At 39.4% G+C, this 576,716-nt stretch overlaps 10 protein-coding genes across 16 annotated transcripts; 7 read left to right on the forward strand and 3 right to left on the reverse strand.

The window, feature by feature from the left end:
• The first annotated feature begins 1,269 nt into the window (after positions 1-1,269).
• Positions 1,270-54,291, forward strand: TEC (tec protein tyrosine kinase). 2 transcript variants are annotated; one of them, XM_065633301.1, is made up of 18 exons: positions 1,270-1,354; positions 20,928-21,110; positions 37,629-37,730; positions 38,704-38,785; positions 40,382-40,510; positions 41,789-41,829; positions 42,236-42,417; positions 43,375-43,440; positions 45,186-45,240; positions 45,403-45,482; positions 46,042-46,175; positions 47,364-47,438; positions 48,226-48,397; positions 48,563-48,779; positions 49,320-49,384; positions 50,428-50,546; positions 50,885-51,042; positions 53,128-54,291. In XM_065633301.1, exons 2-18 carry the CDS (start codon positions 20,973-20,975, stop codon positions 53,203-53,205), a joined length of 1,893 nt encoding a protein of 630 aa, XP_065489373.1. In that variant the 5' UTR covers positions 1,270-1,354; positions 20,928-20,972; the 3' UTR covers positions 53,206-54,291. The 2 variants fall into 2 exon arrangements, with proteins under 2 accessions (XP_065489373.1, XP_065489374.1); XM_065633302.1 differs by lacking the exon at positions 1,270-1,354 and adding an exon at positions 1,520-1,599.
• An 8,003-nt stretch (positions 54,292-62,294) lies between these two features.
• LOC135988038 (tyrosine-protein kinase TXK-like) lies at positions 62,295-76,321 on the forward strand. The gene is made up of 14 exons (XM_065633572.1): positions 62,295-62,368; positions 62,573-62,675; positions 63,450-63,655; positions 64,715-64,780; positions 65,490-65,544; positions 66,354-66,433; positions 67,756-67,883; positions 69,269-69,343; positions 70,053-70,224; positions 70,925-71,141; positions 72,102-72,166; positions 74,211-74,329; positions 74,783-74,940; positions 76,253-76,321. The coding sequence occupies exons 1-14, from the start codon at positions 62,295-62,297 to the stop codon at positions 76,319-76,321; spliced, it is 1,587 nt and encodes a 528-aa protein (XP_065489644.1).
• Positions 76,322-82,686: 6,365 nt separating this feature from the next.
• Positions 82,687-87,299, reverse strand: NIPAL1 (NIPA like domain containing 1). Its single transcript, XM_065634322.1, is given in 6 exon segments — positions 82,687-83,291; positions 83,436-83,596; positions 85,379-85,469; positions 85,923-85,979; positions 87,073-87,280; positions 87,282-87,299. Coding segments are annotated over 6 exon segments (1,140 nt in total).
• Positions 87,300-102,082: 14,783 nt separating this feature from the next.
• CNGA1 (cyclic nucleotide gated channel subunit alpha 1) lies at positions 102,083-106,875 on the forward strand. Its single transcript, XM_065634511.1, is given in 7 exon segments — positions 102,083-102,189; positions 102,600-102,675; positions 103,052-103,077; positions 103,183-103,284; positions 104,190-104,297; positions 104,446-104,552; positions 105,458-106,875. Coding segments are annotated over 7 exon segments (1,944 nt in total).
• A 7,220-nt stretch (positions 106,876-114,095) lies between these two features.
• NFXL1 (nuclear transcription factor, X-box binding like 1) lies at positions 114,096-162,462 on the forward strand. The gene is made up of 22 exons (XM_065633532.1): positions 114,096-114,415; positions 115,650-115,820; positions 116,177-116,286; positions 118,438-118,571; positions 120,242-120,420; positions 120,588-120,749; positions 120,855-120,955; positions 122,189-122,303; positions 122,631-122,755; positions 123,739-123,861; positions 125,306-125,396; positions 128,404-128,524; positions 129,166-129,322; positions 129,808-129,899; positions 133,363-133,384; positions 139,704-139,844; positions 142,212-142,378; positions 143,156-143,225; positions 150,875-150,979; positions 152,196-152,282; positions 155,694-155,747; positions 160,665-162,462. Exons 1-22 carry the CDS (start codon positions 114,256-114,258, stop codon positions 160,836-160,838), a joined length of 2,661 nt encoding a protein of 886 aa, XP_065489604.1. The 5' UTR covers positions 114,096-114,255; the 3' UTR covers positions 160,839-162,462.
• Positions 162,463-167,774: 5,312 nt separating this feature from the next.
• Positions 167,775-309,273, forward strand: CORIN (corin, serine peptidase). The gene is made up of 22 exons (XM_065633521.1): positions 167,775-167,897; positions 186,746-186,890; positions 196,200-196,643; positions 220,148-220,358; positions 238,404-238,585; positions 248,617-248,730; positions 254,000-254,107; positions 255,440-255,550; positions 256,475-256,591; positions 260,385-260,483; positions 266,524-266,755; positions 272,142-272,287; positions 274,851-274,958; positions 278,768-278,881; positions 281,369-281,479; positions 283,140-283,269; positions 296,190-296,312; positions 298,425-298,474; positions 301,110-301,284; positions 304,237-304,508; positions 306,163-306,296; positions 306,750-309,273. The coding sequence occupies exons 1-22, from the start codon at positions 167,823-167,825 to the stop codon at positions 306,930-306,932; spliced, it is 3,384 nt and encodes a 1,127-aa protein (XP_065489593.1). The 5' UTR covers positions 167,775-167,822; the 3' UTR covers positions 306,933-309,273.
• Positions 309,274-312,517: 3,244 nt separating this feature from the next.
• Positions 312,518-349,311, reverse strand: ATP10D (ATPase phospholipid transporting 10D (putative)). 2 transcript variants are annotated; one of them, XM_065633520.1, is made up of 22 exons: positions 349,030-349,311; positions 348,050-348,244; positions 345,534-345,609; positions 340,953-341,038; positions 339,774-339,880; positions 338,909-339,040; positions 337,829-337,956; positions 337,430-337,682; positions 333,670-333,905; positions 332,851-333,039; positions 330,138-330,753; positions 328,605-328,711; positions 327,572-327,698; positions 324,627-324,811; positions 322,753-323,059; positions 322,044-322,120; positions 321,395-321,520; positions 320,715-320,915; positions 317,906-317,986; positions 317,559-317,663; positions 316,054-316,232; positions 312,518-314,169 (listed from the first exon to the last, which is right to left on the reverse strand). In XM_065633520.1, the coding sequence occupies exons 1-22, from the start codon at positions 349,296-349,298 to the stop codon at positions 313,875-313,877; spliced, it is 4,077 nt and encodes a 1,358-aa protein (XP_065489592.1). In that variant the 5' UTR covers positions 349,299-349,311; the 3' UTR covers positions 312,518-313,874. The 2 variants fall into 2 exon arrangements, with proteins under 2 accessions (XP_065489592.1, XP_065489591.1); XM_065633519.1 differs by having other exon boundaries at positions 345,405-345,609.
• A 22,565-nt stretch (positions 349,312-371,876) lies between these two features.
• Positions 371,877-377,844, forward strand: COMMD8 (COMM domain containing 8). Of its 3 annotated transcripts, none has more exons than XM_065634475.1 (5): positions 371,877-371,959; positions 372,918-373,073; positions 373,710-373,862; positions 375,580-375,735; positions 377,380-377,844. In XM_065634475.1, the coding sequence occupies exons 1-5, from the start codon at positions 371,915-371,917 to the stop codon at positions 377,398-377,400; spliced, it is 531 nt and encodes a 176-aa protein (XP_065490547.1). In that variant the 5' UTR covers positions 371,877-371,914; the 3' UTR covers positions 377,401-377,844. The 3 variants fall into 3 exon arrangements, with proteins under 3 accessions (XP_065490547.1, XP_065490546.1, XP_065490545.1); XM_065634473.1 differs by having other exon boundaries at positions 371,894-371,995; XM_065634474.1 differs by lacking the exon at positions 377,380-377,844 and having other exon boundaries at positions 375,580-375,768.
• A 10,662-nt stretch (positions 377,845-388,506) lies between these two features.
• GABRB1 (gamma-aminobutyric acid type A receptor subunit beta1) lies at positions 388,507-501,959 on the reverse strand. 2 transcript variants are annotated; one of them, XM_065633715.1, is made up of 9 exons: positions 501,877-501,959; positions 501,707-501,798; positions 501,554-501,621; positions 438,618-438,838; positions 413,677-413,759; positions 396,383-396,520; positions 396,108-396,260; positions 394,567-394,817; positions 388,507-388,854 (listed from the first exon to the last, which is right to left on the reverse strand). In XM_065633715.1, the coding sequence occupies exons 1-9, from the start codon at positions 501,957-501,959 to the stop codon at positions 388,507-388,509; spliced, it is 1,437 nt and encodes a 478-aa protein (XP_065489787.1). The 2 variants fall into 2 exon arrangements, with proteins under 2 accessions (XP_065489787.1, XP_065489788.1); XM_065633716.1 differs by having other exon boundaries at positions 394,573-394,817; positions 501,877-501,905.
• A 16,829-nt stretch (positions 501,960-518,788) lies between these two features.
• GABRA4 (gamma-aminobutyric acid type A receptor subunit alpha4) lies at positions 518,789-555,181 on the forward strand. Of its 2 annotated transcripts, none has more exons than XM_065633300.1 (9): positions 518,789-518,817; positions 518,970-519,088; positions 528,312-528,379; positions 530,731-530,951; positions 531,055-531,137; positions 532,918-533,061; positions 534,452-534,604; positions 537,759-538,018; positions 554,648-555,181. In XM_065633300.1, the coding sequence occupies exons 1-9, from the start codon at positions 518,789-518,791 to the stop codon at positions 555,179-555,181; spliced, it is 1,611 nt and encodes a 536-aa protein (XP_065489372.1). The 2 variants fall into 2 exon arrangements, with proteins under 2 accessions (XP_065489372.1, XP_065489371.1); XM_065633299.1 differs by having other exon boundaries at positions 518,797-518,879.
• The last annotated feature ends 21,535 nt before the right edge of the window (positions 555,182-576,716 follow it).

The raw sequence follows: 576,716 nt of genomic DNA on the forward strand, positions 1-576,716 counted from the left end.
TTTTATCATCCTTTCCTCCTGCTGCAGCAGCAGCAGACAGGGTGGGGAAAGCTGTAGCTGCTGTTCCTTGAAAAACAGAGCAAAAGTTGCCTGCTTTGCAAAACTGACCACATCAGTGGCAGTGGGTAAGGAGGTCTGCATGGACACCTGAGTGTGTGCTACTACAAACATGTGGGGACAGAGTGGAAGGAGAGTGGTGAGAGTGGGCTGGTGGGACTGGTCACCATGAAGTGGTCACACAGACCCTGCCCATGTGTTTATATCAGAGATGCATCACGCACTAGGGTTGCAGCCCTGTAACTCCCTAGGCTCAGTAGTAGTGTGACAGGCATGGGAGACGTGGACGCAGCACCAAAAGTGTAATTTGGAGGAAATCTCCCAAATGAAAACAAAGACTCTCTAAGTCATTTCCTCTGAGCTGAACAGAAAGACATCTGTGTTGATCCAGCTATTGCGCAGGAGTCACAACAAAACAATTCGCTTGCAAGCAGCACAGATCCTGGTTGCTTTCCTCTAGACTGACACTTAGAAACATGAGAGATGTATTTCAACTGAACTTGACAAGCTCTTTTTCTCTCAATGACATTTTGCAGACTGACGGTGTCTATAAATAAAGTTGGGCTAAGAGAAGGAGGTAAAGAAGCTCTGTCTAAGCTTTGGGGTGGCTGAAAGTGACTGTCACTCGTGGTTAAGTACAAAGGAAGGCGTTGTAACCCTGGGAGCCACCTGGGCATGGGCAGATCTTTGATGGCCATTACACAGGAGCAGCCTGAGGGTGCACAGCCTGCTCAGGGCAGAGGAGAGCTGTGCCTACTGCTTCCCTACAGCCGAGCCCATGCCCTGTGAGTGCTCACTGCTCACTGCAGCCTGGAACAAGAAACACCTGAGCCAAAGCACCCACTGGTCACACACATTTTAAAGCCAGCTGGTGCAAAGCACACGGATACACCTAGATTTTGGGAGAGGGTTTGCATGGTGCTCCAAACTGTACAACTTGCCGTTTTCTTTTATTTTCACTGACGCGTTTTCGGGTAGATCCTGCCGTGTCTGATGTGCACCACCTTCTTACTTCAGCTTCTCGCCGCCCCGCACCTGCCCGGGGCGCAGAGGGCGCCCAGGACAGCGCTGCTGCCCCGGCGGGGCGGGGGCTCCAGCGCAGGGGTCGCCCCCGCCGCTTCCTCCGTGGCCGCCCCGCGGGGTTCCGCGCTCGGCGGGGCGGCGGGAGGAGGAGGCGCCGCCGCCGCCTCCCCGGGCCGGAGTGGGGCAGTGCGGTGCCTCCCTCTCGTCCTCCTTCCGCCTCCCTCCGCGCCCCCGGCGCCAGGGCTCCTTCCGCGGCGGCGGCCGGGACACGCAGGTAGGGCAGAGCCATCAGTCCCCGTAAAGAGACCGGGGGGGACAGTTTATTTCACCAGGCTGCCGGCCGGGGCTGCCCCGAGCGCAGGGAGCCGAGTCGGCGCCCCGCAGCAGCACCGGTCCGCGGGACGCAGCGGCTCCCGGTGTGGCGGGGCAGCCTGGCCGGGCGGGGCGGTGGGTCATGGAGCGCACCCCGGAGCGGCCGCTGTTGGCAACTTAAAGCGTGTGGACACTGCAAGAGTAGAGGTATTCCTTTCTCGACGTCTAAGCGCCACACGGGTCTGTAAGAGAGAGCTATGATGAAAAGCTGAGTTTTAAACCTTTGCTTAAAATTGCTATAATTTGTGTAACATAAAGGGTTGTGGCCCGGGTTGCCAAATCCATTTTAAATCTAATAGTTGCTGAGTATTTCCTTGTTTATGTGACTTTATTTTCTGAGTCTTTCCTTATATTCACGTTACTTTACTAAGACAGTTCCACCTCCTCTCAAGGCACAACTAGCCTTGTGCGTGAGTTCGTTCATTTTAATTTCTGCTGCTTTCCATCCCACAGCGTGGTTATCCTTTGGTGGTGGTGAATGCTCTTGTGTAGTCTTGTTCTGGGATACAGTGTACCTGCAGCTCATGCAGCAGGTGACTACATTTGCATGGTGCTTTACTACAGGCTTCTTTCTGCATCTCTGTAGGTTGGAACTGATAATTATTTGAACTGTAAACTGAGCTTTTAGTGTAAACATGGCCATGAGCTCTCTGCTTGGAATGACAGTGTACCTTACTGTGACAAATGCTAATCTGAAATACTTAATATTGTTTTGAGTCAAATAGGTGAGACTGTAGCTTTTATAGATGGAAAACTGACTGTAGCAGAAATACAGATAAAAAGGTGTCTTGCCAGTACTTGTTTCTGGAGCATTTGTTTTCATTTTAGAGTAGATGTTGCTGATGCTTTATCTGACTGTCTCACCTTTGGTATGATGTGGCTGCAGGGTGAAGCCTTGCTGTTTTAATTTCTCAGAACTCTCCAGTGACTTGAAGATGGGTTGTTACTTATGGCTGCCATATAAATGTTTAGGATATTTTAGGCCATCAGAAAGCAGCACCAGTACAAATAGGCTCCCAGTTACACCTGAGGGAGTACCCGGAGTGGTTTTGCACATGCTCCTCTTTCCTTTCAGCACACCAGCTGCGCTGCTGGGATCACACCACCTGTGCAGAAGGGGCCCTTTAGGCAGCCTAGTCTTGTTTCACAGGCACTGCTCTTATATGTGGGGAGGTAGCTCCTGAGCAGGGTGCTGCTCATAGCCTTTGGATGGTTATGGTTTGTAAGGGGATGACAGCAGGAAAAAGTTCATCTGCTATCAGACTCTCCTCTGATAGTCTTCATGTTTATATAAATTTTATTCTACATGTTTTAGCTATTGAGAAATTACAACTTATGACAAAATAATCACATTTATCTCTGCATTTAGTCCTCAATGAAACAGTGCTTTACATGTTTTGCTAAATGAATCTTATGAGTGTTTTGAACCAAATGATTTCTCTGTGAGCTTTCCTGCTGAAACCACTAAGAGCAGGGCAATGTGGTTGTATTTGGTACCTGCTTACTCCCTCCTTTTTCTTTTTTAATGAGATGATCTCACAAGTGTGAAAATCAAAAACAAAGATTTGGAGTTCATATAGTTAAAATATAGTGCCAGTTAGACCTCTGTTACGAAGTAACTCTAGTTCTCAGCTGCCAGACCTGATTTTATTAGCTCTTCAAAATTTGTAGGAGTACTACCTTTTTTTAAATGTTATTGTAGAATTTTAAAAACCTTTAAAATATTTTTAAAACATTGATTTTTGAGGCAGCTAGAATTATTACATTTTAATTATTAACTGTGGGCCCAGTACTGTGGTTTTGGCACTGCGGTGTATCCAGTAACCTGGCTGACTGCCTACAGTGGCTAAAAAGGGAGAAAAATAAAGTAGACCTGATGAAACGATATCAGCTCCATATTGTTTCATCTTGCCCTGAAACAACATTGTATTCAGAAATGCCTGATAGTGTGGTATCCTGTAATTAAAGTTAAAGTATCTGGGAAGTGGTTACTTTCACAGAATTGCTAGGAAGTACCAAGAAAAGTCTTCCCTTCTGCCAAATGTAGGTGCAGCCTGTTGTAGATGTAATTCCCTCTGTGTTGTGTTAGCTTATAAACTGGATATACAAGATAAGGTGCAGAATGGGGTAACTTTCATACAAATATTTATATCTCAAATATGCAAAACATTTTTTAGTTTTGTAGACAATGGAAGTCTGTACTTCCTGCTGTCAATGCAAAGATCATGGAAAAAGTGTCTTTAGCCCCTGTTAACCATTGACCTCCAAGATGTTTTTCTACTTTAGCTTGTTTTGACTTTTTTCAGTAACCTATTACCTTTTTACTGCTGAACTTGGAAGTGTGCTTTAAAAAAAGGCAAGTTTTTGTATGCTAAAGAATCAGCTGTAGTAGTCTATAATGGCTCTTCTGCAGAAATGGGATAAGAAAACAACAGTATAAAAAAGATACGGAAGCAGTAGTAGGGCAGAGTGGCATAAAGATTGGCATGAAGGAGGCCTGGGGTGGCGGGTTTTTTATTTCAAAGAACATATGTGCTTCTGAAGGACATTTACCACGTATTTTTGGATTTGTGCTACAGATATTTTTATTATGTAGATGCATCTATTTGTACAGAATTATCAATACTTTGGCTAAAAAGTGACAGTGATGGTCAGTCAGTTGTTGCACTGTGGAAGTTGGAGTGATGATGTTCATTAAATGACTTGCAGATACCCATAGCTTCCTCTGTTATACAAAATGCAAGGGAAGGACTCTCCTTACACTGATTGCAGCCTGACAGATCTCCTTTCAACTGCAGAGAGATTGGCCGCAAACCAGTGAAATTGCACCCAAGTTTTAACAAATGGTCAATCAGGTCTCAAGAAATGGGGTTTTTTGTTGACAGAGAGTGTTACATCTAAAGGTAAATCCCCAGTCTGCTCTGCTGGTCCTCAGGCAGAGGAGCGTTCTGCTCTCCTGCTTCTGCTCTGGTTTTCTAAGCGTGTTTTCTAAAGGAAAAAGCATTAGGAAAGAAAGTGGCACGTAGGCGAGGGAAGTCACAGTTTGGGTGAACATATGCCCTTTGTCTGGCGCAGCAGAAGAGGAACTGGGGAGCAGAGGCTTGTGATTGACCACTACCCCGTGGCCACTACAGCTCCGGCAGTTCTCAGTCATCCCCAGCCCTGGCTCAGCTGCGCAGGCCATGATTCAGAGTCAGGGAAAATGCCATGTGGGATAAATATTTGAGAAACAGACTTATTTTACATGTGGGAAGATGAGTCTTGTAGGAGGTGCTTTGCAGGCAGGCGAATGCGTTTTTACAATTTCCTAGATGCAGAGGTGGGATGGAATAAGAAGAGGTTGGTTCGTTGCATGCACCGTGAAGTGGCTGCTGTGTTCAAATGGGATCATGAAATCTCTGAGGGATTAACAGAAGCCTCCTGGGTATAGGTCTGTCCATCATGGGCAGGGTTTACTGTTCTTAGCAAGAATGACATTGCCTAAGAGAAGTCTTTGGTTTCAACAACACCTAAGCTTCTAGGAGGAAATGCACATTGCTGAAAAGATGTATCTTGTTTGGATGACTCTGTCCCGTGTTCTGGGTGGTTCAGTAAAGCCCGTGAGCAGCTCAGTGTGATCCAGCCTCAGTACTGCAGGCAGGAAAGATGATTTTGAGGAACCTGCCACAGAGGGATAAGTTGCTCTGGGAGAGCCTGAGCCTGTACGATGGCTGACATGTGAGAGCTGTTCCCCACCCGCTGCGGGACCCAGCTCTTGGTGATGGGAAGGAGAAGTGTTTGGCCGTGTTTGCAGTCACAGCCCCTCTTCTGATGCAAAGCAGTGACCTGCCAACTGGGCTGCCTAATTTCAGTTCTTACAGTGAAAATCCCATGCAACATTAAACAAATGCAGGAAAAAGGGCGGGGGGGAAAGCAACGTGCTGGGGTATGTGGGACCTGGGTGAATGCTTTCTTGGCAGCCCCACTTTTCCTCATTCATGTTTTGCTTAGCAGCAGATGTATGAATGAGTACCACTTTGCCATCTTCATGTATGCACAAGTAGGTCACAGCTGAGTTTCCTGTTGGGGGGTTTTTACTCAGCCCTGTGCCTGTTATGTGCCACGATCTGATTAAAGCGTATGAATGTTTTAGATCTAGGCCTTGTTTCCACTTGAATGTGTGGCAGAAAAAACTGGCTTTGGGTGGTACAGGAAGCGAGGTTCTTCCTTCTGAGCTGGTGTCTGGGCAGGACACTGGCACCCTGCCCTGCCAGAGAGCACACTGTTCGCTGTCATGTTATGCTGAGACCAATTCCTGACCAGTTATGTTCATTAAACAAAATAAGACTACTTTTTTTTTTTTTTCCCCTGCCCATCTCCAGGATAGCCACGTAACTCGCTATCAGACCCAGATGATGACTGTCCTTCAGTTTTAGCTGAATGTAGTATCCATTGTAACTCTGCACCAAGCAGCCCTGCGCAAAATTCTTTTTGTCGGGTTCTCTGTACTAGCCTGTGGGGTAGGCGAGATAACCACAATACATCAAATTCTTAGTGTGTTCAGGGCTGCTGCTTGTCCTGTGAATTATAGGATATCCTACAGCACAGGCTCAAGCTCTGTATTCTGTCAGAAAGAATAATTGTGTGTGTGTTTTCCCTGTCTCCCCTCTCCAATTATTAGCATATTTTCCCAGCTGAAATCATGAGCTGCAGCCATTCCCAGTGGCATGGTGTGAGGAAGAGAGAGGGCGCCTGTCCCACCTTGGGTTGTGTGACCCAGTTTGAGGGATGTGCTCTTAACATGTAAAGTGACTTGAGCTGAATGGACCACTTTTTCTGGCCCATGGGAGATCCTCTAAATTGGTAATCTTAAATATACTTTGGGATCTTTTGGAAGTAAAATTGCTACCTAAAATGTATCCAGCAAAGAAGCTTGAAAGAACTTTTTTTTTTTTTTTTTTTTTTTTTTTTTTTTTTTTTTTAACAAGAAGAAATCTAGCACTCAAGAGTGGCGGGTTCAAAACTGCCAGTGCAGTTTTGGTTCAGATTGCTTATGCATAATGCATTATGAGATATGTTTCATTATGTACCCACACATGGTTTTCTCTTCCAATTAAAGCCCTGTTTCATTCAAACGATGGCTGGTTGGGCTGTTGCGTTTTGCTTTGTCATGGTAGGACTTGAGGACTGAGTTGTCCCCAGCGCTGAAGGCTGGTGCCAGGCTTGCAGCTTAGGTGACCTGTCATTCATACTTAGTGGCGCTTGAGTGGAGTGGGTTCCGTTGTTGTGAGGAGGCATATTTAAAACTCTGGTGTGTCAGGTGAACTGTGAGGGTCTGTTTATGGGAGGGGATTTGGGGAGAACAACATGGTGAAAGGTGTGAGAGCAGAGGGCGGCTGGTGGGCTGTGGCTCTGCGTCAGGAGCTGCAGGCAGCTCTTCCACCATCGCAGTGTTTTTTCTCTTCCCACCAAGACACTCTCTCAAAACATGAGGGGGATTAGAGCTGCCTGATGTAAAAATGAAGTCATGGGCAAGAAGCAAATTTTCCTCAGTTTTGTTTAGTTACTTTTCTGGATCTCTTGAACTGAAACTAACTCTGAAAGTCAGGGTGAATAAGGCACTCCCCATGAAAGCCTGAAACCTACCCATGATGGACTATCCTATCTTTGCAGTGTCTTAACTTTACCCTTTGTAATTCTTACCTTAATGGGATGGGATTGTGGCAGCCCAACTTCTGGTGATGCCCTTTCTGTAGTATCCTTATGCCTTACTATAAATAACCAAGTGGATTAAGTGGAGTAAAACAGTATTAAGCATTGATGACTGTATCTCAAAGAGAGTTTAAGTTGAATACAGTTCCTTAAGATGCTAAATGTCTTGTGACACCTGACAAGTGCTGTCATACTCTGTTTAGCTTGCAACAGTTGAAACACCCGGACATCTGAGAACTGACATAAAGGGGAGCAGAGACAAGAAGCTGCTTTGCTAGAGATGCTCACTACCTTGCAGTGAGAAGAAAGAGAAAATACAAGACCACAGCAATGCCTCAGTTGTGTTTATTTTCAGATTCAGTGAGATTTCCCCCCCTTCCCCACCCCCCCCAAATTAATACTTATATTTTGACACAAGTAATTCTAAAGTCCTTTGGTGTTCCTTGATGCTTATGCTGCACTGCATATGAAGAAGAAACTTTTCAAGGTCACAGCCTGGATTTTCAGTCCTGTGTATGTGGAGACTTTATTAGTAAGCGGCTGAAATGCAAGTAGTAGTTTAACAATTTACCGGAACACTAGAAATTGTTTTAAGAGTAGAACTCTGTGGGATCCACCTCAGTAACTTCAGGCAAATAGGCCTCACTCTTCCAAGCATCTCTCCAGAATGTACCCAGCAGTGTGGATTCTACTTAGAGGTCATTGTCTGTTTGCGTGGTGGTTTTCTGTGTGTGCATAGGTTTTGTGTTGTGGGTTTTTTTAATTCTTATTTTTAATTTTATTTTTTAAATTTTATTTTTTAATAATCCCTATCATAACTTGCTAGTGGTACAGAGCAAAGCAGAAGCTGAAAAGTTTTAGTAGCTGATTAAAGAAAATGAAAGCTGCTGTGAAGTACAGTACTTCTAGTAGTATGTCAGGTAGACATGCACAAAGCATGGCAACATGAAATTTTGGTCTGGTAGCATTACTTCTACAATTTTGAGTGCAATTGAGTGGTAATACTTGCACCAAGAGAGCTGTGTTGTCCTACCCCAGTGAAGTGAGGGTGTGGTGTGATAGTGAGGGAATTTTGAGTTTATGTCAAATTTACCTTGTAACCCATCCAACATAACAGAGTAAGAGTCTGGAATCAGAAGATAAGGATGCTGACCTTGCCAATGCCACTGTTTTGGTATGCATAGCCCTGAATTGCCAGATGTGGGAACAGCAGAGGTTTTGGCTGAAATGTAAGCGGTCATTCCTTTTGGGTTCACTCTCTTGTGCTTGTTTCATAGCGGAAGGGATGTATCCTGGTGAAAATGGTGCAGGGGAAACTTGACAAACAGGAACTTGCAGTATTTCCTATCCCCCACTTGTTGCCTTGGGTTTTTCCTCGTGTATGGAAGGCAGTTTTGACCTATAACTTTGGAGGTATCAGCACTGTCTGTATGAGGGCAGTTGGGGCTAGTCAGCCACTCAGTAGATGCAGAAAAGCAACAATTATCAGGTAGCCTTGTAATACTACCTCAGAATAAAGACTTTGAGGGGAAATACACCCATTAGCCAACGTAGACGCCAGCATGTGAGTTCTGGCCAGTAGTTCATCATCCGAGTCAACTTCACAGCTTTGTCTTCAGCTGAAATTTCCCTGTTTATTCTTGAAGTATTTCCTTCTGTGTAGCTTCTGCGTAGTCTAGCGGGTGCTTGTTTCTGTCTGTATTTAAACCAGTTATTAATAGAAGTGTATATTTTTCTTACTAATGGCCCTGTTAATTAATGTGTTTAAACATAGTGTATTTTCTGGAATATTTGGTTTACATTAAACAATCATTACAATGAGGAAAAAAAAAAGCATGTTATATAATTCGTATTTATTCCTACCATCTTACCACATAGCATATGGGTAAGATAATAGCAATATATTCTAAAAGATCTGGGCTAAGTCTTTTTCATGCCTGATTTTGTTAAAAGCATAATGCAGGCGTTCAGATGTTGGAATTGGTCCTGGTGGAGGGTACAGGGCATGCAGGAGCTGTGCTTAATATCTTGCTCACAAGTCCAACTCTTGCCTCAACTGAACTAGTCAGTGAAACTTCATTATTGAACTTCAATCTTACAGCTTGTTACTGAGGTATTCTTCATAGGCTGTCTGAAAAGCAACTAAAAGATTAACTTAAAAGAGGATATGATTTTATTAAGCTTATTCTCTTTTTAGAGAGAGAACAGTTGGTTTTGTGCCTACAATGGGGGTGTTAACAGCCATTCATATGAAATAGACAGAAACTCTGTTGGCATCTACTCTATGTGAATGACATAGAAAGGTGGATGCTTGATAAAAGATACAAACAAGATCGTGATTTTTAGCAATATGGAGGGTAGACTGTGGTCTTCAACAACCCAGGAAAAAGTAACAGGACTTCAGGACTTCCTCGCAGCTCTTCCCAGCCATATGCTTAATTTATGATCATGCAGTCCTTAGCTGGAAGGTAGCCAGTTTATTATAAGTGGGTCTGGACTAGTTTTCCCACAAGCCATCCCTTTGCCCTGAGGCTCAAGGATGCATGTATAGCTGTCGTTCTATTGATACTAAAGCACTCAGCTGGCTTTTATGTTGCAGCTGCTACAAGTTTTTATCCATTTTGGGAAGTAATATAGCTTCCATATAGCTGCAAAGGGGGAAAAAAAAAAAGAATATATTGAGGATATCACTGAAGAAGTGATAAAAGAATTTATACCTGAATTCTGATGAGACAGTTCCATCTGACTAAAGAAAATCTGATGACTGAAATAATCTTAGAAAACAAAAAATAAGGAGCTACATCCTGCATTTTCAGAAATGGTAATTCCCCCCAAAAGTAAGAAGTTTATTTACATTTCCTGCGAATAAAGTGTAAGTGCAAAAAGCAGGTGACCGGTTGCTAGGTAAACAGCTTGCTTCTTTAGCAATATGCAGCAAATATATACTTGATGTTTGCAGGCTGTCGTAAAATGCTGTTTTGATTCAATTCAGTTTTAAGGAACTTCTCCAAATAAACTCATCTCACTAATTGTACTGCTGGCTGGCACATTGTGAGGGTGAACTGCCTTTCTGAGTACTGGCGAATCATTGTTCCTGGTCTAGCAGAGTTCTGATGGGTGGCATAGTCTGGGCTTTTGTAACTAGAAGCTGGCTTTTGAAGGTGGATTTCAAAACCTGTGTATCCATACCACTGGATTTCCTGCAGGCATTTGAGGACATTATAGGTGCTTCATGACCCTCTATGCTTCTACACATTCAAGGCATATCACGTCATTTAAGTGTAGCTTGGGACAGAGAGTGGTTGAGGTGAAGTCATAATTGATGCTTCCACTTCTACATACCTCTTGTGAGATATGAAAAAATATTTTTAATTCATAAAGCCTTTATCAAATGACAGCCAAATAGAGTGCAGTGAGAGAAGCTAGCAGCAAGGCAGCTAGGACTGCAGGCGTGTGCAGCAGAATCTGCACCCGAAGGAATAATTCTGGAGAAGCAATGTTCAGTGCTGCAAGTGCAGGGTCCTGCTTTTCTGCTGTCGGGAGCAAAGCCAGGATTTCTGTGACTTCAGCTGTGCCATGTAGATGTACCAGAGGCACTTTGCTGTGGCAGAGAACAGACAGCTTCCTTAGGAGTATTTTAGGTTTGCCTATTGCTGGCAAAGCATGTGCAAGCCAGAAAAGCTTTTCTTCAGCTACTAATTAAGCTTTCTTGGTAGATTTTAAGGTGATCACAGGTAATGATCTAGAAGGCAGGGTGTTGCTTTTATGTGTTGAAATACTGAATGGGCTTTGGACCAGAGGGGAGGTGGTGCTGGATAGTTAATAGGTGGCTTATTTCTGCCACTCTTAACTTTAAGAGGTAAGTCAGCCCAATGGTGCAAAACAGAACTGTGATCACATTCAAGTTAGTGCAAAGTTCATTGTGTTGGTTTCAGTTACTTGGCATGTACACTGGCAGAGCAGAGAGAGTTAACTTTAGGAGTTGGAGAACAAGTAGTTCTCTAACTTTAGTAGTTGTAGAACAAGGAGTTGTTCAGGGGAAAAAGTTCATCTTAGAGTGTTTGGAAAGAGAAGTAACTGAGGAAGTATTACTCATTCCCTGTGTGTAAAGCAAGTAATAATCTGTATGTATTGCAGTATTTTAGTTGGACCATGTGAAGAGGATGTCTTGAATACTGAAATAAATTAAGCTTATTTTGTGGTATAATACATCATGTGGTTACCTGAGATTGTATAGCATTTGGAAAAACAAACTCCGGCTATGAAGAAACAGAATGAAAATGACTACTAATTAAAAAACCGATAGCCTCAGGCACTGTTGACTTTTTTTTTTCTTCTCCATAGATTTGCTTTGCTTTTCTTACATTTGCAGTTTTGTGTACAATAGTAATTGACCTACCACTTAATGGTGAGCTTTAGGATTCCCAGAGTTAGGTTCCATGTCTGAGTTAACAGAACATTTATTTTTCCAGCCCCCTAGATCTCCAGCTTCCTGGAGAAGTAGGAAAAGCTTCTGCACAAGCATCACCCATTTCCTTTGCCAATCTCATCTTCGCCTGTTTCTTTAGTAAGTGGGTGTTACTGTTTCTCTTCTGACCTTACTGGCAGGGTTTTCAGAAGAAGGCTGAGGCAGCAGTTGTGCTTTGCCAAATGTCCACCTGGTGTCACAGGACCAGCAGGGGACTGGTGGAGTATCCTTGGTCTGTGTGAAATTGAAGTAGACTCTGAGCTGAGCTTCTGCTCCTGCAGATCAGTGTCCTGCTGATTTGGAGGCAGTTTTTCCATTTTTCTCTCTAACCTTGCTTTGAAAATAATTGCCAGAACAAAGAGGACTGTCTCCTTTTGAGGGGACATGTAAGAAGGGCCAGTGTGCCACATCCTACTGCCCAGTTCAGGCCCTGACCTTCCATTTCTGTTTTTGCTTTACCTTTTACCTCTTCTCTGTCAGCTGAGGACCAGTTACATTTGTGCAAGTAAACCAAATTAACATTCTTCACTGGGCCTTTATGCTGCAGGAGTGAAAAAGCAAATCTCTCTATGGTCTATGTCATCTGGCCAGCTGTGGTCAAACTCCTCGCAGCATCCTGAAGTCCTGGTGTTGGCCCCACAGCTGGTAAGAAGAGCTGCTGTATCTCAGCAGAAAATTAGGTTTCACATTTTATTGCACTTTATAAGTGGTATTTAGAAGTAAACCTGAGCAGCTAAGTTCGAACCTGGGAAAATCTGCTATGTCCCTTCTACAGGTTCATATCAAACATCGGTACAAAAAAATATTAGTCAGGCTTAGATTTGGTTCTTATCTCACTCAAAAACCAGAAATCCACTCTCAAAAATAAATCTTTGAAAATAATTTTTTTTTACTGCTGCCTTTAATTTTAGTGTTCCTTTGCCTGAATCAGATGTGTGCTAATTAAAATGTAGCTATTTTTTTCACATGTTGTTTTGCTGGCTGTTGCAGGAGGTTTTGTCAGAAGGCTCAGCTGGGGATAAGTTTATTTTCTTGTAAAAGTTTGGTCTACCTGTGTGCTAAGACCACCAAATATGCAAAGCTCTTGCCTGGAAGCTGTGTGAATGCAGTAAACCCTGCTGACAGACAGGCCATTTTAATTTGTCAGACTGCATATAGTTTCTGGTGAGCCCAAAACCGCAGGCTCTCAGAAGAGTTCAGTTCTACCTGCAGGAGACTTCAGATTGGGTTTCTTCTGTGGGAAGCACTGTTCGGTTGTGGTAAGTCACCTTGAAAGCTTTTCATAGTCTACAGCAAAAATAAGGTGGAAACTTCGGATGCTGGAGTGGAATTGAACAATAGAAGCTAATGCTAATAGCATTATTATGGAAATATATGTAGCAGTTAATGGTTGCTATTGGGTTGAGCAGAAGGTGATGCAAAGTCATGTGTTATATGTGGTTACAGAAATATCTAATTTTCTCAAGTCTAAAAAAAGCTAGACTGGCAGAGTATTTGAGATTCTTTTACTGTTAAAGGTTTCCTGGGTATGGCTTTGCATATGTCTTTAATTTCCATGAATATGATGAATTGCAACTACTCTGTGTATGTCTATACATACTGTGTATGCATATAAAGACCTCTTCCCCCCAACAACATAAACCATCAGCTTTTCATGTCATATTATTATTACTCTGTGTGAGAAAATGGGGGTGGATGAAGACAGGGTTAAACTTTAATCTGTATAGATGATGGTGAAGAACAAGAAAGACTTTTCACAAGCATTGAAAGAGCAGCAAAAACACGGGTTTGGAGATGTTACAACAGTACTGACACTTTGCAGGGAATAGATACAGTAGGAGAACATATTCACATTCAGAAAAATTTGCAACTCTTGGGTGATGACTTTTGCTTATCTTTAGTATAAAAATTAAGACAACTTTCCAGTCTTTGAAATCGCAAGATGACCTCCTACCTTTTGACTAACAAAACAATTGTGGGAAGTTGAGGGTAGGAAGTAAGCTGTGAAAAGTTTTGGATTTTGCTACTTTAACTGAAGTACCTTGCTGTTGATGCCCGACTTTCCCAACTTCCCAACAAGTTTCAGCTTTATTTTATTCCAGCAAAGAACATTACCAGTGCTAAACAGGTTTTTTGATCTGAGTAAACTGAAGGCAAAATAGTCAGTGCAAGTCTACAGGTATTCCAGAGCTTTTATGTGGGGAAAAATAAGAAAAGCTACAGATACTCAGCTCTAGATGAATGAAGAAAAATACAAGTTGCTGAGGACAGTGAAAGGACTGATCAGTCCATACTTTGTGTGGTATCCCATAGTGTTGCTAACTCAGCAGTAAATAATTTAAATTAAAAAAAATGCCCACGTCAACATATCTTCTACGTCATGTAATTTTTGTTTCATAAAGCACAGGTTCCTTTCCAAAATAATTTATTCGTGAGGGAATTGAAGAAGGTGTACTATGAAGCTGTGGAAAGATAACTTAGTAATTGGAGTGTATTGCTTACAGGAGGTCATGACAAAGAGCAATCGCTGCATTTACAAGCGATTTGGAGACATGTACATGTCATTCTCTTAAAACTAAACTCATCATTGTAAGGGGAAAGAAACCCTCTTGCTGGTCATACCATTTTTCCCTGAGCTGTTCTGTCCACTTTTGCTCTACTTCTCTTTTGTGATGGTTAACGAGTTGATGATTCAGTTTGGTGTGATGAACCACCTTGATGCCAGCTGATGCAGTCTAAGAGAGATCGTCACTTTTTCAGCATTCTTTTCTTCACTTACTCTGGATACCAAGTTATAATGCTGAAAGGAAACAAATGCTTGTATTTTGTAAAATACAGTAGCCTGTTTCTAAGGAATTTTGGAAAACCTGTCCTGGTTGCAATGAAATGCTCCTCCTGTGTGGTTTTCAGTTGAACAAAGGATATTTTACAACATCACACGGTTATCTTGGTGAATCTCCTATCACTGTGTTACTCCCTAGACTGTTTACTTTTTAACTTAAATTTAGTGGAGATAAATATGAATTTTATTTTCACAGGATCTGATTATATACAAAATAAGCCAATTATTCTTTGGCTGACTTTCAGAGACTAGGGTTTTGCAAATATTTGGGTATAATTTTTAAATTGATTCAAAAGTAGTCCCCCAAAATTGCATTTCCTTCAGTTAAAAAAAAAAAAAAAAAAAAAAAGACAAGCTTGCATATGATGGAATTGGTTTCTGAGAGTCTGCTTAAAAAAAAAAGGCTAAATCCAAGGTGGGTTTGTTTTGGGTTTTTTGTGTGGTGGTGGTGGTGGTTTTTTTGGTTGGTTGTTTGTGGTGGTTTTTTTACTTCTCCTTTTTCTGGCATATGATAACTTTCAGATATTATTACTGTATTTTTTTTCCCCCCTCAATTCCAATTTAAAAATTGTGACAGATTATGCTGAAGTATATTTTTCTGTATTTCTGTGAAATTTACCATTTGAACAGGGATTAATAACAGTTGTCTTTTTATTTTTCGGAGTTTGAAACTGCAACCTTAGATGTGGGGCAAAAAGACTGCTACCATTTAAAGCACAAGAGCAGATTTTGCAATCCTTGTTTACACTGAGTAATAATTATTCAAATAAATCTATGCTGGATACCCATGTAAGTAACTATTCACGTGTAACTGTTTGTAGTTTCATGATAAAGCAACAGCAGCTTCAGCAGAAAACCCAGGGTGAGGAGTTCTCCTTTTCTTCTTCCTTCTGCACTGTTTTTTTTTTTCTGCTCTACCCAGAGCTGCAGCATGCTGCCTAGTCATTTACCCCACTGCAGCTGTTTGTAGGGAGTCATTATGAACTTGATCAGAAAATTGACTTAGTTAATTAAAAAAAAAATATTCTGGAAGAGTTACAAGTTTGAGTCAGAGTTACACGGCACCAATGGCATACTTTAAATTGACATTTTTTTTTAAAATAAATCCATAAATCCATGGGTCCAGATGGGATGCACCCGCAGAGGCTGATGGAGCTGGCTGAAGTCATTGCTAGACCACTGTCCATCATCTTTGCCAAGTCTTGGGAAATGGGAGAGGTGCCTGAGGACTGGAGGAAAGCAGATGTCACTCCAGTCTTCAAGAAGGGCAAGAAGGAGGACTCGGGTAACTATAAACCGGTCAGCCTCACCTCCATCCCTGGGAAAGTGATGGAACAACTTATCCTTGGTGCCATCTTAAGGCATATCAAGGATAAGAGGGTCATTAGGGGCAGTCAGTGTGGCTTCACCAAGGGGAAGTTGTGCTTGACCAACCTCATAGCCTTTTATGAAGACATAACAAGGTGGATAGATGATGGCAGAGCAGTGGATGTGGTCTACCTTGACTTCAGTAAAGCATTTGACGCAGTCTCCCACAGCATCCTTGCTACTTAACTGAGGAAGTGTGGTCTGGATGATCGGATAGTGAGGTGGACTGTTAAATGGCTGAAGGAAAGAAGCCAGAGAGTTGTGGTCAATGAGGCAGAGTCTAGTTGGATGCCTGTATCTAGTGGAGTGCCTCAAGGGTCAGTACTGGGACCAGTATTATTCAGTATATTCATTAATGACTCGGATGAGGGAATTGAGTGTACTATCAGCAAGTTTGCTGATGACACCAAGCTGGGAGGAGCGGCTGACACGCCTGAGGGCTGTGCTGCCATCCAGCGAGACCTGGACAGGCTGGAGAGTTGGGCGGGGAAAAATTTAATGAAATATAACAAGGGCAAGTGTAGAGTCTTGCATCTGGGCAGGAACAACCCCAGGCTCCAGTATAGGTTGGGGAATGACCTGTTGGAGAGTAGTGTAGGGGAAAGGGACCTGGGGGTCCTGGTGGACAGCAGGATGAGCATGAGCCAGCACTGTGCCCTTGTGGCCAAGAAGGCCAATGGCATCCTGGGGTGTATTAGAAGGGGGGTGGTTAGTAGGTCGAGAGAGGTTCTCCTTCCCTTCTACTCTGCCCTGGTGAGACTGCATCTGGATTATTGTGCCCAGTTCTGGGCCCCTCAGTTCAAGAAGGACAGGGAACTGCTGGAGAGAGTCCAGCGCAGGGCCACAAAGATGATGGAGTGGAGCATCTGCCTTATGAGGAAAGGCTGAGGGATCTGGGTCTCTTTAGCTTGGAGAAGAGGAGACTGAGGGGTGACCTCATTAATGTTTATAAATATGTAAAGGGTGAGTGTCATGAGGATGGAGCCAGGCTCTTCTTGGTGACAACCAATGATAAGACAAGGGGTAATGGGTTCAAACTGGAACACAAGAGGTTCCACTTAAATTTGAGAAGAGGCTTCTTCTCAGTGAGGGTAACAGAACACTGGAACAGGCTGCCCAGGGAGGTTGTGGAGTCTCCTTCTCTGGAGACATTCAAAACCCGCCTGGACGCCTTCCTGTGTAACCTCATCTAGGTGTTCCTGCTCTGGCAGGGGGATTGGACCAGATGATCTTTTGAGGTCCCTTCCAGTCCCTAACATTCTGTGATTCTGTGAATTAGTGAATATTACATTCACTGCAGTACATTTTAATTAATGTACTGCACTAGGTGATATGGTTTCAATGTTAAATATGCATACCTGGAATTGCTACCAGTTTGGTTTGATGGGCCCAAAATCTAAAAAAGAGCAGTTGTGCAGGATGCATGAAACTCGAGTGAGAAAGGTAAGGATGCTGATTTCTTAGAGGGATTCTCTATCTTGGATGGCAGTCCACCAGCTCAGTATTAAGACTTTGCATGGGAGAACCCAAACTCCGCAGTAAATGTTACCATCACTAAGGAGGGGATAAAACTCAGAAAATGGAGTTTCAGCTTGATTTTAATTTTGTTTTCAGCCACAGACAAATGTTTTCTGTTGGTGTTTGTTTTATGGCTGTATTTATGATAAATGTGTTTTTCAGAATGTGTTGGTTCTTCTGGACTTCTCCATGACTTTGGCTGCCCAGGGAAGTGGTTGAGTCACCATCTCTGGAAGTGTTTAAAAGATGTGTAGACATGTGTAGGGACATGGTTTAGTGACAATGTTAGGTTAATGGTTGGACTTGATGATCTTAAGGGTCTCTTCCAACCAAAATGATTCTATGAAAGGTGACAATTACTTGATGCATTTGGATCAAAGAAGCCCTGGTCAGATTAAGATGAACTATTTTTTTTCTGCTCAATATAACTACCACTGGGTCTTTCATCTATTTCAATATCTAACAGTTTGAATATTACATGTGTTTATGGTGACTAATTCTTTCAATAAACAAATGAAATCCAGGAGCTGGGAGTGGGATTCAGGAAATACAAGAGTAGTGTTGCAGCTGCTGGCATTACCTCATCACTTTGTGCCGCAGTTTTCCCCAGTGAAAACTAGGAAAGGTGGCAGGTGTAAGAAGCTCTGTCTGCAAGTAAAACTTATTGCTGTGTTGGTCAAGATGTATAAAGTAACAGATTTTTCTTAATAGTTGTTTTCCTTTGTTTTGAGGAAAACGTGGTGACTTGATGGCTGCACAGGTAAATATTTGTATAATGTGAAAATGGATGTGCAAATTGATGCAGACTTTTTGATAGTTAAGAATATTACATCTCCCTGCCCCTCTCCAAAACGCTGACCATCTGTAACGCTTTCTGATTTCAGTTATAATTCTGAGTACTCATTGTCTCTGCAAATTGGATCATGTTTGTTATCATGCAACTAAGGTTGTCAGTGAACAGGGCAAGCCCTTGGCAGGAGAGACTGATGGGTGTTTAGATGGGTGGCAGCACAAAACTCCCACGGCTTTTTTGAAGAACATAACAACGTGTCATGCAAACAGCTTCATGTCCTGAGGGGTGGTCTGGGAACAACTGAATATTTGGGAGTGAAAGCGCAGAAAAGTTCTAAAACTGAACTGAAGAAAAAGAAGTGATACATAGGTTTGCTATGAGGTAAGGGTGGCTGTTGCAGGTGCTTCTCAACAAAGGATTGCAATTTTGGAAAGGAACTTTCAGAATAACAGGTGAGGGTTCCATTGTCCCGAGTCTTATTTATGGAAACAGAAATGTGCCTAGAGCCATTGGCTTGGAAAAAAACCCAGACAAAATGGGTTTCTGTGGCCAAATGCAGATCCAAAGGCTGATCTGTCCTGGGAAACTGGTTCTTATCTGCAGAGATCTGCATGGCAGCAAAAATTCAGTGTAACAACCAGGTGCTGACATTGACAAATTACACTATTGATGTTTTAATTTTTAATGCTGATTTTTGTCAAAAGGGTTATTGTTTAGTTTCTTGTATAATGTCAATGTGACCAAAGACAGCCAACAGGGAAATGAAAAATTTTAGCATTATCAATATGAAGGTTTGAATCCTTCTTGTGCTCTGTGGTGCAGCACTATGGGAATCTCCAAGATATTGATTTCTAAGACAACAATTATGTTTTTCTTAAGTGCCATGAGAAAATGTGTACTATACAGAACAGAAGGACTGTTCCGAGTGGGAGAGCCTGTGTTGGGAACTCATAGTTTCACATGGTTTAAGCTGATCTGAAGTTTAATACTGACTTTCAATTCTTTTAACAAGGTTTGGGTTTTTTTTCAGTTCATGGTGGTATCCTTTCTTCTACAATTACCTTTAAGATTGCCAACTTATTTTTTAGAAGAGCAATAAAACAGAATTTGGCAGCTTGAGTAATTAAATAATGCACTTGACAATTATTAATTCAAAAAGATCCATCTTCTTCCCAAGAATGCAACGTGACAGACAAACAACAAAATGTAGGAGTGTAGATGCATCAGAGGAAGAGGGGAAAACAAAAAGAGATTATTCATAACAATCGCTGTTTCCAATCCCATTGTAGTCTTTTACTTATGCATCCTAACCTGGTCTTATATTGTCGTTCTGTGTAAGCCTCAGACTAATATTTTAGCATATGCAGAGAAATACCTTGACAATAATAGGATATTTTAAACCAGTGAACAAGTCCATCTAGCTGTGTGAAGTGGCAGGAGTGTGAGATGTAAGAGCTTAGTTGGCCAAAACAGAGTGAAACACAAGGGTAAAGGGTGTCATTTCAGGTACTGTCACAACAAATAATTACATGTTTGGCCACAAAGCAGAAGGAGAGGCACTAAAGTGAATTATTTACATTTAATTTTATTTAGACTTTCATAAGGTGATGTTGTGAGGAGGACTCTGGCTTTTTGAGCTTCTCTGCACAATGCTGTGAAATGCACTGTATTGTCCGTGCTGAAGTTATGTCGCCTGCAGAGAAAAATGTATGTACATCCAGTGCAGTGGGCAGGTCTGGCAGAAAGCTAGCAAAGGGAAAGGTAATGAGGGGAAAAAAGTTTTCTGGAACATTTTCTCTACAACCTCTCCCACACCTTTAATTCCTGCCTCCATTCCAGCTCATGTGTTAAGTCTGTGCTGCATGATGAAACTCCTGGTTGGATCCCTTCCCTAGCCCGCTTCCCAGCCCGGCGGGAGGAACACTTGCACCCACACAAGGCAGAGCAGCACGGTGGGGCGGCAGCCAGCAGATGAGGGAGGAGATCAGCTCTGCTTTGAGTTGGCATCATTGCAAAGAACAGAGACATTGCCTGGCAGTGTTGCTGGCAGGACGCTGCAGCCAGATTTGCAAAGTAACTGCGGGTACATTTTGTTTTTATGCACTCTTAAGCGTGTTCTACAGGTATCAGTCATGACGTAAAACTTTAAAGCGGCTTGATAGTAATGAGTAACCAGAACTGTCAGAAGTAAATTACCTAAATTGTTGATGGTCAGCATGGAGCCTTTCTAAATAGAAGATCAAGGGCCTGTACTTAGCACTTCCTGAAAAAAAAAAACCTGTTAATTCTTTCTTCTCAAATTGACATCTTCTAAATGACCGCTTTTGTTTAAAATTTTTCATTAATATAATTGGGGTGAATTTTCAAAATGACTTACTGATCCATGTTCAATTTTGTGAACTGAACTTTTTGCAAATGGCATTTATATGTATAGACCTTAGCAATTAAAACTTTGATACGCGTTGGGACCTTGAAGAGTAGTTGTACGCTGCTGTTTGCCTGGAGCTCGTTTTGGATTTCTCACCATATTTTCTGTGGTGTAGGCTGCAGTGTCCCAGTCAGGTACAGCTTTTGGCCTCCTGGGAATGTGCCAGTGCAGCCCTCAGCTGAGCAAAGCCTGAACTTTCTTGTCTAATAATTAACTTCTGTAAACTTCCAGGTGCTTTGGGTGAGCTCCAGCTTTCTGTATATTCAGGTAGTTTCATTTGTAAGTAGAAGCTATTTTTACTACAGAGATCTTCAGCTCTGTGATCCTCCAAAGATATCATAATGATTTATTTGTCTTGTCTTCACAGGAACTGATATTCAATGGCTAGAAATAGAGCTGACAAGTGGCTGAAATGAATACGACTACTATCCTACAAGAGATTTTGATTAAAAGATCACAGCAGAAGAAGAGGACTTCTCCTTTAAACTACAAAGAGAGGCTTTTTGTACTTACGAAGTCTATGCTAACATATTACGAAGGTCGAGCAGAGGTAGGAGATACAGATTTATACTATCGAGTGCCTTTGTTCCTTTTTGCTTTTGTATACTATTGGGCTTTTTTCCTACTGTATATCATACTGTCAGAGGCGGATGGGGGCAATGGCCATAGGGGGCAATGGAGATAAGCTGCCATTTCTCTTTTCTGTTGTTTATATTGCAGATTGACAAAGGTGTAGATAAGTTATCTGCTAGTCAGTGTGAACTAGTTCTTAATCAGAGCAGTAGTACATAGCCAGGATCCCAGAAATAAAAAAGCTTTTATAGCTGGTTATTAAAGCTGATTTCTTTCTCTCTCCAGAGAAATGAAAGATCACTGCCATCACGAAGTGGGGAAGAGGTAGAAAAACTTACAATTGTAGTTGCTTGTGGCTATGTTTACTGTGAAGGCCACTACTTTCAGTCTAGGAATTAACTGAATTCAAACAGGAGAAATAGCATTTGATAAGAGCACTGCATTGCAGACCCAGCTCACTAGAGATGAGATCCATTAGAGTGGATCATGTAACCCAGTGGCTGAAATGAAGCTGGATGCAGTTGATCTTTGGCAGCACGAGCAACTCATCCCTGTTACCACTCTGTGTAAATTCGGTTACACCAGAAGTCAATAGTGTAAACTAGGCAAATCCTCAAACCAGTGTTTTTTCAAATGAGCTCCAGGCTCAGTTTCATCAACATCACCTACCCCTGGACTGCCCAGTCATATCTTTAGTGCTGGGGGTGAGATTTTTCCACATAACTGAGGCTACTTTCCAAATGTCACATTGTCACAATGCTGCAAGGGATTAAAATGGCTGCAGTAGCTAGTGGAGCATGCTCTACACTCTGGGAAGCCATTCAACAACTAAAACTTAATGGAGACAACTCTGCAACCTTGTGTCTGCTGTCTTACCCCAATGAAAGAAGAGGATACAGGAGAGCTGAGGTTTGCTAAGCATGTTTGTCTGCCAGAGTTTGTGCTTGCAGCAGAGTTATCTTGCTTACCATGCTCTAGTACCACAGTAGTCTGTTGTAGCTGCTGTTTTCTGAATATAGCTTGGACACAGTCAAGGATTAAGAACAAGATCACAGAGTGGCTGAGATGGAAAGAACCTCTGGAGACCATCTGGTCCAAGCCCCATGCTCAAGCAGGGCCAACTACAGATGGTTTCCCAGGACCGTGACCAGTGTTTGAATGTCTCCATGGATCAAGATTTAACAACCGCACTGGGCAACCTGTGCCAGAGCAGAGTCACCCTCTCAGTAAAAAAAAAAAAAATAAATTATTTTCTGATGTTCAGACAGAGCCTCCTGTGTTTCAGTTTGTGCCCATTGGCTCTGGTCCTGTCGCTGGGCACCCCTGGAAAGAGCCTGGCTCTGTCCTCTTTGCACCCTTCCTTCAGGCATTTATCCACATTGATGAAATCCCCCTGAGCCTTCTCTTCTCCAGGCTGAACAGTCCCAGCTCTCTCAGCCTCTCCTCACAGGAGAGATGCTCCAGTCCCTTCATCATCTTTGTGGCCCTCTGCTCCAGTATGTCCAGGTTTCTCTTGTGCTGAGGAGCCCAGAACTGGACACAGGACTCCAGGTGTGGCCTCACTAGTGCTGAGTAGAGGGGAAGGATCCCCTCCCCTTTGACATGCTGTCAATAATTTGTCTAATGCAGACCAGGAGACCATTTTTGGTCTTTGTGGTAAGGGCATTTTGCTGACTCATGTTCAACTTGGTGTCCACCAGGACCCCCAGTCTCTTTTCTGCCAAGCAGCTTCCCAGCTGGGCGGCCCCCAGTGTCTACTGGTGCCTGGGGTTGTTCCTTCCCAGGTGCAGGTCTCTGCACTTCTCCTTGGGGAAGTTCATGAGGTTCCTGCCAGCCCGTTTCTCCAGCCTGTGGAGGTCCCTCTGGATGGCAGCATGACCGCCTGGTGTGTTAGCCACTACTGCCAGTTTTGGACTGAACCCAGTATTGATACCTGGGTTACACAGTCACTGGTCTCCAACTAGACTTTGTGCCACTGACCACCACTCTCTGGGTCTGACTGTTCAGTCAGTTTTCAGTCCATCTGGGAATATGAATTTGTGTATTTTTACTGGGTATGGAGTTAAAATAAGTACTTATTTTAGAATGCCTTTTTTTTTTTTTTTTTCCCCTAGGGAATAAATAGGTGGGGGCTGAGAAGCCTTCTGAAACACGTATCACATGCTTATCCTGTGTCAGCTTACATTCAGGTCAAATAGAAATGTAACTAACAGGTTTTGCAGGTTTAGTTGTCACTCTTTCAGCAGTTACCACTTTTAGCTTTCCCCTTCCAGCTTTGCTTTTCCTCTGCAGGTTAATGCCCTCTGGCTACAATACCCTTCCAGGAGAGGCTGACTGGTGGATCTGTCTGAGAGGGGGTTTAATCTATCTGTTTTATTTGCCGTGAGAGAGAGCAAGGCTGCCCATAGTGCCCTCAACTGTGAAGGCAGTGACTTAAAATGTTACAACATACGATAAGGACAATTGGGATGAAAAACATACAATATGCCCATACTAACCCAGCAGTTTGCTGCTGAAACAGGCAGGTCCATCTCATCCCTCTCCTAGCCTCACAGGCCTCCCCCATGTGCTTGAATTGGTCCTGATGCTCTTGGAATCCATACTGGTATGAAAAAACTTGCTGATCAGTGGAAAGATATTTGATCCAGTTTTATTTTTGTTGGATTATTGTTCTGCTGGGTTACCAAGATGCATTAGCTCAATGCAGGATCTAACAAGCACCAGAGGCAATGCCTGGTAGTGGAGGAGGACAGGATGTTCCAACTGTTGACATCAGCAGGTTGTTAGACTGGCTCTGCCATAACACATAGCTTTCTAACCTCAAACCCTTTTCATTTTTTATGATTTTAAACATCAATCAGCATTTTATTTTATTAACAACATCATAGAATAGTTTGGGTTGGAAGGGACCTTCAAAGGTCATCTAGTCCAACCGCTGGCAATGAGCAGGGACATCTTCAACTAGATCAGGTTGCTCAGAGCCCAGTCTGAAAATATTGTCTGAAAATAATTAGCCCTGATCTTAGAGGTGCATGCTGAATATTTTTGTCAGCAATTCTTGGTCTCTATTTCAGGAAAAAAAAATACTGTGTGACTAAGATCTCTGTGACACAGTTGTAGTTATTCCTTTGTGTCACTGGGCAACTGAAATGGAAAAGTTTGTGGGTTTTACCAGGTGTGTTGTGGTGTGTGGGGTTTTTTTTTGTGTTTTTTTTTTTAAGCCAATGATGGTGGCTGTAAATTTGTATTTACAGTAAGACAATTGTACATTCTGGCCAAAAAATGTATATAAAAAGAAAAAAAGAGATTACTAGAGATTAAAATAATTCTGTCTCCTCTGAATAGTTGGAGGTTTATTGCGGAAATAAATGTGACTACTGTGTATGCTGGTTCAATTTAAAGATACGACAGATGAAAGCATCTGTATGGACTAACCTCGTTTCAGGCTTGGCAATATTCCAAGTCCAGATTGGTAAGATAAGCATGGAAATCCCAAGCCAAGAGGATCTCACACCCTCATTTTAATCACATAACTGCAGTGGTAGCAATCTGCTAAGGATGGCTGAGTTCTGCTCCTGTAGGCAAGTATGTGATTCCCAGTGTGGTCGTTGGCCAAACTGAAGTCTTTTCTTGCCCTTTTTTTCTTTTTTCTTCCATTTTTGAACCTCTACAGTGATTCAGTAGAGAGAGTTCAAGAAGAACCCGGAGTTTGTGGTCATGTGAATACTCATACCACTTCTTTTTAAAGACAAAGATTGAATTAAATCTCGTTAACCAGATTAGTCAATACCTAGTGTGGGCAAGTTGAGATTGTAAATAAGATGACAAAATTAGATACTTGGTGTGTCTGGTGACAGAAGTGGAATGCTTATGACAGCAGAAAGCAGTCAACCATAGCAAATATTCTTGTAAATGCTGCCGAGACATTTAATTGACTCTGTGCAGCCAGTGGTGGGGGATCACTTGCTCTTTGACCAGAAACTGCACATTATGGAAACACTCTTCTCTATTTTTTTTTCTGTCCCATGTCTTGACAAAGTACCATATACCTGCTTGGAGCAATAAACAATTATCTCATAAGCATGATTGCTGCATCAGGGTAAAATCTTGTTTAAACTTGCTCATAAGCTATTTAAATATTTTTTATACCTGCTGTCAAGCAGCTCAGGCATCTTGATATGGTACAAAGTGCCTACAGTGAAGCTGGAGTTGCACGGCTGATGTGAGAAGGAGAAATGTAGCTTCTGCACTTAGAAATACTGCTGGACTGTACATGGAGGAGATGTGAGAGCTATCAATGAAGTATAGCCACAGAATCAGTAAAGAGGCTGAATTTCAAGACTGGTTTCAAAGCACAGAAACCTGGGTCCTGGTTTAGGTCACCTGCACAAAGCTCTACAATTATGAGTAATGTCACAGAAAACTTATTTTGTGCAGGAAGTCAATAGGACCATGGCTTTTATGGCTTAACTACTTCTGGGCATCATGCTGTTTGTCTAAAAAATGGGAGATGTATCACCTTAAGGTTGGTTAAAAAGATGGTCATTAAGAAGTTTGAAAATAAACATCAGGAACTGACTTGCCTTAAGCATCATGGAGATTAATTTTTTTATGTTGTCAGAAAAGAGGAATATTCTGTTTAAGCTGGAGATGGCTTCTGGTTTGGGCTTTTTTTTTTTTTGATAAATTCTGTGAAATAGTAAGTGTGAATGTTGGGGAAATGCAATATTGGCCAAACAATAACTCAGCCTTTTACATGCTTGTAATTGATGTTATGTTTCATGAAGCTTTTAATGGTTTATCAGCTGTTATTGTTGGAAAGTGTGTTTTCTGCCTTTTTTCCTCAATGTTGCAGAAGTGGTTAATGAGATTTGAATGTGATGGATTCCATTGGTAATTAAAATAAAAATTAATCCTAGTAAGAAATAAATCAGCCTCCAAGCACAGAGTACTGATCATGAATGTATGAAAAAAGGGAAGAAGTAAAATATCTTCCTATTTTAAGTATGGAGATGTACTATAAAACTGAATATGCTACAGTCAGACTTAAGTACGTATAATGTTCTCAAATATGCACTGTAGACTTAGCAATCCAGGTTTAAACAGATTTATGTAGACAGTAGTAACTGGCAGTTTGGAAGCGGGAGGTTATAGGCATTTTTGTATAAACCGGCCCTTGCTCTTTAGGACTCCTGCACTGTACTTACTGGTGTGAGCTGGAGTCTTTAACTGTAGTGTAACTTTTCCAGGTAATGTGGCTGTATAGCAAAGGTAGGTAGTGTCATTGTGAGGAAACACTGGTGTGAAATATTTTATTAAGAAATCTCTTTCCAATTTTGTGTGGCATGACAGCTCAGCATACTACTTCAGGTATGCTTCTGTTCATTTTCCTGAACTATTTTCTTCTAAGAATTAAAAAAATACTAATCTGTAGGAATGTTGTAAGCAAAGTTAGGTGAATTTGAAATAAACCTGCTTGTCTTAAAATCAAATATTTAATGCAGTAACAAAAATCTAATTTGGAATTTTTTGTATGTTTTAACCAGCAAAAATTTAGCTAAAGTTTTTAGTATGACTTCTTCCAAATTGCAAATTTCACCTTGAAGGGAGTGCAGGTTTGAAATCCAAGGAGTCATTTGTGGAAATAACTTCACATATGCATGGCCCTAGGTACACTTGGCCATTTTTCTGTCAAAAGCAGCTTCATATCTTGCATATTCAACTTAAAAGTCTCTGGAGTTTATTTTCAAAGGAGTGGTGCATTCATACTTTTCAGCTGGCTGTTTGGAAAATCCAACCTTAGTGTTTATGTAGCTGTCACTTAAATTGGAAATACTTCAGTAAATATCAGCTGAACAGTTGTACTGGAAAGGAATATTCACTTTACAGCTCTACCAGTATGCCTGGTGGCTGGTGTCCCATTGTGCAAGTGCCCCACACACTCCTTTGCAAAGGTTGGCCACACAGAAGGGACAAGCCACACAGAAATAGCATTCAAGCTACTGCATCCACCAGAGTGGTCCACTAGGTACTCTTGGTTTATCTTCTTTCTCCTGTGTGGCAATAAATTTCACTGTTGTGAATTCTTTCTCAATGAATGGTCTGAGGATGTCTCCAAACTGGTAGAAGACATTAGGGCAGTCCGACAGCTCTGCTGCATTACAGAATAGCCATGGTAGGAGGTAACCTGTGTTTCACAGAAGTTTTAGTTAACTCGTGCTGACAGAGCAGCTCACTTGAAGTAAAAGTGCCACCAGACTAGAGGTTTTTGTTTTAGATGGCATTTTAGCTAAGGAAAATTCTTTGAGATGAAGGCAAGATAACAAAAGTAGGTGTTAAGTACTTCTCGTCACCAGAGTACATGAAAGGAGCTGGTCTGTGCAATTGAGGTGTCCTGCTAGTTTGCTGGTTTGAAAAATTTCACATTGATGTTTCTCACGAACATGGTACTTCCACAGAACTGACACACATCCGGTCATAAGTTTATAAATTCTTATCGATATGCAGACTGTTAGTATCCTCGTATCTATTGGAGTTGTCAAATGTTCCCTTTCATTGTGGTATATTTTTCTTTCGCTCTCAGCTTGCTTAGCAATGACACTCTTTAGCGTGAAAGTGTGCTGATGAGTGTGGTTTGGCTGCTGTCCTCCCACACGTGGTGCAGCATGCTCACATAAACCTTTCCAGCCCACGGCAGCTTGCGCTGACCTTAAGTATGAAGCCAAGTAGGAGCTTAGGAATGTGAAATTGCTTTAAGCTTTAGCATCTTTACTGTTTGCTCACGTTTGCTGTATGGATTACAGTTTACAGCAATAAATGGTTTATATTGGGTTTTACATTTTCAAAATGGGCTAAATCCTGGTCCCTGTGGCTACCCTGTGTGTGTTTGGGTGAATGGGGGTACGGGGCATTAGCAAGAGGACAAAATGGTGGAAAGTCTGTGCTGCAATACTCATTAGCTCTGGAGGGCATGCACAGAGGATATTGGGGTAGGCAACAGCACTTACTGATTTATTAGTATGCAGAAACCATTTGCTTCTACAGAGAAGGCAAATAATAGCCCCAGAGGGAAAACATTTAAGAGTCTTATTTAGAGGGATGCTTCTGTGGAGTCACAGAGAAGGTGACTTTCTGAGGAGCTGATCTTGGGAGCTGTGGAATGTTCTTGTCTTTGCTGGTAGTAGTGGTATTTGCCATCAGGATCAGACTTGTGTGAAAACTGTCTTGCATGAACAGAAGAACAGTTACAACTTACAAACCCCAACCAGGATATAAATGAAAAAAGCAGAATAAAAACTTGAACATTCTTGGAGGTGGCTAATTTTTTTAAAGTTTGTTCCTAAGGAAAAAAGGTTCTTCCGCAAGAGTTGTATTTGGTTCTTGTAATTTGAATAGAGAGGAGACAGAAGCTACTGAAATTACCGTAATGATATTTTTAAGGAAGGAAAATTGACTTTCAAAGCTCTGGCGCCCACTCTAAAGCTGCAAGTTTCAGGCTAAAATTGCGTAGCTTCATTGCAACACTAATCTTGTGCAAATACTTCCTTTGGAGCATAACACATTCTAGAGTTCCAAAACCCCATGCTAGTCACATTTTAACAGAAGGTTAGTGTGTATAGATTCTACTGTTGTTTATTTCTATAGTGCTTATCCTTTATTTTTAACTTAATTACACTGATTTATATGGTTTCCCTAGTCATTGCAAAGGTGATTTAATTCTTTATATAAATAAAAGCACAATTCAGTATTAAAATGTGTCTGATCACTCCACCGATTACTCCCGTTTTTAAATATAAGATAAATAGCTTCTTAAATGAGTAGATTGGCAGAGCCTTTTTTGTTCCAAGTTGAAGATAGTAATGATAGAGCTTTCTTAAAATACTTGCAAGAATCGTGTGGAAGTTCTTAACTGTACTTGCTGGTGACATATGTTCACAATTGTCTCTTAGAGAGGTTGTGGCTTTAGACCAGTTCAGCTTGTACTCTCTAGCAATTTTTAATGGAATTAAACAGAGTTTCTTCCCAGCATTGTCAGACAAAGAATGAATCAAAATTTTTGAAGTGCAGTCAGGATAGATAGTTTAAAACATGCATGCATTATTTTATAAATATGTATATGTGTGTGTATATATGTATAAATTAAAAATGTAATTATTAACTCGTAACAGTGATTTTTCAGGATAAGTTATATTGCTGAGAAAGTACAATGGTATGTTTACACGTTATATCACCCTTAATGATGACTGTCACATTCATCTGGATAGAGAACATTGTGTTTATACCTCTTATGACTAACTAAAGATCCACGATGGACTAGAGGGCTTTTTCAAACTTTTTCACAAGATCTGTGTTTAAATGCTAACTCAGAATATGAGTAGCCACCCTTTTTAATTCATTGCACTTGATTACATAGAAATCAAGACAGAGAATTAGCAATTCACTTGGTAATTGTGACTGACTAATGGATACTCTCCAGTTTATAGTTTGACAAGCAAACTTGTAGACATATTTTTTTGATATTAGCTGTACCTGCATTGTGATTCCTATATATGGATGTCTTGGCTCAGAGTAATGGGATTGTGAGATATCAGTCTCTGGTGAGAAAGAGGAATAGGGAGCTGAGTCTTGCTTCAAGTAAATACACAGGTGTAAAAATCATATAAGACATGTTATATTTATATTGATTTAATTATTTTTATGGCTGCCAGTCCCCTCTAACAGCACTGAACACTTATAGTAAAAACCCAGTCCTTCTGAGAAGCTGCTTATCAAAGCATAAGATGTGCCAACAAGTATGTAGACATAGTCCAAAGCATTGATGAGGCATTATGGTAACCAGGAAAAGTTCTACCACAGGTTAGTTACCCGCACCTCTGTTGTATGGTAGCCTGGGGAAGAGGAAGGTTGAGCTGGGACGGTAGCTACCCACTGCTCAGAGCAAATACAGTAAGGAGGCAGCTTTCCTTTAGGAAATGAGGTGGATTGGACAGTAGGAACTAGTTGTTCAGAATACAGCTTCACATAAAGTTTGTCTGCATTTTGAACTATCGAGGTGAATGAATGAGAAGACTGTGTTCTGGAGCAAAGGCCTCAGAAACCTCATGGGAGGAGCAAAAAGGAGTCAGGAGGAAAGAAGCTGAGAGAATCTGAGAAGAAAAAAATCTTACAGAGAAGGTCTGGCATATGTGGTCTTACTGGAAAGCAGTAGATGTTGTCACTGGGAACCAGGAAGCTGTTTCCTGGTTGGTTTGTTCCCATTCTCCTCCTTCCCCAAGGTTCAGGAAATTTTTTTTTTTTAATAATTTTTTTTTTGCTCATAGGCAGAACTATTGTACTGATGATGATCTGGACACTCAAGAGAAGACAGGCACAGCTGGGGAAATTTCAAGCAGGTGCAAGTGAAAGCTGTTCAAACTGGAGAAATAACTCCAAGCTATTCACGTGAACGAAGGCAGCTGAACCGATGCACGGGAATGCTCGCTTGAAAAGAGCAAGTCATAAAGAAACTTTAGTTGTAAAAGAAGTTGGTTATGTTCCAGTAATGATTCCCTGTTCTCTATAACATCTACCAAAAGAAAAGTTTGATATAAAATGAGGATCTGCAGCGATTATCTTTCTAGAAGAATTTTGATGCTTATGAGATGGGAAAAATTAGAAAAAGTTGAAGTTGAAAAGTGTAGGTTGTAGTTGTTAAGACACTGATAAGGCATGGATGAGAGTATTTACCTTATGACTAGACAGGAGTGGATGAGTCTTAAAAGTGTTAAGAAGGAAGACATGGAAGATAAATGAGATTCTGGAAGGCTAGAGAAAGGCCTAGTTTTAAGAGTGCAGAGGAGAAGCTGAGGAACTGTGAGCTATGAAGATAATTTCCAGAAAAGTTCTAGAAAAAATAGGCTTGTTGAAAGTCCCCGGAAGATACAAAAATTGGATATCAGCCAACAAAGATTTGGCAAGAATAATAATAATAAAAATAATCTCAGACTTATCTATGTTCTTTCTGCCATGAGGCAACAAATCTTGTGGGTAGCTTAGAAGCAGCAGATACTGTGTTTTCATTCCAGTACGGGTTTTGACACTGCTCTATGAGACATTTTCAGATGTCAGCATTAGAAATGACCTGTATAAACCTCTTGTAGATCTGATTGCAGAACACATGGAAAACTGCTACAGTGATTAGTAGGCATTGGTGGCTTGTTGCCAGATTGAAAAACTGTCATGAATGTGGTATCCTGTCTTGCATTTCAGTATTTTCAGTAGTGATATTGTTGCTGAAGTAGAAGCTTGTTGAGTTCTCTGGTGACATAAAACTTGAAGAAGCTGCAAGTGTTTTGGAAAACAAGTCTAGAAATCGAAATGGTATATTGGGATTAGATATGCAGTGTAGTGTTTTGGTTATTTGTTTGTTGTGGGTTTTTTGTTTGTTTTGTGTTTTTTGTTAGGGTTTTTTTTTTTTTTTTTTTTTTTTTGTACAGTGTGATTCAGTGTGGACAAATGCAAAAGGCAAAAGTTTAGTCAGGGATGCTGAAATGTTCAAGTACGGAATGGGAATAAGTAGCTGTCAGCGTCAGGCTGTCCCCAACTGGACCTGAGTGACAGGATAGCGAATCATGAGCTGGATATGCGTCAGTGGTACCCTGTTGCTGTGGAAAAAGGCAAATGTTATATTAGGATGAATAAATGGGACTGGGAATCCTTACAGTTTGATAAGGCTTCAGCTGCAGTGCTGCATCTGGTTTGGGGCAATAAGTTTCTAGGAAGATGTGGACCTGCCAGTGAGATTGAGGAACAGTGGGAAAGATGAGGTTCCCAAAAGCCTGGACTATGATGAAGGGTTGGTGGAGCAGCAAGTGTTAAAAGTGGATGGATAGGAATCTTCAAAGACAAAAACCCCTCAGCTCTGTAGTTGTGGATTCCGTCATGTGGACCTTGAAAGACTAGGTAAAGCAGCTGTTGCCTTGGATAGGTGACCTCTCAGGTGCTGTCCTGGGGCTTTGGTTGCTTGGCTGTGGACTTGGGCTCTCCTTCCTTCTTGGCTCAAGCTGTGTGAGTCTAGCATTCAGACAGCATGAAGGCTGTGTTAGAGGAGTAGCTGATGAAGCATGTCAGTCACCCTATGGACAGAGCAATGGCCCTGAGAGGGGAGAAGACAGGACAGAAATGCTAAACGGGACTGGCCAGACTCGGAGCTCCATGAGAACTTAACAGAAAATGGGGAAGATCTGTCTGAAAAAAACTGAAGCTATGTGCTAGTTGTTTTGAAAGTTGAAAGGTTGTAGGTGACTTAAGGCCTAATAGAGATGGAGACACAGCAGATTTATTTTTGTGTACTTTACTCTCACTTGTATTGCTACCTTACGTGATTGAGCAACATATCACAACTGTAGTTGTGTGCATTGGACTGCCTCTCAATTGCAGGAGAAGTGTAAATTACAGATAATGCATTGTCGTAATGGTTAGGAAGTTGCATCAGTGCTGCTATGGAGAGTTTATTTTTGTGCTTTTCTGTATCTCCAGTGCTGGTGGTTGGCATCTGCTGAGCAGCCAGACAATGGTAAAAGTTTCTCAATTTTCTGTTTTGCAGGACAGGGTGTAAGACTTTCTCACTTGTTTGTATTTTTTTCCTCTTGAAATTCTTCCCCAGAGTCAGATCTTGGATCAGGTCAGACTAACCACCTCTTGCTTTTTATGTTGATTCTAGCCATTTTGGAAAGATGAATAGAAATACTTAATACTTGCTTTTCTTAGAATAATAATTTAAAAAATGTATTGAAAGGAGGCAGGGCATTCTTCAACATATCTGACACACTGGAAAATAAGGGGATAGAAAATCTGGCTATCTAACACCTAGCTACAGTAATTATATTTCCATAATCAGTAGTTGCTAGCGTGAAAATGCCTCTCAAGAGGAAACTGCAGCGCTTTCCAGTGCAATGCTATGAAAACAAACAAAAAACAAACCACCCCCAAAAAACGACAAAAAAGAAGCCCCCAAACACCCTTACATTTGTGTTCGGAGCATATTCTACCACAGAAGTTCTCTACGGGGCATGTTGGTTTAGCCAGGCTTTTCTGAAGTTTTGTAAAGTTGCAGAGCAGCTCCATAAAAGGAGGTGTCTTCTATGCTTGTGAGAACACAAGTTCCATGGGTCACATGCTGATGACCTCAGGATTTCCTACATGAGATTAAGCATGGGAGAAAGAAAAATAGCGTGAACAACAAAGAGCGAAAGAGAGAGGGCAAGAGACAGCATGAGCAAGACAAAATCTAGCTATTTCTTGACAGCTGGGCTGACTTCTGTGTGTTTTTGTTGAGGTTTTTTTCCCAAATGGAATGTCCCTTGCATTTTTTTACCCCCCTCCCCCCCCACTTTTCTGATGGTAAGCAGCACAAAAGATTCATCAGGAAAGAGGAACTACACTGAAGAAACATTTTATCTGATAATGGGAATATAGGCTTCTTAAGCTGTAAAGCTACAATATTCAGCAGAGGAGTAATTCCAGGTGTACAGAGGATGAGCTGTTTGATTGTGTACTTATCTAACACTTAAATATTTTCTGTCTTGCTGTATTCTAATATTTTTAAGATAATTGTGTAATCATATAGTTCCATAACTGACAATGTAGATCTGATGTTATAACTACTTGGCATTACTGTCTTATGTTAAATAATAGGAATAGCTTATTCTTTTTGCATTGAATTGCATGGAAACATCACTGGACTGGCCATCCTCATTGTGAGCCAAGGGCTCTGAAACTGTAAATCAAGTCTTTGAAGCATAGGCAAGTATGAAGTACATATGGCATTTTTGCATTTTGAGAAACTTTGTAAAGTAGTTTCTGTAGTGTCACTTCCGTTTTGTTATTTTCAGCAAGCACCTTTAGTGTGACTTTGAAGCACATATTTTTATTTATTTGTTATCCTTATTAGGAAATATGAATAATATTTTTATACCTTTATTACTGTTCTAACCATGTTTCCTTCTAGAGGTGTATGTCTATCTTCAGAAAAAAGATGGACCAGCTTTGATCACTGGCCTGTGATTTATTTTTTTTTCCTCCAAGTCCTCTGTTAATGCTTGTGTCCAGTTGAGACAGCTAGCATGAATGTGCTTGTGAAATGCTATATTTCTTCAGTGAATCTAACCTTTTTATACGACGTTATCCATCATCCACCTCCAAAAACAACTGTGAAAAATGTCCCTCTGCCTCCTGTGGTTTGAGACTGCATAATTAGCTATTGTACTAATTTTGTCTCTTTGTAGAGGGGTCACTTGTTGGAAACAGTGATTGTGGGTGAACTTCTCATGGCTGGCGTGTGCCTGTACCTCCAGTTCCCAAGTACTCTAGGGCTTGAGCTCTTCCTTAATTCTGCATTTCATGTCTGACATACACCTGGGTCTAGAGCAAGCCATTTGGCTTGCAGAATAAATGGAACACAGAGATGGTGTGCAAGAAGTCCCATTATAAAGGGAAATCTTTTCAATAGGGAGGGGAGAGAGACCATAGTGGTCTTGTTAGCATTTTTCTTGAGTCGTTCATTCCTGCTCCTGTGCCCCTGGGTTTAATGGTGAGCAATGCTGAGCTAAAACACAGATGCACACCTGAAAATATGAAACGTGCTGGACATTAATAACTGTTGCTTCTGATGCAATCGGAAATTTGTCTGGAGCAGTACATTTATATTTAATTTCACATGTGTAAGGTTTTTTCATCTGTAAATTATGCAAAATGGAAGAATCTTCTCTGACATTAGGCTTAGTTTTCTGGATTGAGTAGTAAGGGGGGGTCAACTTTGAGTTGGCTTAATTTAGCATCTCATCATGAAGCAAACTGAGCCACCTTAAATCATGAAGTGTACTAAGGGGGATGACTCAGGGAACACAATGACTAGAGTGATGTGCTGTGTACCAGGAGGTTTGCTTTCTTTTTCCCCCCCAAATGTTAATCGATTATCTTGTTGTGTTCCTGTCCTTTGTCGTCCTGGCAGATGTATGCTCCTTCTGAGTGAGCGCTCACTGAATCCCAGAATTGGCATGAAAATCTCCAAGTCTTGGAGGAGAGGCAGGTTGAGAGAAAGTAATAAAGCCTATTCCTCCAAGAAATTCCTGTCATTCTGGATTAAAAACCAACCAACCAAACAAACCCCCCCACAAACAACAAAACCAAAAAACAATGCATGTCACCTCTCTCTTTGTCCCACCACCCCAGTTAACCAGCAGATGGGATCCAAGCAATATACAAATACCCCACTGGACACAGAAAGCTGGGTAGATATGTTACAGAAGTGGCAAATGTTTAATTCTTTTTATGTTGTTGTGCAAAATAAAAGATCTGGAGAGGCGTCTTCAACACACTTAAGTGGAGCATTGAATTCTGTGCTTCATGAAAAGCTGCATCTTGTTTGGATTCTCCGGCCCTGCCTTGGCTGCTTAGCCTTGGCTAATCTGGCAGCCCTGAAGCTGCCAGGTCTGCTATGCTGTGACAAGAAAGAACAATACTGGCTGCTGTACCAAGTATTGTAGACTTCAGTAACTCAGTTTTTGGCATTCTCTTGAATGTATGTTTTACTTTAAGCAGTCAATATTCTAGTAAGGGGATACCATAAAATAAAAGGCAGATTATTTTTTTCTTTGATAAAGAATCCAAGGTTGCATACTTGGTAAAAATTATTTTTCAGCATAACATGATATAACTTTGTAGTGCAGCTTGTGGTAATGTTTATGATTTGACTTTTTAAATGGTTCAATAAAATACCTAACTTTTTTTATTCTCCCCATCCCCATTTTAAAAAAACCCCTTATTGGGTCATCTTTTTGGGGAGTGTTGTTTTTTCTGGTGTTGAATAACAGTTACAGCTTTATCTGAACTTAGTTCCTGTCACTCTTCCTGATACTGACCGTGACGTACATGAATTCTTCGTGCGTGTTTTTTCTGCCTGTTTTCTTCATTACAACATACAGAAGAGACAGTGTTAAATGTATTTTAAATGCTGATGAAATGTCCATGTTTTCCATGGATAGCAACTATTGTGTTTCTAGGGTGGTGGAATTGTGACAGCTGCATTTGTAGTTGCTCTTTGCTTCTGTTTGTAAGACTGTGTTTTCAGTTGCTTATGATTGTGCCAGACTTCTGCTATTTGGGCTGAAATTTCTGTCCTCAGGAGAGAAAAGGGCAGCCAAGTAAGGATTAGAGTATCTCAAATAATTCAGCAGTTACCAATTATTTCTACATTGTGTGAACAGCATCCATCTTTCATAAGCTGTACTCTGGCGTGGATGAGTTGGATGTACTTGGCAAGTCAACATTTCTGATATGGATTAATTCAGGACCAGCCATGAACTGCTGCCACTTTAGTTTTGTTCTGGATTCCAGTAGAAACTTTGTCTCCTGTTAAGAGATTATTTTCTCCCAAAAGTGAGGGGTGGCCCTGTACAGTCTCCATAGATTCATCATCATTTTGCTCTCAGAAGTGTAGTGTTCAGTTGTATCCCTTTGCCACGTAGAACACTTTGTAAATTTATGTGCTGGGCTTTCATTTTTAGCTGCTTCTGCTTCAGGTAAAGGAAAATGTTTTTGATCAATTCCTTCAGAAACAGCCACCTTAAAAAGGTCTGCATGTGTGTGGACTTCACTGTAATTATCTGTTGTGTTCCATGTAGACTAAAGCCCAGTACACACTACCTGTGTTATCAGCTGTTCTTCCAAGGACCTTCCTCTCTGGAGCCATGTTTCCATGCATTGTTACTTTGGGTAACACCTGCTGAGCAGCCCAGGCACTCCTTGCCAACTTTAAAATCCTCGTAATTATCAATTTAGGCAAACCATTCTGCTCACATGTCTGTACTCTTGACCTTGCTGCTTCCAGGCTTCTGCTAGCCTTGGTCAAAGAAGTTCCTTCAACACAGACCCCAGCTTGGCCCAGGGGTGGGTTTCACCCCAATCTTCTGCCTCCTACCTCAGCATGAACTTATGTTGCCTGAGCCAGCATCCCAGTTTCTCTGGAAGTTGGTGAAACGTGACAGTAGCCCCAAAATGGTGGGAGCACTGCAGCAGCAGGGTGAGGGAGCAGATGATAGGGTGCATTGGCACCTACTTTCCTCACTGGTTTTAATCATAATTTAAAATTGGCAAAGGGGAAGTCTTCCTTCATCTGTACTCACGTGTTGTGTGTGTGTGGTTGTGTGTGGTGGTGTGTGTGTGTTTGTTTTGTTTGTGGGGGGGTTTTTTGTTTGTTTTTTAAAGAAGAGTAGATTAAACCTATGATACCAACCGACTGGAAAGAAGTGGTACTTTTAACAAAGCAATTACACTGTACTCTTTGTGCTTTCACCAGTGTAGATCTTTATATCCTCTCTCTCATTTTCCAAATTACGTCTGCAGTTATAGCAACATTGATGTCAGAGTGCAAAAGAAAGCAAGAAGTCTCTGCTGGGGGGGGAAAAAAAAAGATAAATTAGTTATTTTACATAATTTTTTTTCTTTTCTTTTATAGAAAAAGTATAGAAAAGGATCTGTGGATATTTCAAGGATTAAATGTGTAGAAGTTGTAAAAAACGATGGTATTATTCCCTGTCAAAATAAATATCCATTTCAGGTATGTTCCTTTAGTATAAAATATATAAATTACAGTGCTTCTTTTTCAACAATGCCGAGTCATTTAGATGTAACTGGCTTGAAATTACCGTCACTCCTAAATGCTGAACCCATCCTCTGGCACTCCTGGCCTGTGTGGGAGGTGGGTCAAGACCAGTGATTAAAAACCATCCCCAGCAAGCTCTGCTCCCTCTGTAGTCCCCTCTTGTGGGAGCTGTGCCTCATACACTTGGGCTTTTTATTTTCCCCACCTCTGTGCTTGGGTTTTGCCTGGAAAGTGCCTTGTGCTGGTCTTCCTCCAAAATGGATTAGCTGGCAATCCATTTTCCATATCTTCTTTCTTTCACATTAAATTTAATTACTATTAGGTTCTATAAGAATAAGAAAATTAAGATAAAACTGGTTGCATTTTCTTCCATTGTGAACTTAATGGAAATAAACACAGAAAACAAAGTGCTTAGAGAGAAAAAAGAAATGTTTAGATATAGGGGGTTGGATGCTGTTCTTGCTTATGATAGAGGGAATCGTTGGAGTGAAGGGGGGCAGTACTTGCTTTCCACCAGTACAAGCAGTGAAGAAAAAGAAGGCAGGGGTCTCCCCAGTGCAGTACAGAATGACGAGGAATTATGAAATGGCCAGGAACAAAGGATGTCTGATTATGAAATATCTTTAGCAATTAAATTTAACTGGTTTTAGAAAACTCGTGGTGAAGAATTAACAAAACAAAGCGTGAAGCAAACATTTTTCAGGAATACTCTCAAGATAATGTACCATTACAAAATCCTTCCTTATTCTAGTGAAAGCATCATATATGAATAGTAAACTCTATTAACCTTTTCCCAGTTTCTGTATTTTGTGCCTGAGTACACTGATTTTGTCAAATGTAAGTAATTTGTTTTGTTCTGACTCCTGAGGAATAAATAAATGAATATTACCAGGTGAATGTATTTTGATTATTTCTTCCCCCTCTCCAGGTTGTATATGATGCTAATACACTTTATATTTTTGCACCAAGTGCACAAAGCCGGGATCAGTGGGTGAGGAATCTGAAAGAAGGTAATGGAAATTGCTCGCTCTTAACATCTGACATATGTAGATGCCTTTACTTGAGTTGGCTGGCTGGCTGGAGTTAACTGCTGCTGTGTTTTGGATTGGTGGCCAAAACAGTGTTGAAAACACACCTGTGTTTTAGTTGCTGCTGAGCAGTGTTTGCACAGCTTAGAGACTTGGCCTTTTGCTCCCTCTGCCCCCACAGCAAGTGGGCTGGGGGTGCAGGAGAAGCTGGGTGGTGACACAGCCAGGGCAGCAGACCTGGACTGACCAGAGGGGTATTCCAGGCTGTATACTGTCATGTTTGACAATAAAAACTGGGGTAGAGGAAGGCGGAGGTTGGGGTTTTTTGGCTTCAGTATTGGCTGTTGCTCTGAGACTCGCTGGGCATTGGTCTGCTTTGTGGGAGATGGTGAGCAATTGCCTTTAAGTCACTTTTTTTCTTCGTTTGGTTATTAAACTATGTTTATCTCAAGCTGTGAGTGTTTTCTTCTTGCTCTTTCTATTCTTTCCCACATCCTACTGGGTGGGGAGAGTGGGTGAGTGGCTGTGTGGTGCTTAGCTGCTGGCTGGTATTAACCCATAAGAAGCTAGAAAAATAAAATGGTAAAGCTCCTATTGTGTGTATCCACTGATTCTTATTTTTTATTGGGCCAGCTCATTGCATACACACTGTGTCATAACAAGTACTGGGAGTATCCAACTCCCAGACAGATTTAACTTTCCATTTGTGAAGTCCAGCTGCAATCAGAATTCTATGCTTTTGCACAATATGTAAATCATCAAAAAGCTTATCCAAGCTTGTTAATGGCATCACTTAAAAGTTTTGTTTGAATGTAGCTAGACAACATTGTGGGCCTTAAACTAATGTAAAATGACAGGAGGCGTCTCCACTGAGTCACAATCTGATTAATGCTGTCATAGTGAGTATAAAGATCTTTTTTTCAAGAGCTTCTTAATGTGAGCATTTGATGTGGCAGAAAGTATTAATTGCAGGTGCTCTGTAAAGTAATAAGAAATAATTCCTGGGCTGGAGACTACAGGGCAGTGAATAACCTCTGAAACCCAGCAAGCTCATAGGATACGGGGGAAAGGAGCCTTTCAAAACTAACACAGGCACTATGTCATAGAATAGCAATAATCGTCAGCTATCTTCCCCTCCAAAGCACTATTTGTAGTGGAAATTATGAATGACTTGCAGCAGTAACAACAAGAAAAGGAGCAGGCGGAGCCCCCAGGGTCTTCACAGCTGCCTGACTGCTTTGCGGGGTGCAGGCTGGCAGCTGGGTCTCCTTTGCACCAAACACCCACCTCTGCTGGGGTGGCTGGTTTAGACAGGGAGTATAGTACTCTCTTCTGGAATAAAGCCATGTATTATCCTAAAAATGTCCTCTACTATCATTGTATTGCCTCCACGTAAACTTGCAAGAAGGTCCTTTACAAGAAGCAAGTGTAGATTATGCTTCACATCAAAGATATTGTAATATTTATTAAAAATAGCCCTGTTGCAGGTTTGTGGTGGTTTTGTTTGTTTGTGGTTTTTGTGTGTGGTTTGTGTTTTGTTTTTTTTTCTCTTTCAATATATGCTCTTTCTTCTTGTAGAAATAAAGAACAACAGCAATATAATGGTAAAATATCATCCTAAGTTCTGGACAGAAGGAATTTATCAGTGCTGCAGACAAACAGAAAAATTAGCACCTGGATGTGAAAAATACAATCTTTTTGAAAAGAGTAAGTACATGTGTTATCATATGAAGTTATTGTTGGTTTTCTGCCATTTTTTTTAGATGATCAGGTCATCAAAACTGAATGCTGAGATATTAGGGAAATTTATAGGGCAGAGCGAATCATTGATACTGTACCTGAAATAAATACAAATGTTTGGGGTTTTTTTTCCAAGCATTTTGTAAAAAATGTAAAAGCCTCCCAAAGAATGTTTAGAAAAAGCTGAAAGGAATCATTGAGGCTTCTGAATTTATTTTTCACTTGGTTTGTTTTTCCCATCTGAACCTTATTTGACCAAGTGTTTACCTCAGACTGAGGGTAAAACCTGATGGCAAAAAAGATTGAGCTCAAAATCTTTTCCAGCTCTTCAGTTTCAATAAATAGCTTCTACACATCCATGTAAAAGAATAACCATGTTGCATTCAGTGTTATTACAACAGTGTAAAAACGATACAAGAAGACTGAATGTATTTCCGGACATGGGACTGAATTTTCTTAGAGGTTTGTAAATGTCTATACTCTGAACCTGGATGAGCCATGACGTCCATAGGTACATGCATCCTCCAGCATCCAAATCCCAGGCTCTCAGTGAAATTGGCAGTGCCTGCATGGTTTCCTACATCAGGGCCTTAAATGGGAATTGTGGGGACCTGTGAATTTAGTTGCATTAAAAGACTTGAAGAATAAATACTGGCTCATGGTCAGCCTTACTTGGCAGGAAGATGTAAAACCTGACATACAGCTCAATATTTTTTTAAGTGGAAAAAAGCAGCATAGGAGAAAAAGTATTCTTGGACCTGAGAGAAGTAATTAAAAAATGCATACAACACTTATGCTATATTTCACAAAGCAAGGGTCAGAGGGAGTATAAATTTTTTAGAAGAGTGGATAGTAATAGAAACAGATCTTTAAATTGTGGCAACAGGAACACTGCTTCCTTTCGTATACCTTTTTAATATCTATTCCTTTTTTATTTCTCATATATTTCTGCATTTGATGGCTGGTTCAGGGATCTCTGTCACACACTCTAGTGTGGCACAGATATTGCTAAATCCTGTGGTGAATGCAACTTGCCAGCTGATGTAAGATGTTTTTGCCAAGAAATGTTTAATCAACGTTTTCCTAATGCTTAATTGGAGTTGTCTTTTGCTTTCCGATTTACTAAGCTATCCCGAAAGCTAATTAAAATGTTAACATCTTATCTGAATTTTAAACCTTTTATTCAGTTTTTAAATTTATAGGTAAATGGATAAACACGAATCTTTTCCTGTGCTCTTTTTCTAGGTGTGAGGAGATTGCCCTCTCCAATGCCAGAAAAAAGTGCGGTAGGTAGCGTCTTTAAAACATTGAATAGATAGTTGCTCTTTTTCGAGATGGTGTTTAGGTTTCTTGTGATTCTTTCCAGATCTTACAGCAAAGGTCTATGCATCAGTGGGCTTCATGCTCTATTTCAGGGTGGAAAGTTCGAAGTTTAGCTGCACCTATTAGCTGTACTTGTGCTGCTGGTGGGAGAGAGGGTTGGAAAGCAAACACCAGCTGGGGTTGCCCTTTACCCCATGGGTTGCTGCCTCCTGGAGCCACCACAAGCTCCCGCCTGGGGCAACCCAGAGCCAGCCCAGCTTTTGCCTCGGGGATGTTTGGGCTGGTTTGCACTGGTGTGATGATGGTAAGGGTGGGTGGGGTGGAAAAATGGAGCAGAGTGGGATGATAATGATGTTGGGTTGTTTTCAGAGAAGGCCTCCGCCACCTGTTCCTCCAGTTGAAGAAAATGGCAATGAAGAGGAGGAGATAGTTGTAGCAATGTATGACTTCGAGCCTACAGAACATCATGATTTAAGATTAGAGAAAGGTGAAGAATATACGGTGATTGAGAAGAATGACATTCACTGGTGGAAAGCGAGAGACAAATATGGGTAAACATGAGTTCCTTATTTTTCATTACAAAATTAGTAAGGCCGTTTCCATGTTGTAGTAGTTTATATTGACTGTGTGTCAACAACGAACTCTATTAGACCCCACTTTAGGTCCTTATCTTTATCTGTGTCTTTTGGATCTTTTCTTTAATCCCACATGGAAACCAGTTTTTAAAAGTCTGGTTCTCAATAGATTGTGGGGCCAGACTGCAAAGATGGTTGCAGAATTGGAAGCTTTTACAATTATATTTCCTGTCAGACTTCATGGTTTCCCAATTAAAGCATCAGCCAGCCTACAAAACCTCACTAGACTGGTACAGTACTCCTGCTTCCCTGGGGAACGGCTCATTAGGGAGCAATATGGTTAACAGGCTCTGACTTCTAGACTTGAATAATCGTCATCTTAATAGCTGGATCATTAGGGATGATCTCTGAATGAGTTAAGAGAGAGTTCCATTGAGATGCCTTAATGACTACAATTTTATATTCCCTGGATTAAAATTTTTCTATGCAGTTTTAAAGGTGGAGGTTTCCATACTTCAATATTTATCAGATCCCTGTTGCAATATTTTAGGGGTAACTGCGAGTTATGGGGCCGTGGCAGGCTCCAAACATATTTCCAGTGACTGGTTGAGACTTCTGAGAACAGAAGTGATGGGAGCAGCAGAGGATTACTCTTCTTCACTCCTTCTGCTGGTTTTCTTGGACACTTCTGCTGCCTGTGTCCCATCTCTAGGTGCAGTGAAAGTTACTGTGGAAATGTTGATGTGGAAAACAAGCCTCTGTGTAATCAGCAGTAGAGTGGGTGGCTCAGTAATAAATAAATGACAGTGAGGGACGTCTGGTAGTTAACAGGATGAAACACTGCCTTCTGGGCATGCAATTTTACATGTTTTCACTCAGATTATATCTTTTATATACATACATACATATATACATATTATTTTTTTTTTTTAGAAAACAAGGATATATTCCAAGCAACTATGTAACAGGAAAGAAGTCCAACAACCTTGATCAATATGAGTAAGTTAATATTTAAAGTAAAATCTAGAAGTGCATAAAATGAAACCTATGCTTTAAAAATGATGATGTATTTTTAAAGTTTTGCAAGCAATTATTTGCATACAATAGCAATTACCTCAGAGATGCAATTTAAATATTTGAAATAGTCATATTTTTGTTCTGATTCTCTTCACTGATTTTACTGTGATTCATAATGTAGAATCAAGGCAATAAGATGGCCAACAGGCATGTAATTTTTAGGCTATTACTATTAAAGCAAAAAACCCCTCCCAGTTCTCTGATAGATAAAGAGGAACTTTAAAGGAAATTTACCCATTATAAATGCACTGAATGTTTTTTTTAAATGTTAAAGTGACATGTTTATCTGAAGTGTGTGGCAGTAAGATAGAGTAAAAAGCAGTAGAAATCATTCAAAGTAAACATAACAGATCAGCGATTTTGGAAGGCAGCTTTAATTTCACAAACATATATCACTCAGTGTATTTTAAGTCTTGGTGTGTGCATGTAACTTATCAGCTATAGCTCTTTTTTAAAAAAAAGCTTTTTCTAGTTGATGTTTAATTATGGAGAACTTATTTAACAACATCGGAATAAACTTGAACACTGTAGTCTCCAAGCCTGTTCTTCTTGACACTCAAATTTCAGTACAGTATAAACTGTTGTGCCTGAGGACTTAAGACATGTTTCGTGACTTTTAGATAAAATGGAGCTGTAAGGCAATAATAATGAAAACTAGTTTACAAACTACATTAGTAGCTCTAGAACTCTACTCTCAGCCATGTATAGCTCCTACTACTGTGTTTTGGCAGAAGGTAGAATTTATTTTGGGATTTTATCCTCAGCTTTACTAGAGGGAATTATCTGTTCTTTGCTGCTTTCTGCTCTTCAAGGCTTTTGGTAAGAGCCCTGACCTGCACTGGGCTGGGCTGCGGGGCTGGCAGAAAGGGAAGGAAGGAACTGGGCTGCCTTATCTGGTCCAGCCACTTTGTGCCTTGCCACCTTGGGGCTGTAATTCTGAGTCACCGCGCAGTCCAGGGATGATTACTCCAGGTTATCTACCAACGGCAAGAAACCACCATCTCCGGAACAGCAGAACCTGATTAGAGTCTGTTCTGCCACTTCCCTGCTCAGTTACAGCCATGGCAGCATAGCTCAAAACAATTGCACCACACCATTTGTGAGCTGCGTATTTTTCCTTTTTTATATTATTTGTTGCAGCTGGATCAAATGTCAGTGCTTCTGTGGCTGCTTTAACCTGCCTGTGCAGCACCGAGCTCAGGGGAGTGCAGCCATGACATTTAATTTACTTTTGACCTCCTCTTTGGTAGGTGGGTCCTCCCTGGAAAATCAGAACCGTGAAGTTATTGAATGAAAGAGCAGCCAACTCTGCAGGTGGCTCTATTGGTGTGTAGGCAGCTGCTTCCCCGGGGCTGCCAGCCTGCCCTCGGGCTGATGTTCAGAGCAACTACTGCCATCAGCCTGAGAAGTGTTTTTCCTGAAAAATTAGTTCCATTACCTGAACTTTGTTGGCTTCTGTGAGGTCTTACTGGATTTGTTTCAGGACATTTTTATGGGATAACTGCACAATGTAATAGAGACTGATTTTTGTACATTAACTAAAGTTCAGTTGTTGACCTTTGTTATAATAAAATTATTGAATCTGTAGCTTTGCAATACTTTGCTTTAAGCATCTTACGGAGATCTTGCACTTTGGAGAAGTTTTGGTTACTGGTGTTGTGTTGCAGGTGGTTCAGCAGAAACCTCAACAGAAGCAAGGCAGAGCAGCTCCTCAGAAATGAGGTGAGTACAGCAGCCTTGCAGTACTAGCCATGAAATTTGTGTAAAGTAGCTGCTTTTATTAAAGCAAATGCTTATTTTGGCATGTGCAAATCACAGAACGAGTAGAAGAGACATGCAGCTTAAAACCACTTGTACAAAACTGTCAATGTTCTTACATTTTAGGATAAAGAAGGTGGTTTTGTGGTGAGAGACTCAAGTCAGCCTGGCCTGTATACAGTTTCCCTTTATACAAAATTTGGAGGGTGAGTTTCTGTGGCAGCTCTGCACACCTTGTCTCGTCTGAATGCATTTGTATCCATCTCAAATCCATGGGCTGGAGGAAAGCCCAGGAGAGAGCTCACCAAAGAAATGACGGGTGCTGTGATAGAAAAGATGTGTGACTAAAGTGAACTTCTCAGCTCCATGGTTAGGTCACGTTTGCTTTAATCCAGAGTAGACCTGAACTACCACTTGAAGAAGGCCTTGATTTCCCACCCCACTTGGTCTCTTTCCTCCTGCCAGCCCAAATGTTTGCATTGGTGTGTGGTGAGCTGGACTGGGGAGCTCGCCAGGCTGAAAATTAACCTTTTATGGGTTAATCTTCAGGTTGGCCTGGGCACTGAGAATAAGGCGAGTCACCAGCGCTTGGGAGCTTTGGTGTTCAAGCTGTTCCTGAAGCATGTGACATGGGGCTCCTGTGCTGGCCCTTTTGGTTTCCTTTTTCTAGTCGATGTGCTACTCTTAAAAAAATCGCAACAAATGACATTGTGTTATTACTATTATAGTTGCTATTATTATTAATTTTACTATTTATTTTTCCAGAGAAGGTTCATCAGGAATAAGACACTACCATATAAAAGAAACAGTGACATCCCCGAAGCAGTACTACCTCGCAGAAAAACATCTATTTAACTCCATTCCAGAAATAATTGAGTATCATAAACATAATGCAGCAGGTAGATCAACTGGATTTTTTTCTGTCACTTAGGGTTGATTTGAAAAGGTGTGAGGCGTTTTAGAGTTTTAATGAAAGTGTTTAGATTTTTATAGAACCTTCTTTTCCAGGGAAGCATGAGACACTGCATTTTCACCTTTTTTCAATATAGGCACTCTTTTGAAAGGTTTTTTGTAAACATTTATATATGTTCTTGTCCCAAGAGTAACAGAAGAACAGCTGTATCAAGTCAGGAAAAATCATTCATTTAGCTCCATGTCATGTCTCCATGAGCTGCCTGTAACTTACACCAGACGGATAGGGATGGTACTTCCCCAGCGTACTCTCCAGGCACTAGCTTTTTAGCTGTGGGTTGCCACTGCTTAAAATGATCAAATTTTTCCCATATAGCAAACAGATGAGGAGACCAGTAATGTGGTGTTTAGGAAATATGAGTCTTTGTAAAGGCTAGACACTTCAGACCTATAGCTGATGGCTGATGCTGTTGTCTGCCCACTGTATGATGGGATAGGGAGAGTTTAGGAATTAGATTCAAGGCACAGATATTAATATAGTGTATTTTTTCAACTCTAATTTGTGCATAAATTTCCACCATGACTGATATTTCCCAGATGTTTGTATCTAATTCAGATGACCTGGCATTTCCTGATGATATTCTGGAAAATATGCTCCAAAACATAGCCCTGCTTTTCATTTATTATAACTGATTTTACTACCTGTGTTTTAATTGCTTCATTGCTTTTACCTTATGGCGTATTGAATTCTCACAAGATTTTTAGGAGAATATTCAGCTAGCATGCAGCATTTATTTTGTGTATGTAAAATCCCAGTGTAAAACTGCTGGGATTTATGTGTGAAACAGAAACGATCAAAAGTAACTTATCTTTCTGATCTGAAAGGGGTCCTCAGCCTTTGTTGGTGCCAGCATAACTGTAAAGCACAGATATGTATGCGTATATCTATATCCATCTCACACCAGTAAAGAAGCAGCAGCAAGTCAGATGCAGTGAGCGGCCTTATGTAGCCACTTAGAGTAGTCACAACAATGGAATAGCAGAAAATATGGTCAAAGCTGTATATAACAATAAGCTTATTGTTAATCAGTGTTTGCAGTGAATAAGTATCTGATTTGCTGCCTGGCACTGTTTCAGAAGTAAGCTGTCTCTCTTGAATTATCTTCGAACCTCAGGTCTTGTTACCCGGCTTCGTTATCCAGTGACCCCAAAGAAGACAACAGCACCAACAACAGCAGGATTCAGTTATGGTAATTGCATGTTATATTAATCTGCATGTAGCTTTTCTAATGATTTTATACATGTGAGTTGCCACAATATTTTCTAAAGATTTTGAAAAGACCTAATTTTGTATTGTGCGATTGCCTACACTAACTTATGCGGGTCCAAGTTGTACCTTGGAGACCCTTGCTCAGAGGATTGGCATGCAAAGACATGATGGCTGGTGGTAGGTGTGTGGTGCCAAGGGCAGCAGTGAGGAGAGGCAGAATGTGTTGCCAGTGCTCCGGGGCAATTCAGCATCTTCCTCCATGCTTTTGTGGACATCTTGAACTCTGTCTGATTAAAGAGCTGTGCCTTTGGCTCCTTCATAAGCCTCCAGAATTCTGACTCAACCTTGGGTCCTTTGATCTTTGTGGAAGGGTCACTATATATATATTTTTTTTTTAAGTTTGCAATAGTCTGTTTAAGCATGGCTCGTCAGGTGACATGAACAGCTGCTTACACATTGGCACAACTTTTTATGATGGCAGATTGTTGAAATCAAGTCTGATAATCCCACTATGTAATTGTTGGCTTCAGGAAAATTTAAGTTTTGCCTTCTGTGTTGGTCAGGAGCTGCTTAAAGGTTGTGTCTAGCTAAAAGTTTTTGTGAGCTATAGAAATGCCCCATTTTCCAGTTAATTCTAAAATGTTTCCTCCCTAAGTTCCCTGATTTGCTAGTAATCCAGCATTTCCCTTTCCTCTTCCATATCACCTACTAGTTCAGTATGTTCCCTCGTACAGCAGTCATGGGCTCTCATTTGTTCTGTTCTATAGAGAAATGGGAAATTAATCCCTCAGAACTGACGTTCATGAGAGAACTGGGGAGCGGTCTCTTCGGCGTAGTGCGCCTTGGGAAATGGAGGGCACAGTATAAAGTGGCCATCAAGGCAATTCGGGAAGGCGCGATGTATGAAGAGGATTTCATCGAAGAAGCTAAAGTAATGATGTGAGTTTTGTGCTTGGTGCTTTTATTGCCAGATCTAGGCCTCTGATGCCATTTACTGATTATAAATAAAACACTTGGGGCAGGTGGTATTTTTGCAGTTTTGTGGGGGTGGAGAGCTAGCACTGGGCGGAGGAAGTAATAATGACACGATCTCAATCTTTTCAGGAAGCTAACGCATCCTAAATTAGTTCAGCTGTACGGTGTGTGCACACAACAGAGACCTATTTACATCGTGACAGAATTCATGGAGCATGGCTGCCTTCTCAATTACCTGAGACAAAAACGGGGAGTTTTGAGTAAAGACGTCCTGCTCACTATGTGCCAAGACGTGTGTGAGGGAATGGAGTATCTGGAGAGAAACAGCTTTATCCACAGAGACCTGGTAACATCCCATTAGGCAATACACTCCTCTCTGAAGTTTTTATTTTTAAACTTACCTATTCCTTTTTGAAACAGCCTGTTTGTACATAACTGCTTTCGTTCTTGCAGAAAATTCTAAATAGTTGAAGTTTACTCTTCAGGATCTAATCAAATCTCTAAAATTAGCCTGTAGAGAAAATGATGAGTTTTCTCTCTCCCAACAAAATGGCATAAAATTTCTCTGATTCTTTTATAAATAGTTAATAGCTATTTGTACTCATATAATAGTGTGTCTCTGCTCTGTATTGGTGCCATTTTAATCATTCATGAATCCCTCGAGATGATAATTTTTTCTGGTGATCTTTTTACGAAATAGTTTAGTTGTCGAAACAATACTATCAGGAGCAAATGCACATGTACTTTTTATAAAGAGAATACACTACTGAACTTGGTAAACTGGTGAACTTGCTAAGCGATGAGGACAAAGTCCTCGTTAGACCATTGTAATTTGTCTGCAAGAGAGTGCAAGGTTTTAATCCAAATCTAACCATTCCCTTTGCAGGCTGCCAGGAACTGCTTGGTGAGTGACTCAGGAGTGGTCAAAGTCTCAGATTTTGGAATGACAAGGTATGGCTGAGTGTGCAAACACATTTGTGGGGATTTGGGAAAATTCACCTAACCATTGTACTTAGGTAACACATGCCCAGCAAAATTAACAGGCAGAAAAAATGATCTTTAATAACCTCTCTAGGGAACATCCTTTGGTTCATTTTTTTTTCCAGTGCCTTTAAACCTTGTTCATTCTGTGCTCATGTGTCAATTTCCTTACTCATTTTAATTCTGCAAAATCAAACCTAGGCAGTTTATTCTCTCATAGTGTGCCTGGTGCTTACCATGAGAGGCCTGACTTTGAACTGACTCCATGATCTTACTGGCCTTCTGTTAGCAACTTGCTGTAACATCTATGAAAATCTTATGAATTTTAATCTTGTAGTGATGCAGGAGTCACATTAGAGCTTGTGTCTTGGACAGCTCACACTGCAGAGATAGTTGTTAATCTGTATTTTTGTAAATAAATTACAGAGGCTGTTAAGTGAGTTTGGGATCCTCTTGGGGTAGATGGTTCAGAGTTGCGCCTCGCTAGCTGAAGTGCTGGGAGATGCTGAGACCTGGAGAGGGGTTAATTTTCTGCCTTTGTTAACACCCATGGGTGCTACACCAGCTGGGTGAGGCAGGGGATGGGGAGCAAGCGCCTACAAGGGAGATGTTAAAGCGCCATGGTTTGATCATGCTGCTCTTGGCTTTTGCCACATCTCTGTGCTTGTGTGTCCCATGACATCTGAATTCTGACTGGCCTGTGAGAAACAGCAAGAAATTTATGCTTTTGCATTATTTTCTCTTGTAATAGACATTGTAATAGCCTTGTAGGTGGCCAAGACCTGTGTTGTATAGCTAATAATTGCAAGAGAAGACTCTGAGGTCATAATAAAAAGAAACTGTGTCCTGACTGAAAACTTAGCACTACTCCAGAGAAGCATTTTTATCATGCAGTGTTAACAGTTATGGCCATTAGGTGGCAATATGAGCTTCTAATATTCAAATCCAAATCTAAATTATAATTTGCAGTCTTGAAAGCTTACTGAAGGGTATAATGTTTTTCTTTTTTTTAGGTATGTCCTTGATGATCAATACACAAGCTCCTCAGGGGCTAAATTTCCTGTGAAATGGTGCCCCCCAGAAGTTTTTAATTATAGCCGATTCAGCAGCAAGTCAGATGTCTGGTCATTTGGTAAGACATTCATCACTGAAATAAAGCACTGTTCTTACATTTTATCAATAGCAGTTAAGCACTAGTTTATTGGAAGGATTCAGATGTGAGGGAAGAAGCTCTGAGAAATGATTTGCCATGGTTCTATGCTTGCATGAAGTTCCACAGAGATCTTTAGATTTGTTGCTTATTAAAACCCATGCTACTAGAAGATGTTTTCAGCGATGATGTGTGGACGCTTTCTAGAATATGAATCTCAGACTATTTATCTATCAGAAATCCTGAGCCCAGAGCTCAAAATACACATATTTTTAAGAAGTTAATTGTGTGTTTTCTTAATATTTACTTTTTTTTTTTAGGTGTCTTAATGTGGGAAGTATTTACAGAAGGAAAAATGCCCTTTGAAAAAAATTCAAACTATGAAGTGGTAACGATGGTTAGCCAAGGGCATCGTTTGTATCGGCCCAAACTAGCCTGCAAGCAGGTGTATGAAATGATGATGATGTGCTGGCAGGAGGTATATACTTTTTAATTTTTTTTGTCTTTGAATTGAAAGAAAAGGTTAATCTAACAACAGCAATTAATCCCTATTGCAGCATTATGATTGTATCCAGTTCTGTCAACTATTCATGTGTTTACTGCTAAGACAAAGATCTCCCTCTGGTTTGCAACTGAACTAGAGCTGTGATAAGAAAAATGAGCAAGGAAATTTCTATGAAATAAATGGACTGTCAGATTAAGAATGCAAAGGCATTTAGTAACAAAATGGAATAATTGCTAGATCTGTGCTGGTCTTGATTATAGCTGCATACAAATACTGCTAGCAAAAAGATTAAGTCAGAACGGTCTGGAGATGGAGAATCTGATTTTATATTGCCTCAGTTTATAAATCATTACAGAAACATGCCAGAATGACAGAAAATATTTTTAAAGGAATAATTCATTACCTGATCATAAATTATACAAGAAATATAGATTAAATTTGCTGTTGAATCCAAATCCAAGGTTTGTAAAGAAAGATAAAAATACACTGTACTGTTAATCCTTCTAGCCCAGAAAGATACTGACTGTACAATTTTCACAGAGGTCAAAGGGGCAGCAAACCCAAATTTAATACTTTACCAACTACATCAGTATAAAACAGTTCTTGTATTATTAAAGCAGAAAGTCTCTAAGAGGATAGATGCAGTTAATGAGGCGCCTCTAATTTTGAGAGAGCAATTGAGGAAACCAAAAATAGAAAGAGCTACATGATTTATTTCTAGTTAGTCTTTGCCACAGGGGGTGCTGGGCAAAAACTGCTCGTTTCCAGTAATAAAGATGACATACTGTCTGCTGCTTGTCTTGTAGGAGAAGGTGCTGGAACAGAGAGCAATTAGTCATCAAACCAACTGGTGGAGGTCTAAAACTTGCAAACCAGTTGGTTTATGCAGCAAAAAATACATTAAAAACAACAGTGCCTTGGAGGGCTCTGGAATGACAAATACATCTGTAGTTCAAAAAAGCTGTTCATGGGAAACAGGAAAGAAAAGATCATTAAATTTTATTCATATTTGGTAACCTGCTTGAAATGGTCATTAAAATGGAATAATAAATTACCTGGAAGATAATAAGTTATTTGTAAATGCTCTTTGGATATTAATATGTATTTATGATTTATATGAACATCAATGAATTGATTAAAAATTTGTTGATTTCATAAGGGGTTATTAACAATAAAATCCAAGCAGTCATCACATGGGAGAGAATGGATCTTTGTTTGCAAACAGGACACAAGTAATGGCAAGATATTGTCAATCTCTGTCATAAAATATTATTAGGTACTTCAGTCCTCATTTAATGAATCTATTAGTGATTTGTAGGGGGAATTGAATACCGAGGCTTCAAAATTCAGCAGGTGATACAAATCTGATAAATGGGCTGATAAATTGAGGAAAAGTGCAAGTTACCCAGACATCCAGAAGATGCAAAATTAACTGTGTGAACAAGGTCTGCCAAGAGGCTACCTCAGTGTATTGCCATAATTAAAAAAAAAAACAAACCCAACAACCAAAACAATACAAACACCCCCCCCAAAAAAAACCCCACAACCAAAACAAACCAAAAATCAATAGGATGTTATGATGCATAAGGAACTGTATGGAAAATAAATTAAGGATGCCATTGCATAAGTCTGTGGTGCAGTCTCGTTTTGGAGTCCAAAAAATAATGTTGAAGTAGAAGTCGTTTCAGGGAATGACACTCAGTTCTTAGGAGCATGAACAACTCGTGTAAAGAAAGATGGAGAAATTCATTGGGGAAGGTGGGGATGGGGCATAAAAATGAAAAAATGTAGAACTATGTAAAATAATGAATTATATGAAGACTATAGTCTGGCAACACCTAGTCATGTATTTTCAAAGAGTAAGAAAAAAAAAGTGACAGTGATACTTACTGAGATTAAGCAACGCATCCAAAGTCTACACAAGGAAATATTTTTGCATGTCACATCTAATGAAACAGTAAATTCATTGCCACTGAATGTTATCAAGACCACTAATATATCAAAATCAACACAACTTTGCTGCTTTCTGATCATAGCTGTACATGCTTTTATTTTTAGAAGCCAGAGGGACGCCCGACTTTTGAAGACTTGCTTCACATGATCATTGACATTGCAGAGGGTGAAGATGCTTTCTGAAAAAAGACAACAAGTGCAGGAAAGATGCTACTTTCCAGACATGTGGCTTCACCATTTCTTTCTAAAGGCTGCTGGATGCTGCTAAAAATCATGGGGAACCTGTAACATCTGATCCACTCCAGCACAAGGAGAGTCTTACATGATGTTGGGGAATGAGCACAGTATCTTCAACAATACTTGCCATCTCTATATGTTTGCTGAAAAGTCAGCATTGCATAGCTGGCACGTTGAGCTGTTTATGGAGGAAGAGACAGAATGTGGCCAAAGCTGAGGAGCCTAATTTGTATTTACTGGGTTGGGCTCATGTACATACAGTCCATGTTTCTGAGTTTCTCTTTACCCAGCCATTAGTATTAGTAGTGATTTGCATGCTTAAAAATTGAAAGTATCTATAAATAGCTATTTACTGACATAGAAATGTTTCCAGATATTCTCCAGGAACGTGATGGGTGTTTCATGACACATCAGGAACACAAAATATGTCTCTTTCATTTGCACATGGTAGGTTGTTAACAGCACAGTCTTCAGTTTAGTGTAACACTCAAAAATCCTTGCTTCAGAACTGGGCTGTGATGTTCCCCAAGCCGTTCTAGGGTGTTTGGTCAACCAGAGGCCTCCCAGGGTTAGTCTTGATGTTACTTGTGAAAATAAGTCCAAGATTCAGCATAACTGGCTGTCAGTGTACCATAGTACCTTGCTTTGAATTAATTATAAAATAATTTATATGCTGTATGTATTGTAAATATATATATTCCATGCTCTTATTTATATAAAGTGTTTTTCTCTTGAGATTTTCAAGCACAAGTTTGTCCTACCTTCACTTACATACACAACTCGATACATAGGGTTGTAAATGAAAGTAAGTGTGCTCTCAGATGTGTTTAAGGAGGGCTCCTCTTTCTGTCTCTTATCTGTATGCACAGTGATCTCACCTTTGTGTCCTTACCAGAAAATGTCATACTACAAGTGTGTGTAAATAAAATGGATGTTAACTATTGTTTGGAACCAACTAATGCCTTGCCAATAACTTACCGTCAATGCATCATAAGCTAAACTCATTGTTCATGTGAACGTTGTGTTATCAGAGTCCGTGTGTGTATATATATATACACCTGTGTATGCACGCTGTCCTAAATACATACAGTAGTATTCTCTTTAGAACTTGTGTGCCTTTTCCCTTCTGCTAGAGGCTCATGTCTCCACAGCTTTGCTGAAGCCTGTTTCGGTTAAACTGACATTGTGTCAGTGGATGTGAGGAGTATTTGCACTTCAGTTTTGCTGTAGCTACCTCTTGGGTAACTCTGTTTTATATATATATGTGTGTGTATATATATGTTATTTTTTTAAAAAAAAAATATTTTTGGTTACTTATGTAGATTGCACAAAAACTTTTAAAATTTTTTTGCAAGTGTGCAGAGAGGAATATGGTGAAGTTTATTTCCAGTAAATTATTAAACATAACTATAGTTAGCTTAACACATTCCATCATTGCTGCGTTTGAATATTTCTGTAATCAATTCTGGACATTCTTTATCTAAACATTTATGTTCAAAAGGAGGAAGCCTCTTGTTTCTTGGTAGAAATGTTTTCCTTTTCTCATGCTACTCCATTGAAAAGTTACAAGCTGTCAGAAAGTGTTTAAATTGCTATTTCCTTTTTCTTAATGACAAAATCTCAGAAGGTTATTGCAACTATGCAAACAAACCTGTCTAAGTGTTGAGTCCAAACCACTACCCAATCACTACCAACTGCATCTATTGTTAAAAGGGAAAATCCAGGAATACCTAGAAAAAGGAACATGGACGTTCTAAGGTAAGCAAGCCAAGCTCATATTTTCTTCCCTAACTGCTCCTTTGCACCCCAGTTTCTCAGTGGAGACCCTGCAAAGTATGGCATTAGCAACACTTTCAACACTGTCATGAGGAATTCTACAGTTGTAAGTAATGTTTCCCTTAAGGCACAAATTAAGCATAGGAAAATCAGGAGATTAATATTTTCGAATTAACCTTAAACCTGTCTCTATACAATAATTATATATTTTTTATTAATTTATATGGTAAAAACACATGCTAACTGCTGACTTTTGGCAGCAGTTTCCTCACAGAGATGAGTGCTTTGGATCTGCCCCCTTTGCCTGCCTCTTCCCAGTACTTGAGGATGGTTTCTGCATAACTTGCCATTGGGTTTGATACTTACTTTGTATGCCTGGATCTCTGAGGCACCTAGTTCTTAGATGAAAGCGTTTTTTATAGTTGAATGAAACCTTGGGTGGTTAATTTTGGAAAAGATCAGAGCACATCTGGAGGGAGCTGTCTTGCTGACTCTCCTGATGCAGCTTGAAATACCACACCATAGTTATTTCTGGATGCACTTGCTCATCCTTAACCAACTTCAGTCCTTCCCCTTTTTGTTATAACTATTCTTTTTTTTTTTCCAAATATTGGGGTCAAAAACCCATCTGAACAGAACCAAATGCTGTAATTTACATCCACTGTATTTTTTTCCCTTTTTTAAAAATAAATACTTAGCCCTACTGGTTACAGTTTAATATTTTTTTTTCCTGTAAAATGTATGTTAGAAAGCAAACACTTTTTTAATCTTTAAAAAACAACAAAAAAGTAGATCTGAGACTAGTGTCTAGTCTGTTTGGAGTTATTTTTTAAAAAACACAAAAGGTAAGTAGGTGGGGTCAAGCAGTATTTGTGGTTTACCATGTTTTGCGTCAGAGCGAAGAGCTCAGCTAGGGCTGTTTTACTGGCACAACTGATGAACAGAGGTTTGCATTTTCATTTGAATACAAGAGGACAGACATGATTCTTTCTACCTGTAAGTAAACTGGGCCTCATATTTTCATCTTGCAGTTTTGTTTTGTGCAGCTGCAGTGTACTTGGCAAATGAGCTATTTATTGCCATAAAAATACCAACCAGTTTTCTTTTGTGCTGCTCAGATGATCTTTGTTCAGACTTGCTTGTCTTGACTTTCAAAATTGATGCTCAAATATTAATCCATTTTATGTTAGATTCAGCAAAGCAAATACTTTTACATACAGATAGGGAGAGATTCCTGCATGCTGTCCTTAAAAGTATGTACAGCATAGACGTGAATAAAAAAATGGGTAGAACTAGAACTATCTTTCCTCCAGAGCAGAATTAAATCTTGGGAAAAACAGCCTCAGCTTGCACATGTGAAAAGCTGAAAGCTTGTCTCTTAAAGTATTTTTAGAAGCAAACTATCATGTGGCTTCCTACTAGATTATTGATTTTCTAGTACTGTTGAAAACTGACAGATATACCAGATCACAAGGCGTACTGTGTATTACAGTAAAGATTTGGGCTTGATGGGTGAAGCTGAGTTTGTAGTGTTAACCTGCTGCCCCTGCTGCAAGAGCAAGAACTTTGTGCAAGTCGTAGACTTGGACTACAGCACTTTAGTAGTGCCTTAAGAAACAGTGAATCAGAAAAACTCAAACCAAGAAACCCACAAAATAATAAAATTATAAAATGCAAATTATAAAAATTAACCTCTAATTGGTTGCTTGTATCTTTGGTACTACCCCAAGGCTGCAAATTAGAGGGGGTTACAACCAAAGGTAGGAGGAAGATTGCACATACAAAGGGATGTGAATTGGCCATCTGTACAGACAGTGTCATCAACCCAAAGCATAGTGCTGGGTGTTGTAGGACTTTCTCAGGACAGCTACTGGCAGTGACGGACAGTCTCAAAGGACTGGTGTATTTTCCCACTCCCTTCTCTGTTTTCATGGGACTATCTTTCAGCTTCTCAAGCAAACAGCTGTTCCTGACAGCTGTCCATCTTTTTCTTCTTCCTTTAGCATCCCACCTGTTCCGTTGTGCACAGATAAACTTGTTTTCAGGCCTCTTAAATTGATTCTCAAAATGTCAGCTGCCAATTTTTAGGCTATTTGTGATGCTCACTTCAACACCAGTTTCCTAGTATTTCCACTTCAATCCACATGCTTCTCTTGCCATGATCTTTTATTGTTTCAACACTCTGTATGCTCAAAAGTCTAATTTTGGGCATCAGAATTCGATAGGCTATCACAACTCTGTGCTAGTGTTGGGATTCCTATCTATAAACCTGTCATCAGGGATATAGTATGACACTGTTTTAAGTAAAATTGTCTTCCTCCTAATGTAGTCATTTCCAGAAAGAAAAACACATGAGCATTGAAATGGGCTACATTTTTTTCTGTGTTACATTATTTGTAGAATTGGCTGAACTTTGTCTGAGGTTGCAAGCTTTCATCAGAATTGGAGAAACTGAGGAAGAAAGATTCAGCAAATTCTAGGTTCAACAGCTCAAATGCTCTCTGGTTAGATTTTAAGCTACTGACTTTAATTGCTCCATGATGACTTACCCTGAGGATCAAAGCTAAGTGTGTTTTGGTAGCTTATGTTTTCATAGAACTCAGGGAAATGTGGGCTGAGAGTTCTAGCAGAACTGCAGATCCTGGAGAAACCTTCCTTCCTGTGGATTTAAAAGAAGCAAAATTTGACCATGATTTCTGGAAGTTCTGGGAAAATTTTTTATTATGTAGGAAACAGAGAAGTGGGGCTTAAATATAGTGATAGGTCCATAAGTACTTCATTTTAATAGACTTCAAAAATAATTTGCTGTTAAAAATTATGGGATAATTCTGTTAGCCTGTATTTCTTGATGTCCTGTCCAAGCAGTCTGTCATTCATAATATGGTCTTACTGGTGTCTCTGTTATCTTCAAAATAGGGAAGCCAAAATATTATTTCCTCACTGAAGCACAACTCTCATTGATACCATCACTGATTCATTTTTAATTTATGAACTTTTCAATATGGTTACGTAAGTTATGGACCAGAGGGTTCAAGGCCTGCTAATACATATGTGACACTAACATTTTTTGACAAATCCAGAGTGTTTTGCTTAAGAAGATGTCCTTGGTCCAAAATGGAAGGAAATCAGAACCGTTCCATTTATTTCAGTGATTCGAGTGAGGGTGTATCAGAAAGGAAAATCAAGAAGAAATATTTAAAAGAATGAGTGAATTTTAAGAATCTATTTTCAAGTTCTTATTTGCATTTTAAAAGAGAGCCATCTTTTTACATTAAAATGTAATGTTTTGAAAATTATTATTTCTTAGTTTGTGTGATAGCTGTTGAACAGAAGAAAAGAGAAGGGAAGGAAGAGCTGGAGTCCGGGCAGGGTGTGTGCAGCTGTGAGAAGCTTCAGGCAGGAAACGCTGCCTTCCTGTACCACTGCTGCACCTGGGGGTGCAAACGTCTGCCCCGGCCGCTAGCAGAAGGTCAAGATGCAAGACAGTTTCATCAAATTGTTCGTTCTGTGTATCAAAGCTTCTACCATTTGCAGTGTTGGCCGAGTCTTTCCAAAACAGCACCGCAGAGCAGCTTTGGGCCTTTCTGTAGTGAGTTATGAACTGAAATACCATTATTTTAATCAAAAAGAGAAAAAGTGTTGTGCAAGAAGCTTACCTGTTGACTAGGGAGGCTGTAAAATGCATAGATCAATACATAGGTCTTTGCCTCAGATGCTGAAATTCCAATCCATCAGGTCAAAACTTCCTGACTTAATTAAATTTAACTAAAGCAGGACTTTAGCTCCTCAGGACTGAAGGCCTTGATAATGCTTCCCAACAGACCTGACAAATTTCTAAACAGAAATTAACAGCTCGCACTGCTATAATTTATCCTTTTATTAATTTTTACCAAGTTAATTCCACAAGAGCTCTAGGAGTAATGCATGGACAAAAGAATTTTGGAAGTGATGAGGTTGCCAAGAACATATTTGTAAAGGCAGGTTTGTTTTCAAAGAGGTGGAAGTGCTGCTCTTTAGGATGATAAATATCTGCTGGATTAATAGGCTGTGATTTGACACTTAAAATACTCCAATAAGGAGAATGACTAGGAGCAAACTTTGCAGAACTGTGCAAAGTTTGTGCGGCTCCTCAGGACCCAGCAATTCAATTCAATATGGGCTTATCTGGCCCATGGTCTTAGTTTAATCTGAGCCTTCACTTTTCACCTGAAGAATTTGGTCGTATTTTGTGATCTTTAATTGGTTAGACATTCCAGTCTTAGAAAAATCACTCACCAAATGGAGAATGTGTCCCAGGAAGCATTGTAGTTAAAGCTTTAACCTAAACCTTTTATGTGGTTCCATGGACAGGACAAGAGATTAAATACTTCATATCATATATGCTTGGGCTGTTTTTAAAAAACATCACATACATTCATTTATTGCTAATTGCTTTTAGTGCAGTAAAGGGAGAGTCAAACATGAAAAGCATCCATTAACAGAGCAAGTCTGAAAATCACTGAAGGCAAAAAGGATTCCTGAACTTATGGTATAAATTTGTTCAAATCACTGGGCTCATAAAGAAAAGCAAGACAGAAATTACACATCTATAACATAGGTCTGAAGCCCTTGCTTTTGTGCTAACAGCCAAATCTTTAAAATATTATTAGTTCATTCTTTCATCACATTGAAACTCTGCAGTGCTGCTTCTAAATATTTCTTGTAAATGTTCTGTAGGAGAGCAAGTTGTCTAATTAGGAATAATAAATTTAATTAGACTAAATGGTTTAATCAGAAGTAGACAAGCTTTCAAAGGTCTTATTCCTTTTTTTTGCATATCACTAAATACTTCATAAGGACTGATTAAACTCTGTGGCACTGCCCGAAGTAAACGAAACCCAATATTTTTTTCATCCATGGTGTTCATCGTTTATGAAACACAGAAGCTATTATAAAAAGACACGGGAACCTAACACAATCTAGGTAAGGGAACAAACACAGTTCCTTTCCAAGACATTTGGGAAGATGTAGTAAGTAGCGTGTAATTTTAAACCACCATTTTTCTAATGAAATTGCTATAACTTCTACAAAATACAGTACCTGCAAGACCATGCTGTCATCCAATATGCTTCCAAGGCACTAATTAAAACTGCTTTAGAGACACTCACCCCTTAATACTGTGACACTACTTTACTCTTTAATTAATATTGGGGGGGGGGTGGGGAACAAAAAGCAATGGTAATAAACCAGAAATAATTCCCAGCTGACTTTTTTAAAGTAATTTTAAATTCCAAGCTTGTGTTTACCTGGAACATGAACAATTTCAACGCTCCAGTAAAACAATGCTAGAGACCATGTTCAGACAAACTTCGGCTACTATAATTTTAAACAGCTGAGGGACAGTTTAATGTACACTGGAAAATTATGCAGCAAATAAATTGCATTGACCATATCTTTTCAGCCTTGTTTCTTTAAAGAAAATTGTCTGTGTCAGCTGTCTTGAGTGTTTGTAATCGCTGTATTTTGCATAGCTGTCAGTGGAAACTTTTATCAAACAGTTGATAGTGTCTTCTGATTAGTGTAGGCTCGCCAGCTTCCCACGCAATAGGTTCTTTACAGGATGCAACAGTCTAAGGGAAATTGCCCCATGACTTTCAAGATAAATACTCTAACCAAAACACATATGAGACACGTCTCTTCCTCCTTCAGCTAAGAACCAGTTTTGGTCTTATCTTTCTGACATCTAACATTCTCCCTTCTTTTATTAGCACAAGATTTGCTAAGTTAGGTATGTCCATAGAGAAAATAATTACATTTCAATTGCATAGTAAGGTTGCTTCATGTTTTGAGTGCTAGGGTATGTACCTGCAACACACTTGGCTAAAACGTTGGTAACGGACATTGGCAAAAGTCTTACAGAACACAAGAAGGGACGTCTTATTTATTCCAGGCTGGATTAAGTCATTAGGGTCAACAAACCAAAAACGCCATGAGAGAAAAACAAACTGGTGGGAGAAAGACATACCTTATGAAAGATAAAACAACAAAATACCGAGACCAGGGATACTCAAATAACTTTCAATACTCAAACAACTTTCAAATAACTTTCTGAGGCCCCCTTTTGTACTATGACCTCTGTGACAGAGAAAACTCAAGACTCATTGGAGTAGGATGCAAAGTTGATTTTCTGTCAGTGCAGCTGAACATGACAGGAGCTTTGTCTCTGCATGTCTGGCTCTCATGCTTCCTAAGAAAGCACAGAGACTGAGCCTGGCCTGCTGCTGCTGCCGCTGCCCTCCCATGGGTGACGTGTGATGGTGAGATGGTTCGGGGAGCCCACCCAGCAGACAGCGATTCCTTGCTGGTTTAGTGTGATGTCTCACTCTGTTGGAGATGAGGTGAGCAGCAGTGCAAACGGAAAGGGGATGGGACCATAGGTGTCACAGTTTGGCTTGAACTGCTGTGGGAACACAAGTAGGTCTCAACCTGAGCAGAAGTGGACCAGAGCGGATGTCAACTGTTTATTTACCTTGTTCAAATCTTAATGCCTTCTGACCTATTTAATACCATATCCTCTCTGCTGCTCATACAAGATATACTAGATAGATTTCTCTGTAAACGTATGACACATGTGATGATGCATCCAATGTATTTTTCTCAGGGTTATCCATCACTTGGCACATAAGTGTAAAGCACTTCTTTGGTAGCATTTAAACCTGGGCTAATGCATCTGTTCTATTAATGGCTGCAACAGAAAAAGGAAAATCACTATTAACTCAAAGAATTGAATGTATCATGTCTCCTTTAATAAAACCTCACAATAAGAAAAAGCTTGTAATTCCAGTGTGCTTTTGTATTTGGCTCGAATGATGTAAATATTATGTTATTGCTGAAGGAGACAGTCCCCCATCTCCTGTCCCTGACGATACTCTCATCCCCTACATTGCACTGGTTAGAGCTTGCATGGGGTGGTGTAATCAGTCAGATTGGTACTGATCTGACTGACAAGGTCTTTTTTTTTTCCTTTGTGATTTAGCGAGCTGATTTAACTCATTACATGGCCTCATAATCGCTAAGACGTAAGGGAGACAGTGGGAGAAAGTAGATGGGGTGACAGGAAAGGTCTTCTGTCTTTGGTGAATGCAAATTCAGCCTCAATGATTTGCTAGCTATCTCACAGCTAGACAAAGCTAATAATGGGGCTAAGCACATATGGTAGTCCTTAATTCTGAAAGTTTTGTAAACAAACAAACAAACAGGAACACTGCAAATATGGAAAAATGTTCTTGTTCACAGATCACACCATCCAGTCTGTTTTCTGCTGCTGCTGTTGCTGCTGCACAGTGCAAAAAAGGTATGTGAAATGCTTAAGCTTTTCAGCAATGAGGGTGATCAAAATATCCCTCTGTTTTCAGTAGAACAGCTAATTGTACAGAAGTTTAAAGACACTCAGCCCTGCATATCCCTAATGAAGGAAGGTATATATATCCATGAATGGTTTTATGTGAATGTTTACAGATATGTATTCAAACAAATAATTCCTGTTTTTCAAAATCAGAGCAATGAGAACAAAAATGAACCTGGACCCTGATACTGGCCTGGTGACCCAGTACTCAGCCTCACAACCAGACACTTTCTATGCACCTTCTTGGAAGTGCAGGGTAAGTAACATTTTGGCAGATGAAAAGAAAGAATTGAGGTGGTGTGCTATATGGTGGCTCAGTACCAGAACAAGCAGAGGAGTAACTAACTCTTGAGCATGTAAGGTTCTTCGTTGCCTAAAAACTACAAAGGTATCTGAAGATTCATATGGATGTAAATGCAGGACCATAGTGAGGTTTCCCAAGCTCTCTGTCATGGACAAGGTAGTTCCTTCTCCCTGTTTTGGGTTCAGGTGATGGAGGTGGGAAGAGTGGGCAGATGCAAGCTCGCCTTGCTCAGCTGGCATGTGAAACCTCAGTTTTACTAGATTCAAGTTGAATTAATCCAAGTTTTCAAAGCATTACCTGAACCTAACCTGATGCAGAAGAAAATGATTATGTTCTGCCAATTTTCTAAGAAAGTCTGCAGTGCCCTCCGTGTTAATTCTACAGATAAATGGCCAAACATTCCAGACATTGTAACTCCTCTGGTTTCAATCCTGCTCTACTTTTACACCAGCTGAGAAGTTATCCCAGTATTAATACCATGTAGAAATCACCCCAGTTAGTTAGATAGCTTGTACTTTCCACTGTCATTTTGGGTCCAACACCAAACCACTCAACTCAACTCTAAGTCTCACTGTTTTACAAGTGATGAGGTGATAGTGCTTTACAAGGGGAAGTAATGACCATGATAAGTTCCTTTTAGTTACTGAGATGGCATAATACAAGGGCAATTAAGCAAGAAATAGTAGGGAGAAAAGACTAATTAAGAAAGATTTTTTTTTTCAATAGCGTAAGAAGAAATTGCAGTTAAAGAACAAGCCGTTACCTCCTCTACCTGCTGAGGCCTTGGAAGACTACACAAAAAAACCCAGAGTTATTGCACTGTATGACTTTTTTGCTAGAGGGCCCTCGGATTTACCGCTCAAGAAGTCAGAAGAATACATTATCCTCGAACAGTATGATCCCCATTGGTGGAAGGCAAGAGACCAACATGGGTGAGTGGGCATCTATTTCAGCCTCCCTACACAGAAAGAAAAACACCTAAAACAACCCCTGCAGAAGCAGGCAGATAGAATGGGACACACGCAACAATTTAGAGACAGGTTTGAAAGTGTTCAGCTATGTACGAGGCACATGAATTGACACAGGCAAGCTTTTTGGCAGTGTTTGGCTCTCCAGGAATGGGTGGGAGATCTAGAATCTATTAGGAATTCAGAGTTAAGTCTTAGGCTCAGAAATCCCTGAGCAACACAAGGATGTTTGAGGATCATGTGAATGACTGGCTCTGAACCATGTGCAAATCCAGCTTTCCATACCTCAAGTGCTTTACAATGCAGTGTATATGTGTAAACACTTCATAAAGACCATAGAGATTATTGAGACATGTGTCTGAAACAAAATCCCTGATCAAAAATTTCAGGATGTTTTAGAGAGCTAGATAACTTCAGTTAGGATTCTTTCCACATTTATATTTGTTTCACGTTGTTCCCCTTTCTCCTTTGCATTTTCATCACTGTATCCTGTACTCTGATGCTGGGAATGGTTATATGTTATATAATAACTGTCTCCTTTTCATTCAAATTTCTCCTTTAAATACTTTAAAATTATTTTCTCAATTCATATTTGCAGTGAGAGCACACTGATGATTATTTTGTATATACATGCAAGCACACACTTTATACTTCATATAAAACTTTATATAGGCTAGAAATGGAGAGGGTGGCTTCCGATTCAGAAGAAATATCAATTTGTTATACCTTTTCTTTTGATTTTACTCGAAAATTTTCATTAACATGCTGCTCTCAGCACTCTATAAATACTTATCCCAGCTGACCTCTTCATTTCAGTAGCCATCCACAGTTGTGGGGCAGAAAAATTGTGCCTGGGATGAAAGAACTTTGACTCCTATTGAATTCCCACATTGGGATTCAGTATCCAGTGACATAGTCTGTAGTCTAAGGAACTTCTGTAATTCAACAAAAGGAAGATGTGTATCTTAATCCTATTAATATTTTATATAACACTGTAACATTATCCCCAATGTGTTGTTTCAGGAATGAAGGTCTAATTCCCAGCAACTATGTTACTGAGAACAAGAAGAGCAATTTAGAAACATATGAGTAAGTACCCTTGAAAATGGTAATCATGCTTTCTTTTCTAAAAATGGATTGCAGCAATACCTTTTAGTACTTGATCCTTCCATCCTTATTAGACAAGAACAAGTGCTTATCAAAAGCTCTATTTTTTCATCACAAAACATTACTCTTACAATTAATTAACCATTTTGATTTAGAACTATTTGCTCAGAGAGTATAACATGAAGTTACAAAGAGTGAGCTCTTCAACAACATTCATTTGCATAAATCATAATGTCAGAATCCAGATGTTTCCTATTTCTGTAGGCCCACTACATAATGCTTCTATATTCTGATCTCTTCCTGTTGTGAACATGTAATTAATTGGGTAGAAGATAATTCCAATTACCTCAACCTAATTTACTGGAGAGAAGAGCAAAATTCTGCAAAATTCTAGAGAAGAGAGGCCATATGCAGAGAGCAGGACTGTAAATTTCATCACGGTTTGGTGTAACTCTTTCCTGAGTTTTCTTTTGTTTGAGCTCATGTTTAATAACCATGAATAGGCAAAGAGTTGTCACATTTACAGTGGTCTAATAAAGTCATTCCAAATTAAGAGATCTACAACAATAGTTCTACTCAGGCTTTTGGACTTGGAATAGTGCAACTATTAAGATGGATTACTTTTGTGAAACAGAGCAAATACTAATTCTTACTGACTGAAATTAAAGGATAGGTTGTCTCCTTGTTGCAGGTGGTACTGCAAAAACATAAACAGAAGCCAGGCAGAACTTCTCTTACGCCAGAAGGTAACTCAGCTTATACAAAAAGCTAATGATATGCAGAAAGATCTATCAGCAGAGGCATTAAGAGCATTACCACAGTGAAATCCAAATCTGTTTGGTATGCAGTAAGGGCGAGAGTGTACTTTAAACAAAAAGGCTTTCTAGGGTACACATACAGTGCAGACTATCCAGACGTGGCAGAGTTTTAAGTTGTAGCCCCAGCAAATTCTGTGTAGATTTTCCATACTAGATAAATTGAATTACATGCCATTTACTGTGCTTATCTTTCGAATGAACCACTGAAGTCTGAAATCCATATAGTTAAACAAGTGAGGTTAGCAGAGCTTAACAAAATCCTCGTGTCTTCCTTATGAACAGAGCAAACAATCTATAATTTGTTCTAACTTCTGTCAGTTACCTAAGTGCCCAACTCAGCTAAACTCATCAAGTCTTTGCTCAAGGACTAACAAAAGGCTTGGGCAAGATGGACAAGAGAAGAACATCCTAGATAGAATTGATTTACAGTATTTTTTCTAGTGATTTGTACAAGCTGAATTTTTAATAAGTCAAAGAATTTTCACTACTTCTCACTGAAGAGTATAATTCACCTTAAATTTTTAACTCCAACAAACTGTTTGGCACTTAGTATTTTCTCTTGGTTAATTTTTCTTTGCTACGTACCTGACTATCAATTACTGTTCTCTGCTGCTTTATCCCTCTCCTAAGTAGTCATAGGTATTCCACAGAATCTGGTAATCAGCTGGAAATCCCATCTCAAGGGAGGTTTATTAAAGCTCAAAGCAGAAAATAACTCTATTTGAATTTCTTTTCAGTCTAAAGAAGGTGCATTTGTTGTCAGAGATTCAAGCCAACAGGGACTTCTTACACTATCCATGTATTCGCGGGCTAAGGGGTGAGTTGCTCTGAATTGTTAGGGTTTGAATCAAGAGGTGATGGAAGAGTTTCCCTGAAGTAGAATAGGTTGGAAAGGCAGTGCACAGGAGCAGGGAACCACTGGGGTGCTGTTCATGCAGGGTTAATTACCCTGGGTGCAGAAATGTCACCCGTAGGCAGTGACTCTGGGAGTCAGGGTGCAAATGTCCTGCCAAGACAAGACTAACTGCACTCAAATCATCTGTTGTGAAAGCTGTGCATTCCACCCATGTAATGCAGAGGTTAAGGCTGTACATTTGCATCTTCTTGCCTCTGTTTTACATGAAGTGCCAGGGCTGCCACAGCCTTTGGCCACTGCACCGAACCGCTTCCCTTCTCTGCAGAGTCTGCACAATGGAAATTCATCCCAGGCTCTGCTGTCCCCAAACTTCTCCTGTTTTTCTCCTAAAATCACCTCACCTCCTCACTGCACAGTTTTAGTTCTTCTGCCAGAGGACTGCGATGGGACTCACTTTTCCCCCACATCAGCAGCAATCACCTACAGCGGTGACTGATCCCATCTCAAGCTGCCTTATACCCCTGTCCTTCAGCCCTCCTACATCCTCCTGCATCAGTGATGTCTGCTTTACTTCTCTCCTTCTAAGAGGAGCAAGGAAAAGGCATTGCTGCTGCACCCTCTTCATCTCTCCCTCTCCAATGGAAAGCTGGAGTGAGCCCTCCCTGCTTCCCGCTGTGCTGGGCACAGGCTCATGTTTGCAGTAGGGTACCAACCTTCAGCAATCACCTCCAGCCTGAAAAGTAAACTTAGTTTCTTCATTTTGTCTCACAGAAAGCAGGGGTAGATGGGCAGCAAAATATGCAGAAAGCAAGAAAGAGATAATGTGGAAAAATACAGAAAAGTAAATGCATCAAATAAAAGCTCCAGTCAAGAGCCTTTGGAGAAGCAGAACAGAAAATTAAATCTCACAGTATACATATCTTTTTAACATATTGGGTTTGAAGAGCATTTTAATTTTAAAAGCTTAGATTCAAAGAAATGCTGAATTGGGAGGAACAGCTGTTAAGTGCTACAGCTGTGTCTTTTGGATGCAATGATATGAGGCTACGCACTTGTACAATGAAAACCATTATGCAGTCTCTCTGAAAGCTAGGAGAGACATCCATTCCAGGAGGCTTTTTTTTTTTGATTCCCTGAAATATTATCCCAGCTACACACAGACATTTTAAGTAGTTATATCACAAGTTTTCAGATTTTTCTGTACATTCTTTCCAAGTAAACTTTAATGAGATATCTAGCATAAGTTATTTTTACTGAAAATTATAATCCTTTGTTGATTTCAGAAGTCATAGTGGAGACATACGACATTATCAAATTAAGAAAAACCACTTGGGACAATATTATGTAGCAGAAAAATATCTCTTTTCATCTGTTCCTGAACTCATCGAGTATCATCAACACAATGCTGCAGGTAATGCATATAAGGTGATGTGGCTTTCTAACTAATGATTTGAAGCTCCTCAGGACTTTGAGAGATTGGAAATCACTCTTCCTCTAATACTTTCTGTGTGAAAAAAGAAACAAGTTTTTCTATTGCTAACAAATTCGAACATGCCATGATCCTTTCTGCCAAAGTTGTAGCTGCAGTCTGTGTGCATATACCATAGGGGAAGCAAAATTATCAAACTCATCTGTATGAATTAAATGAATTTTACAAAGCTAGAAGCCTAACATATTTACCTGCTCTATATTCTGTTGGTTCATCTTTGACTGAATGTGACTTGTATGAAATCTGATCATAATTCTTGCCTTGTCCACAGTGACGTGCATGCATGCAATTTAATAAAAGCAGGAGCTATGCTATGCATCAGAAGGCAGCATTTTACTGATTTTGACAAAAAACCCCACCCCACAAACAATTAAAAGCAGAATTATGGAGCACAAGAACTCTCTGACACTGCTTTGAAGCCTATCAGAGTTAGACGCATCTTGTTGGCTGATAGCAGCCTTTTATTTAGCATTAGAAAGAAACAAAAAATGAAAAACAAAAGACCTTCATCTCAGTTTTGCCTGGCATTTTAATACAGTATAAAATGTTTTTACCCTTCATACTAGTGAGGAAGGAAGATACGGGAATGTACAGAGCCTTTCACCTGAGAGACAGTTGTAGGAGATCCATCAAGCAGAAAAGGACCTGAAAGTAACAGTGGGAAGAATGAATGAATGCAGGGAGTCCTAGGTGAGCACAGTGAGCTAGCTTGAAAAAAGCAAAGTGTTTAGCTCCTTTGCATTTGTAGAAAATGAACATAAAGTCAGGTTGCAAGGAGATACACTTTCCAGGTGAAAAAGCAGGAAAATAGCAAGGGAGGAACTCCCTGGTTCCATTGGCTCATGAATTCAAAGAGAATGGATGACAGACACAAAAATATTTTTTCCAATGGCAAAAAATCCTGAGAAGTCATGCTGGAAGAGACCACTTAGGTAGGTGATGTAGTATTGTAGGTTAATGGTTGGACTCTATGATCTTAAAGGTCTTTTCCAACCAAAACAATTATATGATTCTATGATTCTATGTAGAATTATTTAAGATTGCTAACATTGTAGAGACAAGCAAGACTGTCACTTTTGGTTGCATGAAAGTAAAGATACTTCTGTAGTCAGGGCACTGTTGAACAGTCTTCCTCCATTTCTTCTCACTGTAGTGTTTTATCCACACAAGCTGTAAGAAAAAGTAACTTCAAGAAATAAGAAATGTAAATCCAATTTGAAATAGTTTTCTTTCAGAAGACGTTTGATGTAGCATACTTTAAAATGGAGAAATTTGTCAACAGAATATTGTTGGTTTGTCTCCCATAGGTCTTATCACTCGTCTCCGACATCCAGTTGGATCAGCTGATTGTTCTTCACCAGCAAGAGCAGGATTTAGTTACGGTAAATTTTTTATCTTGTTTTGGTGGAGGTTTAGGTATCTGTTTAGGCAACTATTTAGATCACATTCACCCAGCTAATAATTAAGTTGTACGTGTGAAATTTCCCAGTAATAAGAAACACATAAACAGTCACATATTCTCCAGAAACACACTCAGTTCCTCACAAGGTGTCAGAACCAAATAAGACACCTGACTGGAGTCGTTCTGTTCAGTGACTGTTGTGCTTTTCTTACAACCACCAGTGCATTTCAGAGCTATCTGGACTTTTCTCAGTTGGCTTAAGACTCAAATATGCATTTAAAAGCTTTTCAAAGGACATTCAATTTATTTAAATGCTTAGGAAATTTATTATTATTTATGGGGAAGATTTTCTTTGTCAGTTCTGCAAGTTTCAGAAATAATAATGAAATCTTATATAGTATTATAGAAAACAAGCAATAAATGCCAGTTTTGTGTATATAGATCAGGAAGTACCTTCCAGCTGATAATAGGAACCTCCAAAACCTCACATTCTACAAGCTGTAGAATAACATTCACATATAAACATATATCAGCATGTGGAAATTTTCAAATATTTAAAACTCATGCTATGGCTTATGAACAGGTGTGATGTTTCGCTGCATGTGTTAGCTGCAAATAAGCCACGTCTCCTGGAGTACGGCTCAGGAAAGCTGACCTAATTATTGTAACGTCTTGGGTTGCTTTTGTAGAGGAGTGGGAATTAAACCCATCTGAACTGACATTCATGAAAGAACTTGGGCGTGGGCAGTTTGGAGTCGTTCAGCTGGGTAAATGGAAAGCAACCATAAAGGTTGCCATAAAATCAATTAATGAAGGTGCAATGTCTGAAGATGATTTCATCGAGGAGGCCAAAGTGATGATGTAAGTATGACAGCTATTGTATCTGACAGTTGACATTGAGATGACCAAGAAATAAACATAACCTAATTCAATTTAAAACAAAGACACAAACCAGTTTAATGAGAATGGTGGATATGCAGGACAGAAAAGCTGATATAAAGGTCTGAATCAGGCTGATGCAAACGCTCGCCGCACACATCACCAGACTCTTTCTTTACAGCATGCACTGCTTCATGCTGTGGAGCTCAATGGGGAGTAAATGTGCTCTTAAATAAATGTGGTCCTACAACTACTTTTTCACCCATAATTCAGTGCCCTTAGGACAACTGGCAGAGCTCATACCTCACTAAAGCTTTTGAGAAACTGTATTACCATTTTTGCTAATTTTGCAAAGTATCCAGACTGGGTCTTGGCACAGCCCAGAAGAGAAGAATCCTTGCAGGGTCATGTCCCCTGCCTGAAAGCCAGGCATAACTAGACATTTCCATTTCACATCATCCAAATCAAGCTTTATAACTGCTGCATTTATATAACTGAAGAACAATTACGAATTCAAAGAGTGAACCTTTTGGAAGAAATTGTAGGCAGAAATGTGTCAGACAGTGGAACAACCCTGAGGCCAGTAGAAATGAATAATTTTATCAAGTACTGAAAGTAGTTTTCAGAACTAGCTACCTGCCAAGGAGAAATGCTAGCCTGTCTAAAATGTGATTACAAACAGGAAGCTCTCCCACCCAAAGCTGGTCCAGCTTTACGGAGTGTGCACACACCACAAGCCTCTCTACGTCGTGACTGAATTCATGGAGAACGGCTGCCTGCTCAACTACCTTCGGCAAAGGCGAGGGAAACTCAGCAGAGATGTGCTGCTGAGCATGTGTCTCGATGTGTGTGGAGGGATGGAATACTTGGAAAGAAATAGCTTTATTCACCGTGATTTAGTAAGTACAATGGATTTTCTGAGGTTCTTGGTAAATACTGCCAGCACAGAACATGCCACTGCATTCTGTAGGGCACTGATGTGTCCTGCAAGACTTCAGCCCTGCCGGATCTAATAAGACAACAGTGTCTTCCTGGCTGTAAACCAAAACTCTTTAGCTGTCCTTTTGTCCATGGAAAGTTGGAAAAACTACTTAGTAATTGAGAGAAGTCAGAGAAAATTGGGATATTAGCATGGAGCGGGCTGGTGTTAGGACATCCCAGCACAAAAGTATCATGCAGTGATCACAACAAACCCAAAATTGCAGCACTACAAAAGGCGAGCAACAATGAGGATATTACTTTTTTTAACAAAATAGCAGAATCTTTTTCTATCTACATTTTTTCTGCTCCCTGACACTGGGATATATGAATGGCTTTTCTTCCCTACGTCTCATAGACAGAGAACCACAGGAGAGGAGCTTGTTTCTTTATTCTCTGCTTTTTTTTTCAATGCTCACATCTGGATACAGAGAGGATATCTTCCTGCTCTCCTCTCTAGCTGCCTGAAGAAATGTAAAATCTTGACAGTTTCCAAGGATTTCCTGAGTTCTGTAATGAAAAAGTAACAAAACATTTTAAAAACTTAACATTGACTGTCCTAATGCTAGTGTTCAGGAAAACATCTACTTGAATAACTAGACTCAGCAGCCTAATATTTCTTTCACCATGCAGGAATATGTAAAAATATTGTAAATCACACTACAAGCATTTAATTTGATATATGTTACATATGTGCAACTACTCAGTAGTGGAATATGTTCACTGACTCAGAGCCAGAAATCCACTTATATTTTTGAGCAAGACACTCATCTCCTCTTAGAATACAAATGGTATGAGCTGAAACAAAAATAATCAGCTGCTGTATTTTTCTTAAAATGTTTTAGCACAGATTTCAGATATGTTTTTCTCATTTTTCCCAGGCTGCAAGAAACTGTTTAGTCAACGCGGAGCACGTCGTTAAAGTATCTGACTTTGGCATGGCAAGGTACGAGGACATTGACGCAGGTTTAGTGAGTACCTGTACTCAGTCGTCTGCAGCATGAGCTTGAGTTAGCCTGATTGCTTGCTTCATTGATTTGGGGAATCCCTCTGTGGTCAGTTTTTGAATTCTGATGAAAATTATAACGCCGTTTAACTGTTGTACCATGAACTGGATGTCGTGTCCTCCTCTTGTTATTGGTGAGTGTAAGACAGGCAAACCAAGTGCCAGGTAGACTTCAGAAGTGTTTATGGACAGAGAAAGGCCCCTGGTGCACAGGGCTGCCAGAAGCTTGAAGAAACAAGTTCACCAACTTTTCTGAGAAGCAGGGAGGGCAGAAGGTCCCTAGACACAGATGCGGGCAGCGGTGCTGACCTTTCAAGGCGGCAGCGGCTGAGCAGGTCGGGCAGGAAGCGTGACGTGCGCTGCTCTAGCAGGGAAGTGGTTTTTCTGCTTAACGAGAAGACCAGCCAAACATGGAGAAGGAGACCAAAATGCATCCTGACAGGCCCGGGCCAGAGAAACGTAGCTCTGCCCTCATAGACTCCCCCCCGAGGATGTGCTATATTTTACAGCTGAGCTGACCGAATGACCCGCTGCTACCCAAACGGTTTGTCTCACTCCTTCCTTCTTTCCCCTTGCAAGCCCAGCAGAAAGCTCTACACTTCTGTGTTTTACTGGCCACTTTTTCTGCTGGATTAGCAGACCGAATCGGCTCGCTTTGGAGGCAGATGAGCTTGAAAGGCAGTGCATGGCTTTGAGCAGGAGGTGGTGGTGACATTCACCCTGCGGCTGCAAGTCAGTAAATCAGCACAGCCACGCTGCTTACCTTTCCCCCAGGTTTTGCCTCCTATTTCTAACCTAAGGATTATAACATCCCAGCAGTTCATAACTAAACCCTTATTTTTCAAAAGGCTGGCCCATATCATGGCAGTGCCCACTGGTCGCACTGCTCCCCAAAAGGGCAAGGTCAGTATCAGGGGTCTGGCCTCATCCAAATGCACCAGAAAACACAGTAAGAGATCAAAGGGCTGTCAGGGTCCGGTCTGAGAATAATGGACCCAAATGGCTCACTGCTGCCAAAAAGTGGAGACCAGTGGTGCGGCTCTAGGACAGGCACTCACCACAATCTTATTCAGAGCTCACACGACTGCCACTCCTGGTTATTTTGTACTGTTATTTCCCGTGTTCCTTATCCAGAAACCTCTTGTTTTTCTGTGCCTGCACCAAAATAAGGGAGACAAAGACATGATTTCTCTGAATGTGAAAGGTACTTTAAAAGGTGCCTTTGTGTTATACCTTCCATGAGGATAAATGTTACGTAGTTGACAATTGTAGCCTGTAGTTCCTGCTCAGGAACATTAATACTGGGAAAATGTGCACAGAGCTTGTATGTAGGTAGAAATCAGCCTAACAGCCTTTCAAAATGTTGCTCTATAGCTGCCTGCACTGGGCACACAATTTCATCTTAACTGGGAGGTCAGCTTCTCTAAGTTAGGGCAAAGATAATTACTTTTCCAGTGCGCCTGCAAGAGCTGTTGCCTTCTATGTGATGAACGTTTCTTTCTGTGTTGCTTGTGTAACAACATGCCAGAAATTACATCTGTGAGATTTGGCAGTGGATTCCACCCATCAGTTAAAAAGTGTAGCTCTCTGCCAGTAGTGTTTGAGTGCGAGTGTTTGAAAAGGTGGACTCTTTTAAAAAGAAACTAGAATTATTTATTGCTGCTGGTTTTTCTGCCCATGGTGTAGGGATCTTTCCTATCAATATATACCCACAAGATGACAATAGCAACCATCATGTCAGTCTTACAGGGCATATTAAAATGGTTTATTCTAACATACTTCTCATGAACAATTCAAGTCATCCATTTTAACAGAAATCTCTTTAAGTGCATAACTTCAAGAATGGGTATCTGTGTACATACTAAAGTAGTGATACCATTTCTTTGTTTCTAAATTGACACTGTATATTTATGGAATTAAAAACCACCTGTGGAAATGTTGCCAGAACTGCTTGCCATTTAACTGTCATTCTGTTATTCTTTAGGTATGTCATTGATGATGAATATATCAGCTCTTCAGGTGCCAAGTTCCCAGTCAAATGGTCATCTCCTGAAGTCTTTCATTTCAAAAAATATAGCAGCAAATCAGATGTCTGGTCATTTGGTGAGTTGATTAGGTTAATGTGCAACATATAGTGCTTCCCTAAAACTACTGATGTGATTTAATAGTGTAACTTTTTACTGATACTACCTATCTTAAGCTTGTGTCCTTCCCATTTTTCAAATCTTGGCTGTATTGGATGAGTGTGTTTTTTAATAGAAAGGCTCTATACCTAAATATTAGATTTTGAGTGCTATGTGCATTCTTGGTATATGTCCATTAGCCAAGTATATATTCATCTTGGTTTGATGGACCGCCATCTTAGCTGACTTAAAAGAGAGCAGAATTCTATCAGTTGAAAATTATTTTGGTAGCCTGTCTTCATTCAGTTTATGCTGCCCATATTTTCGTGCAATACACAAAAAATCAAGAGTGGTTTTTGTGCTTGTAATGTTGTTAAATAGCTTATGGGTTTGGGGGTTTTGTTTCATCCTAAATATTTTGGTTCACTTCTAGGTGTACTGATGTGGGAAGTTTTCACAGAAGGTAAAATGCCTTTTGAAAGTAAATCAAATTCTGAAGTTGTCCATGAGATTTCTCAGGGTAACCGGCTTTATCGACCACATTTGGCATCACATACTGTGTACCAAGTCATGTACAGCTGCTGGCACGAGGTTTGTTTTCCTTTTTTTTTTTCCTATGATATTACTTTATTGTTAATTTGTAATGTAGCAATCTTAAAAAACTGAGGCATTAAATCCTTATTTCACATCTGTGACATCCTCTGTATCTCTCACTATGCTTTTCACAAACCACACTTAGGTTTACAAGCCTGTTTCTTTTGACTGATGCATCTAATAAGCACAAAGCAAACCATTGGTACAATAGGTCTAGACCACCCCTGGTTTTGAATACACCACTATAGTCTCGCTTCTCTACTGCATCAAATGTAATACCTTTTTCACACCTACATATCATGTGTAGCTTTCTCTAGCTCTGCTCTGAAAGACCCTGACACATTCCTATACCAAGTGGGTATGCCTGCTAAATGTGGATTTTAAACCACATTATTCAGGTGTACATCAGTACCTCTGTACATTACTACAGCTCCCAGGCTGTGCCTCTTTCACCCTCTCCGCAATGATTTAGTAATTGATGTTCTTTCTCCATTTCTCCAGCACTTATTTCTTTCTATATTGGTATCAAAACATTTATTTCATCAATTTCTCTGAGTAATCCCTTAAGGTCCCTCCTTCTCTAGTATCTACAGGAAACAAATCTTTAGTTTTAGACAAAAAGTACTTTCAGAAGAGCTTTGTGTGCAATGCATTCATGTAAACAGGCAGGCATACACTGAGAGTAGCAGGGGAACCTTGTTGCTACCATTGCCTTCTTTATCCTACATCTCCCTTCTTGCCCATCTTTTAACTCTATATGAAATTTTTAGGCACTGAGTAAAAAAAAGCTTAAGAGACTGAAATCTAAACTGCATCTAGTTTGCTTGTTTACTTCAATCATCCATTGGGATGCCAGCCAGTAGAGAGAGGATAGGAAATAATATATTTCTTCTCCTGTCTGCCATCACCCAGGAGTTTGTTCTGTACTGAGCTGCAATACATTAAGTGATACAACAGTGAAGATCTTTTTTCAACTGCTCAGGAAAAATTCCTGAGTGTCCTGGTTTCTTGAGAGGTAGTACTTTCCAGCAACCCATTGCAGGGGAGAAATCCTATAGGAATTCTGGTCCAGAATTGAAATAAAGAAATTCTATGAACGCATGGAAAAGTGGCTGTGCTCACATTGCTGATGTCATGAGGAACATTTTTTTTCCCCTCGTATGATAAACTTGATATTTTCTTCTGTATAAATAAAATGAAATGTAGTTTTTCAATGGTAGCTCATATGTTCTCAGAACCATCTTCTGAAGCCTGGTACTATCACTGATCAATCTGCTAATATAAATTTATCTACTGCTTTTATTCTCAGAAACCTGAAGGACGTCCTACTTTTGCAGAGTTAATAGAGACCCTCACAGATATAACAGAGATGGGATAACTGGAGATTTTACATTAATGTATTTACTGAAAAATTAGCATTAAGCATGTCAATAATGTAGCTGATATGGAAAACTTCAGCCTCTTACAGCAGTCTCCACTTAAACTGCAGTACCAGGATCCTACATATTGGAGCAGCTTGTTCAGACTTTGTCTAATTTTCACTCATTCGAGCAAGATACCACAGGAGACTAGTTCAGGACTCTCAAGGCTTTGTTTTCATGATTAGGAAGAAAAATCTGTCTGGAAAGAAGTAACCAAGCTTACTCTCCTTGTAGGCCTTTTTATTTATTCTTTTTTTCTTTTTTTTTTTTTTTTTTGGTCAGAGCTACACTAATTTATGTAACAGTATTATTAAATTATTTGGTACTCAATATGACTTATGCACTGGGTAATACTGATTGGCAGCAGCAAAAATGATGGAAGAACCTCTGATAAAGCTCTAGCTGGGTTATGTCTAAAGTCAAGCCCTTTTGCTGCAAAGCATCCAGTGCTGAAGAAATGGAGCAGTGGATTATTTTACCCAAACCTCTAACCCTGAATTTCCCAGTGTTGTCTCCCAATTCTCGCCTGCTGCTGCCTACTCAAACACCTGCACTTCCCTTAGTCCTCGCCTTGCAAGTGTCCAGAATGGTTGATTGACAAGTTAAAGCTGGAACCTGAAAGGAAAACGAAGTGCTTTGAATTAGTCTGGCTTAGAAAGATCCTGAGATACCTGATGTGGACAATGTCTGTAACCCTACTTGTTATGGTATTATTCGCTTTTAATTTTAAATCCTAATTTTTGTTGATACAAATATATTATAGAAAAGGTAGATGAAGTTAATAATTATTTAACATAGAATAGGGTCAGACCATTAGAAATAAATAGTTTTTTAAAAACGTGATTGAATTGTGTATTATTTATAGGTAAATACATCGTAATATTTAGTTTTATAGCATTTTGTAGACAAAATACTTAAAACCCACTAGCTGAAGAATTACTGAGTTCTGCACAATTTTTACTTTTCAAATTTAAAAAATAACTGCATCAATAAAATCTCAATATCTCAATCATCCCACGTTTTTAATTTCCAGAAGACGATGGCATCTTTGGGTCACATCCATTCCTGGCATTTTGATAGTCCCTTGGGAAAGGAAGTTCTTAATCCTATTGTTTGAACATTTAGGAGAACCTCCAAACAACTCTTAAGGCATTTCTGCTTCAAGTGAAGCATGATATCCCTATCATTTCATACAATCTGCTAGAAGAATTGCCACCAACTGATGTAACTGTTTATAATTTATGACCATTCAATTCCTTATCAGACCTATGAGTAGATACAGATCTGTACAACACAGTACTACACATTGAGCTCACCACTATTTATGCCCAGGCCACAGAAGTACAAGGCTTTTCAGTACATGATGTGCTATAAATGTGAAATTCAAACTGTCTCTGCAATGTAAAAGTACATGGGGACTTTGAATAATGTATGAGACATGTTTTTCAACAGCTCCTGTAAAACTGGTTTTGCCACATTTATTACTGCGAGTTAATATGTAATACACTACAGTACCATGCAATAAAAAGCAGCTCCATTAGGTTTATGTACTCAAAGCACCCTGCTCGTACCTGGTTCACTGAGTTGTCCCATGGTGAATATGCATCTGTCCTTGAAACATGTTGGTCTAATACATGGAGCCAATAATGCTTGCCTACCTGGCCTCAGCTTCCCAGTATAATCTTTCTATGGGCAGCTTTGGGAAAATTATGAGTAAGCTGTTATTAGCACCCCGACACAGATAAATTTAACAGCTTCTATCACCAGGCTGACAATAAATAAACAAAAAAGCACTAGAACATACTTCAAAGTCCGTCAAATTGGTGCTTAATCAGCAGTAAGAAAGATCTACAGGACAAAGGTCAGGTATCTACAGTGTATTTACTTACCAAAACCACTACACCCATAAAAAAAGACTAAGTAGGCCACCTTAGTGCTTATGGTGTCTCCGAGCTTAGCTCAAGCTCTAACCGTATTCAAACAGGCAAACATGAAAGTACTTATATTGGTGAACAGTGAATGCCACCCATGTCCCTGACAATAAAGAGGCACATGTGGGCAAATGGATGTCTGTTAACTGTTGTGTTGTTTTGGGTTTTTTTTAAAACCTCTGTGTGATAAAAGCAAGATCCAAAAGAGCAGTAAAGGTTAGAAGGAGACGCTATAACACCTCCACACAGGGAATGTCTGGACAAAGACTGTATGAGTGCTCAGCATTCATAAAAATTCTGCTGATGTTTCCTAAACACCAGAAAACTTGCAGCAAGCCAGTGTCATGGATGGGAGGAAAAAAGGCAAAATTCCCAGCTTCTGTGTGCCAGCTGCTTAGGATATATCTTTTTTTAATGAAAGACCCGCATTGTTGACAAACTGGAATGTATTTTCAGGAAGTGAAATGACTTCCCTCATCAAAAGTACTCTTGACAAAAAAAAAGCAGATAAATTACTTGTGCATACAGGTCTGGTGACATTTCTCTCCAGTGCCATTTGGTTTTCAGACCAACCTCCTCCACCCCCGCGCGAAGTTTCACAAACAGGGAGCCCTGCAGATCCACTGACCCCCATCACCACCACCAGCCTTCCCTCACGCACCCAGCCTGGCTCCCTCTCAGCCTCCCTGTCCTGTTCTGAACCTCAGCACCACTTAAAAACCTGCCACAAAGGAGTCAGCTACGGGAAACCCGCTCTGCTAAAAGAGTATTTTCTAACACACCAGTTTTGTTCTGCTGGCATCCAAACAGCACGAGAACGGTGTTTGCTAGAAACGTATAATTCCCCACATAGCTCCAGGATGCAACCGTGACGAGTAAGGAGGTTGAAGTTTTGAATCAGTGCTCTTTGGGACAAAAATTTTTTATAGCATGACTATTTTAGGCACAGCCGGGAAGACAGATAAAGGAAGATGGTTTCTATAGAAACTCATAACCTATGTACTTCCTTCCAAACTCCCTACAGGTTATTTAACCTATCCAGCTCTTCTTGACCTACCTGCATTTGGTCAGTGCAGCCGTGCAATAAATTTAATTGCCCATTAATTTGTCCTGAGGTATGGTAGTAATGAATAGCTACCAACATTTGTTTTGTATCAGCATTTAAAAGCCATAATTTGGTTAGCGATGTACTGCCTCTGAGGTTTTCTTTGTTCTAGCTCTTAACCATTCCCCCTACTTTCCAAACCACTTCAAATTACTTCAGATAATACCCTTCATTTCAGTGCCTGGAAAACCTGACAAATCACTGAAATACTCTTCATTGAGACCAGCCATGAGGAAGAGATGCCTAACACATCAGCTTTGGATTTTCTTCTCCAGTTTAGAAGGAAAGGCCTTTTCACTTGACTGTTCTTTTTGTTCCTCAAAATCCACGTCTTTTGACTCCTAATCATCAGCATTAAATGTCCCTTGCTGATGCTTTCTACAGAACACCAGGGTAAAAAAACCACATTTGGACAAATTGGGTAACTCTGTAAGAGAAGCTAAAACCTCTTGATCTCCTCATGTTCTTCCCTCCAGTTCCATCATAACATTACAGACTTTTTTAGCTCCAGGTGAATACACAGTAGTTTCACACAATGGCTTTTCTAAGGGAGTAGAAAATTTTCTTTCCTATCAGAAAAACGAGTAAAAGCCAAAGCTACTAAAAGAAGGTCGTGATCAGGTAAGATGCACATGAACTGCAAGAACATCAACCAGAGCTTCATCTAGTATCCACTTATGTGTGCATAGGACCAGCTGCTGAAACAAAGATTATTCACTTTGGATCGATCAGATAGTGTTTAAATGCTTACCAGAAATAAGAATTGCACTCCTCTTTATCCTTTATTTAAAAAAACACAGTTCATTTAGTACATAATGATTAATAATTTATCAGAAATATTATCATAATTTCACTAAAAATAAAAATTATTCCAAATTAATAATTAAATATAAACATTTTCAAAAATAATCTCTCTTATAGCAAATGTTTTTTATATCAAAAGATAACCAATAATTTCCTTCTTAACATGACAGACTTCCTGTACACCACAAAAATAAGCATTAACTTTGGTTCTCTGACATTGTAAGAAAATAATATTTTTTCCTAGTAAATGTTATTTATGTACAAAAGCAGATATGCACATTCAGTAGAAAATACAGATTTTTTTACTTGGCGCAAGTTAATCAACTGCCAGGAGTCGATATAAAAAGAGCACAGACTTGGTATAAAAAAGTCCAGACCCTTCTCAAAGAAAGTATAACCACATATGTTTTAAAAATGCCAAACATCCATTCAAGAATTGGACTGGTTGCTTTTTTGTACAAACAACCCTTTTGGTCACACCACAGTGGTGGCTGTATAAGCAAATAGAGGGGCCATCAGTTATGCAAAAGGATTTTTTTTCTCTTTTTAGGGTCAACCAATATTTTCTTCAGTTATTCTTTACATTGTATGAGTAATTCACAGTCAAAAGCAATGTAAGTTTTTGTTAAAAGGCAAACTGTAAAGAAAGTTCCATCTTTACTCTTTCTCTCTCTCTCTCTCTCTCTCTCTCCAGGGCCACAGGTCCTGCCAGGTTCCTGCTCCAGCGCAAGCTTCCTACAGGGTCACAGCCTCCTTTGGTCACATCTACCTGCTCCAGTGTGGGGTGCAGGTGGATCTCTGCTCCACCATGGACCTCCATGGACTGCAAGGGGACGGCCAGCCTCACCATGGCCTGCACCACAGGCTGCTGGGCCATCTCTGCTCCGGCGCCTGGAGCATCTCCTGCCCTCCTTCTTCATTGACCTCTGCAGAGTCGTTCATCTCACATATTCTCACAGTTCGTTTTGTTTTGTTGGGGTTTTTTTGTTTGGTTTGGTTTGGTTGGTTTTGCTTTTCTTTTTTTTTTTTTTTCCCCTCTTCTTAACTATGATATCCCAGAGGTGCTACCACTGTTGCTGATGGGCTCAGCCTTGGCCAGTGGTGGGTCCACTTTGGAGCTGACTGGCATTGGCTCTGTTGGACATGGGAGAAGCTTCTAGCAGCTTCTCACAGAAAACACCCCCGTGGCCCCTCCGCTACCAAAACCTTGCCACACAAACCTAATACAATCAGTGACCACAACTGAGGAGCACACTGTGGTACAGATATTAACCTTCAACGCCTACGGTAGATTAGTAGCTAAAATATCTAATAGAAGTGAATAGTCATTTTTAGAAAAGATGAAAAGGCCAAACTACAACAAAAGATGTTTTGATGTTTCTCAGCCCTTGCATACAGCCCTTCCTTTACCTAGTATTTCTAGAAATAGCTCACGGATTGGAAAATGGATTTTGCTTTTATAAGTGAATATAAAATAACCAGACTGTTTTGCTCTTAAGAAACAATTAGATATTTCTGGAAAACGGTAACAAAATTTGAAACGCTTAAATGGGTTTTGATGAATAAATGGCAATATTAGAAAGAAGTATAGAAATAACTAAAGCCCCTTCTTAAGTCTCAAATTAGTATAAAACAGAGTAGAAATTCTTAAACGCACATTCTGGTTTTCTTCTACCTTTGAATAATTTATTTTTTTAAGCCAAGAGCAACTGTGTTCAGGCCTCTAATGAACCTGCTATTTCTTAAAATGTAACTTTGTCATAGTTTTTAAATAAAAAGATACATGCACATCTAGTGATTTGCAATGCATTCAGGACTCCTAAGGTAGGAGAGCTAAGACTTTATTGTTAAAAAATGGATTTTGAAGAAGAATGGTTACCAAGAACTGCATTTCATAAATTTTTGGTGACTTCTATTCAAGGTTCATTGGTAGGTCATCAAAAATGAAAAAACTTGCATAAAATTTTATATTAAAAGCTAAGGGGGTTAAACAATATTTTCTTCGTATTGTATCTCCAATTAATATCCTTCAGGTAGACTATCTACAAGTTTGTTTGGCAATAAACTACAAAAATATAAAGAAAGCCTGAAATATTAAGGCCATCAGTAAGATAACAGCAGAGTGCTTGTGACTTCAGCAGGGATTATCTTTTATCATGATGGCAAAATTGCACTTTGTAAATATATCTTTAAAAGACCATTCTTTTCTGCTAAAATTCTCCAACAGGAGATGCTGCATAAAAAAGGACAAGGTTGTTCATTGCCTGACATACAATCACCATCAGGTTTCTGTGTCATGTCAATTATTGAACATTTTCATTCATCACTACCAACAGCTGGCACACAGAGGAGTAGCCCACACTTCAGTGGCCTTACAGACAGTTTTCCAGAGGACTGCAGGAAAGAAGAGCATTCTGGTAGACACGGGTGGGTTGAGTCTGCAATTCACGATACTTCCAATGATGAACACTGCTTGAGAGTTTCATTGACTGAATAAAACATTGTCCTCCTCATATGCCAAAGCTGGGTCTTCCATGCTCTCCAGTAAAGTGTGACAGGTTTCGTATTCACGGTGTGGTAATGATGGTTCTTTGGTAACAGTGGACATCAACTGACTCCAGGTGATAACAGTATTTTTGAAAGCGTGCAATAGAAAAATGCCTATGATGATACTGCAAAATCCACTCAGGGTTCCAATGATATCACCCAGGTCCATACTACTCCACTCCTTGAACAGGATGATGGAACATGTCACAACCGTCGTGGTGAAACACACGTAATAAATAGGTGTCACTAGAGATGTATTGAACACATCCAATGCTTTGTTGAGATAGTTGATCTGAGTGCTGACTGAGAGCACTAAGGTGCCCACCAAAATGTAAACCAATGGATGTCGATAAACTGGCTTCCGCTGCAGCATTTGTTTAATGGCAATGCCCAGGCCTTTCACAGATGAGACAGAGAAGGCACCAATGAGGGAGCAAATTAAAATGTAGATCAGTATATTTGTTTGACCTCTACTTGGAGCCACAATAAAAATCAGCACGAGGACAGCAACTGTTAGGAGAACAGCAAATGTAACAAACGCTGTAAGAAAGGGGAAAGGCAAAAAGAGTAATGTGCATGAGATAAAATACCAGATTACATCCAAGTATATGCTAAAAGTGATTCATTGGCCCAAATACTTCCTCTATGAACTGTAGCACAAGTTCATTGCAATTGCATACAGACCTGGATCTTGCAGCTTGCTTTCCATCTCATCCAGTGAGGTGACCTCCTCCTCCTCAGGGGCGTGAATAACCATGACCGTTGACCCCAAAATGCTCAGTACGCAGCCCAGCTTTCCATGAATATTCAGCTTCTCATTTAAAAAATGGGATGACAATATAGCACTGTTTGCAAAATATAAATATTAATAAAAGGTTCAGCTTCACCAGCCATGTGAGACATTTCAAATCTGTCTGTGTAACATGATACTAATTAAAAATCTCTTTTGAATTTAGATCTATGGGAAACCAGCCTGAAACAATCAAATTTTAAGGAGTTTTACAAGAAGGGTGGTCAGGACCAGGAAGGTCAGGTCAGGTGTTTGGGGGGTTAGCAACCCTGATCCCTCCCGTTCAGCCTGTAAAGAGTCCAAATTGCTCAAGGAGCTTCATTACTAGTTGCCTGGTCAGGGGTATGCACTCTCACACACCCATAGATCGACCACACAAGCTGTTATTTTCTAGCAGAAGTGGTTTAAAGTGCTCTCTTTTCCATTACAACCAGTGCACACAAGTTTTGGAAACTGCTCCTCATCCCTCCCTGGGCTCTCCCACCCAGGCACAGTTTCTGCATGGCTTGCCAGGACCCCCCAAAGACACGGAGAAGGCACATCCCCCCGTCAAAGAGGACTGACCCCAAGACCTCTAAGGGGTTCAAGACTTAACTAAAGGATAACAACATAGCCCAAATGAGGCCACTTTACAGTGTGCACGATCAGCCAGCTAGAGCACAACCTTAGGCACAGACACAGGCTTAACAGGGTGTAGATATGCTCACAAATATTTTTTCAACCACCCTATCAAATTACAGTTATTTTTTTTTGCACAAAGGTGATGAGCTTGCTGACATGAAGTTCTTAGGACCTTTCTGTTTCAGAAGAAAGACTGCCACCCACATCAAAGGAGTGGTTGTTAAAACTCAGACTGTTTTGAGAAGCAGCAGCCAGGCAGGCAGTTTGCATCTACCTACATGTTGATCACAAGCACATCTGGAGGGGACACAGTTACACTAGTTTTGCTATGACAGAATGGCTGCATTTTACTTTTAGCAGTTAAATTACTGCAAGCATCTTACAAAAAAAGAAGTGGCCCAGGTTGGTTTTAAACACAGTGTTTCATATAGTATACTCAGGTCTTAAATATAGGAGTTTTCCATTTAAAACACAACAATCCCATTTTGCTAATAAATTATTTCCCAGAAAGCTTGTTGTAAGCATTATCTATGTATTTTCTGCTTCTGTGATAGCCATATTAATATATGTGCTTCAGGACTTGGAAATTTTTTTTTCTTTATATGTAGGAAATAATGAATGTTTGAAAGGCATTCACATTTCAAAAATTTCAAAAGAACAACAGATTTTAAATGTGGATATTTAAAAAGGTAAAATTTTCTTTGCCTTCTTTCCAGAAGGACTTGGGAGAGACCAAACAAACCCAAAATGCTTAGTAAGTGTGCCTTAATATGGAATTATGCTCCTATAAAAAAGAAATTGCTTTGAAAATACTTTAATGGAGGAATATTATATTTTCTTCTAAAGTTCTGTCACAACTGAAGGAAAGGACTTTTTAAGAAAGCTTCAATTCTCTAGAAAGAGATAAATTACAGCCTTCTACCACTGTGCACCAGCAGTATACCTGGTATATGCTGATAAATACTTTATAATATAGGTGGAAGGCTGTTGGGAAAGCATATACTAGCCTTTGTAACGAGACTTCTCATTCCCTCTTCCCAGATAATTCGGTTTTAAATAAGCAAGGGATCTTTTCACCAAGGACCAAAAAGCATTTTTTCTCCATACATTGCTTTTCAGTTTTCTTACTAAAATTCTCTGCTTTCAGCCAAATACAGTATTTTCCCATCACAGCAAATGGCTCATTTGTCAAGGTTTGCTTCCAGTTTGTACTGACCTGATGAGAACACTCAGTGCACCCAAGGGAGTAACTAAGGTTGCAGGTGCAAAGGCATAGGCAGCAAAGTTTGCAGCTTCTCCTAATCCCACTGCAGAAGAAAGAACACTTGAGTTAGGTTGATGGGTGGGGAATCAAAGGCATGCTATTATAAATATTTTGTATGATAGCTGTGACAGCAAATATAAACCAAAATCTACTTTCTACACCATATATGCACATTTTATTTTCAAAATTATATAACTTCTTCTGGGCATAATAAAGGCTGGAGAAAGTTAAATACTTTCCCCGTAAGTACTCCTAGGAGCTGGACAGATTCAATCCCATTGCATTTGACTGGATATTAAAGTTTGTTATACTGCAAAGAGCTTCAAAGAGCAAACACAATATTTGAGAGATGGGATATCAGAACGACTTTTGTCATAAAGGTGACAAAGACCTTTCTTTTAAATGAGAGGAGTGAAAAATTAGGGAATAAATCTACTTAAAACAATCTGCTTTATGTAGCATTTACATATAGGTTGAGAGGAAACAGGTGACTTACTTGATAGCAATCCCGCCCACCAAAGCCATTCCTTCAAATAAGAATATCCACCCTGTCCTGAAAGGAAAAAAAAAATAATCTCACCTTAGAAGAAAGAGATCACCTTATTATAACAGACAAACTACAGCTTCATATTTGCATCTAGTTATATAAAGTACTGAAAGAGCATGTTGTCTGGTTGTGATATGAAGAATATTTCAATTGATTTTGACTGACATTTTTCATTAATTGCTCTACTGCTTTTTGACGTGAACTTCTGAAAAATGATATTTGACTAAATAAACATTGAGGGAAAGTTCCAAGCAAAAGTAAAATATCTATGAAGATTGTTGGTGAGCTTAAAAAATGCTTCAAAGTGCTTTTGCAGGTTAGATCCAATATATTCATACTAAGCTACATTTTGACTATCCGTATACTTTCAATTGAAAGAAATTAGAATGAAAAATGTCACTGCATGCTTTATTTTTTTACATAAAACTTAAGTACACAGAACATTCAGTAACACCTTTTTTTTTTTTTTCCAAATAACCAAATTATCTGGAAGAGTATATTGCAAGAAACACAACAAACAAAACAAAAACTGCTAATGCTATATATTTAAATCCATGCAAAGGGAATTACGAGATTAGTCTGATGGGTTTTTAAAATGCTTTCAACATTTTTCTAGCTCTTCATCTGTTGCCTTTGATGAAAGAATAGTTGTACTAACTGGAAACGCCTGTAATGAATATTCTTTCTACAGATAATTGCACTTACTTTTTTTAAAAAGACCTAAACCTAGTTAGTGTCTTAAGACTTTCCATCTCAAATGGGGGGAGGGGAGGGGCAGAGACAGAAAGGTGTTTTGAAGGGTAAGACAAAGGGAGAACTGCTGTCAGGGAGGAAATATCACCACCTCAGGAGATTTACTACCAACCGCTGCCACCACAGCCCTAAGAATTCTGAAATCTCAGTTCCTGTAATCACACACAGAAATAATACTGTATTTCCATCCCTAGTCAAGACAGAACTTCTGATCGCGGTTGAAGTATGACACTTTTCAACTATGACAGTTTTAAACGTATGATCTGTGACTTGAGCCTTGACTTTGCCAAATTATAACAAAGGCGTCTGTGTCTCCAGCCCAAGCAACATGGTTAACAACACTTACCAGCTCGGGAGGCTCCTTTGTCTGCCAGCTTCAAAAGTCCTTTCTTCTTCAGTATGAAACTAGAACCAATAAAGATACTGGAAACTATTGCCAAAGCCAAGCCAACGTAGAGCCGGTATTTACTTCCAGCAGGTGTGGAAATGCTCCAGTTTGTTTCATTGAGAGTCCCATCCACAGAGGCAAGGAGAGAAGAGCGGGATTCAGACACATTGATGATCCGGCACCATGCTTGGCAGGAGTCATGGCAAGCAAAAGAGAGCACAGCACCTGGGAGGAGAAAAAGGAGAACGAGCGACTCATGAACCAGGCACAGCTCTGAAGGAGGCCCATCCTTGCTCTGCATGCTGCTTTCCACATCTTCTCAGAGCACTTGTCATTTCTGACCGTGCAAATAACTCACAAAATCCACATAATATACACAATGCTGTCCCAGGTCACTACCCACCCCTTTAAATCCCATGTGCGTACCTTATTTTATACATATTTTTGTACTACATTGGCTCAGTAAAACAATTAGGGCAATACCAAGGAATGTAACAATAAAATATTATCTAAAATGTAAAATTTGACTTGAAATCCTAAAAGCTAACCTGAAACCTCAAGAAGAAAGGGTTCATTTGTGTTGTGCATAGATCACATCCCCAAAACACAAACATATAAACCAAATCCATGATTTCAGACTTTGCCTGCTAGAGTAAGCCAGTTGTAATTCCAGGCTTCTAGTTTTACCTTTGTAGCTAAGATTTGGAAACAACTATTAAAATAGAGAAGGAAAAAAAATCTATATGGGGGCAAACCCTTGCTGCATATGGGTACTAATACATTTTATTAAAATTGTTCAGTGAGACAGATCTTATTTAACCAATCATAAATTTTTCAGGTGGAGGCCTCATTACAACTCACAGCAATTTTCACTTAATCTTAATAACCCCCAGATGGAGGAAGACCACAGCCTGCAAGGGACAGTCCCTTGGCTATTCCTGCAATGCAGCTGTAGAGATGGGTGATCCTGAGCTCCATTCTCTCTGGCAGCCGAGCCTTATCAGCAACACTGCGATGACAGCGGGTGGGAATGACATCATTTCTACCCGCCTAGATGTGTTTTTTAAAGGAAGAAAAGGTATCGCATTTCCAAGAAGAAAAGGAGTCGTTATTTGGCATGGGGCAGCAGAGGACAAGCAGCAATGCTGCCACAGGGCTCACAGTAGTCTAGGCAGATGTTTCACCATTTCTCACGGTAGACTGCAGCATGTGAGCAGCGTGGATCAGAGAGTCTAGGCTGGAATAGAATTTAAGGACAGCCTTTTTGGAAAGAAAGGTTTTATTGCAAAGAAAGGTTAAAATATGAAACAGCAGATGCAGAAATACAAAAGGTCAGTCTATTGTGACTCATATAAAGCATTGGATGCAACAAATAATTTTGTTTTCCATGTTTCCCCTGTAATTAAAATGACACATGAAGGATTCATCCTGCTGAGTGGCACCATCAGTAATACACTTTTTTTTTTCCAGTTGAAAAAAACACTTGGAGACTTGGTAAAAAAGGATATGCCTTTGTGTCTTGTCATACATAAGCTCTGGCAATATTAATGTTCTGTCAAAAGTGCTTGACTGCACAATTAACAGCCAGCCTTGGATAAATCACCTAATGTTTACGAAGCAATAGTTAAAACATCGAAACTGTTAAAAACAGTATGAAATTTGACAGCATATCTTCATTTTCAGCTGCCAATGCTGGTACTAATACTGGGAGATACTGCCCTTCACAAGTAAGGAACTGAGAATGAACACTTGCTCCCAGTTGTCCTGTGCCGTACTGTACAACAAACATACTACAGTTCTCATTTGATTTTCGGGCTGTGCAGTCACATTTCCTTGTTTGCCAAGACAGTTTCTATATAACAGGAGTTAGTTTGTATTGCTAAGCCAGGCTTCATAAAAATGATCGCACAAGACAGGTATGTCCACATTCTGCAGCCAAAGATTAAAATCTTAAAGAATTTACAACTACATGAAACTACTTTTGCGTAGTGCATAGGGCAGGTAGTATTCTGCCATCTTATCGTTACTAGAAGTTGCAACTGGATAATGTGAAATGAATGGGATTTGCATCTGTATCTTGAAGTACTTTTAAATCCTAAAGTACTAGCATAGTCTTAGAAGAAAATTTTGCATATACTTCAGTTTTGACATAATTATTAAATATTAAATTACAAAAGAAAATGACAGAGAAGTCCTTTAAGCATAAATGTTTCTCTTTGCTAACACACATCAGGGCAAGGCAAAAAAAGCAGAGAGGTTGCCAGTGAATGAAATCCCTTAGCTATCAATGCCTTATAATGATACTAAACCAGATGGGTGACAGTTGTACCACCACCACTCGGCTGTTACAGGCTTTATGTGAGAAGCATCAACAGCTCTTGCCTTTAATTAAAAGAAAACATCAAGACAAAAACTCTGGATAAGTGTGGTCTTTTAGCTACCTGCAATGGTAAAGGCAGCTTTCTATCAGTGTGTTGGGTTTCTAAAGAGCATTAAAATAACACTCTTCTCCCCCTTTTTGTGAATGGTGTACTTTCATTTAGCTGGAGATGAATGGCAGGCTTATTCCCTTCCATATGACACTACTACTACTTTCTTTTTTACTGATTCTTAAGTTTTCCATTCCCCAGCAGACTTTACAACATCAAATAATGAAAATTTAATCATGTCATCTGTAGTAAGTCAGTGACTGCCACAGCATGTTTCTGTCCTTCCTGAAATATGCTTGCTCATATTTACAAAGAGACGTTGGTTTTTTTGCCTGTTCCATCTGCCAGCTGAGAAGAGCCATTTTGAACAGTTGTGATCTCTGTTCATCGTGCTGAGAAGCTTTTTCTAGTTTTAAAAAACATGTCATTTGTTCCGCTTGCATGCAAAGTGGTATGTCACTCCACTGATTAAAGAACCACCTGAGAGCTGGGAAGAGGAGGTGATCCAGGAATTACTATTACTTTATTGCCCACTGCGAACAGTCTAAAGATTACGTGGAAGCACTAAGGAAGGTGACAAATCTCTGAGGTTGCCTGGCTTGCTCAGCACCCAGTTTCTGCAGCTAAGCTAGTTTCACCACCCACTTCCAAACGTCAACAAACATGAACCTGTCAGCAGAACTCCTCCTTGAAGAAATAAACTCTCGGAGCTGTGACTCAAGGCTGATAGCAACAAGAAACCAGTCTGAGTTCAGGCAGCCACTGTTGTACCTTCTAAAATGTTTTTACGATTCATCTAAATCCAAAAATGTTTTCTCAAAAACCTAAACATTATCTGAGTCAGGTAGATCAGACATCCTGTTACAAACAGTCCTTGTAGAACTTCTGACTTGTAGTCCTGCAAAAGTCTAGGGCTCTGGTTCATTTGTGGCAGCCAGCTTAGTTTCACTGAAGATACCGGTCCTAAGTCATCTGGAAAACTATTTGCTTAGATTAGACATATCATTTAACCATTTTTATTGCGCTCACACCTGGCAGGTATATGAAATGCCTTTCTCAGTCACCTGGGAAATACCAAGCCCACTTTTGCCAAGGCCTGGCTGCTGGGGCTGAAAGTTGCTGTGCTGAGAAGCAGCAAGGGGTGGTTCCCCGGCACACCCTCAATTACAAAAATGCACAAAAGATGCTGAAAAGAGGGTTTATACGCGAGCCAGCCAAGGGAGAAGAAGTGCAGGAGCCTCCCCGGGGCTGGCAGCGCCACACTCCTCGAAAAACGACTGCGTGACGTCACGGCAGCGCAGTCTTACGTATGCAGGAGTCACGACAGCCGCTCCCGCGGTGCGGGCGGAGGGGCAGCGCGGGGTCTACGGGAGCGGCGCGCACACACCGCGCCCTCACCTCCGCCCGTTGCCGCGCACCCTACGCGCGCCGCCGCGTCGCCTGTACCGCGCACCCCCCGCGCAGCGCCGCGCCCCCAGCGCGCCCCTCTCCCCAGCACCGCGCGCGGTGCTGCGCCCCCCTCCGCGCAGCCCCGCGCCTCCCGGCTCCCGCTCCGCGCAGGCACTGACCCGTGCGGCAGGCCGGCCGGGCGGGCAGCGCCTCTCGGTGCCCCATGGCTGCGGGCCGCCCCCTCCGCGGGCTCCGCAGCGTCGCGGGCGGCGGCGGCGGCTCCGCCCGCCCGGGCGCGGCCCGGCCCGGCACGCCTGGGCGCGCTCGCCCGCCCCGCTGTCCCCGGGCTGGCAGCCGGAGGTGGCGGTGGCATCTCCGCCGTGCTTGTGGGCGCGTCTGGGAGGGGAACGGGTACGGAGTACTCCAGCAGTGACCCCGAATGGTTTTTATTTCGTATAAATAGTTACATAGTCCCAGTTCTCACCTGGGGGCTTCTATGGCCCCACCTGAACCCTGAATCCAAAGGAAAGAGCTCTCTCCTGGGGGACCTGGGCAGTATTGGGGTCTACTGGAAATTTCTATAGAAATTCCCCTTCACACCTGAGGGAAGAGGTGAACAGTTTAATGTGCAAGCATCTAAGTGCGTGATGTGCTGCCTGCGCTGGCCCTGATCACTGGCTCTGCGGGCAGGCGGGAGGATCCCCCGGCCAGACTATCTCAGCTTCGAAGAAGGGCAGCGTCTGGTGGTACTTACCCTCAGATGACTCCCTGTGGTTGAGCAGTCTCCAGGGTGTCATAAGAAACAATTATCTGTACTACCCAATCAACAGTTTCAAGGTACAAGTCTAAGCCCTTGGTTTTACCATGGGTAAGCAACATACATTTACAAAATGTGTGGCTTAATAAGCCATTACGTGCTAACCTAGAGTTTCCCAGCAAACATCCTGGAATGGTCCAAGAACCTTTAGCATGCACAGTGCTCTCCAAACTGGAGCCAAACTGAGCTATGAATTTTAACACGTCTCCACAGACCACCATGGGGACATGCTGGCGTAAGTCTAGCAGAGTCATAGAATCATAGAATCATTTCAGTTGGAAGAGACCCTCAGGATCATCGAGTCCAACCATAACCTAACTCTAGCACTAAACCATGTCCCTAAGAACCTCGTCTAAATGCCTTTTAAACACCTCCAGGGATGGTGACTCCACCACTTCCCTGGGCAGCCTGTTCCAAACCTGACAACCCTTTCCATGAATTATTTTTTCCTAATATCCAATCTAAACCTCCCCAGGTGCAACTTGAGGCCATTTCCTCTTGTCCTATCACTTGTTACTTGGGGGAAGAGACCAACCCCCTCCATGCTACAACCTCCTTTCAGGTAGTTGTAGACAGCAATAAGGTCTCCCCTCAGCCTCCTTTTCTCCAGGCTAAACAGCCCCAGTTCCCTCAGCCACTAAGGCTTGTACTCCAGGCCCCTCACCAGCTTCGTTGCCTCCTCTGCACTCTCTCTAGTACCTCAATGTCCTTCTCATGATGAGGGGCCCAAAACTGAACACAGCATTCAAGGTGGGGCCTCACCAGTGCTCAGTACAGGGGCACAATCATTTCTGTAGTCCTGCTGGCCACACTATTCCTGATACAAGCCGACTGTGCTAACACTATGAAACTCTGACGAAAAAAATATGAAGTCGCAAAAAACTTACAGTTAACAATCCAAGTTGATGGACAGACATAAAGAATGTGCAATCTATAATATAATTACAGAAGGGAGTGGGTGTACTTCATGTATGTATACTTCACTGATGATTTATTAGTACTTTGCACACCCAACTCATTTCAAAGAACTTTGAGACAATGCCAGGAAGAAAGAAACAACATAAAAATGGTTTATCAACATTGATATATTTTTCTTTGTTTTGGATGACATGTAAACGTCAAATGGGAAAGAAAATAAAGTCTTGATATGCAACCTGATCGTCTGACATACAGAGGAAAAAGATGCTAGTCCCCATTCAAAACGGTGCCTATGATTGGTTCAGAGCAATGCCTGGGTCATCAGCTAATGCAAATCAGTGCACCTCCATTTATTTCAGTGGAGCTGTGCCAGCTATGGCTAAGCACAGACCAGCCTTTTCATATATGAAGTAACAATATGCATGTACTAACAGTCAAAGCAATTTTGTGGCAGTTCTTTTTTCTCTGAAAGAGAAATAAGGATGTTATGAAACCCTATTATACCTTTCTGGGTTATTGTACTAATTTTTTTCATTAAATGTATGGAAAATGTAAGAGAGAAGTTATGTTAAAATTCTGTCACTTATGCAATGAATGAAAGATTTGCTGAAACTGACTGTTAAGCAAGCACTGACTTTAATTGTTGGTTTTCAATAAAAATGGAAGCACTGAATATCTACCCAACTTTATACTTCTACATTTATAAATGAAATAGTTACTAGAAACCACGTTTTTGTGCCTTAATAAAACACATCTTGCCTCTTTGTTAACCATGAATGACTTAATTAAACAAAGTTTGTCTGACTTCTTGGCTTTGTCATAAATTCTTTAATTTTATTGAGGATTTTTTTCCTCAGACACATATACATAGAGTTCTTTATATGTCCTGTTAGGAAGTATTTAATTAATTTATCGTCAGTAATGAAGATGATGACATTGGGTTCCACCAAAGTGAGAAAAACTGTTCATTGTGCAGCTAGTCCAGGTGTTGATGTGAAGCAAGATCTGTCTTTTTTGTGTGTGTGTTATTTAGGAAAGCTGCCTGTGGCATTTTGAAGTCATGTCATCATTGCTCAGCTTCCCTGTTCTGCATTACTCTTCTGTGTCTGCAGTCGCTGCTACCCAGCAAGGTCCAAACTTGGGCTCCATTCAATACAGCAGCTACAGACAGGTTTATTGCCTGTCCTGGCATGCAGCCACACAGAAATTACTGAACTAGGTTTGAGAGTGGAGCTCTGGCCATGGGAAATCCACCTGCCCCCAAATGCTGTTGATTCAGTGCAGACCTGTAGGAGCAACATGTAAAGGAATTGACTTCAACTGAGGCAAAAAATGATGCCTCTAGATTGCAGTTTAATATTATTAGATTGTTGTACTTGCTGTGAAGAGCTTAATCCTATAGATGTTGCCTTAAAAATGCCCAGATAGTGCCACTTTAATTCCTACTTTAATGCAATGAATGAAAGAGAAGCAAGGCTAGATATTCCAAACCTATGTTAACTACAGAGCATTTTCTACCACGATTATTAGTGACAATATAATATAGTGATTTTCTTTTAAGTGGAATTAATCTCAGTTGAATTACCTTTGTATTTGTGAACATTTTGGCTTCATTATTCTGTGCAACCAACTCAGATTTTCTATGTTATTTTAACTTGAAATAAAATTCTGCTAATCAGAAATCCTAAGTGACTGTTCAGAGCTACTGGCCCTCCTGCAGAGTCACCACACTTATTCTTTATCCCAAGTTCTATTTCCTTCCAGAGTATTCTGGTGGCCCTGCCCCTCTGTTCCTTGCAGGTTCCAGGCTGGGAGAAGTAGGGGCATCTCGGACTACCTCAACCTGTGTAGCCCAAGGATAGCCTCATTGCAGGTTCAGCTCAGGGCACACAAATTGCTGCTGGGCGTGGCCAGCCACAGCACTTGTCATGCCCATGGGTATTTCAGAAGTGCTAGTCCCTGCTCAGAGTAGTTGTGCAAAAACCAGGGTCTTGACATCAAACATACTAGTAAAAGGCTTTGATGTACTCTTCTATCATTCAACTGATGTCACCTACCTGGACTTGTGCAAAGCATTTGAGACTGTCCCACACAACATCCTTGTCTCTAAATTGGAGAGGCACGGATTCGACAGATGGACCACTTGGTGGAAAAGGAATTGGCTGGATGGCCACACTCAAAGACTTGCGGTTAATGGCCCAATGTCCAAGTGGAGACCAGTGACAAGTGGTGTTCCTCAGTACCAGTATCAGGACCAGCACTGTTTAACATCTTTATTGGCAGCATGGACAGTGGGACTAAGTGCACCCTCAGCAAGTTATCTGGTGACACCAAGTTGTGTGATGCAGTCGACACGCTGCAGGGAAGGGATGCCACCCAGAAGGACCTAGACAACCTTGACAGGCCAAATGCAAAGTCCTGCACATGGGTCAGGGCAACCCCAAGCACAAATACAGACTGGGTGGAGAACAAATTGAGAGCAGCCCTGAGGAGAAGGACTTGGGAGTGTTGGTTGATGAAAAGCTCAACATGACCTGGCAATGTGCGCTTGCAGCCCAGAAAGCAAACTGTATCCTGGGCTGCATCAAAAGAAGCGTGACCAGCAGGTCGAGGGAGGGCTTTTTCCCCCTCTACTCTGCTCTCATGAGAGCCCACCTGGAGTACTGTGTTCAGCTCTGGGGCCTCCAACATAAAAGGGACATGAACCTGTTAGAGTAAGTACAGAGGAGGGCCACAAAGATTATCAGAGGGCTGGAGCACCTCTCCTATAAAGAGAGGCTGAAAGAGCTGGGGTTGTTCAGCCTGGAGAAGAGAGGGCTCCAAGGAAACCTTATAGCAGCCTTCCAGTTCCTAAAGGGGGCCTACAAGAAAGCTAGAGGGGGACTTTTTACAAGGGCATGTAGTGACAGGGGTAATGGCTTTAAACTGAAAGAGGGTAGATTTAGTTTAGATATAAGGAATAAAATCTTCACTGTTAGGGTGGTGAGGCACTGGAATGGGCTGCCCGGAGAAGCTGTGGATGCCCCACCCCTGGAAGTGCTCAAGGCCAGGCTGAATGAAGCTTTGAGCAACCTGGTCAAGTGGAAGGTGAGTCTGCCCATGGCAGAGTGGGGGGAGGTGGGTTGGAACTAGAAGATCTGTAAAGTCCTTTCCAACCCAAACCATTCTATGATTCTATGGTCATGCTGTGTGGTGCCGTACTTTGTGCCTATTAGCGCTCATGTCCATAGAAGGCTTGCAGTCTATCCAGTGTTTTCTGATTCCAGCCTCATCTGCATACGGGAATCTAACACACCAACACACATCTTAAATTGCTTCTACTTCTTCCCTCTTCGTCAAGCAACCATTTAACTCTAAAGTAAAAATACAGTACCACCTACTGGTGGAGATACTGTTTGCGCTGATGGTTTTCCAGTCACTGAGTCTCATTGAGGCTGATGGTGCTTCACGACCCTGAATTCTCTGTAACACCAGTCTACACGAAAGAGTATTAAGTAAGCTAGAAGCCCTGGAGCTTTTTCAGCTACAGCACTTCTGACATGAGATTCATTGCTGAAATTGCATCAGCACTGGAAAAGACAGAAGTGTATTTGCAGAAAATAAACCTGCCAAAACTGTGGACCCAATCCAAACACCTATGTGTGTACACAGCTACGACACAGTAAGCTGAAAGGCAATGCCGGGCTATTAAAACCTCCTTATTTATAAATAAATATACATGTATAATGTGCCTAGTGTTTTGGTTATGGGTGTCTGAAACTAGAGGTAGCTTTAATAGGATTGAGAAGAATTACAGATGATGACAAAGCAAGATGCAAAAATAGATTAAAGCTGTCCTACTAAAACAATAATCCACTAGTGCGGTTATTCTCCCATCAGTCAAGGTTACTTCACTGAAATATGGAATGAAAGCAAAAATATCCATGAAAAAATATTGATGCTAAACTAATGTAATTGTCAGTAAAGTCAATGGCAACTAAGTAATTGGCTTTTAAAGGAGGGCAGAATTGAGGCCACTGTGTTGAGCTCACCCAGAACTTGTCCTGCAAACCTCTTTGTAGATAAATGAGGTCCTGGCCACTAACAGAGAAGGAACTGGTCTGTCACAGTAGGATTCATCTTCCTCTGTTTGACAACTTCTTTGAAAAACTCCATGGTAAAATAAATCGAAAAAAATAAGTTAGAGTTGCTTTACAGGACTGCTTATTTTAAAAGAAAACTGACTGTTCTCCACCAGAGTAGAAAGGTGTATTGTTTTCTTTGGAGTTCATACTGGCTTGAGAGATACAACATAGGTTTGCCTGGCCAGCCTGGTCATCTAAATCTTTTGGACAAAGGTAGGCACCAAATGCAGGAATTCACAATTAGTTTGATGTTCTTGTGACACACAACAAGGCGTGTGTCCCAGACACTCAGTGCCACCACGTATTCACAAAAGCACAGCTCAACATTGAAATTGAGATCTCTCAGAGTGCAGACCCATGAGAATGACAGAGGCAAAACTCATCCTGATTCAATACTAGCTGGATGCCGTGACCTTCCAAGATGCCTTCTATATCTGTGATTTTAGGATAGGAGTTGTATTTCAGCCCTTTGAAGACAACGGTGAAACATATGCCAGAACTTTGAAGATTATTCACCTCTTCATCCATTTGTTATGTTGGATACTTCACCGTAGGTTTTTATATCTGGCTTCCACTGGGCATAATATTATGTGTTTCCTTGTTGCCCATTACTGATTTATTAGAAACATATTTTATTCTTTAAATTTCAAATGCACATTCTCTTTCCTACAAAATCGACTGTCTTTAGGGTTGGAAAGTTGTAGCAGCAGAAATGACTAATTTGTTTCTCTGGTCAGGAGATTGACCTGTGATTCTTAGTGTCATTTTTGGTCTGTGATTAAATCTACACGTCAATCCAATTATGAATGACCACTTAGTCACCTGGGCTGCAAGGTTTAAGTTAGTTCATATGAATGCTAACTGCATTGCTTCCTCCTGCTCTTGGTTACAGAAACAAATGTGTCTTAATCCCGAGGTCCCAGGGCCTGGACTGCTTTCCTGGGTTCTGCTTGTTGTGAAGCGAAGTCAAAAAGAAATTCAATAACTTCAGCTATGTCTCAGTTGTGATGAAGATACAATTCCAGATTTGAACATTCACTCCTTTTGCTGCTCAAAAGCTTTTCTTTACTGGCTTTCATGCTCAGCAATGCCCTTTTATTTTTTCTTCTAAATGGGCCGTGTAAAACATAACAAAAAATCCACCACTCAAACTCCTGAGAACATGATTCTCCTCATTCTCATGCTATCCAGCAGTTAAATGAGAAAGCTGAGGTGTGCAAATACCTCAGCATCTTCTCTTTCAAAGTGCACCAGCATCTTCTCGGGGGCTTTCTTGATTGTGTGGCCACTAGAGATGAACCCTTCCACATTTCTAATAGAAGAGGACTGCAGCTACTTTACAAACTATTTTGCAAAGTCATAATCCATACCAAACTTGAAGATTAGTTCAGTGTCTTAAAACTTCATCATCATGGCATTTTCCACTAAACATATATTCACAATTCATGGGCTTTTTAAAGCATCAGAATAGGAATGTAAAAGTTATGTTAGATGAGTTAAGAACCTTCAGTAGTTTAAAACAGTATTTCCTATTATTCAGCAATATTATAAACACATTAAAATAAACAGGAAATTTCCATTTATGTGTTTTACCTGTTCTAGTAAAGACTTGTTACTACAGTAAAAAGGTATCTGAAATATTAAGAAGATGGTCCAGCAGACGATATTGCATATATAGTCATTTACAACAAGATGTTTTTAGTTTCAATACAGAGTACGCTCCAATATTTGTCACTTCTTGTGCGTGTTGATAGGGCTAGTAAGCTTCTCCTCAGATGGGGGATAATAGTGACTGCCACTGTCACTTTCATCTCTCTCTAAATCTCAAAATCCATCGCTAGGTCAAGGAAATCCTCCTCTAACATCCATGTCCTTCCTTGGGAATAATTCAGAGAACTGCACATGGCACTGGCTGTTTGAGAAATCAATCAATAGGAGATTTATTTATGAAATGTTGATTATATTTAGCTTTTCATGGTGGCTCTGCTTACTTAATAAGGAAACGTGGCTGATTTAAAGGACTGAAACCTCTATTGGAAGCAGCAGATTACATTCCCAAGGTAAGCATGCACACTAATGAAACTGCTTATTGCAGAACCGCTAAGGATTCTGCATGTTATAAAAGAGAGATTTTGCAGTAACGTACTGCAGATCTTAACATTAATGAAGATTTTTTGCTGTTTTTTGTAAAGAAAAAAAGTAGACCTTTATATGATGCCAAATTCTGTTCCAGGATATCCTTACTCAAAGCATTTTCTCTCTGAAAATAATGACTGGATAAGTGAATATGGTGGGTCAGTAAGCAAGTGAGAAATGGGTAAATTAAAAGAGAAGAGGTGAAAGCTGATCTTCCATTCACTGCAATCCTGTAAAAGGATAATACTGCCTTCATTTTCTTGCAGCCCTAAAGATTTTGGTGTGTAGTAATCCATATAATTAGTTTTTAGGTCATAATGTTTGAAAACTCGGTTGCTTATCATAGTAGTCACATCTAAAAATCCAAGGTCGTGAAAGCAAACTATTTGTGATGACACAGTAAAAACAATATTGTAAAAATCTAAAATACGTCTAAAGCAAGCATTTATCTTTATTACCTTTCAAACTCATTACCTAAATATGATGTGAAAATGAGCATTGGATTATTAAAATAAAAGCAATGTAACAATTTGCGACAATGTATCAGTTTAAGAAAAATATGTGTGACTAGAGAATATGAAACACGGTACTGACGCAATTTAGTAAAAACTATCAGAAATATTGTTTGAAAAACCTCTGTCAATCCATAAAAAAATGCAATAAGGTGAGTTCTGGACCCACTGAGTTTAACGGGACATATTCTACTGTGTTGGGATTTTGTCATACAAATGCTTTACTGAGGTAACCATGGTCCCCAAACCAGAAGCAATTGCAATGTCTGTTCAGCTTGCACTGGGCACATGCTGCATCAGCATTTCTGTGTTGTAGACTCAAGAATTTCAAAACTCCCCACAATTAGCTCTGAGGCTAATTGAATTTGACTGTATTCTTGTGCTACGTGTCCAGACCGATGAACAGGAGGGGCAACTGGTACAGCAGTCATCAGAGCCTGACATTCAGATTTAGTATTTTGAGACTACAGGGAAGTAAAAACTTCAAATTTTTATGCCCACTTAATGCTTCCAGTAAGATGAAACCTCCAGCCCTGCTCCAAAAGGCAGTTCCTCTTTCCCAGCAAGTCCTATGCACGGCTGCCACGGCTCCTTCGGCAGAACACAAAGCACCCCACGCTGCTTCCACTTACAATAGATGCTAACAGAGCCAGAGAAATCTGGTTATTTGCAAAAATGCACACAAAATCCTCTTTACCTTAAGAACAGGGAAATGTAGAGTATACAGATTTTTCCCCAGCCTCCAAGCTATGTCCTCTGGATGGGTGTGGATTTCCGTACATGTCCTATTTTACCACACTTCTCATTGTGCTTAACTTCTAGTGCATCTGCAGATCAGTATGTCTGGATAGCACAAAGTCAAAGATTTTTTTTTTTCTCTTAAAACTAAAGAAGACTCAAAGAGCAAAGATAAACAAGAAAAAAGAGTGTCATTGTACAAATCCTGGTACTGGGAGTCCTAATGTGACCTGACTGGTTTAGAGCCTTCTCTGTTGGAGGAATGATTTCCCTTGAAATGAACACATTTGTATTTGTCTAGTGCCGAGTGACTAGAAGTGGTTGAACACAGCTTTATTTTGCACCAGTATTTGTCAGCTCTGTGGACTCCACTGTGGCTCTGTGGAGGATATAGGTTAAATCAGGATGGAATTTTGTGTGCCAGCATTAGCAGAGCTTTCAGAGCATCTGTAAGCAGACATAAAGCTGCTTAATTCAACCTGGTGTACTTTCAATCTCCACACTTTCAAACACAATTTATCCTTGGAGTAAGTCAGTGGAAATCCTGTTGCAGCTTTTAGTCTCCTGGTGAATCTAACCTAATGTTTACTATGTCTTAGAAACTTAGAATCTTTCAATGTGACTCCTTAGACCAGATCCTTGCTTTTAAGTATTTAAAGACTGACCAGCAATTCTGGACTACATTTAGGACTATTTGTGGAAGAACACGTCTTAATCTTCAATAGTTATCTTTGTGTTTTATAGTCTTTTGTATATTGCTGTATTATTTTTTGCACAGGTGTCATTCACCGCTGGAAACATGGGGTTCCTCTCCTATTTCCTGTATAGGAATATTTTTAGTTCTATTGACTAATAAACGAAGTCAGGTAAATCTGGCAGCAATGCAGCAGCTTCTCTTTCGCAGTGTGCTTGACTACAGAATGGAAGTACTTTCTTTAAGACTGATTCATTCTGTGGCACTTGACTTCATCTATTAGTGGTACAGCTGCTCATTTGTCAGTTTGTGGCTTACAGACATCTTTATACTCTCACTTCATATGTGCAGGGATATCGTTACTGCAGCGGATAACATCTGTTTTATAATCCTATCTAAAAGGCCCTGTCAAGAGCAGATCACACTTGCAGACACAATTCATGCCCAAAGAGTTGGCAGTCTCATTGATTATGAGATGTAACTCATAAAATTCTAAGAATAGTGGCAAAAAGAGAGAGCAGAAGTTATGTACACTACAACTTATCATTTTTTAAAATATTGATAGGAACAAACCAGACATGAACAGCCACTGACATTTCGATTTAGGTATTTATGTCTGACTTGCTATATAAGTAAGGAGAGTCTACTATAACATTCTTCATATTCCTGGTTACAGAACCTACTCTTTGCTCTCAACAGAGTATAACTCTCGGATGTCAGACATATCGAAATTTCTTTGGACATCCAACCATTGGATGCTTCCTAGCCTGGTTTTCAAGATGTCACCTGTGCATGAATCTATTTATCCATCCCAATACAATAAATTATGAGGCTTTGGTTCAAAACCAAATGAAACAGCAGTAGACATTTCAAACAGAATTGTCTAAGTATTTTCAAAGTGTGTGATTAGGCTCAGGAGAAAGATCTAAATTAATGCTTCCTCTAAGACAACGATGTGTAGACCATTCTTTTTAGAAGCAGTTGCCTGGTCAGTCAGCACACCAAAGCACCCACAGTGCCCTTTCTTTTCTACTGGGAATGTCATGGGAGAGAGGAAATTGGAAATACAATTGTTGGTTTTGAGGGAAGCAAGGATATAAAGGATTCATCTTTCAGAAAGAAAAATGCCTGTTACTTCTGCTAGTTGTGAAATGACTTGATTTTTTTTTAAATCAGTCTTCCTCAGTTACCAAGGTAAGACAAACTTGACCATGAAGGTAGGAGTGATTGAGACCCATCACTCCCATACAATTATTCCCAGTGTGGTAGTGCAAGACACCAGTGAGGACCCTGGACCAAGGGACAAAGGGGAAAACAGGTGTGTCAAATTTGCCATTTTGTGTCCTTTTTTTTGTTTGCTTGGTTGAGTTTTTTTGTTCATGTGGTTGGGGGCGGTTTTGTTCGTTTGTTTGTTTGATCTGGGGTTTTGTTTGTTTGGTGTTTGGTTTTTGTTTGTTTGTGGTTTTGTGTTTTTTTCTTTCATAATTTGCATGGCATTAACTGAGCATAGATACTTGCCATCATCTAATTTTCTTCACCCTCTGTTAATAAATTAAGTTTTTTGTGATATATTGCTTATTGTAAAATTTAGGAGATTAAAATCTGTGTTTTTTCAATTTCCTTAAATAACTTAGCCCATGACTAAAATGGTGAAAAACAGTCCATGATAATTTACTTTTTTTTTTTGTTATTATTTAAGCAGATATCATACAAATGTGGTTTTTTGCTGTTCCCCAGGCAATGGTATCTACCCGGTCCATTTGCATGCTATAATATTAACAACAATAGTAATAAAGATGAGTAAGTATCTTTGCGATTTCATAAAATGGGAGTACTGCAATATTGGTTGTTTAAGTAGCAATGAAAAAGAATTATATATATCTAATTATTTATAAACCGTTGTGTCATTCAAGTAACCTCAAAAGAGACTGTATATTTGAACTTCATGCACATCAATTATGATGATCATTCTCAATACCAAAGTTATTTGCATTATATATATAAATTTAAAATAAAAGTAGTTCTATGTGAATACAATAAGCAAACCAATTTTTGAAGGCCAAACAGCTAAGTATAATGTTATCCTTACAGAATTAAAATTATTCTAATAAATAAATGTGGAAGCAATGGCTATATGCATCCCAGAAGCCTATCATATTTTTCTTTTCTTTAGACAGGAGAAGAAAAAGAAAAAAGAAAAGAAGAGGTAAGACAAACAGTAATAATACTGCTATTTCTAAGACATTTAATTTGCTTCCAAATATGTTTTAACGTAGTCCGTAACATCTGAAAACGTAAATCTATTTCTTAGCAAGACAGAAAAAAAAAAGGATGGAGAAACACAAAAGAACAAGGAAAAAAAGGAGAAAACCAAAAATAAAGATAAGTCCAAGAAGAAAGACAACAAAGAAGAGTGAGTATTTTCATTTACATCCTGCTATGTTAGTGTAATAGAATTGCTGTTGATGTAAAACTGAATCCATTAATGGACATCCTGTAAACGAGAGGCTTATACTCTAGTGAATGACTGTACAGACTGCTGTTGTTCTCCCTAGAGTAGAGTTGTTCTGATTTAATTTCATATGTGAATAGCAGACATATGCATGCATGGAATTGATCAGAAAAAATTAATGAAGAAAAAATCTCCTTTGCATTTTGATTATCCCATATTTTTTGGAGAAGACCCTGCAGCAAAAGCTGTGCCAGTGTAAAGCAATCTCTTCTGCACCTACAAGCAAGTTAACTCTTCTATGACCTAAAAGTTCTCGCTTTAACTCTTGATTGGTAAATTAATAATTTTCTGGCCAAGGAAAAGAAACTTAAAATAGTGCAGTAGGAACTTGTATTGTATGATTTCACATGCTTTGGTTTCTTTATGTAAATGATGCCAATGTTTCCTCTTTCTCAGAGCTAGACTGTTCCCAGTGAGAAAGGCACAAGTTGTCTCACTTATTTAAACATTAGGAGTCATATAATGATTTTATTTTTTGAAAGATGATCAAATCAATTATCAGACAAGACTGTTAATTGGGTAGGAAAAAAATAAATGTAAAAAGATTGAAATTACGTGTGCCACTATAAACTGAAGTGGAACTACCAAGCTGATTTTTCCCAGCAAAATTTAGATTTGAAAGTTTGCATCCCAAGTCATGCCTAATAAGCAGCTTCATGTTCTCCATCCATTCAAGCAAGGAAGCTTAACTTTGATAAAGACCATTTATTATACAGTAACGATTTTTTGAATACATTTCTCTGAAATTGTTATTTGTATTTTAAGTCTCTCATTAAATCTCCTTTTTTTCCCTTCCTATCACTTAGGAAGAAGAAAGATGTTTTCATTATCGATCCAGCAGGAAACATGTATTATAACTGGTTGTTTTGCATCACAATGCCTGTCATGTACAACTGGACCATGATTATTGCTAGGTGATGTATGTCTTTAATGACTATATAAAACTTCTGGCAAATCACAGTAACTCTAAATAGATTTTAAAAATATTTTAGTCATCACTGATTTCATGCAAATATTTGATTTTAATTTCATAGTAATTTACTTTTGTCTTTTCCTATTCAGAGCCTGTTTTGATGAGCTTCAGTATGACTACTTAGTGATATGGTTTATTATTGATTACATTTCTGATGCAGTCTATGTTGCTGACATGTTTGTACGGACAAGAACAGGTAAGTATACTCAATGGCTAGTTATTGCTCTTTGTGTATTCATGTCAGGTGGTTTAAAATATTCAGAATACTACTACTCTTATTTTCTGGGTACCCTTGATGAGGTGCAATAGTGAAAAAGACATCGAGATCAATCTCTGAAAGACTGTAGTCTGTGACGTGTAAAAACAGGAGAAACTCTGATATTTTACTAAAAGAATACATAAAGCCTGAGGTAAACTAGGCATGAGGTAATCTAGAAACAGGCTGTTCTGCCTGTGGCTGACTCAACCAGACAAAATAAACATGCGATGCAGCCACGTGAGGATCAGGGTTCTGAAAAAGTAGCACCTCAATCTGGACTTTGTATTTAAGGAGATTCAAGTATTTGCTTGATTTTCAAGACCATTGAGCAAGAAAGACATCCAATTAACTTCAACTGCAACTGTTTCTTTTAAAATCTTATCCTACATCCAGAGCTATTGAGTAGAAACACTCAATACAGAACTGAAATTCCCATGTTCAAAGTCTTTTCCCTCTTTAAACACCTTTTTTTGTGTTGGTTTGGTTTAGTTGTTGGTTTGTTGTTTTTGTTTGTTTGCTTGGTCGGTTTGGTTTGTGTTTGTTTATGTTGGGGCGGGGGGGGGGCGGGGGGGTCCCCAGACGTTCGCAATAGTGGAAAAGTGGAGGGAAAGAATCAGAGCTCAAAATGTTTATTTTTCAAAGCTGTGTAGTTTAGTTCAGGCTGAACCATATAGTACTAAGTTGAATATTTTGAAATAAAAAATTGCTTATTAGAAAGTAAGAGAAATTGTGTACCATCTGGAACTTGCACAAAAAATATTTTTCAAAGTAGATTTGCATTGACATTAAACACAACACAGTTGAAGTCGTAACATTTTTTATTATTTACCATTTGATTTTAGGTTACCTAGAGCAAGGTCTTCTGGTGAAAGAGGAAGAAAAGCTTCGAGAGAAATATAAGGCATCCTTTCAATTCAAATTAGATTTTCTGTCAATCATACCAACTGATCTCTTATACTTTAAGTTAGGACTGAATTACCCAGAATTAAGAATAAACAGACTACTCAGAGTAGCTCGGATGTTTGAATTCTTCCAGCGAACAGAAACAAGGACGAACTACCCAAATATCTTCAGGATCTCTAACCTTGTCATGTACATTGTGATTATTATTCACTGGAACGCCTGCGTGTACTACTCAATCTCGAAAGCCATTGGATTTGGGGCTGACACATGGGTCTACCCCAACACTTCTGATCCTGAATTTGCCCGTCTGACTAGAAAGTATGTCTACAGTCTCTACTGGTCAACACTGACCTTGACTACTATTGGTGAAACACCCCCTCCTGTAAGAGATTCTGAGTATTTCTTCGTGGTCGTTGACTTCTTGGTCGGAGTATTGATTTTTGCTACCATCGTTGGTAACGTGGGCTCTATGATCTCCAACATGAATGCTGCCAGGGCAGAGTTTCAGGCAAGGATTGATGCTATCAAGCAGTATATGCACTTTCGAAATGTGAGTAAAGACATGGAGAAAAGAGTTATAAAGTGGTTTGACTACTTGTGGACAAACAAAAAGGCTGTGGATGAAAGGGAAGTCTTGAAGTATCTGCCAGATAAACTAAGAGCAGAGATTGCTATCAATGTTCACCTAGAAACACTAAAAAAAGTTCGGATTTTCGCAGATTGTGAAGCTGGTCTGTTGGTTGAATTGGTTTTGAAACTCCAGCCACAAGTATACAGTCCTGGAGATTATATTTGCAGAAAAGGAGATATTGGACGAGAGATGTACATTATCAAAGAAGGCAAGCTGGCAGTAGTGGCTGATGATGGAGTTACTCAATTTGTGGTCCTAAGTGATGGTAGCTATTTTGGAGAAATCAGCATTCTTAATATCAAAGGGAGCAAAGCTGGCAATCGAAGAACAGCCAATATTAGAAGTATCGGATACTCTGACTTGTTTTGTCTGTCTAAAGATGATCTCATGGAGGCTTTAACAGAGTATCCAGATGCAAAGGCTATGCTGGAAGAAAAAGGCAAGCAAATCCTAATGAAAGATGGGTTGCTGGACATCGAAGTTGCAAATTTAGGAAGTGATCCTAAAGATCTGGAAGAGAAGGTCACCTATATGGAAAGAGCAATGGACAGATTACAAACAAAGTTTGCCAGGTTGTTGGCTGAGTATGAAGGTGCACAACAGAAACTGAAAAAAAGACTTACACAAGTCGAGAAAATATTGAAGCCAGTTATAGAGCAAGAATTTGCAGACTTGGAAGAAGCAGATCCATCCACAGATAAACCTGGAGTGTCAAAAGCAGAATAAAACACTAGAGGTTTGTCACAGAGAGAGTGATGCACTTCACTCACAAGAGAGCAGTAGCAATATACTTTCTTGATACAAAGCAGTGACTTAACAAAGTTCAGTGGTAAACACAACAGTGGTTTAACAAGATTCAATGACAAGGTATACTTGATTACTCACTGCATAGAGGACAAGGTCAGACAAAACTGTTAGGCAGACCCTCCTGTTGAGTCATGAAATTCAGAGAGGACCCCCTTGCATTCTAAACTCCTTCTCAGAGCAGGATATTGACCAGCACTGTGGTTAGGTGGGTGCATTGCCATAAATTAGCCCTTGGCTATTGTGTTGTTATCTGTCTCCTCTAAATCCGCTTTGAGCCAGATGCAGCCATCACAAACAGATGCTTCCATCACAACCAGATGTATCCATCATGACTGCCACTGGAGGTTATCACCTGAGCAGGGTTATGGGCAAAGGTCAGGCTGGGGCAGAGAGGGAGCACACCATCACGTTCCACCCTATGACTGTAGTCAATTCACCTTACCTCACAGAGCGGTGGTATGATCACCTCTTGCCTCTGTACCATAAATAGTATATTGATAGTTTGTGTGCTTATAGATCCATGGTAAGTAGGTAGTGAAGTACTATTTGTTTTGTGTTAATTTGTATGTCTTCGTTGGTTGAAGTTGGGTTATTTGTTTTATTTTGTACCAAACCTTTATATACAGGATGATTACAGGCAGTAGACACATTAATGTTAGAGCTAGTAAAATCACAACTGTGTGAAGGATGAAATTAAAAACTCTCATTGCTGTTGGTGACCATTCCAGAAGAGTTTCCCAACAATGATGTTCTACATCCTTCTTCACTCTTTCCAAGACATGGTGCATCAATTCTGTATCATGATGAACGGTGATTAGAGTTTTGTGTCCATTGTTTCGGACACGTTCTAGCCATTGACACAAGTCTTCATGTTGCAGTAGCTTCTTCACCAATGTAAGCTTCACTCCGATAGGGGTAGGTAATAAATCTTGACTCAATGTCTAATTAGATTGTAACAATTGATATACAGGAGCTGAATATATAATTTTAGTAAAGATACAAACACAAATATTTGAGTGATTGCTTGTATCTACAGTAATGTTAGCTACAAATATAAAATCACAAAGGATTCCCATATGAACACATACTTTTCCAATATATATACAAGTACAGTTTCAGGGATTTCAACAGGATGTATTTCAAAATGGTAAACATTTTGTTCAGTGTCAAGACAAGTGTCTTGGGCTTTGATGGTATTACTCACACAAATAAATCCTTGTTGTTCCTGTACAATGCATGCGTTAACATCACCAGTTTGCCATTCGTTTCCATTTCGCTGGGCCCATACTCTATGTTCTAATGGACAGAGAGTATAGCTCCATTGTGATTTAATGCTAACACAATGATTGGGTATATGGTATACAATGAAGCACTCTGTATTGTTAAGACAAAAGCTGTGGCCTTATTGTTGATGGGGTCATAAGTGAAATTAACTAAATACCGCCAGGATTGGAATTCCTTTGCAAATTTAATTGCAGTATCTGAAATTACATTTCAAATTTCAGTGGGTAAGGTGTCCTCTTTACCCTCTTCTCTGCTGCTACCATAGAGTGCATCCAAAGTCGAGCTTGGATACAACTGAGAGCTGGGGAAATATTACTTTGGGCTGCACCAAGCGCATAACACAAGCTTGAGCCCACTCTAGGGTTCTTGGACCACAGGTTAGGAAAAGCAGCATTGTTAGGGTTTGGAATAGTAACACCCACACAGCATTTCTGTTCGCCTTCCTGCAAGGCGCTGTAAGAGAAAACAGAGACTTGTTTTGTCAGAGGGAGTCTGAACAGGTTACCCCGTTAAAAAGAAGGAGAAAAATCCATTGTGCACTAACTCTATGTTTTGCACCACTGCTATCAGTAGCTTCCCAGGCAAGTGGGCCATGAGGTTGAGTTAAAGTCATGGGCACGTGTTGTGGTTTGATTGCGGGGTGACAATAAAACCGTGGCAAATGTATCGTTAACCTCCTCTCCCCTCTTTTCCCCTTCAGCCCCTCCCTCTCCCCCCTTCCCACTAAGGACAGGTGATTGGGAGGAAAAGAAGGACAGAGAGAAGAGAGTTGGAAAAAATTAAAAGTGTTTTACTAATGCTACTAATAGAAATAGAGAAAATAATACAAAATATACAAACCCAATCTTTAAAGTCCCGGCAACTGCTCTGGCAGATGTAGGGCCGGCACCCGAAGTCCTGGACTGGATTCTGCAGCCAACCGGAGCTGGATTCAGTCTGTCACTACACCTCAGTTCGCAGGGACAACTCGCAAGGTCCTCTCCCAATGTCGGCCATAAGGAAAAAGGGACGAGATCCTTGTGATCCCCCACTTTTATATGAAGTATGATGTGAATGGGATGGAATACTTTAGTTGGTCAATTTTTCAGTTCACCTCCTGCCTGCACATCTCGCAGGATGCATCATTATCAATGACCTTGCATTCCATTGCTATGTCTACCAAAATATGTACCTAACCTTCAGGAAAACTGCAGTTAGTAAGATGACTTTAGCTGACAGGGAAATTCACTGAAAGAGAAACTTGTTTTTAACAAAACCAGGACAGCACGGTACCGGTGGATGGTAGATCGGCCATCACAGGCAGTCTTGGCTGTAACGCTGTCGGATATTCTCGTTTCCCATTAGGTGGAGCTCTAAGTTCAGTTTTTGCAAAGAATGCCCGGTTTACAAGGCTTCCAGTAGGCCCATATCGATTATTAAACTGATGGAATACTTTGGAAAGTCTCATATCCCATTGAATCTCATGTGGTTAGGGATTACTTTTCAATAAGCCATTAGCTCTTTCTACCATCCCATTTGATTGAGGGTAGTATGGGGTGTGGAATACCCGTTTAATTCCCTCTTGTTTCGCCCGATCTTGCATTTCCCCTTACACAAAAAATGTGAACCATTATCATTTTGGATAACATCAGGAATAGCCAGATTTAAGAAACAAAACTATAGCCCTCACACTTTATTTCATCCATCAGCTTTCTGACACTTAGCTGCCATAAAGAAGCTGGAGATTACTTCCACTCCTGTGAGGACATGTCGATATCCCACAGAGGATTTGAATGGTCTGACATAATCAATTTGACATGTAGACCATAAAGTTTTTCCTTCGTTGATAGGTAGAGTTTGTGCTTTGGCAGTATGATCTATTTGTAATTTCAATCTACACTAGAGGCAATCTGTCAGAAGAGTTTCACAAGTTTTTCTGTTTACGGCCCAGTTTTTACTCTGTGCAGCAAAGTGCTTCTTTACCTGTGTGGCCTGGGTTTTGATCTAACTATTCTCCCAGTCGATACCACTCAGGACTTAAGGTGATTTTCCTAATTTTAGTTAGCTCATCTACGTTTCGATTCCACTTTGTGGCTTGTTGATTATCCTTAGCATGAGCTTTTACCCATCCCATCTTGAAAGGTGTTTTCCTGGCTATATCTAGTAATAGCTGCCAATCTTTGTTTCTCCGAACTGGGGATCTATTCACTTCCCAATTCAAGGTTTCCCATTGATATAGGCACTGTGTGGCACTGGCCCACACAGCATAAGGCTCTACATACATGACTTTTGCTCCATTCTGTGCTGCCAAAACAACGGCTCTTATTTCTCCTACTTGTGCGTTTTCTTCACCTTCTTCTACTACTTGTTTGCCTGTTGTTATATCTAATTCAACAGCCTTATATTGCCATTTACCATCGACCCTTTTTGCTGAAGTATCTGTAAAACACTTGTTTTCTGTTGGAGTACCCTCAATGAGGCACAGTGCATCCAGAATGGGTGAAGGTTTAAAAGGTTTTTGTAACACTAAAGCATCTGTGTTCATGGGCATCTGCAATTTAGAAACCTTACTGTGTCCAGTTAATTGCATATTTCCTGCAACTCCTGGTAGGTAGGCATACCATTTTCTGATAGTGGGTTTTTGTGCAACACCTTCTCGGGGGCAGTCCCCTTTAGAATTGCTTCTAGTAAATTTAATAGTCCTCTAGTTTGCACAGGTTATCCCTGATGTATTTTCTCAACTTGTTTAACTGCTCGTACTAAAGATAAAAGTCTCTTTTCTGTTCAGGATATCGTTGTACTGTTTCTTTAAACATGGTTGAGCCGAACAATTAAAGTCTTTTTGGCCCATCAGAGACAGTTTAGAACCTGTTACAGTAAGTAGCATGGTTGGTGAAACTCCACTGGGCTATAATAGGGTCTCCCGGGTGTACTGGTCCCAGTGACTGATATGTTTTTAATTCTTTGGTTACAGTTTTTACTGCCTTTTTATGTTCTGACTTCCACTCCCAGGGTTTGCCTTTCTGTAAGAGTGAGTATAATAGATAGGAGATGGTAGGAAATTCAGGTACATGCTTCCTCCAACATCCTAGAATTTCCATTAGTTGTTGTAACTCCTTCCTTGCAGCCCTTCAGTTTTTCTTAAGGTATCTGGAGGAATCACTGCACTGCCTGCTACACACCAAGTACCTAAACATTTTCCTTCTTTACTTGGTCCCTGACATTTTCTGCGTGGAATCTCAATTTCTGCTTTATTTAGTGTTTGCCATGCTGCTGCTGCCGCTTCCCCCACCTTCTCAGGGAAAGTTCCTCCAATCAGAATATCATCTAGATATTGGTAAAGTTTCACACCTTGTGGGAATGAGACTGTCTGTAAAAGTTCAGCAAGTGCAGCATGAGCAATTGTGGGTCAGTGTTTATACCCGTGGGAGTCTGTTAAAGGTATATTGTATTCCCTCGCAAGTGGAAGTAAATTTCTCTTTATCCTCCTCCTTCAAGGGAATCATAATGAATGTATCTTTTGCCTCTAGTCCTGCCACACGTGGGTGTGCAACTGCTTGCAAAGTAGCTGTTAAGTTTTCATGTTTGATATAGCAGCTGTTAGCAGGACTGTATTAGCATTCTGGTGCTGATAATCAGCTCTGCAATGCCACCTCCCCTCTGGTTTCTGAACTGGCCAGACAGGTGAGTTATATGGGGAGTCGCCTCTCCAAATCAGCTGTAACTTCAGAAATCCTACTGGTGCCATAGCAGAAATCCCATATTGTGGTACATTAGTAATATTTGAATCAGGTTGGTCCATTTAAAACATCAAAACATAAAATAATTTCATTATGTTAATTGCAAAGCCAGTAGTCATCATGCGCTTCTTGCCCAGGAGTCATAAATTGACCTTGGCAGTTTGACACACAACACTCGGTCTCTTCACACCAATCATCTTAACTCTGCTGTGTAGATCACACACTCAGCCTCTCGGCATCTTGTTGTGTTAGTATTGAAATTTGTGCCTCCATATCTATTATAAACTTCACCAAGCATCCTTGAGGATCAACTGGAATTAAAATATATGGGCCATCGTCACTTATCCACTGATAAGCCTCCGCTTTCCAGACAGGCAGGCCCAGTTGCCTCCCAGATGTTGCTTCATGCCCTGTAATTCCTCCCTCAGGCAGAGGAAGTGGTTGTCTCCTGTTCTGGGGACTGCCACTGAAGGAGTTGAAGGTCCTTCGTTTCTTTTCGCTCTTATCTCAAGATTACAATAGTAGGCTGACCTTGAATCATGGCTCTGGGAATGCCTAGGGCTAATGCATTCCTCCATAATTCATTTCTCCATCCCAGAGTCTTTGTGCGTTTTAGAATTTGTTTCCATTTGATATAGTTTCTGTTGCCTGTTTCATAGGTCTTACTTTGTGATCTCCTCCTAGAGCCTCAGGTTTTGCTTTTCAGCTGGTGCATCATCCCAGCCCATTTCACAGCTGCAGTTAACAACGCTGTGTATTAATTCTGCCCATGTAGGGAGTTGCTTGTTGGCATTTTGACGGTTATCCCCTAGCATCTTGCAAATAACTCCTTTCCCTTTTCCATCTTTCATGCCCATAATTACTTTTAGGTGTTCTTCAACGGCTTCCCAATTATTCCAATTGTCAAGAGCCCATTCTTTTAAGGAGTTTGGACTCTATGCCTACATAAATAATAGGTGATGCTACTTGCCATCCTGCCAACTACCAGATGCATCCATCACGATGGCCACAGGCAGTAAACACTTGAGCAGGCTCACGGGGAAAAGGTCAGGTCAGGGTGGGGGGAACACACCCAGTCACAAGGTTGGCAATAATCAAATCCTTCATGGGCTGAATACATTAATTTCTAACCTTTGCAGGACCTGACTATTATTATAATTCTGAAAAAATATTTGTTGAGGTAACGTCACTGATTTCCTACAAGCAGCACACATTTGGCAGGTTTCCGAAAAGAAGAATCAAGAACGAGGGTGGAAGATCACACCACACACACACTTTTCAGTAAGCACACAGGTTCCTCGGTATGTACTTCTGTGCAGTAAAACCTTCTGGGTATAGTTCAGTGAAGTTTCTAAACACGCTTTATGGCTGAATTTAACTCTCGCACTCTGAGGAGGAGCTGTGAAGGAAATGTGTGCAAGAGTCACGTGCCGCAGAAACAGCTGCTGAAGATTTACTCTGGAGAAAAGGAGGCTGAGGCCAGACCTCACCCCTCTCGACAGCTACCTGAAAGGAGCTTGCAGCAAGGTGGGTGTTGGTCTCTTCTGCCAAATAACAAGTGATACGATGAACGCAAATGGCCTCAAATTGCGCCAGGGGAGGTTCAGATTGGATATTAGGAAAAAAATTCTTCACAGAAAGGGTTGTTAGGCATTGGAACAGGCTGTCCAGGGAAGTGGTGGAGTCACCATCCCTGGAGGGGTTTAAAAGGCGTTTAGATGAGGTTCTTAGGGTCTTGGTTTAAAGGTGGAGTTGGCAGTGTCAGGTTTACAGTTGGACTTGACCTTAAAGGTCTTTTCCAACCTAAACGATTCTGTGAAAAGCAGCTGAAGCCATTGCTTCAGGTAAGAAGAAATCCAAGCATTAAGTAATAAAGAGATGCCAGCCTGGACAGCAGCAAACGTTTTTCTGATTAACGAGCGCGGGACGGGCCCCCACTGCCACGGCCGATACCTAAAATCAGCAATTAGTGCCACTGTCCCCCCGCCCGCTGGCGGCTGCAGCCACCGCCCTGCCGAGGCTGCGCAGCCGCGCGGCGCCCCGGTGCACGCTGGGTGTTGGAGTCCGCAGCCGCCACTTCCGCCTTGCCTGCGCGGAGAGCGCTGGGAGTTGTAGTCGCGCTGCCGCGGGAGCCCCGCGGCGCCCTGGCCGCCTCTGCCGCCGCTTCCGGACGAGGGGCCGGGCCGGGCCGGGCCGGGCGGGCCGGGGCGGGACAGCTGCCGCGGGGCGGCTCCAGCCGGGGTGTGGGGCAGGGTCGGCCTCTCTCCGCAGTCCATCGCTCACTGGCGGGGCAGAGATGGAGGCGCCCTGGCGCCAGGGCGGCCGGGGCCGGGGCCGCGCCAGGCCTGCTCCCGGGCTCGCCGACCGCGCTGGGGCGGCTGGCCGACCCCCGGCCCCGAGGGCCCGCGGCGGTGCCGGCGTTGCGGCCGCGGAGACCAGCGGCAAGGGGGCCAGCGGTGAGTGTCGCGTCCTGCCCCCTACTCCGGCCCGGGGCTGCGGGGTGCCGTGCTGGGGAGCCGGCTGTGGCCCGGAGCCCAGCCGGGCCTTGGGGACCCCCTACAGGCGTCCAGGTCGGGGCTCTCCCGGGGGCCGCTCGTGTGCGCTCGGCGCTGGCCAGCCCGCGTACCGCCTCCTGGGACCTTCAGGGGGAACGGGGGGCTCGGGGGCCGGCCCTCCCGGAGGGCACAGGCAGCGCCCCTCGAGCAGGGGAGGAACGTGTGGAGTACAGGGCGCAGCAGCTGTTTTTCGGTAGGGTTGGAAGTGCTGCGGAGAGCGCTGCCCGGCGCTGTGGTCTGTGTGCCACACGGCCCCGCTGCGGAAGGGCCGCGGGTAACCCCACCTTCGCAGGTAGAGAAGTGCCAAACGCCGACCCCGTTCGTGCCAGCGTAGTTTCCTAAGGAAAGCCCTGAAACTACACTTCACGAACCCCAGTAAATATATTTGGTGTAATAGCCTAATGCGGAGAACTAGGAAGTTATTAAGACCTGTGACCTGCTGAAGACTTTTATATCTCTGTGGTATGTTATCTTAAAGGCACTTTGGTTTATTATGAACTCTGTTAAGTTATATATTTTTTTCTCCATGTGATAGTCTTCTTTTATTTCATACGCAATAACTTTTAAAAAACCTTATATTAAAATACCCTGTCCCTTTTAATGTTGCTAGCTGTGAAATTGCATGAACCCACTCTTGCAATAAAGACTTATTGAATGGAGAGAGATCAATAAAAGTCATATGAAAACAAACAAACAAGCCCCACCAAATGCTGGTAGAGGTACCTGTATGATACCAGCAAATTATAACAATTGCTTTTGTCACTCTTTGCCTGATTTTTTTTTTTCTTCCTCATGCTGTAAAAGTTGTGTCTGTGTGGGAAGTGTGTGTGTGGGTTTTGAAGTATCCTTTTCATAAAGCAGCATTTTAGATGCATGTATTCTAGCATGTTTGGTTGGGTTTGTCTGCAGTAATTAACAGATAATAATTCTTTCTGTGGATTTTATTGATAATACTTAGTAAAGAAGAAAATACAATTTCTCTCTTGTGTGATATTGAAAATGTAGCAACGTACTGCCCTTAAAAATATAAAACCGCCAAGCTCTTTAAAGAAAAGGACAGTTGAAAGTATGTAAAACTGAATGTGGTTATGATTAACTTACGCTATTAATAATCATTAATTTGTTCTCTTAATAGAATTATCTTCACTGAAGAAATTTGATGAAATTAAGAAGGCTAATCAGGCTGCAGCAAAAAAGCTAGTTGAAGACCAATTTAGCTCCTCATCTGAAGATGATGATGAAGATGCTGAAGAAAAACAAGGAAAGATTTTGGTCAAAACATTTAATGTTTACACCAGTCAAACTGGTAATTTTTTTCATTTATTTACTTTTATTTTGGTATGAAAGCATAAACAATGCTGTATTACTGGCTGTTTATTAGAATTCTTCCATAATTGGAGGGAAGGCACTTTATTCTGATGTCTTGTATTAAAAATATTTGTTCCCAGCAATGCACATCGGCAATACTTCTTGCTTCTTGTGCAGAATCAGTGGTACAGTTTGGAAACTGTCTGAAATACTTCTAATAATGTGGTTTTGTCATAATATATGACTGGCATCTGTTCAGAGAAAAAAACATATATACTTTTGCAGTAGTCTTAACATGTACAGAATAGCAGATCAAACGTTACTGATTGTTTTAAAAATCTTTATACTTTAAAGATGGAGATGCAGGTGAACTGGAACGTACAAGACAGTACATGAATGAAGCTTTTCAGTCAGGGGCTATGACATGTCTGATCTGCATTGCTTCAGTTAAAAGGAACCAAGCTGTAAGTATTTTACAGTAGTCTTTGAGAATAAAGCATATATAACTGCCTGAATAACTTGTGTTTAATTATATTACTAACGTAATTATTGGGATTGATAGCTTTAAAATAATAGAGTTCTTAATGCAACATTTGACATCTTTGGTTTTTTCAAGCACTTGAAGAAATAAGTGCTTATACTTATGTAGCTTGTAATCAGAATATGTATTTTTTTGACGTAAGTTTATTATTGTAATGTAAAATAGTTATTTTTAAATTTCAAATGGTAGCAGATGAAAATAAAGAAGTGCAGGAAGGCCAGTGCTTGCAATGACTTATTCAATAAGCTATGTCATGGCAAACACAAAAGCAAGAAATACTAGGAAATTAGGAAATATTCTTGTTGGACTTATAGCAAGGGAGCCAAGATAAAATTTGCTACTCCAAAGGCTGATCAGGTGAAAGAGAAGGGTGACATGTCTGGGTAGATTGTCTTACTTCATATAGGTACTTTTTTTGTGGGAGAGATTTCAGGACAAACCTTTTTCATTTTCATTGTTGTTTCAACTTCCCTTTGTTGTTGACAGGCCCAACACTGTTTCTGTTACAGTTACTTAAATCAAAAACGTTTTTGCAGCTGAATGTTTAACATTAAAAGAAAAAGGTACAGAAAATCTTTAACTTCTTATGCTGGATGTACACGGACTACAAGTATCCAATGAAACTGTAGTCATTAATTCTTCTGGAAAGAAATGCAATATATTTTGTATTAATTCTTAACATATTTATTCCATGTTTTTTCAGACCTTAACATATATGTTTAGCTTAATTTTAAAGTTCTGTGTCTCTTGATAGAGTTAATCTCAGCAGAAGTGAGATGATTTGGCAACTTGGAAGTTGTCTTTTATAACTCAATGTTTTGTTAGTTGTGTTGAATCTGTAAGTTTCAGCCAAGTGTGTTTGTTTACCTAATATCTCCTGTTTAGCTTTAGTTTTGGGAAGTTAGTTATTATACTTTTAGAAACTTGGGTCATTGGCTTTGTCCTCTATAAGTTAATGGGGAAAATCTCCTTGTTTTCACAGTATAATTTTATAACAATGTCCTAAGTTATTAGAAAAATAAAGAAGTGAAAACTTGTATTTTCTGCTGCATTTCTCTTATCAAATCATTACAGTAATTCTAAGCTGACAATTTAAGACACGAATATGTGGAAAGTTCCAGAGTCATAAAACTGCATTTCTATTATTTAAATTGCTTTTCAGCAGCAGGCTGATATTCTAAGCAAAAAATTGATTTCACTCCAGAACTGACAAAGAGGCATACACTGGGAACAAGAACATAGAGGTTTAGTGATGGAGACAGGTTATTGGCAAAATTAACTTAATCTTCCACACATTTGCTTTTAATTCTGTTCCATTTTATACCTCTCTTGCTCTTTGAAGAAAAGACACTATGTTGAAAGCTACACTTTTAATAAAAATATTTTTCTTGCTAGCATTGTATGTAAATCCTGAAGTTTGAAAGGGAGAGAAGTCCTTTTTAGTACTTTTACTGCCAAGATGTCTAGAGACCTAGAGTATGGGACAGGCAGAGAGGTGGTGGGAGAGCTGGGCTTGGTTAGTCCAGCAGAGAGCAGGCTAAGGGATGATACGATTGCAGTCCCTGTCTGCTTGGAACTGTGAAGGTGGCTAAAGCCAAAGTCATCTTTGTGGTGACAGGTGGCAGTGGCACAAATCGGGAGGTGCAGATTGGGTACTGGGAACTTGGAGCAGGTTGTCCAGGACAGTTGTAAAGTCCCCGTCCTTCAGGATTTTCCAACTTTGTTAAGCAAAGCCGTGACTGAGCTAATTGGCAGTAGTCCTGCTTTGGGCACAAGGTTGTGCTATGTGACCTCCAACAGTGTGTTTATATCAACATTTCTATGATTATGTGAGTATTTTGCACTCTGTAAGCCTTGGGAAGAAGTTCCCGCAGCAGCAGCAAAAAACATCATAGGTATGAATCCGTAACAATAAAACTGCCTTTATTAATCTAACAATAGATACAATCTGTCTTTGGAAACCCATTTTGAAATGGAAAAATAGCATGCTTGTCTTTAGATATTATGGATGTTCATAAATGGAAACAGAAGGAAACCCGATATAAAGCACTTGGCACTTATATCTGCTCTTTAGGTCTGGAGCTGTTGTGGATGCTTCTGTATATTTCACTTGGTGTGTATCCAAAAGTGGGCCAAGGACAGCCTTTTCCTTGTCTCTTCTCCTTTGACAGATGATGATTTTGGGAAGAAAGATTATCCCTGGCCATGGTGAGCTCTTCATGGTACATTTACAAAATATACTTTTATTGCGAAACATATGCAAATTGGAGTTACTTTAGAAAGGAATGGTACTTGCAAATGACATGGACACACACACAAAAGTTTAGAAGATGGACTTTTCAATTGTTTTTCTGAATTATTTTAAAGTTTTCATTAACATGATTCAGGAATATTTCACAGTGATATTAAAAACCTGCTGCATCAAATTTCTTTCAACCTCTGAGAAGGTAACTTATCTATCAGGTATCTCAGCGTCTAATGTTTATTTCTGAATGGCTTTATATATTTGTCACTTTCAAAATTGGCACCATGAAATAAATGTAAATAAAACAGTTCTAAAATAGCAAGATTTATGGGTTTCTTTTTTTTTTTTTTCTTTTTGGTTTCTGTGTAACTCAAGTGTTAAAGCCAGTATTGCAGTTTTACAGGAGATTGTAAAAAGAAGGTGGTAATATTGTAGCTGTATGAATAATAAAGCTGTCTGAAAGTTCAGTCAGATTTTCCCTGTGCCTGTTTGCTCTGGGCTTTGTTTGCCCACCTACTTTTATGTGGAAACTTGTAGTAATATCTTTGAGACACACTCCTCTGTCAAATTTGGTTGAAAGTGCCTGATGGATTCAAAGGCTCTATTAACTGGGACCTAAGAGAGCAGGTTTGCTTAGGAAACAAGGTATAAAATTGTTGGCTCACAGCATCTCAAGTTGATAATTCCTTTTCTACTATCAACTAGTTTTGTGTTTGGGTATAATGTTTATAACAAAAAAATTTCGAGGTGAATAGTATTATATTTAATATTTAAGCACATGATAAAATAGTGCAGTCACTATGGAGAAATCGTTTATGGCCTGTAATGTATTATATAGGGGCAAATTGACATTTTGTTTGATTAAAAATGAGTATGTAGGTCTTTCAAAGCCTCCATTGCTCTCTGAGGAGGAGTTCCTTGTCCGTTGTCTTTTCCTTGTGTAGCCACAAATGGGAGCTGCTTTGTTTCTTCTTCCTTGTGTTGCCTCCCTCGTCCATGGCTGGCACCCAGACCTTCAGGGCCTGTGGCACTAACAAGTTTGAGACATTTGGTGCCTGTCTACCTTTAGGAATAATGTATTTTTAAATACCCGACATCATCAAGGAAAATAAATAAAGGTGTGCATCTTATGATATTTAAAATGCTGCACTGGTACAATCCAAAATCTTCTAGATAAAATTTTCACTATTATGCATAGTTTTAATAGCATCGCTAAATTTTGTTTTACATAGTTTATAAATTACTACTGGTAATAACCTGGTTTTTAATATCTTTTTTTTTATTGGTTCTGTTTAAATAGGTTAACCCTTTGCCGCATATATTTCTTTGGTATTACGTAAAAATTGTTCTGTATGCTTGCTACACTGAATTTTTTGTGTATATTCTTAGAAAATATTTCAGTGATAGGACAATTGTTTAGACATTCTAATGAATATATTGTAAAATCTGACATATAGCAACACCTTTATTGTATGTTATAAATTTAATTATGTTGTTGTTGGTTGCAGTTGTTGTCGAAATGTTAATTGGTAGCCTGGTAACAATCTTAGGAAACTGAAATAATAAAAACTGTTAAAAAAAAAATAAAATAAAAGATTGCTTGTTTTTTCACTGCCTTTTTCTTTTGTTGTAGTCCAAAGTGCAGATTTGAATACAAACGGTCTGAAACTCCCAGTAGGTATTACTGTTACTGTGGAAAAGTGGAAAATCCAACACTGGACCCGTGGCTGATACCTCACTCCTGTGGTCAGATCTGTGAGAGGGAATTCAAACCTCCTTGTGGTCATAAATGTTTGCTGCTTTGTCATCCAGGTAAATCTGTTGCATCTCTTGGTTATGTGACCTGTATTTTTGTAGCTGTTACAGAGTTTCACTTAAAATCTGCTAACTATATGTAAAGTTTTCAGAATAAACCAAGTGTAGCTAAGGCTGCATCTGCCGAATGGCCATTAGTGAGGTGTTCTTTTTCCTGTACTTAGGACCTTGTCCACCTTGCCCAAAGATGGTCACAACAACCTGTCACTGTAAGAAAGCCCAACCTGTGCCCCGAAGGTGCAGTGCCAAGGAGTGGTCGTGTTGCCTGCCATGTGGACGAATGTTGCTGTGTGGACAGCACACTTGTGAGAATTCCTGTCATGCAGGTAGACCCACCTTCTTAAACCTCATAGGAGTAGTTATTTTAATTGTTAAGATACATCACTCTTTTGCATTTCCTACTCTCAATGTCACTTCACAATTACACACAGGAGATTGTCAGCCTTGTCCTCGAGTCAGTAAACAACAGTGCATCTGTGGAAGACAGACAGCAGAAAGATTTTGTGCAAGTCCTCAGTGGCAGTGTGATCAGGTATGCTGACCTTTTTAGCTTGTTTCTCATCTTTATAAAACTTGATTACTCAGTGTATTAAGGGTTGGAAAAACTCATTCAGTAAGGAAATAATTTTATTTTTTAGGTTTTGAAAAAGCAGTCAAAAACATGAGCAGCAGTGTTTGAGAATGGATCTACTTCCTGGCTCTGTTAATTTCTGCCAGTAGTTAAAATGTCACTGTTCTGGAGTTATGCAAGGGTTAAGCTGGCAGTTAATTTGACCTTGTGTATTCTGTTTTCTTGCACTTGAGGTTGAAATTTCAGCTGCTACCTTCAAAAATTAAGCATGAAACCACAGCTTAGTAGCTAAGAGTTTCATGAGATTTACTAACAGAATGAAAGCTGTGTGATTCATTCTTTGAAGTATATTTGCAGGTCATTCTTTGGACCAAGGCTATGGCTTTACAGTCTGTAAAAAAAAAAAAAAAAACAAAAAAACAATAATTTATAAAATTAAGTGGCAGGGGGCAAGTTGTACCAGGAGGTACTTGGTTATTATGATCCTGGTAAGAAAGGTGCTCAGCCTCTGTATAGTAACAATTAAAATGCAATTTATTTCAGCTAACACTATAGAGAAGGGGAGTATAATCTAAAGAATAGTATGGGCTGTTAGATGCTGGGAGCTCCAAGCTATGCAGCATTGAATGGATTTCTGATCCACATGCAGCATGCAGTGTAGACCCCCCCATCTGTAAAAAGGGTTACCCCATTTTGGTCATTGAAGCTATTGTAGGATTTTGTTTCAAGAAAGCAACTCTGTTCATCATTTCTACTGTCAGACAGGAAGGATGTTCAGATGAGAACTTCTTGCTGCACTTTTAGATAAAGGCAAGGACATGCAGGTGGCATAATCACTGGTACCAAGTGGGAGCTGCCTCTAATCTCTTCTGCTACAGTAAGTTTATCCTGTGGCCGTGGGATATGTGCAGCACAACACAGGCCTGAAGGCCAAGCTCTACATGCAGCACAGCGCAGGCTGGGACTACTCAGGTTCACTGTTAGGTAGACCACGAACTCCTCAGTGTACGGTGGTCTTCCAGTCAGAATCACTGTAGGCGTGACCAGTTTTATTTGGTGAACTTGGCAAACATAAGATTTGTTAACAAAATTCAGAAAAAGTTAAATTCGCCTTGAGTTTTTCCCCTTGAGTTGCTCTGTCTTGGTATGAAGTTCCGTTACATTGCATTCTCTTGGTTTCTCTGAGTTTTCCAGGTGTGTGGGAAACGTTTGCGCTGTGGTAATCACACATGTGAACAAGTTTGTCATGCTGGTCCCTGTGGAGACTGTCCTCGTTCTGGGAAAAGGTCCTGTCCATGTGGAAAATCAAGTAAGCTCCTTTTATTTTTTTTTTTAAGATAAATTTTTAAAAAGTTATCCAGTCTTTGACAGTCAGGAGTTTCAGTTAATTCTGCAGGGCAGGATCCATGAGAAGTTCTTACAGTGAACTGTGACAGCTTAATGTTTTTGCTTAATTCTTTCAAAGCTTTATTTAGTACCAGGGGTTTAATTGGCAATGTGAATAATAGAGTAATTCTAGAGAAGCTTTTTTAAAAAAATGAGAAAATTGGCATTTGAACTTGTATTACCCAGTGCATTTTTTTCAAAATATTTTGGCTTTTTTTCTACATGTTTGCTTGTACTTGTCTTCATATAGAGTTTACACTGCCTTGTACAGAAGATGTGCCCACCTGTGGCGATAGTTGTGACAAAGTTCTGGAATGTGGCATCCATAAATGTTCACAGCGCTGTCATCGAGGTCCTTGTGAAATATGCAGACAGGTTAGTCTTACTGTAGCAAGTTCACATTGTGTTAAGGTTTTTAAACACTGCGTGCCTGGAACAGTGCAAGTCTCCTAAGGAAAATGCCGTCATATCTATCACAAAATCTATGACTTCCTGTTCATTAAAAGCAACACATTTTTTCCCTGTTCCTCCCCCATCCCATCCCAACACAATTCTGAATTAATAGCTGAGCATTATGTATCTGAATTAAGGCATGGATGAGGGTTTTATAACAATATGGATTGGTTTGGGGTTTTTTACTTTTTTTAATTAATTGTGCCCTAAAAGGCAATTTTTCTGCAGCTCTTCTAGCTTCCTTGGTGCTTTGTCTTATTACACTATTTCTTCATTAGTGAAGTGGAAGATGCTGTAACACAACATTATTTCCTTGTTAGTAAGAAAATAAGATTTTATTCTGCTCTATCTATAGAGCTTATGTGGTCTGACCTATAGAGCTGTTGCTCTGCTTGCTCTCAGTTGTGTCTTCCTGAACCAGCTTTGGCTACAAAGTCTGTGGTGAAAGTAATTAGCACACGATAGCTGGGATGAAGGTCAGATAAACCTGCTCACCTATTTCTTAATTATCTCTTACATGATGGATGAATCTAGTTTACTAGGCAGGAGAGGTACTTTTTTGATGAATTTGTTTTGCATTTACGCTTGACATGTTACACTACGCGCTTGAGTGGTTCCCTTGAAGTGGCTTCTTTTTTGGTGAGACCAAGGGTACAGTGAAGTGCCATTCAGAGCACAGTGTCTGCAATACCAGCACAAGGTCCCCAAGTATTAATAGTTATTGCACAGATAGGTGATCTGCTCCAAGCATGTGATATACTTCCTGTTGTGAATAGAGCCTTGTAATGTGCTGTCCCACGAACTTTTCTTTACAGCTAATAGTAGAACATTTTATTTTCCAGTCTCTTTTTTTTTTTTTTTTTGTATTAAAAATACCCTGCTTTTTTCTGTATGTTGCTGCTCAGGAAGTTGAAAAACAGTGTCGCTGTGGAAAGCACACTAAACGCCTGCCATGTCATAAGCCATATCTGTGCGAAACAAAGTGTACTAAAATTCGTGATTGCCAGAAGCACCAATGTAGAAGAAAGGTAAGTGTCCAGAGATGATCTTTCTTAAATGTATTGTTTAGATAACATTCGTATTTAGATATAATATTTTATACATGTCACATCAATCTGTTGTTCCACCTCATGTTATTGTATAGAAAGCGGAGTTTTCTTCAACATCGTTCAAATTAGTTTGCAGTGTACCAGAATTCTCTGAACAGCATGTCATAAAAAAAAAACTCAGTGGCCTTAAAAACTGACAACTTTCTAGTTCCAGAAGGCAGTTTTACTTTCAGATACTTGAGTAGTTACTGATATTTTATGCATTCTGACATAGTTAAATCCATGTATTTCCTTATGTTGTAGGAAGAGCTGGGAATCTCTCTTAACTCTGTAAGGGACACACTCTTATTTTTGACAATGCAGCATTCCAGCCCACCTTCTAATACACATTCCTGCGAGCTGTAGTGGTCTGACAATTGGGAAACTGAGTTTTGTTTCCCTTCTCATTTCAAGTCAAAGGAATGATTGATAGCTCAGACCTGTCTTTTCAGTTTATTGATGCAAGAAGAGCTGACAGTTGCCTGCTATGTGTGAATTATGACATCACAAAAGTTGGACTTCTTACTGCAAACAGGCATGAAAAATAGAGTTTTACTCTTAAATAATTTTGAGTATAATTATTATTATTATTACAGTGAATTTACTTTATGTGAAAAGATGGCAAAACAAGTAAATACAATCTTGGCATCCTTAATTTATGCTGAAAAATCCAGATTTCTCTTCCTAATTGTCATCCTTCCTGATAGAGTTTGGAAGGAGGGTACCTTTTAAGTTAAAAATGGAGGTCTCTCCTGACCTGACATACACCAATGTGATGGTGATGTGTTGTGTTCCAGTTCTTCCACATTACTACTTTATCTAAGAACAGAAAGTAAATAACTGATCCTAAAGTTATCTGACCTTTACTAAAAAGGTGAGGTGTTTGTTGGTTGGTTTGTTGTGGGGTTTTTTTGTTGTTTGTTGGTGTTTGGTTTCGTTTGTTGTGGTTGTTTTTTAAAGTGTTTAAAAAAAAAAGTGGTTAGCAACATTTTTGTGCCAGGGACAATGTGGCATAAAAGCGGAAGAAATTGCAGAGTAATGGGGCAAACTGTTGGATATCCTGTGTATAATTTTCTGAAATTATTTTGGATTAAAATATTGTAAGAATTTGAACTTTTAAAAGTATTGTTATGCTTTTTGGAAGCCCTCTGCCTTTTTAGTGTGTTAAAATGATGCTTTCAAATGTGTTTTCTTGTTATTTTATAACTTAATTTTTTAAAAACAACTTTACAGATGGCCTTCTTTTTATACCTGGCATGAATTTGAGGATATTGGAATAAATTGCACAAAAATTTAAGTAGTACTGAAAAAATGAGATAGTAGAAGAGGGCAAACTTGTACCAGAAAAGTTTTCAGTTACATAAAGTATATTTTTTTTTAATAGTGCTGTCCTGGAAACTGTCCACCTTGCGATCAAGTCTGTGGGCGGACTCTGGGCTGCAGAAATCACAAATGTCCTTCAGGCTGCCACAGAGGTAAGAACAGGTGAAGGATCCCCATAGTGATGGAATATTGTTTGTTTTTGCCCAACTTCGTGGTTGCATGACTCTGTGTGGTGCTTAATGAATTCTCTCCGTTGTTGCATGTGGGCTTTTTGTGAGGGCAGTGTGTTTGAAAGGATTTTAGTGGTAGTTAGAGCTTAAGGATTTACATAATGACAACCTGAGTTTTTACCTAGTAATTTTGCTTAGTATTGTTCCTCTGAAAATGCTCTGTCCTCTTTCCAGCTCCTTAATTCAAAATCCATAGCCTGACTTTTTTTCTCCAAATAATTCTGTTCACTGACTATAGCAAAGTCCAGCTATGTATAGAAATGACTGTGCTGGTTGAGTCTGGATGGTTTTTAAAAATCCTAGAACACAATGTGTGATATAAATGTGCTTAAAATAAAAACTTTAAAAAAAATATGGAATTTGAATGTGTATTGGTACCTCACTGGTAAAAGACAAAATAAGAACTTATTACTAACTACATGAAGGATAACAAAAAAGTTTACTTCTGCATCCAGTGACCTTGGTTAAAAAGATGCTGAAAATGGCCAAAATTACCTGGCAGCTTTTATCCTGGCCGATTGCTTTGACATTCGCTTGGTAGGGGATTAAATTGGAATGACTGAAAAAGCAGCCGCCCCCTCAGCAATTTTCCCCACAGAAGCTGCTGCCCTGCTGAAATGGCAGCTGAGTACCCTATGTGATTTCCCATAGTATTCTGGGCTATAAATTGCAACAACTTAGGAAATAATTTACAACTTGTTCAGCCAATCTTACTTTTGAGGCAGTGATTTTTAAGTGGACAGGACAGGTAAATGTGGTAGTTGTCCCAGTTAACCTATTAGATCTGTCACCACAAACGAGTGGTTTGTTTTTTCTGTTAACTGTGACCCTTTTCTTCTTCCCCGTCCTTTCTTCTACCACCCCTGTACCTCTCCAAAATCCTAGAAATACGTAATTTTTTTTGTACTGTCAGAAGAAAACTGGTAACATAATTTTTCTCCATTATTTTGGTTGAGAACTAAATCATAGAATAAAATTCTAGTTGGAAAACTAAGGTATTAGTGCTGTATTATAGGATAAACTTTTACATTGAATAGCTTGCAGCCTGGCTTAAAGTGGCAGCGACTTCTAATAGCTAACAGCAATGGAAAAATGATAAAGCAGTGCCTATAAGAAAACAAAAGTGAACTTTGAGAATGTAAATATGTATACAAATATATACACTTCAAAGTGTATGTAATTTATCAAAACAGTGCAATTATTAATATTTAAGTGCTAACTCTTGCCAGAATTTAGGCATCTAATGAAGCTAATAACTAAGATATCAGATGATAAATTCAGAAAAGAAAATAATTTGTGCTTTAACAAATTGCAGTCTAATACAATTTGTAATATCTTGTCAGAATGTTTGAAAATATTCCTAGTGAAGGCAATGATTTTTATTTCAAAATATTTATATTCATATGTTTCTCCTTATACACCAATATTTTAATAGCTGCTGAAAGTTATAGTTAATTATTTTATCTTTGGTATGTAATACCAGGTCAGGTTGGTTTTGCAGTGAGCTGCCAGATCTCAGTGACCACTGATTTTAAAGGAAATAGTATGCCTTCTAGAAAATAACTTGCTAGATCAGATCCTTTAGAAGGTACCTGATGTCAGGATTATTAGTGATTGCTGATAGTAAGCTCTTGGCCTTTAGCCAGAGTCCCTGAAAACAGGTAACTTAATCAATTCTGTTTGTGGTTTGATTTTTACATTTTTTTTTTCCTTAGGTATTTTAGCATGCTTGCCGAAATTTAGAATGTGTTGCAAAGAAACAGAAGTGTTTTATTTCTTACTGTAGTACATTATAACACTTGATTTGAGAACGCTGTGCTCTCACCTTAACTTCAGGCTTATACAAGATCTCTCCCATCTTATTGAGAATGTAGGCAGTTGTCTTTGTTAATAGAATATTTTTAAAAGTTGTACACATATTAGCCATTTTGGGCAGCATAGATTTAGACCTTCAGTTTATTTTGTAGCAGTAGCTAATGTGTGCTGATAATATAATTTAATATAAATAATGTAATATAATATAATATAATTTAATATAAAGACTGTGTACTTCCATCCTTTTTTCTTCAGCAGCCTTTTGTCATTGAGAGATCCACTTCTCGAAGTATTGCTTCTCAGATCCTGCTAACAAGTCAGAATCTTAAAAAGTTGTGCTGCCAATAATGCTATCAAAGCTTTGCTTTCTCTAAAGTTTCAGAATGCAACATGATTAGTAAGCCAAAATCCCACATTTAAATTTGCCTTTTTTTTTTTTGTAAGATGCATATTCTTATTGTTAATAAGCCAATAATAAAACTTAGCAGTTGGCACTTGATGAATAAATAGTGTGGGAGAGCCCGAAATTAAAACATAAGGTATTTTCCAGATCTCTTCTTTTTTTTTTAATGTGTCAGGTTAGTAGCACGAGTAACTTTATAAATGAGGAGGATCTTTTCAAGAAAGCATTAATTATACATAAAGGACGAACACTTCTTTAATACCATACAGAATCTGCCAAAGTTTATCGTACCAGGTTTTCAGTGTCTCTTTTCTAACTTTTGAATAGAAACGAAAGATGATACATCTTCATACGCATGTAAGACTGAAATACAAATAGCAACTATTTAATTGTCGTGTGATCCAAATGACTGGGCTTTAATTATGCTGACTTCTTTTTAAAATGTGAGGGGGAAATTGTTTCTAACTTGATACCAGTTAACAACTGTAGAATAATCAAGATTATTTTTACTGTTCTTTAAGACTGGTGAAATTCTCTTTCCCAAGAGGCATTTTAAACTAAGCAGAAATAAAAAAACAACAGCCAGCTATTATTTAGATCGAGCAGAAGAGGACAATTATACCTTGTGCATATTCAGAGTTATGTTAGTTACCAGTTTTTATAATCGGTAGCTTATTCGGATTATCATATTGTTAACATATTTGTTTTTAGGTAGTTGCAATCCATGTCCAGAGATCGTAGATGTGAAATGTAATTGTGGGAAAACTGTTATTAAAGTCCCCTGTGGCAGAGAGCGCACCATCAAACCCCCGAGATGCAAACAGCTCTGCAGGTCAGTATAGAAAGCACCTGCGCTTCTAGTTCTTCAGTGGAGTTTGAGGTGTCCTTAAAGAAAGTAGTCAAACATCACTTCAAAAGGCAAAAAATACTCCTTTAATATGATTGTGGATATTACTTCTCAGTTTTCTATATTCTTGACTATGCAGATGGAGATTAGCAATAATCCTTCCTATCAGATGACCCTTTGATGCTGTAGTTTCACGAGCAGCTTGCTGCTGTCAGGGGGGGAAGTTCTGTCCTGCTGAGCACTTCTAGTTCTGTAGTCCCACTCCCTTCTTCAAGTCATCTCTGGTACATTTTGAAGTAACTCCATGAGGCAGTTTACCTAGAAAACTTGACTAGCAAAAGGAAGAAGGAGAATACTTTCTGCTGGGGTGTAGCAAGATTACTCAGTGCAGAGTAGAATTAGGATTGAAATAGCTGTTTGAATATGCAAAACCAACTTTGATTTGATTTAATTTAATTTAGAACTCCAGTATAATTTTACTGTAGTATTCACGACTGCTGAAGGTGAGAGGCAAACTCAGTTTAAAAAAAAATAACTTGTTCATCTCAATTATTTGTATTTTGAGCATAACTGTTCAGTGACTGTAACTTGCTGTCATATTGATTCATTCTTGGATTTTACTTCAGTCGACCGCCTACCTGTCACCACCCTACCCAGGAGAAACACTATTGCCACTTTGGTCGGTGTCCTCCATGTCATCAGTCCTGCCAGAAAACATTATCGTGTGGTCATTTGTGCCCTGTTTCCTGCCATGATGAAGCGCTTGTGAAGCAAACTGGCTCAGTAAGTAAATAGTGAAAAATGGTGTGTTGTGTTCTGAAGAATTATCAATAGTTGTTTGACCTTAATCTTATGCCAGAGGCTTCTGCAGTTCAGAGTAAATAAATTAATAAGAGCAAAAAAAGAAACAACCTTGATAGTTACTAAACCATCAAAATTTGCACAAGTTAGAAGTGAGAAATTGTTTGGCATCTTTAAATGTGACACATGCATGCACTGCATGATGGTAATTTCACTTGGTTAGTAACTGAAATATTTTTATATTTTTACCTCTATTAAATGATTAGAATTGTTTTGGTGGTTTTTTTGTTTGCCTTCATGCTCTTTTTTTTGATGAGGAGGTGTTGAGATTTTCATTAGTAAAACATTAATTACTAGAAAGTGCGTTTGTTATAACTGGGATCTCTTTAGATGATATGTTTGTTTATGGTCAAGCAGATAGCTCTGTCTATGTTTTCTATTCAGCTAGTGTTGCTTTTTGCTCTCAGCATCAGTCTGCAGGTCCTTGGGAACAGCCATCTGAGCCAACTTTTATTCAAACTGCATTGCCATGTCCTCCCTGCGAGGTTCCTATACCAGTGTAAGTATTAAAAAAGAAAACAAATAAAAGAAAGGTTTGGCATGGAAAGAGATTTTTTCTTTTTATACTTTCGTAGAGATTGACATGAAATTAAACGTATTTTCCTCTTCAGATGCAATGAGCCTATGTGAACACCATTCTCATAAAACTGGGAGCATTGGTGATTGTCTAATAGACATTTCTGCACTGTTTGCTCACTGCATGAAAGGACTTGACAGTAAAGTTTGGTTGCTTCTAATACATGTTGTTAGCAATGCTGCCTTAAAAGAAAAATATGAGAATTGCAAAGACAGACATTGTAATTTGATAGTCTTCAGTAACATACAGCTTTTTCTGTATAGTTTCTACCTTGCTTGGTTTATGGGATTGTAATTTTCTGTGTAATTAATTGCTTTTTTTTTCTCAGTTGTTCAGTTATTGTATGCTGCTGAATGGCAGGTGGATGCCCTTCATCCCATCTGCTTGTCTCCTTTCTATTTTTGACTTGTCCAGGACGTTCTGCTCCTTGAGTAGAGCTCAATCAGCTCTTTCTGTGATGATACTGAGGGTATAAGGGAAGATCTGGTGATGACTTCTTTCATCATTTGTTTTCAATTTGATAGAACTTCTGTTTGCATTGGTGAATAAGGACTCAATTCAACATTTATCTGAAAAATATTGGGGGTTTTGGTCTGTTTTTGTGTTGTAGTCTCTTACTGTTTAAAACCCTGCATACTTCACAGTCATTAGTGCTTATTTGTTTTTTAAACATCCCCCCTTAACGAGGGAAGATTATGTCCTCATTTTATGAAGTGAGAAGACAACAGAGGAAGTTGCTAAAAAATATCCATTTAACTGCCTGTGTAGATATGTTCAGAACTTAATTTGTCAAGGATTGTACTATGATAGGTTGTACTTCTGTTCAAAACTATGACCGCTGAGTACTTTTGATACTTGGATACAAGTTCAAAGCCAAGGCTACCAGAGGTGAAAAAATGTGTAGTTGTGAACAGCCTGGTTTCAGTGTTTGGGTAGATGACTGTAGAAACTGACTCGTGTAGGTTGTGTGACATCATATCTTAGGTAGGGCACATCTTCTAGTTCCTCTAAATTCCAACCACAAAATCACCTCTTTTAGTCTGAAGGCTCCTCCTCAGAGGAGGTATGTCTGCTAAGTGAGAAGAAAACCGTACTGTAAAAGTTGTACTTAATTTTCTAACTAGAGAAAGCATCATTACATTTCATAGTGCTTGTGGTAAATTAAGGTTCTATTAGCATTAGAACACATTAATTCTGGAATATCCTAATTCTCTTGGTTGATCTTTGCAACTGTAAAGTTATTTTTTTCTTTTTAAATCAAAGTGGTACGAGAGAAATTTCCTGAATTAACAAAATAATAGTAAACAAAACCATAGATATAAAGCAACGTGTTGCTACAAAGCAAAATATCTGATATGTTCTTAGATCATTGGCAGGGCTTTTAGAATCATTGCTGGAAGGGTGGCATTTGAACAAATACGATAATGGAGAGTATCTTAAATAATCCTGCTCTGTATGGATGGATGTTAGTGGGGATTCCATCCTTCACCACTGAGGTTTTGCAATACTTTTTGTTGTGTTTTCTAATATTTTGGTATCTTTGAACATGAGCAGTCAGATTTTGAATTTAACGTGTTCAGTGTCTGTTTCTGTAAACAGTTAAAAGGGAGTTTCTGGAAAATTATTTGCTCTATTAATTTGTCAGAACCACTGAGGCTGGAAGGTACCTTGGGATGGAGTCATCTAGTCCACCCTCCTGCTCAAAGCAGATCAACACTGAATTCCAACCGACTTGCTCCAGCTTTGTCCAGATAGACCTTGAAAACCTCTGTGTACATTGATTCTGCAGCCTCTCTGGACAGCCCCATTCTGTCCGTGATTATACTTATACTGATATTTTTTTAAATTTCTTTTTCTTCACTGTGTATCTAGTCAGAACCTTCTTTTTTTGAGAATATGATTGTTGTCTCTCGCCTCCCTGCTATGAACCTCAGTAAGGAGCCTGGCTCAATCTTCTCTGTACCTTCCCCTTTATGCTGAAAGGCTATTATATCCCCAGCCAGTCAGTCCCCAGCCTGCAGTGTTTAGTCAGTCCCAGGTGAAAGACTTTGGTTGTCTCTGCATTTCATGAATTTCCTCTCTACCTATTCCTCCAATCTGTCTAGATCCTTCTGATTGCCATCCCTGCCCTCAAATGTACTGACTGCTTTGTCCTTTAGTGTTGTCTGCAAAATTGGTGCTTTTAATCTCTTCCAAATTACTGTGGAAAAAACAAACAAACTGACCACCCATAAGATAGGTCCCAGGCTGAAGAATTCCACCTGTAACTGGTGTCCACGTAGGATACAAACAATGAGCTGCTACCCTTTGATTCTGCCAGTTTTTTATGCATCTAGTAGTTCATCTGGCACCTCTACATCTCAATGTGGATGCAAGGTTGCTGGGGGAAATCTCTCATCCATGGATTTAGTGGTTATGAGGCAGAAGTCAATCAGGCTGGGTAAGCAGTTTCCCCTTGCAGTGGGACAGAAGCATGCTGCAATGGAATGCAGGGGTCCTAGAAACCAAATTAACTGGTTATAGGAAGATTATCTTGGATATAAGATAAATGAACTGTGTAGGGTGAAGAAAAAGCTCCTGTGCAACATCTGCTTCTCATTATATTCGGTGAAAGACTAATTGCTCTTGCTAATATCCCGCTGTCTTAGACACCACCTGTAGCGATTGGTAGTTGCTTTGTGTTAGAGATGTTACCAGTGATACTTTTTTTTTTTTAAAATACCGTTCTAGAAATTTTTAGGAACTGATTTACAGTTAATAATTACCCTCCCTTATAAGATTTCAGTGGAGAAATCAAAATAATACTTGGGAAGGAGATGACAGATATGAAATCAGAGACAAAAATAGAAACATACTTTTCAAAATAAATTCTGAAAAGATTAATTTAATTTTTAGGAGATGAGTGTTTGAGTGAGTCACCATTACATTTAATACCCTCACAATTCTGACCAGTGGGCAGTTTTTCTTTCCTAGGAATGGTAGACTGTTCTAAAAGGGGTAGAATTATAAACGTAAGAGTAGACTAGATAGTTCTCTGAAATATCTGAAAAATATGAAATTATGTATTAGTAGAGCCAAAGGAAAAGCTATTTAGAAGCAATTCAGATGACTTTCTAAATAAATTTTCTGAAATAAAAGTGATTAATATACAACTGTAATTAGTTGCACATGAAACACTGATTTTTGGGATTGTCAGCATAAAATGCAGCAATCCAAACAACTACTGAAAAAGATAAGGCATTGATCTGCATAGATTATTTTCTCTTAGTTTTCACTTTTAAAAATAGATTGCATTATTTTTGTGTGAAAAGCACTGTCACTGTTTTAAGTCCCTTATTAAAGAAATATATGTTCTCTAAATCTGCGATTTTTCTCTCTTTAACAGGGAGTGTCTTGGGCAGCATGAGGTGAGTCACAGAAACTGCCTTTTAAAGTGGAATATGAAATATATCTCACTTTGTCAGTCTGGAAAAAAAAAAACATTAAAGAGAAATATTGTATGGCTTTTTTAGATTTTAAAACCAACGAAGTGCCTTCTCACAAAGGCTTACGTATCAGAAGGTATTTTAGTTCCTTTTTGGAGAATACATAACTTCTTAGAAGTCTTGGACAAAAATTTACATGATGAAGCTATTTGTATATTCTTGCAGTTGTTTAAATAGTGTTTCTTTTTGGAGGGGTGGGTCTTTTCATTATGTACTTCTGAGGGTTTTTTTTTTCCTCATTCTATAGTTATTATTCTTTCCCTGTCACATACTTCACTCAGTTCTTCTAGAAACTGCTGTATTTATTTTAAAAGGATAAGGAACATAGTGTTGTACAGGAAAATTCTCATGTGATTTGAATTCAAGCATTCATGAATGAAATCAAACAATATAGTGGAAACTTCTTTAGTGTTACTTATTAGCTTTTCTTTTTGGTTCTTTTTTGTGTTCTCCGGTTTTGAATGAAGTCATTGTCCAATTTTGGCTAACATGAGAAGAATATCTAATTGACGCTTGAAGCTAAATAACTACCATTGTTATTCACAGTCATTTCTAAAAGTCATGAAATTTAAGATCAACCCTTTTTTTTTTTTCCCTTTTAAAGATGGTTGCTAAACTAATCTTTTAAAAAAATGTTGCTAATATAGCTTTGTCTGGGAATATATCTACTAGTAAGTTGGGCATAAATTCACTATTGAATTGCAGTTAACAGTACTGTAATGAACCTAGTATCATTTTAAGCTAGTAAAAAATTCTAGAAAACAGTAAACACATAAAAATATTTAAAGACACTCCTCCTCCCCTTTTTCCATTTGCCTTCTTTAGTAATCTTTTGGTATGTGTTCTAATGTTGGTTTGATATGTGGTGGCAACATCTCCAAATGTTGTTAACAAAGTTTATGTATCAGCAGTCTGTTCATGTAGCACATTTATTAGTCCAACCAAGCTGTGAATACAGCTTCCATAGAGCTACTTTGCAGCTTATTGGTTGCATGTATGTGCAAAAATGTATGGTGAAAATGGATGAAAAGAACAACTGTGCCTTATTGTTTTATTGAAACAGCTGGATTTTGGTTTTGCTCTTCACAGTAAAACTTGCAGGTATATCAACCAATGATTTATCGAGTCAATGACATGTTTTGTGATAGGACATATGGAATCTCACCTTAACTTTCATGAATTTATGTATAAGCAAAATACAAGCTTTGGTCAATTGACCCAATATATAACTTGCTCTAGACCATGTTTCTGGCTTTGATACTGTTCAAATGTACATGATTATGAAATTTATGTCCCTCTCCCTAACAGAAGACAGTATGGCTCTTATTAGAGAAAATGGCTCCAATTACTACATATTTATAACTAATTTCAGAATAGTAATAAATCCTTAATCTGTTGCATACTAGTCTTGGCAGAATCAATCAGTGGCTTTGGGTCTGGTCTTTTGTTTTTTGTTTTTTTAAATGGGTCAGTATAGAAAATAAGGAAAAATGCTGAGGAGTCTATACCTAACTTTAATAATTTGGATTTATTGATGCTATATGATATGCTAGATTAAACATTCCTTCTCTCAGCCAGCACAGTGCAGTGCTTCTCTCCTGCTGAAGTTCAGCAGTTTCTGGAATGCAGTGTCCTAATCTTTAAGATTTTGATAGCAGTCAAGGACAAGAATAACTTTTTAATGTGTGTGTGTGTGAGGGCGTGTTTACAGTGTATTTTAGGTCCATTGTACGTATTTATGTTGTTCTGAGGTCTCTAAACATAAAACAAACAAAAACATTTAAGGTCTGTTCAGTGTTTTACAGCCCCATTGGCTTTCAACAAGTAACCTCACCTCAAACTAATTTACTTTTGTTAACAAGAGAAAACACTTTTATATATTTATGAACACTTCCCTCCTGTAGTAGTTTCCAGTCCCTGAAGGGATTTTTACTGGGAAATGTGAACTTTTCACAAGTGATTGAAAGTAGCAATTTTCTCGAGCGAAGTTCTGCTGTGAAGAGAGACTTATTGCTGTACTACATTACTGCTTGTGCTGGGCTGTCGTTATACCTTCTATAATGGAAGAGATCTAAAAGAAACAAACTAGGAATTAAACGAGTTATAAAGTCACCTTGTGTTTTACTGAGATACCTGCAGATGATGAGTAGAAGAGAGAATGAAAGCAAACAGTTTAGGAGTTGTGTAGTAAGCAAGTCTGTTATCTTTACATTTTTACTTGAATAGTAATTTTAATTTGTGTAGGTGTTGGGGTCAGTTGTATTAGAGTTGGGGTTTTTTTTGTTGTTTATTTTTATAAAATTTCACTTTGGTATTTAGTTTAAAAAGTATTTTTAAGAGTTTGGTTTGAGCTCTTACATGTCTTTGGGTACTTGGAACAACCAATTTAGCACTTGAAACAACAGGCTTAAAATTACCTTTCAGGTGATATGATTATATAAAATGTGTGTTTAGAGAAGTATGATTCTATGTGATTTTTAACCTAAAATAAGACTTCTTTTAGCTATAGTGTGCAGCCTTCCTTTAAATAATTTTACTGTGTAAATTTTAGGTGTCTTTACATATATTTAGGAAAATAACTCTTTAATAACTCTCCTTTGATTTGTAGGTGCTTAAAAGTAGCTCTCAATTCTGTTTCAGGTTGTAGGTCAGAGAGATCACCTGTCATCAACAGTTGCTGCTGCCTCAAAACAAAAACTTGATGTTTTATTTTTTCTTCGAACTGCTATAAGCATTGGGATTTCATAGCAGTAGCATAAATGTGCTCTTTTAAAATCAAATTATGAGAGCTAGTGTTTATATTCAAAAGCTGGTTTTATGGGAGAACATTAGTTAAAGCACATAAAAGGTAGCTGAGGGCAAACAAGGAAATCTTAACTGGAAATGGTATTAATTTATCTGCTGTGGTTAATTCTCTCATAGTTGCTTCATTTCATCAAATGTTCTAGAGGAACGGAAACACTCTGTTTTTGTTTCCGTGATGTTTTGAATATACCGTAATACCAGTCTTGCTGTTCTCACACAGATAGAAATCTCTTCTTGGGTTGTTTTTGGTGTTTGTTTTGGGTAGGAATTTAATGCTATGTTTTATAATTCTAAGGTGGTTGGGTTTTTTTTTTAGCTGTGGTTCACTTATAAGAGGAAGAGCATTATTCTACCTCTAGGTAAAATTTAACGTAAAACTTGATGCAATTCACCTTTATGGCTAAATACCTTATGAATGTTTCAAAAATTTCCCCGCCCTATTGTACTTGATTTTTGTTTTCATATTCCAATTGATGTATCTGTTAGTTGCTTTTACGCATTTGGGAGATGTGCTGGAAAACTTCTGAAAGTTGTTTTGTCCTCTTTTCCTTGCCTTCCTTTCCTTAATCTGTGGAAGGACCCATGGTCTGAAAATGGTGCCTCCTTAGCTTCTTTCTTTTTCCAATCAGTTTTCATAAAATACTTCTGGTCCTCATCTGCATTCTCTATTCTTCAGCTCATCAGCCTACTGGAGTTTGTGGCTTTTTTGATAATTCGTCCTTGTAGCAAGACTAGCGACCTCCATTTAGCCATTTCAGAAATGCATTCCAACTACAGGAAGTAAAACTTATCTCTCCTTTGGATTTATTACTAATATCCGCAACAGATTGACTTGTCAAGAAATGGAAACAAAATTTGAAAATATAATGTATGTTTGAATTAATTGAAATTCTTTTGGTTTTGGCTACAACGTCAATTGATTCCAGCAGACTCTCCATCTTTTATTGGGCTCAAGACTTGGGAAAGTCGACAAGTGGGGCTGGAGCTGCGCTGGGTGAAGCCGCAGGGCTGGGCTGTTCTCTGCAGTCGGCTCTCCGAAAGCTGCTACTGGTGTCTCCTGGCTTGTGCACTTCCCTGCCCCGGCTCCATTCAGCGTCGCATCTCTGCTGCTGTACGTGGGGGATGCTGCCAGAAGGGATGCTCCGCTTCTGCCTGTGTGCTTCTGCTAGTTCTCTTTAACTGGAGGTAGTGGTTGTGTCCGTATCTGATGGAAGGCTGACTCTTGGTAAAAGGAGTCTCATCAGCATGTTGAACTGTGCAGCCATAGGGCTCATTTGCTATTAGTGCCCTGATCTGCTGTAGCTGCCTGAACCGCAGCAGAACCAGTAGTCATAAAAAACTGGAAATGGGGGAGCAAGGAAAGGTAGTGAAGTGGGCAGTGTCAGATCTTAATGTTTAGTATGCCTTTTCATTCATTCTTTTACCTTCCAGCATCCCTTGACTACTTATGTTGCTACTGAAAGGAAGTTGTGACTCCAAGGAAGGAGGAGGAGGAGGGAGATGGAAGAGGATGAGAAGGGACAGGATATTAGGAGTGATAAAAGCTTTGGTAATTGAGGTGTGTTAGCCGGGTATAGTGCTGTTCACTTCAAGCCTTCCTTTTATTAGGCCTGTTGCTGGCATTTGCTCATTTGGTCAACAGAAACATAAACCATCAGAGACCGAGTTGTAGGGTGTTTGCGGCAGGAGTACAAACCAAGGATTTAGGCTACTTGCTGTGGTTGTATTAGTGCTTTAGCCAGCGTAATGAGCTTCAGCTATGACATAGGGATGGGAGAGTAGCTGGACAGGACAGTGTCAAGGTTTTCTCCTGTGTATTCCATGCTTGATGTTCAGCCTGCCATGCAGGCTCCTCCTGTTCTCAGAGCCTCTGTGGGTCAGGATGAGAAGAGGAGGAAGGACTTAAGGAGTCTTGGGAAGGAATTGTATTTTGCAATGACTTGATGTGGAGTATAGCCTCTTTTTTGATGAAGCCTGGAAAACATTTCTATAGGCAAGTGGATTGAAATCCTACTTTGTACATCTTTTCTTGAGGATGGAGGGAAGTCAACGTGGACAGCACTGAAGGGAAAATGTCCCTCGCTCAGCCCTATGGGGGACCATCCTCTCTTCCCTCGTTTCTGTTCCAGTGTTTACCTGATTGTATGGCATATCCACTTGCAAACCTAGCAAAAAGAAAAGGAATCTTTTCCCGTTAATTCCTTTTCTTCCATTTTGACTAGTTGAATTGTCTTGCTCTAAAGACAGACGTGTGGTAGGACTTGTTCCAAGTAAGTGGTAGGAGTGTGCAATCGGGATTGTAGAGTCGGAAAGGAGAAAGGTAAAGGATACAGTGCAAAGCTGCTAGGCAACTTAAGCTGCAACACAAAATCACACCCTTAGTCTAGTCAAAGTGAGTTATGTCACATTAGTCTATTGTGTAATAACATCACAAATAATTTCTCTTTTTCTCCACTAAATGATCATGATAATAAGAAAAAAAATCAGGTTTTTTGACAGCATCATCAGAGAAACTGGGGTTTTTTTCATGTGAATATTATATAATGGTTGGGAAATGGGAACAGTGGGTTTCCTCTAGTACTTGTGATGTCGAGGGACTTGTACTATTCAACTTTAGGAAAATAATCTAGTGAACCAAGTTAGGAGTTTACACTCCATTTCAGTACTAATGAAGAATAAAGGCTTCTAAATAGATGCTCTGAATAGTACTGCAAAGCCCTGTTAACTGGAGTGTTAACTTCGAATTAGAAAGTGCAAATATATCATACGACATTAAACTCCTAGTCCTGTCATAGAGCCATTTCTTCACCTTCCCAGTCCCTTGAGTTGTATTTTATGTAGTCAATATTTGGTTTTAGAATTTCTGGCTTCCAGGTGGTTGTCTGTAGAATTTTAAAATGTTTTGGGTTTATGATGACCATAACACAATTAGTCCTGTGAAAGCAAACTGTAACTGTCTTCTACAATAACTATAAAGCAGTTTAGGAACCTTTAATGCAAGGCACAAGTACAATGTGGAAAGGAGGAATAAATTACACTAAAAAATTTGAGAATGTTATAGTCTATTAAAAAAAAAAGTTGCAAAAGTTAGCTTGCTTAATTAATAAAGTGGGCTTTTTTACCTGGTATAATCAGTGTAAAACAAATGTGTATGGTTCTGTTGGGATGGGAACCTGAAGTCTGTTTAAAAAAAAAAAAAGTCAAATAGATGTTGCACTGATTTTCGTCTTTTAACAAAGATACTCAAGAACCAAAATTTCTCTGTAATGATGATGTGCCTCTGTGTGTGTGTGTATGTGTATATATATATATATACACACATATATATATATAGTGTGTGTGTATGTATGTATCACAGACAGCACACATGAAATGTGTGTATACATACACTATTTGCATATACATATACTTACATTTATTTATTTTTAAATTTTAGGTTAGTCCATTACCATGTCACTCTGCAAATCCCTACTCATGTAAGAGATTTTGTGGGCGGCTTCTTGATTGTCAGAATCACACCTGTATGAAAGAATGTCATTTTGTTACTAAACTGAACAGTAGTGCAGATGAAAAGAAGGTAGGTTGATTTCCTTTTTGCTTTTGTTTTTGTGTATTTTGTACGTTGTCTTCAGTTTTGACTGGAAAATAAAGAATTTCAAGCTGGAAGGCACAGGATCTATTCCAGATTCCAGGGAGAGACTTGCCATGTGTTCTGTTCCTGTTGATGCTGTGACATTTATCTAATCTATACTTCTCTACACTAGAAGACTGAGACAATATATAATATTTTGAAAATGCTACACTTTTTTGTTTTATGTTAATGTACATTACTTTGTTTTCATCAAACACTTATTTAACACTCTTGACAAGTCTCTTCTAAAGTCAGTTTTTGTAACTGTCAAGATCAAGTGAACTGATAATCCCTATATACAAATGCACTTGCAATCTACTGGGGAAAGTGTTTACTGAGGAGAGCTGTAAATGGCTTGAGGAGGCTAACAGATCTTTAGGAAAGAGCACTGGAAATGTTGCAGAATAGGTGAATACTTCTTAAAGCACTGGGGCGATATATTCGTGTTTATCAATGTTTACTCAAAACTGTCATTTATGTGATTGAGAAGCTGTAAGTGTTAATTGCTGGAAATAATATGAAACAAAAATAAAAGTACAAAGCTGAAAACTGTTCTAGTTTTGAGAAGTCAAAGGCACATAGTTTGTGATTTGAGGGAACCATTATTTGGAGGAAAACAGCTTTTAAAGTTTTCAAAGCATTAATGTCAAAAAACATGGTCTCTCTGGGCATTTAGAAAATTGAGGAAGCGTTCAGTTGGGAACAAAACATAAATGTTATATTTTAACTTACTGTTATATGTTAAATAGGATTATTTCCCTATAGATTCCAATCCTAGAAGTGGTGGTGTCATCTAGTAACTGTATATATTGCGGTTAGTGTATTACTCTATTAATGATTATGGAACCTTTGTCTGAGGAGTATGAGCTGTTAGTGCAACTTGTGGAAGAGTAACCTGCAGCAATAGAGTGACATCAGTAAATACTGAGAGTGTTTAAGCATCTTTGGTTATTACTGTAAGAGGGCTTCTGCTTACTCCTTCTGTTATATGTACATGTGATACATGGGTAAATCTCATTCTCAGTTTTCTTTGAATTTTTATAAACTCAAGTTGGTTTCGACCTTTAGAGCTTTTGTTCTATTTTGATAGACTAAATTGTACATGTACTCAGAAAGGGCAGATTAGACTTCTTGTTTGTATGTCTGAGTAATGGTTTTTGTCTGGAATTTAGGTTTGTTCTGCAAGTTGTGTTAGAAAACATTGCAGAAAGGCCACCTGCTTGCTTTTACCTACTGTTAGTTTTTATATTACATTTTTTTTCTGAATGCTTTCAATTGTTATTGTCTTACATGTGAATTTTTGGGGCTTAGGTTTTGTAAATGATCATTGCACACTGTTTCCTTTTTAAACTTAAGCAAAAATTGTTCAACTGTAGAAGCAGCAAAAAAGGGAACAGGAAGAAAATGGGGGGAAAATATTAAAAACTTCCGTTCTTATGCCCTTATTTTGAACAGCATGAAGTGAAATGTTGGCGGAAGCATTGCATAGCTTCATTCTTGGATTGGCTTTGACTAACTTCTGTGAAACTGAGTGTTTGACTGTGATGGTGGGCCTTAAACACTGTCCTGTGTAGGCTTAGTTGATAAATCTTGTCAGTCTATGTGTATTTGATATCAGACTAGGGTTGTGGATGAGTTATTGAGATAAGAATATGAATAGAAATGGAGCTTAATTTACTGTGCTGATGTTTGTTGTGTTGTGCTGAGGTTGATCACATCACCTGGAATGAGGATGATGCCATGGCTCTTGTAGACTTTGTGTAATGTATGGAGCGGAAGCAATGCCTTAGCAGCTCCCAGCATATACCTAAGCTAATATGTTTGGGAAGATTATATAAACTACCATACACATACAGAAATGGAATGACTTATTTTGCATCTTAAAATCAAGCAAACAAACCTCCCCACCCATGTATTACAAAGCAGGATGTCATGACTAAAGTATCACAATAACATGGTGGGTGGGAAAAGTTAATTCTGAATATGAAATTACTTTTTTTCCTAACAGTTTTCCAGAGAGAGTTAACAGGCTTAATGGCAATTTTCCAAAGCGCCAATATTAAGAGGTCCTTTTAAGCCGAGGAAGCACAATAGAACTCCGTCTCTTTGACTGGCAAACACTGGTATTTCTGCTTTTCTTTTAAAAGCATATTTTAATAATTTTTTTTTTTTTTTGCTTTAACGGTGTCTTGCTGAGTAGCTGGATTTCCTTAGAAAAAACACCCCAACTCTCTTCTGTATAGAAGCTTGTTAATGGCATCTAGCAAACAAATGTTTGGCATTTCCTTTAGGACTTTGTTTTTATTTTGTTAGGCAGGTGCAGAATGTTCACAGTGTGAAGAGGAGTGTACCAAGCCCCGGCCGTCTGGCTGTCCTCACCGATGTGTTTTGCCCTGTCATCCCGGGAATTGTCCATCATGTCTCCAGATGCTTAAAATAAAGTGTCACTGCAAACTATCAATACTGTATATTGAATGCTTGTAAGTGTCAGAACTGAACCCAACTTTTCATTTGAATGCTACTAACTGGAAACCATTTGAAATGTCTGGGAATGGGAGCTACGCCTATGGCGAGTTATAAAATTTCTCTTGAAGGTTGTAATTTGTATTATAATTTTTCTTCTGTCTAAAATTTACCAGTGTTTTATTTGGTATTACTACTAAAATTATAAATGCATGGAGTCTGATGAGCAGAAGTGGTTTTTATAATGTAGTAAATGTTTTGAATTATGCAAGTACAGTGATCTGCATAATGTTTGCTCTATTGTGGTTCTTTTACAATATGTAAAAGAAGAATTCTATAACAAGAATTAGAATTTATGTAGTTAGTATGTAGTTAGTGTAAAACATCTTTATAACTAATGTCCTTCAAACTCTAGCTCTTTTAATTGGAAAACTTCTTAGTAATCATTTATACTCCTTTTTAGTCATTTGTGTGTGTACAGAGTGTAGGCTATGCTTTACTAAATATAAAATGAGGCTCGTACATTTAAGCATTATCCTCTGTGTATTGCTCTGAAAACGTTCATCCCATGCGCGTGTGCTCTTCTTTGTGCAATATCTTTAAAGTACCTCAGATCTTCTAAATTCCTGTGCCTTTGTCTGTAAAATAATCTAGTTTACGTTAGTCCCACAGGATGTGGCTAAATGAGCCCACTTTTCTTTACAGTGAAATATACTTAAAATATACCCCTAATTGTGTTGACTACTGTTGTTTTTAATTTGGAATTCATCACAAACACAGCTTTTATTTTACAGAAAATTAACAAGTGCTGATTTAAAAGAAAAGGAGCTTCTTATTTCCTGCAAAAATCAGTGTCCAAAAGAGGTAAGACATATTAACAAGGAAATACTTGATTTGATGGACGTGTGGAATTTTGTGGATTTTACTTTTTTTGTAAGGTTTGTGGTACAGTTTCATAGGCCAAGCAAACTAGAGAAGCTCAGTCTTAATGAAGAGGCTAACTGATAGATGTGGAGGTGGTTAGTGAGCTCTATACTCAGAGGACAGTTATTAAAGTGTTCTTGTCAAATTGGAAGGTTATATTGAAGGGTAATAGATTTGTCTCCAAGGCATTACTGGCTTGAATGTTTAAGGAGGCAGGTAAGGTTGAATGTGGAAGAGTATGTCCTCTAACGTGCTTAAAAACTGGTCTTAAATTTATATCTTCAAAATAACAGGATGCAGTTTGATGAGGAAGAATGCTGAGAATTGTGCTTGTGAATGTTTTTATCTGAGTGCAGGTTTAGTAATCCCTGTCTGCAACTTAACCCATGAAATGGGTTGATAATGCCCTGCTGTGTTAGTGAAATATATGTTAGGTAGTGTGAAACAGAAGACAAGCCAGTTAATCTTTCTACTGTATCTGGGTATATCTAAAGGGTTGCTGTAAAGAAGAGAAGAATAATATTCTTATTGCATGATGCGTAGACTATGAACCAGTGTGTATAGGCATCAGTAAAGAAGATCCACGTTAAATACTACCTTTGAGTAGTAAAGCTTGTGGAGCAGGGGAATAACTGGTTGGAGAAGCTACCAGGTTTTCAGAAATAATGGCTTAGACATGTATCAGGATTTGTCCAGTTGTAGATAATACTGCTTTAAGACATGAGGGATGGGCCAAATTACTTTTTCCTTGTCCCTCCCAATGTTATGTGCTGCTTGTGTGCTTTCAGTAATCCATGCATTACTTGTTATTGCATGTTTGCTCTTTAGTTGTCATTAGCTGTGGTGAGAGCGACAGCCCTTTATTTGCTCCATTCCCCACTGTAGGGTTAGAAAATTTATGAAGTGGAAAGCCAGGAATAGTCAGGAATATTTGGGAAGTGTTTCCACTGCTAAACTCGCCAGAATTTCTAAGAAATTCTCCTTCCCTGCAATAAAAATGCTTGTGCCGAGGAAGATATTTTATCCAGTAATCACTTATTTTGTTGTTCTGGTTTGGCCTTTTACCGTGTAGCTGTGTCTCTTTGTCTCATGCAATATTTGGCTGACACTCATTAAAGATTTAATTCAACCCATTCTCCTCTGATTCAACTCAGTCCCCTTATGCTGATCTGCCTATGATGTCCTCTAGTCTGAGACTTCTGCCCTATGTCATCTCTTGTATTTCTGAATTCTGCCTCAACCTTATAAATGTAGGTTCAAAATTGTCTTTTGTTTCATTATTTTCCAGTGTCAAGAATCATCAAATTTGAATCCTTGCCTTTATTAGAAAACTTTTTTTTTTGGTTTTGAGTAAATGCAGAAGTTCACAGAATTCCTGCTTGTTTCCCAACAGCATCTGTTCCTGTGTTTTTCAGACAAGATTGGGTTCACCCCAACAGGAAGGCCATGCTCTGAGCTGTGTGCCTACTTGCATCTTCTGCTTTTTGCCCTTGTAGATGCCTTTCCGATGCCTTTTTTTTTTTTCTGTAAATGAATGTGCCTGTCACAATTTTCTCATCTGGATGTCTGAAAGCTCTCTTCCTGGCGTGGGAACACTTTTGGATATTATTTCATTGTCCATTTACCTCTTAATTCTGTCCTTTCATTTCTCTCCCTGTTACTTTGGTTTTATTTGCTCCAAGGCTTCCTTCTCTTTATTTTCAAGAGTGCTTATAATCTCTTAATATGAACTATGTGTTCCTGTACCTAAGCTTTTCTTCAAAGATTTTTTTTTTTTTCCATATCTCATCTTTGACTTTGATTAATGTAACTATTGTGATTTTTCTGGACATATTCCCAAGACTCAGTCTGGGATCTAAAATCCATCTGGTAGTGCTCTTGAATTCTAGCTTGTGGTTCAGAACCGCCCTGTTCCACAGATGATGTCTTTTTTACTTAATTTAGAGGTATGTGAAAGAAAGGTTAGGACAAGAGAGTCCACTTTATAAATATAAAGCTTTTATTTAACTCTAAAATTCTCATTCCTATAGATGGTTTGAAAAATAAGGTTTTATGTAGCTTCTGCCATCCAGAGAATCCTTTTAGTAAATGTGGGTGATGTAAAAATGCATGCTCTTCCCTTCCTATGATAATAGCTCTTGGCTTTCACAAAACAAAAAAGTATTAGGTAGTTCATATCTTTGTGTTGCAGTTCATCCTGCTTTCCTCAGATCCTATTTCAACAGCTTTATACGTATGGTATGGGGTGTTTTACCATTTTTTTGCCTAAAAAATTTGTTCCTTTTTCTCCGAGTCTTGAACAGTGCTAGGGATATTTTGTCTGTTTTATAAGTATGCAGCATTTGTCTGCAGCTTTGGGAAAATCAGCTAGCTGTATCATAATACAAATTGTACTGGTACTTCTCCTTTGAAGAAATCATTGATAAACACAATTTGAAGGAGCAGCCTTAACAGACATCAACCTGCTACTGCCACCACTGTCACCATCCCTCCCCAGCAAATATAGATCAAGCCCATTGGGGGGACCTCATGACAAGAACTTACAAACACCTTGGCCTTGGAAAGATAAGATGGATAAGACTACCGAATTTAGAACATTTAAAGTTTATAAGACAAATATGTCTGCGCAGAACTAAATTGGAAATGTTTTGTGTGAAGGTCCTGACAGTCTCAAGTAAATTTCAAATTAGTGTTTTATGAAAATTTTCTTATTCAATGTCAGAAGCTGACCTCGGATCATTGGCAGAGCTAAGCTGCTGTTTGCTAAAAATCAGTGTGCACTGTCACTCCACCAAGCTTAGCGGAGTGCAGCTTACGTTCAATAGAATGCAGTATTTTACTGAACTGTAAGGTTTGAGTTGTTTTTCTTTTTAGTTAATGGAAATTGTGGTAGACAGTTTACTACCGTATTTGAATTACAAGTAGCATGATACATTTGGAGATTATGAAAATCAATTGTGTTGTCTGGTGCCTTGAAAAAACACAACAGGAAACTGAAAGTTTTGAAAGGTCTCATGCTTTTTGTTTTGGCTATGGCAGTATGAAACTATAAAAATGACTTCTGGTATTATACAGTACAGCTCGTATTTCCTTTCTGTTTTAGGGAGCAGCAAACTCTTTGATATAGCCACAGCTGTTAGATGAGATGCTTTAATTAAAAAGCTCTTTCTTTTGTTTGGTAGCAATAACAAAATATCCTGTTAAAGGAAATTTAACTTTTTTTTTTTTTTTTAACCAGGGGTGATTAAATTCTTATGATCATGTTTGCAGATGTTTTAGGGCAATTCTTACACAGAAGTTTTAACAGTCTATCAGTTTTCATTGTTTAAGTATTCATATCAGTATCTTTGGGTATGTGTTTAATACTTTATTCAGTCTAATCAGTATTTTCTGACAAAATAACCATACTTTGTACTTCTAGTGTGTATTCTGCTACTGTCTTGATGTGAAATATGGGACCACATTGTGATAAATTTATTTTAACATGATAGTGCAGTAGGGACAATGTCCCTATGTATGCAAATTTTTTTTTTAATAAGTGAAATAAATTTTACTGCTGGAATGCTTAATAAATTCTGTAAAGACAGGTTAAAAATATATGTGGGTTGCAGAAATTTAATTTCAAAGGCCAAACATGCAGCTTTGGTCCATAGTGAGAGGATTTTCCTCAATGTCTGGCTTAAGCAGTGGAGGTTTTCATAAGATCTCTGGCACAGGGCCACCCTTTGAACTGAAGTGTCTGCTCCTTTGCTTGGAAGTGATAAACTGATCTTTTGTACTTAGCTTTTGGGATTTGTTTCTTTATTAGTGGGTTATTTTCTTTATTATCAGGTGTGTATTAACAGGTGGTGTTTATTAACTTCTAGTGCAGATCAGTTAAGCCTCCATAAATGTTGATGGTTTTTATAATTGTCAGACAAAGCGAAGACCTAAATGCATTGCCTATGGGGAAAATACTTGTAGGATTTTTCTGGTTTGTTTTCAGGGCTGTGGATTAAATCCTTTTCTTTTAAAGGCCTTGCCATGTCAAACATACAGCCTGTTCATTTTGGTCTTTAGTCCACAAGTTATTGACAAGAGATCTTTTACGGTGAAAAAGATCTAAAGGGGCACGTGCTTTCTGTTTTAGCACCAAGTAGCTCAGAACAGATGCTTACAAACAAGAAAAAAAAAAAATCCCTTCCCACTACATTATTTATCCAGCAGAAGCAGCAGTAAGGTTGCTTTTGTTTTCTGAAATTGTAGGGCGCTGTTTTGCTACTCATTTCACTACTCCACTTGATTTTTTATTTTATTTATTTTTTAATGTCGGTTTTGCATTGGAGGGAGTAAAAAGGAGTTACACTGTCAGCTTCGTGCTTGTCCTGCATCTCTGTGGATGTGAACTGTGTAACTCTGTGCAAAGACCCAAATGCATAAATTTGGATTTCAGTATTGGATTAAATGTATTTCTGTGCTATGCATGTTTTGCTCTAATGGCAAGTGAGGTAAGAATTTTATTGCAGTAGCACCTGGAAGTTGAGGAGAGAGACACTGCCTTGAATTTGCAGCTTTGACATGTCAGTTATAAGGCTGTTTATTTGGGCTTTAACACTAATAATGGAAAAGTGCCTAATTATTATGGAAGAGTAAGCTGGAAGTAATAGTTCTAGCCATGGATTGTTCTGGTCAGCATGGGATGACTTGCAGGTGAGACTAGATCATGTTATTGTGTATGATGCTTTTGTGTAGGGAGAAGGACTCCGCTGCACAGAGATCATACAGGAGCAAATTGATTTTGCGGAGGTTGTGGTCACTGGTGAGCAGCCTCAGCCATTAGACTCTGTGTTCTGGCTGGTAGCCTGACCTTAGCAGCATACAAAGCTTAAAGACAAGTTTCTCCTCTCATCTTTTCAAAATGAGGCAAAATGCAAAAACGAACTTAAGTTCCTTCTTTGATAAGATGACCAATTTATATTTTTTTCCCCTGCAGATATAGGAAATAGATTAGATCTGCTACATAAGGCTTCAGCAGAGCAATTGAGTCAGTGCCACTTAGAGAATAGCTAGTTCAGATCCAGAAGAGGGTTAATACAAGGATGAAGGTGGGCTAAAGGAAACAACTGCTTGTATTTTACTGGTTTTTTTAAACCCTCCCTTCCCTCCCCCCCCAAAAAAAAATTAAAAAGAACAACAAAACTAAATGAAAAGTTGAACCAAGAGATATTAACAGTAAGTAAATTTTCCCAAGGACTGGATTTATGCCTGACCTTGCATTGTTTTCAGTAATGACCTTGGCACCCAAAAATATTGGAATTTTCTGATGAAAATTTATGGAGTGTTGTCAGTACGTGACAACTGAGGAAATGCATCTGCAGAACACATGTATTTGGGGCGTGTTATTAGATACAGAAAAAAAAAAGTAAGACCATGCATGTCAAGGCTAATAATAAGCTCCCAGGAAACAGCAGAAATTCTTATTGTCACAGCATGGAGAGAAATGCAAATGAGAGCTGAAGATGTATTGAGGAAGGTATTCTATGAAGAATAAGGTGCAATTAAGGCGTTGTACAGGGTCCTTCCTGCTGAGATGTCATTTGGAATATTACATGCAGTTCTGGCTACCGTATTCAAGAAACACTGATTTAAACTGGTTGAAATTCTATGAAGGAAATACTATGGGAATAAAGAGCTGTTTATGAAAGGACAGCAGAGAAATATTTCAATATCAGGATAAGAACTGAGGAGTTTAGACTAGTGTAGAATAAATGTGGGAAATTTAGAAAAGCTCTTGCATCTTAGAGGGAGTTCCTGGAACAGCCTCCTTAGCAAAACACTAAAAGTGGGGGCAGAATGGGGGACTGTTTGCATGGCAAGGCTTTACCCAGTCTTAGAGGCATCGTAGGAGGTGCCTTCCTTTAGGAGGACTGGGCTTTAGGACTGAACATGATGACTTAGAGGTTCCTTTTAGTCCTGTGTGAAATGTGCCTAGACTTTGACTAAGAAAAATGAGCCTAAACCGCAAAGCATCTATCAGCGTAATAATAGTTCGTGACTGGCGTGGACGTGCAAATATGTGTGTCTGTTCCATATTTTTTGTTGGAAAGTTTTGCATTCTGTTTAGGTGTGTGTTTCATGATACTAGCTGAGAAACTGAGCCAGTTCCAATGAACTTCTGAGAATCAACAAGAAGCGTTTACACCCGGGTTTTGTAGTTATCTCATTTAGTATTCTCATTCTTGTAGGTGAAGTGATATAGTATGTATACATTTTTCAGTTTTTAATAAATATGAAAAAGTGTATTAAAATTGTATGCCTCACAGTATTTTCCAAATTGTGTTAATCCCTTGATGACGCTGAAGAGGTGAAATTTCACTCTTTAATGAAGAACAATATTGAATGCCATTTGAAATAGTTGGTGGATTTAAAGCTGCCTCTATAAATTAATTGGATGTCTTATGTGATATTCCACTTTCAGTTATTAACAGTATTGGATTATGTAATTGAAAATGAAACATCACTTTTGTGAAGATTTCTTATAGGTATGTGTATGATCAAGGTATATTTTCAGTCAAGTTCTTAACAGAAAGTGAAAAAAATTGTTTGCTTTCTTGTTCTTTAATATAATGCTGGGAGCACTGCTACATTGCTAACAGCATATTTAAATTAGTATTTCAGTTCTTAATAATCGAATCAAAATATTTTCATTATGAATGTTAAAAATTGCACTGGCAATAAAAAAAGTATCTCATAGATGTCAGAAATTGGATAATCTGTTGAATGCAGGAATTTTGGGTTTTGTGAAGTTATTTTGGACAGGATAAGAATATCGGTGACCTTTATTTGCTTTTGCATAGTTCAGAAGATTCCTGCATGGAAAATTTTCTTTTGCGTTTTTGGTTTGTTGGGTTTTTTTTCTGTTTCTCCCCCTTTCTCTTTTTGACTCTGTACACGTTGCTACAATACACTTAATTTCAGTTTTCAGTTTCTTTTTACCTCATCTATTCGTATTCCCCCAAAATACAGATAGCTAGGGTAATAGTTGTATGAATTACTGCAGACGTGACTGTTTGTGAAACATTTGAAAGCAGAAATTGTTTTTTAATCAATCTGTGTGCTGGCAAACAGGCAGCACACGACCGCTGGGCCAATTCCTCAAATTTACATACTGAGCATGATGTCATGTCCTATGGAATATTCTTTGGGCCAGTTTGGGTCAGCTCTCCTGGCCGAAAAGTCCTTGACTTGGTATAAACATTGCTTAGCAACAACCCAAACGTCAGCATGTTATCAACATTCTTCTCCTACTAAATCCAAAACTCAGCACTATACCAGCTATGAGGAAGAAAATGAACTCTATCCCAGCTGAAATCAGGACACCGTGCCAATAAAAGATAATTCATTCTACAGAAACGGAAACAGAGTAAATAACAAGAAAGCATTTGGAAAAAAAAAAAAAAATCAACTCTTTCACAGAGGAAAAACTGATAAGCTGAATGAGTTTTCTGTTAAGCTGCTATGTCTGAGATAAAACCAGTTCATAGATTCTCTGTAGTTTTACAATCAGTCATTGGTGTGGGGGGTTTATTTGTGTTTTCTGTTCTTTATAGTTGCCCTGTGGTCACCGGTGTAAAGAGATTTGCCATTCAGGTAGCTGTCCCCTGAATTGCAGCCAGAAGGTCAAACTCCGATGTGTCTGTAAGAGACTGAAAAAGGTAAATGTCTAAGTTACAATTTGGAAAACAATGTATTTTCTTTGCATGTTCCTAGGCTTATATGGATGGATTGTCTCTGGTGCAGGTAGGTCCAGTTATTCTACTAGAGATATACCAGTTTGCATCAGCTGAAGATCTGGGCTGCAATATCAAAAGGTTCACTGTTCTAAAATCTGTTAGCTACCTGACTTACAATAGCTTTGTCTTCAAGCACACTTGAGTTTTTGTAGCTCATTTAGGAGAATAGTCAGATGACCTGGAGTAATTTGAGGGGAAAAAAAAATACATTTTGCTGATGATATTTGGAAAGTTTATAATTACATAAGTTAGAACAAGCACAGATTTTTGTGAATCCCTAACTAATGTAATCAGTTACAGTTCTCTGCAAACCTAAAAGCAGGTACAGGCATCAGCTTCCGAAGCTTCTAACAAAGATAAGGGACAAAGTAATGTAACAAGTTTATTATGCCTATATAGCATTGTAAGAGGCAGAACAGAAATTAATGTGAAATCCCAGTAAATAATAATGACTTAACAACAACAAAAAAATTGTTATCTGGCCTAATTAAAAGGTGCTTAAATTATTTTTCTGGACCCACTTAACTTCTGAGCCTTCCAATCAGGTTGCAGTTCCCCAGAGTTTTCAGCTTCTCCAAGAAATATCTTACAGGTGGGATGTTCAGCAGGAAAAAGGATGACATGTGCAGAACAAGTGATTCAAATTGAACGGTCTCTGCTTACAGATAGCCACTTTTTTCTTTTTCTTTTTTTTTTTTTTTCAATATTAGGGAGAGGGGAGGAAGTATGAATGAGAATTTTTTTTTTTTCCATGACCAGACCTTGGCCTGTAATTTCAGCCAGTTAAGAGAATGTATATGAAGTTGCTGAGACTCTGAATGCTAGCTCTTTCTGCCAGAGTTCAGAAAGTTATCTTACTTTGTCTTAGGTAAACGAGTAAGGGGAATAGAGGAGAAATTAAACTGGACTATTTGATTTCTTCTTGCTTTCAGCTTACCTTATCAGAAAGAAGAAAAAGATAAAAGGACAATTTCATACAGGATTACAGGTTCAAATAATGTTTAGTCATTAGCTTTATTTTCTGTGTAACCAGTGTTTTACTAAATCAGAATGTTTTATGATTTTCACAAAGAAATGGACATTATAACTAAAATTTTATATATGGAAATTATTCTAAAAGACTCATTATACTTAACAGGAAGTACAGTGCAGCAAGATAGAAGACGGCCAAGTTTCACTGGAATGCGATGCATTATGCAAGGAAATGAAACGGAAAGCATCTGAGGTAATGTATCCATTGTAGCTATAATTTTTTCTCAGTGCTTCGAGAAAAGGAAAAAATGAACGTAGAATTATTTTTCAAGGCAATACAAGCAAAAAATACAACATAAGTAGATATGGCATTTATTAGCAGCTCCTTTTTCAGACATGCATCTGACTTAGTGGGGAGAATTACAGTGTTTGTGGACAGTGTTAATTAACACAGTGAAATACTATGTTAAAACATTGGTTTTTTCCTTGTTGTTGTTCTTGTTGTTTTTATTTGCTAGAACGTGTTTTTTCCTCTTTTGAGAAAAGTGATGATCAGTGATGGTGAAATTGTCATTGCTGTTGATCAGTGCTGTAGGATTAGGGCCAGGGCACTTCACAGGGCATTGTTAGATCTGCTCATTCCTATGAAAGTTTTGCAGCCATTGAATGCTCAACTTGTCCACCATGAAGCATGTAATCCTGTCACACCTTATTAGTTACCCTCTACCAGAAGGTTGCAGAGTTTTCAGCAATTGCAGTATACTTTTTTAGCCTGCTGCAAATGTGACTTCTCCCTAGTTCTGCTGTTCATGAAGTAAAGAAAACGCTGTCACCCAGAGAGACAGAATATCAACCTTGCTCTTATAAGCCTTTTATAAAACATAAAAAAAAAAATTGGTGCATAACTTGCTCAGTATTTATCAGGTAATTGTTAGATGTAATAAATGCGTAGCCCAAAAACTCAATGAGGAAAGCTGACTTTTGTCAGTTTCTGCTCAGACTTTCAGGATTGACTGGCAAGTTCTGGCAAGTACCACATAGACCAAATCCTGCAAATTTGCAAGCAGGTCAAATGCTAAGCCTCGTGGGATATACCTTTGGAAAATCCCAACCATAGCAAACAGTTCCAGTTAGAGTGTGGAGATAAGTTCATAGGACATGAAGTGCATGAGGTGAATTCACAAGCGACTCCATGAGCTGGGATGCAGCAGCATGTCCCAGTGTGGTGCAGTGAGCGCAGTCTCAGCTGCTGTTTGACTTCAGGAGACACTAGTTCCTATTTCTCACTCCCGACATTGTAATCCGTGGGGAGAAATGGTCTAACACAATGAGCCGATGGCTGCAAGTTTCTGCTATAAGCAATGCCACAGACATACTGTGTGGCGTAACCTGGCTGCGTGTACCATCCTCACAGAAGAACATGGATTTAATTATTTGGAGCTTTTTATATCAAGTTCTAAAGTTCTATTTAAATTCTTGCCAGGCACTTCTTTGTGGCCTGCGTTGACTTGTAAATGTCACACTAGAATATTCCATTATTACATGCACTTGACAAAAGCAGTTTATTATGTCAGTTGCTGTTTAATGTGTCAAGACTGGAAAAAGTCTGTTAAAAACTGCAGACGTTTACAAAGATAACTTCGTTTGCACAGTTGCAAAACAACCGTCACTTTCCAAAACCAAAGTTAATGAAACTCTTCATGAAACTCTTCATGCATAGCACCTAGTGAGTATGCATTTTGAGGAATTTAATTTGTCTTTTACTGCACATTTTATTAAAGCAATAGTTCTAGAAATGTTTTTCCATACTGTGATTATAATGGTTATGCCTCCCTCTACCTACGTATATTATACCTATGTATCTTATACAAATATGACTACACCAGTGTAAAAAGAAGCTCTCCGGTTGCTATTTTCCACATTTGTGGCTTACTTTTTCTTTTGGAGCTGAAGTTCTGCCTTTAGATGGCAGTGGAATGCCAGGAGGATAAGTGGATGGTTTTTTCCACACCAGACTTTCTGATGACAGGTGTGCATGGCCACATAGGTCTTTTATATGCTCTTCTAAAGAGAGACTCTGCCATTGTGTCTTGATTAATGAAATTCTCAATAATGCTTTTATTTGTTATATGGTTTGGCAATTAAAAAAATTGTCTGAAAAATCTGCAAATAGAACTGTTCTGTTGACCCTGTCCTCAGTGCATACTGAGCTGCAGTGTGCTAAAGCATGGACTAGTGTGTTTTCTCCTTAGTCATCAAGAGCTTTTGAATTGCAAATTGTTTAGAACAAATTCTACCTCTGCAAACCATATTTAGTAAATTATTGTCACTGTTAGAATGCAAATCATCCAGTTATTATGATCAAGACTGTTTTTCATTTCAAGTTATTAGTCAGATTTTTACATCTAACTTTTCTAAGGCAGTGATTCAGTGGCCACAGTGCTAAAGGTCCAAGAAATGTATACAAGAAGGCAGACACATATTCTTCCCCAGTTTACTCTTCCTGTTACTACTATTACTGTAGTGACATATGACTATGGGAATTTCAAAGACTGAGCTGGTGTCTTTCTGTTTAATGGTCTTTGGATTTATCTGCTGGTAGCACGCCTAATTGTTTTTTGGTCGACATAAACTTTTGGCATCTACAAACGTCCTGTAGCACTGAATTTCTAGATTTAGCCAAATACTCTGTGGGAGTAGAATACTTCCTTCTGTTATGAACCTGGTAATTTCATTTTATGCCTTTGCTTTTGTATTATGAAAAATAATTATCGATGTTTTATTCTTATTTGGCATCTTACACGCTCTTTGGGATTTTGTGCCCTGTTAGTCATCTGATGAATCTTAGTTGTGCATCTCTTTAGATGGAAGCAACTCCATGCTGTTGTCTTCTGTATATGTTCAGGATTTACATTCTTTTGTTACTGCGGGACCAAAACTGAATGCAGGAACTGAGATTCAAATGTATCATGTGTTTACATATTGACATTTTTTCTATACCGTTCTTAATAATTCCTAGAATTTGATTTGCTTTCTTGAACACTGCAAAACATTTATATAGAAATAACAACTGTAAGTCCCATGACTTCTTTTCATAGGGCTTTCTGATGGTGGAGCATTTTTAATTACATTTAGATTGCATTACACCAAGAGGTTGAAAGCCGTTTCATTATGCATTATCCAAAATATGTCATATTTGGTACAAATATAGAGGTTTCCTTTTACTCTAGTAGTCAGTGAATATTTAAAATACTTGGAATGAGATATGTCTGTGTAAATTAAATACTTACTTAGGAATTATCTGTATGTGTAAAGTGTACTGGATTGAGGATAAAGTTGCTGAGAACTTAGAATAACTGTCTAGGAATTTTCCCGGTTTTTAGTGAACAAACTGTTCTTTTGTATTTGTCAGTTGAGCTTGTCAAGTTGAAGTCAGAAGTTCAATTTATAACTTTGTTGTAACCATTATATGTTCCATGTTTTCCAAATGTGTGATGTGATGCAGCTTTTTCTGAGAATATTTTGTAATATAAGTTAAGAGCTCACTGATGAAGGTTTTGCTCATTTTTGCTTAGTACTATTCTATAGGAGTAATTACGACTCTAAGAAAATAGGTTTAGCTGCTGTTTACAACAGTTGCTTATCACTTTGTATATCTGAACAGATAAAAGAGGCAGAAGCCAAAGCTGCTATTGAGGAAGAGAAACGAAGACAACAGGTATCAACCTTTCTTCTTCCTCACTTACTTCCTCCCCACTTTGTTCTTGTTAGTAAATCATTTAATTTGCATGCAACTAAAGATGTGTAGTTTGTAATGTGATATGCACAGTCATTCCTGGCAGCTGTTATCTTACTCTGTGTGCTGTGAATGATTTATAATGGTTAAGAGTCCGCATTTTCCCAAACAATTTTCATAATTTTATGCAAAATGTTAATTAGTCGGTTTAGTCTTGCATTACTGTAACCGCGTATAGTATGGTTTATTTTTAAAATACTAAGTACTCTCAATTGTAATTGAACACTTTATAATGCATAAACCACACAGAATTGCTGAATAGCCTCCATAGAGATTTAAATATTGCGTGAAGCTTCCTTCCTCCCTCCCATCATGAAAGAATGAGGAAGCCTAAATGAGTCTTTGTTCTTCAAGGTCTCTAGAGGCAGGGAAAACGTGTATTTACTGTAATTGCTGTTGTTGGTGAGCATATGTTGTCAGTATTGTAATCCAAGAAGCTTCTGTGCCAGCTGCCTGGAGACATTAATACTTACGGTATCTCAGGCACTGATCATAATAAGGTTGGTTGGTGGCGATGGCTGGGTCAGGTTTGTCATCTGGAGGCCGCAGCCTTAACGTGCTCCTCCCTGGCAGTTCATGCATGTGTGCCTTTGCCTGAGCATGTGACGCCAGGCCATATTCGAAGCCCAGCATGTGCTTTCTGACTTTTCTATTACTCAGTTATCACAACAACTATGTATTAGGTTGTACCAGCATGTTACACTCTGTTTCTGTCGCAGAGCACTGGCTCGCTCCCTGCTGGAAAAGGGGCACGGGAGGCTTACTCACAAACCTGATCTTGTGCTCTTCTCCCAATCTCATTAGGATAGACGGTTTCTCTGTGGGTCACAACTTCTGTTATTTGTACTTCGATTAATTGCCTAGAGACTTTGTCAAAGCATTAAGTCTACCAAGCAATGCTCTAGCAAGGCCTGCCTTTGTTTTTCAAAGGAGAGCGTGTCTATTCCTCGTGCAGGAAAAGCGTGCAGTTCCGTGGCTGTTGTCCAGGGGACCAGGCGCTGTTTTGTGATCATCTTGTAATGTTTATTATTACATTCATGCCTCAACTGCCTACAACATTTGTCACTTGTTCCCTCATACAACTCCTAGATAGTTCATCTGATTCTTCTTGTTTTCTGAGTTGACCTTGGAAGTGTTAGTTGTGGGACATAGGTCAGGAAAGGTATCTTGCGTACAGATGTCTGAAGCATTTTGTTAGAGGTCATCTGTAGCTGGTGGGTCTGCAAGCTAAGTACCGAAGTGTACTAATGGACACATACACTTGTGAAGAACATGCTTACAATTCTAGAGCTAGAAATTCAAAGTTGCTGGTGTTTGTATTTGCACCAATTATGTTGTCACGCATTCCAGAAGGAATCCCAGTTACTAATGATTTCTGCCTCAATATCACGTAAGTCCCTCTAGTAAAGTCTCGGTAATGAGGATCCTCTGAAACTGTAGCAGATTCCCTCCACCAGCGTAGTGTGCAACTTTATTTTTGTTTCGATGCTTCAGTGGCAATTGTTTCTGCAGTCAGGCCGCTGTTGCTTCCTGCTTGTGCATCCACTGAGTCTCACAGTTACAGTCCAGCAGTACCCTTGTGCAATATATGGCAGCTGCTTTTGCGTACGTGCTTTGTGATGGATGCAGCTTCAGGGATTGAAGACATCACCTATACATAATCAAGGCTATTAAAAGGTTAATTAAGAGTGGCCAGTTATATAGCACAATAGCAACCACTAGGACAACAACAGTAAAAGAATAGGACAAAACCTGTTTTAAAAATTAGGACAACAGTAACTAATAAATAGGCTCTAGAATTGCACACAAGTACTAACCTCAGCTACTGCAGCCTTTTATCTAAAATTTATTCCCTTCCAATTTAATCTCATAATCTGCCATCTGGTTATACAAATTGGAGGACATCACTGTTATAGGGTGTCGAGTCACATTAAGAGTATATAATTATTGAGTATACTCCCTTCTGACCAACGGTTGAATCTTCTACCACCTTCCTAATCTCTCATTAGCACATTTTTTTATATAGACAGTTCATCTGTTACAGCTTCCTGAGACCTGTTTTGATTAATACTTCATTAAATCCTTTATATACAGACAAGTTAGTGCTCTGGTAAGTCTGCACATTTGTATTTTGGTATTTGCTATATTTGGTAGCAGCTTCTGCTATTATCATTTACAGATGGAATCACTTGTTTCTTAGTAGAAGGGAGACAGCTTGGTTAGGCTTCTCGTCGTGGCCCAGCAGCCAAACTTTCCTTCTGCTTCTAATTCAGAGGCACCATGTGAGGCCAAGGTTTTCAGAATTGCTAGAGGTGGAAAAAGAAACAGTGCTTTGATTATTTAACAGTTCAGATCAAGCTCTTTCTCTGTCCCACTCTAGTGTAAAAGACTTGGGTAAATTTTTGAGGTAAGTGGTAATAGTCAAGAGTTTCGATACTGAAAGTCGAGGTCTCAAACCTGAATTCTAATTTAAAGGATTGTATGAAAGATTTTGTTTCCTTTTTTCTTAGAAAGAAAAATGTTTTAACAGCTTCTTAGAAGTTATGAAAGTCAAGTGCCCTCCTCCCTATAAAATGCAAGACCTACAACTTCACAATATATGCTTTGTGTCTGTATAGTCACTGTTATTTGCATGCATGTGGCCATGTTTTCCAATGGGGCTGCTAATCCTTCCAGTCCGGGAAGAATATAGAGAATAACACATGAAGGAGTGAAAGCTGGTACCTGAACAATACCAAATTAGACAGTATCTCACATCAAATTGTTTTGAGGATACAGTTTAAATAAATGCATTTCATTTTACTTTTAATATGTCTTTACACAAAGAAGTTGGGTTCTCATCCTAAATAAAGCTTCAAAAATTAAGGTAGTTTGAAGACTGGGCACAACCATTACTTTATTGTTCAGAGATCATTGAGGTGACACGTTGGGAATTATAATAGTTATATAAAATCTGTAGGTAGCTTTTCAAAGACAGTGATAGCTTCTTTCTCGTATTTTGTGCCCACGAACATTTTTTCATTCTGTGTTTTGTTTTTTTGTAGTATTTATTTTTAGCTCAGTTTTTATAAAGATCACTAGGAAAGCAATTCAGGGCTCAAACAATTATATAACAGGTACTATATTTTAATTCAGATTACTGCAATTCATGAAGCACTCTTCACTTACAGATCACAAATTATATATAGAAGCCTCCAATTTTATTTAGTGTCTGTGTAAAATGAAATACTGCCATATTATCTATAAAACCTTAAGAACTCTGCACCTGCATTTGGATTTTTGGATTTTGAAAAACTCTTTCATTACTTTGCTTTTCTAAAGGAGGATTGGCTAGTTGAAAGTAATCTTGTTTCAAATAGCAAGCTGTGGAACTTTGTCTGAACTTCTATCCTATATTGTTAGAGAAATGCCGACAATTTCTGCCCTTACTAGGTAGAAAGGAATAGACATCAAAATGGGTCCCTTTCTCCTGCTAACAGTGCTATCTGGCACAAGAAGGGAAGTAAGATTCGCTTTGTGAAACTCTTGGCAAATATTTTCTGTCAGTAGAGGAAGACCAGACATCAGGCAATCTTGAGTTCCAAAGAAAAATTATGTTTACTGGACTACTTTGCTGCTCATTTCCCAAAACAGACTTATTCTTGTTTCTCTAATGCACCTACCTTATTGTCTTAGTCCCCCTCTTCCTGGCAGCACTGCAGCCATAGTGATGTAGATTTATCTCCTCTCGTGGCCAGGCTTTGTATCTATTCACTGGCCACGTTTCCTCTGCTTCAGCTCAATTTCGCACCTTTTGCCCAGCCAGTCCTGACTTGCTGCACTCTGCTGCTCCCATCTCTCTGCTCTCTTTCAGGTCTTCTAGTGTTTCTGCTCCCTGGCTCTTCATCCTGTGCTTTCTCTAGTAGCTGACAAGTCTACCCAAAAATCCAGATAGTTGTCAGACCTTTTCTGGTTTTAGTCTGTCTCAGCTCTCCTTTAAAGCATCGTTTCTGATTTTCCTAATGGCTCCTCATTGGATTTACATCCCAGTCTTACGCTCTTTGTTCCAGGCTGCCTAATTCCAGTTTTATTGAAGCTTTGTAGTCTATAATTAGTTTTGTCTGTGTTCTCCTGATAACCTTTTAAAAGGATATGGAGGGGTGTGAGGAAACTGCTGTTCTGGGTGGAAGCTTGGCATTCTTCTTATCTTCCAAGTTGCTTTGTTTAATTTTGGGATCTAAGGGCGTGTGCTTTCTTTTGAAGAATGGTATGTACCTGCTGCAGTTTTATGTAAGTTGTAATTTAACAAATGGAATCTTCTTGTGCATGTCTAAGATTATAGCTATTAATCTAAAATTTAACTGAGCAGGCAAAATATACAGAATTGGGGGAAATATTATATTTTATGTATTTATATTTTTATTAATTCATTTTTAGCAGAGAGCACATCCTCATTTTGGGAGAAGGTCTTTGAAGATTTCAACCTGTGTTCTTACATACATTATTGTAATAGCTTAAATACTTGCAAGGGCTTTTCTTTAATAGTGAAAGTAATGTATCTTTGACATATTTCATGGAAGTAACAATCTCATTTTGGTTTAACATATTCAGCCAGATTTAAACTAATGTAAAACTTCATTTGGTTGCATTTTTGGTGATGTTTTTTGTAGGAAACTAAACAATGGTTTAATACTTGGAAGCAAAATGCTTTGTAACGATGTGATATAGTAAAAGATATTATAGCTTCTGTTGGCTGCCAGCTGTTTTATAAAATGGTCTTTGGAATTTTATTTAAAATCTGCATATTTATTTGGATTTAATTCTGACAAATGTTAACGACTTCTGGTTTTCTTCATCTAGGCTGAACTGGAAGCTTTTGAAAACAGATTAAAAGGACGAAGAAAGAATAAGAGAAGGAAGGATGAAGTAGAAGTTGAACAATCATCATGGCAAAAATACAAGAACCTCATTATGCTGCCAGTGTTCGGAGTTGCTGTTGTGATGGTTGCATGGCTCATGGTCTATAATGACTGAAACAGCTCATTTTTTAATATACCTCAGTCAGGCTTTAGGTAGCTATTATTCCTCGAATGTTAGTCTGTGTGTAACAGAACTTAATATGCATAGATTATGTACCTATACCATTTGCCAAGAAAACTGCAGAGGAGGGAAGAAACGTCACCTCTGTGTTATTATAGTAACAGCACAAAACTGAATTCAGACACTGACAGTAACAGTAGGTTTTAGTCTACACTGAAGTGCTGATGTAATTTATCTGACTGAGATCTGTTAACATCTCTTCTATTAATATATTGTGCTAATTTCCCTTGTCTCTCTTTCCTAATATTAAAAAGTTAGCATAAAAAGATTTATTCAATATTTGTTTCCTGTAAAATCAATTTAGTGGTTTATTGAAGATTAGTATTTTTATGCTAGTCTTTATGTTGTATCACACAGTAACTTCTGTCTTCATGTCAGTTTTAACTATAACAACTAACGGGGAGCTTCAGATCACTTAGGCTTGAATATTCTGGGGCCTCAGGTCAGAACTTTGTTCAAAGAAAGGAAATGTGAACTGTCTTTCAAGTCAACTGTATCACAAACAATAAAATGGGCCCCCGTACAGACTTTGGAGTTTGGTTTTTTTTGGTTGTTTCTTGCCCCTCCACCTTGTTTCCTCAAAATCAAACCAATTGAAAACTTCATTTAGTGGACAGCTGCATATGCTGGACGAAGATGTGAAGTAGTTTCAGGGTACAGGGATATGTCCCCCATCAGCAACAGCAGAAAAGCAATTTGAAATTGAACTTAAAGCATCACTTGACTATTTGTGTAGATAAATATCATGTTTGAATATTTACATAGGTGTGCAAAAACATAATTGAACACTGTAACAATACAATTATATGTTGTTCCGAAGCCATGTGGACAGTGCTTGCTAATGCATAAACTACCTAGCTAATCTTTTATATGTTTAAACATTTTCTTACTGACAGTTTAGAATACCTTGCCTTGGGATATCAGTATTGGTTGGTAGAACTGAAAGGTTTACACAGTTTCAAGATTATCAGAGAAGCTACATTGTCTTAGCTGAGGGACTGCAAGTTAAATTCGGGGATGGGGAAAATCAGAAAACTGAATTCTTAAACCTCTGCTGGAAATTTTATGCTGATACTTGAGCATTGTGGCTAACTGAAAAGTGCTTATGAGATCCTGCAAAAGATGAGGTACGAAGCCAAAGGGTATTAGGCCACCCTTGTGTTGGTGTCCTGGTTTTGACTGGCATAGAGTTAATTTTCTTCCAAGTAGCTGGTATAATGCTGTGTTCTGGATTTAGGATGAGAATAACATGGATAACACACTGATGTTTTAGTTGTTGCTGAGCAGTGCTTACACTTAGTCAAGGACTTTTCAGCTTCCCATGCTCTGCCAGTGAGGAGGTTCACAAGAAGCTGGAGGGGACACAGCCAGGACAGCTGACGCAAGCTGGCCAACGGGATATTCCATACCATACGCCATCGTGCTCAGTGTATAAACATGGGGGAGTTGGCTGGGGGGCCGTGATCACCGCACAGGGACAGGCTGGACATCGGTCAGCAGGTGGTGAGCAATTGGATTGTGCATCACTTGTTTTGTATATTATTTTATCATTATTATTTTTTCCTCCTTTGCTGTTCTATTAAACTGTCGTTACCTCAACCCAGGAGTTTTACTTTTTTTTCCATTCTCCTTCCCATCCCACTGCGGGGGGCAGGGGGGGAGGAGGGGGCAGGACTGAGTGAGTGGCTGCATGGTGCTTAGTTGCCATCTGGGGTTAAACCACAAAAACAGTCTAGCATATAATTTCATCACAAATCCTGCAAAAGCAGTGGGACCATTTGTGTGAATTAGCAGAGAAGACTGCAGTTTGTTTGGAAGCTCCGTTGGTTGATTTTTTTGGCCTGCTTATAAGGGGACCCAGTATTAATTTGAGCTGATATCCAATTGTAATTATGGTTCAGCAGCAGAAAAAATAGAAAAGCTGCAAAAGGTAGTAGCTTTTAGATCATGTAGGTTGACAAAATGGGGAGAAAATCGCTTTATTTTCCATTTTTTTATCTAAGTTTGGCGAAAGAGAAGAGAGGTAAGGAAACTCAGCAATATTTAGCATTGATTGCTGCTCTTTGAGAGTATTTTAATTTTTGTTGGGTTTTTTGGTTTTTTTAAAATTGATTTTTAGAAATGCCTGATACTGTCATGATATGTCAGGCCACTAGTGTGTAAAGTTGTAGAATTGATTGAAATTACACTAGGCAATCATAGTTGCATCTCTGTTGAATTATTTTCTAGTATAAGGAATAAACTTTCCCATATTGTTACTTTAACTCTTTTCTATAATACTAATGCCTGGAATGTAATTTCATATACATGTGTTGTTTCTTTAATCAAATGAGGTGATGCTATTGTGTCTGGTTATGTCAGGAACTCTCTTGTCACTGAGAGAAAAAGAAAAGAGATTTTTGTTCAGCTGAAGTAAAATATGATGTGTTGTCCAAAAATACAAAAAGATACCTTTGTGGCTGAAATATGCAGATCAATATGAATGAGACCACTGTGGAAACAGCTTTTATCTTATGTGACTATAACTCACTTTTCTATTTACTGCTAGCTTTTTCTTTAAAACAACTACAATGTAAAGTTTATCTTTGCCTCTATGGCAAAGATAAGAAAATTCTCTTTAGAGAGCTATAAAAATGAACTGCACTTGAGTTACATGTTTGGAGTAGTTCTTACTGTTCTTTTTTGCATATTTTGCAGTATTTGTGTGAAATATTGGAGAGGAAAATGCTTCTTATTGATCATCTTTATTATAAAAAGAAAGCACACCAATCTTTAAAATTTTATTCCATTCATGCAAATGTATGGTATGAATAGGCATATTCCATTACTTAAAGGATTTGTATCTCTCCTGAACCTCGCATATGTGAGACATACCTATTTTTGAAATTTTATGCAAAATAGATCTGTATATATTATCCAACCATCTGAGTCATTTGCACTCTGTTGGTCTGCCTGCTGAAACAGATATTTGTTTTTTGGCATAAAAAAGTGTGGGGGTTCAAGCAATCTGCAGTTTAATAAATCACTGGTTTCTATTTTTTTTTGCCTTTTTTTTGTTGTTGTTGGAGCTGCATGTTGCAAGCATGACAATCTTTGAAGTGAAAGGTACAGATAAAAGCACTTGTTATACAAGAAATGTGAAAAATTATTACTCTAGAAAAGAAATACTGAACTGAAGGTAGGGGTTTTTTTCAGCAATTTAAATGTAATGTACTGTTACATAGTGTAATGAGCAAATATTTTGAATGTTAACAGTTTACAAATAAATGCATATGATAAGTATACTTGAAAACAAATGTTATAGTCTAATCTGCCATTGAAGGGAAATTATATAGAGAGAAGCCTGATGAGGAAACTTTAGATGCAGAACATTTAGTTATGTTTAAAATGAAAACACTTGGGGGGGCTTTCTTGGTTCCAAATGCATTCTGGTGAGAATTCATCTTTCCACTGAACCAAGGTACTTACAAGTTGTCAATATATTTTGGATTAGAAACTCCTTGGAAAAGTTTCTTCCCTGTAACAATAACAGAGACGTGTGTGTGCTTTTCACGTAAAAACCAAGTCAGACAACAAATACATCAAAACCGACTGGAAAAGTTGTTTGTTCTCAAGGACTAGTGTTGTAAAGCAGCAAACTTCTCCTGGGTAATGACGATGGACGTACTGCAGTGGAAGTTTTCGCTTTGCTTTTTGTTCCCTCCTCGGGCAGTGACAGTTCTTGCTGCTCAGATTAATGCTGGAATTATGTAATCACATTCCTTCATGTTACGGCTCTGACTAAATTGCGAAAATGGGTTGGGGAAATAGATTAAGGTGAAACAAATGGGAATGGATTTAGCAGATTTTTTTTTTTTTTGGCCTCATATGGGGAAATATAGCTGATTTATTAGACATTTGTCCTGACAGTAACTACTAGAGAATGAAATGTAACTACGCGGATAGCACCAAAATTTGTTCATTAAAGTTTCCGTGCTTGAGTGTGGCTTTAAAGCACTGAACTCTGAGATGATAATCTCAGTAGTTCTGGCTCCAAAGTGTATCTGCCGTATGCCAGCATTTCTGAGAGCGATGGGCCTGCAAGTTGTGGGGTTAGAGCAGAGAGATGTTTGGTCTTCCTGGCACCAGGCAGTGGAAGCTTGATGTGTGTGGTAGCTGCTCTCTGGTGCGTGCTGTCAGGTGGAGTGTTCTTGCGTGGACAGTCCGTGGGTGACCTTGTCCTCAGTTTCTTTTAGTTAGAGAGCCCTCTTCTGCTTCGATTTCATTCTATTAGCAGTTGTTATCTATGAGTATTTAAGTTGCTCCCTTTTCTTGCTTCATGAATGTAAATTTGTCTGCCCTTATAATTCAATTAAATCAATCACTCCAAAGAATTATAAAATGAAGATACTGTAGTGGTCTGTATTTACTAGGAAGGTAAAAATTAGAGAAAAATCAAATTAAGTCAAAGTAGTTATAAGATAATGAGGCATACTTGCTTCTTTCCACTAATGGTTACATGTTAATGAATTATTTGAACCCTGTATTACAAAGTTTATATGCTATACTATCAGAAAACAAGTTTCTGGTATGGATAGTGTATCAATATGAGCTCTGTGATATATTGAACTCTGTCATAAGGTAGGCTAAATGGCAGCTGTCTAGAAACAAGCCATACTCTGAGGGAACTGCGGCTTAATTGAACCAAGTATTATTGAATCTATATGTTTCTCTTGCAGCAATTTCCATAAAATTGCCAACAAAAGCAGAACTCAGTTTAGGCTCTGTGTGCTGAACGCTATAGCTGAGTCTTGGCATTGTGAAATTGCGGTTTGAATGGCTCTCTTACTTGAGGAAATTAGTATGAGATGAAGAGTCAAGATTGGGCTGGGGTTTGGAATTCCCAGTACTACTGCTGAAGAGAAGACATCCTCCCTCCAAGGCCAAGCTGGCTTTGCACTCTGAGCCATGCATTGTACCTCTTAAATTTCAGTTTTCATTTGTTCTTATTGTAACTTTTGACACAGCTGAAATATGACATACTGAAATATGGTATTATTCCTCTTTTTATCAGCATTATGGCATGAAATATTTGTTGGTATACATTAAGCAATTTGAAGATTTTTGCATAAATGCTCTTGCTCCTGTCTCTTTCCATGCTTTTCCTATTTTTTGTGCAATTGTTTTAAAAACCAAACCACCACTTTTCTCCAGAGGGAGCTTTGCTTGGTGACAATTACCATGGGCAAGACTTAAGTACAATGGCATTCCAGGAGCACAGAGTGCACAGTGTCTGCCCTGTAAAGTTTGGACACAAACAAAAAGTAATGGGGCCTAAATTCGAAGGTATGAAAATGAAAATATCTGGAGAAGAAGCTGAAAAAAAGCTAAGAAGATCCTTGCTGACAGCCAACAGTGGTTGTTCAGGGCATATTTTTGGGGTGTTGAATGGTAGCGTTTTAGGAGCATTAAAACATGCACAGTAAAAACTGGAAGCCTTTGTGTTTTACAAATGCCATTTCAGAACCCAGTCATGGTGCCAGTGCCAGCTCTTTCTGGCTCCTGGAAGGGTCCTGAACTGCTTCTGTTCTGGTAGTGCCCATGCCTTTTGTCCTGATGACTTCATCATTCTTGAAGAGCACCTGTGAGCTCCATTATGTACATTAACCTGGGATTCAGCCGGAGCCGACATCATTGGATGCAGATACAGGGAAGAGGGGACATACGGATCAAAATAAAAGCTGACGTCTCATGTGAGTGGGGCATTTGCCCTATCATTTGCAGCTTGAGGTGGCACTCGTCTCTTGGCATGACAGCTTTGCTTCAAGAGGTTGAATAGACACGACATCCCTCCAGCTCTCAGGTATCTGAGGTGGGTCACAGCAGGGCCCAGCAGGGGTACAGGTGTTGTGTCCCCGGCGGCCGCTGTCCTCCCACAGGAGGGACGGGACACGACAGGCTTGCGGGCCCCTGGAGGGACTAGGACCAGAGCCTCAGTGCGGGGAAGGAGCGGGAGAACCCTGTCGCCGGCTGCGGGAGAGCTTCCTCATGCCGGAGCCCCTTCCCTTCTGCTTCTGCTGAGCCGGCGGCAGCGCCCGGCGCCACTTTGAGCTCTGTTTTCTGGAGATGAGGAGGACCGGTCGGGGAAAGGCAAGCCCCTGTGCTACGGAGGAAAGCGCTGCAGTCTCGGTAGGCGCAAAACTTCCTGCGGTGAAACGAAAGTCTTTGCATGACCATAACGTAAAAATAAAGAGAATCCAGGAGGCAGGAGCGTCCTCCCGGGCCCGGGACCCCGGCCCGTGCCCGCTATCCCCCGCTCTGAACTTCGCGCTCCAACTCGGCGGGCCGGTGGGTCCGTGCCCCGCGGTGGCTTCGGACGGCTTCAGCCGCAAGGGCGCATCTGGGCGGCCCGCGGGCTCGCCGGCAGCCCCAGAGCGCTGCGGGGACAGCCCCAGCACCTCGCCCGCCGCAGAGCCCCAGCGAGCCAAGGTAAGGGGTGCGAGGGGCGAGCTCCGCAGGTTTCTGCCCCGCACATCGTCCCTGGCTCAGGCTTGTCTTGCCACCTGAAGCCCTTAGCGGCGTGACAAGGCGTCCTTTATCGGGTGGGGGACGGGCAGCAAAGGCTGTGCCCATCCCGTCCGCCCTCCCTGGGGGACGGCTTTAGGGTGAAATTAGCAAGTGGGCTGTCTCTTAGCTTGTCCCCAAGAGGTAGAGCCTTGTGTGCAAAAGGGGTGGGGATGTGGCGGCTTTCTAGCGGAGGTTTATTATTATTGGGTGGAGGAGGGGGAGGGGGAGCCTGCCGAGCAGACAAAATGCGGAGCCCTCCCGCCCCTCAAGTGTGTATGTGCGGTAGCTGGGTGGCCGCAGCTTGTCAGAGACCGAGGTAGAGAAGGGTGGGGGAGACGGCCAAAGTCGAGAGGGTTCAGTGGCAGCCAGAGCATGCTGTCCGTGCAACAGTTCCCTGCCCCGCCTGAGGAGGAGGAGCGCTACCGGCAGGTCCTCGCCGCCAACCGGGTAAGCCGAGCCCGAGTGCGCTCCCCTCCGCGCTCGGGGGCCATGGGGCCGGGGTCTTGCGAGGGCAGCTGGCTCCGCAGCTCGGCGACCCTCGGGGGTGCGGGCGGGAGGCAGCGCTCTCAGGGGGGCACCCCCGACCACCGCCGGATGCAGGGGGTGGCGGACGGGTGAAGGGGAGCGCGGCCGCCTGTCCGGCGGGGAATCTCTGTGCGCCGCGCGCAGCCTGCAGGGCCGAGCGGCAGGTTGCTCGGGCAAGCGGAGAAGGAGGCGAGCCCTGATCGGAGCCCTGCGATCTGCCGTAGCGAGAGCGGACCCGTGGCTCGCAGGCAGGTATGGTGCCGTGTCCCCGGGACGTGCGCCTGGTGGGGGCCGGGGACAAGCGACTGCCCATGCCCAACCTGCCGCGGCGGTGCGTCCCAGAGCGCTCCCGTGTCGAAATTCCCGCTTGTGCGGCTGTGCGGGAGAAGCGCCGCGAACGGCCGAGTTCAAGGGCGCAGGATGTAGGTAAGTCGCAATTAACAAGCGGTCGTTACTAGCGTTTCACGAAGAGCTTCGTGTCGCGCTCTCCCCAGTTCTCTCATGAAGTCATCAGGGCAGATCAACGGGGCTGATGTGCCTGTTAATTGCTCTGACGTTGGAAGGAGTGGAGAGGAGTTGTGCCGAGCCCGACGGCAACAGGTCCGGCCAGGAGTTGCAGGAGCAAAGTTTGGGCTTGATCTCCGGCAGAACGGCCGTGGCAACTCCACCCGCGGCCGGGCTCCCAGGGAGTCGACCCGCCGTGACCTCGCCCCCGGCGCGGCTGCTGCCTCCTGGCAACAGCAAGGGCTGGCGCATCCCGTCGGATGCACCGTGGGGTCGGGCGGAGGGACTCCCTCCTCTCCCTTTTCTCCCCTCCCACGGCTGTCCGGTGAGATGGTACCGCTGGCCGCCACCATCCCCAGGAGGTAGTCATCCTGTGGAGGGTCACAGGGAGGGGCAGTTATCCTTGCAGGGAGAGGCAGCAGACCTGGGTGGTTGCAAGCGTCCGAAGGCGCTAGCGCGGGTGTTCCCGGTCTCCTAGCACACCCCCTAAGAGGAGAGATGCGGAGACGGAGGAGCACTCTTTGCCTGCCTTTACGGGAGAGGCTGCACGGGGCGGGGGGCTTGTAGGAGGCGGCTGACGCACTAGTGGGAACCTGCAGGGTCGGCCCCCCAGCCTGCCCTTCCCGTCTCTAGCTAGGGAGCAGGTGCCTCCCCGGTGCCCCCAGTGCGCTGTGAGAGAGGGGAGTTACGGCAGGGGAACAATGGGGCGGGGGACGGCGCTCCCTGGGGCCGTGCTGGTGCGGAGCCCCGCGCCGAGCGGGCGGGAGCGCTCACTTGGAGGGCTGGCTCCGCTCTCCGCCCGCCGGCCCGGCCAGGTGCGAGCGGAGTGCCGAGCTTGATGCTGCGCACTCGAGAAGAGGGCGGCAGAGCCTTCCGCGCTACCGCACCGATCCGTACGCGAGCGAAATGGCACAGCAGCGGGTTTTACAAGTTTGTAAACACGGCAGTGTACTCGGTAATATCGTTGCTCCACTTGATTTAAAATGCAGAATCCTTGGATGCGTTTTATGGCAGACGATTAATTAATTAACCTTTATTTTAAATTATTAGCATCTGGCTGAGATGGTGAAACTCTTAAGTGAAATCAAATATCTAGAGCTTTTAATGCATTCACGGAGTCTCTTGGGAAGGTTTAGCTTTCAGCAGTAAAAATACGGGAATGGACTTTTCCATATGGCCACGTACACCCTTCCTGTGTTCCTAAAATATGGACTAGTCAGCAGGACTAAATCGTAATTCTTTAGTTTTGTTTTTGTTATTGATGCCTTAGTTGGAGATCTCTTATAAGCTTCTCAGGTACTGTGACACAGACCACGCTGAGTTAATGCATCACTGAGGTAATCTAAACAACTATAAAGGAATAATACAGGGAATTACAGAACCACTCTGCTTATGTGTCTCTGTAGAACTGATGACGTCTTGGACATCAAGGTTCTGTAGGAAGCGGAGGGCTCCTCCAGGGGAATCCCAAGCAATGTCCAAACCTTGTTCAGAAAGGAAATGCTTGTGCCTCTTTTTTTATCCCTGTTCCATCAGCAATTTATGGGGTACCCCAACAGCCCATTTTTTCTGCTTGTGGGGAATCCCAGCCCATCAACCGCACATACAGTCATCACTCAGCACATGTTTTAAATGAAACCTCATTTTCCTGAGAGGGCTCTCAGGGTGGTGAACCCCACAGCACAGATCATTTGCCCAGGTTAGAGGAATCTGCCTTTGCTCTGGTAGTATGGAGTGGGACTGTCAGGACAAAACATTGTTTTTTCCTCAGTCTTTTGGAGCTGTGACTTAAATACTGAAGAAAAAATTCACTTCCTCTCCAGAAATCTTTGCTGGCACTTGACTGTACACCTGTGGTAAATAACTTGAGTGTGCAATGAATTGAAAGTATAAGATGCTTTGAGAAGATTGGAGGTGTTCTATAAAATGTGCAATGCACATGGGGCACTTTAATATACCTGTATTATTGTTTAGCTGTTAATTATATATTAGATGATGTCTGCAGATACAAATGAAAGCCAGGACTGTTAACAGTGCCAGTAATTATTTTAAAATGCAGGCTTACTTGAATGTAGGAGCTGCTGCTTGTTTTTTGGTGGTTTGGTGTTTTGTTTTTTTTTTTTTTTTTGCTAAGCTGATATACATGTTTAGGTCTTAGCACTCTGCTCCCTCAAGGAACATTACTGTCCTGACATTATACTAAGTCTGTGTACTGCCAGACACATAATTCATTGTCATTATTTGCATGACCAAGCAAGGAGTGTGTGCAGAGGTTGAGGTGGATAAGTACCCAGACAGAAATTTCATTTGCCGGGTGAGGAATTTTCCTTCCAAGAGAAGGCAGAACAGGCAAGGGAATGTCAGAATGGTTACACCTGGTGAAGAAACCCAGCAGCTGCTGCTCTCACCGCTACTTAGCTGCTCTATACCAACAAATGCTGAACTCTAAATAGGCCCATTTGACACAAGCAGGAGGACAGTGCTTCCATCTGTCTGACCTCTGTGAGTCTTTGCCATGCTGAGACCCAGCAGATTCAGTCCATCCCAATACAGCAGGCACAATATAAGCACTTACAGGTTCTTCCTTAAGAGATGTGGCTTTGACCCTATATGGATCAGGAAACCGTGGATACGAGGTTATCTGCTTTCAGGGTGAGCAGCATGTGCTATGAGGCAATCACCCACAATGGCACTATGTCCCGGTGCGGTCAGGTTTTAAAAGATGGCAGCTACTGCTACATTGTGTGGGAAGAATCGAATCCTGTCAGCGTGTCAAGTATCCTCAGCAAGTGCTTACAAGGCCAGATGAATGCCTTGTTTCTGAATGCCAGCCAGGATTTGGCAGGGGAGGGTGTCAGGCCACTTGCCGTGGGGCAGTTCTAGGCTTGGACATTTAGCCTAGGCCATTCCAGAGGTAGTGGCCAGACACCTCCTCATTTCTGAATGCCTTCAGGATGAAGCAACTCAGGAGCAGGGCTTGAGGTGGGCAGTCTGATTACAGTTGAAAATAATGATGTTTCTATTCTGTCCCAGTTTCTTTCCCTACCAAAAAGAAACGGACCTTATAAGTGGCAGGTTGGGTAAGCACAGTTCTCCAGCACCAGGGGAGAAAGGTGAATGATTTCCCCTTGTAAAGTGATGGATTGTCACAGCAGGACAAGGAAAGCTTAAATCCTCCTTGAAAAGGCCTTCACACACACAACTGAAGACAGTGGCCAGACGGGCTTCAGCTTGACTGCCCTCATTGCATCTATATTTTTAATTCCCTGTGAGCCTCCACAGTCAATTATAGTCATGTCAAGGTGTGCAGTTTCATCTGGAACTGTCCTGAGCCTCAGTCTGGGTGCTGCTGGGGCATGAATCCCCCTCCACTTGTTGGGCTCTGTAACTGGGGGAGATAATATGTGTATGAGGTGGGTCCTCATTTCCTGAGAGGCTGCATGAGGAAAAATGGACGAAAAAGAAGGAAGACCACCTGGGCCTTGTCTAGGTAGCTTGCTACCTTGGCTTGCCTCGCAGCCTCTGTGTCCTCCGGCCGGCCCGGATTGCCCCGTGTCCCCAGGCCGTGGGCGGCAGCGGGGCGGGCCGGTAGCGCGGGTCAGGCCGGGCGGGGCGGTGTGCCGCGGGGCTTGGGGTTTCGCTGCTACAGCCGCCTTGCCCGGCGGGGCTGAGGGGCAGTGCGGGAGGGGGCTTGTTCGTGGGTGCTTTCCCCATCCACAGCCCCGCGGCAGAAGAATATGATGCCGAGCGCATCCCTTTCCTCTGCACCCCTGCCCCTCTATAAATAACTCCTGCTGGGCTGGCCTGTCAGATTCCCCCGGCAGAGCGGATCCCCTGACCTGGGCCGCCTGCAGTGGAAAGTCTGAATGCAAAAAATACCGTAGTAAAAATAGCCCAGCCGGGTAGCCCCCGCGGCAGCTCCTACCGCTGGGGCCCAGTGGCTCTGGGTGCCGCGCCGGTAACGGCTCCCCGCGTGCCGGTAACGGCTCCCCGCGCGCCCGTAACGGCTCCCCGCGCGCCGGTAACGGCTCCCCGCGCGCCCGTAACGGCTCCCCGCGTGCCGGTAACGGCTCCCCGCGCGCCCGTAACGGCTCCCCGCGCGCCCGTAACGGCTCCCCGCGCGCCGGTAACGGCTCCCCGCGCGCCCGTAACGGCTCCCCGCGCGCCGGTAACGGCTCCCCGCGCGCCCGTAACGGCTCCCCGCGCGCCCGTAACGGCTCCCCGCGCGCCCGGCCGCGCCGCCTCAGCGCTGCGCGGCGCTGGGAGCCTCCCCCTGCCTCCAAACCGGTGTGTGCTTTCATACCCTAACGGTGAATTATTCTCGCCTCTTTTTTTTTTAGCTGTCGGATGGAAGCATAATTCATTTCTGCTATTCTGTTGTAAAACACGTAGTTCCCTTCCAAGTAGCGTTTTTAATTCTGGCTTGTCTTTCTAATCAGCAAACGTGAAAGACATAGGGATAATGGTTTAATATCCTAGATGTAAAAATAATAATGAGACAACAATCAAGCAGGAGCCTGCCATTTCAAAAAGAGATGAGAATCTTGCTACCTCTGAAGTTCGAATTATGTTTCATCCCGTGCCTGCCTCGTGCAGAAGACTGCTCTCCTGAATGGACAGATTCTCCTCAGCTGGGGTTTCAAGCCATTACAATTTAAAACAATGCTTATAATTACTTATTTATGCACATGTTGTTATTTCTGGTTGTTCTACCTGTGAAATCTGAATATCTGGCGGTTAAAGGCAGAGGTAGATACCAGAAAGGGCTGTCTCATGGCTGCTATGCCTTCTCCTTCTGGTGCCTCCACGTTGCAGCTCCTGGCCCGCAGCGCCCACCGGAGCTCGGCTGCTCTGGATGTGGTGCTGGGGTGGCCTCGGCTTGCAGCCCAGCACCCGCATGGCGACTTGCTCATCCCCTCTCTGTCCTGAGGCATAGGGGAGAAAACAGGAAGAACAAGAGTGAGAAGGCTTGTGGGTCAAGATAAGGGCTGGGTGATCGCTTACCAATTACCGTTGTGGGCAAAACATACTTGACTTAAGTAAATGAGTTTATTACTGAATAATATAAATATTATCTTTATATTGGTGACATTCCCTTCAGCAAGACAATAAGCGGTGCAGGGGAGGAGTGTGGTTCTTCTCTGCTGCACCTTCCTTCTCGCTCTTCCTCTGCTCTGGTATGGATCCTCCACAGGCTGCAGTCCCTTTGGTAATATCTGCTCTGCCATGGAGCACCTACTTCTCCTCTGACCTTGGTGTTTGCACTGCTGTTTATCACTCTTTTTCCACTTCTCCTCTGCCCATGTGGTGTTTTTTGATCTTTCTTAAATATGTTTTCACAGAGGTACCACCAATTTGGCTGATGGGCTCAGCTGTGCCCCATGGTATGGAGCCAGCTGGAACTGGCCATGGCCATCATGGGACAGACCCTGATCTCTTCTCATGGAGACCACCCCTGCAATCCACCCACTGCCAGCAGCTTGGCACCTACACCCAGTACAGATGTCCATGTAATCAGAGACTGTCAAGAAGTGGTGGCCACCTCATCATAGCATCAGCTTGGGAAAGTATATTTGCTCATAACTGACCAAAGTGGCAGTGTTACCTCTGTGGTTGTCTGCTCCTCTGTCTCTCTTCTCTGATCCTCGGATCATGAAAGGATGAAATGAATCCAGATGTCCTTCAGTTCCTTTTTACCATCTGTGTCATTAGAGTGGAACCCCTGCAGCATCTGCTTCTTTGGGTGCCACACCGTTTATAGTTCTGTATTTTTGCTAGTGTTGTTGCCATCATAAGGTGGTTTTTAGTGCATTGCCCTGTAAAAAAGTGAAAAGAGGCTGAAAATCTGATGCTGCCAGAGCTGCTTTGCAACAATGAAGTTTATGCATTGATGATTCAAGCCCTTTGGCTCACATGTTTCCCACAACAGTATGCATTCTGTGGGATGCCCACCTTTGCATACATGCTAAATCAATAGATATACATAATCATTTATTTATTTATTTATTTATTTTCCAGAGAGGAAACAGAAGTTGAGGCAGTTTTAAAAGCTTCTCATAGAATAATCTATGAGGTACAGCTCCTATAAACCTGTGGGAAAGAAGAGTGTCAGGTTGCATCACTGCAGGTGCTCCTGTAAGCTACTGCTCTTCCTGAATCCCAAGGCTCACTTTTGTTGCAAAAGAAGCATTTTCTATATTGAACATTTAAGTCATCTTCACCCAGTCCTCAGGGGAAAGGAAGTGAAGGTAGACATGAGTTTCCTTCTTTGGGCCTGCATCTATTCCAATTCACGTGTTGTAGTTCAGAGAGAGTTCAAGTTCAATGCTCAGTGGATGATGCTCATGCTTTGGGACTGGCTGGTCAGTGATTGTCAAAGTCTATCTTTGCCCTCTTCTCTTCCTCAAACCTGTTAACACTTTGTTCTGCCATATACAGAACCTTGTGTTATAAAAACTAATGTGCTATTAGAATCTAAGAGCTAATAGAATTTTCCATGTCTGATCGGTTTAATAGCAGAGAGATTTAACTTAGCAGTGATTTAACATTAGTAGTAATTGCCCAGAGCAATTGCCATTGCTCGTCACCTCAAAGAGCTGCTAGTTTCAAAATAGCCTATACTGTCACTCCAATAGTACTGAAAGTTTCAGACTCGGGAAGCATTTCCTAGGAAAAGAGATTCTAATTTTTTCCCCTTGCTGCCTCTGAATGAAGCAGTAAGAAATCACTTATGTGCTCTTTGTATTGTTCATCTCATTAGATTTCAGAGAGCAGCCAGGGCCTTCTCTTGGAAATAAAACCACTGGTAGCACTGAGGAGCTTTCTATCCCAGGTCTCTCAGACCTGCAGCTCTGCATTCATGTAACAATACAGTGTATATCTGTAATATACAGTTATGTCTGCTCTGGACTTCCATGGGCCAGTGGTGCAACACAGAGGTTTCTTCCATTGCTCCTGCTTTCGATGTCAAATCTTTTGCTGGGTGGATTATTTTGCCTATATTAAAGTTGCCCCACAACTAGTAGCACCTGGAGATCATAGAAGCAGAACATGCTACAGTTTTCATGCTTTCCCCAACCTCCTGCATTTTCACATCTTCAGGAAGAAACTCAGACAGCTGAGCCAACCTTGCCTTAACAGCCTGTGCGTTTTTGCCATCACACGGTGTTGAGGGACAGACATTGCTGAGAGACAGCTTATTGTTTGAAAGATGCTAGTTCTGTGCATGAACAAATATTATTCGAACGGATAATACATCTGAAATAATATAATAATATCAGGAACTGTAGAGTAAGTAGCTGAAGTAGTTAACTTTTTTTTTTCCTCTGTTGCTATTTGATTTGTAGCAACATGTAACAGAAGAATTAAGTAGTAAATGCCTTTTTTAAGCTTCCGTTTGTCCCTTTAAAGGTGTAAGTTTAAAGAATTTGTAGTGCATGTAAGCAAGGCTGGAAGGGAAGCCTGCAGTAACAATTGAATGTGTTTAGAAGTTATTAACAGCTCTCCTTTTCCCTTATAAAGTCAGAGTATATGCAATAGTGTTGATAGTGGTCTGGAAGGGCTAAGAACCCAGATGGTTTCCATTTGCTTTTTCTTCGTCATAGGTAGGATTATTATGTGAATATTGAAGATTTCTAAAGAAAATGTGCATGGGAGAAAAGCTGGCATCCATTCTAGGGATTACAATTAAATTGAATAGTATTAGCCATAGTAGGGTTTTTCTTCTTTGACAAAATAATTCACCAGATTATTATTGTTTCAGTGACTTAGATGGATGATTTTATCCTGCAATTCCTTGTGTGATCCATAAACCTTTGATACTGTATCCAAGTCATAGTCAAACATGTAAACCAATGTAAGTGCCTTGTTAACCCACTTAATCTTGAGCTTTCTGTATCAGATTATTGTTTCATAACTTTGACAGTAATGAATAGGTTTAATCTCTAGTCTGAATAGGTTTAACCTCTTCAGTTATTTCTGTGAAGATGTCCTGGTAGTTTCAAAAAATATCCTTCTCTTTCATTATTTTCTCCCACTGAAGCAATATGTTCAAAGATGACATGTTTCTGGACAAAGTGTTATTCTATTGAAAAATAATGAGTCTTCTCTAAATGTCATATGTAGTAGGTTATCAGCTGTGAGACATTGTGTAAGTCCATTTTCATCTTTGGGAAGAGGACAAATAAATACCTGGCTATGATGAACAGATGAAGCTTTATTTTGACACTAAACCATGTCCTTTACTTTGATTTATATTGCTGCTGCTCTTATCCTTTGTCTAAGGGTTAGTATCTTTTTATTCACAGTTCAAAAAATGTCAGTTGTGTAAAGTTAACATTACACATTCAAATCAAACATTTTAATTTCTTCTGGGTGGATGTTTATAGTGTAAGAAAAATGTATATATTTTAGAGAAAAAATAATAAGAAATGCATGAAACATAAGGATACAAATGCCTCTAAGAAGATTCCTACCATTTGTTTAGCTTGCATTCCAGTTTAGCATCCAGTTAATGTCATTGAAAGCTTCTGATTTTAAGTAGGTTAAGTAATTGCATAATCAGCAATGTGCATGGCACATATATGGTGTGCTAGTCACTTTCAAGTTCAGAAGGCTAATCCCAATGATCGGGCATTAAAAGGAAAAACGAAAAGGTATGTCCGGTTATGAAATCTAGTTGCCTTGTGTGGGATGGGGCTTCTGGTGAGATTTCTGCATAGGCAGTGATCGATACACTGAATAGGTGCAACAGAGCAGGTAGGATTTCTTTTTGTCCCTTCTAGTTTTCCAGGCTTGAAAACTGCTTTTAAGAGGAGCTTTTCCTCCAGCTATATCCCTCCACCCCCTCAAAATGTTTTTTTTCAAAATCTTTTTGTTGTCAAAAATTAGGCCAGTAAGATTTATTTATTTCCAGTTTTGCTTTCTGGTGCTAGTGGCTTTTGTGTGGGCATCTGCTCACTGAATTCTCAGCAAGGCAGGAACTTGATGCAAATACTGTGTTACTCCCCTGCCTATTGAATTGTGATTCTCAGCAATGTATAGCCAGAGACCTGCCACTGCTGATTTACTTGCTTAGCAAACCTCAATGCACTGAACATCTGGGTAGCCAGGAAAGCATTAGAGTGGTCTCTGGGTGTGTTTGGAAAACAACATGGTGCTGTCGAAACTTTCATGAGTAATTTTTGCAAGCCCCAGGAATTTAAAGAAAACAAATAACACCCAAAGCATAAATTATGCATTAATTAAAGATTAATTTCCCCAAAACACTTCCCTGCTGCCTGCTGAGGTAGGCTGAATGGATGTTCATATTCTGGTATTGGGAAATATCAGATATAATGCTAACCATAGTCTTGTTCTTAAAGAGAATGTCTTCCATAGACTTCAATGTTTGAAAAGTCTTTGCTATGTTCCATATGTTTACTAAATCTTGCTCAGCTCATGAGACATGGCAACATCACACATCTTTGCCACCAGCTGTTAGTAATAAAGAAAAGAGTGCTTAGAATTGTAGTAAATTTGCCATCAGCTGAACTATTTCTTAATCTGAATGTTCTTGAAAATTCAAAGAAGTTCCATTGTAAATATGGGAAGCATCCATTGTAGTTGCAAGTTTACATCAGTGAAATGATAAATAATTGTAAACATGTACAATATATAAGTAAGTTTGGAAACAATTAACACTTATGCCAAAGTGGAATAATTATGCAGCAGGACTTTCTTTGAAAAAGGAAGAGATTCAAACACATTGCTATTGAAGAGGTGATACTACTGTTCTCTAGTAGTGTTAAACATCCTTTTTTCCCCTCTCTTCTAATTCCAGTTTTGAAGAGTGATCAGTGCTGTCCCTATATGATGGCTAAATGGTGTGTTAATTCTCATTTTAAATGAGATGGAGAGCAGTTGTTGCTATCATACCAGATACAGGGAATCCAAGAAAATCCTTTCTTTTCCACTTCTGCCCCTTTTTGTGAGATGTTAGGCATAGATCACTTGTAATGGAGAACAAAGGTCAATAGTTTGCATGCAAATAACTTTCTGATTTCTAAACAAACTATTCTCAGGAGGACCAATCATTACATTGTTTATTTAGATTTATTTCAGTATCAGGTGCTTTTCAAAGTGCCTTTATAATCCACTACATTGCCAAGATAAAACACTGGAGCCTTTCCCAAAAGAACTAGATGAAATGAGAATAAACTCCTCAGAGCTCCATATCTCCTGGCTGTAGTGCTTATGTCTGAGTGCTTTATTTCCACCTCCCTCAAAGCCTACAGAAAGGGAAGAATGGATCATGAAAGAGAAGTTGCACCAGGAGTTTCTCTCTTAAATTGAGCATACATTGCAAGATAGTAACTTGGACACTGGTAACACCACTGGCAGCACAACAGTTGTCTATCATCCCGGATAAGAACAAATTTGGATCTCATTGTGTTGATGGCTCTGATAGCTCGTCGTGCCTCAGCTAGAAAGTTCTAAGTGAGAGTGGGCTACGTCCGAGGGGTCTGCAGTCGTGCTGTTGGGGCAGCACTGTAGGCATACTCCAAAGGAGATCGAGCTTGGCAGGCAGCAGTGCAGGGTCTCAAACACACACATAGCTGGAACGCTGTAGTTGTGTTTGAATTGTGTCTCAGCAGACTTATCGCTGGCTCTGTCTCTGACTGAAGCTGGTGCAGCATCAGAACTGTGTTGTCACAGAGCTGGGTGAGACATACTTGAATGTCATCTTGTCTCTTCTGGGCTTCTTATGTGTGTCTCCACAATTTCTCAGTTCCAAAGTTGTCTCAGTGGCTCATAAAAGTGCTGAAATTGTTTGTAAGGAGTTAAGAATCCCAAATTTGTGTAACAGAAATGAGGGAAAGAATACCACATCAACATTAATTGGTCTGAATTGGTGAATTCTGGTGATGTCTGGTTTGCATTTTTACTACATGGTGTCTCATGCTGGATTAGTAACAGCTTGAAAGGCCACCCAAACAGAAGAAGTGGCTAATGGGTCTCTGGTAGTCTGAAATGCAAAAAATCACCTTACTTCACACAATGTGTCTTCTGTACACAGAAGAAACATCACTGACACAATTACACTCTTTTTTAACTGAATATGTAATTCAGGAAGGTTACATGTGTTTCAGGTTTCTGCTTCAGCTGAAAGAATCTGGCTGGACATAGAATCTAGCACCAACCAAATATTTATTTTGGAAAGATGTGCCCAGCTTTATGTGACATCTCCCTTACTGGGCTACTGTGTATTTCAGATGGGTATGATGACTCAATATGTTTATGTTTCAGTAGTCAAAATAGGGGTAAACCAGAATATTTTATTTTGTGGATGGGCAAGGAGGTCTGGTCATCAACATGAACTTTGAATGAATTATGTCAGCAATTTGTAATATGTCTGAGGATATGGAATTTGCTTGGAAAAATTACAGGATTACAGTGAACTTGAACTATCAGGAAAACTAGGGCATTTCATCATGCAAATAACAATTCATGTGATGATAATGTGCTTCTCATGTTTGCTGCCTTGCTGTATGAAAAATGTTGGTTTTTGTTGTTGTTTCCTGCCCCCCCCCCCAAATTGCATTACTTCCTTTTCAGAATAACTATTGCACTTTTGTTCTTAAATTCATGTACACTGGAATTTGAGTATTACTTATATTTGCAGATACAAATACAGCTTAGTGTCCAATTTCTTTTGCTGCCTTAACATTCATTCTTCATTTTGTTTGGCTCTCTGATTCCTGTAACACTGAAAATGAAAGATTATGCAAAACCTTGTTTCCAGTGACTTTTTGCCTGTTCCTGTTTTTAGCCTGTGACTTTGCCTGTACCTTTGGAGGATTTCTCTTGGATTTCTATTGTTACAGTGACTATTAAGGCATTGTCTTATATGTTTTGGATGATAAGGTAGTCAAATAGAAGTGCATTGCTGACTCCCAAATTTTCATGTGAACAGGACAGAACTGATAAAAATTTATGACATTTGCAGCTTCTGTTACTCACTCCTAGGCATTTGAATATTGTGAGTTGGTCAAAAGAGGCTGTAATAATGACTGCGTTTAAATTTATTTTTATATGTGGTTGTGTGTTTAAATGTTGACAGTTCACATATTCAGTTTTTGCCCTCTAGCCATGAGAACTGGGAACTGTCTTCCTTTTCAGGGGTAGGAAAGCGGTAAAGGCAGGTATGGTCATGTGAATCCATTACCTAGAGCTTTCAGACCACCATCAAAAGAGCTGATAAAATCACAGGAGCTGACAGCAGAGCACTGCTTCATTAGAAGAACAATATCAAGGATATGGAAAGAACTACAGATAATTTTCATAATCCAACGAATTTGCCATGCATGAACTATTGCAGATTCCTCAGTGGCATTATGAGGACTTCTTTCTACAAGGCCGCCTGTTTACTGCCCCCTAAGGACATCCTTTCTGCATTTCATGGTAGTATTTTCTTCTTTCCGCTTCTTTCCAGCATAAACACTACATCGTACTTTGGTATATGGCTCGCTCAAGATATTTTGATGCTTCTGATCCAACAGGTGTCTCTTACATTTCTTTGTAGAGACCCATAATGCACAGAAAATACTGACAGTAGGCTGTTAACCCTAATGATATTTCTTTATTGGGATAACATCTGTTAAGTTTGTGGTGATAATAGAAGGATGTAGTTTTGCCAAGTGCTTATCACAGAACGTTAGGGATTGGAAGGGACCTCAAAAGATCATCTAGTCCAATCCCCCTCCCAGAGCAGGAACACCTAGATGAGGTTACGCAGGAAGGCGTCCAGGCAGGTTTTGAATATCTCCAGAGAAAGAGACTCCACAACCCCCCTGCACAGCCTGTTCCAGTGTTCTGTTACCCTCACAGTGAAGAGGTTTCTTCTCATATTTAAGTGGAACCTCCTGTGTTCCAATTTGTACCCATTGCCCCTTGTCCTATCATTGGTTGTCACCGAGAAGAGCCTGGCTCCATCCTCGTGACACTCACCTTCTACATACTTATAAACATTAATGAGGTCACCCCTCAGTCTCCTCCAAGCTAAAAAGACCCAGCTCCCTCAGCCTTTCCTCATTAGGGAGATGCTCCACTCCCTTAATCATCTTCGTGGCCCTGCGCTGGACTCTCTCCAGCAGTTCCCTGTCCTTCTTGAACTGAGGGGCCCAGAACTGGACACAATATTCCAGATGAGGTCTCACCAGGGCAGAGTAGAGGGGAAGGAGAACCTCTTTCGACCTACTAACCACCCTGCTTCTAATACACCCCAGGATGCCATTGGCCTTCTTGGCCACAAGGGCACAGTGCTGGCTCATATATACCATGCCATGATTTGGGCTGTTTTATAGACTAGATACTTTTTGTGTCTAAAAGAAAATCTACATACTACCACAGACTTTTCACCCATAAATCTCAGTGTAATCTGTAATTTCTGTGCTTTAATGTGACAGGCATGTTATCAAAATGACACCCATGAAGTAAAATTCTCCTCACGTCTTTCAGAAGATAAGCTGTGAATTTCAGTCCAGTGAATTTTTAGTCTGTCATCAAATGGGACTGTATTTTTTTCCATCTTTTTTTTTTTCTGCCTCTGTTGTTTCAGAAAATCAACTGTGAGAAGTCTGATCCAGCAGTCCGATCCAGCAGTCCTAGATAAGCCTAGCATTTTTTAAAAATCTGCACTGAAATTAGCTCAGAATTACTTCATCGTGCATTTCCTTTATTGCAGTCATTACTGAAAGAATGGCACTCAGGTAAACAGTGGTTAATGGCTTTTCATTAGGGCCAGAATTTTTTAGCTATCAGAAGAAATTCTCTGATGTGTTAAAGCATCCTGTATTCTGACTATATTCTTGTTTAATACCAAATCTGATTGTATTAAAAGCAAATGACTTGTTGCCTTTCAAAACCAAACACTGACATTTCCTAACTACAGTGCACACAGTATTTAATTCAAAAAAGTATTTCTTAACCAAATTTTCTAACAACAGTGGTAGGAAGGGAACATGAACCAGTGTTCTTCAAGTATTGAGAGTACGTTTTGGTCCAGTGCTGTGTTAAATCTATTTTATGTCAAAATCTCCAGCATTTAGGGTTGGTTTCTTTCAGTCTACCCTCAAGGATTCTGCTTCTAAGTCTTCTTGTCCTTCCCCTGGAAAGGGAAATAAATGTGTAGCTATAAGGTACTTCAGCCTTACAAACTTACAGAATGATTCAGAGAAAATATTGACTACAGAGAGAGCTGAGGGAGACTGGTTTCTTGTCTTTGCCATTAACCTGGAAGCTTGAAGTGAGCCAAGTGAATAGGAATGTAGCACTCCTACAGGCCCATTTTCTCTGAAGATTCCATTATTTATGCTTTAGTCCATTATTTATGCCCCTATTCAATTATTTATGAGAATTGAGAGGACAGAGCATGTCTGAAGTTTATGCAGATACCATTGCCATACTGGAGCACTTAAAACTGGGACATAGATTCTTTGTGTATTGCAATATTTTGTGTCAAGAGGAAAATAATCAGCATTAGGAAATATATAAAAAGTAGCTATTATGCATTTATGTTTATTTGTAGGACCCTTCATTAAATTATCATTGATGATATAGGAACCATCAGCACTATCTCTAGTTTTATTTCATATTCACCACAGAAGCTGATGGAAAAACACTTATGTAGATGTTCAAGTGATAGAAAACTGCCAAAATTGGAAAAATGAAAAAATTAAGTTTATGCTTACTGAGTCACCAATGATAATTTTAAATAGGTGTAATGTTTTCATCAGGTATTTTCCTGTAGAAGGGAAAAATACAACATACTGTTTAGTTGCCTATAAATATTTACTTTGCTCTTATACAAAACTAGCAATTCATTGTGTTTAGAGAAGCATGACTTTCACAATCCAACATTCTTGAGGAGTCACTGAAAACAAATTTGGATACAACAGTCCCTTTAAAAACTGTGGTAGTAAAAGTTGTCAGTGCAAATATTGTGGCTATTTATTGTGGCTTTCAGGAGCTGACAAGAGAGAAGATGTTTGAGGTTCTCCTTTAGTATGAACATTTGCCTGAAGTAGTTACTATCCACAATGCCAGTAGACTTTAGAAAAAAAAATTATCCTGAAACAGAGGATCATAAGAAGCTCACTGTTTTCATTAGCACACATTTAATGTTTCTCCTAGATTAACTCTGAGGCATGTATACAACAGTGGTAGTAACTCTTGTGTTTGGGATGATTAAGATCTCATGTACCTCCAAAATATTAAATATCACCCCCTCCTCACACAAAGACTCAAAAATATTGACTGTGAATACCATTTCTGTGTGTTTTCTCAATTCTCTGGGAACACAACTTCATTGTTTATTGACAACATAAGTTTTTTACTCCTAAGGAAAACTCTTTGTGAGTCATTGGTCAGCATTTATCTTGTATTACCCTGGGTAGAGCTGGGCACTTTTGCCTGGGATTTGCAAGAAGTGTATGTTGATTGGGAACCATTCTTTTAGGAAAACGAGCTGGATCTTACATTCGTTTGTCTTGAAGAAATGAACAGTCAGCTCCCAAGTGCCTTAATCACTGGGCTGTGTAGTAATGGTCCTGCTCCCTGTTAGCTGGCCCAGCAGAACTGTGTTCCTTTTTACAGACTATCATGACTTCAAGGAACAGTGTGGTCTGATTCAGGAGAAGTCAAAGTTCAGGTGGTTGTGATACTGTGCTGATTTGTAGATCTAATTTTAAACTGCTTCAGGCTGAAGAGAGACTTGAACTCAACAGTCCCATTCCTTGTGGGAGCACTGTAACCACTGCACTGTTAGAAAGGGTGGTTTTATGCCATTTTTGTATATATTTTTTTCTTTGTCTGCGCTTTCAAAAGTAGTTATGGCCGTCTTGTTTTGGGAGATCTGTATTCATAACAGAGCTGTGCTATTCCTCTCTTACCTGATCTCAGATCCCCCAAGTGGGCCTAATAGAGGCTTTGCAAACTGAGGTTATGGAATTCAGGGAAGCCTGCCCTGAATTTCATTTGAAAATAATGAAATTATTCGAAATAATGAAGGGAAGCCTGCCCTGAATTTCATTCGAAAATAATGAAATTATTCGAAATAATGAAGGGAAGCCTGCCCTGAATTCCATAACCTCAGTTTGCAAAGCCTCTATTAGGCCCACTTGGGGGATCTGAGATCAGGTAAGAGAGGAATAGCACAGCTCTGTTATGAATACAGATCTCTCAGGCAGACTTTGAAGACCTTAATCTGAAAATGCAGGCAGGTGTGGACTTCAGAAAGTTACATAGTCAAACAGAGGTTGTCTGTCACTTAGACTTAGGTTCCTAAAAGCCACAAAAATCCTTATCTTTATGTGCCTAGATATTTGAGGTATTACTTGCTGGTAAGGGCGGTACTTTAGCTGAGATCTCCTGAAATCTTGACCTGAAGCATTTGCAACATCTGAATAAGCTGTTAATTAAGAAAAACACTTTTGACAACCAACTGACTCTCTCCAACATTCTTTGTATTTCTCTTGTTTTGGGAAATGGTGATGATCAGATCACAGACCTTGTCAACTCGCCTAGGCTATACCTTTTCAATAGACAGAGCTACCACTCTTATTATTCTCACCCTGAGCTGGCTGTTTCAGGTGCTAGCACCTCCCACCCTACTGGTACCTAAATCATTCCTTCGTGACAGTACCGTACGCCTTTTCAGTGTTACCTGGTCTTTACTTTGAACAGTGGAGGCATCAAAATAAGTCATGTGGGACACTGCACTGGATGGGTCTCAAGGCGGTCATATAATGTGACACTTGGCAGTATCAGAAAAGGTACATACAACTGCACAAATGCAGTTTTCTTACATTCTGTTGTCTGTACAGTGTCTGCAGTGTCTAGTAATGAAGAGTATCAGAAATAGATTATAATTCTAATATTACCAGCAAGGAAAGTTTCCTTACAAGTAATCTTTGTGCCATTCTGGAACAAGAGACACTGCAGAATGCTGGAAAATTATGCTCTAAATCCCACTGATGCCTACAGTTTTCTCAGTCAAAGCAGTAAAACAGGCAGTGGGGCTGGAGGGGTATAAATCTAGTCTCTGTGCAGCAATTCCTTAATAAATAGTTCAACTTCCATTTGTGCCGGTCAGTCTGGTAACCTATTCTTCACAGAAAGGCACTTACAGCAGAGTCAGCCAAAGAGATAACCCACAGAGACTGACATTTACAAGACTAATAATATACATGTTGTAGAGCTCAGTCTCTCAAGGTTCTTTGGGGAGAGGCTGTCAGGGTAATGGATGCATTTACGCTCTTGTATCCTGTCACAACCAAATTCAATGTGATTGATCTTCCTGAAAAAGTGGATAAACATCCTCTGGGAAGACATTGTCTGGAATTAATAATCCTATCATCCAATTTCACCTTATAGGGAAAATTGTTATTAATTTTGGTCAGTTTTGAATAAAGATGTAGTCACTTCATAACAACAGTTTCAATCCTGCTATTAAATATTCATTTGGAATTTTGTTTTTATTTCTTTTTAAAAAGTATGACATTTTTCCAGTATATGAGATCATAGTCTTAATGGAGTTATGTTTAAAAAGATATACATTGAATACATGTTTAGGCTTTTGCAAAGGTTTGAATTTTTGTACTTTGTGCAGCTCAATTGAATTCAGAGAATCGTTTTTCTCTATTCTTCTATTTTCCATTTATAGAAAAGATAATATTAGTTGCAAACTCTACAGAATACTGTGATAAGTTATAATTTTGTAAAGTACTTAAAATTGAGATAGCATTATTGTGCATAATAAGTGAACAGTCCTTATCACTTCTATTGTAACTTAAAACAAAGATTATAATAGTTGCTTGATTCCTTAATAAAAGAATCTTAAGAACATGGAGCTCTTGAATAATTAGTAATGGATTATTTTAAAGTAGAAAATAAGCTGTATTTAGCCTTATTGCTTAAATTTATTACGTATTTTAATTTTTTCGAATGAAATGCCTATTTAACTTCTAGTTCATCAGAAACGTTTAGACATTTCAATGAAGCTGTAAGTCTGTGGATATTGGGTGAAATAAACTAAATTACATGGATTACACTAAGCTGTCCACCAAAAAGAAAGTTTACATGAAACTTTTCATTAAGAACCTAAAAGCCATTTATAGCATGTATTTAAAGCATATGGTTGTTCTGTGTAATGAGGAGGACCACCGCTGAAAATATAGGAGTTACTAATTGACAGGAGAATTATAAAAGTGTGCTTTTTTGTTTTTCAGGTCTTAGGAACAGATGAGGATAATATGGGGGATGGTTGCTCTCAGAAACTGGCTTCTGCCAAGTTCCTTCGACTTCTACTCCTAATACTGATTCCGTGCATCTGTGCCCTTATCCTTTTATTGGTGATCCTGCTTACCTTTGTAGGTGAGTGCTAATGGAGTAAATTGACACATTTTTAATTAAGAAAACTAAAACTGAGACTGCATTCTCAAATGTTAATGTAATTGTGGACGTAAAACATACATCTTAGCACATCTATCTAACAAACTAGTCTACCTAGTGACGTAATGATGTTTGGTGGGGAGAAACAAATACGCTATTTAGATTTATATATTGAAAATGTATCTAAGGTACTGAAGAGGAAGCCTTTTCTGAAATTCTCAAAGTAGCTTTTTTTGAGGAGCACACTACTTTAAGCATGTGGTATGTAGATGGTTTTCAGCAGTCATTTTACAAGTACAAAAAGATATTTATGTTAGAACTTAAGATCGCTGTCAGTGGAATGGAAGATTTATCCCTCTATGTCACACACTGATGTGCAAATCTGATTTTTATTGTCAGGTGAAAGTTGATTTATAAATAGCTACAAATCTTTCTGAACAGCCTACAAAACATTACTGTTCAACTAAAGAAAAATATGTTCATTTCTTCTAAATATGAAGTATATATTAATGCAGAACCCCAAGTATGTTTTGTGGAAACTTGTTCCAGATATATTTGATTTCATAATGGCTTAGTCTGTTAACTAACTCTGTCTGTTACAGAATTAAAAGGTAATAATTTATTACAAATAATTTTTTAAAAAACCTTCCCTTTGTTACCTTTAGGAAAGCTGACATAACATTAAATTGCTTCAACTACAACATGAGAAAGACAGTAATGCTAGGTTAAAGCACCTGTCCTGCTTTCAATGCTGAGTGTTTCTAGGGTTTTTACCTTTTTTTTTTTTAAATGAGAATATTTTTTAGTTGAGCTTCCCTAAGTACTTCAGAAGCACATCTGTAACAAGTGGGGTAATATGTGAGGTATATAGATATAAATCTATTATCCTATTTAAAACCCCCAACTTCAATACACATCATTCAATCAAACAGCAAGCACAGGAGGAAACTGATCATGTCTCAATAGCACCTTCAGCACTGTCAAAATCAAGACAATTTAAATCTGTTTTCTCAATTCAGTCTGTAAAGGATTTGCAACAAGAAGTTGTAGGCCTGTTATTTTCATTTAGCTTAAGTTAGGGAAGTAAAAAGACTCAAAGCTATTGAATGTTATGATTGACAAGTAGGTCTTGGGATGTATCTTTAAACTAAGAACAGTCTGAAGTGGATTAAGGTCAAGTAAGTCTGGCAATTAGGAAATATGATGCCATTCAATTTACTTTCCTTATGTTTAGCATTCCATTTGTATCCTTCATACCCTCTGCCCTAGATTTTCATTCTTTGGTGAGAAAGCAGATCAAAAAGCAGGTGTACTTATGTTGGCTCTAGTCAATCTCCTCCTCTGAGGCATGTATCGACATAACACTCATTAAAATGTATGAAGTCCTCTGGGGAAATGGGACCTGTTCCGATCCTACTTACGTAGCAAAAATCATGACTGTCTCTTTTTAAGTCAATGTAATTACTGTAGGGTGAAGAATAAGGCTTGGTGTTATTACTCAAATCTAAAACTGGCAAAATTCCCTTTAGCATCTTTTGAATTAGCATGATTATAATTTAGTATTCTTCTATTTCTGCTAGCAGCTTTTATTTTATGTGCATTGATAGCCTAGAAACAAATATATCAGATGACTGGAATTAAGTGAACAAATTCTGTGGGCATCTTTAAAGTGTGTGTAATATAACATAGTCTGTTCTATTTATTGAGAATACTCCATATCCAGAATAATAGTTCATGTTCATTTCAGATCAACAATAACTGAATTCTGTTACAGTCTAATATTGGTATGGTAACTTACAATGTAAGAAATAAGTTGTTAGACCTGACTGGCTAACACAAATTATTTTATATATAGGAAATACTGTTCTTATTTTTTCGTGAAATGGAAGAGTTAAATCCTGTGGTTGTTATTCTTGTATCTTTCACTGGTGCTTAAAATATAAATAGAGAGCTCCAGTATATGTCTACAACCTTATGAACTTTTTTGATTTGACTTTGGTAACGAACTCATCAGAAAATTAGGCCTTTTATATTTTGCAAAAAATTATTTTGTTTCCTGTGGTAAATTTGTAGGTATTCTTTTCCTTCTGTAATATTTTTAATTAAATAAGGCATATACACATGAAAAAGTGTGCATGCACCTTAGAACTTTCCTATTCGCTTTCCTTAAATCTGTTTTCTTGCCTGCACATCATTGCAAACTCTGATGTTGAAGAATCAGAAAAGTTGGCATGGGAGGAAGGAGACAGGTAGAGCAGTACAGTTACACTGCATTAATAGAGAATATCTGACTCGAGGTGTGTCATTCTTTTCCTTGCAGATAGGAAGTGTTCTAAACCACTTGAAACATTGTTTTTAAAAAGTTCTTCATGACTGGTGAGCATTATACCAAATTCGATTTTTTTTCTATTGTACAATAGTTGCTTATCATTGCAGTTATTTATCTGGGAAAACAAAATGCTTTATGCTTACAGTTCTATAAAGGAAAATAAATTATATTTATAGTGATAAATGCATTCCATGGTAGATGTCCCATTTTTCCCATTCCTTATATCAGTATCCCCAACTCACACTCGTGTGGTCTTCTACCACGTCCTCTTAACAGCCATCCAGACCTAATGCTTTGTCTGTTGCTTTCTGTAGAATTCAGAACAAGTCTTGTGACACACATCAAGAATGGTTTCATGTATGTCAGACTTCTACAGTCCAGATGGAATTTTTGGGCATATGATCACACTGCAGGACCACATCAAATAAGCCTGCCTTTCAGGCCAGCAGCATACCCTTTTGTCTGTGCACAATGGCAGGCATTCAAGCATTTTGCAAAATAATATTTTAAAAATCTGTTAGTCCGTCAACAGTGGTGGGAATGAGGATTATAATTAAAGTCTCTAAGATGCACTGTTGACTATGGGTATGCAAATAACAGAGGTTTTGGTTCTCCCACCATCCTTACATTATCAGCATGCCGTGTTTATATTTTGGCTCTGACACATATTTTGAAATTAATTTTGTTTCTCAGTGGAAATTAGTACAAGTGTTATGTGTGATATGCTGTATTCGGGATTTTCATCCTACTCTCCTTAAAAACAAAGCTCACTCTAATAGCTGCATTTGTATTATCCTTGTATAAGTATGAACCAGGCTGGGCAGTTCTCAGATCATTCTGTTGTTTGAGAAATTTGTAGCAATGTTCTGTCCACCTGAGAGATGCTGTCAATGTTCTTGCATGTCACTGGTTGAACAGTGATCACTACTATTATACAGTCTGTGAGACCTGTGTTCTCCTTTCCCTTCCCCTCTTGAGAACACAGAAGGAGCTGTGTATCCTTCACAGAATAAACATCAGGAAAACTACATTATAGTAAAAATGCTAGGCTTAGCTTTGTGGCTGTTGGATCCTCCACATTCATAAAGTGACATGCATATGTCAAGACTCCTCTATCAGTTTGGGAACCCAACTGTACTGGCCCATAAGGAACTTTTTGTCACACAGAGGAAATCAAAGTTGCAGGGAGTTATGCTCTAGAGTAAAAGGATCTTGACCTCTGAATCATGTGGAGGTGCTGGTAGTTCTTCAAGTGATGTTGAGCCTTGCAGCATATGACATATCCTCAAAATCTAACGTAACTAGCACCATGGAGATCCATAAGTTACAATTGTGAAATCAATGTGAAATATAAACAATTCCATTGTCAATCAATGGCAATATTTGCTGTAAGACAGGCGTCTAAAATTAAGAGTTTAACACTAACATATAAACAAACCATTTGGTCCTGGGAGTTTTTCTGATGGAAGATGCTAATCATCAACTAAATGATCTGCCAGTTCTTTAATTTGATCTTGCCAACACAGGTATATTATAGAGAAACTCCAAAAGAGTGTATCCCAGAGCAGCCTGTATTTCACCCCTCTATAAAAACTAGTTTAGTCCAGCAAGCCTTCTTTACTGATACACCTACAATGTTGGGGAAAAAAAAAAAGATGCTCTGGATACAGCTTGAGGTCAGAACGTCTGCTGTGGCATATCACTGAGGTCAGTGAGGAATTGTTCTTGTGATCTAGAGAATAATAATGAAAGTCTGGCAGTTCACCTAGCACAGATGGACAAAAGGTCACAGTGACTGAAGTGTGGATTCTGGTGTGGCATAACTGGTTCCCAAGGAGCCCATGGAGCTTTATTCATTAGCCAGTGCAAAGTGAGTGTTTAACACAGGCACAGAGTTCAGGATTGGTTTCTGAATTGCAATAGAGCCATTATGTGTATATTACATTTCATTTCTTAGGTTAAGAAAAGCTTTATAAATAAAAATTTCTAGTTACATGACACATCGTTCTCAAGAGACAGGAAAAAAAAGAAGACACCAGATAAGGTTTTTCATTAGACCACAGGGTTATGGCTCTAACTGGGAACTTTCAGGCAACAACAGCCATCAATATGAAAGGTAGATACTGTCCTCCCCTCCATCCCTTTAGTAGGATCCTGATATTTTTGCTGATGCTTCATTGCCTGAAAGCCAGAAGTTGATGAAAGGAAAAATCTCTCCTTTCTGCACAGGACCTTAGGAGCATGGCTTTGTTCTGTAGCTTCTTTAAAAGATGTCTTCCACAAAGTCTACTCTGAGTTCCAGTTTTTCTGGGAACTGATCCATTATTTGAATAAGTCACCTTTTAAGATGCCAAAAAAAATATACAACTGATCTCCTTTTTGGCCCCTTAGGCAGCTGGTAAGCAGGTTAAGGTAATGTCTTTTTGTGATAGGAGGAGCAGGATGAAGTCTTTTGCTGCGGCTCAACTGATGGGCAATGGTTTGGTGTGCTATGGGACCTCCAGTGATGTGCCCATTTCTTCAGAGTGCAGAGTCATAGGGACAGACCTTGCAGAAGAAATCTCAGTGGGTACGTGCTGGCTAGTTATAATAGTGAACCAGTGTTTTATTCCCTGTGTAACTGCCTCATCCATTACATGTTTGGTAGGCTGCTTTGCTCTGTTGCATTAGCTTTTTAAACTTGTTTTTTTTGAGATTTCCTGCTGTGAACAGCTAGAAATCAGCCACAGTATTCACTGCCAAAATCTCAATTCATTAGCCTGAACAGTGTGACTATTTCTTAGCTTTCATAACTGTCCATTTCAGATCTTTAAATAAAACATTAATTCTTTGATAGTGAACAGCAACTGGAAAATGATCAGTAAAACTGTTGGCAAAGCATCACTTATAGTTGAGTAAGCTTGGTGCCAGTTCTTTGTTTTTGTACCAAACACAATGAAGGCCAGTGCGCCTTATATTTCTGTCATCTGGACATGTCCAGCTGCAGCTGGAGGCACAAATCCAAAATGTTTACTGCTATTTCTCAACTAATGAATTATCTGGCTTATGATTTACTGTCTACAGTGCTGTATGAACTCACATCTGAAGAACAGCTGGATGTAGTGTACATGTGTATGTGAATAAAATGCATACTCTCTGTGTTGCATAGCTCGTAGCAGACATTGATAGAGAGTAATTTAGGTCTTATTAGTGAAGAGATTAAAAAAGAATTGACTGTTTTAAAGCATCACACTGTTTTATTAGATATCTTAAAAATTAAGTAGTTCCTTCAGGGCTCTTGGTACTATACAAAATCTCCAGTAAGCTTAATTTAAGATTGAAGATATACACTAGTATTTTTAGGGGGGAAAAGGATGAAAATTAAAGCAAATGAGAGCCTAACCCAGAGAGTGAACTCTGTAGCCTAGAATTAAGTGCTTGAATCCCCTACCATGCATTGGGAAGATGAGAGGATAGGAGGAAAACCCAAGGGAAGAACAAGGTGACTCAGGAAGGTGATCCAAACCTCTCACATATTAAGTAGAAACAGAGTTGTCATCCAGAGCTAGTCAGTCAGGAATGCCAAACAGAGGTCTATGTCTACCTGTCTCAAGGGCATATGCACCAGAGCCCAGGTTCATGTTAAATTGTGGGCAGGGAAAAACTGTTAAAAAGAATTTTAATACTACTCATTGTCAGCTGAGATGATACAATTGGGGAGGCCTTTTGTGTAGAAGAGGTTCATTGTGTGGTACACCTGTCAATGACAGGAGAGTTGTTATCACTAGGAAACAGTGAAAATAGAATAAAAAATGCTATTGTTGGAAAGATGGGTTGCAGAAGGAAACGAGCATTTGGGAATCTCAGTGACAGTAGTAAATGACCTTATGGGTTGAGTTAGACATAGCTATTATTTGTAGTTCCAGAAAAAGAATGAAGTAAGGCTAATAGAGGAGAGGATAGAATCCAGTAGGTAACTTCAGTATTTTCTTTAGCAGTATTTATTGGTCCACTGTATTAAACAAAAAGATTTTTTTAAACTTCTTTCAAGAGTTTACCTGTCTTGTAATGTATTGCCTGCTATTCTGCTGGGTGTTATATAAATAGCTAATAATTTTTACTTTAATTTTAAAGCATTATTCATAGCTCTTTGGGACCAACTTTTTCCAGGTTTTTTCTATTTTTGTGTTGAGTGGTGAAGGGGGGAGCCTAGGGGAGGAGGAGAGACAATGTGAAAATAATCCCCTCAGCTATTCTTGAGTTATGGAAAAAAATTATGCACTTTTCCAAAGGAGAAAAAAAAAGAAGCTCATTTTAACTTTTTGAAAACTACAAAAAACCCCTACTGAAGTTTGAAACAAAGTAGGCTTCTGAATCATATAGATTCAAAGCTTTATTTGGAATCAAAGCATCTAATTAAAGCTACACATGAGTGAGTACAATTTCTGAACATAATCAGTCACAATTCCTTAGATTTTAGCAAAGCACATTACTACTGGTCTCTATTTGTGAAACTGGAGCATGTTCATTTTTCCTGTTTGGCCTAACCAGAGGACTCAAGCAAAAAAAAAAAAAAAATTGCTGCTGAAATAATTTGCAGGTGGGAGGTATTTAGTTGCTTCTGTAAAATACACACATAAAATTCCTCCAAATCCCAATGAATCATGAACATTTGCTGGTAGAAGAACAGAAACTTTAACATGTATAGATATAAAGTTCCCCTGGGTTCTTCTAGTAGAAGTTAGACACAAAGATTTATTCACAGTTAGTGACAATGGAGCCAAAACAACTCAGGCTGGATAAACTAGGATATAGTAAATCTCAAATACTAACTATTGCATTAAACCCCATTATATTTCAGGAATCTTACAAATTTTTTGTGGTGGTTCCAGTTGCTATAGAAAAAAGTTACTCAATAAAAAAGAAAATGCCCCTTCTTAGCTATTCTGGTCCTCTTCTTCTTACTTATGAAGTTTCTAGCCCAAAATCACTTCACACTGTAACTGGAAGTTGGGTTCTTCTGGTATTGTTAGTTGCTTGTAGCTGTGATTAATAAAGGTTTCCTCCTGCTCAGTCCTTGAATTTCAGACCGGTCAGCTGATTTCATCTAGCTGCAGAGTGCATGAAGGGGTGAGAAAAGGGATTCAGTAACAGTAGGGGGAGGGGGCTCAGGGTACCCAAGTGGGTACAGGCTGCGTATGGTGCTAGAGCAGTGGATTTGGCTAGGGAGAGAGTCTGGAGTGGTGACAGGTGAATGATGCCTGCCTGAGAGGCGATAATGCAGCTAGCCATTTTGGTAAACACAATAACCAAACTGAAAACAAAGTTCAGGAGAGATGGTGGTGGGTGTTGTGTGGACTCAAGAGTCATCTGTACTGAGCAGCTAATGAAGGATCAAATCAATATGAAAGCCTAGGAAAAAGCAACTTACATATCAGAGTGGAAAAAGAATCTGTGTGATTTGCCTTGAGTTCAGAGGATTTGTAGAGAACAACAGGAGGTGAATTCTTGATAATGCACTTCAGATGTGACCATCTTCTTGGCCTGAGAGCCTGTAGGTAGCAGTAAGGGTGAAAGAGAAGAAAAGGAGCTGAAAGGGTAAGCAGAAAACCTCTCATATTTCCACATGGAGCCCAGCTGGAGGAAGCTATGTTTTAGGCCTTTTTTTTTTTTGATTTTGGCTAAGGAAAGACTGTTATATCTGTGTCCCATTGTTGAAAGGACAAATATCCTTCACTCCTTGGTTTTTACTTTATTGTCTTGAAACAATGTGAAAGGTGTTCTTCAATATCACTGTTAGGCAACAAGAAAAGCTATTAAAATTATCAGTTGTTGCCAGGGTATTTAAAAACAGTTGGGAGATTTTATGTTTCAAGGGATTCCTTTTCACTATTTGCAACGAAGTCTAGCACAACTGTGTTTATTAATAGTTCAACTCTTTTACATGATTAGGTAGTGGCAAAAGTTGCTTTTGCTGTGTACCAAAAATTTCTTATATTGTGATACAGAGTGATGCTTCTCTTCTAGCATGAAACATGACTCTAATATATTGGGTTAAAAAAATTGAGTTAGTATTTGTAGTGTTTATTAAGGATAACTAAGTTATATGTCCTATATATGTTTGAGATACCTTCTATATTATTTAGATTAATTAAATATTTCAGTAATAGTCACAGATTAAAACCAGATTCTCTTACTATTTAGTTTGAATACCCCGATGCTTATAGGATGCCTCTCCTTAGTGCTATGCAGCCGGTTTGATTTGGGAACTATAATTCCGTGCAACTGTTCAACACATACAACTAAGCAAAGTCCGTGTTTGTCTACGATACCATAAATGAAAAAAATACAGCAAGTGTCTAAAATTTTGAATATTTAAAATCCAGTATCAGAAGAGGGACAAAGAACTCATGGACTTATATTTAGCAGTGGTAAAGTACATAATCCTATATAGAGAAAACAATACCTCTTTCCATTTTAAATATTAGTGAATACAAAATATATTATAAGTTTATTGGTTCCCTTGAAGCTTCAGAATTAGCTTTCCAAAGATGGTGGTACTATGAAAACAAGAGACAATACAATTAAAGATAAAAAAAAATAGTATTGCCAATCTTGTTAACACTATGATAGAATGAATGCGTGTTGGAGCTCCCTGGAATTACACTCTATAAACATGTAAGAGTTCAGTGATGTACTACAAGTAAGATTAAAACATTTCTATTTAATGGAAGCATTTGTTTATCTATTTATATGTTTCTCTGTTTATCCTACAGTAGTCATAGCTTTTGTTTCAATGTGCTACAGTTATTTTGTTGCTACGTGAAATTGTTAACTTTAGTTCTCTTCGATTTTAACTTTGAAATAAATATTACTTTTTAAAATCTGTGCCATTATATTTGTTATGAACCTTCCAAACCAAATTGGTAACACTTGTCCTTCCAGGTGATGGTAATTTTGGTGCTTTTTTTCTTTTCTTCCAGGGGTGTTAGAAAAAACATGCTTTTATTCAAATGGAAGTGAGGTCCTCACAGTTAATGGTGATATTGAAACATCTGATGTTCTTTTGCCAAACATGGTTGAAAACAGTTCCAAGGCTGATCCCACAATGGATCTCAGCACACAGCCCTCTTCCTGGACCACCACGCCTTCATCCCACATTGACCAGATGAACAAGAACTCAAGTATATTCAGAGACACTTTCCAGGAAGAATCATTTGCTCTCACAACTCAAGCCAGTCCTCATCCTACATATGATGCTGCTTTGGCAGAGGGCTCTGAGGATGGCACACAGATATTTTCCACTGCAGAGGAGGCGACTTTGTGGTCTACAGGTGCATCCTTTAGCAACACAGACAGGATGGCCACTCTGCCAGTATTAAGTCCTACCCATCCATCTGTGTCACAAAAAATGGATAAGAGAAAAAGTAAGTTTACATTTTATTTGGCTCCATAATTCTGACAGAACATACTGTTGGCATGCTTCCCAATGTGTTCCCATGAGTTCTGAGGAATGTGTCCCTTTTGATAATTTAGTTTGTTGTTCACATTCCATGTTGCAAGCAACTGGTTTCTTATCAGAACATTTGATCAACCCCATTGAGGAAGATGCAGTAAATTCTTCTAGATATCAATACTTAGAATACATTCTTCAAATGGTGATAATCATGCATGCTTACCAGGGCTGAAAATGAGTTATTGCAAACCGTATTGAGTTTGTAGATTGAATTTTCTGTTTCTTTAAAATTATATATGTGGCAAGTACCACCCTGAACTTGGGAAGTAATTATTACAGTTACAACTTTTTCTGTGTTGAGAAATTATTCTCTAATCTGAAGTGGCTTCTCTGTGTAGCAATAAAGTTCCAGTGACGTTTTTGAGGACTATAATCAAAATGTCTAGAGAAAATAATAACAAATAATTGTGATTCAGGATCAGGTTTAGGTGCCTTTGTTTTGTTTTGTTTGACTAAGAAAGTAGGTGCATTTCATTAGTGCCACGGTAATTTTATTGATTCATCATGTCAGTGGTAGTGAAAGGTTCCCTGATATTGTTTTGCTAACTACTGAAGCACTAGGGTACCTTATTAAAATGAATTTGTTTCTCTTGAACTGCATATAATTTCTTTGCTCTTGATCCCACCACAGCACAAAGCAAAACTTAGAATAAGTTAGAGAGAGATCTGAAATAGATGAGATAGTTAGTGACCTAAAACTGGCACACTCTATTAAATGTATTTTTTAAATTTCTGTAAAATGAAAATGAAGATACTGTACCTGATGGTGGGGATAATTTCTGAGAGGCCACTAAATTATATGTTATTTTGAGGAGCAGGTCTGTGTGTCATTCCTCTGTTGGATTCTGTGCTCAGTGAAGTCGTAAGACCTGATATTAGTTATCTGAAATTTTTTGCTTTGCTGGTTTTTTTTGTTTGTCTTCAGGAGTTTTTATCCACCCTTGCATCATCAAATAGGCAGATAAAAGTTGGGAAATAGCTCTGTTATGTTTTTTTTTCTTGTTCTTTCTGGAGTGAAGTAAAAGTAGGGAAAAACTTGGAGTAAGATTTTATTTTTTTAAAAACCTGGTACACAGAAGAGATTCCTTTTCAGGGCATTTCAGTGATAACTTATTTTCTCACTCATGAATTAGGTTTCAAAAATAGTAACATACAGTGAATCAGTGATTTTGTCAATATTTTCTTCTGTCCCCTGGACTTCACAGGCCATTTGAATGGTGCACGATTTCTGTAGGTTCTGTTTACTAAATGACTTTTCTTAAACAGATTTATCTCTTATTTTCTCTTCTTGCACTCCAAACTCAGGAAAAAAAAATGGATACAAATGCACATTTGTATCTTATTAGTGATTCATTCATTTACCTCCTTTGGTAACTTGGTTAATTGTCACCATGCCAAGGAACAGCATAGAAGCATCCCTGGAAGTGCTCAGGGCCAGGTTGGATGGGGCTTTGAGCAACCTGGTCTAGTGGAAGGTGTCCCTGCCCATGGTGAGGGGGTTGTAACTAAGTGATCCTTAAGGTCTCTTCCAACCCAAACCATTCTATAATTCTGTAGTGTGCTACAATACAGATACCTCCAACTCAGGATTTTCGGTGATTACCTTAGCAAAGGACAAAGTTAGTGGCTTGATGATCAATGCTGAGCAAAACTGTAGGGCAATAAGCCATCTGTTTCTCTTAACTAGGTCTTCCTTGATGTATTGTAGAGTCTAACTGTTCCTGTTCTAGAAGATGGTGTCTTTGCATTGCAGTCTTAGTAACTGGGTAGATACGGTATAGATATATGGTATAAGATTCTGTGTTCGTATTTGTATTCAGCTGCTTAATCATCATATTTGAGATACGTGGAAGTCCAGAAAATAAAGACAAAACATTGTAAAACTTTTTTCCCTTTTCTTATTATGTTGGAATGAACTCTGGAATAAACTCTTTTGAGATGGATATAATATGCGTACGCGTGTATGGGAGGTTATATCTTCTCCTCCTAGGATGCTGATGCAGGGACAGTGCTACAGTGTCTCAGGACAACCTTAGGTCTGGATTTCTAAACTTTCACATATTTAGGGTTTGGTAGCCATTTGTAGCCTATGAAGATATTTTTAAGTTGTGCTGTGTTCTGGTAAGTGTAGTTCATTCCAACAGCAGTATGATTGCATGTAAATTCAGTAGGCATGACTACATTGCATGCTGCTGTGAGGTGGTGTCTTCTGTGTAAAAGACAAAAGATTTTCAAAGACAAATGTGGAATACCACAGATTTCTTTAAAAAACAAAAACAACAACAAAAACCATCTCAGACTGAGAAGTTAGTTTTTCTTCCTCCTGTCAGATACATTAGGAGCTGGTATGTTACTAATCAATAACCACTCAGTCTTCGATTCTACTTTCAGGTGTTTTGCTTATCTGTATTCATGTGGCCATTGCCTTAATTCTTTGTGTAGATACATTAAATATATATATTTATATATACCCAAGACAAGGGCTGGGAGATGAGATATAAATAAGTTTTGGAATAGGAAGACTGGAATAGCCTTTTGGAGTAAAAAAAATTTTGGGGGACAAGTACAGCTTAATGACCAATGAGAACAGTGGTGGTAGATCAAATTAACTCTCTTACTTAGCATCTGGATCCAATTGTGATCGTTAGCACATGCCTAAAGAAGAATAAACTAGGTCTAGCATACAGAGACACTTCAACACTATATGGTAGCAGATTCTAGTGATTTGCAGTGAGTCCTGATGAATGTTCTCCCATGAATTTCTGTAACCACTTTTGAACCTATGTAAAACAGAGGTTTGAGCTTTTTAGGCATATTTTATAAGAAAATAAATCTCCAAATGAACTGTGAGGCTGATGTTCCATCATCATAAATGCACACTAGCAAATAATCCATCAGTACAAGTTTCATCTGGTTGAAATGGGGGCAGGGGAATGCATTTCTGTTGATTTAGTAAGCATGCACAACTTGGAATTTGTACTGGTTTTATGCAAGATGTTAAAAGACAAATGATATGTCATACGACATAGAAATTGCTAGTGCAAAACCAACCAGACAAAATTCTCAGAACATGTTTGAACTGGCATTCATGTGGCTGTAATGTTTTTGTTCTGGCGTTAGTACCCCTAGCACTGGATTTGCTTTACTTGTGAACCATAGCTTTAATAAAAGACATTAGAACACATTAATAAGATAAAGGATAAACATTATGACCATATGGTATTCACTCAAGACTTTAAAATAACACAAGTAAGACGTTGCTGAGTTACTAACTGGAGAGGAATGAAATTTAGCACATATGACATCAATTATCTGAGAAGACCTTGAAGAAAGAAGTTGTTTGGCAGAAATTCTAGTAAAGAATAGATTGGTGGGTAAATGGAAATGCATGATAAGGAAGAGATGAAGAAGTTTATTTCCATTTTACAAGGGGAAGCAATGCCTCACAACTCTATTAAAAAGTTATTTGAAGGAGTCAGTGAAAATGCTGATTAATACAACATACTTGGCTTTTAAAAATGCCGTTAACAAGAGTCTTCACTGAGAAGTCTAAAAGAGACTCTTCTCATAGATTGATTACTCATTAAAGACAGAAGGAAAAATAAGAATGAACGGTTAGGCTCCACAGTGAATAAGATTACTGATGGAGTCTTACAGGGTTTTGTGGTCTGGGAAAGTAGTGAATAGTCAAGTAAGAACATTTCTGCTAATACAGAATTATCTGTCTAAAATGAATAGCTGGGAATCACATAAAGGTCTCATACTGGAGAGAGTGACTGATAAAATGTTTAGATGACTTTGTGCCAATAGGTGCAAAAGAATGCTAGAGAGTGGGGAACAACTCTAACTCTGTGTAATACAATGCTGGACCCTCAGATAGCTTCACCACAAATAAACCCAAAAGACCTGACAGTTTGCTGCAGACAGCATTCTGGCTCCATGACTGTAAGAAGGCAAAGAGAGTGTTAGCTGTCGTCATGAATCTGCAAAGAACGATATAGAAAATCTCATTATATCAAATTGTAAAAGGCAAATAGCAGAAAGCCACACCAGCAGAGACATGGAATGGCTTAGATGTGTGGAGGGACTAAATAGGAGGAAGACACTGTTTGCCTCCTGCAAAACAGCTGGCTGAAGAATAAGTGGTTGTGGTAGATATCCATACAATTTTGAATGTCTTGAAGAAATAGAACAGGAAACAGTTACTCACTGTTTTTCATTATATCAGTAGGTGCCTTTTTTTTTTTTTTTTGCTTATTGACAGTAAGTTAAAAAAGATACATATTCACAGAATATGTAGCTATGTGATGGAACTCATTGCCACAGGATGATGAGAAAACCAGAAAGTATGAAAATGTTTGGAGAACTTCATGAGGGGTTGGTCTGTTGGGGGCTTTCAAACACAATAGTCCAGTTGTAACCTCTGACTTGTGAAGGTTCAAAATTTTAGGCTGCCAGAAGTTGTTGTTATACTCCTGGGTGGTTGTTCCTTATATTTGCCCTAAATTCTTAAAATTTTTCTTGAACATATAGTGCTGGCCCCTACCAAAGGCCAGCTTCTGAGTTAAATGTATCCTATGTTACCCCTCTGTTGGAAAGCAAGTAAAGGAATATGTTTTTCCTGTTGAGAGATTTGAGTTTGTGTGAGTTATGTTCAAATGTTTTCTGAAGGCATGGGCCATGGTCCTAAGTCACTAGGGTGATTCATTGGAGAGTTTTCTGATAGCAAAAACATCAGGAAGGGAGTCTTAGGTGAACCAATAGGTGCAGTACTGTATATTAATGGAATTTCAAAGTATATGCAGTAATATTCTGTTCATCTGTTAGTCAATGCTTAACAGAAAAAGAACCATATACAAAATAGTAATTATCTTAAAGAATAAAGGATGTTTTTCCAAGATAAATATCAGTACAATTTTATTGGTACCTTTTTATCTTTAAAAAAAAGTAGGCTGCAGCTAGGCAGTAAAGTGGGAGACCAAGCAGGAGAGATCTCAAGTGTATGAGACTGAGTGGAATGTTTTCATTTCAAATGGAGCAGAATCCCTGGTTTGTAATACTGCTGATTTGTGGAGACAGGAAGGAGAGCGAGTGAGGGTTGACATTCTTCCTAGAAAAACATCCTTTAAACTAATGGAATATGCACTGGGACACGAGATATTAAGTATCTGATTTTGTTTCTTCCACTCACTGATATCGATGCATATGTATATTTAATATCCCTTTTTTTCTGTGCTAAGTCTCTCATACTTCTATCAGTCAGTCTAGTAACACCTCTGCTATTGCACAGAAGAGGTTTCAGCGGAGAACTGTGACAGTGTTCAGATCCTAACATGAAAAGTAACACGACCAAGCTCGATATTCTGCCGTACCTTTCTGTGCTTGGCATCACCCCTCACCCCAGCAGGCTCCATCGCCATGAGGAGCTGAGAGAGCACGGCCCGTTCCCCAGCACGGCCCCAGAAGCCCCGGCAGGTCTTGATGCCCGAAACGGTTCCAGCCGCCTGTGGCTGTTGCCGCTGAGCCACATCGGCTTCAGCCCCGCTTGTCCAGCCGCGCCGCCGCCGCCACCAGAGGGAGCTGCTGCCGCTGCCGGCGACCCTGCGCTCCGCAGCGGGCCGGGAGCGGGGCCGAGGGCGCTCCCGGGGAGGGAACGCGGGCACAGGGTCCGTCTGGTTTGAAAGGACGGGAAGCGGCAGCTGCCGAGAAGGAGAGGGGCGTAGCCCCGTGTGTGTTAGTGGGAGGTGGCACTGGTGGCAGAAGAGGTGGTCTGCAGAGGTTGTCACCTGAGGAGCAGCCTGGCTGCGCAGCTCTGGGCTGTGCTGGGGACTCAGGGAAGAACCCTGGGCCTCTGCACCTTTCATTAGGAGAAGAACTGAGTAAAGAGCAAGGTGGATAGGGATAAGGGATATGATGTTTGTTTGTTTGTTTGTTTTTCAGCTCTGGGTTATTCTAAATGTACTTTACAGAGTGCTAGGAAAAGGCATGCATCCCAAATGAACATGAATTTTGTTCCTGTTCACCTCTTCCTTGCACTTGCACAAGTGGGCAAGAAGGTGAAAAAAAACCCTGAGCCCTAAATGGCTGCTTGAAGGAATGAAGTGGAAAAGTGCTTTTGCAAAAGTGAGTCACTGTATCAGAGGACTTCCTAAATGCTTCAAAAAGAAATGTATGTTTGCTTGTTTGCTTCTTTTACTCTTTTCCTAAATAACAAATGTTCTTATTATGCAGAGGACCCTGGGGTCTTTTCACTTTTCATGCACATCTCTGAAACTGAGCAATTTGATTTATTTGCAATCCCCTGTTCAGCCTAGAGATTATCCTAATCCTCTCTATTGTCATTTAACTATGTTTAATTTAGACATGAAATAAATCTGTTTGTCTCTACCCAGCATCTCATACTTTGTATTTCATGTTATGCCACTACTAGGATCTACAGAGAACTACTCTGGCACAGCTTTCTGTTTGGTAGAAAAGTGCAATATGAGAACCACTATGGGGATAGATGGATGGGATATGTCACATGTGGCACAGAAACGAGAAATTCCCTGCCTCTTTCTCCCTGTCTTGTGCTGCTCATACTAAAGACATTTTTTTTTTTACTGAAGCAAAGGTATCCAGTAACTGCATCCAATGTCAGACCATAGGCTTGCATCTCCCTAATCCTCAATATCTGAAACGGTGATCTAATAAATCACTTTGTCTTCTAGCTCAATTTATGTTTAATTGCTCATACAAGTTGGAATAGACCCAATCGTATAAGTAGTAATAGCAGCAGTAGACCCATGGTAGATCTTTTAGGGGTATTCTTGTCCTCAAAAAAAGCCCACCAAAATGTTGTTAAAACATTATGTTCTCCTGAAGGGAAGATGGGTTTTGTTTTTCAGATTGGCATAGAAGAACATAAACAGTGGTTTCCTAAATTCCAGGCCAGGAGTTTAGCCACTCAACTGTGGGGTTTTTTCATGCAAATGCAAGCATGACTAGACTAATATGGTAACTATTAGTTTTGTTGGTACTTGAGTTCATGCCTGAGAGTGTTTTCTCTTCCAGCAGTACCTTCCTTTTCTTTCTCTCACCTACACCTAAATTTTCTCTCAAAATTAAACAAAGTAAAAAAAGCTGCGGAAAATTTTGGAAATGTGGTCCTTATTAAAAAAATGCATTTTTTTTTACTAGTCAAAGTAATTATTAAAGCCATTCAGGTTTTCTTGTCTAGCAGAAATTTAAAATTAAAATTGCAGTTGACATGGCAAAATTAGTGACTTACAAGAGAAATGCATGGTGAATTTTCACTAAATGCGACAGCAAGAACGTGGTTTTCATCAGTTTGCCAATTCCACCATTGCTATTTCATATGAGTGCATGGGTGTAACTCGTCAAGGAAACCTTTACGTTTCTGACATCTAAGATGTATTAGCTGGAATCCAAAAGATTCTTGGAAGTCATTATTCTCTATAGAGAATATAGACACATTTTTCATTACAATTTATGTTTTTAAGAAAGAAAAATCTTCCTAGTTTTTATCACCTGGTGCATTACTGTTCTCAGGCAATTGTAAGTTTGCCAAAAACTTCAAATACTTGTGTGAGAATTGTAATGAGGTTGCAAACATTTTCATACATTTACCTCTAGCTAAGCTTGTGATTTCTCTTCCCTTTCATAAATTCATGGCTCCTTACAGCAACTGTTCTGTTTGTAGATTGTCATCTGTCTAAATGCAGACTGATGAAACAATATTCTGTATAAGATATCTGAGAGACCTCATTTATCTGTTATGATTAATACTGTAATGAGTACTATGAATAAATATCGCACCCCCCCACTTCCATTTCCCTGTATCTTTACTCTTTGGTTTTTCAGCAGCATGGTTTACTTTAGAGTGGGAGATTCCCTCCTTGGAAATAACTACAAAGTCAGCTTTGTTCTAGCCTTTAAATGATGTGTGTGTGCTTCTAGAGTTATGGATGTGTGCATCTTTAAAACTTTAAAGAACAGAAGTCTTTTCAGCTCTGTGCCTTTTATGCATCCATTTTGGGGTTTTTTTACACTTTGTTGCTTGTAGTTTAAGCAGATATTTATGGTCAAAATTGAACCATGAAGCTAAGCAAGAAGTCATATTCCCAGCCTGACATGAAGCTTTCAAGGATGGGAACACTGAAACAAAGCCTATCTTAAGATAACTGGCTGAGAATCGCAGCCACTGACTTCCTTTTCAGACCCATCAACTTATCTGAAACTGTTTAAAAATTATTTATGTAGTTATTTCAACAAAAAGATGATGTTAGTACATGTTTTGTTCTATATTATGATTGATCACTTTATTTCCAAAGGTACACCTTACATCTGGTAGCAGCATGTGATTTTATGTTTGATTAAAGTTGATCTGCTTTATGCTCCTGCATGGTCTGTTATGGATTGCAATAGATAGAGTGCATCCAGGTGTGGGTATAGAGCCATTGTTAATATAAAATGGTAAGATCTGAACTTCGTCTAAAAACTGGAAGGTCAAAGTACTGATGCAACACAAAGTGATTTACAGTCACTGTCATCTTTCACAATCGTGAAATTCAAGAACAACATAGTGAGTACCATGATTTGAAATAATTATGGGGATGGGGATTTGAGAAAGTGATAAAAGCCCAACACAGTTAAAGATTAATTTAACTACTAATCCATACACAAAATCTGTGTTTCTCACCCTTATGATGACTAATAATTTAAAAAAATCCTAATGATACTCTCCAATGAAATAAAATAGTGGAAGTTCAGACTAGAAATTAGGAAAAGCTTTTTTACTGGACGGGTAATACAGCAGTAGAACCTGTTTCCCAGAGAGGCTGTGGGATCCCTATCCTTGGGTGTTTCCAAGACACAGCCCAAGTCTTGGGTGACAATGTGCTGGTGGCAATCTCATTTGGAGCAGCAAGTTGGCTAGAGACCTCCAGAGGACTCTTTCAAACAGTATTTCTATGATTCTAGAGTATAAAATATTTGTACATAGGGAATAGAACATGAGCATTTTGCATGGCTGAAAAAAGTTTAACATTCCAGCTTGTTTAACTATGTTTGAGATTATTTTGTCCTAATTTTCATGGGACAGCTTGTCATTTCTCTCTATGTAACTAACAGAGGAAATTAAACAATGAGCTGTAAAAGGCAGCATTGAAGGAAGCTATCTGTATTTATTAGTGGAATTCTGTGAAAGGAATAAATGGACTTTCCATTCTGGGAAAAGCAATTAAGTATGAGAACTTAGAAATCTCAGTTTGCACAAGCAACTAGCAACAAGCATCACGTTCATAAGATTTAGATGCAAGCTGAACTGACATGCAGCTATAGCAAACCTCGTCATAGTTAAGCTCTTAAACACCTGTATATTGATCTAATCCTTTTACACATTAAAAAAGGGTGGGGTTGACCTCTAATTGCTGAGGCTGTAAAAGTTTGTCAACATTCTTCTTTGCTCTCAATGATCAAATAGTGTAACTGGAACTCTGAGGAATAACTCCATTAATGTAGATAGCTAGGCTTGTCTGTGAACAGAAGTATTCAGACTCTAATGGTAGAAACAGAATTAGGCCACCACTAAATAATTTAAAAATATAATGCTCAAAAGAAAATTCCATTGATATAGACATAATAGTCAGTAGCAGCCCTTCAGAATAAAGAAAGGGCCCAGGAAGCTGTATATTATGTTTTGCAACATATACTTTGCCAAATGTGCTATCTAATTCAGAAGATCTAGGCTGTAATATTTCTGGCTAACACAAATGATCTTTTATAGACAATGACTATCTATGCCATAATGAAACAAGCACATAAATACCTTTGACAAACATAGTTGTGGGAATTTTCCATAGGGAAAGCAATAATTTGTTAGATTGATCAGTTCTTAGTTAGCCAGAGCTTTAAAGATCAACACCTGGATCTTAAGCTCCACTTGAAAATTGCTGAGCAGGACGCTGGAGTTTGCAAAGGGGGTTTCATGTACTTGTAGTGTTCTGCTTAGCATATGTCGTGCTGTGTTCTGGTCAGATGTCACAAGGAGGGGTTTGCTGTGTTAATTTTGTCTGAAAGTGAGGTGAGCATAAGTTATCATTGTGACTCAGAAAAAAAGAGTTCTAATTTCTTACTGAACAGATCAGAAGAGTAATTTAGCTATTCTAGAATGGCAGTTGACCAAAGACAACTGGGACAGCTCAGGCACAGCCTGTTTCTGTACTGACATATTTGTAGCCTGCTGGATATCTCAATGATTGTAAGTCTTTTACAAAGCACAGCATGTTTTTTTTTTGTTTTGAACATAACAGTATTGGTGCATAATTAAATGTTGTCAATCAAACTGGCATTCATTTTCAGTTATTGAAAACACATTTGCTAAAAAAAATGAAAGTAATATAAAAACCCCTCCCACCAACTAAAACCATCTGGATGCCTGCCTGGGGCTTGAGGAAGCTACCATTTTTTTATCTTCTCCTTTGTTTGTTTTTTTGGTTTGTTTTTTTTTTTTTTTTTTTTTTTTGACAAAGCCTGTCAAGACAACTAAAGTCATGCACATGTTTCAAAACGATAGCAAAATCCTGTCCAACCTAATATGCCATGGAAACTGGTCTCTAATGATAGATCTAATTCTAAAATTAATTTCATTTTGTGCCTTTTGTATATTTAATGGTAGGTTCTTAGAAATATGTCTCCAATTTCACTAAAGAATCCGGTAATTAGGAAATGCCTAATCAAAATACCAGATCTGGAATATAGTCCAGCTCACACCTCATGGGGTCTTGGTATTCAGCCTCAGCTTTGGCTAAGTAGCTTACCTTCTCTCAGCTGCGCCTGCCTAAGGGATTAAAGAAACAAGTATGTGCCTCAGCCAAAAAGGGCAGCATCTGGAAGGACCTTGGTGAAAGAAGTAGGGCTCCAAAAAAAGGAGGTTTCTTGATGAAGAGTCCAGCATTCTGTAATATGCTTTGGTCAGGAGAATAACTGGGTTAGAATTTATGACTGCATTAAACTCGGAGCTGAGCAAGAAGTGTCTGGTGCAGACTGGCTGTGGTTTTCCACTGTACAGCAGCTGGTACAGATTACCTTAAAAAATTATGATAACATTTCAACTCTGATCTAAAATATGAGTTTTATTTCCCTCATGGCTAATCCCCTCTCTGTGACCTGGGAGATAATGAATTGTTTTTCTACTGCAGGTGGTCTGTAGCCTTATCATCTCTTCCTTTGGTACCTGTGGAACACGAGGGGTAGTTGAGAATCACTCATTCCTTTCAAATTGTATAATTAATTAGCTGAACCAAGTTAAATGCAGAGCAATTCTTTTCAAATACTCTTGGAGTCTCACTTCTATTTCAGATCTGCAGATGGGGTTTGCTGTTCAAAAGCTTGTTTCCCTTTTCCCCACATAAGCTATTATCGGTTGTCTTGGCTTCATTTAGATGTTAGCAGTGCTGAGAAGGTGTCCCCATTCCCCTTGCTCAGAGCCATACTGTGCTGTTTGCTTCTTTTCATGCATTGGTGTTTGCTGTCTCCTCGATGAGCTGACTGCTCTGACACTGGCTAAGTTAGTACCAAATGCATTGACTACACAGGAGCTGTTAATAAAACTTCTAAAGCCTGAAACTTAAGAAGCAAATGGTTTCGTACCTGAGATTCTTAAAAAAATAAGCTTATTGACTACAATTTTTTTTTTCTCATGGAATCACTCTTAAAATTACTCCTATCCAGATATCCTAAAATACTTACTTAATACAGTTGTCAAAGCGAATTGTGCCTACATTCCTAACAGAAGTTTTGAGCTAATCAAAGGCAGAAGACAGGTACTAGGTACATGATGTTCCTTTTTAGGCATCAATTTGAGTGGAAGTTTGAAATATTGTTTTGATTTGTGCAAATGTACCTCAATAGATACAAAAGGAATACATGCAATTGGAGAGAATCCTAGTAGGAACCAGAGATGAGTAAACGACATTCAAATATTCTTCATTAGTTGTGTTACTTTAATTTCTTTCACGCCACTTTGCTTGCCATAAAGAATTTGGAACCTGCTTCATTTACAGATGTCTCTTTAACAAACTTTTTATTTTTCTGGTATTATGGTGGCAATGTGTCTTGGCTTACATTAAATCATAAGGAGCAACAGAAATCAAGAGAGTGACACATTTGAAAAGGGAAGGCAACTATTTAGAACAACATTTGAACACATGCTAAATTCATCCCTATTGAGAAAGCCCTTCAGCACATGCTTAAAAGATGCTCTCAGCAGAGAAACTGTCTAGCCTCAAGAATGAATTCCAAATATGCAAAAGTCAGTGCTTTCCAAAATGTAGTTGGCATCTACTTCCCCTGTTGATTTGAACGGGGTCTGTTGGTGCTTAGTAGTTCTGAAAAAATTGTCTATTTATTCTGTGGCTACCTTTTTATCCCCACATGCAGGGTTATGAAGAATTTTAAGCAGTTTCTTATCAGCTCTAGAGCACAGCACTAAACTTATGAATTCCATTAATTATCCATGGTCTGCCAGAGAGGCTCTGCAGCTTTTCCCAAACATGTGACCTCTGATTTGAGGTATCCAACCAGTGTTTATTAGAGTAGTGAACCTCTAATTAGATGAAGCTTTAATTTAAAACTTCGTGTATAGTGAATGCTCAATGCCTTTCAGAACTGGATGTCTCATTTTGGATATCCAGTTAAAGAGCTTAAATCTTGATATGGTAGCCTCAAATACTCAATTTGGTGCTTTGAAATAAACAGGAAAATAAAGTTAAAAATACTCTTTTTATTTGTAATGTTTTCATCAACATACATAATTTTGAACTGCTCATAAAGCAAATGTCATCCTTTCATTTGGATAGATTTAATTTTGGAAGGATGATGAGGTACCCTGATTACAACAACTGTTTACTATGTTATTTAGATAAAAGTGCATCTACAGTATTTGTATTCTAAGTGTTTCAGCATTCCATGAGGGAAAAAGTGGTACTGAGGGGTGACATAAAAGTGTAATGGTTCTTTAAGCCTAAGATAACAATGCAAAAAAACCCCCAGTTAATATATATTTTAAAATAGACACAAATGATTTGTATCTGAATAGCTTACACCATCATAATTATTTTTAAATTCTTGTGTAAACAATTTAAAAAAATCTTATCTAACCCATAAGTATTTAAGTGCAAAACAGTTGGATGAAATCCAAGTAGAAAAAAATAATGAAGAAACACAAGCAAAGTGGGATGTGTTGAAAGATAAGTTGCACTCTTTAAGTTGCTCTCATTATTGAGAGGTAAAATGCACTCATTATAGGTAATGATTTTTATGTCTTGGATAGTGGAGAAAGTATATAAATAGGGATATACAAACTCTATCTGAAAATAAGAGCTGTCTTGACAATACAAGATTGCAGAAATTATAGTATGAAGCTGACATTGTAATACAGAAAGTGAAAGGAAGGTAAAGATGGTAAATGAAAGGAAATGTAATTACATGAGAGGTTAAGTCATATAAAGAGTACTTTTCACTGCATACAGCATAAGGGAGATTCTGGAGAGAAGACAACAGAGGTCTCCAACAGTTGGCAAGAGTCATTCAGACACTGAAGAGCTTGACATTGTTGAAGAAATGAAATTAATTATTTGTCTCACTATTTACAATGGCAAATTTAGGACAGATGTCTGAAAGACAAAGGATTTCAGGAGTCTTGAAGGGGAAATATTAAAAAGGAAATTAAGAAAATTTTGTTCCTTAACTGGCTGATTTAAAAACAAAGCCAAGTGAAGTGGATCCAACCTGAAAGTATGAATAAAATTGTGACCTAGTTTGACTGGTATATTTTGAGTACTATGGCCAAAATGTCTGTGAAGTTTCTTCGTTGTTTTCAAACTGTGATTCAGAATATGTCCTGATACAAACAGCTGCAGAATAGCAAACAGAGTACTTTTTGGAATAATTGGAAATTTTATACTGAAGGAAGCAGTACAAATGATGCAGAGATGTTGATCAGACTTGAAAAGAATTGAAGACTTAAGATTTTTTAAATCTGTTTCCTTCCACAGCTTGATTTTGGTTTTCTGTCCATGTTTTGTCTTCTTCTAATTTATACTCTTATAATTAACGTAGCCTGACAGAAAGATGCATCAGGGTTTTATCCTGTAGTAGGAACTATCCAAATGACCTCATTCCATTAGTACATCTTTGATGTGTCCCTGTCTTTTCCTTGCCTCTGTTCAGCTCTCCATACAGAAAGATTACCTATGATTTCCCTTTCTCTCGGGCTTCCTCTCCTAACTTCACTGAATTTTTTCCACATGACTCTGAGTCCAGTGTCTCTGTTGAAGGTCTGCTCAGTTGGCATAGGGTTTATCTTCGGCAACATCATGCAGTGAGAAGCACATAAAGATTATCCAAATCTGACATGGCTAAGTGGGATCTGGGATAGCTAAAGAAAAGATAAGATAGCACATCAATGCTTGAGGCAAAACTAAATTGCCTTTGTAGAATTGTTTTAGTGTTTTCAATTATTCTTTCCTGTTACTTGAATTTGAAAAGAAAGAATATTTTTATTAGACTATGGTGGGTTGCCCTTGGTGGCTGCCAGATATCCATCTAGCTATTCTCTCTCTCCCTCCTCTCAACAGGACAGTGGAGGGAGAACACAAAAAGAAAAATCTCTTGGTTTGAGTGGAAAACAGGGAGATCACTTACCATTTGCCATCAGGTGCAAAACAGACTTACGGAAAATTAATTTAATGTATTGCCAATTAAAAATAGAGTTGGACGGTGTGAAAAAAATAGAAAAACCTAAACCACCTTCTTCCCACCCCACCCTTCTTCCCAGGTTCAGCTTTGCTCCTTCATTCCCATCCCTCCTCATTGCTGTGAGTGGCACAGGGGCATGGGGATGTGGTTGTGGTCAGTTCATAACAGTTCCTCTCTGCTGCTTCTTCCTCCTCATGCTTTCATTTGCGTCAGTGTTGGGTCCCTGCGTGGGCTGCAGTCCTTCCAGAACAGCTCCTATGTCAGTCCTTTCTGTGGGCTGCAGTCCCTCAGGATGAGCCTGCTCCAGCATGGATCGTCTGCAAGCTGGAGTTCTCCTGCTCTGGCCAGGAGTCCTCCCCAGGCTGCAGGGTGGATGCCTGCTTCACTGGGGTGTTTTCCATGGGCTGCAGGGGAACCTCTGCTCTGGAGCATCTCCTTCCCTGCTCTTCTCTTACCTCAGTGTTCACAGGTTTATTTCTCACACTTCTTTTTACATCACCCCCCTGTGCAGCAGTTTGCCCTTTTTTAAACATAGTTTCCCTGAGGTGCTGCCGTCATGGCTGAGGGCCTCAGCTTTGCCCTGCAGTGGGTCTTTTCACATCATCTGGATCCAGCTGTGCCCAGCATGGGGAAGCTCCGACCACTTCTCACAGAGTCCACCCTGCAGTCCCCCCATTGCCACCTACACCCCGTACTCAGAAAGCTGGGAAAAACAGGCAAGTTTTGTTGGGCATAATCCTCCCACTAAATCATGTAAGAGGAAGCAAAACCCAGGGAAATAAAATATGTCTAAATTTTATTGTAATTGTGAAAAATTAATGATATACATGAGAGAAAAAAACAGTAGTTAATACAGTGAAAGCTTTTAGCCGAAAGATGGTGTGATATGTTTTAGCCATTGGTGGAACCGTCAAGACCAGAGGACACTCGTAAACCATTATAAGCTATTGTCTGAATTTTCCTTTGTCAGAAATGCTAATAATGCTTTATTCTGTCTATATCAGGTGTTGTAATTAAAAATAGCTTTTCCTTTAGACCTTACTTTTCTTGTTGTGCTAAAGCATATGCGAATGACACCACTACTGCTTTGATTTTATTAATCTTTTATCACATAATTAGTTTCATAAATTTCTAAGATCTGTTATCCTGCATTTTACTGTATTTTTCCAAGGACTTAAAAGAGCACCCAACTAGCACTCTTACTAATTGTAGAAATTTTGGCGGTTTTCCTCCAGAATGTGTGTATCTTTTTCTTTTTCTTTTTTTTTTTTTTTTTTTAAATTCAGTAGTATAATGTGTACTGTTCTGTAAGGATTGGCTAGTGTTTTCTGTTACAGTATAGCATGACCTAGAAGAGAACAAACTTGCCACTTTTCTAGGAGTGTGGAAAAAATGGAAGGAAGGGCCTGAGAATGTGTTTAGAAGGGAACAGCCACCTGGCGTAAACACGCGACAGCCAAGCTGTCCCTCATGTCAGGAAACAGAGGCTTCTGTGAGTTGTGAAAATCATGTTTTCAAGCCAGCATTCACGTGAAAAAATTCCAGAGTCTGTGCTTTTGTTGTGAAATAGTTGGTTTTAAGTCCTGATAGTTGAACTAAGGAGAAAACAGTTTGTAGATTTCCCTGCTGGGTGGATGGCGAAGGATGGATCCTAGTTCCTGGCATCTGTTGAAGCGTGTCAGAAGAAAATCACTTATTTGGATGCCTGAGTTAGAGAAAACATCTGAAATGCAGTATCAGATGTTAAGTCCTAAGTGGACTGAACATGAGAAATTCATAGCTGGAGAGAGGCCAAGAAAATCTATCTCCTGTTTTAATTGAAATGAAAAATGTATCAAGATGTCATAGTAAATTAAAAGAAGTATTAACATTTTTGGAGACAGTAATGAGTTTTGGAAATAAATTTTGATGAAAAGACCAGATGCTAGGTGGAATGCCATGCTCCTTTGATCTGGAGCAAAAGTCCATGGCAATCCAGATATTCAATAACAACAGGAGGAGGTAGAAAGAGCATTCTATAGCTTCATATGTCTCACATATGAGATTGTGAAATCAAGCAGAGTCACAAGATCCTTCTGAGGTCAGGAGAATGTGGCAACTTGGGATTGGAAAAAAAACTTGATTTGCTGAAGGTCATTCCCATATCAAGAAGTCTGCAAATTGCTGCTGTAGGTAAGTTAGACAAGTTTCTGAGTTAGAATGGATGAGTTTAGCTAATGGACTTCGTAGAAAATTTCAAGACATTTTAAGATTTAAGGTAAGATTTCATTCCACGTTGGGGGAGCTTTTCCTATGAATGTGCCAGGTGAATGTTGCCAATTTTGAGTTTACTGAGGCTTTACCAGTGAATTTATGGACTGTAACTGTGCAACTTACTACTGAGAGGGTACTAAACTAAGTTCTGTAACAAAGTGGGTGGTGATCGCTGCTGCAAATTGAACACTGCTTCTTTTTCCATAAACTTCTTAAAGATGTTCTGTAAAAGTTGCTCTGATTAAAAGATTATTTTCTAATTGAAATATCAGCAGACTTGACCTGGGATATGAAAATCAGGCTGCATACTTTCTTCTTCAAGCACTCTCATATACCATGTTATGCTTTTTTTTTATACCTGAGACCGATGCTTGTTTTGCAGATCTGCTATGAAAATCCTAGTAAAAATATACCCAGCTAGGATCTATGCCAGTTCACATTAGCATTATCTGATGGCATTTAACTGCATTACATTTAACGTGGCCAATGCTGGGAGGAAAGATCCTAGATCAGGTTCTATACCACAAGTTGGAAAAGGGATGCATGCAGAATGCAGACTTGCACCAAATTTATTCATCCATTTTTAGAGTAAAGATGTTTTTTAATTTTTCATCAGAAAGGAATTGACTCTGATGCTGCAATTAAAATATTCCTAACACTTACAAAGTGCTTTATGGTGCTGGGCAGTGAGGACACATTGTGCTAAAGCACTGCTTCAGCTCCTGTGAGCAGGCTCTGATCTTACCTGCTGGTTCCTTCCACTGTACTCCCCCTTCTCTTGTCCTAGAACAAAGGTTTTTGCTGCCAGAAAGCTATTCAACCCAACGATCTGATCCAAGTGAAAGAGCTATTTTTTTTCCCCTCTTTCTCTCCTACACCCTGTGCCCACCAAAAAATTTAAAAGTGCGGCAGGAGAGGAGAGGAAAGGCTGTTTGTTTTTTCAGGCAGGCTAGTGCCCAGAGCTAGTTCATTGTGTGGCTTCAAAAACATCCAGAAGCAACAAACACTGTTGGGTGAGGAATCTTGACCGTATCATTACAGGGATGGTTGAGTGTTTTAAATCTAAAAAAGATTAATCAAGCTTAAGCTGCAGTTTCAGCTGCATTTCTTTGAGGCTGCCATAAACATTGCCTTTCAGGAAAGAACGTAGGTGGTTATTTTCAGTTCTCTAGTCCAGTTCACTTTGTGCAGATGCAGCCCATAGGCAGTGCAATCTGGAAACAATCTGAAGAGCAGAGAAGGAAAGGGAAAAATATGTTGTTTAAATTAGTTTCAGCAGCACTGAATATGAAACTGTAGACTTGCATTGCAATTGTTGGAGTAGAAGGAGCCCTTTTTTACTGGTTCAGTCCATCTGGAAATAGCCAGTGATAAACAGAAAACTCTTAGTTTAGATGAATGTCAGAAATGACCCATATAATTAGGAGCCATGCTGTTCTGATCAACAGCTTGTTCACATGTTGTTGTTCCCATTCGCTGCTCTTTTTTCCCCCGCTGTAAGTATTGCCCAAACTAGTTTATGTGCGTTCTATTCCCTGTGATTAATGAATCTTTACTGCAGAAAAGAAGTAAATAGGGTGAGGCTTTTCTTTGTGTATTTGGCATTTATCTAGTTTGTTTCCTGCTTCTTTGTAACATGTTTAGTGCTAGTATGCTATACCATTAGTCAGAACAGCATTTTGGCACTGGAGGACCACATAGGTTATGAAACACATCCTGTAAATATGAAACAGAATTTAGGAATTTAGTAGAATAGTTATACATTTTGAGGTTTACTGCATTATTATTTTTTTTAATATCTGTGGCAGTTTGTTAGTGTAATTATTCAGTTCTTCTGTTTCTTTGGAAAAAGCACATTCTTCTTACTAGAATTTTTTTTCTTATCTCTTTTAATCTTCCTGTTTAGATACCTACTCATTAAATAAGCAGTCCCTTGCATTTGTATCTTAAATAGTTTTTTTCCTACTTTTCATGTCCTTTAATATAAATTATTCCTTGCTCTGTAGAATGCTGTGTCTATATCACTATTTGCCCAAGTACAGAGCAATTTGGCACTGAGCAGACTTAAGTGTCTGAAAGGTATGTTCTGTTTATCACAAGCTATTGGGCTTGATGTAAGAATTAATGGAGGGACTTGTTTTGTGCAAATGATCAGAATAGAGAATCTCTGCTTTTTCTTCTCATTTGCGGGGAAAAATTTAATGAAATATAACAAGGGAAAATGTAGAGTCTTGCATCTGGGCAGGAACAACCCCAGGTTCCAGTACAGGTTGGGGAATGACCTATTAGAGAGCAGTGTAGGGGAAAGGGACCTGGGGGTCCTGGTGGACAGCAGGATGACCATGAGCCAGCACTGTGCCCTTGTGGCCAAGAAGGCCAATGGCATCCTGGGGTGTATTAGAAGGGGGGTGGTTAGTAGGTCGAGAGAGGTTCTCCTTCCCCTCTACTCTGCCCTGGTGAGACCTCATCTGGAATATTGTGTCCAGTTCTGGGCCCCTCAGTTCAAGAAGGACAGGGAACTTCCAGAAGAGAGTCCAGCGCAGGGCCACAAAGATGATTAAGGGAGTGGAGCATCTCCCTTACGAAGAAAGGCTGAGGGATCTGGGTCTCTTTAGCTTGGAGAAGAGGAGACTGAGGGGTGACCTCATCAATGTTTATAAATATATAAAGGGTGGGTGTCACGAGGATGGAGCCAGGCTCTTCTCGGTGACAACCAACAGTAAGACAAGGGGTAATGGGTTCAAGCTGGAACACAAGAGGTTCCACTTAAATTTGAGAGGAAACTTCTCAGTGAGGGTGACGGAACACTGGAACAGGCTGCCAAGGGAGGTTGTGGAGTCTCCTTCTCTGGAGACATTCAAAACCCGCCTGGACACCTTCCTGTGTAACCTCACCTAGGTGTTCCTGCTCTGGGAGGGGGATTGGACTAGATGATCTTTCGAGGTCCCTTCCAATCCCTAACATTCTGTGATTCTGTGATTCTGTGATTTCAGTTTAGGTGAAACAACCTTGCTCTGAAATAGTGTGTTACTCAAAGTATGACCAGCTTAGGCAGTTGTGTGGAACTTGTCCCCTGCAAAGCAATAGATAAATGTCTGCCTGCTGCTGGGGTAGAGGTCTGTGGGCAAGCTTGGAAAGGGCTGATACACCTGTGCTCTGCAGCTCCCTGGGAGTGAGCCAGTGGGGTGCTGTTCTGAGCTCAGGAGTCCTGTGCAGAACTAAATGTGTACAAACACAAGGTAACTTTCCTTAATTTACCAGTGAAGTTTTTTGAGACTGTAGCATTTGTTACTACTGCAGTGAGAATCTGGGATGTATATAGCACCATGATACAACAATTGCTATTAGCCTGAAATTATGCTTTTTGACTCAGAGATGTGGAGGGTATGGGACACTAACCTGTTACACTGTAATTTACTTGTTGAGTGAATGATTGAAGAAAAAGTAGAAAAGGTGGATTGAGGACCTGTGTTAAAAAGATGAAGCTCTAACCCAGGTACCTGACTTCCAGGAGGGTGTTCTGGCATATGGATCTACCTGGGATTAATACTGAACTGATGTGGTTTTATAGGAGTGCAAGATTCATGAAACTGAAGATGGATCATGATTCTGTTGCAAGAAGAGGTCTTGGGTCCTTCCATCTCTCTTTGTTTTAAAAATTCTTGTATAATTGATATAAAATTCCATCTTCTTGGCCATGAATGTTGAATTCAGTGCTGTGTTGTCCAGCCACTAAGTACCTCTAAAAGATCAGATAGCTTCAAGAAACTATAGCTCTTCTCTGTCAGGATTGTGTGAATTTTGAAAGGTCTAAAGCAGCCCATGCATATGCTCTCAGCCAAAATGTCACTGCTTCTTGGCACGTGCCATGGCAGGGACTATTTTGCAATCGTGCCTCAGGAGATACATGATGGTTTTGTGAATCATTTTGTTGAAATTCCACTTGTGTAAGCCTTATGTTCTCCTCCTCCCCCCAGTTTAGGATAATTTAGTGTGAGATTTAGTGTGAGATTTTTCTGGGTGAGGGAGACCCAGAATTTTGCATGGGTTTGTTACCCTATTATCACAACTGTTACTGAAAATGTAGTCCTAGCATCAGCAAAAGAATGTAGGCAAGAGATAGCTGTGAGGAGGTTAGCAGTGTAAAGAGTTCCTGCTATAAAAGCTTCAATATTTTAAATCTTTAAATCAGAGCTTTTGTGTTTCCCTGTTAAGCTTTCCCAAGCAATAACAAATAAACAACAATGAGTTTGTTCGAGCACAAAATACAATGCAAAAAATGGAGGGAGATTTTACATTTTTATAGCAGGTCAAGATACTGTGCAAAAGTCCAAAAGTGAGTAGTCATTAAAGGGGTGGCATCTTTTACAAGAAAACTTCATGGTTCTGAAGTGAATTTCCTTCCCTTCCCTCCACCTGTTTTCCCTTTCCCCTGGAAAGCTATTTTAGTATCACCAGATTTTGGTCTCACAGCCTAACAGGTAAATTTGATGACCATCCTGGTGGAATTTTTCAAAAATACCTGTAAAACTTCAGAGCAGAAGTTGCACTGAAAATCATTGGCATGTGTAACTAACTCATATAGTCACTTTTGAAAACTGCACTTTGCAGTTTTTAAAGTGTTCTCAATTTGGAGACTCACTACTTTTTTGCTGACCTCCCAGCATTTACTTTTAATTCCTAATGGAGAATATGTCCCTGAATTGTATGGAAAAATGTGATTTCTGGATGAACAAATCCATTAGTCACTGTACTGTGGGAGTGAGAAGAGATTGTAGCAGAAAATGGGATACACTGGTGCTAAGATTTCTTGTTGGCAGTACTGGTGTGTGTGTGGGGGGGAATCTTAACATGGGGACTTGTGGACATAGTTTTAGCTTGATTAGAATGAGGGAAGAGACTTGCTGTTATTTCAGTGGGGCAAGATTCAGTTCCTTAGTTTCTGTTGAGATTTCTGAACAGGGAGAAGACAAAGAGTATACTCATCAGGCACTGAAAAAATAGGGATTGTTTTTTACTAAGTCTAGATAAAATTTGAAACCCACCTTTTTTGTCCATCCCTTCAAAGACACTGCAATTTGAAAAAGCTCTAATGACATTTTTCTTCATTATGCTTTGCTTTCCCTGCTCCTATGAGAGGTTGTATGAGTCCATAGATATGAGAATTTGCCACTAGTGCATTTAGACAATGAAGACTGTCTAGACTGAAAGGTGATGAAGAGACAGACTTGCTGAACCCTTAGAGCTGCATCCTGTGGGCTTTACATCCCCAGCTTTTATCTAGTCAGGAGGTTGGGTGTGAATGACCCACAGAATTCTTGGAAGAAGCCAGTCCCAAAATGTCTGATGATGGAAAGGATCTGCCCCATTTTTTGCTACCTATGTCCAGTTTGCTCAGATAATGAGAACAGGAGTGCTATGGCTTGAATGTGCTCAGGTTTTTTCCCTGTTCAGAAGGCTAGAGTTGGGATGGTAATGACTTGTTTTGTTTACAGCATGATTAGTGGCCGAGTCTGGTCTTGACAACTGGCTGAGGTCCCTGTTTATTGTACAATGTGGATATGCTCTCTGTGTGAAAAAAAAAATGCTGCCAGAGCCTGACTAGATGGCTTAGAAGTGCCTCCATCAAAATAGGGAGCTGTCATAAATTTTAGATTTTAATACTTTGTCCTTGATGCAAGTTCTGAATTTGGTGTATAGCTTGTGAAACTCACTTGTAAGAACTTCATGTAGTAAGTTAACAGTATCTGAGAGAGTGTACTGCATGTGGCAGGGCATAAGCAGAGAAAAGTTGCTCTGGTAGGTTGAGAGTGGGACAACAGTTTAGGACAGATAGGTGTTCAACCTGAAAAATCAGATAATTCTATGTTGGTAGGATTAGAGAAGAAAGACTGTGCAGGTAAAACCATCACATTGGAAAAAATGGGTAAGCAAGTTGATGATTTTGTCAGGAAAGCCAGCTGCAAAGCAGAATAGTAGCAAAACCAGAAACTTTATAGAAACACCAAAACCAGAGCTGCGTCAGAACCCATTAGTTTTAATTTTTTTATATGACTTCCATTCTTAGTTTCAGCCAAATCTGGCTGTATCCAAACAGTTCTTATGGTACATTCATCTAACCTGTGTCAGAAAGACTTTTGTTTCGTATTATTTCTAGTCCAGTTTCATAGAGAGTCAGAGGATTGTGGAAGTGTTTGGGTTTAGAAACTAAGCTACCAAGCTTCTCCAGATTCCTTTTTTCTTAGATACTTATTTTTTGACAGTATTATGATGTACTGTCATCTGTGAGGTACAGGTATTTCTTATATATTATATGTACTGACTAGTCAATGCAATATATGCTTTGAATCAACTATTAAATGGTGATAGTTTTGTTCTAAATGTACTGTTTTGATTTCACAGGTGCCTGCATAAATATCACCAACAGCCAGTGCCAAATGCTGCCATATAACTACACCACTGTAACTTCAGTTCTTTCCATTGTCAAAAGTATTGAAATGGAAAAGTTCCTGAAGTTCTTCAGTTATCTCAATCGTCTCAGCTGCTATCAACACATCATGCTGTTTGGCTGTAGTCTTGCTCTTCCTGAATGCATCAGTGACGGTGATGACAGGTATTTGGGAATAAAAATCAGTGGCTAGAGCCAATTGTGGTAAAATACTTGCTGTCTAATCAGACAGGCAAAGATCCAAACTAAGCCTATGACATTCTCATTGCAAAAGTCCTGTCTGTCAAAGCTATTCACAACATTTCTGCCATGATAAGCCTACTGCAATGGAGTTCTCTTAGAAAAATTATTGCCACTGTATGGAATAAAACTGTGGTACTAGGGCAGTCAGTTGTTTTTTTTTTTAAAAAAGTCCTTCCAGAATTCTTGTACCTCATTTCTCCAATCTGGATGTGCTGAAATGGAATGCTTTGTAATGACATAAATGCATTGGATATTTATAGTATTGGCATAAAGTGTGGTGGCTGCTAGTTAAATTAAACTTCAATTTTTTTTTTAGTAATTTCCTCCAGAAAAGTTAATATTTTAAATATGTTTTATGGTATTAGATTAGCAGGATGTAAACTGTTTTGCAAGCTTAAGAAGCATGTCTTGATTTCTGCATTTACATAATTACACAGCATTAGTGTCATGCACATGTACTTTTTTCATTGAGTTTGATTTGAAAAAGAATCAGTGAGTTTAACAGTGCTAAAATCAAAATATGGCACAAAAAGGATTTTTTTTTTAATACGTACATAATTTCTGATGTTTTTGGAGGAGGAAGAGAGAGTGTAGATTTCTTTCTCCTTGTTTTCATTTCTCCTTATTTCCAATTTCTCCACTGCAAAATTCAGTGGAAGAGAATATGGCAGTTGAATAAGTGATTCAATTAACAAGAAGCAAGAAGCCCAAAACTGTGCAGTTTAGAAGTGACAGAATGCTTATGAAAAAATTTATATGAGATGAGATAAGCTGGTCTAAAATATAGTTGCCATTAAAAGTTACAGTCCCACTCCAGGCCATATATGCCTGCCATTTCCATTGCAGCAGAGTGATTCCTGGATTGGCCAGTTAAGCTCACTAAACTGTCAGAAAATTAATCCAGAAAAAAAGTGTACAGATGATTATATGGATAGGATTAGAGTGGAGGTAAGTTAGCATGGGTAATGGTGGAACAAGACTGAATATTAAACTGGCTGAGCTGTTTAATCCAAATACACGTGTGTGTGTATCTTTGTTAGACTACCAAAAACTATTTTAGGTTAACCCTGTTTAATTCAGTGCATGATTAATTATAGCCCCCCCCACTCCAATTCTGTATTAGAATTGTTCCAGTTAAAGAATCTGGTAACGTACAATCTTAAGCTACCTATGGTCTCTAGATATCGTAGAACAAAATAAGAAAAGTGGGTTCAGGTAATCAATTGATACATTTAAACATTCAACAACAGAAGAGGCCATTTCTCTGTTGCTATGCTGATTCTGGCTTGTTTGGAATTTGACTTTCTCAAACCTTTTGAGAGTGAGTGGTGTGTGTCAAAAGTGCAAAGCTCATTAATCAATCAAATAAATAGGAGTCTTGAAAGGATAAGATTTTTACCTTTCCTTTTCCATTTCTTTCCTGAAAACATCTTTCTTGCAGGGCTTACATTATTACAGCTGCCTAGCTAGTTTAGAAAGAATAGAAGTTAACCTCGTTTGGAACATGCAAGTTTTTGCTCTGGTTTTGAGTGGCAACCAAAACACTTTGAGATTCAAGAGTCAGGGTTTTTTCTTTGTGTGTGTTTTTGGTGGTTTTGTGGTGGGTGGTTTTGCTGGTGGTGTTTGTTTGTTTGTTTGTTTTTTAATCCACAACAGCAACCGTCTTCCATTAGTTTTAATGTCAAAGCTGGAACTGGATTTCTATGTCCTGGAGGTAACAATGCCTCCTTCTATTCTTATTTTAAAATCTTTTCTGTGGAGACTGCTCTTGCCCCTGCAGGCTGATTGGGAAGAAAGTCCATGGTGCGACTGTAAATGATGCAGGTTAATGTTACAATCTGACTTCACTTGAAGTAGTCATGTCTCCAGAGTGTGTCATGGGTGACACTGAAAATGTAGGCTGAGTGGAAACCTCAGGAAGAACCATAAGGCTGGATTGACAAAGTGCTGGTTTGTTAAATCTAGTTTGCTAAACCTGACTTGTCCTAGTTTAACTTCTGCTTGCTTCTTTAAAGAGAATACTTTCTTCTGTAGGCAACGGAGTGATTTTTGTGATTACTGTTTTTCTTGTAGCACCCACTTATTGCAGGCAAAGGAATGTATTTCAAAGCCATGAATAATGATTTTAAGAAGCATCGTATCTGCCCAGAGTAGTTATTCAACACTTTCCCTTCCCCACTCTCTCCCCAATAACTCCTCTGAGTGACACCTGGAGAAAGTTCTTTGTTGGTATGAAAAATTCTTGGTATAATAAAGGGAAGTTACTTTGTATGTATTGAATCCGGATATGAAAAAAGAAGAGACAGGCCTGTTCCTGTTCTAGCTCTCTTGAATAGGGGAATCTGGGAACTAGAAACATACTTAAGGAGAAGCAGAAGAGCCATTGTGGAAAGACTCTGATGATAATGAATGGGGGTATCTCCATATGCTGCAGCCCTTTTTTTGGACTATGTTTGGTTGTAGTGGTGGTGTTTTTTGTTGTTGTTTTTGTTTGGTTTTGTTTTTAATATGCAGTATCACAAATAATACACTAGAATGGAGAGCAGTTGTTACTGACATTGTCACTAGTTCCTCCAGTCAATTACAACTGTTTCATTCTAATTGCCAGTGCATCTCTGATCATAGTTTTTCATTTATTGATACTTCTTTGTTTTAGAGTGCAATTGGCTCAAATTTATGTAAAGCATAATTTGGCAAATAAAGAGAAGAAATTAAACTCATGTGATACTCAGATGTCTATTCTTAGGTATTGTTGAGACAGTCTGTGTTGGCAGCTGCAGCCACGGGAGCAATAATCATAACAATGTGTTACAAGAAGCAACAAAAAGGAGAGTTACAAACACTAATCTTTGGCACCCAGTGTGCTGTCATTACATGGCTTTGCTCTGATATTTAAACTTGTATCTGTTTCGCATTTATTTTTCATGTGTTTATAAACCTTTTATTCATTAACACTTGAAGGAGATTAAGGTTCTAGGCAGAGAGGATCTTCAGGTGTCTGTATAACACACAGTGTGGTTAAGTACTGAGATTTCTGAATATTATTAAAATGCTGTTGTTCTTGAAAATTTTTCTGTATCTTACTGCAATGAAAATAATGTGTGGTTGTAAAAATATACTAATTTTAAAAGCTGTATTTAAATCCAGCAACTGGATATACAATCAGCTAGCCCTGCTCTTATAAGAAAATATGTAACAGTGCCTTTAAAATACTACTTTCCAGTAAAGTTAAAGTTTGAAAGTACACTAAAACCTGTGTGAGAATGGAACATGGAAAGTTGAAGTGCAGTAAGACTTTTTGCTTGCTTATTACTCGCTCGTAGTTTGGATAGTAAGAGACTTTATTTTTAAAGGTGTTATGAAACTTCTTCCTCCTTGGGTGAATGGATGAGATCTTTTCAATATGACTTCAGAATCAGATGTAAAAAAAAAGTGTCTTAACACAGTCCAGTAGCAGAAAAGTAACACCAATGATGCAAGAACGTGTTAAACTAGTCTAAACTAATGCTTAACTAGTGCTTAACTATCTAATGACTTCTAAAACATTTAAGGTAACAACTTTGCCATTTTGAGTAGTATTAGTCTGCAAACTATTACCACCAAATGCAACACTAGTACTTTTATTTGTTGTAAGAAAGATCTGTCCTTAGAGCTGTTGGTCATGATTAATGGTTTAAGATAGTGATTTTTTCTTTACCATTGAGAGATACTAAGAGTAGCCCAAAGATCAGTTGCTGCAATGTAGTGGATGCTTATTTATAGAAACTCACCTGCATTGGATTCTGCAAGTCCTACAGACTTCAGCTATTGTATTCAAGAAGACCAAAAAAAAAATTTGGAAAAAAGTTAGTGTGCAGTGTTTTCAGATTTTTGAAAGAAAAAAGGGTGTATTTTAAAGCTAAAATGAATGTAAAATTTAAAGATTCAAAATTGACAGAGAAGTTCATAGTGGGTCAGCCTATAACTGCATAGTGCAAACAAACTAATTGGAAGATGCTTTCTAATATTTCTTGCACTTTGTGAATACTCATGTTTCGTCAAAAGACTCAGTAAAATAGGCAAGCTATATGAGATCCTGAAGGCCTATGTACATGGCTTATTTTGGACTATTTATGATGGAAATAAATTTGAAGGTTGTGGATTCTCATACCTCTTTGCTGTCATGCTGTGTTCTGATGCAGAAACTAATAGTTTGAGTACTGCCACTAATCCTCTGTGTAGTAGTGTTTTCCAGAAAGCTGAGGAACTGCCTTGCATTGATAGATCCCCAGAGTCTTAAATCTTTGGAGTTCAAACTTTAACTAAAGTTCTGCCTAGAAAATAGTATTAGGACAATGCAAATTAAAAAGGGTAGAATGCTCTCAAGGTAAAACTCTAATGCACCTTGCATTTCTGTATCGGCTTACTCACTATGCTTTTTTTCATGTTGGACACCTTTGAAAATAAAGTTGTGAAGTAGTTTGTCTTCAGTTAAGGCTCAGAGAGGCTTTTTATGCTGAATGATATACAAACATGCATTGAAGAGCAGCCTCCTGCCACTGAAAGAGGCCCAGTTGAACAAAACAAGTAAAGGATAGGAAGAGAAAGTAATACTGCCACATTAATAGCTGGGGAAGCTGACACTGAGCAGGAAAAATGCAGAAAAACAGAAAACACAACCTGTAACACTTGTATCCTGTGTCTTCAGGTACAACATTATTTTTTCCTCTTGATTAAAACCCGCAAATTAATTTCACTCATTATAATTTATCCACTTTAGTTCTGATCTAATACCTACTGAATGTAAGAGGAAAAAACTCTCTGCAGTAATTTGACTTTTTGCCCTTTCCCCACCCCCCCTCTTCTCTCTTTTCTCTCAGGCTCATTCTAAAAGAGAAAATCAGGTAATGAAGGGAAAATGCTTTCTCTGATTTTCAGGCTCTTTCGTACAAAGGAGTTTGTCATGTCAGTGTCTATATGTAACAATTATTTTTGTTGTGCTGTGATACCCATGCTACACACAACAGTATCCACATAAAGACTTGTAGAAAGCCAGAGCTCAGAATAGGGCTACCTGGTATGTTGGGGGTGGGGAAATTAACTAGTGAAAATTATGTTAATAGGAAAAAGGCTGTAAGAAGCTGTGAATACTTTGTATGCAGTCAAATATACTTTGAAGAACTGCTCTGTTATGACTCTTAGTGGCAAATCCACTTTTTTTTTCTTGTTTGTTATCTTCATCTGTTTTCTGTAATTTATAAAAAGGAATGAAAAGTCTCATTTTTGTTATGGGCATAAACTGGGATGAAACATTAGGTCCAAAAAACAAATCCAGAAATATGTGTGGTATCTTTTTTTATAAGCTGACAACAGTTTAAAACACATTTGTGGTCAGGTACAAGGAAGGAAAGGAAGAAAATTTCTTTCAAGTCCTCTTAGAATATGGAAAAGAATCAAACTTCACAGAGTAAGGGATTGCTGCCTGTTATGTTTCATGTAACACTTGAAAGAGATCAGTGATGTGGCTACTTCCCTCTTCTTGCTTTTGTGAACTGCACTCTAAGCTTATCTATGTTCTTTGGTTCTCCTCGTTACAGTGAAATTAACTTTTACTTGTTTCTCTTTCCTCACAGTGCACATTGACACTTTTTAAAATAACAAGACATTACATAAAAACTATTAAGTTAATTGAGGCTTTTGGATTGTTTAGGAGAAAAAGTTGCCTGAGTCACATAGATCTTGTTTACATAGCTAATGAGAAATTTTATATTAAGACTTGGAACAGGAAGCATATATTTAAGTCAATATTTATTATGTAAAGTTCATCATGGGTTTAATTGTTGATGAATGATGTATGAATATGTATGAGTTTGAATAGGCAATCCTCCACTGGCATGTTTCAGTCTTGTTTTAATCTACCTAATTTTGGTAACAAAAGCAGATAAATATACCAAGACAAAATAGCAGCTGCTAGGAACTCTGGATAAGCAGTCTGGTAGGTGGGCTGCGATGTGGCTGCCGCGCTATTTTTTTTATGATGCACCTGTGTGGAGGTGTGAAATTATAGTCGCACTGACAACTTTGCTGTTCTGCAGCTTTTAAGAAATGTTTACATTTCACACACTTTTGAAGTTACAGTTTCAAAGTAATTTTTGAAGTAACTGTATTGAGAAACCCTCCTGGAAGAATGTTTAGAATTCCCTACCGTAATCCTGTCTGCAAAGGTTTCATTAGAATTGGTGGTACTCGATTTAAAAAGTTGAACTACAGCATTGGTGACAATCAGTTATCAGTCCTTTGAGGAAGAAGTTGGGAGGATTTTCTCATACCCTTCTCTGCCTTGTATTTTTATGTTCTTCTCATGACTCTATCCAGGGTATTTCTTGCCATGACCCAAGCACAGGGAGAGGAGGCTGCTGTCAGATGCTTATAAACTGGCTACGGGTTGTTTCTGGAGTTTACAGTCTGGATTTTCACATCCTGTAGGAGTTGCTTCATCCTTTTAATGTGTTTTCTTTTTGTTGGTGCCTCATTAGACGAAGCGAGTTAACATGACTCAAAGAGGCTATTCCAGTTGGAGTTCTGGCAGTGGTTCTCTATCAAGAAGATCCATCTATTCTATTCATCAGGCTTGAAATAGAAGATTATAAACTTCAACTTTTTAATCATGAATAAAGCAGAGGTGATGTTCAGTGGATGAAGTGCTTTATACCTAGAATGTTTGAAATCATGTGTTTTGTTTTAAATCTTGCCATGTCTTGGTTTTGAGTCCTTGGGAATCTAACAGACTGGTTATATACAATAAAACACACTGGTTTAAAATCTGGCTTTGAATACATAACTGTGTCATAATCCAGCCTTCATTTTTTAAATCTAGTTGTGGTTCATGTAAGCATAATTGTCACTTGAACCACATGACCTTGGAGATCCAGCTAGTGAAAAACGTGTGTAGTCAAATCCTGTCAAAAGTGAATAAAAAAAATAGAGAAGAAGAGAATGTGATAAAGCACACAAATAGTGTGCTCTATCTGCCACTGTTATTTATTTTTGTGTCTTTCATTGTTGATTTAAAGTGTTCTACAAAGGAAATTGCTAAACTGTTAGTTTAGCAAAAAACCTGAGGAACACAAGGGTATATGTTACTTGAGAAAGCCCAGACCAGCAGAATAAATGAATACCTTTTTCTTTCACTGTGCCCTTTGTGCCAGTCAATATTGTCTTCTGAAAGCTATGATTTCACCAATAGTTATAATAATAGAAATTGCACGGTCTAGTTCTTTCAGAAGTAAAACATTAAGGATAGACTTGCTAATGGCAGATATTCAACATGCTATGAGAAACATTTAGTACATTAGTGGTAGGGAAAGTATAGGTGATAATATGGCGTTGGCCAAAATACCTATGTTTAAAGTTGATTAACCTGTTTTCTTAGAGGACCATTTCTCCAGATGTGTATAATTTTGAGGGGAAAAAAAAGGCACCATTAAACATTTTTTATGCCTGATATCTGCCCTGGGCAAAACCAGAAAAAAAATAGGGTTGCAGATAAAAAACATTCATGTAATAACCAAGAGTTCCTAGAGTCTCCAAGTATTCAAGCAATGGAACTTGAAATTTGGCAGGGAGGTTACTCTAATAAGTGGTAAGCTCTTTATCATGGCTGTTGAAATCTAGATACGGAAAGTAGAAGAGAAAATATGTTTACTTTAGAAGAACTTCTGTTTATAAAGTTTTATAGTTTTATGCTACAGAAGTTAATCCCCGAATTTTGGCTTACATGTCTCAAAAAAACCCATAGTCTCTCTGAAAGCTTCTATATCAATGTCATGGATCAGCTAGTGTGGATGGGCATAAGGAAGATTCTCCATGTCACTGACCCTCCCAATAGCTGGGGGTGGCACTGGTGATAGGTACAGGCCCTTAAAGAAAAGGCCATGAAATTAAGTCTTTGATGCCAAACTCTTTTACAGAAATGTGCTAGTAGATGGCAGATGCAGTGTACAGGAAGGACAAACCAAGGACAAAATATAGGGAAAGCAGAACAGAGAACTGAGGGTGGAGGAATGTTTTTCCCCCATTGAGACAACTGTCCTTTCCCTGCCCACAAATAGAAGCTGTTTACAACTGCTGGTATGTATAGTTTGTAAAATTCAATGCACAGAAAGGATTGCTTAAGAAATTAATTTCAAATTAAAAGCTAGAAAAGTAATAGAGAGATATAGGCAATGGTGTCCTGCATTGGCCAGAACGATGTCTGTGTTCTAGTGGGTGTGAAGCCAGCTTTTGCCATAGCAGGCACCATCAAACTCGCACACTGTTTTAAACCCTCTCTGCTCAGCTAATGTGCTGATCTTGAAAACTTTTCCAAATCACAAAAGATTCTTGTTTCAAAGTGTGCGTGTTGGGGGAATTATGGATAGACCAGAGTTAAAAGGTTATCAAGCACAGAAACATTTTTGAGAACAATCTGGGCATAGGAATGTCCGTTTTGAACCATATTATACTTCACAGTGCTGCTCACGGGAATTAAGAGAAGGGAAGGAGGAAGAAAAGAAAATCAGGAGGACTGGTTATTTTATGAATGCATATTTTACTGATTGATTGCTTCCAGCCCTGTTGACCTAATGATTTGCATTGTGTATTATCTGTTATAAGCTGTGGTTTCTGGTTTCTAAGTTGATATGTTAACTAGGGATCACAGGTCATCCTCCTACACATGCAATATATTATTAGTTATAAATAAATACTGATCATTGAAGTAATTGAAATCATTGTTTACAACAAATCATGTAATGAACATGGCTTTCTGTTAGTGTTTGTTTGGCAATTTAATATATCTGCTAGAAAAACACACTTTGTTTTTACAAAATGAGATTTATTTCATTTAATAAATTGTAATAATTTTATTACAGGAGCTCTCAGTAAATTTTTTCATTTTCACAGACATTGCAGGAGTGTTAACGCTGATAGTTTCCTGTCAGACCTGTGCATCTGGACTCAAAACCAGAAAGGTATAGATGAGGGAACACTTTATCTTACTATAGCAAAACTCCTCTAGTAGATATGAGTACACTGTTTTGTGCAGAAGTTAATAAACAAAAGGTATTTGGATTGAACAGTGGTTAAAGGATTCTCCAAGAATTCATATGCTTTTCAGCTCATTTTTAGCCTCTTTTCATGCCTAGCTTATTAACAAATAACTTTTAAACCATCTGCAGTTAAAAAGTAATGAGAGTTCAGTTACTGAGACATACTAACCTTTGTTAAGTTTGTCTCTTCTGTGAGAGACATTTCTATAGAGTAAAGTAAATCAACAGTGTGTTCAGCATTTCCATGATAAATGTCGGGTGAGAATTTTCAGAAATTTGACTTCATTAAGGAGAAATTTTGGCAGATGGTAGAAGATTGTAAAAATAGCTTATGATTGTAGCAATATTCTTAATAATATGTGTTTAAACTGATTCCTGGCTGAACCATAGCTCTGATTAATTGATTTACTACATCTCTCCCATTTTCGCTGTCATGTTTGAAACAAGGGATGGAATCAGTAAGAGAAATCTGGCAGGGCTGGCTGCTTTAGTCAGGACAGATCCTCTCAGCTGATTATGGTCATAATACAAAATACATTAAATCATTTTGATAGCTTTTTTTTGGTACTAATTTCAAGGCTATATGGCAAAATTTATGTAAGCACTTTGCTAAGTATGGTAGAACAGAGAAAGTGCTTCTGCTGTGCTGGGTATACCTAAGGTGTTTTATGATTGTTACAGTTACTGCCAGCTCAGCTGTGACATGGTGCTATTTTGTCCAGAAAGTGACTGAAGGGGTACAGCGGAACTTTGAATTCAGGTTTGTTGCTTATTGCAGATAGAAGTGACTCCTTATTTTAGTCAAATTAATTTATCTGGGTTTTGTCTACAAAATAAATGATTGCACTAACCAAAAATTCTAACCTGCATTGTAGGGACTGTATCCATCCATTGTAGAGACTGTGTCCATCCTAATGGATATCAGCTGAGTTTGACCACATTGCGTGAAGAACCTTAGTAGGCCTGAAAGAGATGTTAAATTCAACAGCAGTTGATGTAGAAGATGTGAAATTCAACAGCAGCTGCTGCCTCCTTTATTCATTTCTGGATGGATGAGTCTTTTTAATCTAATGGTATCTTTAGATTTGTTCCTAGTTCCACTTTCACTGGAATCAGGAGTTTCTATTTCTTTCCTCTGTCTGAACAGCCTTCAGAGTTCTGTGTGACCTCTTTGTTAATTATGGTACTCTTGGATATCAGTGATCTGTTCTAAGACTTTTTCAAGTGTAAATCTTTAGCTGTCTCTTTTCCATTGCCACCAGATATGGAAAATATTAAGGAATAATTAATTTGACCTGGAATTTTTAGAGGAAAAAATATAAGGCATCTGTATGGACCCACAGAACAGAATCCAGTCCAGTTATTTGGTTCTGAGATTTCTGTGTTCTCATAGCCTATAAACAGATTACACGCTTTTCCATGCTGCAGGCAATCCATTCAGTATCCATATTTTTCATTCTCATTGTACAAACCAGCATTTTTTCAATCCCTTGAAAAGGGCACTCCTCTTGCGGCTCATCTGTAACTGCCAACCTCATGACAGCAGATCAAATACTCATGAGTGTATGAACTAGCTTTCTGCACGAGCTCTAAATCCTTATACTCCATCTCTGCAGGGCAGATGAGTGGGCATCTCCCAGCAGTTCAGCCAGTGGACTGTAGCCCTTAATGTTGTATAAACAGGTGGAGCCATTCTTCAGTCTCCCACTTCGGGGGGAAAGCCTTTTGCCAGGATCACTTCTGAAGCCTTTTTTCTCTTTTAAGATGTTATGTGTTTCTCAGACTGTGGGTCCTACGTAGTCCTTTTGACAGGTTAAACATGCATCTTTGTATTTATACGTAGGAACCTGTTTCAAGAAAACAGCATATTCATTTGAGCTAAAAACAAGGTGGAAAATCAGAAATACATGTGCAGCTAGTTTGGCATTCAGTACTACAGAGTGTTGCATGGAGCTGAGGCTCCTTCCCTAAATGCTGCTAAATAGATTCAATTTAATTTTGTCAAGTGGAATAACCACAAAAATCTAAAATTATTTTGTGAGAACTAACAATGGCTGATATGGTAGCTTGTCACTTCAACTTGTTTGATTTCAGGACTGTAGAAATACGAAGGATAATCTCAGTTTTCTTCTCCCCATAATTTTTGTGTGTTTGCTGGGTTTTTCAGTTTGTCTCCATTTGTGTCCGCCTCTCCGCACCTCAGCAGTCTCTCACAATTTTATTACCCATTGCTTTATTCTGCCTCAGACCTTAGATTTATAATATCATCATTCCTAGCCTGTGTGCCTATGAATGATACAGTGGATTACCCTGCAGTGCTCTATAGCAAGGCTGTAGCATGACTAATATTTCATCTGATAGCCATGCCAGTTTAAACTTTTCCTTAAACAGATTTGGCTGAAAAAATAATCCGGCAAAATAACCTAAAGTTGTTTATAACTTGGCTCAATACCTGAATATGACTTACCGTGTGGCCACAGAAAGAGTTATACTGGAATAACTGAAGGGAGGGATGGAGTTGGGGTAAGAACAGTAATGAGGACCAGCAGTAGCTGAAAATTTTCGGCGTCTGCCTTCAGCCAGGTTGTCTACTGAACTGCAAATGTGACCTTTAGCCACAACAGGTGCAGTCAACAGTTGTGTTTTCTAAGAGTGATCTACATGCTGTATTTTCAGTTCTGGCACACCAACTTCATTTATAACCTTTTGCAGGTCATTTACCCTCTATCATTTTAATCTGTAAAATTGCAATAATGAATTTCTCAACAGGGCATGGCTGTTGCAGTGCTCTTAGCAGTGCAGGTACTAATGTGAGGGCACAAAGAAATGCCACAGAAAATAGATATATTATAGAATTTACCAGGTGGCATGGAGAGTCCTTGCAGGATGATTAGTTGGTTTTTATTTAATGCTTTTTTCAGCTTTAAAAATTTCTACCTCTCACTCTCCTGACAGCTTATTCCTGATTTGCCTGTATCCCTTTGAAAGGGGCCAATTCAGTTGTCAGATGAGAAAAAAGAATACTTTGTTGTTGTTGTTGTTGTTGTTGTTTTGGTCACATTTCAGCTGAATCAGTAACTTCACCTAGCTTGCTATATGGCCCACAAACAGCTGTTACTGCAAAACTGAAAGCAGCATAGAAACACATATAGACATTTGGGAACAAGAGCTGCATATGCTGCTGCTCCTTCCAGAAAAGACATATCAAGAACCATGCCCTCAGTGGCTGTTGAGTCTAAGAGCCAGACCCCTGAGCTACCTTGAACAATTGTTTCTTTAAAAATCTATTGAATTCTGCGGCAAGAAGAAAATAGTTGCCTTCCTTCTCCTTGCTGCTTCTTGTAGCATACTTCTTGGATAATTTCTAGTACTCAAACCCACCACTTAAGTGGCTTACAGAGTCTTCTCATGAGCCCTGTGCATGGCAATATGATTGCAAAGAACAGAAGTCAATATTACAGAAGGACTCATTTCTGAAAAGAATTAATCTAAAAATATAAAATGTCTTTGAGTGATAAGGACTAGATCGAGGTAGGATCATAATCAGGCAATTTGAATCCTAATATAAGTAGACTCTAGGTGATTGGCATGACAAGGAAGTCAGATTGTCTGCTCTCAGGCAGTGCGTAGCCTCTTTGGAAGCTTTAAAATCAGGTAACGTAATAGTTTTGGAGCATGTACTGTATTGTATATATCTGCTTCAATGAATATTTGATGTAAAACTCTTTTGATAAATAACTCCTCTGAAGGTATCTTAGGCAAATTAAAAATCCCTGTGTATTCTCTTTAACCTTAATATACTTTTTTAATAGCTGTAAAGAACATTTTAATTTCTTTTGGTGCTATATGATTCTTAATGTTGATATTTCTATACAACTGAAATAACTGAATATAACTGAAATAACTTTGAAGTGTGGGGAAACCAACCACAAAGTTAAAAATGTCACATATCTGTTCTTTTATCAAAGTCCATCTTCACCATGAGTTTTTTTTTTCTATGAATATCTTGAAGAGCAGAATTGCACCCTCATTTGTTATAACCTGCTTCTGTGCTGGCCACTGGCTCCAAATAAATTATGGCAAGATTGCCATAGATATGACAGTTTATTATTAAATTATTGGTCTCTAAGTAGCTGTAAATAAGACTAATCAAGATGGAGATTTTCAATCATCTTTCCATCCTTCAGTAGATTAAGCAATATGTCAATAGTAAACTTGATCTTTATCCAGAAATATTTAATTTACGGAGCACACATGACTAAACATTGAAACTGTGCCAAATATTGCAGTAATTGCTGGATAATCCTATGCTTTCTGGTTTGTCAGAGCTTCTCTAGAGACTGCAAATTCTGCTTGGCTTCTTTAATCGCTATGCAGTTGTGTATTAGAAGCTTAGTAACTTCTAAATTATTATTGTGCTATGTGTATGTCTAAACATTTATACTGCACTGTAATATTCAAATGGTAGACTGCATAAGCTAAACAAACCAGGTGAACTTTTTATATTTGTGATTTTTTCATATAGATGTAAATAATATGATGTGCAGATTAATCTGAAAAAACTTACTTCATCTCCTAGCATTTGTAGAAACTTTTAAACTATTATGTGTAAATGTAACTGTGCATAGTTATATTTTAATATAGCCTTTTAATATTATTTGTAGAACTGCCATTGAAATGAATGATCAGTATGTTGAAAAACTTTTGTAAACATTGAACTTTGCTGTAGTTACATCTGAAGAAATTAGCAAACTCATACTACGATTACCTGATGGCTGTATGTCAAGCCTATAGCTGCAGTGTGGTGCTTTGGAAGTTAATGATTTTGGTGTGGATCAAGGAGAACAGAGATAATATCAAATACTTCGTACTTGTATAAAACTTCATCTGAGAGTCTTGTTGTTGTCGGTTTTGCTTGCTTGTTTGGTTGTTTGTTTGTTTTTCTTCTCAAATAGCAGTCACGTTGGTACAAGTCATAAGAGCAGTATACATTTGCTTGGCCTTGGTAAACTCAAGTAGATCTCAGTCACAGACTTGTTAAATTCAAGTAATGTCCCTGCTATCACTTCTTTGGAAAAAAAAAAAAATCAGCAGAACATACTGCCTTCAAATTACTATTTGTGGTGATCAGATATGCTTCATTGGACAATGGGGAACCATTACAGTTAATGAGGTAGAATCACTGCTTACATTTCTTTTCACTGTGGTGTAATTTTGTAGTGTATTGTGTGTTTTCTTAAAAAATAAACAAAAAGTTAACTCTAAGCATATCAGTCTGAAAAAAATAAACATCTAGCATCCACAAATAGATCATATCAATACTCAAATTTAGTTATGTAACATCTTCTTTCTTACACATATTTTGGAACTCGAGCAACTCCACAATAAGTAGTGGAATTTCTTTTGGCATTTTTTGTACTAAGGAGCCTCTGTTAAACCAGGGAATCTGCTCATATGAATACTTCTGCCCACGTGTGATTATGCCAATATAACTTTTTAGAAATAGTAGATTAGTTAAAAATTAAGAGGTAAAAAATTTCCACAACTCTAAATGAAAGTGACTGGAGGCAGTCACTTGCCTTGCCAAATCCCCTTTATTTAGGGAGTTTCTCAGGCTCTGGTCAGGAGGCAGTGATGTCTACTGCAGAGCTCTTGCTAAGCCCTTTCTTTCCATATCAAATAGGTTCTGTAGATAACAACAGAAGGGTGTTTTAGAACATCTTTATCTGAAGAGCCATTACAGGTCAGATAGTAAACTTTTAATTTGCTGGTACAACATGCAGAACTAATAAAGTGGCAGCTTTTCCTGTCATCAGGAGGGACCATTTATTCTTAGTTTTGTGCACAGACAGATGATATGTGCTTTATGGTGCTGAAACTTTCTGCCTTTCAACACATCACAGTCTGATGGTGAAAAGTACTGGTTTAGGAAGTATCTGCTTCTTTCCAGGGAACAAGTAAGCTGCCAGCTAGGAAGCTACAAGAGCCAATTTCAGAGGTGAAGGTCTTTGGCTTGTTTCTGAGATAACTTCAATACTGCAGCATGGAAAATGCATTGTGTAAAAGTCTTTGACATTATCTGGAGAACGTATCTCTAAAGATACCTGTTTTGAAACAGTGGTTCCAACTAGAGTATGCAATGAACTCAGTAGCAACACTGGCAGCACATTCCTCTCATTAGGTACTAGGCAGAGAAAAGCAGCTGTACTGACTTCAGAATACTTATGTGAGTGAATATTTTGCTTTACACCAATTTCCTCATGTTACCACTAGTAGTCAGGCAGCTCTGACAGCTTTTTATTCCTTGCTTGCGGGGTTTGTTGCCATATCACACAGTTGCTAATAGTACTATGTTTTCCTCTATTACTGTAAAATGAAACGCTAAGTAAGGGAACTGTTGGGTACTGTGGACTTTTTAAGTTTGGGCCACTTACTTGTGCCCAAACATGGAGTTCTAGCCATGTTTTTGAGGTGGGCAGGTACAACCAAGAGTAAGACACAAACAGGAAGATTACATGATCTATGTGGTGTACTAGGGAAAAGATCTTTTCTATGGCATTGTGAATGGTTATGAATGAAGCAAAATTGTGTTTGCTAAAGCTCCAAAGGTTCTGCAGTAATTTAGATATAAACTGCAAAAAGTTGTGTTGAAAATTTAATCAATGTAGGTGTATGGGAAAAAACATGTTAGATGTGCTATGTGGGATCTAAATGTGGCCTTGATATGAAGACACAGAATGAAGTGCAGGTTGACAATTATCCCCCAGATGCAAACCTGAGTGACAGATTGACGTATTTCTTGAAATAGCCCTTTGTTGCCTCTCAAACACTAAGTGGACTGTATATCCTTACAGCAAAGAACATGGTAACGATTCAGAGTCATGCATTTATATTTTTGCAATAAACTAGCTATTTCAAATATAACAACTTTCATTAATGACTAGACTTGCTATAATCTACTTTAAGTAAAATGGTATTCAGAAGTGTCTGTGCATATGTGTCTGTGTTTTTATAAGTATTTATTTCTGAAAATTCAAACAAAATATCAGAGTACTGAGTTGTTCTTGGCTAGGCAATTTATTTTCTTTTGGGTAACTACTTTTGTAATGGTTCTTCAAGTTGTTTCCAAATTCCAGTAATATCAAGAACTTGCAGTTTGCCCAATGCTAAAAAGATTTCAGTATATTCAGTTCAATTTCCTTATTTTATGTTAGTTTGTGATATTTCTTTCAGTTTTGTTCTCATTTTCGATGTGAATTTCCCTCAACAGACCAAATTTAAATAGCTCAAATGGTAAATAATTTCATTTTACTGAAACTGTTCATTGTTATCGTGATATTCCTTGTCTCTTCAGTGGAGCAGGAGTACATCGATTATGTATTTAGGGCTTTATGTAGTTATATTTTGAAAACATGCAAGGATGGAGACCACACAACCTCTCTGGATAACCTGTTTCACTCCCTGACTAATTTCATGCTGAAAAAGTTCTTTATATCCTGTCTGAACTTCTCTTGTTTCAGCTTATGTCAGTTGTCTCTCATCCTCCCACTATACCCCACTCTGAATAGCTAGATTCCATAACCTCCTGATGAGTCCTGAAGGGTGTAGTTGTTGATGTTACCCTCAAACTTTTCTACTATATAGACTCTCTCAGGTAACAGAGTGCTCCCACAGATGGTGCCAATCCTTGCCGGGAAAGGCATCGGACAGTTCTTCTTTATAGCTAAGACTAATGTTGGCTGTGCTAGAGCTTTTCTTCTGCTCCACCAAAATGGTTTTCAGATAAAACGGTAGTGGAAGCTGTCCGTAAAGCAGAGGACTGTATGTATGGACATTCAGTTATTCCTTCCTGTGTGCGTTACAGTGCAGTAGTCTATCCTGAATTATAACTGCCGCGTATCAACTAACTTGGCTGAGGCTTCTTTGAAATTTGTCATTTCAAAACTTGACTAACGTAGCTAACATTGTTACCTGTAATCTTGTAACTTTACTTTTTTTTATCCTTTTCCAGATCTACAGTAAACATGTTAATAGATTTTCTAGATTTTTTTGCTTGACTTTGTTGACTGTAATTATGTAGACCTGAAGACAGTTCATAGCTATCTATTTTAATGGGTTTTCCTATGTACAGGTAAAGAAGAATAAAGAAAAAATACATATGCAGATATATATCCTAGAATAAGAAATAGACAAGTATGCTGAATTTAAATTTATCATTCTTCTAAAATTGCTAATTTATAGTGCTTTTCTTAAAAACATACATTGCAAATCATGCTGATATTTATTGCATTTGATCTGACACTCAGTATGTTTTGGCTGCTCAGGGGTAATAGCAGAACTCATAAATGCTAAAACGGGGCAATACAGTGCTCCACATTGTGGGTTCCTACAGTCTGTGTCTCGTGATAATTGATGCTCTCCATGAGCAGATTCAGCACAATTAAGTTGTCAGAAAGTTTACCTAGCCAAAAACATTAAAAGATTTTTTTCTGAGGTAATGATTTTTTTATAAGCTCATTAAAGTGTTTGCCAAAGTCATAGAGGGGTAGGTCTGCAAAGCTGTAGGGAAGAAGGAGAGGATAAGATGCAAGCCTTCTCCTGCATGATGTCACTGCACCATTCGACTGGTTAAACTGTTGATGAAATCTTAGCTTCAACTTGCACAGAGTTGAACTTAGAAACTGTTCTGAACTTGATTTTGGCTTAAGTTTAGTCTGAAAGCCAGAGCTGATGTCACTTTCAATGAATAAGGAGGATTTGGCACCTTTTTGGTGTACATCTGTGGAACGTAAAATTCTTCAAAAGTCTTAATTATTACTTTTTTCTCTTTTTAAAAATGTTTTGGAATCTTCTAGGATAATAATCGCTTGTATTTTTGTTCTCTGTCTCTTTTCTCCAGTCGAGGCCTTTTGCCCTGCAGGACATTTTGTGAGGCAGCAAAAGAAGGCTGTGAACCAGTCCTGGGTATGGTAAATGCTTCTTGGCCAGAATTCCTGAAGTGCTCTCAATTCCAAAACAAAACTGAAAATGATACCACTACAAGGTTATGCTTCTCACCATACCAAGAAAAAGGAAAGCTGTGTATGTTTCCTTTCTTAGCTTTTACTCTATGTTCATGAGTTCCTATTCAATAATGTATTTTTTATTGTGTAGGAAAAGCTCTGGGATTAAATTATTATTTCTGATTCTGTTATTATGTTTCTTCACATTACTGTGATAAAGTCTGGTTGTCAGTTGGTTATAGTTTTGCTGTGCTGTAAAGGTTTAGGCTGAATTTTTTTCAGACTTTTATTGATTTGAGACTTTTTTATTTTACATCAAGAATTCTGAGCTGTTTCAAGGAAAGAAGGTAGGAGAAAAGTAATATTCCCTTTAAAAACATGCTGCTTTTTCTTTGCTAAGGTCTAGTATATACAGGATTGTTATTTGAAGCAGGAGCCTGATACACAGGCTAAATTTCAAGTGTATCTCCTTTATCCTTGCTGTAAAAATGAGCCCAGAACTGATTTGAGAGGTAAACTTTTCAAAAATCATGGTTTGTATACATCTACTCATAGAATCATAGAATCAATTAGGTTGGAAAAGACCCTTAAGATCATTGTGTCCAACCATTAACCTGACACTGCCAAGTCCACCAATAAACCATGTCCCTAAACGCCATGTTTACATGTTTTTTAAACACCTCCAGGGATGGTGACTCAACCACTTCCCAGGGCAGCCTGTTCCACTGCTTAATAATGCTTTCAGTGAAGAAATTTTTCCTAATATCCAATCTAAACCTCCCCTGGTGCAACTTGAGGCCATTTTTTCTTGTCCTATCACTTGTTACTTGGGAGAAGAGACCAACACCCACCTCCCTACAGCCTCCTTTCAGGTAGGTGTAGACATTGATAAGGTCTCCCATCAGCCTCCTTTTCTCCAGCCTAAACAGCCCCAGTTCCCTCAGCCGCTAAGACTTGTGCTCCAGGCCCATCATCACCTTTGTTGCCTTTCTCTGAACCCTCCCCAGCACCTCTGTGTCTTTCTTGTAGTGAGGGGCCCAAAACTGAACACAGTATTCGAGGTGGGGCCTCACCAGCGCTGAGTACAGGGGAACGATCACTTCTGTAGTTCTGCTGGCCACACTATTTTTGATACAAGCCAGGGTACTCTTGGCCTTTTTGTCCACCTGGGCACATTGCTGGCTCATGTTCAGCTAGCTGTCGACCAACACCCCCAGGTCCTTTTCTGCCAGGCAACTTTCCAGCCACTCTCTAAATACAAGCCATTTCCATCTCCTCAGAGTTGCTGCTCTGTTCTCTAGATCCAAATCTAGGTGAGATCAGATCTGAGAGCAGCGAGCCTCTTTTTTTCTCATTGACCCCATTGCTTGAGTTCTCTTGCTGGCATCTGAGACTTTACTGTTGATATGCAACATCCCATAAGCTGAACTGACAGAGGCTTGTACGGTCCATCTGTGGGTTCTAACTTTGTTAATGACTTCTGGGCAACAATAAACAAGAAGAAATTACATGATGAAAATTGTTTTTCAATTTTGTTTAAAAAACCGAAGAAGTTATATACTCAAGTACCTTAAAAGGTCAGCAAGGTTATAGACTGTATCTTTGAATGTTAGTCAGTGGTACAATTAAGATTGTACATCTGGGGTTATGTCCTTGCACTTTCTGAGTATCCATAATGATATAGACTTATATTATTGGATCAAATCTTTTTAGCTGTTGGATTTTCTCCATCTGTTAGGGCATGTTTTGAGGGGTCATGAAGTAAAGGCGGCTGTTGTTCATACTTACCTTCACGTGTAGGAACAACTGTAATACCTGAGGTGAGGAAATATAAAGAGAGGGATTGTGTCTTGTTGAATGCTTTCCAGGAAAACTGAACAATACTCACAAGTCTTTTGTAGGGTTCCTATGGGATTTTGGGCAAGTCGCTGTAGTGAAAGCCACCGGGAGCTGTGTTTTCACTGTATCGTATAAATATATGCTAAATATGCTGAAAAATTAGGTCTAATAGATCTCCCTAAATGGGAACCATAAGCAAGTAATTATAAAAATGCAGATGTTTTTCTGTGCCTCAACTTCCTATTGTAAAAAGGGAATTAAAATGTCCTTTTAGCTCAAAGCGATATTGTAACCATATTTGTGTTGATGCCTTTGGTATCATAGGGATGAACATTGTAACAATTAGGAGTACATTAATTTTGTTTTCATGGCAAGTTCAAATAACAAATAAGGTAAGAGGCTGCAGCATAGATACATAAGTATGGTAAGGGTTGGTACATTGAACAATGACAGTAACTAGAAAGGAGCTATGAGTCACTAGCATATCATTAATTGAGCACACGCATACCGGATACAGAATGAGGTGTAATTCTGAAAAAGCAACAGGATGTTAGAGACCTGGGTTTCATGCATTTGTGGTATACAGACTGAATACGAGGTATAATGTAAGTATGCCAATTAAATTTTGACAAATTATAGCTGGTCAAAGTGTTCAAAAGCCCCACCAAATCTAGATAGCTGAACTGCTAGATGAACCCAGAAGAGATTACTGACTTTGAAACTTTCAAGTTTCAGAATATCTTCTGGCTAAAATAATATATTTAATACTGCTAGAAAAGAAGTTAGAATAGTGCTTGGTTGATCATTCTTCTGTAATCTGTATGGCAGGATTTGTATCTATCTGAGAGTGAACTGCATAAATTACAGAGAAGTACACAGTGGAAGCTTTCTATTTCTTACTAGGGGAAAATATCCAGAGCCAGTTGTGAGATTCACTGTCCCTACCTGGCAGCTTGTGGAGTCCCAGGCTGCTTATTGGCAATTCTTACATCCTACTGTATAAAACAACAGGCATTTCTAATATTTTTTTTCATGAACTATTGTGCATGATGCATGGATATGAATAGTTTTCATGTAGAATCATAGACTAGAGAGGATATTTTGACTTTTTTTTGTTTAAAAGAATGGTTCTAATGTGATTCCTCTATGACTGAAAAAGGTGGGAGTGTTCACTAGGCTGTCTCTCTTACAGAAATCCATTATGCTTTAGTTGAGTATTTCTTTCTGACATTTGTATATTTGAAATAATTTACTTATTTGAACACAGTAGAACCAAACAGCAGGGGTTGGTTCATTGTTCAAATGCCTTTTTACCTGGTGTTCAGCCCAAAGTGCTCTTTATGCTTTTTTCAGGGCTCAGTTCTTGCAAATTCCTAGAGATTCTGAGAGCATGTCCTTGGCATATGGCTGCTTATGTCTCAACTTTGTGGTTTCTTTTGGGGACTAATGCCTCCCCATTATGTGCAGTGAAACCCTCCCTGCCCCCGTATGCCTTGCATATAATTTTTTTCATGCGATGATGTAATTCTCATTTGGAGCTTCAGTTATTTCTTGTATTTATCAAAAATAAGGTCTTGCTGGTATACCTGCTTGTTTTAGCACAGTATCACCCAGTCCAAAGCAAAATTTTCTCTTGATTACTTTGTCTGATTGTGACTAAATACTCTATATCCTCCACATTTTCTGAATTGAAAATTATCACTCCTCCAAAAAATCTTTGAACCTCACTTGCCTTTCCAAGCTCTGTTGGAGGTTGCATATTTGACCGATCTAGTTAGAATCCAGAGCATTTATCCTGGGGACAATTACCAGCTTTCCTGGAAAATGTTTATTAGCTAGAATTGGGATTATGTAGTGGATAAATACTTGTTCATGTGTCACTGCTGATATTTATCTCTTTGTCTAGATTCTTCGTCCACAGGCATTGCAAATTGAGTGCACGTTACCACAGTGGAGAAACTATTATGACATGCATTCCTGATGTGACTGCAGATGTACTGAATGTACTGGAAAATCTCAGCCATGTGCCATTACAGTAAAACCATCCAAGTGTACAGAATGAGTCACACAGAAAAAGGTGCAGTTCTGCAGACAGAGCTGTATCAGTCAGGTTGATATCCTTTCCCACAAGTGACAAGTGAATACCCAGTAGGTGAGAAAATCAGCTACTCTGAAAATAGTTTTAGGGATCCAACTGTTGAGATTTAAGATAGATGGTTGAACTGGTTTCACAGTTCTAATGAGTTGTGAGCATGTGAGGGAATGAGGAGGAAGCACCATCAGTCAGTCATTCTCCATTAACCCAATAGTGCGTTCTGGGGCAGGCAGGGGGGAGTGAGATCTCAGAAACATTCCTGGTGGCTGCTGTACATATCCCTACTCACGAAAGTATTCCAGATCTGCTTTTCTTTCTTTAAGCTCTCACCGTGTTTTTCTGTTATTTTACTTGACCAGCCAACATAGCTGATGCTGTTAAAGCTGTGGAGAAAAAAAACACAGTAGCTTGAATGAGAAGTAAAGCGACACAATGAGCTGACATATTAATGTGGAGCAATCACAAGAGCCCTGAAATTTTTTCTGTTTAGAAAAGTTATGGTAATTGATGAGCAGGAAAACCATTGCTGATAGCCCTGATAATGTCCCTTCTTGGCAAAGCCATATAAAATTAATTTTTGCACATGTTCATAGATGGCCTGCAATGTTCAAGGACATGACAGGGCTAAATGCATGAATAATTAGAGTGAGCTGCTTTCAGCCGTTTGAAGATGCCACCACAGGAGCTCTTGGCCTGTTATAAGCTGGATGAGAAGCATTTAATTGGAGCACCACGTTAAGAACATTAGCAATAGTCATTAATGGTTAATGTGTAACATTTTGAGATACTGTAAAACCAAATAGTTGATAGATGTATTAATGCCACAACTATAGATTTCAGCAGTACTTCTCTCTTATGACAATAGCATTGCCTTTACTCAAGTTTAACTTTGAGTTTTGCAGTAATTCAGACGAACAGTTCAAATTTTCTCCTAGAGGCTGTCATCATACATCATCTTGTCCTGCAGAAGCTGCAAGTGCAAATACAAAACATACTCAAGAGAACTAATATAATGTGTACAAGGAAACTGCTAATTTTCTTAACCAAATATGCTTAAATACTGCAGATCTTGTTTTGTTTTGTTCCAAGAATGAAACACCAATACATTTTTTTTTCCATGGTGCCCAGTTTATCTTCCAAGATTTTTCACACTGGTATTAGACAATTGTCTTTGAGGAATACCTTTGAGCAGAGATTGAAAGGCAGTATCTGGTTACAACCAGGTATTTACTTTTCTGTTGGCAATGTGAAGCTAATTATACTCGTCCAATGCAGAATTTATTTGAGAAAAAACTTTTAATTCAGGAAGACTTTATCTTTTTCTTGAGCTCTTGCATTTACTTAATGCAGTGAAGAGAGAAATGGTTTATGTATGTGTAACATTGATACTGACCAGCTGCAAAAACAGCAATAGTGGAATAATTTTTTGAGGAAGATAAAATGTTTTTTAGGATTGTGGTGGTGTTTCATGTGAGGAAACATTGACAGTTGAAAAAACTATTTCCACCAAGCACTTATTCTTTACTTCTGTTGTCTATGTATTATATTTTATTATGTCCTTTGATTTTTTTTTTTTCTTTCTTCCCATTCTGCCTCCCCAACAGTTTGTTTCTGCCTGCCTTCATGTTCCTTCCCTGTTTCTTTTCCAGCTTGGAGTTTGCTATATGACCACTTCACTGAGTGGAAGAGAAAGGCCTTTGTGTTTTTTCTCCCACAGTGTTTTGCATCGTAAGGAAATGGAGAAATGGACCATTTCTTGGGTGGGAAGAAGTTGCCAACTTTCCTAATTCTGTGATTGTGATTCTCGTATCAAAACTTTCTAGAATTGGCAGCTACAAGACGCATACACTCTACTGCCATAGGTACATAGGGTAGAGGGAGCAGGTGATGAAAATTTGCAGGCAAGAGATGCAGGGATTCCTCTGTGTCTCATTGCGCTATTGTGACTGTATTGAGTCAGACGGAAAGTCCATCTATCTTGCAATGCTGACTCCAAAAGCTGCAAAAATCAGATGCCCAGAGAGAACAGGGCAAGACTATGTGGCAATGCTTTTCCAAAATACTCCTGCTTTTTCCATCTGTTTGAGATTCAAGGACTTTTTTTTAACATGCAGGAAATTGCATAAAGGTACAAGTTAGAAGAATGTAAGATTTCCAAGTTAGTTAAAGTTGCCTTTCCAGTGTGATGAATTACAATCTTTTGATTATGTCATCATATTCTAGTTTTACCTGACATCATTGTCTGTGGGATAAACACCAGCCTACAGGGAACTAGTGCCCAGACTGAGGAAGACTCTTGATTCTAGGGTCCCCTGTAAGATTTACTGATTGTAGAAACTGGAAGGTGTAGCGCATAAGGCAGGGAACTGAAGAAACAAAGAGATTGGCTCATAATAAGGAAAATGTGATATTGCAGAGACCATGTGTAATGGTCTGGACTCAAAATTTTCTTAACTGTTCTTTACACACTTCCAATTAACTGGACTCTTCATTTGTATAGCTGGGTTTTATTTGCAGTTGGAACGTGTTCTTGCAGCTGCAAGTAAAGGTAATAGGAGCTATTCTTTGAACATGTAAAACAACATGAGTCTTTACTCTCCAGAAAAAAAACCAAACCACACAGCAAAATAAAAACCAAACAAACAAAACCAAAAAAACCAGACGAACACACATACTGACATATCTTAGACTGGACAATTGAAGTTATTATTATTTCTTATAACTTTCACTTTAATATCTCAGTGCCTCTTTTTTTTTCCCCTTGTGAGATGAGAATGTGAATGCTACCTAATCTTACGTTGCTGCTATTTTGCAGTTTGTAATAACCTTTTAAAAATGGTGAAGTAGAGGTGAGGCTGTAACTGTTCAGTTAGAATTTAGGAAGCATGTCCAACCACACAGTGGGTAATGAGGGAAGCTCCTGAGGAGCACATTATGAGGGTGTGCAAAAGGATGGTGCTGGTGGTTTTGCCCTGCCTTGCTTCTGATTAAGAAGCACAAATATTAAAAGGCACAAACTAGTTGAAAAATTTTGTTTTAAAGTCTCCTAGGTATTTTGGGCATCTTTGTGTAAAGTTAGAAACCTTCAAAATATATTGCATAAGTAGCTTTCACTGCAATAACCACAGCCCTGTTACACAACTGGAAAATGTTTTTGTTGCAATATGAAGATCATGTGCTGCCCAAGTGGAGAATGCACCTGGGAGTAGAATAGAAAAAATTTTGAAATTATTCACATAAATTTTTATTACAAACATATTTTTTTGTACAAGGATGTGTGTGTCAATTGACTAAGTCTAAGATTGCCCTGTTTCTTGGGTATGATAAAATAATATTTCATGCTTAGAAAAGCATGTAAATATGTTGAAAAAAAAATCCCCTGCTGCTGAAAGTTAAGAGTGAAAATGAAGGTGCTGAGAATGTGTGTGTATCCATTTCCATTGTGCAACAGAAAGGACAGCTATGCTAGGGCAACAAATAAAATTAGAAATCTGGATAATTAATTGCACTCACAGTCAGTGCAAGCTGGAACTATTTCTCATTTCTGAAAAATACACTCTGGTTGATGAGGCATGTCCGGTGCTCAGTGGTACATCACAGCATCCACTATGCACCTGGTGGTTTGGCAAATTGTGAAGAATATCAGATTGCTGTACAGAAAGGCTGATCGTGGGCAGAAATCATTGTGGTTTTTTTGTAGGCACGTTGAAGGCTCCTTCTGTAGTCCCAAGGGCAGATTTAACAGGTGTAATAGTCATTTCATGTTTTCCTGTTGAGGTCTTTTAAAATGGGTCATTCACTGATGGCATTTTTAAATGGCTTTGTTCTATCTCAAAAATTGTATTGTTTCCATTGAGATTTATCTTTCAGGTTTTCCTCTTGATCTTCTTGCATTCAGTGATGTTCCTCTGAGAGCTATCCTGATGTTTCCCCAAATTAGAAATATATTACAATCCCTGTGGGAAATATCAGTTCATCAGTGTGAAAATAAGTTCATAAGACTCCTGAAGCATTAACTTTGTAGTACCGAGGCTAAGAAAACAGAGAAGTTTCTTTAATAGGAATAGACCTAAGGCACAGATTGCCTGAGTTGTCCAAGGTGATGTGAAAAGTTAGCAGAAGGGATGGGAGGAGAATACGTAAAGGATTCCTTATTTTGTAAGAATGTTTTGCCTTTGCTAGTGTTTTTTTGTGTTGGTTTGGTTTTGGTTTTTTTGCTTGTTTGTTTTTTAATGGTTTTGCTTCGTAGTGCTTTTATAAATCAGCTGATCTTTAACAAATAGTTTCACTTATGGATTTTTTTGCAAGTAGCTGATTTTTTTGCTATTAAAAATAAAGTCGCCTTATGGTATTTAATAAGACAAGGCATTTTTTTGCCTGCTCCTCAACCACAAAATAATAGGAGATGTTTTATACATCAGAAAATAGAAAAGAAATAATTTTAGGAAACAGAATGATGGAAACTATGTGAGGGAATATTAGCTGTATTTGCAGGTGGGATTTTTCTTAAAATGAAGCAGTGGTATTTCCATCAGATTTAAGAGCAGTTATCATGACATAGATAATACTTTCCAGCTGTGAAAATCATAATGTACTGACAACAGAAGGTGATTTTGCACCCTACTGAAAATCAAAATCAGTCTCTCTAGATGTGTGTGCTGGTTTTGGCTGGGGTAGAGTTAATTTTCTTCATAGTAGCTGGTATGGGGCTGTGTTTTGGATTTGTGCTGGAAACAATGTTGATAACACACAGATGTTTTAGTTACAGCTGAGCAGTGCTTACATAGTCAAGGCCTTTTCTGCTTCTCATGCCGCCCCACCAGTGATTAGGCTGGGAGTGCACAAGAAGCTGGGACAGCTGACACCAACCATCCAAAGGGCTATTCCATACCATATATCATCATGTTCAGCAATAAACTGGGGGGAAAGTTGGCTGGGGGGGGCTGCTGCTTGGGGACTGGCTGGGCATCGATTGTTTGGTTTTGAGATGTAGATTATAAATATACTTTCCAGACTTTGTTAAGCATCAGATTCAGAGACTAAAGGCAGAAGAAATAGAATTCTCCTATAGGAATAGGAAAAATGCAAATTTAGGCATTTTAAAATGAGAAGTATGGAGCTAGGTTGTGATCAGGTGCAAAATTACTTTAGTGGAGGAAGAGATTCTGTAGCTGCTGCTGGTGAAACTGATGTTTTTTTCGTACCAATTAGAGGCCTTTATTGTTCTTGGCAAACTTGGATACAAAGTTTGAATTACAATGGAATTTCTATGAGTAGTATTTTGAACTTTCATGAGATTTTATTGTTTGAACTTGCTGTTCTCACACATGGATGCATTTAATAGCTTTACCCTGGAAAAGTGACTGGATTTTTTTCCCTCCATCTCTGAAAGCTATTTGTCATTTCAGATATGTATGCTTAAAGTGAAGTTATTGGAGGTTTTTTTGCTGATTTTTTTTTTTTTTTTTACTGGATGTGAAGCTATTTTGTGTAGATTTGTTGAGTAGCCTGACTGTTAACTGGGCCTTTTGAAATTAAAAAAAAAAAAAAAGAAAAAACAAACCAACCACCAACACAACAACAACCAACCAACAACAACAACAACAAACCTGAGCAAACAACCCCCCAGGCTAAGAACAGCTACCACGTTCTGTACTGAATATTTGCTTTTCTACTTGACATCTTTACTTTGCTTCTCCATGTAATTTTCACTTGAAGGACTTGAATAAGAAGGTGTTATGAGTTCCCTCCTTCTGAGCATATGTTGCAAGGTATCTCCAATGAGATGCCTAAAGCCCTAGGGGTTTTTCTGTCTCTTAGGTATCTCAGTTCCCCATATATCAAATAGCAATGATGACTGTATTCTAGTGCTCAGGGAGTTATAAGTGGGGGGTATGGGGGGAAATAAAAAAGCTTGTTTAATCACATCCTAAGGTCAACAGTTACTTTTTATGGCTGCTCTTTAGAGGTAATGGTAGATTGAAACTTACTGATTAACTCAGCCTAGATACCCATCTTTGAAATAACAAAAGTCAGATGAAATTGTCGTTTTGCACTTACTTGAATTTGATTAATTTGGGGCTCATTGACTAAGTGCATCAATTAAGAGTCGTTGTTCTAGCTGTGTTTCATTTCTGCTTTTCTTCTTTCATTCTTTCTTCGCTTCTCTTTTCCAGCACTGTGTGGAGGAGAGGAGAGTTTCTTGTGTGCCAGTGGGATCTGCATTCCAGGGAAACTGCAGTGTAATGGCTACAACGACTGTGATGATTGGAGTGATGAGGTCCATTGCAGTAAGTTTCTTAAACCTGGCAGTGTTCTGTTGAAGCACTGAATCCATTCAGGGAAACCTAAAAACTGAAGCAGGCTATTGGTACAGAATAGGACCTTTGCATAGTATTTGCATATATTGACATTTGGACTCTCAGTTGCTATTGAATGTGTTTACCTTTGCTCACTCTGGCCATCGCATGTGGTTTTGAGCTATTCGATTTTATGCCTGGAAGCAGATTCTAAGATTTCTGCAAGGAGCCATGTGGAAATTAGAAGTATTTTGGGGCTTTTTTTTTTTTTTTTTTTTTTTTTAAATGGATCAATAACATGCATCAAAAGAGCAGTACTGATAATAAACTGAAGACTGTTAATTGTATTTCTTTCCTTGTCCTTGGCATTGATTTTACAGCAGGTGCAGAACCATCTGTTTAGAAAGTTCTCTTGGCCTCAACTTTGACTGTGGTTTGTTTAAATAAATCCTAGTACATGGTGCAGTAGAAAAGAAGAATATGAATATACATGTTTAATATCTTAATTTCTATTTATTTCTCTGTGGTAGTGTGTATCTTTAGTGCTCCTATGTGTTTTTCTGTGTTGGCAAAAACATTCTTGGACTACTAAAACCTTTAGAAAAGCTGAGTAAATGTACAGTAGGAAAATAATGAAAAGGGGGGAAAAAAAACGGAAAATGTGCAGCAATGACTAAATAGAGACTTATAGTAGGATGTGATGCCACAAAACTGCGCTGCGCATTCAGACTTTGGAAAATGTCGGATCTGAGCTTGAGTTCCAGACTGTGCAGTTTAGACTCACCTCAAAAGATTTGTTCTTATTAGTTGTTTAAGAGACTGGACATTCCAAGACTCACAAAGCTGCTGTTAAGGAAGTTGCTGATAGATTTTATCTGGGATACTCCGAGGAATAAATGATGTCTGCAATTTCCTCCTGGTCTCAATCTGAATGAGGTTAGAGCTTGCTTTTCGTTCAATAGCCTACAATTTATTTAATGGAGGTTGATATAATTTCTGTTACATAAAAGTATTGTATGTTTTTATCTTTTACTTTTTCCTGTCAGTGTTAACTTCCATTTGTAATGTAAGCTAAAAAATTTTGAAATGCCTACGAGAAATGGGAAAAGAAGAAATTAGTAATATAAGAATAAAAATATTCTATGTCTCAAAAACCAAGCATTATGAATTTCATGAGTTAAGATTACCTTGAAAAGAAAGCCTTTCTGTTAAATGATACAGGGTTTATAGCCAGAGGATGTCTTTTGTTAGGATACTTGGTAAGAACTGGGGTGAAGGGGTGAAGGTCAAATAAGACCTTGAATTGCACAGCAGAAGTAGCAAAACTGAAGGAGGACTTATCTGCCTGAAAGCTTGTCTAATAAAAATGCTGTGTTTCCTGCAGACTTTCCCCCTCTCAAATTCACCTCACATAATCATAGAATAGTTTGGTTTGGAAGGGACCTTCAAAGGTCATCTAGTCCAACCCCGCTGCACTGAGCAGGGACATCTTCAACTAGATCAGGTTTCTCAGAGCCCCGTCCAGCCTGGCCTTGAATGTGTCCAGGGATGGGGCTTCTACCACCTCTCTGGGCAACCTGGGCTAGTGTTTCACCATTTCATTGTAAAAAAAATTCCTTATATCTAGTCTGAATCTCTCCTCTTTTAGTTTAAAACCATTACCCCTTTTCCTATTGCAACAGGCCCTTCTAAAAAGTCTGTTCCCATCTTTCTTGTAAGTCCCCTTTAAGTATTGAAAGGGCACCATAAGGTCTCCCTGCAGCCTTCTCTTCTCCAGGCTGAACAACCTCAACTCTGTCATGAGTCTCTCATGAGACTCTTCACAATCTCCATGAGCTGGTCAGAGCTGTGAGTTACATTGCAGTTACTTCCCAAATGAGATTGAAAGACTTTTAAACTCAAAAGGCCAAGCTATATTAGACTGTAAAAGAAAAAAAAATCACCATCTGCAGTCCCAAAATATAGGACCTCTTATATTTGATTTAGATTGGAGAGATGTCTTTCTGGTTTTCCATTATGAAGTTACATACATTAGTGAGGGGTCTGTCCCTGTGCAAGGGACTTTATCTGAGCTAGTTGTCTAAACTGGCTGTATGGAGAATCAGCTGACAGAAACAGACACTTCAGATGCATGACTAGTCTGATTTTAAGCAGGTAATTTAAATGGGGAATGTACGTTAGAAACTAAATGATGCAGATGTCTAAAGTTACATGAGTGAATCTTACAGCTGCACCTCCTTAGTTTTAATGTTGAAAATTATATCCATTATGAAACATAGAAGTCTCTGGTTCTAATCTTTTTCATATTAATTGTTCTTCCTAGAATCTCCTTTCAGGACTCTGCATCAAAAAATGGATCACATGATGCAATGATTTTTCTATTCCTGACTCTTGACATGCATTTTTTTTCTCTTCTTCCCTTTGATGGGCCATAATAAGTATGCAGGCAGTAGTTAGGCTTTAGCAGAATCCATCCTTCTTTTTGAAAGTATGGTTTAATTTACTTAGCAGTGCCAGTTTTTTACATAGTTGCAACTGAAAACTGATATTTAAAATTTCATTGTTGCGTATACCATTTACCCTGTGACTTTGTGCAGTGGAAGGTACCAGCTGAGGAATCCGAATTCAGCTCAGCCAGCTATCACATAGGAATACAAATAGGAAAGAAGCTGTAACACTGATATACACATGCGTAAATTATGAGTGCCCAAACCTGGAACTGTTGGAAAGATCCTGATGAGGAAGTTTTATATGTAATGTACTAAATGCAGCAGGCTCTCTTACATTCTTCTGGTTGCTCTTATGCACACCGTTCTCTAACATGTACACTCGCTTCCTCTCCCTCCTTGTGTGACTTTCCCAGTCATACTTCTCTTTCATAAAGGGTGAACAACATGAAGACCATTTTAGTAATAAAATAACAAATGAAAATGTTTACACACATGTGCCCCTGCATGTGACACTCTAGAACAAAGCATCTTGTTGAATTCAGGTCTTATTTACTCCTAGAAGTAGTAGAATTTGTACATTTAATCTGCACATATGTCTTTAAACATACATCTTTGAAATGCAGGGCTCCTAAAATCACCTCTGAGTGTTGGGCTGAGGTGATTCATGGTCAGGAGGACACATGGTGCAATGGTGAAGTGGTGAAAACAGGGCCTATGTGAACAGAGGTCAAAGGGTTGCTGAATGCAAAAGAGTGACCAGGCTTTATGTGTGTTTAGTGGAGTGTAGAACAGGAATTTCTATTTAATTTTATTAAAGCTACGCTTGCCCTATCATTAACAAAATTTAAGTTGAACCTTTTACAAATGGCAGATACAAAGTGCCCATCTTATTCTGATGGAGGTAACTAGCTACACTATATTATTGCCAATATCTTGAAGAAAATTTTGTTAAGACTGTTAGATTTTCATGAAGTAAATCATATTTCCTTGCAAGGAAGTTTGTATTCTTTTTGTTTACCCTGTGTTGACCTGAGAGCTACTACCCTAAAGGACACTGCTGCAGCTACAGAGCTATGAATATAAACAGGAATGGAGAAATGGATGGAAATGAAACAGTAAACTTATCCAGAGGAAACAACATAGAAAAAGACAGCTTTGTTTCATTTGCATGAGGAGCAATGGAAGCACAGAAACTGTCAGAGTTACAGACTGATCAATAAGGATAAAGGTTGCCAGGGTACTTCACACTGTTGCATCCGCAAAACAAGTAATGCTTAGAATTTTACTCTCAACTAGCTGTTGTTCTCCTTATATGAAACTAGAACTTATATATTTTCATTTAGTTTAGGGTTTTTGAAGTTTACTCTTTCATTACTTTTGTTCTTTTAAAGCTAAATTAAATATTGGCTATGATGCTCATGGCTCAGCCATATTAGTTTACTTTATATTCTGAAGCATTGTCCTTCTCATTGTGCTATAAATTCTGTTTGGACTTTATAAGATGATGTGAAACTTGTAGAAAACATGAATACTTCTGTGGGGGAAGGAGAAGAAGTGATTCATGTTCAATTTCTAGAGTTGAGGTTGGTAAAGCCTTGAGAAAGTTAGAGCACTCACCTAGGAGGTGGAACACTTGACTGACATTGATCTGGAGGAATAGAAACCTCACTGTACCTTCTGGGAGAGTGCTGCACCTTTCAGCAAGTACTGTACTTCAAAGGACACCCTTCTTTCAAAGTGGGACCGCGGTGCAGTCATGAACACAGGAGTCACACACCAAGAAGAAAGAAGCAAGCGGGAGCATGATTCTGTTCTCAGTGGCTGAGCATCTCAGCTGGGGGGAGAGACTTGTCTTCCAGTCCTTGCTCTTGGAGCTCTTTATGTTATCCAGGAAAGAGCTCGTTTAAAATACTCACCTATCCCAGTAAGAAAGGGCACAAAGAACTTCCTTGATTCCAGTGGCATAGCTTCAACAGGAAGGAGGGATTGTCCACCCAGCTTTTTTTTCTATACTGGCATTCTCCCTGAAAAGCCAGATATGAAGGAGAAGCCCAGAGGAAGGCAGTGAAACTGGGTCACCCGCTTTGCAACTGTGTGTTTGTAATCAAAATTTATTACTAATGGGACCAGATACCACCAACCCTGTTTTCTCTTCTTCCTGCTTTCCTGACTGCAACGCAGATTCCATGTTTTTATTGAACCTGATTTTATTCAAGCATTTTGGATATTCTCAGAGAATATTTATGGCGGCTTTACTGAAGGCCTCAGAGGTGGAAACAAAAGCTAAGCCCACTTAGGGCTGACAGTGCTAAGAAATCCTCAATGAGATGGCATCAGGCCAAATTCTGAACTCAAAACTGTGTAAAGCGTAAAGCTGATTTGAAAACATTGTAAGATCAAAGGCAGGCTCAAAAAGCAGGGTCTTGAGATCTTGGTTTTGCTGTTAGAAGCTTCAGTTCCACCTAATAGCCACATCAGGTACTCAAGACCCACAACCTTTCTCAAGAACTATGTGTATAAAATAGTTAAACATTTTGGTCCATATGTGTAACCAGAGCAGTTTCTTCTCATGGTATTGATCGAAAAAGCAATTAGTAGGAACAGAATAAAAATGTCTAAAAATTGCCTTTGATTTTTCTTGTTATTCCATATTAGATTCTAATGAACTGGTACATATTGAGTATTAATGCAGACCTGTAAATTGTAGAGTATTTTTAGCTAATCTTGTTTTAGTCAATAGATTCCAGTGTTCACAGTCTATATGAATGTTCCAGTGTCATGTTAACATTTTACAAAAATTTGTATTGTAGACTGCAGTGATGATGTATTTCGTTGCAACACGGGAAAATGCCTAAATTATACCTTTGTTTGTGATGGATATGATGACTGTGGAGACCTTAGCGATGAACAGAACTGTGGTAAATGGAAGTTTTATGCTTTTCTAAAGTCTTTAAGATAGCAGTATTGCCTAAGCCAGCAATCTTCTTCCATAAACTACTAAAAGAGCAATATACCCTGTAATTCTTTTTGGGCAAAGAAACAACAGCTCACAAATTTTATATACAACTTGAAAAGGTTTAAAGGAGATGTCTGGGTTAATCCAAATTTTGAAGACAGCAGTATTTTGAAGAAATGTTCTGATTTACAATTTGTTTTAAACTAATTTAAGATGTTGTTGTTGCTTTCTTGCTAAATTGGCTGAATTTAACTGGGATTAAAGCAAATTGTAAGAGGCTACACACTGGTAAAGCCAATTGTTTTATAGCTGAGCTGTTTTTACATAAAGCTTCATAGTGAACTTGAATCTTTTGTTTATCAAATTCTATTTCTTTCAAATTCTGTTTTCAATCACTTTTGTATGTTCTGCCTCCTTATATTTGTCTTTCTACCTACACTTAACTTTCACAGGAAAAAAAAAAAAAAGAAATTTTGCTGTAAAAGAAAACAATTTTCACATGTAAATATTGGAAAACTTCAAAAGCCTTATTTTTTTTTTAACTTTTGTTCCTGGTACTACACCTGAGAGAAATTAAGTACTCTAAAATAATTCTTTAAAAGTTAAAATATTATTTCTCACTTTTAAAATTTTGCTTTTCTAAGGAAAAGCACAGATAATTTCAAAACTAAAAATCAGGGCACAATTTTTTCCTATCTTGAGATAGTTTTTTTCCTATATAAAATTTAAGATCTAACTTTTTATACAGGCTATAAATGGGTTTCATAGCAGATTGGGCACACTGGACTATTTCTACACTCCCTATTTATTTTGTTGTAAAGTCACCCTGCTCAACAGAATGCTTTTCTTTATTTGTGGAAGCATTCGGGTAGAAAGAGTAAGATGAAAACTGGAGGAGATTCTTTGTAGATAGTTCTTATGGAAAATACTGAGTGTATGCAAAAAACATAGTTTCTGTTTAAGTGCCAAATATGGCAACTGAAAATGTTGGCTAACTGAAAATCATTCAATGAGATGGGAAGCTGGAAGATCTTTTAGTCTGTATAATGAATCTTACAAACTTGTTTATTTGTAAATGGAAAAAGCTGTGCACCTGAGAGAAGGAATGAGTGCATCACTATCTACATAGGCAATAGAATTCAGAAAATATGTAACTACCATCTGCCAAAATATTTACAGGTACAGAATCAGTATGAATGATTAACTTACAGGCAGAGAACAATTGATCAATAATATAATTTATACAAATAATAATTTATCATCCTTTTTTTGTCCTCACTTGCATTTTATTTAGACTGTAATCCAGCAACACATCATCAGTGTGGAGATGGGAGATGTATAACAGCTGATTGGGTATGTGATGGTGACCACGACTGCATAGACAAATCAGATGAAATAAATTGCTGTAAGTTTCTTTAATCTCTAAAGTAGTTTTTTCTTTATTTAAAAATAAAAGCAAAATATAAGATAAGTAGTTTACTTACTTATTGCTTGTAAGGCAGAACTATAAGCTTATTTGATTTCAGAATTTTGCACTTGATGAATATTCTGGTAGACAGCCGCAGCAAGTTAATCATTTGTTACCGTTGTTGAGAAGTCCCAGCATTGCCTTGTGTTTCAGCTTCTTACTAATTACAGAATTAGTTTTTTGTTAATTGTAGTGTTACCATTAAAAAGGGATGAATGGATGTATATAACCTCTTAAACTGAAGGCATTCTGAGTTTGTGACAGCTTTCTGATGTGTCTGTATGTGACCTATAACACCTTGTCAGAGTTTGGACTTCCATCTGCTCCAATGATGATGATGTGTATCTGCAAAACAGCTATACTAGAATATTGCTGAGGTTGCAAAACCAAGTCTTGAGGAACTAGCACATGTTTTAATGGGATTAAGTTTCTCCTAAAACATGTGCTTATGCTGCTTTGATTCTTGCTGCCATTCCGTGCTTGACCTTGCAACAACTATCCTACAATTTTCCTTGAAATCTAAGAACCTGAGCTGAATAAAGGAATGTAAGTAAGTAGGCAAAGAAAAGGTCATGATTTTTATATGAGTAAAAATGATGGCTTTTTTTCTTGGAAAAGCCGAACCTTCATCTCTGCCTGTTGCTGATACCTGACATATATAGTTCCAGTCCCTGTAGTTAAAGATCAGCAGAGCTGTAGGCTATTGCAAACACAGCCTACACAATAAAAATGTCTAGTGACCTTCAGTGCTAAACAGTGTTATCATCTCCTCCTAAAACAACTTCAAGATGATGTTCAAAAGTAATTAAGACCTTCATTACCCGAAGTTGATCAGAATATCGTATTTCTTTTTCTCTCTAGCATGTCATAGTCAGGGTCTAGTAGAGTGCAGAAATGGGCAGTGTATTCCTAGTGCATTCCAATGTGATGGAGATAATGACTGCAAAGATGGAAGTGATGAAGAAAACTGCAGTGAAAGTAAGAATGTGCTTCATTTTACTCTTGTTACTGAACCTACCGTTGACGGCTTCATTCTAAAGTGCCTTTAGCTAAAACTGTCTCACAAATCTACTTTCTTTGCTTTTCAAATAACACTTGCTGAGGCTGGTTGGTGTCTGCTTTCACATAGAAAGTTGTAAGCAGAGTTTTATTAGTCCTTAAAAACATAAAAAATTAAACGGAGGTGATATTTAGCATAGAATTTGGTTATCTGACATGATCAGCTATTACTTGAAATACATTAATTCATATTCACATTGTCAGCAGCAATTACAAGCTACTATCACAGGAACTGGTGTTGTTTGAAGAGGAATTTTCGCATGAAAATATTTTTTTCATCAGAACTTGGGAATCAGAGAAAGGGTGTTTTCATATGTAAGCTATTGATTTAGTGTGACTAAGGGAAAGTATATGAGAATGTAAGTTTTCAGAGCTATTTAATAGCTGTCTCATGGTGGGTTGTACGAAAGACAAGGAAACCAGGCAGTTTCTTGAGCCCCGGAATATATTTTCCCAAAGACTCATGTCCTGTAGTACATGTTGACACTCAGAAAGAGATATTGTCATGTTATGATGGTTTCAACATTTGAAAGTATTTTTCACATGTAATTCTCTTGTTTCTAGCAAGATATAGGTTCAGATTGCAGCCTTTCCTTCAATATGAGAATTATTATTGTCTTTCCCTTGTGAATCTTATTTTTAGGGAATTAAAGGAATTCACTTTATTTGGAAAGCTCTAGTGCTGTCAGATGCAGTGGTAACAGGACAACCTATTCAAAAGTTATTAGAGTAGAACAGACCTGTAATTATAAGATAAATATACAGTGTGATTATATAAGCCTCATTTCTTTATGAAAATGGTCTAGAAGAACTCCTTTCCTGACTGTGTCTAATCAATCCCGTCTGTTCATAATAAGTTCTTGGGATCTTCCTACTCTAATTTAGGTATCTCAATACCAAAAAATAATTGTGAAGTTGAAACACAGAAAGTACCATTATTCTTCTTCACAATTAATGTTGCCATTGCAAAAGGTCTTGCGTGAAATTTCTTCCAGTTCTAACTGTGGCAATCTAAAAACCAAGGACCAAGTTTTGTCCTTAGTTGTGACTGTGCAATCTCACAAAATTCTCAGTTTTTATTCTTCATCTTTCCTGACGTTCAATTGCGATCTTATTCTATTGATTCCATGATCTTATGTTTCTGTTGCTGATAATGAAACTATAATTTCTAATATAAAAGACATGAGGGAGGAGAATGGGATAAACTGAAAAGTACAAAACTATTTAGAGCATTATATAAGCAGCTATTTCAACTTTTAAAATTTCACCCAGCTTAATCCTCTTAAATTTGTTTATCACCAGTAAAAGTGAATTTCACTGAAAACGTTGATGCATGATCTGGGCTAGAAGTCAGTTATATGTTTTGTTTGCGTTGCTTTTTGCCTCTGCGGATGTTGAAGAAATGGTTAAAAATATTTTTTTTGTAAGATGAACAGACACTGATCGAAGGATACTAAATGCAGAGGAGTAGGATGGAGTGATAATTATGTAGTCAATGATCTCACTATGTGCTAAAAGATTTTTGTGCTTAGCTTTAAACTGCAAAGCTTTTAAATATGAAAGTTTTCCATGTTCTTATTATTCATTCTTTAATGCACCTAAAGCTCTGTCTAATATTTTGCAGTATTGTGTAGAGCAAAATTCTTCCTTTATGTAACCATATCTTGTCCGTCCTAAATTTGCATGAGAATATGTAGGCAGAATTTGGACTTCATTTGGATTATTCCTTTTAGTTCCTTGCAAAGTCCATGTAAAAGCAACGCAGAATTCTTGTTTGTAACTTCCTTTTGTATTTCTGATGTATGTCATTGATTTCAGTAACTACAGAAAATGTAATAGGACATACACTTAATACAAAGACTTCTCTGCTCTGCAGTCAAAAATTTGTATATGCCTAGCAGAGGCAGTGAAGTTAGGGCTGAAGTGATCTGGAATATTTGTTTTGTTACAAACACAGTAAATATTTGAAATCAGCATAGAAATTTGAGGTCAAGATGTGGTGACTTGCCACTTGCCTGTAGAAGGATACAGGGACCTTGTGCAATACAGGGTGTTTCAAAAAGATGGACCCAATTTCAAAACAGTATATTTCATAATGGCAACATGTTACAATTACACAAAAATTTGTACTCTACAGAGTAGGGGCCTCTAGTGGTAATCATTTGAAACTCTGTGCCCCACCCTGTCAAGTGGTAAGAGTTTCGTTCATGGATGGTTCATGGTTGCAGAGATATAGTGATTTCAAATTGGGTCCATCTTTTTGAAACACCCTGTATCCTGCTTTGAAACTGAGTCCATCTTTTCGAAACACCCTGTGGTACAAGTATATAAACATAGAGATTACAAATGGCCATGTATCCACCTATATCCAAATGAGAAAAATGGTCTCCTTTGCTACATACCTTAAGGAAACTTAAGGTATGGCATCTGTTAACATTACTGCTGTCATTAATTTTGTGACAATAGAAATCTAATATAGATGTACACACAGCTGGTTCTGTGATCCCTTCAAAAGACAGGATAGAGTGTGTTTATAGAAACTCAGCATTGACTGTGCTAGGATCAAAAGAATTTGTACTGTAGCATGGGCATTTTTAAAGAATTGAGAAACTCTTCCACTGTGGCATAAGAAGGAGTTGGAACAAACTTTACAAATGAATTTTATTGTAAAGATTTGTGATAGCATTAGAAGTCAAAAGGTTTTCCCTACTTTCCAAGTTCCAGTTTGCAATCAGATGCATCTGTAAAATACGACAGTCAATTGCTACAGTAAAAGAAAGTACCTCAATTGCTTCAATATGTAACATGTATGAAGGGAAGTAAATCCACATAATTATGAATAGATATAACTACCTCATCAGTTCTTTGGGACAAGGTTGTTGTCAAGGTCATTGAAACAAGGTGTTTCTTCAGCATATTTTGTATGCCAAGTATAAGGATGCCATGACTGAATGATTAATGTTGCAATAAACCCTTTTAAACAGGACAAGATTATAAAATCCAAACTGTTCAGTCTCTGTGTACAGAACAGTAAATTAAATGAGAGAATTTGCAAAAGTCATATGGAAGAGAGAATTTAATGGTTTAAAAGGAGCTATCACCACTATGAGACAGAGAGAAGTCCAGGGATTTGTCAGAGAAACTAATTACCCAGATAATGTGCTTAGAAACTTTTTGAGGAAGTGCTGGTTTTAGTTACTCTGCATTCCATTTTTAGGACCATAGCCTTTTTGGCTTTTTTGTTGTTGGTGGTGTTTGTTTTTTTTTTTAAACAGGCCGAACGGCAATAAAGCTTCAGCTCTAATGAGAAGCAGGTCAACTGAATGACACTGAAGAATAATTCTCAGAGGGCATTCTCTTTCAGCTAGGACCTATTGTTCCCTTTGAAATCTGATTTATGTGACTTTTCATACTCTCCCAGAAAATCATGGTTAAATGGCTTTCAGAGATGAATACCTCTCATTCAGAAACTGGGAATTTATATTCTTATATTAAGCATAGGAGTAAAGAAAAGCAACATCTGGACAGTGCTGCACACTTTTCTTCCTTACAACATCTCCTTATTGCACTTGAAATGCTGTAGGGTACTTATTCAGCTATGTAAAGGAAATACCTAATTTTAGTACAAACCGTGTATTTTCTTATTGCTGCACTCCAGTGATTTTTATCAGTCTGGTAAATAATTAGAATAGTAATTTTCTATTTTCCTCAGGTCAAACCCTCTGTCAGGGTGGAGACCAGAGATGTGATTCCTGTCCTGATCCCTGTGGGACTTCTCTCTGTGAGATGAGAAACAGCCAGACAAACTGCAGTAAGTAGATCACATGCTTCATACTGTCACTATTTTAGGGTCTTTTAGAGTATAATGAGCATGCAGGGTAGGACACAGTAAGTAATTTACTTTAATTTACTATCTAATGCACCTGTGTAATGATTGAGTATAGAAAATGGCAAAGTTGAAACATAAGTTTCATCCTGACTTTTGATCATTTATGTAATAAGAGATACTCATAACATTCGACACTGAGATATTTTCCCTTCTGTGAATTTTTGATATGTTCTTAATGGGTGTTTACACTTCCACTTTTTCTTAACATTTAATTACATTCAGTGTTTACATAAAGTAAAAAACATAGTGTAAGTGTAGTGTCGTGTAGTTTATTTTCAAAATACAAGAAAACATGGTACTGTGTTTCATAGTTTGGAGAACTTTTATGACGGGATAATTTTGATATTGAAAGGCAAATTTAGTTATTCTTCTGACCAATATACATTGTAGAGGATCAGGGTCTTTAACACTGTGTATCTTCATTTCTGTGTCCTATACTATACTATTCCATGCAAGCCTCCTGTACACACTGTACACTTGCTTTTGAGTAGCTCTTGTTCACTAGTGCAGTGCTGCACTCAGAACAGATGCTCAAAAGAAGTACATTTGGTGAGGTTTTAAAACTGGGGCACAACTGGATCAAAATTATTCAGTATTAGTTAAAACTTGGTGATGTATTAATACAGTCACATCAGTTCAGGTCACCTCGACACATAGACAGGCTTGCCTTCACTTACGTATGAATGTGTAGACATATTCTATAACTGCTTTGTGCTGAGCAGTTCTCTCTGCAAGATATGATTTGGTACAATATGGTAGTTTGTTTGGATAGTGTTATTCCATTTAGGTTGGATATGGGAAGATCAACTAGTCCAAACTCTCTAGTCTCTCCAAAGTTGTGACTGTCACTCACAAGTTATTTGTTTGAGACAAGGACCATTCCTGCTGTGGCCTTTTAGATGTTGCTAAAGTATAGCTATCAGATACTTGGGCATATAGGCTTTATATGTGCTTCTATCAATGCTTCTCCTAACTTTTGAAAAGGGACAATCATAAGTACCATGTTTAGCATTGAAAGGAAGTTACTTCACATTTTTGGTCAACTAGTCCAAACTCCTGATCAAAGCAGTGCCAATTAAGTCATGTGGCCCATGACCTTGTGTGGCTGAGTTTTGACTGTCTCCAGGGACAGACATTCCACAGTCTTTCTGGGAGACTTGTTCCGGTGTTAGGCCACTCTCATGGTAAAAACCTTTTTTGCATATATGTAACTGGAATTCTCTGTGTTACGACTTGTGCTTCTGCCTCTCATCCTGTCCCTGTGCGCTTTTAAGAGTCTGGCTGTGTCTGCTTTACTGCTTTATACCTTCACATTAGCTAATTGTTAACAGCAATAAGATCTGCCCTTAGCCTTCCCTTTTGACAGCTGAACAAACCCTATTTTCCAAGCTTTTGCCTGTAGATCATGTGATCTGGTCCCCTAACATGCTTGGTGGCCTTCTACTGACCCCATTCCAGTATGGTGATTTCTCTCATGAATTGGAGAGCCAAAAACCAGGACACAATACTCCAGATACGCACCAGTGCAGAGACAGCCATCAGATTGATCAGGCATGATTTTCCCCTGACAAATCCGTGCTGGCTGCTCCCAGTCACCTTTTTTTGCCCTTCCCAAAGATGAATGTCATGTTTGCCTTTTTCCAGTCATCAGGTGCCAGGGTTGCCGTAACCTCTTGAAGATGATATAAAGCAACCTTCCAATGACATTCCTCAATGGAAACTGAGGCAGAAAAGGCATTGAGTACCTTGGTCTTTTCCATGTCACACATCACTAGTTCCCCTGCCCCAGTGAGCAGCAGATCCACTTTTTTCTTATCTTTCCTTTTGCTGCCAAGTGAAGGATGTTTAGTCCCAGATCTTTCTGCCTGGAGGAGAAGCAGCAGCTTTAGCAGCCTGTGCCTCTAAGAACAGGTGTTGCTTCTCATTTTCTCCATTTGAAGATTCAGCTTATTTATTTGACCATTACTGACTTTGCCACAAAACTGTGGTTTACCTAGGAACAGAGTCTTCCATATTTCTATCTGCTGTTTCAAAGCTTCTTTACTTATAATGCCTCGAAAACTTATCAGACGTTACACTAAACCCTGTTTCCTATGGCAATTCGTATGGCAATCACAAGCACAAATACAGGCTGGGCAGCTAATGGATTGAGAGCAGCCCCGAGGAGAAGTACTTGGGGCTGTTGATTGAAGAGAAGCTCAACATGACCTGGCAACGTGCCCTTGTAGCCCAGAAAGCCAGCTGTATCCTGGGCTGCATCAGAAAAAGTATGACCAGCAGGTCAAGGGAGGTTATTCTCTCCATCTATTCTGTTCTTGTGAGACCCCACATAGAGTATTGCATCCAGCTGTGGGGCCCCCAGCATAAGGACATGGACCTGATGGAGCAAGTCCAGAGGAGGGCCACGAGGATGATCAGAGGGCTGGAGCTTCTCTCCTATAAAGACAGACTGAGAGAGTTGGGGTTATTCAGCCTGGAGAAGAGAGGGCTCCAAGCAAACCTTATAGCAGCCTTCCAGTACCTAAAGGGCATCTACAAGAAAGCTGGAGAGGGACTTTTTACAAGGGCGTGTAGTGACAGGACAAGGGATAATGGCTTTAAACTGAAAGAGGGTAGATTTAGATTAGATATAAGGAAGAAACTCTTCACCATGAGGGTGGTGAGGCACTGGAACAGGCTGCCCAGAGAAGCTGTGGATGCCCCATCACCAGAAGTGCTCAAGGGCAGGTTGGACGGAGCTTTGAGCAACCTGGTCTAGTGGAAGATGTCCCTGCCCATGGCAGGAGAGATGGAACTAGATGATCTTTAAGGTCCCTTCTAACCCAAACCATTCTATGACTCTATGATTCTGTGTTTAAAACTAAAGCAACTTTACATTTACTCAGGTCAAAAAAGACAGTATTTTGTAATTTTATTCATTTTTAGATACTTAAACTGCTTAGTAAAGAACACATAAAATGTATCTGATATATTGTGGCAGGATCAACACTGGACTTAAAACTGATGGCTCTGTAGTCACCAGCTGTGCATAAGACAGGTCCTCTATCTGGCTGGCAAACAAGGCACCAGCAGCAGCCTTACCCAACAAGTAGGAAAATACGTAAATTCCCACAGTAGCCTCTGGTTCTTATGTACTCAGGGAGCAATTGTCTTTTAAGCAAATTACCTTTCTTAAACAGTGACTACAGTCCTGTTAAAAGCAACAGTCTTCCAAGCAGTGTGACTGCAATTCAGTCATCTCACAATGAGAAAGAGCTGAAAGCGTGCTTTCTTTTGACTCATCTTCCTTGTGGATAAATCAGTATGAGACAGCAGTTTGTCCCAAGGTCCAAAATCTTTTCCTGATCAAAGCACATTCTTGTATCCCATTTTATATATGGACAGCAATTTTGGAAAGTGTTTGAGTGGCTAGGACTATGTTACAAGACAGTGAAAACCACTTTTTGACATGTGATATTTGAGTTCTAAAACAATGTTCATATTCTATGTCATGAGAAACCCAAGAGCTTTTTAGTGAAGGTTTTGCCTCATCATAGTATGGGCAACAGTCTGTAATTCTCTACAATACATAATCTGAATTAGACTTCTGGATCATTTCTCTTTCTCCCTGTCTGGTCCAGTGAATATTTAACTGTTTATACACAATGGAACAGCAAGAGAATTTGGGAGAGATTTTTCTTGCACAACATCTGGAAGTACTATTTTCTTTGTTCATGTTATTTTCACTGTTCATATTTTGACCAGGTTTATTTAATCTTTGGTAAAAGATGAGAATTTGCAGGGAAAATTTGTTTTGACAAAGCAGTGTTTTCTGGCCCAAATAACTCTTTGGTTGGAAAATTCCAAAGCATAGGCCACATTTCACAATATTGAATATGATGGATGTTCTCCATGTGCCATAATGTTTGATCAGTTTAGGCTCTGCATTACAATGCGGTTAAAACATATTTAGGATAATAGAACAAATATCTGCTCATCAAGCTATTTCAGTGCTCAGTGACAGGACCAGGGGCAATTGGCACAAACCAAAACACAGGAGGTTCCCTCTGAACGTAAGGAATCACTTATTTTACTGCAAGGGTGACTGAACACAAGTTGTCTAGAGAGGTTGTGAAGTCTCCATCCTTGGAGACAGTCAAAAGCCATCCAAGCATGGTTCTGCACAACTGGCTCTAGGTGGCCCTGCTTGACCAGGGCGGGGTCAATCAGATGAGCTCCAGAGGTCCCTTCCAACTTCAGCCATTCTGTGATTCTGTGAAATGTCCCATTCACTTCCATTACTATGTTTAGAACTAGTTTCTGTATAGTATGTAGAGCATATTAATAGTAAATACATGAAGATATGAAACCCAGGCATAATCTGTTCAGTGTTCCCACTCATTAGGTTGTACTTACATATACTATAAATAAGGGAGTAGCAAGATCTCTTGAACTGTAGGACTGATCTCAGAAGGAAGGATTAACATTTGAGTTACTTAAATTCAGTCGGATGTTCCCCTGGAGTGTATGTTCTGTTTGTTACTCTGCTTGTGGATTGTAGGGGATTAGGCATGAGAGTCAAAGTTATTATTTTCAAACGTACAATGACACTTTTCTGCAGGTTTCTAAACACAGTGTGAAAATTGCATAATCATATTGAAAACATGTGAAGAGCTATCCTACAGGGGCATTTCAGGGGACTAGATTTTCTTCTAGAATTCCCCTAAACCCCTATAAATATGAGTCATAACAAAAGAGAGAATGATGTATGTGCATTTCTACCCTTTAATAATGTCGTTATGTTATACAAACCCTTAGAACATTGCTTGTACTTTTGTGTTAATTTACTTGGGTTTCATCATTAAATACTGATGAACATGTAATATTCTGTACAAATGAAGAAAAGATGCTAACTGGGGAAAAATCAAAAGACAAAAGCAAACTTATCTGGGCATCTGGGGCTGAAGTGTGAGCAGACAAGGGAGAGTTCATCATGAAGAAAAGGAAATGGCAATAATGTGAGGAGGATTGCTGAAGTCTTTGTACGTAAATAGCCCAAAGCTGGGACTAAGTGGTTTGAGACAACAGAAATAGTTCAGTATTGGCAGTATGCAAGGATTTAGCAGAGAGGAAATGCTGTATATAACATGAGCTTTGTGATCCTTGGATTAGAGGTAAATTCTGAAAGAGGTTATAACAGGGAATGCCAGTCCAAGAAAGGCTGGCCAGTTCTGCTCATCAGCTGAATAACTGACTGTGAGATCTTTCAACTTCCTCTCAAAGATCCAGCTATAGGGTCACACAGTTGCCACCCTGTGCAGGCAACTGGCACTAGCACCTGACTGGCAGAGGATGTTAATCATGTTAAGATACATTTTCTTCCAAAATAAACAAATATATGTAGTCTTTTGATAACAAACTTTTGAATAGCACACTTTTTCATGGAAAATTTTCTCATATTGCAAAAGTAAATAAAAATAAATAGTTTCACATTGGTCTCAATGCTAGATAAAAAACAGAATTTCAATCTGAATCAAAGTGAAATTCTGCTGTTTTCTGTTGTGGTGGAAAATTGAAAGATAAATAGTTCTGGCTACCAATTAGGGAAGAAATGCAAAGGCTGCTCAATTTTAATCCAAAATACTCCTAAATCCCCTAAAAGCTGGATTTTTTTGTATGTAGCTATAGTCTGTGGAATCATAAGGACTTGTAGCGAAGATGTTACTCAGGAAGTTAATGCATATTGGTAAGGGAATATAAGTCTCTGAATAGGTTATTAGGTGGGCAGAGGTCAAACCCACCTTTCTTTAATGGTATGAATAGTCTTATATGGGGTCTTGAGCTCTGAAACTTACAGTTTCTCAAGCCTGAGAAGAAATCCCCTAACTACTGAATTTGTTAAGTAATTTTGTAATTATTTCTTCTCTGTTTCATTTAGTCTCACACCATTTGTGTTTCTTTTTTTGTTTTCTTTCTGTGAAAGGTCAGTGCGAGCCAATTACTCTGGAACTCTGTATGAACTTGCCTTACAACTATACTTATTACCCAAACTACCTGGGCCACAGGACACAGAAGGAAGCCTCTGTCAGCTGGGAGTCTTCTCTTTTCCCAGCCTTGGTTCAGACCAACTGCTACAAATACCTCATGTTTTTTGCCTGTACAATCTTAGTACCAAAATGTGACCCCCATACAAATCAGCGGATCCCACCTTGCAGGTACTATATTGTACTTCATTTAATTATTGACTGACAATGTCTGTCATGTTAGTCTTTCCCAGTATTCTGTTTCCATTGAAAATGCCAGAAATTTTGCTTTGGAATTCCATAGCAAAAGGTAGAGAACAATATTCTGTAAGATCATTAAATGCAGTTCATTACATGTGTATGATTAGTATCTGAAGTATTCCAAACAAGGAGAGGGATAGCAGTTCAGTCATTTTCAAAATGTATATATTGAATGGAATAGAAAGACTATTTTAGTCGGAACAGACCTACAGTGATCGTCTAGTCTGACTGCCACTCCTCTCCCCATTTATACTTGTGTCCAGCGTTACTCTGTCCTAGGTGCAGGATCCAGCACTTGAACTTGTTAAATTTCATCCCATTAATTGTAGCCTAATGCTCCAGTCTACCTCTGTAAGGTCTCTTGACCCTCAAGAGAGTCAACAGCACTTCCATCTTGGTATCATCAGCAAACTTGCTAATGGAGTATTCAACTCCTGCATCCAGACCATTGATAAATATATTGAACAGAATTGGCCCTAGAATTGAACCCTGAAATACACCACTCATGACTAGTTGCCAGCCAGATTTATTCACAACAACCATTCACAACAACCTTTCACAACCCTTTGAGCTCTGCCCTTCAGCCAGTTCTTCACATGGTGCACCATAAGCCAGTTCATCCCATGGTTGGACAGCTTGTCCAGAAGGATGCTGTGAGCTTTGTATGAAGCATTTTCCATTTCTCTGGATTTGATTAGAATTGCACTATGAAGGGTATTCAAACATAGACTCAATTAACTAAATTTGGAACATTAGTATTTGTAATAATTCCTTGCATTAGTATATCACTTTATCTGAGCAGACTATTCAAATACTGTTAACAAAAACTGGGATTTTAATGCATGCTTGCCTTTCTAAATTAGAGGAGTGCCACATCACTCTGAATTGTAGACTAACTCAGGCTTTCTGCTTGTCAGATTAACTTTTCTACCATCCTCGTCAATTAACATCGCTGTACTTTTCAGGGTTATTCCTGTGTCTGTTCAAAAGAGACTATGTTCTGCAAATCCTGTGGCTTTGGTAGCAGCAGTTCTTGCAGGTTAGCAGAGCTAATTAAACTGAGCAGCAGGCAGAGCTCTTTGAGCTACTGGGTGCTAGAGCCTTCTCATACTCTATTTCTGTCTTTTATTGGGCCTACCCTGACAGTATTGATCAATTAACATCTACTGTATTGGAAAAGTGCATTGAAAATTGCAACACATGTCCTAGGATTTCCTACCATTTTACATTGTTGAAAAATAGATAACATTTCTTTGTCCAGTGATGTGCTTCTTAGTGCAAGTTAATTAATAAAATTGGGATAACTTATTCTAATGTAGAGGGACAAATGTAAAATTGAGGCTGTTTGCTTTAGCAACTACATACATAGCTAACAGATTTAATGATGTATCACAATACAGTTGAATAGTTTTCAAATTTAAGGTATTAAACACATGAAGAGGAGCTCGTAGAAGCACTAGAATAATTTAGTTTGAAGGGGACCTCTGGAAGTCATTTGGTCTAACTTCCTGCTCAGTGCAGGATAACATCACCTTTAGATCAAATTGAATATACAACATTAAATTTTATATCCTAGGCTTCAGAGCTCTACTTTTATAACTGTTTTCAGGTTTCACTCTTATGTTAGGTCACAAATATAGAGAGATTTTATCAGGAAGAGATACCTTGGAGGGTCCCACTGTGATCTGTAATATTTGCTTTACCATAAGATTTTAGGAAGAATTTCAGACACAGATATAATGTAAAAATACTTTAGAAATGAAAACACGTATAACCTTATACCAGTAAACTCTTCAGTTAATTGAGAAATGTAGGGCAGAAAAAACCCCCCCTACATTTGATATATCAGTAGAAGTATAAATGTACTTAACTGCAGTTTGAAACTCCTAGAAGTCAGAGTGTGATATTCTGAGCATAGAAACTATATTCTGAGAATTTGCTGCTGCCTTTGCAAAATAACTGCACTCTTGTTGAAAGATATCAATGGTTAGTTGAGTGTAACAGGGCACATGTATTGCTTTACCTGACTTTTCCTGTAAATATGAAATGGAGTTCAGCTGATGCAATTTTTCAGTGTTAAACTTTTCAAGTCAAAGGGCACTTTCCAACCGTGAGTTGCAAATTCATGTTATAATTCTCTATCTGTTATAATATATACTTATCAGAGATGTATTACATTTTTTTTAATACTGGCACACTCATCTCTTCATTCTAAGTGATATAACTAAATTATTTTAATTCTACTCTCTCCGTATAAAACATCTGTCCCTGCTTTGCAAGGCTTTTCATTGCCTTTCTGTTATTAGTTTGTCTGTCATGCTTTACTTAACTATAATGGTCTTAATGAAGTTTTGTTTAAGGAACACAGGTGAAGGAGTTTTTATTTTAAGAACTAAACTTGCTTTTATTGAGGCCATTCATTGATTTATCAAGTGTATTTTCAAATTTGAACAGTATTCTTCATCTCTGATAAAGCATTTGTAATATTAGTCCAGGTCTGGTGAAATAATCTCTGAAGCTAAATGTATGCTGGGTTCCCACTGCAGACGAATGGAGTTTCATAGATGAAAAACAAAAGGACTAAGCTCAGAAATCTCTGTTTCCTAATAATTACAAACTACCTTTCCTATAAATTGACTCTGCAAAGTGCTGATCAACTTCTGGAGATTCTGGGTTCACAACTTTCCAGGAAGTCTATCAGTGTCCCTTATTTTGGGACCGGTAAATGCCTTCCTAGTCACGTTAGCATATAATGACATAGAGATTACACTATCTGTGCATTTAAGTAGTCACCAGCTGACTTTGGTGTTGTTGCAAAACTCTGATGGATGTGAGTGAAGAATAATCCTGGTCAAATCTGATGCCCCTTATGTGTTGGCATTAATTTAGGCATCTCATTACTGTATTTAAATTGAGAGAGTAAAGAGATACTTCATGTTTTAGTTATCTGCTAAATAGGCTTAATGTTCTTAAAAAACTGCTAAATTTGATTTCCTTGCAGTAAATTACAGATTTCTATGCTACTTTTTTTTTTTTTTTATTTTTTAGCCTTGTATTTCTTTCTCCTACCAAGAAGGGGGAGATTTCTCTGCTTTGTGATGTGAACTCTTGTTAACCTGATTGATTCATAGATAGTACCACAGATGAGATTTGATGGAGAAGTAAATAAAGAAGTCTGTTATCAAGGTATTCTGACACCCCAGCTGTGACACCCAGTATGGGGATGTGGGAAGGATTTAAAAAAAAAAAAATACCAATGGTTCTTCCATTTTTCGTAATAGTATTGCAGTAGGCTTCCATATGTGCTTTGATGAGCACTAGTTTGAATTTTAATTCTTTCCCTACAGACTGACAACTAAATGGCTTGCAATAGCTTTTGGAAAGGGTCAGCTTTGGCCAAAGATTTGAGTCAGCAGAGAATACAGGACAGAAATGGGTTAGATGGTCTCAGCCAACAAAATCAAATTTTAAAAATGTATTAATCATGTTATTGTTAGTTTTGAGATTTTGTCACTGATAAATAAAAATTCTGGCATTTGGAAAGCTGAGGTTAGAAAGTGGTGTGAGTCAACGTTTTTGATATTGAGAAGGCTCGGAAAGGAAAATGTCTGTAACTGTAGCATGGTTAACTGATGTCAATCCATTCATCCATTCCTTCCAGCTGCTCAACTCAATGGTGAATCCTTTGGTGCAGCAGAAACATTGATTCTTCTTCATGCAATCCCCCAAAGCAAAATTAAATTTGAGAAGATTAATAATGTATTGTTTTCTCAGAAGAACATAAAATAATTGATCCTAAATGGATCTCTTTGCTTGGTTTTGATCACTGCATTTCTTGAAGATTATTGCAGGAAAAAAAATGGTCCATTGGTCAGAAGACAAAGGAAAAGGAGTGGAATAAAATGCCTTCCATGAAAGGAGTGTCTATTCCTAGAAGAAAGATCTGGAAAAATTAATCAAATTAAATAAAACGCAAGCTAAAAGTGACATGAAGAAAACTGAAAAAAACTAGAAATGTGTGGGATCCTCCTGTTGAATATTTTTCACCCTATAAGAACAAAGGAGAATATTCTTTGAAATGGTAGGAGAAAGTCCAAATGATCATAGGTTTAGAAAACATGATCTAAAAGGTGGAATTAAATGAGTTGCTGAGTCAAGAAACAGAATTGAGGGACCATCAAAGCCAGATAAAAGATAAAGATAAAAGTGAGCTGATGTGAGAAAATAAATAGATTGTTCACCATGTTCACTGAAGTTCAACCTAGGAAGTGATAGATTTAGAGTATATCAGGAGAGCTGTCAGTCAAATATAAGGAAAATAATAGATATCTGTGTATGAGAATGACTGATAAGGAAGTATACGAAATCTTGCCAATTGAAGAGTTTTTAAGAACAGCGTGGACAAATAGCTGTTAAGGATGATACATGTTTCTGTTTAGAGGGAGAGATTAAGAGGATGTTGAGGTTCCTAATCCCATACTGCCTACTTAATATTAAAAAAAAAAAAAAAGGCAGTTGGAACAAACAGGGATCCAAAATACTAGGGAGGCAAGACAAGGCTATTGGTATGAACAGCACATCAACTATGATTCCAGGCAAAACTAGCTGCTAAATGTTTAGAATCATGCTTAAAATAATAGGAGATTTTTCTATTATGCACTTTCTCTTTGTACTTTTGAAGCATTTTACTTTGGATATTTTGAGAGACAAGATGTTAATCTAGATGGACCAAAATAATTTTTTGTGTTGAGTCCTGTCTTTCTATGGTAAAAAACCAAACCAAACCTAAACATCGGGAGGACTCTATTGGTGCCTTTTTTTCCACGTGTGATACAAGCTTTGATTTCCCCCAAACTTTTAATTTTATTTAACTCCCTGGGGAGTCCTTTGCTCTTTTGTTTGCTGGTTTAAATATTTTGTCCTCCTGAAACCACATGGTTTCTGAGGTAGCCTGATCAGAAGAAGTAGCATTTCATTGGTACAAAATTGTATTTAGCTTTTGGTCCTGAAGGAGGGCAATTGGTGCTTCTTCAGAAAGGTTCTCTGCTATCCCTTACAGAGGAGAGAATATTTCTAAGTAGTTATATTTGGCTATTATGTTATAACTCAGGTAATAGTCTGCATACAGTAACTTAAAATGTTTCAACGGTAACAACATATATTTTGATATATATTTTTTCATGTAAAGAAATCTGATTAACAGATTTTTCCTTGATTTTTGACTCTAACTTTGGCTAGAATTTTTAACTTCCAATAACTGGGAATTTCTAAGGCTTTCACTACATTTACTCTGTGCCATTCTACTTTGTCTCCTCAGGACATTATGTGTGCAGTCTAAGGAACGCTGTGAGTCTGTGCTTGGGATTGTGGGTCTGCAGTGGCCAGAAGATACTGACTGCTCTCAGTTTCCAGATGAGAACTCAGACAACCAAACTTGTCTAACACCAGATGAAGATGTAGAAGGTAACTCCTATAAATACATAGAACAGGAAATTAAAGATTTAATTAGGTTCCCAAAGTCACTGATTTTTTTTTCCACACCTCCTCTTTAAATTATATTAAAACTGTGGAAATGATTCCAAACTGAGTTTCAGGGAATTTGGATACCAACAATTTTCAGATAAGAGGAAGTATCAATTACCCCAAATCTGTGAAAGTCAGTGTTCGAGATTTGTTGCTAACACCATACCTACTGCTTGATTGTGTTTCTACTTCACTTTTTTACCTATTTAGGTGATATAATAGTGCTTTTTCAACCAAGAGGCAGTCTTAAAAAAGCTGAGCCACATGACAGCTCTGAGAAAAATATTATAATGTTAGTGTCTTTACCAGCTATTGTTTGCCTTTGGTTTTTGTTTGGGGAAAGTTTTGTAGAGAGTTGTGCCAAGCCACCTTCAGTAGCAACTGACAAACTTCAGTTCTTGCGTACAACCATAATTCATCATTGTGGGTGTGAACGCAAAACAAGAGAATAAAATTGCCTTGAATGCTTCTAGATATTTTTTGTATGTATGCAGAGAGAAGTTGTGCAGCTTTTCTTTCTGCAGGGGTCATCAGATGTGAGATCTGTGGGGATTTTGACATGCCTTTTCTTTTTCTTGCCAAAACGCCAGTAAAGTAGCTGGGAAAATACTGAGATGGTGTTTGCTACAGTGCCTGCAATATGCTGGTCATGTTCTGTTCTCACTCTTCTCCTACTCACCTACATGGTGATAATGGACTTTCCACAACCTTGATCTTGCTCAGAGAAAGCAATAGGCAATAGCTAGTTAGTCTGTAGTTCTTTTAGTGAAGATGTATTGCTGAGAATATAGTGAAGGAATCATGAAGAACCAGTAAGGCATATATAGCCGTTATCACTATTTCTTCAAGTATAGCCCATGTGCACATATATCACTGTGAGGATTTTATAAAGTTGTGTAATACCATAGTAATGAAATCCTCTGTCATGGGACACTTGAGAGACAAGGAGATAATTTCCCTCTATGGCAATGAGCTGATGGAATCCATTATTACACAGCAGTGTGTAAGAAAGGAAAAGGAAGATTTTGGCACAACAACGTGTGTTAAAGAAAAAAAAAAAAAACAACCAAAAAGGTGATTTAACTTCTGCAGGTATTAAATGTCTTTTAACTTTTTAACCTATGTTATTAGATCATTAGGCTTTGGAATGTAATATAGAATGGTTATATTTTAAATATACTACTGCACACAGGACTAGTGTGTTCCATTTTTAGAGATAAATTCTTTCTGTTCACTTATAAAAACTATAATTTAAAAAAAATTTCTCACTTTAGTTAGAGGGACTCTGCCTAGTAAGCTGATTTACTGCTTATTGATAATTTTAGCATGGAGATAGATATTCCTGGAAAACCAATGAAAAAGGAGGGGAGTTTAGTATTCTTTTAGAAACAGTGTAAGTAATTGAGTTCTCATCAGAGTTGTTTTGAGTTCACCTACTGTTAGAATTTTATGTTGATTAAATGCCAGATTCCTACCAACTGCCAATGTTGGTTAGAGCGTCTTCCATGGGAAGTTTAAAATCTTACATAAATATTTCTGGAAAAAAAACACCACAAAACACATCTAACAAGAGAAATTAAGCTTCTGAGATTATTCAAAATGTGTATGATTACAAAATATAGGTGATTTTCCAACTTAAGATATAATTGACATAGTTATTACAGTGTGCTGAATTGCTTAACTTCCAGTCAATACTGAATCCAAGAATACTGCTGACTAAGACAGCATCCATTTTAAACTTAGTTATTTTCATAATGAGTTATTCTTAAATATTGGCAGTATAGTTCATATACCTTTTATCACTAGAATGTTATTTTCTAAAGCTCCTGAGCTCATTAATGGTAGTTTTGGTATAGCTGTTTATTGAATCCTAAAATTTACCCAACGAACTGCATAGTACTAAATATCTGAGAGATTTTGGAGGAAGGAAAAAGGCAACATGTGATGGAGGTTGTACATCAAAGTCAGTGACATGTACAGTGTGAAAAAAATGGTGGGTTTTCCAAAAGCACGTAAATAAAGCATTCTCAAAATGGTACTCTGTAAGATGAGGCAGAAGCAATATAAGGGTTAATTAATGGACATCGATAGGTGGTTTTGTTAGTTCAACTAGCCACACAATTGCCTTTTTTTTTTTTTCATTCTGAGGATTTCTTATATTCATTTCAATACATACGATGATCTGTTTCTACTTCACACACCACTACAATAGTGAGAAAAGTAGCTAGAAAATTCTAGACGTATGCCAGTTATTTGGCAATGCTTTGAAATCTGACAGAGCATAGCACGTGAGGGAGAGCTCTGGAAAATATTGTTCCACCTCATTCACAGTGCCAGTGTGAAGAGTCTTGTCTGCCACATAGTTCAGTTTAGTATCACACAAGCTTTCTGTTCTTGTCATTTACTCTTCTGAAACAGTCACAGTGATAAAGAAGTGCCAATGTGATGATTAAGCTTGCCAGCTTATGGAGTGTTATTTCTGCCTGTTTCTTGTCACCAACAGAATGCTCACCCAGTCACTTCAAGTGCCGTTCTGGGAGGTGTGTCCTGGCATCCAGAAGATGTGATGGTCAAGCTGATTGTGAGGATGATAGTGATGAGGACAGCTGCGGTAAATAAATTTGATGAGTTGAGTCTTTGGAATGGAGAGTAGTTGAAGCATTAGAAAATGAGTTGTGTTTTTCCTTCAGTTATTTGAGCCACAGCATGACAGTTCAGAGGATAAGCCCTTTTTCTGTAAGAAAAATATGTCTGAAAGTGATGGCTTTTTTTTTTTAAAGACTAGTGGCAGTAAAAATACTTTAGCAAGCATCTTTCTTGATTAATGCCAACACAATTTATAATACTAGATCATGTGTATTCTTTTAACTGTATTCCAATATGTTTGAGTATTCCTTTAGTAATCAGGATAAAAAATGCTGCAGATTTAATTATTTTGATATTGTTAAAGGTTCTACTGAGATAAAGCATGACTTCGTGGCAGTTTAAATCTTGAATTCATAAATATAGTTTTAAATATATACATGGTTATGTTCTTGTTATAAAGTATTGACAAAATATCTGTGTTACTGAAGTGAATTCTGTACTGCAAGGGACAAGAATTACATGTTTATTCAGACTGGTCAACCTCAAGCCATAGGTACAAAGATAAAGTGGTAACCACATTTATTTTCCAGTATATATCTGAGTTTACTAATAGTAGAGATGCTCTTGACTTTTAACTTTAAGGGATGCACTGAGCTCGAGAATAACCAACAAATCTCTGGGTCACTATTTATCCTCATATGTGCTGGCAGGAGAATTTTGAGAAGGAGAAAGGAGTTTATACTGTTTCTTTATGTGACTAAGGTGTAGTGCCCATGGAGTTCTGAATGCTGGCCTGGCATCCCTAGGGGCAAAGAGAATAATTATAAATCACTAAGGATTTAGAGAAGAGGTGTGAATATGAGTAAAGGATTGGAAAGCATTCCAGGAGAATAGGGCTAAGGTGCACAACCTGGTTTTTTTTAACAGAGAGGAGTTAAAGATGAAAGCACAGTTGAAGTGAGTAATAAAACGGTGGCAATGAAAGACTTTCTACTCAGCTGCACAAATATAAAATGAGATCCAACACCTGAAAGCTGAAGCGAGGCTAGAGAATTCAAGCTTGACAGCTCTATAAAATACTTCTTTTTTAAGAGCAGGTTATTTTAATGATTGGAATAAGCACGGAGTTATTTATCACTAAGGCACAATGTATTCTCAGTCTCTGGAAGTTTTCAAATCACATTTGTATTATCTCTCCTCTTTCTGCCCCTTCCACTCTCCCTGCAAAAGGAAGCAAAAAGAAAAAAAATATATATAAACTCACTGAAACAGGATTTAATGCTAAATCATTTTCTTGTTTATAAAGGGACAGAAGAACTGGTGATCACAGTGACTCTTTCAGAGTTTGTAATCTCTTTATCTTTGAATTGATTGTCTCAGTTGTCCTTCCTGCCAAATATTCTTTGTTGCCACCTGTTCTTAACTCCTTACAACACTAATTGCTAGGCATCTTCTAGGATAATTTTATTCTCCTAGATATTAACATATGAAATATTGCTCTAATATGCAGCATTCATTTCTTGAGTGGATCTCTCTCTGTCTCTATAGTCTAGACAGAATGTCACTAGCAATCAGCAGAATCCTTATCAGTTTCTATAAATATGGAAGACTATATCTGCTAGGAAATTACCACTGTCAGAGTGACATTACATTGACCAGGGGTAATGCTGTTACTGAAGAACAGAAAGTCCTTGTAGAGCTCCAAAAGTTACTGTCTCTGACTCATTCATATTCCATGTGTGCAAGACAAAATCAAAACTTGGTGATTTTTCCATGTGTAAATGGTTAGCTCGCATTTTTTTAGGTTTATCATTTGAAATTGATTTTATACCGTTAAATAACAGCCTTTAAATTAAAAACCTTGTATTCGAAGCATCCTAAATGACAGGCCTGGACCAACTTCACAGTGGAGGAAGGAGTCTGGAAAAGACTAGCTATTTACTGCAATCTGAGTTCTGACTGTAGTATTTTAGTTGACAGAAAAATGTGGTGGTCTTAATGTTAATTGCTTAATAGTAATTGCATGAGGAGTATACTTGTGAGTACCAAATGGTAACTTGATTAATATTTTGAAGAAGAATGAAGGTAAGATCATATGTGAAACCCTATCTCTTGCCAAAACATATGTTTGAGATGGGGGTAATGTAAATATGGACAAGTTTTCCTGCCTTCATTTTCATGTCTATTTCATTGTCATTAAATTAAAAATGTATGCCACAAAAATATTTAGAGAAGAAATATAAATACACCAAATGGCAGCTGGCTTCTACCAACAAAACAGTATATTTCAACACTGAATTCAGTAATTAGTGAATTTTTCCTAGGGAATTGTCTCTATATTTATCTATGCTGTACTCAAAGATAAATTTTGGAGAGTAATGATCTACTTCACAGTGTAACACTATAATGTTACACAAGGGGAAGATGTGACATAATGGGAAAAGCAAATGTATTTAATTAATTGTAAACACTCTGCCAGAAATTGCAACATTCATAAATTCGATTTTTTTTAAGCTTTTAAATTTTATTTTCATATCAAGTTCCTAACATGACTGACATTCTTTGTTCTTTATTAGAGTAAAGGTTTTGTCTGGTTTCAATTAACTTTTCATTAATAGTTATCACAAATATTGTCAAGAAGGTGACCTGGAAAATGGTGGTACCCAAGAAAGTTCTTTGACCATGTGGAATGTTTCACAGGTTCAAGGCTATTTATTTCTCTGTGCTCTAACATTTTTTACATGGCTTTTTGAATCTAAACAAAATCAACCATTCCACACATCCAGTTACAATTAAAACGTGAGTAGATTTTTCCAGTAATCATATGAGGTAGTAGTGATTCTCTGGTTCATGTTTGTAAAATACCCACTTCTGAAATAACCCTTCTTGGAAGCAACATGTCTGCTTAGTAACTTACTGCAGATGTGCTGCTGTAGTTGTAGGTCCAGGCAAAAAGAGGTACTGCTTCAAATGCAGTTTGTGAGGTTATACCTGAACTATTTGGGTGTGAGGACATCAGGGCTGTCATCTGAATTTGAGCTTGGATTAAAATGAAAACTGGTATTATCATCTATAGAACAGGCCAAACAAGGTAATCAAACCATCTGTTTAGTGAGGAGAACACACTGGTTTTATGGCTTCCTATAAAACCGGAATGTCAGATGTATAGGACATTAGTGTGTCAAAGTATTTAAATTGTTGTCACAGTGAAGTGCTTTATTGGTTGATGGAAAAAAATAGTTAAATAAAACAAGAGAAAACACTTTTCTAAAATGTTCCTTGAGCCATTCTTAATTTCCTCTAGCTGACTACCAGGGATTCAACTGTCAAAGCATTTGACACAGTTTTATAAGTATTCCTCTTGAAATCAGAGAGGTTGGTTAGCAGGACTTTGAAGAGGCTATAATAAAGTGTGTTCCCTGCATAAAAATGAACCTTCTTAAAGATTTGTACAGCCATTGGGTCTTTGTAATCTTTTAAAATAGATTTGGTCTCAGATTATGGACCCAGGGAAACTGTGGTCCGTACTTAACAGCATCTCTTTAACCTTTGGTTGTGATCTGCATTATATTCTGTATCAGCACTGCCAGAAAAAAAATTACATATTTCTCGTTATTATTTGAAAAGCACTGAAGTATTATGAAGTGTTATATATTTTATTCCCATTATCAAGTATGTACTTATTTCTGTTTCTTCATTAGTAACTATTCTTGGTACCTTTAACAATTTATATCTTGAGTGAAAATATTTTGGGTGTTTCAGGATTATTAAGGAAAAAAAAAGAAAGTTGATATTGCATGCAAATGTTTCAAATCTCTGCTTCTCTGCCACCAGGCTGTAGAGAAAGGGGTCTTTGGGAGTGTCCTTTGAAGAAGCTGTGCATCAAACACACTATGATCTGTGATGGTTTCCCAGACTGCCCTGACATGATGGATGAAAAGAACTGCTGTAAGAACTTATACAGTTTGTTTGTCCCATAAAGTGCTGGTCACATTTGGGGGATCTTGGGGTGCAAAATAAAGGAAAGCAAAGAGGTTTTCTACAGACAGAAAGGCTTACTCATTCTTTCACCTTCCATTTCACTTTTGCTATGGCACTGATTTCTCTCTTTCCTCATCTTGTATCCTCTGTTGTTCACATCCTTGGGTCCTTGCTGTCTCCTTGGTCACTCCAGTCATCTCCCTCCTCTTTCTTGTGTCTTTGAGCATCTCTGTTCCTTGTAGCTTCTTGACTCCTTTTCCCAGCTTTTGTCAATTTCATTCCGTATAGGTATAGCTTCTCACTGCTCCTTTTTCTTGATTTCCACTTGTTTTTCTCCTAATCTCATCTTCAGTAAACTCATATGTCTGCTTGCTTTGTTTGCTTCATCTTCTGCTTCCATTTCTGAGATTCTGTCTCCCCACTTGGCTCCACAGGCTTCTTCTACAATCCAAACCATGATAAGTATCAGAGATACAAATTTCGTATGGCATACTGACGGTGTGGGCACACTGATGGTGTGGGCACACTGTCCATGTGCACAGTGTAAGTAAGCTGGGCAAAGTGCTGACCCTGTGTAACAGGCCCCCTGGTCATCTGCAGGAGCTGCCCTGTGTTCTGTTTCCACTGCACAACTGACTGGTGGGATGGGAAGGGGTGGAAGACCTGTGAACAGCAGCTGCTTTGCAGCCTCCCACCCTGCATGCGAAGCTGGGAGTGGGTGCTGTGAGATGTTAGCTTCACTTTCATGAATATATTAGTAGTACTCTGAATTCTCTTCTTTTGAGAACCTGTTGTGTGGGCATGTCCCCAAGACAAGGAATTAGAAAGACATACAGGGTGACACTCAGCCTGAATGAGAAAGAAGAGTAGTGTGGTAAACTTGGTTGGAAGGTGAAATTTTAGTTCTCTTGGCAATTCCAGTATTTCAACATTTTTTGCTGGGACTGTAGGATATAATTTTACAATTTTAAAAAAGTTGCTCCTGAGTCTCTGGAGTTCTGTTGGCAGGAACAGGATAGTAGGAACATTTTATGTGCTATGTGGAGCGTATGAATATATTTGCCAAAATGATGGGCAACCTGCATATATCACTAGATCTAACTGTTTCTTTATGGGAAGAGGCAGCTCACAGAATGTTTCTTAACCTGCTTTTCATTGTGAAGGTAATACAATTTGACTTCCAAGCAGTCTGTGTACTATAATCTAAAAATCAGGAAGGTGATATTAAAGTGATTTGCTCGTGATTGCACATTAAGATCATGGCAGAGAAAAGATTTTCTGAGGGCTTACTTTGAGCTTGTCTATAATTTTCAGACTATATTTCTTCTCTGCTTTTGTGTTGGCGGTTAAATATTCCAAAATGGCAGCAAAATTTCCCTAGCTGAGAGCTTCCAGCTTTTGAAATATGCTTTCTCTGGAAGGCAGAGTTAGAGAGCTCTTTCTAGTTTTGCATGGTTTTTTTTTCCAGAGCCAGAAAGATCACTTATGTCAGAGTAGGCAGCACTGCCTGCTCTATCTGTATGGTTTTCATGGTGGAGTACATTTTTTGCACTGGTGTTGCAAATAATTACTTTGTTTGTATGACAGTGTAGATGCTATACAACACCCAGCCATAGGTACAGATGAAGGCAGCTTAACAGCCAGCCGTAGGTACAAATGAAGGCAGCTTACTCCCATGCATTCTATCCCTCTTTGCCCTCCCCCGGCTCTCACAATTTGCTAACGATGGGGTTTATAGAAGGTAGAAGAGAAGCGTGTTAGCGAGGAGAGAACTGTGGTGGTATGCACCTGCCTTTTGGGAGGGAGTTTGTTACAATTGGGTCAAAGCTAAAAATCACTTGCAAATGAAGCTCTTGTGGTTCCTGCACTGGATAGAGATTCAGAAAATCACTATCTAATACTGCCAACTGGCAACCAATTGTGAACTGAAGCATGTCTAGCTGTACATCAGTTCCCCATGTTTAAAGCAGAGACAAAAATAATTCCATGATTTTAAATAGCAAAGGCAGATCCAAAAGTGAATATAGAATTGCTGTGGATGAAAGGAAACACATATGCATCACAGTAAAATATTCTTTTAAAGAACATGAAGAAATAAACAGATTTGGAGCAGTCTCCTATAAAGCATGGAAGACAATATTTTCACTGAAAGGTTGTGAGAGGCTTAGACAGGTTTCATATGATGAGACCACAAATGATATTAAGTAATCACAGATCTTGGCATTTCTAGACACCCTTCCCAGTGAGTTGTGATGCCCTCTGCAACTGTGTAGCAGCAACCACCTTCTGCCTCAGTGATACCCATCCTGAATTTTGTTGCAAATCTGTCTCACTTCCTTGCGCCATAAATCTGATTTGTGCATACTTTCACCCTCCTTCGCGTTTTTTCAGTCTCAATGGGAACTTCACACTCATCATTGCTTTTTCAGAGTGAAACATGTTTTGTCTTTGCAGCATTTTGTGAAGAGAGTGAGGTTGAATGTGCCAACCATGAATGTGTGCCATGTGAGCTCTGGTGCGATGGGCAAGCAGACTGTGGTGACAGCTCAGATGAATGGGACTGTGGTAAGTTTCTGCCATCGTGCCTTCTGTCTGGAAGTGATATTTGAGTGATGGGAGTAATCACTGGTGACTTGATTGAGAATACAATTGCAGTGGTGGAGAGACGCTTTATTACCCAAGGAAGACTGGGTTGAGATTGGGAAAGCAGGCAAGAAAGTGGGCAAAAGAGAAAGGAAAGGCTCAGTGTGAAGTGTCCCAGGGCGAAGATGTAAGAAAAGTGACATGGCAGGGAACTACTAAAATGTGTTAATGGTGAGTCAAATCTGGAAAGTGTTGTGGATAGAAGCGAGAGTAGGAAGAACTTCAGGTGTAGAATTCGTTTGGGCAGAACTTTTAATGCCTGATTCTGAACTTGTGAAAATAAGTGTGAAATTCCCACTGACTGCACTGATGCAGGTTCAGAGCTTATGGGAAGAAGAGAGTCCTACTAGGTCTCCTTTGCACTGGCTAAAGACCTACAGAATGATGTAACCTGCTATTGCTACCTAGATTTGGATTAAGCCTCATGCTTTTGTATATTGTTAAAGTAGAACTCTCCAAGTATTATTCTTTAAATAAAAATGAAGGTGAATTTCAAAAAACTTGCACTGAAAAGAAGCAGATTGGAAAGTGGTAGCATGTCCTCTGAGATTTCACTGAGTTAACGTGCATTTCTGTACATGACAGTAGTTTATAAGTTTTGAGATGCTTCATATGTAGTTTTGAATACAGAAAAAAGTGTACTGTGGCTTATAGAAGAAGCAAATATTTTGTATTCATATTGAAGTCAATTGTATAAATATTTTAAAACAGTTAACATTATACGAACATTAATAAACAACAGCATTTAATAAAACCTATGCAACAGAGAAGAACTGTTGCAGAAATGCATATTTGGAAAGGAGTAATCTAGGATTATTATATACCTTTCTCATGAGGAGAGAAGCAAAAGCACCTTCAGCATATAGGAAAAATGCATAATGACTGGCTATGTTAAGATTAGTACTATCAAAGCAAATGTCAGAGGAACAGTTTAACTAAAACCAGTTTGTATTTGGGGAAGAAACGTATACAACCCAACATCTTTTAAAGGATCCCGGGAAAGGAAGGATGTAAATTTCCATTTTGGGCCATTTTGAGAAGCTTTTTGTGTGTGATAACAGCAGAACACATGCTGTTATACATGGATTAAGAGAGAAGCAGTGGTCATGATCTTGTAAACAATTTTTTCTCTCTCTCTAATTACACCCACATATTGTTATGACATGAACAGTGCATATTGCTGAGAGTCAAATGATGGTATCACTCTTCTGTTAAGCAGCATTAATCCCACAAATTACTTTAGTGATTTCAATCAGACTATTTGTGGGGTAAAACATCATTTAACAAGATTAAGGCTATCAGAAACCCATGTGAACCCTTGCTGGTGAGTCAAGAGTATTCTAGTTTATTCTAATCCTCAAGATGCCTTTGTTGTTTAGTGTCTCATGCTGTTCAATGTTAGCAGGGTTCTGACAGCCATGATTGCTTTGGTTTTAAATTACATAGCTATTGAGCATATAAAATCAGCAAAAGTGCCAGTGTCTTGGAAACTCTTTTGAATGTAGTTGTATGTTTTCAGTATGCTATTTAGAAAACTAACCATGTGAAGTAGTAGTGAAGTTGTTGTTCTTTATCTTTGCAGTTACTCTGTCTAAACCCAAGAATTCCTTGATGTTCCTGACCGTTCACAGGTCAGCGGCTGACAACCATGTCTGTGCTGATGATTGGCAAGAAAGTTTAAGCCAACTGGCCTGCAATCAGATGGGTTTAGGGTAAGGTCAGTAGTTTGTAGCATTGATAAACTTCTTAGGACAACTGGAGTGCTGGATTTAGATGTGAATGATCATTGATCACTGCAATGTTAGACCTAGTGTGGAAAGGGTTCATAGATAAAAAAGGTAATGAAATGTTGTGATCTCTGTCAGGAACAAAAGCTCACTAAAATCTAGGCACTTTCACCACTTTATAAACATTACATGATTGTTATTAAGAGAGTATGCCGAAAAGATAGTGATGTCTTGCCAAGCATCAGTATTTAACTTGCAGTTATTGCTGAGGCTCAGGATTGTTTGGCAATGTGATACTCTGAGTCTTCCTAAGGAATTAAAGCAGACTTGTCTTGGAAACACAGGAAAATGTCTCTGCATTCATTTGCATTGTGCAATAAGTATTGTGAACTGGGCAACCATATATTTAACTTGGGTATTTCTGAACAACTAGCCTCTATGCATCTTTCCTACACACACGCTAAAGGAATAGCTGCTTTATGGAATAGTTGATGCAAAATGTAACTGCTCTTATATCCAAAGCTGTCTTCTGCTATGAAAGGACAAGCCTGATAGTATAGAAGGATATCTTTTGTCAGTGTCTGATCCCCAAACAGGATTAAGAAGTGTCTTTTCTGTTTATCTTTTACCACTACATATACAGTATGTATATGTGTCTTGTTCTTAGTTCTTTTCTCAAAAAACCCAAGAGGATAAAGACCCTAGGCTACAGTGTCTGCAATTACCCTACTCTGTATTGCCTTGTACTGCATGGATGCTTGACATCAGTTCTAACAGATGCCCTGAATCCAAGACCACCTGTACTGAATGGAGTCCCTGCCATTCTTACACAACAATTCTGTACTCCTCTAGCTAGTTTAGTATATCTAAATAATACTGATATTATCTTCATGGTTTAACTTTGTATAACACTCTAATAAGATTAAACTTCCTTGATACCTTCAAAAAATAGTTACTGCTTTTACAATTACACTGAGAACAAACTGGTGGTCTTACCATTAATAATGTTTTTCTTCTTAATATTTCAGTCTCATAGTCCTAACATAAAATTTGCTTAACTTTCCTATGATGTTTGCTGCTAGGAAAATGAAAAAGGTAATAAATTATCACAAGACCTCTGATTCTTTCCTTTTTTCAAATGAAATTAGCATGAGTAGAAACTTACACCTTCCTGCTTCTTCACTGAGGCTTCCTAACAGATGTTATCAATCCTATCACTTTCAAGAAACTTATGAGACACAATAATTCTTAAATCTCATAAATCCACTTTCTAGCAGGGGAAGATATTCTACAAATTTATTTTTCTACAAATTCTTTTTTTGTAGTGACAGGTGATTGTGTGAAGAGCAGTGGGAAATTCCAGTCCAAATCTGAAGTCTACAACTTCAGTCTGATTTAATACTAATTTCTAATTCTTCCTGGCAGTACTTCAGAAAACCAAAGTAGTGTTTGTCTTTCTGTTTCTTAATGCTTGATTTTTGTCAGTCACCTGAAACTTGATTTTCTTAGCTATTCTCCAAGTTTTTGTGAAGTAGCACTTGCCAAAACCACAGTAAATTAGCTTTGAAGATCTATACAAAAACAGATTATAATGCATTCACTAGAACTAATTTCAGAAAGGAGTACTATGAGTTGATATAATTACTTAATTCTTCTCTTAACATTGCATAGGGGTTCAGTGAAAATATCACAGAGGGTAACATTTTCTGTATGGTGAAGTGGAAAACTGAATGATAAATTGGAGTTTTCATGCCACTGTGAAATCTGATCTAAAGCCATAAACTTCATCTGTTAGCCATTATGTCCTGCATACACAATTTATTTGACTTACAATGACAAGAAAGTCTGAATGTGAGGTTGATAACATTAGTGTATTTAATAAACTATCTTCAGTCACCAGTAAGGGTACAGGTAAATTAGACTGTATATTGCATAGAGCTCAAATAATGATGAAAAAACCCCTTTTTATTCTTTAAAACAAACAAACCAACAAAAACCCAACCCAACTTTTTTTAAGCAGTGCTTTTCTTCAGCTATTCCCAATGGGAAATACTTCATTTTACTCCTTCAGAAAATTAAAATTGTGAATATAGACATTCTGTCCACATTATAACACACTGGAGAAACCCCCAGTTTTGTGGCTATGCAGATTTCTTTAATAATGACTTATCATGATACTTGATTTTGATTTAATAGTTCTCGTTTATTCTTAGAGAAAAATGGTGCACATGAGATATCAAAGTTGAGAGTTTGTAATACCTTAGACCAAGAATTACGATGAATGGTAGCATTTTTATTTTCTGTAAAGCTCTGCAAACTATTTTTCCTCACTGTGTCTGGTGCTTTTCCAAATGACAATTCCCAATTGCTATATGATATGGTAGTGTTTAAAATATAAAAGCAATGTCTTTCTAACAGCTTGTAGATATTTTTAATTCTTTGGTCTAAATTATTCTGAAAAAAATGAAGATAATTCACTGACAGTGGTTGAAGTTAGGTTAATTTGGCTGATAGAGGTGTCCTGGGTCATTGAGGGGATGCAACGAGAGGAGGTGGTCTGAGTCAGGTGACCACAAATTGACCAATGGGAGTATTCCATCCCATTCACGACTTCCTGGATTTAAAAGGTGGACCCGAGGGACTCTCTCTCTCTCTTCTGCTGGGTCTCCTGCTGCTTTGCTTTGTCTCTGCATTTTTCTGCCGTCCCTGCAAGCTGAGGCCTCGTGGCTGTCCCTGCAAGCTGGGGCCTCGTGACAAACTGAATCTAGTTCTGGTTGGCTGAAGGATCCTGCCAAAGCAGCTGCTGGGAATTGCAAGACTAGTTCTATAATATTTGTTCTGCTTTATTTTTCTCTATGTTTATTTAGTAGCGTTAGTAAAACGTTTCCGAATTTTCCAGCTTTCTTCTCTCTGTTCTTTTCCTTTCCTCTCAAAATCGCCTGTCCTTAGTGAAAAAGGGGGAGGAGGGGGGGGTGCGGAAAACGGGAGGGGGGAAGAGGGTTAAGGAAAATACATCTGCCGTGGTTTTTGATTGTCTCCCCACGATCAAACCACGACAAGGGGTAACACATTTTACAGAATATCAGTCTGTCTATTTGGGAGGTATAAGCATTGTTTCTGAAGCAACATTAAAGGTAATTCTGTTCTGCCTGTTGCACAAAATGCAAGTGATTTTGCTGGCAATTCTAATTCCACAGATGATCCGTTTCTCTAGTTTTTCACAGCACAACCCAGGCAACATGTTGTGTGATGCATGATGCAACAGCACAGAAGACTGTGCAAGTTCCAAGCATTGTCTGAAAGGCTTTGCACTGATGATGGCTATTGCTTGTTATGCAATGTGTGTTCTTAGCAGTTTTTGTGTTTCCCTGTTCATCTCGGGACAAATAGTTTTGTTCAGGGGCCTTTGGCTGTGTCCCCGATTTAGATAGAGTAAAGCATGTCTCTGGCAATTAGGTTTCCTGCTAACACAGGTAGAGAACGGAGCAGGAATCACCATCCTCGTCTCAGGTCAAGGATTAACTACATCCTGGTATGTGCTGCAGAGGCCATGCTGCTGATGGATGGGCACACTGTGCGGGTTGAGAACTTTATGTTAGAGGACTGTAGATTCATCTTGAGGTTTAGTTGTAGAAAACAATTTTCATATCCTCTGAAGTCCACTTTTTTTTAGTTTTGTTTTGGTTTTGTTGGAATGTTGATCATAAACCCACAGTTTGCTCAGATCTGAAATTTGACAAAACCAGAAGCTAGTGGAGTTGTTCTGTTACTCTATGGCAATGTAGTGGGAGAGTTTGTCTTTCCTGCACTGGAATGAGATAACAAATGTAATAATGATAAACTTCAGCAGCTTGTACCCAGCAGAGCACAGGGGAATTTTAGCCAGTCTGCTTGTTCAGATCTAGCAGTATCAGCATAAAATCACAGCTCTTTACCAAGTTACTTGTTTATAAAAATCTGCAGTAAGCTCTGCTACCTCCTGCTGCTGCTGCTCCCTTTCTTGGTGGCCGTGCCAAAACAGGGAGCTCCTTTTCCTTCTTTCCTCTGCCATGGCATCTACTGTGTGTGCAGTTGTGGAAGTGAAAGGCCAATCTCTTATTGCTGCCTGGCTTTTTGTCTCTCCTAATACTTTCTCACTCTCTCTTTCTGGTACAAAATTCATTAGTAATATTTGACAACTGAGCAGTCAAGCTCCAATAATCTTTTGTTCTCACATAAATTATGATATTTTCTTATTATTTTCTAACTAATTCTGCAACAGAAATAATGGAAGTTTAATTTAATGTCTTATTTGCTTCAAAGCACCACAGAAACAAAAAAAATTTGAATACTTCTGTCCTACCCATATTAGAAATTTGAATTTCTGAATTTAACCTAATTTATTTTCTCCAAGAATAAAGATGACATCAAGTAAATCAAATACCATGCCAAATATTAAATATTTGAACTCAATAATTCCATCTGGATTTCTAGACCCCCCCCACCAGAATGTAAAATATGCTTGACCTACCTTGAATATATTGACATTGTCCGTGGCCGCAGCGTGTTCTATTAAATCTTTAGAGGATTTTGCAAAATAGTGAATTCTTCAGATAACATTTATTTTAAGAACAGCAGCAAATAACTCTATCAAATAAAATTTACTGAAAATAACATTACAAGCTGTGGTAGATGTGGAAGACTGTTTTAGTAATTTTGAGCAACTGCAAAACAATGGTAAAATATGTAAACTTTAATCAGTGTCTTAGAGTTGTATTAGATTAAATCTGATAGATTATATCTCATCTTTCATGTACATATGTAGTTTAAAATATAATTATTTGGATAAGGCTTGTTTTAAAGACATTTCAACCTAATAATTCCTTGCAAATTGTGACAATTAGAGAATCACAGAATGGTTGGGGCTGGAAGAGACCTCTGGAGATCATCTAGTTCGACCCACCTGCTAAAGCAGGTTCATCTAGAGCAGATCACACAGGAATGTGTCCAGGTGGGTCTTGAATGTCTCCAGAGAAGGAGACTCCACAGCCTCTCTGGGCAGCCTGTTCCAGTGCTCTGGCACCCTCAAAGTAAAGAAGTTTCTCCTGATGTTTAGACGGAACCTCCTATGCTTCAGTTCGTGCCCGTTAACTGCTTCAAAGAATCATTAAGTGTATGGCCACTTAACTCATAGAACACTTTTTAGCTCCGTGATTGGATAGATTACTTTCTTTAAGTAAAGAGATAATTGTTATTAGTGATTTCATATCTCCAACAACCTTGGAGCTGTCTGAATGTGCTCCTGGGCAACTGATTGTAACTGGTTGTAACTTGACCAAGAGGACTTGGACCAGATGACCTCCAGAGGTCCCTTCCAACCTCAACCATTCTGTGATCCTGTGATTGACTAAGAGAAACAGAAAGACACATGAATACTGGCAACCAAATAAATGTTCTTATTCTAATGATTGATCACAAATCCTTTTTCAAACTATTTTACGTCACAGCCTGTACAAATGGCAATATAAAACCCCCCTTTTTTTTTTCCTGGGGGCTTCCAAAAAAAATTGACTCAGTTTAACACTAAACAGATATTAAATCTGTCAGTCCTGAAAATTCATTCTGGAATCTGCAAGTTGAAATGGCCTGCTTTTTTTTTTGGCTAATGTGTTTTTACCAGTAGAACTATGGAAATATTTCTTAGTGAACAATAATTCTGTAAAGGATGAAGTTGAACAAAAGTAACAGTGAATTTTGTTCAAATTCAGTGATTAGTTTCAGCAGGGGGGAAAAAGGTCGACAAGTCAAGTTATTTTTTTTTCAACTTTTTGAAATGAAACTCTTAAAGTTTATTTCAAAACAGTATTTTTCTCTGAAATGGGTCCTTCATATTTTTAAAATTAAAAGCTAATTAACCCTAAATGAAGGACTTTTACATTTAATTTGATGTTGGATTAAGACTTCCAGCTAAGAAAATCTGTATCTTATTTTAAGTTTTAAATTCAGATGGCCCAAAATGGTCTTTTTAAAGTTTAGCTATAAAAGCATACTTTAAGAATCCTATAACTTACAGAGACTTAAATGACAGAGAAAAAAGCAAGCATATAAAGTTTTTTAGCATAATTACATGTTAACTGATTCTCAATAGGGTTGAGTAGTCTGTCAGTTAGAACTTCAGACTGTAGGCATTTTGAAACCTAGAAATATCACAGTGATTACCTGCTATCCACCAAAAATTTTAAGAACCGTTTAATAATACGTTTTAGTTTTCTGTCAATGCTGTGAATCTTTTTAATTTCCATTTTCTGTCTCCATATGTTTTCACATTAAAATTGCAGATTTCTCTGATTTCAGTGCTGTTGAAATCAAGGTTTTGATCTTTTACTGTATATTCTATGGCTTTATAGAATTCTGCTCAAGACCAAGAAACATCTTAACAAGTAAGTAAGTACAGACAGGAAACAGACACTGTTTCAGCTTTGACATAAGCCTGATTTGTTTTATATTAGTCCCCCTACACATGTTATTCGTTACCTTCTGGCATAACACAAGGCTTCCTTTTTCAAGGCTGTTGTCACGAGGCTTGAAACAATAGATGCTGAACAGAGGGATGTTACTGTTACTTTGAAGGGAGAGGAATCCAGTTTATGGATTATACTTTATTCTAAACTTGCAATTTAATACATTTGAGACAGTTTTCCTCAATGGAATAGGGAGAATGCTGTACTAAAACTATTGCTGTATAGGAGTATCCCAAACTATGTTACTTTTAATGATGAATATTAACTTCCTAATTTAAAATTACCCCCTGCCTTCTATTTTGCCTTTTATTTATTTAATACTGGTTCAGTATGCAAGTCATAATGTTGTAGCTCACTCTAAACTATACCACAGACTTGGACTGTTGTGCACAGTGATCAGCAGGTAGCAGGCTAGAATGCTTTCAAAACTATTTCTTTAATATTTCTATTGTACAACTTACATAATGCAATTACCCTAAACATTACTTTCCCCATTGCAAGAACATTTACAAGGTAGAAGACAGACTGAGTTATATTTTCCTTTTTTAATTCTAAAAATCCCTCTCTTAAACACACATTAAGGGAATTCATAGCTTGAAATTAAATGTATTAAAGGAATATTCTTATTTTTAAACTGAAATTTGAAAACATAAAATCTAAGTTAGAATTTCCTACTTGGGTAGACACATGTGCTATTACAGATTAAAATGACTCACCTTTCTGATTTTATGAGTGACTGATTTTGTAGAATCATTGAATAACTTTTTTTCTTAAGTTACCTTAAAGGAAACTTCTTGAAGAAATTAGATATATTAGAATTACAAGTGCCTTTTCGTGTTCATTAGATCTAGCAGACATCTTTCTGTAAAGCAGCAAGACTAACTTGGCTGAGGCACCAGCTGAACAGTGAGCTGAAGCTGAAGTGGAATTTGAGAGAGACTGGAGAGGTAGTTCAAACTTACAAGAACTACTGTAGAACAACCTAAGTATCTGGAGAAAGAAACAGAAAAGCCAGGGATATTAAACAAAAAAAGCAAAGCAAGCAAGCAAACAACCCCAAACGAAACCACAAAGAAATGTCAGCAAAACTTATTATGTTTTCAAGATGGCAAAGACTTAAGAATTAGGGCTAGAGTAAGAAAATAATAAGTTATACACTGCTCTTCCAAGTAGCTACTTTTGCTGAGATTCATCCAGGAGCATTTAAGATTTATGGCTATGGCAGATCTCCATTATGGGTGCCAATAATGGTATCCAGTACTTATGAGAAGATGGGGAGAATGGGTACATAAGGCTGAAAAATGTTAGATATGCCGTCTTTCATTTAAAAGGGAAAAAGACAAAGATGCAGAGATTTACAAACTAGTTGCCTAGCTTCCATTATCAACAAATAAATACAGAAGTAATTGTCTGTCTTAATGATAGGATATGCTTATCAATAACAAATCCTGTCAGATTGCCTTAATTTATTCCCTGAAAAGGCAGAGACAGTGTGGGTAGGGAAGAAACAGTAGATGTGATATATTTTTAACTTTCACACTATATGAAATAACTTTTGAAATAAGTAAGGAGATATGGACAGAGTTGTAATGATACAAGACTGCTGGTGATTCATTGTTGAACCATAAAGATGTATCAGTGGGAGGCTAAACACATCCCAGTGGGTCTGTGCTGGTATCTAGTGGTGTCATGAGTCATTCAGATGATGGAGTGGAGAGCATGCTTAACAATTTCTCATTCAGCATCAAGCTGGGAGGGTCTGGAAGAATTTTGGAGGAAAGAATTTTCTGACAGACTGAGAAATGGCCTGAATTAACCAGGAGTGTTTATATGTAATCTGTCTGGTGTATTCAGCTTGTGTTAGATTTTGACTAAATAGAATTGAGAATAAGTCAGGAGGAATGACCAGAGACCTAGAGAGCATGGTCTGTGCAGAAAGGTTGAAAACTCTGGGTGGTTGATCAGGGGCAGGGTGGTATAGGAGCCTTCAAATGTGTAAAAGGCTGCTGCAAAGAGGCAAGGAATAAACTGCTCTTTATTTCCAGCAGAAGTAAGACAGAAGTAATGAACTTAAATGACAGGTAGGAAGATTTAGAACAAACATTAGAAAAAAAATTATCTACTGGAAATCCTGGAACATGTTGCCTAGAAATGCTGTGGATTCTCCATCATTACAAACAGGGCAAACAAAAATCTGTCAGAGAGAATTTAAATAAAGTTGATCTTATTTTAGATTAGAGGAGTGGATCAGATGGCCTCATCAGATTCCTTTTGACTGCTAGGTAACTGTTTGGATTAACTGTTTAGTGAAAGACTTGTGGAAGGATTTCTTTTCATAGGTCCTAACCCCATTTTATTCTTCAACAGTGCAGAGGACCTAATGAAAATCAAAGTGAAAGACGTATTTGTCTTTTACCATTAAGCTTGGTATTTCTATCACTTTAAATGTAGAGGGGAAAAAAATCATAAAACACTGGTGTTTGTTGTGCATCTGTTGTACATTTACTCCACAATGGCACTTTTGATATGGTCTTGGAGAAGTCTGTAGACTAAGACTACAGACTCCCTAAAGTGTATTCATTGAGTGTTATATTTGAGTGGTTTGAGCTCAGAAGCTTTAGCATAGTTCTTTGGGATATAAAGATTTACTGTAGATATTTAATATGAGACACATGAGACTGTTAAATTTTTGTGGTCTATTCATCAACAGATTCTTAGAACCCCAGGAGTTTTACAGTAAGACTTCAGTACTCAAATGGTTCCATCCAAATAGCACCGTGAGATGTTATAAAGTCATGTGGATTCAGGTAGGATTTGTAAGTTAGTTTGAAAGCCTGATGGAAGATCTGGTCCAAAGATCACCACTCAAACGGCGTGCATTATTGTTACCATGGTATGGATGTCTTATGTTTGCAAATATCACTAACAAATTTACTTAAGTGATGTAGATATTTCAGTGACTGTACTGTAATGTTAAAGGATACTCTTATGTGTGAAAAATCTGTTCTAGGAACTGGTAGTCTTTTTAAGATTAAGCTCTTAAGTACAGGTACTGATTGCTACAGTGTATTTGTACTGCGCAGCAATGGTAAAATCCCTATTGTAACAGATATCTGGAGAACATCTAGCCCATCTCCCACTTGAAGCAGGACTATCGCCAAAATGAGAACCACTGCTCTGCTTAGCCAAGTTTTTAAAATCTTGATGAATTGAGATTCCAGAGTCTCTCTGTTCCAGGGCTGCTCCACCTTCCTAGTAAAAAAGTATTTCCTTTCATCTGCTGTCAGTCCCCAAAACTGCAACTCTAGGACATTTCCCCTTGTTTTACCATGCAGTAATACTGAGAAAAGTTCAGTTCCATTACCTTTTAGCTCCTCTTCAAATAGTTGCAGGTTGCTATTGAATTGTTCCTTAGCTTCCTGTTCACGAGAGTAAACAAGTCCAGTTCCCTCAACCTCTCCTTGTGTGTTGGTGCCATAGGCCCCTGGAAAATTTGAAAGCCATGTGCAAGACCCTCTCCAGTTTCTGAATATCCTCTCAAATTGAGGGGCCTCAAAGCTGCACGTTGTGTTCCAGGTATATATGGTTTCAGTCAACAAGTACAATTTTGCTTATTGTTGCAATACAGGTAATAATTACAAGCATTAGTCTAAAATCAACACTGAGTTTCTGAACAAAGCTGTTGTGTTATATGCACCAAATATGAAAACAAACCAAAACACAAACAGAAAAAAAACCCCACAAACCAAAACAAACCAACCAAAAATACCCCAACAACAACAACAAAATCCAAACCAAACAAACCACAAACACCAAAGAAGAAAACTTAAAAGGAATAAAAAAGTATTCTGAAAGTGTTTCATAAAAAAGGTTCTTTATTTGGCTTGCCTGAAATCTTGAAAAGATATTACATATGGCCCCATTTAATCTATGTCAGCTTCAGCTGGCCACTAAAATAAAAAATTTGCATGAGAGCTAATTTCAAATTCAAAGAGGTAGATTGATGTCTTAAAGTAATTAGCAGCTATAGCCTTGTTGTTGGAGTCTGTAAGAAACTCAGTTAAGCAAAACATTCTTGTGAAGAAATTACACACCATGAGTTGACACAGCTCTGTCCTTTGAAAAATCCTTCTTCCTTTTTCTTTAGAGTGTGTCTACAGAAGAAATTGTGTCCTACAGCTCCAAGAAGGGCCAAGTAGAACGTGCTGCTGGTTGTGTTTGTGGAGCGCAGGATGGGTCTGGCTAAAATGAGTCCCCATTGCTCTACCCCTCTCCTTTCCTCTGAGTGCTTTACAGTCCCTGCTGTAATGCGCACTCCTGGCACATCAGCCCGTCCCTGGACACTGGAAGTCTCAGACCCAAAAGCTCACACCAGCCCGAGTCCTTACCCCTCCTCTAACATTTTTAGCCCGTGGTCTCTCATTCTCTGGCAATTCCCAGTATGCTCTGCTCTCTACACAAATGCTAACCATTGTCTCCAGCTTTCTTCAGCTAGAAACGAGGCTCTTAAGTTTCCTTTATTCTGGCTATTTCTAATTAAAATAGATGAAAATACATGAGTAGTGGCCCTTGCCTGTCTGAAATAAAACCTCGTATAAACATCATCAAGGGGGAGAACACTCTACAAATGTTTATAGAAGGCATTCTAAATACATAAATTAGGGCATCCTGGTTTTGAGTGTGTTATATCAAGCTGTGACCACCAAGGAAAAAAGGCATAGACTTAATTTCACTAAGCGTAATACCTTGTATTAATAATTATAAAATTTCATAAATGCTTAAGTCTCTTGTAGGTTATTGCCCTGGTTTAGAAGTACATATCTGCCTAATGATTGTTATAGCATCACAAGCAGTAATTCAGAACTGCAGGTTTCAGCAAAATAATCCGGTATTTGGGATAACATAGATTTGGAACCATCAGGTGGCTTGATATTTGCACCTTTCTGCACATTTTTGAGTTACGTATTTTATAGATCAGACAGTGTTTACAGCTACATAAAATATCACTGTACACAGTTATGAAGTGGTGAACATAATTGTTCACAAAAGTTCATAAAGCAGAACGTCATCTTAAGAAAAAAAAAGTTTGTATATGTTTGGTGGGAAAAAGAGTGGGAAACAAGCAAATAATGGAAATAAAGAGAAGAGAGTTTTATGTACTTGCTAAAAGCAGGCTTTGAGGAAGAAAGCTCTGTATTTCAGTGAACAGTGTTCTCTAAATGAGGAAAAAATACAGCCTTTAAGAATGCTTGTTATTATCTGCCTGTACATTCTGGGTAGTAGATCATGGAATGATATTTGCTTAATATGCCCAGAGAAGGTTCTGAAAAATAAGTCATCTAACAGGCAGAATTCGGGGCTGTGACCTCAGAGCCTAGTTAATTCTGCCAGACCTGTTGAAAACATTTCCATATGGTTGCACTGACAACTTCACCATAAACCAGAATTCTTTGATCTTTGTTAACTTATGCAATCAAGTGGATAAAGAATGCTGCACTTTTGTAAATATTTGAAAAGACATATAGTTAATACTGAAAATTGGACTTAAACTAATAACCTGGCTAATATTACTAGGTACTGCCATGAGAGCCTGGGTTCAGAGGCAAGTTTTAGGACACATCACATTTTTCCTAAACTTTTCTCATTCTCATTGGCCTTTGACCAATGTCAGGAGAACAGTCCTTGAAAGTCCTTCTCATTGACAGGGATTGATGGCTAATCATGGATGGTTCTGTGCTGGAAAGCTGCATGGCTTGTAAAGCCATTTAAAAAATAAACTGTTTTTTCCATTTAGCAATTTCTTCAGTGGCTTAAGTCTATCAGGCAATAACTAAACTAAAGAAGTGGGTATATGAAAATATCTCCTGGTGGACTATTCTTTCTTACTTTCCTATTCCTGTTAATTTGCTGCAGGAGAGGTTTGACATCATCACCTGTGACTTGTTCTGTTTTGCAACGCAGACAGCTTGGACTTAGAGATACTGTCAAGTATGATTAGCAAGAACCAGGCTCATCTTTACTGTTAGATTTTAATGGTTTTCCAAAGATAGGAATGTAAGAAATATTTTTACATTTATATCTTCTACATATGAAGATCTATTTTTTGTATCTTTGGAGGGAAGGAACTGTAGAAACACTATGTCAATGTATGCACTACGGTAAATGCCACCAGAAGGCTCTTGCTGTTCCCAATTTCAATTCTGGTTCTTGTCAGAAAACACGAGTGATTGTAATAAATTAGCTGGTCATGCTTCCTGGGGTCATTTCATTCCCCTAACTATGATTCTGCCACACGTGGTTTTGACAAAACATTCGGCTGTGTATCTTTGGAGTGAACAGGAGGCATTAGGGCCTCTTCACTGTCATAATTGTAACATAGAAACAAATGTCTTTCATTTGTTTCAGAGGACCATCCAAAACAGAAGTTGTAATAGACAGTGAGGAAATGCAGCATCAAAAATGGCTGAATTTGCACTCAGACTGGAAGAATAAAAATGCCTCCACTTTACATGCGCTTCTAGTGAGTGGGTAAGTAACAGGTAAATGGGATTTATTTCACTGCTGTGGGTAGTCACTTATCAATGGAGGATGACAAACTCCCTTTGGTAAGCTCTTTTTCTTCCAAGATATCTGTGTATAAATCCCTATTGATGTAAATTCTTTTTTTATTTCTTCATCTAGAAGAAGAGTCATTACAGGATGATGGCTGATACTAAAAAATTTTTTCTTTTTAACTCTTTTTTACTGTCTCTTTCTACTAGCCTAAAAGTATCTAAATGCTTTTCTCTAGAGTAATACAAGAATAAACACCTTGGGTTGTGACCAGATGCAAAGACAGGTCCACAATCATATTCTCTTCAGTCACGGAAGTGCAAAGCAGAAATTTCAAAGTACTTTGCCACATTTCAAAGTGGTCCGCTAGGAAATGTGTGTGAAGGGATGGATTTGGAGCCTCTGAGCTATAAGACCTAGTAGCAAAAAACCTAGTTTCACCCAAAGTGCAAGTTAAAGGAGAGAAAATATCAGTAATGAGCGTTATTGATAAAGCTATTACAGAGATGAAACTAATATGTAGGAACAGATGTTCCAGTCTCCCCGAATCCAGAAGATGGGCAACAAGAAGTGAGAAACTTAAGGCCTTGCATGAAGAGTGAGGCTGGTTTTGTTTTGGCTCCATCAGGCATCCTGTGTAGATGGCGCTCACTGCCTGTGCATGTGCTGCAGATCAAGTGCACTCCACACTGACCTCTCAGTCACCCCACTGGAGGACCTGCAGGCCTGCCGCACTTCTCATGTGCCTGGCTTGCTTTCTAGTGTAAACCAAATTGCACGGGGGGACAATCTGCATTTAGTCTCTTCCCAACTTGCCAAGGCAAGCCCAGGAGCTGGGAACTGCTCCCGAGCCCTGCAGTCTAGGCGTATTCATCTGGTCAACTTCACCACGTAAAACATCTGTGCTGTGGAGTATATTGTATCTTTAAAGGAGCTGTGAGGCTCCTGGACTACTGGGAACTTGGGCAAGAGCTAACAAATACACCACGAGTCACGTAAATTTTTGATAAGAGGGAATGGCACAGCGCAGACTACGCACACATAAAAGCTCAAAGTTTTTTCCTTTAAAGCTGGCTGTTTGATAAATCAAATGAGTGTGGCTGATCTGTTATGTTGTGTATTTATTTTTTATGGACCACAAATGTGCCTCTAAATTGTGCACAGAATTTGCTTTCCTGAAACTGGTCATCTGTCTCTAGAAACAGAACTTTATGGTCTGTGTTTTCAGGAACAGAACGTAGACTGATTTGCATAGTACCTGACTGGGGCAAATGCAATGTAAGGGACAGACGTCTGGTCAAATCACAGATCCAGTGCTTGCTGGCACTCTGTTGTTGTACCCACATCAGTATCTAGGTCTTAAAATCACACGTAGCCTCTTTTTAGGTGGTTGCAATTTTAAAGATACTGCCTGTGTACTGACATTACAGCCTTCAAAGACTTACCTGGGGAAGAGTTAGTCTGTGTATCCAGTCTAATATAGCTCTGCATCTGCCTCAGAAAAGCTCATATATGGTAGGAATGGAAAAGTGGTGAAAGTAAAAAGGCAGCCAGCTAGCTGAGCAATGATGCTCTCTGTTTTGACAAGTATCTCTCTTTCTTTGACAAAGAATCACTTCTCTCTCATCTGAAAATTTTCAACAGAAATGATAATTTTTTGTTGTTTTAATACTTTCTTTTGCAAGCTTCCTGGATATTTTCAAAATACCCAAACTTTTAGGGTGTGAAAGATCATCTGTTATCAAGGGTATTTCAAAGAAGACTCTATCCTTCAGCTGTAAGGAAGAGGAGAATGGCGACCTCTGTGCTTTCAGGTGCCATAAATTAAGACTTCAGAGTTGGATCAGTGCCCAGAGCGCGAGGTAGTTTGCAAAATATGTAGCACCCGCTCATGAAATAAATTGTAAAGCTGAACTAATATCCAGGCAGATGCTGCATGATGTGGCATAAGAAGCAACTTGTGTTTCTTTTTACAGTTTGGGGGAATTTTTAACAGCTGGTTCACAACAATGAGTACAATACCTGTGCTGATTTGCAAATTACATCAATTAATTGAGATTTCCACCCTGTTCTTGTTTCAATATTTAGACAGATGTGTCGAAGCAGAAGCAAAGTGGCTCTCTTTTGCACTAAAGAAGGTAAGAAAGAAGTGTATATAAAACAAAAATGTTTTTCAAGATGTGTTAAATTACTTTAACAATTGGAGATGTTTGGGGCAGATTCTTTCTGAAATTTGGCTAGACTTCTGTGACATCCGGTTTTGCGTTGTGGGTTCCCCCCTCCCTTTTTTTTTTCATCAGGTTTTCTTATTTTTTGCCCACGAGGCTGTTTATTGCAGTAGCTCAGTCCTGCTCCCACAAAATGAATTTTGACAGCAGTCAGATTCCAAAAATTCTTTTGGTAAAACTTCCTGCTGAAAATGTCCTTTACCACCAGAGTGGTTAGCAGGCTGTCTGCCTGGGAGTTGAAGCTGTGATCTGTTTAGTTGTGAAGCTCAAGCGGACAGTGTGGACTGGATGATCGGGTAGTGAGGTGGACTGCAAACTGGCTGAAGGAGAGAAGCCAGAGAGTTGTGATCAATGGGGCGGAGTCTGGTTGGAGGCCTGTATCTAGTGGAGTGCCTCAAGGGTCAGTTCTGGGACCAATACTGTTCAATATATTCATCAATGACTTGGATGAGGGAATTGAGTGTACTATCAGCAAGTTTGCTGATGACACCAAGCTGGGAGGAGTGGCTGACACGCCAGAAGGCTGTGCTGCCATCCAGCGAGATCTGGACAGGCTAGAGAGTTGGGCGGGGAAAAATTTAATGAAATATAACAAGGGGAAATGGAGAGTCTTGCATCTGGGCAGGAACAACCCCAGGTTCCAGTACAGGTTGGGGAATGACCTATTAGAGAGCAGTGTAGGAGAAAGAGACCTGGGGGTCCTGGTGGACAGCAGGATGACCATGAGCCAGCACTGTGCCCTTGTGGCCAAGAAGGCCAATGGCATCCTGGGGTGTATTAGAAGGGGGGTGGTTAGTAGGTCCAGAGAGGTTCTCCTTCCCCTCTACTCTGCCCTGGTGAGACCTCATCTGGAATATTGTGTCCAGTTCTGGGCCCCTCAGTTCAAGAAGGACAGGGAACTGCTGGAGAGAGTCCAGCGCAGGGCCACAAAGATGATTAAGGGAGTGGAGCATCTCCCTTATGAGGAAAGGCTGAGGGAGCTGGGTCTCTTCAGCTTGGAGAAGAGGAGACTGAGGGGTGACCTCATTAATGTTTATAAATATATAAAGGGTGGGTGTCACGAGGATGGAGCCAGGCTCTTCTCGGTGACAACCAACAGTAAGACAAGGGGTAATGGGTTCAAGCTGGAACACAAGAGGTTCCACTTAAATGTGAGAAGAAACTTCTTCTCAGTGAGGGTGACAGAACACTGGAACAGGCTGCCCAGGGGGGTTGTGGATTCTCCTTCTCTGGAGACATTCAAAACCCGCCTGGACGCCTTCCTGTGTAACCTCACCTAAGTTTTCCTGCTCTGGCAGGGGGATTGGACTAGATGATCTTTTGAGGTCCCTTCCAATCCCTAACATTCTGTGATTCTGTGATTCTGTGAAAAGAACCTGAAGTAGAAAGCTACAGACCAAGTCTGTAGGCGGAGCAGATCGTGCAAGTTTAAGTGGTTTGAAAAATGCAGAATTTCTTCATCTTCAAGGAAATGCTGTTCTACAGACAAAGAGAGCTTTGCTGAAGAACACTTAAATTATTAATTAGCTTGACACAGGGAAAATTAATCACAAAGCACAACCTAAAACTGTGAAACAAACATTAAAAAAAATCAAAAAATCAAAACATTTCCTACTCTTATCAGAAAGAAGAGCTCATAGGAGCCTCTCAAAGGTGTTTGCTTCTAACATACATTCCATGAAGTACACTTAAAACCCCTTGCCTTCTGAAGTGAACTCAGTAAAAATTACAAGTTATAAGTAACCATTGTTCTAGTTTATTTCTTTACCATTAAATTCCCACAGATATATGCAATGGCAGCATATCCTCCCTTGAGAGGCTAATTGCAGAAACTGGTGATGTTCTTTTGTTCTCTAAATCAGACTGAGTATAAACAGAATAAATAATAAGTCTGCCATCTTACAAATGCAGGATATAAAGTGAAACAGAAGTGAAGAGCTAACTGTTTCAGGAAAGTAACTGTCTGGCAGATGGGAATCTGGTATAATTTCCAGTGGCTAATAAAGTGGCTTATAAAGTAGAAAGGGCAGAGTACTGGAATGTCTTCAAATATTCTCCTTTAGTAATTTCCACAGGCAAAGCAAGCTTAGTGCCATGTAGCTGAGTAAACAGTGTGACGTTCACCCCACGCCTGGCTTAAGAAAAGCCTTATTATTGCTGAGCAGATTTTCCAGAAGCAGTTCTTATGGATATAGCCCAAGCACGTTGTTAGCTGACAGAAAGCCAGGGACGTAAACCCAGAAAACCTTCCCAGGGGCAGCCTGGTAGCTCCTTAGAGAAGGGAAGAACTTAGCTTGGTTTATATTTCAAGCTGAGCCAGTCAAAGTTAATATCAGGACATCAAATCCTTTGATATATAGAAGGATGAAAATGGCTCAATGTGTTTGATATTATCCTGTGGTTGTTGATGACTTCATTTACTGTAGTGTTCAATGTAATTTATGACTCTGATAATATCGTTCTTGCCCAGTTTTCTTGCCAAAGGTCTCGTACACGCTGCCTCTGTGGTAACAATTAACTCCCTTCTGCATCCGCTCCTCACCAGACTGCGGCCGTCGCCCAGCTGCTCGCATGAACAAGAGGATCCTCGGTGGCAGGACCAGTCGCCCAGGCCGATGGCCGTGGCAGTGCTCCCTGCAGAGTGAGCCAAGTGGACACATTTGTGGCTGTGTTTTGATCGCAAAGAGATGGGTCTTGACAGTAGCACACTGCTTTGAAGGGTGAGAGGCTTCAGACAGTTTTACTGTTCATATAAACTTGCACGTGTGAATTAGCAAGTCCTCACTCCTCTGCCAAACACACTGGGGGTAGGTGATGGTCTCTGCAGAATGGCAGATCACAGAGGTCTGGTTTTAAGAGACTAAAAAAGACAGTAAATGGTATAAAAAAGCATCAGCTTAGGTTTTCACATGCTTTGTTATTCATTCCTGTCATCTCTACTGATGAAAGCTTAATGAAGATGCCCCAGCTTTCAGTGGGAAACAGGAAAAGGAAGAAGACCGAAACACTAATCCTGCAGCTCTCATTGTCAGCTTTTTGGTGCTAACCAACATTTCTTCTTAGGGAACCACAGATTTTGGAGGGAAGTTTATTACCTCTTCTCAGTTGTCTCGTACTGAAGATTTTTTTATTGGGTTTCTAAAGATAATTGAAATGTGTGTTTTCTGCTATATTAATAGTTAGCATATACTTTTCTGCTACGCAGTTGTCATTAGTGCTTAATCCTGCTTTAAATTGGTACTTGCACATTGGAAATTATTTTAGACTACACTGAACACCTTTCTGTTCAAGTCAGCAGAAATTCTGTGGTAAGCAACTGTCACTTGCCTGATATTTCTTCATATATTTTTTTCCTGGGTCTTGATGGAACTTGTGGTGGGGCAAAGTGTGGATTTTGTGTCCAAGCCAGAAGATGTCAGTCAGGTGATAGTGCAAGGGTATTGATGGAAAAGCTAGAGGAAATTACATTGGTGAGACCTCAGTTCTTACATCATATCAAGCCCTAAGGATGTTCAAGAACATTCAGAGAGAAGAAAAGTCATAAACAGAAACTTAAAAGAGTAACGTAGATAACCTTCCTTCTAAACTAACAGAGTGCTAAACCTGAATAATATGAACAAGAGTATTGTATAACTCAGATTTTGGGTCCTGCACTAGGAATTTCTCTTCTTTCCCCATCTATTTTTAAATAAAGCTAAGCAGTATCTGGAATATTTCTTTACCTTTGGAAGAAATTCTTCTGGTGATCTAAAAGAAAGGGTGGGATTTAGAGGTAGATCCTTCAGCAATATTGGACTGCTACTGAATTTCATGGGTAAGAGAGTTCTCTCCTTAGATAAGATAAACAAGAATAGACAAAGATAAACAAAGAAGCTGTCAAATTTGTAATGTAAAAATTCTCCCATTTTTGTGAAATGCAGAAAGACTGCCACTACATTTTGGAGCTGGTAATTTACCCCTTGTTTAGGGCTACACAATATCTATGTGAGCTCAGAGTATTAAGTGCAAACAGCCTCTTTCACATTCGTGTTCTAAATGTCTTAATGTACTAAGATATTTTGGTTTAATAATTCATTGAGGAGTTACGCTAATTTTTTTTTTCTTCTGCTTCTCCAAATAGATTTGGGGGTGTGTTCCCAGTGGCCTGAAATCTTTACATTTTTCATTTGTATAGCTTGATAGAGCAACAGCAAGATCATTCTTGATGCCATGAAGCTTTCTTGATATAAAGTATTTAAAAATTTACAAACCAGATTTTTAAAGTGTTCTATTGCTTTAGACAAAATGCTCCATTTCATGAAGTATTTTATGAAGTTCATGTGAAGTTTGGGATGTAAAACATGAAGACCACATAAAAATAATGCAGCAGAAAGTATTAATGCAAATAGGCATGAATACTTGTAGAGGGCATAAATAAGAAGAGCTATGTTAAACATTGTGTCCTTTGCTAGTTTTTTTAGTACAGTTCCCAGAGTTTTGTCAAGATTATTTTGAAATTCATTGCACCAAAGCATCCAAGACATTGAAGTTTTTTGTTGACTGTAGGACAATACATTCTGGCTGTGACTGCTCATTGCTCTGAGCAATGCTTTTTTACAAAGTTCATAAACACAATCGCGTATGAATATTCTTAGCATGTAGTCTTGTAACTTTATGGGAAAACTCACCAACTGATCATGGTGGTAATATTTACAGTCTTAAATATAAGAATTTTCATACAACTCTGAAGATAAAACCACCCTTTATTTAGGAACCAACTCTTTACAAATTATAGGAATTGAAATCCTGTTGAGTATTGTGAAAAAGCTGAAATTTTGCATGTTTGTTTTACATTGCTTTGACTAAGATTCGATCTCATCAAAGGTGCTTAGTTGCATGGAACTCTCTTTTATCACTTGTGAATAATGCTGACTATTTTGTGGGTTTTTAGGACCACAGACTTAATTAGGAAGCTGTGACTTATTCTGTGACCAGTTATGGTCAAGACATGACACCCTCAAAGCCCTTCAGGAATTCTATATTTTTCTCATATGTCTCAACAGACACTAGTTCAGTCTTCCTACTTGGATCATATGTATCAATTTTGTGATCTTGTATATTTACTGAAAGAGTCTTAAACAATTGTAAAAGTCAAAGCAACTTTTGATGTTAGGCATAGGAAGTATACTTGGGCATAGACTGAATGCCCAATAAATAAGGGACTTTTCCCACGGCTGTCATAAAATATTTCATTTTCATAGCAGACTTGCTTCTTTGAAACTCTTCTAGGATTTCAGCCAGACTTGCTGCTGTCAGCACCATACTTCTGAACAATATTGCCACCCCAGAGAAATTTGTACGCGCCCACCAGTGAGTACAGGAGCCTTGGGCAGGATCCAAGGGATGATTTTGAGAGCCTTTGGCATGTAATACAGCAATTAATAGGTGGTTACATACCTTCTGAAGGTGTGAGCTTTAATTCATTTGGTAACAGGCAGGAGGGAAATGGAAAAGCATTGTCTTTTGTTGCTCAAATCTTAGCTCTGAGTAATGATGCCCAGGTATTTGCAGCATCTGTATGTGCAATGCTTTGCAAAGTGCTATGTGCAAAATGTCAGGGAGAAAAAATTCTCTGGTATTTTAGCGTAAAAGAATGGAAGTGACTGAAATTTCTGATTTTTTTTTTTCCAAAGGAGAGAAAATGCAGCTGTTTGGAAAGTAGTGTTTGGGATCAGCAATCTTGATCATCCGTCAGGTTTCATGCAGACCCGACTAGTGAAGACCATTATCCTCCACCCACGCTACAACAGAGCAGTCGTAGACTATGATATCAGCATTGTGGAACTAGATGAGGATATCAACGAGACAAGCTACGTAAGACCTGTCTGCTTGCCCAGCAAGGACCAGCTGGTTCGGCCAGACACCTACTGCTACATCACTGGCTGGGGACACATGGGCAACAAAAGTAAGATGAGTATTTCTGGGACTCTCGGAAAAATGTTAACCTTCTACTGAGTTAATCAAATATGTGAGCCCATTACAAAGCGTTATCCGTGTATACTATTACTGGACCTTATTAAATCCTAGGGAACTGTAACTACTGAGGAAGGGATCTAGCTGTGACTAGAGCCTAGCTTTTTCAAATCGGCAGCCTGAATTTATGCTCCTTAATCCTTATTTAGACAAGTAGCTTGATTTTCAAAAATGTTGAGGATCTAGAAACTCCTGTCAAGGAAGTCACCTGAAAATAGTTACAATTTTACTGGTTTAGGTTGTATTCAGAACTGTATTGAGAAGGTATCAGATCATCAGTGCAGGGTGGGCAACATCCTTAGTTCAGTGAAAGCGGAGGGCACCAAACAGACAGGTGTACAGGCTGAATGAACATTTTCTTGAATCAATGCCGTGGACCTGTGACACAATGTATTTCATCCAGGCATGACCATGTGTTGTTTTTGTCTCTGAACAGAACCTTAGTGTGTTTTCTTGTTCTATGGCCACTGCAATCCTTGGGTCCCATGACAAGAACAGTTGTGTTCTGTAAATCTTTGTTTAGACAGAACTATTCTGCATGCACCGTATACAAATTCTCTTGACCCCAGCCCTGTTAAGGCTGTAGCCACTGTTTTTCTCCCTTTACTATTACGGTAATTACTGGGGAGGCTGTTGTTCTGTATGCTGGAGAAGGAAATTTCCTTTCAGTACTGTTTCAGGTGGGGCTTCACCTCTAGTGGCCACGTCAGACATGTGGCAAAAATTAAATTGCACATGTGAGGAACTGGCTGTTTACTAGCAGCTCTACCCATCTAAAAATATCTTTTATGTAACAGCAGGAAAACAAAACCCCACAGAATGCTTTTGCACCACTGCTAAATGGAAAAGGGTTTTATGTTTTGAAGCATTAAAACCCATCATGGCTACACAGCACTTCATGCCTTAGCTTGAACAACTTGCCTTAGAATTTGAGCTCAGTCAGCTGCTTAGACTAGGAAGAAGTCCTTTATTGTCTCCTGAATGTGCCAAAATAATTTCAATAACCTTTGAATTCTGTTTCCCTGGTACACTCTCTAAGTCCAGTTTACCCAAATGTAACTCAAAATGGCTGTGATTATGCCAAGTTTTACCATGACAGACACCAAGAAACAGGGAGACCCTGCCACGGAACAATGAATCAAACCTCTCCTCCACCTCCTTCCCTTTACTGTTTGCCAGCCAATGCTGCCCCCATCTTGCAAGTCCCATACCATGTCACGTACCGGTGCGCTCCCTGTGCAGCCCGTCAGTGCGAATCCACGATAAACAGCGTGTCACACTAGTCCCCAAGTGTTGGGTCCTTCTCCAGAATGCAGCACCTATGGTCTTGGCTCAGGACCAGGGCAGTCACCAATCCTGTGATGCAGCACTGAAAAAACCCACCTGTTTCCACCTTGGCTTTGTGCTAAAGGGGCTCTTCTTGCATTTGATATATATAAATATCTATCTACCTATCTATCTGAAGTAATATTTGTAACCTATCCTACTGGAAATATTTGTTACAGCTCAAAGAGCCATCATAGCTAAGTATTTGTGTATGTGTATAGTTTAATGCCTAATTCTGGTTTTGTTTTGGTTTTTTTCAGTGCCTTTCAAGCTTCAAGAAGGAGAGGTTCGCATCATTTCCTTAGAGCAATGCCAGTCATACTTCGACATGAAACCCATCACCAGCAGGATGCTGTGTGCTGGCTACGAGTCTGGCACTGTGGACTCCTGCATGGTGGGTGTCTAAGGAGGAGCACACAGCCAGATTTGCTTTTAGAAATCAAAGTGCTATGATGTTTATTAGGTATAGCATACTACATCTACCAGAGGAATGACAAGTTATTTACCTATTTTACCCCAACTGTTATTATTATTCGTGTAATCAACTTCAGTTTATAATAATGAAATACTGCCTGAAGACTCCAAGGTTACTCTGTATTTGTTAACTATTAGACTGATTTTTAAATTTATACGAGTCTTTTGCAGGTTATTTTTTTGTACAAATATAACAGGGAATAAATACTGGTAATGCTCTGTGCTGCTACATACTTAAGCAGAGCAGCCAGTTTTTAGAGCTGAGTTACTTAATTAAAGGAAAACCACTGTAGGAACCAAGATATAGCTTTAATCATAGGGCTGCTGGCCATGTGCAGCCCCTCTAGACTGTTTTTTTTCTTTTTTGTTGCAGGGTGACAGTGGAGGACCGCTTGTGTGTGAGCAACCTGCAGGGCGCTGGACTTTGTTTGGTTTAACATCTTGGGGCTCTGTCTGCTTTTCCAAGGTTTTGGGACCTGGAGTCTACAGTAATGTGTCACATTTTATTGAGTGGATTGAAAGACAAATATACATCCACACCTTTCTGCTAAACTAACTCCAGATGGTACGAATTGTGCTGACAGACAAAAGAAAAAAGGAATCAGCACTTCAACACTGAAGATTTTGCAGTTCAGAAACTCTATGAAAAGGCATTTCAAGCTCTACATGTTCTTGCTGTGGAGCTGTGGAATATGCAGCCTCTGCTGGTGAATATACTTTGGGGTAGAATTAATTAATAATCCTTTGGACTTTTATTTTAACTGTGTTATGGTGCTATTCCAAACACAGCAAAAGGCTTAAAAGAATCGGCCACTTTCTGCCTTTTCAAACTAAGCAGTAGCACAGACTAGAAAAACCTTGTTAGATAAACCTATTTTAATACTATTTGATTAGTAGCACATGCTTTTTCCCTCATTTGTTGTGATGAGGAATGAAGTCGGTGCATTTGGATGGCACTGGCAGGATGTCTGTTCACAAGGGCAACACCAGGCATGGCCACACCACGTGCTGGAGGGTGTGCAAGAGATCGACCGGTTTGTACGTCCATGTGGCACATCCAAGTACACGTGCAGGCCTCTAAAGGTGCGCAGCTGTGTGCTCCTGCTGTCCCTATGCTAACACAGCCTGACCCTCAGGGCAGCTTGCTCGTGTGCCCATAGCCGTGTGCCATCCACAGCTTCTGCTCCCAGAGCCAGCCCGGGAGCTCTGTGGGTGACAGGGACATGTGTGCCAACAGACCCATAACTACCATTTGAGGCACCTAAGACCAAGGCTTAGCTGTTTAGACTCTTTGGACAGTTTCTGCTACTTAATTTACTGAACCTTCCAATATATTAATGTGTCTGGAAGACACCCCCATCTTGACACCACCACACTGATCAGCAAACCTATGCCCCACTGGCTTTTTTCCCCATTTTTATATGAAGTGTGCACTGAACATCTCCAGCCCTCTAAAAACATGACGGGTTGGCAATGCCACTGCAATGGTTTCCCCTCCTAGAGTCAGTGACTTCGAACATCTGGTAAGATATGGAAAACGCACGTTTGAAGCGCAAAAGATGCAATATGAGTGGTATCCCAAATACTAGGAAATGGTGTTTTTGCCTAGGTCTCTTCTAGTATCTTGCACTGAAAGTTTCATTTTGGTTAGCAAGATTAAACAATTGGGAGAGAGAAAAAGGCAGAAAGAAATCTGAATGACAGAAGAATTGGATTCCAGCTTCTGTTCAATTGAATATTATTATAGAAATCCATTAAGCAAAGTACAAAAGCTTCACCAGCAAAGGCTCAAGTGCTTGGTAGCCAGATGGCAGAGAGCTCAGTGCAGCAGGTGAGAGGCTGAGCCTCCACGCCAAGAGCCAGAGTAGGAGTCGTCGGGAAGCTGAGGACAACAGGATGAATTTCACCGTGGAGCAAAGCGTTTAAAACTCATGCGTTCTCAGCACTGTGCCTGAGCTGCTCTGAATGCCGCCTCAGGCACAGAATTACTCTCTCTGCTACCTCTGGCGTGCCCCCATGACAGCATGGCAGGACCTTGTCGACACCATGACTGCTGGTGGTGGTAACATGCATTAGAAGAGCTACCTAATGGACATTTCAGGTACTAGTAATCATGTTACAGATAACCTATTGCTTTAGTGAAGGTTTACCTCTTATTTCCATATCTTCTCCTTTAACATGCCTAACGTTAGACAAACTAGACAGCACTCTAGACAGCATTATTAAATAAATATTCAATATTTATGTTATGGATTCTGAAACTCTATTTAAGTTACTATTGTATCACTTTCATACTCAGAAAGAAAACCCTTCTGGGGTTTGCTAGGTTGTCTGGGGGTTTTTTTTGTATTAAGGATTTTGTTTTTACTACAACATATAAATGCCATTTTCCCCCAGCTACAAATGAGAGAAAGCAGCTGCGCCCATGTTTTTCCAGTGTAAGCAGATTACAGATGAAGCAGCTTATTGACACCCTTGCCTCAAGAATATGGAGAGTGCAGCTCCCAATCCCCCTCTTGAGCTCCTCTCTGGGGCCAGCACCTCTGCTGCTGTAGGGCAGCACAGTTCCAAGTCCCAAAATCGGGTATGGAGAATCCCCCGAGCCAGTGACCCTGAGTCTGGTGACTGTGTCTGACACAACATTCCATGTAAAGAGGAAATTTGTAATTTTATAAATGTATTTTTATACTGCTTTTTTATGTGCGCACATGAAATAGGCAAACACACTCCACTATATCAAGCCTTTCCCTGTGTGCTGACGTAATGGCTGTGATCACAATTACGCAGTTTCTCTCATGTGTAACCTCACAGTAAGGTAACAATTGTTGGTTTTACTTCTACCACAGCTGTAGCTCCAAATGGAAGCAATGTCACATAGTCAAGCAGATGTGTTTCTTTCTAGCTGTACTAATAAAAATTTACATTTTCCAAGTAACTTCTCTGTTGAAAATGTGTTTTAATCCGTAGAGACAGAGACTCAAAAATATGGAAGTAGGAAGTTAATTATAACTTTAGCAATAATGCCTAAAAATAGCCTTAGAAAGGTATTTGCACACCCTTATCTAGCCTGTTGAAGCAGCCCTGACAGCCCTCTAGCACTGCAACACTTGTGGAGGTCCTGGCACTACCACCGCCACACAACTTTTACTTTATTCTGCATGTATGCTTCCAATACAGAATATCACCAAGAATACCACTGCCAACGACTACTCTGTATTGAAAAAATGTGAAAAACTAAAGCTGAAATCAAATCTGCCTGAACACATTTTATTCTATGGCCTTCCTCAGGAATACACTTAGTTTGAAATAGCCATCTCCTTTTAACTGGTACGCAGCGTTTCAAGAACATGTACACATGCTGAAATCAAAATAATAAGCATGCAAGAAACCTAAAATAGTTAAAATTTGCCTTTTTATTGCAGTCCACAGTAAGGTATCCAGGACCACAAGGGAAAGGGTAACATAACCAGAATAAAGCAGGAACAATTAATACAAAAAAACCATACTGAAATTCAGCTATGAGAATGTTCTGAACAGTCACCTTCAGAACTCATCCATCGGGCTCTGCAGAGAGCGAGGGCTGCTCTGAGCAGCGGGAGCACAGGGGGCTCCACCTCAGCGGGTCCTCGGCCTCGTGCCACAGCCAGCGGGGCTGAGGGAGGAACCACGGCTTGGGTCAAACATTCCACTCCAATTGCACCCCAGGTACAGAGCAAAGCTCGCTGTGCTGTGAAAACACTCGCCCAATAAAGGCTGTGGCTGACTGCCACCTGCAAATGTTTAGCACAGGTGCAGCTGCTGTGAAAAAACATAATAAAAAAGAGAACGTATTTTTTCTGTAAATCAAATATTGCACATCAAAAAGTGAGTTAAAGCTGCTCTAGGTGTCGCTACAAAGTTTGAGGGAGATGAAGGTGATTTTGTTTGATTTAAACTAACAATCAAAAGCGTCAGTGTTGTGCTTTCCTTCAAGACATCTGGAAGGCACCTGTGATATCTTAAAAAGCTTGTTTTCAAAGGGGAAAAGTCAGGTCATGCTGTGCCGAAGCATATTCCTAATAAAGGAAACATTCAACTGTTGAGAAGCAAAGGGAGAGCTATTTGCTTGCACCCTTCATTTGGTACCACCTTAGCTATGGCCAATTAACATTTTAAAGTTTTTATTAAAAACTCACTACCCTCATCTCCCCTTCACTAAAAACCAGCAAGTGATCACAGCAGATAGCCCTTAGATATGTTTGCTGTTTGCTCCCCCTCCCCTAAAAGACCAGGTTTTACACAACAGATAATTTTATCACTTACTTGTTGAAGTAATCTAAAAGGCCACAACCTATTGTGAATAATTTTAGGCACCATGTGCCATCAGTGAAACAACACAACAAGAAAAAAAAAACACCAAACAACTCTGTGTGTGTGCTATTTTGTACCACTTGAAGCAGTACAAAAGTACTTACAATCAGTGGTATCAGCAGAGAGGAACTTCTACAATGACCTCATATCTCAAGGCAACCCACAGGGCCTGGCGCTTTTGAGACGCAGATGAAATCATCCTTCATCCAATTTAGGAATCCATCCTGACAGCCTCACCACACTAAGCAGTGAGTAGTGGTGTGACCAGGCTTGCAAAAAGCCACGCAACAGCAACTGAAGTGTCCCACAGGCACCACGCAGCAGCTGCCCCGGTCTAACAGGTGAGTGCCACTCGTGTTTCTTCATGTAGTTGTTTTGATCCCACAGTTCAATTCACAGAGGATTCTAGAAGATCTTAACTCCGAATGCTTACAGCTCTTGTATGATACATGCGTCAGCTCCTGAGACTAAATGATCAGCCACCTGCCAAATCCATTGGGAGGTTCTGCTCCTGTGGCAGAGGCAACAAGAGGGCAGGTCAGACACCAGTGTTGTCCCCCCAACTCCTCTTCACAGTGACAGGAAGGGGAGAGAGCTGTGCCCAGCACTCCCTCAGGTTCACTGCCGCAAGTCCCAGAGCTCCCCCATGAGAGCAATACCTGCCTCAGCCACAGAACCAAATAATCAGTTCTCGGTGGCCACAAGTGAAGAGAAGCAACAGATTTAAAGTGCAAAAGAAACATTCAGGTGAGACAATAGAAACAAAACCAGTAATTGACTTTGAGGGCAGGAAGGCAGTGGCCTGGCCTGCTCCTCTGGAGCTTTTTACAACAGGAGAACATCTGCTAGGAACAGTAAGGGCAGAGCCGAGCCTGCCTGGGGCTGTGGAGCAGAGCAGACAACTTCACTGAGTCCCAGCAAGTCTGTTCCTGTAGGATTCTGCCCTTGTACCAGCTGATCTCCCTGCACAACCTCCTGGCCATTCTGCATCTTCTTGGACACCTCGCAGTTCCCATGGCTTGTAGAGAAAGCTGAGATGTTCCACTCAGGACACCTGAAGTCCACTCCTGCCAAGGTGCCCCCCACAGCAAGAGGGATGCTACAGACAAACATCCGAAAATCCTAACTGCAAAACCACATGCTCGACATGATCTCTCAGAATTTTAATGTCTGCCATCACTTCAAAGGTCCCCATTAACCCTATGTTAGAACTTACTAAAAATATTTTGTCATGTGTTGAACCAAATAATAATAATAAAAAAAAATTTGCAGAAATGGCTGTCATCACTGGCTCCTTCCACTGTTTTTCTTCTACAGGCTAAACAAAAAGGATATTTTTCTCCTCACCAACACTAGGGATGGAGTCAGACCTAATTACATTCTACCTTTCGAAAACAGAACCATTTTAAACTTTCAGTAACATGTAGTGTTACTGAACGTTCGCCTTCGAATGAACTTAGCATGTCCCCAATATCTGCCCTGCAGAGCAGCAGCTGTCTCAGACCTCACAGCATTTGTTTAAATTCTTTCAGAGATCTTAAAAGATGTGGAATATGTAATGCTGATCACTGACATGGAAAGCTCATGGTTCAATTAAAAAGCAGAGCCTTTGCCCCAAACATGGTGCCTAAAAATAAACACACAAATCTTGGCAATTTGAAAGCAGAACGTTTTAGAAAGAAAAAGAACCAAAAAATGGGCTCAATGCTAAGAATTCATTAACAGCTGCAGTTTGAAGAAACTGTTTATTTCAACAGGTGCTAGTGGATACAAACGATTTCCTAAGTTCCTCCATAAATTGGCCATGTAACTTTTTGGGGAGGGAGGCAAAAAGGAAGCAATGTTTTAGACAGTCTGGAATCCAGAAGTGGCCACATGCACCTCAGTCAGCTTTTGCCCAGCATGCAGAGCAGTGGCAAAGGCAGGACACCTCCAGCACAGACTAGTGACAGAGCTCAAATCTGGGACATGCAATGGGCTACAGCTTCTTTCAAGCAGCCTTTATAGATACCTAAGCTGTTTGTTATAAAAGTCTGGAGGAATGTAAAAACACCTGAGAGTGAAGAAGAGTAATGTCACCAGCTAAAAGCTGCTATTTGTAGGAGAAGACGTGAGGACAAACCGGAGCCACCCACTGCCACTGGCAGACAATTCTGCGGTGCAGGCGTGAGGCAGAGTTTACAGAAAAGCCAGGCAGCCAACATCTGAGTTGCATGAGGAGGAAAAACAAGTCCAGTCAGTGGCAAGATACATGAACTAGAACATGGAGACAAAGAGAAAGGATGTAGCAGGAGGATGAACTATGAAGAACAAAAGGCTGCACTAGAATTTGCTCTTTTTGTGGAAGAGGAAGATGAGGGAGACACGTGACACATATGTCTCATCTGGGCCACTCTTCTAATGGTTAAAACTGTGTTTGGCCAGCACTGAGATGGCCCATGCAACAGCCTGGTGAACAAACTGGACCTCAATGGTTAAAACAATCACTGTACGCACACACTGGAGGAGTTTTGCAAGAAGCCAACCAGTAACACTAGATCCCAGCCCTTCTGCTTACTTCATACTTCAGCAAGTGGCGAATCCCAGGGAACACCAGGATTTTAGGACAGCAGTGCAACGGAGCAGGTGGGCTTACCTGAATGGATCCTGAAAATCTGTATTCATGCAATGCCCCATCCGTAACACCGTGAGGCATTATGCAATGTTGCATACAAGAAATAAGCAGTATGCAAAGTCAACTGTGTGAAAGAATATAACAAAACAACCCAGCCATTTAGATCTTGAACATCTTAATAAATTACCGAAAAGCTTTATAAACAAAATAGCTTTTAAGGAAATGTGTGCATCATCTACCTTGGCTGAAGAAAACAAAACCACAACATAGTATAAATCAGCAGTTATTACTCTTGGGTTTTAAACAGTTACCATTCCATCTTCGCGAAACACATTAAAGCATCTTCTTCACACAAACCAGAATTCAAACCTGCTTCATGTACTAGAGAAACAGCACTGCTGCCCTCTTCAGAGACACACACAGAGACTTCGGCACATGAGGTATTATTGGTAAATGTGTCTGAATTAGTTTCCTTTGATGAATTCAGAAAAATGGTCTTTTCAGAGTTCAGGCTGTTTATATTCCAGACTTATCCTAAATATCTGGTGAGATGGAGGTGTCCTCTACTAACCCATCTCTAGAACAGGCCTGAAAAGGTGTTTTCGATGTTGGTAAAACACTGGCAATGCTTTCTTCCTCTGACACAGCACCTGTGGCTGAGCTGGAAGCCCCAGAAGTAGCCTGGGACTCCACTCCAGAGTTTACAGCGCAGTCATCGTTCCATCTCTTAATTGCTTCCCTCTGCTCCCAGGGGGTCAGTCTCTCAAGGTGCTTGGCTCTCAACACTGGAGATGGAAACAATGTTCCTTGGAGAACTCTCAGCAAATATCTACAAAATAAACACATTTTCAAGTAAGCTGTTTATAAGCAGACTCAAAACTGTTTCCAGCAACAGTAAAGGAAAACAAACAGCATTCAAGTAACTCTGAGGCTGCAGCAGCCTCTGAAACAGTTTTTGCAGGTGCCGTTTGGCGAACATAAACTATCAGGCAAGCAACTGCACCAGAACTTGCTTTAAAACTGGTATTTTCAAAGACAGATACTGATCTCAGGTGCTGCGATTTTCCTGCCCTGAACACAGTTCCCTAGACAAGCTACTGCAGCCATGTGCACTTCTAACTTCAACGAAGGGCCGGGATCCCAACTACACTGAAAGCAGAGCTTTCTGTGTATGGGGTCAGGCACCAGAAAAAAGGCATCCAAATCAGTGCTCAGTTTTGACTTCAGGCAAGAAGCTGCAGAGCACCCTTTAGGTTCACAGTACCTGCTGAGTGGTGGCTTTTCAGCACCTTACAAAGGATTATGTCACAACAAGCAAGGGAAAAAACCTATGTGTGACAGCAGTGGCTCCACAATAGGCACTTCAAATCACAGAAGTAGAAAAGCTTGAATTAGCCAGAACAGCTACAAATCTTCTGAGGTATTGGTGCAGGGAGAATGCAAATGACAAAGGATTTCACTAGTAAGTCTAATACTTCGCATTTAATTCACAATGAAAAACACTGTGTCTTCAAAGCTGAGCACCTGTACACTGGAAACAGTCACCAAGCTGAAAGCTTTCTCCTCCCGAGGCTCTCTATAGCCCTGCCAAAAGGTCCTACAAGAGCATTCATCTATTTATTTTTCATGTAAGGGGGATTTACTGCACGTGAAAGAAAAGGCTCTACTGTCAACTCCTGAAGCCAAGCTGAAGAGCAGGGATGGGGAGGGAAGAGCACATGTTTCTGGCACCTCATGGTTTGTCCTTCTGCTGAAATGAACCATGAACCAAAGCCGTCAGTCATGATCTCAGGTGGCTGCAGCAAAACCCTGGCTGACATGCTCAAGACACAGACAGGGACATCTTCAAAGGGGACTCAGGGACGTGGTGGCTATTGTGGGCACCTACGGCCACAGCTCTGCCAGCTTTCCTGCCAGCAGCACTGACAACTTGCGCAGCACCTGATCTAGAAAGTGTGCTCAGATATAAATGCCTAACAATATAAAATGATGTCAGGTGAGGAGGAAAGGGCAGTTATTCTCCCCAACACTTCTTTCAGTATCTGCCTGTGCAATTCAGTTTCAAGTCCCTTTCTTTCTGAAATTATATGAGAGGTAAAGAAAGAGAATTAATAAACGAGCACCGGAGGCACTTTGCTAATAGGCTGCAGACTTGAGTTCATGTTCAGCCAGTGAAGGGCTGAGAGTTTGAGGAAGTCTTCTTCACTGGTTTTCACACTTCATGTTTCCCTCTGTTGGCTGCTCAGGTGCCTCCCTACTCAGGGTTTGGGTTTGGGAGCTCCCCCAGCACTCCTGCCCTTCCAGGCTGACGCCTTCCCGAACCTGGACTTCTGACTTATCCAGTGAGGCAAAACACAGACATCGGACATGATAAAAACACAACTCAGGACCCTTTGTGAAGCTAGTCAGTGTGTTTCAACCCCACAAAGAAGCCTGTGCATGCATTCTTCATTCTAAATATTCATGTATATATTCATGACATAAATTTCAAACAGAAAATGGTTTCACAAATACAGACTAAGCACAGTACTTCTACATATAGTACATGTTCAACTTTGATCACTTATTTAACTGATTTGTATATAAATTATAAACTCTGTAGTTACAGAGATTACAGGTTTTTTTCCCTCCAAAGACAGTATTTAATATAATATAAATCACAAAAGAAATTTTCTTAATGACAACAATCTGCAATGATGAAACAGAAACGCACCTGGGTAGCAGAGCAACACAAGTAGTCAGGAGGCAAACTAAGTAAAACACTGGGTCCATCATGTGCTTTTCCATGATCCAATATGGATTTGATGGTGAGTTGTGGGTTGCCCCAAAAGCCAGAGTGAAGATAAAGTAAAGCAGGATGCTGCCAACTAGAACTACTGTATGTATCCAAGTCTATAATTCAGGAAAGGAAAGAAATCAGATTTAAGCTGTAAACAGAAAGACCTGCAACACCTGTATGTGTGTACACATGCATCAACATGCACACGCTCTTCCTCCAAGGACAGCTGTTCAATGTAATGGATAGACGTGTTCAGAGAATACTCCTAATTTTATACAAAACATTCCAGGAAGAATGGAGCTTTCTTCCTACAGTTCACAGGCAACACAGCCATATAATTTTTTTACCCTACTAAATGCAGAGCTTTTGATTCCTTTGTGAAAGACTTTTTTTTTTGCCATTTGCCTTAGATGACCACTTCATCCTCTGGCAGCAGAGGAAGCCTTCTCAAGCAAATGGAAGCAAGAGCTTCACATGATACCACCCTTATGTATCTTGCTTGAGACATTAAAGAACTGTAATTTTATACCTAAACAGCTATAATCGTTACTATGGAAACAACACTGCCACTGGTCTGACAGCTTGCTGACCTTCAACAACGCCAGATAAAATCCACTGAAGTACTGCTTTCCTGTTCAGAGTGGGGATGCACTCATGCTACCCATATATTCTCAAAGAAGACATTTTTATCTCTGCTGCTGCCACAATCCCAAAAGAACAATGAAAAGACTGAACCACAACTTGAAATTTCACCCATTATGAAACAATTCTAAAAAGCATTTTTCAAAAAAAAGTCAGAGAAAAAATAAACCCCATTAAACTGTGCCTTTCTACTGTAAATATTATTATATTTTCTTTTAAATTATGCAAAATAGCCAAGTATTACCCTTGTAAGGGCTGTAAACTTATCCAGCCTAATGCATATGCTTTAGCTTGTGCAGACTTAACTAAAGTGGAATAGCATTTCTATAGAATATTGGTTCTCTAGTTCTGGCACCAAAATGTATCTCCAACTTGTTTATCCTGAGCACAGAGCAGATCAGCAGTTCCAAGAATTCAAAATCAACAGTTCACATTGTTGTCTTTGACATGCAGGCTTTAGGAACTAAGGCTCCACAGATCACCCGTCAGTTTTATTATTTGCAAAACTAAACGGCCATCCCCAAAACCACTATCCCCTAAAGAGGCAAGATCCTTTCACTATTTACAAATAATTCTGAGGCCATTTTGTTAATTTTAGTCATACGAGTAATTCTATTGGCTCCAATGGCAGATGCATTAAGAGAGCTCACATAACTACATAAACAAAGTCTTTAGTTTTTGTCCCTTTTACACTTATTCTGTTTTGCATATCAAGCTATTTCTTCCATCTAATTTTAATGAAAGCTGTATGCACATACTCTGCTAGGAATATACTCTTTTGGAAACAAAGTACTCACCACAGACTTGCACTCAATGAGAAGGTGGAACAGTATTATGAAAAGCGCTGCTGTGTTTATAGGGTTTCCAAAAGAAAAAATGTCTATGTCTGAGCCGTAGTAGGTCTGTAAAGGAAGACAGAGGTCAGTAAAATATATTATTTACCTATAGTCCTAATACACAAAGTGGTATGAATAGTCTCAATACTATACATATTTGCAGGCACACAGTTCAGCTCAGTTCCAGTGAAGATTTTGTTAGTACACATTTATATACGAGGAAGTAAAATTAAACGCTTCATTTTATTCTCTAATTTGCCCGGGGTTTTTGTATAAATGTATAAAGGTACTTCATATCCAGCACTTACAAAGTAAGGCACAAAAAAGCAAACGAGACTTTGGTAAAACGCATCCAGTAAGGTTATCCAGAATGTTGAAGGCAAGTAAGCCTGTAAGAAAAAAAAAATAAACGGCATTGAAACAAATTGAACAAATTGCTGCATCCTTAATTAGCATTAATTTGGATCTGAGGAAAGATTATCTGCAGAAGTAATTCCAGTCAGCTTCCCAATGAATAGCCATCTTTTGCATTATGATAATAAGAATAAAGAGCTCGCTCCACACATGTAGGTAACTGCTAGTATTTAAACCAGCAGCCAGATCTGGGAACTCCGACCTTACAGCTGTTTCTGCCAAAACAGACATACCAGAGCCATCCCTAACTGAGTACTAAGGAAGGGAGAAGGCTAGGGAGCAGTGAATTATCCCAGCAGCTTACCATCACTGAATGCCAAGTCCCAGTTCCTTCTGTCTCCACTCCTTCTTTTTGGTACTTGTGCTTCTGCCACTTAAATTTGTGCTGGTTGACTCCTCTGTGTGGACCAGGCTCCTCTGTGAGCTAACTCACCTCACTGAATGTGGGAAATCAATTCACTTTTCTGCTTGAATAACCCCCGGAAGGATCTGATGGGAAAACCGAGCTGGCACAAGGAAAGCAGCTCAACTATGTGGGTGGAAACAGGGAATGGGAAGAAAATAAAGGAGGAGAAGGAACAAGCCTTCCTCACTCAAGTGGCAGCAAACTGCTGTGGCAGCTCAATCGCTTATGAAATCACAGCTGCACGTGCTCTGGCTCTGATATATCCTGTTCCTTCAGACACTAAGTGGAGACACCCAGATGGGCAGTCCAGTCACCCACAACTTCCTCTACAATTAGTGGGTTTTGCCAAAAAGCCATTCAACCCTTTCAAGAACTGAGCTGCTCTCTGGAGGTGGTGTGGGAAATCTTCTTATTTGCCTGTCAGGGAAATGCTTTAAATTACTGAAGATGAATCCAAATTACTGTCCATTTTTATGGCTTGTACAGAGCTGTGCACTTGTCATGGTGCCATATTGTGATACTACCTCTTTTAAAGCATTTATCTTTCTTCTATACTGCACCTAATTCAAAGAAATCATTTCGCTGTGCTTCCATGTAAGAAAGGAAATGTTATCCTACTTAACAACTCCAAGCACAGAGCAAGGACACAAGAGAAAAACTCTGATAAAAGAAAGAAAGAAAGAAATGAACAAAAACAAAAAATCAAAAAACCCAAACCAACCAAATAAAACCCCAACCCCCAAACTATTGTGTAATGCAGTAATTCTGATTTGTTGCCTCTAAATGTTCATCTCAGCTCAGATCACCAAACACATCCTGAAGATCAAAACAAAGGGCCAAATCCTGAGGCCCTGTAACATTTACTTAGTCAAAACTCTCTATAATTGACAAAGCATCAACCTACTCCAGCCTGTCCAGAGGCTCCGATCAGTACCAAAAGAGCACTTAGTTTTGCAAAAATATTGTAAACTAAGCAATATAAAATATTTAGAGGGTATGTAAAAAGAAATGTAGAAGTCCATAAACAAAAACAATCAAATTGCCCCATCACTGTATATCTTTTCCTTTCTAAACTAGACTTAGACTTCTGCCAGGTTATACAGATGAGACTGCACAGCCAGTACGCAACATGTTGTAGCTCTTTTTTTTCTTTAAAATAATATTTGTTAGAATAGAACAGAACAAGATATTTCAGTTGGAAGGGACCTACAATGATCATCTAGTCCAACTGTCTGACCAGTTTAGGGCTGATCAGAAGTTAAAGTCTGTTATTAAGGGCTTTGTCCAAATGCCTCTTAAACAATGACAGGCTTGGGGCATCGACCACCTCTCTAGGAAACTTGTTCCAGTGCTTGACCACCCTCTCTGTAAATAAATACTTTGTAATGTCCAGTCTATTATTGAAAGGTTATGATCATAAAGAAAATGGTGAGTTTCAGGTGAATCACATGCTCATTGTTTCCTCTCTCTCTAGGCTGCTAGTATCTATTCTGTCTTGGGCTCAGAATATTACTGCCTTCAATTGCTATAATAAAAATATTAATTAAGCGTGAAATTAAAAAAAAAAAAAAGATAAAATTAAGCTAGAATTCATGCTAAGCAAAGCAGACACCAGCAAAAAGCTTACTGATTTGTACAATTTTGATTTAGAAACTACTCTGCACTCCCTGTGATTTTCTGTGCTAAATGTGTGGACAGAATTTACTTAGAGAGCAGATAAAATGTGTAGTGTTTTCAGATGGGAGAAAAGTGCTACCAGCAAATTTAAGAACGTACACATAAAGGAAAAAGAACAGTGAATGACAGAACTTTATTGAGGATTATTTGAAAGGAATCTGCTCTGGTTCATATCCATTCCTCACTACTTGGGCAGTTAAGACCCTTATATGACAGAAAAAAACAGTATCTAGTGCCCTTATCTTTAAAAGCAAGCCCAGATGCTCAAAAGAAACCCATTTTGAGGAAGCATGTTGACATCTAAGGCAGTGAATGAAGTGAACATGCTGGTAATGATGTTTATCTAGTACACTGCTTCACCTGAAGTCCTTAATTTCTCTCATCATCCAAATATCTGATAAGATTTGGTGTATGGCTGAAAAGAGCCTACAAAAAAATTATGAAAAAACAGCTTTTATTTGTGCACATACATTTGTGCACAGGCCTAGGTGTTTTTCCAATAAAGTAAGTGGTTTTAAACTTCATGTTTGCCTGACGTGAACCATGAAGGAAAGACAGACAGAAATGGCTCAAATGCTGACCATTTCAATTTGCTTCAGGCCAAGCATTCTTTAACCTACCACAGATTTCTGGCTCATCATGTACAGCTGTGGGAGCTGCATGAGTATCTCCGCAGACACGTCTTTGTCCAAGACACCATAAATGATGGGTGGCACCGATGTAAAAAGGAGATTGAAAAGAATCAAGATCCAATAGTCAGTCATTGACGTGCCTGAAAACCCACAGAAGAACTGGTACCAGAACAGGAGGTTCACATAGGCCTGAAAAGTCAAACATGACAGCATAAAATGTTACATGTAGCCAAGTGTTTTGAAAGCCAGGAGGAAAACACGCAGAGCTTTGGTCTGGTTACAGTAATCTGTAGAAAACTGAGTATAAATGGTGTGGAGTTCAGGCCGATCCCACACTTTAAAATCATATTTGACTAGCACACAGCTTTACGTTTCAAGATTGGACATGACTTTTTTAAATTAGTCATGCTGCCACCCATTAGTAATGATCATTACCCACTGTTTAACCAAATCAGACAATGGCTTTGAGTGGGAAATTCAGTTCAAGAAATAAGAGTCTCTGGTTTCTGCAGACATAAATGGGAAACTGAATTGTCTGACATATGATTTTTGTGGTTTTTTGAACCCATTCAGAATAGAAACTAAAAAAGAATATAAAGTCCCACTAAACCCTTCAGTCCCCTCAAATAAGCAAACTGTGATTTCCCTGGGGTGGGACAGCTACATACCACATTCTTGTAGAAGAAGTAAAGCACCATGTTGGTAAGTCTGGTATAGCACCAGTGGCCATGGACGAGCAGCAGCTTCCTGAGGTGTCTAAACTGAGAGACTGCAAAGTCACTTGCCATCACAGCCTGCAACGTGCGTGAAGGAAAGGATATGTCATATCCAAACTGTTAAAGATAAGCTTCAGATATTGCCAGGTGATCAACTTACCTACTGTTGGAAATTGTTATGATTTTTTTTATACATGGTGCTTACAGTCTCAGCCTCACTCAGATCCAAGCCCCTCCATACAGCATTTTACACTAACACACACAGCTCAGCCCAACATAACGTAGGCAGGAATGTGGCTGTCTTTATTATTACCACACAACTGCACAGAAATCACTGGTGCTTAGGCTGCTTGTTTCTTGGCAGGACATGAGCAACAGGAAGTTGTGACAGGCAGCAAGCTCTGTTGTTTGGAGTTTGAACCCCTGCAGCATTCAGCTTCTGATTACTCCTGAGAGGGTGCTGAGGCCTGGATGTGAGCTCAGGCTGCAAACTCTTGCTCATGTACGCTAATGGACTGTGGAGCCACTGGGCCTCCAGGGTAAACTCCAAACCAATTTAAAAAGGAATCTGATGTCACTTGCGGCTGTCTGTACACACTACCTGCATGCCTTCTTGGCCCGATATTCCCACACCAATATCAGCCACCTGGATCATACTGACATCATTGGCACCATCACCTACAGAGAGAAGAAAAGAGGAAAAATCAAAACTAACCCCTCTTATTTGGAATGCAACCTGGAGGCAGGTTTGCTGGCTATCACATCACCATGGAGGTGACAGGAAAGGACAAATATACAAGAACACCAGAGAGTTCAGTGAAAAACGCTTTTATGGCCAACAGTGCAGCCTATGGAAAAGCCTAGAGAAAGCAGTATTAGTAAGCAGAAGGCCTGACTGAACTGAGCTATATCCTCCAAATGGATATTAGCTGTTCCTTTTGTCAGAATTTAGTTGGTATGCTGGAACAGAAAATAGAGCTGTTTTAAATCACCCAGTCATCTCCCCTCTCCCTCCCTATTTTGGGGGGTTGTGATGGAGAACGACAAGGAAAATCCCCTTACTTGCTCCTTTGGACATGTTCCATAACACTGTGCACAACTGCTGCTGTTCTTGTTGTTTTAGATTACCATGAACAAATTTATGGACTAAATTTGCTAGTTCAGAAGACTAACATCATCTTATGCGAGAGGCAACTACGAGTCAAAGGATTATCTTCCTTGTAAAGTAAATTTTCTGACAGACATTAACAAAAATATAGAAGAAACTGGCTTCTGCTTCTTTTCAGAGAAAAGATAACTGCAGGACTCACCGACAGCCAATGTCATTGCCTTTAGCTTATTTCGCACCAGTCTGACCAAGACACTCTTCTGCAGCGGTGTGGCTCGGCAGCAGACTACAGCCCGACATTTTTCTGTGAGTTCCAAGAAAATATTCTGTAGGCTGTCGTGAAGGACATGCTCCAAAGTTCTTCCATCAATAACCAGGCCGGCACTGAACCCTGGAGTTTGGGTGGGGGGACTTGCAGAGACACTCCCAAGTTTATGACTGGGTCTTTTTTTGGCAGAAGTATTCTGGATGCCTTCTAAAATTTTGTTCATCACCAAGGCACAGGCATCCTAATTAACCGCAAGAGAAAGGTAATTTATTAAGTCCTGTTTGTGTTCTGGTTCCCTTTTAAATTTATAGAATACATATGGAAAAAAAGGCCAAAGGGTGCCCTTGTGTAGCATTTCACTTGAATCCAGAAAGGCTCAGCCGTGAGGCTGAATAAACCCTTTAAAATCACAAAGGGCCTGTGATTTAACTTTGCTGGAGTAGATTGGCTTGGGTATTGTACTATGCGAAGCGAAAAACTGAAGCAAATCAGAAAATGTTCATAAACCAGCAGAAAAAACAACCATTAAGGATTCCGTAATCTAAATATAGCTTTCATAAAAGACTTTTGCTCTCTACGTTTCTTTTGTCTGGCATGCAAAGCCAAAAGTGCATTTCAAATCAGATTATAGGTGAGCTGCAATGAGAAGAACTGGCCTTGTGGAATTTTTTACGTTGTCAGAATATATAAGATGCACAAAAGATTCTTGATATCAATATATGTAATGTGTGTGCTGAACAGAAGAAAATACATATTCTTAAATCTTTCTCATTATTTTACTTTGAAATGCAATACTATTGAATCCTGTCTCTTTTTTTATTTCAAAGCCCAGTTAGAGGGAGGAAGAGCACTGCTGCAAAAGGGGCTCAGTTCTCACTGTTAAGTAAGACACTTGTTCCTCAGTAGGAAAAACGGAAGAAAAAAAGTGTTAGCAAAAATCGAATCCCAAAATTTCCTCAAACACAACTGGACTAAAAACTCTTTTCTTTTTCACTTTATTTTCCCCACAGCTACCACCTGCCACACAGTCTTTTATGGCAGATACAAATTGAATTTCTAAAGTAACATATAAGTGGAGAAAAAAAGAAAAACAAAAGGCCTTAGAAAAATCCTCCACTCCTTTAAAGAAGTCTCAGATTTCATGTCTCTGCTCTGAGGAGAGACATTTCATACATTGACTTCACCAGTTACAGTTTGTAATTTTTATATTAAGAAACCAAAAATTGATAAAAATCAAGATTTGAAAACAGCTGCTTACAAGTATCCACAACAGGACATAACGACCAAGTAAAATTGAACTTGCCACCCATAACACAGCATTTTTAATCACTCTTTATCACATGACTCAGTTATTGGGTGGTGGGAAGAAGGTGGCTTCTGCTCTGATAAAACTGTTGGCAGATTTGTTTCCTTGAATAGTGTGCAATGTACTTTTATGAGACAACTCTTTGTATGTTTATGCAAGACAAGCAGGGCTGAGGGAATATATTACACAAAGCAGCACAAAACTTAATTCAATAGAATTTGCATGACAATAATTGTTACATTGCTAATATGCTATAACTGCCATTTGAAATCTCTAGTAACACGTGAAGAGTATCAAATCTCTAACCTACCACAAAGAGAAGCAGTATATTCAATTAATGAACCATCATTTAGATTGTATATAAAGATGTTACATAAAGTATTTCATATTTTACCTGCAGAGAACATCTTATTTTTCTGTATTACCCTGTGATACAGTCTGACTGAATTTTTCAGCAGAGAAAAAGAAAATAAATTGAAGAAAAGTGTAATTTTCCACTTACCCTACTCTGTGATCTGAGAGTGAAGATTCTGTCATCTGGTTCCAGCAGTTTACAAGCATAGGCAATGTTGACAGCTGTCTCTCTCTTGTCACCTGTCAGCATCCATATTTTTATTCCCGCTTTCCGTAACGCCTGTATTGTGTCTGGAACACCCTCCTGCAGGCGATCTTCTATGCCGGTGGCACCTTAATTTAGACAAGCAGAAGGATTAGTGCTGCTGTATTTCCAAAACCAAAACGCTGGAAGAGTGACAGGATATGATCATCCTCCATGTATATTCACAACTCAAACCAGACACCCTACTGGGACATGCTTGGGAATTCCTCCCTTCCACATCTTTCTATCCCAGACTGTTGATACATTCCCCTGTTACAGACTCAGGGGTCTCCAACTCTTCACAAGACCCTTTTAAACCAACTTTTCTCATTCTCACGGTTGTTTCATCCTATAGTGGCTGTAGGACACAGACTCCCAGGCTTCTCATGACAATTATACTCCATTATTCTCACTCCCTCCTACCTCAAACTACCCCAAACCTTCTTTCATGTATTGCCTTGATCCTTGCTATCTCAAGGCCCACTTCTCTTCCTTATTCTCAACTCTGCTCCAGGCTGAATTCCCTGTAGCTCTTGTCTCAAGCCCTCACATTTTCCACATCAAAATCTCCTTTTCTTATATTTTTGCACACTGCTGCAAAGACCATCACCAGGTTTCTCAACTGCTCATCACTGCAGTACCTCCTGTCCCAGATCCTTTGAATTCATAGCATTAAACTCTGTGTTTTGTGCTTCCTCCTGCCCACACTGCCAGCCAGCCCTTAATGGTTATAGAAAGACTTTCAACAAAAAATAGAGACTTTAACAGAGACATCCTCTTTTCTGGTGTGCACAGCAGGCAGACCCGTGTCCCTAAAACCAGCTTACAAAATCTTCTGTTCTGGTAACAGTGAGGTAACACAACATCAGCATAAAGCAGAACCATCTCTGAGAAGTCACAGTGCCAGAGATTTATCATGGTACAGGAGATTTTCATGGCTTTCTCACAATAGAAATGCTACTAAATTATAACCAGGAGATATGCTTTGGTTTGTGGTATTCTCAGGGTAAGGCAGTTTCTCAAAAAGAAACTTCAGCCAGCTGCAGCTAGGCTCGTTCTGACAAACAAACAACACGAAAATTCAAAGCAAAGTTTTAACTCCTAGCATGTTTCTAGTGCAGGACTCCACCCAGCAACTTTTGTATAAAGCACTAACTCTCATATGGGGATGGATAAGAGCCAAAAGGTCAGGCAAAACTCTGACGCTACAGCAATTTCTTCAGTAAATAGCTGCCAACAGGATATAGAGTTCATGGCCCCTGCTCACCAGGACGATGAAAACCTCCAGGTCCTTGCACTGCACTCTGCTTGCATTTTGATGCAAGTCAGCAAAAGAGGCAGGAAGGAAGATGCTGGGATGTATTTGATGCAAGCTTCTTTGAGAGACAATGCCAGGCACCCAGGGAAGAGAGAAAAGTGTTTTTTCAACTTGGGCACTCTAGACACTTAACATTCCCCTTCTAAGGTACTTGATCACTTTGTAATCTGACAGAAGCCAGTTTCAATATGTGTACTGCTGAGATCCAGATCTGTGCTTAGTGCTGCACGTTAGAACTATTTTTTCCAGAAACAGATTTCCATTCAAACAAAGGCCTGAGCCACATAAATTTCATACCTGCCTACACAGTGGACTACAAACTACTGCTGTCCTCCATGATCCTGGTAATACCGAGATGACTGGAATTTTTGCTTGCTGTTCTTTGAGGACAAAGTCTTCATTTTTCAGTCCTAAGAGGACAGTCAGAGTTATAGCTGCAGCTACACCAGTTAATGTTTATTAAGAAAGCAAAGGAAGGCTCAAAAGAGCATCATGAGAAGTGCTGTAAGTAGTCCTACTCTGCAGATCACAATGCTCCAGGCAGGAGTAACTAGCCAGCAGAGGTACCAAAAACAAGCATCTGGGCAGTATGAAGCCATTTACCCTTCTTATTCTCACTCCCATTTAATGTTAGGGCAGACCCATATTGCTTACTGTCCCACAAGACACCTGAGGCAAAAAAAAAATGCCTTGGCCTGCAGGACAGCAGGTCTCCACAGCAGCTAGACTTCCCTCTGCTGACTCCGGTGCAAGAGAGTACTAGTATAGCACATCACCCCTTAAAATCACAGCAGCAGTGCTCTGGCTTCTCTCCACAAGCTGAAGCCAGTAATCCCAGAATTCCTTTCAGTATCAAGGTTTATGGCATTTGCCCTGAGCAGATGTGGCACAAAAAGAGGGAAGCAACACCCTCCCACACAATAGGATCTGTCTCTCTTCAGCTTCTAGCATGAGCTGCCTTTACCACCACAGTCAGATCTTTGCACTTGGTTTTCCAAATGTTGTTTGCTGGGCAGTTCTCTAGAGCTGTTATCCCAGACTGCCTGCAATTTAACTTTTACACCTCTACACCGAATATTTTTCATTGTGTTTTGGCCCCTCGGTTTCTGCACAGCTGAATGACCATCAGAGGAATGGTTCCTGCAGAAGCATGCCTGACTTCTTATCTCTGTGTTATTACAGGAGGACATGGCACGAGCATACCTGCTGTGCCACAAATGCAACAGTGATGGAAAACATGCCCAGAAGTGAATGCCCTGTGAATATTTGTCCAGGCAGGCCTGTGATTTGTTATTATCATTTCACATGTTTATTATGATCACAGTAAAAAAACTCTAGTGAGCATAAAAAAGTAACCAAATAAAGAGTTGAAAAAAAAAAAACCCACAAATCAGTAAAATTTTACAAACAACAGAAGACCACTAGTTGCCTTCAGCGTGTTGTACAACTAGTACAAACTTAGAAGCAAGATTTATGAAAATTCAAGAGTGGTAATAAATACTAGTTCTGTAGAAAGCAATTTTCCACCTACCAAGCAAAGTTAGTTCGGTCTCAAGCCTGATGGCAGATTCAAGCAGCAGCTCCTCTCTATTGTCAATACTGGTTTCCGCCAAAAAATGATGATTTAACCACTCTGCATATTCTGAATCACTCATCACCTACAGAGGGAGAGAAAACACACGGTATGTATCTATATTGACTTTTCAGAGGCGCCTGAAGTGTCCTCACATTTACTTCTGCTGTCCACATACTGAACTGAGAAGTGCAGCCCCTGGCAGTGCATTACTTAGGTGTCCCAACATGCCCACTGATTCAGCACAATGTTCATAGTGTCAAATTATTTTTCCAGGCTTCACAAGCCAGGTTACTCACTGGCACCCTGTAGGTTCCTGGGGCTGCCTGACAGATTTCCATTTAGATGGCAGGTAGGCAGGCCAGTGAGCACAGCAGACTCTCCCTACTGGTCTTTAATTGCAGCACTGACACAGCCACAGAATCACTGCCCAGTGGTGTACAGCTTGACGACTGTACAGCTACACAGCCTGCACCTTCACTTTGCATGGGGCTTTGTAAAGAGGTTTCTTGCCTGTTTCAATCCCTACGGAATTTTACTTTTAAGCAAGCTTTGAATTTAAAATGGGATCTCAAAACATGACTTAAGTTTTGCATCCAGAGCTTATAACACTGTAAATTGTTCATGAAACCCAATAAAACATGTCTGACTTCATTTTTTCCATGTCTGGAATTCCAACCAGGATAAGCTTCACACAAGGAGACCTGCTCAGGACTCTTGAAGAAATATCAGGCTATTTGACAGACCCTGTTATAGAATTAGGCTGTTAAGCTGCTTGGTATCCTAAACTGACAACAACTATGGCAATCTAACAGAACTCAGGAATTGATTTGGGACATCTTGCAAATTCCTCCTGAAAGAACATAAGCATAAACAAAATGTAGAAACAGAAGCATCTGTTTAGAAGCAGTGACGTCTGCTCCATTGGCGATATCACTCGGGTTGGTCATAGACTGTAAACATTCTTGAAAGTATCTATTAAAAGGAATACCTTCTTAGCAACACACAGAGTGCGCAGTCCTCTTCTGGCGTAGTCATCCAAATGCTTCTGAGTTCTCTCTTTGATCTTTTTTTGTTCCATTTCTGAATTTTTAGTATCTATTATCACAGAAAAAGCAAAGAAAGGAAATTAAATATGCATTCTTAGGCTAGTTTAGTAGAAAATTTTTAAAGTCTAAGCATGTTTTTTAAATAACAAAATGTTAACAGGTTTTATTTTAACTATGAAATGTATCTTCATGCTTGCACTATGTACTGTGGCTGTATCTATATAGTGCCAGTGTGCCAGTCCGCACAAAGTCAGGGGGATCCCATCTGGTACTGACACATCTTCGGATGCCACTAGTTTATCAAAACGTTTTCCTAAAATAAAACAATTTTCTAAAATGAACTGGGGCACAGACACCCAAGCAGCTTTACTGTCACTGGTCTAGTGGGAGAGAGCTAAAAGGGCAGTCACTTTTTAAAAAAAAAGCTTTTTAAAAAATTTAAGGGGTTAAGGGGGGCACTGTTTGGACAGGCATTCAACTCACCTAACTTTGGACATGTAGAAGTCAAGCTCCAAGTTTAGCTTGAGAATAAAAGTAAGGAGAGGTATCTCCAGACATGAAATTACCCCCCTAGCACAACAAAAAATTTTGGAGGTGCTGTTTGTGCCTCATGGCCTTTTGTCCAGACTTCAAATGGCTAACATTGGATGAGTTAAAATCCACCCTTGGAACTGGAAATATTCCTCTTCTTCACTGAGATCGAAGATACAAACCAAACTCCCTTTTGCAGAAAGCAAGCCTTTCAAAACAATCCCTTTCTATTACTTCCCAAACAATTAAAAAACTCCCTTGGAACATCTTGTGAACTTAAATATATTTAGGTATTTATTTCTAACATCCACAGATAATACTTCCTCTTTACTGCCACCAGTTAAAAATCAATGACTGTTCGCTACAGTGTGTGAATAAATCAGTTAGTGCTTAAACAACACAGTGCATCCCTCCTGTGACAGATTCAAAAAATGTTTCCCCCTGAACAACAGGGCCCAGCAGGAGGCACCACACAACTTCACATATATTATTATTACATCTAGAAACACAGAAATAGTCAGTAGTCAAAGGAAAAAAACTCAACAAGCACAGACAGGTGACATCTGCTACCAGTACCTCTCTCCAACAGCTCAGGAACACTAGCAGAGGTAAAGGTATGTCATCCTAAGAAACACCGCACTGTGCAGCAGATGCCAACTATTCAAGCAGATGACCTTACTTTTGTAACTGGAAATACTTCAGTTGGCTCCAGAGGGTCTGCTTAGACACTACTAAATCCTTTGAATAACAGCTCCTCTCAGTTTCCACACCAGCAAACAGCACAGCCATATCCAGGTGACAGGCAATACTACCTTTCTGGGTTCCCTATAAAGAACTATTCACAGATAGTTCTGCTTGGTTGCTGGTCTCATGAATCAGGCCGTCTCTTCAACTGCACTGAAGAACAGCAAAGGTGAGCAAAGAATTAGAAGTTCTACAGATACCTTCAGACACTGTTCTCAACAAATCCATCATGACTGAGTCTGCACCTTTTGTGTAAACCACCACTTTGCTGGAGACTGGATGCCGAACCACCACTGACATCCTTTTCCGCACTGAATCAAAAGGCAGGATATGCAAAAGCTGAAACGTTAAAGATCCCAGACCCGCAAAGTCCACAGTTACTCGATCTGGAGTCCTAGACTGTAAAATACATTTATAAGCCCTTGCAGCATGAACCAAGGCAGCTTCATCTGGACTCTCAGCTTCATAACACAGTTTAGGTAAGGGAGACAATTCAATGGATGACACAGCACTGTTGTGTTCACAGTCAGCAGCTACATTCACCATTTCTAGTTCTTGAGGCACTTGGGAATTTTCAGGGCTGTCAGTATTGTGAGGCTCAGCAGCCCTTTGGGCAGCTCCATCCAAAGCAGGTGAAGACAGTTTCGTTCTGAAAATAGACAGTTTGCTCACAAAACTATTGGGGCTTTCAGACGATGACTCTTTTACACTTTGCAGAGGGGAAGAACTTAGTCTCCGGACTGACAACCTCTGGAACATCTGCCTGATTTCCTCAAGAGATTTAATAGGCATCCTACCCAGTGGAGAGAGTCTCATCTGAAACAGAACAATTAGAGAAAGCGTTTATGTTAAATTCTTCGTATTTTATCACACTAAAGAGGGACGCTTACAAACTATGTATGTTTCTTAATGAACACAGTATTTTAAAATTTACCATGAGTTTGACCACTTGTATTAAAGATGGCCAGCTCAATTAAGCATATAACCATGAATACACCAAGCAGCTTCTGTAACAGCTTCATTATTCAAACCAAAAGAATCGTAAAAATACTTCAGATCTAAAAACTGTATGCATTCCAAGTTTGATTCATGACTCCATGTATGCTTCTCTTTAGAACCATTTCAGTAATGAAGCAGTTAGTATGACATGATAACTTTTAAAAGTTGTGGCAATTGGAACTAAATGCTTTAAATCTTGTTCTGAATTAGCAAGATACCTGTGAAGAGTAAATCAACTCCATATCCCTCACAGTAACTAGCCACAAGCATTGTTAAAAGTACAGTACCTTATCAACACTCTTAAAATGTCTGAATCTAAAACAAAAGACAGTTCCCCTCTCAGCAATGTTAGAAAATTACTGTTATTCAGAACAGTTAGGCAGCTAATAGCTTATGAACAAGGAACAAAGCATGCAAGGCCGACATTAATCTCTCATTATGGCGATGAGTTAAGAATGAATTATCACCAGGAAGCAGGTTCTCCTTTGACACTGAAAAGCACAAAGTAAGGACAGTCTCTGACTTCAGTTCTACTGCAATTGTGCACAAGTTGTAATGTGTCTCTGTTCAGCATCATGGAAATAGAGACTAGGAACATCCTTTCATTGTATCTCCCTAAGGCAGCACTGAAACGTTCCATTGCCTTGAGCTCTTTCATGTCATTCCCTAATCCTGAACTTGGAAACCTCACGTCACGTTGTCCCTCCCAACCTACCTACTAGCGACCTGGGGATCTTCTCGCCTGCTAGCAAGTCATCCAGAAATATTATTCTCTAAAAAACTGAGAATCTTGCCTGAATATTTTTCTTCATCATCTTTAAGGAATGGCTGATTAGGAACTATGAACACACCTGCCCCATCCACACATGGACGTGTAGGCTGCCTGCTACACATTCTGGGAACACCTGGAAGCATGCTACAATACCAGGCTTATTTATGCATAGGAGGTACTTGATACTCCACAGGATACCTTTTGGGAATGTCTTCAGCCATGGTTGTCGGTTCACTGCCTAAATGGACATCAAAATCTAGTCCTGCACATGTCATAAACATTTTTTTCAAAAGACAAAGTCAACAAATGGAAATCACCAAGGGATGGGGGGGGAAGGAAATAAAAGCTGATCTTTGGAATTATCCTGTAACACAGTCAAAATTGGTAAAAGATGGGGTTATGAAAATCCCACCCGAAAAAAAAAAAAAATTAAAAATATAGTAGTATCTGAAAAAAAATGATAGTTTGTGTGCTCTGAAAACAACAAGCGGTCTCAGGAAGACCTAAACACACTCCAGACCATTAAACCAGGACAGTTTAGCACAGGCATTGTACATTCCATGTGAGACCACTTTATGTCATACTGCAATGCATTTTTTCTTCAAATTATTACACATATGAAATTTGATCTTCCATGCTTTCGCTGGAATTCTGTTCAAATAGTCAGGGAACAGGTAAGAGCATTCTTAGTTCCATATTCTGGGAGTCTTCTGAGATTATTCTTATCTTTCAGACAACAATAACCTAAAGGTAAAGGTCACCCGAGTGTTAGGGTACTCTTAAGGGAAATCATGAACATATCAGGAAAAAGATAGTTAGAACATAGAAAAAAAAAATAATAAGTGCAGTTTCATCTCAAAATTTGTCTTTTAAAAGTTATGAACAGTCTATACAAGGAAGCAAAAATATTGAAGCCAAGTTTCTCTGCATCGGAAAAACATTACCAGCATTATACTACACATTAACTCATTGCATCCTGTGGGTTTACAGTAATTTCCTTCTTTCTAAAAGGACAAACCAATACAGGAAAAAAGGATCATTTTCTAAATGCCAGTTAATTGTTTTCTCCTTTTGTAATCAAACCAAAGGGAGCTCATTTATTTATGAATATGGCCAAATAGCCAAAAATAAGTCCTTCTTACCTTCTGACGTGGCTGATTGGGGACCGAAACTACAACAGTATTACAGATTGCCAGTGCAAGAAAGAAGTCAGTGATGTACATTGTCTCCAAAGATAATTTGCTGCTGGCTTCTTCTGATTGTTGACAGGAATAAGAAGAAATTTGTCTGAACTTCTCCAGCAGTTGTGCGTCTGGCACAACATCCGTTTCCTATTGATGAAATAAACAAAACTGTCCATTAGGAGGTTAGATCAGTTACAGATGAATGAAGTGTAGAAGCTCATACAACTTCCCTCCTGTTAAACTAGGAAATAAAGGAACACTCTGGTGTCTTCACTGCCTTGTGCTAGCCCATTGGAAATGGCAAACTTCATGCCCAGATAGGTAAACAGTAGAGCCTTAGTTCAGACACTTCAACAGAGATTAAACATGATGAACGCTACTTAGACACTTTCACATGCAGAAGCGGAGCTTTTACTGCTCGTAACCTCCAATACATATTGGTCATCTAGATATTTTGTACTAAAACCAAAAGAAAATGCTAGAAAACTCTTAAAACAAAAGAACAAACTGTTATTAAGATGAAGCTGGTCATTTTAGCTGGAGTGATCATGGACTCAGAGCAGCAAGAAACAAAGCACGCACCTACGTGACCCAACAAACATCTGCAATGTCAGCTGTAAATAGGATGCAGACAAGCAACCATGGGAGGCTCTGGTTTTGATGGAAGAGAGAAAGGATTTCTTAAATTATAAGCACTGTGATCAAATGGGGGTAAAACGATATTCCTTTACAAGTTACTTCAGAAATTTAGCATCAAAACCAACAGCTTTTACTTACAATGGGGCTGCTGAAAGCAACATGTCCTAAGTGCGGCACATCACCTGTTCCATCTTCCCTTCCTAACACAGGGGAACTACCAGGCAACCGATCCAAAGACTTTCTGTTCAAAGGTTCATTCACAGCTCTGCAGTTGTGCCCCCGCCATTTTGACATATGGATCGAAGCGCTGCACTGATGATCAGCTGAATCCTCATCCTCTGAATCCATCTCTTGATAGGATTCCAACCTCTTTGCTATGGAAAGAGAAACAAAATTATTGTTCCATGAGCAAAACCAAACTTGTCTAAAACACTGTCTGGAGGTTCAGGAAACAAATTTTTAAAGTAAGGAATTCAGTATTTGGTTAAGAATAATCTACCATTTACAAAAAATAAATCGCATGACAAGATGTCACACTGACTTCCTGTTTGGGACACTGCACTTCAAGCGCAACGCTCCACTGGAGTGAATCCAGAAGAAGGAGCAAGAATGATCAGGGTTCTAGAGAACAAGAGCTGCGTGGAAACAGTAAAATAAGCTGGAGCTTCACAGCCTCTAGAAGGGCATGTTAATGGCAGTTAAATATTAATAATAGTCTTCAAGTACATGAAGGGCAACTGCATAGAGAAAGGAAATAGCCTGTTTTCTATGCACACTGTGGGTAATAGAAGACACAATGGTGATACACTGTGCCAAGACAGACTCAGGCTAGGTGTCAGCAAAACTTTGTCAGAGGAGACGTGCCATAACAGAACAGAATGCCTGAGAAAACAGTGAATTGGTCATCACTGGAGGTCCTGAAGAAACAAAAGAAAATATTCATAAACAATGATAGCAACAACTCAGTCTTAGGCCAGAGAAATGGGACAAGATCACCTCTTGGTGAGGCTCTTCTAGCCTAATTATTTTATGATGGATCAGGATTGTATGCCAGTGGTTTGACAAGTACAACTTCTAACAGGAACTCATGGAAACTGTGTTTTCTATCACTTCTGTATGGGACACCCCCTTACACACATGTACACATTTTCTGAGTATTTAATTGAAAAGCAGGTTCAATAAGCAAACTTTGTACTGACATGTCTAACACCTTCGCACCAAAAGTACAAATGCAGTTCTGTGCCCCACAAATCTAACTTGGAAGATCAGTGGTGTAAAGAACCTCTGTAGCAAATGGAAACATGCCTATATCATGTGCTTGTTAAGAACAGACCCAAGTGTTTGCACTGGAGTTCTGGGACAGTGTTTTACCACATGCAAGAGGTTGCAGTCTCAATCCAGACAGCACTAGATCACTGTACACTATTCAGTTTTTACCTGTCACTGTGAAAATAGCATGCAATGACCATACACTAGCAGTTCAATGCCTGCAGCCATTGACAGCATGAAAAACCTGTTCTGAGAGCTGTGCATTACCTATTTATTTCATTTAACTGTGAATACAAACAACAGCATCCTAGGAAAAAAAAACAGTATTCATATACAGACATCTCCTGCCACACTACTAATTCTCTATTTCTTTTTTCTTATTTACAGTGGCAGCTAATGTAAAGAAAATAAGTGAAAAGTAGGATACTATTCTGTTTTATGCAAACAGCAAACCTATCCACAGTTCAGAGTCCCCAGTTCTGGTGCTCAAGTGAGATGGAAATAGGTTTTTCATGTCACTTTTGAGTCCTTTTCCTCCTAGCCAAAGCACGGAAGCTTAGCTATGTTCAGGAAATGAGCTACTGGATTTGTTAGACGGCTAAGTTCGCCTTATTTCCTGTTGTTTTCTCTTTCTGGAATATAAATGAAAGTCTCCTGACACTCATCCTGCCATTCTGATGAGTCCAAGAAAAGCAGAGAGACCAGAGTTTACACCTTCCTCGGCAGGCCATCTCCCTGATGTCAACATGAATTTAATAAAACAATTCTTAAAAAAAAAAAAAAAAGATAAGTGGGAATGTAACAAACCGTGGCTCTCCACAATTACCAATTATAATGTCCCACATGTGGAATTGACACCTTTTAGCAGAAAGCAGCAACAGTGACTTAGTGGGTGTTTGTAGAGGCAGGTCTGGACAACACATGCCCATTCCAGTATGAATCCCGGCTGCTGAGAAACCTGCATGCTCTGTCTCGATTAACATACACAGCACCTCTTGTAACACCAGACTGCTCTGCTGCCACCATCCAAAGGGCACACACTACTTTAGACAGAACACTGCATGGGGGTACCTGTATAGAGGACTACACTGAATCAAAGTAATAGCTGTTGCGTGCTTCCCTCATGTGCACCTCTTTACCCTGGGCAATACAGACATAAATACAGAAATATGTACATACATATGTACAAACATACGTATGGACTAAGTGGCCTGAATAGAAACGACTATATTGTCTTGCACTACAACTCTTACTATAGGTAGCAGGAACCTTGCAAATAGCAGCTCTCTGCAACTGAAAAAATGTAAAATGGGACTAAAACACAAGACCTCCAACATTTTTCAAACTGATTTTCAGGGCTCACATAATTTCTAGATTTGTTAGGAAGAAGCACATGCTCACCCACCCTTGAGGTAAAAGACAGAGCACAGCACGAAATAATTATAAACATAATTAACACACTTCTGTTTTTGAAAGATAACTCTAAACTACTAGCAGAAGTAAGCAGTAGACATATAATACTTTCCCTGGCACAATGAGAAGAGGATCAGCCACAGCTACACCATTTGCACTACACTTTGGTTTATCACTTCTGAAATATTTTTCCTTCCTTTAGAAAATGCTCTGAAAATATATTCTACTTTTTATTTAAGTTACTCCTTCACCAAGTTTAAAACTTAAAAATATTTCTTCACACTTTGCTGTTGTCATCCTTCCCAGTATAATTACGCAAAGCCAAAAAAGCACCTGGACACTCACACTGTAAAATTTTCAAAATATGTGCAGAAATTACTGGACAAATGGTTTGTAACCATCTGCTCCTGTGACACAACAAAAGAAGGGCTGAACTGATCCACTGCTGTGGCCAGCAGGGTGTGCCTTTTGCACACAGTTGTAAGCAGCAGTTCTATCCGGCAGCAAAACCACAGAAGGGGGGTTTAATATACAGCTGTGCTTCACATGTCCACCTGTCAGCACCTCACCTTTGATATCAATGGAATACCTGCATTGCTCACCAGCAAAACAGCAAATGTCTGCAGCTCATAGTACTTACATACATACGTATTTGGATTACTGTATCCTCAAGGGCAACAGTATGTCAAGTTGGAGCCTTTAGATATACTACACAAAGGTGGTGCACTGTTGTGGCAGTCAACAGGATGTTTGAACCCTAAAATGACAAGTAAGCATGACATTCTGGTTGAAAAAAAACCCAAGATAGTAAAGACTAGATGGGCAATTTTCCAGTGTTCTGGGTTCTGAATATTGCAAGGAGAGAAGCAAAACACAGTAGATGTGACGTCTTCCAGAGTGAGTAAAGAATACTTTGTGGTATCAAATATGTTGGAACTTCACTAGCTGCAAAGCAGCACTTTACATGCAGCCTTCAAGTCTCTTAACTATATATGTCCCATATATATGTCTCTTAACTATATATAATACTATATATGAAGGGATCCAAACAATGGGGGAATATGCATGGCTATTAGCAAGATTAGTGTGAATTTATGCCTTCCATGAGTGTGTATTGCCATACAAACTTCATGAAGTCCACTGGACCCCATAAAAACTTTCAGCTTCCCTGAGAAAAGAAAAATGACCCATTGTGAACACAGGTTTAGTGTCTTACCATTTTCTTCATGGCAATACTCGCGTCCTGCAATGCTGCATCTCCGAAAAACCATCTTATTTTCAGTGAGGGTTCCAGTCTTGTCAGAGAAAATATACTGAATCTGGCCAAGGTCTTCAGCAATATTCAGTGCTCGACACTGAATTGTTGAGTCTGTTTTCTCATGGTAAAAATCAATGTCATTCTGTATTAAATAAATTTGTCCCAATTTGACAATTTCAATTGAAACATAGAGAGAAATTGGGATCAAGACCTACCAAAATAAAACAAGAAGATCAAATAAAACCAAACTCTTTGGCCAGTTACAAACATAAAGTAGCTCCACTGAAACCAAAGAGTTACTTCAAGGATATAAATGAGAGCAGAATATGACCCACATTCAAAGCAGACTGAAGTTACCTGTAATAAAATGATCATTGTCCAGAACATATTGAATCCTGCTAACGTTGGAGGAATCCATTTCCCGTCTGGCTCAGGGATGTTAAAAAAAGGTATTTCCGAATACCTACTCAACCAAATTCCATGGCCTTAAAAACAAGAACAGGATAAAGTTAGTCAGTTGTATGTAAAATTTATCACAGTTCAGGGTCATGGTGTTCAGCCTCATCTAGGTGTTCCTGCTCCAGCAGGGGGATTGGACTAGATGATCTTTTGAGGTCCCTTCCAATCCCTAACATTCTGTCATTCTGTGATTCTGTTTGCTGTTACACTTTGCAGCTCTTTCTGAACTTTTAAACTACCATTTTATCTCCTGAGTTTTTCCTCTACAGGAACTCCATTAAAATTAATTAAGTATCAATGCATACATGAACAAATACCTTACATATATTTCCATCAACAGCACATCTATACAGACTATCTCAGAACTAACGGAGTACTAATTACACTTGATACACACTTTTTTTTTTTCCCTAGAAAAACCTCTGGCAATTAATTGTATTATCCTTGCTTGTCCACTTTCTAGTTAACTTGTGAACACTATGTCATCCTTATTAAGTGTAGTCTGAAGAAGTTTTTTTAAACATGTTTTAAACACCTCTTTGGTTTGTCATAAAAGTCAGTCTGCTTAGATTTACTCAAGCTCACTATTTAATCCATCCCTAAAATATCAAGTCCTTTACAACTCCAGTTGCATTAGACTTCTCCCCACAATGCTGTACATGCATCTCATGTTACCCGAAAAATCCTAAGAGAAAGTAGGAGTTTTGCAGAGCAATTAGTGACAGAAAAGAGAAATGAATTGAAGAAACAGGTTCTAGACCTAAGAACTCGTACCAGAAACATACTTCTTGACCATACTCCAGATTAAACATGACAACATGAACTAAAACCTGGCAGCATCCTCAACTGCTACGGAATTACACATGGATAAAGGCAGCTTCTGAGATGGGTGGTTAAAATGAATCGGCCCCAGAATAAAACACTAAGTGTTGTAGGACGAGAGAGGAAAATAGCAGGAGTCTGCTGATTCTCACTTACCTATTGCACCGGTTAAACACATCAAAATTAGAAGCAGAACACACCAAAGAATATCGGTGTTCACTTTTCTTTCCAATTTACTGCGCTTGTAATGAGGGCCACTGTTATTCAGCATAGCTTTGGTTTCGTGACCTGTAACCACAAGTTGAAGTTCTCTAAGAGCGGGTATCAGAACCACAAGTGCTTTATATTTCTAAAGCTCTGGGAAATGGGACATTTCTGTTAACTAATATTTGAACACCAGTTATAAATATGAGCAAACTAACTGCTCCTACAACATAAAAATTATGTCCTAAAAAAAAGCGAACAAGCTAAACCAAAATCTGTCATGGATACATTAACTTTTATACTGTCAATAATGTTCCTCCCTATAGAAACATACTCATTCTTGACATTTTCTATATTATTTCTAATATTTTCTACAAAATCCTATGCCTGCATTACAACTGTCTGGCTGGATAGATCATATTGATTAGTTTAAAAACCTCTGCTGTTTGATACAGAACACTGAAGAAGAGCACTAGCTTCAGTTTTGGACCAGAAAAAAACCCTAAGCATGCCACACATCTCCATGCCCATTTCAAAACATGGGTTTACCACCACAACTAACAGTTGAAGACAGGGACCTGTTCACATGGAACAGAGTTGGTCTCCCATGAATAACCAGACACATAAGTTCTTTACATTGTTAAAACAGAAACAAACTTAATCCAGACATGAATTCTCAACATTTCTTGCTACAGCTGCCTTTTGCTGGATTCAAGCTTCCACTCTCCTAATTCCCCTTTGTACAATACTGTTTCTAGGGCACATAACTCTACCGTGTTTGCAAAGAAATCTGTGAAAGTCAGGGCAGTTCACTAACCTGCATATACCACTATGCCTACAACAGCTTCTGTGTTTCTTACTGTGCATCCTCGGAGCAGTAAGTTTTCCTTGCTGAGGCCCACTCGATCCTTGTTTGAATGCTCACTGGAAAAAATACACATTGCTTCAGCTGTAGGACTCCAGCAGTTCTGAGTCAGGCTTTGCAAAACCATTACGGAGCAGACTTCCCAAAGGAGCTGCTAGTGACTGACTCCCATTCTGACATTTCCGATCAGGCTTTTCAAAAGAATGTGGCAACATGCATGCATATCATCTTTGAAAATCCAGACATGTAGGCACTGTATTAAAAGTTCTTGTGCTTACAAGTCTGGCGTTTGCCAGCTGGCACATGAGAAGTAGGCAACACTACTGAAAAGAGCTGAAGACAAACACTGGAAGTCTGAAAGCCTGACTTCTACTTGGATTGCCCACATCAGAAAAAATTCAAACAAAATACAAAATCCCATTTTAAATATACTGTGAGCATCATTACTTCTGTGGCATACTTTCAGTGCAGGTAGGTCCACTGTTTGTCAAGGTGTTTCCTCAGAGAATAAGATTTACAGATATTTATTTTTCTTTTCGTATTTCTAATGTATCAGTTCCCACAGGGAAGAATATAGACATTAATCAGTCACCCCATGAAACAGTATTTTGTTTTCCAACTGTATAGAAAATCATAAATCCATAAGAAGAAAGGACACAGGCACATTGGTCAAAAGGAGTTTGATAAAGTCACTGATGGTTACACAAAACAACTCAGAGGAGAGGAAGCCAGTCCTTCCCATTTCCATTTCTGAGCAATGCAGCTTGTCTGGCAAGGCCATGGTCCAGACTAAATACCGTAGATATCACGTGTTATTAAGAGCAGATTTGAAACAGTTATTTTGAATATGGAATATACAATTGCTAAATAGCCTGAGCGAAGATATTGAAAATATTAAATAAAAAATAAAAAGCACTAGTGGGCTTTCCCAGTTCATAATCTGCTGCTCAGAAAGCCCTTCTGGATGGAGCTCCATGTGTTGGGCTGCACTCAGCAATGTAGTGATGCAAATGTAGTGACTTCTATATATACAGTCATGATTTTTTAAAGTAAATGTTACAAGCTCTCTGAATATTAGTAAGAGCATCAAAGCAAATGACAGTACTTTAAAGAGCCACCAAGCTTACTTACACAAAGCCTTTGAAGTGACTGAGGTCATTATTAGGATTTTCACACACTATCCTACTGGAAAATTTTTCTGGATCAATTTCAGAGACCTGAAGCCATAGGGAAAAAAAAAAAAAAGAAAAAAAAGGAGAAAAAACCAAAACAAAACACAGAGAACTCAGACAAAATGTGATGGAACTTAAAACCATCATAAATTCATAGGTTCACATATTACTATCTAACAATTTAGCTTCAAAACTGTAAGTTGCTGGTGGTGTTGATGATCTGCTACTCAGTGTAAATCACACTTAAACAGCATGGAAGGACTTCCTAGTAAATATCAAATCCTGGCAAGTAGCAGCTGAATTGCTGATATTTTGAGAACACTGGAGAGAAGAAAATGGGTAGAAGAGTAAGAAGAAAAAAAAATGCAATAAGAACATCTGAAAAGCAGAGATTTCCCATAACTTTTTTTTTGTTATAAGGAAAAAAAAGAGGCCATGTCTTCTCTGCAAGTTTCTTTTAAACAGCCATTGTTTCCAATACCATGACCAGAATACTATCTGTGCTAATGCAAAGAAAGTAGAACTTTTTAATGATGCTTGAGCCTTACCAGTACTGAACAAAGGGCTGTTACGAAAAACTGGAAGTACATGTTGTGAATAAAGAGCAGGTGAGCTCTTCAGTAAAAAGCCAAGCAGAACAAATATCCTTTATTAATAAAGAATGAAACCTAGCAAGAAGAGAAAAAAACAAAAGGCCTTATCTTTAGAGTTATCTGCAATTGCACTTGCAATTTAATTTCAATTAATGGCATATGAGCATGCCTCTAGCCTCTGGTATAACAGAGCCCTTTCCAAGCCACATACCTTGCACTAACTCTTTCAAAAGTAATATGTTCTACTCTTTAGAAAAAAGAATTACCAATTCAAGGTTTCAGACTGCAAGGATAAATCTATAATTCATAGGTGTTAATTCAATACTGCTACATGATTACAGGTCTCTGAGAAGGCTGCACTCCCACAAATAGGTGACTTCACACCGGCGGAATAGCAACTGTGAGGTTAAAATACAATACTGCAAGTAGGATTTGAAACACATACTTTGTTGACTTGATAAAAAATTATATATTTTTTGCTATGGTTTGCTGTATTGGTTTATTGCACTGTATTAACCTGAAGTCAATATGAACACAGCCTTAGACAGACAGATACCTTCTCAGACTCTGTAAATTTAATTAACTATGGAAGACTTCTCTCTCCACTGACCTTTCTCATGTTTATTAGTACAGGAAGTACAACATTTCTGTAAAGCATTAGATGGTATAATTGATTCATACTTTTCAAGCATTTCGCATCATACAATGATTACACAAAAAAGAGCACAAAGATAATAAGAACTATCCCCAAAAGGAAGTAAAATAGCCAAAGCAACCGATTCTTTTCTTCTACAGCCTGGAAACTGCTCCAGATACGTACTTGCAGTGAAAGCATCTTATTCTTGATGGACAACTAAACCATCTGACTTTGTCAAACAATTTGTAATAGCAGTGAAGGTTTTAGTAGGAGCTTCTTGCAGTATACCTTGAAACAGCAATCACAAAAAGTCAAGGTGTAACCTACAGTGGGCACCGAAGTTAAGTCTACACTCTGCCAGTACAAAACAGAGGTGATAGAAACTATGTCCAAAAGCAAGTGTCTTGATATGGGCACTCCAGTCTTCCTGGACTGTAAGTTTATGGTCTATATTTCTTCATTCTAATCTTAACTTTGACAAAGCAAATACTGAGAGTACAAGATTTTGCACCTTATTTCTTGAGCTGCTTTCCCATGTTTCCTGGCACAGAAGAGAAGATTTTCTAGGGCAGAACTAGAATTATTTGGATTTTGTGTAAAGGTCCCTAAAAAGGGGGAAGGATGGGAACTGAGTAAGGCAGCTGGGAGTGATAAGCTCCACATCAGACTCTCTCACTGGAATGGTAAGAGAGGCAACTTTCCAAGGCCATGCCTGCTGCTTTGGCCATGCTGTGTTCCTGACAAACTATTGTTATTATTAATATATGGCCAGATAAGACGGCATGGGAATGGAGAGGGTGCATAGCCAAGGTGGAAGAGGAGAGCTGGCATCTCCTTCCATCAGCTTGGCTTCTTAGGCTGCCTGGAAGAAAAGGACAACACTTTCCTCTCCAGTAGGTTTGAGGATGCTGCAGCTCGACTGGATTCAGTCTGACCACACAGGCTGAGAAGGAACAGATCAGTGTGGTCCTGTGGCCTCTCTTACAATGTCATAGGAAACATTCACTGCTCACAGCGACTTAGTGTTAATGGCATATTAGCTTCTCCACCCCACTGAACCTGTGCTTGGTTCAGCTAATCATGTGAGGTGTGGAAGGAAAAGGAGACTAATTCCTTCTTAATGGGAAGCAACATTTGAGTATCTGGAAAGCAGCAGAGCAATATCAGTTTGTTCACCAAATAGCTCATTACTCTGAGGGAGAAGGTCCACAGCTGTTCTGTATATTTCCCCATGAATGCCAAGATAGTCGGAGACACTGTGTTCTATGCCTTGTTACCTGCTGTTACCCAAGAAGCCTTGAGTTACTTTCTCAATTTCTTTCCTGTTGTCATTTAAGCATTAAAAAAATGCTATTCTAAATTGCCAAAAATAAATTTGACTACAAAGGTTTCCGCTCCTTTTTCACGCTTTAATTTTGCCATGCCTTCTCTTAAAGGAAGTCCAAGTACCAGAACAGGTGCCCCACTGATAACCTTTCTAATTGTGTTTCTACTTGCTCATTCACAAAGAAGCAGGACTTAACACCGTGGCAAACAGGTTAAGTCATTTTAGTCCTTGTCTTCAGATCTTCTTTAATTTGATGTAGTTTATTCCTTAAGAAAGGGGGAGGTCAGGCAGTCAGCCTCTTACACAGCACTGCCAGTCTTACTCATCCTGAGTTTACAAGGACAAAGCCTCTGGCTGAAATGCAGCTGGTGGGGCACTAGAGATCTGTGAAGCTGACTGTGGCTCTACATTCAGTGACCATGCAATCCTGACAAGAAGATTCTGCAATGATTTTGTTGGGGTTTTTTTTGCATTTGAGGACAAAAACGAAGAGTCCTGAATGGTGAAAGAATTGCTGCTTTTTCTGGACAGTATGACTCTTCCTAGCATTCTGGAAATAGAGAAAACAGTCTCTTGAGTGAGACTGAAGTCACACCTTGGTAGCAGGAGCTGGTATAAGATCAAGGCCACCTCAGATTAATGTAAGCCTGTAGAACTATTTGAACTTTGCCTTGCATAATGATACATATCTACAGAAAGATCAAACAGTCCTTTCTGCCTTATTGTTTTAAGATTAAATCAAGAAAGAAAAACCAAAAAAGAATGCATGCCACTGTAAGGGGGTAAGAAACAGCTTTGTTTATGGATATCACATCATGCCTTTGGTATTAACCATACTTGCTGAGTAACAGAGGAGTCTTAATGCACCACAAGGTGCTCCTCCTCACTTCTCCACTACTGCTGACAATTCAGAGGTAGTTCAGGTAATTTTATCTCCAGAGAACTAAACAGTCTGTTCTTATGGACAGCACCAAGTCTCCCTGCTGTTGTTTTCAGCATGGTGTTTCAGCAGCAGTACCAGGTGTGCTGAAGACTGCAGAAATGCCAGGATTCTTTGCTTTGATAGCATCTTCTCTGTGCCAGCCTCTAGCATTCTGTCTGCTAGGTATAATACCAAATAAAGTTTATTTGTCTGGTATTAAAACAATAGCAGTCATCTCTTCAGTATCTGAAAAGGCCTTTATGAATTACTTATAAAGCCTTAACCACGTGGTTTCCACAGTTCAACAGCATAGTGCCACTGATTTCCCACCACTACTCAGTATGTAAACCCTCTGTAAACCCAGTGATGCTCAGTCTTGAAAGGGAGAGATGACTCGGATCACGCTGGTCACAGTAGGCTTGCAGCAGAAACATTCTAAGAGTTCCAAAGGTTTTATAAATCCTTGAAGGACTAGAATTGGAGCTAAAAATACATTTGCAACATGAAAAAAACCAGTTAAAGAGAAAAGATGATATCTGCTCCTCTCTCTAGGTCTTTGTACAGCACAGAACTCCCTTCTAAAAAATTCCAGTTTCTCACCCATGACACAATACGCACCATAAATGATGTCTTTACCTGAACATTGCACTATTTGAAATAGATCTCTTTCTCTGGGTTAACTGAAAATGCAAAGATTTTCTCCAAAATAATTCAAGTAACAAATTAGAAATTGCCTAGTTATTTTGTTTTCAGATAGGGTTGCTGAGCTATTAAGAATTAGGCAATCTAGAGGGCTGGGTTTTTTATTTGGTTGGTTGGGTTTTGTTGGTTTTGGTTTGGTTTTTTTTGGGAGAGGAGGGGGGTGTTTGTTTTGTTTTTTAGTTGACTGTCATGTCAACTTTGTTATACCACTAGAAATGCACAATTATCACCTGCTCTGAGAATCCTCTCACCACCTGCCTCTGCTTTAGATTGCTTTCTCCATCAAGGCCCGCTGTGTCAATGTAACAGATCCCATCCGGATCACTAGAATATAACAGCACCATGTCAGCAGGAATTACTTCGTTACGTGAAAGCCGGATGAAGTCCCCAACATTGACATTTTTCCAGCATTCATCCATGTATTTCTTCTCCTTCCTGAAAAACATATAAAAACCAGTATTTTTTAAAAAATTTTTTTACAAACACATAAACTGAAAGCTCAGAGAAACACTCTATAACTAGAAAATTTCTCTAATAGTTAATTTATGCTTCCAAGTAATTAAAAAAAACTCTGATAAGATGGTCCGTTAGCTCAAGGTGAATATAATTACAAAGAATTAGCTCTGGGGTCCAAGCCCTGTTTTTCTGGGAATTACATTCCAAGCACCCTCTCAGAATTATTTTAACTCTATTTAAAATTCAGCCCACTTGTTTCCGGTATTTTCACTATTCCAGGAAAGCAAACAGTGTTTTCAGGATTTCTCTTTGGGTCACCACTTTCTCTTGCAATCATGCAACCAAGAACAGCAAATCTTTTTCCCTTCTGATAGGGCCTTTCAAAAACGTCTGTCTCCTGAAATAATTAATATCTAGCAGTGAGCAAAGAATATTCAGCAACCACTTCACTGATGCTCTGAATATAAATACCTGTATTTAGAGGCTTTAAAAATATTTTTTCTATTAATTTTGAAGATAAGGTACTAAGACTCCCTAATACCCCAGGAAGTCAACAAAAGCTCAAGCCTACCAGCACTGAGTTGAAATTCTTTATTAATAGGTACATTGTGCCTGGATATTTCATAAGTTTGAACTGTTTTCTACTTTTCATTTATAGCTACCGTTCTGTCCTCAACTGAGATGAAGAATCTTTCTTTTATGTAATCACAGCAGCTGTGCTTACATAGAAGGAAGCTGTGATTGTGCAAACACAATCAGGTTTAGGGCAGTGAGTAGGATGCAAGGTAACAAGGGCTGCTTGGTGAGCCAGCTGGAGGCACACAGTCACACGCTACTGCCAATAGGGGCGATGAAACACCTACAGTTGCTGTTACAACCACTGCACGGGTCTGGATGCAGGATGATTTTGCACGAAGTATTACTGCCTTCAGTGACTGTCTGGCTTTTCTGCCTTGCACAGCCTAACCCAAGAGCTATGTTTAAAGAGAGGAGCATGTACTCTCTCCGCAGTCTTTGCTTCTCAGTCATCCAGACTGGGATGTAGCCCGGGCTGTGCTAGGGCTGTCTTGCACGTTGTGTCTCCTTCCCTGCTTCTCACTGCAAGCTGGCTGAGCAGCACACCCACACCCAGGGGTAGGAAGTGCGCCCAGCTTCTACAGCGCCCGCATAAACTTCACAACATGGCCATTGTTTGAACACTGGCACTTATCTACTAGCTTTAATTGAAGTGCTACCTATGTAAAATGTGTCTGATAAATAGTGAAACAGAAGCAGACACTTCTAATGACAAAGAAAATGTCAGAAAAATATTCCCTGTATCAAACTTTGCTCCCATCCCTTTAAGACCTGCATTATCTGACAGTACCCTTTAGAAAATGCTTGTCTACAAACAGAAGGCACAAAGCCCACACAGTTAATTGGTGTACTGATGACACTTTCTCCAGTGAAGATAAGGTAGAGGCTGTTATATTGTTTTCAAAGTGCAAACAAAGCAAAAACAGGAAGCAACAAATGCTGACATAAAATTAAACCAATATAAGCCACATCTGTTTTCTCCTTAAGATGCTCATCACTACTTTTCTACACAGATGAAAAACTGGCACAATGGAAAGTATGTAGAACTTAATTAAAGCTACAGCCATGTCTATCACAAGATGGATAGATTCAAACAACACTACAGGAATTTTTTCATACCAGTACCTTTCCTTGAAAAGAAAAAAAAAAAAAAGAGTTGAAGGAAAAATTTCTGAAGTAAATTAACAAAAAACCACCTAGTAACAGAGGTAAAGAGGAAAAGGGAAAGAAGATTTGCTGAAACAGGATGTGACTCTCAGTTACTGCAGGTATGACTTAAACTTTGATAGCTGCAAAGGTGCTGACAAAGTAAATCTACTCAGGAGACTGAGCGAGCTGAAAACTAGTTGATCTGTTTTGTTGTTTAGAACCACCTCTTGGGTATTGAAAACTACATCAGCATAACTTTTTGTGTAGTCCAATTTACCCCATTATGAAGGCCAAGTAAGTCCAATTAGGGTTCAACACCAACTGGAGCAGAATGCCTGGGTCAGTCCACAACACCACCCTTTTACCTCGCCCTCCAAACAGGATGGAAAGGATTTGAGAACCCAGGAGGGCGGTGGGAGAAAATTACTTCCACAGCCAGCTTGTATCTAGAAGAGTTAGAGGAAGGATGGAAACGGAAAGGTAAGCAAGACAAAATAAGCTCATACAGAAAGCAAGCAACGGCATCGCTAATGTAGTAAGATAAAAATATCAGGTGAAAAGTTGTCAACTTCTGCCACTATCTTCTACAGGAAATTTTCAAAGTGAATTTGAATTTGCAAAACCACAGAAATATTTGGAAATTAAAGATTTTGTGACAAATAATAATAATAAACCAGAAAGACTTATCTCTTACCTGCTATATACTTTGGTTAGTAAGTTGTTTATCTGTTTATCCATTTTGTACTTTGAGTAATCTTCCAGACCATCTTTCACTGCAATAATTGTCAGAACTGCTACTAGAGGTAGCATTGTAATTTCTTTCTGGAAGGCTTCCACCAGAGGAACCCAATTTAGGACAACTAGAAATAGGAAATACAAATTGGCAACTCTGAAAAAAATAGAAAATATGGAAGTTAGCTGTGCCAGCAGACGGACAGTGGTGCTAGCAGACAGTCATCCTTATTCCCCCACTTCATGCTATACAGACACTTAAGTTAGCAGTAATTTAACTTTTCTTCACCCCAACTGCAATTTAAGTATCCACAATGCTGTTTTCACTCTCCAGTCAATAGATTACTTAGCTGCACACTTGCTTAATATGCATGATCAGAAAAATGGAGAAACAAAGAATTTTCCTATATTTTCAAACTTGTCCTCCAGACATGTCTTCTAGTAATGCTTGGGTGAACTTGCACTCTCTCAAATTTCCAGGTCTTTTAAACTTAATTTTATAAATTTCCTGGGGGAGATGATACATTTTAAAAGGGAGCCATCTTACAACCTCCCTGCATAACTTCAGAAATTAGCAGTCCTCCAAGCATAAGGAGGAAAAAAATTGGCAACAGACATGAAAGAAGGGGAAAAATACATTTGCAGGAAATGAGCTGAAAATCCTACTGCAGATTGCTCTGTGGCAGTGCTCCAAGAGTAAGGAATATTTCAATAATCTGAAGAACAGAAGTAGTGGAAATTACATAAAATACGGAGAAAAGGATAAGCCCAACACTAGTGATTCTCAAGAGAATTTGGCCACATAACACAGATCTCTTCAGAAGTGATAGGCAGGTCGAGAGGAAGAATAATTTTTGAATACCTGTCTATATAGTAACACACACATTTAAATAAAAGGATTCCACTTCAGGAGATTTATCACGATCAAAAGGAGTTCTTTACCTGTGAAACTGTTCAAACAAATTCTGTGGTAAAAAATTCAATAAAGTATACTTAGTAGTCTGTATTTTGTTGTTCATGTACAGTTTTGATACTTTTTCATACTCTTCCTTAAAATGTCCCAAACAGGGTATTACTATCCTATGTTTGCCAATAGTTTTGGATGATTGATAGCACTTGTTAGTTGAATTGTTGCTGCTGCTACTTTCTCCACCCTCTGTAGATATCAGTCGCTGCCAACGGTATCGGGCCCAGCGGATGGGATCTGCCATTGCACTTGAAACGCTTTATAATCCAAGAAGCGTCCTCTATCTAGAAACATATGAAAATACAGCAAGTTAATAATTCTGTAAAGGCTTTTCAACTAAAAAGTCACAGTTACAGATTTAAATAAGCCTAGGAAAAAAGTTATTTCCATATTTTCACTTAAAAACCTCAGACAGTTAAGTGAGGTCAGGAACCTCTGCTTCAAAGGTTGAACTTATCTGAATTTCACCCACCCTTTCAGGATTCTAGAGTTTGATTCCTCTGTTTAAAATGCACAACATTTTTGTAATAGCACCTCATGCAAGCAGCCTGCCCACCAGTTTTTCGTGCTGTAGTACGGTGAGAAAGCAGAGAAACTGTTAATTCTGCAGAGAACAGCATTTTGAACGGAATCCTTATCTCAGACACGGCAGTCCGTGCCAATGGTTAACAACCTTTATTAAATCAGGAGTTAACGATATAGCAACAGGCATCTGAGTACAAAGTGAGGAATTGCCAGTGAAAGGCATTAAGGAGCTGTCATGAATATAAAAAACCTCTTCCTGTTAAACTAGAAACAGGTTTGAGAATTTTTACCAGCTGACAGAGGATGAATAAACTTCATGCCAATGCTTCTCTTCTATTCACCTCAGCTAAGCCCTAGCAATCTACCCAGGAATTTGTTTTCCTAAAGAAAGCTGGAGTTCATAGATATATGTGATACTGTAGCAAACCAGCCAGTGCAGGCAGAAGAGGACTTTTACACACACAAACTATGCTTTAATAGAAACTCAAAGCTTCTGTTTTTTACAATTCACGACAAATTTTCACAATTAATAGTTGCTACATTTCTTGTACTACTTCTTCCATAGAACAGCTTATCTTAGATTTGTTTAAAACTATAACTTGCATGAGCCCCAAATCATCAGTACACCTAATTCTCACTGCAGATTACTTTCCTTCCATCTGGTATCTTACTAACTGCATACATTATAGCAAAATTTTTTACTAAATCTTGTTCCTAAATTCCCATACAAAAGCTGCCTCTAAAGCTTCCTGGGTCTTTCTAAATGAAATCTCTTTACTACAGGCTAGCCTACGCAGTCATCAAGCTAATCCTGATTTTGGCTGCAATGAACTCAGACTTCCGTTCACGTGCTATCTCTCTGCCATGGACAAATGCCACTCTGTTCTGCTCAGATTCCTCAAAAATGTTGCTGTAAAAAGTAATTTTCAAAACTATTGATTCAACACTATCACATCTCTTACATATCTTCCTTGATTTTTCCTTTCTCCCATTACAATTGCAGAAAACTTGAAACATGGGCACAGTATCCTCAGTAGGTCCTCTGGCAATGAGGTAGTATTAATATATATACATCAACCCATTCTGTTCTTAAAAAGAAGATCCTGCAAACTTCCTAAAAAGCCTGGTTCACTGTGTCACTACCCTTTTGCTTTAAAGCTTTCCCCTAATGTCTAACTAGTCTCTTCCTCTCCTCAAACAGCTGACTGTTACAATCTTAATGTCTTGGAAGACACATACATGAAACTTGTGTTTTTCTTCAGAAACCATGATCTGCCTGTGAAGGGAGAAGAACAAGGAGAGGAAAACAAACCTCTATACAGCATCTTCTCTCAGCATCTGCTGGCAGGTCCGAGTGAACTACTGCTCTCCCAACGCCCTTCTGCAGTGTGTCCCCGGGCAATGTAAAGGATCGGTCTGAGAAAAAGAGACTTTCCTCTTTTTCAGTGCTAAAGCTTGTGGACCCAGTAACTATCAGCCTACCAAAGGCTGCACAGGAAGGCAGTTATGCCGGGGACTTCTCAGAGAAACAAGAAGGAAGTTGTGAAGGTTTTCCAAAATATATGGCATCCTCTTAATTTCACAAAATGTAACACCTTCATATCCTCACTCTCCCTAATCCTACTACCCGGGGGACAGTCCCCAGCGGGACTGCCCTCTGCATAGAGGCTACTGTCCCATTTTAGTCAGGGTCCACCTTTCCTCCAGAGATGGAAGCTCTGACATCTAGAAGCAGCTACTTCACAACAGAGAACTACTTTTAAGATATGGCTACCATAGAGTCAGACATATTCAGAACATTCTATGATTCTATATGAATACTGATCTGTACGTACATGAAAGACATGTTTTTATTCACTTGCACTGAGTCTGAGAACAAGTCTAAAGCTTGGAAGGTAGCCAGGTCTTGAAAAATATTTAGGGATCGCAGAACATGCTGCTAGTGGAGTCCATACTCGGCAATGCAGGGCTCTTCCATACACCTAGAGCTCCTAAAAACCAAATGAACACTGACCCATCTACATGAGCCAGGACTGAGTCAAAGAACAAAGTATTGAACATTGAAAAATTTTAAGAGCTGACTGGCTGAAAAGAGGTACTTTCTTCTTCTGCAATCACAAATTTGGGCAGTTCAACTCTTTAAAAAAAAACCCCAAACTTCTACATTTTGGATGGCACCCTTAAGGCTCGGCCATTTTGGGGAAACAACACTCTCCTGAATTGTCCCTGCTGTGGTAAATCACTAATTTCACAAACAGACGTTATGCAATGAAGGGCCTTTTTAAAGAAAGTTCTGCTTTAATTAACAATGCAGTGGATTATCGGGGAGAGTTTCAACATGATTTCTTCTTTGTCCTATTAAATTTATTGGTCTCTTTCAAGCCTCCACCTTTAGGATGAATCAGAGTGTGTCAACCATATTTTTGCTTTAAATTATAATCCTTTGCCCAAGTGCAGTAATCTGACATATCTCTACATACTGTTACAATGTGCAATATCCTTGTAAAGACGTAAGTAAATGAACACTACAAAATTTTTCAAGATGCCATATGAGCCTGGTATTTGAGAGCAGATTAGATTTGCAGAGAAAATCATGTTTGTTCTCATAACACCATCAAACAAACATCTTACACTGGTGAGTTTTATGACCAGAAGAAGCAGCAAAAGTAAAGAACTTCCTTCCCAAAGCAAACTCCCAAGGCTAATGGGAACATAAAGGCTTTAAATGGCAGATCCTGTTCACTCAGTGAAAATTATATAGGCAAAATAACCTGTACAGCTAGATCAACTTTAAAAGCTTAGGAATTACACTATCAGTAACATGCAAATAAAGATGGTGTGCTGGTTTGACTGAAAATGGGTTAACTTTCTTCATGCAGTTAGAAACCCTTCTTTTTCATAGCTAGAACACTCGCTATTTGGACTTAGTTTGAGAACAAAAAGTTAACAGCCCAGCACAGAGTTAATGTTTTTAATTGCTCTGTTCTGAGAGCCAAGGACATTCTGAGCGCTCTGCCCACAGGTGTGAGGCGGCTGGGAAGGGAGGCATGGATGGGGCAGAGCTTGACTGACATCCAGACTGGTCAATGAGAGTATTCCATCCCATTAGCACCATGCTTCAGATATAAGGAAAGTTGGGCCTTCCTCTCTTTTCTCTTCCGCTCTCTCTGGGGCGCAGCCAGGGGAGTTTCAGTAGGGACATTTAGTCTGGCCTTTTGCCATTTTTCAGAGGCCTCTGGGCTTTTCTGTCTTTTTTTCCTCTTTTTTTTTTCCTCTCCTTGGGAAAAGAGAGTTGAGAATCAGGAAAAACCAAAGAGAAAACCCGTCAAGTTTCAAAACCTCCTAAATTCTAACTCTTTTTGGTTTTTATAATTTATTACCTTTTGTAGCATTTGATACCTGGTGACCACTGTTTAATTTAAAACAAAACAAAAGTAGTGAGGGAAGAGTGCTGGACATTTTAACATGACAGCATGTCAAGATAGAATTCCTCATCCCTGGATCTGGAGCCAAAGGTTTAAACTGTATAGGCAGAGTTGCTGAAGAGCAGTCACCCCTCACCGCATACGCATTGCTGACTCCTGACACAGCTCCAAAACCTCTGCCCCACCCTTCCTCATCCTCCTTCAGAGCAGCAGAGCTTAAAAAGGGACAGGAAACCTCAGATTCAGTTGTGTGCACTGCATATTTCTGCTAGTATCCCCAGCATTTTATTCTAACTACTTTTAGGAAAACTCTGAAGAAGATTGTATGGACGAGAAATAACCAACACAATACCATCGCAAGCACACCACATTGGAAACACTGTAATATCCTACGGTCAAAAAGGTGAATCAGACAATTAACCAGCATCTTGGGAAAAAAAAATAACTGGATCTCATTCTCTGCCACAACGCCCACTGACTCACCTGGGATTTGAGTGACCTACTGTTTGCAAATGAAGTTTGGTTTTTTTTTGGTTTTTTTGGAGTTTTTTTAAATCATTTGCATTTCCATTTTAAATTATGAGTTTCAAACTTCAGAAATCTCTTTCACATTTTTTTCCTCTTTTGAATTTTTTTTCTTCTTCACTAAATTTGGATTGTAAAGTAATAAGCATCTTTTCCTTGGTTAGCTAGAAGGAGGTCAAAAGGAGATTCATCAGCTTCATGTTAGATGTTGTAAAGGATGAAGTTGCTGATGATCAGATAAAAGCTGTTTTAAACATTTTTTCTAAGAAATACCTTAAACATTATTTGACCCTCTTGTCATGTCATTTTTCATAGTAAATCTTGACTTCTCCGCTAATGTGAATTTAAAGTTGTAATACAAACCAGCAGATGTTTCTTTAAACACTGGCAAAAGACCCACAAGATGAGTTACTTTGAAGCAGTATCTTTAAAGGTTTATTTTTAAAAAATAAGTTTATGTTATTAAACCCCCAAGAATAATGTTTGCGTATTTGGAAACAGGAAACCTAAATGACCATATTCTAAGTTTTCAGGACAGCATCACACAAGCTAGACTCTCTTTTCATTTTCACACTATATAATCAAGTGAACACCACTTGATCTTGCTAACGGCAATAGCTCACGTAATCCACGTAATCCAGACATGTCTTACTTGCAAAAAGGCAAGCTTTTGGAGCAAGCTCACTAACAGCACATGATCACGATGAAACGCAGAAGAGAATTATCTGACACTGGACATATCACATGCTTTCCCTCTGCCTCAGTTCCCTTATGTACTCTGATTCTTTCCTCTTCTCATAAAGCACTCTGAGATACGGAAAACTGGAAGGACTAGATATGGTTAACATCCAACAGCTGGTTGTCAAATCTTTGTAAAAGCAAGGCACAGCAGTGTCATTTTCACTCACAGGACAGATCAATACTATATACTACCCATGTTGGACCATCCTATATCCCAAGAAAAAAAGCCTTTAATAACTCTCTGCTAGTGGCAATTCTGAGAAAACTCCTATTGTTGTTTTATTTTCTCATCACTTGCCTTTCACTGTCTCTTTTAAGCTCTGTCAGCTTCCAATTCTGTGAAGTATCACCTTCATATCCGCATGCAAGCCTTTCCTCCTAGCTTTCCTGCAGGGAGATGGAGCTGAGTTTAAAAACTCCTTAGTTCCAGTAATACTACTTGGTAGCCTTTGGCAAATCACTTGGCAATCACTGACCTCTCCCATACCAGATTCTTTCCCGAGATTGCCTGAAAAACAGTGTAGATAATTTAGCCAATGTTTATACTACTCTGGAACTGCACCTTACAATTATGTTGTGGTCATTTGCTCACATGTCACATGAAGTGCCCTGCCGTTTACCCTGGCTTCCCTTGACCACTTCCTTCCTCCGTTCTGGCAACATCCTTTTCTTTTGCTGTGACCTTCAAATAGTTAGTCCTTGTCCTTTCAAAAAATTCTTTGTTAAATACACCTGACATATTTCACAAGAATATTACTGAGACCTCTGGCACATGCAAGCATATAGTGTGTGCTTCTATCCTGTTCCTGCTCAGGCACAGTCTTTGGACTTAATGCGCAGGAGGCCTTCTGTGTCAGCTGGCCCTGCTTCCAGTAGGAAGTAATCAATCGATTCTTGGCAAGCATAAGTGCAATCACTATAATTGCATTATCTTACCTGAAAAATGTCTACAGCACCTAAAAAAGCAGCAATTCAGACAACACATCTCTTCAGCAACACCACTTTTCTTAGCTCCCTACCTGAATGTTTCAGGATGTTCTGCAGGTCTGAGACTCTGGGGTGACCAGGAAAGATAAAAAATACTAACCCAGATTGAGGTGACACTGCACACAGCTGTGGAAGAGTGGATCATCCCTGATCCACACAAAGTCCCATTTAATCCTCCTAATAAGTGTTGCTTGCACAGGCTCACTAGCATTTGTGTCACTACATTACAATTGGAGTACACCCTCAGAACTATACAGGCTAAATGTTAAATATGCCTCCTAATCATCTTTGAAAACTCAGACCTATTAGACAACAGAGAAGCTTAAGGGAGCTGTGGCCTCAAGTTTAACTTACACTCTGAAGAACAAATACTTCTTTCCTCCTAAGGTTTGCTACTTTCTCTGTATCATGCAATTTCACAAGTTTGTAACATGTCTTTGAAAGCCAACATGAAATCTGCAGAGACACCCTAATATGCTAAATAGATCTGGATAAGAGACTTGTGCTGCCAATTTATGGAACAGCCAAAAACCTGCAGGAATCAAAACTTCAATCATAAGAAAAATATGTGGTTATTTGTAACCGTGTATTCTGAGTTATATTCATAAAGTCTGATTTAGCATGGGTGACACTGAAAACCTTCAAGCCTTGAAATGCCTGATCTTGGAAAGGAAATTTCTTGGTTGTGTGTACATTGTCAGCCATCCACAGGCAGCTCTTCACAACGAAAAAACAATCAGCAGGCTGCATTAAAATGCAGGAAGTGCCAAGGCCCTGACACAAGGTCAATCACAAGGTAATTTAATTGTAAACCATACACACAGCCATGCCAATTAATGTACTGCAGTGTGGGAGCAGCACATAAAAGCTGAAAATCTCCTTGACCATGGGTGAGTTATTTAGGATGCAAATCAGACCTTGTACCTACAGACATAACTGAACCACACAATACCAGATTTCAGGTTTGAAACCCAGATGAATCATGGATTTCTGGTTACCAGGTAATCAGTTTGAAAATAAAACTGAAGACTCTGCAGAGCTATGATTTGTGCAAACATTTTCCATCCTCTTCTCCATTGATCAGAAAAGTTCTGCTTTATGCCCTGTTCTCATGTGCCACATGGGTCTCTCACAACTATAAAACAAAACCTTCCACATTAAGTCTTACTCTTTTATGACCGTTTTTTCTTTCAAGTGTAGCTTCTGGCCATGCAGCATTTAATCACTGCAGATGCTTTGATATGTGTGAAATTCACATTCATTTCACAGTTAGACTTAAGGTGTGGGCCATGTTAAAAAATTGATACTGGTGTTGATCGATGCAGAAGGATACAATTTTTTTGTAGTCAGTGTAGGCTCCCTAAGTTACAATAAATAGTTTTAAAGGAAATGGATCCATATTGGCAGTATTGCTGGTTTTTAACTATGCTGATTTTTTTAAAGGGCCAAAACACTGTTGTGTAGACAAGGGCGAGGGTACTCATTGAAATTTTTAGTAAAAGTAACTGTTACAGCAAGAAACTGTATTTGAGTTCCCAAAATCCTAGGTTAGGTCTCTGAATAGTCCTATTCTTCTGGCTTACTAAGATACCCACTTTATCAGCTTTTCAAGAGTTCCAGAAACTCTTAAGGCATCCAGAGAGGCTTTCAGGTTTAATGCTCTAGGATTCTTCAAAGGATCTGGGAAAGGAGGTTATACATAGGACTACAAAAACAGCACAAGATCAAATTAAAAAAATCCTCCACAGCTCACTTCAAGTGACTATACTAGATTTGATATAATTTTAAAGACCACCTGGTTTTAAACAGACTTCTCTGTCAACACTGGAAGCCAGAAATGTCAATGTGACACGTGTGGGCATAAGCTGAGCTACTTAATATCTAGATAACTAAGGGCAGCTAAGCCACCAGAAGTACAGATTTCCATGAAAGTCTTCAAGTACTGTGCAGACATAGATGGCTCATGTCAAGGCCTGTGGCAGTGCAGCTTCACTGGGTTTCAGCCAAACAGATTAACGCTACCTTAAGCACACTGCAATAATACTTACCGCAAGTGTATCTTAAATGAACAAATCACATACAGCCTTCTGATTTTTAAGAAGCTGAAAAAGATGTGAGATACTTGCATATTTCAAAGGGATGGTAATGTTACAGCTGAGAGCACCTTAATTGTCAATGCTGTTGTGCTGATCTAGTGGATTTGTGTTGTAGGTTCAGCAACAACTGCTGTGCATAAACATAGCTCTTACTTTCTATCAGCAAAGCATCTTCCTCACATGCAGTCCAGCTGCAAGTGACAGTGCTGTTTTAGAACATAAGCTGTGCATCACATTTTTTCCTTGGCTTTTTAAAATTTTCTGTGGGAGATCCCTTCAGAGAAGCAGTTGTGAGGGTCAGACTCAGACTATACAGGTGTCTAGTTTTCCTTTCAGTCTCATGAAATCCTTTATGGTACATCTATATATTTTAATATTGCTGCTTCTGCCCTTGCCTTTCTTACTCATCTCCATGTCCATTATCTTTTTACCTCTCTTCCAGGACAGTTTATTGTACTCAGATCTTGAAGACTTCACATAATATTTCACGACACTGATTTTAATTATTAGCTATCCAAGACAGGAATTGTGCATTGTCCCTGTACTTGGAACACATGAACGTATTTTCATTTCACTAATGTGACAACAGAAGGTATGCCAGTATTTATATCCATTTTAAACAGCATATCAGTACATATTGGTGGTTTCTGACTTTATATGGACAAGACAGGGCTTTTAAGTGTCATTACAGAAACCACAATTAGGTGTCATATAGGCAGTCATCAGCCACAACACTGTTCAACAGAATTCAAGACAGCACTGAACATAATTCTCCAACACAGAATTTTTTTTTTTTTGCAACAGTGAATTTTTGACAAAACTGACTCTTCTATAACCTCAGGAATACAATCAGATATTCACCATGGAGCAATAAAACCTGTCTACTGCTTGGGGATGTTTTGACAGGAATAACCTGTGAATCTATTTTAACCACTAGGAAGTTTCTGCAACACTACAAAACTTGCCTCTTGAGAGGACATTTCAGGCTTGCAAGAGAGAAGTGTCCTATTCAGGGCTCAACTACAAATGTGTACGTTTAAAAGCTGTATTATTAAAAATGAAGCCTAAAGGTATAGGAGCCTAGAAAAAATGCAGAGGTTAAGAATGCTCAAATTCTGACCCTAGTAACCACAAAACTGTTTGAGGCACTATCTTTCGCAGTGTCATGAATAGCTGAACTGATTTTAAAACTAATACTGAAAGACTTTGCTCTTGCTTCTCCTACCTCCTGCTCCTGGCTTCACAATCCATCTGACACCTACTGAACCTGGTTTAACTCACTGATCTGCAAGACCTTTTACTAACTCAAAGACAATAACATTATTGGATTTCGTGATCCAGCTTACAGCTGTGAAAGTGCTCGTGCTGGCGCAGGGAGGCAGGACAGTAATGTCTGTAATCAGTGAGTGTCTTTGTGTACTTAGGGCACTCAGTCCTGATTTTGGTCTAGTTTTCGTTAGAAATATCAGCTGTGGCTACTTGCCTTTGAAATCCAGATCATTCACAGCAGTGGCAATTAACAAAAGAATGTGATCCTTGTCTGACAGTACTTGCTTTTGCTCCTGTAGAAGGTACTGCCCACAGACTAACTATAAGGATTCATGCTAAAATGATGGCTTCGGACCAGCTTTTGGGGCACACAAAGGAGTGAAGAGAATTAAATTCCACTCTGATCTTAGGGAAACCATCTAGTGCCTCTCTTCTGCAACCAGGGTAATGACACTACTGTTATCTCATGGTGATGATATGAAGATAAATATGTTTTTAAATAAGCAGTTTGCCAACACTGTGGTCGTTGGGGAGATGTGAATACCCCATACATATTATTTTAGTATAAAAATAAGAGACATTTTTATATTAAAAGTACATTTTTTTCAGTAGCTGTACTTCTAACAGAACAGTAATTTCCTTTCAGGAACTTTAATTTTTCTCTCCCATCCTTGTTAACTTTTTTCATTACTAAGCCCCGTAATTACTATTGTGGCCTAATCCTGTAACTGACCATGTGCACAACGCACCCCTCCATACTTTCCTGAACCCCCAGAGGTTTTCCTGTGACTTATATGAACCTAAGTCTCCTTCATTGCCTTAAATCTGTAAAGTACTTAAAAGCTTACACCCTTTCCCCCAATCACTGCCATAAACTATTAAAACAAAGGCTTTTGTTTCTGGAGCCAAGGTCTTAACTACTTTTTCTTTCTGGTCTGCTTCCAGAGCCGCTCAGTCGATGAGATTAACGTAGGCAGGGCCCAGGGAACACGTAAAAGCATTAACAGCACAAACCACCCCCTTCCCCTGCCCGCGACGGCCGCGGTACCACCGACCGTCAGCCGCCGGGTTTTGCAGGGGGGCCGGTTCGGCCGCCTCGACGCTTGCCTGGACCAGAGCCCTCCCGCCTTCAAAATGTCACCCAGGGTCAGGAAGGGGGGAACCTCCCTCCACATCAGAATCCGACGGGGAGGTGAAAACGGACGGCTCGGTTGTGCCGACCTTGCCTCTTCAGGCCGAGAACGCACCGCTTCGCGCTCCCCTCAGGCTGAGGGGCGGCACCTCCCCGGGCAAAGCGCCCGGGCCGCCGGCAGGGCTGAGGCAGCTGGCGCCGGGCCCCGGGCAGGGGCAGCCTCGCCTCCCTCCCCTCCAGGCGGCGGGGGGCACCGGGCTGCCCGCGGAGCCGGGGCCGCCCCCAAGCCCGAAGGCCGGCGCCTGCGACCCTCGCACTGGGGTGGCAGCCGCAAGCAACCCCGTTTGTCCCCACGGCCGTACGGCGACGCGGGTGGCTCCGCCACAGCCTCCCCGAGGAACAGCGCGGGTTCCCCGCGCGGCCGCTGCTTCCACGTTTCCCTCCCGTCAGGTCTCGGCCCAGGAGCCCCGTACCGGTGGAGCCCCGTACCGGTGTCCTCCCACCCACCCCGCCAGCCCCGCACCCGGCCCCGCAGGCTGCCTGCCTTGCCTGCCGCCCCTCCCGGCCCGGCCGGCTTACCGGAGGTACCGCGCACATCCCAGCGTCATGGCCGCGATTCCCCCGCCGCTCTCGCTCCGTCCCGGTGCCGCCCCGCCCCGCCGGTGCTGCCCGGCCCCCCGCGGCTGCGCCGCGCCCCGCTGCCACCTCCGCCTCCCTGCTACAGCGCCTTTGGCTGCTCCCGCACCTCACCCTGCCCGTACCGGCCTTTCGCCGCCCTTCTCGCCTCTGTGCCGCTCTGCTCTGTCTTTCCCGGGGACTGACTGAGGCAGGACCCGCCGGGCCTGGCTGCGGCGGGGGACCCTTCTGAGGGCAGCTCTGCCGCACACGCCACGGCCCCGGGTGAGGGGGCTTTGCCCATTGCCGTGGGGCCAGGCCTTTGGTTCTTGCTTCGGGAGGCGAGGTGGGTACGGCCGAACAAGCCCTTTCCCCAGGCCAGCGCGATGACTGCCCAGGCAAGGGGCTGCTGTGCCAGGCGTCTCCAGTTGTGCACCCGTGTTTCTCCAGCTGTGCTCAGGAGATAAGTTTTCAAAGTGAAAACCGAACAGAGCTGTGAAAAACGAACAGTCTACATCGACCGCTGCACTTGCCCATCCAAAGGTTAGTTATCATTTAAAGGCTTGCTTTTTCACTTGAGGCCTCAGCAGAGGGAGGCCATGGCAGGAGTGCAGCTGTGACAGAACCTGACGCTCTTGACAGCTTGTCCAGGAAATTCATTTTCTTGATCTTTTTGCCAGGACAGTTTGGCACTGAAGGCAGCTCAGCCTGTCTAAATCAAATTTCTAGCCACTGGGCTAATCAAGGTTAGCAAATACTCCCTCTTGTTTTCTAGGAAGTAAGCCTCTGGCTATTGAGAAACTGCCAAATTGTCATTGACAGCTCACTGCCATGAGGAACCTCAGTGCACTGTTTCATCAATAGCCCTTTTGAAGCTCCACACTGTCCTTTTTGCTCTTGTTGCCTTCCAGAGCACTCTTGAAGGCTGCTCCTTACGACGAAATCACGTGGCCCTTTACATGAAAATGAGAGGATTCCTACTCCAACACCATCTTCTGCTGAAACAGGAAAGAAAAAAAACCAACCAAAACCAACCAACCAAAAACCCCTCAAAAACCAAAAACAAACCAACAAACAAAACCCCAACCCAGAAAACGTTATTTGCAGACCCCCTCGGTCTCTCCTGCTGAAGTGTACTGGAGGGTTTACTGGCACCTGACTTGGCCATTACACATACTTGATTTCACTTTTATCCTTCTGTAGTACTGTCCAGTAGTACAAAAGGTCTTGATCCCAAGCATGCAAAGTAACCATCCAACACATCTGAAGTGTAATCAAACTGTCTTCTCCCGAGTATTCTGTGGAAGAGTAACTAGAAAGAAGACAGTCACCAGAGATAATACTTGGTTCAGAAATCTCACTGATAACTTTTCTGTGTGGAGGTAAGAACACCGTATGTCATCCACACAGATATATCCCTTTTTTTTTCCCTAGAGAGGTCTGCAAGTGTCTTTCATATTAACTACTGAGCCACCACATGAAAAGGGGAAACTATGGACACATGAGAGCCGTTGATCACTCCAGCACAGCTGAAGAACTCTTTGGTCTTCTGTGCTCCTTAAACCCTCTATCTGTTCATGTTTCAATATACTCTGCAAGTACAATCATGAACAGCTCATCCAGCTGTGCTCATATTTGCACTGGTTGGGACACATGAAAGAGAGGTACTCACATCATGGGAACTGTCAACTAAACGGGTTGGCAGATTGAAAATTTTCCCATGGATTTTTGAAGGAAGAGGGAAATTTGTCATAGCATGCTGCCAAACATTTCCCAGAGCACATCAAGTTAATGAAATGCTAGGAACCTGGGTATGATCTCCCAGACATTCCAGTGCCAAATCCACATAAATAGCAGTGCCAGTGGGGATTTGGGTTTGTAGACATAGATGGTTATCGTTACTGCAGTGTGGATGCTCCTGGACCAGCTTAGCAAGTACAAGGTGCATTCATATCAGGTCAGTGGATGTACCTGAGAGATCTGGTGTATATTTACAGTATATATAGTGACATACTATGATATACACACTGCTTTAAATATCTTTGAAGATGGAATAGCATATTAATCATAATTTGTAGCCAGAAAGGGACTTGATTATCACCCAGTAGTTTAATCACCTTTTCCTCCTTAGCTCTGCAGTAAACTCAAATAATTTAACTGTAGCAGAGATTTCACCAAAAACCTGAAATTTTAAATTATGCTGAATTATTGCTTACAAGATCATTGGCTAAATAATGTATTTAGAGTCCTAAACAATGTTATATGTGAAACCCCAATATTTTGCCAGTGCAAATTAAAGCTGTCTGTTGTGCATATGCACGAAGGTAGTCACTCACTACAAAATCCTCGGATATACTTCCTGACAGGACCCCAGCATAACTCAGTTTACAGGATGATCGATGCACAGTGAATGAGACAGCTGTTTATCTGTTCTAGTCTGTGTGTTCCTATAACCTTTATTTACCATGGACCATCTAAATCTGTATGCGTTTATTGATTTCCTTGTGAGGTGATTGCGTTCATCACTGGAGTGAGTATTTTATGAATATTCATGAATTTTCCTTCACAGCTCCCTGTGAGACCAGAAGGTATTACTACTTCCACGTTACGAATTAGAAATTGAAACAAGGGAAAGTAAACACCACAATGTGAAAGTATTTGCTAGTGATTCTAAGACTACATGCTCAGTTTGAAATATCTGACTTTTTTTTTTTTTTAAACATTTTTACAGTGCAAAATATATTCTGGATATATTATGCATGTTTTGCAAATCTGGAGAGAGGTAGAGTAGGTATGTAAATATTATCATGGGAACTTCCCTGAAAGGCACCTTCTGGGTCATTGAATCTATTCCCTTGTTATTGCAAGCATGCCATGTAATCTGGTTCATAAACTGACTGAGCTTTATCTTTAAAGTAATTAGGTATTTTGCTCATATTACCGTATTAGAAAACTGTTCAAGAGTATGGTTGCTGTGAGGGTTATGAATTTTCTTCTAGCTTCTAAACTCAATCTCACACCCATTTGCTCTTATACAAGCAGTGACCACTGTTTTAATGGTTTAAGTAGTTCTTTTTGTTCCTGGTGTTTATCCATCCACCTTTGTTTTGCTAAAGTAAACCAGATAAGAATGAATTATATCAAACCGAAGGAAGGCTAACTAAATTCATAATAAAAGTGTCCAGCCAAAGGTGTAACACAGTTTAACAAATCCATTCAGACCTCAGTTAATGTTAGATAAATTGCTGTGATGTAGTTTGGGTAGACAAGTTTTAAGGAAGTAGCTGACTGTAGTATTCACTCATGTAATCCTCACACTTTGCCTGTGGTTTATACTGTTACGTTTAGCCAGTTGCAGAATGCCAGGAATCAGGAAGCTTGCATTATATCCCAGTGCTGGAGAACCGTTATTAGCAGACAGTAGCAGTTATTATTATTGACTGATATTACTTACTGATATACCACTCAGTGTGGTTGGGCCATCATGTGTCACTAAGATGACAGGACTTTCGTTTTAGGAATTTTCATTCTGTTGCCCATTGTGCAGAAGGCAACTATCAACTGGAATTTAACAAGGAATCTGAAGTAGTCTTTCACTTTTAAAGGGCTCTGAATTACCAGGATAAGCAGAAAATCATCTTAAATGAGATATCATCATCCTACTGCAGCTCCTTATGCAGCAGGAATTTACCTCTTATCTTGGCATTAGTGCTTTCTACAACAGGGAAGCTGAATTGGTCATCTACAGTGAGACTCCAGCTTTAACAGCACAGGTTCACTATCCTGCTGAACTAACACAGGCCCTTGAATAAGACATAAAACTATAATTCTAAAGAAAAGGAACATGCCATCCAATGCTGCTACTTCTGAGCAGAAGGGAAAGTGCGTATGGTTGGAAAGCAGTACTAGCCAAGTGGAATTTCACAAAGACAGCTTTGATGCACTTGGATAAATTGCTTTATCCCTTCTTTTTCTGTTCACTGTGGTGTGGCAATTTCCTGTGGCTAATCTTCAGCCTTATCATATCTACAGCCATAAACCTGTTATTAGCTTGTTTACACTTCTACAGTTTTACTGTGCATCAGAACACTTTTGATATGCACTTCTGATATGCACTTATGTGCCTTCCTCTTCATTGTATATATAAGCAAGTTATTTGGTTGATTTTATCTGGTCCATGAAATAACTTTAATTCTGCATCTTCTTTTTATCAAACCACTCTATCAGCTAATAAAATGGGCTGAGTCAGTGATATCAGATTAACTATTTAGTAAATGTTGCTTTTTTCTTTCGTTGCTTGTAGAAAGTTATTGTCTGGGTTATAATTTTTCTCAAGCATTTTTTTCCATTCACTTTTTTTTTACCATTTTTCTAACTCATAATTTCTGCTGAACAAAATTTGTCTCTATTTTAACATAGTTACTTATGTCACAACTACAATATCAATTTCTTGAACAAATAAAAATAATCCAGCAGATGGATATGAAGATGCCACTTGGACTTCTGATTTTTTCCACAAGGGAAAATCCAAGGCTGTGTTTTTCATATGATGGTTAGTCTAATTTTAGGAAACCTAGTATCAGATCGAAAGTGTCCACAAAACACCACACTGATAAAAACTCGTTTTTATGGTTCGTATGTATGTAAACACTTTTGAAGGTGAAACTTTGTCCCATCAGACTTTATATCTGATCATCTTAGCTTCTAGAGCCAGTGCAAACCAAGATGAAGATAAAATTATAGACCAAGATAAAGACAAAGTATAGATCAAGACCAAGACAAGAACAAGTATGGCTTTAGCTAACCTGGAAGAAATGTTACCATATGTGTGTTTCTGATCCACTTGGGTAGCCCAGTCCGGCACAGTTCCATGATTAATTAATGAAAAGCCATGGCCACGGTAGAGATAACAGAGATTTATACTTTCAGTAATATCTGTAGGTCAAGTTCGAACTTAGAAGCAAGCGTAAGGTTTACTTTTAACTAATTCTATATGTGACGATATTAGAACAACTACTCTTTGCTAGTATTTTATGTCATATAATGCATTGTAGTTACCATATGAATGAAGAAATTATATTTTCTCCTTATTTTCCTCTTATAGGTAGAGGAACTATGTAAGCAAAACTAGGAAAATTAACTAACATAATTGTAAATTTTCTATTTTAAGTCACTCAGGATTTCTCCTGAAATATTCTCCAAACTGTGAAAGGAAAATGCTTTACTACATTCCTTACAGTGGCTTGTAGAAGAATGAGTAGACCATGTCTTCACAGTGCAAAGGGAAATTATATGGAGAGCTCTTCTCCAGAATTTGCTCCAGAGTAACCCTAAATAAAAGCAAATATCATCTAAGCTACTTCACTGAAAATTAATAATATTTCTACTGATGCAATAACAGTAAACCATTGCAAATCTGGTATGAGCAAAATACTAATCAAAGCTATTGTCATCTGCACGAGATTCATTATTTCACTATGCAAACCCTATTATTAATACATGCATTTTCCTACCTTATAAAAGTCTTGCACTTGTGCATGAGCCAGAGGGTTTTTAGACTTTTTCAGCTGGCTCCTAATGCTTTTAGGTAAACTACAACATTTTTTTAATACCCAGAAAAAGATATTATATATAGGCAAGCTGAGATACAATGGTTTTATTGGCCTGACTCCCTTACTCAGCAGGGACTAAGCCATAAGAAAATTGTTTGCCATTGCAAAGAAGTACACAGTGTGCCTCTCTGCTTTTTGTTTCTTTATTAATTTGAGACACTCCTTTGCTGAAGAAAAAGGGGAATTGCAGTAATATGATTCAAAGCAGGATTTGTCCCAGGAGTCATGGAGGTCATGGGTCCTGGAGGGTATAAAACTGTGTGACAGTTAGCGAGGTTCAAAAAGTTGGTAACTGTAAAGAAGTTGTCCAGCACTCTTATGACTGCTTCCCAAAATCTACTTTTCAAATTAATACGTGACTATTTGGTTAGCTTTGTGAGAAGATGTCACTATCAAATTATTTTTTCCTGGCCTCCTTCTCCTCTGCAGTGTATTTCTTCGTATTCCTCGTGAGCACTGCATTTGCTCTGTTTGATATCATATTGCCATGCATTTCCTAAGAAAAAAGAATTTCTGTCACTCTAGACACACACCTGGCTTGCTGCCATGGTTTTACTTTTCCCAAAATACAGAAGAGCTGCTAGTTCTTATCAGATACTATTTGAAGTTAATAAACATGATGGTTTAAAGCCACAAACTTAATGGATTCTTACACCACCTGTAGGAACAGTCAGATATTACTATCTTAATTCTGCAGGTGGGGAAACTCAGATGCAAGAAGATGAAGTGGGTAGGAAATAACATAGTGGCACGGCTGAAATTTTTTCTTTATGCTAGTTCTGTGCTAAGTATTGTAGTCACACATTCTGTCTCAGAAAAGAAAAAAACCCCAGGTATTAAATATCCTTCAAAGAGAATTATGTGTGTAAAGTGTACTAACTGACTACACTTTCCTGATCTTGGATACAAACATGGATAGACAGGATTTGTTGTCTAATAGGAGGCTAGGAACGTCTTTGGCAAAGTCCATTCTGTTGTTATTTCCCATGGAAAAGAGAAGGGCAGAAGTAGGAGGTAAATAAGAAAAATTGCCCCATATATATTATTTAGAGACCCCAAAGAAGTCCAGGCATTCGGGCCAGCACAATGTGCTGCCAAACTGGCCACAGACTGACAAAACTGAGAAAGACTTGCAAATCCTAAGGCCATTTGCCTCGGCAGCAAGTTGGCTGGATTTACTCTGGAAGGGATTTAGTGGTAAAAAAGCTCTGCCGTGCTGTACTGGCAAAAGCACTCTTACCATGGACGTAGCTGTATCACCAAACTGTGCTTTTTCTTAGTCTGTGAAAATTAAATTCTCTTTCTATGTTCTTGGTTGAAACAACCTCTGTCAGCAAAGCCAGAGTTTTGCCAGCATAACTATTTGACTGACAGTTGTTTTGATTACCTTAAAATATTACGTGAGAAAAATAAAATCTATAGTAACTATCATAGTAGCTCTCAACTTGGAGTCATACAATAAATACAGTCCATTCATTCATTGTGTGAATGAGTGGAGATATAGTGTTAATTATTTTAGGAATACTTTCTCCCCACTGCTATTATGATATGTTGGTGCAACTTGCTATGCAGCATATTCCAGTGTCTGCTAATTGTTGTTTACTAATAGGGGTAAGAGTCACCATAGTCTACCCACAGGGCATTTTCTTTTATCTTTTATGATGCCCAAAGAATTTTGAAAAGCATCGACACACTATTACCATTCATTATTAATGTTAAAATTTTAGGATTAGGCTTAGAGAAGGGGAGTAAAATTTGGCTTATAGTTTTACTGGATCTGCCCTGAAAGTGACTACTAATTTTCTGTTGTTGTCTTTTTGCATTCCAGCCATTACAATCATTGACCTGCACATGGTGGGTAAAATTCCAGTCCTGATGCACACCCGGTGTTCTGTTCACGGAGAACTCTTAGGCATGAAAAGAGGGATGTAGAAGAATAGAAATCGTAACAATAGATTTTCTCTTATAAAATGGTAGCAATAAATCAGATAAAAACAAACTCTTTTGCATGTTCCCTGAACACAAGATAAGAAATTATGTTCATGGATTGCAGGAAAGGAGAGTTAGGAGCATATTCAGAGACTCCCGTAGGATGGGAGACGAAGGCTCCTCCGTCTCCTTTGCTTGTGCAAAGAAGTGTGTCTTGGGGCAGGAGAGGAAAGGCAAGACATCCAGGTCTCAGAATGTCTGTGCCTGCTCAGTTGTGGTCAGAAGATGGTGACCAGTGGAACTCATGAGCATACAGCCCCAGTTACTGACTCCAGTGTGCGTTGAGCTGTGAGTTGTTACTTTACTGGGTATATGGTTCAAGCCAGCTACAGGCTCCTTGGCCTATAGAGCAGGCCACTCTTCTGGTCTAAACTATTCCACTGCCTCTGTCCTACCAAATAGTGGGTGTGACACCAGCTCCCAGTCCTTCCGCTACCTCAGGCAGGCAGGCGTTGAGGTGTATACAGTACAAACATTTAAAAAAACCTATGGTAATAACTTTTTTAAATCTAGGATAATGTGTACAAGATTTTTCCCATCTAGTATTTCAAAGAATTCTCAGAGAGTCCAGCAGCAGCAGTTCCTCTCTGAAAATCTTGCAATGCAGCAGAGCTATTTTGAATCATCTCTTCAATACTTCAATACATTCTTATCTGTGAAAGGCGTTACAGAGTTCGGTATATAAATTGTGTGTCTCTGAGGTGATGTCGAACCATGGATGTCCCTCACAGCTGTTGCTAGGTCTTCAGTGCAGTCTGTTGGAAGGACAGAACTGCTACAGAAACCAGCAAGATGATTTTGAAGTTTTGGAGTGAGAAATGAAATCAAGACCACTTAAGGAAGTCCCTCTAGTTACAACTCTTTACTGGAAAAAAACTAGAGAAGATGGAGACAAGTTTAGAGAGATGGACACAGACTGTATCCACTACGCATGTTTGTACTCCTCCTGTCTCACAGAGTAAATACACAGGTGGTATATTTGCAGAATGGGGCGAGGGGAAGGAAGAGAACCAAAACTTGTCATGGATTTATGTGCTTAAATTTTACGAGTAAAACAATTTAAGAAACTGATTTCTCATTCAGGAGTAATTTTTATTATACATTATTAAGAGCAAAATTACTGATAAAGGATGTTCTGTACATCAGTGTCATGTTGTTTATCCAGCCTCACTTATGAACTTCACTGGCTGGTCAGAGTGTAAAAATTAAATAGAGATACATTATTTTCAATCTCCTTCAGCTGTGGCATATCACTGTGAGCATGTTTGTATGTAAGCTTCTACAAATGCTTTCGAGATTCCTGGTTTAATAATTAAAGTGGTTCACTGATTAATATTCATGTGTCAAGCTGTAGTTTCAGGACCAATTTCATCTGATCTAAGTGTAGGCTGCCAGAGGGGTAGTTTTGGTGTCCCCCTTGGTCCCAACAACAAAGTTCTCTTCTGTCTGAGGTGATGCTCTCTTCCAACATGGCTGAAATCTATTCTGTTAAAAAAAATAAATCAGTGCAAACATAACAATTAGTTTTCAGCCGTATCAATTGCAGTTTCATCCTGCAGCTACAGGCACCCTAATGCTGGCAAAAGGGAGGGGGAAAGGAAGCAGAGCTGGAAACGGGCTGGAGGATCAGTGGGGCCTCCCTTTTCCATGGCAACCGACATTTAGCTTAGCTTAATCTGAACTGCAACCTCATGCTTCCCTTGCATTTAAAGATCGCATTTACTGGCCTATTTGTGTTGGTAAAATGCAGAATTATCTATTTATTTCTACTGCCATACTGGATATACTTAGAGCAATGTAAAACACCTTTGTGCTACTATAATATTAAGAATGTCTGATTATTACATTATTTCCCGATGTTTTAATTATTGCCATTCCTCGATAAACAAGAACAACAAAAGCATTAATTTTAAAATATGTTTAATTACTGCAGTTTAGGTTGTGGGTTATCTGTAAAAGCAAACAATACCCTCTATAAGTCAGCAGCAATGTGGATAATATAATGCAAAGTTCACTCCACACTTCTCTCTCATAAAGCTTCTTTTCTTGCTGTTCTGGAGTCTCTTCCCTACTTAAGTGTTCCACAAGTTTCCCTCCCTGTCTCTGATTTTGTGGTTACTTGACGGCTTGCTTACATTCAGAGGGGTTGGGTGGATTATTGCTGCTGTGGTACTGAAGCATGAAAACCTGGTGGTTTTGAGGCCCAAGACCTGCTGGCAGATCCAAATAATGCAAGACCAAATAAACTCCAAACCGCCAAAGGCCAGCTTTGTGTGCCCTACTGCTTTGTAGCTGCACATGGGCTCAGAAACATGGACTTTAGGCAACCCAGCTCTGGTTTCCTTACGCGGTCTGCCTTTGCTCCTCATACCTCAGTGGGCTGAATCCAAATATTGTTTTAAAATATGTATCTGTGAAAAGTGAAACTCTTCATTCTTCAGACCTGCGAAAAACAAGCTGCTTTGAAAGTGTTTACTGAGATTGTGTCAGACAGAATGGTGGTTCCCTGTCCTATTTTATGTGTTCCTGGCTTTCATATGTTACATCTTTTCTCTCTTGCGTTTGTCACTTGTTTGATCCCTTTCAAGTGAGCTGGGCACTCATTGCCTTTCTCCTTATTCCTCCTAACTTATTCCTCTCCAAGTTTGAATCGCTTTCATATTTCTCCTGTGGCGTCTCTATGTCTGTTTTGTTTGGAGCAGAAGCTCCCCCTGCTGCTCCATTTTGTAATGTGCAACATTGTACAGTCAAAAGAAATAGCTGGCTAAGTTTCCATTATCTAACAAAGCAAATTGTAGGGGAATAAAGGAAATTCTTATTGAAAATTATAAAAAATAATTTTTATTTGCAATTTCATCTATCTGTGAATTTAACAGCAGCTTCAACTGATTTCTCCGTAATAAATTTGAATATATTTTCGAGAAGGCTTTGTTATATATCTAACCTACTAGCAGTAGCCATCTCTGAAAGAAATTGGGTGGATCTGAAAGTTTACAGTCAGCAAAACATGAAAGCAGTTCTTCCCCATTTGTTTCTTCTCCAGAACTCTCCCACACCACACTGTTCCTACAAGGCCACATACCTGTCTTTGGAGAAGGCGTGCTGCAAACTGACATAACCAGCCTGGGGTTTTCCACAGACCTTATATCCGCCAGTACAGACTTGTAGCTGCTTTCAAATTCTGACAGCGCAGTGTTATACTTACATATGCATAATTGCTTGCCTGTGGTTTAGCCTACTGATTTCAGTGAAATAACCTCTGTCTACAGGTACCTCAGTTTTTGTGCAGTTTTGTGTCTTGCTGGGACTTGAATTTGTACTGGTGTTCTCATACAAGTAGTCGTGTCGTTTTTGCTTTTTCATATTCATGTTCAAATCAACTTACGGCACAGAAAGGCCACTGCTAATGTTAAAACCTGTTCTGTAAACCTCCTCCACCGTCTGGTTAGGATTGAACTCCCACTTGGGCAAAACAGAAACAAGAAATGAGTTGTTCATGGTAAACGCTGTACCAGCTGCATGGACTTCTGTAGTTAGTATTTCTCCTAACTTCCTCAGTTTCATTTAATATCAGAGAAGATGTGGTGCCTGTTCTAAGCCTTGAACTTCCCATCCTCCAGCAGTTAGAAACTTAGCCTGTTAAGAGTGAAAAAGCAAAGCTACAGAACAGGCAGAATGTAAAAATAGCTGAAGTGTTATTGCATATAAAAGCTCGTAAAATTTGGGGGGGTTCAAGTTCGTTCGCCACCTGACTGAAGGTTGCACAGGGACGAGCCCCGCGGCGCCGGGGTCGGGGTCGGGACTCGAACTGGCGACCAGCAGCGAAGGAGGGCGGGTGTTCGCCCGTGCGCATGCGCTTCGCCTCTGAGGGGAAGGGGACACGCGTGCTCACGGGCCGCCCGCGCGGTCACGTGCCCGGCGGGCGGGGCGGGCGGCGCCGGGAAATGGCGCGGCTGCTGGAGAAGCTCCCGCCGGGCCGGGCCCTCGAGGTGGGCTCCCCGCGGCACCGGGCGGGCGGCACCGGGGCTGAGGCAGGAGGAGCTGCGACCGCTGCCGCCGTGAAGCGAAGCGGGGGTGGGGGGCGCGGTGTGCCCGGTACCGCCCCTCGGGGCTGGGGAAGGCGGCGTTCGCCGCGGGGCGGCCGAGGTGGGGCTGTGCGGCAGCTGTGAGGGCGGCTGAGCCCGTTTTCCGGCGCTCCCCGGGCTGCAGGGCGGTGCCGCACCCTTCCCCGGCCCCTCGGGGCTGTGGCCCGTGCTGACCGGCCTCCCCAAAACGAAACCAGGGGCACCGGGGGGTGCACCCAGCGGTGGTCTCCGCGCTCGTTGTGCCCTTGGAATGTTGGAAATGGCCCTGAGCTCTTCCCAGCGCTGTCTGAGGGCGCAGAGCCGGAGCCGGGGGAGGCGGCCCGTGTGCGGGGCTGCCTGGACTGGCTGGGTTTGCCTCGCTGCGGTGCTCCGAGAAAAGATACTACGGCAGGCCAAGAAACCCGGCATATAGAAGAGCCTCGGTGCTAGAGGACAGTGGGCTGGGAGAGTAGAGAGGTCCGCGGACTGGGAGATCAGCACTTTGAGTTGCGCTTTGCATCCTGGCGATCCCAGCGCAGAGGTGGCTGAGGTGCCCTTTGGTGTGGCGGCTCAGCTGCTCGTTAGCACATCATAGTTGTGCACAAAATTATGAAGTCGAAACGTAAGTCCAAGGTGGATCTGAATCATGTTGTGATTTCTGTGGCCAAACCCTGTGAACTGACTGGGGAGGACAGCTCATATTCAGGGACTGCCTCTTTGTGACTTTTTGGAATGGTCCTGGGGCTGCGCCTGGATGAAGCACTGAGTCAGTACCCAGCGAAGGGAGGAGTGATAGCTGCATTGCCTGATCAGTCTTGTATCTGGTGTAGGCTAACTGTGATAGAATCATATTAATAATAAGTTACGTATCACGTTGTTTCAGTTCCTTCATAAAGTAGTTGATGGCATATGTGGCCGTGCGTATCCTCGATACCAGGATTATGGCAGTATCTGGAGCTTGTCGGAGTGGATGGAGGTTTTAGAAGAAACAGTGATGTATTTCAAAACCACAGTTGGGAAAAACATATCTGATGAAGAGGTAAGGGCCAGTCGCTTATTTTGGTGGACTTGGAGAGATTGTCCTGGAGTGATTAGTCTTGTAGTTTATTTAGTACTAAAGTTTTTTTACAGTATAGCATTTGAATAGTAGCAGACTAAGCCTAAATAGGTAGAAGGTTAGCAGCATTTAGAGATATGCTGTGTTCTATTATCAGAAATCTTACTTCTCATCTTTTATCCATTGCTTGTATTTTGACTACCTGCTAATAACTAGATCAAAGAAAGATACTTGTGTTGCTGTGGAAATCAGTATGCCTGTTTCAGCTAAGCTAATGTATTTTATCTCCACTCTGATGTTCAGAAACTTTCAGAGCTACACCCATGTTGCGTGTGTGATTTTTTTGTTTGTTTGTTTTGTTTTGACTTTAATGTGGCATCCAAGAAGGCCAATACAGCCTCCATTCTCTGTTTACTTTTAAATTGCAAGAAAATTATTATTATTTTTAAAAATGTTGCTGTGGTAAATACTGACTCAACTATCAAACAGAGAGCAGCCACTGAGGGCAGTATAGGAAAGGTGAGAAAGCTTGGATATCTATGGAGCACAGCTATTACAGGTGGTGCATGCTATTTCTGTGGTTCATAGTTTAAACAAACACAATTTTACTTTTTTTAGGCTGCTCAGCAGATAAATGAGTTAAATTCAAACCATCAGGAAGCAATCACAAAATGTCTAAATGGCAGAAAGGAAGAAATCTGGAATGCGCTAGTGGAAAGCGTAAATGCAATCTCTTCTGCCCAGCTGCAGGATTTTGACTGGCAGTTAAAGGTGAGAGTGTTGCCATAATGTTGTTTGAAAGAAGTGTTCCCAACACAGAAGTAGGTATTGATATAGTCTCCTTAGACCCGCTTGTTCTGGAGCATGGTTCCATTTTTATAGGTATGAGAAAAGCACATTTATCACAACGCATCAAAGGCTTGCCAGAAATTTGTATGAACTGTAAAGTATTTTTTTTTCCCCCCCTTCCTCCTTTCTTTTGAACCTACAATACCCATATCATTCCTAAAAGGAGATTGAGCATTATTCAGCAACACTTGGAAGTTTTGTATGCTTGTTATGATTTTGAAGCCTGAATGGACAGTATTTTTACTTAAAATTAAGTAAATATTTCTTCTTCGTTTAAGAGTAGTATACTGATTTGGGATGTTTCCCTGACTTTTTTTCAATTTTTAGATTCCTGCAATAAACAATTATTAATAATTAGTTTGAAGTAATTTATCTGTAAACTTATTTTGATAATAAACCAATGATAACTGTGTTGCCTGAAGTTGAATGATGCTTTGGTGTTATGAAGACACAGCTGCTTTAAATTAAACGCTATCAGATACTTAAACAGTGTAAGTAATGTTTAGTTAGTCCATGGGAGCCATAAAACAGGTTTGTAGAGCTGTTAAATAGTTTTCCATTTCAACCAGTGTTAAGTAATTTGTGTGGCAAACAGCTTTGGAAATCAAAGAGCAATGTCCATAACAGACAAGATATTGTAAGAGAAAATACAGCATCATACTGTGTTTCAGATGAACTGTTAGTAGGGATTGATGTCTTACTAACAGCGTTTACTGCTGACAAAAATATAAACTACACTTAGGTGAACTCTTGGTTTTTGCTTGTGGCTTCATTTAACTTTTTCTTCTGGAGCATTTTTTGAATTTCTGTTTTGTGATAGATATGTCTGGTACATGTGTGAACTATTGTATTCATTTTGCTTTAAACCACTTTTTTTTTTCTCCCCTCCTTGAGCTGGTTATGATTTTTTTTTTTTGCTTACTGTACTTGAATCCTACCAAGGACATTGTCTCTCCTGCTGTACCACATTCTGCTTTCTGAATAGATAGGGTAGGTGTGTACAATACTGATCTACAGTATTGTCAACTGATCTTTGATTTTTAGTATATTTTAAAGGCCTTATTTGTACTATAGTGAGTATAATAGTAAACAAAAAAGAAAGCACAGTTGGTATGTAAACCTCTTCATCAGTGATTATCAAATAGGGTATCTGACAAACAGGGTTTGATCAGCTGTAGAGAGAGTTGAAAAATGCACAAAGGTGTCCTCTTTCTCCCAACTGTCCCATTCTATAAGACCCTTCTTAATTGTTGATTACCAGAACTATTTGAATATGGTGACTTAAGAATTCATATACTTCATTTTTTAGGAGTCATGATCAAATATGTCCCATATTTTCACCTAGGATACAAAAAAGTAGTGTCCCAGTAAATTTAACAAATTGTTTTGACAAATGTGTTGCTATGAAGTGGGGTTTATGTATTTCAGTATATTGTTGGTATTAACAAGCAAACATCTCAACAACAGGGGAAAAAGAAAAGCAAAACCAAAAACTGCAGAGATGACTTGTGAGAAGTTGGTTTTGTCATGTTGATGTTCTGGTAATACACGTTCAGTATAAAGTGCAGATGTGATGCTATGAAAGACTGAAATCTTAATGGCTCCACCTTACACTTTGTTGTTTCATCAATCTGCCCAGCTTGCTCTCTCCAGTGATAAGATCTCCATGCTGCAAATGCCACTTCTCAATCTTGATTTGGATGTGAGAGAAAATGGTGAAATTAAACCAGTTTCTATAGAGATGAATAAAGAAGAGTTGCAGAACCTAATAAATGCACTGGAAGCCGCTAATAAGGTAGCTTTTACTGATATAATATTTTTCTCTTGACTTCTCTTGTACTGACTTTATTTTAACTGAAATTGTTTGTTCTGGGTATCTTGCTGAAGACCTAAAGTAAATAATTCATTGGCAAAATGACTGTAAAGTTAGAGGAAGCCTTCCATAAGGCAGGCTATCTTGGATAGACTGCAGAGCTTTTTTAGCACAGTTTAGTTTAGAATTTAAAAAAAATGCAATTAGAATCCTGATAAGCATAGTAGTCTGTTCAGAGCCCTGTTAAAAACTCCTGTGAGAACAGGAGAAGCAAATTAAATGACAAAGTGTCAGATGAGAGTTGATTTGAAAAGATTGGAGAGAACTCCAGTATTCCCCCAGCTTCAGAAAATGCCAGTGGCTGGGAATGCAAATGGGAGAGTTGTTTGGTCGAAACTGAGTGCTTTAATTTCCATGGCATAGTAAATCAGGAAAAAGTTTCAAAGATTCCAAGACAGTAACCAAAGAAGAAAATTTCAAGTGAAACCTTATTTGGAATGTCTCAGATTTCTTAATAGAAAAGACTGAGGGAAATGGGAGTTTGAAGAAGAATTGTTAGGGGAAGAAGTGTCATATGACTTGCACTCTGGTATTAACTGTGAATCCTGGAGTCCCTCCTTTTTCAGTTGCCTCTCAGTATTAATTCTGTCTCTGTTATAAAGGATAATATTTTTTAAAAAAAATCTGAAAATATCTTAAATATTTAAGTTTGTTACCTGAGAGATGGAATTCTGACATCTTGCAGGATGGGTGTGAAAGTGTTGTATCAACATGTTTTAGAAGTTAGCAGCTTTTGGTTGCTTCATAACATCTAGCAAGTAAGGGGTTTCTTTAGATATTTTATATAATGTTATGATGCTATAGCTGGAATCTGTACACCAACACTTAGAAAAAAATCTTCATCAGTATATAACAACTTAAAATAATAGTTTTATAGCTCATAGAGTTAAATACTAAGTTATAATAGGGCTGTTAATAATTACAAAAGACACTAAGATTATGCCTACCAGTCGCTTTAATGAGACTGATGTGGGACTTCTGAATAACTACACAGTTTTCAGTAAGATAAATGCATTACTCTAGATATAGTTGGTGTTCTTATGAAAGGAGAGCCCTCAACAGCTTGCTTTGCCCTGGATTTTTTTCCTCCAAAACTAAATAAAAATAGTAGCTTGTCATGAACTCTACACTATGCTAACAAGGATTCTTCCAGGACAGGAGTCGCCACATGCCTTTTGTTCTGCTCAAAGGTCTGTCTGAAAGTTGTGGGATGTTGTCATCTCCTTACTTAGTTTTATGTGCACACAAGGAGGATTTCACTCTAGAAATGGTCCCTCTGTTCTGCTTTGTGTGGAAGAAATCTCACTGGACCTGGAAGTTACCATTCTATGTTTTGATTACAGGGAGCTGAGGAATGGTTTGCTTGTAGTAAATTCTAAAGAAAGCTACTGGAAGTGATAGTTGTGTGATATTGTAAAACAGCGGGATGGTGTATTTTCCAGAGGAAAGACATGTTTATACAGTTGCATATTATGCTGTAACAGGAAACAAAAAGCTGTATTTCCTAGACTGATTAACTTCTGGTGTTATCCAACTTCAATCTCATTCCTTTTCTCCTTTTTGAAGGTGGTCTTGCAACTGAAATGATGGAATTCAGTTCATTGACAATATCTGCTGGTGATGGCTTCCTAATTGACTTGGACAAAAAAAAAAGTTCTCCGCAAAGCCAAAAGTTATTGATGCTATAAAATACTGAAGTGAGAAGGCTGTTATGACTTGTGACCAAATAAACTACCAATCCTTTGATAAAAATAATAAAATCTTGTATCTGTTTGACTAAAAATATAAATACCCAATGTACAGTTGCTTTTAGTACTAAAAATTTATAGAACTATGGGAAAGTACCACTTAGGATGTGTGCCGTATTTTTGGTTAAATTTCGGCAGTGTCTGCACAGGTGCCTATTAAAACTAAGGTGTCTTACTTGCATAATATGTTATCCTTATCTAAGGTGTCATGATAATGAAGAACATGACAAGAGTACTTGTAGCATTAATGTATTTATACTTGTAAATAAACACTTTGTGTATGAATAACCATTAAATTGTTTCCTGATTTATTAATCACTAAACTAAGTCTTTTTAGATGCTGGGAAAAATCAGCTTTACAAATAAAAGCAGTATAGAATTGGAACAGGTTGAAGTTGGTAGTGACCTCTGGAGGTCATCTTGTCCAAGTCCCCTGCTCAAGCAGGGTCACCTGGGGCTGGCTGCACAGGACCATGTCTAGATGGCTTTTGAATATCTCCCAAGGATGATGACAACACATCCTCTCCAGGCAACTTGAGCCAGTGCTCAAAATTTGAGGAAGAAGCGCTGAGGCTTTACTCACTAAAGTTTGGGGTTTTAGCTTTGGTTTTGTATTTTAGTTGATGGCTTTTCACATAAATAAGTGTTTTCAAAAGGAGGTGCAGTGCTGGAGAGGAGCTGACCTATGTAGACAGTGAAAATTATATTCCCAGCCCACTTAATCCAGCAGGTAACTGGTGCATCCTAGTCCAAGCCTTTCTGAAACCAGACTGAGTTTTGGTTGTATACATAGTATGTAACAAAGGTTAGAAGCTGTAACAGTGGAGAAGAGTACATCAAGAATCTTCTGGGTTCTACTGCTTGTTAAAGCGTTCTATATGTAAAGAGCAAATTGTCTGTAATGCTTTTATAAATACTAATGGGTACTTCTTAATATGCATGTGTGTCTAAACATGTTTTGTATATATAAAAAGGCAAAGTATTGATGACTTACCTTCTTCATAGTTTCAAAATCAGGGTCTTTAGTTTCTTCCACCATAGTTTGTTGTGCCATAGGTTTTCAGAGAAGAGGAGGAAAAGAAGAAGGTCTCTTATAGAAAGGCCTCTATAAAAGGATTTTAATAGGCTTAATGGATAGGAAACCTAAATATATGTTTCTAATATTAAAACTAGCACAGAAGTTTTGTGGGTCAGAGAACATTTTAAAAATATATATGTGTAAGAAATGTAGTCTCCCTTTTATTTGGTACTGGCATATTTAGTCAGATATGCATGTTTTTCAGTGTCAGCAATTCAAGAAAGATCAAAAAAAGTGGAGAAAGGGGTAAAAACTTGTAAGAATGAAAGACTGGAAAATATATCTTACAGTGAAAGGACTGTAAGTTCTTTAACAGATATGGCCAGATCATAGTCTTGAATATGCATAAGCAACAGAAATTTGATAATGGATCAGATAACAAAGACCTTGCCTAAGTGGTATCCAACTCAAGCTAAAAAAAATCAGGTTGGAATTGATGTTTGTTTAGCTTTATAAAAAGTCTGGAAAGAGTTACTGCAGGTTGTCCAGCAGTCTGTTCAGGAACATGCTACATTCTAATTGTGAGTTTAAGGAATAAATTGGTCAGGTTCTTTATTTTATTCATACGTATATTTGTCTTGACTCTTCCCTTTCCTCTAGATCTGGTGGCTTTATAGAAGAATGAATATACTGCTTTGAAATGGCCCTATGTGTTTCAGTGCTTCATGGATTGTATTACATAATGCACACTGAAGGTGTAACTCTGTTTTAGTGTTCATTATACTGTGATAGTGCATGTTGCCAAAAGGCTTTCGTACAGCTAAGAGGCTTAACTTTCAGTAGCTCATTTTTTTTAAACTGATTTTTATTGTTGGAACACTGTTTTTATCATTTAGGACAAAAAGACTAAAAACTATTCATTTTATTTACAGTAGCAGAAATAATAAACGGCAATTTATTTCACAAGAGTGTACACTATCAAGTTTGGGATGTCAGTTGGATAGAAGACACTTGTGTGCTGATCAATTTGTGCAATTTATAGATGTGCTGTGAAGACATTTAAGAAAGCAGATACCTAGAAATCTGTACTTCAAGGAATATCGAAGTGGATATTTAAAACTTATTTTGCAGTACATTGCTAAAGAGAATTTCTGTGTCACCACTGCTTAGTTTTCAAAGATCAGTTGTTAAAAAATACAGTAAATTCTTCAAAATAAAGTTGTGTTTTCTCAACAATAAAAGGCCACAAATGCTAGCTTCCATTTTTACATTCAACCTATGAAACTTCTGTTGCAAAGTCTGCTATGTATCTAGCTGATAGAAAGCATTTATTTTTAAGTGTAGATGCCATTTAAAAAAAATTCAGACTTTTTCTTAATAGTAGAGACTTAAAGTTTGTGTAGTTTAATTTTAAATTTAATAATGAGTTATGTAAAACGGTTTTAAATTGCTCTAAGGGTATGTGGTGGTGTTTCACCCTTAGTATAATGCTATATTTGTCCTGTTCTTTACTGCAGCACTGAACAGGAAAAGCTGAAGAATCTATTTCAGTGATTATTTGGTTTTGCTTTTAAATAAAGAAAATACAGTTTCTGTTATCAAGTAGCAGCAGTAAATAATCAATAAAAGCAATGTGCTGCTTTTTCATGGGTGTTAGACTTTATTGAAAGTATTTTTTATATAACCATCAAAATGATGTTTTTGACAGAGCATAACAACACCATGTGAACAGCTAGAGAGGGAGAAGAGCACCAGTTGATGAGCAGTTGAGAGCTATCTGCTAAAACATGGTTGTCATGGAATTGCATTTGAAATGTGCATTCTGACCTCAGATCTCTACAGAGAAACGGACTGTCCGTAAGGCACGCGATGACCTCCAGTGGGTGGAAAGGAAAAGGACCAAATGGAACGGAGAAAAGAGCTTGCTGTTCTGAACTTTGTACCATCTATCGGAAAATGGTTTCATTCTGTCTCTGCACTGAGAATTAGGTACTTCTGGAGCAAGCAAGGTCTGCAGTTGTGACAGTTAAGGCATTTGTGGAGGCTGTACCAGGCCGAATTGATGCAAAAAGCTAGAGATTCCACAAACCCCATTATACTGGTGTCAGCTTCAATATACACTTTGGTGAATGCAGGTAGACATAAAAAGGTAGTGAACAGCAAAAATGTATGTGGAACAGAAACATCTAAAACAAGCTCGTGTGCCCAGGAGCATGTCTGTCAAGTACACCTGGCCATGCTCCCTTCTGGGCTGAAGAACGGGGGGTCAGGTAAGGAAGTTGCCATCGCGTTTCCACTCAGGTTTTCACATGGCACAGAGCACTGCAGGGCATGTCACGGCCCCTGGAGGAACTGTGTGCTGGGACCAGGGTGAAAAACAAGAACTGTACTGGTAACAAAAGCCATGGAGGGGCTGTGGTGTGGGGAGTGTCACTCACAAAGCCACTTGAGTCTGTGACTAAGAGCGGAATCGGGGAGATCTTCTGAAGGTGTAGGAATTAGACCAAAGGTGCAGGAGTTTGAAGAGTCCATTAACATTAAATAACTTTTAATTTTGTCCTTGCTCATCTGCTCACTTTGCCCATATCTATATTTTTCTGTGTTCTTCCAGACCTGAGCTCTTTCTAATTAGCAGGCTATGTTAAGTTGAATGGCTTTGATGTTTTCACATTCCATCATGCTAATTTGTAATGGTTGTTCCCAGACGATGCTCCCCCTTTTGTCCTCTTTCAAGGACACTCCTAGTGTTTCCCCCTATAGAGCAGCTCACTTCTGGGTCCTGTGGTTGTGTGGGCAAAAAAAAGAAAATAACCCTCACAAATACATTGGTAAAATCCCTGTGGTTTTGCAGGTACTGTGTACAGACCTCTTAAGAATGTAATTAAGACTAGAAACAAAATTTTGTTCAGTAGGCTCTTTGAACTGAAAGTCCTAATGAAAATAGTACATATAATGGACGCACTGTATGAAGTTTTCGTTTCAACACGTACAAGCACCCAGAGGAATTCACATTGCATAAACAGACCTGCAATTTGAAACAGAAAATGCAGCATATCTGGATACAAAATATAAAAATTAATTATAAAAATAATGTTACTTGCCCTCCATTGGCATTCATTGCACTTCTATCCATTTTGTAGAAATCTTCACTTGATTTCAGAAAAATCATGTTTTTCGTGATCAATCATTTCATCTTTGATCTTGGCACACTAAAGTGAATCAGAATTGGATCTGACCAGCAATCTCTCAGTATGGAAGTGACTACTGTAATAAAATTGCTTTTGCAACAAAGCAATTGTGTTATGTCAAGAAGCTGTGTTTTAAAAATATCTATATAAGCGTGTAGAACATTTCTGAGTTCTGGAGCAAGCCTTTCTGATAAGAAACATGCTGAAACATGATTATGCTTTTATCTGAAAGGTAGTTTTAAGAACCAGTAACACCTTGTCCTGAAGTATGCACACTTTTTGCTATCACTTTAAGTTGTGAATTAATATTTATAATGAAGTATCAGAAATAAAGGGATTTTTACTTTTCTGGTACCAGAGAATGCTTTTGTGTGTCAAGATAGTCTATAAACTTTTTTACTTCTTTAAATCCACTTTTATTACATTTAGCAATAGCCTATACTTCCCTCTGTAAATTTACAGTTTATACGTACTTTGAGACTGCTCCAGAAAGATCAGAAGACCACTGCTGAAACATAGAAAAGGGGGAAAATCTCATAAAGATTTATCCTTTGGACTTTTACAAGCCTGTGTAGTTCATGTTATCAGACTGCTGTGTGGAGAGGTCACTGCAGGAGCAGAACTTCATGTTTTAAGCTGGTTTCTGGAGGATTTACTGGATGTTCAACTTTTCACATTGTCTATGGCTGGGAATTTTGCTCAAAAGAACTCTCAATATGTGCCTAGAATCAGCAAGGGTCCCACATAGAGAAGGCTGTGGCTATTTTTTAGCATCAGATAAGTCAGCTAATTTAGCAAATACAATAGCGAAAGGCACTGGAAGGTGTGGAGACTTCCCTAACTGGAAACTACTACAAGTCCACAGGGGCTGCTTTGGTGGTGGACTGTCCGGGGGAAGGATTCCTAGCATCATATAGATTAAATAACTTTTTTTCCTTGTTCTTTTTTTTTTTCTTTTTAATGGCCACAATAAAAGAAGGAATTCTGTTTCTTGGGAATGCAGAAATTTCAGATCTTCCACATTTGTTTTAATATTTATTTAGACAGGAGCCAGAGCAAGCATTGGATGATCTGATGAGAACTGCTATTAACTTGCCTTTGTATTAATAAAACCCAGTCCTGAATTTTTTACCTATGCGAAAGTCTCATTCAGCTCTTTCTTGAAATGATGATTTGCCACCTCTGTTTTGTAAAGCTGCTGTTTTCTGCAGCACACAGTATTCAAAGTTCGTATCTTCTGAAAATCTAAAAAAATCGGGTAATATGTTGTCAGCTAGATCAAAACAGCAAATGACGTTTCAGAGATGGGAACAAGGAAAGTGGTATGTTCACAGATGAAAACAAGGTTGCTGATGCTCTCGCTGAAATGCATGATCTGCCAAAGGCAACCATCTTTATGAACGTTTTTGGTGGTGTGATTGATATTTTATACATTCCTCTAAGACTGTGCAGATAGACAAAGACATTACTGGTCAGAGACCATCTCTAGAGAGATGACATGGTTCTCCTGCCATGTAATTATTTTAGCTCCTTATTGGTAATGATACTCAATGGATTTTGCCAAGAATAAACATGTAACAGAATGACTACCATGCCATTTCATACACTGGCACCAGCACAAGACAAGATGTGATGTTTTAATAACATGGAGACTCAAAATGTCTTCTAAAATAACTGAGAAACAAACACACCAAGGAGCAGACAACATAATTAGGTTTCACTCTGCACTCCAAGACAGTAAGTAGACCAAAATTACCTGATCTTCCTTTAAAAAATACCAGATTTCTCATTTGTCTCTTAATTCTTTCGCCCTGTACATATACATTTTGGTATCATCACATACTGAAATTCAATATTCTTTTGTTATGTCCTACCTTCTTTGGGCTGCAGGGTGGATGCCTATGGGGGCAGGAAGAAACATACAATCACAGATGTGTTGTTTTATGCTTTTCAATACAGAAACAATTTTAAAACATTTTTGTACGCAACAGGTATAACACAGGTCTTTTTTGACTAGTACTCCCAAGGCAATGTCAGTAATGGATCCGCAGTATGTGGCAATTCATGAGAAGGGGCAGAGGTTCATCAGTGATAGGTAACAGAAGCAGCTGGTGGAACACGGTCCCCAGCCCTGGATGACTTTTCCTCATGATTTATCTCAAGAAATCCCCCACTTGCACTACAAGAAGATAGAGTATTTTCTGTAAGGGTGAACCAGCAGGTAACTCTGAAACAGCAACTTCTGTGCTGTTCAGTGGTAGCATATAATGCAGGAATGTTGTCAGAAATCTTCCTGTGATATTGAAATTGTAGGGGGTTTTTTGTGGTGTTTCAAGACCTTTTCTATCACTGTTGCTATTCCTTCTTAATTGTTTTGAATTGTGTGGGAATATAAATGAAGTGGAAGGATTTTGGTTTGTCCACTGGAGTGGCTGCAGCTGAGTCTTACACACTGTTTGGGGCTGGTGCCAGCTCTCATGCCTGCCATCGCAACAATAAGGCCCTTGCAAACCAGCAGTTTTGCTCAGCCATGGAGACCAGCTACCCAGCTGGGTTGGTATTAGAGTGGTGGGCAAAATCACTGCAGTCTCCTGGCTGACTCCATCCCAGTTTGAAGCCCTGGACAAGCACAGAGGAGCTGTTTAATTTACTCTGCTCTTGGAGAAATACACACCCCAAACAATAATAAATAGTTTCAAGAGCATGGAAACCAATGAACCTTTTTTTTCCCTGTGGATCTGCTTATTGAACTGCCCTCCCATGTGGATTCTCTGATGACCAATAAGGCTGGGGTTTATCAAGTCCCTTTCTCCCAGAGAAGGGGGATGGATTAACAGGAACTTTGTCCCCTGCTCAACTACCTGCTTTGTTGAAACTTGTAAGAATGTATTATCTAGCAGGTCCTTACTGTTCTGTTATCATTTGGTTGAAATTGCCAATGGATTCAAATATTATTGGGAGACTCCCACATAGGCAAACACACAGACACATAGTGACAGCAGAAGCTCATATGTTTGGGAAACCTAGCTGAAAAGGACTTCCAGTGCAAGTTTTTAAAAATAATCTGTTCGAACTCACAAACTGCAGGAAACAGGGGCAGAAATTGTAAGAGGGTTTACCTAAAACCTAATTAGCAATAGGACTTTATCTCTGCTGAGTTTGAAGTCTAGTCCCTATGGGCAGGCAAACCAACTACTACAATACAACAGTGACGGAGCTTAGCGGTACAGCGTTATTTACTTTTATCACTTAAAGCCAGCCAAATGACTCCAACCTATTGATGGGAAGAGGTTTTGTTTCTTTTGTGCTCACTAATTCCTAGCTCCAGATGGTAACGTACGTGGGTAACCCATAAATATCCACATTTTTCCATTCTGTGCCTCTAATAACCACTGCCTTTTCCTTGCTGCCAGGCTATTGCTCTCAAGTGAGAAACGTTTTCTTCTGCTTTTTTTATAAAAGTAATGGAAAGAGGGAAAATATGCTAGTTATGCTTAGACACCCTGTTCCCAAGTTTTGGTTTTAATTCTCTTTTGATGCTTTGAAAGATGTTTTAGTTTAAATCCAATGTGCCTTGCAAGCTCGTATGCCAAATTCTGTTTTCTTTACCAGAGTTAGTGGTTAAATGTGCAGATAGGGGATCAGTGGGAGGCAGGAGATGCTGTCTCTGGGCTAAGACATTGCCACCCTGGCAGTAAGGTGTGGTTACTAGCCCCTGCTGCAAAACTTGGTGCCAAGCGCTTCCAGCTCTCAATACCTCAATACCTCGCTGTGTGCCATTCAAAACTGGCAGCAGGGCTGGGTTTTGTATCGGTGACGTCTGTTGAAGGACTCCTGCTGCACGAGGTTGGACCCTGCTGTTTTGGAACATGCCGTTCTGAAGGAGTTTTGTGTTTGGAGTGTTCTCATTTTGTTAATGGCCCTTCCTCTGCTCCATACACTTTTTCTTTTTTTTTTCTTGAAATTGTACCATATAAGTGCTTTTAGCCCATGTGCCTAACATCTGTACATGAAGTAGTTGGATGATCCATAAGTTAGAAAATAAGTGTATGCAGATGTTAGGAGTCTACAATAAAAATGTTGAAGACCAGTACAGCTGACCTTTGCTTCTGTAGTAGAAGGCAAGGGTTCCTTTTCTACCTAAATTCTGGTTTCAGTATCACATTGGATTTTGGCTCTTCCTAACTGTCCACTATAAGGGGGAGTTGTAACGTCTCCACACCACTGGAACAGCTGGATTAAATTACTGACCTGTGGCCTGTCTGTCAATATCTTTGAGAAATCAGGTAATGCAAAAACATGGGTCACTGACAGTTTTTTGTTTTGTTTTGTTTTGTTTTTCGCCCCCAGAGTATTTTACACTACAAATCTGCAGAATGTATTGCTCTCTTTAAATTTATTTCTGTGTGTAACCACAAAGCTGGCAAGTTTACTAGCTCATGGACTTATTCTCTCTGTTTGTAAAGTCTGGTGCCAGTTGAATTCAAAACCATTTAACGGAGTGTGTATTTGGAATGGACAGCACATACAGACCTACAGCTGTATCCCTCTTGTGGCTATTTTTTGCAATCATGAAAAGTTCGGTTTGCTTAGAATGCAACGCTTCCATATGTTCTGTGTATTGTTTACTTTATGATCTCAAAATATTGTTAATTGCCACTAAAATATTCTTGATCTAAGCATTGTTTAAATTTGACTGAAAAATTAATCAAAATGTCCCATGTGGGATTACATGTGACAGTTCTTATTTTGGTTGCTGATATGGTGCAAAAGTTGAAAAATTATTTGGAGTTATTTTAGGTTGGGGATAGTAGTACCCTATGGCAGAAGAGCCATTTGACTGAATTAATATTTATCCTGAGTCATCTCAAATTGCACCTAGTGTCTGATTAATCTGGTAAAATTGTGCAGCTTTTCAATAGGCTGGAAGTTAAAGTTGTAGCAGAGAAGCGACAGCTGAGAAGACCACCTTTGTGCTCCACTGAACTTGGGATGAGACTGGCACTTTGGAGTCCACAGAAAAACTGATAGTCTCAAGGACCCTCCTGGATTAGCAATGTCAAATGCCTGTTTTTCAGCCTTTTATTTTTTTGTAATGAGTACATTAAAGCTATTCCATTTCTTGTTTGGTGATTTATCATTCTAGACCGTTTCTGCAGAAGCCTACTGCACAAAGAGAAAGGGCAGCAGGTTAGGAGGTCGAGGTCTGGCAGGATGTGACAAATGTTCGCATGTAGGAGTGTTTCATTTATTATTACATTCTGATTAAGAAGTGGTAATGTCAGCTGGCAATAAAGTCATCAGTTGACTTTACTGCCAGGCAACAAGGAACCGGTGAGGAAACTTTCCACATCACTCATTTCTATTCCCTACTAACTCCTAACTGCAGGTGTTGCTGCTTACTGTCCTGATCAGTGTTTCTTTCTGTACCAGCTGGCACTGGTAAGAACCATCTCAGTACATACATAGACTTTGTTGGCTTCTATATCTTGACCCTCCTACAAGCACAAAACACTTTCAATACAAAATAAAATTTAACTGATAATAGTTCCATTTCAAGAAAATGCTTAGGCAACATAGTATAAACACTGTTAGAAAAAACTGGCAATAGAGCAGGGAAATGGGTTTGATACAGATAGGCGATGACTGACCTATTGCTCCTCAGTTGCGTGCAGCTCGCCGGTGCTTTGCCTGCAGGTCCTGGGCCGTGGTTGTGCCAGCAGCCGGGTGGGGACAGGCAGCTCCTCAGGAGCAGCGTTCCCACCATCACCAGTGTGCCGTAAGACTCGGTTGCATCTCCTGTTCCTCAGCGGAGTAAGGCAATCTGTAGGAAACTGTGTGCAGAACTCTCCTCAGACCTGTCCCAAACATCTGCCAACTTTTGGGAGAAAGTGTTGCAATTACCAGCCATGGGAAAACTGGGAGTCAAGAAAAGTAGCAAGTCTTGGGCTGGAGTATCCCTCTGTAGTTGCTTTCAGGAATGAACACGTGTTTGTTTTCTACTTTTTTAATACAAAATTACAGATGGCACAATTGTTCTCATCAATTTCAACTTTGCTACTTTGTGGAAATAACAAAATTCAAATCAGATGCAATCAATTGATTCCTTAGTTGGAAACTCAGTGGGATTTGTCTCTGCTGCCCTTTCCGTCTTTTGAAGATCCCTGCCTCTCTGAAAATGTGAACTGACTTACATGTCCTTGAGTGGTACTTGTCACAGACACTATGGAGATACTTCCTAGTATAACCATTAGCTTTGAAATGGTGCACGATGTAATAGTTATAATATTTCAAACAGTTATTTCTTCAAATTTCTTTACACACTAAATACTGAAAGACTGTGACGTGGTTACTACTTTGAGTTGTTTTACTGTTTTGTTCAGAAGCATGCTGCTGTGGGAATACAGTAGGACTAGATTTTATTCCACTTAAAAAAATATAAAAGCAGGTAAAGAAGGGTCATGGGTGACGCACAAACTCTTTGTAAAATTGAGGTATAGCGTTTTTGCTGAAGATGCTCTTTAGGAGCAGATCTGTACTATTCTGATCTGCACGTAGTGAGGCTGGATTTGGGTTGGCTTTTTTTTTGAAACCTTAAATCTAGAAGTATTCAATGGTTGAGTGTCTTACCTTGAACATGTAACATTGTGGCTACCGTAGTTCTTCAGAGTTAACAAAATTTAGAAGGAAAAAACCCCAAGTCTAATTATGTCAGTCTATGGTAACATTATTGCATAAATTAGTGGACATAATACAGCCAGTAAACAACATTGAAAAGAATAAACGTGATGGGAAAGACCATTCTGGACCACTTGTCTATGGAATTAACATCAGTCAAATCAGGGATTTTGACTTTGATCTGGGATGCCCTTCTTCGTAAGTGTCCTTTTTTATGGAGCCTGTGCCTGCCCAAAGCGCTCCGACTGTAGACGTCTCTGCTGGAAGTGGCTCTTCTGTACTGCAGGTTGGCACTGTCGTACGTGTACGTGGTGGCTCGGGGGTCACGGAGGCTCGTGAACACGTGTGAGCTGCTGACGTCATTTCGTATTTCAAGTGGGCTCAGAAGCATGTTTCCATGGAGATCAACCTGTGTCAAGGAAGGAATGTCAATTAGACGGGTTCCTCAGCCAGCCCAAGGTGTCTCCCAGATGGACAGGTACCTTCTGGCCCTACTGCCAATGTGCTCCTGGGGCTGCAGTGACAGTTGTGTCTTGTATAGCATCAACAGAAGTGAAAATACACTTTCCTGACTGATGTGGAATTATTCGTCAGGCATGTAAATATCTTCCATTCTGACCCAGCTTTTTGGTCTAGGACCTTTTAATTCAGTTATTATCTCATCCCTTGTAAAGTAAGAGTTTTCTAGTTTTATCTTAAACTTAGATCATGGTCTTAATGAAATACTGAGTTTTAATGTCTGATGATCTGACACCCTAAGCTTTCATGTACTCAAGATGGAAAAAAAAATGTAGCTATCTCTATCAATTTTATACAGTTTTAGAACTGTGGGTTAGTTTCAAGGACAGTTTTTTAACAATGTGTTCATCACATGAAGAACATAGAGGTACATGTGCATTTTATCAGTTACTGTAATATGCTTGTGATGAGAATTAATTTTGGAGAATTACTATATTGCAGAGATGGAAATCCCTGCACTCCACAGCATACAATTAACTTGCTCACGTGCGGATAGAATAATCCATTTTACTCAATGAAACCTTGCATTCAGTTGCATTTTTGTATGTTGGTACTGGAAACAGTTGTTTCAAATATGTTTATAACTTTATTTATGCTGTTAGTCAGGGCATTGTTTTAAGTAGCTGAGCAAAGAACTGGAAACTGCAACCAGTATGTACATGTCTGGCACAAAAAATAGATATATATTTATATAAAATATTTTAATAACTTTTCCTTTTTTATATATGAACGTAATTAACCATGAATAGCTGCATTACTACAGAGTATTTACCTTTTCACTCATCTTTAGTTTTCTACATGTTTGTAGTAACACCTCCTATAGGAAAAGGTTTTTGGTGTTTCCAGGATGATTGCTGACTTCTCCATAAAGACTTCCTAGATGTTTCAAATTCCCAGATATTTAAACATCCACTGTAGCTCATATGAGGGAAATACACATCGGAACACAGACCTCTTAAATGAAACTCCAAAGACTTTGCCTTGAGGCTTGAGTATTAAAACTGTTTTTTGTAAACCGTGGCTTTGGACCTACCCCAAATATATTACAATCTATACCATAGCTGTCTGGGGATGCCTTTATACCAACGAAAAAAAGATTACTTATTGACAATATCTACTCTTGTGAACCACCAGTGATTAAGTAATGCTTTGTTCACACTCTGAGCTTTATGTTTTTAGCAAGACATAGCAGAGCTAGGAAATGGTACAATAAAAGTATGTTCAAGAAAAACTCCAAGCAGAGCACATGGAGAAATCCGGTCTCTGGGGGTTGCTGCAGAGAAAAGCTGGAAGCCAGAGAAAGCCTTGGTTCCACCTGGCAACTTGGAAGATGATCCTTCCCATCTCTGGAAGGAGAAAACATTGTGTGATGACTGCTGGCCAGACTAAGCTATTTGTGCAAAAGCCGCCCAGGAGAGCTGTGGGGAAAAAAGTCTTCTAAATGAAGTGATAAGCCACCACAGACAGAAAACGCTGTAGTCAGATTTAGCAGCTGATTCTGTGCATGCTGAAATGAGCATTCAGTGGGAACATCCCGGTTCCCACCACTGTTTTGGTGGGAAAAGCTAACATATTCTGGGTTAGAGAGGTCAGCTGGTCACAAACCAGCATGGTGTTTGCAATCTTTACTTCAGATATGAGCTACCCAGTTTATACCTTTTAGGTCAAGTCTTCAAATTTAAGCAGACGTAAGATCTAAGCTAGGGTTTCCTATTGTCCAGAGGACTGCTGTAACTATGGGACTATACATTACCCCTAAGTTCTGACATCTTCTGTGGAAAAAACAGTGATCCCAGAGTTGCCTCTGTGTAAAACCAGAATTTTTTAGAATTCTCAGAAGTTTTGATAGGTCAACCTTTTCTTTCCAGTTTTATGAAATGGCTCTTTGAGCTGTCTCTGATTACATGATCTAATGTTTAAATTAATTGACTTTATTATTACAATAGTAGTAACAGTACTGCAAGCATCGTTAAGCAGTTGTTCTGGCTTCTCTTTTGTGAAGACAGCTCATAACTGCCTACAATCTAAAGTGATTAACAGGAATGTTTCTTAAACTAATATGCCCTGACAGTTTATTATAAGCCAAGCAGCATATGAATCCCTGCTTTAAGTGTTACAAACGAACCTGGTTTATTTAAAATTGAGTTTTATTTAAATTATTTTAGGTGGGATGATTTGTATACATCATGAAGCAATTCAGTCTTTAAATTTGTATCAGAAATAGTGTGGCCAGCAGGGCTAGGGAAGTGACTGTCTGTCCTCCTGTACTTGGCACTGGTGAGGACACACCTCGAATACTGTGTTCAGTTTTGGGCTGCTTTCTAATGTTAACTGTTGGGACATAGAGGTAAGAACTTTTGTCTCAATACAGAAACATCTTTTCTTTCTCTTAAAATGAAAGATTCGGGGCCATGTTACTCATAAAAACTGTCTTGTTGGAATAAATGTAGGATTGTTATCACAATCCGATCTGCAAGGAAACAGGTTGTGCTCAGCAAGAATATAGTTATTCAGGTTTGGATTTACTTGAAGGTTGAGCTAGTTGTGTGCTTATGTGCTCCCTCTTTTCTTCTCCTTCCAGTAGCACTGTACTGGAAAATCATATGTTTCCCCTGGAGCCTGTGGCTGGTCTCTGGCTTTCCATCGCAGGTGTTTTGTGGTTCATGGAAGGTTTGAAAGGAAGGCGTGATGCTGTGCATAACTGGGGATCAAGAAACCATTTATCACCTGCCTTGTGATGCCATTTATGAACCCCTTGGTGGCTCAGCCCCTTTCTCACTCGCATTATGATTGCAACCTATGTCTTTCTCATGCTTAAGAGACATCTTCTGTGTAATGGTTATTCACATCATAATTGTCTGGGGAAACAGAAGCAGTTGCATGCATGGACTATCTAAATATTTTCTTGCTGGGTGGTTTGTCCTTTTTATTGATAATTATGGTGGTTTCCTCAGTGACATCTAGCTTTGACAAATGCACAAGGAGATACAAACAGTCTTTATGTTTTATTTAGAGAAACAGAAAGCTTATTCACTACAAATTAGTATTTTTTTGCATATTAAAAATTAAAATGGCATAAATTGTAAAACTGGAGAGGTTTTATTTCCACCTTCTTCAGTCTGTAGGGCAAGGAACAGCCATATATGAAACAGCAGTATGGTTTCCTTTTCCACCTGGTCTTCTCTACACTCTGTTAGTATCACAGTCAGTTTGCTGAGTGTTGCTCACACCTCTAAGGCTTTTGTTATCTGGTGAAGGAATTTTAACTCTTTTAGTCATGGTAGTTGTCTGTCAGATGGGAATGAGCAATATCTTCACCTGGCAGAAAGAGAGGAAGCACTGTTACATATCTTGTATTGGTTATAGGTCCCTGTATGGATAAGTGATATGAGTCAAGAGTAAAATGAAAAGAAATATCCTATAGCTGTATATACTTACAGCTCTACTACTTTTGTACTCCAAAAAACCTTCCCCTTCTCTGGTACAGACATCATAATACCAGTGAAAAAAACATGGTGGAGAGGGGCTGGGAGTTGTCTTCACTGGAGATCACATAACCTTACTGTGTCCCACTGCTCTGGTCATGGGCATTCTTCCTGACGAAGACAGAAGTACAGCTGTCGGACATCAGAATTTCCATGATGAGTGAAGTGGATGCTCACAAGGTGCCACATCAATGTTTCTTCAGTGGGATACCAAAATCCATTGATATCCATTCACACATGTGTCTGTGTGTATACATTTGTATGTAAAATCACAAATCTGCACTATACAGCTAGAAAGCAGTCTGTTCACTTAAAGTATTCTCAATCCCAGAATGGAATTGCGGTCTAAAGTGTGAAAACTTACAAATCCTGGTACAAAGTGTGTATGCCTTCTGTTTTCTGTCAGAAAAATGCTGGTGTATGCATGCGGTGCTCTGAAGAGTTCAGCTGTGGTTGTAAATACTTCCCATCCCATTCTAAGTATTGGTCTCAGGGTAACTGCCAGCGTAACATTTAGACAGAAGCTCTTGGTCATGAGTTAAGGCCTTTTGTTAGTTAAACTAAGTCTCTAAATATGTAGGAAAAAGAGCTTACCTGCATTCTTATCCTTTATACTTTCTCATCCTTTACTCAGTCCAGTGCACTGGGGCCCATGCAGCCAAGGCTGACGTCTGAAGAGGTGTTGCTTCCCTCTTCATCATAAACCCTTACTGTGCTTCTTCTCAGTTAGGCTGGGTTATCTCAGGAGCTGTTGAGGTGGCTGGTTAGAGTTTGTGGGTTTTGTTGTTTTTTTCCCCTTCCTTATCTTCCATAGAAATGGATAGAGAGTGTTTGCGTACAACAATCCGTAACAGGGTGGCTTATCTTCTCTGCCCTGTGGAGCGCAATACTTCGTGGCACATTGGAGACCGCTGCAAGCCTGAACTGCATTTGTGCACCCACTGTAATAAAGCATCTCCTACACATTGGGACAGGAGGCAAATGCAGGTAACCACTTTTAATGGGCTCATTGAGTTCACTGAGACTGAGGACATGATGACTCTGTAGATGATGCTTAGCTGTAGTGGTGTGGCTGCTGGGACACAAGACACACAAGTCTACAACTAATAAAATATCACAGAGTTTTCTGAAATGCACGTCCTGACATGTATGTGAAATTGCAACCCTTCATCAAGCTAAAGTCTTACCTGTTAAGAGTTTTATGTGTTGGTCTCATTCTTCAAGCTGAACAGAGGACTTAAATATAGTTTTGTCCAAATGTTATCGCCTCAGGCCACAGCAGTACAGATGTTTATTGAACAGACTGGGTAAGATCTCATTAATGCTTGGATGTAATATATTGTAAGAAAAGCAAAGAACAAAAAAAAAATTTTGGTTCATTAGGATACGTATTTTCCTCTGAGTCAGACTGGGCCAAATACACCTGATGGAAGTGTTTATTTCTGAAAAACTGGAGAAAAACAAGGGAATAGGTTTATAGAAGTTTGCAAGTGCTCAGTGATGTACTGCTAAATTAAACTTTTCCCTGTTAAAAAAATGTCCACAGTATTACTTCCTGGCATTTGTCTGGCTTGTTTTTTAAGAGGGGGTACCTGTGATCTGACTGAATTTAGCCTGAGGGAAAAATCCTGACATCTGTGAAAGCTGTTATAACCTAGCAGTATCCTACTTGTGGTTCTGGAAGCTCAGAGGTGTGGGCTTCATTCAGGACTCACTGAAGTAACAGTGTCTGTCTTTGCTTTCTATTTTTGGTGAAGTTTCTGTGTGTAAAGAGGAACTATGTAATAAACATTTTTTCTATACCACCTTCTATAGCAAAGAAATATACAGTTGAAATGGTAAATATTTAACTTCCTTGTACCCCTTGTATTTCTTCTGTGCTGCAAAGAAATGCTTGTTCTGAATATTCATTTGCATTTTCTGTAGTTTCTTATTCTGTTTTCAGTTGAAGACAGAACAAACCATATGTTGCTGTAATCTCCTTAAAATACGATATTTCTCTGGACCATCTCAAATGCTTTTGCATATGTGTTCAAACTGCATTAATCTCTATTGTCATATACATCAACATTGTCACAGCAGAAATAATGTTCGAAAAGTTAGCTTGAAGTTTTTACCTGGACTCTATTTGTTTCCAGTCTGCTCTTTTCTTCTGTAGCACGTCCTGCCCTGCCTGCTGCCTTTTTTTGACGTTGGGGTCCTTTCCCAAAGAATATATAGTTTACAAAGGCATATTCCAGCAAGGCCAGGAACACAAACACAAAGCATCCCATCAGGTAAATATCTATTGCCTTGACGTAGGGAATCTTTGGCAAGGTCTCCCTGAGGTGGGTGCTGATGGTGGTCATGGTCAGCACAGTTGTGATTCCTATAGAAGGAAGATAACAAGACAGGGAAAGATATTTGAGCGTGAAAGGCATAATGGCAGCATTGCCCAGCTACCATGCACTTCTCATGCAGATGGATTAATTAGGCGATCAGTTTAAGAGGTAAGGGAATTCATTGTACGGGACTGGAAAGGAAGATACCCTTGCAGGCCTGCTGATAGCACCTTCCTTGGCTTTCCATACAATGGAGGGTGAACAAAATAGCCTTCAAAAGCCCAGGCTGTTGTGGTACATCTTGCCTTAACTTTTACAATAACTCTGCTAGGGAATGTGGTGTTAGCTGACCTGGGTACCAGAGTTGGTCTTTCTATGTGAGGAAATGCTTCTTACTTTATTTACAGCAGTAGCCATGCTTGACCCCATAGAGTGGCTCGCATTGCTCTGAGGAACTGAGATAAGTATCTAGCTTTTGATTGAAAACAGAGGTTTGAAAGGAGAAAGGGAAGCTTTATGATAAAGTGATGGTATTTGATGAAGAGAAAGTGATACATATGCTTGAACGAAAACACCTCTTCCTGTTAAAGGGGTGCTTGCAAATAAAGCATTTCCATCTCATTGTGCTATCCATCACTGCATGGGTCTTTTTTTTTTTTTTCATATCCACATTTTGTTTTAGCTGGATGAAATTATTTTTCAGTCTGCTTTAATCACAGGTCGTTAGTGCATCCAGCTCTGGGCACTGGTGCATGAGCTGAATTTACAGAGAGGTGGGACAAAATAGCTTTCTGGCATTAGCACTAGAAAAGCACATTAAAGCACAGGTGGTGGCAGAAGATAATTGGTTCTAAAGGAAAGTTGTTGGAAGGAACATGGTATGGGAAATAACCAACTCTGTAGGTAAAACAGGCTTATTTGGTGTAAGCTGGTATATCTCCACTGATGTCAGTAGGATCTCGTATATTCTCTACGGCAGCACATCTGGCCTGAGAGGATGCTTTTTAACATCAATGAAAAGTTGATGCAGCACAGTGAAGATACCCTTAGATACCTGAGTTAGACCTTCGCACATCAGTTTGGAAGCAAGATACTTTTGGCCTGATCCAAAGACCATTATGGCAACTGGAAGTCAGTCAGGATCCCAACCTGACTGCAAAGCAAGAACTTCAGATGTAGGCAAGGTGAGACCTGCCTGCCTTCCTGACAATGAAGACCCTATACTGCATGTGTAAGATCATAATTAATGCGGATGCAATCAGCTCTATGGATTTGGTTCTACTGTATTCAAAGGCAAGAAGTATCTATTTAGTTCAGTGATTATAAAAAGAAGTTACCTAGAGCAACTCTGGCTGCAGAGGCATCATAATTGATCCAAAAAGATACCCATGACAGGATGGTGATCAGTGTGGAAGGCATATAGGTTTGCAAAATGAAGTATCCAATATTTCTTTTAAGCCGGAAGCTAAGTGACAATCGAGGATATGCTCCTGAAAGAAAGAAGCCGTATAACAAATAATGCCTAAAAAAAAATTAGACACTGATATATCTGGGTTGGGGAAGTAGGGGTGGGGGGAGGCGCATTTTCCTTTTTTAACTAGACAGTGCTTACCTGTTGTAAACTCCACTCTCTTTGATACCATCTGGTAATCAACAATAGAAAACTGTGGGAGCTCGATGTTATTAACTCCCGTTACTGCAGACTCTCCTCCATTCCAGTAAAATTCAATATCATCAGTAGTGTATCCATCTGAAACAGAGGCACAATTTGACTATTGATTTCTCTTTTTGTTTTATTACTTGGCTTAAATAGTTGTGGTTAAAGTGGAAGGAGCTGCTGTTAATCAGGAATTCAGCCTTCTATTATGTGAAATTTCTGTGTTACAGGAGTCATGTTGCCTCCTCTGTACCCAGGGGAAACTTCTGGGTGTGGAAAGGGAGAAGACAGAAAACAAGGACAGAATTTAAGATTAAAGACCAATTATTAGCTAGCTCTAACACTACTTCTACTTTTCATTCAGGATTGAGTTGCTCAGTTTACCAACAGGCTGATATAACATCAGTGGAACTTTTAAAGACTTTAGAAGGAACTCTGACAGTAAAACCTGGTTTGGTTCCCAGCTTTGCTTTTGATTTCCTGTGCAGGCTTTGAGAAAATCCAGAGTTTGGAGCCAGTGGAGGCAAAGCCGATTCCAGAAGAATTCAGGTGTCTGTTCTATGACCTGACAATGTCTGTTGGAGCTGTAGATATCTCTTTGATACTCATGCAGCATTTTACATTTTCATTAGATCATATCATCTTTGATCTTCTGTTATCACAGAACTATTTCCTATCGACTTCAAAACTAGCACATTTCTTCTCTTTCCTATTAACAGTGATGTTAATTATTTATCATTTAATTAAAAATTAATTTGCCATTCTACCACTGGGAGTGTTAGCATTATTGTTACCATTTTCATAAACATTTTGATTAAACTCAAAAGTGAATGAGTTTCAAAAATATCTCTGAATTGATGACATTTTTGAACTAATATTTAAACGGGTTGCAATTTATTGCATTTTACTACTTTCTCCAGATATCTACCAAAGGAGAGAACAACATCTCACCTATTTTTAGACTTTTCCTTCAGGTGTTAGATTTAATCAGGTTTAAATCATGTAACACAGATCAAATAAAAACATGTGTTTGAACTCAAAGCTTTAGAAAACTTGACAGTAGTTTTGGCAGCTGAACCCACTGTGCATTAGAAGCCTCTACGGATTTAGGAACTTATACTTTCGTGTGCACCACTAATGCAATTTCTAGCTAGGAAAATTAGTCCTGAGGTGTCTTTTCCTATTATAGTGCCTGGTAACAGCCTCATCTCTGGAAGGCTGACCACGTGCAGAGCAGGTAGCAGGTCCTTAGCTTCCCTAGTGACAACCAGAGAAGCTCTCACAACTTGCTGCCAGGCTCAAAGGACTGCTTGGGAAGTTATTGAACAGGTGTCTTCTGATGCAAACATAACAGTGATGGGCTGAAGTGTTCACACACCTTATTTGTGAACTGCTCAGTGCTACAGTTTCCTAAACATCTGAATTGTTCCTGAAACCATACTAACCTGTGCAATACGGATTGCTGCTCTTTGCTTAAAACTTCTGTGCTTCCCATTACTCATGCTATTTTTTTTAAATGAACCATCCTAGGGCTATCACACAGGGCTCTCTGCATGGCTGGTTTTCATGTCTTCCAGGTAGAAGCCAAGACAGTGGGACTTCAGCAGCTGTTTTAAAGGCACTGCACACAAACCATGGGGCCAACATGAGCCACATTGGAGTGTAATATAGAATGATTGAAGGAGGGAATAAAGACTACTAAGTCTGTTTAAAAGGCCAAGACTAAGATTGTCAAGGAAGTGTTAATTTCCTTGCAAATCCATATTATAAAAAAATTTCTCTTCAATGTTTTCCCTTTTTAAAAAGATGGAGCAAAACTGAGAAAGTGGTAAACGGTCATCTCATACTGAAAGGGTATTGATTATGTGCAGACTTGGTACCACACAGACATCCTCTACATGAAGTAACACTTATAACTATTTCTTTGTTTTCAGGGGCTAGAATTATAAAGAAGAAAGCTGCAGCACTACCAAGATGTTGCACAGGTACTTGCTGCAAAGCCACAGGTGAAGGTTTAGATGTGAGAATCCTGGATTCTGCTTTAGAGTTCAGAAGAAAATGGTGAACCTGATTCTTCTGTTTTGTGCCATCAGCCGGGGCCCTTCTCATACTCTTCCCTCCAGTTTTGCTTCAATAGTGCCACTTCCTCAGCCAGTGCACACTGGGATCCAGGGCAGAGAAAGGAAATGTCTCCAGGGCTCAGCAAGTCCTGAGTTTACTTGCTCGCTCCTTAAGCAGCCTCTGGCAGCCTCCCTACAGCTTCTCTGCCTTCTTGACAAAAGAAGGAATAGCTTGGGTACCTTACTGAAGAAAGGTGCCCTTCCTCAAAGGCAAATTATTGTAGATTTAGTTGTTAAAACCAAAATGGTACCCTATAAACACCTGGGATATTACAGGGCACATTTCAAAATGAGAGTAGGGACACCTTGCTACAAAAGAATTGTACCATGTTATTGGTACAGTGTGTGGTGGTGCTGAACCTTTGCAAAAAGAGATTTTGGGGAGTTCTGTAATGTAGGCAAATTTGCTTGTCACTAGTCTTGGAAAGGTTTCTATGACTTTGGCCACTAAATGAAAAGTAGAACTACAAAGTTATAAAGTCAGGTGACCAAAATCAAGAACCTTGCATGGAAGATTTCAGCTGATGACCAGCCATCACTGCTGGCAGGCCATGTCTTTAACCTTTACAAACTTAAAAAAAAAGACTTCCAAATACTAAAAAAAATGGATCTAGTGTGAGCTACTGCTGTTTCTAATATGCTCATTTGTTCCTTGAACTTACTCCAGTTAAAGCTGGGGGCAATTATGAGAAAGGACTAGTGATGTTTTTCAATAATTCACATTTGTTAGATCTCTTTTTAGGAGAGTAATTGAGCAGGAACATCTTCCTGTGGTTTTGTAGAGAGAGAACCTCAGTACAATCATGATTTCCCTGCCAGTCATTGTAATAACTCTGCTAGACACTAACAAGGTGTAAACTCTCCCCAGGCAGTCCATTCCCTGATGTGATACAATATTTGTTGTGTGATGCCCTTCATTACACGCTTTGCACGTTGTTCTAGCTGTGTGAGGAGCATTGCTTTCATGGCTGAGGATGACTTACAGATGCAGGGCTTGGAAGCCATGTTCCACAGGTACTGACATTGCTTTTTGCTTTCCAAAACAGCAAACTTGAGAGAAAGACATTTGGCTGCGGTTGAAAGACTGGAACCAATCTTCAGCTTTGAACAGAATTAGCAGAGGACAGATCACTCCTTCCACTTTTTGAAGTGGATAGTGCCTTCAAGTGAGGAACCACAGTGATGTAAATTAAGAAACATTCAGTATGGAGCAGCACTAGCTTCTGGCTAGCAGGCAATGATAAACCCTCATTTCTGGCAGGATTTAACATTTACAATGGAAGAAAAACTATTTCAGTGATAGAAAAAGTGAGTCTAGTCTGTGCAGTGTCCAGCTCTAACACACCGATTTGTTCACTGAACTTATCTGTACTGTCCAGGTATTCCCTCAGCAGCAGTTTTTCCATGTGATTTATTTCCCTCTGTGTGGGTATCCATGTCACTGCTTTAAAGGGATCCCTCTGCTTCTGTGACAGAGAGCACAGTACTTACAACTGGACACTGACGCCTGCATGAAAATTTAATAGAAGTCACATATTGGGAACCTGACATATTTCAACGATGTTCATAATAGCTGTCAAGAGTGGCTGCAACTTTAACCGCAGAAGTCTAGAATCACTTCCCGAAATTAAGAACATTCGACTGATCGAATAACACGAGTTAAACCAATCCAGTTACGCCCGTTCCCCAAACATCAGAATCGGGTTCTCCGCGTCGGTCGGAGGTGTCGCACCCCCGGCCCCGCCTGTCCCCCCACCCGACGGCCACGGGAGGGCGCCCGCGGTCCGCGCCGGGGCTGCGCCCGCCGCCGCCAGCCCGCTGCCGGCCGCCTCGGCCCGGGGCGGCCCCGCTCGCCGCGCCCCGAACGTGCCGTCCCGAAGGGGTGACGCCTCTTGCCGGATTCGGGCAGGGCAGCAGCTCGTCTGCGCTAGAGGAGAGCCGGGTCTCGGGACGGTGATGTGCGCCCGGTCGTTTAATGTAGGAGACCGTGTCGAACGGCTGGACTTCACACGGAGGATGTGTTGGGATTTAAACGCGTTTGCTCAATGCTTTCTGGAGCGGACGTGGCCTGATTTCTGGGCTGACATCCCTAGCAGTCTAGCCCACTTAATCAAACAAACTCCCTAGTATTTCCGTGTGTGCTTTTGTTGACCTAAATAATAAGCAATTGCTAAGATTTTTTTTTTTAAATTAATAAAGCTCCCATGAAATTTATTTGATCTATGTAAGCCTTTGCTTGCTAGAAAATTTTCCAGCTTCAAAACCATTAAAATATACTTAATTGCTCAGCTCCAGCTATTAAACTTCTGCTTCCTAGAAAATAATGTCTAGAAATGATAATACAGTCCTTGATGTGCCAACACGTTTTTTTTTCTTCTAGACCAGCAGCTAAGAGTTTCAGTGAGAATACTTAGGCAGATCTAAAAAGTAACTAGATTCAAGCACAGCAGGAAATAGGTTATGTATAAATCTTGCAGTTCACAGAAAAGAAAAAAATTAGAAATGTTGCTGACATTGTGTTATAGCCAAGGTTAACAGTGTGTTCAATGTTAATACCACCAGGCTGTTTTATTTTCCACCGCAGCCCTTACTATTTCAAATACCTCTGGGATAAATAAAGATCTGTATTGCATTAACGTAACAAATAAAGTCATGGTTCTACTATTATTACCTATTCCACAGAGATGTCCAAATGGAGGCCCATTTTAAATCTGCTTCTCCATGGTAAGCAGTTCCAAAACACCCGGTAACAGGGTCTCTGCCTTAGGGATCTGAGTCTAAATAGGACATTTCAAAAGAATATTTCCAGTCTGTGTGCCCCAAATTATTTGGACTTGTGTAAGGACATGAGGCTGGAACCCAACCCTCTTCCATCACTACTGGATCATCCCTTTCCTAACAACTTAGTCTTTGCTGCTGTATGTATTCTTACAGTATAATTTTTCTTGTTTCACACAGTTATTATTCCTATGACTGTATTCAAACAGGAAGACAAAGCATTTCTTCCACACACCACTGAGGTGGTCCATACAGTGGTAATTTTATTGTACTACTTGAGCTTAAACCCAACATATGAATGGGGCACTGCAGATCTCAAGACATGTTTTGGAAAGCAGTATCACTAGTTAACATTAAGCTGACGGAATTGCTTGAAAAGGCTCCCTGTCACCTGTGTTAGAGTGAGTGTTTATAAGTGATGATGGGGTTTTTTTGTTTGTTTGTTTGTCGTGTTTTTTTTTTTTTCCTTTTAAAAATTTGTTTTGTTTTTTTCACTGAGAAATACTTTCTATAGGCAGATGGCAGATTGTAATGGGGGATACGAGTCAGAATTTAGCCTAAGCAATATTGACCCAAATGAAAACTTGGTTAGGCTGCTGGAGTACTACAAATTGTCAGTTATTTAAGAAGGTTTCTCAAATCAAAATAAATTTAACATACGGGGCAATCTGTTCCATCCCAGTTGGAGACATCACATCTTATGCATTAGAAGGAGAAAATAAATGTTATTACAGCATAAAGTCACTCTTGCAACATCCTAATCTAGTTCAGAGAGTGAATTATAACCTCGCCTTACTGTGCAAACACCTTTGATATTGGTTCATTGCTATTTTTTTAGTTTTTTGCCCCTGTAACTTTTAAAATCTTATTTGCAAATGAAACTTGATACAAGATTGAAAGAGAGGAATTGTTTGGTTTTGCTTAGTATCTCTTTAATGGCTAACACAGCAGGACTTCTCAGTATCTCCATAGTTTCAACAGAAGGAAACATTGAAGGTTTCTGAATAAGTAGTCAGACTTGTACTGCAAATGCCTTACTGGTTTGTCTCCCACTGAATTATGCCAGTGATGTCAAAGGACATACTGGGCCTAAAATAAGTATAATGCAGTGCACAATCAGAAATACACATTAATATGTTTTATCTAGTATGGCTTTTTTGTGCAAGAGTACCTCTTATAAGGCATACTGGTGTTTTAATTTTTTTCCTGTTCACTAATAAGAGTTTCATTCTCATTGGCTAAAAAAACCCCAAACAAACAAAAACTACAAAAAGAAAAAAAAAATCCCACATTTTCTAATTATTAGGAAAGGAAAGGAGACCAAATGCAAAATTCTTTGTTTGCATTTTCATATACTTTCCAATTCATGTTGTGCTATTTCATGACTATTATATGCAGTTTTCTTTATTTCTTTCCCCAAAATCAACTGTACTAAGTTGGCTACAAAGAAGGGCCACTGAGATGATTAAGGATAGACTTGCTTCCATTGAAGGAAAGACTGACTGAGTAAGGATTCTTCAGCCTGGAGGTAAGGTGGCTGAGGTAATGTTATATGACAAAAGCCTATAAGATCCTAAATTAGCATGGTGAGCTTGAACAAGACACGATTTGCTACAATCCCTCACACTTTCACACCAAGAAAGCAACAATTTGTATGTCTAGTGGCTAGTTTGGGAAACAAAGGGAAATACAACATACAGATAAACTGTAGAACTCATTGCACAAGGTGATGTGTCAGAAGCTTCTGCTTGTTCAGAAGCTGTCATATATTCACAGAATAAAAATTTAAAGAGGTTATTAGACACAATGATAATACTTCTGACTTGAGGTAGCAAAGTGCAGAACACTTACTGGAGGAGCTTACTGGGGAAATATCAGCGTGTATTATATATCCTACGATCTGTTCTAGCTTCATAGACATGTGCTGCTGGCCACTGTCAGGGACAAGATGATGGGTGAGACAGACGTTTGATTTGAGACAGTACAGTAGTTCAGGATCTGACATGTTCCACTGCAGCCTGATTTGCACATTTCATACATTTCACCTTTAGAAATCATATTTTTACTTCACAACTAGAGTGATGATTTTTGGCCTGATCTTGAGAGCCTCTGACTATACCCATCTTTGTGTAAATCCTGTAAATTAAATTGTGATTAGAAAACTTTTGCTCGTGCCCATGCATTTTCTGTAGTAATAAGCAACCTGGCCATAGTGTCTCTCTGGTCAAAATGTCACTGAAAATTAAGAAGTCTCTCATATGCAAATGTTTAGTGAGCAGTGCCAGTGATTTAACTTTGGACATAAGACATCTTGATGACCTATTGTCTCAATGATGTTGCTTTTTAAACTTTTTTTGGACCAAGCAAGTGTGCAGTATCTGCTCCTGATGAGCGTCTGCTTGTGCAGACTAGATATTTGAGTAACTGTACATTTAATGTAAGATGCACAACTGCTATTTACAGATCAGCCCTGAGAAGTACAGCCATTATACATCGGTTTCTATACACCTTTAGCTAATTTCTCATCTTAAAATTTAAAAATGGTACTTCTGTTACTTTGGTAGTTACAACTGCTAAGGGTCTGTTTGTTCAACTGTTTCCATGTTTCTTGCTTCTTTGCTTGAATCGTCGTCTTCTGTGGGGTTGAAACCAGCAAAGTTCTGAAGTTATACCATTGTGTTAATGTCTAAAGGCCAGTCAACAGTGATGAGGGCAGAAGCTATGCATGAGGAGATCAACCCCCATAGCTTCCTTGCCTGCATCCACATTCGCTTGCTGCTGGTACCAGACCCTGAGAATTCAGAGCTTTCCAGTAGCAAGTGTCAGAAATCCCAGTCTTGTCTTTTGTTCTGAGATGCCTTCTTTGCTGAATTTGTTTTGAGCCTTCTCCTTCTCCCTTTCTTCTTCTCCTTTTGAATAGACACTTCTACTGGATACCAGCTGTATCTCAATCTGCAGAAAGTTGAACTAAAGCTCCTTTCCTCTTCTAGTGAGCTTTGATTCAGGTTTTTTTTTCCTCTTTCTTTTTATCTTCTATCCTTCATTCCCCTCTGGTTTGATGAGGAAGAAAAAAAATCCCTCTTCAGGGGCACCAAAATGCAGACCACAAATTGTTTGTGCTCCAATCCTGACAGTGCCAGCTGAGAGAGCCTGACTCAGGAAGACCTCAGCATGTGGAGAGATCTGACCTCTCCTGAAAGCCCAGTGTTGCAGTCGCTCACCTCTTTTGCTAACTCAAAGGACTTCCACACCTTCATATGCACCAGACTAAGGTAACCTGCTTGCGGTGCTGTCAGGAGTACATTTTATCTAGACTTTATAAGTCCCATGCAAATCACCCTTTTCACCCTTCAGTTTCCTCCTCCTCCTTTCCCACCTACAAGTGCTGTACCATACATGGCTATCCCAGTCTGAGCCACTATCCTGAAAGTTTTTTCTGACTTGAGTTGCTCGACAAAGTTAAAAAGAGAACAACACTATTTATAAGCACATTATGTAAACATTAGCGACAGAGGTCCAGCTGCTTAGCATTCAATTAATTTAGTTCAGTCAATATTGCATGGTACATAGTTTTGTTTGCTTGTATTGTAAACACATCTTGCCCTTGAGCACTTATTTCATTTGACTAATTAAGATCTACTTCTAAGTGCTCCCATTTTATTGCCAGGCAGACTCCCCCAATTTTAGAGGCAGCTGTTATACTTGGTGAAAAAGACATTTGAAATCCAGGTCCATCTGGTTTCTGCTGCACCATGTCAGGCCAAAACCTGCTCTCATTTAAGCAGTAGGACCCATGTTTTCAACGGCACTCAGACTGGAGATGAATGAGGACATCTTGTGTTTCTTACTTAAGCCAGCATGGCTTATGCAACCATACCTTATATTTCTATGCCTCCCTGAGTGTGGGAGGAGTCATATGTGAGTATACTGCCCACTTAGTAAAACTACTTCATGCTGATGTTGTGCCAGGTCTGGTAAGCTGTCTTTCCACATGGGGACTTGGGGCGTTGTATTTTGTTTATTTGTATTGCTGCAGTGTCAAGGAGCTATAAGTATGGATCGAGACACAGAGTGGATATGCACTGAACAAAGAATTTCTCAAGATTTATAATATCTGCAAACTCAGATACGTTTGGGGTAAGGCTTCTTTCTCACGAATTGAAGTGAATCCACGAGTACCAGAATCTTCCAATTTGTTCTGGGTTTTGTTTGCTTTATATGGCAATTCACACCCTGGCAGAAGACAAGTAAATACATAAGCTGTACTTAATGGCTGTAACATCCTAGGACAACTGCATTATCTCAAAGCACTATATGTCAGCTCTTCCAAAAATGTGATATGACCAGGTGCAGAGATTATTTTTCCTGCTGTTTTGACTGCAGAAATACAGACTCATTTAAGAGCACAGCTGTTTCCAGAAGAATCAGCCCCTCCTCTCGATGAACCCTTATATTTGAAAAACAAACCCAGTTTTTCCTTTTGCTGTTCCCCCGGCCTGTGGGCTGTCAGAAGCTGAAGATTGAGACCTGGCGAGGCTGTGCTGGGAAGCAGCTCAGCCTCAGCTTTCCTGTCCTCTGCGGTCACCAGGTGACAGCCTGGGCCTTGTATCGGTACCTCTGAGGCTACTGAGATGTCACTAAAATGAGAAGAGCAGCCGGAGAAAATAACTCTGCATTGCTCTGTGTGCAACAAAAGAGGGCTTAAGATATGGCAGATAGGTAGGTGACTTGCCTAATTTCATGTCCTCGTGCACTGAAATTGTTGAGTGTCAAGTATTTAGTATTAAAATCTATGCATCCATATAGAGACAAGCTATCCATCTTTTTGAACACTGAAAGTCATATAGACTATACTATCAGCATCTGAGTATCTTCTAAATTTGTGTGCAGTGTAAAAATACATTGTGAAAGTAAAATAACTGGTTTATAGTCCTCTGGGGAAACAAATCTTTCCAAAGTCTGGAAACAGAGCAGTCACTGTGGCTTAACACTACTGTACTGTGAAAAATGAATTATTTTAGCTTAGTGACTGACTTAAAAGATGAGTGGTAAGGAATGATTTAAACTGAGCGAAAAATACATTTTAAATTTTGATGCGAAAAAAATGAAATGCACAGTCCTATTTGGCTAATTTCTCAGTTTCAATACCAACAAGCTATTTGTGAATTTGCCTCCCAGAGTATCTGAAAAACAACTTGCTCAGCTCCACAGCTCTGTGCTTGTGTTTCTGTCCCTGTGATGTTTAAATCTGCTGCTGTGGATGTTCATGCCATTGCTTTAAAACCACTCCTGTTTTGCTGCCAGCATGTTCTCTGCAGCGCAGAAGGATGGCATTTCAGCTGTGCCAAAAGTTAACGTGGACCTACAGATTGCTGTGTGCCTGCGATCCTTCTGAGAGTGAATTTGCAGCAATACGAGTTGAGTGTGTATTCTGCATAGGGTATTCACAAGTGACCTAGGGTGTACTATTGGAATGTCTTTTAAAATGATTAAAGTGTATTTCAAATTGAAAAATGTGTTGCCCAGAGAGCAGTCACTTTGTTGTCCCAATGGGCCACATATGGAATCACACCACCGGCCTGCGTGTGCTGATTTCCATTCCTGCTCTTGCTGAGACGTTTCCTATAGTACTGTCTTGCTTGTTTTACAAGTGCGCTAAGTGTGGTCTTCTATATTTCTGGTGTCAACTGTTCTTTTGCTAGGGCTTGTGGGAGCTAGTTGCTTGAATATGGCATTTAATCCATGGCAAAGCCCTGTGAAATGAGGCGTTTTGTGCATCATGGAAGCAATGGGAGTACAGAAGAAGGCGTGGATTTTATGATAACTGATGGACAGCCCCACCTGCATATTGGTGAATTGCAAATGTTGTGAATTGGATTAAACGCTGAAAGCCTCATATCACTTATAGCTGGCCGATAAAGTCAAGGTGGGCAGGCAGAAACTCTTCTGCCTTTTGCATCCAGGCAGTTAATCTCAGAAAGATCCTACTGCTGGCGTGATCCAAGTTTCTAACAGATACCTCTCTCTCCCTTCACAGTCCACCAAGTCTGAAAGAAATTTAAGGCTGAGTTTGTACTTTAGAGCAGTTAAAGGAATTGGCCAGAAGCAGAAGAGAACTCTTATTCCCAGCGCTACACTGTAATAAACAGATACAAGTCAAAGAGGAGAAAATGAGTTTTTTCTCCAGGGTTTGTGGGGCCTGTGGGAGGTGACACATGCCGGGACATGGTTTATGGCTGACATGTCCCATGGGGAAGCAGGGTGAGTCTGACAGGTGGGTACGTGGGAGAAGCTCTTCATTTATGGATGTGGCAGAACCTAAGCAGCTGCGCAGGATAGGATCTGCCTTCATTAGAAACATCAAAAAGATCAAATCTCTTAAAACAAGCGTGGAGTTGAGCTTCTCTCCAGCCTTTTTTTAACTGGGAAGAGGCCTCACGACTGGTTTCTAGAATACTCTGGGCAGCAAGCTCTTTTGGGAGGGGAGAGATGATGCCTTCTGTGGAAGCAATTAGATATGCTTGGTGAGAAGCAGCAGAACGAGACCAGATGCCCTTTTAGTGGTTTTGGATACTTTAGGGAAAAGACGTGAGTGGATCCAGCTCAAAGTTCCTGCTGCCTCAGGTACCAGCACACTCAGATTCATTAGTGAATTTTTACTGCCAGGCATGAATAAATTACTAGATATCTGGTGCCTGCAGACAGGTGAAGGAAAAGCTGTCTGGAAAAGCCTGGATTTAAGACAGGTTTTTCATCTCTAACAAAAATAGCCCTTTTTGTTTGAGGTGTAGGTTCTTACATCCTTGGTAATTCAAATGCAATCATACACTGGATCAATGCAATCTTTTCTCAGGCAGGGAGCTGTGATACATCTGTTCAAATCTCATTCTATCAGACCACTCTGTACCAACAGAGGTGATAATGAATGTTTAGGTATGAACACAGCTGTCGTTTTTTCTGGCAACAAGCCATGTAGAGGGTGAACTGGAATATTTCATTGATTCACTGCATTATCACTTTAAGTTGGTTGTGCTTTCATCAAAGCATTACATATATTTAGTGTTAGGTCTATTTCTACATGAATCAGGGATAGCCATAAAAACAATGGAGTCAAGGCAGAATTGCCATTTTCTATACTGTAGCTGACTAAATAAATCTTCCTTTTCTCCCCAACTCGCTCTGTTCAGGTTTCTATGGGCTTGTTCAGTTCTCCCACACAAGTGAAATGGTTTCAAAGAGTGCTGCTGACAAGGCTAACACATGGTTCAGTGTTGCATTGTCGGTCCCTGAATCATGCTGCAGCATCACAGTTGTCATAGAGACACAGATTTTTGAGACCAAAGGGACAGTTCTGATAATCTGCTCAGACCTGTTGTAAAACACATAGTAGCTTGCCAATAAGTAAGTAACTTTGGCAAATTGCAGAGCAGCCTGACCCTCCCTCTCCTGTGACAGTGAAGCACATTTCACTTAAGTTTGGGGGATGCTGGAAGAGAAACCCCAAATGGGGTTTTAATGTATTGTCAGAGTGATGGTGTCAGCACATCATTTTTTCTGCTAGGTGAAAGCTCAGTCCACAAGGTCACACTGAAATTGTGATACTGATGACTTCACAGAGACAAAGAGCATTAGAGTAACAACAATATCCAGTCTTATCTTCTAGGTGGTGTGGTGAGGTCAGGACGTGTATTTGTAACGAAGGATGCCAGAAGGGGGCAGCTCCGTGCCGTCGGAAGTCTCTGACAGACAGGCCCAGGGTGATTTATCAGCAGCAGTTCGATGCCACTGTCCCTGGTTGTTTGCCTCCTCCTTCTGCCTGCTTCTCTATCAGCTGAGATGTGCGTCTACATCTCATCCATTCATCCATGCCAGTCCAGAGCCTGCTGCAGCTGCTTGGCTTGTGCCAAGGCACTGGGTTGTGAACTGCCATAGCAGTTGTAGGTAGCCCTTGCCAGAGGCTACCTGGTACAGCAGAACTAACAGCTCAGGGATTTAACATCTTAAATTGCCGAGCTGACATCCATCAGAGCTCACGTGAGAGTGCCAAGCAGTCTGGGTAACCTCCAGCCAAGTATTAAGTCTCCTCTGTCCCAGTATATGCTAATCCGTGAGAAATGGATTGTTATGGATCCCAGCTCTGCTGATGAAGCAGTTCCAGTTGTAAAATCCCTTGATTTTTAGACACAGAAGTTTCCAGTGGCCATTGCAGTATTAGATACTGAAACAGGTGTAAAGCCTCTGATATGGTCTCCCCATCTGCCTCTGCAGAATTTGGAATAGGGTGAACTGCTTGAGCAAAGCTGTGAAAATTTGTGTGAAGGAACACATACAGCCAAAATGCCCTCCTCCTCCTAAATGTATATATTTCTCTGGTTGTCAGCTATGCAGATGTAGCTTCTGCAGTCCTGTAAGACAGCTTCAGGAAAACTGGAAATGTAATTTTTTAATGAGAATAATCTGCTGGCTCAATGTAAGCATGTATTATCCCTGCATTCACTGTTCTGCTGGAGGGGTTTGATAATAGAGCAGCATCTGATTCTTTGTGGTCTTTTCCTATCCCTGTGTAGCACAGTTGTTCTGCTGCTATTTGCAGTGCTGTAAATTACTCACTGTTAAGTGTTATTAAGGAATGAATCTCAGCACTTTAGTTTTTCAGAGATTGTCTTTGGCTAATTTCCATAGCACCCCTGAGAGGTGTTAATGACTCACTGCCTTTCTGTTCACAAATAGTGCTGTGTTCATCTATTCTTTGAGTAGCTTAAGAGCAATTCATCTGTGGGACTGCCTGGTTCCTCTGGAGCATGCTCCTTCTGCGGCAGGGCTAAGTCTCCCTTGAAAACACAGAGGAACTTAAGCGAGGGCCAGGTCGTGTGTGCTACAGGATCCGTGTGCTCTGGCGCTGCTGCGGAGCTGCGCAGCTGCTGGGCATGCACTGGGGAGCGCTGAGCTTTTGGAGGGGAAAATGTGTCTCCGGCTTGGTTGGTTTAGAGGTGGAGACTCTTTTAGGTATATTTTAGGTGGAGAATTGTCAAAGATGTCAGTGCTCCTGGCACTTCTACTGCCTGTGGGCTTCTGGTAGCAGGTAAGGATGTTTGTGCTTTTGGAGAATCATTCAGTTGTCAGTAGAACTGATCTAAATAGTCAGGAGAAGTAATGCATTCCACCAACTTTGGCCTGTTGACAAATTGTGAAAAAAGATTTTGTTGATTTCTTTGGATTGGCTCAACGAATACTAACACATAAACACAGATATCTTTGGAGACATGAATTATTTATAGCAAATGTTCAAAAGGTCTGAAAAGCAATTTTCTTTCGGGAATGTGTGACTGGCCACAGGAGTGAAATGGTATTCTCTCATCCCTGATTTTGTTAGCATTTTAATTGCTTATTCCATCTGATGTTAGTTTTGATTCTTGATGAGGTCCCAGTGGTGGTATCTCAGTCCATTCTCACAGAGTATTCATTGCTACAAAGCTTATTTTATGGGAAAGCTTGTGAATAAGGAGGCACGATCCAGCCAAGTGTCAGCCTGGTTTTGTTATTTGTGCTGCTGGCTGATAGATGCTCATGTACTTTGAGCTCGAGACTTCAAATCAACCATCTCCCAGCAAACAAAGTCAAGTATGAATTCAGTACGAAGTTGCCCATTTTGATTGCTGTGATACTGTGTATATATATATCTCTATTTCCTCCACTGATCAGGTAGAATGGCTATGGAAGAGATGTTTTAGGCACTTTATTTAGAAAATCAAGACGTGACTTGTTCTCCAAACACATCCATTGCACGCCGTGTTAAGTTTAGGCCAGAAGATGAGCCAAGCAGCTGCAAGCAACATCAAGAAAACTGTTTTGTGCCAAAAAAAGAAGGGAAGTGCAAAGCCCAGGGATGAGCACGACAACCGTGCAGCTTAATGAGTGGCTCTGTAGGTCCTGTAAGGTGATGGATTATAAGACATTGACAAAATTTTGTACTAGCAGAAGGTAACTGGGGAGATCAGTAGGGTGATGGACAGCACTGGAAAGGGAAGCTAAAATTGCCTCCTGCTTCTGGTTCTCAGGAATGAGAAGAAAATGGCTCTGTATGTGTTCGTACACAGGGCTGTGGGTTTGTGGTGCTTCGGTCGAGTCAAAGCGACACAGAGAGGGATGGGGCTAACTGAAAGCAGATGTCCAGGGAATGAATATTAATGCCTGCTGTTCTAACACAAGTGTTCCTAACATGCACATTGGCTTGGCCCAGCTTGACACACTACTGCATCTGTTGTGGGGGTTTACCGTGGTGCACGACCAGTATGTCCTTCCAGAGACTTCCCTGTACGTGTTGAACGGTGAAGCAAGAATACGCTATTGTGGTGACTCAGGACTGCAGCTATTGAGGTGCTTCATGGGGAACCTTGACAACGCTCTCTCCCTGCTTTGATTTCTGACATGTCTGTCTGCAATGCCAAAATCTTAAAAATAAACCCCACCATTTTTGAATATCTAAAGAAATAAACGAGCAGGTTCTGTTCAGACAATGCTCTCTGTTAAAAATAACTTTCATTAAGACTACTGTGAATATTTACTTGATTGAAATCTTTTTCTGGTGGAATAAAAAGTTAGTTGTTCTCAACCTAGCAGAGAATTTCTAAAATGACTATAAAATTACATTCCGGAAAAAGGAGCAAAAGTAAATAATTATTGGGGAAACATTTCAATTTTCTTATCAAACAATTTAAAATCTAAATGAAAACCAGCACCTCACTGACTTATATTGAGGCTGGTATTGATTATGCACTTAAAAAGAATCAAAATACTTCATTTTGGAGAGTAATTTTTAAGGTATGTGCCCTTTTCAATACTTTAACTAAGGCATTTTTCTGGTGCCATCAAATAGAAATTATAAACAAGTATAAACATTGGGCTGAGAACCCATCTTGTCTGTCATCAGTGCTCTAGACTGACTGCATGCTTTTTTCAGTGCCTGCCTCACAGGTATGTTGATATATTACATATATGTCTACACAACTGATGAAAACCTCTGCAGTTCAGAATAAACTCAAATCTTTCCCAGCAGCATTTCCTAAGCCTCGAAGTTATTTTGTCTTCTTTGGTTTAGACTTAATTATTTTATACTTGTGTTATAATAGTATTGAAAGCTTTACATTTATATTATATTCCATTGTTTTGACACTATGAACATGTTTTTATTTTTCAAATCTAAACAACTGAAGGCTTTTGAAACTTGATATTGTGAGATTTTTTTTTTAATTTAACACCTTTTCAGTCTAAGCAAAATCTTACGAGTTTCTGCAGAATGAAAACTACTAACTGGACTTCTGATAACTTTCAGTTCCTTGAATGGGAGGTGCTATAAACACTGAAAACGCTGCTTGTGTTGATAACATAGGTCTGAGGAAATGATTTTGGCAGGTAAGGGAGAACCTTAATCCTGGATTAGCTTGTCTTCCTATTTATTTAATACTTCAAACTATCTATCAAAGCAGAGATTCAAATGCCAGAACTGTTCTTTCTCTTCAGTAAACTGAAACAAAATACTGTATTTGGGGAAATCTGTTAATAATTTATAGAACCCAATTCTTTAGAGAGAAGTATTATCATAATAAAAGATCATTTAACTCTAAGTGTGCAATAGCTGTAATGTGACAAATGGACGCCCTTAGAAAACTGCTGCGCTATTTTGCCTTGGACTCTCTGTAGTCTTAACCAGTTTGTTTAGACAGACTGCTATGGGGGTCAGTGGCAGAAGCTGGTTTCACCCATGACAGAATAAAATTTATTTTCTAAAACATTGATAGGCATTTCTCTAAAGTCTGCATCATAAAAGATATAAAAACTATGTTGATGTCAAAAATTTGCAAGTTCACACCTTGGTCTCATGCTCATGGAAAACAATGGCAAAGCTCTCATTAGCCTTGGTGCTGACAGCCCAAGTTGTTTCCTTTTATAACCTCCAAATGTTTTGGTAAGATTAATTGATCAATCCTCCCAGCAACATGTGGAGCAGATGTTAATCTTGGTGTTAGAGATGAAAGCACTGAGGTGAAGCCATTCATTTAGGCACTGAAGGTGGGCGGTGCTGGGTTTCTGTCCTCTGATCTAATCATCAACAAATACTCTTCTCCCTTCCTTGACAAGTGATTTTGAAAGATATCTTACAAGCTTAGATCAACCAAATATTGTGAATTAAATGTTTTTGGCTTACATATTGTAGAAATATATTTGGTATAATCAGCATGCAAGCTCACCGGGCATGCAGTATTTGAACAACATGCTTCGGCTTTACCGAACCTGTGCTACCTTTCAATCCACAGCTGTCATTTGGCCAACCCTCTCCCTCCAGTAACTTACAACTTTCAATTTCTAATGTGCAATTTTGTTCGTCCAGAGGATATCTGCGTAGATCCATCATGCAAGCAGCTGTCGTTGTGATCCTGTAAGAGGAGGGTTAAAAAAAACCCAATGAGATTTGAAACCACACTTTACTTGTTTGAGAAGGCAAAATTTTCTACAGTGGCTTTTCTGTCTATTGAAATACAGAACGGTTATGTACATGGATTTCTGGGATACAGGCTCTACGTAGCTTGTAAAGCATCATTAAATAATTTATACAGCACAATATAAAGAATCGGAGCATGTGCTGAATGTTGTAGGAGCAGGATTTTGACTGAAAAAAATCTATGTGCAAAGGTGTACAGCATTTTGAAGAACATGTAATGAGATTTCTACTTGGAAATCTTATTTTCAGTGTTCTCGATTCAGATATCTTCAAATTATTTTGCAAATTTTTTTATTTTTAACTCATACCTCTTATAGCTTTCTTTTTTCGTTTTGTTGTCACCTACTGCTGTTTTAATTTTGTCTGATAGGTATATGCATTTTTCTCCATGCTGTGGAAATATTGGTAATATCTGATTAATAATTTTTATGGTTTCATAATCAGTTTACCATTAGCTATGATAATTGAAAATCCCCTCTTAAAAATGACATGATGCAATCAAAAACTTGTGAAATGTAATGTTGTGGGGTGGTTACCTAAGGAACATTGAGAATAGCTACAATGTAGGCTGGATCTTCCAGATCCTCGCTCCTTGTAGAGGGCATTTGAGTTGACATTCAGTCCCCGAATGTATTTCCACAGCCTCAAACTGTTGGCAAGGCAGTTCCTCTCCTTTTGTTAGACTACATCACAGGGCATCTAAGCAAATGCTTGCTGATAAGCATGTGACACTTGGGAGGAAGCTTAAATGACTTCATGAGGACAGGGGTCAAATTACAGCTTCTTTTAAAGATCCCTTTAAGAAAGACAAAGTGGTGCTTTCATACTCACAAAACTGCGTTAGCACCTGCATTTGCCTTTCTTTTTTTTTGTGATAGGCCAGTTCTTAAATGCTCATAAAACTTCTGAAGTTGTGAATGGGCAAACTTGGCTTGTAATTTCATTGGTCTCTTTCTCTTCCTCTCTCCAACAATTTCTACCTGAGAAAGACAGATAACCTCTTTTCTTGATCTGGATTTGGTCCTGTTGTTCCAGTTACATGTTAATTAATGCCACAAGAATACATCTGGAGATTTTACTTTTGATGCGCTGAAAGTCAAGCATACTTACACGCTGTATTGGGGTGATAATTTTTTGCTGTCACAGAACTGACAGAATTAAAAAAAAAAAAAAGCCACAGGCTTCATTAATATGGCATGCTTCAAATTATCCTAAGTCTACAAAATCCATCTGTCTATCTGTGTACAAAGACCATCTCGGAAGTGCTGTTATGAGAACCAGTCCACAAAACTACTTTATAATACTGTGTAAAGTACCATGGAAATGATATATTTATGCTTTTCCTCAGGCTGATTTTTGTCACATTAAATTGAATTGCATGTGTCTTCATGCATTTTGCATTTGTTATAGAAAAGTTTGAGGACTACAACAGATGGAGGACCTCATTTAGTTTTGTGATGTACCAAACCTACATTACTGAGTGGTATTGAGAAGACACACGGTAATCATTTGTTAAACTCCTAGTTAATAATGTTTAAGATCAATAAAAGGATATACTGACTTCAGTCACAGTTAAATGCTTTCTAATGAAGGATTCATAGGCTGATGTTTTGTTCCCAATTAATAAATCAGCCTTTACGGTAATTGAGTTCACCTGTATCAACCAGATTTATTTAAATGTGTACAGAATTAGAAGTTGACATAGTATTTCCACGGAGTTATGGTGGCCAGAGTTACTGTGATGCTGACTTCCGCAGTTCTGCACATCCTACATCAGCTACATAAGTAGTACCAGTTCGTTATTCTTGATAATATCAATACAAATTACTTGTAAGAGGGAACAGGCAGGTGGTAGCTACTTGAGGCTCCTCGAAGGAGTGGGAGGCACCAACCTGCCAACACAATGTGATGCCTCCTAAAACTGGAGGTGCTTAAACTTTATGGGAAATCTCAGGTTTCCTTGAAAATAGCTACTTGTAATTGCAATAGGAGTGCTTCAGGATGCAGCAACATTCATCGCCTGTAGTTCACAAATCTACCTTTCAGGCATGTCTTTCTCCCTCATGATAGATCTCAGCTGTGTAAAATTTTTAATGGCATTATGCTCTGGATAAGCACAAAACATGTTTAAGGAGATAAATTAAACCCAGACGCAATTGCTGTATCAGTTTAAAAAAAAAAAATCAAATCTTTTATCATAACTAGAGCAAAATCCCAAACCTGTTATTGGCCACGTTCTCTCAGTGCAGGGAGTAACTGATGGCTTGCACATGCACCAGAAGCTTAAAAGTGAAGACATTCAAATGCAGAATACAAGGGTGCAATGGCAGGAAGGAAATGCAATAATCTGAAGACAGGGCAAAGCTGCAATAAATCTGTGTTCAAGAGGATTAGTCCTGAAAATCCCTGGGCACAAGCAGTTTATGGCAATGGCACAATATCATGAGGCTCTGTAAAAGTTTATGTGGAGGACTAATCCTATACTTCAAGCAGAGCTATTTATATCTCAGAGTAGGATACAGAGTAGGATTTCCATTCTTAAAATATGTTTTAAGTTCCAGTGTTGAGGCTAAATTTTTTTGTTTGTACAGTGTCTTTTACTCTACCAGCCTTACATTCTTTAGATTCTTTTGAATAAAAACAATAAAAATGGGATTATGCAAAGAAGACAAGCAGTTAGGTGGAGATGTATCATTACGCTGCTGTGGCTTGGGGTTCAAGTTATTTAATCCACTGCTTAGCTTTTATTTTGATGTCTGGTTCTCTGAATACCATAGTCTTACTGTACAATCAAATTATTTTTTACCAGAAATAGAATTATATGAAAGAAAATACTGATGTCCAGTATTTGCAAAACCGACTTCCTTAAGTAATACTGTCAGAGGTTTCCCTGCAGGGCAGCAGATCTTGTAGGAGCAAATAGTAAAGCTTAATATTTTGGGTTGAGTCATCAGTGAGCAGTGAAAATAAGTTCACAATGAGTGCGGGAAGTCAAGTTATGGTTCAGTACTTAGAACATTTCAGCAGAATGCTGTCAAAAAGGTGTTCCTCAGTTCTTGAAGAAGAAATAGAAGCAACATTTAAAGACCGCAATGACAACTAAATGTGGAGATGATCAGAGCTAAACAATGCAAATTCTGTAGTGAAATGTTTCCTCCATTTGGAGAACAGGTATCAAATTTTAATATGTTCGTTCTTTTTCTTTCAGTCAACAGAACATAAATTATAAATGTATATGAAGATATGAACTGGGATGGACTAATTTTTTTTCCTTAAAAGCAAAATAAAATCTTCAAATAAAATATAGAATAACCATGCCTCTCTTAATCACTGCAGAGCTGGGGGTCTAGTATGCACTGGAAGTAGACTTTCATATCACAGGTAAAACATTGCTTTTATTAAACAAGTGTTAACTTCACTTCACTGGTACCAGGGAACTTAATCCCATGGCAACTGTTTGACATCAGAACCCACTCCCATGTCCCTGGTATAACTGGCCTATTTTTTCTGGAACTTGGAAAAATATTGATGTTTAAGATTTAATGGGATGTCTTGTAGGGAAAGCTATTGATGGAAGAAAACAATGTACATTTGAAGGCAGAAAAAATGTATATTTAATAATGTATTCTACATAATGTAGTGTGTACTTGGGAAACCTGTGTTCAACAGTCTGTGTATTGCTTGTCTGGTCAAATTCTATTAAAAAAGATGTTATAAGTATTAGTGAAATTGGGAGGGGCCGATAGGTGATTAAATAATAATGCTTTCACAGACCTCATTAGAAGTTGAGAGAAAATTGGAATATTGGGTCCTGAGACAGATGAAGTAAAAAAAAAATAGATACTTTAGTTTAGATATGAGTACATTAGCATTTTTTTAGATTGGAAAATCATTGTAATTTGGCTTCCCCCCAAATCCTTCCTCCCAAATCAGTAGGAAATATATCTTTGACTCTAGGGAGGCAAGCTGTGAACAGCTAGTTCCCTGCTTTAGACTACATACTTTTAGATAACACTCAAGTTTATAGGAAAAGCTTTTGTATGGATTTAGGTTAGCAAGTGCAACACACATTTCCTTTTAATTTTGCTCAGAGAAACAGAGTTGCATAAACATAAAAAAAATAAAGAGCATATTGAGGAAGACGTGTACAGAGGAATACACAGCTCAAAGAGTTCCAGCTGTAAGCAGCTAAGAACAGTGTCTAGCATGAGTAGGACCCAAAAACCTTTATTTTATCAGGTAAAGTGCCCTGTTCTATTAAAGTGACACAAAGATGAGGCCACGAAAAATGTGTCAAACTATGGGCTTTCTAATGTGTTTTATTGATGCCCTGAACTGGTGTTTGCTTTATTTGCCCCTCCTTCATCTTCGTTTTTCGTTGAGAAAAAAATTCAAAATATGGATTAAAATTCAGAAAAAAGTGAAAATGGTTTTTAAATGCGGAAATCCTGTGGTGTGCCCTCTTACAGGTTTGTATTTACTTTTCTTAAAAATTATTTTTTTATTTTTTAAATGATGAAAGGCTGTTTGCTGGAGAAGGTCACTTCTGGCCTTCCTTTAAGAATCCCAGGTTCAAAAAATTCTTGAAGCACTTTGAAGCTTATGGGTTTTCTGATGAGGGGTTGCGATCATGATGCTGTGATCTATAGGACAGCGCTGTGTGCTGCCTAAGAACTGCCTGTGACAAGCAGGTGGCCTGGATATTTCACCACCAATGCCACCTTGAGCACTGGGCTGCTGCATACCGGCCCCTCCACTGTGTTGGCAGAGGTATCTGTGAGACAGTGGTGTTACCTGAAACACTGGGGCTGGATATCCAGTTTTGCACAAGGAAATGGTACTTGTAGTCTAAAAGAAGTCTCCTGTTCACAGCATGTCTCTGTGAGCAGTTGTGCTGCAGAGCCAAAGAGGGGGTGTGCTGCAGGGAAGGGGGTCCAGCAAAGAGCTGCCTCCTGGAGAACAGGATCTCCTTTAGCTGGCCCTGCTGCCAACCCTTTCCTCCTCCTCAGCTCATGAACCTCCAGTCTCAACTGCCATTCCTCCTTAAAAGCAGATCTCTTACTAAACTCTGTAAATCCAGAGCGAGAGCTGCTGCTTAGTAGCAAGTATGTGGGTGGGCCAGACTATGGCATGTCAGGTGTCAACCTGATGGGATGGATTAATTACACTCCTTCACTGCCTGCATCACGTTCTCTTCAGGTTTATTCAGTGATCCCCATCAAAATCTAGCACTGCACTGTCATGCTCAGCATATTTTAAAATTTTATTTGGGCTAACAGCTAGTTGATTTGAAGGCAAGTTTTAGAGTCAGTAAAAGAAAGCCAAGTAAATTATAAACGCTAGCTCAATGGATATTCACCCCTTTTATCGTCCTAACGATGAACCAGATCTTTGAACGTAGAGACCTGCAAAGTGCCTAACACTATAAAGCACAACCTAGCACAATAACATACACATGAGGAGGCGTTTTACCCTTTCAAGGTGTCTGATTCCTGCGAGGAGTCAGAATTTCTTACACTATACTGTTTATGCATTCTGACCAACTCTTTTTATATTTTGTTCACGTAGAACATTGACTTCTACAGTCAGTGCCAAGCAGAAGTGTCTCAAAGGTTGGATAATCTTTAACTTGGGTATTGCAAGCATTAAAATATTTTTGGGAAGAGAATATCACAGTTGTCTTGGGAGCTACACCTTGGCACTCAAAGTAATTGTCGGTAAATTAACCACTGTTATTTTGCTTAAAGAAACAAACCCTTGCTAAATAGTCTGATTTTTATCTGCCAGAACTCTGTTTCAGAGAACAGCTACATAGTACTATCACAAAGCAGGCATGGGGTGAGGAGATTACTCTAAATGGGGACAAATAGGTTTGCTGGCTTCTGCCTTCCCCAGGAGGAGAGCCTGAAGCTTGGAGGTAGTGGTGGGAGCAGGAGGCAGTGGGAAAGGGAGAGGTCTGATGTGGAGGAGCTGGAGGACAGAGGTAGTGGGAGAAAAGGTCTGCAAGAAAATATTTTGTTTTGACTGAATTAGAAACTTCTAAAATCAAAAACTTAAGCCAGATATGTACTTTTTATAGATAATGTAAGATCTTTTCCTGTTCAATACAATCTATCAGAAATAATTTAGAGCAGAGTGAAGATTAATGACTTGCTTGTAAAGATCTAGAAATATCAAAAATCACTAAAATGTTACAATGTCACTTCTTAAATATTAGTAAAAAGCTCTCTTTGCTTGTAAGCCAAATTTCAGTGCAATAAGACTTGTACTGCACAGCTTTAAACCCATGAAAATAAATTTTATAACATAAATCCCAAGAGAACTATAACTATACCAGGGCAAACAAGACACTTCCATAAAAAGTGCCTGAGAATTGGAGCTGAAATTTACAGCAAAAAGTAATTTAGTTTGACAGTGCAAGTATGTTGCAAGCCAAACAGAAAAAGAGAGTGATCCAGGTGGGAAGTGCTTAGCATAAAGGAAGGTCCAAGAGGGAAGTAAAGTCAGATAACTGGTTTTCAACCTAGTTTTAATTAAAAAAATATGGTGCTGAATCTCTAACTTTTTCAGTATATCGTCACAAACCTTCTAAAATTGACTAAACACAAGAAAAACTATATTACTACTGAAATTCCTTGTCACAGGTAATATTGAGAGACTGAAGTACCCTGCTCAGGAGGGAACACGAAGTTTGCTAGATGGCAGCAGTGATGTACATGTCATTTGGTATCTTAATATTTTAGGTTGTTCGTTTTGTTGTTTTTTATTCCAAAATAAAAGCAAACCAGACACCAAGATATATATTGTGCGTGCATGAAAGAAAAACACACACACATTCAGATGCCTCTCCTTCTTTGGCCGAGGAGGAATCTAGTCAACAATCTTCCATACATAGTCTGTTTGTAAATGGAAGGCTGGGTACAGAAGGCTTCAGGATGTGCAAAATGACCAGTAAAAACCAGATTGTTTCTGGCATCAGACATACTTCACATTGACATATATCACTATCTAGCTTCCTTGTAACCAAGGAAGATTGTCCTGGGTTTTGGAAGCAGGGCTGGGGCTGGAAGAGAGGCCTGTCATTTCTCTATAGGCGCTGTGTGACTCTTCAGGAGCTGTGACTTCTCCTGTAGCTTCTACATGTCAATATTACCCATATCAGTGCATCTCAAACAGAAACCTGCAGTTGGGGGAGAAATGCAGAGGAAATGTGCAGAAGCAAGGATGAAAACAATTTCTTGCTTTCATATTTCTTGCCTTCTTCTGATGCCTGGCCTGTTGGATTTTCCAAGATGGGGAAGTCCACTCCTTTTCCAGTGGTTGTAGTCTTACCTGTGCACTGGAAAAATGGGCTGAAACAGTGGCTTCAGTACTAAACAAACTTGACTGAGAGACATAGAGATCTGGTGGGTTTAAATGAAGAGAAATTAGATGTTATAAGCTTTCATGGGTGGCATGGAAACTCTTTGATACTTGAGAAATATAATCCTTCCTTGATCTTGCTAAACACAAGTGAGAAACAGAATGATTTTGAATGTGACATATCCTCTGACCCTTTGTTACCCAGTTACTATTAGTAAAACCACAGGTTGTCAGACCTAACTGTTGGTTCACAACACCTGTGTGGGTCAGCAGAAAGGGCAGGGCTCTGAGAGAATAACTGGGAGCACCTGGGGAGGTACCTGCCTTTTTTTTTTTTGTTGTGTTCGGTTCAATGCTTAGCTGCTTCTGGAACCGTGAACTGAGTGGGGAGCTGCCTTGGAAGAAAATTGTGAAAAATACAAGTGCGTGCCAAATTTCTGTGTTGGTGTGATGTGTTTTTTTGTTTTGTTTTTGGTGGTGTGTTGTGGCTTTTTTGTTTTTTGTGTGCGTGTGTATAAACAGATGCCTGACCAGGTTAAGTGTCTGTTTAAGATGTGAAATGCCTGGCTTTTTGCTGATGGTAGATGAGCCGTGTTCCATTTTTAGTCACATGGACAAGGAAATTGGTAACTAATCAGTTGCAGAGAAATTTGACTTTAGATTTTCAGGACTTCGTTGTCCAACATTCTTTGAAACTACAGTCTCTGCTCCTGGAAGAGTGCAACAAATAGGGAAAGCAGCATTTTCTATAGGAGTCCTGTGGAGAAAAGAAGGAAAGGTAAGAGGAACCCTGATGCAAAGGAAAAGGGGCTTCTACTTGAATTTGTGGTTATTTTTATGGTCACACTTATGTATAATGAGCTCACCTATGAAATCTATTAATGACATGTATCACCTAGGAGAGATCACAATAGCAGCAGTAAATGGCTTCCTACAGCACGACAAGCTCTATGCTTGTAACTAACTGCAAGACATAATACTCATTAAAATGCACTTTTACCACTTAAAATAAATTATAGAGCTTTTACAGAGCACTGAAGTGATTCTTACTATGAAGTGTGACTATTTTCCTGTGTTCTCCTATCCTGACCAGACAGTAAGCACACCTCATTATTTCCAGATAGGTAGCTGAATGTGAAAACTAATAATTCTAGTCAGTGAATCTGGCAGAGTAATTATGTCTTGATATGTATGTTGTGAGGAAACTCAAGCGCATCTGAGGAAGCTGAGCTGCTGCAGTTAATTGACCATGGGTAGTGACTAATTTCATTCGAGAACCGTAAGTAGAATGAAAATCTTGTACTAGGAACTTAATGAGAGGATCTTCGCTTTTGCCAAAATATTGACCCTGCTGGCAGTGTAAAGCGTGAATAAAGAAATTACATTGCTTTTTTGCACATCCCTGATTTGGGAGGAATGCTTACATGATTTTTGTGTAGAAAACTGATTGATGATCATTCCCTAGTAACGGATCTTAATTGGAAAACAAGACAAACAAGAGAAGAAATGAATGTCTGCATTGCATGTGGCCCAAGACTGATTCTGTGAAAGTGAATCTGTTTAAGGCATGTATTATTTCAAAGAGATTTCTAGTTAAAACAGTTTATTAATTCTCATAACTTTTTGAAGGAGCATAAATTAATTATAACATTGAAATAAACTTGGGATAGTAGGATATTTCTGTTATTCCGGTACAGATTTTTGTAGTTCTTAAGCCTTATTTTTCTTTCTGAGTTGTTTTAACTAAATCAACAGCACAAACATAGGAATAAAAATTGTAGCTTTCTATCGATTTTAACTAGAAAACAAGATTTGGGATACAGTGGGAAAGGAAGGATCTTTGGGTTGTTGTTTCTACTACTGCAAGTACTTACTCATGATATTTCTTTCATAAGCTGATCAACATGTATCTTAAAATACTTAAGAGTAGCAGGGCAAACTGTTAAATAGGAAGCTTTTGGCGGACCATGTTTTTCTGATAGTTAGCCCTCTACATTCCAGCCTGAATTGATTTATGGCCGGTGTGTACCACTTTGTCTTTGGGACAATATTGTCCTATGGCTTACATAACACTTCTCCCTAACATTGTTTTTCCCCTTTCTTGACAATAAGCACAAATCCTATCGGAACTTCTTTTGCTGGGTGAAACAAAATTCTCTGTCCTTGTTAAGCAGACATATGTCCTTTCCCAGCTGCGGCAGCACTAAATGAAGAAGTTACCATCTTCTAATTTATCATCCTCCCCTGGAAATTAAAATCTAATATTATCTACCAGCAGAGCCACCAATGTGAAAACACTTTGAATAGTCTCTGTGAATGTTTTGTTGACTGGTGGTTATATTGGGTAAGTTGATTAAACCGGGTAAGGTGGTAACTAGCTCATCGTGTATGAAATAGATTCAGAACAGTTCAGCAAAGCAACCTTAGCAAGCATCTATAAGAGAGCTATAATCTCTGGCAAAGAACTGGTGATGGGTAATTTGGAGTAGACTGGGGGACACCTCTCCTAACCCACACTGTGCTGGTTTAAGAAGAATATACGTGTACATATGTGGGCTCCTCTTTGTGAATGTTTTATCTGAGCTTGTCCTTTTCACCCAGTTCTTCAGCTGGGCTTGTGTAAAATGGAGCAGGTTAACAAGCCCAGTGAGTGAGTACCTTAGTTATACTTAGAGCACTTAGTTTCTCCTGACTGCCAACACTGAGTCATATGCAGATTTCATCTGAATGGGTCACATCTTTGAGAAGAAAATAGTGTTAGGGCTGATGAGGTATTTTTATCCTGAGATCTGCTAACTAAACCCAATATTGATAACTTTGAACTGGTAAGGGGTGCACGTTTTGTATTTGAATGACTTGGGGCATGTATGTGGGAAAGTATTTTCACTGTTTTTGTTTTTCAGTAGTAGTAGTTGTTTTACAAGGTGGGTAGCAGTTTTGTGTACCAAAAATTTCTTACAGAGCAGAAAAAGATACAGAAATTGTAAGCAGTTTGGGAGCAGAATATGTTTATTTATTTAACTTTATTTATATTTTAATAAGGGCAATACCAACTTGTGCTAATGTTGAAGCTTTGTCTTTTTTTTTTGCTTTAGACTTCATTTATATTAAAAATGTAATTTCTTCTTACTGTTAAACAATGATACTGTTAGTGCTTTTTTATATTCACTGAATGCCGTGTGCAGCAGTGATCCAGCAGACTGATATGTAATTGTGTAGCATCTTGAATGCACAACATCTGCCACTGCTACTCTGTGAACTGAACATCCCTCATAAACAGAACACGGAGACTTGTTAGAAACAGTGTTATTTCAAGAACTGTGTACTCCATAACTTAAAGGAGTGTGTATATCCTATAGATAATATACTTGTATAAATGCTCTCCCCATGATATCTGTGAAGACCTTATTTTGCCTGTTTGCTGCCTTTTTTTTTCCACCCTCCCTCCCATTCCAAACCATATGCATTGCTTTTAAAAGTTTCGCAAAAAGACTTCCTGGTCATCTAAATTAGGCATTCAAAATCTACTAGCTATTCAGGTTTCTCCTTGGCACAGAACATTTTCCAAATGGAGGGAATACAAGACAGCCAGAGAAGGGGACCTGTTCAAGTAGGATGGTAAATGGCCCAACTAAGTACCTGAAGTTCAGGTTGTCCACTCCATGCATCATTATGCAGTACAGACATACTCTTTGATACTTAGCATTTATAGAGCTGACAGGCTGTAATTAAAACTGTGCCAATTTGTATCTGAAATCCAAGAAGAGGTATGAATGGAAACTCATGGTACCTTTTTACATATTCATTTTGACTGTAGATGTACTTGCATAGGAATGCTGGCTAGAGAACACTTTCACAAAAATCATGAAGGGTATGTTCTGAATGGTGGTGCAAATACATTCAACAAGATTGCATGCACTTGTGAAATGTGAGGAAGCTGGATGTTACATGAATATGGTGATGTATTAGTGATTGGCTCTTCCAGCAGAGAGAATCAAAGCCTTGATGAAACAAACAAAATGAGTGTGTTTTACAAACCAAAGCCATGAGCTGAATGAGGTCAAGTCTTGCCTTCCTCAGCTCCTTAAACATCAGGACAGATAATATTAATGTACTTTTGAGAGTTTCCTGGCTCGGGCTCTGATGTTGACCTCTATCAGGCTTTCTTGTCACCTTTTCCATCCTGCCTCAAGTAAGTTTTAATATTCTGCAAGCTTGGACTCTGCAGGCTTTTGTTCTCTTCTAGCAATACATCTGCATTTGATTTCTACAAAGAGTTGACATAAAATTCCTCACAGTATCTATTGTTGTAACTGTCTCTTCCATCTTTAGCTTTAGCACAGTACGATAAACTCTGTTTAATGCTACTGTGCCTTTATTCATGCAGTGTTAATGAAGACAGAATAAGCAAAAATCTCAGATGATAGAGGTGCTCTTTATCATGATGTTAAAATACTGAATTAAGACTGAAGCTTACAGAAACAGAAAGAAAATTCAGCTCAAGTTGTCTGATCTCATTAAGGAGAATTTCCAGATAAACTCAGGTGGTTTATGGTGTTTAATTCTCACTTTGTCTATTTTCATTTTGTGTTGTTTAGTCACAACCTTGCTGTGTTGCGAGGGTTCTTAGATACCCAAGAGGTGGTTGGGTACTTTCACTTGTTGTGTGTTGGTGTGGTGTGTGTGTTGGTGTGTTTTTTTTTTTTTGTTTGTTTGTGGTTGGTTGGTTGGTTGTTTTTTTTGACCCCCCAGGACAAGAGAGAAATAAAGTAGACACTGCTACTTGACTATTGTATTTTCTTCTGGATTTCATGTTTCAGCAGTTCTTCCCTGAAATGTTTTAATGAGGGAAGTCCTAATAAACTATATGGGTATTCTTTCACCAAGATAGCTAATGAAAATATAGGAAAGTATGAAAGACATTGTGCCAACCTGTATTGTTTTGAAAGCCTCATCTTTCTGCTTTCCATCCTGTGTAATTTTTTTTGCTATTATTTTCATGTGTAGTAGCTAAATACCAAGTTATTGTTAAGACTCGGTGTCCAGGTAAGCCTAAAGAAGAGGTGCTCTAGTAATCTACAGCCTTGATGACTGCTCAGTGGGTGATCATGAACTCCAGACTTTCAAAGAGCAGGATGGCTTCAGAGATAAGCAAAGAGAGAGTTCCTCTCTTACCCCCAGCAGATTAAGATGCAAGAGGAATATGTAACTTATGTGGAATGATTTACGCTCTGGGTTTAGCTCCTTTTTTGCTGTTTCAAAATCATCTGAGGGAGCATAGTACCTCAGGTGAACAGGCTTAAGGTCGCTTGCTGTTTTTTTCCCCTTCTTTTATGTGCTGCACATGGTTTGCTGTAAGGAGCTTTACACTGTGTTCAAATTCCATTCTGCTTACCCAGTGGTTTCACAGAATGATTTCTTTCTCTTAAATGAAGACCTTATTTGGGAACCTTTCCTGAAGAGGGGGTCTAGAAACAGGTTTGGAAATGTTGTAGTTTAAACTTTATATATTGAAGCTGCTACTAGTTTAATACAGAGTGTTTCAAAAAGATGGACCCAATTTCAAAGTAGTATATTTCATGATGGTGATATGTTACAATTACACAAAAGCTTACAAACAATTTAATGAGTTATCAAGTAGAGGTAATAATTTGAAACTTTATGCCCTGCCCTTTCAAGTGGTAAGAGTTTCATTCATGGGCAGTTTGTGGTTGCAGAGATACAGTGATTTCAAATTGGGTCCATCTTTTTGAAACACCCCGTACATTCTTCCTGGGTCTGATTTAAGGTATCTTTGGAAGGAGGCATATTTACATATAAATTTTACTACTTGTTACATTTACACAAAATAAGCCTGGCATAGTGGGAAGAGCTTTGATCACTTAACTCCTCTTGCTATGGCCAGGGCTGCCTCTTTGAGGATGCTAATAGCTCTTCAATTTGGCAAATAATATCTTGCTTATACTGATAAAATTTCCTACAGGTGGCTGAGTATGAGAAAAGATTGAGTTATTCCCCATGTGAGTGAAAATTCATGGGCAGCACTATGCAGTATTCAGGCAGCTTTACTTATAATCTTGTGGGCATGCAGGCCTTTTTTTTTTTTTTCTCTCCAATAAAATACTTCGATATTTTCACTGGCATCTTAAAAATAAGCCTGAACATTTTGCCATTAAGAAATCATAGAAAAAAGAAATTAGAAATTGAATGAAAGGTCACATATATATCGCAAACAGCCATCATTTCATTGCTCGTAAAAGACAGAAACTCTCATTGCCATTGAGAAACCATTTCCAATGAAGCAGGCACTCCACCATTGAAGTCTCAATTCTGAGCTCATAGGGAGATCTACAAAACATCCTCAAAGATAAGCCTGGCAACTAAGCTTTATGGCAGTACTGTTCATAGCCGGAAAAGTGAAATGATATGGGTACGAAATACTTGCGGAAAAAGCTGGTTCTAATAATGCCAGGTAGTTTAATTGCATGGTGCTCTGAACAGCTGTACTTGGTGGAATAGGAGGAGATGGAGACTGCAGTACAGGTTGAAATATTTCATATGTGTTTTGCCAGGAAAGAAAATACTGATGGATTTGTGAGTTCAGAGCAATCGCTGTAGCTTGTACTTAACTTGAAATTTGTTGCTTCTGTTTGACCTAAAAGAGAGGCTCATGTGTCTGAAAAGTTGTCTATTTCTTTGCAGTTCAGGTGGTGCAATAAAAATATTACCCTCCCATAAAAGACAAAGATGAATTCTGGCATTTATCTTTTCCTGCAGTCCTAAAAGTGTTTTAGGTGTGTGGTGTGTTGGGTTTGTGTGTGGTGTGTTTTTTGTGGTGGTGTGTGTGTTGTGGTTTTGTGTTTTTTTTTTTTTTTTTAATCAAACTGAAATCTTTCTGTTTATGGCATCTTTAATGATAGCCACGCATACTATCCACCACTTTGGATCTTTAATATCTAGCACACAGGCTTTCCTTTTGAATCTTCATGCACTTCCAAGCATTAGGAATATTTTAAAATATTTTAAATATTTAACTAATACCAAGCAAATGCATTTGTCATGCAGAGAAAAATTATTACATTTTTCTCCTGTGTAGTGATTATCTTATGAGAAATTAAGTATGCAGTGACTCTAAGGTTGATAATATACCATATGTAGAGTAATTAAATATTACTGGAACATCTGTGACACACCTTCAAAACAAAACTCTTTTCTTTGCTTGTTTTCCAAAGGCAGAGTCCCAGCAGGGGGCTCCCAGGTAACACAGAAATCTTCAGTGGTCTTAATGCACACTAGTTGCCCACACTTGTACAACAGCTGTGTATTTTAGAACTTCTTAAAATTTGAGTTAAATTACTATTTAGAGTCCTTATTAGTTTTTTTTAAAAAGCTTTCTAGTTAAGGAAGGTTTTGGTTGCTAAACTCTTGGCTCATCTTAAAGTGTTTCAAGTGGAAGTTGCTGTTCCTTGGATACAAATGTAAATGCTAAAAAGCTAAAATTTTTGCTATAGATCTTTAAAAAAAATCTGTCTGATACAGATCTTGTGGAAATCTAGGCTTAACACCATCTACCATCCCAGAAAGACCATGGAATTCTTACAGATCTTAGTAATTTTCTGCAAGCACATGGAGTGCATGCCATATATAAAGAAGAGGCAGCATTAATTAAGAGCAGAATTATCAGTCTCACGTAAAGAAATAGTTTAAAAAAATGAAAATTTCATATACTATCCTAGAATCCTGCCAAAAAATAAAAGTGCTGATTTTATTGCTGTTTCAATTATTTCTTTCAGTGAAAGACTAAACAGTTGGAGACTGTAACAAACAAACAGGCCGGTAGCCAACTGGATTTTAAATGATGCCAGTTGGGGTCGATGGCATAATTCTTAGGAAATAATTTGACATTTTTTTTTCTTTCCTCCCTTCCCTCATTTGTAAAAAGTATACTACGGATTAATCAAAAGTATTTCTTCAGGTACTGAAATATGTCTTGTAGAATAGTTTGAGCTAATAAAATAGAAATTGAGATTTTTTTTTTTTGATTGGACTCCAATGGTGTGTTCCACAGATGTTTTCTGACAGAAAAAAATAATGGGAAACGGGTGAAGACATTATTTGAACCAAAACCTTACCAATAAAATAAGCATGTGCAATTTTTTTTCTGTCTCTTGATCAATTAGAGCATATTAAAACTAATAAATACAGCACTGAGGACATATAGGTGATTTACTTGGATAACTGTTAGGCCTTTTAAAAACTCTTAAATATTATCTCCCTTTTTACCAAAAAAGTAGATAGCCTTAAGAGATACGGTATTTCCTTTGTAAAAAGGTTTATCATCAAACCTGAGAATGAGTTTAAAACATCGCCTATCAGCTAATAAAACCAAAAATACCAAGATTTCCACACTAGATTCACTTTCCAGGTTCTTCATTTACACAAATATATTAGGAACAGGACTGGAAGTAGATTTATGCTTCCAATATAAGCACTTGATCACACTGTCTTACATAGTTTACAAATCCATCTATCTGAAGATCATGAAGAATGCTGCATTTCAGTCTCTTGTGGCTGTGTTTTTGGAGGTGGCCTGAAAGGCTCCTCTAAACAGGACACCAGCAGCGAATGTCAGAGCATCACAGAGTGAAATTTCCCTGGCCTGAGGAGTGCCAAGGGGTTTTAACTTCCCCAAATTTCTTCTGCATGTGCCATGATGCATGGGAGATGTCAGCTTACCCTTTGTACAAAACTTATCTTCTCGGATGATAAACTTTTCTGTCTGATCTATAGAAATGATGGTAATATAAGATGATGTATATGTATCCTTTTGGAAGGTGATCAGTCCGACTAAGCTTACTGTTAATCATGTGGCTTTGGAAAATTGGCCTTTGGCACTTCTCCATGAACATGAAGAACTGGACACTTTTCATATGCGGAAGATACATAATTTTTTAAAACATAAGCACAAATAATTTGTACTTGTTTTGATTTGCTTTTAGCTGTTATTTCTAAAGAGAAGCTAAGTATATACTCTTACTGGCCTGATTCTAGGAAGGATCAGTGTGGGGGATTTTTTGTTTGTGTGTATGTGTTTTGTTTGGTTTGTGGTGGGGTTTTTTTGAGGGGGGGAGGAGGGAGGCATGGACATGTGGCGTTTGTTTTGTGGTTTTTGCAAGTGTGGGGTGTATGTGTTGGTTTTGTTTGTTTGTTTTTTAGCTGCCTGATACTTTTATTGCATAGAAAAGGTATACATTCACCCCTTACTCCTCCCATCCCTCTGACTTTTGTTGAACTGGTACTTCACTGATGTCACTGATCAACATCAAAAAAATGAGAGCAAGGTTGGTTTTGAGAAGCTAAGAACTTCCATTTTCTCACTCAATAATAATTGTTCTCAGCAGGCTCAAAATTAATAGCATGCAAATTGGAAATGTGCGGCAAAGCACAACCTTAATTACTGTCCCTTTTAAATTTTTATTATTAGAGGGAAATGGATTTGCTTTTTATTAAATGTCTTTTTAATGAACTTTAAGACTTGGAAAACACACATACTGTGGTACGTACTAAATATATGCTGATATGAAATGTACTACTTAAAGTATGTTAGCACATTAGAATTCAGCACAGATCTCTATTATTATCTACCTGTATACAGCATTATATAAAAACATAAAGTAAACAATCTGTACTGCTAACAATACCTACCAGCTCTATAAGTTAAATTGCAGTGGTTTTTAGAAAAGTTTTCGTGTTTTTCTTTCAAAAATACAAGTGTTGTAACTGTATGTGTCCATTTGATATTCCTTGCAAAGTATAAGCGGCAAGAAACGTATTCAAAATCTAGTATTTCAGGGAAAAAGCAAATAATATAAAGTTATGCAAACTTAAGAACTAACTCCTAGAGTATGAAGATGAAATATGTGCTGCCACAGGGGTATGTATGCGACTGGACACACTGATACAGTAGGAATTACAGAGCTCACATGTGAAAAGCTTGTGGGGATTTTCTTTCTGGTGATTCACTTACAAGATTTCTGTGTGCCTAATATGTTATCAGGCACAAGCTTTTATTGTTGGTGAGAGGAGAAATCTGATGTGGTAAATATTCAAAATCTCCCTTCTCATCTGATATCTACCCTCTAAAAGAAAGTAAAGAAATAACTACTTGTAAATTACCTATGTTACTGTTGGATGAAGGGTATATAAATTTATTTGATTTTTTTTTCTTGTTCAAAGATACTTAATTATTAATATCTGCCATTAAATTTATTTTTACTTGATTTCTATCTCAATGTGTTTGTGGGAACTATAAATAATAACATCATTTATACACAACAGAGATGAGCTTTGGTGTGAATGGAGTTCTTTTAAAAATAAATAAATAGTAAAAAAGAGACTGTATACAGAAATGCAGATTGGGTTGACAGTTGCATCATAATTCCAAAACATTGAAAGACATTCTCACTGATGATATGTGAGAAAGGGAGGACTTGCTCAGATTTAGTAGACAAAACATAGTCTGTAAAACAGAGGATAAGAAAATCATCCAAAATCAATTTATACCAACACAGCAAGAAATTATGTGCTCTATAGAAAATATGCAGTACATGCTTTGCAGTGTCTTTTGGCTTTAAAATTAAACATTTGTTAAATGTTGTTATTCTTTGGATAGTATTAATGCGGTCAGATAGCATAAACAATATTAATATATTTTAATAGCAAATAATTTCAGTAATCTGATTTTGATCTAGAATCTGCTTGAATTAAGTGGTCTTTGAATAAGGCCTAATGGGCTTTGCTCTACAAAATGCTTGTAATTCGGTTCTTCAAAGTGCTATACTTGATAGTGCAATCGATTACAGCATCCAAAGCTTGTGTTTAAATTCAAGCCCATGAAGCCAGTTATTGTGACTCCAGCAGACTGCTTATGTACTTAACTACTGATTACAAGAGCCACTGGTCAAGTATTTAATGCTGAGTCCATTTTAAGTATTTGTGGGTGTGTTTGTTTTGTTTCGTGTGTTTTGTGTTTGTTGTTGTTGTTTTTTACATACTATCTATAGGAATCATTCAACCTGAAGTGTTTTCCCACCTTCCCCAGGTTATTTTCCCGTTTAAAAAATGCTACGTGAAAAATGGAATAAAAATTAAGTTGGCTGAAATTAGAGGAAAAATTCCCAAATCCAATACAGGCAATTATTTGACAGTTCAGTAGGAGTTTACAAATATTTGCGCCCCACAGAGCCGTGTGTTTTTGCCACCCCTGCTGTTTATTGGGGTAAGAGAAGGTTGAGCTCTGCCCTACATGCCGCTGGCGGGGCTCTGGTTTGCTCTCGGTGGTGAGGATTTTTGCTCTTGGTGCGACCAGCGGCTTTCCCCCGGCTGTCTGTGGGGCCACTTATGCCAGAGGCAGGCAGCCAAGCTGTGCCCTGGTCACACCTGGGACTTCTCACCCTGCCCAGGACCACAGCTTTCTCCCTTTTTTTTTTTTTTGTGCTGTTGATTAACTACTAATTTACCACTTAATTTTATCAAGCCTGCAGGCTCCATTTTGTGCTTGACACTGAATAAAACCTCGGTGTTTCAGAAGCAGTATTTTTGGTTTGCACATAGAAGCCCATAAGGAGTTACAGGTTTTCTGGTTTACCTGCAGTAGTAAGGTTTATGTAAGTCACACCCTGTAAGTTTTAAGGGCTGTACTCACTTTTGTCTAAATTTCCTCAGTTTTGGCTGTGTGATTTCCGTTATAACTTATTACAATGATCATGATGTCAGGTATTCTTCATCAAAAGATGTTAAAAAATGATAAAACCCTGGTTTGATACATTACACTATATATAACAAATGTGCGAGTAAAGTAGTAGTGAGGTCGCATTTCACTGTATTATAGAGCACTACGTTGCCACAGCATTAAGGTTATAAATCCAACTACTCCAGCGCCAGGAGGTGCCCGAACTGAGGTTGTCTCTTTGATTCCCAGCCGTAGCGTTAAGCAGTGAGGTACCCAGCAGTCTCCAGGGATGCGTATACAGCAATGTGGGGCGTAGATTCCCGCTCCCCCCCAGTGCCCAGCTAAATACTGGAGAAGTAAAACAATGATTAATTGAGCTTCATGCAGTGAAGAGACTAAGTGTGCTGGTCCCCCACTGATTTATCATCCTTATCATCCCTGTAGCACTCTGTCCTTTCCAATCTTTTTACGTTAAGTAAGGGAATAAGAAACCGCAGGCTGGGCATGAAGAGCGCTGGGAGCAGCTGGAGGAGGCAGGTTTGGTGAGAAGTGTTCATGCCTGGAGAGGAGAGTGCAGCTAAGCTGGCAGGGAGTTTAAATGTGGGTTTCAACATCGAAGCTGGAGAAAAGTTTGGCTGGATCTGAAAAAAATGTTTCTGAAATTCAATAGGCCCAGCGGGGAAGTAAGGCTTTGCGCTGCTGCTGCTGTGTTGTCTGTTGCTAGTGAGTTAGATGACTGCAGGGGACACCCAGCCTGGGGAGGAGACAACCATTTAAAAAAAAAAAAGTAAAAAAGTACTTTTTATTTGAACTAGAGTAATGCAGTAGTTGTTTGTCATGAGTTTAGGGATGTCTGGGTTACAATTCCTTTATTATTGCTATTTTTTTTGGTGTCTGAATATAATTACATCTCTTTTTAGCATCTGAAAAACAAAGTGAGCAAATACAACTTCTGCAGGATTCTCTTATTCTGTTCCACATTTTTTTTTCATCAGCTAGAGCATATAACTGTTCTTCAGTTAAATTTGCTCTCTCATTCACTACAAATGAGTGATGCTGATACTGTCTCATTCCCTGATGCTCCTTCACCATTCTTGCAGAGAGCTATGAGACAGAATACACCTGCACTGCCTTTTTCCAGCAGTATTTAACCAAGCACGTCACTCACCCCTTGGCCTCCATGTAAAAAAAACAAGGTATATCTTGTTATGCCAATGCCTGCTTGAGTGCTACTGTGCTTCATGCGGTAAATTGCAGATTGTAGCTGTGTTGAGATGGTAAAATATATTTTTCTCAGAACATATTATACAAACTAGTTTGCAATTTCTATCAAATTAACCGCAGTGTGTGGGAAGTCACTCGGGACAGACTCTGTCAAATTAACCAGTTTTGTATGTGCTAAAAACAACCCTGAAAATGCATTTTAGGTTATGGCAACATCACATACCAGTGGTGCTGTGGCTCCCAGGCAAATACAAATATTCCCTGTTATGACTTAATAAATATACAGGCGAGGGAAGTCCTTGCCCAAGCATGAGAAAGCATAAGTGAACTTTGGCACCTTTTTCCCTCTGGTAACCACCAAGGATGAGGAGAAGCTCTTTCTCCTACAGCTAAGGAAGTCTAGTTAATAAATGCAGCTGTACTTTGGGGCATGCATGCTGCCTTCTGTGCACAGACTGTTGGTGCTGACTGCTTTCTCTCCACGGGCTCAGGTACTTGTCACTGTTTGCTCATCTCCTTGAACTAGCCACAGCTCGAGCTGCCTCAGACACAAGCCTCACAGTGCTGCAGGTTTGCACATTGACTCAAAGCGATTTTTTTTTCTTTCTTAGGAAGCAGGTGGCTACACCACAGAAAATAATAATAGCTGCTGGTGGGAGTACTTGATAGGAACTGAAGAATCACGCTCTTCAGGTACATAATACTTAACAGCGACACTCAACTTCCTGGTGTATTTGAAATGGAACGCAGTGCAAAAATTAATGTGGAGTTAACTATGTTTACGTGTATTTAATTGCTTGGGCAACAGGATGAAAGAGTTACTTGGTTAGTAGTGTTACACGTTATTCGCTACTGTGAATAATTAACACAAGCAGCATTTGAAGTAACAGACATAACAGCAATGCATAGTGTTAGAGGGCAGAAGGTTTGTGTATTCTGCGCCTGTACAAGTTTATATGCACACATTGTTCTTTAAAGTGTGGGGATATAGCAGCCGAAAGTTACTGGAAAAAATAGCTAAAGGGACTGTTAGTTTCTTCATAGCAATAATACTATAATGGAGACATACTGGAGTGATAATCCTTTGATATATGATCTAAAACCAGTCCAGTGCATTCAGTGCATATTTCCCTTGTTTGTTTATCTGTAAAGACAGAATATTAACCTTGTTTTATTTGTCCTCAACTCTATCGAGACTGAACATTGCAAATACTTGGCAGTTTGGCGTTTATGGATGCAAGCAAAGCAGGTTATTTAGAGCTCTTGTGATGGTTCCAATTCCAATTTAAAGCAGCCAGTAAAACTTCATATCTGAGCCTGCAAAGAAACATTTAACTCCGGACTGAGAATAAGAAATTTGTGTGGGGAATAAGAGACATGGGGGAAAGTAAACATTTAAATCATCACCGAGAGAAGAATTAAGGCCCTACCTAATTTGCTGGAAACTCAGACCCTGGTCTGCAGCATAATTGGTGTTGTCTGTCTTATTCAAGTCATGCCAGGCCAATTCTTCATCTTCGGTAATGAAAATGAAACTCACAGGTCACAGTTCCTCTGTGAGAGTTTTAGTGATATGGTCTTCTTGCACTCTATTGCATAGAAGCTAAATGCAAGCTAATATTTTGCAAAGTTTCTTCTCTACCTCTGAGGCCAAGATTGGAGCTGAGCTCAATTTTTTAACAGGCAATGCTGGATTTTGCCTAAGAACACTTTCTGCAGTGTTTATTTCTTACAAGGCGTATGTGTCACCTGGTATATGAAGAAATTGCTGTTTGTATGATCTAAACGTAATATATAGTCTGACAGAAGCATATTTATTATCACAAGAAAACCAAATGCTAATAGATGCAAACAGTGCAGTAATTGCCATCTGTTGTATGAAACCTATTTCAGCGTCTCTTAACTTCATTCTTTCTTCTATTCATTCGTTACCTTTGTCTTGGATAAGATGTTTGTTGTGGAATAGGTACATTACATGTGTTTTCACTGGCAGCTGTCAGACCCAAGTCTGCTCACCACATGTGTCTAAAGAGCTGCCTTGTCCTTGTAGAAAACATGGCACAGCAGCTTGAGCTGTGAAAAAGACCTGGCAGCTGAGCGTCTTCTCCTGTACATGGTTGGTGATGGCAGCACTGTCGGTGGATACAGGCACATCTGGCAACATTTGGCTGTGCTGCAGCCTGAGCCCCTGCTGCCTTTGTGCTGAGAAGGTGGGGAAGCCCAGGAACCCGGGAAAACCCCAGGCTGCCCATGTCAGTGTATGTTAAGGGTGTGAAGGCAGGGGTGAGAGAGAGGGCGGCAATCGCCCAGTACTAGACTGCAAGTGTGTGGAATATAGGTTGCCCTTTCTATTAGTGTGAGTTTTTTCTGTTTATTTGGGGTTTTGTTACGTTTGCTTTTCCTACTAAGAGCAGTGAGGTATTGGATGGGGTATTAAGCTGCAGAGCTGCTGCTTAACTACACCAATGTGAAAGGTTATTTAATCACATGAACTAGCAACTTCGTTATGTGAAGGTGACCAACTTTGCTGTTGCACTGGAGTACCCCTGAGAGGAACAGCACAGGTATTATGCTCCAGCAGGGTTACAGCTTCTTGGGCAGGCTGGTGCTTTGTGGATGGAGCATGTGAGAGGACTTGCAGCAGGCTCACCAGATGTGTCATAGGTTCTTTTGCTACCTCTGCAGAAGACAGTTATTGATATCAGATGTTTGGCACGTGAATGGAAGCGTGTGCACGTCATACATTTCTAGGTGTAGTTTATATGGTACACTACTGCTTGTGAGAGACTACTTGGCTCTAATGTGTGTTCCTGCCACTGTGCAAATCCTACAATGTAAATAAATTTTGTTAGAATCATAGAATGGTTTGGGTTGGAAGGGACCTTCAAGGTCATCTAGTTCCAAGTGCCCTGCCATGGGGGTCAGTTACTGGCCTTGAAAAGTTTTGAAAAAAAGTTTAGAAAAGTTTTCAGGCCAAGGAGTCCTCTAATGATAACTGCCCTGCTAAGCTGATTTTTCAGGAGACAGTTTGATTGAAAGGAACTGTAGGAAGTCTGAAGGCAATGGAAAAAGATGTATTTTTCAAATACGTTGTTCAGCAGATGATAACTGCAACCTGCAGTCTATCAGCTATTTCGCCATGGGTTCCTTGTTTTGTTTTTCACAACTGAAGTAGTAGTCTTTCTGTACCAGAAGAGATGTGGCTGTAGCAAAGTCCTTGTGTGGTCCTTAGTAGCGAATGATGTACTGCTTGCGAATCTGACAAGTTCAAAAAAAAATTTGTGATGAACCAAAATAATAATATTTAAATGATTTTTTTTTTTTTTTGGTTTCTTACAAAGCTTGAATTGATAGGTTGGAAAGTTTTTTCTGGGTGCATGGGTAGTGTAGTATTTTAAAAAACTATGTTTTTATAGGCTAAGAGGTAATTTCAAACTTATTTTCAGTAAGCTCTAAGTCATCTTTCTCCAAATATTACTTCAATTTCAAATTGCTGAAGCAGTTTGGGTTTGTTTTTTTTTTTTTTGGTCCTATCTTGGGTACCATTTTGTTTTGTCTTTGTGTCTGTTTTTTGTTATTGTTGTTTGTTTTGGGAGTTTTTTGTTTGTGTTGTGTTGTGGGTTTTTTTTTTTCTGATTAACTGAAGTATGTTTTCAGGTTTACATTCTCCACACATTTTCACTGTTGAATGATAAGAGCAAACAAAGGTTGTTGCAAGCAGGCAATTTTGTGGTGGTTCTGCCTTCCCTCCTCGAGCAAAGCTACCTTAACTTTAAAAAAAATCCAAAGCCTACTCAGGCTCTGCAGTAACCTGAACATAACAAATAATGTGGTTTAGTTTTTTTTTTTAATTTGTGTACTTTAACATTAGATTGTGCCTGTTCAGATTTTAGAATAAATTTTTATCTACAGGGGTGAACATAGGTTGCACTGTATGAAGGAGGAGTTGTGGTGTAAATAGGCAGTGATAAATTGAAGCAGATTAAAGAAAACCTGTACTTGGCTGTATAGATAATCCTTAATTCATGTAAATTTTCAAATGTCCCTTTTCTATTCCCTACCAAATGCTGGTCACATTTCTTCAGATGTCTCCCAATTTTATATTCAACATTGTTCTAAAGAACTGCTGGAGAGATTTCAGAAGGCAAGAAGTGTTTGTCTAAGCTATGATTACCAGGTGAGAACCATAATAAAGAACTCATTAGTAGTGTTAATATGCACAGAAGAGACAAAAGAAACAGGGGAATCAGGCTTTGTTAGTTATGGCTATAGCTAGTAAAGGAAGTTTTGATGCCCTGAGGAAAACTCTGGGATGTATTGTGGTGTGGTCTAGATGGGGTATTTGCTGACTCATAAAGCTGCACTGAGAAACCAGGAAAAAACAGAGGAGAGCAGCATTAGTACTACCTGCGCTTGCCAGTCACAGCTTGCATTCTGTTTGAACAGCCATATATCCAATTAAAAAATCCAACATACCGTAGGCCATAAAGGACTGTCCCATCTGGATGGAGTCGAATCATTCGGTTTTTCACTGTTACCCCATGGACAAATGACTTCTTGTCATTTTGGAAATATGTGTCCGGCACCCAGAGCTGGTCAGCCACTCTGTTGTCCAGAGTTAGGTTCAAAGGTATTCCAGAATAAGAGAGCCTTTTATCCCTCCAGGACTGCTGGAAGTACATGGTCAGGGTGTAGTCCTAGAGAAGAAACAAGAAGGGCTTTTTGTATTTTGCATGCTAATTAACTTAACAGAAGCTTGTTTTTAGACAACTCTCAGTAACTGAGTATCAGTAGCAATAGGAAGTTTAAGGACTGTTAAGATGTTGCTGTTATTAACCACAACTGTGAGTCTTGGCCTGTTCATCTTAATGTTGAACTTCACACTACTTGCTAATGGCAGTGACCATCCCTGGCTGCAGGCTTTCAAAACCTTTCGAATCAAAGAAAATACACGGTACATTTGGGTGTCCAGCCTATGGATCACGCTTGCATGTTTTTTTGATAGGTTTTTGTTAATACGAAAAGAGCAGGGTTTAGCTGACTTCAGCCAAATAGCATCGCATACCATTGAGGACCCTCTTCTGATATTCCCTGTCTTTGCCCTGAAAGATTCTCCCCCTAGTCCAGAAAGGGCAGCAGTTCCTAGACCTCCTGAGAAAGTGCAAATACAACCTCTGAACATATAATGAACAACTTCCCATTCTGCATCTGCTGAAGCTGCCAGGTGTAATGACCTTAGATAGCTGGGCACATCTCGCCTCAGCCTGGGGAATGCGGTGCTTTCTGTCCTTGAAAATCAAATATTACCACACGGAAAATGAACATCATCTCTTGACAATCATGTTGTGGCTTAGATGAAATACCATTTATGCAGTCCTTCAGCTTACACTTAGTCTGAAAAGAAATTTTTCTAAAAGGCTTCTCGATTGATATACTCTCTCTTGTCCATCTTTCTGGGAATTTGGTGATTTTTAAAGGCAGTCAGTTTTTTAAAGTGGAAAGCCCATGTACTTTGTATAATAGCTGATGGAGTTCTTAAAAGATGACTGGAAGAGCAGTATGTGGACTATTAGTATTCTCTTTCTCACCTCCTCTTCACCCCCCTTTCCAAGTAGCAGGTCACTTTGTCACACATCCTAGCGGTAGAAGTGCATCAAATAATAGATGTTGTTGAAAAAAATGGTTAGGGCTAAGAGTTCCTTTTATGTGAGGGAAAGCCTTACCTCTGTCATCCTTACAAATCTTAGCTGGGACTGTAATTTTTTAAGAAATAGAGAATAAAAGCTGTCTGATGTGACTTGCTCTCTTCATCTTCAGAGGCTTCTTAAGACTGTACTGTTGCCATGAAATCAAAGCAGGCTTGTTACCTTTCAAAAAGGCTTTCTGCCTGAAATGTTGCATCTAGCAGAGCTGTAAACTATAAATTTATCAGTAAAATAAGTTAATGAAAATAGTGTTCTTGCTTGTCCTGGGCCTGCAGTACTTGTTTTGTATGGAGGAAATGCCATGACTTGGTGATCAGTGGTCATATACAACAGGACAATTACCTCCATTCTGAGCACTGATTTACAAGGATTTCATAGATATGTCCTCTTCCAGGCCTGCAAGATGATGTTACCCACAACAGGGTCAAGAGGTGATATGCCAAAGGCATAAGTTGTTTTTTTTTTTCCTGGCCCAGGTAACTAGGAGGAGGTCAGGACAGATTCTTTTGCTTTTCAGACCACGCTGGTCAAGACTGGAACTACAGTAATGCATGGGGTGTATGCTATGCTCTGCTAAATAGGTGATTTATAATTTAAATAGCAGTATGGAGAAGCATGAACCCCAAGGAGGCAAGTTTTTGAATGCGCAGTTTGGAGTTGGGTTAGAAGCAAACATTTACAAAGAAGTTAAATCTCTGCCCTTTCTTCCTCTTATACATATACAGACCCACAGACCAGATGGGAATTGGATGAGAAAAAGTAAAAACAAAAAACCCAATCACTATTCTGGTGCGGTTTTCATATGATCTATCTGTTTTCTAGGCTGTCCTATTTCAAGCAACTTTAGGTAGAAAAGCTTTTACAACTGGCTGATAGAAATTAAATCATTAGTGTTTCACTTGGTATCCTCTACAACTTCTGCCTGATTCAGCAAAGCCTATGCAGTCTGCAGCACAGATGGAATAGAAATTCCAATTACACATAATTATCTTTCATCCTTCCTGCTTTCCTTTATATTTTCACTAGGTCTTAAAGGTGCTTTTGTAGAACTGACATTTGCAGCACTGGAAAAAAGCTAACAATTGAGAGTTGTGCCAATGTGATGGGCTCAAAGCTCAAGCATGAGAGAAAAATAGCCAAGATAAGCTACGAGAGATCTTAAAGGATGTGATCAGGTGGAAAAAAAAATCTGTCTCTTGGCTATGGGTACTAGAAGAAAATGAGTTGCTATTTTTAGCATCATAGTCTGCTTTAGAAATTTTGTTCCATCCAGCTGTACTATACGCAGAATACTGCTGTTGGTAACGCTGGAGTAGAGAAAGTGATCTTGCAATTGTGCTATACTATGTAGAAGTACATGGCAAGCCAACGATTGTCAACGTGGAGAAAAAAATCTGAGCTCCATCCTAGAGGAATCTTGGTGTTTCTTAACTCAGAATTATCTGTGTGTGTGTTGTTTTTTGTTGTGGTGTGTGTCTTTTTTTTTTTTTTTTTTTTTTTTTTTTTTTTTGTATTCCCCAGAATGTGGGGGTGTTACTCATTCAATATTTTAATGAGGAAAATGAAGAGTTGTATCTTGTGTTTTGAAAGTCCCTATTGCTCTAAGTTCTTATTTTAAAAATCATAGTTAAATGTTATTTTAATGAAAAGCAAATAATATCTGAGCTATAATAACCCAAATTACATAGTTATGTGTGTTCCATTTTTTTTAATGGAATACATCTTTACCTTTCTCATATTTCATCAGTGAAGAATGAAATGCTGGCGAACCATGCAGCTAGCCACATCTCAGAGGGTTGGTTTGTTTGGGTTTTTTAAAAAATATTTTACAGTAGTGTGAGTGAAGTGAGAATTTAATGAATACTGGCCTTCTACCCTGTAATATTTGCTGGGGATTTTGTGGTTTCAAGCTCTAGAGTGTATGAATAATTTCTGAATCTTTCATATCTACAATGGTAATTGGCTGCAGATTTTTTTTTTAGCTTTTTATAACAGCTTCCCAAGATCTCAAGCATCAGTCTAGATATGAAAATAAATCAGTCTATGTTTAACTTTTGTATTTAAGAATTTCTAATAATGAGTTAAAAAAGCAAGGCCCAATGTAAAATTAAAAAAAAAATCTGTTTCTGCAGATAACTGTGTTTTTCAAATGATTTGTTTTAAGAAATATTTCACTTTTTTTAGAAGCACACTGAATGCTTTGCCTACCTGTACTTTCTATAATAAAAGAAAAAGCTGTAAGGCTGTTGAAAAATCATAGTATTTCAGTAGATTTAATTGAGCGCTCTATGCGTTCTGTAAGTGCCTCCCTGCTTTTCCAGGGCATAGTCAACCTTCCTAATGGTAAATGTCTGAGCTTCGATGATAAAGTTGTTTTGATGTGTACTGATTAATTTTTTTGTGATGAATTCTGATTCGTTAGAAGGAGATTTTTTGTTTCATTTCTTAGGAATTGTGCACATTTCTTATTTCTTTGCATCAAACTGGAAATGTGTAAGTAGGCGTGTGTACATATATATTGTAACATATAAGCTGATTGTGTATCAAACAATATTTTAATAAGGTGCATTAGGTTGCTAAGACAAGTACTTACATACTAGTCTTAGGTAAGAGAGATTCTGTGAAAATGTAAGAGAAACTAGCCTATTTTACTCAAAATGGCAAATTATTTCTTAATCTGAATTTAAGCAGTGTCATAAATAAATTAGCGGCACCAAGCTTCACAGTTCATTTGGGTAATATAAATTTCTCCTAGTAAAGAAAATGAATGGACCACTGATGTATATTGTAGTCGAAGCTGGGAGAACAGTTTATAATTCCAATAAGCAATAGACTGGAGAGTTCCCTCACAATACTAACCCCACTTTTTATTTCAACTTTTTTGGTTCCCTAATTTTTTTTTTGGTGCGATATATATAGATGATGTAAGGGTAATAATGGAATTTTTCTTTCCTATCAGGAAAAAACCTCTGTAGATCTCTGAAACCAGTAGAGATGCATTAAAATAGCTAGATAATTTAGATTTGCTTGTAATTTCCACTGTGTGGTTTGCCACTTCAGCACAGCAGAATATAATGTGGAACACATTGTAATATCATAATCTAACCTTCTGGGAGAGACAGAACTGGTACTTCACCATATATATCAGTTAAATGATGGACTCTGGTGGAATAAAAGATGAGTTTACATGTCTGCTGTTGTACAGGCGGCTGCATTGTCTTTCACAAATTCCAGACATGCATGTTTCAAGGGGAATCTCTTGCACTGTTCAGCTTTGATCTAAAAGACCTTTTAAGTTTTTCCCCTTTCCAAGGTGGCCTCAATCTAAGTTCTGTTATTGTTTCATGTATTGAAAAAAAGCTCAGCACATTGTGATACACTCAAGTAATACTTGAATATCAAAACACACTCCAAAAGTCTTACCAGAGAGAATTAACAGTATGGATGCATTTCTTAGGAAAAGTTAGTAAATGGAAGAATATTTTTTTAACATTTAGCTGTTCTAGGTCAATTCAATACCAAATGTTAGATCTCTACATGAGTTTGTACATGAAGGCACTGCACAGCAAAAAAAAAATACATGAAACATATCAATGCCATACTTTTAACAGATAACAGTGTATATTGATAGTTGTGGGATGCATACTGTACACCCAAACAATCTTAAATTTAAATGATAACCTTGGGAACCATGCAACAATTAAATATCTGGCAGCATCACAGAAAATGAGATGCAATGCAATTCAAATGTAGTATAACTTAATCAAGACAAACATAACTGAAACGGCAATTTAAAATTAAATATGGAATGATGATCAGAATACTAATATTGACTGCAATGAGGCCATAAATGTAGAACAGCAATATATGTAAATCCTGTTGTGACTGCAAGCTTTTGTTAATTGGGGGAAATGATTTTTCCGTGTTTATCTGATATTAACAAGAATGGGAAGGGCAGAATTTTGAGACAATGGTAAGTGCTGAATTTGCCAATTGGGAAAAAAGTGTACTCATTCATAGATTGTAAGCAGGCTAATGCATCAGAGGAAGCCATGAACATTTGCTTAGCAACAGTTAGCTGCCCTATCTTGGAATTCCCGGGAATATCTGTACACACACCTGCAAAAGAGCTATTTTAAGGGAATGCAAATGGTGATGTAGTTTTTTGGCTGTGGGGCTGGTTTTCTGGGAGTGTTTTTTGAGTTTTTTTTTTTTAAAGAGCGTACAATTTCCCATAAATACTTGGTGTTCAACTAGATACTGCTCAGTAATTGGGGGAAAACATTTAAACTGAAATTATGGAGGAAGAAAATACTGGTTCTACTCATGCTCTTCTCTAAAAACGTCAGGGCAGCTACATCTCTTTAAGTCTACAGTTGTCCAGCCAGGCAAAGAAGCCAGAGTGTTAAGGATGTGCATGCTAGTCGATCAGTTGTATTTGCCTTCTTTTCTAAGGTTTTGCTTTCAGTGAAGGCTGATGCAGTACATGTTATCCAGTTTCCTTCTCTTCTGTCCCGAGCAGTGGAAGGAGTATGTATTCAAATTATTCGGTGCACTGGTCTAGTTTACAGGAAGCTGTGGTTCTTGTGAACTGCACTTCTGTCAGGAGAAACAAGATAGGAAGCTCCATTGACTCCAGGATAATAGAATAAAAGCCTTCTATTTTTTTGGAGAGAAGTTGGTGTATTTTTTGGTGTGTGTTTTGGTTGTGGTGTGTGTTTGCTTGTGGGTGGGTGATTTGTTTTGTTTGTGTTTTTGTGTTTTGTGTGTGTGGGGTTTTTTTTATGGGATAAGAATTTTCCCACAGCAAGCTTCAGTTGTTCAGAAATCACATTTTATGTCAGAAAATTGCAAGTCATTTGTAGATGTGAGATTTCTGTAGGAGAAAAAGTTGTCCAAGGTATTGTTATTTTCTTTGATCCAGTTGGTAGCTCTAGTTGCTAGTGAAGTGCCTTGTTTTTCAGATGTGCTGACAATTCTCCAGAGAAATGTTTCATAAAGCTTGCTGGCATTTATACCTTCACAATTAAATTAAGTACGTGGCATCACAGTTGTGTCTCACAGAAAGAAGCAGAGATCTGGCAGGAGTCTGCATAGCTGCAATGATGATGCTCTTTATTGCTCAAAGCACAGCCAGGAACAAGATCTGACTCATTATAAGAGTAGCATGTTGGAAATGAAGGTACCCATCATTACTGTATTGGGATCCAATATTACTCTTTGCAGTCAAGGCAGAAGTCCTCTTAACTGTAATGGGATTAGGATTATGTCCAATGTCTTCAGTCATTACTGAAAAAGCAAACCAAAAGGCAGAACTGTTCTCAGTTACAATAGCAGACTATGTATTTTGTTGCATTTTGTGCAGTGTTTTAGTAATAATACTAAGCTAATACTAATACTATTACTGCTTTTGGCATTTAAATGGGTTGTGCTGATAGTTGTGTTTGGTTGTCTCAGCATAATTTAACATAGAGAAGGGTAAAATCTCAATTTGTTTTTGTGTGTTCTACTTTGCCTCCTGGGGAGAAGAGTAAGGACTTCTGTACTTTGGACTGAGATCTTGCCTTGCCCTCTGCTTTTTTTCTCTTATTGGAGTTTTGCTAATCTGAGAGCCCTGAACATGCCACTTGCTCTCTGTATAGGAAGAGAAGAGATGTTACTAAATACTAACATGGATCGCTTTGATTAGGAGGGGACTTGGCTAAACTTAGCAAGAGAGTAAGGTAGCAGGTAAGGCAGGCTTGCTGATATGCTGCTGTTGTCCTCACTGCATGCTGGAAGTTCTAAGAGAGCTTGAAAACCACCATAGCATTCCCAGCTGTACTTCAAAATACTAGCCACATAACCCACCATCTGGGATAGCAATGAGATACACCCATGTAAAATTCCTTACAACATAAATTAAAACTACGTCTGCCTTAAGTGGATATGCCAATTGTCAACATAAGAATCGTAGCATGTCCATGATGTGATTCAAATTCCCTGAAAGAGCAATGAACTGCCTTTTGTACCTGAAGGAAACAAGTAGTGATAGCTATTACCACACTATTCTATTTTGCTTTGAAGCTGGTAATCTTTTCTATATAGAGAGTAATACTGCCATAAAGATGCTTGAGGGGGGGTTGGAGAACAGTAAAAATATGTGTTTAAGTAAGACGGCATTGTAATGAATGCTGGAGTAAACAAATACAAGTGTATTGGCATATACCATATTCAATACGTGCATATACTTTACAGGTGGCAAATAAGTGACCTTTATATTTTGGCTCTGGTGGAAGCACCTGGGGTTGAATAAAGAACAGTTGAAGGGAAAACAAAGGAGCAGAAAAGCTTCTCACTGGCAAGTAACCCACAGACCAACATATGTTAATCCATGTCCAGATACATCTTTTAAGAGCAAATATAGACAGCAATAAGAGACATTTCTCTCTGTGAGGCAGCTGAAATGAAGGTTTTGCCAAAAAAGCCAACCAAACCAAACTTGTCCAGGTGGTCTATACCTGTTTGTATCTGAGGACTCCATTTAGTGTTCAGGTTCAAGTATTGCCAGCTACTGCGCAAAGGTGTTCTAGGTATTACATGCTGCTTTGTGCTGAAGTTGAAGATGTTCTAGTATTCTCCTGTGAGTTATGTACAGACAAGGTTTTGCACATGCAGGTATGAAAGGGAATGGTGGGATGGCATTTGAGGACTGTGACATTGTGCCAAAGTGTCTTCATCCCCTCCACAAAGTGGGTGCAGCAAGCACTCTAAGGGAAGCAGCTTTCAAGCTTTAACTTATGTTCCAAAATGTTTCAGCTAGCTTAGACTGAAAGCACTAATACACAAGAGTGGGACTGGACATTTGAGAGAAACCTGTACTTCCCAGGCTCTTGTGTGGACTATGTGGAGATGGTTCCTTACTGACCGGAGAACTGAATCCTAATGAGGTGGGCATTGGCCAGCTCTGAGGGTCTACAACATGGAACCTGATGTGAAGAGTAACGCAAATCGATAAAAAGATATGATGGAAGGGTGCAGCACTTTAAAGTTCCTGTAAAGGCAAAACATTGTGGAAAAGTGGAGAATTAATTAAACCGCACTTCCCTTGCTACCTATAAGCAAGGTAATTGAAAGCAGCCTTTTTTTTCTAACAACGGTTGTTTCTGAAGCACTTTATTTTTTTTCTTTGTAATTTCCTGTTAGCTCAGCAGGGGTGAACTGTGAAACTATTATGAAGTGCACCAAATGTCTAAGGAGGATGGCACAGTGCTAAGAGCTCAGAATTCCTCATGGTGCCAGTGCACAGTGCTGCAAGCGAAGCTGAACCGATTGCTAGTTTAGGAACAGATGAGAGAGGTGTGCTGAATTTTGTCTTGAACACTATCGTGTAAGCAATAACAGCACCAGAAATCTTATAAGCATTGGACAGAAAGTTGAAAAGAACACAAGCATAATCATGTCACCAATGTCAAAAATGAACTGGAGTCACAGGACAAGCTAGATGAGCACATAAAATAAAAGGAAAACCCCGGCAATCCTTAATTCTGTGTTTTGAGGCCTTATGTTAAGCAAAGCTTGTGAGTTAGAAATCAGTAGTGAAGACAACAAACCATGGCCAGACTCCTGGGATCCAGAAGATGCAGAACAATGTAGGAGGGAAGTTACATGTATCTTAATACAAGGCTGGGCGATCTTTGTAACACCAGCTACTGTTTGTTTTTGTGGTTTGTTTTTGTGTTGTGGCAGTGTTTTTTTTTTTTTTTTTTTTACATATATATGTAATTTTTTTTACCAATTTACTTCTATGTAGATTAGTTAGGAGTTATTCCTATTTCTGTGGGCCTGGTGATTGAAATTTATTTGATTCTTCCTGCCTGGTTCTCAGTTGTCATTGTACTGTATCAATTTTCTTTAGTTTCAGGAGAGGCAAAGGGAGGTCAAAGTAACGTGCAGTGAGTCAGTGGCTCTACCTGGGAGAGAAACAGTAATTGTTTAGCTGCCAGATCTTTAGACTTGTATATACCTTAATGTTGTGGTTGGTAGTGGTTTTTTGTTTGTTTGGTGTTGTGTGTGTTTGTGTTGTGTGTGTGTGTGGTGGTTTTTTTTTTAATTTATGTATGTTCTGGTTTGCCTTTTGGCTTGTGTGGGTTTTTTTGGTGGTGTTTTGTGCAGTGGTTTTTTGTTGTTGCTGTTGTTTTCATTTATCAAATCCTGTGTTTTAGTTCAACAAGAAAATCCTGTCTTAGCCTCCAGATCCTGAACTCTGTCATCTTGTGGTCACTGCAAACCAAGTGTGCTGCAAATACTTGCTTTACATCTGGGACATTTCTACCAAAGGCAGCTTGAGGACAAGCTTCCCATGTGATTTCTCATGAGCAGCATAATTTAAATATTAAGCTGCTAACACTACCACCTAACATCATTGTTGATGAGTTTACAACACTGATGCAAATTTTCTGTGGAAAACTTGCATTTGGATTTTGCGGGGAATCAGTTTGCCTTTAGATATGTGTATCGACACTAAATCCTCAGAGCGGAATCCAGGGTATTTTTAGAGTGTTGATAACAAAGGACCTTGTTTTATTTTTATCTTACTAATAGCACAACCAATTGGATAACTAATTGAGTTGGCCAATTTAATATGATTAATCTGATTAAAACCCTACAAATCCAGCGCCATTGCCAGTTTCATGGGAATCCACATTTCAAAACATTTTATAGTATGGGTAGGCATTTCAGGAGGGAGAAAAACAAGCAGGAGCAAATAATAACTCATCAGTCAGCTTGAAGGCATGTGGATAATACTCCTGAGCACGGAATGGGATATTGAAGTGCAGTCTCTCCTGCAAAATAAGTAACAAGGGAGAACACAGGAATAGTAATTGTTTGGAGAACTGAGTAGATTAGTGTAGAATGCTGGGATTGGTGCCAATATACTAAAATTTTGGGAAAGTGTGTTCTTGTAAATTACATTATAAATAAAGCAAACCAAATAATCAGTTTACTTTAATGCCTACAGCAATAAAACCTCTCAGAGTTTCAGAAGGATTTCACCCCACTGAAGCCCAAGACAACTGCTATTCCCATCTGTTCTTGTGGGTCAGCACACATTTGAATAGCTGGTTAGGAAGCAGAGGGAATCAATCCAGTTTAGAAATGAACCTTGTCATTACTATTCTGGTGTGGTGGTTTTTTACATAGATAAATTCTCTGATCCTGTCCCCACCGTGATCACCTAAGCACTAGTGCTGGGGCAGGAGATGAGGGGGCAAGCAGAGCAGCGGCTCCTTTTCAGGGCAGGTCAGAACAGCTGTGAAACTACAGTTCTGGGGTAGGATTATACCACCTCAAAAATGAGGCAAGAAAAAACTCAGGCTCTTGTGAAAGATCATAGAGCACATCTACCACTGCTCTCAACTGAAGGCAAATGCCTTTGCGTTTTTCATATTTGCTAGGCAGAGGAGGTCAGGAGGAACCAGAATGAGTTTAGCATTGTGGTGCCATGCACGGAGCTCCAGCAGAGGCTGGGTTTATCAGCTGTGTAAAGCTGTTGACAGCTTCAAGTCAGAGTGACAGAAGCAGCTCAGATCTGTTGCCAGGGCTCCACTGACACTAGTCAAATGACTGTGGCACCCAAGGTCTTGGGTTGGCACCTGTGGCCTACCTGCTGTCTTACATTGGCTATATAAGTTTTGCAGTGCTTCCACAGCATTAAAATAACATAGGAACTCAGAAGCCAGTCAGCTATTTCAGTATTATCTTGCCTTTGCTGTTCTTTATTAGTAGGGGAAAAAAACCCACAAAACCAACAAAAACCAATATTGGCATCCAAACCACTTGCCAAAGTAAGGAAAACCAGGCTGACCCTTCAGCTTTTCCTTGCTTGCTGGAGCCTGTTACTGAATGTTGAGGCACTGCTGTAAAGCTTGTCCAGCACGGTGGGTGACCTTGGTGATTTTAGGGACAGCTGTGTCACAGTATGAAGAAGGAAGTTAAAACATCTCATAGGGACCTGTATGTAATGATCACTGACACAGAAAGTATAGATTTGATGTGTCCTTAATTTATTGTGCTAGACATGATATAGGCCAGAGGAGCTATTGAGGGCCGAGGGGTCCTAAATCCATGGGTTTTTGACCAGGCAATGTTTATACTTCTGGGGCTTTAATTTCTGGAGTCATTGCAGTGCCTTAACTATGTCAACGACAAGTCCTCATTTTTTTTTTTTTTCCATTTAAAACCAAGCAAATAGCTGCTTGTTACTGGTAGGTTTTCACTGCTTTGCAAATTAGATGATTTCCGTCCCATAGAGGAATGGAAATTCAGTGTGTTTGCAGGAATGAAATAAGCATTTCAAATTGTGCTTATGCATTTATTCCTTTTTCTACAAATACGTTTGCTTTTTTGTTTCTTTTCCTTAATGCTTCCACTAAGTAGAAAGACTAATTTTCCACTAAAATCTACTTATATTCAGCCAGAAAAGCTCTACATGCAGCTGGGCAAACTATGTGAATCCTGAGTTTGTGCCACCATTGTTTAAATGTGATGTTTTCCCAACTACAGCTTTTTGCAGGATTGGCTTAACTTATTACAGAGCAAATCAAAGGCACTGGTGTCAGGCATATGAAGCGTAGCAGTCCAGAAGGCTTGGCTTTTCTGAAGATAACACCAATAAATGAGGTTTTTGTGGACATGAATGGAAACCAATAACAGTGGAGCAAGGACAGATGCAGCTCTTCTCCAGACATCTACAAAGATGGTCATGGCAAGGAGAGGGATGAGAGGAAGAAACTCAACTGAGACAGGAGACCAGCTGTTTGGCAGTTTTGGTGTATGGCAGAAGTAACTTAAGTCCTGCTGTTGTTCATGACATGAGCAATGACAGACATGATGGGGAGGTTTCTCTTCTTTGTGGTAATGGTGGTGAGTCTCTCTATTCTTTGGTATGACACAATGGCTCTGCCTGGTGACTTCTAATCAGAGATAAGGCCCTTACAAGCGATCAGGTAAGTGATGCTCCAGCACAAAGTAGGATGTGGCACCATGCCATGCAGCAACAAAACTTTTGAAGAAATATGACAAATGGCTTCAGTTAAGGTTTCTGATTATATGGGGTAAATGAAGTCAAGTATGGAATTAGTGGAATAAACCTTTTCCATATATCTCCTGTTACTCGCCTTACCCAATTGCATAAAGCTTGATTAAACAGTTAGAGAATTAGTGGGTTTGTATCAGTAGGCACTGAATGCTTAGAGATAAACATCCTGACTTGTCACAGGACTTTCCAGATGGATCTGTTGTATCTGAGTGGATATTTAGTTTTTCGTTTATTTATAGCAGGAATGGCTTTTGTATCCATTAGAGCACAGTACCAAATTAACCAAACTACCGAATAATTTATCGTCCTGCTTGCTTTCAGTCAATTACTACATCTCTAGGTATCTCAGGATAACATGAACATCTGTTCCCTGGAGATTGACTCTTCACAAACAATAATCATAAAGCTAATGAATGGAGTGGAGATTGGTGTTTAGGAAACAACTAGGGACATCTCTGCCTCTCTTTGCTAACTCTCACGCTTGTATTTCATTTTTTTTCCACCAGATTTGCTTTTGACACACCCTACAGCAAACTTGCCAAGTGCAATAGTCTGTATTCTACAGAGCAGGATAGAAAATCCAATAGTGACTCTGGGACTTGAACAGCTTGCTTGAACAATTTGTTAGCAGATCATCAGAAATGGACAGTTCTGCCTCGTTTCCCACCCACTCTGAACCCCAGAGCACAAGACCAGAAGTGGGTCTCACTCCAGCACTCACCAGTTTTCTTAGGGAGAGATTGCGTTTCTCTGCAATTTCTCATAATTTAAGATGAGTGAAATTGATTACTTTCCTGGTATGCTTTTCAGTTTACTATTTTTAATGATAGAAGTGAATCTGACACCTAATTTGCACTTGTTAAAACAGGCTCAGGAAAGTGTATTGTAAATACATCTTGGGAGAAATATAAATAAGTGTGGTTCAGGGTAAAATAATTTCCCTGTTGTGGGTCAGAATGAAAATAATGCTGTGAGGAGATCATTCCACTTCTATGTGCTGGAGGATTCTTGTATCTTTTTATGTATAAGAGTATTTGATGTTGGCCACCACTGGAGACTGGACTCTAAATGTACCTCAAGTCTTAGGCAGCATGACAGCCCTGTTCTAAGGCAGCCAGATGAATGTCAGCTCTTGGGTCTCTCTGGTTTACAGACATGATAAAACAGGCAAAAAAAAGTCTGTACATCAAGCAGTGAAATAGCTGCAGATGAGAGAGGGCTCTGTAGCTTCTGCAAGAAAAGTGAATATAGTTAATTCAGCAAATGTAATCTTACTGAGAATGCATAGGAGGCAGGATGGGAGAATAGCTTGGTTTTGGCTGTAGCAAAATGAAATTCAGTAGGCTTAGTGAAGTATTGTAAATCGCCTGCTGCAGCAGTAGATGCCAGAGTTTTGTGACATGGATAATAATTTTTTGACTTATGTCTCATTTCAGGGGGCAGCTAAGAAAGCTTAGTCCTTGCGCCCTCCAAATATGATATGTTTTTATCATATACCCTCTCCTATATCTGAATGTTTGGGAAAAGCTTTCCTGTGACAGGGAATCTGTTGGGTGGAAGATAAGTGTTCTGTGTGGGAACAGTGCTTTTATTTCTCCCCTCTTTTTTTTTTTTTGTATTTAAAGAAACAATTCCAGTTCTTTAATTCTCTTTTTAGTCAGTTTTTAACTGTATTACATCTTCAAATTCTGTATGCAAATTTTGCTTGTCATAAATATATTTATTTTCTGCAGCATCAACATAGGTTCTGCAGTAGGTGTCAGTTCAATATTGGATGAACTGTTTGAATCTCTCTCCAAATCTTTTTGTTTTCCATTTCATGCCAAGTCAAAGTCTAGCAACTGAATGGAAATCACTATGGTTACAGCACTCAGTTCTAGCAATGAGTCCGAACTTGAAGTCTTACTGCTTGTAGCAAAATATATGTATATATTTGAGACACCCCCAGATGTTTGGGATCACGTTTGCAAGTGTTAAAACAGACTGACAGTTTCAGATAATTCCATTGCAACGCTTTGCTTGCAAGACAGAGGTCTGCTATTGTAAGTGGATTGCTTACATAAGAAGTGAAAGAATACACAGTAGCTTAAAACACAGCTCGAAACAGCGTTGGGTTTTTCAAGTCGGAAATCTTAAGATTTAATCACCACCTATTTAGCAGTCTGTGACAACACTGTCAGCCAAAAAAATTGAAACTTAATTCCTTCCCAGGTGCAAATATTACCAAGACAACACTGTGGGCCATTTTTAGGCATTATGAGGTCTCTGAACACTATGAAGCACCAGAGTTTCTGAAACTACAGCAGATGACTTTATGGCCTAGCTGGTTGGTATTTCCTTTGAGGTCTCTCACCCCAATTAGTAACTAATTTCAATCACATTGCTTACAGATGGCAGAAAAATCACTGACCTACCACAGTTCTCTATAGTGGACAGGTATCTGCCCATAAGCCAAATTAGCAACCCAAGACCAGAATCACACGGATTTGTTGAGACTCTCAGCCATTGCATAACATCAAGTGTGCAAATTGACTTCAACAGGGTGGCTTGTGCATGCAAAGTGACACGTGAGCTTAAGTTTCTTATGGAACTGAAATCAGCACACAGGTATGTGCTTGATCTTCAGTTGTTCAGGTCTGCCAGACCTCTGCAGGGCTGGAAACTACTTTTTTATACTGTTGCTGCCATGATTGGTAATTCATGTAAACTTGTGCCTGATTTCAAGCGCCCAGTGTTCTCGCTGAAAAGGAAGCTGCTCAGAAGAAGGTGGGTGTCTGAGCGCTGTCAGAGCAGTACCAGGGGCTCTGCTCAGGGCCAAGCCTCCTGGCATCATCTAAACAAATAATGCTTTTACACCGGCAAGTATCTCATGGCTGTGGTGCAGGCATGGCAGTGAATCTGGATGGGCAGTGTCTAGTCTGGACCATTCTCTTCTTCAGGTCAATAAACAATTGTACAGGGTTGTCTTCAAGCTTAGTGGAGAGGAAAAGAAGGCTCAGAGCTCCCAAATAACTGGATTTTAAATATGAAGACAGTAACGAATGCAGATCAAGTGACTCTATGTCATAAAATGTGATAATGTGGGTTCTTTATTTTGCTCTTAGAATGGCACTACTTGCTAATGTTGAAGTGTTCATTATCCTGTAATATCTGTTCTCTAGATACTTTTTCTTAATGAAGTGTTGAACTAATTACAATCTTTAAGCATATGTTATGAGATTTGCTTAAACATTTTTCTACATTAGTTGTCAACAGCACAGCACATTTTTCCTTTTTTAACTTTTTTTTTTTACTTTTTACTCTTTTTTTTTTTTGAGTCTTTCAGGCAATTGAAAAAAAATATAATGTTTTAATGTGAGTAATCTTTTCCATTTAGTGATTCATCATAATTGGTGGGGGAATTTTTTGTCATGAATCTATTAAATAAATGTAATATCAGATGTAGAATTTTCTCCAGACAGCAAGTCTTTATAACTAAGTCAACTGTATCTCAAGCAGTTAGGATATATTTACCATGGGATTTTCTTTTTTATGTATATGAATTAGTAGGCAGCTGCTGCTGCTATCACTTGACTTTCAGATTGAGGATGTTTTGAAAGATGCATTGTTCCAAATTAAGCTTCATTTGTATCTGAGGCATAAGATGGGTAATTTCTAACTCTTTTTCCCTGGTGTTTTTTTGTTTTGTTTTGCTCTGAGAAACTTTAAGAATTATGTTAATTGCTTGGTGTTTCTGGGGGGTTTTTTGTGGTGGTTTTTGTTTTCTTGTTGTGTTTTTTTTTTTTTTTTTGATGCCACAAGGGATTAAAGTAGAAACAGCTGGTGATGGAATAAAATGAAATGTGCTCAGCGAATGTAGATAATGTAATTGTGTGTGTGTGTTTTTTTGGGGTTTTTTTTGGTGTTTTTTTGTTTTTCCCCTCTGATAACTGGTTTCCTAGATAAAATAAATGTGGTGAATCTCTACTATCTGATGCTCAGTAAAACATCTTCGTGCAACTTAAGTTGGAAAAGATGGCAATTAGTACAAGAACAGTAGAATGGTTAAGATACCGGACAAAAGACAATGTGCCAGTAGTGTGTGCTGAACATAAAAGAAACATGCCAAGGGAGATTACAAGTAGAAATGCTCAAGAGTCAGATTTGGGACTAATTCTTATTTCTCATGTTCTGTCTCTGGCGCAAAAAAAAATCAAAGTATGTCAATGAAATTTGCAGCTGATATTATAATAAGGAGCCAGTCAATATCATGGAGTATCAGAATAGCACAGTGAGCATCTTGCGTTCTGGGGTAGTAGAAGTGGGATTATGTTCAAAACTGAAAAGTCATAGACTAGGAGACTGACAAGGATTTATTTTGTGAGACCTTATTGGGGAATGGGATGAAGAAAAATCTGAATATTTAACAATGTGATGTGTCACCCTTATGCAGATGTGATAGAAGAAATAGGAACCTACTGCATACTAAGTGACGTATGCCAGGTGAGTCAAGGACGAGCTGATTTTGCTGTCCATGAGCAAGTGGGGCTGGGAATGCTGAGCATTGTCCTGGTCCTTCATGGAAGGACCAGTTAATCATTGAGGAGATTAATTCAGGCTGGGACAGTTGCAGAGAAGGGCTGAGGGAGTGGTCAGGCAAATGGAGGTGGGGGTCCTGAACTCCAGGTCCAGCTTTGTGTGACAGCAGCAGGCTTGGTAAACCAGGGTTACAAAATGTGTGTGCTACTGTACCAGGATTGTGATTCCCTCTTACGTGAGCTGCTTGTTCTGCTGGGTAGTGGTGGGCTATACAGCCTGGACTGACCATCCTGCAGGTGAGCTGAGCATACCCCTGAGACACTCCGTTGGTCTGCTGTCACTGCCTGAGACCTGGCTGAAAAACGCTGGGAAAGGTGTGGGAAATGCACAGCAACAGCAGCGGTTTGTAAAGGGTGAGACAGATGAGAGCAACGGAGCACTTTCACTTGGGAAGGCTGGCAGGGCCGCCTGCTTTACTTTAAACATGACACCTTTACCCACCGATACAAACTTACTGTCAAAATGCACTTCTGACACATACTCTGTTCTGCTGTCAGCATCGAAACTGTAGCTGGTAATGCTGGATCTGCCTCTGCTAAAGCTGTAGGTGTTCCCTCACTTATGTGCTGAGGGTAGGTGAGCGATTCCTCCCTCCTCCAGCTTCAACATTATCCTGACAACTCTCAGATGCCTACAAGCTCTAGTTAGCCTGGGCTGCTGTGTGCTGCTCCCTGCAGGCAGGAAAAGACAATTAAGGAGAAGGCAATTTCAGTTTAAGTTGCATGGCAAAGATCTGGGTGTAGGGAGATATCCTTTGGCAAGGTGTTAACAGCTGGGTTGTCTGCAGCTGTCTGATTGGATTGTAATCTAAATGTTTACTGGGGTTTTCTGGGGAAGATGACTGCTAAAAAATAGAATAAAGGCAAGAAGCTTAATGTAGAGAGGAGGTGGAGGGAGTGTGAAGTACTGGGGCAGGAAAAAGCAGTCAGTGAGGGATCAGGCAAAGGCTGGCTCTTCAGAGACCAGAAAAGTGAACAGGAGGGATCAGAAGACAGTTTGGTAAATCATTTTTCTGAATAATATTTTAAGTCAAGTCAGGGAAATGCATTCCCTTCCACAAAGCTTTAGCTTACAAGGAACAGGAAAAATAACAATGCAACGGAAGGGAGGAGTATTAGCAGCAATGTGCTGGGGAAGCCTGGGAAAGGAAAGAGCAAACTCACACATTTGTGTATCAGAAGAAGAATGATGTGCTTAGGGTTGTTTGTGGTTTTGGCATGTTTTTTAGGTCAGTAGACAAACAGAAAAAATAAATAATTTTGGATCACCCAAAACTAAAAACTTCATTTTTCTTGCTAAAATGGAAAATTTCTCTAAAATATTTGAGTAAATGACAACACACATTTGTTTTTTTTTTAAGCAACCTTATCAGAAAGTATAGATGAATATAAAAATATAATATTGAAAATCAATTTATCAGGCTGTTGAAACAGTATTTTTTATGCTAGAGATGTTGACAGTCTTCAGAAAAGGTAAGAAGAATTCATGAACAGTTTAAAAATATTTCTGTTCTGAGAGACCTTCCAAAAGTTCCATGTAAATGACTTAAAGCATGTAGATGCTCAGTCTCTTTATAAGCTACATCTACAAGTTTATATATGAATTACAGAATCATGCAGGTTAGAGGGAACCTCCAGAAAACCTCCTTCAACCTCCAGCTCACAGGATGTCCAATGAGATCAGGCTTCCTGTGCCCTTGTCCAGTTGAGTTTTGAATATCTCTGAGAATGGAAACTCCACAACCTCCCTGGGCAAACCTGTTCTGGAGTTTCATTACCCTCATGGGGAAAATCTTTATCTTTATGTTCAGTCAGAATTTATCACATTCCTACTTCTGCCCCTTGTGTCTCATCCTATCCCTATAATATGTGTAAGTTAAATATAAAGAAGCTCATACTTATGTACTGACCTGAAAATTTAATTAGAGTTGACTATTAAAGATATTGCATGATGATGTTGACTTTTAATTTCTTATATATTAATGCATGATGTTGTAACATTCTTTTTTGAACAGGAAATTTCTCAGCCTTTAAATCATGTTAAAGTAGAATTATATGTGACTGTGTAAGACAACCTATAGTTGTTAATAAAAGCTTCAGGTGTCTTCTAATTATCTCTAAAATGTCTTTAGTTCCACTGAGCTTATATTTGAAATTATGGCTGCAATGCTTAATTTTAAATATGTAGACTAGAAAATCAAGTAGATCAAAGGGATTTTTGTAATTTCACAAATCATCACCTACAGGTGAAGGGAAAATTCTCACAGACATGGGTGGGGTCAGTGATTTTAAACCCTCAGCTGGTAGGGAACATCTATCTCTTATTTATGTGAAGTTAATTCAGAAAATTATTTTCACATAAGGTATTTTTCTGAGATAATCCCCTGGATTATTTTACCATGTAATGTTCTAGTAATAGCATGTGTGTACTTCTATGATATTTTACTTTTTTATTTAAAATGTGTCAGGAAATAACAGTGAGGATTAATTTTTTTAATCATGAAATGCTGTCGTGCCTCAGCAGAAGAATGACAGAAACAGAGGTCACAAAGAATTAATCTAGAACATTTTGCTGTGATGAAGTTGTTATTGGTAAAAAATGAGAAAATAATAGTGAAAGGTTTGAGTCATTTTGAGTAACAGCTATTAAAAGTCAGGTGTGTTTTTAATTTGTTTTAGATTCTTGTCATATTTCCAGGTGTGAAGAAAACTGTGGGTGGGGCGGGGGGAAGAAAAGCATCCTTTGCTAGTATGTTTTTAGCAAAGAAATGTTGGGGATTAAGTTTTGTAGCTGTTTGCTTATAGAGATGCACAAGTGATGAGAGAATGTATTCAGCATTTCATTTAGCTGGTGTTTGCAAATAATATTTCTTTTTGGCTAATGTGTTTTGATGTTTAGTTGTCTGCCATAGAAATAAAGAGCATAGCTCAAGCAATGAATCTGTAGAAATGTTTTGGTGTATATCCTGGTGTAAGAAGTGGCTTCCAGCTAAGCTTTTCATAACCATCTGCAAGCTTAGACAGGTGAAGATCTGACATTCGGTTTTAGAACAACAGCTCATTTCCCCTTCTTTTCTATGTCTAAGGTATATATTTCTTTCATAAAGAGAACATGTTTCCCTAACAGACGACACTCTGATATTAAGATAAAGGAGCATAATAGAAACCATAGGGATTAAGATAGTGTTCGTATTACTTTCTCATCTGTTTGCAAATATTCTTTAATATCAGTCTTTACTTTGAAGCTGTTTTGTGTGGCTATGACTACTAAGATACCTCCTATTGAAGCTGGGAAGCTCCTGGCTTTCTGTCTCCTGAGTGTATGCTGTAAAGGAGTCAGAATCAGAGTAAAACTTGGAACCTGTACAAATTCTGAATGCAGTGCCATCCTGCCTCTTGAATTTGTCTACAAACACTGGTTTTGTTAGGTCAAAAAGGCAAGCCTGGCTTTTGCACAGGCTTACAGAGCTGCTACAATTAGATTGCAAACAAAGGCTACAGAAGAGTTTGCTGGTTAAGGCAATATAACACTTATATAAGGACAAAGAGAGAAAAATTAAATTCAATTGGAAGTAAAATTGTCAGTGGAGTTGCTGGGAAAGAGGAAGATGATACTGCAGAAAAAAAGGGAAGATCTTATTTCAGTCCTGGGAAAATCTGGAAGAAGAAATTAAAGGAGAAACAGCAGAGGATTTATTGTAAATTTAGGAAGGTGTTAGTGTCTTATAAGAATTGTTTCTGAGCCTCTTGATTTTTATACATCGTTAGTCCACAATACTGAATTGCTCTGTTAGAACTTCACAGGCGCTAATATACGCCTCAGGGATGCTCACAAGAACACATCATTTATCTATTGAACTTTGACACTAGTTTTCTCAAGTACTTTCTGTAAGTTTTTCTTTCTGATTACATTCTCTTGTTGGGAGGAATATTTATTCATGACTTAAAACTCTGTCTGCAGCAACTCAAGCGTAAGCTACTAAGCAAGCTGTTTCTTAATTTTCTTAACTGAATTTAGAGGCAGTGGGACCTGGGTCCAGGCCCTTTTCTTGAAAAAAAAGTTACTGTTTCTGACAAGTGAGTCACTATGTATATTTAAATCTGTCATGCCCAGCAGAATTAGGCTCGAGAGCTCTATCTTATCCACTTTATGAAGGTTTGTAAACATCTGTAACATAGCCAGCAGCAAAACCAGAAAATTTTTATCATAAGGAACTTAGCATGGGATTCACAGAGGTCCTTAAGCAATGTAAAGCAGCATACCAGCTTTCCAAACAAAAATTGGTAAGGGCAGGTGGTGGTGACTGCCTTTAGAAATCGATGCTCTTCTCTGACAGATGCATTAATTTGTAATGGCTGGTAGTGTCAGCTGTGGGCAACCTCCCTTATCTTTATTAAAGATAGATTTCACCATCCGTGAAATGTAAGAGCTAAATTTGGCTTTTTAATGCCAGACTGGATCAATGTTTTAATTAAGGGAACCTATATTCCACAAGTAGCTTTTTGTCCTACAGTGAACAGGTAACTTCCAAAATGCTTGCTGAGAGAGATGAATTAAGTAGACTTTTTAGGATATTGTTGGGGAATCCAACACTGAATCCTGTGGTTATGCATGCTAGCCACTTCATCATTGTTGTGAAGTTTCTTTCTGTGCTTCTATTTCTCCAGCAAATCAAGTAATTGTTACATTTATTTGCTATTCCTCTTTATACACATTCAATTCTGAGAACTTTCAAAACCCTATTTTGCAGTTGAAGCAGAGTTAATTAGCCCACCCTAAAGTTCGAATACCCTCGTTAATATGAGCAATCCAGGCTGACTAGTTACCAAGGATTTCTGAATAATGATCACAACAAGGAAAGTTATCATTGGCATGTAAAAGCAATGCAAAGTAAAAGAAGCAGAATTTCCTGAATATTTTGTTCACAAGAAGTTACATGTTAAGGACAGACTTATGCCTGACAAGGACCTTTAAAGGACATAGGAGAATCATATTAAATTCAGAGATACACTGTTGATGTCTGTTTTGTTGTATTTCTGGGAAATTCGAAGTCTGTGCATACTGCTTTGATTATTCTGATAACTTGAATTTTGAAGCAATTAGTCTGAATTTTTGGCATTGTTTCACTTTGCTATTCATTTATTGTGTACCATGTAAGTGGTTTTTGTTCATAATAATGAGTTCTTCTATGTAATGAAGTTCACTTATGAACCAACTAGTTTTGAACAGACAAGAAGGATCTGCCATTATTTTACAAAGCAAAATTTCAAATTACCTTCCATCATGTGAACGTGTTTACAAAGACAGCATTCAGAGGAGTTTTCTTTTGGGAGTAAAATGTTATTTCTCCCTGCAACACCCCACCTTATCAGTTCTACTGTGGAATAGTATTTTATCCTAAAGTGTGTCTCAAATATTAAAAATGTCCCTCTTTTTAAGAGTGCATCACACACGAAGAAAAAGAGAATTCTCAACATTTTCTTAATACATTAAATATGTACTTTTTGACACAGATCTCTGCAATAAGAAGTAGTAGGATTACTACAAAGATAAAGATTCTTTATGCTTTTTGATCTTAAGAATTAGATTTCTTCTGAATTCCCCTTTTCTTTCACTTTTTTCCTCAAGTCTTCAGTTTTCAGCCTTTTACTGTGTTAATATAAAAATATTCCTTTACCATAGACATTACTGTCTCTACTGACTACTGAAATGACCAGTGCGAAAGTCCAAGCTGTGACAAGTTGATTTATATAACTTGTTCTGTAACAGAGTTGATAAAAGTTGTTTTAGAAGATGAAGGAAGAAGTTAACACTACAGAGAAGTGATGGGTTGAGGTTAATTTATTTTAAAATGAATCCATAAGGAACATTACTTATTTCTACAGAGCAGAAGGGCAAGTTTTTGCTACTCAGCTAATCTTTCCCTGATTAAAGTTTCACTGATCTTGAAAACTTCCAGGGCAGCTTGACAAAGGATTTCTATTTCCCATCAGTAATACATGGCTGGACCTTCAAATCATGAGGATTAGTTCAACATATCGTTTTAGTTTTCTTAATACACATTATGTTAGGCTCACCACATAAAATTCCAGGAGTTAAACTGTGAAAATAAATACTTATGATTAGATTTGAAATTGATTTAAAAAGGTAAGATTTTTTTTTTTAAACCTGGATTTCTGTCCTGTGCATAAATTTTCATTGACAGATACTCATTCAGAAATCTTGCTATACTTTTAGCTCATTCTATCTAGTACTTGTCTCTTGCTCTCTGCACCCTGCACCACCAAGTCTAAAGCCCACAATCTGTAATATGTATGCTTTAAAGCGTAGCTTGCTTGTCTCTCACTTTTCACACAAGTTGGAAGATGCTGAATAGAAAGGCTGCCTGTAGCAGTTACTTTCCATTTGCACAAGGAACGACAAAAGCTGTGGAATTCAAGGGAATGAGGTTTCCACTACATGTTTCTAATTCACTTTCCTTTACTGGATCCAACATATTCTGGCAGTCAGTGTTAGCTTTAGTGGATAACTGTAATTTCTCCTGAGTATTAAAGTAGAAAATATTTATATTTCCATTGGTTTTGCCTTAAGCCAAATTTATGTGATGCTCGAATAGCTAGCTGTTCTTCCTGCTTTTTATGTTCTCCTAATTCCAGCATCTTCTTAATAGGAAGCTTCATTATGGGTATGTGTAATGGAATCCATAGCCCATGGTGGACTTCCAGGTGAAACTGAAGGAACAAGTATTAATATCCAGAGCTCTAATGGGCAGAGACTGAAATTTTGCTGCCTTGTGCCATATTGTCGCTGGTTCCCTCTATGGTGAAGGTGTGCTCTGTTGTATTCCCACTAGTCCTGGTATATCAGTCATCCTAGCCAGAGTATCTACTGAAACAGCCAGTGGCTTTCATTACCAACATCCATAAGTTTCCTTTGGCAGGAAGCCCAGATGAGCTGGAGAAATGTTGGGTCAGCATTATCTTCTTGCAACATGAGCACATCGGAGTGGGCAACAGGGTATCCGTGCTCCTCAGGCAGACCTGTGGAGCTCTGCTGATGCCACTGGATGTGCCAGCATATCTGTGATCTGTTGGAGAGAGAGCTATAGGAAGGGTTACTCTGTGAAAGGTCCTTGATGCAGGGGCATGACCCCAGTCTGTTTTGCTGGCCTTCTAGCACACTTTGAAGGATTGGAGTTCATTTTTGTGAGTAGTCTTGAGCATTTTCACATGTTTTGATCAGCAGACTATGGGCAAACATATTTATATTTGATGAACGCCATAAATAATAGAAGCAGATTATTTGAACAGCTGCTTTGTCACCTGGTAGCAGTGAGTCACTGCTTTCATGTTTTTTAAGTCCCCATATGGTATTTGGGGAGTCCCAATCACATATTTGTTCTGTAATATTCCAGTATTCCAGAGCTTTGGGGAAGGATTCTACTTTTCTTTGACAACACACAAATTACTTCGTGGGTAAAATGTGGGGTATCTGGTCCGGTGTGGGGAAACTAAGACTTACGTACACCAGAACCTTGTTTTGGCACATGTGTAGTTCATCTAGTAGCAAGTTATTCTTCTTGAACATACGTCTACTGGAAGGAAAACAAGATTTGCCAAGTACTTCTCTAGTTGAGATTTCAATGAGTGTTAGCTGATTTAGGGAACGTTTCTCTTAACTAAGTCTTTGGTTTGTATTTCCCATGCTGGCCAGACTCCCAGTAGCTTCACTGGAAGCATGACCTTGCAACTCTTGAACAAGCACATAAAAAGGAAGGAGTTGAAAAAACACATCTACAGAACCAGATGACAAGTCTAACGGACTACATGGCACTATAAGACTTTTACAAAAGCCGTATATAAATAGGTTATCTGCCCTGCTGAGTGGTGGCAGACGTTTAAACAACTGTTTTTTAACTGAACTCTGCTCTGCGCTAAGAGCTGTCTACAGAGATTTGAGTCAAATCCCTGTGATAAACATCTTTGGAATGGGCACATAAACAGTGTGCCAAGCAAATGGGGAAAATAGCTTTCAAAAAAATAGGAAATGAAAAAGATACACAAAATTTAAATTGGCACACATGTGAATGAACACTATTAATTTGGCTGTTCTGCAGAATATGATGTTGCTAATCCTTTGATTAGCATATTACTGAGACAGGCATTTTTACTTTAGATTGTCAGCCCAGTTATACTAAGGTTATGATTTCTTTCTCTAAAGGATAGTTTTCTGAACAGAACTCTTTGGGCAATTGCGTCAGGAATCTGACACATAACAGTTTCTTTTGAGATCAACTCTCTAAGGCTTCCATGGTTTGGAAAGAGAAAGTAGAAGAATAATCCTTGAAAAATGTCATGATAGAGATTTGTTTTATTTTAAGTGTCTATTCTTTCACATGCTGTGGAGCTTCACGTAGACTTTTACCGTGATGTCAACTATTTTTGCCTTAAGTCACTGAACCATTAACATGTCTTCTCCAGTTACACCCAGGACTTTAAAAGCCAGACACAAAGCCCGGATACAGGCTAGGTGCTGAAACAGTTGCAAAGAGCAGATCTGTGGCTTGTTGGACTTTTAAAATAAAACTCTGGCCACTTATTTCAAGACTTAAGTAAGAATAATTTGGACACCAGGAGAGAGACTGGGTGAAGGTGGAGACATCTTTTTATTTCTACACTTTCCTACAATTTTGGACTTGTTGGAAGTCTGCAGCTGTAGTCACGCTGTCCCTCCCAAACATACTTGTGCAGGTGACAATGAGATATGTTTGGCAGCTGGCAACATCCAGCTGTGCACACAGCAGGGACTTGTGTCAGATGCCACTTGAGTCGAGTTGTTGGTGATCTGTTTCCAAATACCTGTGAGCTGGGCTGGAGGGGTAGTGATGAGCCTCTCTATTTCTGGGTTGATTAAAACTGTTGATTAAAACTGTGTGAGGATTGTTACAGCCAACAGGAAAAGACGTCTGTTCGAACTTTGATAGATCATGAAGAGAAAGGTCAATCTCTCATCTCAGTTGGTATAAAGATAATTAAATATGAGAGAATGGATAGGGACAGAAGGCAAGAGAGGAACAAGGATGCAGTGTCTAGATTGGAGAGACTGTGTATGCATTTCTAGAGAGAACATAATGGAACTAAATTTTATCACTTGTATATTTTATATGTTAAAATCTGGTCCCTTATGTATGAGTATGGTGCCACAGTATTGGGGATACAGAAACAATTATCATAAATTTTAAATGTCATGGTTTTGGTAATTTATTATTTCTCAAACCTACTTTTTTCTGGCTCTAGTTGGGTGTCTTTGCACTGGTCCCACAATATTTTGGAAGTTTTTATTGCTTAACCTTATTTTTAAGCAGGTAATATATGCTGAGTCTTTCTAACAGGTTCAGATATAAAGCCCACAAGTACTGTATATAAGAGAATTCAGAGAGAGGTCAAAACAGGTGACTAGTGCTTCCTGCTGCTGGTCTTTAGGGCATAAGTCATTTCTCTGACAGGAATCTGTTGTACCTACTGTCGGTGTGACATGTTGAAAATATCTACTCTGTTTTGAGTATAATGACTTAATTCTTACAGTACTACTTAATCTTCCCGACTTTTGGTCAGTTCCTGTATTTTTTTGTGCAATGTGGTGAGCGCTTCTTCCTCCCATCTCTGATATTTTTCTTCTGTTGAGGCTTTCTCATTCTCCTTCTGAGCTGACTAGTTAAGACAAACTGGAAGTGCTGCCATAGGTGAATATTTGTTTCCAAACTATGAGATGTCTGTTGAAAAATTCAGTGAGCCCCTTACAAAATGAGCTGTCAAATAGCTCATCTGGAGAGAGTCTGAGACACTGCGGCAGAGCAACACTATGTGATAAATTTGACGAGTGAGAGCTATTTGAGTTGGTGGCCTTTGAATTTGGGAATAGTGGTCCTGGACTCATGGGTTGAAGCTGCAGAATGTGTAAAATAAATTGGATCTGTGGTCACCAACTTCATTAAAATCCACCCGTTTTCAGGTTTCCTACATTGTACTGTTGCCAAGTAATAAAAATTCAATTCCTTGTGAAATGAAAATCATTCTAGACCTAAAATGCTGTCAGACTTTAAAAAATATGGCTTATTGGCAGCTGCATCCACGATACCATGCTTTACTGTTCTACTTTATATATACTATTCAGCCATACTGGGTTTTCTTTATTTGTAACATAATGGTTCCTTTCATGCTTTCAGTGGCTTATTTTGCAAGACATAGGCTAGCTTTGCTATAGATATATTGCTGCTAAAATATGTCATGAGAATAAGAATAATCGGATTAACTGTACAGGTGACAAGTAAGGGTGATTAATCTATCATCCTCCACCATAAGCAGTTTCAGAAATTCCTTATTTTTATTTTCTGAATGACCTTCAGAAGCCATCTATGCCTGGTGTCTTTGGATGCTGAAAATCCAGACCTTCATGCTATATGCTAAACTCTAGAGGGAGGAAAAAAGGAGCGGGTTTGATTTTAAGACTATTCAAAACCAGCTGCATTTTACAACTAACAAACTATTTTGAATGTCATCTTGCAAATTAATAAGCTGTTAGAAGCAAGTAGTGGAAACTTACAATATCTGCGCAAGAATGATTGTGGTGAGCTCATACCAAGTATTTCTCTTGTTTCTTTTTGGTCCTAACTTCTCTGTGCCTCAGTTCACTCACCTGTAAAATAATGAATCTTGGCTATTTCACAGGGCTGTTCTGAGGCTTAATTAATTGCACTCTTTAAAGAACTATAGTTATTATGCTGTGATATATAAAATGTCACACTGTAATTGGTGTAAGAAATGAACTGTCTGAATAGCTATATGTGAAGAGAAGGGATATGTCTCTTGAAGGTGCTTTTATCTTTTTTTTTTTTTTCTCTCAGCAGTAATTTCAGAAGCAGAAAAGAATGGAAATGAAAAAAACAACCCCCCCCCAAATCAAAACAAATCTGAGAATCTTTCCTTTGCTGGAAATTTCGCATGACTTCTTTAAAGTGTGAATATGCAGACTTTGGAAACCAGAGACAAAACACAAGACTGCACAGTGTCCTTGACCTACAAATGAGACTGAAACTCAAATACTGAAGGTATTCTGCTGATTTACCATCTACTACTATGATATGCCAGCTGAATAATTTGGAAAGCTATAGTTCTTCGTACTAGAAATGTACTAGAATGTTTCTAGTACCTTTTCTGAGACCTGCTTTTTTGCTTGAGAACCAAGGCAAAGTCTATTTGTCATTGCCTGGGGAACTTGCAAGCATGTGGCTTCTCTGAAGGCTTACAGGGTTTTAGCACATTTCTGCTTGGATTTTTGGTAAATTTGCAATCTCAAGAGAATTTTAGACTGCTTAGGAAGGAAACTGCCTCTTCATCCTTTAAAGTATTTTCGATATAGCAGCCACTCTCTACTCAATTAGTATTTATTACTTAAAATGTTCCCTGCAGCTATCCTACAGTGGAGAAATAACATCGGGTTAAGAAATACGCAATTCCTGGATGCAAATCACAGAGGGAAACATATCTACATATACACACATATATATACCTATACATAGACACATGTATATAGAAAGAGTGGATTTTGATACCCAGTTACACTCTTTAGTTTAAATTGATGAATGCCTGTATAGACAGAGGAGGTGTTGGAAAAGGTCTGAGAATAGCCTGGATGCTCATTGTTCCATGAGGCCAACAGGAACAAGGTGCTAGGAATCCTAATAATGTGTAAGTACCATATTGGGCTGTAACAAAAAGAAAACATAGACAATAATGTTACAAGATTGTGGTCAGTCAGACCTCCCCAAGTGATAACTACAACATTATTTTATGTGGGCTCTGTTTAGCTATACTATAGCTGGGGGGGCATAGTCTATGCTTTACCCTCAGACTGGCATAGAAGGAATCAGAAACATTGGGAATAAACACAAGGGGAGAGCAGTGGATACTGTCTACCTGGACTTCAGTAAGACTTGACACTCTTTCTTAAGATCCTCATAGAGGAGGTGATGAAATACAGGCTGGATGAACAAACAGTGAAGTGGATGGAAAAATGGCTGAGCAGTTAGGCTCAGAGCGTGGTGACTGGTGGCACAAAGTTTAGTTGGGGGCCAGTAACTAGTGCTGTACACCTGGGGTCAATACTGGGTCCAGTCCTGTTCAACATCATTGTTAACAACCTGGATGATGGGGAAAAGTGTACCTTGGGCAAGTTTGCTGATGACACCAGACCAAGAGAAGTGGCTGATATGCCAAAGGGTCATGCTGCCATCCGGGGGGACCTTGACAGGTTGGAGAACCTTATGAACTTCAACAAGAAGTACGAAGTACTTCCCAGGCACAATCCCAGGTGCCAGTAGAGACTGGAGGCCACCCACGTGGAAAGCAGCTTGGCAGAAAAGGACCTAGGGGTCCTGGTAGACACCAAGTTGAACATAAGCCAGCAATATGCCCTTGCCACAAAGAACATGAATGGTATCTTTGTCTGTGTTAGATGAAGTATTGCCAGCAGGTTGAGGTAGGGGATCCTTCCCCTTTACTCAGCACTGGTGAGGCCACACCTGAAGTCCTGTGTCCAGTTCTGGGCTCCTCAATACAAGGAAGACCTGGATATACTGGAGAGAGTCCAGCAAAGGGGCATGAAGATGATGAAGGGACGGGAGCACCAGATTTCATCAATGTGTATAAATGCCTGAAGGGAGGGTGCAAAGAGGATGGAGCCAGGTTCTTTCTAGTGGTGCCTAGTGATAGGACAAGAGTCAATAGGCACAAACTGAAACACAGGAGGTTCCTCCTGAGGAACAGGAAACACCTTTTTACTGTGAAGGTGACTGAGTACTGGCACAGATGGCTAAGAGGGGTCCTGGGGTCTCCATTCTTGGAGATATTTAAAAACCACGTGGACATGGTCCTGCATAGTGTGCTCTTGGTGGCTCTGCTTGAACAGAGGGGCTGGACCAGATGACCTCCAGAAGCGCCTTCCAACCTCAGTGATTCTGTAATTTTTATCAATGTGTAGTCTAGCAGAAGTTGGCAGTTTTTAAGCGGTTTAAATCCTGGACATTTGTGCAGCCACAACATCTACTGAGGAGAATTTGGCCTTTTTGACTTGCGCAAACACCCTTCACCAGTACATGTTTATGCAGTAGATGGAACTGTTTACTGAAATCACCCAAAAGGTGAATTAGGTTCGAATGGGTTTATCTAAGCTGTAATGCTTCACGCATTCTGCTAGCACACTGCATGCTGCATTAGCTGCTTTCTCCCTTATTACCCCATAAAGCTCTAAATGTTTTGGGACTTCGTTATTGCAGAGAATTGGCTTTCCACATCTGATACCTCTGCTGCTGCAATTAGTGCTAATGTGCGAACTAACCACCAGTTTTAAAAGAGGGGATAAAGCAGAAACATCTCATGAACAGTAATAATCCATATAACTTTTTCATTCATATCACAGCAAACTGGGAAGTGAGAAATGCAAGCAAATGAACAAGAATGTGACCTGCTCTGGGGACTTAGAGCTGACATATGGTATTAAGAGATATCTGTAATAAGCAAGGGAAATTTCCAAGCATGAATTCTTTAGAAAGAACTGGAAAAATCTTGAAATCTTACTTTGTGAGTATTTTCGTTCATTTAACTTCTCAGTGAAATCCCACTTTTGCACTTTATGAAGACTCTACCTCAAAAGTTTAGTTGAAGGTACATTCACTGGAGGGGTACACTGGGCATGCAGTGAGCTTAACTAGCCAAAACAATTCCTAGAGTTCCAGACTTTTTGCTTTGACCTCTACATATAATTTCTGTGGTTCCACTAGAATGATGGCAGCCTTCATAGTCATTTTGTTTCTGGTATTGATGTCTACTGAAAATGATGCTAGGTCTGTATGATACAAACTAAACTCACTCCTCGTACTGAAAGGGAGCTTAATTGGATAGAATTTCCATTTACTTTAAGATTGTAGGCATCATATTTATTTCAAACCAGTTTAAAAATAATTAAATTAATGGATTTTTTTTCATGTGGAGTATGTTGAAGGAAGGTGATTTATATTCTGAATTGTTGGTTTTGTGGTGCTTTCTAGCAAGGTTAAAGAGTAAAGAGCTGTGGTAATAAAGAACTGTACTGAGTAGTCCGAGTGCGCAGAAGAATAAATCTAATACTAACCAGGTAAGACATATCAAAATGATGTTCCTTAATCATCCTTTGTGGTGTTAATATTATGAGGAAAGTCTAGAGAAGCCAGTAATGGTCACTCAATAAGACTTCAATGTGTAACATTTAGCCAACAATAGGAAATTTGGGAATTTTGTTTTAGGATTTGAAATGTCTGCAAAATTGCTTTAGAAAGAGAAATGGGGAGTTGGGTAGTACCACATGCAGTTGTGTTAAGTTAAATCTCTGGTTACACACAGGTTATTTCAAGAGTAGCATCTCAAATAGCTCACAGCTGAACCTAACCCAAGAGTGGCAGCTGATGAGACAGACCATGTAATACAATAATGAAAAAAAAGAGTGCTATGGCAGCAGAGGAAATCTACAGCTGTGATGGATATAAGAGAAGTCTCTGTTTTCTTTGAACTCTTCCTTTTGTCTCCAATATTTCCCCTGAAAAAGCTTCAGATAAAAATCTGTTAAGAGTATTTTCTCAGTTACAGCAGTAGACTTTGTAGTTAGAAGGAACAGATTCACACACCCCAGAGGACAGGAGATTTCTAAACCATGTAACGATAGATTTCAAAAAAATATACTGCTTTTCCTCTAGGAGGGAAAGGAGCAGTTGGTGTTGCACATTTGGTGGAGAGCTGACTCAGGTATTGGTACTGGAATGGGGTAATGTGCCTATGGACGTTCATGGTGGCACAATAATGCAGTAAAGGAACAGCCCAGTATGTCCTGAAAGTCTCTGACTGGGTGCTACTAGTTATAAAGGTGTGACACCCAAGGAAGCTACATGTGGTAAGTTGAAAACTTGGGTGTACTGTGAAGAACTAAACACCCTATGGCAAAGAGAGCCTTTCAGAAAGCCTGTGTGTGTTGGGTAAGATGCTGAAATTAACTGCACTGAAAAGGGAATTTGCAGGAGGAAAGGGGCTAGTCAGTCCCTGACTCTATTTGGTGCCTGGAAGAAGTTGAACTTAACAAAAATTTCAAGGAAATATTATGGTTTTGCAGTGGTCACATGTGCCATTGCCTTTTAGTTCCCTTACTATGTACCTCTGTTGTGAGGAAATTTTAATAAACCAGCTTCCTGAAGAGCAAACACCATTGGCAGTGGCATGTGATGACTTACCCGAGCAGGATAATCCTGGCAGAGTTGGGAGGCTTTTCCTTGAGAGGCGCAGGCGCAGGGTGTCTTGGGTTGGGAAGTGCTTCTGTGAGGGGCTTACTGTACAGCCTGGCCTGAAATCATGGCATTTAATGACTGCGATGTTTTTATCTTGGTGAGAAGTCGTCTCCGGCCTACTTGGAAAGAATATCTGTAACACGGGAGGTTTCAGATATACTTGAATCGTGGCACTTGCTGCAAAGGGTGTAAGACAACTTGTAAATCCTTGTCTGCCTTTAGAGAGCCTTTAACACTGAGCCCTTCTGGATAGTACAAAGAATGCTTAGGGCCATAAACTTGAAAATAAGAAAACTAGCAGAAAACTGTGATGATTACTTTACTTATAAAAAGCTATGTTTTTGAGATTATTTGGCTTCTGGCTGAACAGACTTTATTAAGCTAATAACTCTTCTCCTGGCTGGAGCTGATAGAAACTGCCACAAGCAGGACACTGACACCAGTGTCAGGCAGCCTGGGAGGACTCTAAGTATTAACCTGAGTTACAGTTTTGTTTCCCTCTATAATGGATCTGACCAAAGATACATGGCCTGTAAGATCTCCCTGCATAGCAAGATGGGGCTATTTCTTTTCCAGGTTTCCATGGCTTTTGCGTGCCCTGCTGGGGAATAAAGCATCACAGTGAACTGATGGGGCTGCTGAGCTGTTCCTTCAGACCTTGTGTCCACCTTGGACATGAGATCCCTGGGAGCTGCTGAACCAAAGGGTGACATTTTAGCCTCGAAATTCTAACTTGGAAAGACAATGATCTATAACGTATTGCTTACTCTACTCTTGAAAACAACAGCAGGGACAAAATGCCACCATGAAATGAAGTGTGGGAATGGGCAAGCCATGCTTGGAAAAAACCCAAAGAAACAAAAACAATCCAAGAAAATCCATTGTTGGTGTCAGAGTTCCTCAGCTGTCATAGTCAATTGTACAAATCCCAGTGATGCTATGTCTGCAGCAGATGTTTTTTATTATTTATGATGGGCTGTGGGGAATTTGCCTTTCAGTTGGATTTGTTTTGGTGCTACCATCTTTTTTCCCCTAGGCTATTTCAGGTCTTCTGAGGGCTCTGTTGCAGAGCAAGTCTTTTTTCAGATGGTCCATAAACTTCGAAGTCACTTTTCTGTATCTGCTGCCTTAATGCTTATTTTGATTGGGAGCTGAGATCAGGCTGAATGTATACTTTGAATGCAATACGGTATGTCATGTCTTAATGAAGTCAGGCAGAGGGCTGAGCTTTCTGCCATAAAATTTCCTTATTGGTCTTCCAGAAAGAATGGGCACTCAGAAACAGGCTGTGACTTCCCAGAGATGCAAAGAGCTGTGTTTGGTGCAAGAGTTACAGATTAGGCAGACCATCAGAAAGTTGGCAAAGGAAACATTCTGTAAATTAGAGAGATCAGCTCAGATCTGTTTTTATTTAAAAATCTGCGTACACAGAATTTCTGAGCAAGGGCATTAGGCTGCAGCATTGTATTATAAGAACAGATCACCACCACTAGGCAGTTGTGAGGACAAGACACTGTTACCTAGCAACTTCTCAGAGCTGTCTTTTGTAAATCCATCCTGTCATGGATGTCATGTATACGCCACAGTTGGTCTTTATAAATTTTGCACTGGGTAGTACTGCAAAATATATCTTCTGAGCAGTAGTATCCTCAGCAGGTATTAAATCAGTACAGCCCAGATTGTTCTTGTCCTACCTGCTTGCACAGCAAGGCAAGGGCTGTGGATTCGTTCTTTGTATTACTAACCTGTTATCAACCTGTTTGGATTCAGAGATGGGGCAGCATCTGTGGGAGCTGTTAACTCACCTTCCCCACTTCTTTCTTGTACAGATTGAGAAACAATGGACAATAGTCTGTGTTGACTCCAGCGTCTACAAACTGCTCTCCATCTTTTGTTGCAAGAGGTGATTATGAGTGGTAACTTTGTGTCTTTGAGATGAACAACACTCACTCTAGTTCAGTATTAAAATATGAAATTAATAAGTAGAGATGCGCTCATTTTTGGACAAGTGATGCCTTCCTATACCTCTAAACAGTTCTCATATGCAGAGGATTTGATTCTGGATATAGATTTTGGATGCTACTGGATAACAGATCTTCAGCAAGACTGAATTAAGGCCTTAATTTTTCTTTCTAATTTTTGCCTACTAATAACATCTATTTTGAGATAATGCAAGTTCACCGTTGTTCCAATGGCATTTGGAGTTGGAATTCAGAAATTCTAGTCTTCGTTGTATGTTTTACTCCTTGCAGTATTTTAATGTGTATTCTGGAGTACTGTAAAAAAAAAAAAAGTTGGACACATCCTAAATATTACACGGAAAAAATACTGTGCTGATTCCTGCATTACCATTTGAATTGCTTTCTATTTATTCTGTTGTAAGCAGATGAAGCATCTCTTGCTTCAATAAGTAGTTACCTTCAGTTTGTGTTATGAGCTGGACACTTTCTCTTGGATTCTGGTATAGCACAAGTAGATCAACAAGCTAAGCTTTCTCTACAGTTCCTAGAAGCTGACAGACATCACATCCCAAAAGAAGATGCCATTAAAAAAAAAAAAATTCATGTTTTAAAGTGACCAACTGTAGTAGTAAAATATTCTGGCCTGTGACTTCTTCATGGTTACTTTAAGTGACTTGATATTAACTGGGACTTGTAAACTAAGTATCAGAGACACTGAGAAGGTTGAGGTGACATTCTGGCTTTTTGTGCGTTCCCAGTGTTCTTTCTGTGGGAGAAAAACATCACTGGAGATTGTCACCTTCTATAAGAATGTTGTATGGAAAGGCTAAGATACTAGACTGTTGCAATAGTGGTGAATTCTACCTCAAACAGTTTTTGTGATCAGAAATTATTTTGTTCAGATTGCTGCATGTAATAGAAGCAGCAATGACTATTAGGACAGGAAATATACTATTAATGCATTTTTCCGGCTGCCCATTGACTGGAGAAGTTCCAATCAAACCAATACTTTATGTACTGAATATGAATGAACGTTCTTGATTCCAAGTGATGGGAAACAACTGTTATATTACTTCTCCTTCCTAAAACACACAATCTGGACAGTTATTAGGGGATGCCTTTCCCAGTTCCATGCAGACTTTAGCCCATGTTTCAAACAGCTTACGCTACAGAAGCCAGTAAAAGGGTTTTCAAACCTATTTTAGTGAGTTCTGCTTTTTCCATCTCAGTTTAACCAGTGGGATTATTCAGAGTATACAGGCTTTGAGTATGGGTATTTCTGTTTTATTAGAGTAGAAAATTGGTGGGTAAGTACCCTAAAAATGCAATGTTGAAAGTATCTCTCTCTTCTTCAGAAGGGATTTTTGCTGTCTCCTTCCTTTAGCTGTCTTGCCTTTGTGTCGAGAAGGTGGAGAAATAGTATGAAAGGGTAGGATGCCATTCATTTAAGGATGAATTCAAATTCCTGTGTAGACCTAACAAGAATACAGAATGTGCGAATACAGAACAAGGAATAGATAACAGCTCTGCACAAAAGGATGCGAGGCATTTATTGTGGCTCACAAAATGAATGGGCTAATGCCAAGCTGCTGCAGAAAGAAAAACGGCATATGCTGTAGTGGTATGTGTAAACAGAAAGAGAACCTGCTACGTCTCATGTTTAACAGTATAGAGGAGATAGGGAATGCCATATCAAGTCTTCAAATACATGAAAGGCTGCTGCTGACTTCAGTGGCTAAATCAAGACATGATGGGCTTAAAATGCACCAAGGTAGACTTCACCTAGTAAGGTGGACACTTTCTAATACTGAGGATACATTTTGCATCAGTTGCTTCAGGATGTTACAGGGAATCAGTCAGTCACTGGCAGTTTCTGAGAACATATTAGCCAAATTTGTGGTACAGGTACTTTACCACCACTAAAACTGCCTTGGAGCGTCCAAAGCAATGGACTGTGTGACCTTCTAGGCTCCTCTGGGATTATGCCAATATGTATAACAGCATTACCTCATTATCAGGATAGTACTCAATAAAAGGCAGAGAGAAAGGTAACATATTTTTGGAGTACATCTCTTTTATTTTACAATTACCCAAATAGCTGTTCATGCCAGTTCCTAATATCCCAGCTTAAAATCACACCTAAAGGAAGTGTCCTAAGCACACAGTGATCTCCATAATACAAATCAGCCTATGTTATCAGAGCCATGGGGCCACCCTCAGCTGAAGTCTTGTTTTTGAGGTTACTCCTCCACCACCAAAACCACCTTTATGGTCTCTTGTTACCTCTTCTGTGGAAAATTTCCTAGGGACAATTCCTGCAGTCCCTTTTGCCATGATATACAGTTAGTATTTCAGTCTGCCATGGCAGGTAGTAAGTTGTCATCAGGACCACTTGTTATAAATCATGTAACCAGCCCAACTGTAACAGAACAAAATGTGCTCTCTAACACAAGCCGGATTCCTACATATTTTTCTTTTGGCTCACTTGTTTGCTTTACCAAGTATTAAGTTTTGTGATTTAGATTATAAAGTCTTTGAGTCGGAGCTTCCACCTACTGTTTGATTAATGCCTTGCACATGGGTTTTTCCTCTATGTAAAAGTGGCTGTGGTCTCTCCCAGGTACTTTCTTCCCTGCCCTTCACCTGCTCAGCGTGCCTAAGAGAGCAGATCAGCTTAATGATCAGAATGATTCAGGTCAAGTACTTGGCAAGAAATGTGAGCAGAGCACTCATTCTTGAAATGGCCTTAAACAGCAGAGCTTGATTAATTGATTAATATCTGATTTCCAGTTAAACATTTAATAAATCTTACCTCTTATGCTATGTTACACACAATACGTGGCATATGAAAGTGGCCAGCTGGTTAAGATGCACACTGTGCTGCTGCTCAGCATATTGGCCAGCCAGCCAGTGTGCAAATGAGGCAAACTGCAAAATCGTCTGTAGGGTGGGACATCACAGAAAAAAACCCCAGGGCATCGTTGAAAAAGAAGGCAGAGGGGTGGCAGCAGCAGTGGAAGAGAAGGGAAGTGTATTAGGAGCCAGGGGAGGGGGATACAGCCATTGCTTATCAGGTGAAGCCTTTAAATTTTGAACCCGCTTGTTTTGAGTTCATTACTCCTGGTTTACCATCTGATTTTGTTTAGTGCATCATATATAAGCTGTCATTGCTCCACATGAAGATAGATGCTGCAGCCAAGACAAAACAATTTTGCTCACCAGTTAGTTGCTGGGCAAAGGGAACTGAGTGCTAGCTAATGATTAGATCACAACACATGATCATCTTGGGGAAGCTGCTCTCATACACAGTAGAGGATTAATTAATTAGAAATTCTTCTTTTGGCCCAGTGAACTATCCTGGAAGAGACCAAAAATTTTTAAAAGTGTTTCAGAAACACTAGTCATTGAGCAACCAGAGGATCTTGACAGGAAAAGCAGCAAGACCTTAAAGAAGGCTTAAAGAAGATTCTTCAAATAATATTAGTCATAGTAAAATCCATGATGAACTACCCGATAACATTGAAGAAAAAAGCTCACTGCAAATGGTATGTTTCTTGCATGTAACTTCTACTATTGTTCACTCTTTAGCAACTCCATTCATTGATCAAACTGTTTTAAAGAAACCCCTTGTGATAACATTTTGGAGTCTATTCAGTCCAAATAGCAACTGCACTTGGGGAATCTGGCTTTTTCAAGCAGAAATGAACACACCTCCTCATTTTGAAACATTTTCAACAAAAACGAAGTGCTGTCACTTAAGTATAGAGAGCACTAAGGTGCAGCACTTTTTCCTATCAAGCATAACTTCATTAATGAAGTCCTTACATTTTTGCATTTGCTTGACACAAGCACTTTTTTTTTTCAGAAAGTTGTATAGTTTCTGCCTTTTATAACTGTTATGTTCCAATGGGTCTCTCAACTGCCACCATTCCTTCAATTTTCAGCACATAAGCCTTGACCGATGAAAGATGCCCTTCTGCAGCATCAGCTTGAGAGAAACAGAATACGTCATGAGGTGAATTACGGTTTTTCCTGCGTGACCAGGGGGAAGATATGAGTAATTGGCATGGAAAACCCGCTGCTGACCTACAGGAATGAGTACGTGAGTTAAAAGGAAAAACTCCCAAGAGAAAAGCTGCTCCAGTTTCCAGTGGGAGGCTTTCCAGCCAGAGTAGGAGGAATTCTTGTGTCTCCCTACCAGAGACAAGTAAAGAGACTGTGCAAACCACCAATTATGGATGCCCTGCCTCCAGCCAGGTGGAGGAGAGGGACAACAACAACCGAGTTTATTGGACTGTGTGGATTCAGTGGCCTGAATGCAGGCCACAGTTTGCCTTTACCTGAGGGGGTATCCAGTACACCTGGAATTGACTGCCCCAGGGGTAGAAACATGTCCTGGTTTTGTTAAAAACAAGACCAGTTCTCTTTTAGTGAATTTTCCTTTCGGCTAAGTTCTTCTAAGTACCCTCTACGTAACTGCATGTTTTTGAAACGCTACTTGCTCTGGACTGGTAAGAGGGAATGCAGAAGAAGCTCCTGTTTAGATTTGTTGCTATAACAACCAAGGACTGATAAGATTTCACATGTTCTGTAATTGAGAGGGGCGTATGTGCAAGGAGGGGCGGACAGAACAGGTGACTAAAACTGACCAAGTATTCCATCTCATCCATGTCATACACCCTATAATAGAGAGAGATCACGAGGGTCTCAGACTCTTTGACCATGGCCAACATCTGAAGAGGACCCTGCCTGTAGTCCCTCCAATCCAAGGCCTGAGACCCTGCATCCCTGAATCCAGTTCCGGTTTCCTGTGGAGTCCCACCCAGGACTTCTGGGTCCCTGCCCTGCAGCTGCTGGAGTGACGCCAACTCCATATGGGGCAAAGCTGCTACCCCGGGATATTCAAGATTGGTTTTGTATATTTTTTATATTTTCTCTATTTATTAGTAGCATTAGTAAAGTCTTTAAAATCTTTCCAACTTGAAGCCTCTCTTTCTTATCCTTCTTATCGCTTTTTCCTATCTAAGGGTGGAGAGGGGATTTAACAGAGAGCATCTGCCACAGGTTATTGTCACCTTGCAATTAAACCTTGACATCCTGGCTCGTTGAAACTTTTTATTGTTAATTCTTGATTTCATTTTCTTTCCCTTGCTCATCATCTCATGTAAATCCTCCTCCTCTTTACTAAACCATTTCTTATTATATGTGAACTGTCATTACACACTAAAAGAACTTTTAATCACAACTGTCTTTGACATGCGTCTTGCACATCTTAAGAATGGGTATGAATTGATCGATAACCTGCTGGGCAGGCATGTCTTTCTCTGATGACAGTACAAATGAGCTTAGATGACTGAGTTGGACCAGGTTCCTAACATCTGGGCTTTGACCTGAAAATTGCCACCTTGGCAGAACACAAACAAGGCTCACAGCAGGTGAGTAGTTTAGTTTATACATCTTAGGCCTTCATAATTTCCCTTTGATACTCTGAAAGGGTTTTGTCAGGTAGCAGAAAAATGAAAAAGAGCTTACGTAAAAAATAAAGTTAGTTTTAAACCATCAATAGCTGCAGCAAATTCTCGTTCTTGAAACTAAGCCTAGCCTTATAGGGAGATGCTGCTTTCCTGGGATTGCAGATGGTGGGATCACTTCGGGCTCTTGGGTTTTTTGCAACACTTTCTTTGGGAGACTGAAGTCATTCTTCTAGGATGGGTTTTAGAGTATTTGTAAAGGCTTCTTGTTCCATCAGGGATAATCCTTACATCAGCCAAAACCAGTGAGTGAGAAGACTTGTGGAGTTAGAGGGTAGGTTGTAAGGAAATTTAAGCACAGTTAATATGTAGTTGCTCCTTGGTCCTTACGGATTCAGCACAGTGAAGTCACATCTTGTTAATTAAGGAGGACATGTTCAATGATAGCAAACAGATTCGCCTTGTGGCAAAGCATGCAGTGTCAAGATCTGTAGCCTTCTGCTGTGAAAAATACATGGAACATGCATCATGAGCTGTTTTGCATCTGCCCACATATTGAGTTGGCTTCAGGTCTTTTATCAGTACAAACACAAATATTACTGCCTTGAGGAGGCAGATAAAATAACTTACTCATTTTGACAGAATTCAGTTTCGCAGCCACAAGAGTGTGGCTCTGTCAAGCACCATCTACCTACGTGGGCTGGGAGCAAACACTGAATGAGCTCCCTGTCCTGGTGCTTGTGTCTGTTTGTGTATTCAGTTACATCTAAAGCTGCTGCTTCTTTTCCTGCTGATCCTGACTTTGTGTGCCCAGCCCTTGCCCTGTTGTCTGAGGGTAGATGAGGAGAACGTGGCCATCTGCTTCTCCCTCCCACCCTGCTGCCCACCAGGGCAGCTTTACCTGTGCAGCCCTTCCCTTCAGCATCAGCACTAGTCAGCAGAGCGTGGGGCCAGGGGTGCCTGGCAAGAGGCACCTACAATCAGGGGGATGAGGGGAGAGGGCACTGGAATGAGCTTCTCTGAGAAGACAGCCTGAACCTGCAACAGAGCTGTGGTCACTGCAGTGAGACCTACAGGACTTCCCTCCTGTGCTTACCCCTACAAACATGCTGTGTCTAACACTCGCTTAGTTTAGTTAGCCGCTCGTTTTGCTTGTGCATTCGCCATTGCTGACTGCAGCCTTCAAAATTCTGTTTTAACCTGTACTGCCTGGGAACTGCAAGCCAGTAGGGAATAGTTGCTGTGCTCCTGTACATTGCACCAGCACTTGGGGATCATCTGGTGATGCAGTCCCTAAAGAATCCTGACCTGGTGGGACCTAATGACTTCCTGCTTTCCACCCTTTTTTTAGCACAAGCAGCCACAAGGGAACAGGATGCTACATGTGCTCCAGCCTGTAACTCCCAGTACAGCCAGCTCATGCAGAGCTACTGAGTGTGTATTTCAGCTAGAATTATAGATGCTGTGTATTTTAATGATGAATCTGCTACTAGACTGGAGGAAACTAACAAATTAGTTATCACCAGACATACTCCTGTCTACAATCCTTGTGGCTATTGCTGTATTGCTGATAGATTTTAGCACTATTATTTTAGAGAAAGGGACTTTGTATTAAGAAATTTGTCATCTGAAAGACAAAGCCTGTCTGTGAGTGATTCCTACTAGAGCTGCATAGCCAAACATTTTTGTCTGAAAGTAGCGTGTATTTATCATTAGGCATTTGCCAGGGTAGAGCTGGACCTCAGATACGTTTCCTGCCATGTTTTCTTACTCAAAAACATGCAACAGCTTCTACAGGAGCAACTTAGCCCCACACCAGGATAACTTTGTTCAGAGCTCTCCTCAAGGAGACATGAAGTCGGTTACTCTAGAGTAGGGAAGTTATCTCTTGCATGACTGCTCAAGCCTGTAGGCAGCCAAGTGAAAGGGAAACAGTACTGAGCCTTCCTCTTCTGTGAAAAACATCTGGCTTGGATGCCTACACCCCGGGCATTCAGAGTTAGGAAGATGACTTCTGCCTGGCTAGGCTAGGCTGATCTCTATTTGGTGAACTGACCTCACACTTTAATTTGGTTTGTGTGTGTCTTGCTGCACGTCTTGGTTCAGGCAACCTAAACCACTTCTGACCCGTGTCTGTTCTAGAATAAAAATGGTGCAGCTATTTTTTGTGGATGCCAGGTGCAAATTAATCAGCCCTGCTGAGTCTGGACTACTTATTTTGAGCATTGTGTTGAATGATCTGGCTTCCACACTCAAACCAGTATCTGTGTTATCCTGCGTAATGTGAAAATACAAGCCTGGAAGGGTATTAGCTTGATGATTAGCTTGCACTCCATCACAGGATGAGCTATTGTCTTGGACACCTCATACACGTACGGTGTACAGTATGTAATTCAGGAGTGCGGGTGCCATTCACCTGCTGAATCCCATCACTGCTATTCAGATTTGGTCTCATGAAATAAGAGTGGAAAGAGTGGAGAACGAGGCTCTAAATTTAGTCTGTTTAGAATTACACACCACTGAGTATTCCCATCTATTTTCAAAGATGCAATAAAACAGCATGGCAATACTAGTAAATGTCATTAGCTCTTTGAATTAATAGAATTACTGTTGGCAGCCAATGGTAATACATTAGAGCAATTCTCATCTATTACATTAGAGTAATTCTTGGCAGTGTGAACTTAATGAATCTGGGGAGTTTACAACACATCCAACTAAAACTTGAAGTATAAATTCTCAGACTGTAATCACTTCCTTTTTTGCCTCTTTTCTCTTTATTCAAGGCAGTATGATTTTTTTCAGTCAGAGGGGAATAACATTTTTGTTTAAAGCTTTTACTGGGTTTTCAAAGATGCAGCTGATTGGTTAATGTGACTTAAAAAAAATCTTTCTCTTTTTAACACATTATATTTTCAAGCTTTAGAAAATTTACCTGAAATCACGGGTTAGTTTAGGCAGATAGATTATAACTTGTCATTACACAAATATATGAAGTCACACCATCTTAAATTTGCTAGAAATACTAAAGTACTGGTCCTGTTCTCCAGCATCTTTATAAGCCTTTTCAGTAGAAGAAAAATTGTCCCAAGCTTCTCAAGTGTCTAACAGCTGTATTGATAAAAGTAGCATCATCACAATAGCATCAGCATTACATGAGCTCTTGAAATGCTACAGAAGCCAGTATTTTGTCACCATAGTTCTTAAGCCTGATGCCAGTTTCTCTGTTGTTGGTATAACCCCCTGGTATAAGTGGAGTTATTGTTGATTTATGTGGAAGAGCTAAATCCTGCTGAGGTTATTACCACTGGAATGGGACTGGGAATGGGATTACGGTTCCTTCTGTTTGTGGACCGATCTTTGCTGTTCCTACCCTTTGTCTGGGCTACAGTTCAAACACTACTTGAGTCACAGAGCTGAATCTGAAGAGAATCAGAGATGCCAAACTGGTTGAGAAAAGTGTGCTCTGATTCTTCACGTATTTGTGCTAATTTTTGAATGATTTTTAAATAGCCATACTTAGAAGAGAGCAGCTCCTTCTACTTGCCCCCAAAGAGACGCTGGTAAGATACTAAGCAAACACTCCTTGCCACCTTTTAACAAATGAGTTCAATTGCTGAAGAGGGCTGCTGCCAGCTTTTAATAATCATACCTTTGGTTATCAAAGGCATTGAAAGATGCTGATGGCTCTAATGTAGAACAGAACCTAATTGTCACTTGCCAGAAGAATTGACATATGTAGATTACAGTTTATTATAAGATCTGTATAGATATTGAAAAGTATGGTGTGTGCTCCTTCCCCAATGGCAGGTTTACGGACAGCTAGCAGTTTACTCAGGTTTGACCACAAAGCGAATGTTTAACCCAATGGCTGCACTCTGGAATGATCACCGACAGATGAAATCCTGCACAGCAAAGGAGAACCACCAGTCACAGGTGAACAGGCCTGAGACCATGATGTGTATGCAGAACTTGACAGCTGGCTCCTTCAACACAGTGGTGAAAACACAGGCTTTTTTATGGAAAGTTGAATCTCTCCATGTAATCTTAAGGACATGCATCCCATAGGTATCCCATTTTCCTTGCTATGTAGGCTTGTTTGTCTAATACTTCACCTCGATGGACACCACTAAAGGAATGCCCCTGAAGAACTGAAGTTACAGCAGTATTTATGCATTTAGAGGACTACTGAAGAGTTGAACATTCCTTCTGTTTCTTTTTTACAGTTAACTTTCAAATACCACTGCAATGGGGAATCAGCGCTTTTTGTAAGCTGAGCAAAAGTAGTGGATGAACCTTTCTCCACTGTTTGACCAAGAATGATGCAAAAGGGAAAGGAAAAAAAAATATGCGCAGCAATGTAGAGATAGGAAAGCCTAGTGTTTCTGAAATGGCCACAATTACACAAATGATAAGCAATTCTGAATCTCATTCACCCCCTTTCCGTCACTTTTCATCATTATACTGTCTTCTGTACTTTCTGATATTCTGAAGTAATCAAATAGTCTACACAAAGAGACCTTTCTAGAAGGAATGATCTACTAAAAGTAAATGCAAGACAACATTGTGACTAAGTGCTGTACCAACAGATCTTGCCCTTCTCTGTCCACATTGGCCAGCCTTCCCTTGGTTTAATTCAGGAAGGATTTTCCCTTTGTTATTGGTTTCAGTTGTTTTCATTCCAGAATGGATGGTGAATGGAAAACAAAGTAAAAACCAGTTGTGCATCTGTAGTCCCCCAGAGAAGAAAATTATACTGCTGGTTTGACAAATGTGCCAGACTCACCCAGTAAAAACAAAAAAACCTACTTCTTTTCTTGCTGTTCCGTAATCAGTTTACAGATTCCAGAAATGTACAGAAAAGATGAAACATTCAGAGAAAAAATTACATAACTTTTTGCTAATGTGTTTAAGTCCAGTAAATATTGTTAATTTAAGTCTCTTAGGCTTATAATCAACAGGACATTAGAAAATTTGTATGGAAAAATGCATCTTTATAAGTACTTTCTTTCATAAAATAATTCTCTTAAACAGTTGGGTTTTTTTTTCCAACCATTTGAACAAAAATGAATTCTCAAGTGATCAGTCACTTAAATAATGAGCAAAGAAACTCCTCCATGATCAGAAAATGTTGGAAGCAAATCATAGTCACCTAACAAAACATACAAATACACAGAGGCAAAAATACATTATACAGAGAAAGAAATCTATCTTTGTGACTCTAACTCTTATGCTGTGAAATTCATTTGGATAACCCTGCTTTTAAAATGAAATCAGAGATATCAAAAAATATCACAGTGAATTAATAATCCAGTATTGTAGCAATAAATCAGTTGGATGTTGTCATAACCAGCTATGTTGGAAAGCTCATATCTTCAGCAAAAGGAAATAATATTGCTAGATAAAATATAACTGCAACTCTACAGCTGAGCTAGGAATTGAATTGGGCTATCTAGAATCTTAGCCAGAAAGCAGCTTTCCTTCCTAATCCTGGTTCAGGGAAGACCAATACTGACTTATAAGATCCCTAACAACCTCACATATGATGTCCGTGATTGCTGCCCCGTGCAGTTTCTTATTCTTACCTAACGCTTCTCTGCCTGACTCATCATTTTGTTTAAGCAAACATTTAAGTAACTGTAGCCAGCCATTCTTACCTCTTTTGAGAGTAATTTTTTTTTTTTTTTTTTTTTTTTTAACAAAGACATTTGTTTTCAAAAGTTGTGTTGCTTGGGGAGTTCTGTGTAATACATTCACAGTACTCCTGCTACTGATTGACTGTACAGTTGTAAATAGCTGTTGCGGGATGCAAGGGATATATTAATGAGTTTTGGAGTATTTTTTTTTGCAGATTTTCATAAAGTGACAATTTGTCAGCAGGAAATGCCAAGTGAAGAAGGTACCATGGGATCCTAGAAGAGAACCAATAATATCCATGTCAAAACACGGGATGCCATGCTAAAGAAACAATGGCTGCCAGAGGTACAGAAGAGGGGTTTATAAAGCCTGCAGGATAAAACTTGGATTTCCGTTCGACATTTTCATTTACTGTTTAGTCCACAGTGGGAATCCATTGCTTTTTGCCATGGACCAGTGCAAAGAGAAACTGAATCATAGTATTTTGATTAAATACAAACTGAATCACAGTATTTTGATTACAGTCACTCTTATATTTTTTAAAATCTTGTATCTGCATGTAGAAACTGTAAGGAAGGAAAGAGTAAATTTCATAACACTCTACTTAATATCATGCTCAGTTGTGGGTACTGTCTGGTTTACAAAACAAGGAGAAGTTGGCACCATCTGTTTACAAAACATTTTCTAGAGCAAGAAGGATCTAGAGTAGAGTTGTGAATTTGTTTCAGTTCCAAAGTTAATATCTTCTGTTCACAATCATGGTGGGGCACTATACGGTTGATTTTCATCTTTGGGAAGATTTACGTGAAATTTGCTTTTACCATACTACTTAGCAACAGAGAGTTAAAGTGGTAGGAGTAGTTACATTTATATAGTCCTAAAATCACATTTGGCCCTTTGAAGGCAACCGTGACGCTGATGTGGCCCCTGGTGAAAATGAGTTTGACACCCTTGCTTTAGATTATCCCATTCCATTCTCTAGTGCTATAACACCAAGTCCCTAGCATAACCTAAGCCTTTCATTCACCTTTATGTTAATGCTAAACACTAACTAAATAAATAAATAAAGGAATTTACAAAGCATTTTTCAGGATGGTGTTTGCCCCACCACACTTCTGCCAAAAACCTCCTGCTCAAACTCCCAGCTATGCAGCTACCTCGGCTGAACACCTCAGTGCTAGTTTTTGAAACATGGTCTCCAGCTTTTTATCATTCGCTGATACAGCAAGGGATGGGGGTGAGAGATGGGAGCCATGGGACAGCAGAGTGCAGCGAGCGCTCTTTCGAAAGGCAATTTTCTTGGCCATCCTTTCCCATTCAGCTAAACATAGACAGTAGAACATTTCGTAAAGTAAAACCAACTTGAAATGAGGAAAGAAAACTAACTTAAGTTAGAATTATTTTTTTAACAGAAGTTGATCCTACATTTTGTATTCCTCTTTAGATTATATTGTGCTTATGGATGTCCAGATAATAGAGATTTAATTTATTAACAGAGATGGATGAAAAAGCAATTGTTTTGTATTTAGTTTTTAATGTTGCATCTTCTGAGAGACTCCTTTGCTCAGAAACCATCTTTCACTTTAAGCAAAAATGTAGTTTGTTTTTTAAAATTTGATTGTATGATGAGACGTATACAACACGTTGTCTGGCATTTGTATTCCATTCTGGCATGCTCTAGGTACACTATTATCGTATTATTTACTTATGTTTTCTGTTGATCATTTCTGAAATACATTTCACTGATCCTCTGATATGCTTTTATCATTTGACTCCGTGAATGCAATTATCAATAAGACTGTCTGACTACAAAGAAACTGAGAAATTGCCCACGTCTGCTATCAATGTATTATATCATCCATTGCTGAGGTGAGAAACATATTATTGCTTGATTGCTTATAATCTAGTTTTGTGAGGGTGGGAGGTAATGTTTCTTTAAACTACGAAACACGTTGGGAGAGAAGACTGCTATTTTTCTTTTTTTCTTTTTTTTTAAGCGCTGTTGATCTGGGTATAAGCTATGCCTTGCTGTCCGGGCTGAAGGCTCACTCACCATTTGCTTTCCTTGCTTCCAGTGCCCTATTAACATGTCAGAATTTTCTCCCTGGAACTAGATGAAAACTACTGAATGCCATCCGAAGTGAATCTCAAAGTGCAGGCCAATTTCACAAGTCCATAGCTGAACTCCAGCTGGGTATCTTCCTACTGTCTGCCAGAAGTCCCCCTTCTCACCTGCCATGCAGGTGTTTGCACTGCCCTCCTCCGTGACAATGAATCAGACACCCAGTGAGCCCTCAGCTTGCTGCCCCATCATGCATATCTCATGTGTCAGAAGATACTGAATCTGAAAAAAAAAAAATCATTTGGTGATTGTCTACTGCTGCATATTCAATGGAAAACCCAACCCTGAGAAAATGAGTTGGATTGCTGACATTAGAAAATGTGAGTTTACTTATCTTCTCATAACATATTTTCACTCAGCCTTGCATGAAAATTCCACTTCAGTGGCACTGATGTGGAAAGCAATACAGAAATTGCCTATCTACTAGAAGTCACACTGTGGAAAATATACTGCCTCTCTGGGAATTTGTTTGTTTCACAGCCCAGGCTGAGTGGTCAAAGCATTTTATCTCCAGTGTTATCTCGAAGACGTTGGTTCAAAATTTGCTTCAGCTGGAGCACTTGGGAACTTGATGTGAAACAATTTATGCCAGCAAAGTATCTTGATCACTCAAGAAAAAGCATCTTGAACCTGTTTACTCCTAGATGTTTTCACAGAGGATTTGACTGTGAATCACTTACTGTTCTTCCCTTAGCACAGTGTTGTTCAACAGCTATTTATGGCATCACTTTGCAAGGTGTTGAGTATCTTTAGGGAGATGGACAATTTATTTTTTTAAAGAGCACACTGGGCATGGCACCGACAGTGAACCTGTGAAGTAAGTGCCTGTTCTAGGAACGAGAATGGCAGGTCTGGGAAGACTTTTTTCCTCTTATAAGCTGCAGACTTTGAATGAAGGCTATGGTTTGTTAGGTTGTACTAAAACTCTTCCACAATTATGTAAAGAAAAAAAATCTTTTCCACAGAAGGGAACTTCTGCCTTTGCTAACTGCCCTGCTAAATATGTGAGACAAACCCCAGAATTTGTGTCAGTCTCTATCGCTTCTTCCTCCCCAACCACCACACTTGTGATTTCTTGCAAAAGACAGTATGACCATGGCGGGATACATATGAAAATCTGCCCACCTCTTTAAAGATCAGCAGAGCCCTCTACTGTCGCATGTTCTTGTCATGTTCCAAAAACCGAGCAAATCATAGGCTGAAATTTAATGAAATTAAATAGCCTGTTTACAGAATAGTCATGCATGTTGCTTACCTGTTCTGTTACAAGAAATAGGCATTTAGTGGCATCAAAGAGTAAATAGAAAAAGTAAGTTTTGTATTTTGACATGCCTGATTCTCCTGACAAATGAGTATCATTACTGTCTTCTCCTGTGAATCCATTCTGCAAACAACATGTTGTTAAATATTAAAGTGAATACGTAAGCTAAATAAATAATGAATACACAAAGTTTTCCCAAGCCAGTCCGGAACCGTGTGTGTTTAAAAAGCTAACGCTGGCAGAGGATGCGTGATGCTGTGAGGGATTCAGAAACTTGCCTTTATTCTTACATTCACACTATGTTCATCTGGAAACCTACTGTACTGGGTAAAGTCTACTGTGCTGACTCAAGTTAAATTCACAGTTGCCTCTTGATATATCACAATATGTCATTCAGTAATCCCACTGAGGAAAATGTAATTACCATGCAACATCTTGTGCCGTCTTGGGATCTCTCACTAGGTAAGTAAGAAATAAATTCCTGTCAGTACTGCAGGAATACTTTTGTAGAGCTGTAGGAACAGACCAGCTGGGTCATAAGCCACGATACTGTGTTGAAATAACTGGTCGCAGGGGATATATTCTTTTTTAGCTGCAGGCTGTATGCCTTTTCTTTCCATCTGAGTGTGCAGAAAATAGCCGACTGTCCAAATGAACACTCACACAATGCATTTAATTCTCATAATGTCCCTGTGAGGTAGGAATAATAAGAGAGGATGAACTCTGAGGGCCAGAGGAGTTGCTGTGTGTCCAGAGTCATGCAAAAAAATCCCAAAATCCATGTAAGGAACAGAATTTGACCCTAGGGTTCTACCCAGGACCTCACTGCTGAGACTATTGTCTTTTCTTCTGTAGCGCAACAATATATAATCACTGTAGGCACTGATCTGCTGAACATAGAGCAAAATCTAAGGCTTTTGCACTGGTCTCCAAAACACTTTCTGAGCCTGTCCTGATCCAGCTGAACTGCTGCCTTTTCCTTTGGAATCAGGACCTCCTCTCACAGCTTTGTTCCACTGCCACAACGATGGCACTCACTGGGAAGGAGAAGTGTTAGCACCCACATATTCTCCCAACTTGAGGACAAAATTCAAAGCTCCTCTTGTCGACCTATCCTGATTTCTTACTTTAAAGACAAATATAAAACTGAAATCAAAGGTAGGTGATCGCTCGTGTCTACAGAGAATAGAAGAGATTCTCACTTGTGACTTTTAAAGCTTGTATGTTGTTCTGATAATGTAGTTGTGGGCGTGAATAATAAACAAGAAAACGCACAGGTAGTTGTTCACATTCATTTTGTTTCCACTGGAGCTGGCTCAACGTAGACTAAGGATTCAGAGATCTCGCATTACTGTCAGAAAGACTGATAGCTTTTTGCACTAACATTTAAATGTTAGCTTATGATGGATGAATATAGCAGCAAGAAACTTGTAAAAAAGCTGCAAGGAAAACCAAGTTGTCCATAAGCCAAGACTCCAAAATGACAGAGAATATATTCCTGAGAGGATGACGGGCCTCTAATTTTTCCCTGCTTGCTCATTTTCATTTGTTTGCGTTTTGCTATTGAGATCTCAGAAGCTTTAGCATAGAAACTAAGCATTTTGAAAAGTTTTTCCTTTACGTCTGTGTGCATTCAGGACAGTTCATCTATCTTGAGCTTACGAATATTACAGGCAGTGTACAGGAAGGTACAGTCAGCCTGAACAAGATTGGTTTGACTCATCGCTGATGTATCCTCACTGATTGCAGTGGAACCTAACCGAAGGACAATGTGGGCTGAGCACTTGAATACTCCATGTACTCCAGAAGTGCCCTTTGGAGCCAATATTCAGTGGAAGAACAACTAACAAGTGAGAGTAACTTTTTCCCTATCTAGGTTTTGCATATATCTATTTTTCTTCTGCAGAATTTTTACAAAAGATGACTCAAGAGCACATGGACATAGCTAAATATTAGCAAATTAAAGTATTTCAACCAAAGCATATTGGTTCCAAATTTGCACTAGTTTGCTATTGCCTAAAGTTCGTCCAGCTTCCTGCTGCAGAGTTCTTGAATGTTGCAACGTGTTGTGGTGATCACTTCTGTAACTGAAACACTGATGCCATTTGCTTGGACTAATAAGTGCAAAATCATGCATCCTAATGAGTTTATTGGATTCATAATGTTTCAAATACAGAGCTCCATATTTTTTAATCCCTTTCCACAATAATGTGGTGAACTCTCCATCACTGTAATCATTTGAATGAGGAAAAAAAACCCCAACAACTAAAGCATGTAGATCTGCCTGCTTTAGTCCAAGCTTCCTTCTAGCTCCACAAAAAAACATCCTTGGAAACACTGCAGACCAGAAACATGCCAACTGCATTGTAATAGGCTCTATAAAAAACCAAACCAACCAACCAAACACCAAACAAAAACCAAACCAAACAACCTAAACCACAGTATTCCTGTTTTAAATACGGTGAGAAGAATCAGCCATCTGTCATGACAGCAGCTTGACCTGGTGGGCCCTACTGAGCAGGAATGAGATCAGTGGGGTCCCTGCAGAGCCAGCCGTCCTCTCCGGCAGAGCCAGGTGCTGACACTGTTCCCTGCAACAACAGGTTGTCACCAGCAGCTCCTCCTGCATTTGTTCTCTATGATCTGGAGCACCAGGGTTGCCTGGATTTCCAAATACAAGCTGTGCAAAAGTCATTGAAACTATCAGGTCCTGCAATGAACCCATATAATAACCTTGCCTCAGTAATACATGTCTGAATCATCTGCAAGTTAATACGTAATCTTTTTTATTTAAAAAAGTATTTGTTTCCAATAAAATAGTAGTTTAATAGCTATCCTGTTGTGGGAGGAGGGTAGGTGTAAGTAGGATTATTACCTCAAGAGAAAAAATGACTTGTAAATAATTTTTTTTTAAAAAGTACTAAATTTTCTCTTTCCTTTTGAGAAAAAAATCCAGCTTTTAAATTGGACAACTAAATGAGCAGTGTTCCTGGGTGGTCCTCTGTTCTGTGTTACCCTCTGAGAGAAGGAGTTGACCTATCATTTTAATTGCTTCTGGCTTCTGCAGATGTGAAGAGCAAACACCTGACACTGAGAACACTGCTGGATGCTTGGCTGCTCTTTGCCAGTGCTGCACTGTTAATGATGAGCTGAAGAATTAATCTTAATACCCCTTAAAAAGTAAGTTACGGTATTTATTTAATGTCTGTCCTTTGACTAACTGGAATGCTTACAGGTACTTCAAAGCCACTAAAATAAAATAAATTTAAATCCATTGCATTTCATAGTGGGCAATGTAACAACACCGTACCCACATCACACTGCAAAATGCCCAGAGACAAACAGTGACAGTGCAGTTCTGTTATTCATGAGAATAGTCTTGACTCATAGGGTTTGTGTCTCTTCGTGCTCATTCCTCTTCTAGGAGCTAAAGCAATATTACTTACAAAGCATCCCTGTTCCAGTGAGAGGCTGAGGAGATCAAACCCAGAGGAGAGTGGGTGGACATGGGCCACATTTCCCTATTTTGTTTCTGGCAGTGTTATTTCCCTGGTGCTATCCTAAAGGGCAGAACAGTGTAAATTGTATTTAGGATTATAGGGTTCTGGGAAGGGAACTGTAAAAGATCTGTGCTATAGTATGTTTTCAGTATTGGCATAATGAAATATCCATTGGGATGAAACACAACAGATGAGCAGAATTTTTAGCTCCATATTTAAAATTGCCTCACTGAATTGATCCAGTGCAAAAATTTCTGCAAAAAACAACTTTCTCTGATAGACCATGTCAGATTGGTGAGAAGAGGCAGGATGATGGCAGTGTTACTACTTTGTTATGTTTGTCATTATATTTTCCTGCAGTATGCTAGTCCTTATCATCTGCTTTGTCCTTACTCTGAGTTTCTACTAGGAATAATTAAAAGGAAAGAATGTGTTATCTGGAATACAGAAATTCATATCACTAGTGCGCTTTTGGAAAACAAACTCATTTGTCTTGACAGTGGGAACTGAAAAGATCTGTATTCAGGATTCATTTCCAATTGACACCACAATGACACTGCATTTGCTTCCTATTAATTTAGGAATCCACAGAGCATTTAACAAGCTGTGAAGTCTGTCATTGCAGATTTGATTCCCAGGATGTTATTGATGTTTTGCAGCTTTTTTTTTTTTCTTTCCCTAGTTCGTTGTGGCACACTGTATAAAATAAACCCAGAATTTACAGCTGGCTTTTAATCTTATGTTTTTTTTTCTTCATAGGAAGCCAGTGACAAAGCTGTGGAATGCAATATATGTATGAAGCCTCTGAACCTCATCCATTTCTCTCCTTGACCAATGTATTGGTATTCCGAGTGAATAGTTTACAAAACAATTGGTTAAAGAAAGGATAAATCATCATGGAAGAACACAGAGTGTGAGGGTATCATTCCAGGCTTGGTTATTCTCTCATTCTGAAGAGTAATGACACAGAAAATTTAAGGAAACAAAGGTTTAAAACTGATGTAAACCAGAGAGCTGGACTGCTCCTGCAAGCTGCTGAGCTGGTAAAGCTAATATGCATGTAATTTTACTGGTTTGAGAAATTTTATCCATGAGCATACTCGTTAAAACCAATGGGACTACCAGCACGTGGTCTCCTTAGATGGGACCAGAGTCCTCAGTGCTTTGTAGGAACCAGTACTGCCTAGAAGTTCCTGAGATACACAGACATGAACGTATCTACCCGCAGCTGACTGCTGCTCATTTTACTTCAGCTACACTTAAGAGTCTCTTCAGGTTAAAAATACACTGTGGAATTAATTGCACTTCTCTTTTAATATGATTAAGATCCTGAACAATATTTAGACACTGTGTATCTGTATCAACAGTTTTAGCTTTGCTATCTCTTCAGTTCTTTCTACAGGCAATTAAAAAGGACATGACTGAAATTCTTCCATTTCAGCCAAATGGACTGATGAATTTTAATGGAGAACATTTATTCCAACCTTTAATTAAGTTTGGCAGTCTGAAATCATTAATCTTTGCTTTGAAACTACACACTCTTGTGAGCATTTAAAATCTTACAACTCAATCTTGCTGTAGGGTGGATGTCTATGTGAAATGCAGCTTTCTAGAAGCTGCGTTTGTGTGTTTTAAATTACCTTTTCTTTGTTCATCACATAACACAAACCATTCAGGATTTGCTCCAGCAGAGGATGAGGCAAACATCAGTGTGACACTGCTTTGGCGAAAAGCAACCTTTTAATCTTGAAAGGACATTGTAAAGGCTGATAGGCAAGAAATCAAATCTACCTTCTCCAGCTCCTGTAAATCTTGATTAAAGAAAGAATGGAACAAACTGCATTATCTAGAGTTATTCTGCTAGATTATTCAGTGGCTGCTATGATGTATTTCCTTGTGAACATATTTGCAGTAGTTTAGCCTTTAGGGTGCAAAAAAAAATCATTTTAATATGCTTTTTGGAGCACTGCGAGAGTTACAGGCGGTATTATATGTGAGGAAAGAAGAATTCTACAAGCATGAAGTGCATATCTTGAGATCCATAATTCTTTTTCTAGATGAAAAAAAGGAGTCTCAAAGACCGTGAAAGTATAAAATTTTTCTGTCCATCATCTTGGACTCTTTTATCACTCACGAGAAGCCCTTATGGATAGTTCTTTTCTTCAGGCTTCACTGATGCTTTAAAATACTGCATACTTGGACGGGAGATGAGACATCCCAGAGAACTCTTTCCGGCAGCTGGTGTTTGGAATACAGAGATAAACAAAACACATCAGCTGGGGATACTTCTGAACGATGGCAATCTCTGGGTTTGATTTAACAGTTTCAGCTGTTGTCCCAGAGTACTTAACCATCCTGTGAACAGGAACAAACCTTTCTGGTGCTGGCTTTGGAGCTTGTTCCTGCTCCTCTCTGAGGCTAGAATCTGTTCCCAGCTCAGGCTGAACTGGTGATGTGACTGTTCCCTCTCTTGGTTGCGCAGCTTCAGCTCCAAGTCTGCAGTTAGGAGAGTTAGAACAGCCTAGAGGAGTCAAGGAATACTCTTCAGGCAACAGAGTACAAAGTAAAACTGATTAAAAAAAAATCACTAAGTTTTGCACATGCTTGAAATGTATCCCTCAAACCTCCTTATGAAGAAAAATGCTTAGTTTGAAAGATTCTGATATTCTCTCCAGAATCAGAGGTAAAAAGGCGATGTATTCGGGAAAATGAAAACACAGCCCTTAGTTCAGCCCCTGACATGTCCTACACACACACAAGAAAAGAAATATCTTTCAGGTTCCTGGAAGAACTTAAAATTTAATTTCATGGACTTCACTCTTTTTAGAAAGCAGTTAATTTTGGGGAATGGATGTTTTGTGTAAACCATTGCCTGTTCCATTATTAAAGAATCATTTGGGACCCCGAACATTTCAAAAGGTTTGTGCCACTGAACAGTGGGGTTTGTGCACACTAACAGACCACAGGCTGGAAGTTTTCAGTGGTCACAGCACAGCCACATTGTTTGATGTGGGTACACAAAACAGGCAGTGCTGGGAAAAACCTTGGATTCTCTCATCCATGTAACTGAAAGGCATATCTCACCGTAGGTATACCCCCTATTTAGTGAAATCCTAGACACTGCAAACTGGGTGCTAAAGCTTCCACCAAACAGGGGGAGGGTGTCACCCATCTGATTTCACATGCAGCACTGCTCACCTCTGTGATGTGATTAACTGCACATTTCAAGAAAGAGACCTGGTTGGAGAAGTGTTTGTTGTGGTCCCTTCCTTTGCAAGTGGTCACTTGCTCACTCTAGTGGAATAAATTTTTGACAGTTCATTGCAGTAATACCATCATATTTCAGACTTGCAGTTGTTCTGGGGTTTGAATCCATGCTCAGGAGAAACAAGAAGGTAAGCAGCAGCTTACCCCAAAAAATATTTTAAAAATTCAGCTAACTAGTAATTTTCTGTCCTTTGTTATCTTGTGCTATTCTGCTGCATTCTTGAAATACGTTTTTTAAAAAAATGGAATATGTTTTTTTAAAAATGGGAAGTGTGACTGGTTTTTTTCTTGTTTTCAGAGACGTAAACTCTGCACAGGTTATATTATCTGGCTGGACTACAGATGTGTCAGAACGCCCTGTGGAATCAGGTGTAAAATCTGTGCTAAAAGATGAAGTACATGGATCAGAACTGATTTTATCAGCTCTTAAGAAAAGCTGGAAAGTGCAAGAAAGCCACCTGCAGTAGCTAGAAACAATTGAGAGAGTTGGGAGAGTTCTCCTTGTGGGAAACTGTGAGTTTAACATTAGATAAAAGAATTACATCTTTTCTATGAAAGATGTTCATAGCTAGTTTGTTTAAACCTTGAAATTAGGGAACTATGCCTGTTAGGCTAAAAAGAAAATTTGGAATATAGCTTATTATCAACTCTGAAGCTGGTCTCAGGTTAGTTTAACTTCTGAGAAATTAAGATATATCCACTTTCTGAACCATAGCAAAGAACATTTAAGTTATTGCTTTATCCTTTCTGCCTTCTTCTTAATTTTGTTGAAGAACCACTTATTCATGCAGTCAAATGAAAAATAACCCAACAAAACATCCAATAAGAATGACCCAGGTGTTTAACCTCAAGCTGCCTATTTCTGCATTCATTCTATGTTTCACTCTTTAATATAATTACTTCTGTTTGGAATAGGCAGTGATGAAATGATCTGACCTTTACATATTATTACTTAATTGGTTTTTCCATATCTACTGGAAAAAAATAAAACCAGTTGCTGAACATTCTTATTAATATTAATTTCAAGTGCTTTTGCATGTCCTTCATGCTTTTCAAGCAAGCTGCTATATAACAGAAAAGTACTTCTCCTTTCTTCTTCTGCACTACAGCAGTAGTTCTCCAGGAACCAGACTTAACATTACAAAAAATGACACTTGGCTGTTGTGATGCAAAGAGATGTGGTTCATAATGCTGATTTTGTTCTCTAGTGCAGAGCTGGCTTCCTACATTGAGATTAACAAGAGCTGCCATGCTAAATTCTCAGATACTTAATCCAGACAGGGATGAAGAACAAGATGATGTGGGAAACTCTGGCTATGCCTATAAATACAGCTTAAGCCTCCCTCAGCCTGCAAAAAGTTCCTTAAGATAACCTGCGCCCATACACGAAAGTCTACCATTCCTAAAATTGGGGTCCAATGCATGAGCACTGTCCTACCAGGATTAATGGGCAAACTTTCAGTGCCTTGGTTCTAAGCCTTACTGAGACCCAGTGTTTAAACCCACAGATTTAGCTTCTCTTGACTAAACACGTACCAGTGTAGGGTGCCACAGCCACCTGGGCTGCCATCGGCCCTAAAGTGACACGAAACCCTTCTGTTCTTCTAGACTCTGGAGGCATCTATATCCTTGTCTTGGATTTATAGGTAAATCTGAAAACTTGCACGTGTATATATATATATATATATATATAGTCAAACTCATCTTGTGTGATCATCCCAGAACTCTTGAAATTAGGCATAGCTGACTATTGGTGAATGTTTATTAATGTTAAGGGGTGTTCTGCCTCCTGAATGTCTTAATGAATTATTATTTTAAAAAATAGAATAATTCAGCTATGAAGTCAGACCCAGTTGCTCAGGGCTTGATCCAGTCAGGTCTTGCAGACCACCAAGAATGGGGACTGTACAAGCTCCCTGGTCATCCTGCTTCTTTCCTGGACTGTACTCAAAGGATAAAGACCCCTTTTCCTTACATCCAATCTGAATCTCTTTTGTTTCCCTTCATGTCTTTCACCTCTTGTCCTCCCGCCATGCTCCTCTGTGAAGAGCCTGGCTCCATTTTCTCCACAATCTTTTCACGGGTCCTGGGAAGCTGCCTAGCAAGCCATGCCTTTCCAGGCTGAACAAGTCCTAGTCCCAGAGCCCCTCCTCAAAGAGCAAGTGCTCCAGCCATGATCAGCTTGGTGGCTCTCCACTGAACTTGCTTCTGTTCAACGTCTCTTTTGTATTGCCTGGGGAGGGAACCCAAAACTGGATGCAGTATGTAGATATTGCTTAGCGGCTGCTAAGTAGAGGCAATCAGTTCCTTCAATCGACAGGCTGTGCTCCTGTTCATGGGGCTCTGGATGCAGATGTCCTTCTCTACTGCTGTTTATACAACTAAACAAAACTGTAACCCTCTGCTTCAACCTGCAGTGAAATTTGCTCAAAGACAGCTTATTCATTTGGCTTGGTTCTGATGTTCATACTGTCTAGAACATATTCTGTTTATTTTCCACACTGATTTCTGTCATTTTTGGAAGGAAACTGAGCAGTTAGATTGGTGATAAACACAGTAAACCTATGTAGATCCCAAAAGAAGCAAAATACATCGACTCTTGCGTGAGAAATTATTCTGTGAAAGTTCAAACAGAAAAAGCACAAAGCATCCCAGAAAGACACACTCCGAAGATCAAGATGATCCTTCTAGAGATCATGGGGGGAAACACAAGTTTGTTCTTCATTTTTGCACTGTTGCAGAACTGTTCACTACCCAAACTGAACAAAGTAAGATACTCTGAACTAATATAGTCAAGCCTTCATACAGAGCTGTCTATAAGTCTCTAAAGTAGTGTATCTATAAGCTTCTGGTACATCAGAAAAGGCATTTCTCTTGGATGTAATTTCTAATGTAAGCTAGTGTTTCAGCAGTAGGTCTGGGAGCAGTCTTAAAGCACAAAAAAAGATAAATACTATATTGATTCCAGAGGAGGCTAAACAAGTTTAGTAGAAAAAGATGTCTGACAACATGGGCAGTAGAGCTTTAAGTACTGTGAGAGACACTTAATTCTCCAAACCAATGATAATCTGCAGTCTTGACAGAGTGAGGGATCAAACATGACATGCAGAGCTACTCTGTATCACAAACACGACTTGCTCATTCAGCATATGACGTGTCAAAAATGCACCAGGAGATAATGGCTATCTCTATGCCTGATTTCTTATGTATAATGATATGGGCTAGAAGGACTCAGACCGAATACGAGAGGGTGATATCACAAGCAATGGATGAAACCAAAAATACATGTGGCTGGCTCATTTAATTATCAGTTTTCCCAAAAGGACGCAAAAGATGAGTGGTTTAAGTGACATTAAACTCTTTCTGGGGCAAAAAGATGTTATCCAACAGGTTGGGACATTGCCAGCATAAAAGACAGACTCCTTAAGGAGAAACCTTGAGAACTAAGCAGTGACTTTTGAGCAGCAGGCAACAGATGAGATCCTGTTTCTCTGCAAGATTTAGGGCTTGCTGGGACACAAAACCTTTAGTCTGCTATCATTCAAGAAACCAAATCTTCATCATCAGTCTAAATTCAGTATAGCAGGTCAGGAACTATGTTTCCCAATATAAAATAATGGGATTTCTTTTTTGCTGTCTCTTTTAACTGCTTTATTAAAGGTTCTTTATCATGTGCACTGCTTTTCAAAGCTTTGGAACATGTACAGCTACCTTTTCCCTATTATGATGGTTTGACCACCTGCTTAATAGGAAAAACGTTTTAGAGAAACTTATGTCATGTATAGCATGGGACTTTTTTTTTTTTTTTTTACAAAGTCCAGATACTTCTTGATTGTTTCCTAGCAGATATAGCAATATGGTATTTGTTTGCTGGCCTGAAGCTTGAAGGTAGTTACCATGAATCATGCTATCCATTTTCATTCTTGAAGTACAGGCAGCACCTTCTGTTAACCATGTAAAGGTATCATAGTAAACCAGACATTTCACACCACAGAAATTTAATAGGTTTAGCCATAGCACGGTTGTTAATGTGCTCTCTATATTCATATAGACATCTGGCATACTTCTGAAGAAACTCTGTCATGGATGAATGTTAGCTGAACAGTCATTAAGTGAGACAAAGCAAAGGGTCACCTTGTACATTTGGGAGGGAATGTTTGCAATTACTGAAGCAAGGATGTGAACATCTGATGGGAAAAGATTAAAACTTATCTCATGGTATATTAGGGAGAAAGTACAGTTAGAACCAGGCGACAATCATTAGGACTTTTACATTCTACTTCTCCTGCTTGTTCAATGTATGGCAAACTCTTCAGCCTATTACCTGCAAAAATCAATATATGACAACATATCCATTGCCAAATGGGAGAGTCATGAGAGTCAGTTCTTCAATTAATCCTTCTGTAAAAGTTGCTATAGCAGCTTACTACAGTATTATTTAACTACCAAGCAGATATAAAACAATGTAGTTTAAAGAGCTGAACAGAAGAGGACTCAGTACTCAGGGGAAATAACAGAAAGGCTGACTTCAAGGCTGTGTGAGTTTTGATTCATTAATCAAGTTGAGTATTTCACAATAGTTTAGTATATTTGAAGAAGCCACTACAGCTAGACAAGCTTCTTGAGCAGTTATTACTGATGGCGTTCACAGAATTCACAATAGTTCTGTTGTCTGTATTTTAACTTTCCACCCAAAGACTGGATTTGCTTGGACATACACATCAGTCTGTTGACATGGCATACAGCCTACAGCCATGACAAATTCTCAATTAATGCACCATAGAGGCACATGTAGCCTAGAGATATACTTTTTTTGATCTTTACTCTTCTTTAAGCACCGAGACTGGAATAGAAAATTTAACCCTGCCTATGGGCACCAAGATTCAGAATAGCTGCCTCCGTCATTCTGGAAATAAGGTTTCATGTGCCTGAGGGGAACCAAGAGATGACATAACTTCCTCCATCAGTGCTAGAGTGAGATTGATTGAGCAGAGCTCTGGTGGAGTCCAACCAGACTGTCTCGCTAGGAGGAGCTCACACAACAAGGGTCCTTCTCTCTCTGCTCATGCCACTGGTTTCCTTCAGCAGCAAAACTGCCCTGTAGACAACAGAAGCTATGAACTAGCATCTTCTGGCAGACAGTTCTGTCCCTGAAGACACAGAATGGTAGCTCTTATTGAACAAGAAAAAAAAGTCTACAACAGTTTAAAGGGAAAGGAGAAGCTCAAAGATTCACAGGTTGCTGCAAAATTAAGCATTTCAAGGCTCTCAGAAAAAAAAATAGAATAAAGCACTGTTTTACTAGACAGGAAAATTTTTCTTAAGCTGAGAAACCAGTTATTTCTGCAGTGACAGACGACATTACTGATCACTGTCCAAAAGACTACGTAGCAGTCTCTGATAACACAATAAAGACCTTGTGACAGAGAACACTGTAGATACGGGTATGTACGGGTAAGCACTTGTGATATGGGAGAACCTGTTTCAGACTGATTCAGAATGGGGACTGTTTTTTCCATATTTTGCCTTAAGGTATAGGCTGTTGGCTACACCTGAGACTGGTTGCTTCCTTCCACTGTGAGAGATGTAGTGTTTTATGAAATGAAAGCACTTTGTCAAGTTTTTTGACCACTTAGTTAAGCAGCCCCCCTAGCACATGGAGACTACCTTAAGAACCCATCTAGCATGTAACTTTCCTCAATTAAAAAACCAAGAAGTTCAAATTACAGCTTCCAGGGGCTGTGCAAACCAGTGGAATGGAGGAGGAACTTACATGTTGGAACCTTGAAAGCCAAGCAGAAATGCTGTGAGCCAGTGCAATGCAATAAATGCCCCGTGACATTGCCACTCAAAACAGTCACATCCACTCCCCTTCAGATTTCAGAATTTCAGGTCTTGACACTTTACAGAGTAAGTTCTAGACATTTCAGGGCAGGTATTGGTGATTGTGTTTGCTGTGTTTGGCTTTCCTGGGGCATACTGCTTTGTAGAAGCAATGATCCCATTACAGGGTGGTAGAAATGGTTTGGAGTAGATTTGTTCTTTGACTATTTTGATGTGCAGAAGGTCTATGTTGTGTTTTCTCTGCCTCATCTGCACAGTCCCAACCACATCCTCCCTAAAAGTACAATACAGCAACAGGAACTCCAGGAGCCGAAACTTGCAAAATGTTGTCTTTGTGTGGTATTGACACTCTGCAGAGCCTGGTATGCTACACAATATGTGACAGATCTCCTTTCCTCCCCATTCTGCCAGACATGTTCATAAGCAAATATAATAGTTACACACAAACAGGAACTCTGTAGATATCACAAGCAACAGAAAAAACTAAATATGAAAAAGAGAAAAATCTCTCTTCCCAGATTCTTTTAATGACAGCTCTGAACTAATATACCAGGGAAAAAATCCCCACTCTTGGATAATTACTTTGGATGGGCAGATATCACCTTTTTTTTTTTTTTTGAGTCAAACTGCTGATCAAGACAGAATTGCAAGGTTTCTAGCTTCTTTTAGCTAAACAGGTGTTCCTATATGGAAAGAAAGCATCTTAGACTTTTATATGAGACCAAACATAAGGAAAGGGAGTGAGAGCAAAATGCCCACAGTGCATACTAATCCAACATGATTTTGTAAAATGTTCAAACTTGTAACTGATTCTTCATTTGCTTCTGGAAAAAGGCTGTCAAACGAGGCAAGCACTATACAGACACATTTTTGCTCTTTAAGCCTGCATGTCTATTAGCATTCCTTCCAACAGCAGAACTGAAAACAAATGCAGTATGTTTCATACCTGTAGCTAGGAGACTTTTCTGGTTTTGATAGATTGATAGACAACACCTGTACGTACTTAACCTGCAATGCTGGGTCTTCTTCACTTCTATGAGCAAGAGGTTTTTTCTAGAGGCTTTTTATTATCTTTTTGCACGTTTTACTTGACACCACTAGCTTGCAAAGTGAATAACCAAACCGTTTAACATGAAAAAAATCCACATCTGCCCATCTGCTCCTGCAGCTCAAGAAACTCCAACATTTCTGATGACAGCTGTTGATCATGCAAAGGTCAAACCACTGCAAGCAGAACCCAGAACCTCAAACCCATAGCAGCTATTTTGATGAAGGCAGGGAGCACTTCTGGACTGCCAATTCAGGCACACACACATCATCCCAACAACGCAAGTAACTTTTCTGAGCAACTGTGATGTGCTTGTCTGTCTTGTAAGGTTTGCCCTAGCTCGGGAGGCAGCCTGCTCTGCAGCCGGGCACCCGGCAAGTCACAGCCCGTCCCCGCGGGGCTTGTGCTCCCGCTGGGGCCGAGCTCTCCCCGCCGGCGCGCGGGCTGCCTCCGCACCTGCGGAGCGGCGCGCAGCGCGGCGGCGGGGCCGGCAGGCGGCGCTGTGCGGGGGGCTCCGGCGGGGTCGGCGGGGAGCGGCGGCAGCGCCCTGCGGCGCGGCCCGCGGGTCACTCACCATGTTGACCTCCGAGACCACGTCGATGCTGGCGATCTCTATCCGCATGCCCACATCCACGGGCGGACCTGCGGGGGGAGCGGCAGGCGGCGTTAGCCGGCGGGGGGCGCCGGGAGGTCTGGGGCGCGGGTCGGGGGAGCGCGGGCGCCTCACCTCCGAAATCGGGCCGGAGGCGGATGTCGTAGCCCTGGAGCAGCCTGTCCACCGTCTCCTTCACGTAGGACATGTTGCTGGGCCCGTCGGCGCTGCGGGAAGGAGCACAGGTTAGGGAGGCTGCCGGGCGGCCCCGAACCCGCGGCCCTCCGCGGCCCGGCGGCGCTCACCTGCGCGCCGCGCACGCCACGGCCAGCACCAGCGGCAGGGACAGCGCCCGCGGGCCGGCCCGCCCGGCCGCCGGGCCGCCCATCCCACTCCCGCTCCCGGCCCCGGCCCCGGCCGCGCCGCCGCCGCCTCGCGGGGAAAGATCCGCGGACTGCAAGTTGGTGCGGAGCGGAGCAACAATTCCCCACAGCGCGACGCATGCGCGGAGTGGGGCGCCGCGGCCCCCGGGGAGCACTTTGGTCCGCCACGGACCGTGTGCGGCGTGTCCTCCCCGACCTGCCCCAGTCCGACCGGATCGGGTCCGCCCCGCCCCGCCGCGGGGGAGCGGAGAACGGCGGCCGTGCCGGAGCGGGCGGCGGGGCCAAGCGGCTGGAGCGGCAGGTGGGGACCGAGAGCCCCCGGGCTGCCGTGAGCCGCGGGCTTCTCGTCAAGAAAAAGTAAATCATCGTTGAGGGCGCTTCTCAGACAATGTTCACACTGGTAGGCTCTAGTGTTCATGACAAAGCAAAAGCGAATTGGCAGATTCGAAAGAAATGGTACGTTTTGGTGCAAATAGTACTTTGTCCAGCTGTGAAGGCTTGAGGGCATCCATCCATCCTTGAGCAGGTTTGGGGCTGGAGCTGTCCTGCAGAAGCACCCACTGTAGCATATGCAGGAGATCACAACAGATTTTTTGTTGCTATTTTTTAACCAAAGTAATTGATCTTACATTTAGAACAGTATTTATTTAAAGAGTCTGTGAACTGATGCTCTAACATAGCCTCACCTCTTATGAGCAATATTACAGACTGACTAATTGCAGCCCTGTACACAATTTATGACTTTGCCAGTGCCGCTCTGTTTCCCTGCACAGTAACTCAGCAGAGATAACATTTATCCCTTTCAAATTCAACCCACTTTATCTGTGCACTACACCATCCTGTGTGCAGTGACCTTGGGATATGTATTTGATGGTTTTGAGGCTCCTATAGTGTCATGCAGACTTATTTCTGAGAAATGGCAGACTCTTGGTGGTGCTTTTGTGGTTGAAATATGCCACAATATTTAAAAATGCAGGAATGTTGAAACAGATAGTTCGGGACACAAGTTCTAATGATAATTTGGAAGGTTTTAACAATGCATATTTCTATGCAAATTTGTCACTCTTGTAGAAAGAGCACAACACAGTTCCTACAAGATTACCACGGGAGTCTTTCACCCTCACAGCTTCTTCCTGTAACCATGACAGTATGAGTTTATAAAAATAACTATTTCATCAATGGTTTGTAACAGTATAATAAATATTTTCGATTGGCTTTGAGGACTTTTACACTGGACATATCTTTCTTTTCCTCCTATTTTAGCCCTTAATTGCTCAAAAATGTGATCTCCCTGCTCAACTCGATGATATCTAGCATTGCGGTTTGCCGAGAGTTTTTAAGATTTACTATTCATGATCAGTACATTTCAGTAGTCTTCAATTATAATTGATGTGACTTGGGTCTAGCACTTAAAAAAAAATCATGCCTATAGAAGTATATCAAAATGTATCTCTTTTTTCAGATTAATATCAAACATAGCTGTAATAAAGTTACCTGGTTCCTCTGAAGCACCGAATTGGGACTTTCCATAGGACTATGGAGTCCCTTTTACTTCTTGATCATGTGCAGCATTATATCCTATAGGTCATTTTAGCTTTGTCATAAGCCGTGTGAAAGTCAGATATGCCTATATGAAAGGGAGACTGCTGCTCTCTGTGGCTTGCCAAAATCCCTCTTAAGGCATAAGCATGGGGGTTTATTCTATATGAATTCTTCATTCGCTGTACATTTCAGGGCAGCTTTGGTTAGGACCAGCTGTAGTTTAGTCCCCAATCCTAATGCCTGTTAGTGGCTGGAATTATATACGTGCATTTCTGGAGCTTATCATGTGGTTAGAAAAGGAGCGATCTAAGAGCCTGCCCTGCAGGTCTTCTCAGCCCAACAAATGTACTTCCAGGGATGGTGAGGATGTTCTCCTTGGCAATCCAGTTCCTCGAGAGCTCTCCCAGCTGAGCTGTCCTGGCTTCTGCAGACCAGCGTGAGCTTCCTCCACTGAGTATCCCAAAAATAAGACTACTGAGCCATTGACTGTTTCCCAAAGGTGGCATGCAGTGGAAATTCAACTCCATTTTGTTCAGCTTGATCAGTGGGGACATCTGGACTCTAAATTGAGGTCTTGAAACAACTGCAAATATCCCATTGTGTGGAGACAATACTGAAAAGATCCCTCAGCAGTTGAGGCTTAGGAACAAAGGTTGATATGGTACTTTTAACAACCACACAAAGGAGGAGCCCCATGGCATTACACTGCCATAGCATGGGTGGTGAGAAGGATCCTTTTTACCCTGTAGGGTGGATGATGGGAACATGTCTGGGACCTGTATTCCATTGCTTCCAGGACTGAAAAAGATAAGTTATTAACAGCAGGACTTCCACTCTCCCACATGTTACCAACTGAAATGCTCAATAGTTTTATCTGAAATTTAAGAACTTGCAGTTCTGCTTTCTTTGCAGAAGATCTGTTTCTAGGAAAGTACAGCATGCTTTTCCAGGCCACCAATTTGGAAGAATCTTGTCATAATTTTGATAGAAATATTCCTTGCAACATAATTCTTGCTTTCAGCAGCTCTTTAATAGCTGCTTTTACAAAGAACAGGTGGCATCCAAATTGAGTGACCATGACAAAGAAGTTAACTTCCAAAGCCCAGATATTATCACTATTGTCCACACACATTTTCTAAAAGCTTTTACAGGTGACAAAACATCTGGTGGTCTGATTTAAAAATGTGGTTCAAACTGCAGCTTTTTCTGTGATCAACAAACTTGATCCAACTTATAGCTGCGTGCTTCACACTGTGCACTTTGTGTGGAGGTGATGACTGAAAGTGCTAATATTTATAATACTGACTGGTTTGAGTAATTGGAAAAAAGGACTTGCAGACCCAGGATACTCACCATCTCAGTGTCCAACTGGACTTGCAGTTTTCCAGTCAGTGGGGAGATCTATTGTGGGAATACACCAGCCACAGGCCAGAAGCAGGACTGGTGTTAAGTGTGAAAGCAGCATCATTAATTAGCAAAATTTCATTACAGTATAACAGTGTGCCCAGAAAACAATGGCAAATCAAGCTCAGGATCTTTGGATTATGCATTGCCAGACATCTGTGCCCCACTGGTTGCTTGGCTGTGTGGCTTTTCATACTGCAGACAGGCCAGCTAAAAGAAAAATGCAAATTAGGCTGGGCATTAGTTATTTCTTAGTCGGCACTGAGCAGGTAACGTTTTGCAGTAACTGTACTGATATGACATATTCAAAATTTTAAGTAATTTTTTCAAATTTGTAAAAATTAAGCTAAATGGTTGGGTTTGAAAACTATTAAATTAAACCTAGGAACTGTGAAATGACCACCTTCACAGTGAAAAGCAAACCCTGTTAATATTTATACTTAAAGAAAAGAGGCAGGTAACAAAATAGGTCACACATTTCAGCTTCTTACTTATAATGCTATTGTCATTTTATACCTACAGTAATCCCTTGAGTCAAATGCAGCTTGTGAGTAGTCTTCTTGGATGGCAGAAAATGGCAAGCTGGAGATACCTCTATTGTGCTTTGAGGATTTCAGTGCAGCGGGAAAGCTGCACAAGTGACGGAGAAGAGCTGCGGAGTGACACAATGAACCTGCGCTTGGTCCTGGGATCTACAGACGTGGTGACACTGCCCTGCACTGAGGAGGGCACCTCACCTTCCCAACCGTTTCCCTTCAGGTCTCTCAGTAAAGCCTCCACACCTTTGCCCTTCACTCAGGAAATAAAAAAGGTACAGTTCAAAGGTCATGCCTTCTATGTGCCCCATTTTTATCCCTCTTTTTATATGCTGTAAAGGTCAATTAAGATCTTCCCAGTGCAGGTTCTACTTTCTTTTAAGAGCTTGTAAAACACTTAAGACAGTGCTTTTAAAGAAATAGTAGTAAATATGGAAACTATGAATTGAAGTTATTTACCTTTAATAATCGCAGTGAGAAGATAATATGTAATAAGAGCTATAGGATTCTTTTTGTCCTATAATATCTACAGCCAGAATAATTTTGCGAGTCTCAAATTATGTCAGATAAACACCTGTAACACTCATTTGAAATCCCTTTTCAGATGTCTCAGCCTTGTGTCTGCATCACTCATCCAACACCCTTTCTTAACATCAGAGAATTTGCTTCCTCTTGAGGCGCGCGAGTCCCGCACTGTGTGCATAATGACCCACCCTGCTCCCCCTGCAGTACATTTTCCTTGCCCCCCTCCTCGCTACCTGTGGGAAGCAACTCTGCTGACCTTCCGAGTCCTTCATCCCAGGTGCAGGAGACTCACAAGCTCCTCCTCCCTCTCATTCTAGCTCAAGAGAAGTAGTAGAGGCTAAAGAATAAGGTCTTTGTGCCAGATACTATAGAGGAGATGAAAAAAGGCAATCCAGGCTTCAGAGAACAGACCATCCAGGGTAAGTTAGGAGGACATTCAACAAGTGTTGAGATAGACATGAAAAAGATGAAGGCAGCAGTTTGTACGCATTTGTATGGTTTAGTGGCCTCAGTGGCTCTACAAGGAGCCAGTAGTCTTAAGTGTTGCTTAAAAAAAGGCACTGTAGACAGTGCTGCAGAGGCTGGTTTTAAGGAGATATTTAAAGAACAGAGACAAGTGTGATATTGCTATGATTCCTGTTAAAAGGTATTTCAGGTGCTTCCTTTTATACAGTTCCTAACAACTGAGGTTTGTCAGTGCTGGTGGCATGTCAGAAGCAGGACAGAAAGAGTTAATACCTGAGGTATTATTCTGTAGAAACTGAGTGCACACATACATTTCTATTGCAAGCAGTTCCCTTGGTTTTAACAGGCTGATGCATACCATGGAAAGTTGTGTATATATTTGTAGGACTGATACCCTTGCTGCTATGCTTTTTAGACCTGGTCCTGTGTTTATTTGTATGGGGTTGTTTTTTTGGTATAAGAAATTAAACATGGTTACTGGAATGGCCCAGAAATTATTTTTCTGATAAATTGAATTAATTTTATCCAGCTTTGCTTTTTCATTGTTTTCTGAAGCAGCTCACTGCAAAACTCTATTTGTCAGGTTAAATAAGTCCTTTTAAAGTAGTGAGTAGAGAAGTATGAATAATCTCATATTCTGAAAGTATTTTACCACACTGAGCCACTAGAATGCAATGTGTCTCTTTGTCCCATTTCAGTAACATGATGCACTTGCTACATACACTTGTGAATCTGTGAGTCACATAAATAAAAGCCTAGGTTGTTTGCTTCTAGCAATAAAGATACAGAATGGCTGAATTCAGTTACACAAGTAACTTTTCTGGGGATATTTTCACATAAGCATGTTGATCAAAGCATTCCTTTGTCAGGAAGAAGAAATAAAACAATCGAAATTAAGTTTTCTGTGTAAAAAGATAGATCCCTGCATTATTTACTCTCAATAAATTTAGAATTGGAAGATACTCCTGGTTTGGGATGAAAACTGGTGCTGAACATGGACTTTTCCATTGGCCGGCACTTCCAGTTTTAAAATTAGATCTACCTGGAAGTATCCTTAGTGCATTGGAGGCCGAGCCTACAAATCACATACTCTTCAAACAGCCAAGTTCAGTAAGAAAAGAAACAGACATTTTGGTTGAGATTGTATAGTACTTTTTAAGAGGTAAGACCCTAAAGAGTAAAAGCTAGAACAAATCCAGGAATGGTCACCGCAAATAGAAACTGTTCTTTATCCTTTTGCCATTGCACCCACCTCATGAAAAGCAGGCGTTTCATATTTCCACTTATTATCAAGCTTGTTTGCTGCCTCCAAGGACAAAGGTGACAAGAAGGAACATTTGCATTATATTTCAAGAATATGTTTACAAAATATTTCACCTCTCACATTTAAAAGTGAGTATTAGAAGAACAGCAAAACGTAACAATAAAAGCTGCCAGACCGAAAACTTACAGGCCGACTTCCTTGCTGATGGCAAATTCCTCTGGAATTCTGTTGGGTAGATTTACAGCCATGAAAATGACAGCATTAGATATGTATTGCCATGTATAGTCATACCTACACTGGGAGAAAACAAAGTGGGCATGATTTTAACAAATGCGATAGTCCTACACAACAGCTGCTTGCACACTCCCTTCTTGTCTCAGGAGCACATTTGATGAGCGAGATAGATGCTTCTTGCTTGCTGAAATAAAGAGCACATGTGAATCTCTTCAGCTGAGAGTCATTTTGTCAACAGGGAGGTGTAAGACAACAAGTAATTTTACTTATCTCTGTAACTGATGGAGGGGTGCAGGTCTAAAATCCATGATTTATCTATGTCGTGTGGGCTGGCAGCAGTCACTGGAAGCGGTCCATAAACTGAGAAATAGATTACGCCCTGTCATTTGTGCTGTTTTTAGCTAGTTGAAAAAGAACCCTAAAATAAAGGCTAAAATAAGTGCAAAGATAAGAATTGGAAGAAGAAAGAAACTGAACACAAAGAAAAAGAACTGGTGTGAGATAGAGGTTCCTCAGCCAGATCGCAAAACTGAGATGCTACTAGTTTTCTGGCCCCTGTTGGTATCTGTTCCCACCACAGTGGTGGGCACAGGGGCAGAGAGGCTCTTGTGAGGCTGAGTGCTCTGGGAAGAGGCCTGCAGGAGGAATGGCTGGACAACAGGGGGTATTGGTTTATTCACTGTTCATGCATTTCAGAAAAGATTGTGGGGCTGCCTTCAAACACACCTCATAGGGCAAAGCCATCCTGACTCCTATTTTAGGACAATCAGCAGAACTTGAATGCTGGGGAAGCAGTAAAGGGTGAGATAAGTGGTGGGGAAGCATCCCCTTGTTTCCCTGAGCAGCAGCAAGCATTTCTGTGGTGTCAACAATAATAGGTTCAGATATTTTCTAATACCATCTCTGGGCAAAAGTGAAAGAGCTTGAAAGAAGACTTCATTTAATGGGCAGAAGAGGCCAAAAGAAGAAATATCAAGAATATACTTTTTTTTTTTTTATAATTTGGAAGCATTTCCTTGTCATCTCTTCCTACTGTAAGGGATGGTTTTTGGATCCTTCCCATGAGTTAACTTCTTATATTCCTAACCTCTCTGTTGTGTCTTCCTTTGTCTTGCCAAGTATCTCCTTAAGTGTCTGTTCCTTCACCTAGCACATTAAGGCTGAAATTTTACTTCAGCTTCTGGATATTACCAAGGTTTTCATTTCAGAAAATTTGCTAAATGTGTTTCAGTTTTGTCTCTGTGTTTGACCAGTCTGAGGGGCCAGCCACAGGAGTGGCAGCAAAGTCCAATTCCTCTCAGGTCCCCTTTGATGAAGGCAAAATATCACCTGCCTGTCTATCAGGTGGGAATTGAGGAATTAGAACATTTGTATAATAGGATAAAAACAACAACGAAGCTGTAAGAAAACAAAGTAGTATAAATATAGAGAAAACCCCCAACACCATAGTAAATCAGGAACTTAGGGTGAAAAATGCTTTCTGGTTCTGATCCAGAATCCCCAGGGTGAGTGGCAGGTTTTTAGTTTACTTCAGTCAGTTTTGGAAGAGGACCTAAACGATCCTGGTGTCTAAATCATACATAAGTCAGGGTAGATTGTAGTTCATCTTTTTGGGCTGTGAGCTGAACCATAGAGCAGAGAAAAGAGCATGTATTGCTCTGGAGTAATAAGTCAGGGAAGACACAGATGGTTTTCCATGAGATAAGAAAGAGCACTTCTGAGTGCAGACCGCATCCATCCTGTTAAAAACATTCATCTTGTGAAGTCTGCCCCCTGGAATTTTGTGTTTGTAAGATATTCAGCTTCCCTTTTGTCCCCTGGGCTTTCCACCCACCCATTTTCCCCATCAGCAGTGGAAGTCCTTCATTTCTCATGTCTAAGTGGGCTGAGAGGTCAGAGAGGTGGCTGTGGAGGCCCGTTCATGTAGACAGCATGTTGGCTAAAGAGTATTTATTTTTCAAGTAGTGTTAATCTCTGATGCCTTTGTCCAGCAGAAAAATATTTAAAAGCTGATCACATATGAAACGTCCAAAATGCGACACAAAGTCAACAGAATGTCTAAACTAACAAGAAACATAAATATTGGTTAAATACTGACCTATTTGATAACAATACTTAGTATTATATACTTTATATTTTAAGCCATTGTGTGCATTTAAACTAATTAATATGTTCAAATATCCCTGCAATATACATAAGTCTCCTCTAAACTTCACAGAACAGGAAATTCAGACACAGAGGTCTGAGGATAAAAAAATTTAAATGCAGGCTTGGGTATTTGGACTGCACAAGATCTGGGTCACTCTTCTCTATAAAAGCCTTCATATACATTCATGCACTTAGTACTAGCTACACTTGTTGATAAGATTTGGCCTAAATGACTTATCCAAGATCACAGAAATCAGTGGCAGAGCCAGGAAAGGAACTGAAGAATGCATCGTCTTTAAAGGTAAAAAGCAACTGAGCCATAAAACTACTTCCATTTTTAAGTGTATTATGCTTTGTGGATTTTATAATTACAATAATGAATTTATTTTATTTAATTTTATGCTATTCTTGAAAAAGTCAATCTAGTTCATAATACAAGGGATGCTGCAACTGCACTGAATCAACCTCGTAGTATATCCAAACTCACACCCTCTCTGACTGTGGCCAAGAGGTTATATTTCTACTGTTGCAACATACTTAGTGTGGACTTGTTGCTGTATATTAATTATCTGTTGATCCATATGCTTAGGTAAAAGCAAAAGGATATTGTACTTCATCAGTTATTATCATTCTTTTACTCAGTATAAGAGCAGGCTACCCTTGCTTCATAATAAATACTCCAAGAAGACTGAAAAGCGTGAGGATCTCCTCAGAAGCCCTGAGCTACTTGATCTAACTTTGAGGTTGGCTGTGCTTTGAGCAGGAGATTGGACCAATGCCTTCCAAAAGTCCCTTCCAAGCTGAATCACAATGCGTTGGGTGGGAAGGGGAAGAGACTGTACAACGAAGAGCACAAACTGTGTGAGAGGAGAGCTAGCTCCTCCTATAGCTGTAGAATGGGATTATCTTCCTCTTGCTCACCACCGAGGACATAGGGCCCCTGCTAGGATACCATTTGTAAGGTATCTCTCTGGGTACGTAGAGAACTGGGAACTAGTTACTAAAAGTGGTTAACAAGATACCTTATCTTGCCAAATGGTCTCAGCTGCCATTGCTGTCAGTGGGAGGAAACAGTGCACTATGCTTCTCAAGCAGTTCTCAGCTCCTTGCAAACGATATTCAGGTACGCCTTAAATTACTTGAGGAAATGCTGATGCTTCTTAATTTTCTCTTTTCCACCCGCTCGTTTTGTCAGTGTTTTCTGGGCCTGATGCCTCTGCATCAATGCCAATAAAACCAGCCCCCTTGTGCTGCCCACTGCTGCTACAGCGCCCTTTGCTTTCTGGTGATGACATGACAATTCCCCTCAGTAACTTTTTGGGAAGTGAGTAATGCCACTCCATGCAGCAACCACCAGATGGTAATGAAGAGCAGACTGGTTGTGTGTCTTCTGTAGATGAAATGTATTAGCGCAATGGCAAATTTTGCCTTTGCAAGCAGAGCTTACAAGTATAGCTCTAAATGCCAGTTTGCTCAGCTGTTTACAGACCCCTGGGCCACTGTGAAAGTCTGCTTGGTAGCTCTATTTGCATAAAAAATTGTTCTGCTAGGTTTTATACTAAAACATTTAAAAGGAATACTTTCTATCTAACACATGAATCCTGATATAACTATAACATCTCTGTACTAAATAATAATAATAAGGCAGGTTTTGACTATAGTTAGTATACAACTATACGAGCTATCCCTTGTAGGAAGGTAGATGCAGAACACCTTTAGGTGGCTGTATACCTTGTTCCTTCTGGAGCCACAATATTAAAATTACACGACATGAAGGATGTATCTCTTCCAAGGTAGAATGGAAGGTGTCTCTGTTAATGTGTGTGCTTGACCTCAGCAAAGAGAGCAGCGGTAGGAAGTGAACCAAACCAAAGTGTATCTTCTTAACCAGACATTGTTTTTGATGCAGAGGTGATGCTGAGCACAGCCCACCAACCCCTGAGCAGGGCGACATGAGGGAAGAGCAGCATAAACAGAGCCTCATCAGTACTACTAACCCCAGACTTGAGAATCAGAAGTCAGTCCCACATGGGTCATGAGATTCCAAAGTCTCAGTTTACTTATCTGCCTGCAGGATTTTGGGTTCTTTATGTAGTATCTTGTAAAACACTGAGGTCATTTTTTCAGGTTTTTCTCTCCCCTTGTACAATCCAGAGGCTTTGCAACTCTCCTGTTCTCACTTTTAATGAAAAATAAGGTTCCTACTGCCTTTCAGAGACCTGGGCAAGCCAAGCACCATGAAAGCAGGCAGAAAATCGCGAGAGCTGATGCCAATGGCTTCAGTGTGATTCAGGAGCCAGACCTATGGCTCCCATGGCATTCTTTAACTCACTCCCCTGGCATCTGCCATGATGACTCGTATACTTCTGGGATTAATAGACGTATAATGACTGGGAACATGAAGCCTTCCAGTGAGGCAGTTTGTTGGTGCTTCTGCTCTCTCGTTCTCTCTGGGAGCAGGGGCCAGCAGCAGGATGCAGCTGTCTTAAAAACAGGTGTCAGAGCAGGAGGCTCTGCCCGAAAGCAGGAACCTGAAGGAGACTGCAGGTGGGAACACACAGCCTTCCTCCCCTCTCCTTCTGAGCCATGGCAGCCCCGTGAGCTGCCCTTTGCCTCAGCCCCTTGCCCCTCTCTCTGCTCTGCTTGCTGCCCCTGAAAGCTGCAGAAGGTTTGCTAATCTTGCTTGGGGCAACCAAAAATTTTGACACATTTTGCATTAAACTTGGCAGCCCTGACAGGGGAAGGTGGGGTACAGGGCACTGGCTTCCCGGATCCCTCCCTACAACCCTGGCTGCCTTCACCTCAGTGAAACGTACAGCCTTGTACTGCTTTTGGAAAAATCTCTGTTCCTCCTGCATGAAGAGACCTTCTTAGCATGTTTTCTGGGGATGCCCATTTTAGAGGCAGAAATGGGGAGATCTGCTTTATTCCCCACTCTAGGGGAAGTGCAGGAAAGTGCAAGCTATTCCCCACTCTAGGGAAGTGCCTGCGACCTGCCCCAATGGCCCCTGCATCTCTAAGCTCCTGATGCAAATGTGACATGGGCCAGTGATGTACCTGATTATGAGTGTGTGGGTGCTGGGGAAGCAGGAGGGTTAGAAGAGAAATGAGAGATGGAGGCACAGGAATTCTCTAATGCTTTCTTGCTGAGAACACTTTTTGCTCCAAATTGGCAGCTTCTGTGGTAAGTGCTTCACAAACATCTTTCTATTGCAGTGTGTAGAGTAGAGGTCCCCTTAAATATGAAGCTCACAGTTTACCTCCTTAAATATCCATGTGTCAATCACTAGAAGAATCCACATAAATCCTATTGCAATCGGTAATAGCAATATATATGTGTATGTATATATATATTTGGTACTCAAAGGAATTTCTAGCCTTATTCCAAGCAATCAAGGACATGTGTGTTAAAATAACCATGGTACTGTAGAATAGACTTGTAAATACCATATGTCAGAGGAAAAAATACCCAGCTAAATGCAAGTCTGCATCAGTTCCTGCAGTTTCGTAGGAGTTCTGGCCATGGAAGTGAAGCAAAGCTGGGCCAGCTGAAGGTTCAGTTTTATACAACGCTTATGCTGTGCTTTGGAAGGATAGCTGAGGTGGTGATCAGAGAACTGACCTGGGACACAGCAGACTGGAATTAAGCTCCTGTTTTGCTGCAAATGTTGTACATGGTATTATGGTGTTGGGTTGCCGCTTAAGGTTTTTGCATCTCTGTTCCCAGTAAAACAGAAATAATAGTACTTCCTTGTGTTCGGTCCCTAGTTAGTCTTATCTGTCTAGACTGTAAGTTCTTGAGAAAAGGAAATGCATCTGGTAACGTGTTCTACAGTGAGTGCAATGGGATCCTTTTAAAACTGGAGGTAACAACTTTGTGGTCAGATACTGAAATAAAAAGCTGGAAATAAAACTACTAGAGCTACAGCAGAGAGAGAAAGCTGGACTGGAAGAAGGGCCAGAAAGAGCTTAAGCATCTATCTTATTGCTCCCAGAGCAGAACTTAAATTGCAATCAGTAGAATCAAAATCGAGACTCCTTAATCATAAACACGTCACTAGAGGTGCAATCAAAGCATACAGTATCCTGGTGTCCCCACTGATGGAAAACTCTTCCCTGAACACATAGTTCAGGCTTCTGAGCTCCAGATCAAAGTATTGATAAAGTCAAGTACAGGTGGGTTTTTTGTAGGTTCCCATGATCTCTTTAATGTGTGTGGATGCAGTAGAGGAGGGAGTGAAGACCCCTTGCGCCCCTGAGGAACTGCAAGGAGGGGAGTGAAAGACCCTCTAGTTGACTGTATAGAAAATGTATCCATATATTTTCTTGGCCATCTACCAAAAATGGGATTGGGGTATACGTTTTCCAAAGAATGGATATTCAACCCCTGACCTTTCAAAACGATGTATGTGAAGACAAGCCATTGGATCAAGACTGTAAGAAATTCTACTGATATGGGCAGAAACTGTAAAAAGTCCTAGAAATCAATGACTTAGCTGTTAAGATAAAGAAACATTCAGGTGCTTGGCAGTGACCCCAGTTTTATGTCCTCTTTTCTAAGTGTTAGACACTTTTAACTATGCAATATAAACTTGGGCATTAAGGGTTTTCCCAGTCTTTTCCATAGAAGCTTGGCTGTCTTCATGGATTTGGTGCCAGGACTAAATCAGGTCAAAATCGGCTGAATAATGAAATTTGCTTGGGAAAAGGATGTAACCTATAATTTACCTATAGAACCTGTAATGTTGGTGGAGCCTATAGTTCACCAAAAAAAAATCCAAAAGAAAAAAAACACCAAAAAAACCCCAAAACAAACCCAAACAAACAACAACAACAAAAACACAAAAAAACCCAAACCCAACCCAACCAACCAACAACAACAACAAAATCTGGAAAGATTAAGTAATGCCTTCCACAAGAAAAGTACCCACTTTCTTTTACTTTCCACTCAATCTGATGGTGAAGTAGAAATGGGAAGAGTGATGAAAAACTTTTCTGCTTCTCAGTGTGTCGTGATAAATAAAAAATGATCAAGCTATACTTGAAGATCCATAGCTTTGGCTAAAACTGCTTTTGAGGCATGGCCAGAATGTCTGCTTCATTAAAAATCATTAGGAGATTACATCGGCATAGGGACAGTAAAAAAAAGAAAAAAAATCTAGTTAAGAAATTCAAGTGCTTTCTGAGCATATGGAGCCAGGCAAAAATAGTCCCATTCTTACAATAGTCCATGATGGGTGAGATTTCTTCAGAGAAATCTTGGAAGAATTCGTGGTAAAAGCTGGAGAAGCTGAGAAAATGCTGAATTCAGCAAACATTTATAGGGACCATCAATCCAGTCTGTGACCACTAAATCCTTTTCAGAGTCGTCAAGTTCTTTTAGAGAGATGATATAACCCAGAAATTCTTTGAAGTGATCAAAGACCATTTGAAGCAGTATTTTTAAAATCATCATTCATCTGTTGGTGACAAAGAGGCACCCTGGGACTTTCTGTATGTGTCTATGCTACAAATACATTACAAAATAATCTAGAATATCTCTTAAAATGTAATTCAAAAAATGTTGAAATTAGCCAGGGCAAGGCATATATCAGAAGATATAAGAAGGTACTCAGAGGTGTTATATCTGGCTTACAGGGCTGTTTACTGTTATTTTGAACTGGTTTATGTTTCCTTCAAGCCTAGTTTTGTAGAAGTTCCAGCAATATGCAAATGACAGTTTTCCAGATATCAAGGACAACACTCTCTGGTTTTGGCATTAATCTTACTGAGTTCTTGACAGTTGTTGCTGGATATGAGGGAGATATTAACTACTGATACATTTGAGAAGTGTTAAAATTCATTTTCTAGATGGAAAGAAAGTGATTTCTCATTTAGTTTTAGCACTTGTAGGGAGCAAATGCACCCAGATGGCACCTGGATCCTATACCAATACAACCTGCGGCAGGGAGGGTATGACAGAAGGGTATTGTATCTACCTTTTTTTAGAAAAAAAGCCATGAGTACTTCTTGCCTGGTGCTCTGGCATGGCATGTCCACAAATCTTTCAACGTGATGTTACCTTTACTGAAGTACCTGTACTGAAGGGACAAAAGGTATCAATAATATTATTCTTCGTTCTAATGAACCTGGGAATCATTCAAAGACCAGCTCAGTTACTCAAATTGCTGGAAGCAGAATAACTGAGTTTCTTTGATGTTTACCTGTAGCAGAACTACTGGGGCCGCGGCATCCCTGTGTCTTATGACTCAGGCATGGATTTGAGAGAGAGTTGAGCGCTAACATTTCTCAGGACATTAATGTGGGGAGATCATTACTGGTGAATTCCACTTAACTTTTCTGTTTTAGTTTATGCAGGTGTCTATACACATGCAGAAGGCAATAAAACAATCTAAACCCAAGGGTGTCCTCAGCTCTGCCAGTGTTGTTGGCTTTCTCCCATGGCAGCTGCTGGAAGTGACAGTGCTGTCACCATGGTTTGCTCTGTGTCTGTGACTAGCCAGCAGGATTCTTCCCAGGTCTCGATTACCAACTATTTCTCTTGCTTTAGTTTTGTGAGCCTGTCTTCCGCCAGCAAAATTTTTCTGAGGTATCCCTAGATCTGATAACCTCACTTAGAAATATTTTCAATGTCCTGCCAGAAGGGATTACTTTTTCTTGCAAGGGATAGCGTGGAGTATCAGAGCGCATGCAAGATTAAGTAAACCAATTGCAAGATAAATTTAAGCGCTTGAACAGCTAGCATAAACCAATTAAAACAGAAAGTTAAACGCATGTACAACAGCTACCAACTATAAATGTAAGTGCCTTGTGAAAATAAAAGGTCTCTTGGTTCACCCGCACTGAGAGTCCGTGCCTTCAATCCCTCAGGATAGAAAAACTAGAGACTCTCTTTACTGGAGGCCAGTTCTAAGTATTCCCTTGGCATAGTCCATGCTATAGCAGAAGGCTGGTCCAGAAACACAAATTACATCACTTTATAGAAGATCAAAAGTGTCTGATTAACCCAGGTAAATTTATCTGATGTGGTGAAATTAGGGTCCTGAAGAGCTGCTGATCCTTCGTGATCAGGTTGCTAATGGAGCCAGGGCAGTGGACTCTTGCTGGCATGCTGGTTTTCACCTGTGCATAGAGTTAAACAGGCTGCTCCCAGAGCTTCATCACAGGAGCTGAAGTGACCTTGGTGTGGCATCCTACCATCTGCACTGTCCAGGCTTGTAAATACTGCGCGTAGCATGCGTACTGTCCATAGGCGGGCTGCCCAGTCTGTGAGCTTTCCGCAGAGCATTCATCGTTCCAGTAAGGCAGTCAGATCAGGATCCTGTAAGGTAGTCAGGAGATGAGGATCCTGTCAAAAGCTCAAGAAGCAGACTAGTAATCTGCAGAGGCCTAAACAGGGCTTTTCAAATTGGAAGCAGAACTGACTGCCTAGACAGAGTTTTTTGAAAGATAAACAGCGTTGGCAAGCTAAATGGATTTCAAGCACAGCTTTAATTGTTTTTCAAAGGAATCAGCAAAGGGCACCGTAGCTGGAATAAGCTCTGAAGTACAATCAGGAAGATTTCAAGTGTACGGTAGTTTTGAAGATAATCAGGCATTTCAGTGCTTGGAGATACCGTAGCAAGTAATGAATAAAACCTTTTTATCTCAGCATTGACAGTACTGTAGTCTTGTAGTCAATTACAATACCCGCTCTATGTGCTCCTGCGGATGAACTACTCATTAAAATCGACATGCACGCTGATTTCCAAACCTAAACTATTGTCCCTGCAGCACACTTGATCAGAAGAACAAGTTGTTTATAGTCAATACCTATTGTGTGGAGGACACTCCACCATGCTTTTCCTCTTTTCCCCCCTCTCTTCCCCTCTCTGCCCAACCATCCCAACAGCCCGTGACAGACTAGCAACACTTCTGAGTGGATTTTACTGTAATTCTTGCAGAATCCCTTGGACCTTGCATAACGGAAATTATTTGGGTCAGCAAATCTCGTTTCCTAATTATAGGAATGAAAAGAAAGAAAAAGATGTAACGTGAAACCATTCCCTTATTCTGAGATTTTTGCTTTTAGAAAACCGAGATCACCGACTTGCTCCCATCCGTTTTCGGTGCACTCTCTTTTAACCTTGAAGTCCGAGCTCTCCTCTCCCCTCAGCTTCTTTTACAGTGGAGCAGGGGCACCCTCTTGCTCCCATACCCTCCTCCCTGGGGAATTAATCGCTTCCCCTCCCCGGCTCTTGGTTTTGTTCCCCCTCTTGGGGAGCAGAGACGACCGGGACGAATGAGCGCTTCGCTGCCGCGGTCACCAGCACAACCTCCCCAGCCGCCCTTCCCGCACGTCGCCGCACAGCTCGGCAGGCACCGGGCGGGCGGGTTTCACGCTCCGGCGGCCGCCCGGAGGGGCTGCGGCGGCGGCCGCCCTCTGCCCCGGGGCGGCCGGGAGGGGAGAGCGGGGCGGAGCGCGGGGCCGCGGGCGGGGCGGGGCGGAGGAGGGAGGTGGGGAGCGGCGGGGACCGGCGCCTGTTGCCCCGAGAGAGTTAACGGTGCGGGGAAACTCGCCTCTCCTGCGCCCATGCCGGGCGCCTGGCAACCGGGGCGTCCGCGCATGTAGGGCCGCCGGGGGCTGCCGCCGCCGTCACCCCCCCCCGCGCCGGGCCCCACGTCCCCTTCCCCGCCCCGGACAAGGCGTTTAACGTGCCCAGGCGTGAAGTATGGCATGCAAAGATGGTTTCTGCCAAGGAGCCAGCCATCGCCATGTCCTCGGGTCTTTCCATCGCCCTCCTGCACTGCCTGTGCCTGGCGACGTGGTGAGTACCCCCGGCGGCGGCGGGGGCGCCGGGGCGGCCGGTCCTGGGCTCCCGGCGGCTCCGCTCACCCGCTCCCTCTTTGCCTCGTAGTCTCACCGGGCCGCCAGGGCAGAGCAAAAAAGAGGAGAAATTGTGGCCGGAGAATTTCACCAGCATCCTGAACAGCCTCCTGGATGGCTATGACAACCGCCTGCGACCGGGATTCGGGGGTACGGTGGCGGCGCGGTGCCGGCGTTAGGGGGGGAACGGGGCAGGGGCGGGGGGCGCAGCGCTCGCCGCTCATACTGACCCGTTACCGACCGAAAACGTGTGTGTGACCTTTCTCTCCCAGCCCCGGGGTCCGAGCCCTCCGGGGAGAGAAGGGCCGGCAGCGAGGCAGCGTCTGGCCCCGAAAGCTCTGGGGGGGGCTGAGGGTCCTCGGCCATGGGGGCTCTGCTGGCGCGGTCCCGGGCTCAGCCCCCGCTTGCTGCTCTGCCCACACTCTGGGCTCGGGCTGCTGCTGTTGCGCTGGAGGGAAAAAAAAAACAAACCAACCCTTGAAGCCGGTGTGCGTTGGCTTGATGAGCATGGTGGGACCTGTCTAACATCCAGATTCTTCTGGTTCTTGGCAGTTTTTGGCCCCTAAATGCCACGGCTCGGGTCCTAATAGAAAGAAGTGTATTTTCACCAGCCTAAGAGGTCAGGTCTTTGATGGGTGCTATTCCACTGGTTAGGGAAAAGCAGAGCTCAGGTGCCTGAGCACACCAGTTCTTTACCACAGTTGCTTGAATTCCAGCTTTGCTTTAGAAGTAGTAGACTTAATCGCTGTATAGGAATTAGAAGTGGAGGAGTCTCAGATTTACCTTCACTTGTGCTTTGCCTGTGGGGGTTTTGTGCCCCCTTTTGTGCCCCAGGCTGCTAAGACGCAGTTTTGTGCTGCTGAAGGAGCAGCCAGACTTGTTGTTCTTTATTGGTTTTGATGTTACTGTGTAGGGACTTGGAATCAAAAATCATTACGATCCAGATGAAATAAAAGTTTATTTTGTGATCTAGAATGAAGATATTAAAAATATAGATTTGCAAGTTTTAAAAAAAGATTTTAAAAGATATGCTACAGCTCTTATGTTGCACAAAGCTATAATGAGCATTTTATAGGCTGCTTCCTATATAGGATTGAATGAGATCCTTGCGTAGGTTTATATTGCAAAATACTTTCTTCCCCCTCTGAAAGTACCTTCTTCGTACACGTGATCCATCTACACTGACACGTATGTGAACACGTTCCCCATATGCCATATACAGTGCTCACAGGCATGATCGTGATTGTTAAAGGATAACACCTGGCATCGTTGATCACTCCTTTATTATTTTGAGTGTATAGAATAGATGAGGCCTTCTGTAAGTGAGCTTACACATTAAGTGAGAAGGAAGCTAAATTTATTAGCACCCAGAGGAATCATTGGGAACTGGTAGCCTTTTGCAATTTAGTCTCTGCAGAGGGGTTACAGGCACTTCTGCACGTGTACAAGAGATGTGCTATGTTTGGCATCATTTTAGGTTGAATGCCAACTAATTAGTCATCTAGCAAAGGTGCTTTATGAGCGTTATCAGATTTCTAAAATTAGACAGCTACTAAATATGAAATATGACATACAGTTTATGTTGATTTTTATTTTAATAAAGCTGTCCTCTGTAGGATATTTTGCAAAAGTAGATCTTTTTCCCCTGTAAGTGCTACAGGCTTTCAGCAAAATGCTGTCAAGGAAAAAAGTTCATTGTATCTCCTTGAACTTTCATAACGGCAATATTGAAGTAAATGATAGAGGGAGGAAAAAACTCTCAGATTTCAGCCTGGGGAAAATACTTCTGGGTGAATATTTCACAAAATGGATATTATATTGCTCCTCCTTGCCTCTTCCTTCTAACATCTAAACGACCGATCTTTGCGTTTTTAACTTCCAAGTAAAATATGGGGAAAAATGCTTTATTTTTGAAAATGATGCCTGCCTCCCTAACTCCTTACAGCAAAAGTTATCTTCATCTGATTTGACAAGAACAGTTTAAAAAACAAAAAAACCAAACCAAACCACCCCACAAAAGCCAAAACAAACAACTGAACAAATAATTTTCTGCAATTGGACTTTTTGTCGTAACTCAGAGTAATAACTATGAATTAGTTATTAAAATATAAACTATCTAAATAAAATTTTCCTTTTTTTGGTCATAAATCTTTATGACGAATGGGACTTACCTCTTAAAAGTGGGTCATTCACTAGTTTATAGCATAGAAAACAAAATGTCAGAGGGGATGGGAATATTTAGAAATAGAAAGTATAGTGTGTTTTGGTATTTAAAAACTACGTCACTTTCTGATGAACAACAGAATATTTATTTTTGTTTTATTCTTGAAGCTGATTCACCATCTAGTTTTCACGTGACTCGAAATGAAGGTTTTATTTTAAGAACAAAAGGCCTCATAGAGGTCTGACTGCTGATTTTAAACTTCAAATTAATGAAAACATTTCTAATTTTGGTGCAAATTATGTTTAAAATCAGACTTGCGGAGGTAGCCAAATTCTGAATGTTGCTGGCATCTTCCAGAGTTGCCACAAATAACAATTCATGAAGATTTTTTGCATGCAGACTGAAGTAAAAAGCATTACATTTTGGAGATTTCCTAAAACTGGATCCAAATTCTCCCCACTGTCATTAATTAGCCAAATTTTTGCTAGTTATGAACGAGAAATTGCTTGAGCATGCTTACAGTCTGGAAATGGTCTCTCAGGAGGGTTTTGAACCTCAGTGGAGTATATGGAAGCTTGTCTTGGTACTTCTTATGCAGGAGCATGGCATATGTTGAGGATTAATAGAAGAATGAAGTTTCCCATGTCATTGGATTGACACCTTGCGTTACAAACTCTCACTTTATTAAGTGGATTTAAAAAACCTAAAATACTGCTGTCACTTACTAGGCACTCTGAGTTTTGGTAGTGTGATAAATAGTGTAATAAACCAAACCAGAAGGGTTTATGAAAAAGGTTATTAAAGACCATTTAAGTGAAAGTTCCCAATAAGTTTGGGGGAGGCGGGAATCTAAAGAAGCAAGGAAAAAGCAAAGAAATTTCACCTAGAAATTGAATGAAACAAAGCAGAATGGGCAGTTCTATGTAGGAAAGAAAAAAACCTCTAAGTGCTGTCAGGAAGACTTTAAATGCATAAGAGTTCTGAATTCAGCAGAGGGAAGGTATTTAGGGACTAATGAATAGAGCAATGCTGTATGATGTTTGAAAATAGTGTGGTGGAAATGAAGGCAATTCCATTCTCTACACCATGTGCTCCATTATACCATTATCCTCAGAATGCAATTTGTAATGCATGTGAGTTTCCTGGTCAAAACCACTCCATAAGAACATGGTGTTTACAGAAGCCACTTAGAGCGTGATTAATTAAAAGCATTGTCTGCTGGAAAACTTCAAGAGTGCTACCACAGTGCCGTTTTGATTCAGCTGTAAAACTTTGAAGCAAAAGCATTTCTAGTTATGCCCTGACTCCAGTTTTCATGTGCTTTTAAAAATTTTGTGTATGACATGTAGCAAAACTATAGAAAGTTGCAAAAGTTGTGTTTTTTCTGAAAATTTCCTTGTTACCTTTCTACTGGTGATTAGTTTCAAAGTGACAGTAGAAATCCAGAAACTTTTTAAAAGGTGTGTTATTCACTTGAAATAAAAGGCTTTGGTCTGATTTGCCATTTTAAACACTTGCATGGTTTCAGACTACACTTGAGCAACTCTTGACATAAACAAGGGCCTGTGAAATCCAGTTCAAACATGTATTGGATTGTAACTTTAAAAAATGTAATGGTGTCCTTGGAAATTTCGTGGTACACTGACTCACCACGCTTTAGCCAGCACTTGGGGAAGTAAGAAGGAATGGAGGGATTGAAGCTGGTAAGGGCAACATCACTGTGCGCTGCCATATATCTGCTAATTTTAATGAATTGTGCCTTTTAGAGAACATCTCATCTCTATGGTCTTGCTTTTGATGGCCAATTGTACGGCCAGACCAAAGAAAAAAGGTGGTGAGTCTGATGGCGAAACCTGCTGTCCTTAGCTCTAAACAAGTTGACAGTATTGTCCACAGTGTGTTACAGTTGGTGAAAGCTGGAGTTCTCTGTCCTCATGGGTTCTGTTTACTTGTGTGAGGTAGAGTCTGGCATGAGCTGCAAGTCTCACCATCAGCCAGTGAAATGGTGATAGCTCTGTGCCTTTCTGTTTGGAAGGTGCCACGTACACTGGCTCGTGAGTAGAAGGAACAGGACTGTGTTCATGCATTTTCCTTTTTCTTCCTCTTTTCATATTCTTTCTTGTGATCTCGTACCTGTGAAAGTGCAGCTGAGTACTTGGTGGAATTAAATATGCTGGCCATCTCCCCTCAGAAGGGTAGGAGAGGGCTTCTCTGCCCCTTCTAGGCTGTGTGATGTTCAGCTGAAGAGCAGCATTTCTGAAGAGTTTAGTTTCCTGTCAATGCAGGAGGAATGACTTTAGTCAGAAAATAAACCCAGAATAAATTTGAAGAGCAAAAACCATTTTCTGTTTTTAGAGAAAAGAAAAATATCTACATGATTATCTGCTCTTATTATGAACTTGTGTACCTTCAAGGTTCCCTTGCTCAGCATAATAGATATTGTAATTTATTTTTATTTTTTAGATTGCAAATGGACTTGAAGTGAGCATTGTGAAGTGAAGCTGATCTTTTTTTTCCAGGCAATTGTCCAGTCTTCCTCAGCTGGTGAGAGTAGATGACTCAAAGGCTTAACAGGATATGGTGTTAGATACCTGTAGTTGACTGATTTGAATTTGGCCCAGGTTAGTAATGCTTGAAGTCATTACCATCTGTCTGTTGTTCAGTGACCTGTATAAAATTAGCCGATATTCTTAGTCCAGTCCTTAGTAGACAGGTGTCCACATCACGAAAACTGGCACCAGTACCAAGCTTGTTGGCTGTCTCAGCAGAGATTATCTGCTGATGAACAGGCAAAGAAACAGTAATCTCCTCGTTTCTGGAGGTATATTTTTCTCTTTTCAGGGTTCAGACATGGATGGATGGATGGATGAACATATATAGAGACAGAGGTTATTGTGTGCTGCTGTGTTTGTTGTATTTGTCTTTTGGTGGAGAATATAGCCCATGTGTTTGAATTCCACATTAATTTTTAAAAAATACCCTATCTAGTTGTTTCCTAACAGAAATCTTACGTGTAGCAGGTGTCCTCAGCTGTTCTTCCTGATAAAATGAAACAAGAGAACATGCTTCATATGATGGCTTTTTTTCATCACTTAACAGGTATCAACCCTATTCAGGCAGCAAGAATTTTGAAAAAGGAAGCACCAAATCTTTCACATGTAGTTATTAGAAAAAAAATCTGTATCAACGACTTTTTTCTTTTTTTTAAGGAACTGATGTAATATAACTTCATGAAGTTTATATATCCCAGGACTGATCTCATAATAGCAGCAATAACTGCATTTTGCATTTAAATTATAATTTGCACACTGAAACCGTTGTACAGACTTGCTTGCTAATGTTCCCAATTGGTCGCATGACTCTTGATGGCAAAATTTGCAACATACAGAAAGCCTGTGCAGGATTTGACTGTTTACATACAGTGGAGATCTCTGCAGTGACAGTTGCCTATGGAGACACGGGGATAATGGAGCCCAAAGTCTTTCACTGGGAGCTGTGCTGCAGTTCAACCGATATGTTGGCATAAAACGCATGGGAGGACTGTCTTATGTTCCTCTTCACAGGGTTAGGGCCTGACATCGCTTCTTCAGCCCACATGTAACATCTTTATCTAACACTGAACTATTCTGGCTTTTTTGCAGAGGTTGCTTTTAATCCTGCCTGAGCTTTAAAGTATATTATCTTGCAAGCAGTGATTCAGACTTAACTGTTCCCACTGCAGTGTGTAGGATTCTCCTCCTATTTCATTGACATAAAAATACACACCAGTGTGTTATAAATAGTTCTTCAGCATTTCTAAAGATTTATGTTGGATAGATGCTTTCTGAACATCCATTGAAGGATAAGACCAAATGGTCATATTTAAAGTTAATTGGCCTTCTTAGAACTCCCTGCATTTTATTGCCAGTAACAGTGTGTTAAAGATTCTAATAGGATCTTCTGCTTGCAGAGCCTGAGTTGATTAAGTGGTGCAACACGTTCGTTTCGGAGAGATGCTTAAATCACCAGTAAAAGTAGGTTAGGTGACTACAGATCACCTCCTCGTTGACAGGAATTCCCATGATTAATAATAGTTGGGTTTTTTTTAAAAAAAGAAGCATGACTCACTATTTGTACCCCTGCTATTGTTAGCAACTGGAGTTATGTTTTCTTCTAGAACAAGAAGAATAAGGGATAGATTTTGGTGTCGCCATAGATACTCCTTGGTTGGCATTAAGTACTGGGATATGTTAGAAAATCCAAGATTTGGCCTTAACAATTGTGAACTAACAATGTAGGTGGAAGATGTGGAGCACGACAGGGCTGCGATTGGAGAAAAAGCATTAGGGAGATAGTCAGCTTCACTGTCCCTTGCTGCTGTCTTCACTCCTGCCAGGCATTTTCCTGTTTGACCAAGGTTTTGGATGCAAAGCAAGGATTTACATGTCAGTACTAGCTGGATAACTGTTATGATGCCTAAAATATTTCTAGATCCTCATTAATCTGCCATCTTATCATGGCCTTTTAACGTTTGTTTTGTCACTGTGCTGCCATCATGTCAGACAAGCAACCGAAAGTAAACTTTAATTTCAACCTTATTTTGTGGCTTTGTGAGTTCCTCCTTCTTACCTACTAATAAATAAAGGTTTGAGAGCAGAATAGCAGTTACTAAAGCGTAGTTTTAGTCCTGTGCTGCTGCTATAGGATTTCTAAGAGCATTAAGTCGTAGGCTTGCTGATTTGCAGATTAGCTTCTTGGTCTTAGCTCTCCCCTTCTTTCTGAGAAACTCCAAAAAATAAACATGCAAGAAGCCTCTCAGCACTTATTGTCTGTGAAGCTGTAATCATTTCATAAAACAAAAGAAATCAATGCCTGAGAAAAAGCATCTCATGCCTGTGGGGGAAAAAAAAATCTGTCCCTTTGCTCAATTTGATATGATTATAAAATTACGGTGTTCTGTGAGCTAAAGAAAAGAAGATCTCACCAAAAGAAAACAGTTAAAGGTTTAGAGTTAGTGCTTTTTTTTGTTTTATTTGTTTTTGAGGAATATTCCTATTTAGTTTCTTAGAACTAACAAATAAAGCAGTTCCTGAAAGAGATTCAGGAACTGAGTGCAGTATTCAGTATTCTTTTATTATTGAGCCTAATTCCTGCATTTTCCTCTTAGAGCTACATGAGAAAATGACTTTTTCATTTTTGTAGAACTTCGATTTTAGAAACGTATAAAGTTCAGGTGAGATAAATATTTATATGTTTAAACCAACTGTATATAAATTATTGTCTTGTGATTATGGGAGGTCAGGTACAATTGGCTCTCTTCTGTTTCTGGGTACAAGTATGATTGGGCTTTTCTCCCTTTTTTCTAATACCAAAGATGAATATCATCACTTCCAGTATCTTGACAGCTCTAATGCGAGTTTTTCCAATCTTTTGGAGCTCTCCTGCTCCGCAGAAATATTTATATTCAGGAAATCTCATTGGACTACATTGTCAGTAAAATAAGTGTTCTAATCACTTGTGGATTTCCCTGACCTAATGAACACTTCGTTATTTGTAGAAAGGGGAACAGCCTCCATTTGACACGTTTAGAGAGCAACCCATTGCAAAACACAAACAGCATAATATGGAAGTGTGTTATCTGGAACTAGAGAGTTTCTGCTTAAAGCCTATTCAAAACAAACGTGCCAAACTATCCAGCTTTCCAGGGACCATTGAGCTACCAAACATTCTAGGGTGAATTTTCTTTAGATTTTATCTCAAATAAATGTCCTTCTGTGAAACTGTTAACTTCCAGCAAAGTCGTGTTTTTGACTTTTAGCTGAAAAATTCTTAGCTGCTCTTTATATAACTTGCAAACAGTGAAATCATTTTACATCATTTTATTTTATGTTTTATTCACAGTTTGACACTCATTCTAGGTGCAAAAGTATAGGTTCCCTATTTTCTAGTTTCTTATTTCTTTTTCTCCTTTTAACATTTGATTCAAAGTGACATCTGTGAAGTGATTTTCTTTTTTGTTGTTTTCTTTCCAAGAGGAACATATTCTTCTGCTGCTATTATTCTTAAGTCTTTCCTCCTTTAGTTTTTAGATTACAAATGCTATGATAAAGCCTGTATTAACAGACTTGAGCCACTTATTCTCTTTAGAAATTTGAGTTGTAGGGGATTAGAAACTGTGGTTGTGAATTTGTAGATCATACTTTTTTTTCAAATAGATACTGTTTGGTAAGATCATCAGTAGTTTTGTTGTTTTGTTTTGGTTTGTTTTTTGTTTGTTTTTTGTTTTGTGGGGGTTTTTTTGTTTTTTAATTTGTGATGCGAGTTAATTACCTGAATTAAACCATTAGCCAATGCTTCGATCACAGAATCATCGTAATAACTGATAATGATTAGCAGCTTTCTGGCTTTTTAAATTGGGAACAGACTGAAATCCCAGTGAAATTAGTTAGTACATGTCGTCTTTGGTTTAAGGGGAGCTGTGGAGTGTACTGTAGAGTGAATGCCCATCTGAAATTTCAGGGTGTTTTGTCCTGTAATAAAGGAAATGACATGTTAAAATGAAGCTGCTTCCCTTGAGGGCTGCTGTGCAGTACCCAGCTGTGAGAGCGCAAGACCTCTGCTCAGGGCACTGGTCTTAACGGTGTCCTAAGGATCGCTAGTTCTTTCAGGATGGGCTTTCTGTAATAGTAGCATGTGGACCTTGGTTCAAACCTTCAAAAATCCTTAGATATCCAACTTGTCTTTTGACTGTCAGTGTTAAAGCACTTAAGTATATCTAAGGATATGGATGCAGTTTGTGATCCTGCAGTACTAGTTGCCCAGTGCATGGCATGCTCATATCTGTAGTCCAGTTATTACTAATAGGACAGAATGTTAGTAATAAATGCCTTGGGGAATGTGGATTTCCTGAATTCAGTGCTTGTTGTTAATTAGCATGGTGTTTTCAGTGAGCCTTTTAATTTTTTGGCATCTGTTTTCTTATCCGTTGAGTCAACATTGGTTTTCTGAATGGGGATTTGCATGGAAATGCTGCTTTTGATTTAGATATTTGGTAAAGGTAATTGAGCAGTGCTTGTTATTAGAGACTTATCTGAAATGACCTGTGTTTGCATTGTGCTCTTGCTCATCCACAGAATCCTCAAAGTGATAACCTCACATGCCAGGATCATTTATGGGAATTGTTGACCTGCAAAATTGATGTTTTCTTGCTCATTTCCTTTTATACATTAGGTCCTGTTACTGAAGTGAAAACAGATATATATGTCACCAGTTTTGGACCTGTTTCTGATGTAGAAATGGTATGTATCTCTGGGATTAAAATGTCATTTCCTGGTTCTGAGAAACCATTAACTGCAGTAAGGAGTGGATGCTTCAGCTGTACTATTCTGTCAATCACGCAAAGTAGGCAAGATTAGTAACAGCTTAATTTACAGCTTATAATTAGATACATCAGGCCTGATTCTGCTCACACTTTCACTGGTTTTGGCTGGCTTAAGGAATTCAAGTCATAGGATTTAAAACACTCTTCCATGGTGTAGAGGCAGAATCAAGCCTTGTGGGGAGTGACTAAGTCAGTCTACTGTGAGGAAAATGTGTAATATCTTTGAAATTGCCTTTCCTTCCTGAAACTTGTGTTATTCTCAGGTGAATAATAATGACATCATTTCACAAATATTTGTTGATGTTTTCATTTCGGATGAATGCTCTTTGCTGATATTTGTGCCCCTTTTACCATCGCTTTCAGCAACTGTTTGCCTGATAAAGAGTTTTCATAAGTGTCTCCATGCACATCACTTTGATATTCACTTTCTGATGTAGTTACAGAAGAGAAACATTATATTTGTGTGTACTGTTATTTGTGCCTGAATGGCATCTGTATTCATTTGAGGTCAAATCCAGCATAACTCTCATCACCTTCTATAATCTAGTGGTACACCCTGAAGTGATACAATAGTTTCTCTTCTTATAAAATATCCAAGAAATCACATGGATGTAACACAGCTATATGTGCTAAACTGAACTTCTTTAAGGGAAAGGCCATTTCAGGACAGTAACTTTCTTCCCATACAGTGCTGTCATGCCCTTTGTGGTGCACCCGATATGGTTCTATCATGTGGAAAGGTATGTGATAGCAAGATATTTTTTCAAGGGCTAGATTTGTGACAGTCATCTCATATTGAAATGCATCTTATCCCTTCAATGGTTGCCATGTGCCGTATAATGCTATTCTGTGTGACAAGAGGTACAAGAATCTGGTCCCAAGGAAATCTAGTAATGTGTGCCTCAAATCTGAAATGAGGGCAGTGTGGCACCTCTCAGGTTTTACTGAAGCATTTGACATGGTGCCACATAGAAGTTAATAGTTATATTGGAGAAGGCAGGAATGAGAACATGCACTGAAGGTAGGTAAAGAACTGGCAAAAGGAGAGTTTACAGGAAATGTTTACCCTTTCATCATTAGGGATTAGTTAGAAGGCTATTCAGAGATCCAGGAATTGGTTTTGGGTTAATGCATCCGTTAGAGACCCGATGGAATCTGAATGTGGCTGCACTCATAAAACTTGCTGAAACAGCAAAGTGTGATACAGTCTTAGTACAGGGGATGATCAGAATGTCTTTTTAAAGTGCGGTTACTTTTGTACCCGGTGTAATGAAAAGAGTTGAAATCTGATGTTGCAAAATCTGTCACGTAGAGGCTAATAACAGCAACTGCTGCTTATGAGCTATGAAGTCACCAGCAAGAAATTACGTTAGAAAAGAGACTTTTCATAGATGACCTATAAACCACAGTGGAGGATGCAGCCATGGAAAAGAAGACAGATATAATTCTACATTACGTTACAGTCGCAGACATGCCTCCTTGCCCATGCAAATAGGTATTGCCATACAAGTAGTTTCAATGGTAACATTATGCAAGAAGTTTGAAATAAAGTCAGAAAACATTGTTTGGCTTAGAAAAAAGTCACAACTGTAAGTCAGAAAGGACTTAAAGCTTTCAGTGTTACCTTTTTCAATGCCACATGATGCTTTTTTTGTGAAATGCTTTAGCTTCTCAAGATGAGAAATGCATTCCTTTGTCTTTTCATTCACATATGGTTTCTCATGATGTGCCTGTGTCTGCAGGTCTGCACTTGTTGTTTACATGTTTTCTTTGGGACACCTGAATGGATTTTCTGGCAAATGAAATATTTAGCTTTCTTCATTTAAAAGCTTGCTTTACATCAGTTGAACTTAATTTTTCTTTCCTGACTTTAAAGTGGAAGTAATTTTTTGTCCTGGTATTTTTAATTTAGCCAGGAGCAGAAAATCCATGGATATATTTTCTTTAAAACTCTGTTGACACTTACTGTCGGAAATCATTTGTTTCCTTTTATATGCTAGACTACAAACTCAATTGCCTGCTTCCTGCAACCTAATTAGATTAATTATTCCTTAATGATTAAATATGTGTAGCAATTTATTGATGTGACTAATGTGGGAAATTAAGCTATTAATAAGTACACAACACACTTTAATTGGTGGAAATACGTTTGTATAGTGGACTTAGCCTTTTCTTTACTACTGACTTCTTTGCTCCTGAGGGATTTTTGGTTTTTTACAGGCAACACACATGCAAATGTGATCTTTGTTTTTCTGCAATTCAATACAGGAGTATACAATGGATGTCTTCTTCCGTCAGACATGGGTAGACAAAAGATTAAAATATGATGGCCCTATTGAAATTTTAAGACTTAACAACTTGATGGTTTCGAAGGTGTGGACTCCTGACACTTTCTTCAGGAATGGGAAAAAGTCTGTTGCACATAATATGACAGCCCCAAATAAACTATTCAGAATAATGAGAAATGGCACTATCCTGTACACAATGAGGTATCTAACTTGTTTGTTCAGCTTCTTACAATTACTGTATGCAAAAAGTTATAATGCCTAGACAAAATGGCAACCAGAGACTATTTAATTTGTTCCATTATAGGCTTACAATAAGTGCAGAGTGTCCCATGAGATTAGTGGACTTTCCCATGGATGGTCATGCTTGTCCTCTCAAATTTGGGAGTTGTAAGTTGCAATTATGAAATTTCTTGTAACTACAGAATTTAAATAGTAGAAGTAGATTTTGAACAATTACTGAACTTTCTGAATATTAGTCTCGATACACAATCCCTATGCAGCCAAACTCCTGTTAAGTTCCTTGGGAATTTTAATTAGAGCCTAAAAACTTAAATCTAGGCAGAGAATTGAAAAGCAGGCAGTGATTCAGCTGTTATGTTAAACCCCACTATTCTGGCTATACAGTTACTTGAAATATATAGTTTTACTTGGTTCTTAGGAAGGAATTGGGTACTCAGTGAAGTGAGAGATTCTCTGGAGAAGACACAGAGAGTGGGATCTGTCTCACCTTCCAACAGGCAGGTAAAAGGCACCTAGGGAAACAGGTTGACTTTCTTTACAGTCAGTGGAGGCACGTTGATGTCCGAAGTTAGATGTCTAGATTACGAGTAAAGATTTGATCTTTAGTTGTATTTGTCTTGGCCTATAATGGGATTCTGCATGACAAGTTTAGTCTAGATAAATAATTTTAGACCAGTGAGAGGAATCTTGGCGCAGGTGACTATCCTTTCCTGCTTTGAAATCAGATGTGGATTTTTGGATAATCTGCAAATTTTGGCTAGAAGAAACATTTTGGGACATACTACATAACAACCAAGGGAGGCACTTATGATTCCCTGATTTGAAGCTGTAGCAGAGACCACTGAGACCACCTGGAAATGGTTGGTACACTCCATTAACTATCTTGTCACTTTTCTAACCCTCCTCAGTTGCTGACTTCTCTGCTTTATACTCAGTTGTAGTCTGTGGCTGGACATTAATCTGTTTTCCTTGACTCCAGAACCCTGAAATTAGAAATGGCTGGAAGTGACTTGTAGTCTTTCCTTAGCATAAATTCAGTTTATACGGCTAGGTAGTCAACCACAAGGGGGATATTAAAGACACTGCTCCGATAAAGCTTTTCATCCCTGTTTTGGTGAGGCTGGAAACCAGGTGCTGCTAGAATTGGCTTTGGTATCAACTGTGTGGTAGGGAAACCTCAATATTGGGAGCTTCTCCACAGGCATATTTCTTCAGGCAGAATTACCAGCCAGCAGAAAGTACGCTTGACACTAATCTGATATCTTCCTCAGTGAAACCTGAAATAAGATGTAGCCATTTCAAATGCAAGACTGATTTAATTTAATTTTAACAGGAGTTTGGGCTGTGTAAGGATAGAATGCTAGCCCTAAGTTATGTCTTTTGTATTAAATGTAAACTGTTTCTTTGGGTGTGCTTATTTTTGGGCTATTGTGATTTTTTTTTTTACTGACCTCTGGGTTCTGGCAAATATTTTCAACACAAGTTTAAAATATAGCTTTTAGTATAATATAGTTTTTAGTATACTCACTCTCTTCTGTAAAGAAATGTGCACTTGGTCTCTAAACTGTATCCTTATACATGCCCTTTTTCATATATTGGTACATTTTAATGATACAATTTTAGATAGAAATTTCTAAAATAATTTAAAGATAAATTTTAGATGCCCAATAAGGGCTCATCCAGAAAGAACTTGAGTTTAGACTTCACATTCAAATGTGAAGTGAATTTCTATGTGCCACTTGATGTATGACCTTAGCTCCTATTTATTCTCCTCTGAGGGTGGCTTTTGGGGATAACTTAACATGAAGGGTATTTTCTAAAATTGTCACTGTGAGTCTTGCTGTTCGATTTCAGTAGGTTTGGATTGGGTTCTTAGTAAGGTGTGAGAAGTTGTTTCCTATTTATGCAAACTGATGCTGTGTTGTAGATGCTTATCCAAAGAGTGAAATGATTTATACGTGGACAAAAGGACCTGAGAAGTCAGTGGAAGTTCCTGAGGAGTCTTCCAGTTTAGTTCAGTATGACCTGCTTGGACATACAGTATCCACTGAAACCATTAAATCTATTACAGGTAGGAATCTCATCAGTAAAAACCAACTTGAGGTAAAACTAACCCCGTAACATTGCCCAAGGCTTTTTTCTTTCCTTCCTATATTCTACTGAATGTCATAGGATATATTATTAAGGGCTGAGAGCATAAATCTGAATTAGGTTACTGTCCTTCAGATTTACATTTGCAGATTCATTACCGTAGATTGTGACAGTTTCAGAAAGCTAGAATGAGATCATTACTCCAAGGGACAAAATGAGCATTTAATCACTGCTTAAAATGCAGTTTGAAGAGTCAAGAGGATGCCTGGGTGAGGAAGTAATTTCTCAGCACTGTATCCACATTATGTGCAAAAGACTTCCTTTGTTTGACGGTGCAAACAGCTCGAGATAGAAGTACAGCATACAGAATGGGTTATTAAAGCCATAAAAACCCTCTAGTCAGATAAGGATAGGCACAAATGCATTAGTCACAATAGATACTTCTGATGATTTGTGCTGCGAGAAAGAAGCAAATGGCAACTACAGGCATCCGAAATGGGTGAAGTATCACTGATGAGCAGTGTGGTGATAAACAAGCATAAAATATTTTTAAAATCTGGAATAATTTTCTAGGCATCAGCATGTTTGTGTGTTGTGAGATGGTCAAAATGAAACAGATAAAGCAAATATATTTGTACTTCTCTACAGATGGTTTTCTCAAAGATAAAGCAGCATTTTGCAATAGACTAGAAATTTATTTCTCAGCATATTGATTACTGTGAGTTAACAACAGAATTTCCTTACTGTCTCCACAATGCTCATTCTGTAGTGCTTTATTTAAGCACTTTTTTTCAGTTTATGGTAAAACTGCAGTTGTTTTGTTTAATATGAATGATATTTTAGGTAAACTTACAGTATTTTTAATGCTTGTTAATGATTTTTGCATTTGTTTGATTATCACGGTAGTGCTGATGTATAAACCTAGTAAAAAGCTGAGATGCCTCCATATCGTTTGATGTGCATTATTGCTATTATTGTTTTATTTGGCACGTAGGTACCACAATATTCTGGATACTATGGAAGGTAGATAGCTTGTACCTTGAGACTCTTTTCTTCAGCAGATGCCAAAAGAATTTTAAAAATCATGCTTATACTGTAAAATGTACTCCAGTATTAGCTGTACGTCTATAGTATTTTTGATAGCAGCCTCAGAATGGCACTGTAAGGACCTACTACTTCCAGGATTTTTTGTTTAAAACTTTCATTCATTCTTGTCTCTAAGGAATGTATCTTTCTATGCACGTTAAGTGGTATGAATAGCATCATCTTAAACAATCCTAGTTGATAATCTGAAACAGTTATTTTGCAACACAAATTTGTTGCGCAATCAGAAAAAATATTTTCTTTTTCTTGTCTTTTTTTTTTTTTAGGTGAATATATTGTTATGACAGTTTACTTCCACCTCAGACGAAAAATGGGTTATTTTATGATTCAGACCTATATCCCATGCATTATGACCGTGATCCTTTCTCAAGTTTCATTTTGGATAAATAAGGAATCTGTGCCAGCTAGAACTGTGTTTGGTAATTATTTCTTTTATTTCTTGTACTTCCTCTTTTAATGACTTTCACTAGAATCGGCCTTTCTAGTGCATTGGAGTGTACTGCTTCCACACTAGCACAGAAACATCGAATAATGTAAATTCAGCAGAATTTTTGCTATCAATGTACGAAGAAGGTTGATATGTGAATCCTTGGAATCTCGGAAGAAGTTCAGAATATTTAACCAGAAGGGTGATACTGTTGCCTGTGGTAAATGGGGGTGTATATCAGGATTCTGCCTGTTTGAGGAAGCAAAGTGGGAAGACCTGGCCCTGAGTAACAGAGTCATGTCCTTCATCTGCACCCACAGCAGTTTTATCCTCCACTGAACAGTAGTGTAATTACTTGAACTTACACTTTCTAAAATACTTTACAAACAATTTTATTGGGATTTTGTTAGATATACAGATGTCTTCTTGTGAGATATCTGTGTCATCAGTGGAAGGTTGTTATGGGTACGGCTTAGATTCTGTTACTGTTATTTAATGTTTAATGCTTTTCTCTCCTTTCTGCCATTGCCATTATGAAAATGAATTCAAAAAGCAAAATTACTACAAGATATTAAAATTGCCCTCATCAAAATAGGGGTTGAAGGAGATGCTACAATGAACTCTGAAAATAAAAACCAAAAAAACTTCTATGAAAGGGAAAGCATAAGAAATTAAATGGAAATACGATTCCTCACAAAGAAGTAGGATAAAACCATTTTTAAAAGCAGTTTTTATGGAGCAATATCTTGATTTTTATAATGTACTGTAGTCAAAAGCAGGACTAATCAGGAAGAGAATATTCTGCAAAAAGCCTTTCTATAGATAGATAGATAGATAGATGCTGGCAAGACTGATAGGAATTAATGTTTCGATGTGATGGCCCATTCAGACATGTAAGTGGAGTCAGAACACTGTTCCATATCACAGATTAGACAAGGTCGATGATTAGTTATAGGAGAAACAACGTGTAAACCTAATAAGAACCCTAATGAGAACTTCTCAACTCCAGCATTACATTAGGCATAATAGTATGTCACTTCACATGCCTTTGCTGTGATGTTGAATAAGGGTGCTTTTTTTGAAGGGGGTATTGCTGTGAACTCAAAAGGTAGAATGTATATTTACAGACAAAATGTGATAATTGAAAATTATCTGGATGAAGCCAGAATACCTGCTATGGTACCAGGTTTCTAGAGGAACTGTCAGAAGACGCTAACCAAAAAGTCTTTCCATTAGACACTGCGTGATTAGGGAGAACTTGGCAAACGTAACAGAGGAAGGATACACGAGGAACTAAGGTACATCAGGTTGTGATTTCCACAGTCAGAGCTTCAGACACCTGAATCTGGTGATTGTGAGACATTGGTGTTGTTAGAGGAAAGACAGCAGTAATTTCAAAACAGTTTTTTTAACATTAATTTTTATATTAAAATACTCTTAATATATTTTTATATGTTTATGTGTATTTCTAATCAGAAGCATGCAAGTATTTTGCTCTGGATAATTATTATGCAAGTCATGTGTATATATAATATTTTTTACCAGAACTTAATTCCCTACCCTGTAAATCCCTATGTCACATATCCAAGGGCATTTGCAGTGGCAAGTGCAGGTCTCCTAGCAGAATGATTTAATAGAGGGAAATTTGATGAAGACTGTGGCAGTGAACTATAATACTGTCATGGCCTCTTCTGTCCTCCTTGTATTTGGGGAATGGTTGATCATTCAAGTCACTTCACCCCAATTTTACATTTGTTAAACAAATATCTTTAGAAAGGCAATTCAAACAAACTATTTACTTGAAGTGGACAAAGGCAGAGTTGGGAAGGACAGGGATGAGCAGGGGTGGTTCTCTTCCAGGAAAAAAAAAACAACCAACCAACCAACCAAACCCCAAACCCATCTTTCCATATTTTTTTTTTCTCAATCTTAAACATTTTCAGTAGTGTGTTTTTCAACACCTTCCCACTGAAGGTTTTGTGAGCTTGCATCTGTGTTTTTATCCTGCTGAGTTTTTGTTGAGATATTCTTTGTGCTTTCATGAACTAGCTGTTACTTTCTTTTCTTTTTTTCTTCTTCAGTAGGAAGGACTGATTTCATTGTATCCAGTTCTCTGTGTGGCAGTGTCTAGGTGAAGCTTTTTTATATCAGATTACCCAGATGGAATAGCACCATTTAGGCAACAGGGGATGTGAGGATCCTGTTGAAAAACATGCTCTTAATTATTTTGAATTCTTCTGCATATATTCATTTCATCTTGAATTAAAATGAGTACAGTGTTCTTTTCATAAGAGTAAAGATATCTCCATTTGTAGTCAGTCTTCCTTGAAGTTATTGTGGTAGGATTTATGCAGTGTTCACTGTATACTCTGTATTCAACATTCGTATGATATGGGATATTTTGGATGAAAAAGGGGAGAAAAAGACCCCATACCTTGGTTTTATACAGCAGGTATTTGATTTGAAGCATTACCGTGGTCGTATTTTGAGTTCAGTGTTCATGCTTATACACTTTAATTAAAAAGTTGTTCTTTCAGTAGATGAAACTCTAATTAAATTTCATCCGTTGACTAGTAGCAGAAGGGTCTAAAACATAAGGTGATGGTTTCTTAATTAACAGAGTTGTTAACATAATATTCTAATTTTCCTTAGTGCTGAAATAATTTGCCATGACTTAACAGCACCTGGATCATGAGTAGGATCAGAGGAACAGACGCAGACTCATAGGTGACATTCCGAATCCATTACAGGAAAACCCATGTTTTTGCTGCAGTCTGAGGAGCCCTCCCTTATTTAACAACTAAAATTATCTTCAAATGTTTAGAAAATAACTTTTTATGAGAAATTCTACTGAACTTGACATGAAAAAATATGAAATGAAGGCTTCCACGTTTTCTTCATGTGAACTGTAGATAATGTGCTGAAGTCATGGTTTTCCTTGTCTCCTTCAAAAATCTGTTTAACTATTTTATGTGCATAGTTGCTCATAGATATAAGATGGTTGCTGTAACTTAAATCTAATGCACTATTTACAAGCAGCAGAGAAAGACGCTAAAGTGATTTTAAGTCTTTGTTCCAAGATGCTTATCTATTTTCACTTCATTTTACTCAGATTCAGCAGTGCTTTTTGCTTTATTTCTTTGAAGGAATAACGACAGTGTTGACAATGACGACACTGAGCATCAGTGCAAGACATTCACTGCCAAAAGTATCCTATGCTACTGCCATGGACTGGTTCATAGCGGTCTGCTTCGCCTTTGTGTTCTCTGCTCTTATTGAGTTTGCTGCTGTCAACTATTTTACTAATATTCAAATGGAAAAAGCCAAAAGGAAGACGGTAAAATCCCTTCTTGAATTTCCAGTTGCTCCAGTACAAAGAGAAAGAAGTACAGAAGAGACACTCACGGTATGTTTTCAGCTTATACGAACATTTTCTGTCTTTTTGTTAGTGTTTCTTGGTAAATAGTAGCCTTTAACTTCCTTGCAGCTTCCCTCTGAGCTAATGACGCAGCCTAAGTCAGCCTAGTGGAAGGTGGCTGCTACACTACATTCAATGATAAAAACCTATAAAACATGATTTAATTCTTACTTGCATTATTGGATTAACTCAGGGGAGAGGAGGAGGTTGTGTCCATCCATACCTGCAGCCTCTTCTATATTTAGTTATGTTTTGGGGAGAGTTGGTTAGAATAGGTATCTTTAGGAAACTTTCCCTTTGCATGTTAATTCTGATTGGACTGATTATACAGACCAAGATATTACAGATTATAAGGGCAGCATGTTACCTTATGTGGCTAATGTCTTTAATGAATTAAAATAAGCTAAAGTGTTGCAGTTGTAGCTTGAAGCACTTCCCTAGACATCACAGTTCTCCTTTCATTCCATGTATTGTCTATGTAGAGTTTTCTTTCTTCATCAGTTACAATTTCAGGAATTCTTGAAGAATACTGGATGAAACCTTTGTGTCCACCATTGATTTCATTTTTATGTAGTTTGTGTATCTTTGCACAGGAGCTCGCCTCAACTCTTGAAAGGGTTTTGGGGCTCTGTTTAACAAAATGCTTTCCAGCTTTCATAGTGCTTCAGATAAATTGTGACTTGTGTGGTAGCTATCTTAGTGTGCGGACCAGTTAATAAAGGCTCGATCTCATTTCCACTTGAGCTCATGGGTAATTCTTCTGTCCTCCCTTTCCCATTTCCATATGCTTAATCTTTGCTGCATCACTCCTTCTCTCTACGAGACACCTGGCTAACAAAGTCATGACAGCACTTGCACTGGCTATGGGGCAGGCCAGTAATTCCGAACCATGGCTGACTTTTGGCAACAGCACTCAAGAAGTAAGATACTGACAGCGGTGTTGTAATTTACTCTTCCTGTCAGGCTGACTTTGTAATTTCCTTTGTCTGACCCATGATTTAAGAACCGCTGTTTTAGACTAACTCTTGGTAATTTTGTCTTCTGTCTCTTTTCGCGTCTCATTTATCTTCTTCCCTATTCATCTGCTCTCTTCTGCCTTTCCACCCCCTCCATTTGCTATCGCTGCTCAGCTGCTGTCCACCCACTTCCATTTTTCTTCCTCTTCTTTGCTCCCCGTAAATTATTACTGTTTTCAATCTCCTGGCTGTGTTGTTCTGTTAGCTCCCATTTCTGTTTAAAAGGATAGATGTGCTCCTGAAGAGTTGGTTAGTCGTCACTCTGCTGGCTGCTAGTAAGAGATGGGAACAAAAAAAAGTATGTTTATAGTAGTGTGTAGTTCGCTGTGTCACTAGAGGTATTAGTGCCATTAGTTTATGCTAAGCTTGATTGTACAGCGTGCAGTTTAGTATCTCGGGCACTGCTGAGTGATGTTAATAAGTACTACTTCTGGTGATAGCTTTTACTTGCGTATATAGGAAAATAAATTACATGAGAACAGTTTCATCCTAGGTTTATTTATAAGAGTCAATTAAAAGAAAAGGAAAAAATAGTAGTTTTCTCAGGTAGCAATGATGGAGGCTTAACCAAACTGTTTTGATTCATGGTCAGAATTGCTGTAAATCAGTCTTGTATCATGGCTTAGCCGTTTGTACACATTTAGGAGAAACTTCTCTTTCTCTCTCTCTTTTAACAACAGCAACAACAGAACACACACAGCTTCACCCAACTCGAAAGCTAGATAGAATGAGATGTGAACAATTCTATTCCACTGCTTAATTAATACCTCAGTGACAAACATGGTAGTGTGCTTACAGGTTTGGGAATTTTGAAATCACTCAAAGGAGCAATCTACTTTTTTGGAGGGTCATGCATTAATGTTATGAGTAAATGAGTTATAATGTTGATTGTACTTTGAACTGTAATTTTTTAATGAATTTTTCTCCAATTATGCCTATGCTAAAACTTGAGTCTTTCCTCTTCCAGTACAGGGGTACAGGGTGAACCTGCAGGTACTGTTATGAAGGCTTACCTACCGTGCAGTCCTTTTTTTGACTAGGGCATGACTTCTGTTCGGGTCTCCTGCTGTGTAGAACAGAAGCTAATATGGCTGTTCTAATTCATTAGAAGTTAATATGCCTGTTAGACTCTGCTTTTCAACATGACATGTAATATAGTCCTCTCCTTAAAATTTTTAGTTTTGCTTATAGAAGATTAATCTAGAATTTTCTTATGCTGTATTATTAATCTGATTTTTTTTTTCTGCATGTGTACTGTCTAATCAGTGCTGATTTACTAGAGATAACAGAATCTCAGCTTCCCTGTGAGTTTGTGGTGCACAAAGAATGCAAGACAATAGCCTGACTGTAGCATGTAATCAGTAAGCTTTGTTTCTTAACATAAAGACTATGCACTTTATCTCCATAGCTAAATGATAGGCTTTGATTTCTTAACCTAGTTAGTGTTTGAAAGAAGTCTGTACTATGTTGCCACTATTGTGCTAGAATTTCTGTTGTTAGCAATACAATTGCCAGAGCTGAAGGAAAAGTTTTAATTTAAACTTGAAACTTTTCAAACAGACTTTGCCTAATCTGGTAAATTTGCCAGTCTCTCAAAATTAAAAATCTTCACTTAGCCCAGGGAGGAAGCATGTGTCAACTGGGAAAGAAGGTGCCAAAATACCTAAACCCTACAGTTCTTTCTGGTGCATATCTCATTATTGGCAACCTGCTTTGGATCTTCTACTACTTGGAGGGGGAAATCCAAATCTTATGCCTGTTAGCTCTGTACTTCTGCCTGCCTTGAAATGGCATAAAGGTAGCTGCCTTGGCTTTTCGTAGTTGAGGCCTCATCTGTATAGGTGTCCTGAAAACATGAAGAATACAGAGCAGTTGAGGCTATTAAGGAAAACAAACAAGGGGGGGTTCATTTTATGGGCTGTTGATTCTGCATTATTCACTGTATGGTTATGTGGATTTAATTTTTTTTTCTCTACAGTAACATGGTGGGATTGTCCTAGAGGGTTTCTAGAAGTGAGCAAGTTGGGCTGTGAAACTGGATTTGCTATAGACTATAGGGATTTTACTCTCTAATAGTACTACAAATTAGGCATTTTAATAGTAAATTGTGGTAACATAAATCGCATGTAATTGGAAGCCCTTTTTTGACATGTATGTGTTTGACCAGTTTCTAACCATAGAATCAAAGTGGGTTTTCTATATTGAATCAGCTCATATATTACTCATGCTAATTAGAATTCTTGGTGGTGGGTTGTTTTTTCTTTTCAGTCAAAAACACCTTTCCAGTTGTCTTGGATCAAAGGCAACTCCTGTCATTATGATCAAATGATTTGGGATATGTGCATTCATGCTATGTATTTCTTCATCATAACTATTATGCCTTTAGTGTAGCAAACGTGGTCTATATGCTTTTCGAAGTTATTCTCTTGTGTAATTAAGTTTACTTTTCTTGAGCCACTTGATGGGTATGACTGATCAAGATATTGATTACAGTAATCATTAAATGAATTTCAGAGGAGAGCTAAGTAATCTGAACTGTGTTAATTCCAACAAAAAATCCTGGTGTCAAGCTAATTTACTGGGCTGGAGGTGGCAGGAGCAAGCCTGTAGTGCCTGCAGATGCAGTCCATGCTCCTCTATCACTTGGTTTAGTTTTAGCCATGGTATTATGCAGCCTCTTTTTACGCTCCTCCCCCTCTCCACTCCATTGCAACTTTTTATTCTGTTGCCTATAACTTTCTGATACAAACTTAATGTCTTTGGGTAAGGACAAGTGCCATTCTGCAGTAGACATCCTGTGAGCCGGACCCAAGCTTGTTTGAGATCTGCCTTGAGTTCACAAGGGACTTGAACAGCCTCACTCATCCCTTCTTGTCAGGCACAGCGAGATAGTACCGGAGTCTGTCTAAGCCAAGACAGATGACTTACACGGTGGTCTCCTGTGATTTCCTTGTCTTGGGAGCAAGTTAAATTGCTTTGAGGATAGAAGGAAAGAACCTGTCCCTAAATGTTCTGAACTTCTTTCTTTACTAAAAGCAGAAGTGTTGTTGCAAGTCAGTGTGATGACAATGAATGATTTATAGTTTATTATTGGACTCCTGAGTCTATTTTTATGCTTTTGCACTATTTCCTTTTCACTGTATTTGTATGAAGTTTATTTTTAAAGACTACCCAGTTTTGGAGATGAAGAATGCTACTGAAAATGTCTTCAAAAAATCGGCTCCTAAACACTGTTGGTGTGAGCTTCAACCTCAGCTGTTTGTTAAAAGAGTGTGAAACTTGGAAAAAAAAACAGGTCAGACTCAAATGAACCTTTTGAATGGAATAATTTCTTCAAACTCGGTCACAAGTAGACTGTAACTCTCAAACTTTCTTCCTGTTTTCTGAAGGCAGTTAACTGTCATGTTGTCTTGAGTAAGCCCCATAGCATCTAATGGAGTAACTCAAGGGCCAGGCTCTTTACTGCCACGTAGGTGCACACTCCTCTTCTTAATAGGACCATCCATGCTGGGGTGATAAGTGACTGGCATGTACCTGAGAAGTTTACAAGAAACATTGTCATGTGGGCAACCTGCATATGTGCTTTCATGTGATTAAGATGTATTTTCTGTGATATGAAGTACTTGTCTTTTAGTCCTATGATGGACACAGCTTGAGTTACATGATAGGGTAGGTGGGAGGAAGTTGAGGATCCTTTGGCAGCTTTTGGTGAAGAGATGCCTAGACCAGTTTGTCTAGAGCAATTAGTTTGCCTCATGCCCAATGCTGTGCCCCATCTCATGACTTCCAGAGCCAGGATTCGGCTGGATAGATTGTTCTGATGGGCTGGGTACAATCCAGAGGCCATAGGCTGGATACTGATGTTTTTAGTGCATGCTTGTGCTATTTTTTTGTTCTTAATCTCTGAAGTTGATTAATGCTGAAACTACAGCAGATACGCTCTTGTGTCTAAGACTTAGACTGTAAGTGGAAGTGGAAATTTTAGCCTTTGAACCCAAACTTCATTTGAACATGTAGACAAATTCTGTAGTGAAGAGAGGTGCACAAAATATACCAGATCTAGAGTATTTCTGCTTAATTTCTTTGCTTCTTCCTTGGGCTGCTAGAATAATAGCTTCCCCTGTCCTAGCAAATCAAGAAGTGGTGATGAACCTGCTTGCCTCATATGTGGAGGGAGTTATCCAAAGAGCAGTTAGCTCTTAATGGCTGTACTTTGACCACAAAGGTGACGGTCTGCTTACTGAACTCCCTGTGTGGATGTGTAGCCTACCTCTTCTGTATGACTTGAATAGGCCTTCAGTTAGAAGAGCATTTCAGGTTTTTTTCATATATTAATAATTTTTTGCTCCTTCACTACTTCTCCACAGCCTTGGGTGTTATGGTTCAGGGTTTTTTAGGGCAGTGGCATTTAAAACTCGGATCCTAATGAAGGACTTCAGGTTCAAGAAAGTGTAGAGTTCATGCAAATATAAAGACAGGACCATACAAAGGGAGGTTGCGGTGCCATGTGAGTAATTTCTTTGACATGTCAACAATTTTCTGTCTAGTTTCATTAGTCAACATTTTTGCTGTCAATGATTTGCAGTCATAATATGCTAGCGTCATGTTTAAGTAGGGTGAGAGTGGATGCAGCTCATAAACAACTGACACATTTCAGACTGAAGGCTATTTGAAAGACAGGAGTGAATGCCTGTCTTGGTAAGGCTGCAGTGACCTAGTGGGAACTTTGAATGTTTGGATATCTGAAGATAGAATGGATCAAAAATGGTTCTTAAAATATTTTATTAGCTGTGATGCTCAGGTACGATGCTTTGTGTGCTTGGCTTTTTTTTGTTGCTGTTTTTCTTTTGTTTTTGTTTTCTACTCAGGTCTCTAGACTTGGATAGTCTTGCCCAACAACTGGCACTACTTACAATGTAAAAGCTAAACATCTGCTCAAACAATATGATTGGGGCATAAATGTGGGGTGTACAATTGAAAATGGCTTTCTTAGTATTTCACATAGTGTGTCTTTCTAAATAGCACAAATTAAAGTGCTATATGAAAAAAAATTGTTTCTTTCCAAGAATCTGATATTGCTCTGCATTTACCATGCTTGAGTAGTGGAATAAATTTACAGTGGAAGTAGAAACATTTGTCTACTGCAAAGTGAGCAGAGTAATTACTGGAAGTACTCAACGTAGTATTAGGTTTGAGGCTAGATTCTGACCCAACTTAACTGTGACGTAAACTCTATTGAATTCCAGAGTTCAGTTATAATGAAGGTAAAAAATGGTTGGGTGTTAATAAAATGAACAAAAGTGCTGGAATTCAGAGCTGAGGAATTACTCTTTTTCTTATTGGTAGTGGAGATGTGTGTTGTGGCGGTTTGGTTTTGTGGTGGTTTTTTGTTTTTCGTTTTTTTTTTTTTTTTTTTTTTAACTATATAATATACACACCAAAAAAAGGCAGGAGTTTAGTTTCAACACTTGATTTATAAGTAAACAAAAAACCCTGCTGGAGTGCTGTCTCCTCCAACCCTTACTAGGAAATGTGATAATTGCTCACTTTTCAATTTCTACAAGTATTATAAAGAACTACCATGATAGTAGGTGAGAGAATGAGGGATATGCTTGGCTGTTATTTGTCTGTTGCTCAAATACCTGACAGAATTTACTGTAGTTAATAGAAGACTTAATTTAAATGGTATTAGGATAAGGCTTTTATTTTGGAGACCAAAGCATAACTCAGTAATATTAATCTTTCCAGTGTTATTCTAGAAAATACTAAACCCCATTGATTTAAATTCTAAAAAATGTTCTTAAATGCCTTGCTCTGTCATTGTGCTGATCTGCTGGAAAAAGAAGCCTACCATGCTCCGAAAAACTTATTCCTTATGGTTACATTATTAGAATTAAAAAAAAATACAAGTTCCTGTTTAATATTAAAAGTTATTTGCATGCTAATATCAGTTGCGGACATTAAGATAGGTTTTATATTGATCTAATTGCAATTTCCTTTTTTTTTAAAATTTTTTTTTGTAGAGGCAAATGTTAAGTAGCCTTTCAGAAACACCAAGTCAGAACAGTGAAAGGCATAAGATTTTCAGATTGTTCAGTATCCCTTACAATGCAAGTTATCAGGGAGTTTATAGTTTTCCCTATGATGATTAGCATGAAATGAAGCCTTTGAGCACAAGACTTTTCATATTTTCTCCTTAAACCTTTTTCTGTATTTATATTTAAATTTCAGTTTTGTTTCCCCTCCACAAAGAGTTTTTGATACTTGTGAGCCCAATGACAGCAAATTGCAATTGAGTTTCACAGCTGTGTGTGAGGTTGCTAGCTGACTTCATTTTTACACTGGGAAAATTGGAGTCAGAAGAAATAAATGTTGAGAGCCTTGGGAAAATCTACAAGGCAATGAGTGTTCAAGGCATTTTCAGCAAACTACTGAAGCAAATTTAACTACAGCTTTAAGGTCACTGAAAATTGAAAGATACAGGAAATAATGAAGGTCTTTTGTCCCTAATCAACTGTTCTTCTTCCTTTCATAGATGTTATACAGAGCATCTCTTGGTTAGCACATGACCTATCCTAATAGATTTATTATTTCTTGCCATAGTTATATTTTTGGTTGTTTCATTTTTGTCATGATATAAATAAAATATTTAAGAATAATGAATACAAATGCTTAAGAAACATATACATGCATCTTACATTTACATACGTACACATACGTATGCATGTATATGGCTCTTAAGCACCACACAGGTAGACGGCCTTATTTGGCATCCATTTCTTGAGAAAAGGTTCTTCTAATTTATGTCTCTTTAATAACCTTGAATTCACTTTTCTTCTCTGTTGTGCACTTTAGGCCTAATGGTGGAACATAAGATGAAGTGCTCTTTTTACCTCTTCCCCACCTCACATCGCATGATTCAGATTGTAAAATGAGCAGCATGGATGGTGGACTGGCTCTTATAGCTATCTCCCCTCACTTTTTCCTCTCCAAGTAATCTCCATTGCTCTTTGCACTGCTAAAACTGTGGACTAGAATTTATTGCACTTTGTGGCAGGTGGAGCTTTTTTGGTCATATTCCAGGGCTCTGTAAGGCAAAACAAAATCTCTAGTACTATTCCAGTAAAATTTTGATTGACTGGCTCCACAACATAGTAGTAAAACATGGTAGATTTCTCCTCCAAGTTGTGCATTTGCTAGCAGCATGGCAATATGGTGACTCAGTGGGATTTGGGACAAGCAGCATTATTTACACTGATGACAACATGCTACTTCCTTGGTAAATGTCAAATGGTGTGAATTTGGCAGGCTATATAATGTCCTCCCAGAAGAACAGACTGTTTTCTTAGGAAGGAATGGTAAGAATAAAAACCACCATGGTAGTGTTTAATAGGAAAATATTACTAAATTACCACACAAACTATTTTCATGTTGCTGCTAAACAGTAAGTAATGCCAGACTTGTCTTTGCTTTAAGTCTTCCAGTTTTTGCATGGGTTTTCATTTGAATTAATTGAGATGTCCCAATTTGGGAAACTTATGCTTTCATATAGCACATCACTGACCTTCCTATGTATTAATTTACCTCCATCTCATTGAAGGTTTAATAGTCACAGAAGACTCTAATCTTAGCCTTGCAAAATTAACAGCGAGGAATAAAGATGTTTATTTACTGTCCATTTTTCACTTAATTATAGTAACTCCTCTTTGTTATACTTGATTATTCTAATAAACAATTAAAATTCTGTGCAATTTTAGAACTGCTTTGATTGTGGTACCCTTTTCACATTTTTTTTTAAAGAGAGATTAAGTATCTAAAATGGTGATCAGACACTTATTAAAAAAGGTTTAATTACTAAATTTCCCTAGATAGGCATGTACAGAACTGACTTGCTCCTTCCAATGTTTTTGCCATGCATCTTAGGTGGAAAAATACCTACTCCGTTTCATCTGAGTGGCCAGCAGGTCTGTTAGATTCAGCCTCCCACAAACGCCACATGGGACTGTGTCTTGGAGAAATGTATTAGTAACCAGATTGCCAGGTAGTCCACGGGCTGTTGAGTTCCTATTGAAGCTGCTCTTCTTATGGTAAATAATTCATATGGGGCCAGGGAGAAGGAGATTCTGGAGCTAGCTTGTCTGAGTCTGTACTGCACTGGAAGGGCGAGATTGAAGTGTGCAGAATGCATACCTATAACAATGAAAGAGAATCACTTGGCCTAGAATACCCTGTAGCCTGGTTGGGAAGCACTTGAGATGTGGGAAGCCTGTCTTGATAAACCTGCGACAGTTGGGGCAGATATGATGTCTCCAATCACCAAACCTATGTTCCCGTTCTGGTCAACGGGTTCCTAGAGGAGGACAGAATCTTTTTGTGTCTTTGTTTACAGTGTGACTTAGCTATCTAGCTTGAGGAAAGAGCTCAGAGCTGAAAGTGCCGGGTACAGTTGGATGGCTGCTTCTGCAAAGGCACATAATTTAGGCTGTGAATCCTACCCAGGGCATTTCTCTTCAGCTTTGACAGCTGCTTGCTGGATGTTGAAGCATTAGCTCTCTCCCTCTAGGACTGGTACCAGATGGTGGTGTTTTGACTTCTAAGTTCTACTGTGAATTTATCCCTGAGCAAATAGAAGCTACTACTTTAAATATTGTACTACCTCTGTCCCGGAGAGAGATACCACTTTTGTGAATATCCTGTGTCAAAGATCTGATAAGGGTCTAGAAAAGGTATTGACCTGGAGCAATGAACTTTCTGTGTGAGCAAACAAATGGTGAAAAAGCATCCCTGGGACCTTGTGCAATGTTGCTGTTAAAGTCAGTCATAGGACGAGGATGACACACATCTTCTGAAGTGTCTGTATATCCAGCTCCAGGACTGCTGAGCTATTTTCCAAAGAGTGCTGGGGTGGACTAGAAGAATATCTCTGAATTATACTGCAAATATGTGGCCCTAGTTTTCATGTGTACCTGTTTATCAGCAGCTAATGATGGCTGTGCTTCCTAGTGGCCAGAGGGCTTGTGAAGGGGAGTTTGGGTGCCGAGTACTACTGATTCTCTGTCAGATCAGGCAGTAGAAACTGCTTATTTTGGATTTACATCCTGACAGGATGCATCCATTGTATGGATACAATTATGAAGCAATTTAAAATTGCAGAGACTGATTTAAAGCTGCTATGTAGAGCACTAACAGGCTATTGGAAGATGCTCTTGAGTTGTATGAAGGAGCTAACTGTACAGTGCTGTACCAACACAAGAATTTCTCACAGCTTGCAGTGTGCTCAGTGCTTACATTCTTAAATACAGTCCTGTATAAAAAAAGTTGCCTGATGCCCTGGTGATTACTTTTATCATTGCTGCATTCTCTCCAGGACTTGGCACGTGACTTTTAAATAATGTTCTTGTTTGTTTTACAGATTCTAGGTTGGCTTTATCATAGGGAATAAGCACTGTGGCTGTTGCCAGCTCTCTTTGTTCTGTAACAAGATGACTAAGTTTGTCAGTTCAGTATTGTATATTGCTGTGCTGATGATCCTGTTCCCATGAATCTCAGCTCAGCTGCTGCATGCTACTTCAGTTCATGCTAAATTTGCAATCTTGACTTCATTGAAGTACAAAATTGGCTTGGTTGTGAAAACCTGGTAATACATACAAAACAATCCAGTACCTTCTCTTTTTTGGCTCAAGTCAAGGCTTATGTAGGCTTAGAGAAAGTTTCAGAATTTCCACATTATGTGAGCGGCTGTTTATGGTGTGCAAACCTTGTTAAATGTTGAAGAGTTTAGATTGACTCATTTGTGCATCATTTTAGTGTGGTAGTAAACAGCAGTATCCATCAAAGTTGAGCTTAAATGAAAAGCAAATGATGTATGAATTGATTTTTTGGAGACAGACTTGTAGGGGGTTGTTGTTCCTCTACATTCTGTCACAGAAGGTGACCATCAAATTTGTCCCACAGATCTGTCACAGTATTTAGCAATAAATTGCATAGATTTATCTTGAAGTCTGCTAACAACATCATTCATTGTGTTATTCATGGTCAATTGCATGTGAATCCACTTGTCAAGGGAAGGATACAGCATTAATTACAACATTTTACACACACCTGCAAGGAGATTGATGTAGTTTTCCTATTTTCGTGCTCTGGGACAAGCAAAAGGGCTTCTTAGCTCAGGACTTTTAACATGGGAAGAATTTGTACTGAATGTATCTTTCTCCACTTCAATTTTTTTAAATATAAGAGCCATGCAAAATAGCATGTGATGCTTCAAAGTAAAGCAAGATCTCTATGCTTTTTAATACAGTAAATATTTTAAAAGCTTTCTGCATACTGCATGTTGCATGGCAGAATTTGGCAGAATTTGAACCTCCTATCCTGTGGCCTCCACCTCCCCAGTAAAGTATCCTTATGCATAGAATTGTAGGTTTCCAAATTTCTTGTACCACGCTTGCCTTTTTTTTTTTTTTTTTTAAAGTTGTATAGACTAATGAAATAATCATTTGGATAGAAAGGAAAAGTGATTATCAATCTGTTCTGAAAAAGACTGGAGTCTGCATTTCCCTACGTTGGGTCAATTCCTTGGCTTTGTTAGTGCAGTCGCCTATCTACATATGGCATATTGTACCTTTCAGTGTCCCTAAATCAAAGTCTTGGTGATAAACATTTGAAGTCCCATGGAGGCTGAAACTTAGCATTCACTGTTGCCAGTCTTGGCTGTTAAAAATCAAACAGGAGATTGGTGCTATAGATTCTTGGCACTAACGTATCCCAGCCAACCACAGAGCCTTATCCAATGAATATGTCCTACAATTATAACAAAATATATATTCTTAAATTATTATCATAGATCTTGAGAACTTTGGCTATGCATGGAGAGGAATCATGTTCTCAGATTATGCAGGATGTGTGAAACTCTCATCCATAGTGCTTATGCCAGTTAGAGATCAGAGGCTGATTTCTCCTGACAGGATCAATATTGATAAGGAGGGTACAGCAAAGCAAAATACTTACAGCTTCTGGTTTGGTGGTGGTTGTGAAGTTGGTTGGACCAAGTCAGAATGATAGGCTATTTCAAAGGAAGGGTGAGGCATCATTTACATAAGCAGAAAGTTGTTGTGTTTATAGAAGGTAAATCTTTATCAAACTTATTAAGACTAGCATTGCATGCTGTAACATACTGCATTTTATGGTAGCTTCTAGGCTTCCATTTTGCATTGCAACACCATTTTAAATATCTCCCAAAAATCTCACTGAAATGCCTCCAGAAAATCAGTTCCTTTCTCAGTCTAGAGTGAGAATGTAAAAAATGTGGACTCAGTATTTCCTGTGGAGCCCCATCTGGACTAGCACAGCAGCTCTCTGTTGGCTCAGGATAGTTGAGTGATTTCCTGACTTGCCCTTGGAAAGCAATCTTTACTTGGATAATCCCTTCATTTCTTGGGTTGCATTTTAATTTGCCTTCCATTTGATTTTTCATGTTTTATTTCTTGTTTTCATGCTTTCAGACTAAAAGCTGCTGATAGGCAGCAGGTTTGTGTTTCTTGCTGTTGTTTTTAAAAAGACTAAGTAAAATAATTTTGGAAGACAGCATGTGCTTTACATATGTATATAATTTCGTTGGTCAGACTGGCATTGTCACAATCTCCTTTTACTAGGGGTATGCACCCTAGCTGAAATGTCTGTGGAATGTTTTGCTTAGTACAAACCGAATGTCACATTTTACTATGTTTTGCAATGTAGTGGTTAACTTGACTTTTGCTGATATCAACAGAATTTAGGTCATTAAGGCTTGGCTGTGGTATCAGCCTTGTTTAATATTTTTATTAGTGACCTTGGCACTAATCTTCAATGATGTAGAGTTGTGAGATAGTATCAGTACAGAGGAGGTATGGACTAACGTAGGAAGAGTTATAGCATTGAATAGAGGAATATATAGGGGTCACATACATACAAACAATAACAAGAATTAATGCTAGAAACTTTTCAACTGGAGAAACCAAACAGGAGAGACACCCAAGTGCTTTGAAGGAGGAGAATGAGCTTGTGTCATGATACAGCCTTGACTATGGCAAATGCAAGAAAAGGATATACGAGTGGAGGTGGTGGGCAACATGCTGGCAAGGCCACCCTGGCAATGAATGTACATTCCGATCAGTTTTGAGAGGCCTAGAGCTGGGTGCTCACCTGGCATGTTAAACATGGGAGCAGTGACGCACACGCTGCTCACCTCTTGTTTCACTGCCGCACACTGATTTGGCAAAACACACTGGGGATGGGAGTTGGAGTGTGTTCCCCTTAGACGAGGCTTCTGGGGTGCATAAGGTATTGGAGCTAAGCACTGACCCAGGAGATTTTCTGTCTCTAATATTTAAGTTGTTCCCAGGGCCGCTAGGGTATTAATGGTGAACAGGTTGTTCCAGCAGTGGCCAAAACCTTTCTCTTTCTGTGTGTAATGTAACATCTCTCTCCATGGAACCTGCTTGTTTCAGTACATTTCAAGGACAAGGTTCAATTCAAGAACACAAATCCAGACCATTACAATGGTATTATGCAGGAACAACCAGTTTTCAGTGATATGTTGTCTGTAGAGCCCGTTAGAAATACCATGTCTAATTTCCATGCTCTGAGCACTTGGAAGGTGGTTTCCAGAGAATTAACAAAAAAGGTACCCATATTTTTGGTACTTGTTATGCAGTGCAACGTTGTGATATCCTAAAATGTTATCTATTTGGGCTTTATGTGTGTATTGTAATACTTACAAGGAAACTGTGTTTCTCTCTAAACTTATGGTTCCTGAAGTAACAGAAGTCTTTGTGTATCAGTGACAAGAAAGAGAATGCCTTGTAGACTTCTAAACAGTTACACATTTTGACCATGTGAAATAGCATAGATAATGTTCCATTACAGTATTTATTCTAGAATACAATTAATAGTGGATCAAATAGCAATAGTTCTTATTTGGTCACTTAGATGACAGCTGGAGTGGGGGAAAGAGGAGGCATTATGCAAACATATCAATGGAAACAAGTTCCCACAAAAGAAATGGAGATGACTGGAATGTGAGAAGGAGCCTGACTGTTACCTGTTTGTCTTATCAGTGTCCGTGGTTGATGATGCACAGAAGGGAAGGACGCTGAGGCGACTGTTGAAAACAGGTGACAGTACAAGTGAGCAGGAGCATTAAAAGCTGTGTATTGCACTTAATTCTCTGTACTACTCATGGGACCATTCTTTTATGGCTGTGCTTGGCATGATTGAAGATGTGGTACTTGAGTTCTCCAGCACCACCACCTCTAAGCTATCAGTCTGATGTAGGCAGAGAGCAGGAGGGAAGACGGACATGTCTTAGTTCCAGTGCAGATCTACTTTGCAACCCCTGACCCAGCCCATGGGCTTTTGTTCCCCAGGCACTGCTTGAGAGTTTTATGATAGGAGAATCTCACTGGAGCAAAGCCACGTTGTCCAAGAATCTGCATGTAGAAGGTAAAACTCACCTCCTCTCAATGACTCTAGTGCCAGCTTCGCCATAGCATGGAGTCGTTTTGGATAGTGAACACAGACAGCTTGCATCTGCTTAGCTTCGCAAGCCTTCAAGTAACATGCAATATGCTGTCAGGTATTACCAAGTCTCTGGTAAATGTCTTGATTGTACTTTATTATTTCAATTTAGCAGACTTGAAAGCCGCTTTTTTATTCCTGGGTCATTGACAACCCTAGTGTGAAAGTATCCAAGTTGCACATCTGTGTGTACTTCTGCACTTCCCAAAGAGTGACTCAGGGTTGTCTTTCAAACAGTACAATTAGTGTTGCTTTCAGGAAATACCACCTTCCTCTGGTGTTTATTCCAGTCCTCTGCTTCTTTGGATTGCAGATGCAGAAAAAATAAATAAAAGGGATCGACATGCTTCTATATAGGAGGGAGAACTGTGAAACCTAAGAGGGATTCTTTGATATATCAACCATGAGTTGGCAAATACTTCAGCCATGAACTGGCATATAGCTGTGATAGCTGCAGATAAATTCAGGCCAGTAGTATTGCCAGTGACTGATTTGTATTGCAATTAACAAGATTTGGGACCAGCATTCTGGCCGTGATGGGAGTATTGGAGATGTGATTTTTTTTTTTTCTTGTAAATTCTTTTTTTCAGATTTTTTTTTTCAGCTCCCATTTCTGTTTTCTTGAGCCAAAGAGCTAAGCACAACTGATGCAACAAACAGACATCGTTGTCACTCTTCTCACTATGCAAGGTACTAGTACCTTGAATAACACCTGAGTTCTTCTCTGTTACTGCTCTGGCACTTAGCCGGAGAGAATTGCTGTTGAATAAAGGAGAGAACAGAAATTGCTGTTTATCTTCCACTGCCTTGTGCTGTGACCTTTAGCAGGGTTCTCCGGTAGGGGTGAAGGGAAAGGGAGCCAAAGCATAGTAGGTGTGGTGCAGGGCAGTGCTTGGGAATGATATCATCAGACAGGTGCGAAATGTGATTTTTGATATATAACAAGTGATTGTTTGGTCCTGCCTGTATTTAGACCTCTATTGCTGCTGTTGAGCATATATAACCCCATCTGTTATTAAATCTTTGTCTTTTGGAAAGCAGTGAATCTTTGCAAAAAATATATTCACATACAGTATTAAAATATAACACAGTTTATATTTTAGGTGCAAGGCTGAAAGTTCAAAAGTCCGTTCTTCAGGAACTCTTCTAAAAGGAGATTCAGGAGATGTTAGGCTTCTTCTTAAATGTAGACAAGAAAGGCAGAGCCTGAGTCCCACTCCCAGAAGTCAGTAAAATATTAAACTCTCCTGGATTACCTATCCTTAAGGATTACCTTCCTTATCTGTATTTCAGTTTCTAATCCGACCTAGTAAGTACTATTTAGCTTAAGTGTATCTTTCAGAAAGACATCCTGACTTGCCTGAAGACATCAAGTGATGGAGAATTCACCACTTGTCTTAGTTAATTAACGGAAAGGAGTAGTTGATGAAAGGCTGATTTATTCACTGGTTCATTTGCAGATAGAGAATTTATTGCCTTTGGCTGATGTGAAAAAGCACTGCCTTTTTTCCTGAAAGAGTGGTAATGTGGTAACCTGGTTTTGTAAATACTTGCATTTTAATAGCATCAGCTCTGGAAGACAGACTAGAGTTCCTAATATATGGTAGTTACTTTTCCAGAGATATAAAGCAGAAGTAAACCATCATGGCTGGTAAGTTGTATCTAGAATGTTTTTATATCGTCAGAGAAATAGGTAAATATCAGAGAATTTTGTTTTGAGCACGAGCCTGGTAAAAAAACCCCAACTGTAACCAAAGAATCCTTAGCTTCATGGTATTAAGTTTATATAGGTATCACATCATGTGGAGTGTGATGCATCAAATGTGTTCACCCTGGTATTCCAGCCACAGGTAAAAGGAACTCTTGTGTATCACTTTATGTGCTATTAAATCTATTTTCATGACCATGTGATATCTTTGTGCTTCGGGATCAAGCTACTGGTTATATTTGTGAGTATTATTTTGATAATGCTTGTTTATAAGTTTTCCATTGCTTTTGTTTAAGTGTTTATTTTAAGCATTACAAGTATTTTATTTTAACTTTGCAGAGTACAGATGCCAATTCAAATGTGAGGAAAAGAACAAATGCCACAGTACAGTCCGAAGCTGATGGTGGGGGCCGAATTGATACAAGGCACAGCTCCATCCACCCTCCCTCTGTAGCTCAGGGGTCTTCTGACATTACACACCACTCTCTTTCTGCATCAAGTCCCAACCCTTTCACACGCATCAATGCATCAGAGACATTATCTTCTGCAAGAGCTACCCCTCCAGCTCCTCCTTCTACCCCAATTTTAACTGGATTTGTATCCCAGCATGCCACAGCTGGATCCCCTTCCATTCAGCACTTGCTTGGATCTAGACTGGAGCAGATTCAGACCACCACACCTAATACATTAGGAGCATCTGCAAAGCCATCTGCTGTCACACCACCTGCTCCCCCTGCCTCCCACTCTGGCACGAGTAAGATAGACAAATATGCACGCATTTTATTTCCTGTTACCTTCGGAGCATTTAACATGGTCTACTGGGTGGTGTATCTATCCAAGGATACCATGGAAAAATCGGAAAGTCTAATGTAGTTTTGCTGCTATGTAGTAGTTCCTAAATTATACTCATATTTGATGCAGAGTTTCTTCTTTCGAAACTATTTAAAAAGGTCAATAATTCTTATTTATAAAAGCTGTGTGCTACTTTCCCGTTGAAAAGGCTGGAGTTATTGGGGATGATTAGTCAACTCCTACCAGAGTCATGGGTAACAGATTTGTCTTCCTCCCTTCAGCTAGCAGTGAACCATCACTCTCTTCAGAGTACTTTGGCCACGCAGAACTTACCTTTGGGAGGAACATGCACCCAAAACAAATCAAAGGCAGAGGCACACAGCTGTGCAGTGGAACACATCTTGACTGCTAGGAATATGCATGCTGGTTATTACAAATCCTGAGGCACTCAGCACTGCTGTCTGGGCACAGCATTGCATACTCGGAGTGTAAGGTCAATGTCCTGAATATTTTGACAGTGCTTGCTAGGAAAGAACTTGCCTTACTATGTTAAAATTGGCAGAATGGGGGGGAAGAAAATGAACAGTGGAAAAAGAGAGTCCAGCCTGGGAGAGTGCAACTCCAGAAAAGTTATGCAAAGGAGTTGTAGAGCTCCTTATATTTTTACTAAGCTTTATTTTGTGTTGCAACCTGGGAAATTCTCACTCCAAAATAAGGATGAGTGAACCTTGTAAAATCTGAAATATGATGTAATTCTCAAAATTGGAGTTTTTTATTTGGTAAGGTGATCTCAAGTGTGTGATTCTTCTTTGACCTTGCTGACCAGCTTGAGTGGATTTATTCCTAAATTACATCGATTGTGATAGGTGGGGACCAGGGCCACGATGTTCAGCTTACTTGAATTCTTTGTTCTTTATTTGGATGCTTTGGTATCTCCTTTCCCCTTTCCTTCCCCCTTTTTTTCTCCATATTTTTCAGTCACACTCCTCTGATATCCTTTGAACACATATTCCCTCCCCCACCTTCATGTAATGTTTGAGTCAAGTTAAATTTTCAACATGGTTTTAAAACTGGCTTCAAAATTAAGCAAAACAAATTTTCCTGCGCTTTGATGGGCATGGCTGTGGCACATATTTGACTGTTTGAGAGACACTCTTTTGTGGAAGAATGTTGTGACATAAACAAGAAAAGAAAGTTTCTAGGTGGAGCCTGAGGGGAAAAATAATGTTTATTTATGATCCATTTGTTTCTCTTAAACTATGGCATAGATGGGTGCTTTACTTAGCATCTCAAATTGCAATATGCAAGGAGGAAACTATTAAAGATTTAATAATTTAAACCTGATAGAAATCTTGATCAGAAATATTTTTTTCACCAGAACGGGTGGAAGATATGCTGGTAATAAATCTAAAAATGTTTGTACAGGTCCATCTGGCTAGGCAAATGGTTAGCATTTCTGTGCAGGTGACAAGTAAAAATCAAAGGCCAAATTCTCAGCTGTGATCTGGCTGTGCCTTTAAAGAGTGTGGACTAATCCATGGCTTCAGTTGATTGGAATACCAGATCAGTAGCCTCTTGTCAAAGTTTTATGCTGGAGGACAGATCAGGTAAGTGTTGAGTGGTTCTGTGCCCAGGTAATGATTAAGTGACTGATGGAGACCACAAGCAAACTGTGATCTCACGTATAACATTGGACTGTCGATGCTAGAATGTGGGAATGTCTTACATGACTTTACTATGATGTACTGATATAAACAGTTACCATAGTCTTTTTAAACTTGTGGTGCCCTGAAAAGGCCACATGTGGTCCTTTCCTTTTTGCATTTTACATCTAGAAGAAGTGTGAGATTACGCCACTCCTTAGAAAACTATTACACATGCCATAGCACAGAAGTGGAAATGGAGCACCAATGCAAGATGTCTCTCACTGCAGTAGTTTACATCTTTGGATGTATCTCTGGCTGCTGTAGCTGTTTCTTCCCTGATTTGGTCACATTATTGCAGTTTATCAGAACAGAAGATAATATAGAAGACGTTTGTTTATTTTGTTAGCCAGGAGAAACAACGCTAATCCTTTGGCAATTATTGATCATAATTGCACAAATGATAAAATATTTCTAGTATGAAGAACAATGGCCTTCTGTGTTGAGAACCTAGTGTTTGTGACAGAAGTTATTGAAATTACTCTGCTTTCCTCTATGATGAAAACGAAGGATATTTTCTCTCAGGCAGAGCTTTGAACAATTCACTAGAAACAGCTGTCTCTTCCTTCCACCCATCCCTGTATACTGATTGTATAATCAGCATTTTCAGTGCATTGTTCAGTAGGATCAACACTGGTTCAGGCTATTTGACCAAGATTAATCTAAATGTGCTGCTTGGATTCATTTGTAGTTCCTGTTTTATTTTAAAGACTTCTAAGGAGGAAAAAAGGATTGCAAAATTTAGTAGATTCCAAATATTTATTTCTATGCTTCCATTTTGGAAGAAATTTGCAGTGATGCCACAGAAAAAAAATCTATTTTTAATCTGTCAGTATATTTATGAAATCCCTTCCAACACTCGCATGACTACATTCAAAATTAGATATAAAAAAAAAAATCTCATTATGAGTCTAGGGCTAATTTTTTGTACTATGCTACATTTTTCTGTTACAGCATATGAAGAGATTACCATAACTAGCCTTCCAAAGTACCTATCCACAACGTGAATAGGAATTTATTGTTAACAGTGTTCTTCATTATATTTAATCTCCTTGTAGAGCGATCAGAAACAGTAAAGAGCCTGCAGTATGCTCAGTAACACTGGAAGGTTCTGAATGCTGTATAATTCAGAAGCACAAACAAAAGCAGGAATATGCTAAATATAGTGGCCCAAATATTCAACACTGCTACCTAAAATCCTAAGGGAGAAAGTGTCGTTTCAGTGACCAAGTGGCTTATTAGGGATGGGTTTGAGTGAGATGAACTCTACACGAGCTATTTTTTTTTTCTGTTGGCTTTGTCAAACAATCTTCTTTTGATGGTACCATAGTGATTTAGAGCTGAACAAACACTTCAGATAAGTCATCTCTCTCAAGAGTAGAGGAAACTGGATAGAAAGCCAAAAAACCTTACCAGAAACAGAGATAGATCTCCACTGACTGCTGTTTCCTCGGAGATGTTGTTACGAACAGCAGAACTCCCGCAGATTGGAGTGATGCAGCCCCAACCACTAATGTAGTCATTTGAGAAAACCAGTTAAAAACTCAATTCAAGAAGATTGCCTTCACAGGAACGGAATGGTATTTTATAGTCCATTGTGAACAAGGTTAGATTTCTATCAGCTCACTGTCAACAGGTTTCACTGCAATTGTGAAAAAAGTGAAGCCAAGTAAAGTGGCAAATCTAGACCTCAGCCCTCCATGGTGACCTGAGCTCTTAGAGCTCACCAGCAGAACTGGAGTCTGTTTCTCCTCCTGTAAAATGGACTTGTCTCCATCAACTGGATGTTGGTGGCATGTTTCTTCTTCCACGTGTCTTTTAAGTGAAAAAAACCTAGACTTTATAAACTGTTTTGTTGTCCACTCTACCCTGTGATCAGGCAAGTAGACCATATGGTACTTGAATGAAATAGGTAAATAATAAGGAACATGATTAGAGCTTTTCTGCTAACAGGAGCTAGAAGTTTTTGATCACAGTGTTCAAGTGTAGCTTTTGGTATCACATTTTCATCATTCAGGATGGACCTTACAAAAAATTGGGGAAATCAAATAACTGTATTTAGTAGGATTTAATTAGTATTTCCACAGAAAAGTGCATGAACTCAACTTTTCAATATGCACAGAATCCTCTCTCCTTCCACTTTCTTGCGTACCTCCTGTATGTCATTTGGCCACGGTGCACCTTATGCTGTAGTACAGTGTCTGTGTGCTGAGAACACCAGAGTATACAGCATGTATTTATCCATTTTATCCAAAGCCTAGCATTCCCATCTCCCTTGCTCTATTGGAAAAGGAGGGAAGGCCAGAATGGGAGAAATGACCACACAGGATGTATAAAAGACACATGTTGGCTGCCTGGGACATTTTCCCGTAGATGCTACAGGAGATTTCGTAGGAGAATCTTTCGCAGTGTGAGAAGCTGGAGCACAGTTTCTGCTGTAGCACGTTCTCCCCACAAGACAAAGCTTCCAAGAGATCTATTTAGAAAGCAAAGTAGATCATGGACTTTGCGTACTGGGCTCCAGAACTTTTACTTGACCCAAATGATTTAGGAGGAAAAAAATTTGGTGAGTTTTTCTTTGACTTCTTGGGACTTGCCAGTAGAGCTTGGCTGCACTAAAATAGACAGGCCTTGTGTGGTGAGTACTGTTCTGGACTGCAATATTGACAGCTGACAAAAAATTGCCCTTGGTTTTGTTTAATCCAAATGTTGAATAACAGATTAGGAAAAGGGCAACTGTAGTGTTGAGAAGCCTAGGTGAATTGTATGGTTTACTGATGATACGGATAAAGCCAAGGATGATCAAAGTTGTAGAAGTATTACAGAACTGCAGAACTATGGGGCAGTAGGTTTGCAGCAGGTTGGTGGGAAGTGGGGAGAATAGGAGGTGCTTCTTTTCACGGTCTGACAAGCATAAAGCAATACAGCATGAAGTCGGAGGAGCAAAACTCTATACATTTTCTTAGTGAAAATCCAAAGGGTAAATAGCCTTATGGAAGTCAGTATTAACCACCTCCATGGCCCCCCGCCACACCCCAAAACACTGGGAGAAAATCAGGAATAAATAAACCAGCTAAGTGACAATAGTGTCTTTTCTTCCCTTTCATTTTTTCAAGACCTTATATTTATTTTACTGTGTGGTTCCAAGGTAAGTTACTTATGTTGTTGTAATGACCTGTACTGATATCTACTGAAATCAATATGTATTTTTTGTTCACTTCAGTGCACTGTAAACAGGAAGTTTACTGGAAGGAAAAACGCACCGTTTTGAAAGAGTCTGATATGCATTAATTTGTACAGTCTTCATTTGTAGGTATTTCCTCAGAATCAAGATGTAGCTTTTTTTGCAGTATGAGTGTGGTGAGCAGCTTCAGCATGTTCTGAGTAAATCAGACTCTGAAAGTAAGTGTTTGCTACATCCCAAGCAAGTGAGATTTATGTGAAGTACAGAGCACTCTGGAATGTTATACACTGTGTTCTTAACTGCAGGAAATGAAAAATGCAATTGTTGTAGAATTGGTAGAATTTATAAACATACTTTGGTTTCACATTAATTAGAAAATGCAGTAGGTATTTCAGAATTTACTAGCATTGCCTTCTAGTCCATAACTTCTACAAACATCTCTTAGACTTTCTTATGCTTTTTATATTATTTGACTAGAAGGACTTCAAAGGAGACCAGTTGCTATCCACTGCAGTTCACTATGTTTTTGGTCATAATTGTATTTTCATTTTCTTGTTCAAGAAAAACTGAGAACATGATGGCTTCTTTAAAACAAAAATAACAGCAGCAAAAGTAAAAAGCCTTGGAGATTCCCTTTTTAGAAAACCATCCAAACTCCCATCATTTATTGAATGCTCTTTTTAAATAATGGCGTAGTTTTAGCATCAACATTTGGATAGGATCAACATTTAGCATTCAACATTTGGATTAAAAATACTAATGTGATCCCAGTCTGGATACACATATATGTATCCATTCAAGTAATATCAGTTCCCTCAATTGCATGGGAGGCAGGCTCAGGATGCACTTTCTGGATGGAAGGCACTGTGTGAGGTAGGTGGTGGTTTTTTGTTTTTTTTTTTTTTTTTAAATTCATATCTCTATTTTCAAGAAAAAGTTCCTGAGGAAAAATACAGTACTACTGAATTAACCCTCAGTTAGCATAGAGATTTAGGTTATTTCCTGCTGGTGATCTTGCTGCTGTTAGTCTCCTTCAACATTTGCTCTGTGTTTTTGTGAATGTTGTAGCCACGTTGCTGTTAACTGAGGTAACACTCTATGGATGTTTTGATGGCATAAAGCAGCATTTGAAGAAATAATCATTATCTGTGAATATGTTTTCATCCTCGGAAAAACTTAACTGTAGGTTGGTAGAAGAAGCAGGTGACAGTATGAAGCACTCAGCTGGACTTGAACTCAACGCATTACAAAATTTAGTCGAGTACTGCTTTGTCTTGCCTCATCATCTTGTGCTGATGGTTCATCTCCATGGTAAGTAGAGATGCACAAGGATGGAGGACTCAGAAGTCAAGAACATGTACAAGTATTTCTTCAAAGTGCTTTCAAAGTATGAGATAGTTAACCTTTTTACTAACAGTAACTTCACAGTCTGCTTTGCATTTACAAGCTTGAAAAATCTCTTCTGCTGGAATGTACCAGGTTGTCAAATGAATAAAAACATACTTTTCATAAATAGATGATTCTGTATGTACATGCTTTTCTTTTTTGTTTTATTAATTTGTGGCAACATTCTCTGGCACCAGACCAGTGGTGGAGTTTTGAGGAGTTTTGGGTAACAAAAAGTCTTTGTAGAATTACTTGAAAATATGATTTATTTTCATAGATGCATGACTTTGCAAATCCATACCAGCAGCACATTCATGGTAGAAATGAATCCACTTGTGCAAAATCCTGGTCTTGAGTATTTAACCCATATTTGAAGGGCTCATGAAGCACATTGGGCAGGACAGGACTCAGGGCATGTTTGCTGGAAGAGGCTTCTGGGTTGGAGCTGGCTTATGTCCTGCAATCCTCTGAAGCAGTCTGCACCAGCCAGACCACAAGCAGATCTATGGGTTTTTGTTTGTTTGTTTTAAGACCATGATTACTCCACCATCAAACTGTATTATTGCTGAACGTAGTACTCCCACCTTCTTCTTTGATGTCTTGCTTTGTGTGGGGAGAGGTATTTTTGTGGTCGCTGTGAGCTGGCTGAAATAACTTGTCTAGCTAAAAAACGAGTTTGTCACATTGTCTTTTGCCTGATTAGTAGCCAGCAGGATCAATTCTCTGATCTGAATCTCTGGCTTAGTGCTGGTACAAAGGAGGTGGTGAGGAGGCTGGGATAGATGTTTTGAGCTGTATTAAAGCTGATGTGAAACCACAGCCTGGGGATTCTTATTCTGCCTCCACAGATATTAAAATAGAGGCGCTCTCAGGCTTTTTTGAACCTCAGGTGTCCTCTGTAGTAATTTTTCCTCCACAAAGGTGATTTTGCAAATTACACCAGAGACAAATAATGGAGAAAAAAATATAAGCAGGCTAGAATTTATAAAAGAACCCAAATCAATAAAGTTACTTGAAGAGAAAGAAAAGGAAGAGAAGAGAAAACATGAGTAAGGATGAAAAATTTAGTTTCTTGCTACCAAGCAGTTATTTTAAGATATGTCCTATTAGAGGTACTAGAACAGCATCTGGCAGGAAACAGCCTAGAAATAATTATTTCTTCATTATAAGTATAATGAGAAAGTAATAAAGAAAATAATTCGCTAATGTCCTCTCAGAAACATTTGTGTTTCATAGTTGTTTTCATTAAAAAAGAATATTTTCATCAACAGCTAAGAAGAATTAAGAGACAATGGTAAGGGAAAAAGATTGAGTTTTATTAAGTATTTCTGATTTAGAGCATTTTTCAACCAAAAATGTAAATAGCAACATTTTTTTTATCTTTCTGGGCCTCCATATATTTCATTTTCAGTAATGAACCACTTTCAAACTTTTAACATTTAACTTGCTTTATGTTTAAGAGACTGAGTACAGAGATTGCTGTTTCTGATTTAATCCAGTTACAAAAGGAAAGGGGAAAAAAAGAAAAGAAAAAAAGCTTTTGTTACAGTAACAGACAATTTTTGGAAGTATCATGCCTTCCTACTAAATCAGAGGACTTAATACCTGTACCTGAATTCATAGGAGCTTTTTAGTACTGAGTATTTCTGATAATCTGGTCAGTACTATAGTTTGTGGGTTGTGGCTGCATTTAAAGTTTAATTGTCTGAAAATGTATGTCTGCAACCTCAGTGCTTGCACATCGTGGGTCCTGTGAAAGGCAAAGATGCATTTGTAACCCACCGTAGGGGTTCATGAGAGCTGTTATGTTGCTGATGTGAGAGAAGGTAGGAATCTATGGTCAGAAATAAAGGGGAGGAAGAAAAGTGAGATTATGCAGATTTTACATTGCAGGCGTGTCAAACTCATTTTCACCGGGGGCCACATCAGCCTCACAGTTGCCATGAAAGGGCCAAATGCAATTTTAGGACTATATAAATGTAACTACTCCTAAATTTATACAGTCCTAAAATTGCATTTGGCCCTTTGAAGGCAACAGCGAGGCTGATGTGGCCTCCGGTGAAAATGAGTTTGACATCCCTGCTATATTGGATTAAGCCACTTATGAAAATGCTCCCTAAACTCCCTTCCAAGTAGGCAGCTTATGCACCAGCTGAGCACAGTGTGGAATTCAACACCAACTGCAAATCCTGCCCAAGGATCAGCACAGTTAATCTGTCCTGAGGTTTCTGATGCTATGAGTAGAAGACTGGAAAGATGTGAGCCAGCTGCCAGCTGGGATGCATCCACATCGCTGTGCATCCAAGCTGTACCTCGGGGAATCAGGGTCCTTGGAGCACTGGGGGTGGGATGGAAAATGCTTTCTTGGAGTACAAAATAGGGCAGACTGAAGCTGAAGAAAACTCTTCCTTCAGCTCAGCACTGTTGATACTCGCTGTAACAGCATGGAACACCCTGAAGTTGGACCAAGGTTTATTGCAGTCTTCTCTTCTCCTTGCACATCTGCTACATGTTCTGATATGGAGAGTGGTGGGAGTGACAATTACATGGAAGGTAACTGTACAGAGCATGCCTAGTGCTGCTGCCTGAGAAGTACCTGCAGTCTCATGCCAGCAGTTTCTGGGCCTTCCCAGAAGAAGATCTGCATCACTGATTTTCTGTAAGAATTTATTATGCCTCTGCCACTTCTCCCATAGCTTAAATATTGGAAAAGGAGTTTTATTTTTCATGCTTATGTCTCCATTTCATTGGGATTTCATGAAGAAAAACAGCTGAATTTTTCTTGAGTTTTGTTTGTTTATTTTTTAAAAACAGAAGTTTCCTCACCTTCGCATGGAAATCACAAGCTCTGTTGCAAGCTTAGCAAACACTTCTAAGATAACTTCAAGAGAACCTCTGTGATTATTAAAAAGATAGCTTTTATTTTCAAATAAAATCTCTCATTTGGAGAATATTTAGTTACAACTTTTTAAGTGAACTGTAGTTTGTCAAAATATTTTCTCTGTACTGAAAGTATTTTGTAGCCATTTCACTTAGGAAGCTAAGACACAATGAATATATGTGGGTTTTCTGTTAAGCAAGTTAATATGTGTCATGTTGGAAAGATGTTTAGCCATGTGATATTGTGTAGCCATTTCATAAATACATGGATTGTCATTTTTTTTCTTTGGAGAATACATAAGCAGAAGGTGGGAGAATTTTGTAGTGAAATTTAGAAAGGCTGCTTTTCACTTCCTATCTGGATATCATGTGCATAAATATAGTAAAATCAAGTAAGAGAAAATATGTGAGTAAAACAAAAGGCCTTTTTTGATCTTCATGCTCTCAATCGTTTTTACGAAGTTATGTGAGTTAACAGCTTGCATACACACTTCCAGATTTTCTCTCTGTGATGCCATGGGGGAAGTGCAGAAGGCAATGCCTTTTCAAACAAGACCTGGGAACCTTTGGGTTCAGTTCATCAATCCAGTCAGGAGGCACTTGGTCAGGGCTGGCCTTGCTGAGCTAGGAACATGGTTTCATAAGTCTAAATTTAGTTCTGGTGGAGGAATCTGTTCAGCAGGAGAAGGCATCCCAGTTCTGAGTAAGAACAGCTGAAGCTGGAGACCATTAGGCATTTTGCTGAGGTAAGATGTGAGAGTTGAATTAGGCTTAAGAGCAGCTCATTAGCTATTTAAAAACCCGTAAGTGTACAATCTAAAAACATGCTTCAGCTTACCCTGCTACTTTTGCACCGGTTTGGTTTGTTCTGGACCTGTCCCTGGCTTTTCTCCCTTGCCTCAGGGCTGAGGTGGGGGATGACAGGTGCTGGGATGGCGGGGGATTTGCTCGCCTTCCTCTCGCTGCAGGTTCGCTCTGCGCTGAGCATCACCAGAGTGGAATGAAGAGCCTGGGCAGGGAGAGAGCACATGCCCAGCATGGTGGCAGATAAAACCTGACAGTCAAGCAGCAAGGTGCAGTGTGGATAGGGTTGGAGTACTGATGCAGTAGTGCTCTTTGTAGATTGTTGCGTGAGTTTCAAGATCCAGCGTTAGTGCAGTGACATAGAGCACTTTGGATGCTTGAAATATAAGTCAGTTGTAGGACAGACAAAAGATTTTCTGGTTTCTAAATTTTCTGGATGAGTGCTAGCACTGCCAGCCTCTTTGTGCTGTGTGCTGCTCTGGCAAGGACCATTCCACTTGGGTGTATGTGATGAGTGTTTCCTCACTATTGAATATAGAGAACAGTGACAGCTTGTTAAAAGCCTGGCTGCAGACACAACATTTAGTTGCTAGTAATAAGGAAATAATCCACCTAATAGTTGCCTTGAGTTCCTGTTTTTCCTCACCCTTACCTACCGTTCTTGTGCTCTGCCAGTTCTGATACTCCAAGTTGCTGCAGCACTCCTGTGGACTGTTAAAATTGGTCCATCTGACAAATGGTGTGGAACACTCGCGCACTCAGAGAGGCAGGCTGGGAGATACTAACTTCTCTGCTAATTCAAAGTGTAATAGCCGTACCACCTGAGGAACTGAAAGAAAAGGGAGGATTTCTATGTCATGTGCAGCAGCTGCTATAGCTGTGTGTAATTTTTAAATTGAGAAAGGTAAAAAGCCAGAAAATGGTATTTACTGGTATTTTAACTGTGAGATTTTCTTCTCCTGTGAAGCCCTGCCCATTGCAACCAATGCATTTGGGTTTAAGCTTAGGCATTGTAAGAAATACTGCCAGTGAAAAATATGAACCTTTTGGGAGTATTTTTATCTTTGTTTTCTGTAAAAGCTGCGGCATGCAGAAAATACACACTAGAGCAGAGTAGTAGAAATGCTTCTTTAAGACCCTCTTAGGAAAGCCGTGAATCCCCTAACTTCATAAAGAATTTACTACTTCTGCAATATGTGGCTGTCTTAGGTGCATGTCGCAAGAGTTTCTGTGCCATGCCAAATTCTGATGTTTATCCCTTTGTATTGACTCATACATGGGGAAAAACTGAAAGGAAATCAAAGCGAGGGAAACCTTGGAGTCAAATTCGTTTACACTATTCTTCATGCACATTTTTGTTGCATGGAACAATATGGCTGGGAAGATTAGAAAAATCAGAGGTTAACTAAATTATTTGAATGCATATATTCAATGCTGGTCACCTGACTACACTAACAAACTTAAAAGGTGGTTTGATAGCTGTCAACTTGTTTTGCTATTGTGCAGCTTAACTGTTACCTTCCTGTATTATGAACATCTATGTATTTGGAAAATAAATCCATCTTGCAAGAAAGATTGTGCAAAAAATTGTTCCGATTATACTCCAGTGTATATTGCTGATGTCAAATAAAATACAATTGTGAGAGTTCTTAAACAGTTGTCTTTCTAATTGTGTCCTGAAGCAGGAAGAGGAAGGCATATGGTAAACTTCTTTGATATGGATCCTCCTGCAGTTATTGCTGGAATGCTGATGTTAGTTAAATGATTCAATGAACCTGATGTTTTATATATGAAAAGATAAAGGGATGGGTTTCATCAGCAGTATGATGAATGATAATCTGTTGTATAATTTATTAAGATGGCACACCAGTTTACTGATGTATTATTGTCAAGACGTGTCTCACTGTGTTAACAAGCTAAAAGCTAAATAAATTACCTTGCCACTCTCATAACACCAGAAACAAATCTCACACACACACACACACTGGATACTGGCAGTGCCTGCTTTACTCTCTCTCTGCCTATTTTTTTTTTTTTTTTTTTTTTTTTTTTTTTTAGTTCCGATCAGGCAATATAACTGTGCTTGTTCCTTGCCTTACCTGTTGTAAGGTTGTCAGGTGCTCTTCTTCATTACATGACTTAAAGTGATTTTCTAATATTAAGTGCTTGGGCCTCATAAAGCTTCCATGTATTTAATGGCAGACATAGATTTGCAGACACTGTTTCAGTAAGGACTGAAAAATACCTAGCAATAAATAAGTGCAGAGAGAGATGTATGTAGAAATAATTTCAGTATGTGCTATGGCCTGTGCAAGGCAGGGGCAGGAAGCTGGGCACCCTCATTTCTTTTGCTAAGTGTGGCCAGGACCATCAAATCTTTTTGCAGGCTGAGATGAGAGCTGTCAGAATGGCTTACAGTGCTGCAAAGTGCTGTAATTGCTGCTTGCTTCAGGCACAGATGTTGGCACCAAGACATCTTCTGTGTTTGACAACCACAGCTAGTTCTTAGATTTGGGAGACTCTACATCCTTTTCTCCTGGCTTCTGTGGGTGTACTTTTTAAGCCTGATGCACAAATTACTTATATTTTAATGTGTGTATATATATACATCAAATTAGTGCTATTGCTGCTGCTGCCACTTAATGATATATGTCATGATGCTACCCCACATCCCATGTTCTATTATTATTAGGCAGGGAATTCTGCTGTTAGGCTGCAGATGAGGCCTGTTTAGCATCCAAGGAAAGTTGCCATTGACTTCAGTGGTTGCTAAGATCAAGTTTTGTGCAAGTCAGAACTTTGGCTGCTGGTGATGCAAGAGGAATCCAGTCTGCAGCTTGAAAGCAAATAGGAACTTCACTTTAGGCTGTTGGAAAGGACTCTTAAATTCATTTTTCATACCTTTGGGTGTCTAGTGTTTCTTGAGAGTACTAGGGTCTGCTCCTGGTATTAAAGAGGATGAGAGTTGTGTTGCAGGTACATCTTCAATCTGAGTTGGAGAAGGGAATTAAGCCTGAGTTTGCTGTGTGACTAGTCTCACTGTAAGCTCGTGAAAAACCTGAGACTGAGCTGGGAATATGTGCTCTAAATTCCCATTAAAATGTTCTGCTTTTATATGTGGCACTTAGTACTTCTCATAAGAGGAAAACCACAGCTGAGGAGGACATGGTTGAGGAAATCAAGTCCTGGCTCTTTGCCTGCTGCTCTCTTCTGCCCTTTTCCTCCTTTGTTTCTGCAGGGCTTGGTCTCAGAGATGAGTTCTGGGATGCTTTGTTGGAACAGCCCCAGAGAAGAGACAGGTAAGTATGCCATTATTTGAATAAAAAGTCCTGCTCTCAAATGTTGAATATCACTGTTCATCTACTGATACGCTCTGACCTGGAATGTATTAAAGGCAAAACCAGCTCAGCCTCTTAGATGATCTGAGATTATAAGAGTAAAATTGTCTAAGAAACAAATGAGATGACAGCTGCAGATAGAAGTGAAGCAACACCTGGGAACGGGCTGGATGTAACCCACGTGGCTTTTCATAGCTTATGCTACCAAGTGTGTCAAGATGACAGGCAGTGCAGGCACAGAGAGACAGACAATTGTATTGACTTCACCCTGGGAGAGGCTGGAGGAAAAATTCAAGAGAACAGAGTGAAAGGTAGTCCCAGTGTGGTGGCAGGAAAGAAATGGTACAACTTGATGTTATATTAGGTGGGGGAAGATGGAGGCAGGAGATGACATGATTAAGTCAGCAAGATTTAGAGAAATTATATAAAATATCAAAGAATTGTTTTTCAGCTTTGTTGGAAAGTGATGCTGAAGGGTAGTCTTTAAGGGGAGAAGACTTATCTGTATTGCTGAGCTGTCTTTAATCCTGATGAAAGCCTTTGGACAGGAACTATGTTGCTGCCCTAAGGGATGATGTGAAAGGAATCTCACTGGAGAACTAGCAGGTGTGAAGCTGTTGGGTCAAGACGCCAAAGGCATTTTAGGATGGGAAGTGTGTCCGAGCATACTTAGTGGTATTTATTGCAATTTTGGCTATGTTGCCTATGTTACTTTTTCTGCTCTGTGGAGATTCTTACTTTCTGAACTAAGAAAATTTCATTTCAAATTACAGAAAATTCATTAAAAATGTATTGAAGTATTCTCTTTTCCAGATGAAAAGAAGCTGAATAAAGAGCTGCTCTGAAATGTTATTCACAGCATGAGGAGAGCATGCCAAAACAACACAAACTCTGGGCTCCCAGTGTGGTATCTACTGTTCGTTGGTGTGGGTTTTTTATTTTTTTTTATTTTTTTATTTTTTTTTAAACTGATTACAGACAAAGGTACTAATGTCCTTTTCTTTACTGGGCTAGCAGAGCACTTGCCCATAAAAGTCATTCAAAGACTCCTGCCCATTTTACAAGGTATATATATGTGCAAGTTTGCGGATGACATAAAATAATCATAACATGAAGTAACCATAACCAATGGGTCGTTATAGAAAATGAGAAACCCCTCGTGGGGGCTTCTATACAACCACGGGGTCCCTTGAAGCATACTAGAAGGTGTTTTTATCCAGGAATCTGTCCAGGATCTGGAGCGGGCAAAGGTGTGTGATTCAGTTGCTGTTTCAGGAGACACATTTTTCACAGTGTTTCTGGATCCTTAGTTTGAGGAACCTATATGACTGTGGAGACTAAGCACCAGGCAACATTGTATGTGGAGTGAATACATTCAAGCAGCTCTACTGCCTGAGAGTTGCTGTGGGTGGCATTACCCTAGAACCCCTTTTCAGTATGTTTTAACTTCAGCATACAAGATTGCAATGCATATCACGTTTGGAGAATACCTGTGATAAACTTTCTCTCCAAATTTGAGAAAAGATTATAACTGTTTGTGAATGTAGCTACGTAAGTAAGGAAATTGTCCATGTCTGCTCTATTTCTCTAAACGGAAGCCTCTTTTTCTGTGATTCTAAGAGCCTGGGATCCTATCAGCACCTGGGGTTGATCTTTTTAATATCCACCTAGATTAGCTAAAATATCAATATTGATGCTTCTGAATATGTTTAGTTGTTATTAATATAAAACTTGTGACTGCTTGTAGATCACTGTATGTGTCAGAACTTTTTCAATTAGTTGTTGTATAATGTGTGTTTTATTTCACTCTTATTTTCGCAGGTTGTTGTCAATGAGCTGCATTCTAAAATATGAGCAATTAGGCTTCTCTGGGACGAATAAAATCACATGAGCATAAATGCCCATTGTCTTGCTATTGCAGGTGTTCATGGGGAGAAAAACTGGTTTGTCAGATTCTGAAATCTGTGCAAAATATAGGTCTATATGGCAAGAAAGGTTTGGAAAGAGCCAGTCCCTAATGGATTGTTTAATTCTCTGTCTAAGGCATCTATGGGCAAAGCCTAATAACTAGATGCCTCAAAACCTAGATAGGAAAACTTCGTTCATGTTCTGTATGTGCCTTTTGAGTACTTAGCCACTGAATGCTCCTTGAGGTCACTGGAGCTCTTGCTTGGAATGCAAAAGCAGCGGATATAAATGCTATCAGTAGGGAAGAAAATTGCTGTTGTCAGAGGCAAAAATACAGAAGCTGTGCTGGAAACATGAAGCCTGCGCAGTTCACTGAAGAAAATGGCACTTAGCAGCAGCTTGTCAAGGGTTTTTAGCCTGGAGGTAACAAATTATAGAGATGTCCCACTATAAACCTAAGTGAAACTGAAAGGAGGGATGGAGGAAAGGTTAAGATATGCCATCTTCTCAGTATCTTCCTTTAAGCTACCTCATGATAGTATCTCTCTAACATCCTAGTCTCTTAAATCCCATTCTGAGACCCCCTAGCTTTCTGATAAACATAAACCCAGGGATCCCATGGGAGGAGAAACAAGAGCCTATCCTGTGCAGCTCTGGATTGCAAACCTGGGGCTAAGGGCCAGTCATCTCAGCTTTTTAGATGCTGGTTCCCCTCAGTGAAATCCAGCATCCAAACCTATAGTAGAGTCCAAACCTAAACCCAAGCAGATGCTATTTCACACTGATACCATTGCAATGGCCTTTCTTCTTCCTGCATTTTTTTTTTTTGTAGGAGCAGGGAGGGGGAGAGAGTGACAGGGAAGTAACGGTGGGCAGTGGATGGGGGGGAGAGGTAAGTCAATTCTCAGATAATCTTGGCATGATTTGAATAATAAAAAGTGTTTTCCAAGATACTTTAAGGTCTTGGGGTCACTGTTTTTATGTCTCTTTTTATTTCTTTTTTTTTTTTTTTTCCCTCTCACAAGTATGTTGTAGAATGCAAGTTTTGCTAAAGTGTTTAAATTTGGTTATGTAAAGACTTGTGCTGAACTCCAGATTAAATCCTTGGTTAGGTATCCAGTCTCTGTCCCAGCGCATGCTGTGGTCTGGTTGTTCAGTCAGATGGGAAGACATGGCATGTGGCAGTGATAGCTTATAGGTGCTTTAAGCAAGAGCTGAGGGAATGATCCTGAGCTTTTTCTTGGGTGAAATGGAGTTGTTTCATGCAGCTTGATTTATCATTACCTTGTTCACATGAAAGTCAAATTCATTGAGTAAATTATCTTCTATAGTGTGAGCATCTATTACTTCCATTATCATAAGAGCAGGGTTAGCTAAATTGAGCAAATCAACGAAATCATTACTTAATTGTGTGCTTAATTCATTGTCATGGATTTTTCTCATGAGTATCGGTTATGTCCTTGCAAATGCATTGCCATTGCATTTCTCTGCAACCATTATTTCCTTTTTTTCGCTATTCAGTTTATATATTTTACATTAATGTATTTAAATTTAGGCGAGCTCATGAGTAGTTAATTCGGATTGCAAATAGCTTTGTGTTGTGTTATTAACATGTTTCTTTAAAGAATTTTCTAGTGAATCTTGTATAGAATAAAGCATTTTGCAAGGGTCATGAAGAAATGGGAGAAGTACAGAAAGTATTTTCTAATGTAGTTGTGCTGAAGCTACTGAAAAGTGAGTGTCATGGCTTAACCCGAGCTAGCAATACAATCATGATAGCTGCTCGCTCACCCGCCTCCCCAACACCCCCCCCAATAGGGGAAAGAATCAAAAGGGAAGGGAGAAACTTGGATTGAGATAAAATCATTTTAATTAAAATAACAAAATACTAACATACTACTAGTAGATATATATAAAAAATAGAAATAAAAGATACTCAAGGCAATTCCTCATGAACACGCTGAGCAGCCAGTCCTAGGAAACAGCACTTGGTCACACAGCCGATCCCAGAGAGAGAGAGAGAAGGGAGGAAAACGGCAGAAAGGCTCAGAGGCCTCTGCAAAACGGCAAAAGGTTGAACTAAAACTCCTGACTAAAACTCCTCCGGCTCTGACAAAAAAAAAAAAAAAAGGCAAAAAAAAGAAACAATGCATGCAAGAGAAAGTGCCCAAGAAACCAGAGAAAAATGGAAGAGAAGGTAGAAGAGCCCAACTCCCAGCTCTCCTTAAATAATTAGCATGACGCTAATTGGATGGAATACTCTTATTGATCAGTCTGGTTGTCAGTCAAGCTCTGCCCCATCTCTGCCCCGCTTCCTCGATGCCTCACACCTGTGGGCAGAGCGCTCAGAGTGTCCTTGGCTCCCAGACCAGAGCAATTAAAAACATTAGCTCTGTGCTGGGGTGTTATCTGCTTGTTTTCAAACTAAGTCTAAATAATGAGCATGCTACCTATGAAAAAGAAAGATTTCTAAATGCACAAAGAAAATTAATCCATTTTCAGTCAAACCAGCACAGTGAGGTACAGGTCCCTACAGTGGCCAAAGTACGGTGGCCCAAGGCCTCCAGATTTAATCTCAAATCCTGTTTGGTTTTGTTTGTTTGGGTTTTTTTTTTGTTTTGTTTTGTTGTTGTTGGGGTTTTTGTTTTCTTTTGTTTTCAGTTAGGCTTTCTCCCATATACTGTTTCTCTCCTCTGCTTTTTGGTTCCTTCTTTCTTTCGGTTCTTTCTTCCCTGATCTCTCTTGATAACTAATTCTCTCAACTAACCTAATAATTTACTTCAATGGGACTTGTGGGCATGCTCAAGTGCTCTCCTGAAGAAGGAGGCTCTAGTTAATCAGGACTGAAATCGTCTGTGAAGTAAGTAACATTTATGAAGATTTTTCTGAGTTTTGAATAAATGCAAGAACAACTTGTTCATGTTCATTGTATCACAGATTACTTCATTCATAAATTGTTCAGGCATCTAGATAAACCTCTTTCAGATGCTTGGTGTGGAAGAGAAATAATCCTACTTACTTATTTATTTAGGAATTTTTGTTGGCATCCCCCAGTGCAGTGGTTATACTCTGCAGTCCAGCGTTCAGACAGTGAAACACGGACATAGTTTTATTTCTTTCTTGCTTTTGTTTCGTCCTGATTACCTCCGTACTAGAAGTTAAACACCTAAACTAGTCTCTGGAGTGGTTTTGGCTTGCATCAGCTAGCCAGGTGGTTTCTGGACACAATTTTGGAGTTCCTGATGGAACCTTTCTCAATACACAACTGTCCTCACTGGAAGGCAAGAGGAAGAGATGAGGAATAGATGGCATCAGTTGTGTACCAGCTGGCCTCAGCAGCAGGCAAAGGTTCTGAGCAGGTTTAACCTAGTAGTATAGGTATACCACATTGCAGTGGGGTAGACTAGAGTCCCTGTGTTCCTTAAACTCAAGGACTGTAATTTTACCTGCTAAAGAGCTTCTTTGATTTGAGTTGTGAATTTATGGAAGGATGCAGCAAATTGCATTTATGTCCTTGTTTTGCCGGGGATAGAGTTAATTTTCTTCCTAGTAGCTGGTATAGTGTTGTGTTTTGGATTTAGTATGAGATGATGTTTTTGTTGTTGCTAAGCAACATTTATAGCAAGTCAAGGACTTTTCAGTGAGAGGCTGGATATGCACAAGAAATTGGGAAGGGACACAGCCAGGATAGCTGACCCAAACTGGCAAAAGAGATATTCCATGACATATGATGTCATGCTCAGTATATAAACTAGGATAAAAAGTTAGCTGGGAGATTGCTGCTTGGGGATGAGCTTGGCATTGATTAGTGGGTGGTGAGCAATTGTGCTGTGCATCACTTGTATACTCTATTACTATTATTGTTGTTATTTTCTGTTCCTTTGCTGTCCTATTGAACTGTCTTTATTTTCACTCACTAGTTTTGCCTTTTTTTAAAATGTTTTTTCAGTTCTCCTCCCCATCCCAGCATGGTGCAGGAGGGAAGGAATGAGCGAGTGGCTTCGTGGTACTTAGTTGCAAGCTGGGTTTAAACCACAACAGTTGAAAGTAGATTTCTAAAAAGCAGTTGCACAAGAATACCCCACAGGGTGATGACAATCCTGCCTGAATGTCAAGCGTAACTACCATTAGTGGTATAGAAGGCCATTAATACCTGTATTTCAAAATTAAATGACATGTATTATTGCAATTTGGTCGTTCGCAAATGCTTTTCATCGTCTAGGAAAAAAACCTAACACACTCCCTAGATTTGAGATAAAGCCATTTAGACACCACAAGTAAATAATCTTGCTGGTGACATCACATGTGAACTTCGCAGCCTGTGATTGCATCCAAGCAGTGGCATACAGATAAATCACCTGAGACACCACAACTTGTTCCACCCAGACTAAGATACAGTGATAACTCCATGAATCATCAACCACCTGGCCAAAGTGCACATATTCTAGATAAACTTTACATTCCTTGTAGTCTTTCAGGTTTGACAGTGCACAGACAATCCTTCTGGCCCATGTGTGCAGGTGGCTGATTTCACTGCCTTCTTGTAGATCTTCTTGCAGATCATTTGAGTCCCTGTCATTAAATGTAATGGAAGTTGTTTAGAGCTCAAATGTTTCATGGAGCTTTCTTTGACCAAGAGAGATGTCGTAAAAAAATGAAATTATCGCAGATTTTTATTTTAAATTATAATATGTAGGTTTTGTCTGTGTTAAAAAGTTGAGCTTGAAAAACAAAGACAATGATTGAAAAATCATTCTCTAAAATGCCTGTATTTACATGTAAACAAACACAAGATTTTCAAATTTTCTATGAAAAAATTTGGAATTCTGTCTGGTTCTGATATAAAGAGGCAGATTAGTAAAATAGCCACAGGGTAGGCATGTGCATGCTCTGTTTCAATGAACTTTAATTACTTGATCTAACAGAAGAATTTCAAGTGATGGATTGCACCATCTTCCAGAATTACAGTTTTAATGCTGGTGATGATGAAGGTGACAGAGCAGGATAGCATTCAAAATGTAAGAACAAGATCACTGAATCAAGGACAAATCTTGTTTTACTCTTCTGATCATCTGCACAGGTCTGTGGCCCTGTACTGCAGAGACAATAAGGCTCCGTACCCTGCCTACCTTGAAGTGCAAAAAGAGCATGGGAGAGTTCAGGTAAATAAGAGTGATTCCTGACCTACATATTTATAGATCAACCGCCAGACTTTTGACCTGCATGAAACTATTCAATGTAATGACGTTGATATTTCCAGCAACTCCATAATTAAAGACTAAATTCACGGAAGTATCAGGCATGAACCTCTAATGTGTTTTTGGAGGAATTTGGTCTTTTTTAAAATCTGGCATTATAAATGGATCTAAGATATAGGTTACTGCAGGTACCAATACCTGTTATTAATAATAGAAGAGGATTTAAGTTAGGAGGAGGTAAAGACTGATAATTGTAGGATGGTATCGTGGCTAGGGAACTGCATTCTTAGATGAGACTGGCGAAAAGAATTAATCAGCTTTTATAGCAAAGAAATTAGTAATGGAGATATAGAGTATCTTGGTAAGTCAAATTTTCATAGAATTTTTTATATACAAGACAAAGTTTAGAGCCATGGAACTAAAAATAAAAAAATCACAAAATGTCAAGTAGTGTGATAGAATATGAAAAAGCGTGACTGAAAAAGTTACCTCAGCTAGAGCAAACGTTTCCTACTTTGAACTGAATAGAAAGCATATGTATGACATACTATTGCAGCACACTGAAAAATATGTTAGTCGTCATCTGGAAAATTGCAGTGATTGCACTTTTTAAAAATTTCCTTCTAACAAGAAGTAATTTTGCAATCTCAGCTGTGGCAGAAATTATCAAGATGAAATGCTTCTTTACCTTTACTTAAATGATACATTATGCAAATCAAAACCAGCAATTTAAGGAAACAATTACATAAAGAGATCAGCTTTTCTGATCCTCGAACAGGAAATGTTAAGGGATATAAAAAGCAAACCCTAAATGCTGTTGACTTCAAGCTATTACAGGAAAATGCTTGATACCTTTCTTCACTGCAGGACTTCCTGGCTCAGCAATTGCCAATAAAGACAGTTCTTGTATAACATCCCTGATGCGAGGCCTTTAAAAATCTGAGAGCAAGTAAGTGAAGTCATACACCTGCTGAAAACTTGAAGACTGAAGACAGTACTATTGAGAAGTATAGGTGTAGTAAACGAGTTTATTCCAGTTTAGAACTGAAAGCAAACTCATAGCATGACCTAAATTACTGCACCCCCTTTACATTTATCAGCTTTTATGGAACTCATGGCTCTTTGCTCATAGCGTCAAACAGCCCACTGCTACTGATCCATGCCCGCCAGTGAGTGTTTTTCACTAACAATTTGTTTGTGTCAACCTTTAAAACT

Source organism: Caloenas nicobarica, chromosome 4, assembly GCF_036013445.1.
Source record: "Caloenas nicobarica isolate bCalNic1 chromosome 4, bCalNic1.hap1, whole genome shotgun sequence".
NCBI classification, from domain to species: Eukaryota; Metazoa; Chordata; class Aves; order Columbiformes; family Columbidae; genus Caloenas; species Caloenas nicobarica.

Excerpts from the sequence above, each read along its gene's own strand:
- LOC135988038 (XM_065633572.1), top strand. The coding sequence starts at position 62,295 with ATGTTCTTGTTCACAGATCACACCATCCAGTCTGTTTTCTGCTGCTGC. Across the intron at positions 65,545-66,353 it reads AACTTCTCTTACGCCAGAAG|TCTAAAGAAGGTGCATTTGT; the intron begins GTAACTCAGCTT and ends ATTTCTTTTCAG. Across the intron at positions 72,167-74,210 it reads TCTGACTTTGGCATGGCAAG|GTATGTCATTGATGATGAAT; the intron begins GTACGAGGACAT and ends GTTATTCTTTAG.
- GABRB1 (XM_065633715.1), bottom strand. The coding sequence starts at position 501,959 with ATGGGCGGCCCGGCGGCCGGGCGGGCCGGCCCGCGGGCGCTGTCCCTG. Across the intron at positions 413,760-438,617 it reads ACAGTCCTTTATGGCCTACG|GATCACAACGACAGCTGCTT; the intron begins GTATGTTGGATT and ends CTCCTCTTACAG. Across the intron at positions 396,521-413,676 it reads CACATTAGAAATTGAAAGTT|ATGGATACACTACTGATGAT; the intron begins GTAAGTTACTGG and ends CCTCTGTTTCAG.
- GABRA4 (XM_065633299.1), top strand. The coding sequence starts at position 518,797 with ATGGTTTCTGCCAAGGAGCCAGCCATCGCCATGTCCTCGGGTCTTTCC. Across the intron at positions 528,380-530,730 it reads CTGTTTCTGATGTAGAAATG|GAGTATACAATGGATGTCTT; the intron begins GTATGTATCTCT and ends AATTCAATACAG. Across the intron at positions 534,605-537,758 it reads GCCAGCTAGAACTGTGTTTG|GAATAACGACAGTGTTGACA; the intron begins GTAATTATTTCT and ends ATTTCTTTGAAG.
- NFXL1 (XM_065633532.1), top strand. The coding sequence starts at position 114,256 with ATGGAGGCGCCCTGGCGCCAGGGCGGCCGGGGCCGGGGCCGCGCCAGG. Across the intron at positions 123,862-125,305 it reads AGCACCAATGTAGAAGAAAG|TGCTGTCCTGGAAACTGTCC; the intron begins GTAAGTGTCCAG and ends TTTTTTTAATAG. Across the intron at positions 129,323-129,807 it reads TTGTGAAGCAAACTGGCTCA|CATCAGTCTGCAGGTCCTTG; the intron begins GTAAGTAAATAG and ends TTTTGCTCTCAG.
- COMMD8 (XM_065634473.1), top strand. The coding sequence starts at position 371,915 with ATGGCGCGGCTGCTGGAGAAGCTCCCGCCGGGCCGGGCCCTCGAGGTG. Across the intron at positions 373,074-373,709 it reads AAAACATATCTGATGAAGAG|GCTGCTCAGCAGATAAATGA; the intron begins GTAAGGGCCAGT and ends TACTTTTTTTAG. Across the intron at positions 375,736-377,379 it reads CACTGGAAGCCGCTAATAAG|GTGGTCTTGCAACTGAAATG; the intron begins GTAGCTTTTACT and ends TCCTTTTTGAAG.
- ATP10D (XM_065633519.1), bottom strand. The coding sequence starts at position 349,298 with ATGGCAGATCCCATCCGCTGGGCCCGATACCGTTGGCAGCGACTGATA. Across the intron at positions 327,699-328,604 it reads CTCTGTGTGTTGCTAAGAAG|GTGATGAGTGATTCAGAATA; the intron begins GTATTCCTTTTA and ends CTCCCTCTGTAG. Across the intron at positions 317,987-320,714 it reads TGATGAGCCAGAAATCTGTG|GCTTACTTGCCTTCAACATT; the intron begins GTAGGTTAAAGA and ends TTTTTCTTACAG.
- TEC (XM_065633301.1), top strand. The coding sequence starts at position 20,973 with ATGAATACGACTACTATCCTACAAGAGATTTTGATTAAAAGATCACAG. Across the intron at positions 45,483-46,041 it reads CTTTATACAAAATTTGGAGG|AGAAGGTTCATCAGGAATAA; the intron begins GTGAGTTTCTGT and ends TTATTTTTCCAG. Across the intron at positions 48,398-48,562 it reads GAAGAAGCTAAAGTAATGAT|GAAGCTAACGCATCCTAAAT; the intron begins GTGAGTTTTGTG and ends CAATCTTTTCAG.
- CORIN (XM_065633521.1), top strand. The coding sequence starts at position 167,823 with ATGCTGTCCGTGCAACAGTTCCCTGCCCCGCCTGAGGAGGAGGAGCGC. Across the intron at positions 167,898-186,745 it reads AGGTCCTCGCCGCCAACCGG|GTCTTAGGAACAGATGAGGA; the intron begins GTAAGCCGAGCC and ends TTTGTTTTTCAG. Across the intron at positions 272,288-274,850 it reads ACCAGATGAAGATGTAGAAG|AATGCTCACCCAGTCACTTC; the intron begins GTAACTCCTATA and ends TGTCACCAACAG.